Source organism: Kogia breviceps, chromosome 1 (genome assembly GCF_026419965.1).
Source record: "Kogia breviceps isolate mKogBre1 chromosome 1, mKogBre1 haplotype 1, whole genome shotgun sequence".
Lineage (NCBI taxonomy): Eukaryota > Metazoa > Chordata > Mammalia > Artiodactyla > Physeteridae > Kogia > Kogia breviceps.
This window is the reverse complement of record NC_081310.1, coordinates 4632646-5067582: the sequence shown is the minus strand read 5'-3', so window position 1 is coordinate 5067582 and position 434937 is coordinate 4632646. Positions and strand designations below refer to the sequence as shown.

The window sequence follows — 434937 nt, the reverse complement described above, 5'->3', positions numbered from 1 at the left end:
AGAAGCCCCTCACTTCCTGTGGTCTCAGGGAACACGTGGCCAAGGACTAATCCCGACGCTGCTGGTAAATGTGGCAGCACCGATTAAATGCTCGACCCTACCAGCCCTCCTAGCTAAGGGGAGGGAGGGGGACCCGGGGAAGGAGTATGGTATTGGGGCAAAATTTTGAAGGCTGAGAGCTTGTAATTCTCCCTATTCCCACAAACCTCCCTCACCAGCAGAGGCAGCCCCTCCACCGGTCCGTTATATTGATGACATTTGCTAATTAAATCCGATGAGCAAGAAACAGCTGTCAGGAACTGGGAGGGTCTTACCCCACTGAAGTTTTACTGGAACATAGAGACACCCATTCCTTTACATGTTATCTACGACCGCTTTCACACTACAAAGGCAGAGTCGAATAGTTCCAGGAGAAATCATATTGCCTGCAAAGCCTGGACTACTTAGTATACGGCTCTTTACAAAGAAGTCTGCTGACCGGGGATCTAATCCAAGGAACCAAACAACTGGATGTGACAAGCAACATTCCATTATCAAGTCAAAGTGGTGAACACCAGCCCAGGGCTGAGCAGTCCCCAAGTCCACAAGCTGCACAGACGACGCGGGTCCTGTAATATCTCCTCCCCCTACACTGTCTTTCTCAGTCTATATATACCTCGGGGAAGTGGGGGATTTCCTTGACTGTTTCATAAAGGAAGAAAAAGCCTGGTTTATGATGGATGTGTATGGTAGGCCAGATGTGAGCAGAGCTACACTACGGCCTCCTCTCAGGGTAGATGAGAACACTCAGTGAGCAGAATTTTGGATGGCTCATCTATAGTCCACTTCAAAAGGGAGAAGACACGTCTCTGCTCTCTACTGACTCAAGGGCATAGTCAACAGGTTGGGCAGTGGGTCAAGGGTTTGGAAAAAGCAAAATGAAAACTTGGGGACAAGTAAGTCTGGGGAGGAGAGGTATGCAAAAGGGCGTCTAAAGATAGTGATGGGGGACTTCCCTGGTGGCACAATGGTTAGGAATCCGCCTGCCAATGCAGGGGACATGGGTTTGAGCCCTAGTCAGGGAAGATCCCACATGCTGCGGAGCAACTAGGTCCGTGCGCACAACTGCTGAGCCTGTGCTCTGGAGCCCGTGAGCCACAACCACTGAGCCCAAGTGCCACAACTATTGAAGCCTGCGCACCTAGAGCCTGTGCTCCGCAATAAGCCACCGCAATGAGAAGCCCATGCAGCGCAACAAAGCGCAGCCTCCTCTCGCCACAACCAGAGAAAGCCCGCGCACAGCAACAAAGACCCAACGCAGCCAAAAATTAATTAATTAACTAAAAAGAAAAATAGGGACAGGAAGTTAAGAAATTTGTGTCCCTGGTAAATGACATCAGAGAATATTCAAGGCAGAGCTCAAAATTCAGGCAAACAGGACAACGTGTCCTTGCTTAGATGTCAGAACCTCGTTCCTCAGAGACCCCATTCTTACTCGGTGAACCCATGTATACACTGGCCATGGCCGCAGATATGGGGGCTATGATAGAGCTTAAACAGTCTCCCTCTTTCCAAGGCTGATCGGATGTCCCACCGCCGAGAGCCTGATCTGCGAACAGAGGCCAAGCAGAACCCCCAGTGTGACTCCACTCCTCAGGGAACAGCCAGTTACCTGTGGCATGTGGGTTACATTAAACCCTTTCCATGGCAGCAGAGGTGGTATTTTCCTCTCTGGAGCAGATGCATCTTCTGAGTATAGATTGCTGTGCCTGCCCCCACCATCCATGCACGGCCGTACAGAATGCTTTCTCTAGAACCAATGGATCTGTGGAGGTTTTCAAAGTGTGTCTAAAAATTCTTGGTCGCTTCTCCCTTCAAGAGGGGAATCTTAGTTTGTGTCCCTTGAGTGGTGTGGACTTAGGGACTCGCAGTGGCAGACGGGATGTGGTATCACTTCCTAGATGAGGTTATAACAGACTGCAACTGAAATCCTGCCTGTGTTCTCTCTTTCATTTGTTCTTGGGGGCAGCCAGCTCTGTATCTGTCACCAGGCAGCCCTGTAGAGAGAGGCTGGTGGGGAGGAACTATGGCCAGAAGTGGACTTGGAGGTGAAGCCTGCTCCGGGATGGCCTCTAGAGACTGCAGCTCCCATGAAGTCTGACTTCAACCCCAGGGGAGACCCTGAGCCAGAGCCACCCAGCTCAGCCAGACGATTCCTGACCCACAGGACCTGCGAGGTAAAGTCTGTTGTTTCAAGCCACCACACTTGGTCTAATGTGTTACACAGCAACAGAGAACTAGGTGTCCCACGCCGCACCGCCTCCAGCGGGAAGGCTTGGAGTTCACTCGTCTTTTCCCAGCTGCCCGCGGAGGCTCAGTTATGTGCCGGATGCAGATGACAGCTGGCCAGGTCGGGTCCGTCCTGTCGCTCAGCTCGTGCCTTAGACCAGCAGCGGCCCCTCCCGTGGCCAGAGTGCACGGTTCTGGGAATGAGGGGTAGTGGCGAGGGTGACCCCTCTCACTGTCGCGGGGAGCAGCCCGTTCATGGCATTTGCTACACTTCAGACTCCGCGGGGAGAAACAGCACGTGACTACTTCAAGCACCACAGTCCACTGTTAATATTTAAACTTATATTCATTAGCCACTTAAAAACCATGAAACAATGATTTATACATTTAACATATAAAATATTTCAAAACGACATCTAGCTTATGAAAAATAAAGAAAATCTTAATAACTGTGTCCCAAGACACTGGTTTTCTATGTGTTCATGGCCTTTTTATTCAGTTTTTCAGGAGGCAGACAGAGCACTGCATTGTCATGCTGTGAAAATGTGTTCAATAAAACCCGGATACGCTTTATTAGGACCAAAGAACTTTATTTTAAATATCAAAACAACACAAAGAACTAGTTCAATATACAATACACTTCCTAGTCTTCACAGAGAACTGAGTTTTTCTATAAAGACATTGGTACTCAGGATACACGAGACAGTCAAAATATCTATAAAACTCACAAGATACTTTTACACACAGTTGACAAAATAATGAATCTTGATAGTTCAGATTTTCCTTTGCAATCGTTTTTAAAAGAGTTCTAATGATTAAGAAGGAAACTTAGGATCGGAGACTGAAAACTAAGTTCAAAGGCAATTCCACTTTAGTGTACATCATAAACCCCGTAATCAGAACACTTCCTGCACGGCACGGAGCGGCCGAGCCCACCTCTGTGCTCAGTTTTGGCAGCCGCACTCATCAGTTGTAATACAGTTTTGTCCACAGGGATAAGAGAAGTCCGCTTGTTGCAAGGAATAAAAATTTTGTAATTACGAAGCAGGAATACCAAGCAACGAGGCGAAATAACAATGAGAAGTGCGCGCGCTCTTCATTCAAGAAATGTTTTAAAATTGCCAGCAGTAACGCAAGCACCGAAATTACTTCTTTACCTAAGAATTTGGAAAAAAGCAGAACAAAGGACGTATATCCATCTCTGTATAACCTCTAGTCTCTGAATATAATTCTTATTTTCTCTATATATAAATGGCTACAGAGGCTAAATTTAGATTGGGGATTTTTCAACACAGACTCAAGATCAATGCACAGTAAGTTGAAAGGTGAAGAGTAAACACAGTACAGACGCTCTCTCTACCAGACCTTTCCCTCATCCTCCACATGACCTAATGCTGTTAACGTCTACCTTATTAAGGCCACTTCCAAAGAGGAAGCGCAGAAAACATGCAACTATTGCAGGAAAAAAGTACCTTGAAGTAGAGATAATTTTAGAGGAAATGAGGGAACGATCCCCCCTGCCTAAACCACCATAGACTTTACTGCGAGGAATGTGCAAAAGAAAGGGGGGGGGGAGCTAAAAAGAACTGTCTGTGGTTCCTAGAAATTAACAAAAAATTATCCTCACATTATCCATTATTCAATCTAATAGTAACATTTACCAGAACACTATTAAAAGTTTTAGAAATGCTACTTTTGTTTCTTATTAAAAAATACATTTCAAGTCATTTTAAATTTGGCACTGAATCTGAGAATAGTCCAACGTGACTTTAAAAGTCCTAATTTTTCCTGAGTTCATCAATTTGTTTGTTGGTTGGGATGTTGCTGCTTTTTATGAGACCCATCTCAAACCATCACCTCCGGCTCAGTTTTAGGCAAACTGAAAAAAGAAGCCATTCAGTGTAGAGCTGGGTGGTTTGGTAACTGATTATTAACAAGAAAAGGTGGGGGATGGGAGGAGGAGAGGCAGACACACTGCTCTTTTTACTTTGTCAGATTCCTCTAATGAGCATCTAGAGACAGGCCCAGGAGTGGCTTCACAGTAACTAGAAAGGCCACAGTAGTAGAGATTAAAAAAAAAAAAAAAAAAAAAATCACACTAGTACTTGGTGCCAATCTTCCTAGAAAAACATAAAGCAACCTAAAAAAACCTGTTGCCTGACCAGCAGGCAACACACACATAAGACCCATAAGAACAACAAAACAACCACAATCATTTATGAACCAAAACAATCTAGCCAGCAGAGTCAACTCAAAGCCAAGTATAGCGCACTGAAAAGGCACAAAGCGTTCAATCCAGAGAAGGCTGGGCGTATGTAAAAGGACACTGTCGGAAGAGCTGATGCTCCACGTTTGACTTTCCACCAATGACACAGCAGAGTGATCTGCTAGGAAGAGAACGCAAACTTACACACACACCAGTTACTGGTGTTTTTAAGTCGTTTGCCACTACAGCGTGAAAAGCAATGAATGATATTTAAATCCTCGTTGGCCCTTAACTAATAGCTTATAGTCACTCCTCAAAGATGCTTTGACAATTTTAAGGTCGACAGAAAATTATTAATGTACCTACTTCACGATCTACCATCACTTTAAAGAAAGTCACTTAATAAAGCACCAGTTTAAAACCCTATTTTTGCTACTCCTCTTCAACAGATGACTAAGTTACTTACTTAAAAGTATGCAAAGATCACTGCCTTCACAGTTGTTGGTGAAATCTTGCTGGCTTGAAGAACAAACCCTAATCTTAAATAGCACTTTAGGCTGCAAAAAATAGGTGGGGTTTCTTACAAAAAATTCTTCAGCTTGTCTTAAAAAAAATTCTAAGGCAAAATTAATTAATAGTGTAGTGTAAAAAGCAAGCTTATTTTTAGCATTTAATAGTGTCCACTTAAAAGATAACATTCAATTAATTAAACTGAGGAAAACTGAGTATTTTTATTTGTAACTGGTTTGTCAGTATGACTATGCCCAGAGTATTTTCCTCTGTTCTTATTTTTATACATATAAACACAAACACTTAATCTTAGTATTCAAACGATTTTTTAAAAAAAATCCATAATCCTAGGACTTCAACTGTGCTTCTTTGGACAAATATTTATTCAAACAACAAAGAATTTAAATTCTTTTAAACTATCTTAATACCTACTAAAAATCTTTGGTGCATTTAAGTAAAAATGGATTAGGTTAGCGAATTTCTACATTTGATAAATTATTCAATTTACATAGTTAAGTGCTAACTGCTATCAACTACAAAATTAATTTAAAACAATAAATTATGCCCATAAAATAAAAAATTCTGCATGAGGCTAAACTTAGTTGCAAGATTCAAACTTTTAAGTATAAAATTTACAGAATTAATGGGTTTTAGAGTTAATGGAGCATTTGTTCAAAATGTTCCAAATCACAATGTGACAAAAGGTTAACTGAAAAGAGCAGGCCTCATTTCATATTTTTTGTGCCAACTTCAAAAACTTGTATACATTCAGTTTGCTCAAATCCATGAGGTTTTCACAATTGTAAAATTTCATATAGTCTAATTTGGAAATTAGAGGCAGCAGATTTGTTTGTCTGTTCACCCGCTGAGGTTATTTCTTCATAAGAATTATACTACCTACCACCCAGACTGTTTTCAAGATTACATGAGAAAACGCAGCGCCCGGCACCTTGTAAGCATTCATTAATGCTCCATTTCTTTCCCTATTAGTAGCTCTGCCACTTATTAATGATGTAGGCTTAACCTCATATTCTTTATCTCTAACATGGGAACACAGTATGTCATTTCTATTTCAGAGCTGGTTATGAGGTTTAAATGAGATAACTGTGAAAGCATTGTATAAAACAGTAAACTACTATTCAAGTTTGTTATCTACAATAATAACTAAATATAGTTATGTTTCACTTTATATAAGAGATGTATTCCAGAGAAGTTCTATACTGTAAACCAATTCCTACAATCAAATCATATATTTAAAGCATTAGGAGATTATTATTAAAAGAACCCTAAAGTCAATACCTTCAAAAAGCAAGGTATTCTTTTGAATGTGAAAATGCAACACCCTCTTTTTCTGCTACCAAACATATAATATACCACACACATACACATATATACCATTTGCCTTTCTATAAGTCCAAACTTTTCTACATTGGTTTATATGCAAGGCAGGGTACATTTTTAGATATGATTTCTTTTCATCATACTAAGTTTTTTAGTTAAGTCTTATAGGTCTTTATGATAAAAATCATAAAGATATGTAGTTTTTAAAGTCATTTTGAAAGACAGAATAATAGTACCTCATATAGTCAAGTTCTATCATGTAAGTACTCCAGACATAACATTTCCACACAAAAGTAAGAATGCTTTATAAAAGATTAATACATAACTAGTATCTATCGGTCCTAGGATAATTATAACTAAACTTTGATAAATGAGGCAAAACTCAGGTTGGTTTTATTACTTATATGAGCTACTTTGATTAACTGCCCTAATTCTCTACTTTTTGTTTTTCCTTTTGTCTTATTTCCATTAGTGTGGTGAGTATTCCTGTAAAGTACCTTCATTTCTTAAGTGCTTCAGCAAACAAGTTTCCACATTATTAAGTAGTTACATTTTATTCACTAAAACTTCATTATTTTATTTGTGATTTTTTTCACAAGGGCTGGGCCAGACTTTACATAAAAAAAGTGCTTAAAGCAATTAGGAGTGTAAACAAAACTGAAATAGAAAACTCTTAAAATTGCTATTTTCCAGTAGTTTACCTATGACATGCTAATAATAAATCAACCCTGCCTATTCTCTAACCCTTTAAGCAGCTCTACTAGGAAACATCCTAGTTTAAGTTTAAACTGACTTGAAAATATGGAAAGTGCACATCTTTAAAGGTATTTTACAATCTGACTGACTTTTTCCTCATTTAATTTTAATCAGTGAGGCTTTGCTCTAACTGCTATTTACTTTTACCAAGTCCTCAACTTTTGTCTCATACAAAAATAAAAATCAAGGATAATTACAGACATTAGGCTTATGTGTAAAGCAAAAATAAAGATCTAGATTACATTTAAATCTGTATACAAATAATGGTTCCCTTTAATTAAAAAACATTAAGTTCAATTAGACACAAATTTTATGTTTGTTTGGCACCTTTTCTAACAATCATATATGAAATCTGTAGGTTCTATTTCCCAGAGCTTCAGTTAGCAAAGGTAAATGAGACCAAAAGTAGCTTGTTAATTAAATTTTCACTAATTAGTTATAACTGCCCTTCGCATAGTAAGATGAGGATATATGTTGTGATATATTATTGTTTCTGAAATAAACGGCAAAATGCAAAAGGTGAACCTACCTTGAAAAATATCTAGTTAAAACTGTCATATTTTGCTTTTAACGCATTTTCAACTTGTGCAATTTAATTGCCGAGACCTGTATTTGCATTTCTTATTCACAATAATTGAAGCACAGGCAAAAACCAATCATTTGGGTAATTATTTCAATTCTACATTTCCTTAAATGAGCTAATCCTGCATTAGTTAGCTTTCTGGCTTTGAGTTTGCCAAAAGACCAAAGGATAGTGATAAACTGAAATTATGGCCAGATGAAAAAAGAACACAGAACTATCCAAGACTTTGTTATAAATTCAAATTCCTGATTTCAGTTTTTAAAAATCTGGAAGAAATAATAGTGAAAGTTAAAGTTAGGAGAAGGATCAGTTCTATATACTCTCGTATTGTTTCTTAAAAGCTACGTCATCCTTAACACTTGTTTGGAAGATGGGGAAGGGAGAAACGAGGAATGAGACTAAAAAAGCATAAAAATTTCCACTGATGACTAAAAACAAATACCCTCGTAATGTTAACAGCTAATAGTTTTGAAAAGTTAGAGAAACCATTAAAAATTAGCACTAATCTTTAAAAAAATCACAAAACTGTCCATTTCAAATATTATACCTCAAAATATGTCCAAATATTCATATGTTCAGTAAACAGAGATACATATTTTTCTTGATTTGAAATGGTTCTGAGGACTTGAGAAACTAGAGAAAATGAAAAAATAGCAGCCCCACTAAGTTAAAAGCTGTCAGCTCTGGGCTACCATTAACGCGTAACCACAGAAAACGTCTGTGGAATGTTTGGATTTACTCATGAATGATGCTCACTGTTAGACATATTTTGTACAGCTGCGGCATTATCAAGGCCCAATAGCGTTCCAAGATAAGACTGTTCTCTGGGATCTAGCATTTGTTCAGGTCGGACTGGATGAACTATATTTGCAGGCTGAGGAGTAAGAGTGTATTTCTCCAGAAAAGCTAAGTCAGCTGCTCGTGGGTAATCAGCGGGTGGCGGCTGCGGCGACAAGATCTCGTGAGAAGGTGGAGGGAGGGTAGTGGTGTGGCGCACCAGGTCGCTCGGAGTGTCAGGCATCTGGACTGGGACCAGCGTCACCGGGACACACACTTCAGCAGACACGCTCTGCAACACAGTCTTGGCTTCCGACGGGTAAACTTTGGGCTGCTCCACATATTGTTTTGTTTCTGTCTGAAAGATTTTATCATCGGATGAGTACTCTACGGGCAGGGATACAAGCTTCTCCTCAGAAGCACTGGGAGGATCGTCAGGTGACTTTATGCCATGAACGTGGTCAATGTGGTATTTCAGCTTGTCTTTCCGCTTAAATGTTGCATTACAGTGCTGACAGTTGAAAGGCCGGGCATCAGAATGAATGACCAAGTGTTTCGTTAAAGTTTTCTTAATTCTAAAAGATTGATTGCAAATTTGACACTTGTATGGTTTTTCACCTGTATGAACACAAATGAAATTAACTGTAAAACACAGTCACTTGGTAAAGACAATGATTTTAATTAAGTAGCAAATTTTCCACGGGAATACTTAAAAGAACTTAATAAAAGCAGTAATAGGTGCTGTCACAAAGTGGAGACAGTATAGTAACTGGTAAAGAGAATGAGCTCAAACACCCAAAGGATCTTCGTTTGAATTCTAGCCACACCATTTACCAGGCAAACCTGGAGCAAGCTCCCCGACTTCTAAGCATAGTTTCCTCACCTGTTATATGGAATAATAACAGTACCTACCTCACAGGCTTGGTGAAAGGACTGAATGAGAAAATGAAATAATAGCGCTTAGCATTACACTGGCACGTGGTAAGTACTTCATAAACCTAGGCTGTTGTCACTATTGCTTGCTTGCTATTATTCCCACTATAGCCCCTAAAAGAGTTGTAAACTACAGCATTTGATATCCTCCCACCCAAGAAGGATAGAAGCTAAAACAGCAACTCCATTAACCTGGACCTTTGGATCAGAATGAGAACTAGTAACCCCAATGTCTAGCCTGACGTAAGAATAAGGACAGTTGATGAGGATCAAGAGTAAGGAAGCTTGGCCAGTTTTCAATTCTTCCTGAGTCAGGTTCTCACACGGCAGTTTCTGGTTTTTGGTTTTTTCACATGAAACATAAATTCCTACAGTAGCCAGGGTGGTTGGCTAATCCCCGAAAGGTATGATTTTGTTGCCTTACATGGTGAAAGGGTCTCTGCAGATATGATTAAGGTTAAAGATCCCGAAGCGGGGAGATTAACCAGGTAGGCCCAATCTAATCACCTGGGTCTTTAAAAGCAGTGATAACTGAAGATGAAAAGGTCAGAGAGCTGTGACAAGAGAACTCAATCCCGAACTGCTAGTTCTGAAAATGGAAGCAGGAGGCTAGGACCCACGGAATGTGGCAGCCTCTAGAAGCTGAGAAAGCTCTCAGCTTACAACCAGTTAAAAAACTAGAACCTGGGCCCTGGTCCTGCAACTCAAAAGAATCCATTCTACCGATAATCCAAATGAGCAGGAAACAGATTCTCCTCTAGAGCCTCCAGAAAGAAATGGAGCCCTACCAACACTGAGGTTCTAGCTTGGGTCACACTTCTCACCTACAGATTTGTTACATCATAAACTTGTATTGTAAGCCATTTGCAAGAGAGAGGTACATAAGACAAAGTGAGCAGTCTAACATACATATAATTGGAGTCCCAGAAAGAAAATAGAGTATAGGTCAAAAACAGTATTTGAAAGAAAAACTGAGAATCTTCCTAAATAAAAGACAAGTCATAGATGCAATAAGTTCTATACATCTTACAAAATACAAAAAGAAAGAAAAAAAAACAACAACCCCAAAACACGTCTGGGCACATTATAATAAAACTAATGAAAATCAAAGACAGAAAAATCTTAAAAAGCAGTGAATTAAAGAGAGATTTATTTTAAATGAGCAACAATAAGACTGCCAGTATATTTTTCAACAAACACTAGAGAAGGTCAAAGAGGAAAAAAAATGACACATTTAAAATATTGAAAGAAAAATAACTGCTAACGTAAATTCTATAGTCAGCCAAATAGTCTCCATAAAGTAAAATAACATTTTCAGACCATCAAAACCTAAGAGAATTTGGTGCCAGCAGATATGCACAAAGGGAATCCTTCATGAAGAAGGAAAATGATTCCAGGTAGAAGAATGGTCATGCGGAAGGAGTGGAGAGTAAAGGGTAAATATGGTTAAAAATAAATGAGTTATTTAAAGCAAACAAACAAAATAATAATGTTTTACATGGTTTAAAGTATATGTAAAATTAAAATACATATAACACATAAAGGCTGAGAGAGATGAGGTGTCATAAGGTCTTTGAATTGTCTAGAAAGGGATCAAGAACTAATTTAAGATAGACTCTAAAAATTTAAGAGCACATGTTGTGATCTTCAAGGTGACTACTAAAAGAATACTGAAAGAACACACAATTAACAAGTAAACTGAGGGAAAATGGGTAATAAAAATACTTCATAATTACAAGGAAATGAAGACAAGAAAAAGAAAGCATCAAGAAACAGATGGGACAAACAGCATGATGACAGATTTGAACCCAAATAAATGAGAAATCACGTGACATTTAAATGAACTAAACATCCTGATTAAAAGAGGTTATCATAATAAAATAATACTCCAAAGACAGACATCTTAAATACAGGCCCATATAAGGATTGAGAGTAAAAAGAAAAAAATACCACATAAATATTATCCAAAAGAGTGCTGGTCCTTTATCCTAGTATAAAAAGGGGCATTTTACAATGATATAAAGGACCATCAACAGCAAGATATAACCATCTGTACACAGCTAATAACACACAGCCTCAAAATATATAAGGCAAAAAACTGAAGAACTCAAAATGAAAAATAGATAATTTATAATCAACAGGTTAGAGATTTTAACATATAGCTCTCAGTTCTTTAACATATAGCTCTCACAATAAGCTCTACTTATTCTTACAGAATAAGTAGACAAAAATATCATATTAGAATGCAGAATATTTGCATAAAATACATTCTCTGACAAAAGTGGAATTAAGCTAGACATTAGTAACATAAAAATACTTAGAAATCCCCAAATATTTAGGAATTGGGCAATACAGTACAATTTAAAATAAAGCACAAATGAGAGAATAAGTCAGAAGACATTAAAAACTATTTTTAACTGAATTCTAATGAAAACATAAAATATAAAATGAGGTGTGAACTGTAACTAAAGCAGTGTTTAAAGTGTTTAGAACTTTAAAATATGTATAATAAAAAATAAGAAATGCCAAATTTAATTAAGGTAGGCATCTGTAAAAGAAGATAGGGAAAGACGGAAATTAAACCCAAATAAAATAGAAAGAATAAAAAAGAGAAAAGCAGAAAAGAAATATACAACAAATATAAAAGAGAAAAAAAAATCAACAAAATCTAGTAGTTCTTTGAAAGATCAATGAAGTTAATAAATTTCTAGAAAGAAAAAACAAATTACCAATAGGAATAAAATAAGGTTATCACTAAAGATCCTATAATCATTAAAAAGATAAATAATATAAACTCTGAATTTTGCCAATCGATTTTATATTTTAGATTAAATAAAATTCCTTAAAAATGAAACAAGAATTGAAAACCTGACAGCTCTGAAACTATTAAGGAATCTTTAATTAAAACCTTTCTGCAAAGAAAACAAGTTCAGTGGAATCTATCAGTGAATTCTTCCAAATAGTAATGAGGAAATAATGCCAATATTACATAAACTCCTCCAGTTAACTGAAAAAGGATGTATTATTTCCCAAATTATTTTTTGATGCCAGCATAGTCATAATAACTGTTAGGGACATAACAAGGAAAAAAAAAATAGACAATATGTCTCATGACGATAGACCAAAAAAAAAAAAAAAACCCAAACAAAAACATCAATGTATTTTATCACAAAAATAAAGAACAAATATATAATCACCTCAATAAAAGCAGGGAAAAATCTGATAAAGTTCAACACCTATTCATGACAAATACTCTAACTAGGAACAGATGATAATTTCTTTATCTGAAAAACAGTATCTACAATAATCTATAAAAAACATACTTAGTAATGAAATACTGAAAGCTTTTCCCTGGAGACAAGGATTTCCACTATCAATATACCACTGATGATATGAATTAAAGCAATAAGGCAGAGAGAGAGAGAGAGAGAGAGAGATGCAAGGACTTAAAAAGGGAGAAATAAACTGTGATTATTCACAGATGGCCAGTTTGTATGCTTAGAAAATCCAAAAGTAGCTAGAAGGTATTTGTGTTTGGAAATGTATAAGCTGTTTCTAAATTCATATGAAAACATAGAGGAAAAAGAATAAGAAAGAATGAAAAAGAACAAAGTTGGAGGATTTACACTACAAGATATCAAAAGCCACAGTACTTTAAATGGTATAGTAATGGTGAAAGAACATACAAACAGTCCAATGAACAGAAGAGAGTTCAGAAACAAACCACACATATATGATCACTTAACTTAAAACAAATAGGCCATTGAAATGCTCTGAGGCAATGATGGTCTTTCCAATAAATGGTGCTAGGGCCACTAGATAACCACGTGTCAGAAAAACAAAGAACTTTGATCTTACCTACCTAATAATAAACACAAAAATAAGATAAATTTCATAATCTAAATATGTAAGTTAAAATAAATCGTCAGAAGGTAAAAGAAAAAAATATTAATGACCCTGGGGTAGGCAAAAGTTTCTCTAAAGGGGATACAATAAACCTAACTAGAAAGAAAAAACTTGATACAAGACTTCTTTACAATTTGGGACCTTCAGTCATTGAAAGATATCATTACTAGAGTGGAAAGGCCAGCCACTGGCTAGAAGACACCTGTAATTTAGATAGCCAACAATGAACTCATACCCAGAATATAGAAAGAACTCCCAAAAATCAATTTGAGAAGGATGGACAATCCAATTTAAGAAAATCAGCAGAAGAATGAACCACGTGCTCCATGAAAGTGAACATCCAATGACCAGAAAGTGTATGGAAAGGTGCTCAACATCATTACTCATCACAGATATGCAAACTAAATCCACTTGGAGACCGTGCTGCATATCCATCAGAGTGGCTAAAGAAAGAGACACTATCAAGTACTGGTGAAAATGTGGAGCAACTGGAATTCTCATACACCATACACTACTGGTAGGAGTGTAAACTGTCACAATTACCTTGGAAAACTGGTTAGGAGTGTCTACTAAAGGAACCTATGAGCCAGCAATCCCAGGGCTAGGCATGTACACAAGAGAAATGAATGCAGTGTGTATGAAAAATCATAGACAAGAATATTTAGAGCAGCTTTATTTATAATAGACCCAAGTAAACACAAACCAAGTGTCTATCAAAGTACAAAGGCTAAATAAATTTTGATATATTCATATGAAAATGAAAAGAAACAGACTACTTCCATGGATGAATCTCATAGACATGATATGACTGAAAGAAACCAGACAAAAGAGTGCATACTGTATGATTCCATTTATATGAAGTTCAAACAGGCAGACTAATTAATGGTGACATAAGTCAAAATAATGATTCCTCTGCAAGGAGGCTACTGATTGGGAGGGGCCAGGGAGGGTGCTTCTGGAGTTCTGGTAATGTCCTACATCCTGACCTGAATGGGGGTTACATAGAAGCACTCAATTATAAAAATTCATTTGTGTACTTTATGTGTTATACTTCAATAAAAAACAGCTTAAAAATTCTGCCAAGTCTAAAATCAAGCCCTAAATGTATCTGCTTTACACCCATTTTAACTGAATGCATTACATCTCAACAAGACTACAGCTGGATAGACATAATTACTACTCTGAGGGTTACACAAGCAAAGCACGTAAGAGATGAGAATATGATATTTGTAGAAAAAAATCTTATATCCATTTTCCAATGAATTTCTCTAATTGTGTGGTTTGAAAACATACATGAGTTTAGAGGGTAGTTGTAGGAAAACATGATAAATTCATTCCTTGAATAAATATTTGTTAAGCACCTATTATTTACAAGTCGTCCTGGGCTAGGCGCTGATCATATCTATTCATTTGAAGCACTTAAGGGTACTGACCTGGCCAAAACTAAAACCAATCAATTATTTGTAGCTCTTCTAAAGAAGGAATGATGGAAGAGAAGACGTCTGTAGGGAGTCCGGCAAGGGGACTCCAGAAAACAAGGATCTAACAGTACAGACAATGCACTAAGGGTACCTGCACTAGAGAAAAGGAATCTGGGGGACACAATTATTCTCACCACCAGAGAGGTGCACTGTTAGAACAGGAAAGATGGCTCAGCCTCCTTCACCGTCTCCTCAGTAAATGATTCCACACAATTATTACCTAATTTTATCCTATAACTACATTTAGCAATTCTCCTTCTGATGAATAAATTTAGCAACTCTGCTTCCTTGATAAGAGAAAAGGACACCTTGGCCAGTACACATCAATATCTCATTCTCTAGAAGGTGAATAGTAAGCTGACACTCTGGTGATTCTACTTCCAGTGGTTACTGAAGAACTCCTCAGAATATTTATAACTATTAGTACACAGATATAAAATTGAGTTTCTGGACCTGTAATTCTCAGGAATGGACTTGGGAACATAGCACCCCGTTCTTGGAACAGCTGCTCTGTGAAGTCCTGTCTGGGTAGCCTGCTGACCACTTTAGATCAAGAGGTGGCAAACTATAGCCTGAAAGCCGAATACAGTCTCTTGCCAGTTCTGGTATATAACGTTTTCTCGGGATGTGGTCACATTCATTTATTTATACCCTTCTGTGGCTGCTTTCATGTTACCACAGAGAGTTGAGTGGTTGAGATGGAGACTGTCTGGCCCACAAAAACTCAAATATTTACTATCCAGCCCTTTACCGAAAAAGTGGGCTGACCCCTGCTTCAAATGATTTCTCCCTCTCATTTCCTAACAGCCATAAGCTTTATCTTATTCTGTAACGGAGCTCATTTCCTCAATTTTCAATGGACAGAGGGGCTTGCCCCTAATTCCCACTAACTCTGAGAAACGCAGAGATGAGAATTCCACGGTCATTGGTCATCAACTAATTACTACTCAATGTTTTCAAAAAACTTAATGCAGTTATAAAGCCAGCTCTTATGAACTTTCTCCTCTAGATAATTCCTGTAGTTTTACAATTCTTAAATCATCACTGGTTTCAGGTTAACTTTTCATAAGTTCACCATCTTTTTCAAATCATGAGTTTATTAGGCATATTACTTATAACTAGTGTGGAAACTAGCAGTAATATAGTTTCCTCATTTTTTACTCCTATTTATGTACCCCCCAAATTATGACTGTCTCATTTTGAGAGAGGTGTAATTTTATTTTTAACAGCAGTACTATGTCAGTAATAAATTCTTTACTGAAATTCTTTGCTATTGAAATCGCCCAAATCCAGTTATTTCCAATTCTGATATTTATTAAATCAATTATTTTTCCCTACCAGAACAGCAGCTTGACAAAATCCAAAGTAAATATAAAGCAAAGCAGCCATAAATGCATTAATGGGTTTCTTTCTTAAAAAGAAGGAAGAAAGCTTTAAAAATGGTTAATTTACATGAGAAGTCAAACAAGAACTATGACAACATACAGGAAAAAAATCCAACAATCTACGTTTCAATATATGGTAGCATTGCCAAAGGAAAAAAGGAAAGATTAAGAAAATAACTTCTGGAAAGCAGCTGAAGCAAATCTTTCTACTATAGCTACCTACAAATCGTAACAAATCATTCTACTATAAATCACAACTGACTATGTAAAAAGGAAAGCTACACAACAGTAACTTGGGGACTTTATGGTGGCACAGTGGTTAAGAATCCACCTGCCAATGCAGGAGACACGGGTTCAAGCCCTGGTCGGGGAGGATCCCACATGCCATGGAGCAACTAAGCCCGTGTGCTGCACAACTACTGAGCCTGTGCTCTAGAGCCCACGAGCCACAACTGCTGAGCCCGTGTGCCACAACTACTGAAGCACATGTGCCTAGAGCCTGTGCTCTGCAACAAGAAAAGCCACAACAATGAGAAGCCCACGCACCACAACAAAGAGTAGCCCCTGCTCACTGCAACTAGAGAAAGCCCGTGCACAGCAATGAAGACCCAATGCAGCCAATAAATAAATAAATAAATAAATAAATAAACAAACAGTAACTTGGTAAGCAGGACAATGAGGTCATATTTGAATTACTCTTTTAAAAGAGAAGAAAATAAAAGAAATGTCTTCAGAGAGTCTCATAGATATAGAGGAACCATAAACAACCAGAAAAGGGGAAGATGAGAACTAAAAGCTGAATAAATTCCCTATGGAAAAAATTTTTCCCAAGTTCTACAAAATGATATTCAAAAGTATTGAAGCTTACATAATATGGAATAGTAGATCAGAATATTGTCCGTTCATGACATCAATTTTAATAAGTAAAAATCTTACTAGGGGAAAAAACAAAACAATTTCACCAAGAACAACAAAGTATAAATGTCCATATATCACTTCTGAATAATTACACAAAAATATCTATAAAATACCCCTTAGGTTTTACCTGAATGTGTCCGAAAATGCATTTCCAGACTTGATTTGCCTTTAAAAATTTTCTTACAAACATCACACTGATGAAAGGTTGCTTTATATCTAAGAAAATAAAAAGGTTTGAGCTTTTCAACATAATTTTAATAAATAACATAATGAAAATAAGTTACAACTTCATATATAATTCTCACATTAGTAAAGCAAAGAACTCCAAATGAACATGGACATACTTTTTAAGTATCAACCTTATCTCTGATTCTTCCTTTTCCAGTTATATTCAACAAATAAATCTATAAAAGATGTCCTTAGATTTTCAACTTTAAACTGCTTAATTTTAAGCTTTAAATCAGTAAACTTTTGTATTATTATTTTCTGTTAAAAAATACCAAAGGAAAAGTTGTAGGGACAGAAAAAAAATATCAATGAGAGGGGTAAAGGGGGGTTGACTACAAAGGTGCATGGTGGACATTTTAGGGGTGATAGATCTACTCTGTGTCTCAGCTTATGGTAATGATTACATGACTGCATGCATTTGTCAAAACCTGCAGAACTACACACTAAAAAGAGTGAATTTCTCTGTATATAAATTGTACCTTAGTTAAAATAGATGCAAAAATGAAACCGCAGCAGTCTCAAAATCTGCATTCATCAAAAGGGGACACTTTTCCTTGCTAGGTACGCTTTATAACAAATAAATATTATAAACTTAAAATAAATTTTACACCTAAGTAAAAAGAGAATGAGATACCAGTCCTTTATTTTTATTGTAGATCAACAGACATAAAAAGCTATAAATTACTCAGAAGTTAACTTAGAAGCAAAGTGTAGTGCCTAAGAGTATGTACTTGTGAGTTAAACAATCCTAAACTCAAAATTTAGTTGTTAGGATTAATATATTTGTAAAATGATTAGCATTTAAGTGGTAGTTACTAGGAAAGCCATATCATCTCACGTTGGAAGCAATTCACTTCTAATGAGTACATGGAAAAACAAATCAAACACAGGCTACCATAATGTTCTAGAAGACAGCTGGCCTTTAACATATCCACTGAGTGTTACTGGAATGTTTAGCATGTTGTTACTAATATTAAATAGCAATATTATGCCTAAGGTTTCAAATGCCATTCTCACTTTTCAATTCATCCAACTCTACATTTACAAAGTAGCTACAGAGACACCATGCAAGGCCCTGTCTTCTAGGAACTTACTTCTACTTGATGAAATGGACATTTAAAAAGATAATGCGGATTTAGTGAACTGGGAGTGTCACTGATGAACTTAGCAAAAGACTTGCAACCTGTGTGCCTGGCTTGTCTTATTCCATGTATATCCATGGTAAATATAGAGATACAAACAGGGTTCCCACGGGCACATAGAGAACGCAGCAGTGGTAGCTCAACTAGGGGCAGTTCTGACCCCCCTGGGACATGTGGTAATACCTGAAGACATTTTTGGTTCTCACAACTAGGGGTAGGTAGGTGCTACGGGCCACTGCCATCTAGTGGGTGGAGGCCAGGGATGCTGATAAACATCCTACAATGCACAGGACGGCCCCACAACAAAGAATTACCAGGCTCCAATGTCAGTAGTATTGTGGCTAAGAAATCTTGGTCTGTACTACGGACAGAGTGACATTTTAAACACAGATCTATTCAAAACACAAACTGTCTCACAGTGTATGTAGGAAAAAGATAAAATCTACGAGGACCTGCATGGGTCAGGCTCTACGTATGTATCTCTCCATTCTCACACAGGTGCTAAAGAGCAGAGATTTTTCAGGGCAGGAGTGACACACAGTTCCAAATGGAGCAGAGATTCCTGGTATGGAAGGGATTTAAACATGTCTACCGGATTTGGCAATAAGAGACTCATACTGATAGCAACTGGAGAGGGCTGGTAAGGTCAGAGGTCACACCCCGACAGCTTACAACAGGGAACAGAAAGAGAAGGAGAGGGTACTGAAGGAGTCACCATTTAAAAACATTTAGAAGAAGAGACATTTGAAAATAATGGCTGGGGGGTGGGTGCTAGTCCTCATCGCTCTCCACACCCTCTCCCTGAATAATCTGCTCGTATGTGCTCACATGTAATTCTTTATACACAGCCTAGACTTGACTGCTGAGATGTAGACTACTATCCACCTATCGGATTTCATGTTTCAGTGTGCACCAAGCATCTCAAAGTCAATATACGCCAACCTCATCATCTCCCTATGCTATATTCTCTAACTCAGGGTCTGGTATCAATCAACCACTCACTTGGAAACAGGAATTCCTTGAAAGGAGGAGTCACCTGTGACTGTTCCCATTCCCTCAACAAAGGCCTAAATATTTGTCAAATAAGTACCTTCCACTGTTCATTATTAATGCTACTGCCTAGTTTAGGTCCTCACCATCTTTTTCCTAGATTATAACAGCCTTCTAACTGGTTGATTTACTTGCCTCCAGATTTATCCACCACTAATCCAGCTTCCATACATCAATAAGAGTGATGTACCTAAAATACAAATCCAATTGTGTCATCCTCTTGTTTAAAATCTTCAATGGCTTTTTATCTCTTAGAAGTAAGTGTTGGCTCCACGAAATGATCGTAAGGCTCCATATTCTAGATGCACCCTTAGCAGCCCTTGCAGAGCATGGAGAATACAGATTCTGGTTCCACAAGTATCTAGGCCAGCAGATAGGTCACAGGCCCTGCTGGTGGGGAGAGGATCCCAAAGCTTTTTCACATAGGGTCTACGAGATCAAAATTATTTTCAAAATCATACTTTAAACATGACTTGCTTTTCTCACGATGTTGACGTTTACACCAAAGAGCAAAAGGAACAGTGGGTAGAAGTGGTGGTGCCTCAGCTCTCAACAAGGTAGTGATACCAGAATGTACTAATGGTCACTGTACATTTTCATCATGATGTACGCACAGAAGGAAAAACAATTGTGATAAAGCAGTACAATTACTGATTTTACTAGCGTTCACCCTTCGCGCTGTGGCCTCCCCGATAACCTCGCGATGCGGTGGGAGGCATGACGGTCTGCTGCACGCGGGAGCCCTGTGCGCTCGAGGCGCCTGCGAGACCCGCTGTGAGCCCAGGGACCCCTCCCCTCACGGAGCACCGTCCCACGTGAGGGAACGGAAGTCAGAGCACAGCTGCACTGGAGCAGGTGGCAGACATTTCCTTGAAAATTCCATGAAGTAAGCCTGTCACTTCACGGGAGAAAACTGACAGTGTTTGTTATCAACGATACAACGTGAGCTTTCGAGCTAATCTAAGAATTTTGGAAAACTTGCATCTGCCCCTGTGATCTTGACAGCTTCCCAGCTCTCCTTCTGAGAGACCGGAAGCAATGCTAACAAGTGGGGTTTGTCGTTCCTGTACTGCGAAATGTGCTAACACTGGGAAAATCTGCGTGACTCAGTGAACCCGTATTTTCCAAATGACAAATGCATAGAACAGTAGGTTAAAAATCCACTTCAGAGCACAGGATAGACCAACAGACTGAATGGAAGAGTAGGAAAGCTTCATGAATCTTGTTTCAGATTCCTCTTTGCAACTACCTTAAAGAAACTACCACTGGTTTAGTTTTGGTGTGGCAGCAAAGAGTAACAACCCCAATTTTCTAAGAAGGCTTAATATTACTCTACTCCTCGTTTTACCAACTATGTATCTGAGTGAGCTAGACTTTCTTCATTTACTGCAAACAAAATAACACATAAGAGCACATATGACAATCCAACTGTCTTCTATGAAGCCATTAAAGAGATTTACAAAAATGTGAAACGATGCCACTCTTGGGACTTCGCTGCTGGTCCGGCGGGTAAGAGTCCGCACTCCCAACGCAGGGAGCTGGGTTCGATCCCTGCTCAGGGAACGAGACCTGCATGCATGTCACAACTAAGAAGTCCACATGCCACAACGAAGACCCGGCACAGCCAAAAATAAATAAATAAAATGAATAAGTATTTTAAAAATGCCACTCTTTAGTATTTGTTTTTGTTTTGTAAAGAAGTTGTTTTCCATAAAATGGCTATTCATGTTAGCATGATGGGTATATTATTACTTTAAATGAATTAATAAGTAAGTACGTAATTTTTAATCATTTTAATTTCTAATATGATTATATAATTTATTTAAACAATAATGTTATTTTTATATTATATAATTTCGATAAACAAAAGCCCCTGAGGTACTGAATAATTTTTAAGGGTATAAAGGAGTTAAGAAAAACAGTTATAGAATCTCTGGAGCAAGTGAGTTTGCAGTTCTATTTTCCACCCACTCATACAATACGTTGAAGTTTTTATTTTGTACTCCAGACAGCATCATGTATATCTTTATATCCCAACACTTAGCAGCATTCCTTGTATCTAGTGAATACAAGAGTTCAATGGCTACAATGCATACATTGATTCAATGAGTGCATCACTGAACAAAATCAATGAAAGAAACAATAAACCAATAAGTGAAAATGGAAAAAAGAAATACAAATCAACACTCCTTACTCTTCTTCAAATTGGCCTATCATTTACTACATTTATGTAATACTATGTGTATTTTGTTGATCATATCATTACACTAAGTTTCTTGACACCTTAGACCAAGTCTATTACTTACCATTTGCTCCAAGTACCTAGTCCAAGAACAGAACTTCTTTGAACATTTTAAACCCAACAACTAATCTCAGTTAAGCTTGGGTATCTAAACTGTACTAAAAAGTTGATGTTCAAAGACAGTACATACCTCCTGCAAATAAAATATCATTTTAAATGTTTAGTGTGTTTAAATTCTGACAACAAACATTTTCCAGTAATTGCTGTCATATTAATGACAATATATGTAGGCAGTATGTTTATTTATATTTAGCCCCCCAAGAGCCCCTGAAACCAAACATAAATGAAATCCCCAAAGAAAGCCAAGATTTTATACTTGTCATTCACTTCAATGTCTACCTCCTCCTAGCCTTTGAATCAACCGAAAACAAGTCTGAAAAATATTCTACATTCAATTCCTTTAGGTCTGCAGAAAAGCTATAGAAGCTAGAGAAAAATCGCTGATTAACCCAACCTCAGTTACATAAAATGAACTACGGGACGACTTTCCTCCACCCCAGGCTTATCCACGTAACGATGACGAGAAAGTCTGCCTTTCCACTTACTTCTGCCACACTTTCTCTCCAAGGTGCACGCTTTTGTAATGGACAGTGAGGTGATCCCTACGACCAAAGCACTTTCCACATTCTTCACACTGATGAGCCTTCTCACCTTAAAGACCCAAATATTTTCGTTATAAGGTACATTTCAATTTTTTTTTTTTTTTACCCCCAGAAACAAATTATCCAACAGTGAGATAACACGGTAGAAAACATATACCAGGAAGGTAAAGCCACCCTTTATCCGGGCTGTTTGTCTTATGTGCTTACTCAAATATCTTCCTTCAGTGACTCTGTTCTTGTTTTTATGGGTGCGAATCCTCCTCTCCACTTGGAGAAGGAATCAGTAGTCTTTTGCTGTACACTTCAAACCCTGACTTTCAGTGTAATAGAGTAAGATAAATGAAAGGACTTCAAAACTCAGGATGTTTTTAGGAATATGTAAGTCTGGATATCAAACACCTCAAATGAACGTACACTTAATCAAGATGAGGCTGTCTTATGTTTATAAAAAGGACCTGAACATTTTCAGATCTTTGTGCTTTACTTTTAAAAGATTTTTCATCTGTGGGGATTTCCTACATTTGCAATGAGCCAAAATACAAATACAAAGAAAAATTCTAGATGAGTCCAATTTGTCACCTCTATTCTTATATTTAGTTACAAAGTCTTGGCCTTTAAAAACCAGTCTCAACTTAATACCTGTGTGCAATTAAACCATGTGACCTCTAGGATTAGGAATTTAGAATTCTCCTCCTGAAAATGGAAATGTGCAATTCCAGTGAGAAAGTCATCAGACCTTTAGCACCTCTTAAAAGTGGCAAAAGCAACCGCAACCTGCCTCACTGGGGTCATTTTAAGAAAATGTTATACCTGTTGCATACTTCATATTTTAATTATGTTTAAAATAATAATAATAATCACCTGTTCTACTGGGCTCATAGAGATGGCTCTTTCCCAATACTGTGCTCATATAGGTGGCTCTTTTAGCACTTCCTGAACATCAATCTGAGAGGAAAATATGAAAGAAATCCCCAGAGGATAAAAATTATAAATGCAGAATAAAGATCTGAAATTGATCAGGATTATTAAGGTACTCTTCCAAAGACAGGGCTTCAAAAATTCACTAGTACATCAACTTTAACACCCCAATTATAATAACTCTCTCCAAGCATCCAACTTTTGCTAACTTCTTTCAAATCCAATCAAAATGAGAAATATTATCTTGGCTTCTTCCTTCAAAGAAGTGCCAATAGTAATTATTGCAAATATCTACATAATATGCAAAATGCAAACCTTGAGATTTTGATTAAAACAAATTTTAAAATACAGTTTGTGGTCATAAACGGTAACCAAATGATTAAAATTACAATGACCAAAAAACATGTCACAAAATTATGTCTCTTTCAGATCCTTCTTAAAAAAGGTTTTTACAATCAGCATTACAAAGGGGTGACCAAATATACCAAATTATTTAAATTACAGCCAAAATAAACATGATGTGGTTTTCAGGTGTTTTTGAAAAGGATCTTCGAAACATCACTACAAAACGCGCCTCACCTGAATGTATTTTCTTGTGCTTTGTAAGGTGATCGTGACGAATGAACGTTTTCCCACACTCATCACACTCATATCTTTTATCGTCGTGATGTACTCGTAAGTGAAGTCTATAAAGAAAAAAAATTGAAGCCCATTGACACTAGTGACACAGAAGGAAAAAACTTGGTTAACTCTACATAACGAGAGCTGGCTGCTTACTCAACCACGCTCACCCAGTATTTGCTCCATTTCTGACTTTCAGGGTCCTTCCCACTTTCACCACCTGACTCCAGGGCTCCCACTCACCAGTTTCAAAGCAGCACTTCAACATCTGCACAGGCTCCCACGACCTCTGGATGACACTCCTTCCTGACTTTAAGATCCTAAATCTGCTTCTGGGAACCTACCAAATGTCTAGGGGCGTCAGCCGATGTTGCAGAGGGAGCAAAAGGAGGACTGAATCAGACGGAATTAGAATCGGACACGGGGTAAGTGCACAAGTGACTTAAACATATGATGATAGCAAATTACTAAGGATTCATCCTATTCTGGACAACTGACACCACTTATACACTGACAGCTGAGAACTTAGTAAATGTGATAAGTAATCAACTTTCTGACAATCACATTTTACTATTTTCTTCACACTAACCAAATAAAGTGTGGCTCATTTCATAGTCACCCAAAACAAGATTATAAAAGGTTATTATAATAGGTTATTAAAATTCATTTAATTTGAATTACTTTTATCCCCACAATCCTCCATCTATATATCAATACATCCTAGTGAAATGAACAGCCTTCCCATTCAAGTTGTCCAAACAGATACTGATTCCCCTATGACTAAAACCAGTAAATGGACTGGACTACATCTAAAGGGGAAACGTTCTGTTTAAATTTAAAAAGAGGTAAGTAAGAAATGATAGTGTAAAAACTAGATTCTTAAGAATATTAACAAAATTTAAAATTGTATACATATCTCACAGTAAGTAATCTATTATTTATTCATAAAAAAACTACTTTTCATAAATTGCAAATGTAGTCAGCACTCAGTTACACAAATGTTACGTAAGTTACAACTAATACTCAGAAGACATTCTAAAACTGAGAATCCTGGAGTTTTCAATTTTGTCTCATTTTCATACCAAAATATTTTTTGATAATTAGGACTGAAAAAATACACCAACTTTAGAACGCCAGAGTTTTCATGAATTTTGATTCAAAGAAAAATAATGAAATATTTAAATGACAATGACTTAGACAGTAAAGCATTCACCAAACTTAGTGATGAGGAAATATTTTAAAATATTTTATACTACAAAATGAATATTAAAAGGTAGGGGCAAAAGTCTACAGTTTTCTGCACAACTTTGCTTATCACAAGTGCTAAGACATGTTTTAATTCATCAAACAACTAACGCAATGATAAAAGAGAGTTAAAACGGAGATATGACTTTATCGTACCTAATATTGGGGAAATAAATGGCTTGACCTACCTGTATGAGCTTCCATGACGAAAACTTTGCCCACAAATACTACAAAGATGAGGCTTTTCTCCACTATGGATTCTCAAATGTTCTTTCAAAGTAGTTCTGCATTAAAAAAATACATATATTTAGCTACCGATTTTTTAATGCCAACGTATGTATTAAACACAGGTTTCTAGAAAGCTTACCAGAACAGTGTTCAAGCTAACAGACAATGATGTCAATTATTCCCTTTTTCCTACAATATTTTTGCTCTTTATTGGATTAGTCACACCAGCAAAATAAATGTTTATTATGTCTCTCTCCTTAAAAAAAAGCAAATAATTTAACTTTGGCCTCCTTTGCCATTGGTTTGCTCAAAGATTTAATATATAGCTTATGTAAACTTCCAAGAAATACAAATGAAAAATGCTCAGTTGTCACTACTGATTAGGTAAAACTGACGTTAATTTTAGTGGACAGTGTTTAATAATATATAAGAAATCCAGTTTATCAGTACTATTCCTTTCCAATATGTGCTCAAAACTTGTTAAAAGAATGTTTTAAGGCAAAGAGCACTTTACAGGTACTTGTAATTTCCAGATGCCAATGTTACAAAGGGAAACCATATAAAAGATACAATGCTTGCTAGTCCTAAATCCTCCCGCCCTACCGACCCTGGATGGGCCACTGTGTAGCCACTGCTGCATTTCCTACAGTTCTAACATTCGGAGATTTCCCACGTACATACACTGCTGAGTAAGGATGGACAAAGTTATTCTGGGGGGGAAGAAAGGAAAACACATGGAAAGGTTGTTTTCTTTTATGGTTTGTTTGCTTTTTGTTTTTACAGGAAGACCTTTAAGGGAAAAAAATTTATAATGCATAAGATAAACTATAATTTACCAATCTGTAAATACAAGTTTTCATATAAATATAGCACACTGATTTTCCTGCCATCATACCCATTTGTTTTTTCTGGAAAGTGGCATTTCTAATCTTTTTAAAATAATGAACTGCTATATACTGAAGGATATAAATATACACATATTGTTTAAAGAACAGTACTAAACGCTTATATGCAGGATAAGACGGAGAACATTCCCATCCCTTACAACACTCCACGTGGTCCTCCTTGGTCCTATCCCCCACCATGTCCCTCTCTCAGAAATAACCATTTATGTAAGTATCCCCTTTCTTTATCTTACTACCTATATAGTGCAAATCACTAAACTATATATCGTATGTTTTTGAAAAACTGAGTAGCAAGCACAAACCTATCAATATGGCCACTACTGGGTAAAGGGCCCACAAGGTAATAGCAGCAGGGTCTCCGTGTCGGCCTGGCCGCTCAGCTTCCCTGAGCGCTGGCACCAGCCCTTTCCAGCCTGTCAGCAGTAAAGTCACGACCAAATACTGCAAAGCACAGGGTTCATCCCAACCAGAACATCTGGCTGGCTGGAGGGGGCCTGGTGCTGGAATCTGGCAGACACGGTCAAAGTGAGTAGGCTGCTGTGTGTATCTGGCTCCTAGGCGTACCATGACCTACGTCTAGTTCTAGTTCTCACGGACAGGTCGCAAAAGAACATTTCTGTGAAATGAAATGAGTATCCTCAGTTAAATCAAGCAGCCAGGCATAAAGACAACAGCAGGAGCCTCTTTAGCATACAGGTACTATACAGCCAGCAGAATACAGATGAAAATTTGGGTCAGCGAGGGGGACATGGGGAGTTGCTGTTCATGGGTGTGAGGTTTCAGTTACATAAGATGAGTAAGTTCTAGAGACCCAGTGTACAGCATCGCGCCTGTGCTTATCAACACCACATTGTACACCCAAGCATGTGCTAAGAGGGTAGATCTCGTGTTAAATGTTCTTCCCACAGTAAAACAATAAAGCCTTGGGGTCAGACCTACTCCAGCATTCTGTCCACTAGGTAACAGAGGAAACATGTCAGCAGGGATCTTAGCACTGACTACCCTCAACATGTCATGGGTCACGGCCACTACGAGTGTGGACTCAGTACCCACCACATAATCACACGGAACAGCCTCGGATCTTCTTTCAGCATCCTGCACATGTGACATCCTGGGATCTTCATTCAGCATCCTCCCGTCAACTCCCTTTGCCTCTTTACCGTATTAAAATTCTTATTTCCTGTTGCCCTGGTCTTCCTCTTCATCAGTTTACTTTCTCTTTCTGGTGAAGCACACCTTCTAGTGGCTTCATGAGAAAGGTTACAGTGAAAGCTAATTTTCTGACACCATGAAGAGTATCTTGATTATTCTCAGACTTGTTGACAGTTTGATTAAGAACAGAATTCTAGGTTGGAATTTATTTTTTTTTTCCATATTTTGAAGGTACAACTGGACCACCTTACTTCCAGTGTTGCTGCTCAGAGAGAAGTGCGAGTAACTCTCATTCTTAATTCTGTGTATGTGACTTTCTCCCTAGAAGAAACAGAAGCACAGACAGGCTTCTCTTTGTCCCCGGTGTTCCGAAACATCAGAGTGCTGCACCTTGGAGTAGGTTTATTTTCATCTAATGTCCTAAGCATTTAATGGGTCATTTCTGTCTGGCAACTCATGTCTTTCAGTTCTGGGAAATCATCTTGAACTATTTCAGTGATGATTTTATTCCCTTCCATTTTCTGTTCTTTCCTTCTGGACCTCTTGCCTGGTTTCCAAATGTTCTAATCTTTGCTTTTCAAGTCTGTATTTTTTTGCTTTTTTTGGAGATTCCTTAACTTTGTCCTGCAATCCATCTGTTAAGGTCTTTACTTTATGGTTCATGCTTTGAATTTCGGGGAGTTCTGATCTGTCACGTCAGTGGCTCATTTGTATAACATCCTGTTCTTATTTAATGGATTCTATATCTTCAACTGAGGATATTAGTAATTGTTTACTTCTTTTTTTGCAAGTTTTCTTCTTCCTGCATAATATGTTTCCTTCAAGTTTTTGTTTCGCTTTGTCTGTGTTGGAATAAATCTCCCATGTTAAAGGTTCTCCTTCTGTGTCTTGTAACTCTTCACTGTCTGCTCATGATTAAGTGTGACAGGCTAAACACAGAAGGGAGGATCAAGGAGCATGGGTAGGCCTTGATGACTCTGTGTTTCACTGTACGTGGTGTGGGTGTATTATTTACCAGGGAATATATTTGTCCTTTGCTTGCTCATGTTTTCAGGGAATTGTTTTCTAATCTACTGTCTGAAGGGTGAAATCTAAAAGCCAAGATGTCCAGCAGCAAGGGCCTGTGTGGGTGAAGGAAGAGAAGCCAGTGATCTGACTTAACGTCTAGAGCAGTTCTGACTCCAGCGCTCCTGATTCCGCCTGTCCTTCACCCTAGTTCCAGAGGCGCCTGAGACTGCCACTTCCCACACCTTTTGTGGGTTCTGGGACGTAAACGAGGCTCTCAGTTTCTCCACTGACACTTTGGGATTCGTCTTCCTCAGATCTGCTAAGTCAGTTACCACTGATACTTCTGCTTTCTAGCTTCCAAACCTGTGTTGCTCTTGTCATTTTTCTGTCTCACCGTCTTTGTAGCTTATGTCTTTAAAATAAATAAATGAACGAACAAACAACCTTCTATAACATATTATATCATTTCTTTTATCCTTAAATTTCAAATCAAAGCATAATTCAAGTATCTTGTGTCTTGTGTTACCCTAAACCTTATAAAATACATTCATTAATTATTACTACATAACAGTACCAGGATGTTTCTGGGTATTTAGATAATTCCTCACCTTTCTCGTACTGATTTCCCACAGATAAAGCAAGTCCATTTTCTCTTTCCACCATGGGTACACTCTATATGGCGTTTCAAATTTCCAGTGTCGTTAAACTGGCGACCACATATATCACATGGAAAAGGACCTAAAAAGGAAAAAATAGTGTGCATCTAAACTTTAAGAATAGACACTAAGTTAAATTTAATATGTATGTTATAAATTCATACCTACCACTACTAATGCATATATCATAACACAATCAATTGTTTTTTACACAATCAATTATTATTATTTTTTACACAATTATTTATTTATAGTTTTCTCTTCCCTTCTAGACTGTTTATTTTATTCCCAGCAGACAGGTTACAATCATCTCTATATTCCTAAAGCTGAGTATGGCACCAGGCATCTAATATAACAAAAGCTGAATAAACTAATGAGTTTATTATAAACTGAAAGAGCCAATTTCTAGTTTGAAATCAGACTGGGTCAAACTAAAAAATGTTACATACCAAATTTCTAGGGAAAGGAGGTAATAAGAAACATTAAAGAATAAACAGAATACTTAAGAGAGCTCATGGTTTGGAAAGGTACTGCTGCTCCTTAGAACCAAAAGATTTTAATGACACTGCCTCTACTGAAAAGACTGTGGCACGTTTCTGTTTAGTCTTACAAAATTAAATACAAATTTCTTACAGTAATATTGACCTTAGCTGGATTCAAAATTTCACCATGATTTTACCAAATAACTGGAGAGAAGACAGAGTTCTACTGAAGGGCAAACTGAAAGGATGACAAAGGACGTGTGAAAAAGAAGTATAACTCGGCTTGCTTCACCCCCCCCCGACCCCGCCCCAATATCTGTGGATTCAACCAACTCCAGATAGAAAATATTTGAAAAAAATTCCAGAAAGTTCCAAAAAGCAAAACTTGAATTTGTCAGGCACTGGCAACCATTTACATAGCATTTATATTGTATTTACAACTATTTAAATAGTATTTATATTGTATTAGGTATTATAAGTAATCGAAAGATGATTTAAAGTATACAGGAGGATGTGCACAGGTTATATGCAAATGCTACACCATTGTATACAAGGGACTGGGGCATCCTGGGATTTGGGTATCTGGAGAGGTCCTGGAACCAACCCCCATGGATACTGAGCGGCAACTGTATTCCTCATTGTGCAATAGAGCCTTGAAAATATGTGAAGATGGCTGTTCTGTCTCCCTTTCCCAAACAAAATATTTCAAGGTCCTTCAAAAGTTTTTCAGATGACATGATTTTAAAGCCCTACGTTGCCATAATTACCCACCTCTAGAATATATGTCAATATCCATCTTGAATGTGGTATCCATAAATGAATACAATATACCAGATCAATTTAAAATCAGTGAGATGATTACCTTCCTAATTCTGAACAATACATTTTTACTAATGTAGTTTAAAACTACAGTTGTTTTTGTCAGTCATATGACGTTACTGGTTCAGACTGTGTCTCTGCTATTAATAAGCCCATCTGAAAAGTGAGGCATTTGGATTCTGTATTATTTTACAGCTCTGCAACTCCCAATGATTAAAAAAAGTCAGATCATTCCCATGTGTACAACTTTGTATTTATTCTTAATTAATTTTAACTTATTTTAACATTTTTTTTACTTTTTTATTTTCTCCTGTATCAACTACCCCTGCCAGCTTTGTCATGTAGCATATTCATAAAGCATGAAATATATTATTTTTATCCAAGTTGTCAATAAAACCATTGAATAGGATAGGGAAAAGGCTACTTGAAAGATAATAATTCATTATTGGGAGTAACTGGCATAAATGTACCTAACTGTACTACCATCTGGAACACAAGTCTCCACCTTGGCCATAAGCATGAGGGAGAGAATTCATCAAATACAATACTGAATTTCAAATATACTAAGTTTACTACACTCTGAAAAATGAGTTTTTTCCAAGACAAAAATGCCTACCCCCAGGCACTCCCAAATCTATCCAACAATCAACTATAAATAAATGCAGTTATGACCACGAATACATCTGCCACCAGAAAACAAAACAAAACAAACCCCATATTTGCTCATCTCCAAGAACAGCAGCAAATCCAGTACCCCTCCCCACGCACACAGCCTCCTTCTCCTCAGTGATTCAACAGCAGGAGCCTCCTCCAGCATGATGTGACCACCAACAGTTGCTATGCTGCTGCTAGGAAAATTAATCTGCTTACCCAGATGGAACTTTTCTTGATGCTTTAACCGTGCAAATCGTGATTTAAAATGTTCTTCACAATAGGTACACTTAAAAGGTTTATCTTGAGAATGGAGAATCATATGTTCCTCCAAGTGTGGTCTTCGAGTAAAAGATTTCTTACAAATCTAAAAGAAAATGCACATAAAATGTAAGGGAACCTGAATTTAAAATAAAAATACAAAGCTCATGATGAAAAATAAACACATATATTCAAGTGGCTAAAGAGAAATTCCTCCTAAAAGAAAAAGCTTTCCAGAAGTATAATCAACTATTGTGCAGAAAAAAATACCTTGGAGGAATTAATTTATTTATTTGTTTTAAAATTAGTACTAAAGTTAGCTAAATTTCAACACCTTACATTTCTAATAGGCTAATTCCTAAGATCATACAGTAATCCTACTATCTTAATCCTGGTCAACATTTCTAAATCCATTAAATTTATATTTTAAATCAATTATGTTATGAATAAAGGTTTTATCACACTTGCCATATATTTGATTAGGAATCGGAGTAAGAAACTTCAGAAAAATTACTTTAAAAAGTTTATCTCTTGAAGTGGTAAGAAAGAATAGACACAACATTTTAAAGAAATTTGGCAGACATCAGATTTAGAAAAGGGGAGGAGGAACTGCTGTAACAATATAGCATGTCCTATACACCAAGCATAACAACCACCACAATACAGCACGTACTATACACACCAGGTATAACAATACAGTGTGTACTATAAGCCAGCTGTAACACAGCGTGTACTATAAGCCAGCTATAACACAGCATGTACGATACACCAGGTATAACATAGCGTGTACTATACACCAGGTATAACAACACAGCACGTATTATACTCCAGGTACAACAACAGCACAGCATGTACTATATACCAGGCACAATGCTAAGTAATTCATGGATTATTTTACTTAATTCTCACAATAAACCTAAGAGGTAGATATAATTGTTATCATTTTGCAGCTGAGGATGATGAAACTTAGTAACGAGAAGAAACCATCTCATAAAGATCCAAATACTTAATAATTAACTTCAATTCCTAGAAGCTGAAATCAGAGAAATGGTGAGAATCTTGTCGTGTATTGGGTTGGCCAAAAGGTTCATTTGGTTTTTTCCGTAAGATGGCTCTAGTAGCACTTAGCTGTCTTTAACTTCATTCGAAATAATTTTGTTAGACTGCATTGTGACAGCTGTTATATCAGTGTGCATTTTTATAAAAAAGTATCAAAATTGGTGAATTTTTGTGTGGCCATTTTAATATTGAAGATGGAAGAAAAAAAGCAACATCTTCGGCATATTATGCTTTATTATTTCAAGAAAGGTAAAAACACAGCTGAAACGCAAAGATTTGTGCAGTGTACGGAGAAGGTGTTGTGACTGATCAAACGTGTCAAAAGTGGTTTGTGAAGTTTCGTGCTGGAGATTTCTTGCTGGACGATGCTCCACGTTGGGGTAGACCAGTTGAGGTTGACGGCGATCAAATCGAGACATTCACTAGAACAATCAGTGTTACACCACATGGGAGATCGCCGATACACTCAAAATATCCAAATCAAAGGCTGAAAATCATCTGCACCAGCTTGTTTATGCTAATTGCTTTGATGTTTGGGTTCCACGTAAGTTAAGCGAAAAAAACCTTCGACCGTATTTCTGCATGCGATTCTCTACTTAAACATAACGAAAACCTTCCGTTTTTAAAACAAATTGTGATGGGCGATGAAAAGTAGATACTGTAAGATATGCGGAAGAGAAGAGATCGTGGGGCAAGTGAAATGAACCACCACCAACCACACCAAAGGCCAGTCTTCATCCAAAGAAGGTGATGTTGTGTATATTGTGAGTTTAGAAGGGAGTGCTCTATTATGAGCTCTTTCGGGAAAACCAAACAATTCCAACAAGTAGCGCTCCCAATTAGACCAAGTAAAAGCAGCACTTGACGAAAAGCGTCCAGAATTAGTCAACAGAAAACACATAATCTTCCATCAGGATACCACAAGACTGCACGTTTCTTTGGTGACCAGGCAAAAATATGTTAGAGCTTGGCTGCGAAGTTCTGATTCATCCGCCGTGTTCACCAGACACTGCACCTTCGGATTTCCATTTACTTCAGTCTTTATAAAACCCTTCTAATTGAAAAAAATTCAATTGGAAGACTGTAACACGCACTTGGAATAGTTCTTTGCTTAAAAAGATAAAAAGTTTTGGGAAGATGGAATTATGAAGTTGCCTGAAAAATGGCAGAAGGTCGTGGAACGAAACCATGGCTACGTTGTTCAATAAAGTTCTTGGTGAAAATGAAAAATGCGTCTTTTATTTTTATTTTAAAACTGAAGGAACTTTTTGGCCAACCCAATATATAAGTTGAAGCCTAGGAGTAAACAAAATGATAGCTGATTACTCCTCTAAACAATATTTACGTAAATAATGAAAAAGTACTTTAGGGGGTGTGGTAGAATAAAAATACATACAAATTCTTTGCTACTTCTATCATTGTGAAATGGAGATTAACTCCACTCCCCTTAAATCTTCCCCGGCTGTAGTGGCTTGTGTGACCAACAGAACATGTTAGAAGTGGTGCTCTGAGACTTCCGAGGTGAGGCCATAAGAAGCCTGAGAGCGTTTACCTCGGCTTCCTGGAACACACACTCACTCTTGGAGCCCAGCTGCCATGCCAGAAGGAAATTCAAGTAGCCCCAGGAAGAGCCAGCTGTCCTTGCTGAGCTTCTAGCTGTCGACCAACACCAGGTTTCCTGCCATGTGAATGAGGCACTTTGGAAGCAGCCCCAAACCAGACCAGATCAGACAGACCATCCATCAGCTGAAAACAACTGAGTGACTTCAGCTGACACCATGTAAAACAGAAGAACTGCCTAGCAAAATCCTGCCCCCATTTATATTACTGACCCCCAAAATGATGAGATACAATGAAATGGTAATTCAAGGCCACTAAGTTTTGAGGTGGTTTGATATATAGCAACAGACAACCAGAAATGGAGGGAAAATTCTAACATTTTATACTCTGTGCAACAGTAACATCACAGTTTCAGACAACTGTAAAAACATGGTATAGTGATTACAATAAAAATAAAAACTAGGATTTCTATTTTTCAGGTCCATCATTCAAAAACTAACTCATACCAGGCTTAATTTACAAAACTATTAGGATAACATTGTATAAAAGAGAGATTCTAAAAGTGATATAAGCTAAGTTTATATTACTTTAACATTTAATTACTTTCCCAAAAGGTCACACTACATTTCATTTGGTTTTCTACTACAAGTTAAAATCTCTTACATCACATTTCCAACTTTCACTCTTAGTCTTCTTAATGGAAATAAATTCTTGTGCATTTTCAGGATGAAATCTATAAGAAAAAAATTAAAAAGGCTGTCAGGAAAAGATTATATTAGTTAAGTCAACATTCTATCTGATATGTTGACAGTGATTACAAGAATCAGGCACTGATTCCTTTCTTAAAGAGACAGGCACATTTGAGTACTTTAAGCATACAAGTATTGCTATTATTTTAATATATGAATATGTGTGCCTAAAGTTATGCAGAAACAGTCAAAGGAAAGCATAATCATACTTCACATATATTCAGGAACCTATCTATTCACAGATCATCTTCAATGCAATTCACGTGACTTGTTTTAGTCCATATTTCAGTAAATTTAATTTCTCAAAGTTAAATATGCAATACTATACTAAATATTCTTTCTCCCACAAATTTTCATACACTAAAGTCAAAGTTGTGCATGCGGAATAAGTCCCCTACAGTTCTAAAACCATACAGGTTGCAAACGTACTTGCCAAAACCCAAGACAGAGAACCCAGGATAACAAAAATTCTGTATCCTAAACTTCTACAGTACAGACTATAGTTTTTGTTTCAGTATCAAAAAACTTCATCTCAATAGCAACAGTAAAAAATAAGAACTAACATTTGCTGTTCTTTTCTTAACAAATTTGTAGTCTAGAAAATGTTAAGCAATGAAAGAATTGGAGACAAGCACCGCGTAGATGTTTTTAGCTCACTACACATTTAAATTAGAAGGCACACTCGAGTACATTACGGAAGCAAGATAATACTTGCCTCTTAACGTGCTTGGCTAAAGTCTTCTTGCTTGCATGAAGTTTATTACAATAAGGGCACTTGTGCTCCTTCTTATGAAATTCTGTTTCATTACTGTGCTTCTTTCTGTGAACAGTTAGGTTAGACTTTGTCGAATAGCGCTGGTGACAAATATCACACTCAAAGGGCTTCTCACCTGTGTGAACACGTGTGTGGCTCTCATATTTTCCTAGAAAAAGACAGAAGTTAAAATTAAATTCAGCACATTTACTACATAGTGATTGAAATTTGACAGTGGAATAAAATCTCCTGATTAACAGTATATTTAGAAGCCATGAATTGAATTTTCAGATTTGGCAGACCTTTTAAAAATATTTTAAAAGGCAATATAATATGTTATATATCTTATATATTTTCATCTCTCTTCACAAAGAAGGTAATCTGGAAAGGGTACTACAAATCTAGTATACTCAGCAAAATTTATACTTCACTATGGTCCATTCCTACAAGACCTCTCCAACTTATAAGACATTAAGACACAAGTAAATCACCTGTACTTGACTGTATGCTTAATACTAAGCTACTAAGGCCAATATATATGGGCAGTATCAAGGGAAGTAAGAAAAGGAAAAAATGAACAGGTATAATGTACAGACATATTAATGTGAGATTTGTATTATATTCTGAATGCATATCTGAGTTCCAAACAAATGTTACAGGTATTTCCAATAGAAAGAATCAAGAAATTTTAACCCTCCTACACTGCTGGGAATGTAAATTGGTGCAGCCACTATGGAAAACAGTATGGAGGTTCCTTTAAAAAAAGTAAAAATAGAGTTACCATATGATCCAGCAATCTCACTCCTGGGCATATATCCAGAAAAGACAACTAATTCAAAAAGTTTCATACACACCAATGTTCACAGCAGCACTATTTACAATAGCCAAGACCTGGAAGCAACCTAAATGTACACTGACAGATGAATGGATAAAGAAGATGTGGTGTATATATTTATATAATATATATTATATATATATATATATACACAATGAAATATTACCCACTCATAAAAATAATGAAATACTGACATTTGCAGCAACATGGATGGACCTAGAGATTATCATACCAAGTGAAGTAAGCCAGACAAAGACAAATATTATTCTCATTTATATGTGGAATCTAAAAAAATACAAATGAACTTATTTACAAACAGAAACAGACTCACAGACATAACAGATCTATCATGGAAAAGAATCTTAAAAAAAAAAAAAAATATATATATATATACAACTGAATAACTTTGCTGTACACTTGAAACTAATACAATATTATATATCAACTATAGTTCAATAAAAAAATTAAAATAAAAAAAAGAAATTTTAACACAGCCTGTCCAAAGAGAAAAGTGGCAATAAAAAATGAAATACAAGGATACATTTTGGCTTAATTCTTACTTATATTACTACGTATACTAAAATTCTTTTACATCATTATTTAGAATATAAATTTCCCCATTACAGAGGCAGAACAGCATCATAGATAAGGGCACAGACCCTGGATCCAGCCACCTGGATTATGAATCCCAGTTCTTCTTCTTTTTTTTTTTTTTTTTTTGTGGTACGCGGGCCTCACTGTTGTGGCCTCTCCCGTTGCGGAGCACAGGCTCCGGACGCTCAGGCTCCGCGGCCACGGCTCACGGGCCCAGCCGCTCCGCGGCATGTGGGATCCTCCCAGACCGGGAAACGAACCCGTGTCTCCTGCATCGGCAGGCGGATTCTCAACCACTGCGCCACCAGGGAAGCCCTGAATCCCAGTTCTTTAAATTGCAGGTTATGTGACCTTGGACAAGTAACCTTTCTAAGCCTCAAATCTTTCTCATCTGGAAAAATAATAATGGAATAATAGATTCACCTCACAGGACTGTTGTAATAATAAATAAATTAATACACATAAAACACTTATAACTGTGTCAACCCATTATAAGCTATCAATTAATGTTGGCCATGATTATTAACCTGTAATCAAGTTGTGAATGTGCACATCTAGTAGATTAAAATAGAAATCTCAATTAAGGATACTTGCGAGTGAAAGGCAATAAAAATAAGAAAAAAATACTATCAATATGAAGAGTAATTTTCAATGAAAAGCTTAGCTTTGCTTTGTCCTGGAAAAAAAAAAAAGTATAAATTTTTCTTCAGGCTAAAGCTAATGTGAAAGTACAGCATTTCATCCATACACTTTTAAAAAATATATAAATCATAAATATATCATGGAGATTAGATAAAACCCAAAATATTCAAAGACCACTGAGAAAAAAAGATAATCATAATTATTCATCTACTTAGTAAATACATTCCTCAACTTATTACATGTATCTAAATATGATTATATTTAATAAACACAGTATATTATCTAAAAATTAACTGCACTGCACTTACATAAGAATATTGAGGAAAGGGAACCAAGGTATTTTCTTTAGGGTGGGGGGAAGGATGACAATCATAAGCAAAGTAAAACAAAAGTATGACAAAAATCTAGTAGGTATTTAGGTACTAACCATATGATGATGATCTATGCATCTTTTACATGCATGCAGTCAGGAAGCTCGGCCACTGTTTGGGCACCTACTAAATTAGCTGTGTGATCTTATGCCAGTAATTTAACCTCTGTCTGCCTGCGTTATTAACACTTCATGGGGCTGTGAGAAGTAAACAAATTAATATGTACATGACACTTAAAACATCCTAGCACATAGTAAGCATTAGTGAATATTAATCATCATCATCATTATTATTATTATTATTAGGATTACTGGCCACAGGACGGGCACATAGATATAGCTCAAGTATAAATATGCATACACCTGGCTTACGAATATGTTATAACAGATCACACTGGAGTTTCAGCTCTCTGAAAGTACTGTAAGAACTTGACTTTGTACCCTGGCCATTGTTAAACACGCCTGGTATCTCCCCAGTTCTCCCTCTGCCACTGTGGGGGCACGAGCGCACTGCTACGTGTATACACACACCGGAGCAGCACCAGTTCCCCCGCTGTGGTCAAGGGATCAGAGCGAATGTGGGGGGGCTTGCCTGGGCGAGAGGCGCGCTTGTGTGTCCCAAGGCGAACCTTCGCACAGACATCACAAATCACAAGTAGGTTCCCAAAAACAAGAGTTGAGGTACATTATGGCTTAGATCAGTGTTTCACAAACTAAAAATCATTAGTGTCAATAAAATCAATTCTGTGGGTTATGATTAGCGCCGGGGGGAAGATGGGAACAGAACACAGTAGACAACATCAGAGTGCATTCACATTAGATTCACGCAATTATTTTGCTTCAGTGCATGTTATGAGCACATGTATATATATATATATATATATATATATATATATATATATACATATGTATATAGCATTATAATATATGTATTTCTGATCTTCAACCATCCCCCCCAAAAAAGTTGGAAAAGCACTGATTTTTATTACTTTTTGCAGGGTATAACCAGACCAATACTGCTATAGCATAATTTATTTGGGGAAATGTTTTCTGAGTTGATTTTAATCTTTCTCTATTATAGTATGGCATGCTTGTATTGGATTCCTTAATATTTGTTACACATCTACTGAATATGAGAAAAGGTACAGAATCCAAACATTATCAATATGTACTAATAACCCACAATTCTAATTTGGCAAAGGTAGGGGTCATTTTATGGAATTAAAAAAAAAGTTTTCCTTGACTGCGAAAGTTTTCACATTTTTCATAAACTCGCTTTTTAAATTATGGAAATGAATCAAGAGTACACAGTATGATTTTAAGTGACTAAGTCACAAGTGATTTTTGGAACAGGACCGTTCTTACCTGGGGATTGACTGTGCCTGCTTAGCACAGACTCTTAGGACTGAAGGCTAACTTATCAACCCCCTACAGCTCAAGTCTCCTGGTTTTTTACACCCAAGTGAACAGGAAGAGCAATTTAATAAAAATCTTAAATTATAAGAAAAATCTTAACCCAAACTTTTATTTTCTATGAAAATGCCTTTGATGGAAAGATGAATTAGTAGAATTTTCCATTTATCTGTAGTCAAGAAATTCTTGCTTGCAAATAAAAATTAAGTTATATGTTGTTGAATATTAAAGCCATCAAGTGGCAGTTAAATTAAAAATCAAAACCACTTTTGATTGTTAAACTTCCATTTACCTACAGACCAGTAGACTTAACAGGATTTAACCAAAAAACAAAACAAAACAAAAAAATCATTTTAAAATAAATTCAGCAAAGTCCAAAGAGACCAATGAAAATACATGCATTTGAATAATTCATTATAACATTTAGAACCTCTAAAGTAAAAAAAAAAATTTGTTATGTTATTATTCAAATTTAATGCACAGAGGCATTGCAGGACCTGTTACCTGCATGGATTTGAATTTCTGACCATCAGAAGAGACACAACTTCTGAGGGAATGCTGAACCCCAAAGTCAGATAAATGTCCAAAGAAATTCTATGCTTAAATCAATTGGTAGGGATGTGTGGGGGTTCTCCTCAGCATAAACACAATCAACACATATATGTTTCTTCTCTTATGGGGTAGGGGGAATTCAATAATAATGTATAAATCAAATGTTCACTTCAAAGTTATCAAATAGTTTCCATAAAAAAAAAACACCCTCAGTATTCTTTCAAAGAACACTAAACTATGCCCCACCATTCTTAATCACCAACAGAAAACAAATAATATTAAGAAATTTCATCCACAGCATTTTTCTGACTGAATCCCAGTATGAATTGTGTCCCAAATCAGGACACACAAAATAAAGATATTTTCACATAACAAAACTTGACCTTGTGCTTCACTCCATATGGGTCATGCAAAATTATTATCAGATTTCATACGGAGGTCTTACAAAGAGAAACATCACCAAATTAGCTCACTATATCTCATATGCCAAATCTTAAATTAACCTTGAATTTATTCATTTGGCATACCCTAAAGAATAATTTAACTAAAATATTTAACATTAAAGTAGAGAATTATGCTACTGTCATTACTCTTTTCTACTCAGAACCAAGCAGAATCTGTCAGGATGGTCTACAGAGTCACATTTTTTTTTAAGTTTTTAAACATTTTCTACCTCTAGAAAAGATTAAATTTAATCTAAGGAAAGATTTTAGTTCACAGGAGGAACGACAAAAAAGATAAATTATCCAAATGTTTTCTCTCACTCCCACCTGTCATCTTCTCACCATTTTTGCCTTTTCACCAGCTAGGTTTTGGGTACAGGGGGGAAAGGTCAAAGGACTCTTATTTGCATGAGAACAGGCTGAGAGGAGGACAGCTGGGAGCCAAAGGAAAAAATACAACTGGATCAGGAATCTCACTCTGAGCAACTATTAAGCACGTCAAAAAAGATAAAAGTTCCAAAGTGCTGGAATCAAATGACTAAACTACATACTGTGGAGCTAATGGTTCCAGCAGAAGGTCTCATAGTTTATTAATTCTCTGTCCTAAATCCACTCTGAGACAGCAAGTTAAAGACTTCTTACAAGTCCAAAGTCAGAGTCAACTTTTCACCTTAGTTCAATTAAACAAGAGCTCACTGAAGACTTATTATCTGAAATGACCTGGGGTATCACGAAGGATACTAACCAGAAGTAACATACAAACCCTTCAAGCTCACAATCTAATGATACAGGGAAATAACAATCAAAATTCTAGGTGGAATCCTATGAAGGGATTAAAATCCTATGAAAGAAATGTGGGTGATATGAGGATTACTGGAAAGTAGCCCTTGAACTGTTTTAAGAATAAAGAGGACTTCTGATAAGGATGATAAAGGAGGACATTTAAGAAACACAGGTCTGGGCTGCCCTGGTGGCGCAATGGTTGAGGGTCCGCCTGCCAATGCAGGGGACGCGGGTTCGCGCCCCGGTCCGGGAAAATCCCACATACCGCGGAGCAGCTGGGCCCATGAGCCGTGGCCGCTGAGCCTGAGCGTCCAGAGCCTGTGCTCCGCGATGCGAGGGGCCACGGCACCCGTGTACCGGGCGGGGGGGGAAAGAAACACAGGTCTTCTCCATCTGCATATTCTTTTTCACTCTACCCATCACCGGTCCACTGAAGCCTATATTCAGGGCACCTCTGATCTGCTCCCATCCCACATCCCAATGCTGTACATCTTCCTAGGCCAAGCCTGCAACACCTCCAACTTCCTTCTCATCACTGAAGCCAGAGTATCTTTCTAAAACTCCTATGGCCGTCATTTCCTTTGTCAAAGTTTTCTCAACTTTCTATCACTTACTGGATAAAACCTCCTCTGTACTGCATACAAACCATTAAAACTTGACCTCTGCTTACTTGCCAATCCTCAACTCTTGTCATTTTCATTATGCCTCCTTGCCCACCCCGAAATCACCCTGCCCTTAGCAATTTCCAGAACACAGCTACCTCCATGTCTTTGCAGTTGTGGTCCTTCTGCCTTGTAAGTTCCTCCCTATTCTTTAGGTCTGAGCTCAAACGCTACCTGCTCTGTGAAATCTTTCCTGATTCCTATAAGCCTCTGTATTTGTCCTGATAAGATGATCTAATTGTCATACAATTGTATTTGTGCATGTACTCATTAACCTCTAAGATTCTTGAGGACAGAGAATATATCATTTCATATTTATTTGTTTAGTGTTTGGCATAGTAGACACACACACACACAAACTGCATTAATGATGAATAAGAGAAGCTAGCATTCCCCACACACCTAAATTTCACACGATATTTTAAGTGATTCACAAGGACTATCCCATTTAATCCTCATAGTAACCCCCATGAGAAGGTACCATTAGCATCGTCCCACTCTATCTGTGAGGAAACAAAAGTACACACACAGGTTAAGCAACTCACATAAGACCTGGATTCAAAAACGCAGGCAGTCTGACATCACCACAGCTCATACTTTGTACCAATATGATAAAATCACAACCGCAATCTTTTGCTTGCTCTCTCTCTTTCTCGGTACTGGGGAAAAGCCAGCAAGCCCCAACGAAGCTAAGCAAGAGAGGGGCTCGATAAGAGGGGTATAATGTAAAATACATTCAGGAAGGAGGCTGGAAATAAGCTGACAATGTGCCCTATTGATTCCCACAATTATCTGATGATCTGAACTGAATTTGGTCAAAAAACCTGCAAAACGCCTTCCTCTTAGTACATTAGGACCTTGGCCTTGAGCACTCTTTCCCCAAATAGTGTGCACAGAACTCTACTTTCCTGGGAGTTTCCAAGGAGAACCCCAAAAGTGTCTAGTGGTAAAATTTTTATTTGAGGAAATGCCAGGTTAAGTAAAACGAATAGGTTTCTTTACCAAAGAATTTGAGAGCATTAATACAGATAGATGAGTATAGTTATCCCCATCTTACCTGAACACAGAACCCCTTGCTCATGACGTATCTCACAAGCCTAGTTAGTGTTCAATAGGACAGGTTGAGGCCTACAATGCCATTTGCAAACTGACCCCTACCCACACACCTCAAGTCAAATTAGGTCAAATTAAGGTGTAATACAGGAAGCATGTGCTAAGAATACAAAGTCTAAAAAAGAGAATCAACTGGAAAGATGAAATGTTGTCAGGTATCTCAATCCAAAAATGTTGTTCTCTTCTCTATATCCGTCACAGCATCTGTTCACAGCTCTTCAAGAGCATTTACCAACCTGAGTTTAACACGCTACTTGTATCCACACACTCTTCCAACTGACCTACTCAAAAAAAGTTGTTTTATTCATTTGTATAGAAACTTAAACACAGTAAAAATAGCAATAAATAATTATTAAATTGGATTGTCAAAAGCATTCTGATTTAGAAAAAAATATTCAAAGGCATAATAAAAAGCAAAAGAGGTTACCACTGCTATGCCATAGTTTACACTATCAAATATTTTGAGAGCAAATAATTACCAATGCCTATGTAAATGCAAATGTAACCAATTTCCACCTATGCCAATAACAACTCAACACTCCAAGACACATTGGGATATATTAAACTGTATAAGTAATTTTACAAGGTCAAATTACACTTATCTCTTCTTTTTATCATTCTATGCGGTTGAATATATTTCCCAGTTTCATAACTTTGATTTACATGTAAATAGCTGAACTGCTGCAATTCAAAAGTTCATATTAGAAAGTCCATATAAGATACCTCCAAAAATTATTTTACTAGCAAATATCAGATCTCTTGAAAGTAAATATTCACTGATAAATTTTTAACTTAAGGTTAGAGACATTTCCTACATATGCTTTTTTAATAAAGAAAAAGTTGATTTATTCATTATAATAACCCAAGAATACTATTAGGATACTTCCTTAAGTGTCTACAGAATGAAATTACATTTAGCACAGTTTTATTCTTAACTATGTATCAGACTAATCTGAAACATCCCAATTCTAAACAGTACTGGATACTGGAAAAGTGACTGTATTTATGAGTCACATATTACCATGCTCAAGGGGAAATAGTATACAAATTATTAAATTATATCTAATATAACCGAATTCAATTTTCTATAATGACTCAAAAATATCAGTTACCTATGAAATTGAATTAGCATATAAATCAAAGCTCTACATTCGTAATTACTGATACTCTGGAATTTTTCACACTAAATACAGGAACTAATGATCTGTCACCTACTGCCGGGACATGAGGAAGAGAAAATAAAGGATAATATAAATACTTAATTCCTGAATCACAACAGGCCTATAATAACAAGATAAAATATGTATCAAAAATCAAATATCCTCCCTACTTAAGTTTTCTTTTTAAAAGTTACTTTCGGGTTTCCCTGGTGGCGCGGTGGTTGAGAGTCCGCCTGCCGATGCAAGGGACACGGGTTCGTGCCCCGGTCCGGGAAGATCCCACGTGCCACGGAGCGGCTGGGCCCGTGAGCCGTGGCCGCTGCGCCTGCGCGTCCGGAGCCTGTGCCCCGCAACGGGAGAGGCCACAACAGTGAGAGGCCCGCGTACCACCACCAAAAAAAAAAAGTTACTTTTAAAGTTTAGTTTTTAACTATCGCCTTTAAAATATCCATGAAAAGTAAGTTATTAGGGACAGGAAACAAGCTTTCTTTTCTTACCTATGCGGTCAAATGTCTTATCGCATTTGGGACACTGCAGTATTTTTTTGTTACTGTTCTGAATGACTACAGGGGTTAATCCCTCATGAATGCTTCCGACCGGATCACCAGCCTCGGGCTCCTCTTCTGCATCATTGGGATCCTTTTCACTGTGCTCTTCAATGTCAGAGTATTCATCTGACATTTCCTCCTCTAGCTCATCCTCTTCAGCATTACATTCACTGCCGGGATCCTCAGAATCATTTCTATCTGACTTTTCCTTATCAAAACTGTCTTGATTCAAATTGTCTGACCCATCACCACTTTCTTGTTCATCATCACTGGTGTCATCAAACTTAACGGGGCACTTCCGGTTCCGCTTTGATCTCCTTGTGGAAAAACTTCTCTCCAGCATTTTTAACCCATGTTTTTTCCCTAGTAAAAGGGATCTATGGGTTTTCGCCAAATGATTCTCTAAAGACTTCTTATAACAAAAATGTCTACTACAGAATTTACACTGATGACTACTCGATAGTCTTCCAGTTAACTCACTTAGTGTTTCTTCTGGTGATGATCTTTCATTTAGCTCAGACTGAAAGGTGGCAACATTTTCGTTATTTAGCAGCTTAACTGCATCTATAATATCCAGGAATTTTGCAGCCTCTAAAACAAGAGGGATTTCATATTTGTACACAAAAAATTCTGATGTGTAAAGAAATTCAAGCAAATGCTGAAAAACGGAGTGCGTTACGTGATCCAGGGTGACAACATCCGTGCTTGGATTTTTGCTCAAACACGCATGAAAATAACTACTGCCAACAGCAACGACGACTTTGTGCGCACTAAATTCTTTTCCTTCTACTATGATAAGTAGGTCACAGAAAGACGGCTGCTTCTGCCTATCATCATTTAAATACTTCAGCAAGTTCTTATTGTACTGCAAAGAACTCAGAAGTTTTCTCTGATCCGGAGAGGGAGGAAGTTCCTGATAACAGCGAAGAGCTTCAGGAGCTGGTCTTTCCGCGGAATGAGTGTAGGTTACTTGCTCACACTCCACTGCAACATTTCCTTCCGAAGAATCTTTACGGTAGCCTAGATGGATCTTCTCGTCAAGATGTGAAGTAACCTTTCTCCTTTTCTTCATTGCAGTACAACGGTATCAGAACAAGAAACTTCATAAGTGTCTTGAGGGATTTATAAAGGAAAACTAGATTGTCTAGGATCACAGCTTCTGGAGGGGCGTGCCCGAGGGTTGCATGGTCTGCGAAAAGAGTAAGAACCATGAAGAATACCTGCATGGCCAAGCGATCCTCAATCATTCGCGGCATTGTCAACAAATCCTTCCTAACGAGAACTAAATTATGATAAAGTCACCGCTTCCACTCATTCGTGGCTAAGATTTTAGGGCGGAGAACAAGGAGGGCCGGGTTAGAAAACACAGCCAACAAAAGAATAATTTTAAAGGAGGCAGAGCACACCTTGCAGGCCCGATTCCCGAACCGGGTAAGGGAAAGGGGGGCAGAAAGGGAGGCTCCGCGGAGCCCGCCGTGGGTGCAGGTCGAGGCGGCCACCTTCGCGGTGCAGGGGCGCCAGGACAGTGACAACCAGGCCGTCGCGGCCGCGGAACCCACGCCCCCCATTAATACGCTTTCCAGGGGCGACTAGGCGCACCTCCTCGGGGCCGGCGAGCGTCCAAATGCTGGAGGCGCCCGGCGGGACGGCCCCGGGAGGCGCGGAGAGGAGAGCGGGTCACCCGGGGGACGGCCGCCGGAGCAGAGCCTCCTCGGGCCCCGCCGGGTGGAGACCGCGCCGCCGAGGGCGCCCCCGCCGCCCGCCAACCCGCTCCCCGCGCAGACGCCCCGCGCGTCCATTACCGGGAACCCAGGGCTACCCGGTTGGCTCCCGGCCGCTGAGCTCCACTCCGGGAGCGCTCGCTCTGGCGCCGACCCACTTCCGGGTTCAGCCCCCGGCCCCGCCCGCCCTTCCCCTCTTGACGCCCTGCCGCCGCCGCCGCAGCCACCGAGCACGTCAACCGCGCGCGCAGCCTCGCGGCCGCCAGACACCCCGGCGCGCGACCCTGCGCCGGCACTACGCATGTGCGCGCACCCTCCCTGCGCATGCTCCGTGAGGCTCCGCGTCACCCCCGCTGCGACCCCAGCGACTTCATGAGTCCGTTAGTCCGGGTTTTCGCGGCAGTCCGGTGGCCTCTGTGACTGAGCCATTCGGGGCCTCGCGGGCAGCCAGGCGGGGACCGGCGGAGGGGAAGATGAGGCGGAGTTTCGTAAGGGTGGGCGGAGGCAGCACGCCGCGAGCGGACCGCGTCCTCGCGGCTTGTGGCCGGTCGCGGCAGCACCTCAGCGGCGGGCGAAGCCGTCTCCACAAACGCTGCCCTGCGTCTGAAGAACCCAGCTGGACGCAGCTAACGCAGTTGCTCCTAGAATTCATTTTTAACTTTTTATTGTCCACAGAAAACACTGAAAAAATGTACATACAAGTATACAGCTGGCAGGACAGGAAAGAAAGCCGAAACAAAAAGGAAAGAAAAAAGTCCACAAGGATAACTTTTGGAGCCAAGATTGTGCGTTTCTAACACAGTCGCAGGTGGTGCTGGTATTGCTGCTCTGAGGACCACATGTTTAGTAGCGAGGTCCTAGTCCTGTGATTTTACAGACACGAGGAAAATAAGGCAGAGGCTGAAGCCAAATAGGATGGGTGACCAGGTTGGTGAACCCATGTCCGAGTCCCCTGTGGATGGAAGAGTTACAGAAAAGTTATCGCTGACACTTGTTAACGGTAAGGCAAACTTTATTCAGGGCGTCTACTACAGTGGGGTTTTTTGCTAGGTCAGAGAGATTGGGCTCAATTCCAGACAAGAGAAGGTGGGAATTTGTAGCCCAGGAGCCGGCTGGGCGTGGCTGGCATGTCCGTGAACGGAAAACGGCTAAGAGAAAACAAGAGGGGTAAGGGGGGCGGAGTGGGGGCAGGATTCTGGCTAAACTGACCTGACAGGGTTCTTGTGGGAGGCAGGTGGGGTGATCAGACAGGGCTCGAGGAGGAGGAGGAGGAACCAGATGTCAGATATTGAGGGTGGGAGATTCTGGCTAAACTGACTGAGTAGGATCCTTGCTAAAATTGAGGAATGCAGAGACAACTAACAGAAGTTCAAAAGTCAGAGCCTAATTGAGAAGGGAGTTTAGGGGCACCTGATTAAAGTTTGGTCAAGGAGAGAATCTTTGTTAGACCTTATCCAATCAGTTGAACGTCTTAGAGCAAAGGCTAAGCTTCACCGAGGAAGCTATTCGCCTGGAGACGTCAGCATAGAAACTCTGTCTGGGTTTCCAGCCTGATTCCCTGAAGTATTTGGACTCGAGACTGGAACAGCACCTCTTAACCGAGTTTCCAGCCTGCAGGCCTGCCCTATGGATTTTAGACTTATCAGCCCTTAGAATTAATCATGCAAGCCAGTTCCTTAGAATATCTGTCTGTCTATCCTCTATCTATCTATCCTGTTGGTTCTGTTTCTCTGGAGAACCCTCGCTAACACACCAGCAATGAACAGTAAGAAAATAAAATTGAAAAAATAATGCCTGTATGTTTTCCTCGATCGTATAGCACCAACATCCATGTCCCTAAGGTGTCAGAAGTCTTTGTCAGAGGAAGTAGCAGTGGGGTGGGGGACCGAAAAGGAAAGTGCAGAGGAAGAAAGCCAAGACAGAAAGGAAATCTACACTCTTCAGAATCTCTTTCCTGTGTCTTCCTTTTGCTGATCTGTCATGGTCTTAATTCAGCATCCTTTAGCAGGCTGTTTCACAAATTTATTTCTGAAAATGAAAATGTTTTTCTTCATTTATTTGTTGAATATCCATTAAACAACCACTCTGTACCAGGCATGTAACATTTTAAATAAACTTAGTCATAAAAGATGTTACTTGATGGCATCAGAGGTATTAAATACCTGGGAATGAATCTAATGAGTTATGTTCAAGACCTCTATACACAATTCTCTACAACAGGGCTGACAAACTTTTCTGTAAAGGACCAGATATGAAATATTTTAGGTTTGTGAGCAGTATCTTTTCCACTTTATTCTTCATTTTTATGACAATCCTTTAAAATGTAAAAATTATTCTTATCTCACGGACCATACAAAAACCAAGCCATGAGCTGATTTTGGCCTGTGGGCCATTGTTTTCTGAGAACTCCCCCTAAAATCCAACTCAGAGAAATTAAAGAAGACATTGGAGAAATATGTTATATTCATAGATTGGAAGAATCAATATTGTAAAGATGTCAGTTGTCCTCAAATTGATCTGTAGATTTAAAGACATCAATGTATTGGACTTAATCAGTATTAAAAACTTCTGTTTTTCAAAACCAATTAAGAAAATCAAAAGGCAAGCCAAAGATTAGGAGAAGATATTTGAGAAACATATGCCCCCAAAATAAAACAGACTCTTGCAACTAATGAGAAGGAAAAAAATACGTAAAATGAGCAAAATATTAGAACAGACACTTCATGAAAGAAGATAAGTACATGAAAGATCTTATCTTTAAATTGCATCTTAAAGGAGATGCTAGTTAAATCCACAGTGAGATACATCCATAAGCATAACTAAACTTATAAAGACTGACAGTGTCAAGTGTTGATAAAGGTGCAGATCAACTGGAAATCTCATTCACTTCTTATTGGAATACAAGCACTTTAGAAAATAGTTGAGCAATTTCAGAAAATTACACATACCGTACAAGCTAGCCATTCCATTTTAAAAAAAAATTATTTATTTTTGGCTGTGCTGGGTCTTCGTTGCTGTGCGTGGCTTTCTCTAGTTGCGGTGGGGGGGGCTACTCTTCGTTGTGGTGCGTGGGCTTCTTATTGCATTGGCTTGTTGCAGAGCACGGGCTCTAGGCACGTGGGGTTCGGTAGTTGTGGCATGTGGGCTCGGTACCTGTGGCTCGGGGGCTCTAGAGCGCAGGCTCAGTAGCTGTGGCACTCAGGCTTAGTTGCTCTGCAGCATGTGGGATCTTCCAGGACCAGAGCTCGAACCCGTTTCCCCTGCATTGGCAGGCAGATTCTTAACCACTGCGCCACCAGGGAAGCCCTAGCCATTCCATCGTTATTCAAGAGAAACCAAAGCATTATATCCACACAGTCTTATATACAAAATTTTATAGCAGCTTTACTTGTGATAGCCCAAAATTGGAATCAACCTAAATATCCAACAACAGGTGAATGGATAAACAAATATATAGAATACTATTACTTAACAATAAGAAGGAACAAACTAATACCAAAGATGACAACATAGATGAGTCTCAAAATAACTTGAATAAAAGACAAAATGAGTATATTCTACATGATTCCATTTATCAACTGTCTAGAAACTGCAGATTAAAATGACAGTTTGATGATTAGTCACAATGGGTGGCATCAGAGTTTGTGATAAATTTTAAAAGGGCACAAGAAAATTTTAATTATTTTGATTGTAGTGATGGTTTCACTAGTGTATACATATATCATAACTGATCAAATTATTTATTTGAAATACATGCAGAATATTGCATGGCAGTCAATCTTAAAGTCATAAAAAAAAAGAATCATACAGACACTTGAACAGGGACATACAATGAAACAATAGAAAAATTGAAATTCCAGAGATTCAAATTCACAGGTTAATTTACTATATAAAAAGGTAAAATTTCAAGTCTGTGATGTAAAGATACAATATCCAATAAATGAAGATAGATAAAGAGGTGGGCATCAGAAATAAAAGTAAGTTGTATATAACCTTCTCAGTGAATCAAGATAAATCCCAAATGGATCAAAAATTTAAATGTAAAAGCTAAAACCATAAAAGAACTATAACAAAACACAAGCTTCTAAATAACAGTAAAATGGTGAAGGTCTCTCTCACCACGAATCAGAATTCAGAAACAATTAAGGGAAAAAAATTGTTAAATCAACCATATAAACTTAAAAATTTTTTTGCATGAAGGAATTCCAGTATCAGCAATGGTGAATTAAGTAGCTGGAACCAATTCTCCTGCTGTGAACAGCTAGGACAAAATGTTTTTTTAACAAAAGCTACTGTTTTGGATGCATGGCATAGCTCAGGGTTATGTGTGAGGAATTGTGAGGGCCTGGTCTGCAAGAAAAAGAGGCTCAAAGAGGTGATCTGGCTTTGGGAGGTGGGGGCTTCTCCCTAAAGGCAATTACTGACTGGAAAGAAGCAACTGAAAGGCTGATAAAATGAGTAGATCCTTGACAGACTCATGAGGCAGGGAGATAAACATTGAAATTTAAGGACCCTGAGAAAGGAAGGGCCCTAATAAACACCCCATGTTTTCAGCTGGGACTCTGAAAGGCCTAACCTATGAGTAAGAATGTACTGGAAATAGACCACCCATCACAGCACTGAAGCCCTTAACATTTTTATTCCTTTGAGAAAGACAATCAGGAATTGCTTCTCTTAGCCTCTCTGCCTGCCAGGAACAAAACCAAATGCTGTCTTGATTAAGGTGATGTCATCCAGACTCTTGTTAATTTTTAATATAAAATATCCAGCATTGAATCAAACATGCATACACACAGAGGATATTTCCAAAAGAGTAAAAGACAAACAGACAAAACAGATCCACAGGAGATCAAGAAAATGAAGTTACTGGACCAATACAACAACAACAAATAAACTATGAGTAATATGTTCAAGGAACTGACAGAGAATATTGAAAATGGAAATCAAATAGAAATTCTAGAAAGGAAAATATGATAAGTGAAATTAAGAAGAATGGATGTGTTTAACCTAAGATTAGAAAGAGCTGAAGAGAAACTATTGAACTAAAGGATAAATCAGAAGAAATATCCAAAATAAAACATAAAGAAAGCAGGAATGGGTAATACAGAAAAGAGGAAAAAGAAATATGTAGAACACATAAAACACCAAACACAAATCTTAATAGAACCACAGAAGCAGGAGGGGAGAATGACAATGAAGAAGAGACAGTATTTTAAAAGATAATAGCTGAGAATTTCCCATTGATGAGAGATATCAAGCCAGAGATTCAAGAAATACTAGGAACTCCAAGCAGGATAAGTTCAAAGAAAAGTAAAATTGGGCATGTCATAGTAAAACTACTGAAAATTGGAGATAGGAAAAAATTTTTAAAAGCATGCATAGGGAAAAAGAGTATTGGCATTAGAGGAGCAAAATTAGACCAAGAGCTGACTTCCCAATAGAAGCCTAGGAAGCCAAAAGACATCTTAATGATACCTTAATGACGCTCAAAAAAGATAACTGCTGAGCCAGAACAAATCCTTCAAATGAGAGCAAGATAAAAGTAGTTGAAATAAGCCAATCTTGAGAGAATTCACTAACTGCAGACTCACACTTCCATAAATACCAAATGGAGACTTTTAGGCAAAGGGAAAAATCACAGATGGAAGCAATGTAGTGAAGGAAAATAATAATAACATGAGTAAATGCAAATTGTGAAAATAATAATAAAAATGACTGTGGGATTAACAAAATAATAACATAAAAGACAAGATATATTGAATTGAATTAAGAAATTCTAAGGTGCTGTGCTGTCCAGCATGTGTTAAAAGTTCTAATTTATATACAACTGTATTAACTCAAGGATGTTTGTTATAACCTCTGGAGTAACTACTAAAATCAAAATTAAATGTTTAATAAATAGGCTAATAGAGGTGGGGAAATTGAACAATGAAGAAAGAATCAGGATGAAGAAAAGAAAGGAGAGAAAAAGAAACAGCATTTGAAACAAATAGAAAAATATAGTAAGATGGTAGATTTAAAACCAAATGTAATAATTAATTACTTAACTGTAAATTGACGAAACTATTCCTTTAAAAGGACAGTCATTGCCAGACTGAATGAAAAAAAAGACAAAAACTTGCTACTACAGACTTGATTACTACAAAAACTTGATTATTACAGACAAAGTTAAAAGGACATGTTTGGAAAATGATACACTATGCAAATACTAACCAAAGGTAGATTGATGTATGTATATTAATATAAGACAAAATAGACTTTAACATAAATGAGTTATTTGAGATAGGACATATCATAATAATATAATTTGCAATCCATGCAGAAGATATAACAATTTCAAACATGTATGCCTGTACTAAATTATCTATATATTTTATAATATATACTTATAAATTTCTATCTATCCATTTGTGTATACATATTATATACTATTTTATTTACTTATATAAAAAGATAAGTATACTATTGCATAATATTTTATATACTAATTATATATATAACATTATTATATATACATATTAGTACAAAAAAGGTAACTTGAAAACCCCAAATGTTTGGAAATTCATTAATACATGGGTAGCCCATAGTTAAATAGCCCAAAGTAAAAGAAAATAATCTCAATAAAATTTAGAAAATATTTTGAACTGAATAATAATAAAAATATATCAAAACAAATGTGACAGCTAAAATCATGTTTAGAGGGTAATTTTAACTTTAAATGCTCACACTAGAAGAAAAACTGAAAATCCTTGACCTATGCATTCATTTTAAGAAATCAGCACACACACACACACCCCCCACACACCAAATTCCAAAGAGGTTATAAGGCTGGAAACAACAAAGAACAGATATCAATGAAATGGAAACAATCACTTAAAAGAGTGGGTCAACAGTATCAAAGGTTTTATTGTTGTTGTTAAAAAAAAAAACAATTTATAATTGATAATGAACTCTTACCTTCCTATTTGCCATTTATTAAGTTATTAACTATTAACTTCAAGTCCACCCTTCAAAATTCTGCATTGTGATGCTGGGCTGGAATTCAGTTTTGCAGGCTAGCTATCTGTTAGTTTCTGCAAGGAACAATAGAGATTTTTTAAAAGTAAGAAAAGCATGGTTGGAAAGTGACATTCAAGCCCTCCATCTAGTAAAAGTACCAAAAGGAAAGGACACGATCAGGAAAGTGAAAAGACAACCTGAAAATGGGAGAAAGTATTTGCATATGATAAATTTGATGAGGTTCTAGTATCCAGAATATATTTTAAAATCTTATGAGTAAAAATAAATAAAATAACCCAGTTTTTAAAATGCACATTGGATTTGAATAGACATTTCTCCCAAGAAGATATATATAAAGGCCAATAAACACATGAAAAGATGCTCAACATCATAGTCTGTATAGAAATGCAAATCAAAACCACAAGTACATACCTGCCACTTCACACCAACTAGGATGGTCATAATTAGAAAGATGACAAGCATTGGCAAGGCTGTGGAGAAGTTGGAATCCTCATACATTGCTAGTGGAAACATAAAATGGGGCACCCACTTGGGAAAATATTTTGTCAGTTTCTCAAAAAGATAAACACACGGGTTACCATATGACCCAGCAGTTCCACTCCTAGGTATATACCCAAGAGAACTGGAAACATATGTTCACACAAAAACTTATAAACAGATGTTTATGGCAGTATTATTCATTTTAGCCAGAAGGTGGAAAAAACCCAAATGTCCATCAGCTGATGAACAGATAATCAAAATCTGGTATGTTCATACAATTTAATATTATTCTGCCATGAAAGGGATTAAAGTACTGATACACACTACAACATGGATGAATCTTGAAAAACTGTGCCAAGTGAAAGAAGTGAAACGTAAATGACCACATATTGTGTGATTCCAGTTATATGAAATGGATAGTGAAATTCACAAAAACAGAAAGTAGATTAGTAGTTGTAAGGGTCTAGGGAAAAAGGGAGTAGGGGAACGACTGCTGAGGGGTACAGGTTTCTTTTGGGGTAATGAAAGTGTTCTAAAATTAGATTGTGGTAATAGTTGTACAACTTTGTGGATACACTAAAAACCACTGAATTGTATGCTTTAAAAGGGTAACCTTTGAGACTTCCCTGGTGGCACAGTGGTTAAGAACCTGCCTGCCAATGCAGGGGACATGGGTTTGAGCCCTGGTCCGGGAAGATCCCACATGCCACGGAGCAGCTAAGCCTGTGCGCCACAAGTACTGAGCCTGCGCTCTAGAGCCCGCGAGCCACAACTACTGAGCTGGCGTGCCACAACTACTGAGCCCGCACGCCCTAGAGCCCGTGCTCTGCAACAAGAGAAGCTACTGCAGTGAGAAGCCTGTGCACCGCAACCAACAGTAGCCCCCGCTCGCCGCAACTAGAGAAAGCCTGCGCACAGCAACAGAGACCCAAGGCAGCCAAAAATAAAATTAAATTTTAAAAAAAACCTAAAAAAAAATTTTAAAGAGGTAAACTTTATATGAATTATATATATATATATATCGTGTGTGTGTGTGTGACTGCCCCATTGTATGTACCCAACAGCAATGAATGAGGATTGTGAATTCCAGTTTCTCCACATCCTTGCCTTATTGTCTGTCTTTTTTTATCACAGCCATCTTAAGGAAGTGAAGTGGTGGCTCAATGTAGTTTTTTCTTTTTTAACATCCTTATTGGAGTATAATTGCTTTACAATGGTGTGTTAGTTTCTGCTTTATAACAAAGTGAATCAGCTATACATATACATATACCCCCATATCTCTTCCCTCTTGCATCTCCCTCCCTCCCACCCTCCCTATCCCACCCCTCTAGGTGGTCACAAAGCACCGAGCTGATAGCTCAATAAAAGTGATATATTCATTTTTGTAGTTTTGCAATGGTATATTCATTTTTGTAACTGTAGTAGCATAGAAAATGCTTACATAATTTTTATGTGTAAAAGTACTTTTTGTTCATATGGTATGGTCACATGTATAAAAAAAATATACTGAGTAAAGATTGGAAAACATTGCATCAAAATATTAATAGGGATTCTCTCTAGGTTGTGGGGTGACATAAGATTTTCTTTTCTTCAATTTTTTTAAAAAAATTTCAACTTTTCTATTATAAACATGTATTTTTATAATGAGGAAAAATGTATATATTTTTTAAGTACCATAAAGAAAAGGTGTCAGGTAATGTCATAGTACTTACAGCCCCTTAGACTTTAGACTCCAAAGTCAGAGCATGTCACATATGCTGGGCAAGGAATAAGAAAGCTTTTTCACCTTATGACAACACAATGACTATAAAACTTAATGTAATCGCAGGGACTTCTCTGCTACCTAGAGGAAAACTTTTTTTTCAAATTTATTGAGTTATAATTGACAATAAAATTGTAAGAATTTAAAGTGTACAATGTGGTGATTTGACATACATATATGTTGTAAGTTAATACATTATCAAATTAACACATCATCACCTCACATATTTACTTTTTTTTTTTTAGTGAGATCATTTAAGTTCTACTCTTTGAACAAATTTCAATTATACAATACAATGTTATTAGTTATAGTCACCATGTTATGCATTAGATCCTCAGACCTTATTCATCTGATAACTGAAAGTTTGTACCCGTTTATCACTCTCCCTATTTCCCCTACTTCCCAGCCCCTGGCCACTGCTTTTCTACTGTTTCTATGAGTTTTTTTTGTTTTTGGATTCCACATATGAGGGGTAACAAGTAGTATTCATATTTGTCTTTGTCTGGCTTATTCACTAGTCTAATGCCTCCAGGTTGCAAAGGCAGGATTTCCTTCTCTTTTTTTTTTAAGGCTGGATAATATGTATATATATCTCATTTTCTTTATCCATTCATCTGTCTACAGATACTTAAGTTGTTTCCATATTTTGGCTCTTGTGAATAATACTGTAATAAACACGGGAGTGCATATAACTCTTTGAGATAATGATTCTATTTTTAATTTCTTGAGGAACTGCCATACTGTTTTTGATAGTGGTGTACCAGTTTACATTTCCACTAACAGTGTACAAGAATTTCCTCTTCTCCACATCCTCATCAACATTTGTTATCTTGTCTTTTTGGTAATAAACATCCTAATGAATGAGAAGTGACATATTGTGGTTTTGATTTGCGTTTCCCTGAGGATTAGTAATATTGAGCAACTTTTCATGTACTTGTTGGCCATTTGTATGACTTCTTTGAAAAATTGTCTATGTAGGTCCTTTGCCCATTTAAAAATAATTTTATTTTTGGCTATGTTGGGTCTTCATTGCTGTGTGCGGGCTTTCTCTAGTTGTGGTGAGTGGGGGCTACTCTTCATTGAGGTGCACAGGCTTCTCACTGCCGTGGCTTCTCGTTGCAGAGCACGGGCTCTAGGCACGTGGGCTTTGGTAGTTGTGGCATGCGGGTTTAGTAGATGTGGCTCACGGGCTCTAGAGCACAGGCTCAGTAGTTGTGGTGCACAGGCTTAGTTGCTCCACAGCATGTGGGATCTTCCCGGACCAGGGCTTGAACCTGTGTCCTCTGCATTGGCAGGTAGATTCTTAACCACTGCGCCACCAGGGAAACCCTGGGTATTAACTCCTTACTAGGTATGTGGTTTGCAAATAATTTTTCCTATTCTGAAGGTTGCCTTTTCAGTTTGCTGATAGTTTCCTTTTCTGTGCAGAAGTTTTATTTGACATAGTTCCACTTGCTAGTTTTTGCTTTTGTTGTTAAATCCAAAAAATCATTGCTAATACCAATGTCAAGGAGCTTACCACCTGTTTTCTTCTAGATGTTTTATGGTCTCAGGTCTTAAATTTAAGTCTGTAATCTATTTTGAGTTGATTTTTGTGTATGGCTTAAGAGAGGAGTCCAGTTTCATTCTTTGGTATGTGGCTGTCCAGCTTTCCCAACATCTTTATTGAAGAGACTATCTTCCCCTTGTTATATATCTTGCTCATTTGTCAAAAATTAATTGACCTTATATGCACAGGATTATTTCTGGGCTCTTGATTCTATTCCATTAATCAATGTGTCTGTTTTCATGCCAATGCCAAGCTGTTTTGATTACTATCGCTTTGTAGTATAGTTTGAAATCAGGAAGTGTGATGCCTCCAGCTTTGTTCTTTCTCAAGTTTGCTTTCGCATTTGGGGTCTCCTCTAAATGGAAAAGAAGCAAAAATCGGTAGGAAAAGGAAAATCCCAACAGGAAAGACAAATATATAGTAAGGATTGAAGATCACTTAAATAAGCCAGTATATAGATTTCAAAACAAAACAAAGTTGTGAAAGCAACTATAAGTACAGTAAACAGTAAAGTGATAAACATGAAGATGTAAAATATGACATAAAAACACAAAATGTGGGGTAGAGGAGTAAAAAATATAGATCTTTTAGAACATTCCTTGACAGCATATACAAACATAAACTCAAAATGGTTTACAGACCTAACTGTAAAACATGAAACTATAAAACTCTTAGAAGAAAACATAGGGGAAACACTCTTTGACATAAACCACAGCAATCTTGGATCAGTCTCCTAAGGCAAAAGAAATAAAAGCAAAAATAAACAAGTGGGACCTAATTAAACTTAAAAGCTTTTGCACAGCAAAGGAAACCATCAACAAAACAAAAAGACAACCTATGGAAAAGGAAAGAATATTTGCAAATGAAGCAACTGACAAGGGGTAAATTTCCAAAATATACAAACAGCCCATACAACTCAATAACAAACAATCCAATCAAGAAAACTTGAATAGACATTTTTCCAGAGAAGACATACAGATGGCTCACAGACACAGGAAAAAATGCTCAACATCACTAATTATTAGAGAAATGCAAATCAAAACCATAATGAGGTATCACCTCACACCTGCCAGAATGTCTATCATCAAAAAATCTACAAATAACAAATGTTGGAGAGGATGTGGAGGAAATGCAATCCTCCTACACTGTTGGTGAGAATGTAAATTGGTGCAGCTACTATGGAAAACAGTATGGAGGTACCTTAAAAAACTAAAAGTAGAGTTACCATATGATCAGCAATCCCACTCCTGGATATATATATCCAGAAAAAAATGAAAACACTAATTGGAAAAGATATGTGCACTCCAGTGTTCATAGCAGCCCTGTTTACAATAGCCAAGACAAGGAAGCAATCCATGTGCTCATTAACAAATGATTGGATTAAAGAGAGGTGGTGGTATACATACAGAATGGAATATTATTCAGAATAAAAAGGGTGAACTACTGCCATTTGCAACAACGTGGACGGACCTAGAGAATATTAGTAAAATGTCAGACAGAGAAAGACAAATAGTACTGATATATAATACCACTTCTATGTGGAATCTGAAACCTAATACAAATGAATGTACAGTATATACAAAACAGAAGCAGACTCACAGATACAGAAAACAAACCTGTGCTTACCACAGGGTAAAGGGAAGCGGGGAGGGACAAATTAGGGGTATGGTATTAACAGATACAAACTACTATATATAAAAAAGGTAAGCGACAAGGATATACAGTGTAGCACAGAGAATTCTACCCATTATTGTTTAATAACCTATAATGGAATATAATCTGCAAAAATACTGAATCACTATGCTTTATACCTGAAACTAACACAGTACTATAAATCAACTACATTTCAAGTAAAAAAATAAAAAGTTGAGGGAGTGTGGGTTACATTTTTAAAGAGATGAAAAGAAGGACCAAGTAAAATAAAGTAGAAATATTCATAAATAAGTAAAACAAATGGAGTAAATAAAGAACTTTGAAGAAGTAGAAATTAAACCTGGAACCAGCAACATTAAAACATTGAATTAAGTTGAGGAAGGTATTCAAGAAGGGTGAGAACAAAACTTGACAGCTCAATGCCTAGGCTGGTTCCAGAAGGGTTTCTGATAAGAGACAAGATCAAAGGAGCAGAGGGGAGACAGAGGATGTCAGAATTAGGCCCTGGGCTGTCAGAGCTTCAGGTAACAAAGATAAAAATTGTGTTTGCTTTCTTTTGTGAGAAAGCTTTAAGTTGATTTGTCAAGGACAGCAGATGTTTGTTTCGCAAAGTGGCAGCACATAGAGAAAATGGTATTTCTTAGTATGACCATCTGAAAGGAAGAGGTTTGGAAATCCTCTAATGAGCGTGCTAGGATAGAAGGCACTCAAGTTGGATTATTAGGCTTTCATTTTGCCTGGTGTGTATGGTGTGTAAGGCAAGGCTAGAGAAGAATTGGGAAAATAGAGGGGATTTTTGAGGTCACATTGCAGCAGAGAGAGGAAAGCAAAGGAGGCAGGAATTTCAAGGAGGGATGACAGCTAAGAAAAGGACCTCAGTTTTAGGTGATACCTGTTCCTGATTTTGATCGTGTGCTGTTGATTCACGAGAAGCAGAAGAAGATTGAGCAAGGGGTCGGTAACCATAGGATTGGCATAGAATATTGTGGGATGAGTTCAGTTTTGGAGTCAAACTGATCTGTGTTCAAAACATACCTCTTACATCCTGTTGGTGTCAGCTTGTATGCTTCTCAGACGATAGTGAAAAACGTAGAGACGGGCTCAGCCTTTCAGTTCTTTCTGAAAAATAATAATTTGACAAGCAGTAATATTTTTCCAATTGAAAAAATCATGTATATTTTGAAGAAGAATGAAACATTTGCCTGATGATATGGTATAATATATCTAAACTATTTCTATATGAAATACAGAGTAAAAGATATTCTTTTAGAAAATACTCAATTTATGCCTGTGCATGTCCAATTTTATCTTTTACTTTTTCTTTTTAATATTTTCATTTAAACCTCTTTTACTTTCCCAGCATTTAATGGCCTGTTTACACAATAGATTCTGAAACTCAGAGCAACTCTGTGGAGACCCAGAGGAAATGAATAGTGGTAGATGTATATTACTGCAGGTTATAAAACATAATTACATTAAAATGTTTAGGTGAAAGCACATTTTAATGCAGTAAACCTGTATTGCAGAAGCATACTAAGTTTTTACGGATAATTTTTTCCACTGGAGGGTGCAATTCATCAGTGTACCAAGATTTCTACAGTTCCTTTAATGAGTATACTTTATAAATAATATCAGAGAGCTGATTATTTCCAAGACATTAATGTAGAATGCTGAGTAGATTTTATAAAGCTTTAAATAGATAGAATTTCACTAATAGGAATCTGGGCTTCATTCTATAATATACTTGTGATTTAATTAGGATCAAATGATTTTTAAGCTTAAGGGTATTCTTTTATTCTCTCTTTTGGATACTATGTATGACTTTCTTGGTTATTAATACTGCAAAAATGTATGCTAAAAATTCATAATAAAGAGAAATACAGTACTACTTATGAAGTTTTTGCAGTTTTCTTTAGCAGTCTGTGTATTTATTTAAATTTCTCTGTGAAATATAGATTATTAGACTCTATACACAGTAATAATGTGTGGTCTAAAATGTAAATTTAATAAGCATAAAACTAATATATACATTTAATTGAATTTTTTGTTTTCATTATATATCTTTATGTAGTATGAAGGCTTTTAGATAATGTGTGCCTTCAGTATAACACTAATAAAATATAAATTTTAATAACAGCCAATATTTATTGAACATCAATCAACTGGGTCTCAGCAGAGTTCTGTACTGATTAACTTTCCATTTTTAACTTATTTAATTCTCACAACAACCTCAACAAATAGGTAACATTTTCCCCACTTCACAGATGAGGAATCTCAGGTGTCACGTGACTTACCCAAGTTCATACAGTTGGTATGAACTGCAGCCCAACCTGGGTGACCTGACTTCATGGCCCAGACTTAATCACTGTTCCATAGCTATGTTAGACTTGTCGGTGCCAACCCCTGCTACCCAAACAGTAATGTGTTGATTTTTACTTTAGACACTTGAAGACAGGCACTTTGCATTGTGGTTAATGTCTCAAAGATCTCCATCAAATATTGTGGCTTTTGCTTGCCTGGAACTGATAGAACTGCTTTAATCATGACTTAGATGAATGACGGCTCAGGCTCTTAATTGTCTACCCCAGCAGTTCTCCTCTCCTTCCCTACCCATAGCAGAACACCAAGATTGCCACTCAGAGGAAAAGACTGCATTGTCCCGTCTCATGCCGTCTCAGAGATGCACAGCTACATAACCAAGTGGGCAGTGAAATGTTAAGTGTCAGTGTTGGGCCGGACTTCCAGGAGGTCTCCGTAAGAAATAAGGTCTGTGGTCTGTGACATTTACTCCTGCTTACTGTCTCCCACTGCGCACAGGGCTGGCGTGAAGAGCAGCTGGAGCTCAAGCAGCCAGGACGGCAGAACACGAGAGGGAAGGAACCTCCGTCTCCCGTAAGCCTCTATTTTGAGTTTTTCTGATATAGGTACCCCCTTTTAAAATTTATTTTTGGCTATGTTGGGTCTTCGTTTCTGTGCGAGGGCTTTCTCTAGTTGCGGCGAGCGGGGGCCACTCTTCATCGCAGTGCCCTCGTTGCGGAGCACAGGCCGCAGACGCGCAGGCTCAGTGATTGTGGCTCAGGGGCCCAGTTGCTCCGTGGTATGTGTGATCTTCCCGGACCAGGGCTCGAACCTGTGTTCCCTGCATTGGCAGGCGGATTCTCAACCACTGCGCCACCAGGGAAGCCCTGATATAGGCAGCTCTTTTAATCATATTAACAGGTAAGGAGTTTTATCAGGTTTAAAAACCCATGTTGTCTATCTTTTGATCCTCAGTCAACACCAGACCACAGCCTTTCTCAACAGATGTGACCCTACCATGAGGCCACCAAATATCCTTTCTATATTAATTTTGAATATGTTACTGGGCTAGTGATATGTGTTTGCTTAATTCTACAACATCATTTCTTTAAAGATCATTTCTGCCCATAGTTTAAAATTAATTGTAAAACTTGTTCTACTCAGAGTAGGGTAAAAATTTGCAGCTTGCTTTTACCGTTGTCAATTAGTTAAAACATTTTAATTCATGCCCGGTGTTATTTCTCTTTTTGTAACCAGGAGGAGTACTATGGTGTACTCTTCTTGAGGTCAAATAAGTTAAAAAGTATTTTTATGAGATTAGTAACATGACTTGGCAGTAAAGAATATGCATGACACATTTTGTATAAAAAAATTGACAAACTTCCTGGATTCCCAGCATTTCCTCTTTGCTCAGACACAAACCTAGATTATGCTGACCTCTATTTAAACTTGCCACCTACCTCCAAGGAAAAGAATAAAGAAGTTTGCTTTAAGGCCCTTTCCTTGAAGTTTAATCAATGTTTGAGGAAAAAAAATTCATGAAATGTCCTAGATTAGAAGATGACTAAAGGTCTATGGGAGGTAGAATATCATATAGGTTTTAAGGATTTTGCCAGATGTAATAGTAACAGTAGCAACATAACATGGTTATTAATAGTACTGTCTTTCACTTATTCAGCACTCATGGTGTACTTGGCGCAGTACTTAATGATTTGTATGTATTAAGCCATTTAAGTCATTCAGTTCTCTCCATTCTAACAGAGGTACTGTTTTACAGCTCAGGGAACTGAACCACAACAACATTAAACAACTTGCTCAAGGTCACTCAGCTAAAATGGAGAAATCACAACTTGAACCCATGCTTTTTGACCTTGCAATAGTACAGATATTACACAGTATTCCTCCATTCAGAGAATTGTTATAATTATTGTATTAAATTAGCTGAATGAAAGATATAATTAGAGAACTATTTAGAAAGCTATGCTGAATATAGCTCTTTCTTTCTTTTTTTTGTGCCGTGGGTCATGCAGGATCGTAGTTCCTCAACCAGGGATCAAACCCATGCCCCCTGCATTGGGAGCATGGAGTCTTAACCACTGGACTGCAAGGGAAGTCCTGAATATAGTTTCTTGATCTATGCTTCTCAGACCCTCTTTCTTGGGATTGAAATGTAAATTTGTACAAACCACTGTCTGAATACTTAATAGTTGAATATTTAGTAATTTTTAAAATCTCCTACCCCTGTCTTGCCCCTTCCCCCTTCCCTCTCCCCACTGTAAACCACTAGTTTGTTCTCTATATCTGTGAGTCTGCTACTCTTTTGTTATACTTACTAGTTTGTTGTAATTTTTAGATTCTGCATATAAGTGATATCATATGATATTTGTCTTTCTCTTTCTGACTTACTTCACTTAGTATGATCATCTCTAGGTCCATCCATGTTGCTGCAAATGGCAAAATTTCATTCTTTTTTATGGCTGAGTAGTATTCCATTGTATATATATATATATATATATATATATATATATATATATATATTATCACATCTTCTTTATCCATTCATCTGTTGATGGACACAGGTTGCTTCCATATCTTGGCAATTGTGAATAGTGCTGCTATGAACATAGGGGTGCATTCTGAATTAGTGTTAGAATAATTTAATATTGAATAATTTAATATTTTAAATTCTTTTTTCACCAAGTTAATTTCCAAAGGAAACATTCATGATAGTTATCCAAATTTTTCATTTTATTTCTATTTTTCTATGACCTCACCAGATATAGGTATTAGGATAGACATTGTAATCAGGTTTAGATTAGGTCTTGGGAAAGAATCACCATGTGGCAAATTAACTCTATCTGATAAGGGGTTGATTATATCTAGTTCCCTTATGGTTGGTCCTGTAGGTTAAAAAAAAAAAAATTATCCACTTTCATGTCTGTGAAGAATATGCAAAAGAAAATGATATATAGGGCTGAAAATATCCTTTAGAATCTATTAAATATTGCCTGTATTTTGCAGAGAAAGATAAAGTCCATATTGATCAAAAAACTTGACCAAGATAATTTACCCAAGCAAAAGGTAGCAGTATAATATACAGAGCATGTACTTTTGTGTCAGAAGATGTAGGTCAGATCTTGGTTCTGTAATTGATTAATCAAGAAAACTTGGAGTGTTACTTAACCTCTGGGAGGATAAAGATTTTGACTAGTAAAATTAGCTAATGATACAATAATATTGCCTATAAAATTGTCTTGAGGATCAAATGAGAAGATATATGTGGTAGTGTTTTACAAACTATTAAGTGTTATATAAATGTTAGGCTACTATTAATTAGATTTTGTTTTCCATTATAGAGAGGAGGTACTATAAAATCTACATATCATCAACAACTTAGAACTGGTTCCCATACCAAGACAAAGGCAGGAGATATTATAGCTTCTTTATAAAATATTTTTATAAAAAGTTTCAGATGTTATTGTAAGTACTGAATAATTAGATTACAATTCCTAGCTTATCATTTTAAAATCATACATTTATAAACTCATAAAATAGCCTTCAGTTTTGTTTTAGTCTGTTACAAAAAATTACAAAGGATTTTTACATCAATGTTCTTCACAAATATTTTAAAGTAAAATTATGGTTTTTATCATTTTTCAAATTCTTTAACGGCTTTCAGGAAATGCAAGGCGACAGTAACACTTCCCCACTAGAAGATGAGCGACTAAGACATGAATCCATACGAGGAAATGCTTCAGCCTTCCTCCAGCTGTTTGTCTCTGAATATATTTCTTGGATATAAAATGATACAAATACGATATTTAAAACTTTTGTGAGCTGACTGCAAAATGCATGTGAGCTCTGGACTTGCTAGGCAGTCCTATGGCAACAGGATCCTAAAGCTGAGAGCAAATTCACTGAGTTGTCTGTATTACATATAAATATGTATTCATGGGATGGGGCCTCACACCAAAGGGAAGATGAGCTCAGGGTCTGGGTTTCCGTTTCTGATGTCCTCCGTCACTTCACCTCTTCTAGTGAGAGTCCAGCCCATTCGCAGTCTTGCCCCCACGAGGGAAGGATACAAGAGCCTCCAGTCAGCTCTTCTGCTTTCTCTCCCACCTTCTCAGATCATTTCCTTTCAAAGTGGCCTAAAACTACGAGGAGAATCTGTAGATCTAGAAAAGCTGGGAGAGCAAACAAGTATTGAAGACACTTAGGTAAAGACATACTGGGAGTGAAAAAACGTACGAGTGAAATAAAGGTAGGAAAGACGAGTTGTCTGCTCCTCAGCACTTGCTTTTTTCTTCTTATTCCTCAGCAACTTGTCTCTGATGATGAGTCCATGCCGCCTAAAATCCAGGACTTAAACAAATTAGAGCAGTAAGAAACTAGCTTCAGTACAGCAATATCTAAAACTATATGGATTTGATAAGAAAATCATTTTCAGTGAGGATCTAAAAATACGGATGAGGAGGGGTATGGAAGGGGCATTTCATATGAGAAGTAGAACTCTGTACACTGAACAAAGTGTGTTAAAGACACTTAGCATTTAACAGGATTTATACATACAAACATGAAATATGAGACACAAGGTTTGCTGTATGTACTCAATTTGAGGTCTCACCTAAATTATAGCACATGTGGATAGGCTTTAACAGAAATCAAACCCTTAAAAAATAAAGTAAAATTTAAGATAAATGACTTGGAGGGCTTTATGTGAAGGAAAACAACACCTTTGCCCAATGCAAGTAGGACAGGACTGTCTCCTCATCTTATTTCCAATGTTTTTCATAATTTGCATTTAAAACTTGAAGAGTGTCCTCCACCTACCTGCTGCCAGACTTGTCTTATACAGTTTTCTACTTGCCTCTTGCCAGGAGAATAAACATGGAACTGGATTTTCTGAGGGTGCTGGAGTCAAAGGGGGATGTATCGTAAAGTGGATAAAGTATAATATGGGATAACTCCCTGAGGATGCAAGATTTAACACCTAGGCAAGAACCCTGGGAAACAGTGCAGACATGCTGAAAGGTTGGCATTAGCACCATGGAGAAAGTGAGGAGCCGCAAGCCAGGTAGAAATGCCAGAACTGGGGGCTTCCCTGGTGGCGCAGTGGTTGAGAATCCGCCTGCCAATGCACGGGACACAGGTGCGATCCCTGGTCCGGGAAGATCCCACATTCCACGGAGCCACTAAGCCCATGCACCACAATTACTGAGCCTGCACTCTAGAGCCAGCGAGCCACAACTACTGAGCCCACGTGACACAACTACTGAAGCCCACATGCCTAGAGCCTGTGCTCTGCAACAAGAGAAGCCAGCACAATGAGAAGCCCACTCACCACAACGAAGACCCAACGCAGCCAAAAATAAATAAATTAAATAAATAAATTTATATTAAAAAATGCCCAAATTGGCATCCCAGATGGTGAAAGACTAGGCAAAGTGGGCATGCTAGAGTGGATACGCCACATAAGACTGGGAAGCCCACCAGAGGCCTGTTTCCAAGGGGGGCCTAGAGGATTCATGGTTTACAATGAGGAATGAGCTGGTGAGGGGGGCACCAACCTTGGAAAGAATCTCAGTAGTAGCTCTCCTCCCCAGGCCAGAGAGTAAGAGATGCTTTTTGTGGAATGCAGAATAAGGGCCCCCCAAAGATGTTCAAGACCTAGTTCCCAGAAACTGTGAATATGTAACCTTCATAGCAAAAGGGACTTTGCAGATTTGATTAAGGATTTTGATACGAGATTACCCTGTATTATTCGAGTGGGCCTACTGTAATCGCAGGGGTGTTTATGAGAAAGAGGCAGGAGGGTCAGAGTCAGAGAAGGAATCAGAGGTTGGAATGAAGTCGTCATGAGCCAAGGACTGCAGGCATCCTGTAGAAGCTGGAAAAGGCGAGTAAAGGGATTATGCCCGAGAACCTCCAGAAGGAATGCAGCTGAGCGAACACTTGATTTTAGCCCAGTGAGATTCATTTTGGATTTTGACCTCCAGAGAGGTCAAAAGAGAATAAATCTGTGTAGTTTTAAGCCACTGTTTTTGGTAATGTGTTAAAACAGCTATAGGGAAGGACTTCACTTTTAAAGAACTGGACTAACTAATGGGGATGACCCCTTAAAACAGTGGAGACCAAGTGGCCATGCTTCACAGTTAGGAGTCAGGTGGGTGCACTTACAGTAAAGAGGAGAAAGGTCTGAGTGGCAGTCAGGAGAGCCGACTAATGGAGAGGCAGTGGCTCCCAGAACATAGAGCCCCAAAGAGGCAAGACAGGTGGGCAGCCCACACGGACACTACTCAGTCTCCACAGTGAGAAGAGGTCAAGGATGGGTGACCAGGAGGCTGTAGCCAGTTGCTTCAAGAAAACGCATGATTCCTTTTCCAATTTTAGGATTTGAATCACTTTCAAACCCACTGAGTGAAGAAGAGGTCAGATATCCAACGGGAAGGACTCTTGAAAAGTGTGTATGGTACTAATTTATCTAATATTACCACAATAGGACCTGTGACCAGTTCTTTGGGTAACAGGACAAAGGTGAATACCCAAACACTTTAAGGACTGCTTAAAGTGAGAATCTGAGTTGACTTTGTTACTCAGAAACCCCAAGTCTTATCAGCCCTCCTATTAGACTGAAGTCATATGAGGCCAAGTAATAGAATCCTGGCCCACATCCAGTTCACAGCGGGTCCACTGGTTCCACAAGTATACCCATTGTTTATTTCCCTTCCTTGAAAGTACAATTGAAATGGACATACTTGATAGTTGACACAACCCTCACTTTGATTCTTTGGCCTGAGTGTGGGTGGGTGAGGAAGGTCAAGTGGAAGTTTTTGAAATTACTTGCCATTGTGGCCAAGACAGTGAACAAAAAACACTATTCAGCGTCAGGAGGCATGGCGGAAATCACTACCACTCTTAAAGGATGCGGAGGTGGTGGTCCCTCCTGTATTTCTATTCGATCCACCAGCTTGTTTTTGACAAAAGGCGATGGTCCTTGGAAAATTACAGTAGATGCTGTAAATTCTGTCAAGTACTAGCCCCAATTGCAGTTGCTGTGACATAAAAGAATACCTTTTCTAGGGCCAATTTAAAAAAGAATGCTAATCATACTGATGAGCAAGAAATGATAAGTATCAAGGATGCATTGATAAGGTACATTTACTTGAGAGGGAAGGAGATTAATGCTATGAGATTTCAGGGACCTGCTACATCAGTAACATTTTACAGGTCCAGTCGTCTGAAGCATGTTAGGCTATCCTCTTCACAGTGAAGGACAAATTCTTGTAACTTCCATCATGAAGAATGAAACAAAAGGCTTGGGAGGCCTCCTTGGGTCCTGGAGACAGACTATTCCACACTTGGAAATACTGCTCCAGCCCAAATATTAAGTGACGTGAAAGGCTGACAGTTTTGAGTGAGGCCTGGGGCAGAAAGGGGTTCTGATGCAAGACCAACAGATGGTGCAACCTCCGCTTGGACAGTACAGCTCAACAGACCGTATTATTTTAGATGTATCTGTGAGATAAGATGCAGTGTGGAATCTACGGTCAAATTCCAGAATCTCAATGCAAGCCTTTGGAGTTGTGAAGCAAGGCCATGCCAGCTGCAGTGGAGAATTATTTAGCTTTTGGAAAACAAATCCAGATGGGCTCCTGGGCCCTGGTAGAGACGGAATGCCTGGCTGTGAATCATGAGATGGCCCTGCTGCCAGGTCTGCTCAGCATGAGAAAGATTCCATCAAACACACCAAGTCATAAGGTCGGGGACCCAGCAGCAGCCCAGTTTGAAATGGAAATGTTACGCTGTGGATTAGATAGAAGTGGGGACAGAGGGCACAGATACTTCAAAAGCCCCGTGGTATCTACGTTCCACCCCTCATGGGACTTGGATCCACGTCTTCATATTCATTCCAGGCGCCGTTCCTTCAGGATTCTAGAGGGCCTCTTTTCCTGGGAGAATCTTTAAGGAGAACGTAAGTGGCACCAACCACAGCACCCTCCCCTGCAGCCAATCAAAGGGATATAACTGGTCTTCTGAATCTTTCTTCTCTGCTAAGAATTCTAGATGACCCTCACCCTCAGCTCTTCTAGGCGGATTAATGGTGGTTTGACCTAGACCCCAGTATGTGAAGGGTCTGAGCCCTTGGCTCTCCAGGCCTTTCTTAGGGCATAGCTGTTACACTTGCCCATTAGCCATCAAGATTGGTCAAGGATGTATCAAGGGCTGGGAGCCAAACACATTTCTCCTGATGCAACTAGGGTATGGTTGGCTAACAATCTGTAGCTGTTTTCTTACTCGATATCTACCTAACTTTTGGGCCAAGGTCATGGTCTTCTCAGGGAAGCCAATGAATAAGATGGCAGGACATGGGCCAAGCCGTTTCTGCCCAGTGTGAGATCCCCCTTATGGACTCTTCTAATGAGTTCTTTGCTCCGGAGCTCCCCAGTGAGCTGGCAGACAACTTGTCCATCCTGCATCATGATTTGATTTAATTGATCCCCTGCCAAATTCTGTTTCCTCCTTTTGTCTTTCATGGGTGTCACCTCCCCTCCTCCAACAAATTAATTTCTTCTCCTAACTCCACCTCTGTGTCTGCTTCTCAGAGAACCTGAATGATCTTCCCAAAGAAGTAGGGTAGGGTTGAGACATGTGGATGACCGATGGGAGTGGGCCCACAGTCTGAAGATCTTTGTACCACTTGTGGTAGTGGTTTTAAGTGTCCCCACATTCTTTGATACTCCTCTCTTCAAGAGGTGGAGCCTAGTTTCCCTCCCCTCCGCTTTGGGCTAGACTTTCTTCCAATGAACAGAATAAAGACTAGTTTACAAAGGGCACTGTAGCTTCCTGCTCCTCTCTTATATCACTTCCTCTGGAGGAAGCCAGCTGCCATATCATGAGGAACCCAGGGCACACAGGAGAGCCCCATGTGATGAGGAACAGAGGCTTTCTGCCAACAGCCACGTGGGTCACCTTGGAAATGGACCCTTTAGCCCCCAGACTGCAACCCTAGGCAGCAGCTTGACTGCAACCTCCTGAGGGACCCTGAACCAGGACCAGCTGCCTCTGGATTCCTGAGTGGAAGCCGATGCAGACATAAACGTTTGTTGTTCCAAACTGCCGAGTGTCAGAGGGTTTTGTCACACAGCAACGGATAGCCATATGCTTGTAAATAACCGTCTGAAAGTATCCGCTAGTGAAGAAGCACTAAACAGACAAAGTGACTCACCCAGTTGTCATCAGCCAGCCTCTGTCACCAGCCACTCCTGTGCTGGAAACACGGTTGCAAGAATGGAGAAACCACGGGGACAGGGATGAAAGCTATTCGTGGTCCCAGCCACTTGGGCTCCCATTCACCAAGGCTTATCTGTGTAGTTCTGCAGCTCCTGGAAGCCCGAACTGGCGGCAATGGAGGCCAGCACTGAAACACTCTATGAGGAAACTCACCTGCCAGTTGGTGGCAGCATAGCTGCATCGGACCCTTCTGTGAGGCAGGAGTGGGCATGTGCCCTTGGAATCCACAGGTTGTGTCAGTTATATCCCATGTCACTGAACAGCTGCTGGCCTGACAGAATGATGGAAAAGGTTGTCAAAAGCACAGTTAAGAAGTCAGCTCACGTCATCCTCCAGGACGTAATGTATGTTCCAAATCAGTGACAGTGTGTGGTTCTGTGTCCCCAGTGGGCAAATACGTGGGAACCGAGGGTGGAAGCAGGAGTGGCCCAACCCGTCCCCCTTTTGGGGACCCAGTTGGGGAACCTGTACTTTCTGTCCCTGCAGCTCTGAGGCACTGAAGTGTGTTTTGAGGACCTGATTTCATAGGGGAAATAACTTCATTTGGGTCCCACTGACGCTAAGCTACAGTTGCTAGCTGGGCACGTCGGGTTCCTCGTGCTGACGGGCAAGCAGGCAAGGAGAGTCGCCAGCACCCCGATGGGGACGATTAGACCTGGTCACCAAGCGAAGGCGGGGCCTCAGCGGCTTGACGCGTGCAGTGCTCTGTGGCTGGCCCCCCTGCTGCTCCTGGATCCCGTGAGCACCGTGTGGTACAGCCTGGGTTAACCTGCTGTGATGACAGACGTGTGGCCCAGGTACCCATGCTGCCCAGTGTCCGTCACGTGAGTGAGGCCGTCTTAGTCACCTACCCACCAGCCCAACCGCCAGCCGAGTGCGCTAGAGGCACGAGCACGCCAGAAGAGACAGGTGAGTGGTTCAGACCACAGACTCACAAATAAATGATTGGATGTCTAAGTCCCTAAGTTCTAGAGTAGTTTGTGACAGAGCCAGAGTATCGATAAATAACTCACAGGGAGAAGCGTCGTAGGAGCCAGGATACTGGGCCATCCTTCTTCTCAAACACTGTGTGATCCAAAGGGCTTTCCAAGAAAAATGGACATTTATTAATGGCTAGAGTTTCTGAATGAAATCCTTTTCTCATCGACCCTTCTGGTGACTTGATTGAAGCCATGCGAGAATCTTGGGGCTGTTCTTTCCTATTTTGTGCTAGGCTTATCCTGAAGCCATGCTCTTGTGGCCGATCCCCTGGTTCCAGCTTTGGTTCAGGTTGGAATTCTCAGCCTTATCACATAGTTGTGCTCGTATGAGCTCAAGTACAAACTCATTATGGACAGGAGTGAGGCTGTGTGATTATAGCCTTATGTATTATGGAGTGAACTTGAGAAGTAGCCCTGTACACACTGTGCAAGTATGATCTGTATGGCTTTTATTTTCTTTTTTTGCCTTTTTGCACTGGCTAGAACTTTCAGCACTTTGTTGAGTAAGAGAAGTTAAGAGTGGACATTCTCGACTTGTTCCTGATTTTAGGGTGACAGCATTCCATCCTTCACTGTTTAGCTGTGGAGTTTTTGGTAGAAGCTCTTTATCAAGTCAAAGAAGTTTCCCTCCATTCCTATTTTTCTAAGCGTTTCTATCATGCATGGGAGTTAAGTTTTTTCAAAGGCTTTTTCTGCATTTAATGATACGCTCATATGATTTTTTTTCTTTAAGGCTTTTTTTTTTTTTTTTTTTGCGGTACGCGGGCCTCTCACTGTTGCGGCCTCTCCCATTGAGGAGCACAGGCTCCGGACGCGCAGGCTCAGCGGCCATGGCTCACGGGCCCAGCCGCTCCGCGGCACGTGGGATCTTCCCGGACCGGGGCACGAACCCGCGTCCCCCGCATCGGCAGGCGGACTCTCAACCGCTGCGCCACCAGGGAAGCCCAAGGTCACCCTTTTTAGTGCAAAACCTTTTTCACTTATAATTTTTCCAATTAAATGTTTTTCTAGCAAAGTCTGGTACAAATGCTCTTAAATAATTTTTCTACTCTCAAAATGTTCCCCTCAAAACTTGAATGTTTCCAAAAAATTTTCTCATTATGATTATACATAATTGTTGTGTTTGTAATTTCCATTTGCATATTGGAATCGTATAACCAAGGTTGTCACTGTCATAATGTCAACGAATTCTAATTATGAGTCCTAAAAGCAAGCACCAAACTAACTTTGAAAGGCATATTGCAAGAAAAAAAAAAAAAAACCAAACCAAACCAATGGTACTATTTTCCACTTATCTAAACTTTCAAGGGCACTTAGCAGTTAGAAGATTATGATAAGTACAGACAGGTTTCATGATTAGAAGGTTCATTAGTAAGAAGGTACAGAATACTAATCACAAGACTTTCATTTACACTGACAAGGTCTGACCTAGCTAGCATTCATCAGTGACAGTGGAATTGCTCCCTGGTGGTATCAACCCCAGGCAAGGCGGAGAAAACATGTTCTTCATGGAGGAATTCATCAGAAGTAAGCAGCGCTGTGCCACACACCATTGCTTTCAGGTGCTCCCCAGACGGTAGCCAGCATCTTCTCTGAATTGGTTTGTTTGGTCTGTAAAATGCAAAATGCTCAGGGGAAGTTTGCATGTTAAAGAAAAACAGCTTAAACTTTGGAACTTGGGAAAAACAATCATCACACAAATCTGCACCTTAAATAATCTAGGTGACCAGGAGTAGGCGCTTTGCTAAATATGAAACCTATCAGCCCAGGAGAATAGTATTAACTACGAATATTATTAACTATTAACTATGTAGTAGTTATACATGTTATAAACTCTTGTAAATATTGCCATTTTAAAATATTGTGACACCGAAAGATTACTACATTAATATCACTCAAAATTGCATATTTGAAGCCTGGAAAGATATTTGTACATTTTAATAATATATGTATATTAAATGGCTCTTTTTCCAAACATCACAATTTTCAACAAAATATACCCTCATCATGTAAAAGTATTTTATGAAGAATAATTAAGTTCCCAGAGTTTGGTCTGTGAAGGACAAAACCGAGCACTGCCAATTTTCCCATCTGCAGAGATCTTACTGCTAATTTTTTACAGAATTAGCAAATGAAATAATGAGAAATTATACCAAACAAAATATGCCTGAGTGGGAAGCATCCAGTCTCTGGAGTCAGACAAATCTGATTTTGAATTCTTTTAATTACTTAAGGACTCTGGGCCTCAGTTTTCTTATCTGTAAAGTAGGACAATACTACCTAACATACAGGGTGGGGGATAAGTGTTAGATAAATGGTGATTATTGTAGCCAACTCTAAATTGTGTAGTAAATATTTTAAATACAAAAAAACTCCAAAAGAGAAGAAGGTGCTCAGTGAGACAGGTGAGAGTCTCCTGGAGGTGAGACTTGGGCTAAGCCTTAAAAATTCTCTATTTCTTACAATAATAACATTATTATTATCTTACATTTTAATGTTTCTGAAATTGATGTTAAAATAAATGGTGAAAAAAAGCAGGTAAGGATTAAATTATGATACAGTTAGCATTGCCTACATATTTGCCAATTCATGAGATCCCCACAGGTAGGTAAATTTTAGTTTTAATTTGGATCTTTATTATTGATTGCAATGTCTTCACAACAATTAAACTCTGGTACAGGATTAAAACAAAATGTTACCTTTTAAACAAGATGTGATTAAAGGCCACAGACAAAACTGGTTGCTCAGAATAAATCATGAAACTTTTTGTTAATCTAATTTTTAAATGAGTACTATAATTATAAATTTCAAAATTAAGAAAGATAAGTATAAGAAGGCATCCTGGGCTTCCCTGGTGGCGCAGTGGTTGAGAGTCCGCCTGCCGATGCAGGGGACGCGGGTTCGTGCCCCGGTCCGGGAGGATCCCACATGCCGCGGAGCGGCTGGGCCCGTGAGCCATGGCCGCTGGGCCTGCGCGTCCGGAGCCTGTGCTCCGCAACGGGAGAGGCCACAACAGTGAGGCCCGCATACCACTAAAAAAAAAAAAAAAAAAAAAAAAAAAAAAAAGAAGGCATCCTATGAAAAATCTCCAACTCACTTGTGTCTCCAATCATCCAGGTGTCTTATCCAAAGTGAAATAAAGTTACTGGTTTTTCTTTTTAATTCTTCTACTGATATTTTATGCATATATAAGCAGACACATGTAATTACAATCTCTTATTTTTGTAACACAAATGTTACATACTTACTATACACATCACTTTTCACATTGCTTTTTTACAATGTCTTTTGGAATATTTTATGATCAAGTTCATAAATAACTTTTATTCTTTTTTTTAAACAGCTGTTTAGTATTTCATTAAATACTCAGATCATACATTTTAACCAGTCCCCTCCCTATATGTCCCTTTCGGTAAGAGGGAAATTTCTCAATATTTTATAATTACAGTGAAGCCACGAATAATCTTGTACATAGAACATGACATTTTCAAATTAGGAAAGGTTGATACAAAGCTATTTATTTTGTGAATGGTGCGTGTACAGATTTCTGAACATTTCTGAATGAATAAGGAGAGCAGGAAATATGATTAGATAGCAGAGGAATGTAAACTACAGATTCTCTGAATGCTGTGGATGATAATTAATGATGTGATAGAAAGTAGTATGGAACTATTGAAAGTAATGAGTAGTGTTTAAGGAAGATGAATGATCTGAGTGTGAGGTCTTATTTCCTGCACTCTGGAGCGTTGGGAGCTTTCAGAAAGGGTGTTAGGAGATTTTTCCAGATAGAATAAAACTAGCAGTCTGATAGGTGTAGGCAGTCAAAATGGCGAGGTCAGAGAAGACAAATGTTGCAGAAGAGAACAGGTAGGAAGCCAGAATCTAAATTCTGGGAGGTAAACTCAGGTGAGAGAAGCAGGCTAACACTGACATTCTAAATAGCAGGCAAAGTCTAGAGTGGAAAAATCCATCAAGAGTGGAGTTAGTAAAAAAAGTATTGACACTTAGGTTGCTTCCATGTCCTGGCTATTGTAAATAGAGCTGCAATGAACACTGTGGTACATGACTCTTTTTGAATTATGGTTTTCTCAGGGTATATGCCCAGTAGTGGGATTGCTGGGTCGTATGGTAGTTCTATTTGTAGTTTTTAAGGAACCTCCATACCGTTCTCCATAGTGGCTGTATCAATTTACATTCCCTCCAACAGTATATGAGGGTTCCCTTTTCTCCACACCCTCTCCAGCATTTACTCTTTGTAGATTTTTTGATGATGGCCATTCTGATTGGTATAAGATGATATCTCATTGTAGTTTTGATTTGCATTTCTCTAATGATTAATGATGTTGAGCATTCTTTCATGTGTTTGTTGGCAATCTTTATATCTTCTTTGGAGAAATGTCTATTATAGGTCTTCTGTCCATTTTTGGATTGGGTTGTTTGTTTTTTTGATATTGAGCTGCATGAGCTGCTTGTAAATTTTGGAGATTAATCCTTTGTCAGTTGCTTCATTTGCAACTATTTTCTCCCATTCTGAGGGTTGTCTTTTCCTCTTGTTTATGGTTTCCTTTGCTGTGCCAAAGCTTTTAAGTTTCATTAGGTCCCATTTGTTTATTTTTGTTTTCACTTCCATTTCTGTAGGAGGTGGGTCAAAAAGGAGCTTGCTGTGATTTATATCATAGAGTGTTCTGCCTATGTTTTCTTCTAAGAGTTTGATAGTGTCTGGCCTTACATTTAGGTCTTTAATCCATTTTGAGTTAATTTTTGTGTATGCTGTTAGGTGGTGTTCTAATTTCATTCTGTTACATGAAGCTGTCCAGTTTTCCCAGCACCATTTATTGAAGAGTCTGTCTTTTCTCCATTGTATATTGGATAAAGAAGATGTGGCACATATTTCAATGGAATATTACTCAGCCATAAAAAGAAAGGAAATCCCACTACTGGGCATATACCCTGAGAAAACCATAATTTAAAAAGAGTCATGTACCAAAATGTTCATTGCAGCTCTATTTACAATAGCCAGGACATGGAAGCAACCTAAGTATCCATCGACAGATGAATGGATAAAGAAGATGTGGCAGATATATACAATGGAATATTTCTCAGCCATAAAAAAGAAACAAAAGTGAGTTATTGGTAGTGAGGTGGATGGACCTAGAGTCTGTCATACAGAGTGAAGTAAGTCAGAAAAAGAAAAACAAATACTGTATGCTAACACATATATATGGAATCTAAAAAAAAACAAAACAAGAAAACGGTCATGAAGAACATGAAGAACCTAGGGGCAGGATGGGAATAAAGACGCAGACCTACTAGAGAATGGACTTGTGGACACGGGGAGGGGGAAGGGTAAGTGAGAGAGTGGTAGTGTATATATGGACATATATAGACTACCAAATGTAAAATAGATAGCTAGTGGGAAGCAGCTGCATAGCACAGGGAGATCAGCTCGGTGCTTGTGACCACCTAGAGGGGTGGGATAGGGAGGGTGGGAGGAAGGGAAACGCAAGAGGGAAGAGATATGGGAACATATGTATATGTATAACTGATTCACTTTGTTGTAAAGCAGAAACTAACAACACACCCCTGTAAAGCAATTACACTCCAATAAAAACGTTAAAAAAAGAAAAAAGTATTGACACTTGGTGAAGTTTGATCCCAGGGAATGAGCTATGAGATCTCTTCCCTGTGTATACCCTGTTCTGAGTTTGGGAGGCGCTGGGAATATTTATGGCTAAGATGTCAAGTTGTGATCAATATCTACAAGTACCTTGCACTTCCCTCTCTCAAGACAAATACCCACCTCTGGCTTCCTTCTCAGCCTAGTTCAGTTCATGCTGGGTTTCCACAGTCCTTAGGGCAAGGATTTTTAGGTAGAGATGTCTGTGTTCTTAACCACAGTGAACAGGAAATTTCAATAGGAAAAAGAAGAAAATTAGGAATCTGGTGGAAAAGCAGCCAAGAGGATTGGCCCTAATATTATTAGTTAATGTTTCACGATTCCTTATTATGGGCCATATAAATACATTAAGCATTTTACATAATTAATATTTAATAATTACAATAATCATAAATGAGAACTATTATTTTCCTCCTTCAAAGATGAGGAAACATAAATTTAGCAGCTTGCTCTAGGTTATGCAAAAAGACAGAGCAGAGCCTTCTACATACCTAGGTACATGCTTCTAAACACTAAGCAAAACCACCACACGTGCATCCGAGTATAGGCAGGAGGCTGGGACTCCAGGCTTCGGCATCAATCCCTGCACTGGAGACTGAATTTAGCAGCAGTAAATTAGTTCTGGATCTCCCTCCCTACACAGTTGGTGGGGGGGAGGGAGACAGAGACAAGACAGAGACGGGGACAGCGAGATTCCAATGTCCTGATAAGCTTGGCTTCCATTGCTTACTGTTAGAGACTAAACCTGCCGTGAAGGAGGGTAGGAGGAGCCAGGCATGAAACTTTTTAGGGGTAAAAGGGAAAACTTGGGCAGGCAGTAAAATGTACCTGCTAGCATTGTTCAGCAGTGCATCTCTTGGCCCTGTACTCATCCTCCATGGCGTCTCTCTCTCTCTCTCTCCCTCTCATCTATTATCAGTTTAGGTACCTATGTGTCTGTGTATCTCTCTATGAGTATCTACGTATCTACTTATCATGTGCTTCTCTGTTAAATCTTGTGCTCCATGAGGGTAAGGACTGTCCTTGCATAACTTGGATGCCGCTGTATACTCGACACCTTGCCCAGGAAATTCATTGAGAAACTATCCACTGCGTGGACAAATGAGTGGTGTCCCATGTGTCACTGAGGTCATTTCAGCTTTGATTGTGCTTACAGTTTTGTGGAGAGCACTGATATTCATAAAATAACAACACAAACAACTGTAAAAGTATATCTCTAATTCATGGGGCAAAGGAAAGGAATATTCTCCTGGTATTTGAAGAATGAATATAAAAAGGAGGCTTGGATTTAGGTAGGTGTTCTGGGTTGAATTGTGTTCTCCCAAATTCATATGTTGATGTTCTAACCCCCAGTACCTCAGAACTTGACCTTACTTGGAAATAGGGTCGTTGTGGATGTAATTGTTTAAAATGAGGACATACTGGAGTAGATTGGGCCCCTAATCAAATACGACTTGGTATCCTGATAAAGAGGGGAAGTGTGGAACCAGACATGCACCCAGGGGAAAGCCGTGTAGAGATGAAGGTGGAAATTTGGGGGAGAGCGGCAGGAGCCAAGGAGTGTCAACTATTGCCAGCAAAACACCAGAGGCTGGAGAGAGGCCTGGCACAGATTCCTCGCTCACAGCCCTCAGAAGGAACCAACCCTGCCAGCACCAACATCCCACACTTGCAGCCTCCAGAGCTGTCAGGAAACACATCCCTGCTGTTTAGCCCCCCAGTTATAATACCTTGTTATGTCAGCCCCAGGAAACGAACACACGGGGCCATGAACGCTTGCTGAGGAAATGACAGTCGGTGATGACACCAGGCACCGAAGGATGGATTAGGGGGGCCTTTACGCAAAGAGAGAACAGCTTGTGCAGAGGCCCTGTGATACGAGGGAGCCCACCTGCAGTTATCTTGCCATTGTTTTTCTCAGTTTTTCGTCTGCTTTGCAACCAGATCAAATATATTAATAATTTTTCTTTAAAGGGATGGTTTTGGTATTAAAGACAGTTTTCCCCATCTCAAAATTACATAGTTGCATCTATATTATGCATTATTTATTGTCTTATATTTTTCATTTAAATCATTCATCCATCAGAAATTTATCTTTTTTTTTTTTTTTTTTTTTTTTTTTTTGCGGTATGCGGGCCTCTCACTGCCGCGGCCTCTCCCGTTGCGGAGCACCGGCTCCGGACGCACAGGCTCAGCGGCCATGGCTCACGGGCTTAGTTGCTCTGCAGCATGTGGGATCTTCCCGGACCAGGGCACGAAGCCGTGTCTCCTGCATCGGCAGGCGGATTCTCAACCACTGCGCCACCAGGGAAGCCCAGAAATTTATCTTGATGAGTAGCATTAGGCAAAGAAAAATCTTTTAAAAATGATTTTCAATTCTTCTGTGACATTTTCTTATGCTTTCCCCTTTATTCAGTCACTTCCTCTCATCTCTTAGTTCCCTTTTAGTAAGTAAATATATATCTTTTTAAATTTCAAACATAGTGCACAACTCCTTCCTTTTTTCTTTCTTTACTCATTTTTGAATACTACTATGGAAACTCACAGTTTCCATAAAACTCCATGGTTTCATCCTTTGCGGACATTCTGTTCCTGCCCCCTTTCAGATTTTACTTTGGAGGGTTACTTGATGTAAATTATAACAGTTCAGCACTATTAGGGGCTAGAGAGAGGGCTTGTGTGGTTATAGCAGAGGAACGTTTTCTCTGTTCAGTCCTGTGTCTCATGATGTCCCAGTGCTATGCAGTAGCTTTCCTCAGTCGAATTGACTTTTATACCAGCCTCCGTTAGGGGCACATTTGTCTGCCATCCTTCATGGGACCACAGCTCTTCGCATCAGGGAAGAGCCCCACCTTAGTTAGAAGTGCTTCCTCGCCACGTTGTTTTCTGTGTAATATGGTTTTTCTTTCCCTTGATTCTCCTGGTGAGCTTCTCTGAATGCCCTTGATATAAAGGTTTTCAAGCAAAGTGATTTCCATCTATCCTCCATTCTGTCCACTTGGTAGCCTTCACCTCTGTAGCAGTGATTAAAGCAATTCCATAAAATATGGAAATAACCACCATTTACTAAACAATCAAAACATAGACATTGTGCAGCTTTTCATATTTGATTTGATTTGAAGAAATAGTGCAGCGCAGTGGTTGAGAACATGGGACCTGTACGCAGACCATCTGATTTCCAATCACAGATCTGCACGCACAGCTGTGGAACCTCGTGTAATTTATGTAACTTCGTTTACTACCGTTTCCTTATCTATAAAGTGGTGTCATAAGGATTTAAATAAATGAACATATAAGGTGCTTAGAGCAATGCTGAGCACATAGGAAGCTCTATAGAAGTGTTTGTAGTTGTCCTTGTTGTAGAGTGCTGGAGGTGGCTGTTATTTGATTTTCAGAGCAGACCTATAAGGTACCTTTTAAGAAACAGGTTCAGCGATGTTAAGCTTGTACAATATCATGTAATTGCCTGGTATGCAGCCAGTACTCATTAAATACACATTTAGTGAATGAAGTTGTAGAGATGGAGTTATAGACAGGACTGGCTGACATCGAGTCTTGTGCTTTTAATCACTGTTCCTCAAGATATCTCTTCTACTTATTTCCTGCCAAATAAGATCACCTTCTCCAGAATGGAAGCTGTGTGCTTGACTCTCCCTGGCTTCTTTAGTCTTGTCTTAAAAACATTCTGTTAGAAATTCCTTGAAATTTGTCCCATAGAGCTAGCTTCCTCCCCAAGTCTTCAGTGCAATGTGGGGTTTTCCAATATTTTAATGTTTTAAAAAATCCTTTCAGTTGGTATTGTGGGGTTAGGAAGAAGGACGGTTAGATTATCTGCCTGCTGCCAGCTTACCCAATATTCTCTTGTAGTGATATTTTTCTGCATTCAGGATTTTCATCAGTTACCAGAACTTGAACTAGGTTAATATCTAGAACGATGCATATTTTTTGGTGATGCTGGTACGTTACTACTGGTGGTAGAATCTTTCTGAATATAACTCATTTTGGCCCTAGCCATCCAGTTTGTTTATACCCTAGATCAGACATGAGCAAACTTTTCCGGTAAAAAGCTAGGTCATAAAGAGCTTAGGTTTTGTGGACCACGTGGCCTTTGTTGTAAATGCTCAGCTCAGCTCTGTCTTGTGAATGCGGCCAGCTGTAGACAACGCGGATGTGAATACATGGCTGTGCTCCAATACAACTTTATTTATGGGCACAGAAACTTGAATTTTATGTAATTCTTACATTTTATGTGTCAGATATTATTCTATTAAAAACTTGCAACTATTTAAAAGTGTAACATCCCATTCTTAGCTTGCAGGTTATATAAAAATAGGCAGCTGTCCAGAGGAGTTCCACAGACCGTAGCGTGTCCCCCCCTTTTCCTGCGCCAAATGACCACAGTCCCCGTCGTCCAGATGGTTCCACCGTAGTCATCACGCTGAAGCGGGAATTCTCCTCCTTAAATTTAAACCACTCATCTGATTATATTACTCCCTTCCTTATGACCCTTTGTGGACCCTCCAGACTCCTTGGCATGACATTCCAGGTCACAACACCTGCTGAGTCCACCTCGTGCAGACACCTTTCAACAGTTCCCTCGCAGCACCCCCCGGTCAAGCCAATCCCAGTTCTTTGCTGATTCCAGAAATACATTCATATATTCTGCTGTCTCCTGGGTCTTGAATGCTTTTATCCCACCTTGTTTCTTGGCACAGTTTTGCTTATTCTTAAGAAGCCCGTTTAACATGACGTCTCTTCCAGGAAGTTGCCTCTGAATTTTCAGGCAGAATTAATCACTTTTGCATTCATGCTTTCAAAGCACTTTGAACATGTTTTAAAACATTTATCTTATTACGTTACAATTCATTGTATTCGTGGTTGTCTACACCGGTTTTAATATGAGCTCTTAATGTAAATAACTGGGTTAGTTTATCTTTGTTTTCTCCAAACCTGGTATATATTTGGGACTTGACAAATGATTCTGAATGCTGCAACAGTAGAATGAGATTTGAGTGCTCATATCTGCCATACTTCACACAAAATGTGTTTTATAAAGAAGGAAAACACCTCAACACTCTTGGAAGGAAAATAGTGTATGGGTTTATCCTTTACAAAGCAAAGATTCACTTGGTAAACTAAAATCACTCTTACATTTGTTTTTGAATTTTTTCTTAGTGGGTTTGAATTTTTAAGGCTACAGTTTCATTTGCTAAAACTATCAAGGTTTTAAAGAATTAACAGCTCTTTGTGCTGATACCTTCCTCTGCCGCTGCCAGTGAGGTCGAAATGATAAATCTGAGATTTGGGGAGTGTTTTCAGTACTGAGCACTTGGGTGCTGAAACAGTCTCAGAGTTCATCCCAAATGTCCTGGGGACACAAATGGTGAAAAAGCTTTGCGTAGCTATGGATCCAGACTCCGAGCTTCCACTCTGTTCTCTTCAGCCTCCCAATCCATACATCTTTTCTCCTCCTCCACAGAGAAGTAGATACATTTATTTACAGATATAAGAATAATTATTGGGAAGAAATCCACAGCCCTAGTATTTGATAAAAAGCTTCCTGGAGATTCTGCAGGCTCGTGGACCTTACAGTTGGTCACCTGGTATGGTACCCAGGCCCCCTGAAGACCAGGGTCAGCACATGAATCCCTCTGTACTCCTTTGCCCTCCCCTGTCCTGAGTGATGCACAAAAAATTCTATGTGATCACTATTTATAGCAAGATAGAAGAAAAAAGTACTATGGGGTGCTGAAAGTTTTAGTCCACTAAGGATTTTAGAAATTAATATTGATGTCAGTGGTGACAACTTGTCAGAATTGCTCATGTTCTTTTCTTAGTAGTGTCACAATGGTTTATGATAGGAATAGAATGTATGTGTTTAATATTGTCTCTCCTCCTCAAATCCCAGCTCTGTTGCTATGTCTACTTTTCTGTGGTGGTGATAATTGAATGAGGAGAAGGAGCAAACGAGCCTCATCTGTTTTAATTTCGGAGTAGGGACATAGATTAACTAGAATCAGGACTGCCACCTGAACTCAGGAAGTCAGTTTTCACAAAGACGTTTGTATGTACATATATATATATTCAGATATATATATATATATATGAATCACTTTGCTGTACACCAGAAACTAACACAACATTGTAAATCAACTATACTTCAATAAAAAAAGGTGTCTCTATATATCTTTATGAAAGATAATAATTTCTAAAGGCAATTGTAGGGTTTGAATAAAGTAGGTTCATAATGCCAATAAATTAATTGAATAATTGCCTTTATCTTATTATGTGACTTCACAAATTTATATTTGTGTTCTCTCTATAATTCTAGAAAATATCTCTCGGTTAAACTGTTGCAGAACTCTGTAACCCAAATAAGTACATTTTAATATATCTTGTGATTTTGTGGTGGGCATTCTCTTCAATGGGGAATAATTTTTATGTGACAGTGATTCATTCATTGGATTTTGTCATTGTTTAAATTTAAAAACCTCTTAAGGATACTCAGCCTTCTCATGGATTCTTCATCAGTATTTTTCTCTTTAGGTTTATAATGGGCATTTGCTCCTTTTGGTTGCCAACATCCATTTCCTCATCATTTGACTGCAGCATGAAAATTCCTTTGGGGGGGTTCTCACTTTTCCATTTGGTGTAGCTTGGTAGCACTGCATGGCAAATCAGGGTGCACAGCCCTGCCCTTCTTGGTAGACAACTCTGGTTCCCTCTCCCTCGACTTTGACAGAATGGGGGAGATTATTCAAATGCATCCATGTGACAGGTATTATCCTGATGAAATTATGCGACTCTCATTGTCCTGACTCAGCACCACCATGGTTTCGCTCTATTCAAACTTGTTCTCCTAAATTCTCGTCTTCCTGTGAGTCATTAAGTATTCTGCCAATAAATTCTTTATTTTCTTAAGGTTACCTGTTACTTATAATTTAAGTATTCTAAGCTCTTAGATGTGGATCTAGCCAAGAAAAATATTTATCAAGAATACCTGTTGGGACTTCCCTGGCAGTCCAGTGGTTAAGACTTCGCCTTCCAATGCAGGGGGTGCAGGTTCGATCCCTGGTCAGGGAGCTAAGATCCCACATGCCTGTGGCCAAAAAACCCAAAACATAAAACAGAAGCAATATTGTAACAAATTCAATAAAGACTAAAAATGGTCCACATCAAAAAAAAAAAAAAAGAAGTCTTAAAAAGAATCAATACCTGTCACGGTTCAGATCCTGGTTGGAAATGAGCATTAGTAATTGTAAGAAGGCACCCACATCCAGTGCATCTGGATTACTGGCACCTATGCCCGTTTTGGAGAAACAAGGACTCTTCTCCCTGTCGGTCGATTGCTTTGATCTGGCTGTCTCAGCTATTCGCTAGGGAACTTCAAAGTGCAGACTGAGCCCCATAGAGCTGCGGACACTTTTGCCAAAGCAGAGTACAAGTTGGGAACCAGAGTTAGTCCTATTGCCCTTAGCATGTTTTCTCACATGACTATCAAGCTTATGGTTTCACCTAAATTCCTCTCACACTTTTTCAGCACATTGAGCTTCTGCCTGGACTTGCTGATTTGTCTCCCTTTCCCACTCTGGGCCGAAGTCCCTGTTTTGAACTCCGTCCATGGTCTTGGAGCCCTGAATACACTCAGTATATCGTGTCAGAATTCTCCCCATTGTGGTCTAGCCCAGTGCCTCACGGCATGACCACTGGCTGAATTTCTGTTCTGAATGGACCAACTTGGGACCTCCTGACCCTGGGCGTGCCTCCTTAGCACCGCTGTCGCACCAGGCAATCTGCTGTGGAAGCTTGTGGAAGCATCTGCTCTGCCATGTGCTTTATTTGTATCCATTCCGTAGTGTGTGTGTGTGTGTGTGTGTGTGTGTGTGTGTGTGTGTGTGTGTGCGCATGCGTGTGTGTGCGCGTGCGTGTGTGTGTGCCCGCGCGCGTGTGTGTGCGTGCACATGCGCTTTTCCTAGCAAAAGATTTTTATGTGTAAAAAATTTTTATTTTTTGTATTCTCTTAAATTTTCACATTACCTAGCCTTTAAACTCAAAAGAATTCCATTTTCCTTTGACTCCACTGTCTTCATTAAACATCTCAGTTTGCAAAGCCAGAAGCCTGGGGGATCATTCTTTATGCCTCCCTCTCCCACCCGCTTCACTCTCAATCGATAACTAACTCCTGCCACTGTTTCTTGAATTGATTCTTCCGCTCTGAAAGTCTCCAGTCCCCTGGTCTAGACCCTGCATCTCTGACGGGAAGATTGTGCGAGCCTCCTAGTCTGACCCCGTGCCTTTACTTGTTCCCGTTCAAAGCTGTCTTCCCAGAACTGTGCTCAATTTATATATCATGTTTATATACCACCTGAAATATATTTACTACATATTTATTACCTCAAAGACAATTAACAACACCAGAACTTAATATGCACTGAAATATAATCTTTTTCTCTCTAGAATTTCCCTAATTTCTACCCAAGATAGCCAAATTAAGAATAATTTGTTGGCAAAATAAGTCTGGTTTCAATAAACTTGTTCTGATTATTTAGTAAGTATAATTAATCATATAGATTCTTTTAAATTGACTGCCCTGGAACCTCAGATTGAACTTTAAGAGGCCTCTCAAGGCCAGGAAAGCCATGCCAAGGACTTGCCACTAGATTCACCTGTAATGCCTATAGATTTGGGTGAATTCCTCTCTTCTCAAGGTCCCCCAAATATTTTGAGATTCCTGCACCTGCCAGGAAGTGGCCTTCCTTATTTACCTCGTAAGGCTCCTGGGAACCCTGTGAGCAAGGTACCAGGTTGTTTTTCCAGGGGAATTTATGGCTCCAGAAAGTACACTTTGGTTCTTTAAAGCTGTCTGGTCATATCTGATTCTCTGCATATTCTCAAATATGACATTCCAGTCAAAGTCAATGTTTCCAATTATGTCCTATTATAAGAAGAACAGACTCTTATTGGGCTTATGCAAATAGCTTTATTGCCATAAAAATAAGAACACTCACTAAGAGTTTCCAAATTCTGGAGGGATCAGGTAGAAAGGAAAGATAAATGCTTCAATTTTGCTTACAAAGGACTAACTTACCAAATTGCTGTAAGTCATAATTAGCTTAAAGATAAAGGTTTCTTATATCTGGAAAACAAAGATTAAAGCCAATAATAGTTCAGACAAAAAGTCATAAAAATTATTATTCAGCCATGCAACTAGCCCTTGATCTTGATCTTTTGTTAGCAGTTTATGAAGCCATCAGGTTTTTCATTAGTATTCTTTTATTTGTTACCCAGTTCATACCCAGGAAGGATTTGAAAGTTATCAGAAACTGTGCTTGTCAAAAAATCCTTTCAATGAATCTTCTTGCAGATGACGCATTTTTGCAAAAGCATAAAACAACTGTCTATAAATGACAAAAGACTTTAAAAGGCATGGTTAAAGACCTGATTATAATGTAATTGACAAAGAAATGTGATTATTTTTGTGGCATACAATATTTTAAGATAATAACTAGAATTATGATTGATAACATAGTAGGACATATCTGAATTTTAGGAATTCCATATAATTTCTAGAACATTTATATTAATGACATTTATCCATACACTATAACCTAAGAAGGTTTATCACCACTCATTTGATGATGCTTCCCATGTAATTTAACATACCAAATAAGCCTAATTAGTTTAATATCTTTCTTTGATAAGAAGAGAAAACAAATCTCTTAAAGTGTTCCAGGGCTCCTCTGGAAAACCTCAAAGTAATTTCCAGGTCAGCAACACTTCATTTAGAGTTTGATTTTTTTTTTTTTTTTTTTTTTTGCGGTGCGCGGGCCTCTCACTGTTGTGGCCTCTCCCGTTGCGGAGCACAGGCTCCGGACGCGCAGGCTCAGCGGCCACGGCTCACGGGCCCAGCCGCTCCGCGGCACGTGGGATCTTCCCGGACTGGGGCGCAAACCTGTGTCCCCTGCATCGTCAGGCGGACTCTCAACCACTGCGCCACCAGGGAAGCCCTAGAGTTTGATTTTTTGAGGAAGTTTGTCAAAGATATCAAAGGTTTTAAAACACTTGGTCAAATAAGATCATAGGTCACTGTGGAACAATACTTATTCACTTAGTCAAGTGACAATAAAGATTTCAAAGGCAAATAAAGAAAGATACAACAGATTACATAAAAGGTAAAGAAACTTTCCAATCTGTAATCAAAAGCAGATCAATAATTCAAGAAAACTTTGTTGCTCTTACAGAGAGAAAATGAAATTCAGGTTTTGCACCATCTTACCCTTAACATTAAAATTAATTTACTCAATTAATTTTAGTCAGTCCTGACCACACATAGAATTCCTTTCATTTTTCTCACTAACCTTCTATAACTTTTTATATCTGTATTAATTTATCCTTTATTTTCTTTCCCATTTAGAAATAACCAACTTTAGGTAAAATCCCTTTCTTATTAATTTTTAGTAGTTTTATTGCATAGTTTAATTAGAACTCTTACCCTTTAAAAACCTCAATTTCTAGTGAAAACTAAGGAATAAGCAATTATAAACTGTCTTTTACACTAGTATTCTGTAGAATGGCAAACTTATAAATACAATTTATAACTTCTAAAAACCATGTACTTATAGAAAATGTCTCATATTTATTAATAGTCCTAAATATCTTCAGTTTCTCTGCAAAAGGAAGCCTGTGTTCAGTAATTAATGTTTCATTATCTTATTTTATTTGGGAATGATCTAGATATTTAATAAACTTCCATCATTTAATTTAATTTAGCCAAATTCTAAAATTTCAAGTTACCAAAAATCTAGAGGAACTATTTTTAAGCAGACATTCCTAAAACATAATTATTCCTAAAGAGTTCACCTAAAAACTCTGATCTCATTTATGTTCAAGTTACTTATAAAAATTTCCTCATATCAAGTAACTTTTCTTGCTGACAAACTTCGTAACAGAAAATATAAGATCTTATTTGACTTTTAGTAAACCTAGGTACAATAAAAGTATTATAGTTAATGCTGATGGCTCTAAAGACATGTCTGTATTAATTAAACTAACAAACTTAAACTAGCTTTAAAACCAAATATTAATTTAATACTGAATATTTCCCAGATCACATGAACCTGACATTCTTCTGGGTTAGTTTCTATTATCCTTCTGAGAATTTATATAAACACTTAATTTTCCTTTATGCCAGTTAAATAGAGCTCATTTATAAATTTTGACAAAACCATCTGGAAGTGAGACATCATATTTATAATATGCACACAGAAAGACAGACAGACACAACCAGAGATCTCATAGTTTCATTTTGAAAACTTAGTCATGAATCTGGTAGTATAATATAAAACTCACTAGAATATAAATAACAGTTTGGATAAGTTAAGTTTTACCCGCTTGAGTTTCAAAAGGCCTCTTTTATCATTTTTTCTTCCCTCAGTCTCAGGAATTGGAGGTGGTCTAGACAAGACAAGTGTTCCTGAGAGCCACGTTAGAACATTTACATCTCAAGGCACAGGGAGAGAAAAGCAAGTTATCCTAGAAGGACTTTTGTTTCCGTAGGGTCAGAATTTTGAAAAGGTGTTTTATCAAGCTGGCTTTCTCTAACTGTGTACAGAGATATCAGTTTTGGAATGTCACAAGAGCCACATCTTGGCCATTTCAGGCAGCATTTTCTTTATTCCCAATTAAGTAACTACTTGCAAGTACAGGTTTCATACATAAACCTGGCTGGAGTACTAGTTGGAGGCTGGCTATCGGACATCTTGTCTGTTTGGGAAACTTTATTTCCCATTTTAAAGTTGGTTTCAGGATAAAATTACTAATGAAATTGTACAGTGGGTTGATGGACTGTTTGTGAACTTAACTCCTCTAGGTGTCCCCCTAGCGTTGTTTCACCTCTTTTAGGTATCTCGGTTTCCCCCTCCAGCAGTCTAGAACTGCCATGGGTGTTTAGAGCACTGAATGGACAAGTCCTACATTGTTTGCCCCGGAGGAGCCATTTTTAATTAATGAGTGGGTTTCCCTGTGGGATTGCTGCATAGTATGAGGACTAGCCTCCATCACTCCTGTACATTTCTCAGTGGCCTGAGAAAGGCCTAATTGGCTGGGAGAAGCTCTGTCCCTTCTCTTTGGGGCTGAGCGCCTTCATATGGTATCTTCACTTTCATCCCAACAGTTCTGTTAAAGTAGCTGAATTGGGAAAAAATGTCAGGTCAGCCTCCTACCTACACAGTCCAAACCTCCTCAGTGCCTTTCAACTGAGCAAATCTTCCTAGTGTCTCTCAACTGGTGAACACAGGTGCCTCTTCTTGAACCTAAGTTCAAGGATAACCAACTCCTTATAGCAAGGAGTAAAAACGACCTTTGAATAAACTCAGGATCTTTAACCAAGGTGGGTGATCCAAGACCAGGAGAGACTCACCCCAATTCATCTGGGGTCACCAAGGAGGTGGGCAGGCACAAGGAGCCCCCTTGCTGGTACCAAGGGGCCCTTGCTGATACTGGGTCCTCACAGAGTTCAGGGGAAGGAGAAAAATCTGCTCGAGTCCTTCTGTGGTTGCCAAAACTATCAACTTGAAAACACACACACACACACGCGCGCGCACACACACACACACACACACGCGCGCGCACACACACACACACACACACACACACGCACACAATGTAAGAGCTGTGAGTTGAGTTTATTCCGTATCTAATGAGGACTATAGCCTGGCAAACAGCCTCTCACACAGCTCTGAGAAACTGCTCCAAAGAGGCAGGGGAAGAGGCTGGTATGTATGTGATTTTAGAAAAGGGGTACATGTGATCCAGCATACATCTTGGTAGAAGGTCACTGCTAATCACAAGGAACAGATATCTCAGTTAATGATTTTAGTACTTTTCTTCATATGAGGAGATACAAGAGTCCAGTTTCATTAAAAAAGTTTTCTTGAAGTATTTCTGACTATCTGAGGGCCTGTTCTGCCTACTTCCCCAGAGCGCAGAGTGCCTCACTCCTGATCTTCACCCTGAATTTGTTTCAGGGTGTTCCGTAGGTCAGCAACTGCAGTGGCTAATGACTCAATCCTTGTAGACCAGATGGTGAGTGACAATTTGCACTATCTATCATCTATCTATCATGTTTCTATTTATTGTCTACCCAACTATAACTACTATATAACTACGTAGTTATATATTCTACAGAAAATATATCCTTCACAAACTTTCTACACAGAACTTTGAGATTTCAACTTCATCCACTGTTTTGGATCTTACTGAGTGTCTGAATTCACCATCCCTTTTCATTTTCTGTATTTCCAATGCTTTGACATCTTTTTCTGACCTTGGAGAAACTGAGAAACTGCTCCTCCCAGGACTAGCCAATTCCTAAGACTCCTCTGCAAGCACGCCTTTCAGATGCAAACTAACCAATTCAGAGCCCACAGCCCACCACTTCCTTTATCAGACTCACACTCCAGACCACGATTCTCCTGCCCAGATCACTCCAGGATCAGGGACCAGACCACTAAAGGCAGCTTCTACAGCCCAGAGCCTGCTGCACTTACTCCAACTAGCCTGCTTACCCTGCCTCACCTGTTCCTGCAGAAACAGGAAGGAACACATTTTCCTACTGTTCTTCTGCCTCCTGGATGACCATGGTGCTTCCTGTGTGGCCCTGCCTAGCATGGGGTGTCCCCTCCTCTTGGGAACTGTGAATAACAAACAAACCATCTTTTCACGGGGAGTCACCTTCTGACCTGCTGGCCTCACTCTACCCGAATAATAATAAAACCTACATTTTAAAACAGAGTCTTTAACAGGTTATCAGGTTGTGTGCCTTTGCTTGGATTTCCTGCAATGAAGCAAGGCTTAAGTGCTAATGTTTAATTGAGAGGTTTAATTCCAGAGCAGGAGGAGTGTGGGAATTGGTGAGTGAGAGAGAGAGGAGTATGGGAGAAAATATAAAGTGGTACTTTCCTTAACGGGCCCTTGCTTGATAAATCACACATACACAAAAACATTATTTTGTTCTGTCTCTAAGGGCTTCAGTTTCGGTAATATGTATGTTTCTAAGAAATTATGCACTGAATCTGGATTTCCATATTTATTTACATAGAGTTGTAAAAAGTAATCTCTTAGAATTTAAAAAACTTCCTCTGAGTTAAGTCACTGCATCTCCCTTGTCATGTATAATTTTGTCATTTTTCATTTTTTTCTTAATTTATATATATATATTTATATCTGTAGTATGTTGGACTCTCTAAAATATGGGACTCAGCATCCACCCCAGAGGAGATCAGATGAAGGTCATCTGATCTGGAGGCATAGAGAGAGGGTAATAGGGCTTGGAACTGGAGAGGCAGTGACAGGAGACAAAAGGGCAAGTTAGACCTGGTTGAGAGTGGGAGGCATGGGAATGGATTAGAAAGAGATGAGAGAGTCAGCTTAACTATGAGAGAGCCATGGGGATGTTAAACCAACGTCTAAAACCATGCCTGTCCATCCTCGTGTGCATATAGTATCCATTACCTATGTGAAAGAGTTGGTCAGCTATTCTCTAGGCTATTCTAGAAGACTTTCCTTTGAAAACTGCCTGTGGCCTGTTGATTATGTAACAGAAAATTCTGTTTCATGCCCAGTAACTCTGGTCTATACTTGGCCCCAACTGTCCCAAGTGTCCTTAACTCCTTGTTGTTAAAAAACCAGGACACTTGCAAGGTTCCCCTAAACAGAGGGTGGAGTCCTTGACTCCTTGCGGGGCTATGGTGTTGTGAAAGAGAAAGCCTTAGCGTTGGTATTGGGTACACTCTGGTGTAGTAATTAATAGAGTGTTTTCTCTCCTTTTATATCATTTCTCTTGTACTTGTAAGGAAACTGAGACCTACTTATCTATAAATCTGTAGAGTCTGTATTATCTGTACAGACTATAGATAATGCTCATATTAAATTAATGCTTATTTTATTTAGTTGAATAAGAGATTGTACCAGCAACTAAAATCCATTCATGAAATCTAGCTTTCTTTTTCGTTTTTATAGTCTATAATTTTTCAGAATCTAAAACAAAGCAATCACAAATGAAAAGCTCTTTAACTCAGTAAATACTACTGGAAAATGGATAACATTATAAACATCAGTGATATATAATCAGAGAACAATAAGATGAATAAAAAAAATCAAGGTTAAAAGACTTTTCAGGATTCAAGAATAGCTCTTTCTCTTTGAATAAATAGATTTTAAACTCGATTTGAGATTTATTTTTGGATATAATTTACAAATAACCTTTACTTATGAAAATAGAGTTTGGGAAGAAGTTTACTGAAATCATCATTAATAATAGAGATCATTTGCATAAACAAAAATAATGCAAAATGGAAATATTAGATTGTAGGAATCCAAAATAGAATAATAACCACAGGGTTAAAATGAATTAAATACAAGAATCTCCTGACAGTATTTTATCAAAACCCAGTGTTGGGCTTCCCTGGTGGCGCAGTGGTTAAGAATCCGCCTGCCGATGCAGGGACACGGGTTCGTGCCCCGGTCCGGGAAGATCCCACGTGCCGCGGAGCAAGTAAGCCCGTGAGCCATGCCCGCTGCGCCTGCGCGTCCGGAGCCTGTGCTCCGCAGCGGGAGAGGCCACAGCAGTGAGAGGCCCGCGTACCGCAAAAAAAAAAAAAAACAAACCCAGTGTTAAGATGATCCTGAAGCTCTATTTATATCTTGTTACAATTTCTGATATTGAAATTATTTAGAGAATTAGACATTACCTCGAAAATTGCCCAGTGAAATTTGGCATATCTATCAGCCCTCTGTAAGAAATATTGACCACTTAAATTTATATTAGTAGAGATAATTTTTGACATTCCTTTCTTTTCTCTCTTTTTTTTTTTTTTTTGATGTGAACCATTCTTAAAGTCTTTATTGAATTTTTTACAATACTGCTTCTGTTCTGTGCCTTGGCCTTTTGGCCACGAGGCATGTGGGACCCTACGTCCCCAACCTGGGATCGAATCCCCACCCCCTGCACTGGAAGGCGATGTCCCAACCACTGTACTGCGAGGGAAGTCCCTGACATTATTTTCAAAAGACAAGATCTTATCAGATCCAGCAAAAGGGAATTCATATAAAGTAGAAATTTATGTGTTTGGAAATACCTAAACATACTCTAAAACCTAACATTACTGCTTTTAGGCATTTGCCCTAGAGAAACTCTTGTGCATTTGCACGAAAGAGGTGTGTAAAATGATTATTGTTAAATTGTTGTTTGCATAGAGAAAATTGGAAACAACACTGACACCCAGAAAAAGAAATAGTTAAACTATGGTACATCCATCCTATGGAATGCCATGTGGCGTTAAAGAGTGTGAGCCAGAGAGCTGGACACAACCTGCTTCTCGGCCCCTGCCCTCCCTGGCCAGGTCCTGGTCCTTTGTGACCCTTGACCTCTGTGGTCTGGAGATGGAGCCACCGCTCCTGGCCTGGAGCTATTTTAGGTGCAGGACTTTGCAGCTCTGCGCGATCTGTGCAGACAGATGCTGGAGAAGTCCCTTATGACCAGGTACCGGCTGGACCCTGTCAGCCCTGTGGGTCCTGGAGATAAGGCTGAGGGCCCTGGGTGGGGGTTGACTGTGTGGGCAGCATAGACACCTGGAGCGAGACCCCCTGGAGACACACACACACACAGTGTGAGCTCGGTGATTTACTAATGTGCAAAAATACCCAAGACATATAGGTGAGTGAGAAAAGAAAGTTGCATAATAATACACATACTAGAATATCATTATTTAAAACGAAAGAATGAAAAGAAGCCAAATAATTTGTCTATCAGTCAATCAATCATCTATATATGTGTCAACCTGTAGTCCAGAATGGTATAAAACAGTCTCTTCACAAACAATAACAATGGCCATTGCTGGGGAGGAGTGTGAGATTGGTATCCATCAAAGATTCCTTAGAGTATTTTTACAAGAATGCATTTATAATTTACTTATATAATTAAAAATAAGTACCACCATGGCAAAAATTAAGAACAATAGATTAATAGAACTGAGTTTGAATTTGAACTCTATCACTTATTATATGTTTGACCTGGCTGGCTCAGTCTCTCTTTTGTCGAATCGGGATAACTTCATATACTTTATGGAGATTCGATTCTGTGGGTATTAAACGAGAGAGCGTCCAGGAAAGCAATCTGCGGTCTATAGCAGGTAATCAGCTGAAGATAACCAGCACTCTTTGCACTCCATGAAGTCAATTTTAAACCTCCAGTAACTGAATGATGAAGTATTTTTCTCACTAGATTGCATCTGCTCACTGGAGTTTAGATCCATAAGGGCAATGAGCCTGTCTTAACACATATATATGAATTACTGATGTTTACTCTGGTGTCTGGTATACAACAGGCACTCACCAAATGTTTGTACATTAATCCGATACCTATCTGTTCCACCAAGAAGAACTGCTGTCCTAAATTCTGGAGTTGTATTTCCAGATCCTATCACATACCCTCATCTTGCTTTTGAATAGGCACCTCAAACTGAACGTATTTTAAAACCATACTTACTATTTATATCTACACACCTTCATCTCCTCCTATATTCTTTGTTTTATGACATCAAGCTTATTGATGAAAAGTCTTCAGTACTTTTTACTGTCATTCCACTGTAGACTTTTTAACTTTAAAGACAAATATTGACCTTTAAGATTTTATTTTGTTCACTTTGTCTTATTTCACTTATTTTTGATGCACTGTAAATATGGTATCTTCTAGGGACTCAGTGGGCTTTCCTGAATTCAAGAAGTCATATTTTTTTTCTCATATTTAAAAAATATATACCATTAGGAACTACATCCTCCCCATTTTCTTCTTTCTTTCTTCTGGAATAGAGCTTTCTGCCTCTCTTTGTTGTTCATTCTTTTGGACCATCTCCTTACCTCACACTCTGCTCTATTCCGGATGAATTCTTCAGAACCGCCTGCTAGTTAGCTGAGTGTAGTGTTGTCTACCATTGAAGCCATCAGTTGAATTTTTCTATTTCACTGACTAATTCTCATTTTTAGAATTTATATTTGGTTCACTTTCTAATAGGCCTAATTGTTTTTTATGATGTCTTCTTGTTTTATGAAACAAATGCAGCATTCTTTTATCTCTAAAAATTTTAAACAGAGATTTTATAGTGTTATTTTAAAGTCTCTTCTGATAGCTCCATTCTCTTTGAGTCTTTTGAGTGTGAATGTTTCCGTTTGTCATGTCTTCTGTCTCTTATGGCAGCGGGTTTCTAGTTTGATCGATAGTTTTAGACTGTGAGCTCATCTTCAGTAGAGGCTGCCTTCCACAGGAACCCTGTGTGAACTGTGAGTTACAGCATTCCTACACAATGGTTCCTATCAGGCTCCTCTCACTGGACCATTGATTTTCCTATTTCCAAACAAGCACTTCTTTCCTTTTTATTTTTAATAAGATTTTTGGCTTAGAATTTTACACCCCATGTTCAGTGCAAGTTGAGACCTCCACATGGTGTAGGTTCACACATGGGGCAGGTCTGGGTTCCTGTTTCTCACAGGGAGCCCTCTATCCACGTTCAAGAGTAGGAGTCCTGCTTCCAACCTGCATTCCAAAGCCAGTGGGAGGAATTGGAATTGGTCCCCTGCATGAAGCCAAAAGGCAAGAGATTTCTGTCCCAATTGGATATTCCCCTCCCCCCACTTTTTAGAGCTAACCTATGTATTTTTACAAAAGTTATAGTTCGTCCAAATGGATGTATTTCGATGTGTTCGACTTGGAGGCGAGTGCTTGCTCCTTCTTTTTTTTTTTTTTTTTTTTTTGCGGTACGCGGGCCTCTCACTGCCGTGGCCCCTCCCGTTGCGGAGCACAGGCTCCGGACGCGCAGGCGCAGCGGCCACGGCTCACGGGCCCAGCCGCTCCGCGGCATGTGGGATCCTCCCGGAACGGGGCTCGAACACGTGTGTCCTGCATCGGTAAGCAGATTCTCAACCACTGTACCAGCAGGGAAGCCCTGTCCTTACCCTTTTTTTTTTTTTTTTTTCCGGTACGCGGGCCTCTCACCGCCGCGGCCTCTCGCGTTGCGGAGCACAGGCTCCGGACGCGCAGGCTCAGCGGCCATGGCTCACGGGCCCAGCCGCTCGGCGGCACGTGGGATCCACCCGGACCGGGGTACGAACCCGCGTCCCCTGCATTGGCAGGCGGACTCCCGACCACTGCGCCACCAGGGAAGCCCTTTACTCTTTTTTTTTAATTTGCTCTCCCCACTGTCTGATTTCGTTTGGGCCCCGTCAGCTCTCTTGTGGGCTGTGACAACATCCTTCTCACTGGTTTCCATGCTTCTCACCTGCGCTCCGCCAGTCATTGCCACGTGACCATGGGAATTATCTTTCCAAATGCACATCTAATTACATTCTGCACATCCTTTCTTCAGATTAGAAGTTAAACTACCTTGATTTTGTGGTTTACTGAGTTTTATGTGCTGACATTGCCCCGTTCATACTTGTATTTCTGCAATATCAGAATATTTTCAGTTCCTTGATCTGCCCATACACTGTATGCCTCTATTCCTATACACATGCCCTTTTCCTGAAAAGCCATTAAACACCACTTTCCCTCTATTTATTTGTTGCACCCACACTTGAAAATTCAGCTTAAATATTACTTCTTTTGTAAAGATTTCCTAACTTGCCCAAATCTGACACGTAGTAGCCATTCACTCTTTTGTTTAATAGCTATATCTGATTATTTTCCTATATTCAAGCTCAACGTACACAATTTCTTCAAACATTCTTTGTGTAATATGTTTCCCCAACCACTTATTATCTTTGATAATTTTGTCTTTTGAAAAACCCAAATTTTCTTTGCCTCTTTAATTGTGACACTCATAACACAACTTTACAGAAAGTTTTCTAGTATCGTCAGATTCTATGCTTGGAGCCCTGCATTTCCTCTCTAGTCTATCAAGTGATCTTGTACATTGCAACTCGCTTAGCCTTGAGGTCCATGAGGTCCATGGTGGAACCCTTTTTTATTTTTTTAAGTCTTTATTTTTTACAGCAGTTTTATTTTTTTAATTTATTTTTAAAAATTTTTATTTATGTACTTATTTTTGGCTGTGTTGGGTCTTCGTTGCTGCGTGCAGGCTTTCTCTAGTTGTGGCGAGCGGGGGGCTACTCTATGCTGCGGTGCGCGGGCTTCTCATTGCGGTGGCTTCTCTTGTTGCGGAGCAAGGGCTCTAGGTGCACGGGCTTAAGTAGTTGCAGCACTTGGGCTCAGTAGTTGTGGCACAGGGGCTTAGTTGCTCCACGGCATGTGGGATCTTCCCAGACCAGGGCTCGAACCCGTGTCCCCTGCATTGGCAGGCGGATTCTTAACCCCTGTGCCAGCAGGGTTTACAATAAAATTGAGAGTTAGGTGCAGAGATTTCCCATATACGCCCTGCCCCGACACATGGAGAGCCTTCCGCATTGTCAGCATCACCTACCAGATGGTACATTTTTTATTAAATAAACTTACATTGACAAATCATAATCACCCAAAGTCCATTACCTTAGGGCTTGCTCTTGGTGTTGTACAGTCTGTGGGTTTGGACAAAAGTATAATGACATGTGTCCATCATTATAATATCATACAGAGCATTTTTCGCCGCCCTAAAAATGCTCTGTGCTCTGCCTGTTCATCTCTCCCTGGAGGCCTTTTTAGGACAGATGGAAGATTTGGTCATTCCAGTATGTGGATTTCCCAGAGTCCACGTTGCAAAAAGCATAAAGGGATATGTAAGAATAAAGATGGAAATGGAAACCATAGGGTTTATTGAAGGCATAATGTCCTAGAAATCAGTGGGGAGACTCTAGTCCTAACTCTGCCATATCTTTCTAGATGACGCTGGGTGGACAGTATGATTGCTTTGCATTTTCATTCTCTAACTGATAAAATACAGGGATTAGAATAGAGGATTAATACTGCCTCTATAATCTGTAATTATTTTATTCTAATTGTTAAATTGCTCAAGCTAAATTATTTGCATTATAGGGGAAAATCTTTAAAAACAATAGCTATCATGAACTCTGTAAGAAATAAATAACTAAAATGGATAAGCCCCACGATAGCAAGTAAAATCTTCTGGGAGTGGGTCAGCATATAACATTAGTAGAAAACATTAAGCCATCAAAATATTATTCCCTATTTAGATACACAAGCAGGAAATATAGAAACTTTAAAATACATAAACTTCTGACAGAGCTCTCAAGTTTTACACAAAATCTGAAATGTAAATTGCATTTTGAGTGTAACAAGTAGCCAGTTTTAACAACGGAGCAAAGGCCATGTGCTAGCACTAACCTTAGAGAATAAGACATCTGACTTTAACTATAGATGTTTCCTTGAAGTGTCCAAGGAAAATACAGTCTTAAGGACTTGAACAATTTAATCTGAAGAAAAATACCGCGGTACTTAGCATAAGTATTTGCATTCAACAATTATGGTAAGGCAAAAATTCAAGAAATCCCAGAGGATATAAATATCATGAACAGGATTAGGAATGGGCTGTAGGTTTATGGAAGAAAAACTGCTTCTAAATAATCTCAGAACTCTGTCCATTTTATCAACAACCGTCATCTGACTGAGTTGTGAGAGTAGGTTTATGAAAAGGTGACGTGTCTGTGAACTGTGTTCTGAAGATGAAGGTAAATACACAGAAATACAGGGAGCTCCTTTAATAGTTGCCAGATCATAATGAATGTGTGCCAAGATGGTCATCAGAAATTAGTTCCTCTTCTAAGAATGACTCAGGACACTCACCTAAAGCAGGCCCTTTTCAGGCAGCATTGTTAAAGGAAGGAAAGTAGTACACAGGGTCTGAGGGGGGATGACTCCAGTCCAGCATGAAAAAAGTCTGCACCAGGTTTGAAAAATCACCCCATCCTCCTGTGTAAGTAAGATACTGAGAATCACAACTGCTTTCCAAATCTAAGTCCCGGAGTGTTCTGTGAGGGAGCTGTAGGAGGGGAAGGGGCGGAGGTGGCACCCAGGGGCTCTGAGACTCTGGCTTCTTTCTGAGTCAGGCGGAGCTCGGGAGCTGGACAGGGAGCAGACCACCAGCAGCACGTCAGAGCATGTCCTCCAGGAGGCCATGGCACTTCAGACAGCTACCCACCTTCTCATCCTCTGCCTCCGTCTCTCACTGCTCATCTCCATAAAAAGTAAGCCTCTTCCATTTATTGAACGTCTGGCAATTTCCTGACTTTTAAGTATTTCATGGGAATAGTGTGTAGTGTTGCATGTTCTACAAAATGCAAGGCTTTAAAAAAAAGTAAAAAGAGTTTGGTGTGAGCAAGCGTCCTTGTGTTAAACAAATCAGTGGGACCAGTCAGTGTGAACAATTTTCTGATTCTATGATTTCTAGTAAGTATTCTAATAGAAAATGTTCTTTTTCAACCTTTTGAGCGGTGAGCAGGAGATTGAAGTGGCCACAGAGAGCAGGTTTTTTTGCTGTATTTATACTTTTATGGAATAGATCTGGCACTTTGTAATTGATATCCTTTAAAAGGAAATTAATCATAAGCTATATAGCATTTTATTCCCAATACTGTGTACGTATCTTCACTTTTAAAGAACTTTGTGTCCCAACATTTGCTCTCACAATCAAGGAGATAAGAGTCTCAATTTTCCCCAGAGGATAATGGTTCAAAGCATTTCTTTTGTCAGAGAGAAATGGGCTTCCTTTCTATTGTATGTGCTTCTGTTTTATAAATGGAGTTGTCATATTCTACAAACTTCCCCAAATAAAAACAAGAGTAACGTTTCTGAGATAATCTTGTCGGATGTATGGCAGGGTGGAAAATCAGAGGAGACCAACAGCCTCAGCTGTGTGTTTATGAAGGACAGTAGCTATTGAACACGCTTAAAACAAAGACAGGCAGAGTGTGTGCTTGTCAAAGGGGCCATGTGATTTGTGTCTGTCGAATCTGAATATCAATAAGGCAAGGCATAGATCCACTGCTGTTGAACAAGACTCCTTGGTGTAAGAACACAGTGTTGTGTGATCTGGGTCACCTGCTGTGGCTGCACCAGCGAGAGTGTTACTCGTATGGTTTTCAGCTGAGCGTCTATCAGAGGTTTGGTGAAAACAGGAATAGATGCTATAGCTGAGGCAGCTGAAGGCAAGTGGAGAAAGACCAAGTCAAACTAAAGGAAGGAACAGTAAATTCTCAACACATACACACACACTCAGGATTTTTTTCCAGACTGGTACTTATTGAAAAGAGTTGTTATTTAAATAGCATTCATCCTCCTTGAAACTTAAAGTGGGCCCCACGCAATCAGAAGTGAGGCACAGAAGTGATATGTCGAGACGTGGGGGGAGAAATGGAGCAAAAGAAATGACAAGACACGTAAAACGCAAGATGAAGTGAGTTTACAGTACATTTTATGGCAAAGACCTTTGTAATTCCAATGCAGGGTATATTCTAATTCCTAGTGTTTGCTGCACTTAGGCTTTTAAGGAGGTGAATATGTAACCTCTAGAACACCATCTCTTTTTTTAGGGGCTCAACTGTGCAACTGAAATTACATACAAATAATTTGTTTTCTCTCTCTTTGAGTGGGGGATTATTTATTGATAGTCTTTAAATAAATACTTTGTAATTACTTGATATATTCTCTAGCACAATGTTTTTATTAGTTAAAAAAATTTTGAAGCCTCATTTTGTTTAATTTTTTGGCAGGCAGACTCTTACCTGTGTTAATATATTTGCTGGCAAGTTGTGATGATATTGCCTTCCTCGTCAAAACACTTAGTTTAGACTTTTTTTTTTAACTGACTTGAAAACTTTCACAACCTCAGCCTTCTTTTCCACCCTTGCCTCCTAGTACTCATGACACAGATCCTATATTCCAGCCATATTAATAAAATAATAGCTAATAGTAAAAGTTGCTGACATTGCTAAGCATTTTATATATGCTGTATTTCATTTAAACCTTACAACTCCACCATAAGATAGATATGATAATAATCATCCGTATTGTATAGGATCAGATGGCTACCCCAGGTATCTCAGCCTTTGGTACATAGCAGAGAGCTGGAATGTTTAAGATGCAGCCTCTCAAGTCCAGCCCCAGATATTTCATAGGTCTGGGTAAGTCCCACGAATATGTAGTTCAACAAGCTCTCTGTTTCAAATGCAGGTGATCACAAGTTCTACAGTACCCAATATATCTTTCTTGAGAACTTCAGTCATCAGAGTTGTAAGATATAAACATCTTTCACTCTCCTCGGAAGGATTATTTAGGAGAGAAAATAAGCAGTATGACCTTTACAAGCATTATTTCCAATTAACATACATGACAAGTAGAACTTGCCATTAATTCCATTTTATAGCTGAAGAAACAGTGTCACAACGAGGTTATTTACTTTCCCGAGGCCATGCTGCAGTGAACGGTGGACCTGGGACTAGGACCCAGAGGTCCGACTGGATTCTGTGCTCTTACCTTACATGTACAGACTCTGTTGAAGGGATAGTGCGGAGGGATTAGCGTGCTGCTCAGAACACAATAAAAGCACACAGAAAATTTTAGTTCTTTGGATCATATGCGTTCAATGAATCAATGATTTTTCTTCTCGAACTTTGAAATACATTCTTTTAAAATTAAGAGAAAAGAGCCACCCTTGACTCCATACTATACTTTTTCATGAAAGTGGTGCCTTGCTCTCCTACAAGGGGCACGCTGTGACCTTGTTGCATGAATCTGTGGTGAAAGGCTTTAAAGAAACTACCTTATTAGAGCTACCATGCATTAGGAAAGTGATCGACAGCGGTATTTCATGAGTCTTTTATGCATTTGGAGGTAAACTGAATATCGTCAATGTAAATTGCACATCTAGTTTAATTTAAAATTAATTGTTTAAACCCATATTCAAAGTGCAGTCATAGTATACAAGTGAAATGTGGTTTGATAAAATTATTATTAAAATTATTTGAATAATTTCAAAGACTTTGGGATACCATCCCATCTTCTAGAACCCGTTGACAATTATTAAGTAGCTGAATTTGAACAGAGTTATTTTAAAGAATGCTTTCTTTTCAATCTACCTAAAGTATAAAGAAATAGCATCTATAAAGACACAATATGGTCGTATTTATTCAATCTTAATGCTGCTATCAAAAAATAATTGAGTTTGCTCAGTAGGTCAGAGAAGGTTGATGTTATTCATTAGGGAGAAATCGTCTGATTTTCTTTAGAATGTTACTTACGTAGAAGCATTTGAAACCTTTATATTCATCATTCTGGTTAACAGCTTCGCAGCAGCATATTGTAAAGTGCTTACAGAAGTATCCGAGTGAGAAAAAGATATCTTTGCTTCTTCATAAATTAAACAATTATCTCATCAGTTTCCAGTAGAAGTCTCTACTTCATGAAGGTTACTCACTGTTCCCTGAATCATGCAGCAGAATTAATTTTAGCTTATAATTTTCGATGCTCATTTTAGGCGAATCAGATTTTTCAGGAGAACTGCATTCTTTTTCCACCTTTGGTGGTTTTCAAAAGTTACCATTACTGGTATTACAATATCAAATTTTGACATTCGAGAGGACAACAGCAATCAGGGTTTTTGGTTCTCTTTTATATTTTACTGCTGATTTATTGGAAAGCCCTGAGAAGCGCAATTTTCTCCTGTTAGAAATGAAGATGAGAGAATCCGTCTTCCCCATTCACACCATCCCTGTTCGCATTAAACTTCACTATACACGCTTACATTACAAGTTGCATTTCTTTTCATAGTATGTACCAACATTTGAAATATTACTTTTGTGTTGACTTGGGTTTCACCTATGAGGTTGTACGACACGGTTGTAGAGACCACGGGCGTTTTGCTAACTGACATCCCCTTAGTCAGCGGGGAGCTGCTGTCTAGCTCACGGTTGTCACGTGAGGGATAGTTGTTAAATGAGTAAATGGATGATGGCCCTCTTATAGCGTTGGCTCTAAGAATTTAATCTCTTCCTTACTCATGGCATGCCCTTGGCATTATTTTTAACTTTTTTATAAAAGGCTTTATTATTTTAGAATAATTTTAGGTTTACAGAAAAATTGAGAGGATGGTACAGGAGGGCCACCTATATCTCATACTCAGTTTCCCCTATTCTTAACATCTTACATCAGTATGGTAGATTTTTTTACAATTAATGAACCAATATTGATACATTATTATTAACTAAAGTCAATAGTTTATTCAGATTTCCTTAGATTTTTTTTTTTTTTTTTGCGGTACGCGGGCCTCTCACTGTTGTGGCCTCTCCCGTTGCGGAGCACAGGCTCCGGACGCGCAGGCTCAGCGGCCACGGCTCACGGGCCCAGCCGCTCCGCGGCACGTGGGATCCTCCCGGACCGGGGCACGAACCCGCGTCCCCTGCATCGGCAGGCGGGCTCTCAACCACGGCGCCACCGGGGAAGCCCTTCCTTGGATTTTTTTACCCGATATTTTTTTTCCTATTCCGGAATTCCGTTCAGAATACCATGTTATATTTGGTTCTCAAGTATCCTTAGGTTCTTTTTGGCTGTGGCAGTTCCTCTGGCATTGTTTTTGATGACCTTGACAATTCTGAGGCGTGCTGTTTAGGTATTTTTTTTTTTTTTTTTTTTTTTTTTTTTGCGGTACGCGGGCCTCTCACCGCCGTGGCCTCTCCCGTTGCGGAGCACAGGCTCCGGACGCGCAGGCTCAGCGGCCACGGCTCACGGGCCCAGCCGCTCCGCGGCACGTGGGATCCTCCCGGACCGGGGCACGAACCCGCGTCCCCTGCATCGGCAGGCGGACTCTCAACCACTGTGCCCCCAGGGAAGCCCCTGTTTAGGTATTTTTATAGGATCCTCCAATAGTGGAATTTGTAGGATGCTTTTCTCATGATAAGACTGGAGTTATGGGTTATTGGGAGGAGGATCACAGAGGTAAAATGTCATTCTCAAGATATCACATCAAGGATCTGTGCAATCAACATGATTTATGACTTCTCTCTCCTTTTTTTTTTTTTTTTCTTTCGATTTATGACTTCTGATGTTGACCTTAATCACTTGGGACGTGGTATTTGTCAGGATTCTCCACGGTAAACTTTTTTTCCCTTTCTGTACTTTCTTCTTAGGAAGGAAGTCACTATGCACTGCCCACACCTAAGGAGAGGAGAATTATGCCCCCCTCTGGGAGAGCAGATCCTCTACATAAATTACCTGGGATTCTTCCACATGGGAGATTTGGCTTTTCTCCACCGTTTATTAATTTATTTGAGTATTTATGTCACTATGGAGTCATGGATATTTATTTTGTACTCTGGGTTATACTACTAATACTACTACTACTTTACTGTTTAATACTTACTGTCTAATACTACTTTACTGTTTTGTTTCTCAAGTTGTTCTAGCTTTGGCCACTGGGAATTCCTTTACTTGGTTCCTGTTCTCTTTTATCCTACTCCCTATCGACGTGAGGTGCTTTACTTCCTGACTTTCTGGCTCTGCAAGATGTTCCAGACTTGTCTTGTGTATTTCCTGCCCCAGTCCTACCATAAGCCATTGCTCCCGTGAGCCCTGGTTCCTTTTCACTAGAGAATGGCAATAGAAACCAATTATCTGAATGTAAGGTGTGCCTGGTGCCCCTGGGGTATCATTTCTTTCACGCCATCTCAGCCGATAGAGCACAGAAATATATATGTGTATATACACATTTCCTTACATATATCTATAGGTACCTTGGTACACATATTAAGCTAAACATGAGTTTATGTTGATGCCTCTAACTTCATTACCACATGGATCATTCTAGCTTCCTCCCCTTCCTTGTCTGTAAATTCCCACTCTAACAGTGAGAAACCTGCCATCTGCCATTCATTTACTTAATTGTTTAAATTCAGTAAATATAATTTTTAAAGTATATAAAGTATATAGGAGTGTCAAATTCTTAATCCATAATCCTGTAGAAATACCTTTATCAATTTGAGTACACTTCTTATGTGCATTTCCTTTTGTCTTTAGTCTTAACACTTTGCTTGTTTCCTTAGGACAGCACCTTTTTCCCCACCCCCTTCTGTGTGACTGTTTTACACATTTTTGGGGGGTCACAATCAGCATTCTTTCTTGGGATCTTTGCATACAATAAAATTCACTCTTTGTGCTCTAAGGTTCTATAGGTTTTGACAAATGCTCCATTACAATAGTATACAAAATCGTTTTACTACCCTAAAAGTCCCCTGTGATTTACGTTTTTCGCCCTCCTTTCCTGTTCCCAACCCCTGGGCAATCAGCGATCATTTTAACGTCTCTATGGTTTTGTCTTTTACGGGATGGCGTATAATTGGAATGATAAAATATGTAGCCTTTTCAGACTAGCTTCTTTCAAGTAGCAATATTCATGTAAGGTTCTTCATGACGTTCTGTGACTTGATAGCTCGTTTCTTTTGATCACTGGGTAGTCTATCCCACTGTTCAGTTGTAACCACAGTTGGTTTATTCGACTACTGGAGGTCATCCTGGTTGCTTCCAACTTGGGGCTGTGGTATTAGTTTCCTAAGGCAGCTGTAACCAAGTGCCGTAAACCGTGTAGCTTGAACAGAAGTTCGTTCTCTCATAGTTCTGGAGGCTGGACGTCTGCGATCAAGGTGTCAGCAGGGCGCTGCTCCCTCCGAAACCCTTCCTTGCCTCTTCCCAGCGTCTGGTGGTCTTCAATCCCTGGCCCTCCTTGCCTTGCAGCGGCATCACCCCGAGCTCTGCCAATATAATTACATGGTGTTCTCCCTGCGTCTGTTTATAGCTCTTCTCTTCTTTTTATAAAGACATCACGCATACTGCGTTAGGACCCATCCTAATAACCACATCTGAACTGGATTACACTTACAAAGACCCTGCTTACAAATGAAGTAAGCAGGGCACAGGTACCAGGGTTTAGGACTTCCACATGTCTTCTTGGGAGACGCAGTTCAACCCATGATATCTATTATAAATAAAACTCTGATTTATGATGAAACTGCTTGATTAATACCACTTTTATTGGGCAGAATTAACTTTACATGCAAATGAATTATAAAAGGATTTTTAAAACTTGGTAAGAGCTCAGTGTAATATGTCCATATTTTTCTCTTCTTTTTCCTCATTCTTTACACTATCCCCACCTTCCACACATTAAACCTTTGGTTTTGAATTGAGGGCTCAGAGATTTCCTCCCACATAGATTTTCCTCATGACATCAGAGTCTGGTTAATATAGCGAGTGGCACCGGAATTGGGCGTAAATGTGTTTTCACATTTTCTTGGGACAAACAGCTTAGCGCTCTTCCCCTCCATGAATGTTCAATACTTTAACCTGCTTTTCTTTCACAAGCTGTGTTTGTTACTCGGGGCACCAAAAGATTACTGTCTTTCATTATGAATTCAAAACAATGATTACAAATTACTTTGTTGTAAATGTATTATTTGTTGTGTTTATTAATATAATGTCTTTCTTTATTTTCTTCTTATGATTTTGCCATAACAGTGAAATTGGAGGAAGGAATGTACTTAGTCATCTAGAACTAGGTTGTTGACATTGTTAACACCCTTTATCAGTCTTCTAGGGTTTCCTTCCCAATTTAATAAATAAAAAGCAGTGACTCCTCCAGAATTTTCCAGCAATGTGTTAGGTAAGTTGTCATATATTCCCTAGCCTTCTTTTTGTTCTCAGGAGAGTTCTATTACAAGGGAAACTGGAGCCAGTGTACTTAGAATAATAACAGTATGGGACCAAAAAAATAAGAAAAGGCATGGCAGTAGGTATGAGCGTGACTATTGAGAGCCAAGATGTTTTGGCTGCAGCAGAAAGTTTATTGGATCTAGAGGGAAGTCAAGGTAAGATTAATTGTCCCTAGCCTCAGATAGGATAATTAATAAATATTTAAAGTTTACTGTTTACGCACTCGTTTCTTCATTGACTCCTTTATTCAACAAGTATTTATTAAGTCTACATGCTTGCTACTGCTTAGAGGGTACAGTAGTAAACAAAGAGACCACAGTCCTTGCTGTTGTGAAGTTTATATTTTAATGGGGTGAGACCAGATAAGTCTCAAAAGCCAAATAAGTGCAATGTGTAATCATAAGCTGGCAATAAGTGCCTTGGAGAAAAGCAAAGGATGAGAGACAGAGAGCACTTGAGCCATGAGGGCATCTGGGTGAATACCATTTTGGTAAAGAAAATAGGGGCAGCTAGTCCTGAGGGAGGAGTGTGCCCAGAGTGTCTGAGGTATTGCAAGGTGTCCGACGTTGCTGGATTGGATGAAGCAAAAAAAGAGCAAAGTAGGAGAGGTCTCAGGGGTTTTGTTAGCCATATCTCGAGTCCTACAAAGTAGCTATTATTAAGCCAATTAAGACACCCGAGACCACGGTAGCTTACCTGATATACCTAAAACACAGCTACAAGGTGATACAACTGAGATGTAATCCCAGACCTGTCAGGTTCTAAGCCTCATAGCAGCTCACAGAAGCCAAGACCTGTTAAACATTCAGGAATTTTGCAAGCCAGTTATTTAACTGCTGCTGGCTTCAATGAGCAACAGTGGAAGTAATTGCATCACAGAAATTGGCAAACACTACAAATCGGGGTGGTATTTTTTTATTTAAAAAAAAATAGTTCTAGATAACTGAGTATCCATTGCATCTTTAAAACTTCTCCAAATTAAAAATGTTTACAGTTTCAACTGCTATTCCACCCCTGTGACTAATATCTGCAGAGGCAAAACTTGCTCCTATGTAACCTAGATTAAACTTTCTGTGGTCTTTTTGGTTCTTCACATCATTGTGCTGGTAATTCCCAAATGAATGATTCTTTTCTCTGAATCCAAAATTCTTTGATCCTTAAAATAAGTCCCCTTTAGGCAAATTAGTGAGAGCAGAGTGCTAATGAGGCCGGGTTTATTGTTGCATCTCAGTATGGTTCTGTTTGCTTCGCACAGAGACCAAGTGTGTACAACGAGTACTGGTCCGTCTGATCTGCTGGTCTCAAATTTGTCGCCTTGAGCAGGAGAGAGAATGGGAATAGCTCTTAGCAAATCAAGCATCACTACTGGAAAACTCAGTTGTGAGTTAGCAGCAATAACTTTTTCAAACAGGGAATTCATTATTTTGATTTCATATCTGTCTGTAATTTTAGTGGGGCTTCCCTGGTGGCGCAGTGGTTGAGAGTCCGCCTGCCGATGCAGGAGACACGGGTTCGTGCCCTGGTCCGGGAAGATCCCACATGCCGCGGAGCGGCTGGGCCCGTGAGCCATGGCCGCTGAGCCTGCGCGTCCGGAGCCTGTGCTCCGCAACGGGAGAGGCCACAACAGTGAGAGGCCCGCGTACCGCAAAAAAAAAAAAAAAAATAAATAAATAAATAAAAAATAATATAATTTTAGTGATCCTTCCTTTTAATATAAAGAACAAACATTTATATTCAGCATTAATTTTTAAATAAGTAGAGTTCAGAACATTCAGGTTTGGGCTCTGGCCCATCATTAGTTAATTGCCTATCCATGAATGCATCTTTTATGCTAATTTCTCACTTGTAGAATGAGGGGGGTAGATTATATAATTTCCAGGTTCCTGTGAGCTCCACATGTTTTGGTTCCATGATTATTCTAAGTAATGGAATCATAGGCTTGGATAAGTAAAGAGTGTTTTTTTTTAATTAATTTTTTAATTGGAGTATAGTTGATTTACAAGGTTGTGTTAGTTTCTGCTATACAGCAAAGTGAGTCAGCTATACCATATACATATATACATCCACTCCTTTTCAGATTCTATTTCCATATAGGTCATTACAGAGTACTGAATAAGAGTTCCCTATGCTATACAGTAGGTTCTTATTAGTTATCTATTTTATATATAGTAGCATGTATATGTCAATCCCAATCTCCCAATTTATCACCCCCTCCTTTTCCCCTCTGGTAACCATAAGTTTGTTTTCTATATCCGGGACTCAATTTCTGTTTTATAAATAGGTTCATTTGTACCGTTTTTTAGATTCCACAGAAAAGTGATATCATATGATATTTGTCTTTCTCTGTTTGACTTACTTCACTCAGTATGACAAAGGTCAATTAATGTAGCTGCAAATGGCATCATTCTGTGCTTTTTTATGGCTGAGTAATATTCCACTGTATATATGCACCACATCTCCTTTATCCATTCCTCCATCAATGGACATTTAGGTTGCTTCCTCGACCTGGCTATTGTAAATAGTGCTACAATGAACATTGGGGTTCATGTATCCTTTCGAATTATGGTTTCCTCTAGATATTTGCCCAGGAATGGGATTACTGGATCATATGGTAGTTCCATTTTTATTAGTTTTTAAAGAAATCTCCATACTGTTCTCCATGGTGGCTGTACTAATTTACATTCCCACCAACAATGTAGGAGGGTTCCCTTTTCTCCAATCTCTCTCCAGCATTTATTGTTGTAGATTTTTTTTTTAATTATTTATTTATTTATTATTTTGGGCTGTGTTGGGTCTTTGTTTCTGTGCGAGGGCTTTCTCTAGTTGCAGCAAGCGGGGGCCACTCTTCATCGCGGTGTGCGGGCCTCTCGCTATCGCGGCCTCTCTTGTTGCGGAGCACAGGCTCCTGACACGCAGGCTCAGTAGTTGTGGCTCACGGGCCTAGTTGTTCCGCGGCATGTGGGATCTTCCCAGACCAGGGCTCGAACCCGTGTCCCCTGCATTAGCAGGCAGATTCTCAACCACTGCGCCACCAGGGAAGCCCCTGTTGTAGATTTTTTGATAATGGCCATTCTGACTGGTGTGAGGTGATACCTCATTGTAGTTTTGATTTGCATTTCTCTAATGATTAGTGTTTTTGAGCATCTTTTAACGTACCTCTTGGCCATCTGTATGTCTTCTTTGAGAAGTGTCTATTTAGATCTTCCGACCATGTTTTGATTGGGTTGTTTGGTTTTTTTTTTGATATTGAGCTGCATGAACTGTTTTTATATTTTGGAGATTAATCCCTTATTGGTTGCTTTGTTTGCAAATATTTACTCCCGTTCTGTGGGTTTTCTTTTCATTTTGTTGATGGTTTCCTTTGCTGTGCAAAAACATTTAAGTTTAATCAGCCTCCATTTGTTTATTTTAGTTTTTATTTTCATTACTCTTGGAGGTGGATGAAAAAAGATATTGCTGCAATTTATGTCAGAAATTGTTCTGCCGATGTTTTCCTCTAAGAGTTTTATAATATCCCGTCTTATATTTAGGTCTTTAATCCATTTTGAGTTTGTTTTTGTGTATGGTGTTAGAGAATGTTCTAATTTCATTCTTTTACATGTAGCTGTCCAGTTTTCCCAGCACCGCTTATTGAAGAGTCTGCCTTTTCCCCATTGTATATTCTTGCCTCCTTTGTCATAGATTAGTTGACTATTGGTGCGTGGGTTTATCTCTGATCTTTCTATCCTGTTCCATATCATTTTTCACAGAATTAGAACAAAAAATTTTACAATTTGTATGGAAACACAAAAGACCCTGAATAGCCAAGGCAATCTTGAGAAAGAAAAACAGCTGGAGGAATGAGGCTCCCTGACTTCAGACTATAGTACAAAGCTACAGTAATCCAAACAGTATGGTACTGGCACAAAAACAGGAATAAAGATCAAGAGTGTTTTTGTAATTCACCCTGTATGACGCAGCTTTCATTAGATTATGCTGCAACAATCAAACTAAACATCTTAGCAGTTTACAACAACAAAGGTTTATATTTTGTTCCCACCGCATATTGCAGGCAGGTTGACTGTAACTCTACTTCATGTATCTTCATCTGGAGGCACAGATTGAAGAGGTAATCCCGTTTTAGAACTGGTGTTTTCACAGCAGAGGGAAAGAGCGTTGGTAGAACCATGTCACGGCTTCAGTGCGTATGTCACATATGTCAGTCTGGCTGATATTTAATTCATCAAAGCAGGTCATGTGGCTAAGCCTGATGTCATTGAACTGGGAATATATTAAGGCAGAAAATATTAGAAACAAATAGTATGGTCTGCTTTACTTTTCCCTTGTTTCCAACTTCCAGAGGGCAATTTCTATACAAATTTATTTAAACAAACATTAAGGATGAATATTAAAAATTTACTGTCATTGACAAACATTTCAACAAATATTTATTAAGTAGTTAATATGAGCAAGGTATTGATTATAGAAAATACCATTGACTATAGAAAATACCAAATCTACACTGTAGTGGGGTGGACGGATGTATAAAAGCTGTTCACACATTGTTGTCTAAGAGAATAATCATGCTTTAAAGTATTGTCAGAGATCTATGCATGTATCTAGGCATTCTTTTCCGATGTAGATAGAGAAAATTTAGTCCAAAAAATCAAACTAGTCTTGTGATACGAAGAAATGTTTTCTGAAAGGAAATACAATCAAGCTTGCTCTGAAATCATTAACCCTACTAAAATTAATTATATTTTGAGGTTAAGTTCAACTCAGAATTTAGGCAATAGCATATCTGGTTTGTATATTATAAATTCCTAGTTATCTCCATCCTCATTTCATTTACTGATATCATTAGAAACTTGAAAGGAAAAACTGTTTCTTCCTCTACTCACCAGTCTTCTTACACCCAACACAGTCAACACTCCGGCCACCAACTGTTGGGTAGCTTTGCCCTCGCCAAGCAATTCTCCAATTCTCTGTGCAAACCAACTGGGTGTCCTACATTTCAGCTAAATTCTGATGCTGTCTACCTGGGGCTAGCTCAGACCCCACAGGTTAAGGGCTCAGTCCCACTCCCAACTCCCCCACTTCAGACACCAATTGCAAGTCTAGGTTGTCACCTGTGCTTCTGACTGGCTGGCAATGAATCAGAGGTTCCCACAACCACTTCCTCAGGTTTGATAATTTGCTAGAGTGGCTAACAGAACTCAGTGTGAAAACAAGTTTACTTACTAGATTACTGGTTGATTATAAAAGGCTACAACTCTGGAACAGCCAGATGGAAGAGATGCCCAGGGTAAGGTGTGGAGGCAGGAGGGACGGACTTGGAGCTTCCATGCCCTCTCCAGGTGAGCCACCCTCCCAGCCCCTCCATGGGTTCATCAACCTAGAAGGTCTCCACATCCCCACAGTTGGGTGTTTTTATGGATGCTTCATTACGTAGGCATGGTGATCAAATCATTGATCACAGGTGATTACCTCAACTTCCTGTCCCTGTCTTGTCCCCAGAGGTCAGAGGATGGGGACGAAAGTTCCAACCCTCTAATCCCTTGGTTGGTTACCCTGGCAACTAGGTCCCATCAGGTGTTTATCTAGGGGTTTTCCAAAATCACCTTGTTAACATAAACACTGGTGTGCTTGAAAGGGCTGTTATGAGTAACAAGGCACTGCTTTCACCTTTATCACTGGAACTATCAATATTTCAGGAACCAAGGACAAAGACCAAATAATATAAAAATGATGCTACCAGGGCTTTTAAGAAATTACAAGAATTTGAAGAGCTATGTGCCAGGAACCATGGATGAAAACTTTAAGAATATATTTCTTATTATATCACAATGTCACACACCTCTATGAGAGGCTGGGTAAGGAAAGAGAGGAGAAATAAAATGGAAAGCTTTACATTTTAAGTATCAATGCCTGAGAGTTGCATCAAACTCACTATTATAAGAAGCTATTATTAAAAGATGAACTGAGCCATATTAAAATTTTAAGAATTAATTTGAGTAAAAATAGATTTGAATGCCAAATTGCACAGTCAGAATTTGGAAATACTGATTGCACTATTTATGAGAACTTGTAAATTTTGGTACACTGGACAACTTAAAACTTTTGGTGCCCTGAATTATATAGCCTTTGTGTAGAAACAGCATCAGAGTCTGCCTCCAGACTTTGGACTTGATGAAGAAAAACATTAATGCAAATATAATGGGCAATGAGAAATCAGAAAATATAATCAAAGGAGAGAGGTGCAGTGGGAACATCGTCAATCCAGCCTGTGAATAGGTTCCACCTGTCAATAATGACCTATTGCTTAAATCATAAGAAATAAAGGTATTAAAGACTGTGTATCATGTATTCATCACCAGTGCATGTGCTACAAGTATAATTTCAAATATCAACCTACTGTATATTCTCAAAGGGAATTTGTTGTGAGACTGGTGAATTTCCAAGAGCCATGAACTTTGGGAATAAACTGACTTCCAAAAAATCTAAATATCATACTGACCATGTATGCTATTAAGCACATTTCTCTAAGGCATTTTTTCCCCCTCAATAGGTAATCATTAACACTGGAATTGTTTAGAGTGAAGATTGTCACAAAGATATATCTCATTAATTCTTAGGGTCAGTTGTGTGCCTACCATCAATATAATTGTTTATTTTTTAGGCGAAGGGTAGTTTTTATTATGTCCTTTTCCTGGGAAATATTTCACTGTTAATTGATCAAAGCTGATGAATTCATATTTATGAAGGCAATATTTTCTTGTGTAACTAGTTTCTTTTGCTATTTTATGGAATATATGTAACCATATTTTGTAAACTAAATTGGTCAGTGAGATTGTGTGTACAGCAATAGTTTACACAATTTAAAGTGTAAAATAAACACATGGGGGGTCATTTAAATAATGGATTGTTTTATGGGTTCTAAATCCAGATGTTATGATGCAGTTATTCCTGGTGGGACCCAGGAATCAGGTTTTTTCTTTTCCTTAAAAACAAACCCCACAGATATGTGATACATATCTTTTACAGATTAGACTTTGAGACACTAATCCATAGTTTAACAAAGTAGGAGTTGGTAAATGATTGATTCTTAAAGTGTGGTGAAAACTGGCATGAGGGAAGAAGTGGAGAGAGTAGGGGAAAGAAAAAGGCGAGAAGCAGCCAAGGGCACAGTGCATCTGGGACCTATTAATAGAAAAAGGGAACGGGGAAGTGACTGAGATGAGGGGCTGTGGGCAGGGTGCACATGAGAAAAGGCTTTAAGTGCCGCAATGGACAGTGATCAGCTAGTCACAGGCGCCCATATGTTTTCACACCGTGGTCCCAAGAGACAGGATAATACACGCATGCCGCACTTACCACGTAGTCATGACTGTTGGCAGCAGGGTGACCGCTTGGTGGCCTGCGGCTCTGGCACCCCTGTAACCGGCTCTGGGCACACGTTTGGGAAGTGCCAGTGGAGGACGTGGGAAGCCACTGAGGGACTTGAAACAGGAACACTGACACGGCCACAGTGAGGAGGTTCTGGAGGGCAAGGCTGTTAGGTCAGAGACCTCGAATGAAATGATGGGGACCTGAACGGTGTGGTTATAGTGAGGAGGAAGAAAGAAGGGTGGACTTAAACTATTTCGGGGGGAAATCAGCCTCATGTTTGATGAGAAATGAGAGAGGGAAAGGGAGTATCGTAAAGGATGACTTACAGGCCTTCAGCCTCTGCCCACCTTAAATGATGCTATGATGCCACCATCTGAAATCATAAAGGCAAGGAAGAAAGTAGGGTGCATACTTACCCTTTTCTTTTTAATGCCTACAGCACCAGGTGTTCCCAGATGGTCTCCCACCCAAGTACTAACCAGGCCCGACCCCACTTAGCTTCCAAGATCAGATGAGATCCCGCACGTTCAGGGTAGTATGGCCATAGTTGCATACTTACACTTTAAACCTGTCCATTTTGAAATATAATTGGGACATTCAGGTGAAGATGTCCATCAGGCTGTTAGAGACACCCCTCCAAAGTTTAAGGGAGAAACTCAGTTATGTATAAAGAGTCGAATCCTCACTTGCTAATTCAATAACTACCATTGAGCCCACACTATGGACTATTTTCCATGACAGGAACAGGGCACACAAATATCTGAGAGAAGTTCTACAAAATATTTTCACATTGTGTATCAAAAACCTTAAATAAGAATGTTCATACCTAACAACCTAGAAACTCTTCGAGAAAAATAATAATTGAAAATTAGGGCAAAGATTAACATGCCAAGGTAGCCATAACATTTGCATACAGTAGGAAATTAGAAATAACTTTAATGAAATCAATCAACCACATTTGTACTAAGAAAATATTTGAAACATAAATTGTGTTGCTTTATGCTCTGGTATCTAGAGATGCTTTCAAAGACAAACAAAATCCAGTAACCAAAATGAAATTAAAATACTTCAAATGTTTTCTGGGGTCTCTTAAGAAAAAAAGCAAAAAACAGAATATAATACGCAGAAAAACTTCAAAAAATACTTCCTCCATTTTAATGTTCTCAATATCTCTGACTACTTCCCAAAGTCCAGTCTCTCAGCCTCCCCAAAGCTCCTTTCTCTTGAAGACCTCATAGGTTCCCCTTTCTTGCCTCTTGGAAATAAATCTCTACTCTCATAAAAATTCCCTGTCCTAGATTTTCAAGTTCCATTTTGCTCTTTTTCCATTATATTAATTTTGCATCACAAAAACCCAGGAACAAAGCTGGCGAGGATAAAATGTTTCATAGAGGTTAGGGGAGGGGTTAGGGAAGATAAGCAAACAAAGCCAAATTTCCTCTAGTGAATAAGGAAAGAGGGAAAGAATGTCAACACTTATTCAGAAGTTAACTTTTGCCTCTCAAAAAATTGTAAGTGATTAAAAAACCCATGCGGGATGTCAAATTGTATATCATGTACAACACACAATATGTGATGTCAAAGATAGGCAAAATTTTTAATCACCATCTAATAGTATTTGTACTAAAATTTTATTTCAAAATAGTATAGGTATTCCAACAATCCTGGGCTTAAATTTTAAGTCACAAAGCTTCTGCTAACAGAAGGAGCTATATAGGGACAAAAATATTAAGTAAGTATTTGCTGTTTTTAAGATGCCAAAAATATATACTTATTAGAGAGAAATCAGTTTCAAAAATATGTAAGAAATGAGAAGTAGTTTATTTCATTTGTAAGGTGAGTGACCTTGAACCATTTTACTTAAACTCTGCGTTTTCCATTCCTGCAAAATGGAAGTGGTGATTATGTCCAACTGCATTGTAGTATTGTGAGGACTGAATAAATTCATGTATGCGCGACATCCACTCTGCTCTACCAGTAGCTGAGGTCTTAACTTCACATTGACAGTCAAACTCAAAATTCACCATAGGCTTCAGCAAGCGCCAGTTTGGGTTATCTTTAAGAAAGTTTGCAGGACAAGCATCATGGCACACAAGACAACTTGGCAGTAGCCCCATATTTCCCAGGTACAGCTCTCAATGTCCTGGCCATCCTGCACACTGGGTGTGTGGCGTCACAAGATGATTACAAGTGCTTGGTGTGGGACATGGGATTCTCACTTATCTCGCGTCTGATTTAGATGCAACTATTCCTCATTTGCTGCTGCAAGGCTAAAGGTCAAATCTTCAGGCCTGCTTTACACAGACACATAGCAAGCACGTAAAAATCTTACCGTCATTGCATTTGTCTTTCAAAAATGGATAAATCAAGTGTTCATTGTAATACTGTAATTGTTTAAAAAAGAGAACAAGGAAATCCACTGCTTGGTTGACGTATCTTTTCTTCCTTGATGCTTTTTTTAAAATGATCATTGCTGAAATCAGATGTTCACCCTATGCTCTGTCACAATCCTTTCACTTCTAGTAAAATTTAAGCCTACTCTGTCCTTGAAAGCAGTTTGGGTTGCAGGTCAATAATTATCATGCCATGTAACAATTCAGTGTAGCAGGAGTGAGTGATTATGACAAGTTGTGGTCTTGAGTGTAAGTGGCTGAAATAGGTCGGGAGTGAAGGCTACTGGAGTGTGAGATGGTCATTAACCTGTGAAGGATGATTCTGATCAACACTGAAGTCCCTCTGGCTGGGAAGTGACCTGGATGGTAGTTGGGATAATTGGTTGGAGAGAGTGGAAAGGCGAGGCTCCCTGTGCTTCAAGGGCATGGCGTCTAAGAAGGTCATGCAAGGAAATCATGGCTAAACTACTTTGAATGATAAGTGACCATGGATTGGGGGGTCAGAGCTTAAAAAGAGAGGATTTGGAAAGAAACGGAGGTGGGGGGAGAGCTTGGTCAACTTGGCAGGGGCCACAGCCTCCGGAGAAAAATAGCCAGTGAAACGTTCCTCTCCGTGGGGTGTTCAAAGGGCGAGGAATGAGAATGTCAGAGTCTCAATTTTAACTCCTCTGTATTACCGCATTTTAAAGCCTCTCTGTCCCTGCGAACTTTCTGTAAGATTTTATTACCTTTCTAGCCTTGGGGAGTGGAATTGTGAATAATGGTGGAACTGAGCTATGAACAGTATACTGTGACTCCCATTTGCCTCCCTGCTGAGGCCAAAGTGATGGGAACAAGCGTTTCTGAGAGATCACAGTCCAGAAGTTTCGAGAGGTGATGCTGACTCAGGAGGCAACCTCTTCCCATTTTCACCAGAGGACGAGCCTGCCAGGGAAACACACATGCTGATTAAATAGTGAAGAGAATCATCTACATAGAATTAAAGCTGTCTCAATAAATCTTACTTTTAAGGAATTATTAATTTATTTATTCTCTGAATTAGAAAAGAATCTATTTTTTATAGTTTTCCTGGCCTGTGTGAGTGTCTAGGACTTCTTAGCCAGCACAGTAAAGTCACAGTGTTTTTCTAGAATTAATCTTCAGTGTGATCACAGGTTCTCAGTACCGAAGGACCCCCGGGTGCCATGGATGCCCTCTTAATGCACCACCCAGCCCCGTGATTTTATAAAGAAATCACTGACACAGGTCTCATTTTTTGCATTATAATTTTATAAAAATTTTGTTTATATCTGTAATTTAAAGGAAAGCCTTATGGTCATCAGAGATAATGAATATTTCATTTGATTATTTAACTATCTGAGTCATTTTGTCTCTGGTTCACAGGTAAAAGGAAAACTGTTTTGAATTCTGTTAATTTTTTACTTCATCGAGTATTGGACATTTATGAATAAAAGTTCATAAAGATCAGAGAATTCTCAAACTAAACTTAGGTTGATAGATTCATTTACTGTGTAATATTTGTATGCTTTTGAAATTCCAAAAATTCACATTGTATCATATATTCAGAGGTCACAGGACAGGTAAAATGAATTTCTGGAATATAGACTGAATAAATAGGAGTTAATTGAGAAAGAAATGTCCATCGACAGATGAATGGATAAAGAAGATGTGGCACATATATGCAATGGAATATTACTCAGCTATAAAAAGGAACAAAATTGAGTTATTTGCGGTGAGGTGGATGGACCTGGAGTCTGTCATACAGAGTGAAGTAAGTCAGCAAGAGAAAAACAAATACCATATGCTAACACATATATATGGAATCTTAAAAATAAATAAATAAATAAATAAATGGTACTGATGAACCTAGTTTCAGGGCAGGAATAAAGAGGCAGACATAGAAAATGGACTTGATGACATGGGGTGGGAGGGGAAAGCTGCGGCGAAGTGAGAGTAGTAGTATCGACATATATACACTGTGGAATGTAAAATAGTTGGCTGGTGGGAAGCGGCAGCATAGCACGGGGAGATCGGCTCGGTGCTCTGCGATGACCTAGAGGGGTGGGATAGGGAGGGTGGGAGGGAGGCTCAGGAGGGAGGGGATATGGGGGCAGGTGTATGCATATGGCTGATTTGCTTTGTTGTGCAACAGACACTAGCACAGTATTGTGAAGCAATTATACTCCAACAAAGACCTATTTAAAAAAAAAAGAAAGAAAGGTAGAACTTGATGGTAAAGAGGCTGAATTTGGTAAACCCTAAGTTGGGAAGATATAATAAAGTTGGTCCTAACCCTTTGAACAGTAGAGTAACTTTAACCTACTGTAACCAACCTAGTATCTTCTCCAAATCTCCTGCTGCAATACCTGACATTTCTCTTCATTGTTTGTTGCTTTTGTTAGTTCAAACTCTCCAGAAGGTTCATTTATGAAAAGACAATTCCACGTTAATTCATCAATCCATCAACATAGATTTAGTTTCAGTTTCTTAACTTAGAGACTTGAAACAACAAGACCTAAAGTAGATCACCTGTGGAGAGCTTGGAAAAGATTGTAAGCATAAGAAACTGGTTATTGTGACCCCTATAGTGGGGACCCTGACTGACCCCAGTGCATCATGGGATACTGACTTCTCATTGTGAGAAAGACAGATGCTAAAGAAAGATGCTGGAGGCAGTAATAAGGCAAAATTCACTCATGCTCAACTTATCTAAGTCTTGTCTGAAAATTCTAATTTTCACTCCACTCGTGAAGGAAAAGGAAATACAACTAATCAAATGATCCACCAGGAATTGCCTTCCTTCTTAGTTATACAAACTTGGGTAAAAATAAATAAAATAAGGGGATTAAGAGGTACAAACTGCCAGAAGCCATGGGGGATGTAATGTACAGCAGAGGGAATATAGTCAATAATATAGTAATAACATTGTATGTTGATGGATGGTAACTAGGTTTATTATGGTAATCATTTCATAATGTATGGAAATATTGAATCACTATGTTGTACAACTGAAACTAATATAAAATTCTAAGTCAGTTAAACTTCAGTAAAAAAAAAACAAGTACAAAAAAATAGAAATTCATTACATTTAAAGATTATGTTGCATTTAAAGGTTATATTCTATTTTTTGAGGAATCTCCATACTGTTCTTCATAGTGGCTGCACCAGTTTACATTCTCACCAACAGTGCAGTAGGGGTCCCTTTTCTCCACATGCTCTCCAGCATGTTATTTCTTACCCTTTTGATAAAGCCATTGTAATGGGCATGAGGTGGTATCTCATTATGGTTTCGATTTGCATTTCCCTGATGATTAGTGATATTAAGCATCTTTTCACATGTCTGTTGGCCACTGTATGTCTTCTTGGGAAAAGTGTCTATTTAGGTCCTCTGCTCATTTTTTAATTGGGTGGTTTGTTTTTCTGATGTTGAAATGGATGAGTTCTTTGTATATTTTTGGATATTAACCCCTTATCAGATATATTACCATATGAACTAGCTATTCCACTTCTGGGTATTTACTTGAAGAATACAAAAGCACTAATTCAAAAAGGTATATGCACCCCTGTGTTCACCACAATATTATTTTCAATAGCCAAGATATGGAAACAACCCAAGTGCCTAGTGATGGATGAATGGATAAAGAAGATGTGGTATATATCCATATGATGGAATATTACTCAACCATAGAAAGAAATACAATCTTGCCATTTGTGACAATGTGGGTGGACCCTGATGGTGTTATGCTAAGTGAAATAAGTTAGATGGAGAAAGACAAATACCATATGATTTCACGCATATGAGGAATAAATAAATAAATAAAACACATAGATACAGAGAAAAGAATAGTGGTTACCAGAGAGGAAGGGGATAGAGGGAGAGTAAAATGGGTAAAGGGGGTCAACTGTATGGTGATGGATGGAAACTAAACTTTTGTTGATGAGCACACTGTGGTGTATACAGAAGTCAAAATATTGTTCACATGAAATTTATATACTGTTATAAACCAATGTACATCAGTATAAATAAATAAATAAATAAATAAAAGTTTTTAAAAATTAAAAAATAAATAAAGGTCATATTCTGAAGGGCACTTCCACTTCTGAGCAAAATGGAATAACAGGGACTGGAATTACCCTCTTGTCTGAAGCAATTAAAAACTTGACAATATATATGAAATAATGGTTTTTAAGACATGGCTATCAGGTAATAAGAGACAGTCATCTCCAAGTAATGAGAAACAAACAAGAGAGCCCTAAAATTTCTTGAGCTTATGACCTTGAGAGAGTTTCCAGGAAACAGCATTGGGTGAGGGGACCCAAGCTGAGCCCAGCAAATCACTGAACTGAGAGGAGAAGCTGAATGTTTGAGGAGACTCTGCCAGAAAGAATTCTCAGTATAAAGTTCCTGAGAGGAGATTGCTGCCCAGAGACAGAGGACCAGAGGCATGCAGAGGCTTCCTCTTGCATATTCAGCTGAGTTCTGATCAGCTCATGCATGTGAGGAAACTACCCAAGACCCGGGAAAGAATATGACCTGAAATGATCGAAGATAATAGCACCCAGCACTCACAGAAGACTGAGAAGAGTACCTGTCCCCACCTGCCAGACTAGATAACCTCATAATTGATGGGACATTGGGTAAACAGAGGAACCTGCCTCTGTAGTGGTATAATTAGCTCTGGACTCGGCCTACTCTTGTCCTACTCAACAAATATTAAAAGCAAACCTGAAAGGGCTAAACTACTTCCAAATAACTTAACTGCATCACAGAACAAAGTTCAAGAATATATATAGGAGGACAAAAATAACCAGTACCTAACAGGGGTAAAGTTCACAAATAAAAGAGGCATGCAAAGAAACAGGAAAGTAAGACCCAAATGAAGAGAAAAATCAATCAAAACTGATCATAAACTGACACAGATGTTAGAATTAGCAAATAAGGACATTAAAACAGTTACCACTGTATTCCAGATGTTCAAAAAGTTAAGTAGAAATGTGGACAGTATGAGAAAAGATTTAAGTCAGACTTAAAGAGATTAAAACAACAATGTATGAGATGAACAGTACCCTGGATGGGATTAGTGGCAAATTAGACATTGAAGGAGAGATTAGTGACATAGCAATAGAAACTGTCCAAAATTAAACAGAGAGAAAGAGCATTTAAAAAGAAAGCAAAGCAAAACAAACAGAAAAACACACCAAAACAGAGCATCAGTGAGCTGTTCTACAACTTCAAGAGGTCTAATATATGTATAATTTGAGTCCCTGCAGAAGGGGATGAAGAAAAAAAAAATACTTGAAGAAATAATGGCCAAAGTTCTCCATGGGCCAAACGTTTCTAGTGGATGAAAACTATAAACCTACAGATCACACAACAACCATCCCCCCCAAAAAAACAAAAAAAACCCCACCCAACAAACTCAAAATTCCCAAGCACAAGAAACATAAAGAAAATTATACAAAGGCACGTCATAATCTCTTTGCTCAAAATAAGTGATAAAGAGAAAATCTTAAAGGTAGCTAGCGGAAAACAAGACACGTCATACAGAGGAACAGAGACAAGACTGTCAGCAGATTCCCCCTGGGTGGATAAGTAACGAGTGAGGTACTGATGGCAGGTTGATTATATTTTACCAGTTCTGAGGTGGAGGGGGCAGTGATTTACTCCCACGGAAATGGACAATTATTCTGTGCTTGGGTTTTGTTCCTCCTACCCACCTTCTCTGTCAAAGCAACACAGTCTCTATAGTCACCATCATGCTATTCTATCCGAAACTGTATCCTTCTGTCCCCATTTCTATTCGGTTTTGTATCGGGAGTGTTGTTTATGGTTAGTATAGTTTAGGTCATGGGTTACAAAAGGTCAGGATAGAATTTTCACTGGATGAGGAGAGAAAAGGCCATAAACCAGTATGGTAGGCAACCCTAAGATGGCCCACAGTGACCCCCCGGCAATATTCACCGTTGTGAAAACCCTTCTTCTTGAAGGGACTGAACCTGTCTCCTAAGGAATAAAACAACACAAAAATAATGGATGTCACTTTTGAGATCAGATTACAAAGAACTGTGGCTTCTACCTTGGGTGCTTTCTCCCTTTCTCTTGCCTGCTTGCTCTCGGGGAAGCCACCTGTCATATTGTGAGCTCTCCTGTGGAGGGGATCACATGGCAGAGAACTGAGGCCCCAGGATAAAAGCCAGTGAGGAACTGAGGCCCTCAATCCAATAGCATGCAAGGGACTAAACTCTGCCAAAACCACACAAGTGAGTTTGGAAATGGACCCTCCCCTCATCAAGCGTTCAGATGAGACCGCAGCCCCAGCCTAATGAAGGGCCTTGAGTCAGAGGTTTCCAGCTAAGCTTTGCCTAGAGTCCTGACACAAAGAAACTGTAAATTAGAAGATGTTTGTTGTTTTGGAGGTGATTTGTCATACAAAAATGGATAACCACTACGCTCATAGATCCTGGAATTGGAGGATGCTGTGAATGACGAGAATATGAGGAGAGAGCATTCTGGTGTTTTCTTTTATAGGAGGAATAACTTCATTCTGTTAGGTGGGAGTGTATTGTTTTTTATTTTACTTTTTGAAGTTTAGGCATGGAACAGTGGTGTGTGTTGATGGCCAGTAGGCATGCATATTATTACACGAGTTTTGCTGAACAACAGTATTTGAAAACGCTTTTTGTATTTAGGCAATTTCCCACTTTATAAGTTATCTCTTCCCAAGAAAAGAGTCAGACTGCTTGGTGGCTAGAACACAAGGCAGGAAATCTAGACTCTGCCAATCAAACATCATAATATATGCATGAAACTTGGATTTGGAAGTGAACAGATGAAACGGCAGCTCTGCCCAGTGGAATTGGTATAACATATTCAGGCAAGCATGATGTGATGGTGATGGAGCTGTTTGTTTTTTCTTCAAATGCAAGTGGGTGGAATTCTGGCATCCAATACTGAACGTTACCAAGAGGCAGAGACAATGGAGTTTCCCTTAGAGCAGTCCTTGTGGGATGGCTGAACACTTCAGAGCCAAGACCTCTGACTTTCAAGAGAGGCCTCAGGCTACCCAATCTTCTTTAATAAAATTCTTTTCTGCTTAAAGTAGTCAGAGAAGACTCTCTGGGAGGCAACTAAAATCCTTTTCATGATATATTGTAACTTATTGAATGGTCCATTATTCTCGCACTGACTTGTCATTCTTCCTCTGCATATCCGCATAGTTCTAAATGAAGGCTCTCTCTTAAGTTCCACTCTTCTGTTATCTACCCCTGTACTAATACCATATCATATGAATTATTAGAAAGTTAGGTATGCTTTACCTATCTGTTTCTGAAATTACTGCGCTAAAAATCTTTCACATGGTTGGCAAAAGGACGTGGAACATTAGCTTCGTCATTCCATCTATTTTTGATCTTTTTAAAAAGCTTTGTTTTGTGTGCCTACTAGTTCATAATTATATCTTTCTGGTGAATTATTTTATTTATAATTATTCTTTTTTATTCCTAATAATGCTTTTTGAAAAAAATTATTTTATTTATTTTATTTTTGGCTGTGTTGGGTCTTTGTTGCTGCGTGCAGGCTTTCTCTAGTTGCGGCGAGCGGGGGCTACTCTTCGTTGCAGTGCGCAGGCTTCTCATTGCGGTGGCTTCTCTTGTTGTGGAGCACGGGCTCTAGGCGTGCAGGCTTCAGCAGTTGCAGCACTTGGGCTCAGTAGTTGTGACTCACAAGCTCTAGAGCGCAGGCTCAGTTGTTGTGGCACATAGGCTTCGTTTCTCCGCGGCATATGGGATCTTCCCAGACCAGGGCTCAAACCCGTATCCCCTGCATTGGCAGGCGGATTCTTAACCACTGCGCCACGAGGGAAGTTCCCTAATAATGCTTTTAATACAAAATCTGTTTGGTATTAATTTAGGTACACCAATTTTATTTTCGTTCATAATTTTCTGAGATAACTTCTTTAGTCTTTCATTTCAACCTTTCTGTATCACCATGTTTTTAGGTTAATTTCTTGCCCAGAAACTACAGTTAAATTTTGATTTCGTATTTAATTTGAAACTTCCCATCATCTGATGATTTGAGCTCATTTATATGTACTGTGATTATTAATATATTTGGGTTTGTTTATGTCACCCTATTTTGTGCTTTCTGTTTACCATGTTTTTTCAGAGTCTCATTTTCCTCCCGCTCCTTTTATGCACTATTTTGGGTTGATGCAGTTTTTTTTTTATTCCTTCCCCACCCCCACCTTCTGATTTGACAATATTATTTTGTTTCTGTTCTTTTAGTGTCCTTACAATTTCAAAGGCACTATCTGATTTTTTTAAGTCTAAAGTTAATAAATATCCCTGCGCTCCTATTGAATACTATGAGCATCTTGTTTTCTTTACCTCTGACCACAATGCTAACATATTGTACGTTACTGTGTATTTTCCTTGCATCTCCTTCGTCTGCACCCATCAATTTACTATTTTGTTTTTATTTTTAACCCAGTTGGCGGTTATGTATATTAACAATTTCTTTGCTTATTACCTCTTACCTCTGATTTCAGTTTTCTTCTTCCTTCTGTACTTGGGCCAGTAAGTGGGAAACATCCTTCTGAAATGTCATTGTTTTCACCTTAACCCTTGAATGGTATTTGATGTTTGACACTATCATGTCTCTGTCTTCAGGTCACAGTTTTTTCTGCGGAGAGTTTTGCTCTCACCCTGATTTTGGTTCCTTTGGAGGTGCTTTTTTCTTTTTTCTGGTTGCTTAATACATTCTCTTCATCTTCGGTAGATTATGATGTTCCTTGGTTGGGCATTTTCTTTACATTTTTATTTTATTTGTCATGCTCAAGACTTTTTGGGCTTCTTGAATCTGAATTTTTACACCTCTTATGGGTTTTGAGGAAATCTGAGCCTTTTATCACTGTAAATACTGTCTCGCATTCTCTGTTCTCTCTCTGCACCCCCTTTTCAACGAATACTGGAGCTTTTATTCTATCCTTGGAACCTGCTAACCTCACTAATATATTTTCTCTTTTTCTTTTCAGCTCTGTTTAATTTATTGATTTAAATGTTAGTGGCTACATTTTCCTGCCCAAGAGATCTATTTGCCTTTTAAAAATGTACCTATTTTTTAACACAATATATTATTTTTTTTGTATTGAAATTTCAGTTTCTTTTAAGATAATATATATTATATACAACTGTATATGTGTATGTATAAAATACATGTACAAATGCAAAGACAAATAAAATACAAATATGTATGTATATATACATACATGTATAGTTATTTTTATTGAGTTATGTAAAAGTTATATATGTTGGTCTGTTATCTCAAGAGTTGGGAATTAGGTCTCTTGTTTATTGCTTCTGTAAACTCATTGCTTTTTAAAAAATAACTCAAGAGTTTTTGTGTGTGTGAGGCTCTTTGAGAGGTTTTTAAAAAAATTTTTATTCCATTTTATTTATTTTATGAGACCATTTTGTGACCTGAGTTATGGGAACTTCCCTCTGAATACTCTATTTGCTTTTGCTGAGTGGCCAAGTGTACCACTGGCTTAGAACCAGTTTTTTTTGCTCCCTTTCTTGTGTGTGTGTGTGTGTGTGTGTGTGTGTGTGTGTGTGTGTGTGTGGTGTGTGTGTGTATGGGGGAAGGGGATTGAAGATCATAGGGCTACTGTAACTGGGACAGGTGCACAGTCCTGGGGTTTGATTTCTTGGAGAGCAAGTGTGCAAGGACCCCGACATCCTGAGCTTCAGTGTTGCTCCCCAACACCCACAAACCGCCAGTGGGGAAGATTATTTGCTAGGCCTTCTTTTCACAGAACACCTTGGTTCCAAGTCCCCAGCTGCGTTCCTTGGACATTGAAAACCAAGCTTCTGATGTGCAGGATCCTCTTTCCCTCTTCCTCGCTCGCGCCCTTCTGTCATCCGCCAGGACAGACACAGTGTCAATGTACACAATACTCCTGCTGGTTTGCAGCTTCTCCTGCCTTTGTGTCACCTGGTGATCCCCCTTTCCTTCACTTACACATTTAAATAACTTTTGTTTGATGGGATTCAGTACTTCTGAGTATTTATAATGGAGGGGGGATTTTAAGTTTATGTACATTTGACACTCGCTGAAAGTAGAAGTTAATTGTCCATTTATCAAAGTAAAATTATCTGTTAAAATGACATGCTATCACAGGAAACTGTGTTTCTTGTGCCTGGCTCCCTGGCAGTAAATGTAAGTACATTTTTAATTGTAATGGACTCTAATGAAGAAAGAATCCTTCTTTAAAATAAATACTTTTCAAAATAAGGGATGAAACTAAAATACACTGTAAGCATTAATCATCTCTTTTTTTTTTTTTTTTTTTTTTTTTTTTTTTTGCAGTACGCGGGCCTCTCACTGCTGTGGCCTCTCCCGTTGCGGAGCACAGGCTCCGGACGCGCAGGCTCAGCGGCCACGGCTCACGGGCCCAGCCGCTCCGCGGCACGTGGGATCTTCCCGGACCGGGGCACGAACCCGCGTCCCCCGCATCGGCAGGCGGACTCTCAACCACTGCGCCACCAGGGAAGCCCAATCATCTCTTTTTTTTTATATATATTCCAGTCTCACAGGCAATTCAAAATTGGCAACTTCTGTAAGTTCGCATTTAATAGGTCCTAAGTAAAAGCAATAATTTCAAGAACCAGAATGACAATATCTTAAACCTTAATCAGTGATATTTAAATACCCATGTAAGATAATACATTTCTTGAACAATATACTCTTTAAAAAACTCCATTTGAATGGGGATGTTAATAATGAAAACGTTGAAATACGTAAGAGAGTAGACGTATGTGTCTTTTTCTTCCATTCTAATGATTGAGTTTTACTTTCTTTATCACTGTGGGCTAACAAACAGAAGACATTTCTAAGTAGTTTATTCTAGCTTGTAATTACATTAGGGAATTTAGTATCTCAATATTTCCTTAATTTTCCAATATTATTTGGTTATCTATCTTTTCAAATTAATGTTCGTGATTATTGCACATTTCTCACATTCAAAATAACCTCAAATGACATGATAAAATTCCATTCAATTGACTTTTGTATCAATCCAGTCATCAAAAATTTATGACATTGTTGGATATTAGTTCATGCTACTATCTTTCTATAGTAAGAGCAGAATTAGTCAGAGAGTTCATATCTATTTATATTGGTCTTTTCTGTTCCCAGAGTTTTTGGTTAACATGCCTAGTGCTAACTAGAGCACATTCCCAGACAACTTGTCTTTAATTATTTAACTTTTAGATTACATATATGTGTGTAATGCATAATATCACATATACATACATGTTTTATTTCATACCAGTCTTTCCTGTCCTATCTATCTTCTCCTGGGAAGTCTGTGTGAGATCAAGACCTAAGACTGTTTCACTTGACTGTTTGGGTGGGGAGAGTAACTTTTCCCTAAATGGTGTGAGTGATGTATACTCCGAATTCTTACAAAACCACAAACTTCTTTCAACTTATTGGCAGGAGGTCGGAGTCTTGATTCCAATCCTTTTTTCAGTGTCTGTAGATGCTGTTCAGCTGCCCCCTGGCCTCCAGCCAGTCCGAGACCTGAGTGAGGGTGGCGCCGGGTGGTGTCATCCGGGTTCTGAACATATAACTCCCTCAGGACTGAAGCTGGAAGCCAAGGAAATGTGTTAAGTCCCATTAGGCAGACAAGAGCAAGGGTCAGACAGAGAGTAGGGAAGATTGAGAGCAACTTGGGATAGCCAGAAGGTGAGAGCAGTGAACCTGGGGTCACAGGGGGCAGAGGGGAGTATCTCGCCATAGGATAGAATGTCATAGGATGCAGAATCTTTGAGCCAAATCATGGGACCAGACCCTTAAGGACGTTACAGTCTCACTGAGTTCATGCCTCGTCATGTTCAGTGCTGCCGGTTGTATTTCACCGCTGCTGGCCCAATCCCAAGCCTCCATACCTGGGGCAGTGCACCGTGAACTAGCTGCCGTGTATTTCAGCAGCTTCGTTTTCGCCACCCTCCCCTCTTCCGCCTCCATGATTAAGACTTGTTAATGGAAATATCTGTCGGACAGAACAAGATTGTGAGTTAGATTTTCTTTTAAGTGCAACATACGTCTGAGATCTAATCTTCGTTCTGCTTGAGACCACATGTACCTAGGCTGCTCCTAGTGAATACTGTGTCTTCATAAGGCAAAGCCAGCCTTACTGCGAGGCAAGGCATTGCAAGCTGGAAAGGGGTTTCTGTCGTCTCCGCCGCTGGCTCTAAGACAGATGGCATCGGAACTCTTTTGAGATTTTTGGTTTTCTCCTCAGACAAGATAAGATATAGTCCTTCATTAATGCAGGGAAGAATGGAGCTTTAAGAGTATTGTTTTTCCACGTGCAAAATGGAGGCATGAATAACGTTCTTAGTTGTGGTAACAAGAAACGCTTTTCATAGCAGCTAAGAGCAGAGGGTTTTCAGCGAGGCTGCTGGGGCTGAAGCTTGTCTCCACCACTTACCAGATGTTTAGCTTGAGAAAATTACCTTTCCAAACCTCAGTTTCCTCATCTGTAAAATGAGACTAATAATGATACTTACATTAAATTGTTTATTGGTTTTATGAAGTTTAACTGCCATAAGATTAGGACAGTGCCAGACAATGCCTGGCACATATTAACCAGTAAATTTTAATTCCTGCTTTTATTATCCAATGAGATCACTGAATTTCTTTTATATTTTATTCTGTCGAAACTGCCTTGCCACAGATTCTGAAGTCTCCAGGTAAAAGGAGAGCGACAGACCTCGGGAACACAGCAAAGTGGTTTCATTTTGAGACCCCACTTATCTGAGCTTGAAACGCAGGGTTCAACGACCGATTTCTCCCAGCAAACAAGTCTCTTCCTTGATTGACTTCCCTTCTTTGCTCTCCATTCCTAATAGGTGAATTTGGTTCTGTCTGACCTGGTAGCCTCAGTATTTGGATTTTCTAATCGTGTAACATCGAGTTTCTCCATGATTGATTGGGTCACTGAATCCTGTGGCTTGATTCTCTGCTGTGAACACTTGGGCACATGAAAGCTCACTGATTACTTTCCATGGTCTCAGCTCTGTCCTCTGTCCTCTCTTTGGACCTTGTCTAACAGTCCTGATATTCAAGCGGTATGATTTCCTTAATGTTGGGGCTCATCCTGATCCTAACTATCCCTTTCCATACCAAGAGAATACCAGGTGTGCTAGTACATAGGTATGAATTAGCGTCTACAAGACCTGATGAGTTACTGAGTGTGTTGAATAACGGAGAAGAAAGAGTCAGGGATGCCAGTCAGAATTCTGTTTCGGTCAGTCGTGTGGCCAGCGCTTCCATCAGCTTTCTAGCTGAGCCATGGAATATGGCAGGAGGAGAAGTGCTGGGTGGGGAGTGCAGGGCTAGGTGATGACTAGAGGAGGCTCATGCTTGTAGGTTGAGTTAGAATGGAGCTGTTAAATAGGGAGTTAGACTCATAAGCCTCGAGCGGAGGAAAGAGAGGTGCCCTGGAAATTCAGATTTGAGAGCCATCAACCTATAGGTTAGCAAGTGAAGACGTGATGGTTACAGATTGCCTAGGGTGACAGTTTACAGGGAGAAGAGACGAGGGCCCCTGAGCAATACTCATTTAAGTGACAGGTTGAGAAAAAAAGAATCCCCCAAAAAAGCCTGCAGAGCTTAAAGGGGATAAGAGAGAAGTCAGAAAAGTATGGAATTATGAGATACTTGAGAGGGTAACTTGCGAGACAGAGAGACCAGAGAATTTGCGTAACAAGATTTCAAGTCAGAAAATGACTCCACGAGTTTTACCTGTGACCTTGGCTTGGGTAGGTTCTTGGGGTGGTGAAGCAGTAGTCAGATGACAGCTGACTGCGTACTAAGTAGAAGCTGAGTAAGAGTCAGCGGTCAGCATGGACAAGTATTTCGAGAGGCTTGGCTGTTAGGAGAGAAAGACAGATGCTGCAGTAGCAACAGGGAAATGGGTAGAAAAGAGGGCTATCCTATGGATTTTACTTCTTTGCTTGTGTTTTACTTTTAACGAAGATTTGAACATGCTTCATGCTTGTAGAGAGAAGTTGTAGACGGAGAGGCAAGACTCAGGTTCTTTCACCTGATTCTGAGCACTGCAGTGTTTTCTCCTTGGACAAGGAGAGGAAAGCTGGTAAACTGGTAACAGGAAGGAAAGGGGAGTGCACGGCCATGGATGTAGATTACTTCGTACACTTGGTGCCGAGAAGTTGAAGAAGGTCTCTCACGGGTTCTCTTTTCTCTGCAAAGAAGGATACTAGGCAGTTCCTGAGGGTGCAGACAGAGGGATAAGGAGATTAAATGCTTCCAGAGACAGGAAGCTTAAAATATTAGTTGGGTTTCTCCACAAAATGATCTGTAAGTGCAACGTGAGTCTAATAATTTTCCTGATTGAGTGTTTTGGATGAGCTTAACGAGTTGATTCTAAAATGTAGTGGAATAACAAAGGCCTAAGACTAGAGCTACAACACCCCTGAGGAAGAATACTGAGGCGGTAGGAATATGTCCTGCCAGATCATGTAGCAAATCTTACAATACTACAACTGAGAAAGTGTGAAATTGGCTCAGGGGTGAATAAATAAAGCAGAGGCTCAGAAAGACGCAGATGGAGATGGAAAACGATACATGACAGAAGTGGTCTTGCCAATCACTGGGAAGAGAATAAACTGTATTTAAATGATGTTGCCCAATTATTTATTCATATAGAAAACTTAGATTTGGTTTCTGTCTTGTTCATATACAAAAGACAGTTTCAAATAAATTAAATAATTAAACATGAAAGCAAAATTTTTCAGCCTTTTAAAAAAAAGCAAAAGAACATTTTCTTACCTCAATGTAGGAATACATTTGTTAAAGACACAAAAGTTCTAATTAGGAAGCAAATTAGGGATTAGATTCAACTGTTAAATTAAAAACTGTAATTATCAAAAATACCACAATGAATGTGAGAAAAACAATCAACAAACTAGAAGAAATTTGCAGCGTATACAGTCAACAAAAAATTACTGTGTAAAGCACTTCTATAAATTAATAAGAAAATGACAATCAACCCAATAACAAAATGGGTCAAAGACGTGAAGAGTTGTTTCACAGAAGAGGAACCGTGGGTGGCTAAAAATATAAGAAAATACGGTCTTTCTCACTAGTACTCAGGGAAATGCAAGTTAAGGTCACAAAAAATACCATTTGCTTCCAGATGGCTAAAAATTAGTTAAGTTTTACAAAGCCAACTAGATGGGACTGTGGGACCCCATGAGGGCAACTCTTGCATATTATTAAAGGAAGTATCAATTGGCACAAGCATTCTGGAAAGCAGTTTGACATTATTTTACAAATTGACCGTAAATATACTCTAAGACCTAGTAATGCCACCAGTACACGCTAGAGGAGAAATCTTCAATGTGTATGTGCAATAGGAAATGTGTACAAAAATGTTCATACGGTGTTTCTAATAGCAACAATCTGGGGGAAAAAATATGCCTTGACCAGAAAATGAATAAATAAACTATGATATATTTATACAACAGATTATTAGAGAATATTGAAAATGAACTATTGTTAATGCAACTACATGCATGAATCTTAAAAACCTATATTGAATAAAAGAAGCGAGACTCCATAGACTGCAACCATGAGCTAGTTATAAAGATCATAATTAACCCAAAACTAAGAAAAATAAAGGCCTTAAAAAGGGTCTAAAGCACACAAGATGAGGGTAAAATGTGGCCAAGTGTGAGCTAAGTGTCAGGAGTGAAGGTGGAGTCTGCTGGTCTGCCTCAGATGGACGAATGGACAGTAGGAAGTAGAAATTCCAAGGTGGGGTCAGAGGCCAGGGTAAAAGAACACCAGACAAGATCTCAGGACAGACGCAGGGGAATGTCAACACCGGGCGCGAGAGCGTCTTTAGGTCAGCTTGAACTAAAATCCGTGAGTGTTAGAAATCACATCAGATTAAAATCAGAAGAACCGAACACACTCGTGAAATTAAACACCCCTTTAGGCTACAGGAGCCAAGTGGGAAGGGATGTCAAGTCCTTCCTGATAATTAAAGAAGATCCATTCTCAATGCTTACCTAAAACACACACATTTCCAAATTTCTCACCTCTCATGAAGCTGCACTAAATACACGCATTCTGTGTGTCTTGGTCTCTAGCATTCTACTTTCTCATTATCAGATTTTTTGTTAAAATGAAGCCCAAATCCAAATGACTAGACCAGTTATTCCTAATGAAGAGGAGGCGTTGGTCATTTTTTTCTGTTTATTTTTACTCTGAAGCAAACGAGTTATTATTCCTAACAGGGAAAAGTAAAATAACACATAATAGTACCATGTTGTATTTACCTATAGCTTTGGACATTATTTATAAGTATTTATTATCTAGCTTTACTCTCTCCAACACCCCTGTTAAGTGGCCAGTTGGATAGGTGTTATCATCTCGAGGTTAAATATCATGAAATTCAGACCTTGAGAAAATAAGTCACTTGCCCTAGCTAAGTTAATGATAGAACCCAAACTAAAATTTAGTTATTTTGATTCATGCTATCCATGGATAAATTCTAAATAAGTCTCTTTAGATTTCCCATGTCTATTTACCTTTTTCTAATAGCTAAACTTATTGTAACGTTAAAAGAGATTATCATATACTTGGGAAAAACACTGTTCAAAAAATATTATTTAAACTTAGATGTGTTTCAGAAGAATGAAAAGGCAATGCTCTAAAGATCTTTCAACAAATCTTCAGCATGCCTTTACTAAATAAATAGAAGAAAATACATGTTGATGTGTAATAGTCCTGTTGGTGGATAAGGACCCGCGTACAACAACAACCACAAAAAGTAATTGTGTTTTCTAAAAGGATTTTTGGAGGTTAGGATGATGACAAGATATTTTATATATGTATATAATGTGTGAGGGAGAGAGGAATAGTAATTACATGGATGACTGCTAATAATCTACAGGTTTTCACCAGGGTCCTTTTATAACTTTTATTCTGGATAAACTATTATAGCACCTGAAGAATTATCTGACTTTTATAATCAGCTTCTTGATGTCTTTTTTTTTTTTTTTTTTTTTTTTGTGGTACGCGGGCCTCTCACTGCTGCGGCCTCTCCCGTTGCGGAGCACAGGCTCCGGACGCACAGGCTCAGCGGCCATGGCTCACGGGCCCAGCCGCTCCGCGCCATGTGGGATCTTCCCGGACCGGGGCACGAACCCGTATCCCCTGCATCGGCAGGCGGATTCTCAACCACTGCGCCACCAGGGAAGCCCTTCTTGATGTCTTTGCTAATCAGTATTAACTGCACCTGAACACTTTACAGTCTTGAACTACATTCAAACACCTTCAATCCTTGTAAATATTTCCCCAAAATTGCAATTTTTGTATTTTAAAGAATATGATATAGAAAAATCTATCTAATGCAGGTGATGAATTATTCATTTTATACATTGATATTTGGGATCTAATTAAAAAACCAAAATAAGAACTGACCAAGCCTCCACATTTTCAGGCTCAATTCTGGGACGACCTTTGTTACTGAACTATAGGGAGTGAAACCAAAGAGGATTAGAGGCAAAAAAAGCAGCACAGGACCCAGCCTCAGCACCAGTAGAGAGTGTCTGATAACGCGCAGCCTCCGGGAGCGTGAGCAGAGGAGCCGCTCTGTCCCCGGAAAGCAACCGAGTCGGGCGCGCATGAGGTCCTCCGGCTGCAGAGGGGGCGCCTGGCCCCGAGCCTCTGCACAGCGCTAAGCACGGAGATTCAAACTGGTGTAAAGTCCAAACTGTAGGAGAAGAATAGGTCCCAGGGGGTCAGAGGGAAATTAAATGGTCTAAGAAGGGAAGCTGTGAAAAAATTCCAACCTATAATCAGGAGAAACTAGGAGAAAACATAGCCTATTTGAACTGTCAAGAATGGGAATCATCGCGATAACTGTGGCGGAGATTTCCTGTCTGAGATTTAGGGTTCTTCTAAACCCTGGGGGAGAACTTATCCCATAATGGATGGTCCAGGCTGGCCAGGAAATCGAAAATACTGCCCTGAGAGACAGAGGCAAAGAGGCTGGCACATACGGTGAGTGGCAGGTTAGGTTTGGGTGGGTGTTGTGTGGAACAGTGAGACAGTGGGAAGAGAATTCTTTGTTGAGGGCGGGACTTGGGCACAGACGTCTCAAGAGCCAAGGATCAAAGAAGAAAGAGAAATTGGTCCATTGCTGAAAATTTAGTTGCAGCAAAAGGAAAATGGCACAGAAAATAGTGATGTAAACACCCAAAGTCAAGTACACGGAGGGCTCGCTGCCTGCTTCCTTGTCATCCAGTCATTTTCACTGCTAATGAAAGCTCACAGGTGCTTTTTCCTAAAGCAGGGCAAACGGAAATAGCCATTACAACCAAATACCATAGAACATTCCCTGTTCTACTCATATCATGTTGTCAGTTGTGCTCTTAGCAGCACACTGAAAAAGAAGCTTGATTTGTGTAGCCTGACAATTTTCCCCCCATAACTGTGAAAATAACTCTTAGGTGTAAAATGGAGGCCCATTTACTTCTATTTCTTACGTTCGAATTTCTTTCGAATCCATGTGCTACCTGGAGGCCAGTACAACAATAACTAACATTTATTAACCACGTTTTATTTGCCTTGCACTTTACCTACAATATTTTACACAAGTCTTCAGAGAACTTAGTAAGTGCTTGTGGAGCTGAGTAGTGAAAGCTTTAGACCCACTGTCAGGATTGCGCGGTTCAAGTTTCAGACCTATTTCTAAGTGGCAGAAACCTTCAGCAGGTTATTTCCCCAGTCACCAGTTTTCACAACTGTGAATGAGAATGATAAAAGCTGTTTTACGGGATGGAAAGGAGTAAAGGGCTTTACATGTGCAACTCAGTCCGTTTAGTGGATGTTTATTAACAAAATAATGTGTGTGCCAAACAGCAGTCAAGGCCCTGGGGATGCAAAGGAAAGAAGCTATGGTTTCTGCCATTTAGGTCTTGAGTCTAAAAGAGGAGCGAGAAATACACACAAATACCGTAGAAAAAATGGCAGGAACTTCGAAGGCAGAGAGAAGCCTGGCAGGAGGGTGACTAAATCATAGCCACACGCAGACCACAGTTGGTGCTCAATAAATGCTGATTTTTTTGTTTAATTATTTTAAAATTTAAAAACAATGAACAGAAATGTCCATAAACTGTCACTGATGGACAGATGACCCACACTAGTGGATGGCGGGTTGCTCATTAAACTAATGGTACTGGAGCTTGAAGGTGCAGTGGGCAAGAGTCCCAAGGCTGCGTCAGGCTCTGGCCCGTCCTAGCTTCACCTGATGACTCTGGCAATATTCCTGACTCTCCCTCTCCCTGGCCCTTCTGCTTACTAGCTATGTAATCTTTTGCAAATTACTTAAATCTGTCCTAATATGGGAATAACAATCAGTTCTACATCATAAAATTACTGTGACGCTAATCTAATTAGCTAATGAGCTAATCTATATGAAGTGCTTAGAAAACTAGCAAACAGTTATCTATAACTATCTATTGATAGTTATCTATCTATCTAACTAGCAAAGTTATCTATTGTTGCTCATGTTATTTTTAGTATAATGCCACTGATAGCGCTTGATGTATTTCTTTGTAAAATAGGGAGAAGAATGAGATTTATCTCTTAACTGTGTTATGAGGGTTAAATTTTAAAATGCCTGATTTAACAAATTCTCAATAAATGTTAACTATTGTGATGATAGAGATTTTTAAGAGAAATAATTCCATATATATGTTTAACATTTCACAATATACTAAATGCTTTTTATAAGTATATAAAATATAAAAATAAAAAATGTAAATATATAAATCCAAAAACGTATGAATATATAAATGTATAAAAAATATATGTATGTGCCGCGGAGCGGCTAGGCCGCTGAGCCTGCGTGTCCGGAGCCAGTGCTCCGCAACAGGAGAGGCCACAACAGTGAGAGGCCCGTGTACCGCAAAAAAAAAAAAATATATATATATATATATATATGCGTGTGTGTGTGTGTGTGTGTGTGCAGTGTGCAAATGTATATCCACTGATGTTCAAAGAGAGAAATAGGACAGATTTTTCTGTTCCCAGTATTACTCACATTTTGTAGTTCACTATTAGGGTAGTTTGGACTTCGGTGAAGATCTTTGAACGTCCTGTTGTGTCTTTCTGACACACACACAAGATTTCCTAGTTGGTACCTAGGCTGGCATACGTTTTCTGTTTAGTGGATTTTTCCTTCTGCTACTTCTATTGCTTCCCTACCTTCAAAAGAATAGCACTGGAGTCAAGTATTTAGAGAAATTTACTTCTTGACTGTAGTGGTTCAAAGTGAGGGTTCAGGAAGCTTAGAACACAGAGCACGATAGTGTAAGCACACTTGCATTAATATAGGCTCTTGAATGTAGTATACAGCACTTCTAGCAAGTGGAAATCTGCTGGTCTAACAACATATTTAAAAAAGGAAACTGAATAAAACCCACACTTGCCCACTGGCTGATAAAATTAAAATAGGTTCAATGAGTGATTTTCCGTGCATAGCTTTCCTTCTTTTAACTTTTTCATTTGGGATGAGTGGCTTCAGTGAGACGGTATGGTGTTTATATGTATGTGATTGATACAGTTCCCTGTCCACAGAGGTTACCCTGCAGTGTGGGATTACAAGAAGTCACCACACTGTTGAAAACAAAATAATTAAAATGTCTAGGTCAACCTTCAAGGAAGGTCCTTCTCTTGAGACTCTCTCCTTGTTGCCTCAAGGAATGACCGAAGCCCAGCTGGTTTGGCAATTTTCAGAACAGAAAAATGTAAAAGAAAATCTGAGCATCTGGGGACAAAGAAGAAAGCATTCTCTTCCCCTTGCTTCCCCATTATCAGGCCTTAGTAGGAGGTTGTGGTACCTAAATCCTTCTTCCTTTACTAAGTTGGGAACTGGGGGCATCTCCTCCTGGAAGTTGTTGGACCCCTGCATGTGCAGACTGCTGCTTTGGTGCAAGATTCCAGGCTACAGGGAAAAGCAATTCCCAACATGACGTGAAGGGAAATCGCAGAGTAACAGCCATATAATTAGCATGTTGATAGTCTAAAAGGGAATGGATTTATAAATTTTTTAAATGTGTTTTTACCATATTGAGAGTAACTTTAGAGTTTTGTCACAAACCTCCTAGATCAATGAGAGCTAGTTATACAGAAAACTCAGTAAATAAGAATGAAAGAATATACTAATGGATATATAATTAGAGTGTTCTATGTGAACCATAGAATTACTAGAGTATTCACCTGAGAACCATGTTTGCATAATTATACTAGTTATGTAATGACTTTTATTTTAACAAAAAATCAATACGTAAGGCAACGTGGGGTGGTAGGAAACACTATGTTCTTTTGTTTGCATTATATCTATTGATGCCCCTTTGGTCAAAGCAAGTCACACAGCCAAAGCCAACATCCAAGTAGCGGGGAAGTGTATTCTACCACGGAGGTGAGGAAAGGAACGAATATTTTGCTGAACAATAATCTCATCCACAGCGCCTGCCTTCCATCGAGCCTAGAAATAAATTTCAGAAGATTAAAGATCTAACCTGAAATGCTAAGCTACAAAATAATTTTTTCACCTTAATATTTTTATTTTGGCATAATTGCAGATTTCTAAGGTAGTAGCAAGAATAGTAAAAACTATAAAATATTTGAATGACATATAAGAGAACTTTTTTTATAATCTTGGAAAGAAAAAGATTTTCTTAAGCAAGACAAAAACCTCTGAATGCAACGAGTTACATACTCATTTGGTTTCTGTGGCGTTTTGTGGTGTGTTTTGTTTAATAGCAACTAATGAATAGTTAGGATGTAGTTATCCTTCCATCCTACAGTTTACTTTCATATTCTTATTTTCTAGTTTCAGGGATGTTAAACATTTCTTTTTCATCTTATCCAATGTGGAGCAGCATGCCTAAGTTATATAATTTACGGGAAATCGAGGGCATGATAATTTAGCTGTCATTTACAGAAAAGAAAGCAGAAAATATGAGAAAACCCTTATCTTTGACTCAGACATGCACAGAACACAGCCACCGAAATGATTTTTAACTTAAGAGAATTTCATTGGGAAAGAACCTTCTATCTCTGGCAGAATTAACAACAAAATCTCTTTAAAGTTTCCAGTAATTAAAGCAAATTTAAAATAACCCCAAGTATTTAAAGATTTACTCTTTTTCTAAACAACTGTTTGTACTTATTTTTATATGATATCATAATCTGTCACTCGAACTGGTGTGAGAGATTAAAGATACTTTGGTAATCCAGTTAAAGTGTTGAAACACAAAGGTTGCCATCTTACTTGCAACTAACTGTACATCCTAAACAATACAACTAAGGCTTCCTGCTTAAGGAGAACCAAAAACGACCTCAATAATATTTGTTTCCTAACTGTTTGAAAAGAAGGAAATTTGCTCCTTGTCTGAAATTTGTTCCTTGTCTGAAATTAGTCAAGGCATGCCACTGGGTATCATTTGAGTCATTTCATAGATGTTTACTAAGGTGAATAGCCAATACTGTAATCAAATGCTGGATAGTGTAGGGATTTTAAGACAAATCTGCATTTGAACCCTTGCCTCTGTAAATGACAGTTAAATTACCATTCATAAAACCACGTTAGGGCAGGAAAAACACAGTATGGCTACAAAATAGGGGCCATTATCCATTCGGATAAAAGAGAGTGCTTTTATATTATACTGTTTCTCCAGAAATTACACATAACAACATTTAATCTTATCCTTGTATTTTTCACTTTCTTTAATATATCAAGTACATGAACGCTTTTCCACAATATTTTGTCTGGTTCCATTTCCAGAAGGTAATAGATTCATTAAACAGCACAGCTAAAATTAGTGAAAGAAAGGAAAATGTAATTTGAAGAAACATTATACGTTTATATACCAATGTAACATCAGGACCCAATATGTTTATAAATTCAGATCAAACTTCAAAAACTATTAAAAATCTCAAAAAAAGAGGCTCTTTGTAAAACAGATGAATTATGTCTATTAGAACAACTAATTTTTGTGCTTTTATCTTGTAGTGTGAAGCCAAATAAATTGTTTACTGACAAAATATTGACGTAAATTGATGCAAATTCTGGAAGGCTTCTCCTGAGGGAATTATTATATTATGCTATCCATACAGTAGTCTTCTGAGTAATCATAATTTCAGAATAGTAAGCAATGTAAATGTTCCAGGGTTAGAGCAGAAACAGCTCTGGGGAGGTAGCTGTAATACGTTATTTAAGTCCAACAACAGGCCAAGACTTGTCTTCCCTCATCAAACATACTTAAGCCCCTTTATACGCCAGGTTCTTCGACAGGTAGAGCAACCACACAAAAGACGAAGGCACTTCCTCTACTCTGTTGCGGCACATATCCTAGTAGAGAAAGTAGGGCAAGGGGAGGAAAGAAGCTATACTATTAATTGAGTTTCTAGGAAGTGTCACGTTTTATGCTAAGAGTGTGTTACCAATTTTTCATTTAATTTAGAGGACAACTCTGCAAGGTGTTTATTACTCTCACTTGATGTATGAAGAGATTAAAATAGAAGGGGATCAAGCAACTTGTCCTGTAGGCGTACAGCTAGTAATAGAAAGCGAGCCTGACATTGAGGAAAGAGGATGGAATTTGGAGTCAGAAAGGCCAGGGTAATAATTGAAAAGATTCATGATGGTGTTAAATTTAGAGTTTTTCCGTAACAATTACCTAAGAAAATAAAGATACGCCACCCATAATTATCACAATAAATATAGATACCACAATAAATGGCAGTTGGGAAAACCACAGTGCTTAGTACATTCCTAACTCAGAGAAAATAAACAAACAAACAAACTTTCTGGCAAGTGTATTAATTTTTTTGGCTATTCTTCTACCTACTACGGAAATAGTGAAAGAAAGAATGAATGAATTCAAATCACATTAGATTCCTGGAAAACGAATGTTTTATTTCTTTCTTTCCAGCTTTATTAAGATATAATCGATATATAATACTGTGTAAGTTTAAGGTGTCCAATGTGTTAATTTGACACGCAAATGTATTGCAAAATGATTACAACCATAGTGTTAGCTAACACCTGCATCACATCAAATAATTACCATTTATTTTTGTGGTAAGGACATTTAAGATCTACACGCTTAGCAACATTCAGGTATATAATATAGTATTATTAACTATAATCACCATGCAGTACATTAGATCCCCAGACCTTATTCACCTTACAACTGGAAATTTGTACTCTTTGACCAACATCTCCTGTTCTCCCTCACCCCCCCAAGTCCCTGGTAACAATTCTTGTCTCTGTTTCTACGCGTTTGACTTTTCTAGATTACATATATAAGTGACATCATACAATATTTGTCTTTCTCTGACTTATTTCACGTAGCATATGCCCTCAAGTTCCATTCATAGAGTCACACATCGCAAGATTTCCTTCTTTCTTATGGCTGAAATTTTATATTCCATTGTATATATTTACCACATATTCTATATCCATTCATCCATTAACAAACTCTTGGATTGTTTCCGTATCTTGGCTATTGTGAATAATGCTGCAATGAACATGGAAGTACAGATATCTCTTACAGATACTATTTTCGTCTCCCTTAGAAATATACCCAGAAGTGGGATTGCTGGATTGTATGATAGCTCTATTTTTAAATTTTTGAGGAACCTCCGTACTGTTTTCCATAGAGGCTGCACCAGTTTACATTCCCAGCAACAGTGCACAAGGATTCCCTTTTCTCCACATTCCCCTCCCCCGCCAAACCTGGCTGTCTTTCATCTTTTACATGATAGCCATTCTGCCTGCTGTGGGGTAATCTTATTGTGGTTTTGATTCCGCTGTTTAGTGGTGTTCAGTACCTTTTAATGTACTTGCTGACCATTTGTATGTATTATTTGGAAAGATGTCTGTTCCGTTCCTCTGCCCATTTGTAAATCAAATTGTTTGTTTGCTTGTTTTCATTATTGAGTTGTACGAGTTCGTTTTTTTTTTAAATAAGCAGGGTTTTTTAAAATTTATTTATTTATTTATGGCTGTGTTGGGTCGGGTCTTCCTTGCTGGGTGCGGGCTTTCTCTAGTTGCAGCAAGTGGGGGCTACTCTTCCTTGCGGTGCACGTGCTTCTCATTGTGGTGACTTCTCTTGTTGCAGAGCACGGGCTCTAGGCACACGGGCTTCAGTAGTTGCAGCACGTGGGCTCAGTAGTTGTGGCTCGCGGGCTCTAGAGCACAGGCTCAGTAGTTGTGGTGCACGGGCTTAGTTGCTCTGCGGCATGTGGGATCTTCCTGGACTAGGACTCGACCTGTGTCCCCTGCATTGGCCGGCAGATTCTTAACCACTGTGCCACCAGGGAAGCCCACCAGTTCTTTACATAATATATATTTTGGATATTAACCCTCTATCAGATATATGATTTGCAAATATTTTCTGCCACTCTGTAGGTTCCTTTTTCATTTTGCTAATGGTTTCCTTTGCCATGAAGAAGCATTTTAGTTTGATGTAGTCCCACTTGTTTAATTTTGTTTTTGTTGCCTTTGCTTTTGGTGTCAAATCCAAGAAATCATTGCCAAGACCACTGTCAAGGAGCTTACCCTCTATGGAGTTTTAAGGTTGCAGCTCTTACATTTAAGACTTTAATCCATTTTGTGTTAATTTTTGTACATGGTATAAGATAGTGGTCCAATTCATTGTTTTGCACATGACTACCCACTTTTCCCACCACAATGTATTGAAGAGACTGTCCTCTATTCATTGTATATTCTTGGCCCCTTTGTTGTAAATTAATTGACCATACATGCATGTGTTTGCATGTGTCTATTCTGTTACATTCATTTATGTATCTGTTTTTATACTAATATCATACTGCTTTGATTACTATAGCTTTGAAATATAGTTTGAAATCAAGAAGTGAAATGCCTGCTACTTTGTTCTTTCCTCTTAAGATTGCTTTGACTATTCAGGGTCTTTCATGATTCCATACAAATTTTAGGATTGTTCTTTCCTATTCTGGTGAAAAATGTCCTTGGAAATTTGATAGAGATTGCATTGAATCTATAGATCACTTTGGGTAGTATGGACATTTAAACAATATTAATTTTTCTAATCATAAACACAGAATATCTTTCCATTTATTTCTGTCTTCTTCAACTTATTTTATCAATAATCTTTTTGTTACCGGTATACAGATCTACTTGGTTAAATTTACTCCTAAGTGTTCTATCCTTTTTGATGCAATTGTAAATGAGATTTTCTTATTTTATCTTTTTGATACTTCATTGTTAATATATAGAAATGCAAGATTTTTGTATATTGATTTTGTATCCTGAAACTTTACTGAATTTTTTATTAGCTCTAATGCGTTTTTTTTGGTGGAATTTTGTGGGTTTCCTATATATAATATGTCATCTGCAAATAGAGATAATTTTAATTCTTCTTTTAAATTTTGGATGCCTCTCTTTCTTTCTTTTATTTTTTTTCCTAATTGCTGTGGCTGAGACTTCCGTACCACGTTGAATTAAAGTGGTTAAAATGGGCATCCTTGTCTTGTTCCTAATCTTAAAGGAAAAGATTTCAGCTTTTCACCACTGAGTATGATGTTAGCTATGGGCTTGTCACATATAACCTGTATCATGTTGAAGTATCTTCCCTGTAAACCCAACTTGTTGAGAGTTATTATCATGAATGGATATTGAATTTCATTAAATGCTTTTTCTGCATCTATTGAGATGATCATATGGTTTTTTATCCTTCATTTTGTTAATCACATTTATTGGTTGGCAGCTGTTGAACCATCATTGCATCCCTACATAAATCTGCTTGATCATGGTGTGTGATCATTTAATGTACTGTTGAATTTGGTTTGTTAATATTTTGTTGAGGATTTTTACATCTACATTCATCAGGGTTATTGGCCTATAGTTTTCTTTTCTTGTAGTATCTTTGTAAGGCTCTAGTGTCAGGGTAATCCTGGCCTCGTGAAATAAGTTTGGAAGTGTTTCCTCCACTTCTGGTTTTTTTGGAAGCTCTTGGGAAGGGTTGATATTATTCAATATTTAAATGTTTGATAGAATTCACCAGTGAAACCATCCAGTCCTGTACTTTTCTTTATTGGGAGGTTTTTGATTACTGAATTAATCACCTTCCTAGTAACTGATCTGCTCAGATTTTCTATTTTCTCATAATTCATTCTTGGTAGGCTGTATGTTTCTAGAAATTCATTCATTTCTTCTAAGTAGTTCAATTTGTTGGTGTATAATTGTTCATAGTAGTCTCTTATGACCTTTTGTATTTGTGTGGTATCAGTTGTAATATATTTTCTTTCATATATATTTTTATTTCTTTGAGACCTTTTTCTTTTTTTTCCTTGTTAGTCTAGCTAAAGTTTTCTCTATTTTGTATATCATTTTGAAAAAAAATAGCTTCTACTTTCACTGGTCTTTTCTGTTGTCTTTTTATTCTCTGTTTCATTTATTTCCATTCTGATCTTTTAAACTTCCATCCTTCCACTAACTTTGGGCTTAGTTTGTTCTCCTTTTTCTAGTTCCTTGAGATGTAAAGTTAGGTTGTTTATTTGAGAGCTTTCTTTTTTCTTAATGTAGATGTTTATCCCTATAAACTTCTGCCTTAGAACTGCTATTGCTGCATCCATACATTTTAGTATGTTCTGTTTCCATTTTAATTTGTCTCAAGATATTTTTAAATTTCTTTTTTATTTCTTCTTTGACTCATTGGTTGTTCAAGAACTTGTTGTTTAACCTACATGCACAATATTTATGGATTTTTTTAGTTTTCTGCTTATAATTCATTTCTAGTTTTATATGATTGTGGTCAGAAAAGATGCTGGATATTATTTCAGTCATCTTAAATTAAGACTTGTTTTGTGGTCTAACATATAATCTATCCTGGAGAACATCCCTTGTGCACTTGAGAACAATGTGAATCCTACTGCCGTTGGATGGAATGTTCTGTAAATGGCTGGTTTGTTTGGTCTAAAGTATAGGTCAAGTCCAACATTTCCTTCTTGATTTTGGCTAGATGATCTATCCATTGATGAAAGTAGGGTATTGAAGTCCTCTAGTATTATTTTATTGCTGTTCATTTCTCCTTTCATTTCCATTCATATTTCCTTTATGAATTTATGTGCTCCTTGTGGGATGCATAATATTTACAAATGTTATATCCTCTTGATGAATTGTCCCCTTTATCATTATATAATAACCTTCTTTGACTCTTGTTTATAGTCTTTGGCTCAAAGTCTATTTCTCTGATATGAGTATAGCTGCCCTTGCTTTCTTTTGGCTTCCATTTACATGGAATATTTTTCTTCCATCCCTTCACTTTCAGTGTGTGTGTCCTTAAAGCTGAAGTGAGTCTCTTATAGGTAGCATATAGTTGGGTCTTGTGTTTGTTTGTTTGTTTGTTTTTAATCCATTCAGCCTCTCTGTCTTTTGATTGGAGAATTTAGTACACTTATATTTAATGAGTAATAATTGATAGGTATGAACTAATTATTGCCATTTTGTTAATTGTTTTCTGGTTGTTTTAGATTCCTTTGTCCCTTTCTTTCTCTCTTGTTCTCATCCTTTGTGATTTGACCTGCATCTATATCCACAGGACATGGGGAGTTCTCCTTTGACCGTTAAGAGCTGCTTGTTTGTTTGCTCCAATCTGTGGAACTCATTAATGCAAGCCCCATTGGCTATCAGAGCCAGGCAATCCAGAGCCCCATCCTTTGGGCAGTGGCCACAAAAGCTGGAGTGCCAGATATTTGTATAAGCTCCCCCCAGAGAAATACTGACAACTTGGAGCAGGCTAGAGAGAGAGGGGAGGGAAGATGTCCCTAGGCTTGCTTCCTTGGTTTCCAGGGAGGAGCTCAGTCTTCCCATAGACACTTGCTAAATTAGAAGCCTGACTTTCAGGCAGCAGCTTTTAGTGTTTAAAAATAGATACTTCCCAGGGAAAGAAAGGGAGGTGGGTATTTTTTGTCTGTTCCCTTCCTACTGAGTCCTAGGGGGATATCCATGATGAGTTTTTTGGAGTTCGTTAAGAACTGTTTCTTTGTTTCCTATAGTCTTGTGAGTCTCATGAATGCAAGTCCCATTGGTTTTCAGAGCTAGGTGTCTGGAGGCAGCCCATCCCTCAGATGGGAGTCTTAAATGTTGGGTGCTAGATGTAGGGTCCAAACACTTTGCTCCTCAGAAAGAAGCCTAGAGTTTAGAGTTCCCTCCTGATTGTATAGTGCTGTGCTGGCAGTGAGGTTTATGGTGAGAGTGTGTCTCAGTCTTTCCTATCTGTTTTAATGTGGATATTTTCTCATTCACCCAATGTGTAGGAATCACTCAACATGGAATTGCTCCATGTGTATCTATACACTCAGTATGTCCATGGGAGAAGGGGGAGTTCAGGAGCCTCCTATGTCATCATCTTGGACCAGAACTCTTATCTGTCAAATTGAATGTAGAAACACGAAAATTTTTGAGTACTATATTTACGTATTCTGAACATGTATTATTATTTTCATATATCAAATATTATATAAAAATTAAACACTAAATTTTATATTAATTTTATCTTAAATACTGTAAAATGTTTGTTTAAAAAGTAAAAAAAATCAATATTGTATGAAAAAGGCCTTGAAGCAGAGATCTAATTTGACTCTAAAACACTAAGCAGTTATAAGAAAATGCTCATTAATATTAATACCACTTCTTTTATAAACTCTAGAAGCCATTTGTCAACTATGGCTTAAACTGAGAAAATTAAATTAGAGAAGAAAATATTGTATTTCAACTTAATATTGGCTATCAAACAGAAATATAGTAAATTAATAGCATTTCTTCAAATGACTCATGTCTTCCTTGGTCTATTTTTAAATGTATTAAATTTTTCTTTTTTTTTTTTGATGAGTTAAATGCACCTTCAGTGAACTACACAGATATTAACTGTATCATTAGATAAATTTTTATAAATATATACCTTCATATAAGCAACACCACAATAGAGATAATAAATCTTCTATCACTCCACTCCAAAAATATACCACATACCACATTCCAGTCATTTCCTACATCCCATAGGTAATCATTGTTATGATTAGTTTTGTCTGCTTATAAATGTTTAGGACAAATAACACTGCAGGATGAAAAGGAAAATAATGTGTTAATTATAGTATGAAAATAACTTTTACCTCACGAATTCCATATAAAAGGTCTCCCTACCCCAGAGGTCCATGTACCACACTTTGAGAATTGCTGCTCTTACTGTAACAGTATGTATCCTTAACTTACCGTTGTCAACTTAGAGTTAATATTTTTCCACTTCACATAAAGTGTGATAACCTTACAACAGTAAAAAAACTCTTTACCGTCTCTGTCCTTTGTGCTATTCTTGACATATATTTTACCTTTATGTATGAATAAACCCCATAATGCAACGATTATTTTTGGTTCAAACCGTAAGTTTTCTTTCAAGAAATTAGGAAGAAAGCATCTGAAGTCTGTTGTATATGCTGAAATGTGTACTAATTCCAGTGCTCTTCATTCCTTCCTATAGACACAAGTTTCTTCTGATGTCATGTCCCTTCAGCCTGAAGAATCAGATATGCTTGTGACTTTCAGCTTTTGTTATCTGAATATACTTTTATTTAACCTGAAAATTTTAAAGGATGTTTTCACCAGTATACAATTCTAGCTTTACAGTTGTTTTTCTTTAAACACTTCAAAGATTCCACTCCATTGTTTACTTTTGACCTCCATATTTTTCTAATGAGAGATTAGTCGTCAGTCCCTTCATCTGTAGGCAGTGCGTTTCTGGTTCTTTTCCTATACTCAACCCGTAGGCATCTTATAGATTTTTCACTTTATATTTCTTCTAAGTAGTTTTATTATAATGTGCATAAGTATGATTTTCCTTGTATTAATCTTGATTAGGGTTTGCTAAGATTCTTGGATTCTTGGCTTTCCTTTTTTGTTGTTGTTTAACATCTTTGTTGGAATATAATTGCTTTACAATGTTGTGTTAGTTTCTGCTATATAACAAAGTGAATCAGCTATATGCATACATATATCCCCATATCCCCTCGCTCTTGCGTCTCCCTCCCACCCTCCTTATCCCACCCCCTAGGTGGTCGCAAAGCACCCAGCTGACCTCCCTGTGCTATGCAGCTGCTTCCCACTAGCTATCTATTTTACATTTGGTAGTGTATATCCGTCATTGTTACTCTCTCACTTTGTCCCACCTTACCCTTCCCCCTCCCAGTATCCTCAAATCCATTCTCTATGTCTGTGTCTTTATTCCTGTCCTGCCCCTAGGTTCATCAGAACCATTTTTTCTTATTTAGATTCCATATGTATGTGTTAGCATATGGTATTTGTTTTTCTCTTTCTGACTTAACTTCACTCTGTATGAGAGACTCTAGGTCCATCCACCTCACTACAAATAACTCAATTTCATATCTTTTTATGGCTGAGTAATATTCCATTGTATAAATGTGCCACATCTTCTTGATCCATTCATCTGTCGTTGGACACTTAGGTTGCTTCCATGTCCTGGCTATTGTAAATAGTGCTGCCATGAATATTGTGGTACATATCTCTTTTTGAATTATGGTTTTCTCAGCGTATATGCCCAGGAGTGGGATTGCTGGGTCATATGGTAGTTCTATTTTTAATTTTTTAAGGAGCCACCATACTGTTCTCCATAGTGGCTGTATCAATTTGCATTCCCACCAACAGTGGGAACCTTACACCTAAAGCAATTAGAGAAAGGAGAACAAAAAACCCCAAAAGTTAGCAGAAGGAAAGAAATCATAAAGATCAGATCAGAAATAAATGAAAAAGAAATGAAGGAAACAATAGCAAAGATCAATAAAACTTAAAGCTGGTTCTTTGAGAAGATAAACAAAGTTGATAAACCATTAGCCAGACTCATCAAGAAAAAAAAGGGAGAGGACTCAAATCAACAGAATTAGAAATGAAAAAGGAGAACTAACAACTGACACTGCAGAAATACAAAAGATTATTAGAGATTACTACAAGCAACTCTATGCCAATAAAATGGACAACCTGGAAGAAATGGGCAAATTCTTAGAAAAGCACAATCTTCCGAGACAGAATCAGGAAGAAATAGAAAATATGAACAGACCAATCACAAGCACTGAAATTGAAACTGTGATTAAAAATCTTCCAACAAGCAAAAGCCCAGGACCAGATAGATGGCTTCACAGGCGAATTCTGTCAAACATTTAGAGAAGAGCTAACGCCTGTCCTTCTCAAATTCTTCCAAAATACAGCAGAGGAAGGAACACCCGCAAACTCATCCTACGAAGCCACCACTATGCTGATACCAAAAGCAGACAAAGGTGTCGCAGAAAGGATTCTTGGCCTTCTAAATTGCTGTTTTCCACCAATTTGGGGGAAATTTTGGTCATTATTAAGTCAAATACTTTTCCCCTCTGCCTCTGGAACTGCAGTTACACATATGAGAGCCTGTCTGGAATCATCCCACGGTTCATTGCAGCTCTGTTCATTTTAAAAAATACTTTTCTTCTCTCCATTTTTCAGATTGTATAATTTCTGTTAATTGTCTTCAGATTCAGGGATCCTTCCTTCTCTGGCTCCAGTATGCTGTCAAGTCCATCAAGAATATTCTTCATTTCAGATATTTGACTTTTCACTTCTAGAACTTCCACTTGGCTCTTTTTAGTTTTCTTATCTTTGCTGAGATTCTCATCTGTTTACTCATGTCCATCCTTTTTGTTTTTTTTGGTAAAATGTATTTTTAATGGATTTAGTTTCAGTTTACACATTTCTGTGTACTTTTTTGTATATTCATTAACTTGTTTTTTAAATACACTTTAATTGTGAGGTAATTGTAGTCTCACATGAAATTGTAAGAAATGATACAGGGAGATCCCTTGTACCCCTTACTCAGTTTCCCCAGTGATAACATCTTACAGACTATACTACAATATCACAATAAAGATACTGACGTTGATACAATCCTCCGATCTTATTCCTTTTTCCTCCTTTTTACTTGTACTTACTTGGATGTGAAATGTGTGTGTGTTTAGTTCTATCATATGCATTTTTATCATATGTGTAGTTTTTCGTGCCCACCACTATAGTTCAGATATAGAACAGTTCCATCACCACACATATATCCCTCATACTGCTCTTTTACATCCATACCCATCTCCCTCCCACAACCTTCTTCCCCTGCCATCCCCAACTCCTGTCAACCACTGATCTGTTGTTCTCCGGTTATAAAATGTTTTGAGAATGTCACATAAATGGAATCCTATAATATGTAATCTTTGGGAACTGGATTTTATAAGTAAACATTATTCACTTGAGTTTCATCCAGGTTGTTGCATGTGTCAATAGTTTGTTCCTTTTTATTCCTGAGTAGTGTTACATGATATGGATGTACCACAGTTTGTCTAGGCATTCACTCATTGAAGGACATTTGTGTTATTTCCAGTCTGGGGCTATTATGAATAGAGATGGTATGAATGATTGTGTACAACTTTCCATGTGGATGTGAATTTTTGTTTCTCTGGGATAAATGAACAAGAGTGCAGTTGCTGGGTGTATGATACTTGCATGCTTAGTTTTTATAAAAAACTGCCTAACTATTTTCCAGAGTGGCTGTACCACTTTACATTCCTACCAGCAATGTATATATAAGTGATTCAGGTTCTCCACACTTTCATCAGCATTTGCTGTTGTCACTATTTTAATTTTAGCTATTCTGATAGGCATGTAGTGATAACAAACTGAGATTTTAATTTGCATTTTTATAATGATGAAAGATGTTGAAGGTACTTAGATGATCTTATTTGCTATCTATATATCCTTTCTTTAAGTCCTTAAAAATATTAAGTTATTGTCTACTAATTCAACAACTGTGTCATCTCAATATCTATTTCTGTTGACTAGTTTTTCATTGGTTATAAGTCATACTTTTCTACTTCTCACACGTCTACTAATTTTTTATTATATGCTGGGTGGTCAGATGATAATTCTAGGGGTTCCTGATTATGTGAGCTTCCTTTAAAGGATCTGGAATTGTGTTCTGTCAGGCAGTTAAAGTATTTTCCTTATAAATCTTGGTTTTATTTTTTCCTTGAGTTATTCTGTTTTGGCTTTGAACTTACAGCATCTTCCTTTTTCAATGGCGTGGTCTTTACTCCCAAACCGAGGCTTTTCTGGCTTCTCAATGCTTGAGATGTCCAGTGAAGTCTCTCCACTCTGGCTGGGCTAGAACTCCAACTGTCTATTTTTTGGTATCTTAATTTATCTCAGTCTCTCAGCAGATGATATCTGGTAAGCTTCCCAACAACCCATGATGAATCATGAATCTTTTGGGCCCTCGTAAGAGTGTCTCTTTGTCCTCTGGTGCTCTGACCTGCAAACTGTAATTGCTTCTGCAGCCCTATGACTTGGTCTTATCCTCCTGAGCTCAGAAACACTGCTGATTCTCTGATTGTACTCCTCTCAGCATTAAAGTCTTCCATGCCCAGAAAGCCCTAGGTGTCTTTATTTGATTTCTAACACAAATCATACTTCTGCACTATGTTCAATGCCTGAAAATAGTTACCTCATATATTCTTACTTTTTTTAGTTGTTTACATTGGCAGGACAAGTGTGCCAAGATTGTGCCAGCTCTTCTATCTTGGGCAGAAGTGAACATTGAGAAAAGGCAGCTGTCCCTTAAAATTGTTAGGCACTCAGTGGGAGCTTAATAATCAGAGAAAACAAGTTGATTTAATTATGTGTTCAGGTGTAAGAAGAATGTGATTCAAGACTAGATAAGAAAGATAAATGCACTGTCTATGATCACAGTGAGTATGGTTTTTCCAGCTGGTTTGAGTAATCGCAGAAAAGCATTTTGTACCTAATTGGCTCAAGCAAAATAACCAAACTAGTCACACATACAAAGTGGTATTAAGTATTTCCCGTGTGTCTGTGTGTCATGCACTATTTGACACATTAGAGAAGTTCATTCTCTAAGTCTGTGAGTCTTTTTCCATTTTGTAAGTAAGTTCATTCATATTATTTTTTATAGATTTTGCATATAAGCAATATCATATGATATTGGTCTTTCTCTCTCTGACTTATTTTACTTAGTATGATAATCTCCAGGTCCATCCATGTTGCTGCAACTGGCATTATTTCATTCTTTTTAATGGCTGAGTAATATTCCATTGTTTATGTGTACCACATCTTCTTTATCCATTCATCTGTCAATGGACATTTAGGTTGATTCCATACCTTTGGCTGTCATAAACAGTGCTGCAATGAACATTGGGGTGCATGTATCCTTTTGAACCATGTTTTTCTCCAGATATATCACCCAGGATTGGGATTGCTGGACATATGAAAGTTCTATTTTTATTTTTTTAAGGAACCTCCATACTGTTCTCCACAGTGGCTGCACCAATTTACATTCCCACCAACAGTGTAGGAGGGTTCCCTTTTCTCAACACCTTATCCAGCATTTATTGTTTACAGATTTTTTTTGGTGATGGCCATTCTGACCAGTGTGAGGTGATATTGTAGTTTTGATTTGCATTTCTCTAATAATGATGTTGAGCATCTTTTCATGTTCATCTCGGCCATCTGTGTGTCTTCTTGGGAGAAGTGTCTGCTTAGATCTTCTGCCCATTTGTTGATTGAGTTATTTGTTTTCTTGATATTGAGCTGCATGAGCTGTTTGTAAATTTTGGAGACTGATCCCTTGTGGGTCGTGTTGTTTGCAAATATTTTCTCCAATTCTGTGGGTTGTCTTTATGTTTTCTTTATGGTTTCCTTGGCTGCTGCAAAAGTTTTTGAGTTTAATTAGGTCTGCTTTGTTTATTTTTGTTTTTATTTCCATTACTCTAAGAAACAGTTCAAAAAAGATCTTGCTGTGATTTATGTCAGAGAGTGTTCTGCCTACGTTTTCTTCTGTGAGTTTCATAGTATCCAGTCTTACATTTAGGTCTTTAATCCATTTTGATCTTTTTTTATGTGTGTGTATATGGTGTTAAAGAATGTTCTAATTTCATTTTTTTTACATGTAGCTGTCCAGCTTTCCCAGCATCATTTATTGAAGAGACTGTCTTTCCTCCATTGTATAGTCTTGCCTCTTGTCATAGGTTACTTGACCATAGGTGTGTGGGTTTATTTCTGGGCTTTCTATGCTGTTTCATTGATCTATATTTCTGTCTTTGGGCCAGTACCATACTGTTTTGATGACTGTAGCTTTGTCTTATAGTCTGAAGTCAGGGAGCCTGATTCCTCCAGCTCAGTTTTTCATTCTCAAGATTGCTTTGGCTATTCAGGGTCTTTTGTGTTTCCATACAAATTTTAAGAGTTTTTTTGTTCTACTTCTGTGAAAAATGCCATTGGTAATTTGATAGGGATTGCACTGAATCTGTAGATTGCCTTGGGTAGTGTAGTCATTTTGATGGTATTGATTCTTCCAATCCACGAACATGGTATATCTTTTCATCTGTCTGTGTCGCCTTTGATTTCTTTCATCAGTATCTTATAGTTTTTGGAGTACAGGTCTTTTATCTCCCTAGGTAGGTTTATTCCTAGGTAATTTATTCTTTTTGATGTGATGGTAGATGGGTTTGTTTCTTTAATTTCTCTTTCTTATATTTCATTATTAGTGTATAGAAGTGCAACCAATCTGTGTATTAATTTTGTAACCTGCAACTTTACTGAATTCATTGATGAGCTCTAGTAGGTTTCTGGTAGCATCTTTAGGATTTTCTATGTATAGTATCATGTCATCTGCAGTGACTATTTTACTTCTTTTCCAATTTGGATTCCTTTCATCTCTTTTTCTTCTCTCGTTGCCGTGGCTAAGACTTCCAAAACTATGTTGTATAAAAGTGGCGAGAGTGGACATCCTTGTCTTGTTCCTGATCTGAGAGGAAATGCTTTCAGCTTTTCACCATTGAGTATGATGTTATCTGTAGATTTGTCATATATGGCCTTTATTATGTTGAGGTAGTTTCCCTCTATGCTCAAGTTCTGGAGAGGTTTTTTTTTTTTTTTTAATCATAAATGGGTGTTGAATTTTGTCAAAAGCTTTTTCTGCATCCATTTAAATGATTATATTTTTTTTATTATTCAGTTTGTTGATGTGGTGTATCACACTGAATGATTTGCAGATATTGAAAAATGCTTGCATCTCTGGGATAAATCCCATTTGATCATGGTGCATGATCCTTTTAATGTATTGGTGGATTCAGATTGCTAGTATTTTGTTGAGGATTTTTGCATTCATGTTCATCAGTGATATTGGCCTGTAATTTTCTTTTATTGTGATATCTTTGTCTTATTTTGGTATCAGGGTGATGGTGGCCTCATAGAATGGGTTTGGGGATATTCCTTCCTCTGCAATTTTTTGGAATAGTTTCAGAAGGGTAGGTGTTAATTCTTCTCTAAATGATTGATAGAATTCACCTCTGAAGCCATCTGGTCCTATATTTTTGTTTGTTGGGAATTTTTAAATCACAGTTTCAATTTCAGTACTTGTGATTGGTCTGTTCATATTTCCTATTTCTTCCTGGTTCACTCTTGGGAGATTGTACTTTTCTAAGAATTTGTCCATTTCTTCTAGGTTGTCCATTTCATTGGCATACAGTTGCTTGTAGTAATCTCTTATGATCCTTTGTATTTCTGTGGTATCAGCTGTAACTTCTTTTTCGTTTGTAATTTTATTGATCTGAGTCCTCTCCCTTTTTTTTCTTGATGAGTCTGGCTAAAGGTTTATCAATTTTGTTTATCCTTTCAAAGAACCAGCTTTTAGTTTCATTGATGTCTGTATTGTTTTCTTCGTTTCTATTTCATTTATTTCTGCTCTGATCTTTAAGATTTTTCTCCTTCTACTAACTTTGGTTTTGTTTGTTTTTCTTTCTTTAGTTGCTTTAGGTGTAAGGTTAGGTTGTTTATTTGTGATTTTTCTTGTTTCCTGATGTAAGATTGTATTGCTATAAAATTCCCTCTTAGAACTGCTTTTGCTAAGCCCTGTAAGTTCTGGATCATTGTGCTTTCATTTTCATTTATCTCTATCTTCCCTCTTTGATTTCTTCAGTGATCCATTGGTTATTTAGAAGAATATTGTTTAGCCTCCATGTGTTTGTGTTTTTTACAGTTTTTTTCTTGTAGTTAATTTCTAATCTCACAGCGTTGTGGTCAGAAAAGATGTTTGATATGATTTCAATTTTCTTAAATTTACTGAGGCTCACTTTGTGGCCCAGGATGTGATCTGGAGAATGTTCCATGTGCACTTGAGAAGAATGTGTATTCTGCTGCTTTTGGATGGAATGCTCTATAAATATCAATTAAGTCTATCTGGCCTAATGTGTCATTTAAAGCCTATGTTTCCGTATTGATTTTCTGTCTGGATGATCTGTCTTTTGATGAAAGCAGGGTGTAACACTAATAACGCTATTATTGTGTTACTGTCAATTTCTCCTTTTATGGCTGTATTTGCCTTATATATCGTGGTGCTCATATGTTGCGTGCATATATATTTACAATTGTTATATCTTCTTGGATTGTTCCCTTGATCATTATATAGTGTCCTTCCTTGTCTCTTGCAAAACTCTTTATTTTAAAGTCTATTTTGTCAGGTATGAGTACTGCTACTCTAGCTTTCTTTTGATTTCCACTTGGATGGAATACCTTTCTCCGTCCCCTCACTTTCAATCTGTATATGTCCATAGATCTGAAGTGGGTCTCTTGTAGACAGCATATATATGGGTCTTGTTTTTGTATCCATTCAGCCAGTCTATGTCTTTTGTTTGGAGCATTTAATCCATTTACATTTAAGGTAATTATCGATATGTATGCTCCTACTGACATTTTCTTAATTGTTTTGGATTTGGTTTTGTAGATCTTTGTTCTTCCCTTTCTGTTATGTTCTCTTCTCTTGTGAATTGATGACTAACTTTAGTGTTGTGCTTGGATTCCTTTTGTGTGTGTGTGTATCTACTGTAGATTTTCAGTTTTTGATTACCATGAGGTTTTGATATAGCAAGCTATAGATAAACAGGATTGTTTTAAGTTGCTGGTCTTTTAATTTCAAATGCATTTCCAATAGACTGCTTTCATGCTCTCCTCTTCTCACAACTGCTGGTTTTGATATCATATTTATGTGCAGATGATTTCTACCTTTACTTTATGTTTGCGTTTACCAGTAAGCTATTCCATTCATAATTTTCTTGTTTCTAGTAGCGGCCTTTTCTTTTTGACTTGGAGAAGTTCCTTTAGCATTTGTTGCAAAGGTGGTCTGGTGGTGCTGCATTCTCTTAGCTTTTGCTTCTCTGTAAAGTTTTTGATTTCTCTGTCAAATCTGAATGAGAGCCTTGCTGGGTAGAGTATTCTTGGTTGTAAGTTCTTCCTTTTCTTCTCTTTAAGTATATCGTGCCACTCCCTTCTGGCTTGCAGAGTTTTTGCTGAGAAGTCAGCTGATAACCTCATGGGAGTTCCCTTGTACGTTTTTTGTTGCTTTTCCCTTGTTGCATTTAATATTTTTTTTTGGTTTTAACTTTTGTCAATTTGATTACTATGTGTCTCAGTGTGTTCCTCCTTGGGTTTATCCTGCCTGGGACTCTCTGTGCTCCTTGGACTTGGTTGACTGTTTCGTTTTCCATGTTAGGGAAGTTTTCAGCTATTATCTCTTCAAATATTTTCTCAGTTTCTTTCTCTCTCTCTTCTCCCTCTGAGACCCCTATAATGTGAATGTTGGTGTATTTAATATTGTCCCAGAGGTCTCTTACACTGCCTTCATTTCTTTTCATTCTTTTATCTTTATTCTGTTCTGCAGCATTGATTTCCACCATTTTGTCTTCCAGCTTACTTATCCATTATTCTTCCTCAGTTACTCTGCTACTGATTCCTTCTAGTGTATTTTTCATTTCAGTTATTGTATTGTTCATCTCTGTTCTTCAATTCTTCTAGGTCTCTGTTAAATATTTCTCATATCTTCTCCGTATGTTCCTCCATTCTTTTTCTGAGATCTTGGATCATTTTCACTATTATTACTCTGAATTCTTTTCCCAATAGATTGTCTATCTCCAGTTCACTTGGTGGTTCTTCTGGGGTTTTATCTTGTTCCTTCATCTGGAACATATTCCTCTGCCATCTCATTTTCTCTTACTTTCTGTGATTGTGGTTTCTGTTCTGCAGGCTGCAGGATTTTATTTCTTCTTGCTTTGGCTGTCTGCCCTCTGGTGGATGAGGCTGCCTAAGAGGCTTATGCAGGCTTCCCAGTGCAAGGGACTGCTTCCTGCCCCCTGGTGGGTGGAGATGGGTCTTGTTCCTCTGGTGAGCAGGGCTGAACTCAAGAAGGCTTTAAGCAGCCTGTCTGCTGATGGACAGGTGAGTGTTCTGCCCTGTTGGTTGTTTGGCCTGAGGCAGCCCAGCACTGGAGCCTACAGGCTGTAGGGTGGGGCTAATGGCAGCCTCCCGGAGGGCTCATGTCAGTGAGTACTCCAGGAACTGTTGCTGCTAGTGTCTTTGTCCCTGCAGTGAGCCATAGCCACTCCCCACCTCCATAGGAGACCCTCCAATAATATCAGGTAGGTGTGGCCCAGGCTCTTAGGATGTCATTGCTTTTTTCCCTGGATCCTGGTGTGCATGAGACCTTGTGTGCATCCTCCACGAGTGGAGTTTCTATTTCCCCCAGTCCTGTGGAATTCCTGCGATCAAACCCCACTGGCCTTCAGAACCAGATTCTCTGGGGGCTCCTCCTCCCATTGCCAGACACCCAGGCTGGGAAGCCTGACATGGGACTCAGGACTTTCACTCCTACAGGAGAACTTCTGTGGTATAATTATTTTCCAGTTTGTGGGTCGCCCATATGGCAGGTATGGGATTTGATTTTATTGTGACTGTGCTTCTCCTACCATCTCACCGTGGCTGCTTCGTCTTTATCTTTTTTTGGTAGGTTCCAGCATTTTTTTTTGTCAATGGTTGTTCAGCAGTTAGTTGTGATTTTGGTGTTTTTGTAAGAAGGTGTGAGCTCACGTCCTTCTACTCCACCATCTTGCTGGCAAGTCCCTCCAACCCTCGATATTTCTAAGATCTTCATGGGGGTGACAGAGGTTCTAAACATTTTTGCCATCATCATCCTTGTGTCAAAAAAATCTGATTTCGAGTTATTTCAAAGTCAGTTTTATGTATGTGTCTGCTAGCATTCTAAAATTAAAAACCATAAAATCCAATGAACTGATTTGTTATTTATTAACAGACAAGGCAATTCAACATGAAAAGATAAAGTCTGAGGTATGATAAAGAAAGTAAAGAAATAAGTCTGTTTGGCTTAATTTATGTAAGACATTTTTACACAAAAACAGTGCCAAAATTTAATATCATATGAGAATTTTAAAAATGATTAGAATCTTGTGGGGAAGGAGATGAATTAGATTATGGTTATCAAAACATGACTTTTTCAGTATGACACCATATTAGGACTTAATATCTTATAAGAAGCTATTATAAGAAAATTAACTTTTATTTATTTTATTTTTAATTTTTAAAATTTTTGGTTGTGGCACGTGGCTTGCAGGATCTTAGTTCCCTGACCAGGGATTGAACCCAGGCCATGGCAGTGAAAATGCCAAGTCCTAACCACTGGACCTCCAGGGAACTCCCAGAAAATTACCTTTTATATTTAATTTGCTTTAAACTAGGAGAGACAGCACCAGGCAAAGGCAAATATTCTATTGGGAAATTCTCTAAAATGTCCAATGGTGGCTTTAAAAATATGAGAATAGCAATATTTTACATCTAATTTTTTATTACTCACTCTGTCTGAACAGATGGTAATGAAGAGATTTGGTCACCATTTTAAAAGCTTGTCTGTTTGTCTAATTATATTTCTTTTCTCTACAAAGTAAAACTGAAATCCTTGCATCTCTTTATTGCTTGTAATGTGCCTCCTCTCTCTCTCTCTCTCTCTCTTCTTTTCTTTCCCATTAAATTTGTTTACCCTTTTTTTTCTCCTTTATTTCCAGCAATATAGGAGCATTTAGAAGCAAAACTATCTTGGAGGGGGGGAGGTGATGGCAAATGGATCAAAAACTAGCTTCCGGTCATTTGGAGGTTACTATAGCAATAATCATGATGGGAGATTTTCAGTCACAAGTAGTTTCTATAACAACATGATAGGGTGCTTTAGAAATAGACCTGAGGTAAATAGATTCTTTGAGGGTCTCTTAACCCCTTTTATACCACAGGATTAACATCTTCTTGGAAGATAAATATTAGTCGGCTTATTTGATGGAAGCCTTTAAAATATTGCTTTTATGTTGTAAAGATTAAACATTTTATTTTTCTATAGAGACCTGGCTTTAGCTGATAGGAAGGATCTTAGGCTCCTTCATTTCAGAAAATAATTGATAGCATCCTTATTCTGTCTCTGCGTTGTGAAGCTGAAGTAGTCTTTAAAGCTGCTTCTTTCATTGTATTGCCCCGAAATGTGGAAAGCAGTAAATACTCCTCACTATAGCATCTATCAGTTCTCTCATAGGTCAGATGTGCTTCAAATTAGGCATTGTTTCTATTTTGCTTATAATTTACTAGGTATTATAAAAGGAAGTTTATTGGAATTGTTTTGAATTTATTGTTTTAGCATGGTAAAAAATGACATAGAAGAAAATGAAGACTCCCATTTCATACTTAAGTATCATTCAAGAGCCCCTTCTAAGTGAAAGATTAATGGGAGTGTACACCAGGTGTCTGATGCAAGAATAGATGCTGGTGGGCTGGGGACAGGTTTTCAAGAGAAAAACACACGGAAAGCTTAAATTTAGGGACACAATCAGTTACATTTCGGGAGACAGGGATTAAGCTTGCTTGGTTCAGTTCCATTAGGAATTACTGATTATCGACTCTATGCTGGGTATGGGAGGTATACACAATGATGTGTAATACATGGGACTTACTGTGAAAACAGTTATCAAGTAAAAACATTTTCTATTATTAAGCAAAATATCAGTTTACTTAAGTTTATTTGTTAAAAATTTATGAATTATTTGCTCAAGTTCATCCTTCTTTCCCCATCTACCCCCTCCCTCCACAATATTTTAAGTGCAAAGGCACAGCCGTGCCTTCCTAAAAGAGGTGATTATGGGCATCTTTCAGCCCAGGTGGTTCATCCGAGGTACAGTGTCTCGTGTCTGCACATGTAGCTCACTTCTATGCGTTTTCCACAATAGAACTATCTTTATACTTTTATTATTTTCTATTCAGTTAAGCTGCCGATGCCCAATATGAGACACTGTCTTTCAACTCTCAGGAAGATGTCAACAATCACGCGTGTCCCTCTGAGTTTTCTCTCCTTCCCCTGGTGTTCTGTGCTCGGTAATGAAGGCTGAGCCTTCATTCCGCGTGCGCTTGCCACAGCCTTCTGGGGTGGCGTTTGCCAAATGGGCCCCTGGGAGATGGAGACCCGTCCTCCTTGTGCGTCACGGGGTGTGCAGCGGAGCTAAGGCGTGCCTGTGCACCCCAGGGCCTGCTCAGAAGGCAGGGCACACGGGCAGGGGGCCATCCGCACTCCAGAATCTTGCCCAGACCAAAGGCACAAGGGCATTGTACCTGCTGCACTCAGTGTCACGGGGCTTTCAGCTGAATAAAAAGAAAATGAAATGTATTCACGATGGTTTCCAGGTTATCTAATAACCACAGTAACCTGGGCTTTCCCCAAGTCTGGCTCACAACCTACAGTGACCCGACCAGCAAAGCATTCTCTCTCTGTTCCAGTGCGGCAAGCCTTAAAGTGAGCAGAACAAATTGCCCCCCGGGGAAAACCAATCAATCAGCAAAGCAAACAGTCAGCGTGGACTTACCGCACTATTCAGGAGCTAGTGTTCCAAGCGTGGTGGGAACTGAACACACAGAGCATATGTACAGACAGACTGAAGAATCGAATGTTCTAGTTCCTGGACTTAAAGTGTTCGTTTGCTAATTATGAAGACAAGTCTCCATACGTGAAACAGAACAATTCAGGAAATTCATAAATAAGTGTGATGTTGTCTTAACAGTGATAAGTCCTGTGTCTGTTCGGGCCAGGAGATCAACAAGAATGCAAAGACCTGGGAACGACTCATGGGAACGTAGGCTTCTCAGGATGTGCACGATTTGAATGTACATCATAATTAATAGACTGTTAGAAAGTACCTTGACACCTCTTTATTCATGCCTACTGCTATAATCATGTCATAAAAGAAGATAATTTAAATACTAGAGGACTAATGGCTTACTCATAATTATAACCAAAAGCTATTTTTCTAGACATTAGTTCCTTGTACAAAATTATGAGTAAACTGTTGAGATCTGCATTGTCCCACATAGTAGCCACTAGTCACGTGTGGCTCTGAGCACTTAAACTGTGGCTAGCTGGGGCTGAGGTGCACTGTCAGTGTAAAATGCACATAGGATTTCAAAGACTTAGTATGAAAAAAGATGTAAATATCTCATTAATTTTTAACCCTAATTAACATATTGGAATGATACCGTTTTGGTTATAATTGGTTAAATAAAATATATTATTTTTAAAATTTAATTAATTAATTAATTAATTTATTTATTTTTGACTGTGTTGGGTCTTCGTTGCTGCTCAGAGCAGTGGCTACATTTTGTTGTGGTGCTAGGGCTTCTTCTTGTGGTGGCTTCTCTTGTTGCGGAGCATGGGCTCTAGGTATGTGGGCTTCAGTAGTTGTGGCACATAAGCTCAGTAGTTGTGGCACGTGGGCTCAGTGGTTGTGGCGCATGGGCTTAGTTGCTCCATAGCATGTGGGATCTTCCCAAACCAGGGATCAAACCCTTGTCCCCTGCATTGGCAGGTGGATTCATAACCACTGCTCCACCAGGGAAGTCCCTAAAATACATATTATTAAAGTTAATTTACCTGCTTACTTTTACTTCTTAATTTAATTATAATTTTTTTAGCATCTTTATTGGAGTGTAATTGCTTTACAGTGTTGTGTTAGTTACTGCTGCATAACAAAATGAATCAGCTCTATGCATACGTATATCCCCATTTCTCCTCCCTCTTGCGTCTCCGTCCCCTCCCTATCCCACCCCTCTAGGTGGTCACAAAGCACCGAGCTGATCTCCCTGTGCCATGCAGCTGCTTCCCATTAGCTATTTTACATTTGGTAGTGTATATATGTCCATGCCACTCTCTCACTTAATCCCAGCTTACCCTTCCCCCTCCCCATGTCCTTAAGTCCATTCTCTACGTCTGTGTCTTTAAATTATACTTTTCACTAGAAGACTTAACATTACATATGTGGCTCACATTGTACCTCTGTTAGACAAGGTAGAGATGCTTGCTATTTAAATCGCAGTCTCTGGACCCTCAACATCAGCACCCCGGGAGATTATTAGAAATGCTGACTTTCAGGCCTCACCCTGAAAGAACTGGTGAGTCAGAGCATTGGCAGTGTTCATGAGATCCTCATGGTTCATATGAATGAAAAAGTGTGAGAAGTGCTTATCTAGATACTTCTTAGGTGCTTCCTTTTAATGATTCTATCTTCATTGTTTGGATTTTTTCAAATAAATGTTTTAAAGTCTTCTTGGCATCCTAATCTACCACATATTAGCTGCACAGCTTTGGGGAATTTATTTAACATCCCTGAATCTCACTTCCTCACTTATAAACTGGCTATATTGCCGCCAACCTCATATTTTGTCTATAAGAATTAAATGTGACATTTATCCCCAGAAACCAATAAATTGGAGGCATTTTTGTAATATCAATAATAAAGTTGAAACATTAGATTATTCTAATTTTTTCATTCTTATATCGTCCATACTATTTTGGTGTACAGTGGAACCAGCTAAAATTTGAAGGGCTGTTTTCACTTATTTTACCAATTTTCTTTATTTGTTTTCTTTAACCTTAGTTATGTATAATATAATTACTTAAAAATCTAATGGAAGATATTTAAACTTTCAGGTGCCTTTTTAGAACAAAAGTGCCATGTTGCTAAATTATTCTGCATGATGGTTTTATAATTAATATTGAAATTATATCTGTTGATCATTGATCAGTTAAATAGATGGTGACTTTATGGAGTGGGAAAAAAAAAACGTTTATTTTTCTCTTCATTTAGAACATTTTTAGCTTTACTGTGGGAATTTCAATTCGCTAGAGGCAAAGGAGCTAGTAAAATGTAAGTATTCCATTACATAAAAGGGGTTATTTAAAAGCCTGTCCTTATTAAAGTGTACATGGATTATAATAAGGTCAGAGTTTCTAGGCCTGATTGGCTTTAAATGAATTTAATGTCAAAGGAACATATTAGACCCTCATTAAAACTTTCAGTGATTGACACTTAGTAAGAATGACCTTCACAGTTTGCATTATTTAGTCATGTTCTAAGGGTGACACAGGGCAGGGCACTTCTCTGGGGTCAGCGTGTGTGTGATTGCAGCCACAGGCAGGGTGTCCTTGCTCCATCGCCCTGGCCCTATTGACAGAGACCTGATCCCATCCAGACCTGTGATCAGGCATGTTCTGTGTACATGAGGGCCCAGAGGCTTTTATTCCCATGGCGAAGATTGGAGGAAAGAAAGCTTTGGAGAAGCAGGCCCCTGATTTCATCTGTGACAATCTTAATGATCAGAAATTGTACATAAAAGCACCTAGCAAGATGGCAGCCGTACGCAGGGGATTTAAAATGCCTTTGTGGAAAAGTTTCTTGGTGAGTCTATGGACACTGTATAGAGGAGGTGGGGTGCAGGCGACACCAGTGAGCTGTGGCACGGTCTTCGCAACTGGAGCAGCAAAGCGGTGCTTCAGAGTCTGCGTGTGAGTTAACTGTGCTAAATTTGCAGTCGGCCGCGCTGGGCTCCTGCATGGACCCCGAGGACCGATTCTCAAGAATGTGTGATGGCAGGGCTTCCCTGGTGGCGCCGTGGTGGAGAGTCCGCCTGCCGATGCAGGGGACGCGGGTTCGCGCCCCGGTCCGGGAAGATCCCACGTGCCGCGGAGCGGCTGGGCCCGTGAGCCGTGGCCGCTGCGCCTGCGCGTCCGGAGCCTGCGCTCCGCAACGGGAAGAGGCCACGACAGTGAGAGGCCCGCATACCGCAAAAAAAAAAAAAAAAAAAAAATCCAAAGCATCAACATAGTACTTATTCAGTTCCTTAACACACTTGGACGTAATATCACTGTTTCATATGGAGTATAAACTAAGCAAAAATGTCTGCATAATGACGGTATATTTACATTTTTTAATTCTCTGAAAGATTTGTCTACCAGTTGTCTCATGGGAATATTAAAATATAGTTAGGAGCTTCCCTGGTGGCGCAGTGGTTGAGAGTCCGCCTGCCGATGCGGGGGACGCGGGTTCGTGCCCCGGTCCGAGAGGATCCCACGTGCCGGGGAGCGGCTGGGCCCGTGAGCCGTGGCCGCTGAGCCTGCGCGTCCGGAGCCTGTGCTCCGCAACGGGAGGGGCCACAGCAGTGAGAGGCCCGCGTACCGCAAAAAAAAAAAAAAAAAAAAAAAAAAAAAAGAATGTGTGATGACAGTAAACTTATACTTCCCAGAACTCAAAAACTAATAACTCTTTCCAATATCATATAGTCTCATTTTCCTTGGATTCATTCTTTTATTTAACATGCATTTATTTACCAGGCACCCACTATGTCAAGGTACTGTGCTTGTCAGTAGAAGGGGACCAAGGCAAGTATGCTTTGGACTCAGCATTGAAAGGAAAGACAAATAATACTGATAAATCATTACTTATTATACATTTTTATATAGAACTTTATGTATGTTATCCTTTTATCCCTCATGATAATAACAACTGTAATACAAATTGGCTGACAACGCTCTCTCTGTTACAAGCACTGCTGGGAATTTTATTTACATTAAATAATTTAGTCTCCACAATAAAATTATGGGGTAGGCATCGCTTTTATAGAAATGAGAACTAAGGCACAGAGGTGTTAATTATCTTAATAAAACTCACAGCCTTTGTAAGTGTCAGAGTCAGGATTTAAACCCAGGCTCCAGAGTCCATGGTCTGAAGCACTGTGCATATGGCTACATAGTATCTCCCTTAGAGACGAGGAAACAGGCTCCATGACACTGATTCTGCTAAGACCACAGGTATGGGTAACAGCAGAACTAAAATTTAAACCTCTGTCTGTCTTACCACAAAATTATACTCATGCCAGTACATTAAATTGGCCTCAAGTTAGAATTTAAAACCATGTCTATAGAAATAGCTACATATGAGAGAGTGAATGCCTACTTTTTTAGAGGCCGCAGGAATGCAGAGGAAAGGAATGGTCTTAAAGGGCCCATCTACTTCTTTAACTGTCCCATGTGAGCCTATCTTTCTGTGCATTAAAGTAAGTGATTTATCCGATGATTTGCTCTGCTTGATTTTATCAGAAGAGGTGAAAATAGGAATTTCACAGTGAGGCTTAAATGATAATTCAGGTTTTCTTGCTCATTCATCCATTATTCAACAAATTTCTGTTGATTACCTACCATGTGCAAGCTATTTGACTACTTCCCGAATAAAGATTTGCCTCTCCTGCCACATTCATTCTCCCCCAGCTGGTCCCGACCCTGGAGTTATATTTCAGTCTCTGCAGAATGCTAGGCTCAAGAAAATTCAACCAGACACTCTCCTAAGTTGAAATTCTTCAGTCTGGAAATTTCTCCTCTATCTCCAGTAGCATTGTTTATAACTTCTATTTCATTCTAAAGGCAACTCATCATGGATGATTTGAAACCTGAACACCCCAAATATTTCCTGTTTGAAATCCAGACTATGATTGAAATTGTTAGGTGGTTCACCAAAATGGCAAGGGCCATCCGATTTACCAAATTTCTGAAGGAAGAGACAATAAATCTTGATTAAAAATTTTTTTCTTTGACATCTGAATTAAATCCTCTTTATTAAGTCAATGGCTATTCCAATTATAGTGGCTTTTGAGATGTGGTTTAATGAAATATAGAAATCTATATTAACTTCTAAAATATCAAGAATGTAAACATAATATCTATATAAAGACAGTAGACTTCGTTGTTTCTTAATAAAAACAAAAGTACAAATAAAATAAAAACAACTCACTAGCAAATGTTTACTTATTCTTCTATAGGAAAAGATCTTTGATATGAAAGAATATCAGAAACGATTCAGTAGGTGTTGCTGGGAATATCAAATTTATGGTCACAATTCCTCAATTCATCTTCCATTTTTACTTAGGTAAAATTAGGTTAAATGTATATTAAGAATAGAATTAACATTAAAAAAAAAAAGAACCTGTGCCATAGTATGTTAAAAAAATTACTTTATCCTGCAGTGGGCATGTCCTGCTCCCATCCCAGGCAGCAGCTTTCCCCAGTCCCTGTCCACAGTCTCAGTAGTTTGAGGAAACAACACAGTAAAATACCTGCCCCAGAGCAATGAGCTCAGAACACTTTATTTGTAATAGTGGGAGTACAGGTGAGTGTTTGATCTACTTAAATGTGAGGCGTATTTCAAACTGCTAATTTAACCCAGGTATGCGCAATAACAATAGTTCCACCTGCAGCCCTTCCTTCTTCTGCTAACAGATTTGACTTTTAGAGTTAATATCAATAAAAATGAGGACTAGAGAGTGATATGGGGAGGATTCGGTTAATAAATTCTAGGAAAAGACTAATAAGAGTTGTGTGAGAGGGCATTTAAATTAAAAACAAAAACAAAAAAAACAAGGGTCAGTAGTTAGCCCTACAAATACATACACGTGTACATATACACATGCAAAGTGTATGCGTATATACACTTTATACAGCAAGGGACATCTTTAAGGTAAGGATCATGCCTTTGACTATTAGTATCCACAAAATATTCACTGAGCATTTGCTGGGCATGAACAGGCACTGGGAACACAAAGATATAGCAGATCCTCTGAACAGTAAAACCCTTATCACAACTCGCACTTCACGTGGTATTTCTCTGAGCCCCAAACTCAAATGGTACTCAAAATATAGTGAGATGGTAAGATACTCTTGGGTGAGAGCAGATTTTTTCCTACGTCTAAACTGCATTTACGTGGGTTTGATCCTCAGCAACTCCAGGTACTTTACGGGAAAAGTGTCTGTTGTGTTGAATGAGCCCATCGGTAGACTGTGTAAGCGTATACTTGGGTCTGTGTTTTGTTTCCTAAAATAAAATTCCTGCAGTGACAATGTGTTAGTAAATGGCACATTTTTTATTATTGTTATTGCTATATTTTGTATTAATCTAGTAACTTCTCTATTAGGAACCCCGAACGATCTCTGAGCATCTTATAACAATAAGACCTAACATTTATTGAGCGTTTACCATACGTCTGCCAAGCATTTAAATCTAGTGACTTAATCATCACAAAACCCCTAAGAAGTGGGTTCTACAGTTCTCTCTCCTTCTTTGAGGCTCCGCGTGGCAGAGCCAGGATTGATAGGGCATGTTTCACTGCTCCTCCTCCGGCACTCTCCCTCCCTGGCAAGTCTCCTATGGCTGGCCAGTCCAGAAGTTGCCAAAAATATTGGTAATAAAAAGAAAGTTGATAAAATTTTCAGATTCTTGACTGATGATTATTAAATCAGAGAATGACCCACATTCCAATTTTGTGTGTTGGGATTACTCATGGCATTTTCCTTGGAGGAGTTCTGCTGTAGTTAAGAAAAACAAAAAAGCCTGAAACCCATTGTTCTAGAACTTCTTATAATATCCAGTAGATGGCAGACTTTACTACAAGAAAATAGTTTGGCATACTCTATAAATTGGTCTGAGAATATCAGTTACACTTCACACCCAGTAAAGTTTTTACCCTGTGTCTAAGGCTCATATGAAAGCTGGAAACAAAATTCTCTTCCTGTAAGGTTTTTGTGTGTATGTCCATTTAAGTCTTGTCTTTAAGGTATTATCATTATGAGAATTATTTTGTTCTTCACTGAGCGTACACACAGTGTACATGGTATAATGTAATAGTATATATGATGGATTCTTTTTCAACTTAGGTGCACAAAACTGGAATAATCATAACCCTTACTTCATGCTACTCCCATCATTGGTCTGGCATATTCTGCTTTTATTTCCTTAGTTGGCTATTTAATTAGTTGTTTTTAATAAGGCAGTAAATTACAGTTCCTTTTTATATTTGAAAAATATTATTTTCTTTTTGATAGGCAATTGTCTTTGCTTGTTTAGTAGCTGAAGCATCAGTTAATAATGCCTAGGTCACAGACTGCATTTCCAAGAGGGCCTGTTAGCATCTCACCTAGGGACACATCCATAAACCCAGACAGCAAGTGGTGCCAATAACAACATCACCCCCAGAGAAGACCCAGTAAAAGGATGTGCTTGGTGGATCATCTTGTCCAGTACCAGCACTGAAAACATAATTCGAAGTGCACATGTAAGCAAAGCGATGGGTGTGTGTGCATATGTGTGTGTCTGTGTCTGTGCGTGTGTGACTATATTATAAATCTACCTATTTTGCTTTGAAGGATATTTTTTATTACATTTATTCAGTAATACTTTAAAAGTTACTGAGAGTTATAGGGAAACAATAGTACAGTTCTTACCACCCCCATCCCTGCTTCTCATTCCCAGCCTGCACTCCCCAGAAGCAGCTACTTGAAACTCGTCCTGCTCTTTCTTAGAGCTCTTCTTTATATATTTTTAAATAATAGGCTGGGCTTCAGTTTTCACTTTTAGCTACTGGCATAATCTCTTGGAATTCTACTATGATAAAAGTGGATTGAACCTTCCTGCAGGTCTCAAACACACACACACACATACACACACACACACACACACGACAAAAGTAGGGGGAAAACTGACAAAAATTCATGATCCTAAAGTGTTCTCACACACACACACATACACACACACACACACACAGTCACTCCCCCAGCTCCGCATGATATCATTACATTATTACCATTATTGCTATTATAAAGAATTCTCTTCAGTTACATGGTATATTATGACTTCATTTCCATTCTTGTACAACATTCAATTTTCCTAAAATTAGTACCAGTAAGAGGTTTTTTTCAATTGTTTTGTTTAATTTTCTAACATGTGGTACTCTGTGCATTTTTATTCCTGGAATCCTTCCTGGAGCTCCACTTTTTCTGCTCTCAGGGCTGGTTAATCTCTAAGCCAGCAGCACACCTGCTATCTGGGAGCGATTTTCAGTAACATTTTTTGCTCCTTTCCTTTGTTAGATCCCTTGTACCCTAGATTCCATTCTCTTTCTTGGCTTACACCCTCATTTCCATGGCCCATATATCTTCAAGAAGCTGCCTGAAAAGTGAAAATTTGAATCCCTGAAAATGTTTCTCTTCTCCCTTCCAATGTGATTGATAGTTTATCTGGGCGTGGAATTCTAATTTAGACGTTATTTCCTTTCAAGATTTTTAAGGCATTGTTCTAATGACCTCTAGTTTCCGGTGTTTCTGTTGATCGATCAAATGCTATTCCGATTTCTGATACTTTGTGAATGAACTGTTTCCTGTCCCACCTCAGGGGACTGATGCGCCTTGCTGTGGATTTATTTTTTATTCATTTTCTAGGGCACGTCATAGAAACTTTAAATCTGTAAACTTACTTGTTTTTAATGATAGGAACATTCTATATATTCTGTCATAACTTTAAGTTCTTCTGCCTCCTCTCCTTGTCCCCCTCACCTCCTCCTTGCTTTCTTTGGTGTCTCATTTCAAAATTCCTCCTTGACTGATCTTCTAGTTCCCTGTTTTTTCTACCTTCTATTTCCAATCTCTTGGTAATTCTTTTGTGGGGGTGAGGTGGGGGAGATTTTTCTCAGCATTAACTTTCAATCACTCAACTGAATTTTTAAATTTCTGCTACTTGTATTTTTAATCTCAAAGATCTCTTGTTTTCTAGAAGTTTATCTTTATAACCCTTCTACTCGTTTCATTGCTGCTATATCTTTCCTTGACTCTTTAAAAATAATAATTCTCAAACTTACATAAGTTTTGGTCCTCTCCCTACACTGTCTTTGCCTCTTCCAAGTTACTTTTTTTTTTTTTTTTTTTTAAATGCGTGTTTTGGTCTTTGTGTTTGATCTTAGTTAGAGGTTTTCCTCAAATGTCTGGAAATCTCATACAATCTGTTCATATATAATAAGGAAGTACTATTGTTTCTTAAGTTGATTAGTGAATACAAAAATGTTCATTTATCATTATTTTTTAGAGTATCATTTAAAGTATAATCAAAGGATAACTATGCCCTGTATGCTTATGTACATTTCATATATAGCTCTTATTATAAGAGCTATTTGAAAGCTCTTTCTTTATGTTCTAGGGTCTGCCAGCTTATTAGGATTTATTCTAGAGAGGCTGGGTCATTTCAATGGACGACATCCCATATCAGTATCTGAAAGTATTCTCACTCAGGCTGGCCAAGAGAAAGAACTGTTTCCTGCTTGGAGTATAAGCCTGGTTTCTGGCATTTTTAGAAATGAATTGGAAATGAGGCTGTGGGGAGTGCCTCACAATTCTGTATAGACGTCCACTTAATTCCCTCTTCAGGCCGGACCCGGCCACTCCTGCGTCACCAGTGTCTCTGAATCTGCCTTCACGGGAGGAACAGACTTGCAGTTCCCTGGTGTGAGAGATGGAATATGAGCATCTGGCTGCTTTCAATGAGTTTTCCAGACAACCTTCCTTTATTCAGCCCCACTTGCACGATCATTTCAGAAGTACCTGGAACGCCTCATTCCTCAACCTGTCTGGGGTTCTGTGGCATAAACCGGCCTGGTTCTGGGATTCTCCCACTGCTGGCATGGTGTCTGCTCTTTCTGGCTTCCTAAGACTAGTACTACTCGCCCACTTCCAGTGTGTATGTGTATGTGTATTTATGGCTGTCTACCTCCTCAACCTCTGTCCTGGCTCTTGTAAGTTTATGATGACTTACTCCTTTCTGTATTATTTTAGGATTGGGGGGGGTCTGATTTATTTCGGTATAATTTACATACAATAAAATTCGCCACTTCTAAGTGGCAAATGCATACGATCAGTAACTATCAGCACAATCACCATACAGAATGTTTCCATGAAAATTCCTTTATGCCCCTTTGCATTAAGTCACTTCAGCCACTTCCATTCCCTGGTGACCACGGAACTGCTTCCAGCGTTATAGTTGTGCCTTCTCTGGAATGTCATAAAAATGCAATCATACAGCAGGTCTGGCTTTTTCACTTAGCGTAATACTTCAGCGATTCCTTCATGTTATTCTGTGGATCCGTAATGTGTTTCTTTATATCCCTCAGTAGTAGTCTAACATATGATATATTAACATTTATTTATCAGTTGATGAACATTTGGGTTTTTTCCACTGTTGGACATTATGAATAATGTTAAGAATTTCAAGCATTTTTTTTGTATGGGCATTATGTTTTCATTTCTCTTGGGGGAAATACCTAGGTGTGGGATTGCTGGGTTACATGGTAAATGTATGTTTAAATTTATAAGACACTTCAAAACTGTTTTCCAAAGTGGATACACCATTTTGAATTTCCCCCGGCAATGTATGTAACTGATATAGCAATATTAATAATGACAAAAGTAGCCTTTTAAGGTATGATGCATTATTAAGGACAAAAAAGGATATTTTGTGAATATACTGGGGTCAAACCAGCAGGATGATGTAACCATTCGGAATTTCTATGAACATAAGAACATTGCTTCAGTTCAATGAAGCAATGTGAAAATTGTCAGAACTAAAAGGAGAAATAGAAAATTTATAATCACTATGAGAGATTTTAATGCAATAGTCTCAACAGAGAGAAAAAGTAGAAAAAAATGAGTACTGCTTTAGAAGCTCTAAAGAACATAATTAACAAACTTGATCTAATTGATTCCTGTAGATTTTCCATGGGGCAAAGAAGAACTCACAATGGAAATTAGAAAACATTTTGAATATAATGAAAAGAAATTGTAAGAAACACAGTCAAGCTGTGTTTTTAGAGAAAAAATTTTTGTCTTAACTTAATAAATTAGAAAAAATCTGAAAAAGTAAACAGCAAGTTAAATCCAAAGAAAGAAAAATTAAGAAAATAAGGCAAAAGCGGAAATGTATAGGGCAGAAAAGATAGTATAAACAAACTCTACAAAGTCCATTATTTGAAAGACTAATACAATTATTAATACATAGACAAAAAGGATCCGTTATACGAAAGAGGGCATGAAGGAGAGTTCCATTTTCTCTGCATTCTCAACATTTGGTATTGTCAATCTTTGTCATTTAGCCGTTCAAGTGGGTGTGTAGTCACACTGTTTTAAATTTCTGTTTCCCCAATGATGTTGAGCATTTTTCATTGTGCTTATTTGCCATTCCTTTAGGTCTTTCATGGGGTTTGGAAGGCAGTAGAAGTAACAGTTATGTGAATATCACCATGGTTAAGTAGGAAACTCTATCCAAATTATCCTAACTTCTAAAATAATGCAGTAAAAAGAAATGGACTTTGGAATCAGACAAACCAGAGGTTCAAATCCCACCCCTCTATGACACTGTGCAAATGACTTATTCCTTATAAAACTTAGTTTTACATCGGTAAAATGTTTTACACAAACGTTGTTAGAAATTTATTTTTTAAATTGCACTGTAAGGGCCTTGGATATAAATACTGATTTCTTTGCTGTGTGTTTTTCCACACAAATGCTTCAATTCATGGCTTAGATGAAGATACTTGATTTTTGAAGGAAGGAAAAAACCGTCACCATTACCACTAACAAAATGAAACGAAACAGAACAAAATCAAAAACATAAGTTCATAATAGGCCTTTGACGGTGGGAGTTAAGAGAGCAGACTTGTAATATTGGATTGTCTTTTTTCAGTTTGGACACAAGAACTTTAAGTACTCCCAAATCTTTGAACTATTAAACATCTCTTCATTTTTCCTCCCTGTTCTCTGCCCTACACCCTCACACTTTTCGTACCTTTGGCAGAGAATGCCAGTACCTCTCATGTTTCTTTTCTTTCTTCTGAAAATAATACCCTTCCTTCACTTGCATTCATTTAAAAAGACATCTCAAGTACCTTTTCTTCAGTGAGGTTTTCCCTGGTACATTTGCCCTGGGCCCTGTGATCACACAGCACTCTTCCTTCCATGTTTCTGTGGTGACATTTCTCCCCTTTCTTCCAATAAGTATGTACTGAGCACCTACAATGTGACAAGTAATGTTATAGACCCAGGAAATACCAGAGACAAGGTCTTCCCCTTTCCTCCATGGAGCTAAGCTTGTAAAGAGGAAAACAGAAAACAAACATATACACAAAGAAATAAGAACATTTCACATGTATTAGAAAGCAAAACAATAAAGGTTTAGAAAAGGAGTTCAGAGAAAGCTTTTCTCAGGAAGTGACACTGTAGCTAAGACGCGAACAACTAGAAGCCAGGCATACATTTGAAGATGTGATTGGAAAGCCAGTACCTGAAAAAAACAAAAAAACTATAGTAAAAGGATGAAAGGATGACTAGTTGAGTTTTTCCATAGGGACTAGAAAAGGTTTGCTCTCAGATCAACCCTCCTGATAACATATAAGCATATGTTAACCTTCTGTGCTCAGGCACTGGAGGAAAACTGTCGGCTGCCAGAAAGGCTCCACGGAAGATAATTGTGAAAATCTTCTCACTCTTGTGTGATGAACCAGTCAATCATCATCTTCTCCATCTTCTCATCACCCACTTAGTGGCCAGACCACATTACAAAGAACAACTTCTCTGAATTCAAAATGGATTAAAGACCTAAATGTAAGGCCAGACACTATCAAACTCTTAGAGGAAAACACAGGCAGAACACTCTTTGACATAAATCACAGCCAGATCCTTTCTGACCCACCTCCTAGAGAAATGGAAATAAGAACAAAAAGAAACAAATGGGACCTAATGAAACTTAAAAGCTTTTGCACAGCAAAGGAAACCATAAACAAGACCAAAAGACAACCCTCAGAATGGGAGAAAATAGTTGCCAATGAAGCAACTGACAAAGGATTAATCTCCAAAATGTACAAGCAGCTCATGCAGCTCAATAACAAAAAAAACAAACAACCCAATCAAAAAATGGGCAGATGACCTAAACAGATACTTCTCCAAAGAAGATATACAGATGGCCAACAAACACATGAAAGGATGCTCAACATCACTAATCATTAGAGAAATGCAAATCAAAACTACAATGAGGTATCACCTCACACCAGTCAGAACGGCCATCATCAAAAAATCTACAAACGATAAATGCTGGAGAGGGTGTGGAGAAAAGGGAACCCTCTTGCACTGTTGGTGGGAATGTAAATTGATACAGCCACTATGGAGAACAGTATGGAGGCTCCTTAAAAAACTAAAAGTAGAACTGCTATGTGACCCAGCAATCCCACTCCTGGGCATATACCCTGAGAAAACCATAATTTAAAAAGAGTCATGTACCACAATGTTCATTGCAGCACTATTTACAATAGCTAGGACATGGAAGCAACCTAAGTGTCCATCATCAGATGAATGGATAAAGAAGATGTGGCACATATATACAATGGAATATTACTCAGCCATGAAAAGAAACGAAACTGAGTTATTTGTAGTGAGGTGGATGGACCTAGAGTCTGTCATTCAGAGTGCAGTAAGTCAGAAAGAGAAAAACAAATACCATATGCTAACACATATGTGGAATCTAAAAAAAAGTTTCTGAAGAACCTAGGGTTGGGACAGAAATGAAGATGCAGACGTAGGGAATGGACTTGAGGACACGGGGAGGGGGAAGGGTAAGGTGGGACGAAGTGAGAGAGTGGCATGGACATATATACACTAACAAATGTAAAATAGATAGCTAGTGGGAAGCAGCCACATGGCACAGGGAGATCAGCTTGGTGCTTTGTGACCACCTAGAGGGGTGGGATAGGGAGGGTAGGAGGGAGACGCAAGAGGGAGAGGATATGGGGATATATGTGTACATATAGCTGATTCACTTTGTTATACAGCAGAATCTAACACAAAATTGTAAAGCAATTATACTCCAATAAGGATGTTAAAAAAAAAAAACTTTCTGCAGGAAGAGATTTATCATTATACATATTTACCAAAGTTTACATGCTATTTTCTTCTGACACTAGTTGATTTATGTCTCATAAGAGCAAACTATTCATTTTGTACTTTTTCAAATTATAAGCCTGTACTCTTACCCACTATTATATTAGTGAGTAATATTGTGAGACAGGAAGTAAAAATTAGAGAATGATGCATTAGGTAAATCCACATGCAAAAGACAGTGTTTTGTGAGCTGATGCAATTGAGTTGCCAAATCATAACGATTCTCTGTGATCATAATGTGTGTAGATTCCGGGAAGCTTTGTACACATGCAGGTAGCCAATGAATTTGGAAAAGAATCATAGAATTTTTGCTTTCTTGCAGGTTATCATTCCAATTAGAATTTTTAAAATGTATCCCTAGAATAGAGAAGCTTTCAGAAAATTGGAAGTCCATAAACTTTACAACATCTGCTTCCTTGCGGTGGGACTTAATCTGTCATCTGTAAGATGCACACAATATTGTGTTGCTGTGAGGATTATAAATAATGTCTGTGAAACACCTGACATGCTTGGTACAGAGAGTAGACCGTCCACAAATAGTTGGTATTTTCCTTTATTTTTATATTTTCACTTTTCTATGCTTTTCTTTTTAGAGCATAAATGGTGATTGTGATAAACAGTCATAAGCCAAAGTACAGTATTCATTCAAATATTAGTTTCAGTTCGTATATTCAGAGACAATTTTGTAGCTCATCTCCCAGTATAACCCCCAAAATTCTCCATGAGAGGATGTGAATTTCAAAATTTGGGATTTATGGGACAATTTAACAATTCACCCCATTGCTCAACAGCACTTATACGTGAGAAAGGAAAATGCAGGAGAAGCAAAAGAATCTGAAACCAGCCATTTTTGTTTCTTATCAGCAGCTATATGAAAAAAAAAAATGACATCATCATTAATGACAAAAGTCATTGTTAGACATCATTTGACAAATTCATCACCAGAATGCAGTCAGTTTTGTATTTCATTGAGTTTCTCTGTGATGCATGAAGAGCAGAAAGAAGGAACTTGTTTAATTTATTGTCCACCATTTATTTGTAAGCTTCATCCTGATATTTTTTTTATTTCCTTGTAGATTCCTTTTGCAATAAAAATGACACCAAGTGCCTCTCAAATTCTTGCCAAAACAATTCGACATGCAAGGATTTTTCAAAAGACGGCAGTTGCCGTTGTTCAGGCACGGCCATTAATTTGGACCAAGACTGTGACCATGAGGAAGACCCTTGCTTCTCCAGCCCCTGTCCCGGAAATGCCACTTGTGTGAGCGTCCCAGGAGCGAGGAGGTTCCTGTGCAGATGTCCTCCTGGGTACAGTGGGGCCACCTGTGACGTGGCCATTGCTCCCTGTGGCACCAACTCCTGCCAACACGGAGGCTTTTGCCTTCAGGACCCCGCGCACCCTGTGTGCGTCTGCCCTGACGGATATGCCGGAACATTCTGTGAGCTGGACCGTGATGAGTGTGCGTCCAGCCCCTGCCACAACGGCGCTGTGTGCCAGGACGGAATCAGTGGCTACGCCTGCTTCTGTGTCCCGGGCTTTCAAGGCAGGCACTGCGACTTGGAAGTGGACGAGTGTGTGTCGGACCCCTGCAAGAACGAGGCCACGTGCCGCAACGAGATAGGACGGTACACTTGCCTCTGTCCCCACGATTACTCTGGTAAGTGTGCTTCCACTCGAATCCCAGATGATGTAATTAGCAGTCCCCTTTAATGTGACAGAAGCACACGTGACCTAGTATGTCCCATCCAACTGCTTATGAACATGGCCTTGACAGGAGCTCATCAACAGATAGAAGGCTTCCTAAACCACTAAACATCCACTGAGCTTAGGCATTTGTGTACTGTCACTGTCGCTGTTTTAAATGGAGTCCTACGTTGTTTAGAACATAGATTTAGCCTAGAATTCGTGGGCTCTGCAGGACCTAGCCTTCCGGGTCAGGGCAGTACAGGCTCCCGGGCAGAGCAGATGCCCTCTGTCCCAGCTAAGCTACCATGTGCCCTCTCCTGCCACCGCAGCCTGGGGGGGCAGGCCACGGGATGGATACGGGTAGATGGGCTTCTAGTGTCGAAGTGTGATAAACACACCAAGGTTAGCAAGGCTGGTGGAGCCCGGTGGATGAGCTAAGTCACGGGTTTACTCGTAAAGAAGTCACTTCTTGTTGAGTCTCTTGGAAATAGCAAGTAGTAGTTCCTCGTACCTATTCACAAAGTTTCTGCTGATGTTGATGTAACAATAGCGTCACGAGCGGCTCGTTCATTCCCGGGCTGCGTGCTGTTCATTACCCTCACGTTCAGCCTCCATTCCTCCCCCTCCCGCCATCCTCCCGAGCCAGCTGCCCATTGGGCCCGCTTTGCATGCCAGCCTCCTTCCTTCCACCCTTTTGCTCCGTGGATTTTCCATCTACTGTAAAGCGGCCTTTGCTTCCTCACGTCCGTTCAGCTTCTGCACATCACTTTCCCGGGCTTCCTCACTACTAGCTCTGTGACATCTTTCTCCTGTTATGCCTCTGTTTCCCTTAGTTCGTGCCACTTTTGTAGCCTCCTGGGGTACTTGGCTTTCAACTTGCCTTTTCCCAACCCTTTCACACTTACTTCTTGGTCTTGTCATTCTTCTTCCAAGTTTGCTAGGCAATATCATTATTTTAAAAATATTCCCCTTCAAAATGTGTACCAGAACCCCCCAGGATCATTTTGCTAATATGACAGATTCTAGAAATGTCTATTTTACAAAGTAGCCATATCCCTAGTGGCTCTGATATAAAATTTGCTCCCTCTCCCTTGACCTTCACCTACAGCTAATCTTCACATCCTGTTGTCTGGACACCCAGGAGGTCTCCCAAATTGAGCTCCTCCTCTCTGTTACCAGCGCCTTGCCTCATGCCGTCAGATCTCTCGTGTGAAGCACAGTACATTCTCCAGACTCTACCTTCCCCAACTGGTTCTGAACAATGCCTCCAAAACAATCCTTCTAAAACAGACCTGCTGTGCTGTTCCCTTCTCAAGGGCCTTGAGAGCTCCCCACTACATAGAGACCAATTTTAATGTCTCACCAAAAACTCTACATAATTTCTCCCTTACTTATTGGTCATATCTCCACCCACCATTCCACCAAAGCGTTCTATTTCCTCAAGGCATCTTCACTCTTTATTCTAGTGGCTTCCATCCTTCTGGAAGGCCCTTCCTCGATTCACCATATCTGCTCTGTGAAGTTCTTCTTTACTTTCAATCCTCAGTTCACCACCCAGCTCAAGAAGTACTTCTGACTTACTAGGAGCTATGTAGTAATTATGATTATTTACTACTTCCATAGTAGTTTGCACCTCTATTAAAGAGCTTCCTGTATTCTGTCCTCTTCTTCAGATATCTGTGTTTTCGTCTCCTCCCACTAAAGTGTTAGTTTTGAAAGAAGTCATTTCTTATATTTGTTCTTTAATTCATCAGTACTTTGGGGGTACTTATTATATTAAGTTAGTGAATTAAAAAGAGTAAGTACTCTGCACAGTGAATAGGGGTGGCTTAATAAACTGGTAGTGAATTTTTCTAATTAATTCTTCCTTATCTTTCTGGGCACCCTTCCTAGTAATGAAACTGATGTATAATAAATAGATATTAAACTAGATTTTACTTTCTCTTTTACTTTATGTATACTGTATGATGGTAGAATGCTTGTGTCAAGTGGAAAATTATTTTGTTGAGTGCCTTTGAATTACCAATACTATGCTAAAAGTTATGGGGCATACTAAAGGAGCTTATAAAACAGTACTTCTGGGCTTCCCTGGTGGCGCAGTGGTTGGGAGTCCGCCTGCCGATGCAGGGGACACGGGTTCGTGCCCCGGTCCGGGAAGATCCCACGTGCCGCGGAGCGGCTGGGCCCGTGAGCCGTGGCCGCTGAGCCTGCGCGTCCGGAGCCTGTGCTTCGCAACGGGAGAGGCCGCAGCAGTGAGAGGCCCGCATATCACACACAAAAAAAACAAAACAAACAAACAAAAAAAACAGTACTTCTACATGAAAAAACCCCTTGTTCACATGCCATACTATCATATCCATTCTTTTAATTGAGTTATAGCAATTGATTTCAATTATTAAGTTTTAAAATTCTTTTTTATTGAGGTGCCGTTGAGTTGTAACATTATATGTTTCATACAAACAGCATTATATTTCTACTTCTGTATACACTACAGTGTGCTCACCACCAAAATCAATTTTATTAATTTTTGAATAAAAATGAGAAGTAAATTTTTGTAGGGCTGGTTTGGGATTGCTTCTGTTTATAAAGGTCACATTTAAAAACCACTATAGTTTATTAAGATAATATCTTCGGTTTCCTGCTCCTAATACAGTATCCTGAATGGTGACTAAAAGGAACAGATGTGAGATCAAATGTTTCAGCCATTTTAACTACAGTTTTCTGAAACAGTCTTATAATTGAAGAAGCACAGCTTGAAAAATTATGTTTTACAGTCTACGTGTTTTTACGTTTACATTTTAATTTAATTGGATTGTAATCAATCTTCTAAGTGGTTTAAATTTAGGCATAAAAGATGTCAAAGGTGTGTCCCAAATGTGAAATGTAGTAAAGCTCCATCCTAAGGCATTTCACTGTGCAATAAATTAATGTATCCTGTGGCTGCATCGTATCCCTGCTGGGCCTTTTCCTCACTAAAACACGCAAAGTCCACAATGAGGACACGGCCCTTGCCCAAACCCTGATATAAAAGTGTCGTTCCCTATTTAAATATGTTCTCCTTTTGTTTTCCAAGAAATCAGCTACATTTTATTATTTCAGCTTTTCAAGGGACATGTATACGACTTCCCTGCCAACAGCATTCCGGTGAACGACTCAGAAGGCAGTAAGGGCCCGGTCCATTATCAGCGGGGTAGGCTTGTTCAGAGGGAAAAAAGGTGTGGTCTAGGCTTGATCACCGGTCTCCTCCTCGCACAGGGAGGTCGCCGGCTTCGGGGACCTCCTCGGGGGTTCTCAGGCCTAACTGCCTGCCTGCCTGCGCGGGAGCAACTCCCCACGGAGCTCTGGGCCAGAGGTGCTCGTCTCTGCCTCCCGAGAACCACATTTAGCTGATGGTTCTAATGCACAGCCAGGCTGGGAGCCAGAAGTTAAGTTTATGTGAACCTAATTGGAAAATTTTCTCGCACAGTCCCAACCTTTAGACCCTCAAGGAAGCTTGTTTTTTGGGCGCTGTCCTGTGGTTGCCAGTGTTCATGGCAGCTCAGGCCAATTAATGAGAAACCCAAAGAAGGTCTATAGAATCAGGGGAAGAGCTGGAGCTGAAAAGGACGGAAGAAAGCCCTCGGCCCTCAGCACCGGTTCGCGGAGGCTCCGGCTCGCCCCGGCCCTCCTGACGCATCCCGGATACTATATCGCAGGCCTGAGCTGTCGCGGGCCGTGTCCAAATTTAGAGTGATTTATGCACGAAGAACCCGGCTTACAGGAAAAAGCCCGCGTTCCGCTGGGAAGCACAGCCAGAAAACGCAATAAATTTTCAAACACAGGGAGGCAGGAGAGGAAAGAGTGGTAGCACTCGGAGAGGGGGTTCACCCTGCGGGGCTCCTCCGGCTCTGCGCCCTCCTGCGGGGGGTTCACGAGCTACAGCAGCGGGCCGGCTCCGAGAGGCGCTCGAGGCGCTGGCGGGAATCTGCGCTGCGTTAGCAGAAACTCCGTTTCAGCTGAAAGCGAACAGCGGCCAACTTTTTTTTTTAATGAAAAGAATATTACCTTTGAGCATGTGACTGCTTTTAGTTCAAGCGCTTGCAATGGATCATTCTGTCATTGAAGTCTTCGTTAGAATTAGCCCGATTGACTAATGAACATTTTGCACGTTAAAACGCCTGCAGCGTGAGAAAAATAGAGCTACAGGAGGGCCGGGGGGAAGGCCAGTTGGATGCACGGTGAAGCAAAACAGTACAGGAAACTATCTTAGTTCCTCAATTGTAAAACAGATCTTTGGTATAAAAATAATCTTTTGGGAAATAAGAAAAAACACTATATTAAATGTACTTACCGGGCTTCCCTGGTGGCGCAGTGGTTGAGAATCCGCCTGCGGATGCAGGGGACATGGGTTCGTGCCCCGGTCCGGGAAGATCCCACGTGCCGCAGAGCGGCCGGGCCCGTGAGCCGTGGCCACTGCGCCTGCGCGTCCGGAGCCTGTGCTCTGCAACGGGAGAGGCCACAGCAGTGAGAGGCCCGCGTACTGCAAAAAATAAATAAATAAATAAATGTACTTACCGACTGTACGATCCATCTCTATTTCAGAAACAAAAATATATGAAGAAATTCACTTTATATTCAAGAAAATGTCTTAGTATACGGAGACCAGTTAGCACACGGAGACTAGGTAGAAAGCCATTGCAAGACCAGGTGTAAGACATTAGGACCAGGCCTGGAAGAGGGGTATAGGCCTGTAAGGGAAGAGGAGGTGTACCATCCCCAGGAAGAAGACTCGCTGACATTTACCAAAGCCGGAATATTTCCGCACTTACTTTACCAACAATAAACTTGAAATCCCGAATACGAAAATGAGAACGCGTTAAAAGTTCAATCGCCATTTCCAGCTTAATGCATTTATAATCTCTGCCAGTGGTTCTCAAACTTTAGCATGCGACAGACTCACTATTAAAGTACAGTTTCCGATTCAACAGATCTGAGGTGGGGTCCAAGAACTGCATTTCTAGCAAGTTCCCAGGCGGTGCTGATGCTGCTAGTTTGGGAACCACACTTTGAGAACCACCGGTGTAGACAGTTACGTGGATTCTCATGTGGCACCCTTGATTCTTATTTCACACACTTTATGAGACGAGGAAAAAGAGTCAACACAAAGTAGTTATGTGTGTATTTTAATATATTTATATTTTATTTTATATATTTTATTTTACATACTTATATATTTATTTTATATATACAGTGTATACATATGTATATATACTATTTATTACTGGAAACAGTTCCAGATAAGTGAGATGGGTAAAAATAAGTATTTGTTGAATTCATTCAGTCATTAATTTAGTGAACAAGCACATATGTATATATTGAGTCCCTGCAATGTGTCAGGCATTGTTTTGTTTCTGTAAATATAATAAGAAAAGTGATGAAAAAGTCCCCTTACATTCAAGAAGGAAGAGATAGACATGTATAAAATAAGTAATAGGTAGGTAAAAATATGTAGTAGGGTCGGTGGTGATAAACTCAGTGGAAAAATGTAAAACAAAAAAAGAGGGAATTAGGGATTAAACTTTAGGTAGAATGACCAGGGAAGGCCTCACTGAGAAGCTGACAGGAGAATAACGTTCTAGGGAGGTGAGGAAGGGGAGTCGGGCAAATGCCTTGTGGAATAGCACCCCTGGAAGAGGAACAGCAGATGCAAAGGCCCTGAGGCAGAGTCCTTGGAATGTTGGAGAAGCAGCAATGAGATCTATGTGATTGGAGTGGAATGAACAAGGAGGAGACATAATAGGTTCAGATTATTGAGACTTACAGGTCTTAGTTCCTTAGTTCCATGACTTACAGGTCACGGTAATGACTTTGGCTCTTCCTCTACGTGAGATGGGAAGTTATTGGAGAGTTCTTTTTTTTTTTTAATGTTTGTTGAAGTATAGTTGATTTACAATGTTGTGTTAGGTTCAGGTGTACAAGAAAGTGAATTGGTTTCTTTACCATTATAGGTTATTATAAGATACTGAATATAGTTCCCTGTGCTATACAATAGGTCCTTGTTGTTTATCTGTTTTATACGTAATAGTGAGTATATGTTAATCCCAAACTTGTTGGAGAGTTTTGAGCAGAAGAATGAAATGGTTTGACTCGCATGTTATTTATTTATTTAATTTATTTTTGGCTGCGTTAGGTCTTAGTTGCAACACGTAGGGTCTTCGTTGAGGCATGCAGGATCTTTCGTTGTGGTGCACGGGCTTCTCTCTAGTTGCGGTGCAGGGGCTTCTCTCTAGACGTGGCACGCAGGCTCCAGAGCGTGTGGGCTCTGTACTTGTGGTGCACGGGTTCCAGAGTGCGTGGACCCTGTAGTTTGTGGCTCACAGGCTCTAGTTGAGGCACACAGGCTCAGTAGTTGTGGCACATGGGCATAGTTGCCCCATAGCATATGGTATCCTAGTTCACCAAGATACTAGTCCCCCAACCAGGGATCGCACCCCCGTCCCCTGCATTGTAAGGCGGCCTCTCTACCACTGGACCACCAGGGAAGTCCCTTGACTTGCATTTTAACAAAATGTCTTTGCTTATTATGTTGAGGATATGCTGAAGGGAGAGGTTAAGGTAGAATTAGGGTGCCCCATGGAGAGTAATACAATAATCCAAGTAAATGGACTATTATTTGAGAGCAAAGAGTGAAAGAGAAGTATCACAATAGCACCTTTTTTCCTTTAAAATTTAGGACATAAATGAACACTGAAGGATCACGGATCACGCAAACGAAATGAGAGCACAGCTTCCCCGGCCTGCTCTCTTCTGCCCTCTGGCGGGATGTGCAGATTATTCAGCACAGGTGTATCCCACACTATTTCTAGCAACCCTGCAGGCTTCCTTAGAAGTGTAGATCAACCGTATCGTCATGCAGCGTCTCTCACATCCACACCTGAAACTTACCCTGCTTCTCTGCATCACATGACGGTTACTCATTTAAAATTTCCTATCAGAGCTTTTTTTTTTTTTTGATAATTCATGGTCTTCTCTGAGCTTTCTCCAGTAGTCCTCACCCATTCTGATTCTAAGAGGTACCTAACTCTGACACTGCAATTACAGTGGCATTTATTAAAGGCATATTTTGAATTTCAGTCAGTGTGGAGATTAGAACCTATTCTTGATGTTCCATCATGCCTAGATGTAGTTTTGATCAGCTAAAACACTTTGAAGCATCTGTGATGAATCAAGTGGGTAGTTTAATGGTCATGAAAATAATCTGGGAAAAATAAAAGTATTATATATTATAAAATATAAGCTTATTTCATGAGAAATAATATTATCGTTACTCTTGAAAGTTTTTTTACTGAAAGTATAATCCTGATTATAAAATTAAGACATAAAACTTGATGAACTTACATCAATTTACCGGGAATAATTTTTGATAAATAGTCCATATTTATATAAACATACTCAATATATGACACCAGTTTAAATAACACTTAAATATTGATTCTGTGAGCACCTACCTAGATATCTCAAATTTTACTCACCATGTAATATACCCATAACAATGATCTTTCAGACCTCAAAGGAAAATAATGTATAACAGCCTAAAGAGAAATTCTGAATTTCACAGGCTGTATCTTTATTTTATCAAAGGAAAATCATTGTTCTTCTATACGCTCTTAATTATTAAATTGACCAACTTTTGGTGGTGTCACGTTAAAGGCAGTTAAACACTGTTCAGGCCTTTGCTCAGGACTAGAGCCATTTGAAATAGTTTTTATGATGAAATGTAGTTTCTGGCTTTTGACAAATGTTTGTTGAATGAGTGCACAAAATAACAAATGCTATTTGCTCAGCAAATATTTATCACAGCCTTGCAAGGCACTGGACACTGTGCCGGACCATGGAAATATAAAGATGACCAAGGCAAAATTTATTCAGGGAGGAGGAGTGTAAACAAAAATTACAATCTCTCTCTGAACCGAGTGCAGAGGAAGCACAAAGGAAGATGCCGCTCAGGGTCAGGAAACGCTCCAGAGAAAAAGTGGGCCATGAGCAGAGCCGGGAGGCACCGCTTCCAGGATGCAGAGCTGAGACTTGTGTCCTCTGGCTGCACTGGTTATTACTGTTGTTTGAAGAGCAGTGAGCTGAACGCACGGGGGGAGGGCTGCAGAGATGTTTCAGAAAGGGGTGGTGTCTCTCCCGTCGCGTTGGCTCTGACGACTGGCTTGTGGTTTAGGCAGCAGTTATGCATGACGTGCTCCGTCCTAAACTCCGTCTCTCTCCGCCTCCTCCTCTTAGTGCCTTCCCAGCTACGAGCAGGGTGCGCAGCGCTGAGTGAGGAGGAGATGTGGTCATACATGATGCTAACCTGTAATATGAGGAATTAGCAGGAGACAGGGATTCCAGGCCCAGCTTTGATGTTCTCTAGTGGTTTGGTATTGATAAATAACAAGAGTCCTGAGCTTCTGTTTCCTCATTTTAACATATAGGCATAATAATATCACCTAACCTCAGGGTCCCGGTGAGAATGACATGACTTAATGAAAGTTTTTCATAAACTATTTAAGTCTATGCATATGCTGGTTGTCACTATTTTAACATCTTCAATATTGCTACTAGTACCATTGCTGTTTATATTTCTCTAATAACTTGTGATGTTGAGCATCTTTTCATGTGCCTCTTGGCCATCTGTATGTCTTCTTTGGAGAAATGTCTATTTCGGTCTTCTGCCCATTTTTTGATTGGGTTGTTTGTATTTTTGATATTCAGCTGCTTGAGCTGTTTGTATATTTTGGAGATTAATTCCTTGTCAGTTGTTTCATTTGCAAATATTTTCTCCCGTTCTGAGGATTGTCTTTTGTTCTTGTTTATGGTTTCCTTTGCTGTGCAAAAGCTTTTAAGTTTAATTAGGTCCCATTTCTTTATTTTTGTCTTTATTTTCATTCCTTTAGGGGGTGTGTCAAAAAAGATCTTGCTGCGATTTATGTCAAAGAGTGTTCTGCCTATGTTTTCCTCTAAGTGTTTCAGGGTGTCCGGCCTTACGTTTAGGTCTTTAATCCATTTTGAGTTTATTTTTCTGTATGGTGTAGGGAGCATTCTAATTTCATTCTTTTGCATGTAGCTGTCCAGTTTTCCCAGCACCATGTATTGAAGAGACTGTCTTTCCTTCATTGTATAGTCTTGCCTCCTTTGTCATAGATTAGGTGACAATAGCTTCATGGGTTTCTCTCTGGGCTTTCTATCCTGTTCCATTGACCTATATTTCTGTTTTTGTGCCAATACCATAGTGTCTTGATTACTGTAGCTTTGTAGTTTAGTCTGAAGTCAGGGAGCTCGATTCCTCCAGTTACGTTTTTCTTTCTCAAGATTGCTTTGGCTATTTGGAGTCCTTTGTGTTCCCATACAAATTGTAAAATTTTTTGTTCCAATTCTGTGAAAAATGCCAATGGTAATTTGATAGGGATTGCATTGAATCTGTACATTGCTTTGGGTAGTATAGTCATTTTCACAATGTTGATTCTTCCAATCCAAGAACATGGTATATCTCTCCATCTGTTTGTGTTGTCTTTGATTTCTTTCATCAGTATCTTATAGTTTTCTGAGTACAGGTCTTTTGCCTCCCTAGGTAGGTTTATTACCAGGTATTTTGTTCTTTTTGTTGCAATGGTAAATGGGAGTGTTTGCTTAATTTCTCTTTCTGATCTTTTGTTGTTAGTGTATAGGAATGCAAGAGATTTTCTGTGCATTAATTTTGTATCTTGCAACTTTACCAAATTCATTGGTTAGCTCTAGAACTTTCCTGGTGTTATGATTAGAATTTTCTATGTATAGTATCATATGTACAAACAGTGACAGTTTTACTTCTCCTTTTCCAATCTGGATTCCTTTTATTACCTTTTCTTCTCTGGTTGTCATGGCTAGGACTTCCAAAACTATATTGAATAATAGTGACAAGAGTGGACATCATTGTATCTTGTTCCTGATCTTAGAGGAAATGCTTTCAGTTTTTCACCATTGAGAATGATGTTTGCTGTGGGCTTATCATATACGGCCTTAATTATGTTGGGGCAGTTTCCCTCTATGCCCAATTTCTGGAGAGTTTTTATCATGAATGGGTGTTGAACTTTGTCAGAAGCTTTTTCTGCATCTACTGAGATGATCATTTGGTTTTTATTCTTCAGTTTCTTAATATGGTGTATCATATTGATTGATTTGCATATATTGAAGAATCCTTGCATCCCTGGGAAAAATCCCACTTGATCATGGTGTATGATCCTTTTAATGTGTTGTTGGATTCTGTTTGCTAGTATTTTGTTGAGGATTTTTATGTCTATGTTCATCAGTTATACTGGCCTGTAATTTTCTCATATTGTGGTATCTTTGTCTGGTTTTGGTGTCAGGGTGATGGTGGCCTCATAGAATGAGCTTGGGTATGTTCCTCCCTCAGCAATTTTTTGGAAGAGTTTAAGAAGGATAGGTGTTAGCTCTTCTTTAAATGTTTGATAGAATTCACCTGTGAAGCCATCTGGTCCTGGACTTTTGCTTGCTGCAAGTTTTTAAATCACAGTTTCAATTTCATTACTTGTGATTGGTCTGTTCATATTTTCTATTTCTTCCTGGTTCAGCCTTGGAAGGTTGTGCCTTTCTAAGAATTTGTCCATTTCTTCCAAGTTTTCCATTTTATTGGCATATAGTTCCTTGTAGTAGTCTCTTATGATCCTTTGTTTTTGTGTGGTGTCAGTTGTAACTTTTCCTTTTTCATTTCTAACTTTATTGATTTGAGTCCTCTCCCTTTTTTTCTTGATGAGTCTGGCTAAAGGTTTATCAATTTTGTTTATCTTCTCAAAGTAACAGCTTTTAGTTTCATTAATCTTTGCTATTGTTTTCTTCATTTCTATTTCATTTATTTCTGCTCTGATCTTTATGATTTCTTTCCTTCTACTAACTTTAGGTTGTGTTTGTTCTTCTTTCTCTAGTTGCTTTAGGTGTAAGGTTAGGTTGTTTATTTGAGATGTTTCTTGTTTCTTGACATAGGATTATATTGCTATAAACTTCCCTCTTAGAACTGCATTTGCTGCATCACATAGGTTTTGGGTCATTGTGTTTTCACCGTCATTTGTTTCTAGGTATTTTTTGATTTCTTTGGTGATCCATTGGTTATTTAGTAGCATATTGTTTGGCCTCCATGTGTTTGTGTTTTTTACAGTTTTTTTTTTTCCTGTAATTGATTTCTAATCTCATAGTGTTGTGGTTGGAAAAGGTGCTTGATATGATTTCAGTTTTCTTAAATTTACTGAGGCTTGATTTGTGACCCAAGATATGATCTATCCTGGAGAATATTCCATGTGCACTTGAAAAGAAAGTGTGTTCTGCTGCTTTCAGATGGAATGTCCTATAAATATCAATGAAGTCTGTCTGTTCTAATATGTCATTTGAGACTTGTGTTTCCTTATTAATTTTCTGTCTGGATGATCTGTCCATTGGTGTAAGTGGAATGTTAACGTTCCCCACTATTATCATTGTTGACCAATAATTTTTACAGGTATCATTTTCTTATACCTGAACTGCTTTCTTTTTGAATATATTAGAATCATACTCAGGAATGGGTTAACTGAGGTCATAATCTCTGCACTCTATTTATGACTTAAAACTGGAATATTATGATATTTCTAGGCAAGAATATAATTTCTGAAACTGCCATATCATAAAATAAAGGATTTAAGAAATTGTTAATACTATAACATTTCAAGTACTCAGGAATAACAATTATCCTAATAAAGAGAAACATAAGAAAGATGTTTATGATTAAAAGATTGTAATTACCGAAGGGTGAAATGTATAATACTGGCATATTTAACATAAAATGTGAACTTCATAATTTTCCTATAATCTTCCCAAGAAACTTAAAAAATTAAGCAAGATATAAGCCACTCAGAAAAGTAGTGTTTTTTTTCAAACATAGCATCTTGGAGACCCTGAAACAGGTTACTCCAGTTTAAACTTGGTATAGATTTTCTCATTTTACACATTAAAAATATATATCTACACACATGTGAAATATGGGCAGCAGATTAAGGAAGTCATGCCTATTGACTTAGGAAAGTAAGACTTTAAAATCTAGTAACATCTTTGTACATGTTATGACATTTCAGATGGGATGAAGTTTGGAGGGATAGCACAGAGACGGGTTGAGAGAAAAATGGCTGGAGAAGAATGGAGGGCGAGCTGGTTAGAGTAGGGAAGGCGGAAGAGAATTTCCACAGTAGACCAGCACTCTAGGAAGGGTCACTAGACAAGGCAGAACAGGAAGGCACTGCCACTCTCCACCTGCCCTTAGGGCTGACAAGAAAAGAGCCGTGCTTTCCTTTCCTAGAACGAGGTCTAGCCTCCATGAATATTCTGGAAAGATGGGGATGAAATAGAGTCAAGAACATCCTTAAACTTTCACAAATGATAAGAGGAGGAGGGAATAGGGCAAAATATGAAAGGGATTAACAAGATGAGCAAAAAGCATGCTTAATATTAAAGAGGTTATTCCAGTTATGACTCTCGCTGAAAGCATAACTTGCAGAAACAAAGAAGATTTAGATAGCTATAATAACAGTGATAAAATTAGTTAAATAAGTAAAATAGTGCCTGTTGCCCAAGAGTATCTCTTGTGGTTAAGGGCAGCCAATGGCCTGGAAGAGTTCAAGGGTCATGAAGACACAAGGCATCTGCCCAATTCCAAGCCTAACCTACCCAAAGGAGCTTATTCCACCTGGTGGCAGATGTGACGGGCCCGCCTACGCCCCCCAGAGATGTGCGGGTCAGGCAGCAGGCACCCTCTGTGAGAGGCCCTGGAGGCCTGGGAGCCAGCTGTACATGTGCTCTGCACATTGCTCTCTGGAACAGGGCTAATCCGGGCCAGAACCCGGTTCAGGAGAGGCCAGTTCCGTATCCTGTGCTCCTGGCGGAAACCAGACATCAGCCACTGACAAGCCCTAATCCACCTAATGATGCCCGAAGGCACAGCTGGCAGGAACTCACTGCCTTGCCTTTGGCCAGCCAGGAGGTCTGCCTGGGGACCCTCCAGCTCCCTAGTCTTTGGGTAGGGAGAGGCTGGGTCCCTGGAGTAGATTCTGGTGGGAATAATAAAGTATTAATAATACTTCAATACATATTATAACATGTAATAAATATTATTAGAAATAATAAAAGAATACATCTATTTTCACATTTTATCAGGGTTAAGTTCATCATTGATAATTACATTGACTTCATATACACTAAGAAAGAAAAATTCTTCAACTAAAATATAGCACAACACCAAGGCACTGTTGATTGTAAAGTCCATGGTGGTTTCTGGAAGTTAAAAATATGAGGGTGAAACATAGCAGTCTTGGAATTGATGAAACTTAGTTGTCCTTCAGAGATGAATCCTAGGCTTGTAAAGTCTACTTTAAGTGAATGCTTTCTAAAAGGTGTGTTAAAACTTTTTGGTATCTTTAGGAAAGGTGTGTCTAAATGCACAAGCCAGAGATCCTTTTGGATAAAAATCCAAAGATGTTCCCACTGAAAATAAAAATCCCGGCTCTAATCTCTCATAGCATCTTGCTATTCATTATTTTACTAGCTTGACACTATTAATCGGAGCAGGAAGTGGCACAGCCTCTTTTCATTGTTCCAGGATGTTGAAAGATTATACCTGATATAGAAGTCCAGACCTCTACTGTAAACCCATAGCTGTAATGGAAACGTGTGCTATGTACCTCTGCACTGATACTGGGTCCAGATTTGCGCTGACAACTGTTGTAACTGACGTACCGTACATCATTCCTTAAAGACCCCAGAAATAGCATATGTAATTCTTCTTCAAAAGGAAAACGTTGTGCGTAGAGGCCTGTTAGGTATTAATTATATCGGGTGGACTCTGAAATTTAGGATGACAACTCAAAGCTAAAGTGGAATTATTTCCAAAGTGTGGGCGCTGCAGATAATGAGAAAGGTGATCAGAGTGGTTGGTCAATGCCACACGGTGTGTGTGGTTCCCTCTGTCCCCACTGTGATGAGTGATGACAGCGTCAGTGACCAGACCTGCTCCTGGCTGATGACCTGTGATGTGCATTGTCTTGCAGTACAGTTAACCTTGATCTCTAACTGCGGAAAGATGCATATTGAGCTGAAAAATCTCTAAATGCTGATCAGAAGTTTAGGGCACAGTTGTTCAGAAACAATGCTTTGTTTAGACATTTGCCAAAGCCACAGAGTTGACTTGATGGCTTTGATTTCGACTGGGCCCAGGCTTGTGGAAGCGTTGAGAAGCTGCCTCCTGGCGTGCCGCTAGCTTCCTGGAGAGAAGCTGAGTCACTCCATAGCTATGGCATGATCATTCAGTCACAACTCATTGAGCATTTGCTATGTCCCAGGGTATGCGCTAAGCGCTACAGATCTCAGTGTTAAAAGACAAAGACTTTGACGTCAAAAATCTAGCAATTTTGGGCTTCCCTGGTGGCGCAGTGGTTGAGAGTCCGCCTGCCGATGCAGGGGACGCGGGTTCGTGCCCCAGTCCGGGAAGATCCCACATGCCGCGGAGCGGCTGGGCCCGTGAGCCATGGCCGCTGAGCCTGTGCATCCGGAGCCTGTGCTCCGCAATGGGAGAGGCCACAACAGTGAGAGGCCCGCGTACCACAAAAAAAAAAAAAAAAAAAAAAAAAAAAAAATCTAGCAATTTTGTAGATAAAATTGACAAATAAAGCAATTGCTGTAAAGTATAATATATACTTTTATATCACAGTGAAGTGGTGCTTAAGGCAGGTCTAAGTGGTTTCATTACAGTTTCCAGGATCGTGTGACGCTGGACCTCGATCTTGGAGAACTGACTGGGATCCGCCAGGGCTTTGCAAGAGAGGAGAGCGGCTTTGCGCGGTCAGGGGCATGAGACGCGGGGGCTGCAAGACCGTCCTGGTAGGTGTGGCCCCAACAGAGTCCACATCGTTTAGAAGCTTCCATAGCATTCCAAGACAACTGTGCTTCTTCCTAGACAAGGAGAAAGTATTTTAAAAATCTATACAGACGATGGTAGAATCAGATTTATATCATATAAAGATCACTGTCCGAGATGTATAGAGTGATTAGGAAGAGAGAAGCCAGTCAGACCGGATGAGAGATGGTGAGGGTCTGGATAAGTTTACAGCAATGGGGATGGCACCTTAGATCCATTTCTAAGGGAGAAATGACAGGATTTGATGACTAATTAGGATGTGGGAAATAACAAGTGAGATGACGATAGTTGCTAGAAATCTGGCTTGGGTGACCTGTATGATAATCCCATTTACTGGCAGGGATGGGGGTGTAGAGGGTCAGAGAGGGTGGACGGAAGAGAGAGAGTCTGTATTTGGAATTGTTGAATGATGCCTGTGAGATAGTTGGCGGAGATGTCCTGTAGCTGGCTGGATTCAGAAGGGCAATGTAACCTCGAGTTACACACTGCTATGAAAGGGTCATGGGGAGAACTGCTTCCTGATTTCCCGAAGAATGGTCTCCTGCTTCCCCCCCGCCCCGTCCACCCCCGTAGTCTTTTCTCAAATGCAAGTAAATGAACAAAACATTTTTATTTTTTCCCAATGCACCTTTAATTCGTTGGCCTTTGCTGGAACTTGGCATTTTTCTGATGAAGCCACTTTGCACACAACACTTATTAAAGGGTTCCTCTCCCCTTGATTCTCAGGGCCAGGAGGAAAGTTGGCTTTCTCACTCAGCCCGCTGCTCCTGAAAGACCATCGTTTGCTTCTTGACTCTCTTCTCTTCCTCGTAAGCTGTTACTTACTTAATCCTGACTCTACCCACTTTCTAACTTTTTGATCAGCTTCAAATTTCTTAACTTCTCTGGGCTTCAGTTTCATCCTTAATAAAATGGGCATCATAGCAGTGCCTCATGGGTAATTCTTTGACAATTAAGCAAAATCAAATCATTCACATAAAATGCTTAGCACAGTATCTGGTGTGAAATAAACTCTCAGTGAATGTCAGCTGTTACCATTAATAATAGGCAAGGATCTTTGTCTTCAAAGCAGTTGTGGGAGATAAGCAAGTAACAAATAAGTAAAATATAATGGTGTGAGGGCTGTGAAACACACGAGAATGAAATCAGTAAGGAAATAGGGCAAGACTTCACTGACGATGGGACATTTAACAGAGGCTTAAAGGATGACTTCCTCAGGTGGACAGTTGGGAAAGAATTTTCCAGAGAGAGAGAGAGAGGGAGAGAGAGCAGTGTGTCCAAACTCGTAGGAGGGTAGAGGTCCGTGGTGGGTCTGAGGAAAAGCAAATGGTCTGATAGGACTGGCGTGTAAAGCGATGATAGGATTGTCATGGGAAATGAACTTGAAAATATTACAAAGGATTTTAGGTACCAAAATACGTTTTTGGCTTATGTAAATCCAATTAGGAGCTATTGCAGAATTTTATGGAGCAAGCTTTTGGAACTTCTTGGGCTTCTTATTTTCGGTGACCTCCATCTCTGCTCCACTGTAGCCATACAACGCCACAACTTCAGGTTAGACCCTGCCATCACTTTACCACCAAAATTCTCACCACAGCCTGAGCGTCTCATTTTCTTGCTTCTGTTGAAATCTTGCTTCGTCTTTAGCAGAATCTCGGTCACCGGCCTCTCCACACTCATGCTATCCATCACTCCTTCCCTATCTTGACGTCTCCTCAACAAGCCCGGACTTCATGGGGAGCTGCTTTACTGACGTGCCTCTCTGTCATCTCTATTGTTGACGTTCTTGCCCTTGACCTGCAGTTAATATTTTGCAACTTTCCAGTCCTGGAAAGCCCCATTGCCTATTTTCTTTTCCTCTGATTTAAAGTCTATTGACCCACCTCAGAAATTATCCAATTGTAGTTATGTATTTACTATTGTTCAGCAGGTATTTATATGTCGTGGTAGATTTTTTTTTTTTTTTTTTTTTAGGAATTCCTTTATTTATTTATTTATGGCTGTGTTGGGTCCTCGTTTCTGTACGAGGGCTTTCTCTAGTTGCGGCGAGCGGCGGCCACTTTTCATCTCACTATCGCGGCCTCTCCCGTCGCGGAGCACAGGCTCCGGACACGCAGGCTCAGCGGCCACGGCTCACGGGCCCAGCCGCTCCGCGGCACGTGGGATCCTCCCGGACCGGGGCGCGAACCCGCGTCCCCTGCATCGGCAGGCGGACTCTCAACCACCGCGCCACCAGGGAAGCCCCTGTCGTGGTAGATTTTTAAAACCGTATTTAATATAGTGGCTGCTCCAAATTTTTCCAGCTTCTCGCTTCTCTGCTCTTAGCATCGCGTCTGTGTTTAACTGAGTTTGAAGCGATTCCAGATTCCCTTGCAGAGTTGTCTTTGCTTCCAATTACTTTTCGAAATGTTTAAAGAGTCTGTTGCTCTACTTGGAGAAATTGAGGAAGGAATACAGGCAAGAACAACTGACTGCAGATAATACCTTCCACGCCCTGAGCACCAACCACCTCCAGGCTCGCTAGCAGCGGCGCGTGGGGCCCACGAAACCCGCTCCGCACAGGAGAGGGGAAGAAGGAGAGCAGTAGTAGCAGGCGCAGTGTTTAACGTTCTCTAACTCAGCATGATCGGAAAGTCATCACTTCACTTATGCCGAGAGCACTTGGCAGCTTTAATGTTTCCACAAGCATGTTCTCCGTAAAACGGTTTCACTGCCGTCTCCTCAGGCCCTGTGTGCTTTTCTCTCTTCGACCATTTTGTGCTATGGTGGCTTGGCGATCGTGGGGGCCTCATGTGTTTCCAGAGTTCTAGAAGGAAACGGGGACACTAACAACCTTTCTCCTGGGGTTCCAGCACATCTCTGTGGTTCTGTCAAAACCCCAGCTCACCTAGGTTGGGGGTGAGGGGTACGGGGCTTTTACACCAACTGCATTTGTGCTGCATCTGTGACCCTCAGCTTCTCTCCTTTCATCTGAAGACTGGCCCAGCACCTGAACGGTTCTGCCTGTTGGAGAATGCTACTCCAGACTTTTCTATCTTAGGTCTGTGTATCAATCAGGATTTGGTCAGGAAAAAGTTCATTCTATATATTTCAGATATGAAGAGTTTAATGTAGGAATTAAGGGCTTGTACACAGAACAGGCTACGTAATTTGGAAGCCCTTAATTCCTATTTGAGGACAGAGGACAGAGATTCTGGTGATGTTTCTTTAAGCCAAAGGATGTCAAAGATTGCCCGTCAACCATCAGAGACGAGGGAGAGGCCTGCAATAGATTCTTCCTCACAGCCCTCTGAAGGAACCAGTCCTGATGACACCTCGATCACAGACTTGGAAACAGTGAGGCAATACATTTCTGTTGTTTAAGCCACTTGGTTTCTGGTAGTTTGTTATAGAAGCTCTAGGAAACTCATACAGGACTGTTCTAGGCACAGGGCCCTGAGTGACAGCAAAGGTCACATGCCATCAAATCCAAGAGGCTGGCACTGCTTGTAGGGTGGCCAAAGGAAGTCAAAGAAGTTTCCAGGGAAGATCTTTGTCCAAAGCACCAAAGTGGGGGTTCTTAAAAGCTCCTAGGAAGGCGCTGCAGTTCTGAAGAGTCTTGGGGAAGTTTCCAGCCATCCCATCCTGCAGCAGTAGAATGAGGGGTCTCCAGACTCCCTAGGAAGCTGCTATGAGGTACATCTGTCCATGTGTGGGACCAGTCTAAGAAATCTCCAGAGAATCCTGGCTTCTCTCCCACCTTCCAAATCCGTAAGTGCCTCCCATTGGCAAGTTCAAACCACGAACCACTGGGAGAAGGAGACTTGAGGAAATGTATTTTCTGGCATCTCTGTGATGCAGGGGACATCGTCTTAGGAAGGGCTGACAGCAATGCTACACCGGCGGCAGACTTTCCGGCATACTTGGGCCGACACATTGCCCTCAAAGTTTGTATGTCACTTTTCTTGGGTTCTAACATGGCAGCCTCCCCCCTCAGGCAATGGGGTATTTTGACTAGATATCTGGGTGAGGGTGAGGTGGAGGCAGGAGGGCAGGAGCAGCCCTGGCCCTTCTCTTACACCTTAAGGGTATGAAGTGAAGATTCACACTGACGTGAACTCTCCTCCCACCAGTGAAGTTGATCTTTCCATATAAGGAAAAGGGGAAAAGAATGGCGTAGCAAGTAACCAAGAAGAAGAAAGAAAGGAAGGTCAAGGAGAAAGGGGGGCACGGGAAGGGAAGGAGGAATCAAGCCAAGAAGCGTTTGAAGAGACAAAAGGAGGACCTACCGAAAGCGCCGTCCGGAAAACCAGATGGGATGGAATGGCTTTTTGCTTTAAATCAATTATATAAGAAGAAGGGGAGCATTCTTAGATTCTTTTCCAGGAATGCTGCTTCTCTACCAAAGCCAGCGCGTCAACTTGGGAATCTCTCATCGTTTTACCTTGCTACTTAATACTTAACGGAAATGCGTGTCATTCCAATCCCTCTTTGAAATTGATATCTTCAAAAACATTTGGGTGTGAGGGACTTTCTGAACTTATTTTGACAGCTAATGAAAATTGCATAGTTCAGGGTGGAGCTATCCCTGGCCGCCAGGAATTCATGATCTCACATCTTAGTCACCTGTATTGACGTAGAGATGCCACTGTGCATGTCAGCACAGCATTAGTCATAGTGAGTCGCCAAAGCTGATAAAGTCAGAGGATTTCTTTTCCTGCCCTGCACATTTTTCTTTGGGTGCAGAGTTCCCCTTATTTGTATTTTCTTCCCCCCAACTCTTTCTATTTTCTTTTGTTTCATACAGAATTATAAACCAATTCCAACAGATTGGTTGGGTTCCTGGATGAACGTTGTGAAAGAATTTTACAGTTATGAATTTTCCATTTATTAGACAAATCAGCCACAGAAGTGCTACTCAGTGTAACTGCATTCAGTTTCTATAATGACGTGGCGCCATACATAGTAACACTAGTCATAAAAAGAATGTTTCCAGATAGACTGGACGTGTAGGTATGTTTTTGAAGGTCAGTTAACTGTCTATACTTAATGGCTGCATGCATGTAACAGTAAACATCCAAATGAAAACTGAAAATCATAGTTAGTGTTCCAGATGTTTTACCTATGAAGCCAAGCGTCTGGAAATACAAAAACATCCGGGTGGGGCTTCCCTGGTGGCGCAGTGATTGAGAATCCGCCTGCCGATGCAGGAGACACGGGTTCGTGCCCTGGTCCGGAAAGATCCCACATGCCGCGGAGCAACTAAGCCCGTGAGCCACGGCCGCTGGGCCTGCACGTCCGGAGCCTGTGCTCCGCAACGGGAGAGGCCACAACTGTGAGAGGCCCGCAAACCACAAAAAAAAAAAAAAAAAAAACATCCGGGTGACTGACTGTACTTACCACTTTTCACCCAGCCATTTTGGCATCATGCAGACATAGACCAAATCACTTTTTTTTTTTTCCATATCAGTAGCAGTGAAAAGCTGCAGTAAGAACCACATTGTTAAATAATATTAAGAGTAATACAAACAAATCAAATAAATCCAAAGTAAATAGTTGTCTGAACTGAAATTGTATTTAAGTTATTGAAACGCGTTCTTACACATGCATCAGGATCACTTTAAAGCTAAAGCATTTGAACGACATTGTTATAAATGGAGCTGCAGTATTTAAAATAACGGTTTAGGGCTTCCCTGGTGGCACAGTGCTTGAGAGTCCGCCTGCCGATGCAGGGGACGCGTGTTCGTGCCCCGGTCCGGGAAGATCCCACGTGCCGCGGAGCGGCTGGGCCCGTGAGCCATGGCCGCTGAGCCTGCGCGTCCAGAGCCTGTGCTTCGCAACGGGAGAGGCCACAGCAGTGAGAGGCCCGCGTACCGCAAAAAAACAAACAAACAAACAAAAAAATAATAATGGTTTATAATGCATTTCTTAAGCATTAGGACATCACCTGGCTGTATAACAGATGAATATATGAATTTCATTTGAATTATGAAATAAAATTTAGGAAAGTGTTGACAAGTTTTTATACCACTGGTTTGGCTTTATATGCTAATAGTTTTCAACAAATATAGGTGGCTGAAATAGCAAAGGACATAATCCAAAGGTGTTACGGAGAGGTGGGTTGGCTCGGAGGAGACAGGAATGGCAGAGACACCGTCACTTACTAACTATGGAGCACAGGCAAGTCCGCGCACCTCACCTGTGTTGGGATGGGGTGGAAGAACACGTGTGAACTCACCTCACCCTGCGCGTGCACGTGGCAGCCGTGTAATAAGTGCCGGTTGCCGTCCGCTCGGAGGGCTCCGCAGGAACCCACGGCGACGGATCACTTCCGGCTGAGCCGAGTTCTCTCTCAGTCCCGTTGATCAGTGTCATTTTCACGGAGCGCTGACACATTACAGTTTCAGTTGCTACATGTGTTTAAAAAATAATTATATAAAACTTTAAAAAAATAGTGTATCATTTTCATCTTTCATATGTCCTTAGAAAGTATTTTAAAAAGAGGTATCTGTTATTGCATTATTTTACATGGCAGAAAAAAAGATACGCAAACATTGCCGAAAAGCTGTTTCAGAGACAGAATGAGAACACAGGCCTCCGCCGGACAGTTCAGTGCTCTTTCTCTTGACCTTACTGATACCAGTGAAAACAGAGGCGGAAAATCTCATTCACTGACCGGGTGAGAAATCGCCTTAAATGGCAGGCCATTTTCCTGCAACGAATACTATTCCACAACTTTCCATCTTTAGTGATATAAAATTTAAGTTCTTTATCCTCTCAGAAAACAATCAAATTTAATATGCTGGTGTCTCTTTTCACTTCCGCATTTGTAGAATCTAGTCACAGTTGTAAATGGCAGGTGGTGTTAGAATATCCTATTGTATTTTCTATCAGGAAAGAGGGCACAATATCAGTCAAACTACTGAAAACCTCTGAGTTATTTGAAAAGTCCTCAATATCATTTTTTTTTTCTTCATTGTTTTTTTTTTGTTTGTTTGTTTGTTTGTTTGTTTTTTGCGGTACGCGGGCCTCTCACCGCCTTGGCCTCTCCCGTTGCGGAGCACAGGCTCCGGACGCGCAGGCCCAGCGGCCATGGCTCACGGGCCCAGCTGCTCCGCGGCACGTGGGATCTTCCCGGACCGGGAAACGAACCCGCGTCCCCTGCATTGGCAGGCGGACTCTCAACCACTGTGCCACCAGGGAAGCCCCTCAATATCATTTTAATACATAATTTATTACCCTGGGCCATAGGCACAGGAATAAAGATGGGTAAATATAGGTAGCCCCCTTTTGTGTCTTTTAAAACCTGTGTGAAAATTGGGTGACTGCGTATCAGGTACTGTTTTGGCAGATTCAGTAGGGTAGTTTGCTATCTCAGTGTGACCATTTTTGTAAATCTTAAACTTGGTTTGCTTAGAAAATAATCTTCACCTACTATTTGGGCAAGGGGGTAAATACAGGTTTTTAAAAAATGTAATGTTATCTTAAAATGAAGTAGCTTCTAATAATACCACTAATTACAGTGAGTTTAAGTCACAAATTGATTTTCTATTTAAAAGCAGCATTTTACAACACTATAGAAAATGTAAACATTTCTGTGCAAAAGGGGCACTTAAGGAAAGAATTGCACGTCATATTTGTACTATAAATTTTGTGGAAAGAACAAGAATTTTTTTTTCTCTTGCAAACATTTAGTATACACCAGGTACTATCATAAACACTTTAGAACACCCTGTAATTGTAATAATTATCCTGTGGGGTAATTACAACTATTGGTCCCATTTTTCAGGTGAAGGAACTGAGGTAAGGAAAGGTTAAGGAACTTTCCCAAGGTCACACAGCTAAAAGAGGCTGTGCTAAGATCCCAACCCAGGCCGTTTGGCTTTGGAGTCTGAGCTTTTATCCACTGTTCAATATGACGCCTATTAAAAATAATCTAAAGACATTGGCCAGTCCCCTTCAGGCCTCCAACAAAAGTACAGTAAACAATTACTTTGTCCTAAGAATGACTGGTGTCCTTGGACCAAAAAGCCACGAGCTGTTGTATGCCATAGTTCTTTGTAAGTGACAGCTGCTCTGCTTTGTGAACTTCCCACGAGCATGCCAGAAAGTTAATATCAATTACAATTAAGGAGGAAAATTATCTGGGCCAACATCACGTTTCACAAGAGCCTTGCTAAATAAAGCATTGCCAAAGAGCGAAAATATTAACGGTTTGCTAAAACTTTGCCTTTTTTTTCTGTGCCGACTTTTTTAAAAGGTGTAAACTGTGAATTGGAAGTTGATGAATGTCGGTCCCAGCCCTGCCTCAGTGGTGCAACCTGTCAGGATGCTGTGGAGGCCCATCTCTGTGACTGTGCCCCCGGCTTCCTGGGTGATGGCTGTGAGCTCAGCACTGATGAGTGTGCCAGTGGGCCGTGTCTCCATGGAGGGCTGTGCGTGGATGGAGCCAACAGGTACATTTTCTCCTACATTTGGGTCATTGGCTTGGGGCGGACTCACTGACCAGACGCTATGGCACCAGTCCTTCTGGTGAATTTGGAGATCTCACATCCCTGGCTTAAAATCTGCAGATTGCTTTTTATACTTTAAATATAAAAAAGTTGTAACATTCACATTTCATTAAAATAATGCAACCTTTGGATGCCATCTGTCTCAAGAGGGAGCATTTTCCAAGTCATTCTTGTCATAGTTTTGAACTGGTTCTGTTACAGAAAAGCGCCAGCCTTCCAAATCCATGAAACAAATGGAATCTACCTTCCGTATCTCTTGTAGATGCAAAAACAAAGCTAGAGATTATTCTATATGTGAATATAAGATGGTACTTATAAAATAACAAGCACATAAATCAAGTGGTGAAAAATAAATCCTTTAGGAATTTTATATAAACAGTGTTGGAAAGGGTGTTGATAGTAAATTAATTATATCTTGAATTTCTAGGTGTTTGGAGAATTGGGTGAATACTTTGAAGACAGCAGAACGATGAGAAGTAGCCATGTAATTCTGTTCCAAATTAGAGTCTGTCATTGGCTTTTCAGTAAAAAGAAAAACAAAAATAAAACAATAAATTACACCTTAATATGATGCATATAATAAATTTGGGTAATGGTAGTTGAATTCATATAAATATTTTTGAAAGAACTTTCTAATACTTATTCAAACCACAAGCATCGAGTTATTAAACACTTAAGTTTTAACAGCATTCGCATTTAATATTGCCTTGAGAGATCCTTCAGCAGCTCAGCGGACAGCAAGATGGGCACTAAAGCTCCCCCTTTACAATAAGGAGTCTAAAGTTCAGGGAAGTTAGGTGACCCCCCTATCCCCCCACAAATTCACACGGTTAATTCTTTGAAAAAGGAGGCCTAGAATTGAACTTTCCTTTATTTAATAAATAAGATATAAAGGGCAGCAAAAAAAGGCACGTGTGCTCCATATATACCCAGGAAAATAATGTGATTCTAAATAGAGCAAAGTGGTAGAACATTTCTTTGGTAAACTATAACTGTTCTCCACGTCTTGCCTGTGACTTTCAGTTACGCCCAGATCATTCTCCGGTGGCATGAATCTTCACGCCTGGAGACAGGTGACTGGGCAACACATAGACCAGAAAGGCAGTTTCCGCACAAGCGCTCCAGACAAAAGGAGGATGCTCTCCCAGCCATGCTTCACTGTTTCCAGAAAGCATCAGAACAGAAGGCACACAACGCTTTTCATGCCTGTGGAAGTGCAAACAGAGCAAGGCTGAACCTGCCAGCTTTCCTCTCTTCACCTGAATGCGTGCCATGAATAATTTTTCTATTGTATCCACATCTCTCTTATGACCTAAATTTTGAGATCATTGCAAGGTCAGCAATTACAACCTGACTTTATTTTCCCACAGCAAAAAATTAATACATTTGCTATGAGGAGTGTGGGAAAGTCAGAAACTATACCCCATGAAAGGTTCTTGCAGACAAAGGAAGATTCAGATGGAGACTGATTCTGTGAATTGAGGTCCACTAGCCAGCCGTGATCACAGGGGTCTTGTCTCCAATGTCTTACACGTAGTGGATTTGTAGTAGGTATTTTTAATTAGGTAAATGGAATAGTGAATTAGAGGGTTTCTAGCTAGCAAAATTATGTATAAAAATTATAGTCACTTATATTTGCTAATATTTAAGTTTCCTTAGTGAAATCTTAATATCTGTGTTGGTGGTAAATAGACACACAGCCGTGGTGAACAGGACTGTTACTCTTTATACAATACTAGGTATCCCTCCCCCCAGACACTCATTTTATCTAAGCTGAGTGTGTAAGCCTATGTTTTCGTGGTACTAGATCTTCGAGGAGAGACCGTCTAAATTGAAAGCCTATTCTTGATAAAGTGAACAACTGTCCCCAACAGATTTGTATTTTAGGTCTGTCAGATAATCCCACTTAATCAGTGAATGATTACAAATAGCAAGACTAAAATACTCTTGTACTCTGAAAATAAGAAAGCATAAGTCAAAATTTATATAATGAGAATTTTTCCTGTTTTTTTCATAATTTATTGTTTCATTTTTCATAAGGGACCTCTTTTCTGGGCTCTCTATATAAAAAAGTGCCTTGATATAAATCAGTCTCTACTGCTTCACAATATTAGCAACTTTATTTGGTACTGTTCAGTAGTTTTATTCAGTATTTTCTGCCCTTTGGCATGCCGTGTCCATTCTTTATATGCACATTTAACTACGCCAGCAACTCTGTCACAAAGGTACTCTTACCTTCAATTTTTGGGTGAGGAAATTGAAGTATACAATCATACTTGCCAATTAATTTTGATTGAAAACTGTACTGTAAAATTTTAAAGATAAAAAGCTATTAATACGGAAGCACATAATGCTTTCAGGCTTACTGAGATGATTCCTCAAGGCTTTTGGTAAGTATTAAAACCATGCCATGGGTCTGGGGTTGACGGACAAGTGAAGAGACAGGATAACAATATTTGATATCAATATGACCAAGGGTTGATGTGACTATTTCATTTTACTCTCCAGGTACAGCTGTAACTGCATGGGTAGTGGATTCACAGGGACACATTGTGAGACCTTGATGCCTCCATGTTGGTCAAAACCCTGTCACAATAATGCTACATGTGAGGACAGTGCTGACAATTACACTTGTCACTGCTGGCCTGGTAAGTGACAAAATATCTTCCACCATTTTTTTTTTTTTTTTTGCCTAGAATAGAAACAAATCGCTTATAGCAAATAGAAACTAAAAATTCTTGTTGCTAAAGGTTTAAAACCAACTCTTTCTTCTAGTTATCATTGTTTAATTTAATTGTATTCTTCAGCGCTCAGACATATCTACTGCTACACTATACATTGTCTGAAGTAGGTTACCAAGCTGCCCAATCATCAGAATCTTCTGGAAGAAACACAGAGGAAAAATAAGTCAACGGAAGCGTCGATTTCAGCATGGTCTTGGTGGAGTAAAATTCACTGGAAGACGCTTCCTTTTCCTCCAAGATGTTTTCCTTGATGCCTAGGATATATTAAAACCCATGAAACACTATTAAAATCCTAAGTGCTTGTACTATAATTCATGGAGTCAGATAGTGTGATCATAACGGTCCCCATAAAGGGTGTAGAATGATATTCCAGAAATGGGTGTGTTCTCCTAGCCCTTTATAATGTAAAGGATGATTCAAGTTACACACACATGAACCATATCAAAAAATTACACTGAAAAGGTAATTGGACTTGAGTGTAGAGGTGACAGCAGAATCAGTAGGAAACAGTATGTGATACTTGAATCAACAGGCCACCCATAAATATTGATGTTAATTTTGGCAATGAACCTGATTGACATATTTTAACCTAATTTTTACTAGGATTTTATTGCTAGAAATGAAAGAGCATTTCATCTCTCTTCTTTCTTGATCCGTTGGAGAACACTGATACATTTATGATTATTTAAAATCTAGCTGTTGCAAGCTTACTGGTCATCTGCCCCTCCTCCCCACTCACACTGCTGTCTGAGGAAGGGGTGGCCCTGCCGCCGGGGCGGAGGCATGGAGATCAGGGTCAGTCCTGTCAGCAGCAGCTTCCGATGCAAAGACTTCCGATGCATTGCCTGAGGCACGTGTCACAGGCTTTGGTTGAATACATTTTGTAGGCAAAAACAAAACAAACATAGAAGTGTGAAAGGAAGTTTGGAATTCTTCTGTGGCTCAGAAATCTGTGTATCTCTTGTGTCTTCCCACTTCCAGATAACACGAATAGGGTCTATTTTTATCCTTTGGTCATTGGCTCTGGTCAGCAGGAAACAGTATGTAACACTTGAATCAACAGGCCCCCTGTTGATTTTTTTCCAAAACATGTTATTCCACATTCTTGTCATCAGCCAACACTCAGCACTCAGTCAACACTCTGGGCAGGACCTCAGTCCCTAAGCAGGGCATGGAGCAGCCAGCTTGGGAGCAGGACAAGTCCACCATTTGTTAACCAAGTAAACTAGGGTGAGTTACCTCTTAGTTCTTACATTTCTCATCCGCAAATGAAGGATAAACAAACAAACTACTTGTAGTGTTGCTGTGAGGGGTAAAATTATAAAAAATAGAGCCTGGCACATATTAGGTACTCAAAGAAAAGGCAGCTATGTATTTCTACACACCAGGCTCTACACCAGGAGGCGGAAATTGTGTATGAGAGATGGTTTCTGTGCCCTAAAGGCTTTGTAATGGAACCAGGCAGTTAAGAGGAGCTGCCTAAGAAAAGAGCGGTATGTTGCGCTGTGCCGGTCCTGGTCTTTTCTTAGCAGCTCCTCTTGACTGCCCGGCTCCAATCCAATACAAAGCCTTTAGGGCACAGAAACCAACATGGTATTGTGAAGCAATTATACTCCAGTAAGGGTCTATTTAAAAAAAAAGACCAGCGCGTGTTCCTCGCATTCAAGCCACATGGATTTCAGTGCCATGATTCCTCGTATGAGGAATCGGGCAAAATCAAAACGACATGGTTCCTCCTTGCAAGGAGCTTAAATTCTATCTGGGATACAGTGTGGAAAAAATGTGTACAGTCCAATTTGGGGTACAATAAGAAGCTCTAATAAATTCTGTAAAAGGGATTAAGGAGAGAAGAAGTTCAGGGATGGCTTGACCAAGGAGGCACCGTTTTAGAAAACTTGAAAGATCACTAAGCATATCCCAGAAATGTACCCACTAGCCGTGTGACTTTGGCCACGTTACCGCCCTGAGCCTCGGTGTCCTCATCGACAGATAAAGCAGAGATGATGATAACAATATCTACCTCATAGTGTTGTTGTGGAGATAATTCCAGCGATATAGGAGGAGCTCCCAGCTCAGCCTAGACCATAGGGAGCACTCCATAAATGTCAACGAGATACTAAGATTAGGAGATTGGCCACTCTAGACCCTGTGGCCAACACGCAGCAGCTCATTACTTATTTAAGGATAGAAGAGAGGACGAAAAAGAGGAGGGAAAGAAGAAAGGGCAGCAGGCACACGTGGAGAAGAGCGTGTCCAATTGTGGAACTTGTGAGTGATTGTTTAAAACGCTGGACTACTGCAGGGCTGAGGGTAGGGAGATGGGGCCTGGGAGCAAGATGAGGCTGAAGCCGGATCACAATGCTGTTTGTCTGCCCTGCAGGCGACAGGGCAGAGAAGTAACGTAATCTGACCTGTTAATTTAAAAAGAGCTCGCTGGCACTTCAGTGGAAGGTGATTGAGAGAAATAAGACTAAAGGCAGGGAATCTGGTGAGAGCTCTGCAGTAGTTTAGATAAGAGATAAGCCGACTGGCCAGAACAAAGACCATAGTGGTGAGGGTGGAGATGAGGGGACGGATGGCCATGAGAGCACTTTAGGGGCAGAAATGATGTGGGGATTGAGAAAGGGACACCGATTTAGGACAGTTCTACTTCTGAGTTTCTTGGGTCACGAGATGGATGGTGATTTTGCCTAAAGAGAAAGCCCAGAATGTCTTTGTACCCAATCCTCACAGTTATATAGAAAGAGAAGATTTAATGCTACAAGCTACTCCATATCTAAGAAAAGGAGGCCACTCCTTTGGATCCCGAGACCACTGCCACTGAGCACGAAGGCAAGAATCCGCTGCTGGAATCGCCAGGGTCCTCATTTCAAGAGTAATTAATTACAAGAAGGGTTACTCACTTTAAATGCCTATCTTGAAAGTTTTCCTCTTACCCAGAAAAGATTGGGTTTGTTTTTTTTTAAAAAAAAAAACATAATTTAAGAACCCTGGGGTCTTGACTCAGCATCATATTGTTTCTTTGTACAGAGTTCTACAGGAAAACTTGTTAAATCTATTGAATGTCGCCTTGACTGGAGGAATCTATGTATATACATGGTTAAAGGGTACAGCAAACAGAAACCCCACAGGGCCCCAGTGGTGGGTTCAGGCCTGGTAAGACTATAAATCAGAACCTTCCGAACGTTCAGGATAAGAATAAGACAGTGCGTGAGCCGGGAAGCCAGAAAGGACTTATGAAGGTTCTAAATTACTGCCTAACCTGGCCTGTGTATGAGTCTTCAAACTTAGAATGAGAAGAAAATTGAAAATAGTCAGAACTTTCTTTAATAAGTCGACTGTAGCACAGGTTTTTGTAAATGGTTTTGTGACAGCCATTATTTAGTGAATATTTGTAGATCCTTAAGTATGAAATACAAGCTCTTAAAAAGTAGACATTCAGGTACACGACTGAGGGTTCTGGGGGAGGGTCACTACCAAGGATTGTGGGACCTTGATCTGACATGTGCTTTTAGTTTCCTTTTTAACTCTAAGTGTCTTCTTCAGACCGCTGACAAAGACCCCAGGGGTCAACTGTGACAAAAGTATTATATTGTTGAGCAACAGAATTTATGTTGTGCTTACAATTTGACATAGGGCCCCATTCAGGTTTTTATTAAAATTACAAAATAAGCGATCACATCGTATTCTCATTATCTGCTTATTAAGAGTTCATCAATTCTCTGGTTTATCTGCTAACCTAGGATAATCATCTAAATTGTTGATTAGAACTATTTGAATCTCATTCAGACATTGATTGAAGGCCTACTACTCAGGTGTTGCTCTGTCCTGGAGTGGAGAATAAAAAAACAGTCCCTGCTTTTGTGGACCTTACAGTCTGTTGAGGGAGACAGCTATCAAATACATCAACAAATGAAAGCTATGTATGTAAATAAATTTTAAGAGATAACTATACAAGTAAGTACATAATAGCAATCACGGTAAGACAATGGAAGGAAAGAATTGGGTATATGAGAGAAAGAATGATCTTACTTACATCTGACCATGAGGACAGAACGTAATAAGAGATAGAGCCTGAAAGCTTAGAGTTATCCAGGCACAGTCTTGGAGAAGGGTTTTCTAGGAGAGGGAACAATGTTATAAAGGCCCTGGGGTAGAAAACATTCTAGGGACAGGAATGCAGAGATGGTATTAGGGCCAGATAATAAAGGGCCAGTCAAGTTAACGATTTTAAATTTTGTTCTGTGTGAAAAGCGAAGCCATTGAATGGTTTTAAAGAAATACCATGATTTGATTTATAACTTTTACAACTCTGGATTGTAAATTTAACATGGATAGACCGTGCAAGGGAGTTCAAAAAGCAAGTTGCAGAAGGATGCGTGCAGTACAATTCCAGTTATGTTAACACACACAATAAATATATACATATATAGGTTTTTTTAAACATCTTCATTGGAGTATAATTGCTTTACAATGGTGTGTTAGTTTCTGCTTTACAACAAAGTGAATCAGTTATACATATACATATGTTCCCATATCTCTTCCCTCTTGCGTCTCCCTCCCTCCCACCCTCCCCATCCCACCCCTCTAGGTGGTCACAAAGCACCGAGCTGATCTCCCTGTGCCACGCGGCTGCTTCCCACTAGCTATCCACCCTACGTTTGGTAGTGTATATATGTCCGTGCCACTCTCTCACATCGTCACAGCTTACCCTTCCCCCTCCCCATATCCTCAAGTCCATGCTCTAGTAGGTCTGTGTTTTATTCCCATCCTACCCCTAGTCTCTTCATGATATTTTTTTTCTTAGATTCCATATATATGTGTTAGCATACGGTATTTCTTTTTCTCCTTCTGACTTACTTCACTCTGTATGACAGACTCCATGTCCATCCACCTCATTACAAATAACTCAGTTTCATTTCTTTTTATGGCTGAGTAATATTCCATTGTATATATGTGCCACATCTTCTTTATCCATTCATCTGTCGATGGACACTTAGGTTGCTTCCATGTCCTGGCTATCGTAAATAGAGCTGCAATGAACATTGTGGTACATGACTCTTTTTGAATTATGGTTTTCTCAGGGTATATGCCTAGTAGTGGGATTGCGGGGTCATATGGTAGTTCTATTTGTAGTTTTTTAAGGAACCTCCATACTGTTCTCCATAGTGGCTGTATCAATTTACATTCCCACCAGCAGTGCAAGAGTGTTCCCTTTTCTCCACACCCTCTCCAGCATTTATTGTTTCTAGATTTTTTGATGACGGCCATTCTGACTGGTGTGAGATGATATCTCATTGTAGTTTTGTTTTGCATTTCTCTAATGATTAATTATGTTGAGCATTCTTTCATGTGTTTGTTGGCAATCTGTATATCTTCTTTGGAGAAATGTCTATTTAAATCTTTGGCCCATTTTTAGATTGGGTCGTTTGTTTTTTTGTTATTGAGCTGCCTGAGTTGCTTATAAATTTTGGAGGTTAATCCTTTGTCAGTTGCTTCATTTGCAACTATTTTCTCCCATTCTGAGGGTTGTCTTTTGGTCTTGTTTATGGTATCCTTTGCTGTGCAAAAGCTTTTAAGTTTCATTAGGTCCCATTTCTTTATTTCTGTTTTTATTTCCATTTCTCTAGGAGGTGGGTCAAAAAGAATCTGGCTGTGATTTATGTCATACAGTGTTCTGCCTATGTTTTCCTCTAAGAGTTTGATAGTGTCTGGACTTACATTTAGGTCTTTAACTCATTTTGAGTTTATTTTTGTGTATGGTGTTAGGGAGTGTTCTAATTTCATACTTTAACATGTAGTTGTCCAGTTTTCCCAGCACCACTTATTGAAGAGGCTGTCTTTTATCCACTGTATATTCTTGCCTCCTTTATCAAAGATAAGGTGACCATATGTGTTTGGGTTTATCTCTGGGCTTTCTATCCCGTTCCATTTATCTATATTTCTGTTTTTGTGCCAGTACCATACTGTCTTGATTACTGTAGCTTTGTAGTATAGTCTGAAGTCAGGGAGCCTGATTCCTCCAGCTCCGTTTTTCTTTCTCAAGATGGCTTTGGCTATTCGGGGTCTTTTGTGTTCCCATACATATTGTGACATTTTTTTGTTCTAGTTCTGTGAAAAATGCCATTGGTGGTTTGATAGGGATTGCACTGAATCTGTCGATTGCTATGGGTAATATAGTCATTTTCACAATGTTGATTCTTCCAATCCAAGAACATGGTATATCTCTCCATCTGTTTGTATCATCTTTAATTTCTTTCATCAGCATCTTATAGTTTTCTGCATACAGGTCTTTTGTCTCCTTAGGTAGGTTTATTCCTAGATATTTTATTCTTTTTGTTGCAATGGTAAATGGGAGTGTTTTCTTAATTTCATGCTCAGATTTTCCATCATTAGTGTATAGGAATGCCAGAGATTTCTGTGCATTAATTTTGTATCCTGCTAATTTACCAGATTCATTGATTAGCTCTAGTAGTTTTCTGGTAGCATCTTTAGGATTCTCTATGTATAGTATCATGTCATCTGGAAACAGTGACAGCTTTACTTCTTCTTTTCCGATTTGGATTCCTTTTATTTCTTTTTCTTCTCTGATTGCTGTGGCTAGAACTTCCAAAACTATGTTGAATAAGAGTGGTGAGAGTGGGCAACCTTGTCTTGTTCCTGATCTTAGTGGAAATGGTTTCAGTTTTTCACCATTGAGGACACTGTTGGCTGTAGGTTCCTCATATATGGCATTTATTATGTTGAGGAAAGTTTGCTCTGTGCCTACTTTCTGCAGGGTTTTTAACATAAATGGGTGTTGAATTTTGTCAAAAGCTTTCCCTGCATCTATTGAGATGATCATATGGTTTTTCTCTTTCAGTTTATTGATATGGTGTATCATGTTGAACATATATAGTTTTAACAGGTGCATATGTATGTAAAACCAGAGGAATAGTTCTGGTAGGGACTTTCTTTTTTTGTTTGTTTGTTTGTTTTTTTTGTGGTACACGGGCCTCTTACTGTTGTGGCCTCTCCTGTTGTGGAGCACAGGCTCCGGACGCGCAGGCTTAGCGGCCATGGCTCCCGGACCCAGACGCTCCGCAGCATGTGGGATCTTCCCAGACCGGGGCACGAACCCACGTCCCCTGCATCGGCAGGCAGATTCTCAGCCGCTGTGCCACCAGGGAAGCCCCTAAAATGTTTTATAAAGTACTATATCATTCATGTTTTATTGTTTTTATTCTTGTTCCTAACAAAATGACCCAGCTAAATCCGTTCAAATACAAATCCATTTTTTGTTGTCTCACTGAGCGTTAAGAAGTAATCATTTACCTTTACTTTGAGTTTTAAGAGAAGAATTTAGGGTTGGCTATGTAGATCCTGCTGACTTTACAGCTTTTCTCTGGAAAAATATATTATTTGTTTTTCTTGCTTAACATTCGAACAATTGGAATATTTGAGGAATTGGATCCAGTTAAAATGTCCAGGTTAGATCAAGGTTATCCTGAAGTTCCTTATTCATCCAATGTTTATTAAAAGCATTGATTGATATTATAGGAATGACCCCACTGTTACTATTACTCATGTTCGTGGAAGCCTTTCTTACTAGATCCCTTGCCAGTTCCTTGAGGGAGGCCCAGCACCTTGTTCACTGGTGCCAGCACAGTGGCCAGCCTCCAGTCAGGCACATACGCTATGGTTGAGGGGCTTTGACTCAGCAGCTTCTCTGAACGTTTATCCTGCAGGATACACGGGGGCCCAGTGTGAGACCGACATCGATGAATGCAGTAGTAGCCCCTGCCAGTCTGATGGGGAATGCGTGGAGCTGTCTTCAGGGGAAGGGCATGGGCGCCTTGCCCAGCTGCTGTCTCTATCCGGCCGCCCCGAAGCCTCAGGTTACATTTGCATCTGTCCACCTGGACTTACAGGTGAGGCCCTGGGCTGGGGAGATGCCTTGACTTTCTAGCTTTTGATAGCAGATCACGCATTCAACCAAATGGTGGATGAGCAGTGAGATCTGTGCCGTATAACCTCTGTTGCTGTGGTGCAAAGGGTCCCCCTTGTGGGCCTGAAAAATACCTCATTTCACATATCGTAATTCCTCAGATCATGAGGAAAATGTTAAAAATAGGGATAGAAGAGGTGTACGAAAGGGGAAATACCTGTATACATTATCCTGGGAATTAGAAGCTGACTCAAATTCTTCACCTTATAAACAGAAAATGTTGGAATTTTTATGTCATTAAATTTTATAATGATGTTACATTTTATATTATTCAAATTTGCTTAAATAAGTTAACGTACTTATATTTACACAGAAAAATTATCTAGTCTCAAGTAATCAACTATTCTATAGCTAAAGTTGTTCCCTATATCAAATTTAAATGACTCTAACTTGTTCTACAGCATTCTTACTCTGAAACACAGAGGAAATGTGCACGTATGTTTTTCAATGAACAGTTGTGTTTGTGTCTGCTCCCATTTCTGAAAATTTTCAGAAGTTTGGAGACAGTCCCATATTTGGTAATGAGTAGCAACTTACCTACAATTGCATGGATACCACTGAGAAAACTAATTACAGCCTAGATTTCTATCTTATTCTTTTCTCAATAGATCCAGTGATATCTGAGGAAAATATTTTCAGCTGCTATCAGGGATTTCTGAGAAAAGAAAATAAGGAATAAGAAAAAAGGGGGAGGGAGGTCTATTTATTTGATGGCAGTGTTTGCTGTAAGGTTGCTGTAGAATATTTTCTTATTCACTGTCCCCTCTACAAAAAAGGGGAAAAGCCTCTCCAGTGTCAACATCAGTATAAGTATTGTCTTTTCCTGAATAGCTTCTAGCTTGCATGCTTTTTCCCTCAGTAAAATGTGTGCAAATAAATCTTGATAAATGAAAAAAAGCTGAAATAAATCTTGTAATACATCACATTTCCCAACAATGTAAGATGCCAGAAATCTTATAGGTAAAAGTGGGTTCTACAAGCATATATGTTTTTCTGGAATATATCTCTGTATTGACCCCACCTCTGAGATTATTTAAATTTCCTGTTTCTGTTTCTTATGTTTGCCTTTTTTTTTCTTATTTTTTCTGAATTGTTTGATCCTGGTATAGTGTAAGTATTTTTGTCAGCTACTTTAAATCCCTCTTGAAACAACGTAAAGGAGTTCTAAAATTTTTTATTGGGTTTAGGGTTATAAAGAAGAGATTCTATCAAAGTCAGAGGCCATTGCTAATGTTGCCTTATCAGATAAAAGAACATGGTTGACCAAAGAATTTGCAGATCCAAACAGGAGAGGCAGTGAAATGTTCCAGGGAAGTGTGTTGGCCTTAATTTCTGAAGAGCAGCCAAGAATGGCTGTATGAGTTAAGAAGTCCTGGGCTGCCCCAAGTATGGCTTAATGAAATTGCTTATTTTCCACTCGTGTGAATTCCAAAAATGGGTTCTCATAATCAATTGTCCTTCAAATAGTGATTCAGGGTCACAGGTTCCTCTCTTTTTTTTTCCATCTTCAAAACGTGGTTTCCAAGTTTACCACGCTCTATTGCGGCAAGCAACTGGTGGAGGAAAGACAACAGAGTGTGGCATCTAGAAAATTTTTTTATGGCCCTAAAAGTGGTGACTATGTCTTCTACTCACATACCATGGGTCAAATTTAGTTTTAGGACCACATTTAACTGCAGCAGAGACTGCGGAATCTAGTTTTGTGGTGTACCTAAAATAAAAAGAAAATGAGCTTCATGAACAGTTATCCACTTTGTCTTCTCACTCTTTTGACATTTTCTTTGACAAAGCAGAAGTTTTTAACTTCAGTGACGTTTATCAATTATTCCTTTCATGGATCATGCCTTCAGTGTTGTATCTAAAAAGTCTACTTACCCAAGGTTACCTATCAACAGGTTTTCTCCCATGTTATCTTCTAGGTGTTTTGTAGTTTTGCTTTTTGTTTTTAGGTCTGTGACCCATTTTTTTGCATTTAATTTTTGTGAAGGGAGTAAGGTCTGTTTCTAGTTTCATTTTTCTGCTTGTGGCCATCCAATTGTTTCACCACCATTTATTGAAAAGACTGTCTTTGTTCCATTGAATTGCCTCTGCTCCTTTGTCAATGATCAGTTGTCTATAGTTACATGAATCTATTTCTGGGCTCTCTGTTCTGTTCTATTTATCTATTTGTCTGTTCTTTTGCCTGTACTGCACTGTCTTGATTACTGTCTTGAAGTCTTGAAGTTGGGTAGTGTCAGTCCTCCAACTGTGTTCTTCTCCTTCAATATTGTGTTGGCTATTCTGGGCCTTTTGCCTCTCCATATAAACTTTAGGATTAGTTTATTGATATCTATGTAACAACTTGCTGGGATTTTGGTTGAGATCTCATTGGGAAAAACTGACATCTTGACAATATTGAGTCTTCCTATCCATGAATGTGGGATATCTCTCCATTTATTTAGTTCTTTAATATCTTTCACCAGGGCTTTGTAGTTTTACTTATATCAATCTTACACATATTTTGTTAGATTTATACCTAAGTATTTCATTTTTGGGGTGCTAGTGTAAATGGCGTTGTTTTGTTAATTTCAAATTCTACTTGTTCATTGCTGTTATGTAGAAAAGCAATTGACTTTTGTATATTATATTAACCTTGTACTCTGCGACCTTGCTATAATCATTTATTAGTTCCGGGAGGTTTATTGTCAATTCTTTCATATTTTCTACATAAACAGTCATGCTTCTGCCTTTAAAAAAATTAACATATGCATGGTATGCCTTTTTCCATCCTTATACTTTCAACTTACTTATTGAATTTGAAGTGAGTTTCTTCTAAATAGCATATGAAAAAGCATATTACTGGGTCATGCTTTTTCAAAATTTTTCTGTCAATCTCTGCCTTTTAATTGATATATTTAGACCATTTACCTTTAAGTAATTATTGATATATTAGGGGTGAACGCTGCCATTTTATTATGTTTTCTGTTTAATTTCTTTGTTTCTCTTTTCTTATCTTTCTGTGGGTTACTTGACCATTTTTTTAGGGTTTCATCTTGATTTATTTATCGTATTTTCAGCTGTATTGTGTAGTTTTCATAGTGGTTGTTCTGGGTATTACAATATACACATTTAACTTATCATAGCCTATTGGTATTAACATGTTACAATTTGGGGTGAAGTGGAGGAAAACTCTATTTCCACTTAGATCCCTTTGTCTTCCCCACTTCAAAATATCATTGTCTTGAGGATAACATGGTATTATAATTCTTATTTAAATCATTACATATGATTTAGAAAACTCATACAGAGAAGAGTGTTCTGTTATATTTACCTGCCCTCTCCATTGTTCTTCCTTTCTGCCTTTTGCCTCAAGATTCTTATTCTACTGTTTACATTCTGTTTAAAGAACTTCCTGGGCTTCCCTGGTGGCGCACCAGTTGAGAATGCGCCTGCCGATGCAGGGGACACAGGTTCGTGCCCCGGTCCAGGAAGATCCCACATGCCGCGGAGCGGCTGGGCCTGTGAGCCATGGCCACTGAGCTTGTGTGGCTGGAGCCTGTGCTCCACAACAGGAGAAGCCACAACAGTGAGAGGCCCGTGTACCACTAAAAAAATTTTTTTTTAAATAAATAAATAAAATAAAGAACTTCCTTTAGCCTTTCTTTAAGAGTAGGTATGCTGGGACTTCCCTGGCAATTCAATGATTAAGACTTCACCTTCCAATGCAGGGGTGCAGGTTCAATCCCTGGTCGGGGAGCTAAAATCCCACATGCCTCAGGGCCAAAATACCAAGACATACAGCAGAAGCAACATTGTAACAAATTCAATAAAGACTTTAAAAATAATCCACATCAAAAAAAAAAATCTTAAAAAAAAAGAAGAATAGGTGTGCTAGTGACAATTCTTTTGATTTTCCTTTATCTAAGAAAGTCTTTATTGCCCATTTGTTCCTGAAATGTAGTTTCTTGGATATAGAATTCATGGTTGACAATTCTTTTCTTTCAGCATTTGAAAAATTCATCACTTCCTTCTGCACTCCATGGTTTCAAATAAGAAATCTTCTATCATTGAAATTGGCAGCCTTTCTCCATCTACTTGTAGAGAAAAAGTGTGGTAGTGATAACACCTTCAACTCTGTCTTTAGTTTTCGGAATTTTATTTATGATGTGTCTTGGTGTCAATTTATTTGGGTTTTTCCTATTTGGAATTCACTCAGCTTTTCAAATCTGTGGGTTTATGTCTTTTGCCAAATTTAGGATCTCTTTAGCCAAGTTTTTCTTTGACTGCTCTTTCAGCCCTACTCTTTATCTTCTCCTGCAACTCTGATTATATAAGTTTTGTGTCTTTTGCTATTTTCCCACAGATTCCTGAGGTTCTGTTCATTTGTTTTCCTTTCCTTTGTTTAGAATGGGTAAATTCTATTGATCTGTCTTCAAATTCACTAATTTTATTCTCTTTCTCTTTCATCTCCTCTCTACTATTGTACCCATGCAGAGAATTGATTATTTCTCCTATTTTATTTTCCAGTTTTATAATTTCCATTTTCTTGTAGCATCTAATTCCTTGCTGATAATTTCTATTTTTCCTTTTACCTTTTATTTCTAGTTTTCCTTTTATCTACCTTTCCTTTTTATCTCAAGAGAATTTGTAATTGCTTATTAAATCATTTTATGATGGCTACTTTAAATCTTTGTCAGGTAATTCCAAAATCTGATCCAGCTCAGGTTGAGTTGATGGCATCAGTTCATTTTCTTTTCTCACTCAAGTTGTGGTTTTCCTGATTCTTGGTATGATGGGTGACTTTTCAGTCATATCCAGGACATTTTGGATATTATGCTAGGAAACTATTAGTCTTATTTGAATTTTTAAAATTTTAGCAGGCAGTCACCTGTTTATTTTGGGCAAACAGGTCATAGCCCACTTTTGTGGGCTATATAAGTACAATAATCAGTTAAATTTCAGAATTGTGGCAGTGTTAGTTTAGTCTGCTTGGTATATCTGGTGTCACCGGGGCTCCCACTGATCTCTGCTGAGGGTATAAATGACACAGTTTACTTTTTGCAAGCTATATATATTTGCAGTTCTATCACTTGTTATATTAAAATAAACTTCCAACATGATGAAAAATATAATTGTGAATAACACATTTAATGACAGAGCTCCATTCAAAGAAACCATTAGAGTTGTTAAATATAGCTACAAACGTTTCCATTTTAAAAATTATAATTAAGGATGTATTTGTTGCTCTTTACTTCATGTACAGTTATGTTCCAAATTAAAAATGGTTGTGGTTGAATATTGAATGAAATTTTTTTTAGCTTTTTTATAATGTAAAAGTGAATATACCAGAGTAGAAATTAACTGAGGGTCCCTGAAGACAGTACTCAGAGAGAGAGAGAAATAAAGAGAGCTTAAAGCCATGGAAAATGGGAAATAGTGAAAACATGGGTAAAAGGGGGCAGAGAATCCTAATGAGAGGAACCAAACCCCTCTGAAGGGGGACCAGCTTTTACCAGGGTTTCTTCTGGGACTTTCAACAGGTAAGGCAAGTTGAGCCCACAGAAACCAGAAGTATTATTTGATAAGATGATTGAGAAAAGTCTGAAGATCCATTTAGGTAATTTAATGATCAGAACTGAAACTTGGAAACTAATGAGCCTAGATGCAATAATGGTTACTCTTCTCTAATAATCCCCAAATCATTAAAAAATATTCTTTGGCAAAATATCCTCACATACTGCCATAGCCAGTTGGTGCCTATAGCTGCATTGCTCAACCTGAAATGAGAATGGTGCATAAACACTTGATTTAAAGTCTGTGCATTTACTTAAAACCCACGTATTCACATAATTTTAATGGTAAACTAAATAAATCTATAATTGGAGAAGGCCTGTAGTTGAAAAACACTGTTCAGTCCAGTCCAAAGCTGTAAATTATCTTTATTTTGTATGACCATCCTTGACCGCTACTAGAAGGAATGTTGGCTGCTTCTTTCTATCATGCTTTAACTTTTCACTTTGAGGTACTGGACTCAGTTCTAAGTATATAATGATGAAAATACAGGGTCTCTTCCCAAAGGAAAGTGAAAGAGCGGGAGGAAAAAGATGCACAAGAATAGAAGACGGTACGATAACTGTCACAGTGAAGCCATAAAAAGGTACAGTCAGAGAAATCAGGAAAGAGGACCTATTTATGCTATTTTTGCCAGGTAGAATTTAGTGGAAATTATGAGAATCCAAATGACTTGGTAGTTTTTTTAATACAAATCATCATGTTGCTTCTAAAAATTAAGAAAGGATCTTATGACCTGTGTGCTTACCCTTGAAGCATCGTGTTCTAACCAAGCTAAACTGGAAACAATTGACTCATGTTTTTAATGTGAACATTTTGTTTCCGTTTATCAAAATGTGATAGTGATAATACCTTTAACAAGTTTCCCAACTGCTCGTAAGCCAAGTCCAATTTTCAGCTCTAACTTTCACTCACCAACTCCAATTAGCATTTACTCCAGCAAAGAGCAACACCATTGCTGGTCTCTGGAGTGCTTCCTTGTTGCCTCTGAGGTGGGGATTTTATTCTGCTTCACCCATCTGCTCTGTGCATGGGAAGAACTGAGCGGTGCAGCAGGGGATCCCGTGACGTCCTGGCTTCAAACCTCAGGCAGAAATAGAGGGGGGTTCTCAACAATAAACACCCCGATGAGTGCCACCTGGCAAAGTGACTGTTCACGGGGTCTCTCGTTCTCAGGTTCATCTGCCTCAAGCACAATGTTGGTAAAAATGAACTGTTCACTTTTCCTTGGAAGTTAAATCCCGTCATTCTACCTAAATCCAACTAAAATAGGCACATAGGGCCGAACATGTGACATTGAAAGCTTCCTGTATTCGTGAAGCAATGAAGCAAGCATATGGGGCGGTCAGCATCTCCTGCCTACAGAGAAATCTTCCATAGAATTTGTTTATTTGTTGTTTTTGGCTCGCTGTTCTTAGAGATGCACTTTTTCCCTTACTTACAATTTCAAGTTTGAGAGTATAGATCTTAAATGACTTGAACAGATATTATATACACCTATAAAGCTGTAACCCTAAAAGAGCCAACTTTGCTTCCATCCTTATTTACTTAATAAGGCATTTATTAATATTAATATTTTCAATAGATTAATCCAATTCATTTACCTTAGCTTTTACTATGAATATTAACATCTATAAACAAAACTCTTTCGAGTGCGTATGAGCACATTCCTGCTTGTACTGCTTTTGATTCTGCTCTCTTAGCTACAACAATTAGGGAATGTGTCACCTCCTTATACATAGATTGATTTTGAAAACCATGTTCATTATGCTTACTACCGACTATCTAAAAAGATATTATATCTAGTAGGGAAGTTTAACAGTCACGATTTGGAAGATCAAATGCAGATCAGATCCAGAGATGGACATGTCTGTGAGACCATCAGGACAGAGACAGTGACAGCGGCTTCACAGGCTGTGGCTGCTTGATTAGGTTAGCATTATTTCGTTGACCTACCGTCACACGAGCTAAGGAAAAGCTCTCAGATGGATAATCAGAAGACAGATGTCAATTCTCCAAATCAAGGATTCTGGCCAATGTGTATTTGAAAAGAGAAAACAGTTTTCTAAAACGAAAGAATAAAACCATTGCAAATCCCTCACCAGGAAATTCATAATTAAATTCTCAGTAATCCACATTGTCATGCTACAGGCGCTGTCCTTTCAACTTGGATTCTGTTTTCGTGTGAGAGATGTGGGCCTCTGCCATTTATGAGACCTGTAAGGGAAGTACCATTCTCTAGTAATAGCCAGGTATTGTTAGAACAAGGACTTGAAACAGACGTTCAGAGCAGAGGTTGAAGATACTAGGAATTGCGCTTACAGGAGCCCACACGGCAAGCCTGCTATAGTATAACCGGGCCAGCTGAGTGTTTGCTGCTTGTGAGGACGGCCAGCTGGAAACCCCACTCTGCTTCTTGCTGCTCAAGATGCCCCAGAGTTTCTTTAAGCATGCTAATCTTTAGAAAGGACAACATTAGTGACCGCCAACTGAACGAATGAAAGATTATGGCTTTTACCGAAGTCCACCGCTGTGGTTGTTTATTCGGAAAGTCTGTCTTCTGACATTAACACGGAAGACTCTTCAGAAACACCTTTCTCCCCCGACCCCATCTGCCTCCCTGACCACCTCCGCATACACATTTGTCTGGAGCTTTACTCCAGCCCTGAGCAGCTCAGGTCTCAGGCCTCGGGGAAGCATCCAGAACCTTAGATCAACCAAATCTCTGACTGAAGGGTTGCATCTCTTTTTCCCATGAAGGGTTTTGTTATACCTGCTCTTGGTAAAAACCACCCCTCCTTCCACAGTGGTCCTCTTCACCGCTTCCTAGTCAGCACTTAAGCAGCTCTTCTTGAAAAGGCTGAAATCAGAGCTGACTATAACTTCCTCTGAAGTCGGTCAGGAATGGTGTCACCGGGACTTACCAGTCAGCTTACCTCTGTCACTCACAGATGTCCCAGCACCCCAGGTCTCCTCATTCCGGCCCATCAGGCCCTAGTCTCTGATGCCAAAATGCTCTGGCCATTGCCGAATTTCACCTGATTTCCCATCCTTTTCTGAACATCCCACTATATGCTAAAGAGCTCAAAATTTATTATAAACTCAATTATCACTATCCTCAACGTCTTTTTCAAACATTTCTTTCACCTACATGCTTTAGCTACAATCTAGCTATATTCTCAGGATACTGGTCTTCTGCAGCCCTCTCAAATGGCAGTTGTTTTTTACTCTCCTCCCAAATCCCATGTTCGACTGGTCCCCAAAGTCAACCCAATGTCCTTTTCACCTTATTTCTACCTCTAAGCAACTGCTCCTCCCTCTTCATTCAAATCCCCAACCCATTAGGAAGCAAATGTCTTCATATACGATGGCACCTACTGCTTCTCCTTATTACAATCCTCCTCCCACCCCCTGGAACCTTCACTTTAGTCATTGAAGATTTTAGTATCTTACTTTCGTATCATTCTTGGAGACACCCATATGGAATATCCCTGCAAACCTTATTTCCCAGTCATTTGACCTCGTTATTTCCAAATGACTCTGACCGCCACCCGGCAACTTCTGCCCACTTCTGTGGGTAGCCCTTATTGTCACCAATAACGCACTAAAAACCTCATTTGCCATCGTTCTAGTCTCTGACCATAACCTCCATTTCTCCAGCTCACTGACATGCCAACACTTTTTCATTGCACCTAGTCAATTGTTCCAACCAATTTTTTATTCATTGCTTCACCCTCTGTCTCAGCTAAGACGTCAGTCTGGTACTGCTACTATTTCCTTGCATATAACCTCAGCTCCCCAGATCCTGTCTCTCTCCATTGTACTTACCTGGCAAAAGTACATGTAAGATGAAACCTCACACTTCATCTTCTGCACACCTACAAGCAATTTGAGTGTGCCTGGAGAAAAACTCACAACTCACACATTTAACTGATGAGTATCGTTTGATATTTATGACCACAAATTTCCAGGAGACTCCTAGCCCTTAGAGAACACTCCTTTTCGAGTTCTACTTCCCAAGATGACCTTTTTATACTTTCTCTTTCTTCAAACTTCCATTACCTCCTCCCTGTTTGTTACCCTCAGTTGATTATCAGGTTTCTAATTTCACTCAGAAAAGAACCACCTCATATTCTGTCCACTAAATCTATTGGATCGGAGATTTGATTTTATCCTACTTACAAGTTCATAACTTAGTGTGTTACTGCTTCATGGATGCTGGCAGAAGACATAAGGCTTTTGAGTAAGGAAAAAAACTCAAATATACTTCAATGAAATTTTTTAAAAGTCTATGCCACCTCTTAGTGGTGCCAGCAGCCTTATCAGAGAATAAAGGTGTGTGGAATGTCCTTTGTTTATCTTGACTATCCATCCATTGTTGCGGGCCTTTATAAGAAAAAAAAAATGCTACTGTCAGATTGCAAATGGTCTGGAAAGCTGAAAACTAGAGTCAGCTGATCAGAATGGAACAGCAACAACATAACCTGAAAATGTATCTCTAGTGACAAGGTGCCAATGGCAGTCCCCAGGGAGAGTCAGAGATCCACTAATGGATTTTCTAAGAGGAGACAGGAAAATGCTCCTCTGTGGAACGTGACCTCCTTCACTGCTGCACTATTGGACCAATTGTGGCAGGAGTCAGAGTCTGGCACACAGTGGTCCTTCTAGATCACAGTCGTGTCTTCCCTGATGGTTGACCTGTTGTTTTGTCTGGTACAAGAATGGATCCAGGCGGCGGTAGCAGTGATCTGGGTGGTTCAGGCTTGATGAGCATCTTGATTCAGCCTCATCAGACAATGGGCCCTTGCCTTGGTGATCCGTGTGATTGGACCAGACCGTCCGCTGGGCAATTGAAATTTGCTTCCACAATTGAAGGCCCTGAAGAGGAGGATCTTTAACCGGCCAGCCTGTGGTCTTCCAAGTGGCAGATCATTAACTGTAGCCCAAGAACTAGTAAAAACGTAAAATGCCTGGTCCATGGGACTGTTGTCTAAGGCAAGGAGGACCAGCTTTCCATTCACGCCATTGTGCTGGCCAGCCCTTATCTCAGTCAGCTTTCTGGAGTTGTTGGGGGATGGATGACCAGTGCTTTCCCATGAACACCATCAGCCTTTAACTTGGTCTGATCAGGCCCACGCATAAGAGGATCCTAATCTCTGTGGATGGAGGGCCCCATTGGGTAAGTGGTTATATTCAAGGTAGTTGAATGGGGAATAAATTTTTTTTCCCCAAAGGAATAGCTGCCACATTTTCATGTAAAACCAAAATGCTTCTAAGACCAAATCAGCCATGATCTTGAATATATCATTCCCATTTGACCAACAAGGCCTGAAGGTCCTCTCCGTATTTGCACTGAAGTCCAGGTTGACCATTCGAAAACGGGTCTGTCATGTCCAAGAGTCGCAGGTTGCCATGAATCGGGTGCATTCAGTTGCAACAGAGATTAGTAGCTGCCTTTGTGTGTGTCTGTTTTCAGGGAGGTGTAATTGGATTAGACCAGGTATATTATACAGAGAAACAGCCTCTATCAATTCCCCAGCATCTCAAACTCTGATACTCCTTTCTCCTCCTCAGATTCTACATTGTTTCTATTGCACCAGCCTGGAGGGGACAATACATGTGGCAAACCCTAAATGGGAGAAACCCCTGTGACACTTCTGGATTGGGGAAGTGCAGGCATAGAACCCATTATTTCCATTATATGTACAGATGTGGAAGCCACAGCTGTGCATCGATTCAACCCAGGCTTCCCACCCATAAGGTCACTTTATCCTTTCCCTCTACCAGCCCCATCCAAACTCCATGCATTGAATTTGGATGCCATTTTTATCTCAGGAACACAGACTAAGGACTGTAACCCATGGTGACTTAGGAGTTAAAGCAACAGCCATCAAATAACCCACACAGTCTCCCAGCTGGGAGTGCAGGAGTGCTAGGTGGCGGGGAGGTTTGCCCTTGAGGAAGAGGGTGGAGGGTTGCCGGAAAGCTGTTCACCCAGTTTGGTCCTTACTCCAGGAAAGGAGTCCAAGCGCCAGAGCTACTCCCTCCCCAGGGTCCCCTGATGTCTGGTGAGCCCCTGGGCTGGGAGGCCCCTTCGTTTCTGCCCTTTGCACACCCTGCCTTCTGCCCTGTCAAAGGAGGCTCACCAGGAAAGAGCAGCTCCACCTCTGGGTGAGATAGTGACTCAAGGTCCTGTGTGGACAGGGATATTTGTCCTTAAAGCAGCTGAAGTCATGTCACAGGGGGAGGGAGGTACTGAGGGTCATGGAGGGAGACAGCAGGTCCACACCACACAAGTACGTTTTTGCATCATTCAGTTTCAGTTTCATGTGACTGCTCATGACTCATCCAAACCAACCTATAACGTTTTGGTCTATCTGAGGTTCTGTACTGAATAGCAAGGTCCTCACTGTTGACAGAATCTATTTCAGCTTCCAATTCTCCTTGACTCAGCAGCACACACCTGCTGCTACTCAGCTGGAGCTGTGGGGCTTGTTGCCTGTTGCCAGGACAGCATCCCTTCCTCCTCCCGCCCAGGGAAATCTGGCAACCACCAGGGCATCACTTGGGGCTGCTTATTTTAATGCTACCCCCTGTTGCTCAATCTTAGGTAGGATGGTGCAGGTCCCCTGCTTCCCTGTCTCACCCGTCACTTGGGGGAGAGGCCAGAGAGTCGTGCTCTGTCCCTGAACCCATCCTGAAGGGTCCTTGACATTCTTCTTCCAGAAAGCTGTGTCTCTGTCAGCATCTCATCTTTGTTGCCATAACGGTTGGGTCTGAGATTTAATTTTACCCTCCTTATAGCCAGTGAGTTAGCCCATTGTTTCATCGATTCTGGCAGAAGAGATAAACCCTGGGTCAGAAACAAAGGACTTTATTACTCACAGCACAGCAGGCAGCTTGAGCATTGTATTCACATAGACTTTGCCAGCATGCAAGTCTTACAGGGATGTGAGATGGGCTCAGATGGACAGGGTGTATGCAGTGAATTTGCATCACACAGAGGAGCAATCACTTAGGGAATCTACTGCTTTTATAGCAAGCAGAAAGCCAGTCTGATTTTTGTCCCAAACGGAGATGTAACCTCATCCCTCAAAGTCCCTTGCTGCAAAAACCAACCCTAAGTATTGGCCCAGGTAAAGAATGGTTAGGCTCTTGCATTCTTGGTACACCCATTAAAAATCTGCAGGGATGCTGAGTGCCCAGGGCAGACTGAGTCTCTACCACCTACTTATTTACCTGGGTCCTTGGGGGCACAGGAGAGAGGCCAGGGAGATCAGGAGAGGCAGGTGGGAGGGGCCCTCTAGGAGGAGTGGGAGAGGAGGGGAGGGTGATTGCCCCGCCTACTCAGGCCCAGGGATCTGGCTGAGCTCCCAGGACAGTCCCCTGCCCTCCAAGGGCTCTCCTTCCTCTCCACTTCCCCCGGCCGCATTGGTCCTGGGGGCATAAGAGGGAGGCCAGGGAGATCAGGAGAGGCAGATGGGAGGGATACTCCCAGACCCCAGACTGGAGGAGCAGGAGAGGAGAGGAGGGTGTTTGCCCTACCCACTCGAGCCCAGGAAGCCTGCTGGGCTCCCAGGTGAGGTACCCTGCCTTCTGAGACCAGGGTTGAGGGGCACGCCTGGGCCTCTTCTGTTCCTTGAGCCTAAGCCCCACCCCTGACAGTCCCCAGGGCCTTTTCCAGCCCTGTGGGTCCTGAGCATTGGCCCCACCCACCACCCAAACCTCACCCTTGCTTAGGCCCCACTCTCTACAGCCAAAGCCTTTCCCACCACCCCTTTTTTTCCTCTTTTCCCTCCTCCTCTTTTTTACTATTGTGGTACTGATGTACCTTCTGGTTGTTGATTCATCTATATTTTATTTTTACATTCTTTCTAACATATCTGTTAGTTTCCTAGTCTAATTTTATTTTTTACTTTGTTATTGTTCTCTCTTTTTTTTTGTCACCCCACGCGGCTTGTGGGATTTTGATTGACAAGCCCGGGGTCGGGCAGAGGGTCCTGCAGTGGGAGCTCCGAGTCCAAACCACTGGACTAACAGAGAACCTCAGACCCCAGGGAATATTCATCGGAGTGAGGTGTCACAGAGTTCCTCATCTCAGCGCCAAGACCCAGCTCTACCCAATAGCCTACAAACTCCAGTGTTGGAAGCCTCAGGCCAAACAACCAGTAAAACAGGAACACAATCCCACTCATTAAAAAAAAAAAAAAAAAAAAAAAAGAGATGGCAAAAAAATATGTTACAGAAGAAGGAGCAAGGTAAAAACCTATAAAACCAAATAATTGAAGAAGAAATAGGCAATCTACCTGAAAAAGAATTAACAGTAATGATAGTAAAGATGATCCAGAGTCTCGGAAATAGAATGGAAGCACGGATTGAGAAAATACAAGAAATGTTTAACAAAGATCTAGAAGAACTAAAGAACAAACAAACAGAGATGAACAACACAATAACTGAAATGAAAAATAACTAGAAGGAATCAATAACAGAATAACTGAGGCAGAAGAACGAATAAATGAGCTAGAAGACAAAATGGTGGAAATAACTGCCGAGGAGCAAAATAAAGATACAAGAATGAAAAGAACTGAGGACAGTCTCAGAGACCTCTGGGGCAACACTAAAGGCACAAACATTCGAATTGTAGGGGTCCCAGAAGAAGAAGAGAAAAAGAAACGGTCTGAGAAATTATTTGAAGAGATTATAGTGGAAAACTTCCCTAACATGGGAAAGGAAATAGTCACCCAAGTCCAGGAAGAACAGAGAGTCCCATACAGGATAAACTCTAGGAAAAACACACCAAGACACATATTAATAAAACTAACAAAAGTTAAATTCAAAGAAAAAATATGAAAAGCAGCAAGGGAAAAACAAAAAATAACATACAAAGGAATCCCCATAAGATTATCAGCTGATTTTTCAGTGGAAACTCTGCAGGCCAGAAGGGAGTGGCAGGATATACTTAAAGTGATGAAAGAGAAAAACCTACCACCAAAACTACTCTACCCAGCAAGGATCTCACTAAGATTCAACGGAGAAGTCAAAAGCTTTTCAGACAAGCAAAAGCTAAGAGAATTCAGCACCACCAGACCAGCTTTACAACAAATACTAAAAAAACTTTTCTAAGTTTATTGCAGTTCAATCTCACCTCAAGAAACAAGAAAAATCTCAAATAAACAATCTAACTCTACACTTAAAACAACTAGGGAAAGAACAAAGAAAACTGAAAGTCAGTAGAAGGAAAGAAATCATAAAGATCAGAGCAGAAATAAGTGAAATAGAAATGAAGAAAACAATATCAAAGATCAATAAAACTAAAATCTGGTTCTTTGAAAAGATAAACAAAATTGATACACCCTCAGCTAGGCTCATCAAAAAAAAAAAAAGGAGAGGATGCAAATCAATAAAATCAGAAATGAAAAAGGAGAAATCAAAGCTGACACTGCAGAAATACAAAGGATTATAAGAGACTACTACAAACACCTATATGCCAATAAAATGGACAACCACAAAGAAATGGACAAATCCTTGGAAAGGTATAATTTTCCAAGACTGACCCAGGAAGAATTAGAAAATATAAACAGACCTATCACAAGTAATGAAATTGAAACTGTAATTAAAAGACTTCCAGCAAACAAAAGTCCAGGACCAGATGGCTTCACAGGCAAATTCTTTCAAACATTTAGAGAAGTGCTAACACCAATCCTTCTCAAATTCTTCCAAAAAATTGCAGAGGGAGAAACACTCCCAAATTTTTTCTAAGGAGCCACCATCACCCTGATACCAAAACCAGAAGAAGATATCACAAAAAAAGAAAATTATAGATCAATATCACTGATGAACATAGATGGAAAAATCCTGAACAAAATACTAGGAAACAGAATCCAAGAGCACATTAAAAGGATCGTACACCATGATCAAGTGGGATTTACCCCAGGGATGCAAGGATTCTTCAATATACTCAAAGCAATCAATGTGATACACTACATTAACAAATTAAGGAATAAAAACCATACGATCATCTCAATAGATGCAGGAAAAGCTTTTGACAAAATTCAACACCAATTTATGGTAAAAACTGTCCAGAAAATGGGAATAGAGGGCACCTACCTCAATATAATAAAGGCCGTATATGACAAGCCCACAGCAAGCGTCATACTCAATGGTAAAACACTGAAGGCATTTCCACTAAGATCAGGAACAAGACAAGGATGTCCACTCTCGCCACTCTCATTCAACATGGTTTTGGAAGTCTTAGCCACAGCAATCAAAGAAGAAAAAGAAATAAAAGGAATACAAATTGGAAAAGAAGAAGTAAAACTGTCAATATTTTCCAATGACATGATACTATACATAGAAAATCCTAAAGATGCCACCAGAAAACTACTAGAACTAATCAATGAATTGGGTAAGGTTGCAGGATACACAATTAATGCACAGAAAGCTCTGGCATTCCTATACACCAATAATGAAAAATCAGAAAGAGAAATTAAGGAAACACTCCCACTTAACACTGCAACAAAAAGATTAAAATACCTAGAAATAAACCTGCCTACGGAGGCAAAAGACTTGTACTCTGAATACCATAAAACACTGTTGAAAGAAATCAAAGATGACATAAACAGATGGAGAAATATACCACATTCTTGGATTGGAAGAATGAATATTGTGAAAATGACTATACTACCCAAAGCAATCTACAGATTCAATGCAATCCCTATCAAACTACCAATGGCATTCTTCACAGGATTAGAACAAAAAATCTTACAATTCGTATAGAAACGCAAAAGACCACGAACAGCCAAAGCCATCTTGAGAAAGAAAAATGGAGTTGGAGGAATCAGGCTCCCCGACTTCAAACTCTACCACTTGATTACTACAGTAATCAAGACAGTATGGTACTGGCACAAAAAACAGAAATGTAGATCAATGGTACAGGATAGAAAGCCCAGAGAGAAACCCATGCACATATGGGCACCTAATTTATGACAAAGGAAGCAAGAACATACAATGGAGAATAGACAGCCTCTTCAATAAGTGGTGCTGGGAAAACTGGACAGCTACATGTAAAAGAATGAAATTAGAACACTCCCTAACACCATACACAAAAATAAACTCCAAATAGATTAAAGACTTAAATGTAAGACCAGGCACTATAAAACTTTTAGAGGAAAACATAGGAAAAACACTCTTTGACATAAACCACAGCAAGGTCTTTTTTGACCTACCTCCTAGAGTAACAGAAATAAAAACAAAAATAAACAAATGGGACTTAATTAAACTTAAAAGCTTTTGCACAGCAAAGGAAAACATAAACAAGATGAAAAGACAACCCTCAGAATGGGAGAAAATATTTGCAAGTGAAACAACAGATGAAGGATTAATCTCCAAAATATACAAACAGCTTATGGAGCTCAATGTCAAAAAACCAAACAATCCAGTTTAAAAATGGGCAGAAGACCTAAATAGACATTTCACCAAGGAAGACATACAGATGGCCAAGAGGTACATGAAAAGATGCTCAACATCACTAATTATTAGAGAAATGCAAATCAAAACTACAATGAGGTATCACCTCATGCCAGTCAGAATGACCATTGTCAAAAAAGCCAGAAACAATAAGTGCTGGAAAGGGTGTGGTGAAAAGGGGAACCTCCTACACTCTTGGTGGGAATGTAAATTGATACAGCCACTATGGAGAACAGTATGAAGATTCCTTAAAACACTAAAACTGGGACTACCATATGACACAGCAGTCCCACTACTGGGCATGTACCATGAGAAAACCATAATTCAAAAAGAGACATGCACCATAGTGTTCATTGCAGCACTATTTACGACAGCCAGGACGCGGAACCAACCTAAATGTCCATCGACAGATGAGTGGATAAAGATGGTGTGGCACATGTATACAATGGAATATTACTCAGCCATAAAAAGAAAGGAAATTGAGTTATTTGTAGTGAGGTGGATGGACCTAGAGTCTGTCATACAGAGTGAAGTAAGTCAGAAAGAGAAAAACAAATACCGTATGCTAACACATATATATGGAATCTTAAAAAAAAATGGTACTGATGAACCTAGTTACAGGACAGGAATAAAGAGGTAGACATAGAGAATGGACTTGAGGACATGGGGTGGGAGGGCGAAGCTGGGGTGAAGAGAGAGTAGCATCAACATATATACACTACAGAATGTAAAATAGTTGGCCGGTGGGAAGCAGCAGCATAGCATAGGTAGCTCGGTTTGGTGCTCTGCGATGACCTAGAGGGGTGGGATAGGGAGGGTGGGAGGGAGGCTCAGGAGGGAGGGGATATGGGGACATGTGCATGCATATGGCTGATTCACTTTGTTGTGCAATAGAAACTAACACCGTATTGTGAGGCAATTATACTCCAGTAAAGATCTATTAAAAAAAAAAAACCCATGAAATCCTTTAGAATTTGGTTGAGTCCTTTTTTATGATTTCATGATTTCTTTTTAACAGATAATGTCAAATCTGTAGGAGTTATTATTGGGAATGTGATTACAATCATTTGTACAATGAAACACTTTGCCACTTAAGGCAAGGTTGCCCCAGCTCTGTGCCTGCTGTTACCCTTTGGCGTTATCTTTAAGTATTTTTAGTTCATTGGTTTGTGACAAAAGTAGCTTTACCAGTGAGATGTTTTAGTAGTGCTGCCCTTGCTGAATTGGCTTCTTAAGGCAAGGCCACAAGGTTTTGTTGACATACAACAATGTTTTGTGGTTGTTTTTTCCAGGTTGACTTTCCTGGTTTATCTCCCAAAGTGTGTGTGAGGTAGGGGAGAAAGGAGATAGGATAAAGCTATGTGTGTGTAGGCCCTGTTTGATACATAAAACTTTCAATACTTCCCAAGTATCATACAATCATACAGATGTTAGCCATTGTTTAAAATTTTTTTAAACCCATCCAAGCAAGATTGCCAGCTCTCCACAAAGAAGTTGATTTTTATTTAAATTGGATTCACAGTTTAGATCAATGTCTATTATTTAAATTTTTCCAGGTAGTTACATAGCTGTTATTTTAAATTATACCACCACTTTTATTGAAATATAGTTGATGTACAATATTATGTTAGTTTCAGGGGTACTACATAATGATTTGACATTTACATGTATTATGAAATGATCACCAGGGTGAGTCTAGTAACCATCTAAGCCCATACAAAGTAATTACAATATTATTGACCATATTCCTTTTGCTGCATTTACATTCCTATGACTTATTTATTACATAACTGGAGGTTTGTACCTCTTAATCCGCTCAACTTATTTTGCCCAGCCACCCCCCACCATCTCCTCCCTTCTGGGAGTCACCCTTTTGTTCTCTGTATCTATGTCTGTTTTCATTTTGTTTTGTTTGTTTGCTTTGTCTTTTAGATTCCACATAGAAGTGTGATCATGCAGTATTGGTCTTTCTCTGTCTGACTTATTTCATTTAGCATAATACCCTCTGGATTCATCCACGTTGTCACAAATGGCAGGATTTTATTTTTTCATGGTTGAGTAATATTTCTTTGCATATTGCAAATCTTCTTTATCCATCCCTCTGTCAATGGACACTGAGGTTGCTTCTATTTCTTGGCTGTTGTAAATAGTGTTGCTGTGAACATATGGGTGCCTGTATCTGTTCGAATTAGTGTTTTTGGTGGTTTTTCTTTTCTTTTGTGGGGGTGGGCGCTAAATACCCAGAGCTGGAATTGCTGGATCATATGGTGGTCCTATTTTTCATTTTTTGAGGAACCTCCACACTGTTTTCCACAGTGGCTGCACCAATTTCCATTCCCACCAACAGCACAGGAGGGCTCCCTTTCCTCCACATCTTCACCAACACTGTTATTTGTTGTCTTTTTAATAATAGCCATTCTGACAGGTGTGAGGTGGTGTCTCATTTTGGTTTCGATTTGTATTTCCCTGGTGATTAGTGATGTTGAGCATCTTTTGTGTGCCTGTTGGCCATCTGTATCTCTTTAGAAAAATGTCTATTCAGATCCTCTGCCCATTTTTTAATCTTTTTTTTGGTGTTGAGTTGTTTGTATATTTTGGATATTAACCCCTTATCATATATATTATTTGCAAATATATTCTCCCATTCAGCTGTTGCCTTTTCTTTTTGTTGATGGTTTCTTTGCTGTGAAAAGCTTTTTAGTTTGATGTAGTGTAGTGTCACTTGTGGTTTGTTTTTTTTGTTTGTTTGTTTTTTTTTTTTGTGGTAGGCGGGCCTCTCACTGCTGTGGCCTCTCCCGTTGCAGAGCACAGGCTCCGGACGCTCAGGCTCAGCGGCCATAGCTCACGGGCCCAGCCGCTCCACGGCATGTGGGATCCTCCCGGACTGGGGCACGAACCCGTGTCCCCTGCATCAGCAGGTGGATTCGCAACCACTGCGCCACCAGGGAAGCCCTCACTTGTGTATTTTTGTTTCTGTTTCCTTTGCTTTAGGAGACATATCCAAAAAAAATATTGCTAAGGCTGATGTCAGAGAGCTTACTGCCAATCTTTTCTTCTAGGAATTGTATGGTTTCAGGTCTTACATTTAAGTTTTTAATCCATTTTTAGTTTATTCTTGTATATGGTATGAGAAAGTGGTCCAGTTTGATTCTTTTACATGTAGCTGCTCAGTTTTCCCAATACCATTTATGGAAGAGGCTATCTTTTCTCCATTGTATATTCTTACCTCCTTTGTCATAGATTAATTGAACATAAATGTGTGCATTTAACTCTATTCTGGGATCTCTATTCTGTTCCATCCATTTATGTGTCTGTTTTTGTGCCAATACCACTCATTTTGATGACTGTAGCTTTGTAGTATAGTTTGGAATCAGGAAGCGTGATACCTCCAGCTCTCTTCTTCTTTCTCAAGAGTCTTCATAGCTGTTTTATAGATATAGATTAGCCTGGTTTACTCCCATCTTTCTTCATTCTCAGTCTCTCTCTCTCTTGCTTTGCTCACATCTCTCTTTTTCTATTTTAATGGTTCTTAATAAATTCATTAAAATTTTATACAACAGATTCCCTAATCCAAAACTCTGTCAACCCTTCTTGATGGAAGAGGAAATAGACTTACTTTTAATGCCTCTGAGATGAAGCTATGTAATGAAGCTATTTCAGGCTCATTTTCAACTCCTCTCATCATGGTCTGACTCTGACAAGGAAGGTCTGAATGAAACATTTCATAAGTATCACAGATACTCTGCTGCTAAAGCCATATGTATATAGTACAGTCTTCTTCATGGGTTTTCTTTAGAAGCCTCCCTCCTAAAATTGTAGTTTACCTTCTCCTGAAAAACCTCACTAATGCAGATATGGTGATTCCTCTTTTAAAAAAATTTTTGTTTCTTGTAAACATTTTATCAAAGTATAACGTACATGCAGAAAAGTGCACACGTCATACATTTATAGCTTCATACATTTGTTTTAAAGGGAACACACTCATGTATCAAGAATCCAGATCAAGATAATGATTAAACATATGCTACTCTGTTTTGAAGGAGACAACTAGAATCAACGTAGGCAGTAACAAAAGCAAAACTCAGTTCAAAGGAATGACTTTCAAACAATTAAAGCTGTCTTACAAATGGTACAAGCATCCTCGTGAAGAAACAAGGTTCTACGGGATTGGAATTGCTCATGGGTAGGAAAGATGAGATCCTGCATTGAGTGGTTGGTTGAACTGGATGACTTCTTTGATTCTTTCCAACTCTAAAAATGTATGTAAAAAGCAAAGTAAAGATCAATGTCCTTGTGGTAGCCCAAGGCAATTATAAATGTGCACAATGAAATCCTATTTTCTTTTCTTTTTTTTTTTTTTTTGGTGGTACGCGGGCCTCTCACTGTTGTGGTCTCTCCCGTTGCGGAGCACAGGCTCCGGACGCACAGGCTCAGCGGCCATGGCTCACGGGCCCAGCCGCTCCGCGGCATGTGGGATCTTCCCAGACCGGGGCACGAATCCGTGTCCCCTGCATCGGCAGGCGGATTCGCAACCACTGTGCCACCAGGGAAGCCCGAAATCCTATTTTCTAATTATCATTGAAGATGATACTTAGAAGACCTTTTAAAATGACTTTTCAATTTCAGGAAACACATTAAGAATAGTAGGATGGGTTTTTTGTTTTCCATATTTATAGAATATTTTATTATAAATTTAGAATACTATCAGTGACATCTTGGTAGGAGGTTAGAATAAGTTTCATAAGATGGAAAATTTATACCTACCCTCATTCTTTGGGTCAGTTTTGGCAAATAGTGAAATTTTTATGCCGCTTCTTATTGAAACTAATGTAATTTTATTTTAACGCAAAGATGCTGCCTGGATAATGACTATAAAACTTTTGTTGTAACTCTGCACCCAATATTCAACAATAGAATTAAGATTTCATTTTTTGTGCACCTTTTCATGATGGGGAACTTTGTTTCTTTAATATTCTTCCATATGTGACCGTTTCGTTTTGTGATTTAAATGTTTTAATATGTTACTTTGTTTCAATGATTTAATAAGTAGGAAGAAAGAGGCAAATAAAGATAAAAGCTGTCTAATTTTCTACTTAACACCTGGGTTCTGCAGAGCCTAAGGTGATTAAATTGAAGGCAGCATTCCTTTTACGTCACCGATTAAACAAATATTCTGGAATATCATCAAAAGTTTTGACAAAGGAGAATCATGTTTTGGATGGGAGGTTAAACAAAGGCCAGGGCCTCAAATTTATCTATTTCTTTGAGTGAGCTTTAACACCACTGACCTGGCCAAACTCCAATACCATTCATTATATCTTGCCTGTCTCAATCGCCCTTGAAATTTTAATAAGGCCCTATATTTCTTCTCTTAACCCACTTTCCTACTACTGCTTGGAGCAGCCATCCAGCTGTGGTCTTTCACTTAAGTAGCTAGATTTATCTAGCAGTTAAGGGCATCCCTGTATCTCTTATTCCCCCACAGAAGCGGGAAGAAGCTCAGAGAATGTGTTCCAGTGAAAAGATTTGAACAGCTTAGAAAAATAGGTAAAGAAATTCAAGTAAGATAATCCAATTTCTCATAGTGCATTCATTAGGAAAAATGATAGAAGCAAGCACCCAGCTGAGCAGTTAACTTCAACCACAGTTAAATTCTGCAAAGCTCCAAAGGTAAAATGCTACAAGAAATTAAAACACCAGGAAGCTTTGCACCAAGATAACTTCCAGATCATCTGAAGCCATTTTTGCCTTTGAATTCTCACAGTTGGCTCTTGGGCGCTTTGATCCATCCAGTCTGAACACATCACCATATGCCAAGTTACACAAAGCAGCCCAGCAGGACTGAGAGGGCCCAGGAGCCAGCACCGTGTGTGTCTGGCGCATCTCTCCTTGTTGAACTGTCCTTGTTGGTAAGAATTTTTAGCGCGCAAATCACGCCTCCCAAAGCAGTAGAAAAAGGGAGATTCCTCAGCGCCTCGCTCTTTCCAGTGAAGGATATGTTTCTTTTCATGACCCTAGTATCTCGTCTGACAACCATTCCCTTTTGAATTATTCCTCTTAGATCCTGACAAATTATTAATTACTATCAGCCTTATGACTCTTCATTTAAGCCATACCTCACCAGCACCCTCAGGCAACTTCTGTTAAATGGGTCCCTCATTCTGGTTTTCTCTCATCCCTCCCCCATTTTAATCTTGTAGCTTGTTCAGGCAGTGAACAGCGGAGTAATAAGAGAATTTTTCAGTGACTGTAAAGAATATATTATAATAGAGAGATGAGATGAGACTAGACTATGGCTATAATTGGCTCCCTCAGATTGTCTGCCTAATCCCCATTTACTACATATTTCACCAACAAATTTAGATCATAGCAAGCATGCTGAGAAAATAAACACATATATGCTTTCAGATGCACAGAATAAGTAAGTAGTTTCTCTAGGGCCTTACAGTGATATCTTTGAGAGGTTTTCTCCATGGAGAATTAGGACATCAATTTAATTTGTATACGTGTAACTAAAAGGGCTTCCTCGATAAACATAATTAATTTTTGTCCTTTGTAATAAATTCTCTGGCTGTGATGTATATAATTGATTTGGTCAAACCATGAATCTATAGAAAATGATGAAAGACACAAGAGGTTATGCCTGTAGCCTTCAATGTGTCCGATGACAGCATACCTCATTGCAATAGCAATAACGAGCATTGTTCCTGCCTCAAATTAATATGAAAACTTAACACGACCACTTAGCTCGCATGAAAAATTTTGGAAATTTACTTGCTGATTGGCAAAGTCAAGTACATACCAACCAGCGAGATAGCTGAGCTCCTTAAAAGTGTTCTGCACTCTTTAATGTGAGGGAGCTGAATAATTTATGGGCTTTAGGGAGTAAACTCTTCCCCACAGATGGGTTTGATGCTTTCCAAATGGCCTCTCCGCCTTTAGGCTGTAAGAAGTTTGGCTAAATATGAATTTTCAAATACATTTGGTGTGCCTAGCACTGTGCTAGGCGTTCCTTTATTAAGCCAAGTGAAAAGCAACTGATGGGGGCTGATTGGAAGCATGGACCATGGGGCCAGACTTCCTTGGGGGTAAAGGCAAATGAGTCTATATGTCTGTCTAGCTCCTCACTTACAAAATATAGATAAAATATTACCCCCATTTACACAGTGCTTGTAAGGAATAAATGCGTTAATATGTGCAAGATGCCTGGAACAGTTCCTGGCGCAGAGAAAGCCCAAATATAAGTGTTTTCTATCATCATGTGTCCTCCTCGAGGACAGTGATAGTGAGGCTCGCCATTTCCTTTCTATAATACCTGGCGCCGCGCCTGATGCAGACTTGATAACTGGTAAGTATGTCATAAAGGAGTGATGAATGAATGAATTCAGTGAAAACGTCTCACCTCTTTTAATGACATATAGACATTTCAAATTTGTTAATTCATTTAATAATTTGCTTATTTATTGGCATAAGAAAGCAAATCCCAGAGAAGATGCTACAGTGGTCATTCCAAGATGGTAAGACATTTTCCAAAGGACCATCTGTGTTATAAAGCAGCCTGTTTTAAGTGTCAAGTGAACCTGTTTATCAGTTGCATCCAGCCGTAGCTGCAAAATTAAAAAATATGCCCAAGCCAAAACTATCACTGAATAAAAAATCACATATGTATGTATCTGGATGTACAATAACAGTTATGATCACGCACTCAACAAATAGTACGAGCAGACTCTGTGCCAGCCACTGTTGCATGTCCTGGAAATATGAAACAGACAATAATCTCTGCCTTTGTGCAATTTCCATTCTAGGGAAGGAGGAAGAAAATAAAGGTATATACATAAGAGCTCATTTCAGGGTACATCTTGCTGCTTTTTTAAACTTCCCTGACCTCCCAGGATGCAGTCCTTTCTACAGGAGTTAGATTTAAATTCTTCTGTAGCAGAAATAGAAAACTGGTGACTTCCCTGAAAAATCTCCTAGGCTAAGGTGATTATTTGCCCACTATTTTTGGTACAGAATTCTGGAGCTCTGTTCCAGAATCATTCAAGGACTTGAATGGGCCCAAAGTTACATTTTGAGGGTTCTCGGCCCCCACCCTTATGTTCTTCTCCCCTCTCACTTGCTTACCCCTCCCTCCACCCTACACACCTCTTTGGTTTGTGCAGTAAATGGATCTTCTTTCAGTCAACACATAAGATATCTGTATCACTATGGAGTTTCAATATGAACCCCAATTAAAACTGTTGATATTTGGGGAAGCTAAAATAGGGATCATACTCACAATTCTTTCCTTGAGATTTTCTAAGATGCATCTGAAACCACTACCCTCTCCACTTACCTGCTTCTTGTGAATGCCTTTACATGACTAGGTGCCTAGGGTTGGTCCTAAGGGCCGAATTAAGGATCTGACGCATATAGAAATTCTTTACTTTTTCCATAGAACTGCTACTTAAGTTAGTTACTCTTTGTTAAATGTTGAATGTCTTTGTCAAATGTCCCTTATACAAAGACCCTTCTAAGAAATTTTGGAGTTCAAAGTTGAAAGAAATTTCTTGCAACAATGTGATATGCTGCTTCTCTCTGTGGGACGATGTGACCTCAGAAAAGTCAAGGCATTTCTCTTTTTGTCTCGGTTGCCATGAAACTCAGAGTTCATATTTTTCTCTTCTCAAAACTCCTCTGAAGTACTATCATTGTCATCATTCAAATTTCACAAATGAGGAAATTAAGGCATAGAGAGATTCAGTAACGAATCTTCCAGGGTCACACAGATAGCACAGGGCACAGCGGGGACCCGGACCCAGACCACTGGGCTCCCAGGTGGGCCATGCTGTGCCCTGAGAAGAGAAATCCAGAGGCCTGGGCCCACATCCCCCCTTGACAACCTGGCATCAGTAGCTGGTCCTGGAAACAGCCCTGCCTCTTCAGATGGTCACCTGCTGTGTGGGGGCATCTCAGTTTACAACCCTTGCCTTAATTCTAAGTTCAGAGCATATTGTCTTGAGATGGAGGTGCATCTGAAATATATTTTCCACATTCTGTAGGAGTAGCCTTTGCTTGAAGTCAGTTAAGATTCATGAGTCCCCCAGGCCTCCATAGCTCCGTGTGAAGTCCTCTACAGTGGCGGTAAGGTGGGCACGTGAGCGCAGAAATGCCTTTCGCTGTGACGCTTGCAGAGCATAAAGGCAGGTTTACCTAAATTATTCCTCCAGGCGTTTCGCACTTAATTGTTGAGCGTTTACGGATAACGAGGACGTGAATGACCCCCTTTGCTATTTATTTTGCTCCTTTGCCCGCATACCTGGTCACACTGCCTTAGAGAGAGATTTGGGTACCACCTGTTCTCGGTCAGTTATCTTTTCTCTCCGGTAAAGATTCTTGGATAGAAAAAAGTAAAAGTAAAAACTAATCTCCTTCATTAAAGGTGGAGAGATGCGTAATAAAATGGGACTTGCTCTGTACTTCAGAGGGTCAGCAGAAACCTTTGAAGGATTTTCTATCTGAGGAGTTTCCAGGGAGGAAGGGATGTGATTTGGTTAGCTAGTCAGCTAAGCTCGTTAATTCACCTAACTTGTTTCTAAAAAGGGAATTTTCCTCTGAAATGTTGCTATTGCAAACCTTTTTTTTTTTTTTTTTCCCCATATCACAAATTCTAGCCTCTGAGATTAACTGCTGTTGTTAATTTATTGAATTAGTTGTACAGTTGTGCACTGTCATTTGTTAAAGTTGTTTTACTGATTCCCAAATTGTAATTTAAATTAAAAAGCAGGGGAGGATTTGCTTTTTCCAAAACAATGTCTTTTTTTTACTGTAAATAGATAAATGAGGCATTTTTAGAAAATGCTCTCTGTAATTCTCTTTGATATTCTATCAGAAAAGTATGCTATAGAGTGTGAGATGTAAAATTATGAAATAGGAAGTAAGTTTTCAGGTTTCTCTTCTTGAGTCTTTTTCCATCTCTTCAGGGTACTAGTTTCAACAGGTTATTTATAATAGTAATAATAATAATATATTAGAATATATTATACTATAATAATACATGTTCTATATATAACATTAATGTTAATAGAATATATTAATATATTGACATCAATATAGATACATTCATTAATATTAATATAATATATACTATTATAAATACACCATTATTATTAATAGTATTATTCTTACTCTTATAATTTTTAGGCAACCTTTCCTTCTCCTGGATTGGGGGAAGGTGGTCAAAGGGTACAAACTTGCAGCCATAAGATAAATAAGTTCTGGGGATCTAATGTACAGCACGGTGACTGGAGTCCTCAGTACCATTTTATATAGTGTAAAGTTGCTCAGAGAGTAGATCTTAAAAGTTTTCACCACACACAGACATACACAAGAGTATGTGAGGTGCTGGAGGCGCTAATTAACCTTCTTGTGGTGACCGTTCCTCAAAATATTCCATATATGTATATCACATCATCACGTTGTACACCTTAAACTTACACAAGCTTGCAGATCATTTATATCTCAATAAAGCGGAAAAAAGGAAAAAAAATAGCCTAATTAAAATATTTAAATCCCTTTCCTTTCTCATAAAAATTACAACCCAAGAGTTTCTCCTTGATTCTTGGTGATCAAATGTCTTTTTAAACAGAGACACTTCCTATTAAAATTATCATTTTTCTAGCCTGAGGCCTTTAAGAATATGCTGTGATCGGACTTAACAATAAGGTTATGCAAACATGGTTACTTATCCATTGCACGTTCATATATTTTGGAGCAAAAAAATTTTTTTAACTCCTAGGACTTGTGTCAATACTTTCCAAAGAAACGGTTTCCCCGGGCAAGAGTTGAAGGCAGAGCCAGTTTCCTAACAGACGGCAGGAGCGATTGCATGCCAACTGCAATTAGAACAAGCAAGAGAATTCACCTGGAGACCAGAAACACAACTCCTTTTATGGCTCATTAGAAACAGCCCCGTGTCTCTGGGTAGTGGTATTCATCAAACAGCTAACGTTCTGAAACTGCCCTAGACGTTGTTGGAGGGAAAACAGATTTGTTTTTAGGGCGGCGCCCTCAGGAAAGAAGGCTTGTAAAGTCGCCTGCCTTGTTGACCTGTCCACCTGCTGTAATAACTGTTGATGCCACGGGCTCATTTCACCCCACTTCGACAGAGGGGCAGAGGGTCTACAGCCACACAGAGTCTCACCAATTTCTCGTGATTTCTGATTCCCTTCAGAGGAGTTGTTTAACGGTATCATTTCGAAGAGTGTAGATATAGAAATGCAAACCGAGTGTCTGCTGTCAAGTTGTGACTGTAATGGATGGTGATCACATCAGAAGTTCACATGGAAAAGGGTGTTTGTAGTTGCTTGTCGTTTCGCTGTTAACAAGCAAAGTGAGCACCATATATAACGCCACAGACCAGCAGGCACGTCTGCTTCTGAGAGCTGCATCCCGAAGCTTTATAATTAATTCCACTCTTGGGTTTTGCACATCCAAGGCACTGACTTGTTTATTGCGGTTAAACTTAACCAGTTCCCAGAAGTGTATTGCCGTGCCGGAAAGGCTCTCCAAGAGGTGCTGGTAAGTCAGCTTGTGGGTGCAACACACAAGAATTAAGAAAAAGGTCAGGAAGGATGGGCTAGACCCTCCCGTAGTAATAGACATCAGGGTGACAAGTCAAGTTCAAGTCTTAATTAAGAGTCAGTACCTGAGAGGGTCCAGGTCTGAGTGTGATGGGGGATCTATCTGCTTATAGAGTTTGCAGCTGAAACTTGGGGGACCTCCCTGCAAAGGTACCCAAAGGCACATTTGGTTGCAATGGATGTACTGCAGAGGAAATTAGGGGTGAGGCCAGGGAGGGCTTTGAAGGCTAGTACAGGATATAGCATCCTGGGGTGCCCACATCCTTGAGAGAAAGGAGCTCAGGAATCCTAGTAGCCGTGGAAGGTGTCAGGATGGTGTGGCCAACACCTGAGGGCCACCTTCTACTCTTATTCCACACCTGAAGTTCTAATTTTTCCCTCTGATGACAAGGCAAAAAAAACCCCAAATCACTTACATGCAATTATATATATATATGTATAAACTTTAATATAAAATGTATATGTATATCAGTTTTGCCACTTGCAAGTGAGGAAAATAGCTCCTAATATCTTACTCTAGCTAAGACCTCAGAGATTGCATAGCTGGATAAGAAAACCTGCAGCATAACTGGATCATAATTACAGACTGTTAGGGGCTGGTGCTATGATGAAACACAAATCATTTACTTCCATAATTTCCATATTTCAACCTGTTCTACCTGAACACACTCTGAACAGGAAAGAAATAGATTGCATTAAAAATGTACAGAATTATGTGCTTAAGTACAATGTAAAAATAAGACCAACTTGGGAGCTGGCTAGATTGGAAAAAGTATATATTAAATTTTTTTGGAAAATAGTCCAAATGGAAACAAATACATTTCACACCAATACTTGGAATGTTAGCTCCTCTTAGTAAGGTATAATGATTATTTCTTCTGGTGCTATTACTGGATACCCATTTTCCAATCTCTGCTGCCATATTGTTGAATGCCAAGGACCACGAAAAGGAGAAAGGGTAAGGGGGTGAATTGTTTTCGTGAAAGTAGTTTCATAAAACGTGGACCGTAGAACAACAAAGCCCTAAAGACTCACTTAAATGAGTCAGTATGACCACAGAGAGATTGTAATAAAATATAACTTTAAAAAATACCCTTGATCAAATATAAGATGTGCAACTGGATAAAATTTCGACAGATCTGCAGTGGACCAGGGAGGTAGCCCTCGAGAGGAAATTAAGTCCTATTGGAAATGAGAAAGTGCAACTGCAGAGCTGGGAATGTCATTTTCTGGAGCTGCCACCACAGTAGCCAAGTAGCGAATCAGGTTACAAATGCAGGCCGCCTTTCATCGTGGCACCTGGAGAGAAAGTCATTACCTGATGCCCTGGGGAATGTACAAATACATATACTCTGTAGTCATATCCAAACGTATACTGGAAAATTACATTGAGTATCTCTATTATAACATAAGTGTAATTAGGACTATAAATCAAATCAAACTTTTTTCCATACAGTTTATGATACAGATTTAAAATAGATTAAAATTTTAAAGTACATGCAAAAGAGGCACAGCAATGAACACAGACAAAAAATAGAATTGCTTGCTCTTTTATCTTCCTTTCTAGAAGCAGTCTTGGGAACCAATATAAACTACTGTTTCTTAAAGCTATGTTTGCTGCTGCTAAATTAATACCTTCAGAATCCCAACCTCCACGATGTGGTTGGGAGAGAATCCACAGGTAGAGCCAGCAATAGTGTAGCAGAAGAAGGGGAGCTACAGCGGCTCAGTAGCTAATATTTGCAGTTAGCTGAGCTGTTTTCAATTTTCCTTTGCAAATCTAGATGAATACACCAGTTATCGTCAGCACTGCTAATTGCTTAAAAAGTGGTCATTTTCTCAAAGGATAAAAATTCATTGTTTAAGAGGTGAAACCAATGGGAAAAGAATGCTATTATTTTACTTAAAAAGGTCTAAAGATTTAAAGGATTTAAATAATCGAACTTTTACAAAAAAAGTAATTACCAGTGGTTCAAACAATTACTACAGATCATGTTTCAGCCAACGAAATTTCAGATGTTTGGGTTATGATATATTATTACAATCCTAGGCCTTTATAAACTCTGCTTCTCTTAGTAAGAATGGAATTTTTATGAAGATTAAGTCACTTTGGTCTGTTCTTTTACTTAATTTTTTCCAAAATGCTTACCTCTACAAAGTGCATTTAAATAAGCATTAGAAAAACGGAATAAAGAGAGGTGAATATATAGTAACAAAAGGTGCTTCTGTTGAAATATTTTTTTTCGTTCAAAACTACAACGATGGTCTCAAGACCAATTTTTAAATCTCACTATATATAAACAGTGTATAGGCAGCCTTTTTAAAAAGTCACACAAAATTTGTGAAGTTTTGGGTGGTATTATATATATCTAGATTTTCTATGTATATAGATATTATAAGAGTACTTATTTTATATCAATTAACCACCTAGAGGGGTGGGATAGGGAGAGTGGGAGGGAGACACAAGAGGGAGGGGATATGGGGATATATGTATACCTATAGCTGATTCACTTTGTTATACAACAGAAACTAACACAACCTTGTAAAGCAATTTTACTCCAGTAAAGATGTTAAAAATATATATAGAGAGAGTACAGTCTCATCCAGTTTTCCCATTATGTCATATATGTTATTTTCACAATCATCTTTATAAAATCTTTATTATGTATCAGATGAAAAATGTTCATTTCATTCATAACACATACTTATTAAGCCATGTGGCAAAGTAATAACAATATTTTAAATTTGAAAAATCCAGTATACTTTGAGTTATATTCTGTAACCAAATTGTAGTTTATATATTAAACCACTTGAAAATTAAAAAAAAACAAGTTATAATTATATATATTAATTTCTATAATTATAAATTATAATTTAGTTTCTTAAAAATAATCCTAATGACTGTAATCTTCAATTTGCTTTTTTCTATTCCCTTTCAAGGAATCTTGTTGATTTCAGTTTCATTAAAGTCAGTTTCAACACAGGGATACCATTTCTGGTCAATGACAGGATTAGCTGTCAGTCTCTATTTCTCCAAAGGTGGTGATAACATTTTAATTCAGTAGGTTGTCTAAACCATTCACAGAAATCACATTTTATACCAGAAATCCCATCTATGTATTAGGCTGTGTTCTAATGAGATGGGGTGTCTCCAGGTTGTATCTGTGTGTTTCATGCCTTGCTTATTAGCTCCTAAGGCAACCAGAGGAATAAATAACTCTGACTTACGAGGCAGTCGAGGAGCATGGTTTACACCATTTAGTTTTCATACCAACCCTGAGGTGTGGGTATTATTATCAGCCTTGTAGAGAGAAGGAAGGTGGGGCCTCAGACCTTAAGTAACTTGCCTGAAGTTACAGTTTCCACATAAAGCAGCAAACGTGGTCCTTCCAGGGCACAGGAGAGAGTAGAAGAAGAAAACCTTCTTACCCTGTAGGAGAGGCAGGAGAGAATCCTGTCTCCAGCCAGAACCCCATACCAACACCACTGGAGGTCTCCCACCGCTGGAGAGAGATTGAAGCTCTGTCCTGCGCAAGATCTGCTGCACGTGCAAGGCAGGATTTGGCTGCCATGGGCAGAAGGGACGGGAGTCCTAAAAAGCCCCAACTCCAAGATCTAAACCTCAAACCCTCCCCAAGACTGAAGCTCCGCCAGGACAACAGAGAGCACCCCTGCCCCGACCACCAGCCTAGCCAGCGCCCAATGACAAGCAACAGGTCACCACCAGGGAGACAAGGACACAGAGAGATGACTTCTGTACTTCAGGCTCATGGCTCCCACTGAAAGAGCAAGAGACCCAAATATGGCCCAGATGCCGGGAGTAGCGGGTAGGACCTTTAAGATAACGGCAATCATTATGTTAAAAGATCTAGTGGAAAAGACAGACAATATACAGATTGCTAATTTCAGCAATGAGATGGAAATTCCAATAAGCACCAAATGCAATTAGACTACATAAAAAAAGAAATACAGTGTCAGAAAGGGTTACTCCTACAACCTCATCAGTAAACTCAGCACAGCTGAGGATGGAGTCAGTGAACTTGAAGACAAATAAATAGAAATTATCCAAACTGAACATAAACAGAAAATAAAAAGTGAAAATTGAAAGGAACAAAAAGACAGTACATACAGGAGCTTTGGGACAATATCAGTTTAATATACCTATAATAGATGCAAAAGCAAGAAAGGAGATGAAACAAACAAAATATTTAAAAAGAAAGTGGCGAAGAATTCTCTGAAAATAATGATCATGAAAGACATTTAATCCCAAGCTAAAGAATATCAGAGAAAACTAGAAAGAAACCATACACACACGCACACCTACATACATCATTTTCAAACTGCTAAAAACTGTAGAGAAAGGGAAAATCTTGTAGTCAGCCAGAGAAAAGAGATATTACATACAGAGAAGAAAAGGTAGGAATTTTAGTAGACTTTCAGCCCTTATGTTTTATATGACATCTTTAAAATACTAAAAAAATAGCCTGATCTCAGAAATTTATAGCAGGGTTGGCAAACCATAGTGCACTGGCCAAATTCATACCAATGCCTCTTTTTGTAAAGAAAGTTTTCTTGTGAAACTCCCATTCATTTATTTTCTACGGCTGCTTTTCACAGCAATACAGAGTTGCGTGGTTGTAAGAGGGCATATGGATCGCAAAGCCTAAATGTTTACTAAGAGGCCCTTTACAGAAAGAGTTTACCCATCCCTAATTTATACAATTAATTGCTTGTATTGGGAAAGTTTGAAAACTTTCAAATAAATAATCTAAGCTTCTACTATAAGACACCAGAAAAAGAAGAAATTAAATCCAAAGCAAGCAGAAAGAACAGAATAAAGGTAGCGTATAATCCAGCACAAATCAACTGGGATGTAATCTGCTTCCGAACCTTCTCGTGTGTTTGTTGACAGGATTCAATTCCTTGAGGGTGGTTGGACTGAGGGCCTTCTAACCATGGCAGTTGGATCAAAGTCACCAACAGAGTCATCTGGCGAGATGGAAGTCACAATCTTTTTAACATAATCACGGAAGTGAATCCCATCCCCTTCGTCATATCCTATTGTTTAGAAGTGAGTCAGTCCCAGCTCAAGACTCGAGGGGAAGGGGTTACAGGAGTGTGTGGATACCAGGAATGGGGATCTTGGGAGCCATGCCAGAAGTCGGCCTACCGTGTGTGAGGATCAAATCAATGAAAGCAAAAGGTTTAGCAAAACATCTCACACTACTCAAACAGCCATTTTTATCCCAGGAGTAAACGAACTAATGAATGAATCAGTGGTTCTGCAGTTAGCCTGAGTTACCACTAGATGGTGCTGCATCCTTCATAGCTTCTGACATTAAAAGTGGGTCAGAGATTTTGAACACAGGAGCCACCAACAGAAATCAGAAGTAAAAGAACATTCAAAATGATAAAATAAACAAGGATACACCTTAAAAACAGAAGCATTAAGCACCTTTGCAGAACTCTTGGATCTCTAGTGCTCTTACAAAACCTGTTTGGCTTTTTTCTTCCAGAGTAAACCGTAAACCATGCAAACAAAAAGAAAAATTCCATTCAGCCTCACTGATGATCAAGATTTCTCACTCAGTTATTTAGCCAGCCCTAATTTAAGTTGTCTTTTTTTTTTTTTTTTTTTTAATTTGGCTCCCAGAGGCTTGGATGCTTTTGTATTTGCTTTTTGAAATATAATGACTGTTATATTTTCTAAGTCAAAGCAATGTAAAACGTGCTCATTGTAGAAAATTTGGAAACTACGGAAAAGAATGAGGAAAGCTGAAAACAATCCTAATCCCTCACTCGGAAATATTTTGGTATATTTCTTCTGCTTTTGCGTCTTCTCTCTCTCAAGTATTTTATGAAAACATAATTCGGGTGGACTAAATCTCTGCTTTGGTAAATCAGAGACGCTGCAGTTTACGTGAAACTGCATGACGAATGAAACAAAGTAACATTTAGGATTCTGTGGGCAGAGATCCCAGTGAGAACTCTGTCACTTGCCAGCTGTGTGAACTTCACCTTTCTGGGACTCAGTTTCCTGATACCTAAATATGTCTGTATTTCAGAGATACTAAAAGGATACAATGAGCTAATGTTCAGGGCCCAGGAGAGTGACTCAAATGCTGCATAAAAAAGGATGACGTTTTGTTTGCAAATAACTCTTCTTTCCAATAGCTACAATTTGTTTTCATCTCTTATTATAATGACCAAATCTTCTGACACATCTCAAAAGGTATATTTACATGTAATTATGTGTTAAGAGTAACGAATGCGTAATTAATTACAATTAAGTATAATCGAGTGTTAACTCATGTTGGATTCCAGATTTTACCTTAGTCTGCTACCATCGTGTGCATATTCGGTAAAAGATAGATGGACTGATATTGATCTTACGTGCTTCCACCTCACTATTCTAACAGAATGTTATTTCTAGAAATGAGGTTGGATTTTTTTGAACTGATTTTTATCACCTACTAAAAGAATCATGTCTTTACTGTTATACATATTGAATGTAAACTTTTGACAGATTTTCTTGTATTAAATCATCTGAATTTCTGGAATGATCAGAATTTTGAGTTGCTTCCTTTAATAATTTTTTTAAAGATTTCCTCATTCTGATTTTTTATTATTTTTGCTTTTAATTGTGATAAAGTACATATCACAAAAACATATCTTCTTAGCCATTTTTAAGTGTAGAGTTCAGTCATGTTAAGTACATTCACATTATTGTGTAGCCAATCTTCAGAACTCTTTTCGTCTTGCAAAATTAAAATTCTACACCCATTAAACAATTCTCCAGGGCCCCCCCCTCCCCAGGCCCTGGCAACCAGCATTCTGCTTTCTCTCTCTATGCATTTGACTAGTCTAGGTACCTCACATAATTCAAATCTTTCAGTATTTCTCTTGTGACTGGCTTATTTCACTTAGCATAATGTCATCAAGGTCCAGACATCAGTAGCATGTGTCATAATTTTTTCCCATTTAAAGGCAAAATAGTACTCCTTTGTGTGTATATATTACATTTTGTCTATCCAGTTATCCATCAACAGACACTCAAGCTGCTACCACATTTTGGCTATTATAAATAATGCTCCTATGAATATGGATGTACAGAGATTTCTTTGAAACCCTGCTGACAATTCTTTTGGGTATTTACCCACAGTGGAACTGTTGGATTGTGTGGTGATTCTATTTTTGTTTTTGAGGAACAGCCACGCTGTTTTCCATAGTGGCTGCACCATTTTACATTCTCACCAACAATGTACAAGGGTTCCAATTTCTCCACATCTTTGCCAACACTTGCTACTTTCTGTTTTTGGTAGCAGCTATCCTAATGGGTCAGGTGGTATCTCATTGTGGTTTTAATTTGCATTTCCTCTATTGCATTATAAATATACTTTTTATTTTAGAACAATGTCACACATACCAAATTATTTCAAAGATAGTACAGAGTTCCCTTACACTCCACACCCAGTTTCCTCTATTACTGACCTCTTACATTGTATGGTACATTTTTCACAATTAATGAACCAATATTGATGCACTATTATTAACTAACGTCCATACTTTATTCATATTTCCTTAGTTTTCCCCTAATGTCTTTTTTTTCTGTGTCAGGACCCCATCCCAGATACCACACTACATTTAATTATCATGTCTCCTAAGGCTCTTCTCGGCTGTGACAGTTTCTCAGACTTTCCTTATTTTCGATGACCTTCCCTGGTTTTGTGGCATACTGGTCAGGTGTTTTGTAGAAAGTCCCTCAGCTGGGACTTGTCTGAAGTTTTTCTCATGATAAAAGCAGGGTAGAATGTTTTTGGAAGGAAGGCCACAGAGGTAGAGTCCTTTCTCATCATATCAAGGGTACATACTATCAATATGACTTCCTATGGTGTTGTTAACTTTGATCACATCTTAAAAATAGTGTTTGGCAGAAATTTTTTAAAAAATTTTTTTAGTATCTTATTTACAATAGTGCTGTTGTATCAATATACGTAATTAAAATTGGTTTATATTCTATTTTGGATAATCTCACATTTAGATGCTGATTTTATGATAGCTAAATATAGTGACTTGAATACTTTTCCATCTTTTTCTGGAAGATATTATCTAACATGGGGATTATTATTAATTTATAAAAACTGTTTATCACCTGAGCCTTTTGTTGGTAAACACCTCTTGAAATATTTCTCCTAGCTGTTATTTCATTCTATTGCTCCTTTAGTCAAATTTGATCATTTTTATTTCCCAGAAAATTATACACTGTTTTCAGGTTTTCGAATGTATTACTATAAACTATAAATGGTATTCTTTTATATATTTTATTTTTTGTATCTGTTTTTACAGTATATGTTTTATTTGTTCTTAATTTAACATTTTTCTTGCGTAAATTTATTGTGTTATTTACTTATCTTTTTCCCTCCATGGAAATAAACTCTTACAGCTCTTGAACCTTTCACTTCTACTGTGTATTAAGCTTTCTCCTTCAATAATCTCTGCCTTTATCTGTATTATTTACCACTTCTGATGCTTTATTAATTATTTTCTACTTCCAAAATTTAAAATTTGAACAGTATTTTTACTACATTTTTTATTCTTTTCTTTTTTTTATAAGATCTTGTTTTTATTTTTTAGTTATAAATTAAATCAGGAATAAATCATTATGCTCCATGACTTGCTTTTGAAAACAGTTTTAGGCATTTAAAATGTTTTCACATATTTACTATTCACATTTTTATTGTGGTAAGAATATTTAACATGAGTTCTAGCCTCTTAAAGTTTTTTAAAATTTTGCTACAACATTGAACATAAGATCTACCCCATTAGCAAATTTTAAGCATAAAATGTAGTATTACTGACTGTAGGCACTATGCTGTACAGTAGATTTCTAGAACTTATTCATTTTGCATAAGTGAAACTTTGTACTAATAACTCTCCACCTCCCCTTCATTCCTGTCCTCTGGCGGCCACCATTCTCCACTCCCTGCTTCCATGAATTTGACTATTTTAGGTTCCACATGTAAGTGAGACCATGCAGTATTTGTCTTTCTGCTTCTGGCTTATTTCACTCAGCCTCATGTCCTCCAGGGTCATCCAAGTTGCCATATGAGCAGGATTTCATTCGTTTTTAAGGCTGTGGTATCAGTTGTAATGACTTCTCTTTCATTTCTGATTTTATTTATTTGAGTCTTCTCTTGTTTTGCCTTGGTCAGGTTAGCTAGGAGTTCATCGATTTTGTTTATCTTTTCAAAAAACCAACTCTTAGTTTCATCCATTTTTTCCCTTGCTTTTATTCTCTATTGTATTTATTTCTGCTCCAATCTTCCTTTCCTTCCTTCTGCTAACTTTGGGCTTAGTTTGTTCTTCTTTTCCTAGTTTCCTGCAGTGTAAAGTTAGGTTGTGTATTTGAGATCTTCTTTTTTAATTTAATGTAAGCATTTATCGCTATAAACTACCTTCTTGGTAAAATGGAAGAGGAGCACTGGGCAAGGGGGTGGTGGTGACTGGTCCTCAGTCCCCTCTCTGACAGGCCGTCCTCCCAGCACCTTGAGGCGGTCACCAACCTGGATGTTCTCTGACCCCCGTAGTTTAGGAATTTTTTATGGAGGCTTGATGACGTAGGTATGATCCCTGGAGAATATGGGGTGGGGTTGAAAGTTCCAAGCTTCTGATCTCGGCTTGGTCTTGCTGGTGACCAAGCCCCCATCCTGAAGCTATCCAGGAGCCCACCAGAAGTTGCCTCATCAGAACAAAAGCCACTGTTATCATCCAGGAAATTCCAAGGACTTTAGGACCTCTGTGTAGGACACTCCTAACACCCCATAACTCAGGAAATTATAAGAGTCTTAGGAGGTCTATGTAGGAACCAGGGGTAGAGACTTTATGTATTTCTTATTATGCCACACATAGAAACCAGCTTTTCCTGCATATTATCATGAACATAGTGCAGTCTCCTGAACTCTTCTTCATCTTCCTTTATACATCCAAATGTGGTCCTTTGTCCTAGGAATCTGCATTTTTAAACACATACCCCCTACTAAGTGATACTTATGATATTAAATTTTAAAGAGTCACTGCTATGAATGTTCTCCCCAGAAAATGCAATAATAACAAATCACAAAATATTTCACATATTTTCAAGAGGTTGACAGACCCCAGATGTCCATTCATAGGTGCTTCAGGCATCTGTGAAGGCCAAGTCCAGAGCCCCTGCGTAAAGACTACAGTCAGTTTCCAATACATTAGAATTTTCTTTTATGTATGAAAAAGACTGAATGCATGTTTGCTTTAATTCTGGAAACATAGGACAGTACTGCATACATGTCATCAGAAATACACACATTATACTGTACCATTGTGCAGTACTGTTGTATAATGCAGTGCACTAGAAAGTAAAGATGGGGGCATTCACACTTACCAACCTTACAATGCAGTTGGAGGAAAGCAAGTCACCCATATTAAACAATAAATAGCACTACAACTTAGTCAATTCTGGGTTCCACGGAGACAAGCCTGGGATTGTTGAGGGCAGAGCGTCACTGGGACTTTCCAAGGAAGGCATTCCATAGGCCTGAACACCCGCTAAGCTGAGCCCGGGAAGAAAGTTGGGGTTTTGAACAAGTGGAGACAGGGAGAACACTTCGAATGTGTTCAGTTTTCATTCTACTAAAAGTTTTTTAATACGGACCCTTTATGTAGCGGGCAGTGGAAAGTAATGCCGGGGATGGGGGCAGGGGCGGTGTCGTAAATAAAAGCCAGATTGTAGACAGCCTTGAATGTCAGGCCTCACCAGGGCAGTAATTTCCTCAGCCTTGGACGTTATTTTGCGGCCGTGCAGAACAAAATATTAATAAACGTGTGAGAGAACGATTGTCAGTACCAAAGAATGGAAATGCATTCTCACCGTGGCAGAGAGAAAGCAAACATTACGCGGAATAGCAATGCATCCAACCCAGCACAAAGCAGGTTTTTGTAATTCATCATAACCTGAGTGTTTTATCATTCACTTTTGACAAGAAGAGGGGGAAAAGGACTAAGCAAGAGCAGAGCCGTTTCTGATGATTTACTGATCAAAGCCAATTAGGGTAGTTCTGGTTGAACTGGATTGAGTTTGTCTGAAATTACTTTTCAAAGTAAAGAAAACAAGAGTGAGTATGTGCAATGCTGTATTTTCTACTTGTTAGTCCATAAAATAACTAAAAATCACTCCCTCATCTCCGCTGGGCTTCAAAGTGGGACTTCTGAAGTGCAAAAATCAAGTGAATCGTAGACCTGAAATGCAAAGCTTTTTTGCAGCTCTTTTGTCTTTCGTTTGAAGATCCCAGCATACTTTTCACACAATAGACTGAATCAAATCTTCCTCTGGGCTTGGTATTTTTATCTGAGCTGCTGTATGGCCCTGAACAAATGTCAGGTCTAGAGAGTATGTGTATGTGTCTCTTGAATCAAAACTTTAAAATAGTGTAATAATGAAATAGCTCAAAGGAATGGATGCTGAAGAAACAGTCCCATGCACTACGCTGTATACATATGCGTCTTAATAAACAAAACAATAACCAGCGGTAGAACCATGTTCATCTGATGTCATTAAGGTTGGGGGGGCAATGTAAAAGACATAACACATTTTTATAATTCTTGTGGGAAAATGTGTTTTCTTTTAACCGTTTTGCATTAAAATATTTCAGAAATATATTAGACATTTTCTTGCATTTCTGGATGGAAAAGTTTGCATGCACTTATGTATTTTTTTGATGACTTTTGTCATTGATTTATGTTATGTCATTGTCCTATGCGATGAGGCCTTAAGATAGATATTGATTTTGTTCCTATTTTCAATGTCTCCCAGGTGCTATACTGTCCTATATTATTTTATGCCAGCTCATTGTATTATTTTCCTTGGAGGCAGCATGACTTAGAAGAAAAGTAAAAGGCTCATCTCAGGAGTCAGGCAGATAGGGGCACCAGTCACACCTTGGCTCAGTTTCATCATGTGTGAAATGAAGGTAGCAACACACCCTGTCATTACTGAAATTATTAAATGTCCGCATAGCTGAGACCCTTCACACAGTGCCTGGAACAGGTCTTGGGCTCCATCTACTCACATTGACTGTCCGGCTCTCAACTGTCCTTTCTTGTTGCTAAAAATATACACGGTAGTTTCCCCTTTTCTTTTCCTGGATACTGGATAATCAAGCTTATTTTAATTGTGTCTAAAATAATAATAAATGGTGAACAAGGGCCTGAGGACATAGTTAATAAATTTGCAATCTCTGTTTTTAAACATAGACGCTTTTAGAATATATCTTCATGATTATGTTCTGGGATGGTTGAGATCACTTCCAGTGACCTCTGGAAACGTGAAATTTAACTGTAATCAACTCAGAGTAAATTATGGATACCAAAAAACCTAACTACCTTCTTGAGCAAATAAAAATGGAGGTAGGAGATTTTGGCAAGACAAGCAGTGCTGGATAAGCCCCTAGCAGGACCTGGACCTCCAAGCTTAGAACAACTGTCTCATGGATTCCTTGTAGCAGCCTTCTAAGGAACATACTGCTCTCTCTTTTGTACAGATTTTAAAAGCTGTGACAAGGTTATGAAGATGTTGGAGCTTATTATATTCAGCATGTTCTCTGCCTATAATAATATTTCCTTAGCAGTGATGCATACAGCACGTCTTTTACTTAGAAATGATGAAAGAGTCTCAGGGCTAAAATAATCATTAGAGGCCATTGAACTCTATAGCCCATCTTTTCTTTAATTTCCTGTATAACATCCATGCTGAATGGCTCCTTTCTAAATGTGCACATCTTCAAGGTCAGGAAACGTCCTGTCTCTCAAGACAGCTGATTCTATGCTTTGCAGCATCTATTACTAGGAGATTCTGTGTGGTGAGCATGAATATAACATCCTATGGCATCTTACCATTGGTGCCACTTTTCCCAGGTAGGACCAAACAAAAAATTTCATGGGATGGACTTTCAGCTCCATGCAGACCCTTCTGATGTGCCCTAGTACCCACTTTTCTCTGGGCTAAATATCCTCATTTTCTTCAAGAATTTCTCTAGTGACATGATTTCAATTGTAATATATTACAATTATAATAGCTTTCCTTACTGGATTGTGCATGTTTTAACTTTTCCCATTAAAGGATTCGAAACAACAAAAACATTTTGAGATCAAATCTGGAATTTGAGAGGGATTATCATTTTCTTTCCCTAGATACTATCATTCCCTGTGAAAGCCCCAAAGTCACATAAAATTTTGGAAGCTACATCACCATGGATCCATCCTTCAAAGATAAATTGGGATAATATGTATGAAAGTAAACCATAAACTGTAATACACTCTATAAATGTTAATAATGATTATTATTGGTTGTTATCAAGTTTATTATCAGTTGAAGCTCCTGTGTCTTCAACTGATAAACTGTGTCTCCTCCAATTTTGTGGCTGCTTAATCTCAAGTGAAAAGAGTTGACTCTTCTCAGCTCATGGGAAACTGTCTTGTCTGGTTTGCAAGAGAATCTTGGCTTGCCTGTTTTATTTCTATTCTCTTCTATTCCTTCCTCTATCTGCTGTTCATTTTTTTTCTTCCCTCCTTCTGGAAATCTCAGTAATATATTCGACATATAGACATTAATTTGCATGTATTCACGTAACGTTTTCTAAATCTGCATGTATTGTGTTAAAATCCTCATTTTCTTTCTTTTTTTTGTCAGGTGTCATGTTATTTAGCTCTATCTGTGGTGCTGGGTTTACATCTGTTTCTAACTGTAATACACATTTTCAGGCTATACATCCCACTGTCTTGTTTAATCTTCATTCTCATGTCCTATCCAGTTTTTTATGCACTCTTCTCAGGCTTGTTTAAATTTTAATAAAATTTAAGGTAAGGACCAAATGTACAAGTTTACATTTTTCTTTGATAAAATTCTTCTTAGAGTACATTATTCTAGTCTAGACAAATCTTTCTTGATCCTGATAAGTGTAACATCTTCAGTTAGGATGCTTTTGGATAAAAAGAAAATACATACCTGATAATGAATTATAAATTCAGGAAAATCTATTATTTTTAGGAAAATTTAGGATTCACATTCTCAGTATCCTGCCATGTGTTTTGAACGTATCTCCCATGGCTGTGGCATGTTTAATGCAGTTCCGGGAACACATCTGTACAAGACGATATCAGACTAAAGGGGCATGTCTTTTTGTATTAGCAAGGAAAGCCCTTTCCAGAGTCCCCCTAGCAGAGTTCCCTCAGGTCCTGTTGCCCAGGACTGGGTCACATGCCCACGACCCAGCTGTAAAGGAGGATGTGAAAGAATATATTTATCATTTGCATCATTTATTGTGGTGTTACTGAACCCAGGTTCTGCTGCTGGCCACTCATAAGCCAATAATTCGAGAGGCAAGTGTCAGTAGAAAGGAAAGTTGCTTAAATCAGAAAAGCCAGCGATCTGGGGAGAAGGTGGACTCGTGTCTAGAGACCAACTCTGAAGATTCTTCTCAGCCATGATGGTTTTTTTTTTTTTTTTAAATTAGTTTTTATAGGAGCGTAGTTGATTTACAATGTTGTGTTAGTTTCAGGTGTGCAGCAAAGTAAATCAGTTATACATATACATACATCCACTCTTCTTTAGATTCTATTCCCATATAGGTCATTACAGAGTATTGATTAGAGCTCCCTGTGCTATAAAGTACGTCCTTATTAGTTATCTGTTTTACATATAGTAGTGTGTATATGTCAATCCCAATCTACCAATGTATCCCTCCCATCTTCTTTCCCCCTCGGTAACCATAAGTTTGTTTTCTACATCTGTGACTCTATTTCTGTTTTTTAAATAGGTTCATTTGTACCATTTTTTTTAAGATTCCACATATAAGCAATATCATACGATATTTGTCTTTCTCCGTCTGACTTACTTCACTCAGTATGACAATCTTTAGGTCCATCCATGTGGCTGCAAATGGCATAACTTTGTTCTTTTTTATGGTTGAGTAATATTCCATTGTATATATGTATCACATCTTCTTTATCCATTCCTCTGTTGATAGACATTTAGGTTGCTTCCATGTCCTGGCTATTGTAAATAGTGCTGTAATGAACATTGCAGTGCGTGTATCTTTTCAAATTATGGTTTTCTCCAGATATATTCCCAGGAGTGGGATTGCTGGATTATATAGTAGCTCTATTTTTAGTTTTTTAAGGAAACTCCATACTCTTCTCCATAGTGGCTGTATCAATGTACATTCCCACCACTGTGTAGGAAGGTTCTATTTTCTCCACACCTTCTCCAGCATTTATTGTTTGTAGATTTTTTGAACATCGCCATTCTGACTGGTGTGAGGTGATATCTCATTGTAGTTTTGATTTGCATTTCTCTAATAATTAGTGATGTTGAGCATCTTTTCATGTTCATCTCGGCTACCTGTATGTCTTCTTTGGAGAAATGTCTATTTAGATCTTCTGCCCATTTTTTTATTAGATTGTTTGTTTTTTTGATATTGAGCTGCATGAGCTGTTTGTATATTTTGGAGATTAATCCCTTGTTGGTTGCTTCATTTGCAAATATTTTCTCCCATTTTGTGGGTTGTCTTTTCATTTTGTTTATGGTTTCCTTTGCTGTGCAAAAGCTTTTAAGGTTAATTAGGTCCAATTTTTTATTTTTGTTTTTATTTTCATTACTCTAGGAGGTAGATCAAAAAAGATATTGCTGCGATTTATGTCATAGAGTGTTCTGCCTATGTTTTCCTCTAAGAGTTTTATAGTGTCTGGCCTAACATTTAGGTATTTAATCCATTGTGAGTTTATTTTTGTGTGTGGTGTTGGAGAATGTTCTAATTTCATTCCTTTACATGTAGCTGTCCAGCTTTCCCAGCACCACTTATTGAAGAGACTGTCTTTTCCTCCACTGTATAGTCTTGCCTCGTTTGTCATAGATTAGGTGACTATACGTGCCTGGGTTTATCTCTGAACTTTCTATCCTGTTCCATTGATCTATATTTCTGTTTTTGTGCTAGTACCATACTGTTTTGATTACTGTAGCTTTGTAGTTTAGTCTGAAGTCAGGGAGACTGATTCCTCCAGCTCCGGTTTTCTTTCTCAAGATTGCTTTGGCTATTTGGGGTCTTTTGTGTTCCCATACAAATTGTAAAATTTTTTGCTCCAATTCTGTGAAAGATGCCAATGGTAATTTGATAGGGATTGCATTGAATCTGTAGATTGCTTTGTGTAGTATAGTCATTTTCACAATGTTGGTTCTTCCAGTCCAAGAACCTGGTCTATCTCTCCATCTGTTTGTGTCATCTTTGATTTTTTTCATTAGCATCTTACAGTTTTCTGAGTACAGGTCTTTTGCCTCCTTAGGTAGGTTTATTCCTAGGTATTTTATTCTTTTTGATGTGATGGTAAATGGAATTGTTTCCTTAATTTCTCTTTCTGATCTTTCATTGTTAGTGTATAGGAAGGCAAGTGATTTCCGTGCATTAATTTTGTATCCTACAACTTTACCAAATTCATTGATAAGCTCTGGTAGTTTTCTGGTAGCACCTTAGGATTTTCTATGTATAGTATCATGTCATATGCAAACAGTGACAATTTTACTTCTTCTTTTCCTATTTGGATTCCTTTTATTTCTTTTTTTTTCTCTGATTGCCATGGCTAGGGCTTCCAACACTATGTTGAATAAAAGTGGTGAGAGTGGACATCCTTGTCTTCTTCCTGATCTTAGTGGAAATGCTTTCAGCTTTTCACCATTGAGAATGATGTTGGCTGTGGGTTTGTCATATATGGCCTTTATTATGTTGAGTTATGTGTCCTCTTTGCCCACTTTCTGGAGCGTTTTTTATCATGAATGGATGTTGAATTTTGTCAAAAGCTTTTTCTGTATCTACTGAGATGATCATATGTTTTTTATTCTTCAGTTTGTTAATATGGTGTATCACATTGATTGATTTGCATATATTGAAGAATCCTTGCATCCCTGGGATAAATCCCACTTGGTCATGGTGTATGATCCTTTTCATGTGTTGTTGGATTCATTTTGCTAAGGATTTTTGTGTCTATGTTCATCAGTAATATCAGCCTGTAATTTTCTTTTTTTGTGAGGTCTCTGCCTGGTTTTGGTATCAGGGTGATGGTGGCCTCCTGGAATGTGCTTGGGAGTGTTCCTGCCTCTGCAATTTTTTGGAAGAGTTTGAGAAGTATAGGTGTTAGCTCTTCTCTAAATGTTTGATAGAATTCACTTGTGACACCATCTGGTCCTGGACTTTTGTCTGCTGGAAGTTTTTTAATCACAGTTTCAATTTCAGTACTTGTTATTGGTCTGTTCATATTTTCTATTTCTTCCTTGTTCAGTCTTGGAAAGTTGTACCTTTCTAGGAATTTTCCCACTTCTTCTAGGTTGTCCATGTTATTAGCATATAGTTGCTTGTAGTAGTCTCTTATGAACCTTTGTATTTCTGTGGTGTCAGTTCTAACTTTTCCTTTCTTATTTCTAACTTTATTTATTTGAGTCTTTCTCCCTTTTTTTCTCGTTGAGTCTGACTAAAGGTTTATCAATTTTGTTCATCTTCTCAAAGAACCAGCTTTTAGTTTCATTGATCTTTGCTCTTGTTTTCTTCATGTCTATTTCATTTATTTCTTCTCTGAGCCCTGATGGTTTGTAAAAGGAAAAATGGCAGTGGGGAGTGGAGAATCTCAGTGAATCATCAAGGCAGGAGTTTGGGTTTTGCATCATTGTCCATCAAGTGATGACTGGATGACTCTCTCTTCAGATGTTATCTTGCCCATGTGACCAGTCTGCAAGAATCCTTAGGGGCTCTTGGGGGTAGAGAGCTAATCATTCTTTAGCTACTTAATTCTTCATTCTTACTTCTTTTTATCTAGGAAAAGAATCAACAAGTTAGACAAGGCATGGTGTGCAGTCAGGAGAGCATAAGTCAAAAGTTAGTTTCAATTGCTTAGTAATCTCATTCCTATAGTTAGGTTTTTAAGGTTAGAGGGGGACAGAAATGGGTAAACAGGAAAGGGAGAAAAGATCTGCTTTCAATGGAGGCATGTTCTCCCCATAAGGAAGGTGGGTGGGTTGAGTTGGGGAAGTGACTGCTGGGTTGGACCAGCATTTCTGCTTCAGAGCAGTCATTATCTTTAACAAGTTCATGTTGCCTGCAAATTTGGTAAGCCCTCTATATTTTTATGCAGGTCATGTATGCTCAAGTTCGCCTATTCATTACACACACACACACACACACACACACACACACACACACACACACACACACACACTCACACTACTGAAACTGTTTTAAAATACTACTATGCCCCAAGCAGTTATAGTTCCCATTTTGTTCACACAAAATAACCGTTTAATAGGCTTTATTATGTCCACTTTATAGATAAACTTCAACTTAAAAAAAAAATAGCTACTCGCCTGGGTTCTCCTAGCCTAGGATCAAAGTTGGCATTAGAAAATCAATTTTCAAGGCTCCTGTTCCCTATTTATTCTACTTCATTATCCTGGCTCCCTGATGATTGCTGGAAACGTCTCTCTGAGCTGATCTATTGATTGGAACTCTGAATATGTTGCTTGTCTTCCCCACCCCATCCTCACCTCTAGCCCCCGTGGCCTAGCTTTGTCCTGCAGTCCCCAAGGCCCCCGTCTGCCCGGCTCTCCCTAGGGCTGTAAACTTGGCCAACCTGTGTACCCCATGAAGCAGAACCCAGAACCTATTTCCAGCACTGCTGAAAGGTTGAGTGAATGGAGCACATTCATCGAGCACAGGTCACAGGTAGAAGGTGAACCAATGACAAATGAGTGAAGATGTAACACTACTGCAAGGACGCCAGCTTTGTCTCTTTCCTGCCTCCCCCACCACCTGGTTTCCACCTCAGCTTACCAGGCTTAGATCCATGGCGGACTTTTAAGGCTTGGTGATGTCTCACCCTGTACTGCCCGAGTAAAGCCTCTGCACATCCTCAGGTCTGCCTCTCAGAAAATGTTTTAAAAGAATGTCAAGCACCAATTACTCTAAGTACATCCCAGACACCTCGCCTGTTCAAATTGTTCTGTTGTACAAAATCAAATACCGTTGAATTTGAGACGAGTAGAGCATGGTTATTTTTTCATAGAGAGTGGAATTTAAGCCTGAGAGCATCGCACAAGTAACTCTTTTGCCACAGTGTGTTAAGTCTAATGAAAATCCCTGCTGTTTTCTTGATTTCTCTTTTCCAATTCCATGCATAGATATTCAGTGGATTTGAAGTTGCCATGAATTTCTTAACTGCTATTCAAAAACAAAACAGAACAAAAAAGAGTTAAAACCAAAAAACAGCATTTCTGTTGTGAAGAAAAAGATAAAACCAACCTCTTTTCCATAATAGAAGTTACAAAAAATGGCAATCTGTCCGTAGAGTGCCCCAAAACTCATTTTTCTGTGATAAAAGTGTCAATGTTCACTCTTGTGACTTAAAAAGGGGGGTGGGCATGTGTAAGTAGGGGCTAAGAATGTCACAAGTCTGCTTGGTAAGCAGCACAAACCGGTCTTACACTAAGCCCCACGGATCTGGCACCCAAACTAAGTCCTCACACTCTCTGCCTGAAGGAAGAAGGTGGCACACTTTCGGAAATGGAAGAAAATCATCAGAAACTGGTCCTGTCAACCTAGTAGGTGTTTGGATGGCTCTCTCTTTTCCTATGGAAAAATGTTTGGAGCCAGGACACAAGGTTTTCACATTTTAATGGTGGTGCTCATAGGTAACTCACTCTTTTCTTATTACTTGTATAAGGTAATTGGTACCATTGTTAGAGTTTTTAAGATGTTTATTTAGCAACTACTATTAATGCTATATTAGATATTACTATCAACTGAAAATTAGAAGTTTTGAGGAACAGAAAGTAATGAGTAAAGGAAATACTTATGCAAGGAGTCCTTGGACTTTAATTTTTTTCTTGATTTCTATTTATTAAAATTAAAAAAACACCTAAGTCAATTAAAATAGAGAAAGATGAAACTTCTATGTATATAGGTTGTTTTTAGAAATAATATTCTGATAACTTCATTAACCATGACTTTAAATAAAGTAGGAATATAGCAAGGTCATTTTAATAGCCCATGATATTTATATTAAACATAAAGTCTCTGTCCTTTTTATCCATTAATATAATTTATTCTGATGTAAATATGGGATATTCCAGGTAATAGGACTTTTCCCTATCCTGATTATTTTTTGAAATACAATCTTATCATAGAATCATATATGCAAATAAAAGAATTTTAGAAAAATAAAAGGAGTGACCCTTTTGAATTAAATGAATTGACTTCACATAAACAAAATAACAGTCAGCTTCAAGCAATCCACTTCTTACTATAAATACATGGACATAAATAACCAATTCATTGTCAACTAAAATACCCAATTAAGAAGCTGAATGACACAGGTAATCCCACAAATATTGCCTAATCCTTTTAATCTTGATCGACAGCAGATCTTCTTTGCCGAGCCAGTCAAATAGCCAATAAAAGAAGTTTCAATCTTTCTTCCTACTTTAGTTTTCTGGGTCCATCAAATAAATATGTCTAACCTTGTTTTATGATGGAGATGTCAATAGAACAGATTTTAAACAAAGTAAAAGCATAAATTACTGTGTATCATTCTACTTTTAATATCTAATTCTTATTTTCTTCAGACTATTGACCGAAATACGGGCTTTCTCTCCTTATTTTTTTTTTTTCCTCCATGAAGGTAAAATTTAAACCTAGTTTCTCTGTTTATATTTAAAGAAAATACATAATCAAGTGATTGATAGTTATGTTGTGAAAGATTAAATATATAAATTTTAGGAATTGCAAGATAAAATGCAGTAAGCCAACGTAAAGAAAGTATCACCCTCTGTACTTATTTGCTGACCAATGATAAATAAAAGGGTACTGTAAATTATAAAGGAATAAATATCTGATGCTAGGCCCTAATAATCTTAGGTGTGGACAATTTTAACAACTGTCTAGCATGTTCCTGTCTCTGGTTTCTTCCCACTTCACTCTGTTACAGATCCCTGTGGGATTGGTCTTTACAGGAAACCACTTTGGTCTTCCATCCAACAACTACCAGTTTATTCCCCACGGCCTTCCAAAAATAAATAAGTAAACAAATTAATTTTTAAAAAATAATTTAAAACTCCCTAAATTCCAGACCTTCTTCACTCTGGCTACATTTACTCTTTCTGACTTGCTTTTTCTATGTAAATCCTCCATCCCAACTAGATCGCCAAACGCACTGTCACCTCAAAATGGCATATGGTTTTCCATGAGAGAGTTTTTGTGTATTCAGTTACTTCTGCCGATCTTTGTCATACTTGAAAACCTATCTAAAATCCTATCACTACAAAATCTTTGAGCCCAGCCCAGCCTGAAGAGCTCTCTGTCTCTCTCCAGAGCAGCTGTGGTTCATACAATTCATTTGGAATCCATTATACACTGTTCAGTGTTATCTTGATTTACACTATCATTTAATTTTTGACAAATTTGTCTTGCTTTTCCATTAAACTCACTGAGGGCAAGGACCAGTTTTTATTCCATGTTATCCACAGTATTCTACATGGTAGATATGTAATGAGCATTTGTTTATTGATGGAATTTAAAATTTTGAGTTTTCTTAAGATTTGTGATGATCTCTTATTCAGTGCTTTTTCTTTAAAACTTGGCTAAATCTTCTCTAATGTTCCCTGGGTTTGATCCTCACATATTTTCCATACACTCATTGAGAACCTGCTGTATACAGTGCATTTTCCATATTTTCAGTATATTTCTGTATTTCCATTATGCTGTAAGCATTTTGAGGTCAGCTCTGTCTCTTCTGCTTTGCGTGTCTTACAATCCTCTGTGAGGGTCATGTACAGAGTAGGGGTTTTGTAAATTTAAGAAAACAGTAGGGCTTCCCTGGTGGCGCAGTGGTTGAGAGTCCGCCTGCCGATGCAGGGGACGCGGGTTCGTGCCCCGGTCCGGGAGGATCCCACGTGCCGCGGAGTGGCTGGGCTCGTGAGCCATGGCCGCTGCACCTGCACGTCCGGAGCCTGTGCTCCGCAACGGGAGAGGCCACAACAGTGAGAGGCCCGCGTACCCCCCAAAAAAAAAAAAAAAACACCAAAAAAACAGGAAATTAAAGTTTCAACTAAGAGGTCAAAATATGGTTGCTGTCAGGAACCAAAGTGAATTATGAGAGACTATAGTGCAGAATGTCAAAATGATGACAGAATTTAGGCTTTTGAAATGTTTGCTCATTTCAAGTGTACGTGAAAACTCTTGAGAGGCAGTTTTGTTTTGTTTTTAAGAGTTAATTTTAAATTTATTTTTGGCTGTGTTGGGTCTTCATTGCTGTGAGCGGGCTTTCTCTAGTTGTGGCGAGCGGGGGCTACTCTTCGTTGCGGTGCACAGGCCTCTCCTCGCGGTGGCTTCTCTTGTTGTGGAGCACGGGCTCTAGGCACGCGGCCTTAGTAGTTGTGGCACGTGGGCTCAGCAGTCATGGCTTGCGGGCTCTAGAGTGCAGGCTCGGTAGCTGTGGCACCCCGGGCTTAGTTGATCCGCAGCATGTGGGATCTTCCCGGACCAGGGCTCAAACCCGTGTCCCCTACCTTGGCAGGAGAATTCTTAACCACTGCGCCACCAGGGAAGCCCTTGAGAGGCAGTTTGAAGGAGTGAGTCTGTGCAGAGTTTTCTCTGGAGACTTGCTGCCGTGCCGAGCTGTAGCCCAGCCCTCAAGTGTAGGGTTGGGAGCTACATTGTAACTCTGAGTGGGAGCAGATTCAAGGAGACTCCAGTCTCACCTAAATTTGGGGAGAGAGGGGGAAGGGCAACTTAGACTACATTCTCCACCTACCTGAGGAATATAAAAGGTTTTTAAGGAAGTTTATTGTACTTAAGAGTCTGTACCATTTGTGTGAGAGGAACCGAAAGAGGGTTCACATTTGTTTTAAAGCTTATACCCCTTAACCATTCACAACTCTGCTACTTTTATTTTATCTTAGAAAGAGATGTCAATATAGACATATTTCAGGGTTAATAAACTTAACTTATCACAAAGATTTTTTTTACAAATGGAGCTGTAAGGTTATATTTGTAAATAACCCTCTTAAAATCATCCAACATCCTTACAACAAACTTTTGCTGTTGTAACTGCTAGAATTACCAAAAAAACATCTGTGGGGATCTGACCTGAGACCATACTTCCTCTCCCCCACCCCTAGCCTTTAAAGAAATATGTGTTTTTCTCTAGAATGATTCTTAAATAGTGTCTGCATTTTTTTAACATCTTTATTGGAGTATGATTACTTTACAATGTTGTGTTAGTTTCTGCTGTATATCAAAGTGAATCAGTTATACATATACATATATCCCCATATCTCCTACCTCTTGCGGCTCCCTCCTTCCCACCCTCCCTATCCCACTCCTCTAGGTGGTCACAAAGCACCAAGCTGATCTCCCTGTGCTATGTGGCTGCTTCCCACTAGCTGTCTATTTTATGTTTGGTAGTGTATATATGTCCATGCCACTCTCTCACTTCGTCCCAGCTTACCCTTCCCCCCTCCCCGTGTCCTCAAGTCCATTCTCTACATCTGCATCTTCACTCCTGTCCTGCCCCTACGTTCTTCAGGACCTTTTTTTTTAGATTCCACATATGTGTTAGCATACGGTATTTGTTTTTCTCTTTCTGACTTACTTCACTCTGTATGACAGACTCCATGTCCATCCACCTCACTACCAGTAACTCAAGTTCGTTTCATTTTATGGCTGAGTAATATTCCATCTTCTTTATCCATTCATCTGTCGATGGACACTTAGGTTGCTTCCATGTCCTGGCTATTGTAAATAGAGCTGTAGTGAACATTGTAGTACGTTACTCTTGGAATTACGATTTTCTCAGGGTATATGCCCAGCAGTGGGATTGCTCGGTCATATGGTAGTTCTATTTTTAGTTTTTCAAGGAACCTCCATACCGTTCTCCATAGTGGCTGTATCAATTTACATTCCCACCAACAGTGCAAGAGGGTTCCCCTTTTCTCCACACCCTCTCCAGCATTTACTGTTTGTAGATTTTTTGATGATGGCCATTCTGACTGGTGTGAGGTGATACCTCATTGTAGTTTTGACTTGCATTTCTCTAATGATTAGTGATTTTGAGCATCCTTTCGTGTGTTTGTTGGCAATCTGTATATCTTCTTTGGAGAAATGTCTATTTAGGTCTTCTATCCATTTTTGGATTGGGTTGTCTGTTTTTTTGATATTGAGCTGCATGACCTACTTGTATATTTTGGAGATTAATCCCTTGTCAGTTGCTTCGCTTGCAAATATTTTCTCCCCTTCTGAGTGTTGTCTTTTCATTTGTTAATGGTTTCCTTTGCTGTGCAAAAGCTTTCAAGTTTCATTCGGTCCCATTTGTTTATTTTTGTTTTTATTTCCTTTTCTGTAGGAGGTGGGTCAGAAAGGATCTTGCTGTGATCTATGTCATAGAGTGTTCTGCCTATGTTTTCCTCTAAGAGTTTTATAGTGTCTGGCCTTACATTTAGGTCTTTAACCATTTTGAGTTTGTGTATGGTGTTTGAGAGTGTTCTAATTTCATTCTTTTACATGTAGCTATCCAGTTTTCCCAGCACCACTTACTGAAGAGACTGTCTTTTTCTCCATTGTATATTCTTGCCTCGTTTATCAAAGATAAGATGACCAAGTGTGCGTGGGTTTATAAAGGGCTTTTTATCCTGTTCCATTGATCTATATTTCTGTTTTTGTGCCAGTACCATACTGTCTTGATTACTGTAGCTTTGTGGTATAGTCTGAAGTCAGGGAGCCTGATTCCTCCAGCTCCGTTTTTCTTTCTCAAGATGGCTTTGGCTATTCGGGGTCTTTTGTGTTCCCATACAAATTGTGACATTTTTTGTTCTAGTTCTGTGAAAAATGCCATTGGTGGTTTGATAGGGATTGCACTGAATCTGTAGATTGCTATGGGTAATATAGTCATTTTCACAATGTTGATTTTTCCAATCCAAGAACATGGTATATCTCTCCATCTGTTTGTATCATCTTTAATTTCTTTCATCAGCGTCTTATAGTTTTCTGCATACAGGTCTTTTGTCTCTTTAGGTAGGTTTATTCCTAGGTATATTATTCTTTTTGTTGCAATGGCAAATGGGAGTGTTTTCTTAATTTCTGTTTCAGATTTTTCATCATTAGGGTATAGGAGTGCAAGAGATTTCTGTGCATTAATTTTGTATCCTACTACTTTACCACATTCATTGATTAGCTCTAGTAGTTTTCTGGTAGCATCTTTAGGATTCTCTACATATAGTATCATGTCATCTGCAAACAGTGAGAGCTTTACTTCTTCTTTTCCAATTTGGATTCCTTTTATTTCTTTTTCTCCTCTGCTTGCTGTGGCTAAAACTTCCAAAACTATGTTGAATAATAGTAGTGAGAGTGGGCAACCTTGTCTTGTTCCTGATCTTAGTGGACATGGTTTCAGTTTTTCACCACTGGGAACAATGTTGGCTGTGGGTTTGTCATATGGCCTTTATTATGTTGAGGAAAGTTCCCGCTGTGCCTACTTTCTGGAGAGTTTTTGTCATAAATGGGTGTGGAATTTTATCAAAAGCTTTTTCTGTATCTATCGAGATGATTATATGGTTTTTCTCCTTCAGTTTGTTAATATGGTGTGTCACATTGATTGATTTGAGTATATTGAAGAATCCTTGCATTCCTGGGATCAACCCCACTTGATCATGGTGTATGATCCTTTTAATGTGCTGCTGGATTCTGTTTGCTAGTATTTTCTTGAGGATTTTTCCATCTATATTCATCGATTATATTGGCCTGTAGTTTTCTTTTTTGTAACATCTTTCTCTGGCTTTGGTATCAGTGTGATGGTGGCCTTGTAGAATGAGTTTGGGAGTGTTCCTCCCTCTCCTATATTTTGAAAGAGTTTGAGAAGGATAGGTGTTTGCTCTTCTCTAAATGTTTGATAGAATTCGCCTGTGAAGCCATCTGGTCCTGGGCTTTTGTTTGTTGGAAGATTTTTCATCACAGTCTCAATTTCAGTGCTTGTGATTTGTCTGTTTATATTTTCTATTTCTTCCTGTTTCTGTCTTGGAAGATTTTGCTTTTCTAAGAATTTGTCCATTTCTTCCAGGTCGTCCACTTTATTGGCATAGAGTTGCTTGTAGTCATGTCTCATGATCCTTTGTATTTCTGCAGTGTCAGTTGTTACTTCTCCTTTTACATTTCTAATTCTGTTGATTTGAGTCTTCTCCCTATTTTTCTTGATGAGTCTGGCTAATGGTTTATCAATTTTGTTTATCTTCTCAAAGAACCAGCTTTTAGTTTTATTGATCTTTGCTATTGTTTCCTTCATTTTGTTTTCACTTATTTTTGATCTGATCTCTATGATTTCTTTCCTTCTGCTAACTTTGGGGGTTTTCTTGTTCTTCTTTTCTAATTGCTTTAGGTGGAAGGTTAGGTTGTTTATTTGAGATTTTTCTTGTTTCTTGAGGTAGGATTGTATTGCTATAAACTTCCCTCTTAGAACTGCTTTTGCTGCATCCCATATGTTTTCGGCCGTCGTGTTTTCATTGTCATTTGTCTCCAGGTATTTTTTGTTTTCCTCTTTGATTTCTTCAGTGATCTCTTGGTTATTTAGTAGTGTATTGTTTAGCTTCCATGTGTTTGTATTTTTTACAGTTTTTTTCTTGTAATTGATATCTAGTCTCACAGCGTTGTGGTTGGAAAAATTACTTGGTACAATTTCAGTTTTCTTAAATTTACCGAGGCTTGATTTGTGACCTAAGTTATGGTCTATCCTGGAGAATATTCCATGAGCACTTGAGAAGAAAGTGTAATCTGCTGTTTTTGGATGGAATGTCCTATAAATATCAATTACATCCATCTCATTTAATGTATCATTTAAAACTTGTGTTTCCTTATTTGTTTTCATTTTGGTTGACCTGTCCATTGGTGAAAGTGGAGTGTTAAAGTCCCCTACTGTTATTGTGTTGCTGTCCATTTCCCCTTTTATGGCTATTAGCATTTGCCTTATGTATTGAGATGCTCCTATGTTGGGTGCATAAATATATACAATTGTTATATCTTCTTGCACTGATCCTTTGATCATTATGTTGTGTCCTTCTTTTTCTCTTGTAATAGTCTTTAGTTTAAAGTCTATTTTTTCTTATATGAGAATTGCTACTCCAGCTTTCTTTTGATTTCCATTTGTATGGAATATCTTTTTCCATCCCCTCACTTTCAGCCTATATGTGTCCCTAGGTCTGAAGTGGGTCTCTTGTAGACAGCATGTATATGGGTCTTATTTTTGTATCCATTCAGCCAGTTTATGTCTTTTGGTGGGAGCATTTAATCCATTTACATATAAGGTACTTATCAATATGTATGTTCCTATTACCATTTTCTTAATTATTTTGGGTTTGTTATTGTAGGTCTTTTCCTTCTCCTGTGTTTCCCACTTAGAGAATTTCCTTTAGCATTTGTTGTAAAGCTGGTTTGGTGGTGCTGAATTCTCTTAGCTTTTCCTTGTCTGTAAAGTTTTTAATTTCTCCAGTGAATCTGAATAAGATCCTTGCTGGGTAGAGTAATCTTGGTTGTAGGTTTTTCCCTTTCATCACTTTAAATATGTCCTGCCACTCCCTTCTGGCTTGCAGAGTTTCTGCTGAAAGATCAGATGTTGCGCTTATGAGGATTCCTTCTTTAACTCCTCCTGGAGTTAAAGTTTAACTCCAGAAGATCCTTGTATGTTATTTGTTGTTTTTCCCTTGCTGCTTTTAATATTTTTTCTTTGTGTTTAATTTTTGATAGTTTGATTAATATGTCTCTTGGTGTGTTTCTCCTTGGTTTTATCCTGTATGGGACTCTCTGCACTTCCTGGACTTGATTGACTATTTCCTTTCCCATATTGGGAAAGTTTTCAACTATAATCTCTTCAAATATTTTCTCAGTCCCTTTCTTTTTCTCTTCTTCTTCTGAGACCCCGATAATTCGAATGTTGATGCGTTTAATGTTGTCCCAGAGGTCTCTGAGACTGTCCTCATTTCTTTTAATTCTTTATTTGCTCTGCAGTAGTTATATCCACTATTTTATCTTCCAGGTCACTTATCCTTTCTTCTGCCTCAGTTATTCTGCTATTGAGTCCTTCTAGAGAATTTTTAATTTCATTTATTGTGTTGTTCATCATTGTTTGTTTGCTCTTTAGTTCTTCTAGGTCCTTGTTAAATGTTTCTTGTGTTTTCTCCATTCTATTTACAAGATTTTGAATCATCTTTACTATCATTACTCTGAATTCTTTTTCAGGTAGACTGCCTGTTTCCTCTTCATTTGTTTAGTCTGGTGGGTTTTTACCTTGTTCCTTTATCTGCTGCATATTTCTCTGTCTCCTCATTTTGCATAACTTACTGTGTTTGGGGTCTCCTTTTCACAGGCTGCAGGTTCGTAGTTCCCATCGTTTTTGGTGTCTGCCCTCAGTGGGTAAGTTTGGTTCAGTGGGTTGCGTAGGCGTCCTAGTGGAGGGAAGTGGTGCCTGTGTTCTGGTAGATGAGGCTGGATCTTGTCTTTCTGGTGGACCAGACCACATCCAGTGGTGTGTTTTGGGGTGTCTGTGAACTTAGCATGATTTTAAGCAGCCTCTCTACTAATGGGTGGGGTTGTGTTCCTGTCTTACTAGTTGTTTGGCATCGGGTGTCCAGCACTGTAGCTTGCTGGTCATTGAGTGGAGCTTGGTCTTAGCGTTGAGATGGAGCTCTCTGGAAGAGCTCTTGCCGATTGATATTACGTGGGGCCAGGAGGTCTCTGGTGGACCAATGTCCTGAATTCAGCTCTCCCACCTCAGAGGCTCAGGCCTGACACCCAGCCGGAGCACCAAGACCCTATCAGCCACACAGCTTTTAGGAAATCTGAGGTCTTCTGCCAGCAATCAGTAAGTGTTGTATAGGAATTGTTCCACATGTAGGTGTATTTTGAGGAATGTGGGGAGGAAGGTGATCACGTCTTACTCCTCTGCCATCTTGAAGGTCCTCTGTCTGTCTGCATATTTTAATAAACTGCTAGAGACATTATATGTATGCCATTACAAAAGTATTAGGAGGCCTGTGTATTCTACTGTTTACTATTGTACTAACCTGCACAAAGTTCATGCATTTTTAGTGCATTTTTCTCTTCTTTCTAAACTCAGTATTCTTGTGAGCTAACATTTCCTGAATGGTTTCTTCTCTCCTCCCTCCCTCCTGCCTTTTCTTCTCCTTTTTTTTTTCCTTTCATCTTTCCTTCTCTTTCTTTCTTTTTCATAAACCATCTTATCTATTTTTAGGTGTTTCAGTTTCTTAAAATGTGAACTGTTTGGTGGTCTGCAATTTGGCCCTCTAATGACTCTGGGCTTTCATGGCCTGTTTTTATCTGTACCGCATGATTTTATTTCATCAGAACTTCATGTATTTGGACAGTAGTAAATGACACAGAGTCTAAGCAGTTCTAAAAAGTCTTTTCAAAAAAAAAAATGATGAAAGGGTGTGACTGCTCACTTGGGGCAGCAGGAAAGAGAGAGAAGGAAGTGGAATTGCTGCTGGGCTGGGCTGGGCAGCAACCATGCTCCCCTCCACCTGAAGGGCAGAGGCCCGAGGACCTGGGGTCCTTGGGGAATCACAGGAGGGGTGTCAGTCAGTGGTCAGTGTAAAACGGGTCCTGGTCCCCCTCAGAAGGCACAGGAAGAGCAACAGACAGAGTTGATGATGTCAAGTAAACCTTAGGAAACCAATGAGGAAGGGGCTGGGGGAGCAACAACGTGAGAACAAGGCCTGCTGGCTGGAGTCTCAGCCGGAGCGATGGACCAGGGGGCTCCAAGGACCCCACAAAGAGCCCCGGGATAAAAGTCACCTTGAAACACCTGCCAGTCTCAGAGAGAGTGGAGCCATCTATCACCAGCGCCAGTCAGGGGAAACTTTCTGAACCCTTCTGACACTCAGGCAGGAGTCTGGAGGTGGAGAGGGGAGGGGAAAAAAGAAGGGGGAACCCTTCCTGGTCCTTTTTCAAGACAGCCTGAAGTCGACCTAACAGACAAAGAAAAAAGATTCAATTCCAAAGTGCACTGAAACTTACACTTCTTACGACTGGCCATCCTACTCATTATAGGTCTTTAAAATGTGATCTTAAGACTATTATTAATCAAGGCTGAACAGAAAAGACTTGGGGTCTGTGGGAGATTTTATCCCCCATTAAATATGTTTAAAGGCACAAGGGGTGGGAAAAAAAAGAGTTTTTCTTCAATTATAACTCATGAGCTGTTCAGCATTCCTCTTAATTAAATGCTTACGGATTGATTTTTGTGTGTTTTCAAAATCCTGTGAAAATCAAATTTAAGTAAACTGTCTTCTAATACAAAAGTTTGAACTTTTCGTAAGTTCAGTTAAATGAAACTTGCATTCTAACATTCCTTTAAAATATAGCCTGGGGGCTTCCCTGGTGGCACAGTGGTTGAGAGTCCGCCTGCCGATGCAGGGGACACGGGTTCGTGCCCCGGTCCGGGAAGATCCCACACGCCGCGGAGCGGCTGGGCCCGTGAGCCGTGGCCGCTGAGCCTGAGCGTCCGGAGCCTGTGCTCCGCAACGGGAGAGGCCACAACAGTGAGGCCCGCATACCACATAAAATATAGCCTGTAATTTCTGTGTCAGTTCTGTTACCTATGAGGATGATTATAGATCACATACATCAGTTTGATTTAGTTTTTTCTACTCATTTTTCTACTCATCCAGCTTTTTATAACACACATATGCACAGCATTGTGCAGGGACTGTGGGAGACTCTAAGATTATAGCACGTTCCCTCCTTTCACAGAGCTTAAAATACTTTTGGATTAACAAAGATTGTATTAAAGTAATCCAAGTAAAGTAAAATATAAGTACAGGGGGGTCCAATCAAGGGTCTAAATGTATGGTACATAAATGGCTGTGGGCAAAAATTTAACCACTGTGCCACCAGGTAAATTTATCTCAAAATAGACACAAAAAGAGCACTGTGGGCTCTGGATTAGATCAGGTTAAATGCAGGATAAAAATTTTAATCACCTTACAAAGGTCATCATTAATCAATTCATACAGAAATTAATTACCGAGTGCCAAACGTGAGCCAGGCATCGTGCTGTGGTTTAGACATACGTTGGTAAATCAAACAGCTTCCCTTCCCTCGTGAAGAGCATGATCTAATGAGATCCCAGCCCAATATGCTGTCCAGGTAAATCTCTCATTATGTAAAGTTAGGCAATTTGTGGGTCATTCTGTATGCCCACACTTTCTAAATAGTCTCTCTCAATGATAACAGTGCTATTTGACTTTGTCATGCCAGGGTAATTTCTTTGGTTATTACTTTTTAATTACAACCAACACTTACTGAGAAGCCACTTACATATTAAGCAATGTTATGAGCATCTTATGTGTCTTTACTCACTTAACCTTTAAAAAGCCCTGTGATGCAGGTACTATTTTTAACCCCATTTTATAGATCAGAAGACCTAGACACAAAAAATAAATGTAACCTGCTCACTGCCTAGCTGGGATTCAGATCCAACATTATCAATGTAGGAGCTTTTGATTAAATTTAAGAAGCACACATTTAGGCATGGAGTTAAATGGGAGAATAGGACAGACATGTTAGTAATAACAAAAAACAAGAATGCACTAAATTATCAATTAAAAATCAGTGTCAGATTGGATTTTAAAAACCAGATTGTAGAAGTGCTTTGGAGTTTAGACGCCAATCTTTCTAAGCCTCAGTGTTGTCTGTGAAGGAGAGCTAAGCCTATCTGCCTTGAAAACCTCGGGAGATTGCTGTAAACACAAACACATAACGTGGATGATGGTGCTGTCGAAGCCACAGAGTCCTATACATGTGTCCGTTTTTGTTAACACTATTTGTTCATTTGAACTTCATTTGAAAGCAATAGCCATCACTCTTAAAAAGTGTTATAGTTCTTTCTGTTACCTGGATTAAATGAATTCTAACAATTCTCTAATTAGATACCTTTTTTTGACTTAGAACCAGGAAAAAGAGTAAAAGAAAGTAAACAAACTAGAAACCGGAACTTGTTATTGGATAGATTTCATGGTTTATATTAGACTTCTGGCGAGAAGGTTATGGGACCTTCCATTCTCCTCAGAAGCCCTCCACAGAGAGAGTTGTCTGGACTGTCTGTGTGTCTAGGGATTATGGGGAGGTGCAAAAAATGGAGAAGGCAGATCGCTGTTTCCAAGTAGAATAGAGTGAAATTAGCAGCCCAGGGCAAGATACTATCTGGGAATTAAGTCCCCAAGTAAATAATTTGTGTCTAGCATTGCTCCCAATAGCAGTCTATTTCTCTCTCCTTTAAAGAAATTTTTATGATATTCAGTGTCACATATGTATGTGACAATGATAGTTTGAGTCAACCACTCTTTTTGGCAAATAACCTATTTCTAGAGGGAGGGTTCAAGGTTCACCATGCCTGCACTTCTGTGCGCCATGCATATGCAGAATGGTAGAGTCCGTGTCAGCTCTTCCGTCTCTATTCACATTTCACTCTGTTACAGTCCCGCGCCTGAGCCAGCTCTGCGCCTCCAAAGGATTATACATGAAGATTACGCGAAAGTTCTATTTTTGATCTGAGTATATGTAATGTTAATCTATTCTTTATCATTGAACAGGGGTCCACTGTGAAGAGGACATCAATGAGTGCTCTTCAAGCCCTTGCCAAAACGGTGGTACTTGCGAGAACTTGCCTGGGACTTACACTTGCCGCTGCCCATTTGATAACCGTTCTGGAGCATTTTATGGAGGAAGGGACTGCTCTGATTTGCTCCTCAGCTGCACTGATCACCCGTGTCTAAATAATGGAACATGCATCCCTCACATCCACAACGGCCAGCATGGATTCGGCTGCCTGTGTCCCTCTGGCTATACTGGGTCACGGTGTGAAACGGTCACCACACTTTCTTTTGAGGGTGACGGCTTCCTGTGGGTCCCACGTGGTTCAGTGACAGCCAAGGACTCCGGTTGTAAAATAGCCCTCAGGTTTCAGACTGTCCAGCCAGTGGCACTTCTACTGTTCCGAGGTGACAGGGACGTGTTCGTGACACTGGAGCTGCTCAGTGGCTACGTCCACTTATCAGTTCAAGTCAGGGATCAGCCAAAGGTGGTCCTGTTCATCTCCCACAACGCCAGCAATGGGAAGTGGCATGCGGTGGAGGCGACGTTTGCAGAGGCTGTGACCCTCGCCTTACTTGACGAGTCTTGCCTGGGGACATGCATCGCGAGAGCCCCTTCTCCATTTGGAAGCGGTGGGTCAACGTGTGCGTTACAGAACTCCTTTTTGGGGGGTTTACCAGAGGGAACAGCCCACCGTGGTGCTGCTCTGCTTAACGTCTATAATAGACCATCCATACCTTCGCTTGTGGGCTGCGTCCAAGATGTTCAACTTGACTCGAATCCCATCACCCTGGAGACCGTCTCGTCTGGCTGGTCATTAAATGTCAAGGCAGGCTGCACGAGGAAGGACTGGTGTGAGAGCCAACCCTGTCACAACAGAGGACGCTGCCTCAACTTGTGGCTCAGTTACCAGTGTGATTGCTACCGGCCCTACCGAGGCCGGAGCTGTCACAGAGGTGAGAGGGGCTGGGCGCCAGGAAGGCTGTGCCTCAGAGCAGAGCCGGAACGAGACGGCCAGGCCTCTCCTGCTGGTTATGAATCATCAGGAGCCCTCAGGACTCTGCGGCCGGCTGCCCACTGACAGGAAAATGAAGAGGCTGATGATGTATCTTAATGAAATCTGAGTGGGTTCATAGGGCGCCAGGGTTTCACGCACGCAGAGCAGTGAAAAATAAGCCCATAGCTCCCATCCACATGGGTTTGCATCTTGGTGTTTACAAAATGCTATTACAATTTTTCCGTTTGTTGTGTATCAGAAATTTATTGTAAATCTTATTTGAAAGAGGAGTCATCTTTTTGGAAAAACAGGGCCGTTGACATGAAACTAGTCAATGCCAGATTCTAGCACAATGCCGCGTGCACAGTAGACTCTCAGTACATCGTTATTTCCTTGCCCTCCTCTCTATGCAGTTCACGCTAGCTCCAAAATCATGCTTAAGTTTAGCACTTTTACAAACCACCAATTTTATTCAAAGGTGTATTTTCCAGAGTTGCATTGGAGAAAACAGGCATTTTACCTACGTGTCTTAAGAAAAAAAAAAAGAAAGAAGAAAGTTTTAAAGAAGTCACACCACTGAAACTTGGTAGATGCCATAAACTAATTGATCTAATTTCTCTAGCAAATCAGTTTGAAAGGCATTTCAAAATCCTTACTTCTGACATTGTTCCAAAGACCGCTGTTGATCGTGATCAGTACATACCTGTTTCTTTTTCTTATTCTCTTGCATTGCAAATGTTGGAAAGGTAATTGCAACAGGCTGCTTTGAAGTGCAGCTGTAATTTACCCCCAAGATTTGAGAGTAACTTGAAATAGGACAACATCTGGTAAATAGTCTTCTTTGCTTTATATGAAGTAAAATTGAAACCAGTCTTGGTCTAGACCCTACTCCATGTATGAAGGGCTGAGAATTATTAGAAGCTGTTCACGGATCTCCCCCTGACCGCAATATTCATTACAAATCACGGACCTGCTTGGCTATGAGGCCTGGCGTCTACTAGCTCTATGTAATATTTTAAAGGGAATGGCAAGTTGTTTTGTGATTTTTTTTTAAAGGAGAAAAGGGGAGATTATGCTGAAGCAGTGTTCACTTTTTGAAGAAAAATTTAATTGACCTAAGGCAATATTTTTACTACAAAATAACAAACAGATGCTGACTCACTTTGACCAGCTTCCAAGTGCAGTGACCCATAAGGTTAATACTGACCGTGGTGATGCTGACTGTCCTGGTAAATAGATTCAAGGGATGCCGATCCAGTGGGTTCTGGTTTTCTTTAATTTAGTTTTTCCAACTTGGAAAATCAGAGTCTTTAAGCCCAGCTCCTGAATTGGTTAGCTGTCCCCTCTCTTCCTCCAGTTTCCTTTTCCCCCCACTGCCCCCCACCCCTCCACTATTTAAAACGGTTTAATCCTCATGAAAATGCTTAGCTTCAGAAGATATCTTTCTAGGGAGTAAGTTCTGTAAAATCGTCCCTTTCTGAAAATTCTTGGTATAATTTTAAGAAAAGTTATATTTCTCCTATCACCTCTTAGTCATAAATCTAAAGTATTTTGTATTTGCTAACATCTTTGAGGAATGTTTGCTGGGGAGTTTATTCCCATCACAAAAGATGCTTACAAGCTGTAAGGACAACCTGGAATCTTCCTGTCATTGAACATAGATGTTCAGGAGGAGATGGGCTAAAAAGTACAAGGCAAACTTCACCCAGTTCATGCAACTGGCTCAGCGTTTCCCAAACATGGTACCCATTGCAAGGAACAAGCAGACTGGATGGAGGATTTAGCTGGCTGACTAAACATGACGGACAGACGGGCTTCCTATATTTTAAAGTTGATTTTTTAAAAATGATCAAGCGTCTCAATAAGAAGAGTTCAGAAAAGAGTTCCTCAAAGCTTAGTTCCCAGAGCTGTCTGCAGGGTCATTGCAGTGTATCCTATCGCCCTGGCTGTGTCCAGGAACGTGGAGCTTCCAGGATACTGTTCAGGATAAAGGTATCACCGACCTCATCCCTTCTAGAGAATATTTGATTAAGAGAGGCAGTTGACATATGTTTTATCTTCAGTCGTACATCTAAGCTTTGACGCTCTTATCTGCTTGGAATTAGAGTTTCTTACCTATAGAAGGAGCTTCACTCCATGACTGAATTTTTTACACTGTTGTGCACCCAAGTGTAGTGACCCAAACCTCTGCTTACACACCTTCAGGAATGGGAAACTCACTCACACTCCATCTTCCCAGAAATCCCCTAGAAGTTGTCTTTTTTGTACTAAAATAATATATGATGACCTATAGCTTCCATTCCTTGGCAGCATCGTAACTCTTGAAGCCAATGTCAGCCTTACTTACATGTCTTCTTCTTGAGAACACAAATATTTGAAGAAAAGTGTCTTGTACTATCCAAGCCATCACTCCTATCATGGTAAACACACCCAGTTTCTTCTACTGTTTTCCACCTGACATCGTTTTCAGACACTCCATCAGCTGCTTGCCTGCTCTGGGATAAATTTGCTTATCTGGCTCCTAGATGTGCCCGACGGTGCGGAGTGACACAGGACTGTAACCTTCTCATTCCAGAGAATGTTCTTCTATTCTGCAGCCTAATGTCCCATTGACCTTTGGGCAGCCACATTCTATGATTGGTTCACTTTGAGTTGTTCTCCCTCTGGGTGCCACAGATTTCTGCTTTTTCCACCCTAAACCAATGAAGTACACTTAGACCCAAGTGGCTTTTATTTATTCTAAATAAATTTCTTCTTGTTGTAGTCCATCAATCATTAAAACTTGGTTATTTCTTATCCCTATTTGTCATCCCTCTGCATGACACATCAACAACACATATGAGAATCATTCTTTCCGTGTCCACAGACAAGTCATATATGGCGTCAGGTGTTTCTAAAATCATGTAGTAAATCACGTGCTCTGACTACTTGCTTGTGATTTCTGAAGAATAGGACTGCTGGAGAGTCAAGCTTCTGAGGAAAAGACACAGCTCTGTGTTCTGTCTGTCTTTTCATCTGGATCCACAAAGTGATGCTGCAGGCGTCCCAGGATGGCCAGCGGGGACCACCTCTGAGGCAGAGCAATTCTGTGCATATTCCCAAACCTCGGGAACTTCAAGAGCCACATTTTCTTATTGAGCGTTTTATCTCATATGAAAGTGCCGCCGTGCATTCAGAGATGTTAGCCTCTTCAAACGGATTGTTACATCCAACAGTGCACTTTGAAAGCTACCTGTAGTTGCCTGGAGCAGGTGGTCTCCAAATGCAGATTCAAAATGTAATGTTCCTGTAGGAAATGAAGGCAGAATTCTGAAAATGCAGACTTTTATGCAGAAGATCTTCAAACACAGATGGTTACCTAAGCAAGCTTCACTATAATTCAGCTAAAATAAAATATGTCCCACCTTTGCTCAAACTTCAGTGGAACCATATGACAACATTTATACATGCTGGAATGTGCTTTTTTTCTGGTTAGGATTGGGATGTGAAGACTTGAAGATAGCAATATGTTTAAGACAACTCTCTTGTCAACTTCATCAGTGATTTCCAGATTGCAAGATTCAGTGGTCATTCTTCAGTCCTCATCTGCCTTGACCTCTCACCAACAGTTACCACAGTTGAATATGCCCTCTTCCTGAAAACTCTTTCCTCACTAGGCTTATGGGGTGTCACTCTCCCTTCATTCCCTTTCTGTCTTACTCTTTTATCGTCTCCTTTACCTCCACATGTCTGATGTTTAAGGGCTCAGTTCTTGGACCTCTTCTTTTCTCTCTCTAGATTCACTCTCTTGGTGATCTCTTCCAACCTTAGGGCTTTAAATGCCACATTTACGCTGACAAATCCAAAATTACTGTGACTAGCCCAGAATGTCTCCCCTGAACCTCTGTATCTAACTACTGACTAGAAATTTCCACCTGGATATCTAATAGGGCATCTCAAATTTTATATGGAATCTCATTTCTCCCCCAAATCTGTTCCTCCTGTTTTCTTCCCCATCTCTGCAAATGGAAACTCAATGCTTCTAGTTACTTGGACCAAAAGCCTTGGAGAGCAACTTGCCCCAGAAAATCCTGTTGGTTCTACGAAAACATTTCCAAAATCTGACCACTTCTCCCCATCTGCACCATGACAACTGATCCAAGCCACCATCATTTATCTCCTGAATTTCTGCAGTAATATCTCTACCTTCTTCGGGGCTCTGCTCAGATATTACCTTCTCAGAGAGTTCTTCCCTGACGACTCCACTTAAAATGACAGCTCCACTCTCACCCGCAGCTCTCCCTAGTCCCTTTCTCTGCCTGAGTTTCTGTATATCAAGGAACCTATCACCACCTGACATACTATATAACCTCCACCCAAATGGAATGTAAGCTTTAGGAGTACAAGAACTTTTGTTCCTACTATATCAACAATGATTATTTTTGTACTTCTCAAGAGTTTTCTTGTGGTGATGCACATCGATAGCATCGCCAGGTCAATGCATTAGAAAGCTCTCTGTCCACAGGAAATGTTGGGTGAGTTCAAAACTCAGCTTTGCCCTAGTACTTTGTGCTCCATGCCTCTCCTTCACCCACCCAGGACCACAGAAGGAAGAGTCCTCCTCTTCCTTTGTTCAACTGCCTTGCCTCTTAATATTAGTAGGGGCACCTTCCCGAAAGAGGATTTGCAAATTGAATTCTTGGTCTCTGTCCTTTGCAAGGAGCAGTTAGGTTTGATGCCATTTGTTTGAGCATGCCCCCAAATAGCAACGATGACGATTGCTTAGTCTGCTTACATGTGTTGCAGGGACAAATTTCTCCAAATCCAGTTGGAGTGCAGTAGTGTCTGATATTCCACGTTTAAGCCCCACCTTTTTAGGGCAGTGAGGAAGAGGTTCAAAAGTTTATGGGTGCAGAAGCCTTCTCTTTCTCTTTGTGATCAGTGGACTTCAACCACAAAGTGTAAACCAAAATGTAGTTATTTTCAGAATAAAGTAAACTCAGAAGTTCAGAAAGTCAGGGATGGCTTTTCAAATTGTCATTCTATTGACTGAGCCTGTCTTGAACTTTTAAAAATATGAATGTATTTGTGCCTATATGTATACATATGCATTACTTGTGGGTCTTCAGATGTTTCCTCTTTGTCTCTCCTCCTCTATTAAAGAGTATGTGGCAGGCAGATTTGGCCAAGATGACTCCACTGGATATGCTGCTTTCCATCTTGACAAGAGCTACGGAGAGGCCTTCACGCTCTCCATGTTTGTTCGAACACATCGTCCATCGGGCTTGCTCCTAGCTCTGGAAAACGGCACTTGCCAATACATCCGTGTTTGGCTAGAGCATGGCAGACTAGCAATGCTGACTCCAGGTTCTCCCAAGTCATTAGTAAAATTTGTTCTCAGCGATGGAAATGTCCACTTGATATCTTTGAAAATCAAGCCAAATAGAATCGAACTGTATCAGTCGTCGCAAAACCTAGGATTTATTTCTGCTCCTACGTGGAGACTGCAAAGAGGAGATGTCCTCTACGTTGGTGGACTGCCTAACAGACAGGAGACCGAAGTTAATGGTGGATTCTTCAAAGGCTGTATTCAAGATATAAGGTTAAACAACGAAAATCTGGAATTCTTCCCGAATTCAACGAGCACTGCAGCCCAAGATGCAGTTCTTGTCAACGTGACCCAAGGCTGTCGCGGAGACAACCTGTGTGAGGTAGGGTTATTCATACCAACTATGTCCATATTGTGCGCTAAAAGTTTCATCATATTAAATAGATAATTTATTATAGCTGTTCTTTGTATGTGAATATGGTGTTACTGACCCACTAGCCGTAGAATAATGCTTCATCCATACTTTCCCAGCAGGACTCGGGAATTTATGTTGAGCCATGAAAGTACGGCCTTGATCTTATTGCCATTATGGTCCATTTAACCAACCAAGATAACTACATCTTCTACAACCAACCAAATGACTTAAGAATAATTGTATTTTAATCGCCCAATTCTTAATGGCATCCCAGAGGTTCAACTGAATTAATTTATTTTGAAGATACCATTAACTTTATCTTAAATGCCCACCTACCATTGTTTTGAACATCTACTAAGTCAATAAGGAAAAAAAATCTGAGAGGTAACGTCTTTCTGGGAGTTGGATTTGAAATTTTCTGTAATATAATTACTCAGAGCCCATGCTTTACTTTGTATATTTTGTATGCTCTTTTGAAAGCTACTTCAATACGTGAATTTGTCAGCTCTGCATGAGCTTTCAGAGGAAAAGAAGGAAAGGCATTTATATCTGTTGAACATTTATTGAGCTCCAACTATTGCCATGTACTGGGCTTGCTTCTAAATACATAAAAATGACTCATTGTAGCTTTACTGTAGGGGCACCTCCAATGTGCCAGGCACTCTTTTCCATGGATCAATCCATTTCATTCTGTGGAACAACGACTGCACAAAGCAGGCATTTTTTATTCTCTCCATTGATGTTATTTACAGAAAAGGAAATTGGCGTTTAAAAAGGTTGGGTCACTAGCCTAGATTACATGTGAACAGTGGACCGGGCATAAATAAAGACGGAGCTCTCAGAAATTCCTTTATCAATACTTCTGTTTTGAACACTTAGTGAGAAACCTTGTGAGAACTCAAATTATGAGACGCTTCTGATTCAGAGGCAGAGCTGGAGGGGAGGTGGTGTCACTCCTCTGGGGACCCAGCGGAGCCAAGTACCAACTTCCCTGTTTGACTGTTGATAGAATCTTGGACAACAATCGGGACCTCAGTTTCCTCACTAGTAAAAACGGGAGGAAGAGTCTCTAACTCAAACTATCATTAGTGACAGTGAAAGTGCCTGGTAATTTATAAATTACAGAGAATATAATTACACCTTTGAAAATCCTCCTTGTGCTACAGGAGATCCGTATTATACATTTGTCTTTATTTCCCTTTTCCTCTCTCTCGATGGTGGCAGTATGTTTTATTCTATTTATCAGCCAATGGATATAAAAAGTTCGAAATGTAAATATGTAGGAAATTAGCATTCACAGATTAACAGGGTCTTTTCCATGTTTAGCTGCCAGTGCTTCTTATGCCTTTGACTTCTTGTCTGCCCAGCCCAACCCCTGTCACAACGGAGGCGTCTGCTTCTCCCTGTGGGACGACTTCTCCTGCTCCTGCCCTGCGAACACAACCGGGAAAGCTTGCCGGGAGGTTCGCTGGTGTGAACTCGGCCCGTGTCCTCCCCGGGCCCAGTGCCAGAGGGTGCCTCGAGGATTTGAGTGTAAGTGCAGTTCAAACATATCACCGTCCAGTTCAGCTGGGCACTTCAGTTGTTCCATGAGTCGACGCAGAAGAAGAATAGCGACAACTCCAGCTCAGCAGAGACACGTGTAGCTGCTTCTCCCTGCACAAGCAGGGGCGTAACAAACCTAATGGCAGTGTAATAAGCCAGAGCACCTCATCCGGCCCCTGGCTTTCTGAGCGGGAAACCGCGGTCAGAGCAGCACCAAGCCCAGATCCTTGATCATTTCAGGCTGCTTTCTAGAGAAAGAATTAGCCAGGTGACGTTTGGCTCTTCTGGTTACTGGCAATACCGAGTGAAAGTGCCAGTGTGCGCACGTTGCCATCGGTTTACGATGAGGCTTCTGGCAATTCATACGTCTCCATAATCTAAAGCTTCCTCTGCAAGAAAAGGATGAAACGTCTACTTGATAAGTAGGTAACGATGGGTGTGCGTGTGATGATTATATGACCTCGTGTGTAGAGAGCCAAACGCAGCAGGCACTCGATTGATGTCTGCCGTGAGTTTTTCCCTCAATCCGAACGGTTTTCCCGCCCCAGTTCAGTACTACTGAACACAGTTTCCCAGATGTTAGCAATTTGAATACTATCTTTACAACTTTGACAGGTCTACATAGTAGCCACACTATTATTTATAGTACGTCTTTTCTCCTAGTTCAAATGACGCGCAGTTCAGTCTACAGCCAACCGTCTATGTTCGCACGCCATTCTAATCTCTTCCCTTTGTTCGAAGATATTGCTTCTGAAATGTTTTCCCTCACCCGCCAGCATCATCAGTTTTCCCCTCCGTATATAAACATACTGTCAGGTCTCCTCATTACAGACGATTTCCCTCGATATCCCTCCCATCCCCCCCAGCTACCGTCCCATGTCCCTGCTCCCGTTCAGAGTGGGAGAAACCCTCTAAGACTTGTCCTCAGGGTGCCTCCGATGTCCTTCTGTCCAGTGTTCTTGCGCCCCAGCAGTTAGGCCCTACGCGCCGCCACCATCTCTGCCCGGAGCTCGCTCAGCCCAGAGCTTCACGACGCCCTCATCCCTCCACTCCCTTTTCCACCCAAGTGCCCTCTTCCCTGGCTTTACTTTTCTCCGTGGCTCTCATCGTCCTTGGATGTTTCGTTACACAGGTATTTGTTACACTTGTTCGTCGTCTTTTCCTCGATGGAAAATAAGTTTCAAAAGGGCGGGAGATTTTCTGTCTGGTTTCCCACGTTACTCTCAGCACTTAGAATCGTGCCAGACATGTAGGAGGTTGTCAGTAAATATTTGTTAAATGAATATATATTTTTCTTCAATTTAGCTCGGCATTTTCACTTAACTGCTCTAGACTTAAATGACATTATCTGCATACAATTAAAAAAATACATAAAATACCTTGGAAAACACTGCACTAAAATGATGGTCTGGAGCTAAGCGGGTAGACTGACCTGAGGCCCAAATCAACCGCCGAGCCCCAAAGTGACTGAGAATGAGAATACAGTTACTTTTATGTTTCTGCATTTTAAAATCATATATCAAAATCGTATGTGAAATGTATTGCACAGTGCATATACTTGGGGGGCGGTTCCTAAAAGAGTACACATACTCTTATGTTTCATATTTAAGAAGTAGTATGCTGCACACATGAATAAAGCATGATGCGTTTGCGTAAAGGATGAGATCAGGCCTCTAATATGACACAGAACTTTGATGACACCTTTTGCAGTGCTCGGCCCTCTGAATTGCTTGTTTAAAATAGTTTACTGCTTATTAATTTTACTGTTAAGCTTTTGACAGAAATACTAAAGTTCTCAGTCCCGATTACATTCTACAACGGGGTTTAAATCATTTTGAACATTTTCACTGGGAAAAAAAGAATAGGGTTTCTGAAAACCGTGGCAGTCCAAGAACCGTACCCCGGGTGCGTATTGCGCTCCGTCCCCACATAAAGGATCTGGATGCCCCACGTCAGAAAGGCGTGAATAATCTTCACTGCTGCTGCATTGCAGCTACAGAAAGTGGGAAACGTTTGCCTCTGACCTTTCAAAAAGTCTCAGTAACATTGCTTTAAGTATGACTTATCTTAAATGAAGGGAGAAAATGTAAATTAGTAGGAGGGGTGAAATTTTCCTAACCGATAGGTATAAACCCTAGCATTCACTTTTGCTATTTTGTATAATTTTCATTTGATGTGACCTCATGACACTATTGTATTTATTTCTAGTGAGGTGTGTTGAGAAGATAGTTCTGCTAGAATAACGTACTCTTGAGAGTATAGCTCGTGCATTACCCCAAGTTTGCCTTTAGTACTTAATCATTTCTATCTCTGTATCCTATCTGAAAAGAGACAATTAAAAATTACAACCCACCTTAGATACAGGTGTGTTTATTATGAAAACGTCCCCTGAAGAAAAGGCAAAGTATAAACGTTAACGTGTACTGCGTTTTCTTACTCAGATCACAAGAAGTGATGTCCATGTTGTCAGTCTGTCAATGAAACTAGTTTATACAGCATGACAGACAGTATTCTTCCTTCAGGAGTTGGAGGGCTAATGAGATTTGTCATGTTAACATTTATGCAAAAACATGTAATGAGACACTTCTTGCTCTTTTCCTGCCTAATCCCAACCCCAAATTTGCTGGGAAAAAACACCACAGTCAAAAGCAATAAAATCGGGCTTCCCTGGTGGCGCAGTGGTTGAGAATCCGCCTGCCGATGCAGGGGACACGGGTTCGCGCCCTGGTCCGGGAAGATCCCACGTGCCGCGGAGCAACTAAGCCCGTGAGCCGTGGCCGCTGAGCCTGCGCGTCCGGAGCCTGTGCTCCGCAACGGGAGAGGCCACAACAGTGAGAGGCCCGCATACCGCAAAAAAAAAAAAAAAAAAAAAAAAAAAAAAAAAAAAAAGCAATAAAATCAAGTGAAATGGTAATCCAGTCAAATGATACACTTGAATGATACCCTTGAATTTACTCCTGCTGTGGTTTCTAATCATTATCTCACTTTTCAGAATTAAGGATTGAGTTATTTTTATAGATCATTCATTTAGTAATATTTACTGAGCGCCTGTTCTCTGCCAGGCAATGTTCCCTGCGTCGGGTTTAGGGAGAACCTAGACAGAGAAGTTCCGTGATCTTGTAAAAGCTCCTGTGCTAGTGAGGAAAGACAGACAAGGAACAAGTCGGAAAGTTAACAATGTAATTTCAGAGAGCTGCTCGATGCTCTGAAGAAAACAAAGCTGAGTAATTAAAAAGCGAGTGGGTTGGGGGTGGGGACACTTTCACTTGGATAGTTGGGGAAAGCATCTCGGAGGAGGTGACATTTGAGCGCACGTTTTGTTGAGAGAGAGTCCAGTGTGGAAAGATCGGGGGCCAATATCATGTCTAAGTAACAGCAAGTGTAAAAGGCCTGGTTTGGGAACAAGCTTGGCGTCTTCAAAAAACAGCAAGAAGTGTTTGTGGCTGTAGCACGCGCCTGAGGAAGACTGGCAGGAGATGGGATTGGAGAGTTAGGGGTCGGGTCACGTAGACTCCGACCGCCGTGTTTAGGATTTAGGAATCCTTTCTAGACGTGACGGTAACCGTGGAGGTGTTGGGCGAAGGCGTGGCTGGTACGTTGCTCTGCAGAGCAACAGAAGCCAGGACGCTGAGAAGTGGTTGGAATAGGCTGTATAATAAAGTGTTCGAGGTTGGGTGTGGTGACCCACACATGAGGTAAAGACAGTGTCTTAAGGTCAATTTCTACTGAAAGCTGGGAGATAAAGAGAATAGAGAATTGGCCGCTGGATCGTGTAAAACAGAGGTCACGGTGACCTTGACAAGAGTGGTTTCAGTGACGTGATGGGGAACAAGGCCGAAGGTATTAAAAAGAAAATGGGGGACGAGAAAGTTGAGACAAGGTGAATATAAAACGATGTGGAGAAGTTTTGCTGGAAAAGGAACTAGAGAAATAAGAAGGCAACAGGGTAGAGGGAGGTCAGGGTGGTGCACCTGGGTCTTGCCTGTGTTTTTATCTTTTACGATTGGAGCAATTACAGCATATTCTTATGCTGATGGGAAGCAACAAAGAGGGAGGGGAAAATGATGCAGAACAGAAAGAGGTCACGTGTAGAAGCAAATTATCTAAAAAAGGTGAAGATGAAAGGGACCCAAGGCGTGACTGGGAGAGTTGCCCTTGGATGTGGGCTGGAGCACCTACAGTTTCCCACCTGAGGAGGGAGAGCCCACAGTAGGAGTACACGCACAGCACTGCTGACACCTGATATGCGGGGGTCCCCCCACCAAGCAATTCTGCTACACTAGCTGGCTGTCCTACAGTGGATCTCAATTTAATTCAACTCTGACACTATCCACCCAGACCTAGTGTCAGATCTCACAGGCTAAGGGCTCAGTCCCACCAGAAGACCCCCCCCCACTTCGCTTCAGATGCCAATTGCAAGTCCAGGTTGTCACCTGTGCTCCTGACCCACCAGCTATAAATCTGAGGCTCTCACGACCCCCGCCTCGGTTCAACTAATTTGCTAGAGCAGCTCACAGAACTCAGGGAAACCGTCAATTGTTTGCCAGTTTATTAAAGGATATGATAAAGGTCCCAGATGAACAACCAGATGAAGAGATGCGTAGGGCGAGGTCTGGGAGGGTCCGCAGTGTAGGAGCTTCTGTCCCGAGGAGTTCAGGTGCATGACCGTTCCAGCGTGGGTATGTTGAACAACTTGGAAGCTCTCTGAACCCTTTTATGGAGGCTTCCTCATGTAAGCGTGACCAATTGTTAACTCCATTTTCTGCACCCTTCCTTCTCTGGAGGATGAGCTCGGGCTGACCATTTCAAGCTTCTAATCAAGGCTTGGGCTTCCTGATGACCAGCCTGCATCCAGGCTCCATCCAGGAGCCCACCCAGAGTCAGGGTCTCCTTAGAGCAAAGATGTCCCCAGGGCAGCGCACTTATCACCTAGGAATTTACCAGGGTTTTAGAAGCCCTGTGTCTGGAACCAGGGGCAGAGAGAGCAGGAGATCTTTTTCTGTCATTGTGCAGATGAGAATAAGGACGATGCCTCCATTATAACAAATGGAAAGCAGAGTGGATCCAGATGTGTTAGGTTTGCAGATTAGGTGGGAAATTGAAGCAGTTCTTCCTTCTCCTGTTTTCTCAAGAAAGTAACAAAGGAGATCGTAAACAGATAGGGTTAGATATTTTAAGAGATAAAGCAAGCCGGGAACGCCTGATCTTGTGGAATTGGAAAAACAGTCTAACAGAAAACTGCAATAAGATTGCCCCAAGGCTTCCCTGGTGGCGCAGTGGTTGAGGGTCCGCCTGCCGATGCAGGGGACGCGGGTTCGTGCCCCGGTCCGGGAGGATCCCACGTGCCGCGGAGCGGCTGGGCTCGTGAGCCGTGGCCGCTGAGCCTGCGCGTCCGGAGCCTGTGCTCCGCAACGGGAGAGGCCACAACAGTGAGGCCCGCGTACCGCAAAAAAAAAAAAAAAAAAAAAACAACAAAAAAAAGATTGCCCCAAAGTGCCGTGGTCCGTGGTCCCCCGTGGTCACATGTATGTGGGCGGGTATTAGAGCAGAGGGTACGGTTGTATAATTTTGCCCAACCCCAGGATGCTACTTGGAGTTAGGCACAGACTGGTAACTCAGCACATAACGGGAGTTTGCCAGCTGCTACATCAGTCATTTAGAATGCTACTTTTAAGTGCCTCCGGGTCAGCGTACTCAGAAGCCAGACTCCACTGTTAATTAACTGTGTCACTTGAGGCCCAGTTTATAGCTAGACCTGTGTTCTTTGTGCTCAATTTCTTTATGTGTAAAGTGGGTAACCAATGCTTTATTTTGTGGGAGCAGCTATAAAATAACATTAGAAGGTACTGCATTTCAGTGGAAAAGAAATACATGATTTGGGTTTTGGCATCTGACCACCCAAGTTTGACATTGTGGCTTAACTATCTATGAGCCACTTGACCGTGAGAAAATTACTTAACCTCTGTGAGTCTCAGTTTCTTCTTCCGTAAAATAGAGATGATAATAATAATGAACCTGTGGGGCGCGGCAAAGCGTTGCCGCAAAGCAGGGTAGAAAAAGCTGAGTCATCCATCCTGTAGCCAGTGCGCATGCGTTGAGATATGCTAACAAGGTTTTAGAGCAGTAACCAGTCCGAAGGCGACGTGTAATTAGGCCTTCGATATGAACCAATCAGAGACTTGCACAGTATCCCGAATCTTATATAGGCAGCTGCCGTTACGGCTGCGGGGTCTTCCTTCCATCTTTCCTTAACCAAGCTGTACTCCAATAAAGTGTGATACGAGAAGAATCTAGCGTGTGGCGACTGTTATTCTGCTGGTCAGACGCAGCTCGCCATATGAACCTATATTCGAGAACTTCATATTAAAAATAATATAAAAGCAACTAACAGAGTGCCTAGCCTGTATCAAACAATCCGTACATGACGGTAGTAACGATCATTAATGTCAATAAAGGTACTTAGGCAAACATTACAGATTTAGTAAAGTTGCTGATTGGCGTTGCCTTCTCTCTTTAGGTATCGCAAATGCCGTTTTTGATGGACAAAGCAGTGAGATATTATTCAGGAGCAATGGGAATATTACCAGAGAACTCACCAATATCACATTTGGTTTCAGAACAAGGGACGCAAACGCGATCATATTGCACGCAGAGAAGGAGCCTGAATTCCTTAATATTAGCATTCGGGACTCCCAGTTATTATTTCAGCTGCAGAGTGGCAACAGTTTTTACGTGCTGAGTCTGACAAGTCTGCAGTCAGTGGATGATGGCGTGTGGCACCAAGTGACTCTCTCCATGACAGACCCACGGGCCCAGGCTTCCAGGTGGCAAATGGAAGTGGACCAGCGAACACCTCTTGTGACCAGCGCAGTTGCTGCTGGGAGTCTCAGCTTCCTGAAGGATGATATAAACATTTATGTGGGTGAGCGAGCTAGTGACAACACGCAGGGCCTGCGAGGGTGTCTAAGTACAATAGAAATCAGTGGCATTTATCTCTCTTACTTTGAAAATGTTCATGGTTTCATTAATAAACCTCAGGAGGAGCAGTTTCTCAAAATCTCTATCCACCCAGTGGTTACTGGCTGTTTGCAGTTAAACGCCTGCCATTCCAGCCCCTGCTCGCACGGAGGACATTGTGAAGACATGTACAGTTCTCATCACTGCACCTGTGCCGTGGGATGGTCAGGGGCACACTGTGAACTCGACATTGATGAATGCCTTTCAAACCCCTGTATCCATGGCAACTGCTCCGACAGAGTTGCAGGCTATCGCTGCAGGTGTGAGCCTGGCTACACCGGTGTGAACTGTGAATCAGATGTAGACAATTGCCAGAGTCACCTGTGTGCAAACGGGGCCACCTGCGTCAGCGACACCAGTGGCTATGCTTGCCGCTGTCCTGGAAATTTCACAGGAAAATTCTGCAGGTGAGCATAATATCCACAGAAAGTGTGTTTCGAGCTGTGTTCTACATCTTCAAACTGGAAAGCCCTCCGCCCAGGTATGAACATACAGGCTGTGCTGAGCAGGGGGTGACAGTCAACAGCCATCACAGTTCGGTCTTGTGAAGACAGGACCTCACCTGCTGGCATGTTCTACAAAGAGGAAGGGCAGGGTTTGGAGCAGACTTCGAGCAAAATGTTTTCTCAGTCATCTCTGTTCGAATGTCTCAGGAGCTACAGCCCCAGAGTCTGACAGCCTTAAGGCCTCAGGAAACAGATACATTTACAACCAATGCAAGAGCCGAATTTTAGTATTGTTGGAGGAAGCATGACTCCCACCCCTAAGAGAATCCTCTGGGGTGTTTCAGGCAGGTAAACTCATATGGTTCTGAAAAGACCATGTTAGAGTATAATTTCAAAAGGGTGAAATCTTGACTCTCAGAATGAACGTTTTGATGACTTTGTCATTAATTAATGAGGGAACCAGTAAGATAAAAATCAAAATGTCAAAGGATAATCTAATCATATACATAAATATGTCCATATAATATATATACACACACTTGTAAATAGGGATGAGGAAATGAATTTACCAATAAATGCAAAATTGTTTAATAGCCTGGAGGACAACAAAATTAGTATTTGAAGCACACTATTTCTACAGTGTGACAATTGACTGTATCGCTTCAAATTCATTTGCACTTCAATGAACAAGATCCATTAGTATTACTGTAATTCTCTACAACTTACAGAGTTGTGAACTAGCTTGGTAAAGAAAACCTGAGTCATACACATCAGAAAAATCAGATAATCTTAGAGGGTCTTTTATATAACACCCAGCATTCCACTGAAAGAATACCCAGTGATCTCTTTCGCCCATTTCAAAACATTTCACAGTTTTTTCTAAAACTATAAAGCTTAGTTCTGGCAGTCATATCCGTTTCATGTAATATAAATAGAAACAGGAATGAATATTTTCCTGCCAAGTCACACTCTTTAGTATTTCTATGTAAGTAGAATTCATTATTGTTTTTATAACTTACACTTGTTTTGAATTCACTAAACAATTGAGTTGTTATAGGCACGTGAGACGGTTATTTCTAGCAAGCAATTGATTCCAGAAGGCGGACAGGAAGGCCTGGAGTTGGCTGGCAACCTGCAGACATTACACTAATTCAGAAGTGTTCCTTAACTGGATGAATCTCTTAGTAGACAGAAAATGTAGCCACGCCTATAAAAAGATGTATTTGTCTCCATAACACTTATTGCTGTTCGGAGTCTGTGAAGGCGTGACACAGGGTTAGGTGCTGAGCGTTGACGTTCCAATAAAACGTCACTTCTCATGAGTTCACCGACTCATTTGCCAACAGGTGATGTGAATGCTTAAAAGCAAAAGAAATTCAGGATCAAAATTAATAGTACTGCCATGGTGACTTTGGATAAGTAAAATAAACAAATATGCCCCAGTAAGCAGTGCTCCAGTATTTTTTCTGCCTAATTCATCAAAGTCAGGTTTTCAAAGATTAAAGTTTTGATTCAAAAGTACTTTGTAATGAGGTTCAAAATGTTTATTAAACATATGATGTATACAAAGCTTCATATTTGCATTGCTAATTGACCCCTTTCCACGCTGGTTGACACTTTTGGCTCCTTTGAAAAGTCCTTAGGATATCTTCTTTTTAAATTCGAATTGATTAGCTCTTGTAGGAAGAGACACACTTAACATCATATAGACCGGTTTCTCCATATTAGCTGCAGTGCGCACAGCAGGACAAATTAAATTCATCGGATATTTCCTGAATATTAACTGCGTATCCAGTTCCATGCAGAACATGCACAGTGGGTCGAAGGACCCGAACAGCATAAAATCTTTTTAACCAGTCCCTTCACACCACTGGATTTTATCACACAGTAAAGTTCTGCTTAGCTTCTAACAATTTGTTCTGCCCCTTGTAAGGATTCCTTAATATATACAGCTCTGTTGATAAACAGAAGAGCCAAGCTCAGAATTCACATGTGGTCACCACCGAGTGCCGTGTACAAACCTCCTGGACAGCACTTGGCTTGCATTCTGCCGAGCTGTGAGGTATCAGATGGGGGCAGCAAGTGTTGGCAGGGCAACTGGAGTTCAGCTGTGAAAGGCAATGGAGAAATCGCATGAGGGCTTGGGTACCAGAGTCCTGTCCTTTCTTTCCTGGCCTTTACAGAGATGCAATTTTCCTCTGGCCTAGCTATAGCACGTTTCTTTCTGGCGCTAAATTTATTGCCACCCCCGGCAGAGATCTTATGTCGCGAATGAACACTGGGTAGCCGTGTGAAATGGATAGCCATGCTCTGTACAGCGCAGCCCTCCATCAGGAGCCTTGGACTGAGAAGGGGGTTCTGGAACAAAACAGCACAGTTAAGCACTTGTGGCTCAGCCAGCCTGAGTACCCAGTTAGTTTGGCATTGACTATGTACATGAACTTTTCTAAAACGTTTTCGTAAATGAAACGAGCGAGGTAACAGTGTGGCTGTTACTTTTCTCTCTAGATACACCAGGTTACCCTCTGCAGCCTGTGGGGATGAGAAGACCAACGTCACGTGCTATAACGGCGGCAACTGCACGGAGTTCCAGGGCGAAGTAAAATGTGTGTGCCGGCCGGGTTTCACCGGGGAATGGTGAGTCGCAGCAGAGCTTTACAGGAGAAAGGTCTGGGCTGAGCAACAACGAGATTATGCAACGTTTGTTTCTCCTCTAATTTTTCATCTCAGTTCCCACAGGAAAATCCGTGCTGAAATATAGGTCCGGACAGAGACAAACAATAAAAAAGAAGAAAAATTACAGTTTAGGTCAAAGTGAAGAACGCTTTTTTAGCCAAGACTTAACTAAGGAAATATGGCTTCGAAAATGGTAAAATGTGATATTGTTTTCTTAGAGGTACTTCTGGATGCGTGTTTCTGTCCCACTAACTCTAGTACGTGATGCAGACACGGGTGTTGGTGAAGGTAGAACGTAATAAACCTTAAGGATTGCCCCTAGAATTACCTTCAACCCTAAAAGTATACACACTTCATCCAGATGAATCTGCCTTTCCCGGAGAAACCCTTCAGCTCTGCTGTACCTAATGCCGGGGTTGTCGGTACGGGGGTGATCGCTGGTTTGGGTCTGTGACTTGCTGAACGTGCAGGCAGATTTGCATATGCATTTGACTGGCCGAGGTGAGGTCAAGTGCAAGAAGGGGCGGCATTCCGTAGCTTTTATCCGATTCCCGAGGGGATCAGTGTTCCCAGAATGGTAACAAACTGGAGCTCTGCGAGGTAGAGATGCTAGAACAGCAGGCAACAGATACTTTAGCATTTTTTTCTAGTGCTATGCCAGGCACCGGACAGATCGTTATTACTGTGACTGTGATTATTGTCTCTAATTGTTATTATTTCCATTCTGCATTTGTGTAAACGGAAGCCAAGAGCTTAAGTGACAGGTCAGGTGCCAGTCCAGACACGTGCTGCCGCTAGGTCGCACGGCCTTCAAAGCCCCTGCTCCCCTGCAGATGTGCTGGCATACATGTATGACTAAATCTTTACTTGCAGCACTTCAAAGAAAAGGGAAAGAGTTCTCCTCCATCTCATATATCATCCAGGGTAAGATAATACTGATCTCTGATCAAACTTCCTCCCAACAAATTAGATCAATTCAAGCCCAACACATTGGACAAAGAGATCTTGACTGAATCACTTTTCCCCCAAAGAGCAGTTAATAAAATAACGGGTATATTTTTGCTCCACAACATCTAGAGTTTGGATTAATTTGAATTTTCTTTATTTCCACCGGTTCTTTGGGCACCACAGAGATACAGCTCTTTTGCCACGTTTACGAAACAGCAGGCAATCTCCGCCACACCTGCGTTTTTCCCTTCCGACGTTCAGTGACAGGGCCGGCCAGCCCTTGCCTGCACGGCTTGCTTTCAGGGGCGGCTCTAAGCGGCACAGGCAGCCCGGGTATCCACGTGCACGGAGGTGTGTAGCCTAGAGTCACGTTCTCCCTTTCATTGCGCCATATTATTAACCCAGAGACCGTTCGGTTGGCCTCCAATTCCACATACATCAAAAACACTGCAAAGATTTTCTTGTCCTAAAATTTCAACAACACTCTCACTGTATACTTAAGTGCTGGTTACTTGCAGCCTTCCATGTCACCACTTAATGCTTAATCGCACATTAAAGTTTAATGGCCAATGCATAGAACTCATTCAAAGCCTTGGCTTATTTTTCTCCACTACTCGCACCTTATTCCTATTTACAACAAACGTTTCCCTTTCCTCCAACTTTTATTTGTTTTTTTTTAAAAAAGAAACGGATCTGGCATTTAAATTCAGATTGTTGACTTGAAATGTGGTAAGAGAAGGAAGCTCAGTGTTTCTGTTTCTCCCCCAGGAGTCTTTTCATTCAGATAAACTTCTCTACTGAAAATGGATTTCTAAAATAGTGAACCCATGTCCCATGGATTCTGTGCTTTCGAAGTCCTTTTCCGTCATTGGTTAATTCACTGGAGGCCAATGGATTTATTTGTTTTGATTTTCTATCTATTAATAACCTCTCGTGAAAGCTCCAACAATGTTTCTAATGGTTGTGTGTATATTGTGCACTGTTCAGCTCAAAAGAGAAGTAGATAAGAAATAGAGAAAGAATAGCTGGAGGAAAGCTAGAAAATACCGGGCAGTCTCCCAAGGCCGAGGGGGATGTGACTTCCATAAAGTCCAAAGATATTGAAAAGCTGTCCTCTGACAAATTGCCTTCTCTTCGGTCGGGTTAGACCTCCAACTCGGTGCTGTCGCGCTGGCAGCCTGTACGTGATGGATGCCGTGGACACTCTGGCCCACCCAGGGCGGGGAGAGCTTGGCAGGCCCCCTCGAACCGCCGAGTTGTGCTCCGGTCTGATCAGAGGGGTCTCCTTCCAGCCCAGAAGCCTAAGCCAGCAAAGGAAAACAAACTGTCTCAGCCATGCTTGCTGTCTAAGGGGATAAGGAGCTGTTTTTCTGGGAAGAAATCTTTCTCCTCTTATGCCTCGGGTTGGCCCTGCCCAACCTACCACCTCAGCCCTTCAGTTTGAGCCTAGGCATTAGTGGATGACCTAGGCACGCACGCTTACCCCTTAGGAGGTGGGGAATGAAAAATTGTTTACAGTGGACGTCAACCTTGTGAGCTGCTCTATAGAGATTCCCGAAGCTGAGGTTTTGTATGAGCTTCCCAAAGTAAGAAAGACGCCTCGGTTACCCATCTAACCCAAGGCCTAGCAGGGGGTTTGGCACGTGGTAAGTGCTAAATAAATATCTACTCAATGAGTGATTGGATAAAACACGTAGTCGTTCATGGAAAATTAGGGGGGGAAATAAATGACAGTGTCCCGGGGAAGAGGAAAGTTTCTGTTTACCTTAGAATTGATATCACTTGTTTTTGGAAAATTTGGCTTTTGAAAAAAATCATTCTACCTGCACATGCAAATATTACACTTAGCTATGAAACTGATTTATTAGCAAGTGCAAAAGCTTCTATTATCTATTTTGGCTTTTTGTTAAAAATGGGTTTCCCATGGGTAATAATCCCAAATCTCCCAGAATAAACCAAATACATTCTTCTGTTTCTGAGGGGCTTGACCCCTTCGCTTGGGGGCACTGATGCAGTAGAGCCCTCACAGCCGCAGTGGAGGTCTGCTCTGTAGACGCTAGGTTGAAAGACTACAGCTCACTCTCCTGGTCCCCGTGTACCCCAATAAACCGAACTCTTACAAGGTGGCAGCGACACTGACACACTTGAGGGAGAAACTGACTTATGCACGGCCCCATTTTGTCTTGGTTTCTAGATATTTGCACCTGTTTTCGCTTTCTGATTGACTGTGTGTGTGCGTGTGTGTGCGTGTGTACAAATTATTTTCATCGAAAGCAAAATTTGTGAAAGGAAATTTGAAGATTATCTCCCACGTTATCGAGCATATGCAACAAAGGGAACGGGGACTGGTCGGTTACACCGCGCTGCTCTATGTGGATCAGGCCAGCGTTCTCCCTCCCCATTCATTTCACAGCCAACTTACTGAATTGAGGCCCGGCTTTCTGCTGCTTCTCTTTTCAAGGTGTGACAAGGACATTGATGAGTGTGCCTCTGATCCCTGCCTCAATGGAGGCCAATGCCACGACTTGCCGAACAAGTTCCAGTGCGTCTGTGATTTGGCCTTCACCGGCGCGCGCTGTGAGCTGGACGTAAGCGGCCTCTCCTTCTATGCCTCCCTGCTACTCTGGCAGAACCTCTTCCAGCTTCTTTCTTACCTCATTCTGCGCATGAATGATGAGCCCGTGGTCGAGTGGGGTGAACAGGATGAGTATTGACGTACCTGTGAACATTCCCAAACTTTAAAGCCATGAATTTCAAGAGATGCCTTGAAATAAAAACCATCTTGAAAATTAAAATAAATTCAAGGACTGTTTTAAGCATATTGCAAGCACTTTATGAGTACGTCAGATATTTACCTATTAAGGCTCTAAATGCAAAAAAAAGAATTGTTCTTAATATAGCAGAAACGTCTCACTGTTGAGAGTATTTAGTACAAATGTGCCATCATTCTTAGCGCTTCTGTATTTGAATGACCGCTGCAGTAAGAAACAACTTTCTCCCACACCCCATTCTTGTGTGTGCTTTTACAGTATAGGTTGCCCTCATTCGCCTTCATCCTCAGTCATTTATGTTCTTTCATTCCTATTATTCATGACATGATAATTTGAAAATTAGTGATTAAACTTTTTATATCCATCTATGCTCTTATACAAGCTATTCAGATGAAGTGTTGTCAGTTCTCTGGTAAGTTAAAAATATATATAAAGAGAAAGTGGGAAATTCCATGAAATCCCTCAAAATCTAGAAAGAAAATTTTCTAATACAGTTGGTATCAATTCTCAAGTTATATACCTCACCAGTATAATTTACAATTCCATAAAAACCTCCCTTCCTCAGAAAAAATGACAGATAAAACCTTTCTCCATTTCTTTTTCCTGCAGTATTTTCTATACAAATAATAACTTTTTGTTAATTGCTTATAGATTTATGAGCTTATCGACATTTCTATCAAATGGACTAATCTCAATTGCTTTTCGATGCATATTCAATAAAGAAATAAGCATTATTGTATATGCATACACTAAAAATGTAAATTATAAAACTTGAATTTCTTGGAGGCATATTTTTGTAAAATTTGCAAGTAAATTTATCCTCTTCAACTATCTGAGAAAAAAAGCATAGTACCTATTATAATCAACGTATATTTGGCGTTATGACTTTTTTAAGAAACAAATACCTGAAATGATGGATCTACAAAGTAAATTAATAAGGTATGCAAATATTAATATATTCTTGCTTAGAGTATATGAAATAGTAATTAGAAAATAACTTTTATTTGCTAATATTTTTATTGCTTCCACACTGCATGTTATCATTTATGCTAAATATCTTCGTGTGGATATACCTTCCAAAGGAGCCATTATTTGTGTTCATTTAAAGGGAAAACAATTTGATCCTATGAATTAATTTAGAAAGCAACTATAATAACAATGGCCCACCAAATATCATTTTGTAAAGGTGTTTGTGTCTTTAGGAGCTGCCCTGGTTTGAAAATGTGAGGGTAATTTATCCATTGGGTGATATCCAATACTCATTTAGTTCCAACTGTTTTAAGAAACTTGTTTTTCTTTGGAAATTACCAAGGTAAACTTAACTATACCATGAAATCAAAATTACAAAGTAGTATACTATAAAAGCAAAGGAAATATCTTCAGTTTTATTTTTCAACCATAATAGAGGATTTTATGCAGCAAATTTATCCTGTGGAGTGCTAGCAGGCACTTAACTTGGAGAGACTCACGTTGAAGTCTTTCCTTTCTACACCCCGCTCCCCTCGCCTCTACACAGTACGTGCCATCCTGCCATCTCAGCCGATCTGTTCCAAAGCTACATTTCATGGCAAGAGACATGGGGAAAACCTTCCCATCAATATTTGCATTCCCGTATTATCTGAAGTAAGCGCAAAATTGAAACAGCCAAAGACCACGTGTACAGTTTTCACATTTGCTCCCATTGGGCATATCCGTAATTATATACTTACAGGTCATTCCAAATGTAACAAGTTTCCTTCCAAATATGTTTAAGAATCACTCACCATCTCTTTCTCTGTACAATTCTGATGCCTGCCTCTGTTGTCACTGTAATTGTCAGTAGTTGCTTTTCTGTTTTCCGATGTCTTGTCATGGCTGACTTAAAAACACTCCCTTTTCTCTGTCTTCTTCTGTATTTTCAATTGCATTGTGTGTGGCTCTGGCTTTTGCACATTTGTGCAGAAAAATAAAACCGTTGTTTCTGTATCTCTACTCCTCATCCTCTGATAACTGTCTTATTTGGCTTGACTGTGTCTTGCACGCTAAGATGTCCACAAGCCAGGCGCGCGCGCACACACACACACACACACACACACACACACACACACACACACCCCACATGATGAACGTGGAAGTACCTGTGCTGATCTCCCTGAATTATGGTCTCTTTCCCCAAACGTGTTACTGCAGGTAAACACCTGCGGCAGTGAAGGTCAACGTTTCATGTATTGATACTTTCCCTCTGTGGCAGGCATTCCTCTAGTTGTAATTCTAGTATTGATGACATCCTCAGTCATTCTTACTATTGATTTGCGTCGTCCCCACCAGAGCTGTAGCCATAGTTAACCTGGCTCTGAGGAGGGGCCATCTCACCTGAGTGACAGAAATTCACGCAGACTCCTCTAGACCCCATTTCTGAAGCATAACCTATAGTAGTTGAATTTAAATTTCTTTTATTTTGTTCTTTTTTAAGGTTCAACATTTGAACTAAACAAGGCTATATCTCTATCTTCGGCCATGCCTTTTCCTTCTGTGTGTGTGTACATGGGGAGTGGTTTTTATCGCCCTCCTTTCTGGAGAACAGGGAGGTTTGGAGAAGTTAGTGTTTTGACAGCACAGAAAGACAAATTCACTTAACGCTATCAAGAACCTTCTCTGTGCCAGGGACTGTGATAAACCTTTTATAAATACTTTTTTTTTTTTCAATATAAGGGCCACCAATATCTCTCACCTTCCAAATTCTTCACTAAATTGTATTTAAAGATCCTTTTGCCATGTCTGAGTTTTAAAGCAGAAGTTATTCAGCTTTAATTTTGCAAAATTTAAATGGAGCCTCTTCTAGAAATGGTTATACATAAAATTTGAGTTTAGTGATTTAGAAAGAAAACCAGTGAAAGAAATACAAAAATTATTCTCAACTACCAAAATTATTACTAATGTGGACTAATTTCACTTCTCTACTTTACTCTTCTGACTTATTCAGCAAATATCTGATGAATACCTACTCTGTGCTGTGCCCTGGACTAGATACTGAGAATACAACTGTAGATTAGACACAGCACTTGCCCGCAAGTTGAGGGTCTTGTAGAGCAGGGGTCCCCAACCCTGGTACCGGCCCACAGCCTGTTAGGGAGCCGGCTGCCCAGTGGGAGGTGAGCGGTGGACAGGTGAGCTGGAGCTTCCCCTGCCGCTCTGCATCGCCCACATTACCGCCTGAGCCATCCCCTCATCGCTGGCATTACCGCCTGAGCCATCCCCCTGCACGCCCCCGCCTCCGGGGTCTGTGGGAAAATTGTCTTCCACGAAATGGGTCCCTTGTGCCAAAAAGCTTGGGGAGCGCTGTTACAGAGGATGTAGGTCAACAGAGGAGGAGAGTTCCTGGGTCCGTGTTAGGATGGAACTTAGTGCCAGCTCTAGAGGAGCACAGAGGAGGGGCATTTTTGCCCAGTCTTAAAGGCAGAAGGTCAAAGAACGTCCCAAAGCCTAAGCTGAGACTCAAAGGCAAACAGACATGAGGTTGTGTCAGGAGGGCTGGGGTAGCGGGGGGCGTGTCAGCAGAAGGGGCTGCAGAGGTGTGCAGTGCGGCCATTTGAAGTGGGGGTGGCGGCTGGCGCGGGGAGGAGTAAGCCGGAGGCTGCAGAGCCAGTGGAAGTGAGTCCTCGGAAGCCGTGTCAGGGATCTAGGCTTTTCTTCCTCAGAGCAATGGAGAGTCTTTGACAGGGTTCAGAGAGGTGACATGATTACGCTTGCACGTTAGAAGATTACTTGGGCATCTAGGGAGAGAACGGATTCAAAGCAGGGCAAGACTGGACCCATAACGACACCTTTAGGAGGCTGTTGCCGCGATACAGACAGAAGGGCAGGGCGCTTTGAGCTACCTTCTATAGTGAAACGGGATGTAGAGAAAGGGCTTCTTTTAACAAAGTTTGAAGCAGGAAGATCTTATGATTGTTTGGGAGAAGCTGTAGATCTGAGTACATGGAGGGCTAAATTTGTTGAATCTTATTTTTTAAATTTTTGTTAATTGAATAAATGAATACATGTAAGGTCAATGGACTATCCAAGTACAATTATTAGTTAGTGTGACTATTCCAGTCTGAAGTTCAAGAGACACGGCAAGCTGAGAGTATACATTTGGAAGTCTTATTACAGATCTATTGAACTTTTGCATTTTATTCTCCATATCTGTATTTTTTTTTTGTATTTTTTGTATTTGTTCACTTGTATTTTTTTAGTATTTTCCCAGCTTTGTTGAGATATAATTGACATATAACATCCTGTAAGGTTAGGGTGTCCGGTGTGTTGGTTTGATACACTTGTATTTTGCAAAATGATGACCACCTTAGCATCAGCTAATACCTCCATCACATCACATGACTACGATTTCTTTTTTGTGGTGAGAACATCTAAGATCCTCTCCCTTAGCAACTTTCAATAGTACAGTAGTATTAACTATATATGGTCACCATGGTGTACATTAGATCCCTGGAACTTATTCATCTTACAACTGAAAGTTTGTTTTTGACCTTTGACCTTTGACCAGACCTTTGACCAGCATCTCTCCGTTTTCCCCACTCCTCAGCCCCTGGCAGCCACCATTCTGCTCTCTGCTTCTTCGAGTTCAATGTTTTTCGATTCCATATATGAGTGAGATCATACGGTGTTTGTCTTTCTCTGTCTGACTTGCTTCACTTGGCATAATGCCCTCCAAGTCCATCCATGCTGGTGCAAAGAGCAGGGTTTCCTTCATTGTCACGACTGAGTAAGAGTCCATTTTATATACTGTTGACCTTGAACAACACAGGTCTGAACTGCGAGGGTCCACTGACTTATACACGGCTTGTTTTTGAATAGTAACTATAGAACGCTAGAGTCCGAGGTTGGTTGACATCCAGGATGCGGAGCCGTGGAGATGGAGGAACCACGAATATGGAGGAACGGCACGTGTGGCGGGCCGGCTATAAGTTATACGCAGATTTGTTACTTTGAGGAGGGGGGGCACCCCTAACCTCTGCGTTATTCAAGGGTCAACTGTGTGTATATAAACGCACTTACCTCTGCAAGATCCTCTTTTCATTTCCTTTGGATACATACCCATGAGTGGAATTGCTGGATTATATGGTAGCTCTATTTTTAATTTTTTGAGGAAACTCCATGCTGTTTTCCATAGTGGCTGCACCAATTTACATTCCCACCAACAGTGCATGAGGGGGTTTCCCTTTTGTCCACATGTTCTCTAACACTTGTTATTTTTTGTCATTTTGATGATAGCCATTCTGACAGGTGTGAGATGGTATCTCATTGTGGTTTTGATTTGCATTGACTGAATGATTAGTGATGTTGAGCATCTTTTCATGTATCTTTTTGATCATTTGTGTGTCTTCTTTGGAAAAATGTCTATTCCGATCCTCTGTCCATTTGTTAATTGGATTGTTTGGGGTTATTTTTCTATTGAGTTGTATGTGTTCTTTATATAATTTGGATATTAACCCCCTATCAGATATACATTTGCAAATATTTTCTTCTATTCTGTAGATTCCCTTTTCATTTTGTTGATGGTTTCCTTTGCTGTGCAGAAGCTTTCCAGTTTGATATAAAACTCACTTGCTTTTTTTTGCTTGTGTCAAATCCAAAGAAAACCATTGGCAACACCAATGTCTGGGAGCTTACCCCCTATGTTTCCTTCTGGAAGTTTTACGCTTTTAGGAGTTTTATGGTTTCAGGTTATACATGCAGGTCTTCAATCCAGTTTGAGTTGATTTAGTACAGCATGGTATAAGACTGGGGCCCAGTTTCATTCTTTTGCATGTAACTGTCCAGTTTTTCCACCACCACTTATTGAAGAGATTATTCTTTCTCCATTTTATATTCTTGCCTCCATTGTCATAAATTAATTGGCCATATACGTGCAGGTTTTTTCTGGGCTCTCTATTCTGTTCCATTGATCTATGTGTCCATTTTTATGGCAATACCATACCATGGGGACTACTCTAGCTCTGTAATATAGTTTGAAATCAGGAAGTGTGATGCCTCCAGCTTTGTTCTTCTTTCTCAAGGTTGCTTTGGCTATTAGAGTCTTTTGAGGTTCCCTACAAATTTTAGTATTGTTTTTTCTATTTCTGTGACATGCTGAAATGTTGGCCTAATAGAAGCTACATTGTCCTTAACAGAAGTGAGAACTGTAATTTTAAGAAGTTAGTCTTAAACTGTATTAACATAAGCATTTGGTCCCAGAACAAGGGTTATTGTTTTCCTTCTGACTTAGGTACTGACCAAGTCACTTCAGAAGTGTAGGTTTTACTTCCAGGCACCACATTCAAATGAAAACCTTGATGACTTCCAGGCCTAGAGAAAAAGGCATTTTAGAAACAGTCTAAGGATAGGGGATGTTTCTTCTAGAAAGAGAAGACTTAAGGAAAGCATGAAACTGCCTTCAGATGCTTGAATTGTTATCATGAAAATGAAAAAGTAGATTTTTTCTATATTAATACACGTAGCAGAAATAAGACAGAGGAATAGAATTTATAGGAAAAATATTTCAAGTCAGCATAAGGGAAAAGAATTTAACACTGGAACTATTCAATAATGTAATGCATTGACTTGCACCAAAGTGAACTCTCATCCCTGGAAGCATTCAAATAGAAACTAAGTGACAATATGTCATAAATATTGCAGAAAATATTTGTCACTAATTGAGAGCGATGCATGGACCTGACCACTCTTAAGCGTCTATGATTAGCTGATTAAGCACAATTAATGCATTTTTTACATATGAAATTTCTCAGGATTCTTATCTATATTACTCACGACAGCAAGATTATAGGCTAGGTTTAGAAATGACATTTGAATTTTTTAGTTGAGGAAAGTGTGGTGTAGAGGGGCAAATAACTGACCAGGATCACCTGATACTTTGGATAAGAGTGAAGATTGGAAAGGATACCTCTGGGATTTTTATATCATTAACACCGTGGGCCTTGTTATAGTGAAGAAAGTTTTGACAATGAGAAATTTCCTTAAGAATATATTTTTAGGGCCTCCCTGGTGGCGCAGTGGTTAGGAATCCGCCTGCCAATGCAGGGGTCACGGGTTTGAGCCCTGGTCCAGGAAGATCCCACATGCCGCGGAGCAACTAAGCCCGTGCGCCACAACTGCTGAGCCTGAGCTCTAGAGCCTTCAAACCACAGCTACTGAAGCCTGCACGCCTGGAGCCCATGCTCCGCAGTGAGAAGCCAGCGCACAGCAACGAAGACCCAACACAGCCATTAATTAATTAATTAATTAATTAATTAAATTTTTAAAAAAGAATATGTTTTTAGATACAGTAGTCTCTTATGCTGCTTCCTTTGAAGTTGAAAGGCTATTAACACCATCAGTTCTGCCTCACTCACCCTCTGAAAGGCATCTTTATCATCCATAGCAAGACTGGGCTGGGCCTGGATGCTTGTCCTGTTCTTCACATGCTTTCGAGAGCAAACTTTGAGGTTGGTATTGCTCTGCAATCAATCAGTTTCAGGCAAGATCTGCAAGAGAATCAAGGCAGTAGCCAGGGTAAAATAGAGCACCTGGGAAAGTTTATTTGGGTGGTGTTTTTCTTTTTTAACTCTTATGGTAAAATCACGATGTTAGAAAAATATTCCAGTGTAAGTGTAGGGTGTCCTCTAAAGGAATATTAAGTTAATTCTCTTTCAATCATTACACGGAAGTACATGACACGGAAATATTAGACAGAACCACATGAAATTGCATATTTTGCCAACATGGCAACTTCATATTGTTTTACCTATCACCTAAGAAGGGCCTGATGAGTGCCAGGATACTTCTCCTAAAGTTTGAATTATTAATGCAGAACAGAGAATCAAAGAGTTAAAAAGTTCTCATAAACCATCTAGTCCAGCTTCTTTCTATAAAACATGAAGAATCTAAGGCTCAGAGAGGATGTGCCTTACTTGATGTCTATTCATGTCCTTACCCCCTTTTTTAATTAGCTTTTTATTTTTTTCACTACTGAGTTGTAGGAGTTCCTTACATATTCTGAATATTAATCCCTTATTAGAAAGAGAGTTGGCAAGTATTTTCTTGGAAATTTCATAGGTTGTCTTTTCACTCTGTTGTTTGTCTCCTTCGCGGTGCAGAAGTTTTTAAGTTTGATGTAGCTCTACTTGTCTATTTTTGCTTTTGTTGCCTGTGCTTTTGGCATTGTGTTCATGAAATCATCGCCAAATCCTATGCCAGGGGTTTTCTCCCCTATGTTTTATTCTAAGAGTTTTACAGTTTCAGGTCTTATGTTTAGGTCTTTAATCCACTTTGAGTTCAATTTTTGTGTATGGTGTAAGATAGAGTCTAATATCAGTTTTTTGCACATGGATTTCTGGTTTTCCCAGCACCATTTGTTGAGAAGAGACCATCCTTTCCCTGTAATGTATTCTTGGCACCTTTGTCAAAGATCAGCTGACTATATATATCCAAGGGTGTATTTCTGGGCCATCCATTCTGTTCCATTGGTCTATATGCCTGTCTTTATTCTAGTACCATACTATTTTGATTACTTTGTAGTATATTTTGAAATCAAAACTTGTGAGGCCTCCAGGTTTCTTTTTTCTCAAAATTGTTTTGGCTACTCAGGGCCCTTTGAGATTCTGTATAAATGTTAGCTTTTTTTTTTTCTGAAAAAAAATGTCATTGGGAATTTAATAGGAATTATATTGAATATGTAGATAGCTTTAAGTGATATGGACATTTTAACAATATTAATTCTTCCAATCCATGAACACAGGCTGTCTTCTCATTAATTCGTGTCCTCTTTCATTTATTTCATTAATATTTTATAATTTTCAGTGTACGAGTCTTTCAGCTCCTCGATTAAGTTTATTCCTAAGTGAATTATTCTTTTGGTGCTATTATACATAGGGTTGTTTTAATAATTTCCTTTTCTAATTAGTTGTCCATTGTTAGTGTATGGAAATTCAACTGCTTTTTGTGTGTTGATTTTGTATCCTCCAACTTTGCTGATTTTGTTTATTAGTTTTACAAGTTGTTTGTGGAGTTTTTACAGTTTTCTACATATAAGATGTCATCTACAAACAGACAAATTTTACTTATTTCCAATTTGGAAGACTTTTATATCTTTTTCTTATCTAATTGCTCTAGCTAAGACTTCCATTACTATGCTGACTAGAAGTGGCAAGGGTGGGAATTCTTGCCTTTTTCCAGATTTTAGAGGGAAAGCTTTCAGTTTTTCACCATTGAATATGTGGTCTTTTCATTTATGGACTTTATTGTGTTGAGGTAATTTTCTTCTATTCCTAGTTTTTTCAGTGTTTTTATCATAAAATAGTATTGAGTTTTGTCAAATGCTTTTTCTGCATCAGTTGAGATGATCATGTGATTTTTTTCCCTTTATTCTGTTAATGTGGTATATTACACTGATTAATTTTCATATGTCAAACCATCCTTGCATCCCTGGAATAAATCTAACTTGATCATGGTGTACAATCCTTTTCATATGTTGTTGGAATTTGGTTTATTAGTATTTTGTTGTGGTTTTTGCATTGATGTTTAGCAAGGATATTGGCCTGTAGTTTTTTTTCTTGTGGTGTCTTTGTCTGGCTTTGGTATTGGGGTCATGTTGATCTTATAAAATGATTTTGGATATGTTCCCTCCTCTCCACTTTTTTGGAAAAGATTGAGAAGAAATTGAGTCAATTTTTTTCTTTATTTTTATATTTTAAATTTTTTAAATAATAATTATTATTTTTTTTGGCCACACTGCACAGCATGTGGGATATTTGTTCCCTGACCAGGGATCGAACCCGCACCCCCTACACTGCATGCATGGAGTCTTAACCATTGGAGTGCCGGGGGGGTCTGGAGTTAATTCTTTTTTAAATGTTTGGTAGGATTTACTAGTGAAACCATCTGGTCCTGTGGTTTTCTTTGGTGGGAGGTTAAAAATTGTCACATTTTCTACTACTTACATTAATAACTCCAGTTTTTCCCCCTCATAATCACGCTGAGAGGCACTATTATCTTTATTTAAAGATAAATAGAGACTTAAAGAGGTTACCTGAATTGCTCAAGGCCAAATGTATAGGAAACATCAGAGCTTGGGTTCATCAGAGTCTTCCATTTCCAAATCTCATGCTAAAGAAAGGTTTGAGATCACCAGTTAAGAAGGAGATGTAGGGATAATTAGCAGGAGTTCCTTTGTTATTGTGGTCCAAATTGGCAAAAATAAAAAATGTTAGCTATCATCAATAATGGTTTGGAAAACCAAACAGGAACTTCTTTCCAGTTCAACCCTAAAACTTTGGTGCCTATGACTGTTTGCTACACCTCTAGAAGGAAAAGGGAGGTGACTGTGTAATAGAAGACAGGGGATTTGGGGAGTGGGCAGATGTGTCTAACAACAAAATTACTCTTTATTCTGGCTAAATGAAGAGTCCGAACATTCATGTAAATGAATAGATGGCCTGATTGAGGGAACCTGTTCAGAAAGTCCCAGATTTTCAGGGTGGGAACCATTCATTGAAACACAGTAAGTCTAGCAAGTGATAGGAAATTCTTCTTTATACTAATAAAGTTAAACAAAATTCATTAAATTAAGAGAGCAAAGCAGAAAAGAAAAATAAACTCGTCAGGGACTTGGGGTCGTTTGTGAATGACAGAGTCATGCATGGTTTCTGAGAGGATTAGGGTTGTGTTTGATTCACAAGGCTGATGTCAAGGGTGACGCCGACCGGCCCACATCCTCGGGCTCCTGATGGGAACAGGGCACTGGCCGAGGGCCCAGCGTCTTTCTCTGAACAGCAGTCTCTCCAGGCTCTCAGTCTGACTTTCAGGAAAGAGGCACCCAGAATGATATTCTCTCCAAATCACAATTTTAAAAAGCCCCATCACTTTTCACTGAGTTTCCACTAATTAACATTCAGGAAGGAGTAAATATAGCACTAACACAGGAAAAGGTTCTTAAATGTTATTTTGATGTATCTCAATCACTGAAATCGAGTCTGATTCAGTTCACTAATCTGTTTTCCTTTCATCTCTTCACACATTATTAAGATTTCTGCTTCACCAACTATAATTAATGCTCTTCATTTCTTAATGTGAGGTCATCACCACCGGCTTCACAGAAATCATGTAACATAGAGTTTCACCTTCCGAACACATCTCTTCATGTGTCCAAAGTAGAATGGAAACCGGCGATAGAGAGCAGGGCTCCTGGATTGCAGGCATAAGTGAATTAATTGGTTGGTGTTAAACCACAGACAGCAGAGGGTAATAAACAGGTGAAGTTTGCCGCTGAGTTGACTAGCTAACCAAACCATACATCTTTTTAGCTACCTGTCAAATCAGTTCTCATCATAAAAAAAAAAAAAAAAAAAAAAAAAAAAAAAAAAAAAAAAATCTCCCTAAAGTGATCATTGCCTTGCTACAATATTGGACTTTGTGGAAACTGATTTTTAAAATCAGTTATTTACCCATTCATCCACCATTATCAAGGGTCTGCTATAAACAAGGCTCTGAGCCAAGCTTGGTGAGAAACTAAAATATACGCAAAAGACGTGCTGCTGCTCTGAAGAGCTTAGACTAAGGGAACTGGGGGTCTCCCGTGTGGAGCTCCACCCACACAGTTCTCCAATTTTGTAAACCATGGGGACATCTGAAGTGAATGTAATGACGTGTGTTGCTTATGACACGGATGACTGTACTATTTCTTGTTCACCTGGAATACTTGGAGAGGGAACGGAAGCACTCTTCCCAATTACATTGGCACAACAGCCTGAACTGACGTTGTCCTAGGAAAACCGAGACACATCCTAGTTATCCCCCCCGGAGAAGCATCATCTCTACCTGACACACTTCCATTCTCTTCAGAGTGTCACTGAAGTCGATCACAGATCCTTTTAGAAATCAGATGACCACGTTACAAACCAATTAACCTGCCAAAATGACTCAAAGGGAATAATGAACTTGACTGCATCTTGCTATCATTTTCTTGAGTTATTCCCCTTGCTTTTTACTCAAGAAAAACTTTGGGGGCTTCCCTGGTGGCGCAGTGGTTGAGAATCCGCCTGCCGATGCAGGAGACACGGGTTCGTGCCCCGGTCCGGGAAGATCCCACATGCCGCGGAGCAACTAAGCCCGTGAGCCATGGCCGCTGAGCCTGTGCGTCCGGAGCCTGTGCCCCGCAACGGGAGAGGCCACAACAGTGAGAGGCCCGCATACCGCAAAAAAAAAAAAAAAATAGCAAAAAAAAAAAAAAAAAGAAAAACTTTGGGCATGGGTCCCATCTATTAAACACAGAGTTGTGGCCAACAAAACTGAAGACTGCTAGTATGCAAGTGAATATCATGATGTCGTCTCGTTTAACATAACGCGAATTTAGCTTCCCCTGATTTTTCTCTTCAAAAATGGAGTGTGTACATTCTTATACAGTACGGATTTTCTTCTCGACTGACTTACACTGGCTTTAGGAAAGGAGGCTGCAGCTCACTGAATCCATTGCCAATCATTTTTGTGAGAGCCAAAAACCGGGCACACTCTAGGACATTTCTTCTGTGAACAAATTTAAATATCAAGACACCTGACCTGAAGTTGGTACTTGTTTTAACTTTATTTTTCCTTGACACTTTTGTGACTCATAATGTATATTTATGGGTTATATGTATGTTATTTTCCCAGCCTTGATAAAAATAGAAAAAATTCTTTCCTTCTAAAAGGGCATAAAGATCGTGGCTATTATCTTCTTCTCACATTGTAATGACTGAACCACAGATTATTTCACGTGGGATGGAAATCTACTGGAGACCAGCTGTACAGAGGAAGGAAGCGCCGTATTAAATATAACTCCTCCAAAAACAAACAGGCTGTTTGCAAAGAAATATATTTGATCATTTGGAAAGCATCTTCACGATTGTTTCATTGTCTACCTGAATTTAATTTAGTTGCACATAAATCTCTGAATAATATTACTTCCACCCACTTCCCCTGACATTTTTTGATAATCCTATGCTGATAGCAAGACTGTGTTATAAAGGAAATTTGAGGTACCCGTATATTTGTAATTCAAAGTGGCAAAGCACATATTAATTTCTGATGAATGAATGAAATCACTCTGGTTGATACCTAAAACTCAGGAAAACATCGGTTTTAAAGCTAGTATGTTCCCTCACATTTTTCAATAGCCAACTTGGTGTCGTGTATAGTAGATAATAACTATTAACTAACTTACTGATATAATGAGTGAAGTGTTTTTGAGGTGAGTTCAAAGTGGCAGTTTCTAACTTTGAGAACCGTTTGTGTGTATGTGTGTGTATTCAGCCTGTCCCATAGTTATTAAAATTAAGATGAAACTGATAGTGCGTATTAAGTACAGAAAGTTGGCCCATTTTCCCCACCAAATTCACAGAATGAAAAAGGCAAGGCTTGGTCTTTAGTAACCCCTTTGGTGATGGTAGGGTCTTGAGGATAAGTGATCTACATTCTCCATTAGAGGAACGTTACTTCCATCCAAGGAACAAACGCACAGAACCCTATTATTCATGTTGAAGTGAAATTTGATATAAATTGGCTCTTTACTGAACCATTTCCCAGAGGCAGCTTAGATTCATAAAGATGTAGGCTCTCGCCTCTGACATAGCCACGTGGACACCCAAGGACACTCTCAGAGCAGCCCTCCGGGATATATTTAATCTGACTTCCTCTTTGCTTTTAGGAAAGCATTCCATTATAGCAGAATGGATGGGGCCCCTAAAAATCTTAGTGATTCAGGAGAGGACTTTAAGTTTTCTTCTCTTCAAAGATGAATATGTTGAATTGTTAAAATCCATGTCCTTTTAATTCACCTCCTCTAAAACCAGGAGGAACTGACCACTGTTGCGACTTTGAAAAAAAGGCATTTTAAAGAATCTGTTGCTCTTTGCTCTGTGAGCTTTGAACTCTCGTTTCATCCTTCTTTGCCTGGTCAAGTATATATGTGCTCAGAACTTGCCAGCGAAGGCTTCCTTTCTCTTCTCCCTCCCGGTCAGGGCTGGGAGAGCCTTCACATTCCCACACCATCCCGAACACACCTCCATCGTAACGTTTAATGGTAACAAGGCCGATAAAGTTTAATAACTGTAGAGCTTACTCTGAGCCAGCCGCTATGCTAAGGTCATCCCACACATTGTCTTAATTATCTGTCACAAAAATGCCAAGACTTGGGTGGTATTATCTCCCCATTTGACTGATGAGAACACAGAGTCAGAGGCTGAGCGCACCTTTCGCAAGAAGATCCAGTTCGGAAGGTGTAGCCCCGAGCATCCGGGCTCTGGGTCGGGGGCCCCACTTACCCAGGAGCAATAGTGCAGATGCCTCTGCAGGCTGTGAGCTTCAGGAAGGCTGTTGAACTTGGAAACCTCAGTGCCTGGCAATCCTGCCTGGCAGAGCAGGTGCTTCAGTACTTACGGAAGGGATAAATAGATGTGGACGAATGAATGGTTTGTGGTGTGGGGTTTACCCAGAGCGGGGGAGGGCAGGGAACGTTATGCATGGAAGATAACTGACCCAGGTCTTAGAATGAGCAGGAATTTTCTTAGCAAAACAAGAACTCGTGTTTTCCTGACATGATTTTGGGTTTTGTTTGATTGTTTGTTACCAAAGGGCTAATTAAATCGGTTTTCCCAGAAGAAATTAAGTCACAAGTAAAGCTGTGTGCCTGTTAGCAAAGAGAGCTCAGGAGCCCAAGTTCTCGTTCGTGTGTAAGCGCCACGCTGCATTTATGATTACCCACTGCCTAAATGATCATGAATTCTTCCTTGTATAATTGCATCTGCATCGCAAGGGTTTGAGAAAGGAAACCTGGAGAACAGCCATCAGAGCCATAAACTTCCTTCGGGGTCACGGAAAGAGGCTTTAAAGACCTAAGACAGGGAAGGAGATTTATGGCACTGATCCCAAAAGATGATAAACATCAGACAGACTGTTGAAGAGCCCTACGCAATGAGAGAGGGAAAGATGCTGAAGAAATTCAGGTGGTGCCAGGAGAAAAGGAGGACCCGGGAAAGAGCTAGAGTTCTTCCCAAGTAGAAAGGGCCCTACGGCCGCCACACGTGCCCAGGGACGTGGATGAAATGCCTGTATTTGCCCCGAGAGCAAATTAGCAAGAGCAAAGCTGATCATTTTTCACAATTTGTCTGGTTGTCAGACAAGCCTCACAAAGAAATTTCCAAATGTTCTACCCTTTTCGAATTCAGCTGCACCTAAAGGTCTGAGCCGCCCTCTCCCTCCTTCTCATTGCCAGCTCGTCCTCCCTCCAAGCCACCTTCTTCTGCAGTAACTTCTCCCGTGGGGTGAGCTGACATTCTGGGCCTCTCAGCAGGAAATCCAAAGTTTTGTCCTTTCACAAGTCCCACGACGAGGCAGGAAACTGCCGAGTCGGTGCCGTCGCCTGCCCCCGAGAGTCAAAGAAGTAACCATCGCATCCACACACGCGTTTCTACAACGTGTCTGACGGTGGGCTGGACACAGGGAGTGAGGAAGGAGGTCAGGGGATCAGGGGAATATAATCTATAATCCCTACTCTAAGAATTTCAAGAAAACAACAGTCTAGTTTCAGAGGAAAAAGAAACTACAAGACATGTTGAAAACAGCCCCTAATTTATGTTACTGAGTAAAAGCACAGTATGAATTCACAGAAGTCTGGTCACTATGAGCTATTCCAAGAGGGGGAGTTTTCATGGAGGTTATGGGAATTAAACGAGGCCATAAAACACGAGAAAGATTATTTGGAGGACAGAAAACGGGAGAGCATTCAAGAGAGAAGAAAGGTCACAAGGAAAGATGTGATTGTAGGAACAAAGTTTGGATGATGTGAAGTACACAGAGCGGCCAGGCCTGACTAGGACAGATGAAGGATTCTGGGAAGTGATGGGATGTAAAATCAGCTAAATGTAAGCTAGGGCAAGATCATGGATCCAAGCGCCTGTTGACCTCCAGCCCGAGAAGCAAGAGTCATTTCCTAGTGACTTGATTTAGGCCTCTCCGTGCTCTCCTCTAAATTATTTCCAATAGGTTGTGATTATCTGTGGGCTAGCACTCACTTTGATTAGAAGGATTACCTTCCACCAAAAAATGGGAGCACCTTTCTTTAATGATGGTTTTGTTTGACTGATGAGAACGCCTCAATGATATTCTCAGTCTTATTCTTTCCTATTGGAACTCAAACTAATACAAACTGTTCCTTGTTCCAGAGATTCTTTTTTTTTTAATGCTGTTCAGGCAGGAAGTTTTGTTGAATAGATTTGGTGGGGTGGGGGCTGTTTTTTCACTAGAGTATTAAAGGCACATATTCTTTAGCTTAATTTTTGATTTCTACTAATTAAAATTTCCTCTAGGCATAGTTTTGTTGACTATGATTTGCTTTAAGCATCTTTTTTAAACTTCATTTGTATCTTTCTAAAGTTCTTATTCATGAATTGAGGATATTCAGGCCCATGATGCTCTCGCTTTTCTTCTCAAAGGACCAAAGGCGTGTTTTTGGTCTGAGGAGATTCAGGTTGTCTCCCTTCCCTGAAAATTGAGCAAATTCCCTGGACCAGCACCATGAAAAAAAGATTCTTTGAGGCGATAGACTAATGCTGCTATCGTTCATCATCTTAAAGTACATACAATTAATAAATACATGTAGTCACTTTTTGTAAATGTCCCAATTGTGCAAATCCTTATAAAATGTACCCTAGACCAAGCAGGAGGTGGTTGAAGCATTTCCGTGGTTAGTGCCGTCTATTTTCAGAGCTAAGGAAGCCAGAAGTTTCTGAAAGTGGACCGTCAACTGCCCAAGAAGAGTCACCAGCCCAGGAAACCCCACTGGCTCAGGGACCAGGTGACCAGGGCCCCCTGGTGTCTCTTCCTCCGAGAGCGAGGCCTTCTCTGATATCGAGCTGTCCCGACGATCAAAAGTGCCCAACGTGTAGTATCTCATTTAATCGTAACATCAGTAGGAATGTTATTGCCACTTTACAGATGCCCAAACTAAGGCCCAAACAAGTTAAGTGATTTACTCAGACTCATCACTGATTTTCCTCCAAAAACACAATCTTGGGTTTCTGTTTCCTAAATTATAAAACACAACACTTGGAGATTGTTTTTAAGCAGACTGCCCTACCCAAATGTTTCAGAAATGTTAGCATTTCTTAATTGTAAAATGGGTGTTTGAAATAGGTACCATTATACACAGGTTAAGGAAATGCAAGTTTTTCATGAGACAGACTGCATCCAGGGAACTCTGGAATGTTTTTTTGTTTTGTTTTTTTTTTTGGTTTTTTTTTGTGGTATGCGGGCCTCACTGTTGTGGCCTCTCCCGTTGCGGAGCACAGGCTCCGGACGCACAGGCTCCGCGGCCATGGCTCACGGGCCCAGCCGCTCCACGGCATGTGGGATCTTCCCGGACCGGGGCACGAACCCGCGTCCCCTGCATCGGCAGGCGGATTCTCAACCACTGCGCCACCAGGGAAGCCCTGGAATGTTTTGAAGAACAATTTCCAGGGAGAAAATGAAAAAATGGAAATGGAAAATAGATTGTGAAATCTGCCCTGTGGCTCTCATGGAATCCGGTACCTATTTATTTTTTACCAGTTAAGTCCTGTGGATGCTAAAGATATTCACAGCTGGCAGTATGTACATTATCCTAATTTGCAGCTTCTTGAGGGTAAAGGTCATGTGTGTTTGAACTGGGATAACTCCATTGCCACTTAAATTACCAAAATAAATGCTCTTGAATTACAGAAACCAACATAAGCATCTCCGTTTAATATTGTATTTGCAGAACCCTAAGTGAGGACTTTGAGTTTCCCACTCACCTTGTGGGGTGAGCTCAAGAGGTGCAGGTTCTGAGTGATGGCATATAATTGGTCTTCTGCCCTGAGACAGAGATCGTGGCGTGTTCGGCTGGATTCCCGCCGCGGCGGTGGGGGCGGGTTGGCGCTACAACGTGCCCCTTTGTGCAGAGGCATTCTGGGATGCAAAGGGCCTGGGAGGCACTGTGAGAGTCACGAAGGTGACGTGCGTTTACCAGGGGCAAAGCATTTGAGTGGCTCCCTGTTGAAATAAAAGATTCTGGGAGGGCGGAGTAGGCCGTGTCCCGCCGACTAACTCACACGGCACTGTTAGCTAGAGCACATTTGACGACGGCACCATCCTTGGCCCAAGTGCCTTTTAAGGGTTTGTTCACGGATCTGCGCATTCCAGTGGTCACAGCCTGCACTCACAGTGACAGGCTCCTGCTGAGTTCGCTGAGTTCAGAGCGAGGCCCAGGTGGGCCTTGACGCGCGGGTCTACCGGGCCTTCCTCTCTACCTGGCGAGTAAACCAAATATCGCCCGGATCGAGCGGGAGCTGCTCGTCATCTATGTCAAGTTTGCTTTTGCATTTGTTTTACAATGCTATCCAATTTGTCAAACCAGTCAAAAAGAACTCGAGCACCTACCACGTGTCACGAGCTCTGAAGTTGACACGGGAGAAGAAGATGCTATATTCTGTTTGAGGGCGGCTTTCTAAATATAGAGAAGTATGGATCTTGAAATCACACAGTAAGGCAGAAATATGGCATGTAATGAACTGCAGGAGTCCACGGCCGAGAATATGCCAATTAGAATTTTTGCTACACAATTCAAAGCGTGTTCTTATAAACAAACGTAGGTAGACTTTATAACGTCTTGTACACAGGTAATGCTGCCCTCCTTGATTTTGTACATGGTAGTGTAGGATAACCTTTCTGCGTCAGACCTTTTATGGGTACTAATGGGCCATTGCAGTGGGACAGCTTAAGCGCATTTTAGGGACTCCTGTACCACCGTCCTCATCTACCGGCACTTACCGAGTGCAGGAACTATAAGTCGTACTCATATACTTTATATAGAGTAAAATGTGCGTGCGTGCTTTCACATAAACGATGTTGAGGCCACTTTTTTAAAATCTACAAGAAAATAGGAGCTCCTATATAATGGTTTTGAAATTAGTGTCTCAAAAGGAGTATAAAAACAACCCTGTCATTCTTCCAAGCTCACGGAGACCTTCAATCCTTTGGCAGTGGGTGACATGTGAAAGGCCTTCTTCGTGTGTCCCTAAGTGTTCCCCAGTGCCCTGAAAGCGTTATAGGCTTCTTCATCCGGGGGGAAGCAAAAGAACCAATGTGCTTTGGGGAACCAGGTATAATAAGTGCTATAGCTTCCAGAAGGATTAGCTCCTTTTACTTGGAAATTGCCAAATGGATGTACAATTTTTTATTATAAATTTAAAACTTTCCATCAAAGTCAAATTCTGCTGATGTTAGTCAAACCTAATCTAGGCATTGATTCAAGAACCTGCTGATGGAGTAAAAAATACATGGAAACTTGTTAACAAGAAGTTCAGTTTTCTACATCTCAGCAAATCATGCCAGAGTGTCATGTAATCTGCTGAGCTCAGGAAGCCCAGAGCCAGGGAAGATCTCTTTCTTTTCTGCACCATTAATATTTACAGTTGGAAGCACTACGTGGGTGCAGTCTCAGTGCTGCACCTACAAAGGGAGTTGTTGGCTTGATACCTTGCTTTCTGACACTGTGAAGCGAGGAAACAGCCACCTTCTTAATCATCGCCTGATAACACTGTGTTGAAACTGGAGGGTGGCACAGGGCTGTTTTATACAAGCGGCAACCTTGGGAGATTTTCTGCATTGTTTCCTTGTTTTATTTCTTGATAGACGTGCTGAGGTGTTAAAAGCATGGGACTGAAAGTTGTGAATGATGGGTGCTTTTCTTTGTTGTCTGCCTGAATTTTTCAGGGTCTATGCGGGCACAGTATATAGACACAGCTTACCTTCCAGGCAGCCACTGTCTGCTGGGCACCTTCCTAGAACTCACAAACAAAATCCTTGCACCTCTCAGCCTACTTTGTTGGAGCTTATTCTGACATGCAAAGTCCCCCAAAGTTAAACCAACGCCAATAAGCAGAGAAACGCAGCTGGTTATATAAGTGCTGTCCATAGCAAGAGACCTCAAGTGTAAAATAACTGTTATTACTCATCTCTCAGTGTGTAAGTAGGTCGAATAAGGGTAACTTAGTTGAAATTCAGGGTAGATTTGGGGTTACATCTATATAGTGCTCTACCTAGGATGCATCTGTGCGTAACTGAACAAGCCCTGACCATTTGGGTACAGGATCTGCCGCTTAAGAAATTTGTTACTTGGGACAAATTGCTTAAAAGATCTTTTAATTAAGGGCAATGATCTCTGTATCCTTTGACCACTGTGAAGATTAAAATGAGGTGACTTGTCAGATGCCAGGGACAGGTTTAGTCCTCAGGTTTTAATTACTTTTCCTTTTTCCCCTATGTACCACCTTTTAGTTCCAAAGTGGTTTACAGCTGATCTCATTGTAGAATATCGAAAAGATGAATGACCTGGGTAGAATGCACAAATAATCAACGACCTAGTTGCCACCTTGTAGTAGAAATACTAGATTTATTCTAGGTTCCTGAGACCAGGGAAAGAGGCCTAAAAAACGGTAGCAAAGAAATTTTAATCAAAGAGAACAAGGAAACCATTGGGTAGAGGGCCAACCTCTGAGAACCTCTTAATATGGAGGCGATTCCTGCCCAGGTCGGCCCCACAGAGGAGTGGTTGGCTGAGGTGAGGCACGTTGCAACTCTCTTCTCGGAGCCGTAGCTGTCCCTTGTGTCGTTAAATCAGAGCAGATGGCTTCCTTTGACACCCCGCGCCGTCAGTGGAATGCAAATGCTTCTCCGAACAGCACTGAGAGTCCCGAGGCTGCGTGTTTAATCTGTGCTGTGCGAGCACAGTGACCCTGACAAGAACATGAGCGCAGAGCACGTTTGGAGAATTGGCAGCCATCCTCGTAAACAGAATCGGGGAGGGCTCTGCAAGCCTGGTGACTGATCTTGGTTTTCTTCCTGAGGCTCTTAGCACAGCCGTACCCCTGGGGACAAGTCATCTAAATGGCGGTGGAATCGAAAAGTTAAAGACCCAGGGGAAATATTTTATAAAGATGGGAGAGGAGTGTTATTCTGGGGTCTGGGAAGAAGAAGCAACAAAACCGGAGAGGCTTAGTTTATAGCTTGAATTCTCAGTCCTCAGTCTCTTCGGGAGTTTAGAAAACACAATTTTCATGCTTCAAATTATTTAAGTTAGTAAGGGGAATATTCTTTAGGCAATTACTCCAAACTTCAGGGGGAAAAAAAGAATGTAAATAATTAAAATTTCAGTATGACACAGAATATGAGAAAATGCAGTAATCAGCAGAGATTATCCGGAGAAAAGCCTTACAGTTTGGAATATTAATGACAAATTATAGAACTAAAACACAGCTTAACATGTTAGCTAGGTTATCTTATTTCTTCTTAAAAAGGTCTCTGAGCTGGTTAGAAAACAGAATCTGATCTTCATTTTATTAAAATAGTCACTAGAAATCAGTCAGTGGCAAAAGGAGAAGATTCGTCCTTTGAGCCCTTTGTGGGGAAGGAAGAGAACTTCTCACACAAGAATCTCCTAAACCATTATTTCAAAAGGCAGTGCAGACATGTTGTATATCATAATTACTGTGTACATACACTTAGAGCTCCAAAAGTGTAAAATAACCAGCACAGCTATATTGTCTGGTCTCATAACAGGCTGTTAAATTCTATGCTACATTAATACATAGAGACAGGGCAACTGTAGTTCAGCAGTATTTTTAGACTGAGTTAAATGCTGTTAGACTTTATTTCTGTCCCTCCAAGAAGGAAGGTTGTACATCCTCAATACCGATGTAAAGAGATCTTTAACCCCAGTTGCATTTGGGGACATTTAGGTGGACTATTACCAAAATCAGACATAAGGTTTTTGTGTTTGTGTTTTGTTTTGTTTCAATCCTGCCATAGAGTTTTATTACCACATGGCTTATTTGGAATTTGAAAGCCTGACTTCTGAAAGAACTCTTTAGTTCTAAAACGAAATACTACTTTAATCAATCTTCCCAATATCTTTGCTGGTGGTAAGATACCCTGGTGTTCTAAGTGGTGACAAGCTCATAGATTTAGGAAATGTTCACTTTGGATCTGACCAAGCTCAGCATGGCAGGCTCCTTCCCTGTTCAGACGTAGCAAGTCTCGAACGATTTGGAAGGGAGAGAGCTGCACTGTGGAAGGATTCCCGTTAAAGCACGCAATGCATCGTTTATCTTCCACGAGGCAGACTTTGAAACTGAAAATCTGATAATTTGATGTAATCCGACGATGACGATAGAGATAGCTACTTCTGAGATTATTTAAGAGAAGGTACAGGGTATAGACATTCATCCACGAAACACTGGAAGCAAGGGTTTTTATTTCTGTGTTTGCTTTGTAAAATAAGAATAGAGTAAATGGCACAATAGATTATATAAACAAGGACTTCAGTGACAAGCTGTCAAAGATAAGGTAATATATTTCACATGGGTGACTTCATGCCACACTTTATCGCCTGCACGACGGGAAACCAATTTGAGCCTGGTCAATAAAATACAACCCCCAGAGCTGGGCCTGGGGCACAGCTGACACGATGCGGCAGAGCCTGGTGACTTAGCACCTGCTTCTGCTGGGACCCAGCGGGCGCTGGTACGGCTGCCATGTGGGGGAGGTCAGACACTGAAGCTCGATTTGGTTCATAAACACGGACGCAGGTATGTCAGGAGAGGGGATGGCGTTGATCTTCGTGCTCTGCTAATTGAATGCAGGTCTGAGGTATCGGTGGAACTAGTTATTCAAAAGCTGGATTTACTGCAGTCTCACAACTGCTGAAAATTAAACTACATGTGCTGCAAGTTAGGGGTTACTGGAGTATCTCATTATAGAGGCTGTTTTTTTCAGAGGCTGGAATCTTTGCTGAATTACTGAGGGACCTATTTGAATGTAGACTTGGACCAAATAATTTTCTGATAAGTTGGCCATAAATCCTCAGTAAAATAAGCTTGGTGTTCTCAGCATATCTTTTAGCGTTTTTGATCATTTTTATGGCTTTCCTTTTGCTGGTCAAATTATCCTTATATGCCCCTAAAGCCCCCCTGACGTGGATTAAGCCAACACAAACCAATAGACCTTCATTTCTCTGGCAACTGGTTCTGATTTGGGGGCAATAAATACAAGGACACAGACTAGATCACCTTTGCCAAAAGGACATGTGATAAGCCACAAGGGTGCTGGGGGTTTGGCGTTCTTTCTCCTGCTTAATGTGAGAATGAAGTAATAGCAGCTTTTCACCGACTGAAGAAAGTTGCTAAGAAGAAAGAATTCCAAGTGAGGAAAGGGCCAAGGTACAGCTCTTAGGTCAGGAAGGACGGTGCCAGGAGATGGTGAGAAAGTCCATGGACGCCCACTGTGTGCCTGGCACTGCGTTAGGCTCCGGCAGGAGGGTTAGGGCCAAATGTGTGAGGAAACTGGCATGTGATGTGATCCATGAATGTCTCAGTGTCTAGATGGGAGATAAAACCATCGATGGGAACGAGATTTACTAGGCAATAAAAGTATAGCAGGGAGAGAAATCAGCAATACTTTTCTAATATTTTTGGGAAAAAAAAATGAAAGCTAAAGAAAATCAGAAAAAAAAAATAGTGCAGTGAACACATACCCCTCATCCAGTTTCAACAGTTTTTTAATATTTTGCTCCCTTTCTTACCTCTATGTACATACATTTTTTTGCTCTAGCTTTAGAAAGTAGGTTGCAGACATTGTAACACTTTACCACTAAATGTTTCAGCAAGTGTCTCCAAAGAAAAAGGACTCCCTTCTACAACCATACACCAGTATGGCATTCAAGAAATTTACCATCTCATGTACTATCCATGTTCAGATTTCTCTAATTGTCCCAAAATTGTCCTTTAGATTTTTGGGTTTTTTTTTTTTTTTTTTTTTTTTTTTTTTTTTTTTTTTGCGGTACGCGGGCCTCTCACTGCTGTGGCCTCTCCCGTTGCGGAGCACAGGCTCCGGACGCGCAGGCCTAGCGGCCATGGCTCACGGGCTTAGTTGCTCCGCGGCATGTGGGATCTTCCCGGACCAGGGCACGAACCCGTGTCCCCTGCATCGGCAGGCGGATTCTCAACCACTGCGCCACCAGGGAAGCCCGATTTTTGGGTTTTTTGATCAAGGATACAATCAATTGCATTTAGTTGTTCGTTGTCATGTCATTTTAGTATGATTTAATCTCAAAAGTCCCCCTGCCTGTTTAACTTGTTTGCTGGATATTCTCTTGCTTTTGAAATGTTGTATAAAATCAATTGATATACTTATCAATCACCTTCTAAAATCTATAGACCATGTCAGAGAAGGCGTATAAAGAAATTTAAATCCTTCTGTGTCCTACAAAACCCAGGTTAGTAGAGGAGTCCTGGCATATGAGGCTGATAGGTTTCTTCTAAGAGGTGTAGGTCAGATGTGCTAGGAGAGAACCTGCAGAGAATATCCGTGAAATTGCGCGTGCGATTCTGGCCTCTGCTTCTCCGAGGGAGAGGAGAGAAGCTTCCTGCAAGGGAATCTGTCTGGGTTACTGCCCAGGTTGGGTGAACGCTTTCCCGACACACGGGCTGCTGCTTCTCTTCGGCGTGGGGCTCTGCAGAGGCAAGAAGCACTCCCCTCCACCAGCCTCCCAGGCAAGCAGGAGAGGCCCAGGCACGCTTCTCCCTCTCTCTCCCGCTGGATCGCGGTGTTTCCTTTGCGCCTTCAGCACCCTTCCTTACCTCCTTCTGCCAGAGGGCCCGTCGCCTGAACTGTGGCGGTGTGTGTGGCCGCCCGGCCCGGGACCGTCACTCCACGCTGAACTCTCTAGAGGCGATGCCTATGCCTTTGAATCCCGCGTGTCCAGGACCCGTGTGTCCGTGGCCGCGTGCCACGGTCACGGAGTTCACTGACACTGCGTGAACAGTGAATGAGCGCGTGAACAAATGCGTGAACGATGTCCCCGCCGATGAACTCCCGGCCGTGGAGAAGTCTCCCGACGACGGAAAAAAGCGTCGAATCCAGGCGTTCAATTAACCAGAGCCACAAGCGCTACCAGCGGGTGAGTCGGTAACAGTTGATCGGCCACTCTGTGCAAAGCACTGCACTTTGTCGTGTCGGAAAGTTCCAGAGGAAACAGGTACTCATCCGTACAGCCCTGAAGGGCGGGGTGGAGGGTGGCCTAACCCCCTGATGAACAGGGCAGCACGTTCAAGTGCGCGGGGACGGGGCCCGCCGGGCAGGCCGGGCCGCAGCTCTTGTAAACGCTGCTGAGCCCTGGGCTTCCGGGAATGAGATGCCGGGAGGGGAGCCCGCGGGGTCCCCGGGGGATGTGCAGGGGGCAGCTAAGCCCCAGGGCGCTCGGAGCGGAGGAGAGGTCTCCGGAAAGGGCGTGTTCAGCCTGGAGGGGCGGCCGGGCCGGGGAGGCTGCTCCCCGCTCGAGAGGGGCGGCTAAGGACAGTCGCCTTGCCGACGTGCAGGGCAGAGCTGGCGCCGACTTCGCAGGGAAACGGAGGCAAAGTCAAAACCAGCCTTGACTTAAAACTCGGCAGCTTAGGTTTGACACGGTTAGGCAGGGCTGCTACGGTCGGCATCCGTGGGCTTCCCGGCCAGGTAAGCAAGCTCTTTTTTTGTTTTTTTTTAATCTGTAGGGCTGGCTGGCTGGGGTAGATTCTGGGGCAAGAAAGAATGGCTAGAGGACCGGTTAACCAGCCACGTAAGAGACAGTTTCTGTCCTGACCGGGCTGTGAGCCTGAGGCTGCACAAGAGAGCAGTCCGAGCGGACGGGCAGGGATGCGTTCGGAGTGGATCGCGGTGGAAAACAACGCAGAGGGAAAGGGTGTCCGATTGGCAGACACAGGTGTGAGCAGCTCAGGTGTGGAGCGCGCTGCACACCCCGAGTCCTCCGCCGGCGACCACTGCTTTCCGGAACGCAGAGAGAGAGAGAAGGGGCGGAAAAAGAGGAAAGGAAGTGTGACCGTCTACCCAGGGTTTCGGAGACCAAAACGGGCCACGGTGACGTCCAGGGGCTCACCTGGCGGAGACAGAAAGAACGTTTCACACATAGAAAATGGTATTTAAAAAAAAAAAAAAAAGATCTCTCGCCTCTCCTGCTTGTGTCACCTGAGGACATTCCCATCCGGGCTCCGGGACGGGAGAAGGTCCACGGAAAGGAATAGTAGCCAAGGTATATAATGACACCGGCCCCCTTCACCCTTTGATCACACGTGGTTTCTGGTCGGCCGCACACCCCGCTCCCCCCACCGGTGTCTGCCCACAGCCCCGCCGAGGCGCCCTGACCCTTCGGCGGAGTTGGAGAGCGGCTGTCTCTCCCCCCGTGGGTCACAGGCTGAGGGTGTCCTCCTGCAGGAACCCCCGGGGAGAAGCGCTGTGCGTGGAGTTGAGAGCTCGCCATGCGCTGCGGGCCAAGCCTTCCGCCCAGCGGGGATCGCCGCGGGGTCCCCGGGGCACGGATGCTGGTCCAGGGGAGGGGAGTTAGGCTTAGGCTTAGGTGTCCCCCCCCCGGTGAACTGTTCGGTGTCCCAGGGCGCGGCGAGCCGGAGAGAGATGAAGCTGATTACAGGTAAAGAGGGCGATCAGGCAAGGCCTCCCTGAGAAGGTGACAGGATGCGATCCTCCCTACCTGGAATCTAAGCGTTTCTGTGCGCACAACATCTGGTAACGCCCCTGACCCAGGGTCAGCAGAAGGGGCAGCAACTACCCTCAAACAAAACCTTTCCAAGAACAGAATGAAATCTGAGTTTGGGCTGCTGGGATCTGGTTCTTGTACGAGGCGAGGAGCGAATTTTTATTCATAAGGCCTGGTCTTCCAAGGAGAACAATTACATGACTTGTACCACCTGCTTAAGGAGAGAGACGAGGAAAGCTGTCTCCAAACTTCCAGCTACATCTATGCTTCTGCTGAAAACGTGGCGTCCCGAGGAGGAGCGAGCTTGTGAGACATCGGGGCCAGAATTCCAGGCCCAGCACGAGGCGGGTGGCGCTGGGGACCGCGGGCTCAGCACTGTATTCTAGCTGCCACCGTGCTCACACGGGGGGCGCGCTCAAGAGCCGTTTGCTGAACGCAGGCGTACCTGTGTCCCTTCGTGACCAGTGTCACAGCACCCCTCAAATCTCAGAATAGTGGCGCTCTTCCCCTAAAAGCCCACAGACGTCGTGCGTGGGCTGGCGGTCAGTTGTGAAAGAAGCGATGCTTTCAACTGGGGCTGGAACCCCGAACGTGCAGCCTTGCGCTGGACCAGCTCCTTTTCTGATTTGCCTCCCGTGTGCCAAATTTCCAGGAGCGATTCCACCGTCTTCGGTGTGGGGCCTGATGTGGAAATCACATTAGAAGGTTCCCAGGACAGCAGCCCTCCGCGGGGGGTGGGGGTGGTGCCGGGAACCACCTCGTGTCGCCGGGTTTCTCCATCACCAGGCTGTCAAGACGGTCCCCAATTAGTAGAGTTGTAAGGAATTGTACTTATTTGGTGAGGATTGGTTGAAAGACTATGTCGGTTTCCTTTGAGAGCCTGTGTGTCTTCTGGGAGAGGCAGCACAGCGGATGAGGAGACGGCAGCGCCAAGGAGAAAATGCTACTGGGCTTGCGGTTCAGACGCCCCCCCGGTCCCTGGTCCCTGTGGCCGTCGGCTGCCTGGAGGGGCTCCGCGGCTGACACGCTTCCCGGTCCTGAGCGTTTTGCAAGGTGACAGGAACATCTGCTGGGTGGCCCCCTCCCCGTGCGAGGATGCTGCCCCAGGCCCCGCTTTCAGCTCCTCAGTTCCCTGTTTCCCCCCTTATAACTGTAAAGTGGACAGAGTATTTATGGTTGAAAATGGGCTGCTGCAGCAATATTCACTTTAAAAAGAGAGTTCTGGCACATATTCAATATTACTATGGAAACGGCTGTTCCTAGCAGTTCACTAATAAGAGATAGTTCAAGGACCCAGGTCTGTGTGGGAGTTTTTTACCATCCACCAAATTCAAGACCTACTCGTTACAATAGTAATTCACAAGAACTGCTCTCTCTCTCTCTCTCTCTCTCTCATCTATCTATCTGTCTCTTCTTTATTTTTAATTTGAAGGCTGAGAGTCAGAGATGTCCTCATTTCACTTTAGATACACAGATGGAAGTTAATATTATAGCCGGCTTTGTAAAAGCACATCTTTAAAGTATTTTTCCCCTTAATCACTAATGCTCATAATAGTACATAACGTACTATTATGTTCTTGTGTAACACACACACACACACATTTCAGAAACTCACATATTGAAGCTGGAATATAACCTGCAATTAACTAGTACATCCAGACATTCTAACTTCCTGTCTCCAGCTGTCTCCACATATTTCCACACAACGGACGTATAAACTGAATTCTAGGAAGGATTTGGGGAATTCACTCCACCCTAGCGTTTTTCAGGAGCCAGTTTTTAACTCCCAACATTTCTGCTTTTTTCAACTACAGACATACTTCGAAGAAAATATGCCCCTACGGGGGAAACCACGGCCTCAGTCGTAGCATTCCCTCACTTCAAGTCAAAGCTCTAACGTCTTTACCTCCTTCCACCTGGAAACAGGAGGTCCAGTTTCCTAAGATATCCTGTTTTTCCGGGCTCCTTCCAATGTGTTTATTGTTTTCACATTTTTCCATGTTGGCCCTAAATATTAGGGCAGGCAGATCCTGGTGCGGAGGACAGGGATAGTCTCATGACTTTTCCTTTGCAGACAAGCCGGCTCCTTCTGTGTTTTCAAAATCAGATGAACTGACCAGCAGTCGGCTAGTGCGGGCTGTGGGCCCTGGCGGCCAACAGGTGGCCCAGGCCCCTGCCAGCTCCAGGTTGGCGGCCGCCCCTGTCCGCTCCCAGGCTGGGCTCTGAGTCCCGACGTGTTGCCGGAGTGGGTGGCCTCTGGCGGGTGTTGTGACGCCCAGGCAGGACCGGGGGAGTCAGCCGGGGAGGGGTCATCACTCTGAAGAGTGCTCAACGGGAGTGACCACAAGGGCCGACTGCCCTTCTGAGGCCGCCCCCCAGAGGAGCTCCACACGCCTGGGTGCGCCACGTCTCAGAGCAAAAGCCTAGGACACAGGAACCGTCACTCCCGCTTTACAGGTGGCGAACGGCAGAGGTAAGTGTACGACGCCAGTGGCCAAACCGGATCCAAACCCATTTCCGTCTGTTTCGCAGGTGCGTTGTTTCCAGCCTCCCCTCAGAGGATTCACAGTGTATAGAATTCCTCTTCTGGAGTTTGAGGGAAAACAGCTCATGTGTATTTCCAGCGTGTTCTAGCCTAGGCTCAGGTGAGAAGGCTCAAAATAAGTTCTGGCAGTTTCCCCGGAGAATGCCAGCGTGCGTCCTTGTCTTGGGTCACATTTGGCCACAGCCAGTCAATGTTTCAGAATGAATCTTCCCTGGAGGAAAAAAAAAAAAAAATGAAGCACCTATTTATTTTATTCTGCAGATGGGGAGTTCAAAGTCACCACAGTTGAACGTGATCATGTATAAAATGTACATTTAAACAGGATGTCAACAATACAGATTGCAGCCTAAGCCATCTGAAAAGTAATTGTACATGAACTTTTAATTAATTGGGGGTCTGTCTTTTCCGAAAAAAGGTTATTCAAAAGTGCGGCGTTAGCAGCGCAACCCATCCAAACAGGGCTGGTCTTCAACTCACGCTGTTTTTCAGGACGGTCCACACCTGGCGGTCTTGTCAGTTCCTGTGTCCCGGCAGTTTCAGTTATCAAAGGATCCATTCCAGGGCTGTGTATTTTAAGCCCACTTGAAGAATAGCAGAGCAAAAAAGGCCTTTCCGCCAGGGGAATTCAAAAGCCAAGGGCCCTCCCGAGGCGATTTCAAACTCCAACTCCCTGGCCTCCCCACCAGAGCTGAGTGACACGCCCTATCTGACATCGCTAGGCCAGCCATTTCATCCCAAACTTTATCTGAAGCTCGGAATTGCCCTGTTAGGCTTGTAGGTTGGCTCCCGGCTTGTATCCCGAGGCACTGAGGGAGTTCTAGTTCATCTTTCAGAACTAACTGAAGTCAGCGAGGTGATAACATCACATCTTCACGGCTGCTCACATTCTCCTGTGCTGAGAACTTACTCTGGGACATTCCCTTTGGCTTTTGCATCTGTTGTGTCTCCTGACTCCCATCCCTGGGAGTAGATGCTAGGATCTGGTGTTACAGGTGATCAAACCCAGGGTCTTTCAGGCACTGGCTGAGGCCCGCCGCTCGGCCCACAGCCCGCGGAGGCAGGGGCTTTCTCTCGGGTCTGGAGCTGGCCCTTCCGTTCTCTCCGCATTGCTGAGAGCAGTGGAGCCTCTACAGACAAGAGCCGTGGTTCCCCACAGGTCCCGAGACAAGTGAAGCGGATCAGTCCTCTGGTTCTGCCAGAACTGGGGTCCCAACGCGAACTCAGAGCCTACACCTGCCGCGTCCCCTCCCTCTCCGGCTGCAGGGCAGCAGGTGCGAGGGTCTGGGCGGCATTAGCTTTCCCCGTACAATCATTCTCAGCCCCAATGAGAAGACGCCAGAGAAGTTTAGAAAACAGAGGCAAACCAAGTGATCCGTCTCCTCTCTGTGTGGCTGTGGACCCTCCCAAGTCACCCGCCCAGCAGAACCACCGTTGAGTCCCAAAGATGACACAGTTGACTGGACAGACGAAGGAGAATTCAGCGTCCAGAGGTGCTGGAACAAGAGGGTTACACGAGCTAGAGGTCCCCACATAACACCAAGGGGTCCATCTGTCCTGCTGAGACCCAGACTCTTGAGCTTTCAAGGCCAGGTCTATGGCTGTGTTCATCTGCCCCAGTTATCCCTACAGATAAAGGATGTCCTCGCCACGCAGTGCGGCCGGAGAACCTGCCCTCTAGTTGAGGTAAACAATTTTTCTCAAGAGCGACTGAATTCTATGAAACTCTACCTGCTTTTCTCCAATAACTGGAAAAGTTGCCGTGACCCAGAACTTCAGACAGTGACGTGGAGGGTAGCAGCGCACACGTGAACGTCGCCCAGGAACCTGACGCTAGCTTTTCCCGGCCCAAAGGCAGTCTTCCCGTGCACGCCTGTTTCTGCTCCTGTGTATCTGATCCCAGTTAATGAGACCCCAGCCAACAGGGTCGCCTCCTGTGATGACCATTCTCATCTTCCCTGCGCTCCTCCCCAGCCTAGCTCGCACTGCCTGCCATGGAGTGACTCCGCCTCCCGAGTCTCTCTCCACCATTTCCTCTTCAAGTCTCACTCCACTGGCAAACTTAGGCCGAGAGGTCATCTCACCACGACTAAGACAATAAACTCCTGTTTCCTCCACCTCCAGCCCCACCTTCACTTCCACCCACCCTCCACCCTGTTACCAGAGCCAAGTTTTAATGAAACACCGACTTGATCGTATCATGCTCTCACTCAGACACCTTCACTGGCTCCCACTGACCTCAGGACCAAGTCCGAATTTTAGTGTGGCTTTCAAGTTTCTTGTCCAGATTCATCTACCTTATAGTTCTATCTCTCACCAACTTTTTAAACCCTTTTCCCACTCAAACGTACACATTTATGGACAATACATTTGGTCACGCCGGGTTTCCTACTGTTTCCCCAAACTCTAAGGACTTTTATATACTCTTGCCCTTTTGATTTCAAATTGTTTCACCCAACTAGAATTTCCTGCCCGAACTATTTGAATGTTCATTTATCCTTCAAAAGGTAATCACATGCCACATTCCAATATTACTCTACCTACACCCCTATGCACTTCATTTATGACATTATCATAACGTGTTTGTAATGTATGATTATCTGTGTATATGTGTGTGCATGGCTGAGCTCCAGATTTCAGACTTTGACTTACCTTCTGTTTTTATCTCCTAGCTCAGTTCAATGTTTATAGCAGATAGTCAATAAGCATGCTTGAATGAATGAAGCACATTCAAACAAGGCTCATAGTGAGTGTACACCCAAGACACTATTATGAAGAGATACAGTGTTAAAGGATTATATTAATTATATAATGGCTAAATCAAAGCACGGTGAACAACAACAGCAAAATAAAAAAAACACAAAGGTGTTTAAAATTCCCTAGGACGTTAAACTAACAAAGATTACATTTATATCAGTAGCTTGGTGAGGTAACAGGGAATGGGTCCTAGAGAAAGCTAAATGGGAAGGTAAACTGGTTTACTTCTGCTTTTACTTACCCTGACAGAAATATTTCTTTGAAAACCTGTTAAAAATTCAAATAGCAACTGTGTCCTGTCTTTAATATTTCTATGCAACTAAATCAGTTTCGTTTTACCCATTGCTAAAAAGTGCTTGACGAACACATTGCAATCAGCCCTGGGCAAACCACTCTGTCCAAGGCGCCCCCCCGAGGGTCCCGGACGCAGCTCCTCCGTGCGGGGCTCCGCCTGCACTTTTCTCCTCCCGGGTTCGGTGCCACGTGGCGCACGTGCGTCTTCACAACCATATTCAGCTGTCGCACCGAATCCAAGTCAAAGCGATGACTGTGGAAACCAGCGGGTGGCAGCCCAGCCTGGGTCTCGAGATCTCTCCCATGAGACCCAACTCATTTAATTTGCTTCCTTTCCCAAGAAAGGCTGTAAAACAACCCTTTTTTTTTCAGTGCAAAATCAGAACTTTTTGCGAGGGAGTCGAAAGACTGTGAGCCGTACATCTCTTTAGATGCAGAACTATTTTACAAATAAACGTGTGGGTTCATCCTCTGGCCTTGATGTCGCACAAATGACCTCAGTCACTGAAATTAAGACACAGTAGATGTCTCCCGCCTCACTTTCTGCCTCTAGACTTTGGACTCTAGAGACAGTCACATTCTCATGATCTGGGAATAAGGACACCTGACTTTCCTTCCACACCCCGATCTTTCTCCAGCACTAGTGGCACCTGCGCGCTGCCTGGTTTCCATTCCAGGGTAGTTCCTTGACCTGGACGTTCTCCTTTGCTCTGTAACTCACATCACAATTATTTCTATCCTTGCAGTTGGCAGACGACTTGCTCTCAGACGTCTTCGCCGCCATCGGTTCAGTGACTTTAGCCTTGTTGTTGATCCTCTTCCTGGCAGTGGTGGCCTCCGTCGTTGCCTCCAACAAGAGGGCAACTCAGGGGTCCTACAGCCCAAGCCGTCAGGAAAAGGATGGCTCTCGCGTGGAGATGTGGAGCATGACGGCTCCGCCTGCAATGGAAAGGCTGATTTAGGACCATCCTGTCTCTAGAGGAAGAGATCCACGCACTGCGAATGGGACACTTGGACCTGAGCGTTTTTCTGACAAACCTGGAGACATCGAGTTATAACTGGGACCACACTGAACCTGTGGGAAGGACTCCTTTGACCACCGCACGGCTGTTCACAGTGGTTCAACTTGACACCATTGTTTTATCGTATTACGTTAGCCAATCACGGAACAGTGTTTCTTGTGCCAATAATTTCAGCCTCATAATTAGCAAAAATACCTTCCCGAGGATGCGACTTCTGGGAAAAGCTCCAGTGCCTGACATCTACACTCTGTACTCTTTGCAACTTGGGGACACGTTTTTAGTTTGCCCATCAGCTGGCAACGGCATTTTTTTCACACAGAAACTACAGGAAAGAAAAAAAAAATAGACACATCTCTCACTCTTCCTGTCATGTGGCGAAAGGTTTTAGTTTGTACCTATGAGGAGATGCACGCTTTTTGTCCTTCAGTCATGGATTCGAGAAAGTTACGGGAAAGACCTATGGTTAAAAAGCGACTCACCATCCACAAATAAACATTGAAATGTGGTCGTTCCTCTTTCTGAATATCTCTCTATCTATATATATTTTTTGCATTTTGTGACACTACATGTAACAGAAGTAACCGCTAGGGGCATTTGAAGAACATTTTAACTACATCACCTCAAGCGCTACGTTTCAAGTCCTTGCCCTTTGTAAGGTGTTGGTTAAGGTCGAAACACTTTCCGAGGCAGAAAACAGAATAAAAGGCAACCTCGTATTCTCAAACCTGAAAGACCGAGCTCTTTCCTTCCAACTGCTTTTTGATAAGTCAGTGTCAGACAATGACCTTGTCTAAAGGTAAGAACCCCAAAGTACAGTGCACACACTTCAAGGAGCATGTGTGTAGGACTATCTGTGTGGTTTGGAGGGAAAATACTGGGCCTTCTATTTATGTATTTTTTTCCTCCAAAGATTTAATTAGATTTTTTTTAAGTGTTTGGAAATGCATATAGCATGCTATTAAAGTAGTATATAAGTAAAAACTTTAAATGTATGCATATATTGGTTTGGCAAAAAAGTTTGCTCGGATTTTTTTGTACCATCTTATGGAAAAACCAGAACGAACTTTTTGGCCAACCCGATATACTTTGGATTTATGCTCAAAAAATTAATAACATGAATTTTTATATATGTTCTAGAGCAAGCCATGCTCCTCCACTACCCAAGGACACCACTCCAGACATCGCCCTCTACCTTCCACATCATCAGCATTCCCATTGTACTAGCTCATTTCCAATAGCACCAAACATGCTGCCATATTTCCTATCGTATAAAATTACCTTCTGGGCTTCCCTGGTGGCGCAGTGGTTGAGAGTCCGCCTGCCGATGCGGGGGACGCGGGTTCGTGCCCCGGTCCGGGAAGATCCCACGTGCCGCGGAGCGGCTGGGCCCGTGAGCCGTGGCCGCTGAGCCTGCGCGTCCGGAGCCTGTGCTCCGCAACGGGAGAGGCCACAACAGTGAGAGGCCCGCGTACCGCAAAAAAAAAAAAAAAAATTTCCTTCTGTGGCCCCATCTCCCTCCAATTACCATCCCGTTCCTCACTATGCCTGTCAGCAAAACGTCCATAAGAGAGTTTTATATTCTCTGTCTCTCCTTCCTCTCCTCCCATTCTCTCTTGAAATCAGACTAATTTGGCTTTTCTCTGCACCACCCCATGAAAGAGCTCGTGTCAGGTTCACCAGTGGACACGTTGCCACTGAAGTCCTCAGACTTCAGCAGCCTTTGAAACAGCGGTCATTCCTTTCTCGAAATACTTGCCACCCAATGGGACGCCATTTCTTTCCGATTTTCCTTTTACCCCACCGTCCAGCCCCTCTCAGACTCTTTGCTGACTTTCCCTCATCTTCCTCTGCTTTATTTTTTTTCCGTACTGTTTATCACTACCTGACAGATCACATGTTTTTTGCTGTCTGTTTCTCCTGACTAAAATTTAAGTTACGTGGGGACAAGAACTTTGGTGTTTTTTTTTTTTTTTTTTTTCTTCCACTGCAAAATCCCTCATTCAAAACAGGCCTCATGTACAATAAAAACAGAATGAATATTTTCTGCATAAATGTACAAATAATGAATGAATGTTCCTGTGCCTGCTACCAACAAAACCCCAAAGTGCCCAAGATTTGTGTGAGTTGCCATTGGATGTTCCTGCTACTAAACTGTAACAGCTTTGTAGCTATTAATGGCTTAATCTTTGGCTTTCCCTCAATTTTTCATATTGTTTTAAGTGTTTGTCCAAGAAAATGGATGTCTCTGGGTGTCTGCATGTGGAGTATGCCATAAGACATTTTCTTTACATTTACATCGCATTAGAGTTACAACTTCTTAATAGAGGCTTATATGGAAAGGACAAAAAGAGCTCTTGCTTAAAGGGAAAAAAAAAGTAGCTGACTTAAAAAAACTACAAAGTAAAAAAATCACAGAGGAGAAGTTGGTCCTGTTGGGTTCAGCAAGGATGAGAAGAAGATAACTGTCAATGGTAATACTTTAAGTGTAGCAAAGATGTCTAACTAATCTGGCTACTCACCCCCCTCCAGTGCCTAGTTCAGGGCTTCAAACAGGAATGCATGTTCAAATATATATGTGAATGAATGCATGCAGGCCTGAATAAATGAATGATTCCGTGTAGGCGTGCCAAACACATAGGAGGTTACTTACTGACTAGCCCAGCAAGTCAAATCTGCATCTTTGAACAAAAGCTAGATTTACAGTATCTTATGTCAGAAGGCTTCCAAGTTATAGCCCTATGGAGTATTTGTACTGAACCATCTTTAACAAGAGAAACCTCACCTTAAGTAGAAAAGTCTAGTAATTGCATCACCAATGTTGGGGGGACTTTCTTCTTTTTTGTTAATTAACTTTTTTTTTATAGGAGTCGAGTTAATTTACAATGTTGTGTTAGTTTCAGGTGACAGCACAGTGATTCAGATATATATATATAATATGTATTATAGTATATATATATATACACATATATATATTCTTTTTCAGATTCTTTCCATTATAGATTATTACAAGATACTGAACATAGTTCCCTACGCTACACAGTAAGTCCTTGTTATTTACCTATTTTATATATATTTTATATATAGCAGTGTGTACGTGCTGCTCCCAAACTCCTAATTTACCCCCTCCCCACTATCCCCTTTGGTGACCATAAGTTTGTTTTCTATATTTCTGTATTTGTGAGTCTATTTCTGTCTTGTAAATCAGTTTATTTGTATCATTTTTTAAGATACAAATAAAGTGATATCATATGATATTTGTCTTTCTCTTTCTGACTTACTTCACTTAGAATGATAGTCTCGGGCTTCCCTGGTGGCGCAGTGGTTGAGAATCCGCCTGCCGATGCAGGGGACACGGGTTCATGCCCCAGTCCGGGAAGATCCCACATGCCGCGGAGCGGCTGGGCCCGTGAGCCATGGCCGCTGAGCCTGCGCATCCGGAGCCTGTGCTCCGCAATGGGAGAGGCCACAACAGTGAGGCCCGCATACCACAAAAAAAAAAAAAAAAAAAAAGAATGATAGTCTCTAGGCCCATCCACGTTGCTGCAAATGGCATTGTTTCCTTCTTTTATTATGGCTGAGTAATATTCCATTGTGTATATATACCACATCTTCTTTATCCATTTATCTGTTGACAGACATTTAGGTTGCTTCCATGCTTTGGCTATTGTAAATAGTGCTGCTATGAACATTGGGGTGCGTGTATCTTTTAGAATTAGAGTTTACTCCTGATATATATATCCAGGAGTGGGATTGCAGGATCATATTGTAACTCTATTTTTAGTTTTTGAAGGAACTTCCATATGGTTCTCCATAGTGGCTGTATCAATTTACATTCCCACCAACAGTGTATGAGGGTTCCCTTTTCTCCACACCCTCTCCAGCATTTATTACTTGTAGATATTTTAATGATGGCCATTCTGACTGGTGTGAGATGATACCTCATTGTAGTTTTGACTTGCATTTCTCTAATAATTAGTGATTTTGAGCATCTTTTCATGTGCCTGTTGGCCATCTGTACGTCTTCTTTGGAGAAATGTCTGTTTAGGTCTTTTGCCCATTTTTGATTGGGTTGTTTGGTTTTTTTTTATATTAAGGTGTATGAGCTCTATGTATATTTTGGAAATTAATCCCAGAACTGGAACAAAATTTTTATGGAGGGCTTCTCTGGTGGTGCAGTGGTTGTGAGTCCGCCTGCCGATGCAGGGGACATGGGTTCGTGCCCCAGTCCGGGAAGATCCCACATGCCACGGAGCGGATAGGCCCATGAGCCATGGCCACTGAACCTGCGCATCTGGAACCCATGCTCTGCAACAGGAGAGGCCGCAGCAGTGAGAGGCCTGCATACCACAAAAAAAAAAAAAAAAAAATATGGAAACACAGAAGACCCCAAATAGCCAAAACAATCTTGAGAAAGAACAACAGAGCTGGAGGAATCATACTCCCTGGCTTCAGACTACCCTACAGAGATACAGTAATCAAAACAGTATGGTGCTGGCACAAAAACAAACATACAGATCAATGGAACAGGATAGAAAGCCCAGAAATAAACCCACACATCTATGGTCAATTAATCTGTGACAAAGGAGGCAAGAATACACAGTGGAGAAAAGACAGTCTCTTCAATAAGTGGTGCTGGGAAAACTGGACAGCTACATGTAAAAAAATGAAATTAGAACACTCCCTAACACCATACACAAAAATAAACTCAAAATGGATTAAAGACTTCTGACGTAAATCACAGCAATATTTTTTTTTGGATCCATCTCCTAGAACAATGGAAATAAAACCAAAAATAAACAAATGGGACCTAATTAAACTTAAAAGCTTTTGCACAGCAAAGGAAACCTTAAACAAAACAAAAAGACAGCCTACAGAATGGGAGAAAATATTTGCAAATGATGCAACATTCACATCATGTGTGTTTTTGCAATTTGTGTTAGCTTGGTTTCAGAGATGGTGGAAACAATTCCTCTCGTGCTTGTTTGTATTGTGATGTTGCCACTGCTTCTCTCAAGAGGTGGGTCTGTTTGCCATCCCCTGAGTCAGGGCTGGCTCTGTGACTTTCTTTGACCAACAGAATGTCATGGAAATGACGCTAGGTGCAAGAGACTTGCAGGTTTTCTCCCTTCCCTTAGATGGTTGTCCTGAGACTTCCATGCTGTGAAGTCGGGAGTGAATGTACCAGCTGGAGAGAGGCTCAGCTCTGCCAGGCTCCCAGCCACCCTCCCTGCTGGATGCAGCAACATGGTGACCCCTGTGAAACCAGCAGAGGAACAACCCCATCAAGCCACAGAATCAAAGAGAAATCATAAATCATTGTTTGACGTCACTAAGATTTAGGTTGATTTGTTACGTGGTGGTTGGTGACTGAGACACACCTGTCCACACCAACAAGGCAAACCAAAGAACACAGCAGGATGCAGGACTCATCTGCTTCTAATTCCTTTGCTTGCAAAACTGCTGCTCTGGGAACCAGCGGGCCATGCAGTATTCATCTGCAGAGTAAGGATAATTAGCCCAATATTAATAAAAGATGACAAACGCATGCTGATTTCTCTCAGAGCGGGAAATATGGTGAGAATCCATTCACTCCAAGCCCTGGTCTGGGAGGCTGAGGGTCCCCTGTCCTTCCAGCACAGCCATCTACAGGCCTGGGGGCTGGCGTGTAAAGGGGACACAGCCGTCCCGCTTCCAGCCCTGGGCGAACCCTGGCCGAGCAGCCACTGCAAAAGGCACATCTGGTGTGTGTTTACAAGGAGGGAGAGGAAGGCTCCTTCAAGGGGCCTCTCACATGGCTCCTGTAGGCGCAGTGAGTGCAAAGGGTAGCAGGAAATGACAAACGACTGTAACTTAAACCAGCCGTCAAAGCTGCCCTATTTCACGTCCTTAAAAAATGATCACTGTTTAACAGGCCTTCATCTCAGACAGAGGAAGGTGTGGTCCCAGAGTTTGGCCCTGGGTAGCACAATTATTATCATTATCAATCAGTAGTAGCTGCAGTTATTGAAGAGTAACTGGTGTAGTACCTAGAGAGAACAGAAGTAGAGCAGTCAATGTAGTGAACGCTTCCATTATTACAGCACCAGTGAGGCCTCCTTCGGGGGGCTCTGGCTAAGGGCCAGGACTATATTTAGCTATGCTACATGCATCCTGGCTCATTTAAACCCTACAACAGCTCTTTGAAAGAGGAACTTTTATCTTCACTTTGAGAGCCTTTGGAGACAAACACAGGTTTAAGTTTCTGCTCTGCCCCATCCAGGTGACATGAACTTAGCCTGAAAAGGAGGCTCCCACCTTCTACTCATTGGTCTGCCAAACCAACGCCATGGGTAACTACTCCTCCAGTCCCCTTCCCATCCATCTTATGATGTATTTGTAAAATAAGCAGATTTCGTGCAAAGAGAGGTTACTTTTTCATGTCGTTCTCATGTCTCAGAATTGCCCCTGTGATGGCAGCCCCATCCGACTGGAAAAATCACTTCATCTGTAAGACTGGCATGAACTGTATAGACCACCTGTAGGTCCTCAATAAAACTGTCAGAAAATAAATCAACGGTCGCAGGTCTCTCAGTCCCCCAAACAACTGACGATAAGATGAAAAAAAAAAAACAAAAACAAGTTTTCTTTACAAGAGAGTACTTTTTTTACCCAGCCTTTTAGCATGACTCCTTAAACCTCTTGTGTTAAGGAATCACAAACATCTACAATCATCACCAGCAAGAAAGTGAGTTTAAATCTTTCTCGGTTTAAATTGTCCTTTTGATGATGATTAGCTAGCCAACTTTACCTGCTTTTGTGCTCGACAGGGGTATGATTCAAATCATGAAACTTTCCTTAATTCTGGAGTGAATATGACCTTTCACATTTCAAATGGCTTCCAGCAAAAGTGCAACTGTTACTGCTGTGCATTGCATTGAAAAGCAATGTCAAAAATGCAAGTCTCGGGCTTCCCTGGTGGCGCAGTGGTTGAGAATCTGCCTGCTAATGCAGGGGACACGGGTTCGAGCCCTGGTCTGGGAGGATCCCACGTGCCGCGAAGCAACTAGGCCCGTGAGCCACAACTGCTGAGCCTGCGCGTCCGGAGCCTGTGCTCCGCAACAAGAGAAGCCACAACAGTGAGAGGCCCGCACACCGCGATGAAGAGTGGCCCCGGCTGTCCACAACTAGAGAAAGCCCTCGCACAGAAACGGAGACCCAACACAGCCAAAACTCAAGAATAAAAATTTTTAAAAAATGCAAGTCTCTAGTTTAAGCCCATTCCTCTGTAGTTTTTTGTGCCCAGACTTTGCTTTATGTGGCCCCAGAAACCTGGGAACAACATCCATCACATGTATTTGGCAGTACTTGCGTGAGGACAGCCGCTTTAAGAATGAGACATGGGGCCGGGTGACAAACTGTCCTTGAAAACGGCTCCCGAATCCACCTCGCCCAGCTCTAAGAAGCACCTCCTGGAGGTGTTCATGGTTTGTAGCTCGAGGTTCCAAAACTGAAGTTTATTCAGGCTGAAATAAAGTAAACACCAAATGGAAACAAGTATATGTGCTGGTAAAAGTCCCCAAAGCATAGGGCCTTCTGAACCCTGTTGTGACTCAGTCCTTCATGTCATGGATTTGGAGATATCATAGGTCAACTCATTCAGTGACACAGTCAACATCCAAAAGCCTTTTACTGCCGGGCACAGGTATCCATAGATACCTTCTAGGTGAGCTTCCCCAGAGATCATTCAGAAACCTTCCTTTGCCAGGCCAGTCCTGTCTCCAGAAAACAAACAAAAAAAATTGCTCTCCATTTGAATAATTTGGGGATGTTTAATTGTGCAAAAAGGTAAATAACTAAATACTAACCACCAAGAGGAGGTTTAATTTGAAAATACTTTGTCATATGAAAAAGTTTAGTTAAGCCTAACTCTTAAGGTTGCTTTTATGAGGTTCCCCAAATTATTAAATCTCTGAGATCTGGAATATAGATATCCCCACGTGAACTCAAGCTCATTTTTTTTCTAAAGGTTTTTGCTGTTTTTCGAATGAATTGGTATTTAATTCTCTGGAATTAAAGAAGAGAAGCCAAAAGGTCCTCTTGCCTGGTGATCTGAACAGTACATAGATTTCAGTTCAATATCCCTGCACTGCTAAGTACTAATGTAGTTCAATTACTGAATCTGCAGTAATAGGACTTAAATATTCCAAACTTGAAGAGGAGCAAGGATGGTCAGTTTAACAGGTATTAAGTATCTGAAGCATCTTATGACCAGAATCACTGATTAGGGGAGATTCCAATTATGTAGGCTTATTTAGCATTTGGTAGAATATTATTACTTTGGTAGAATGGGAGGCCTTGTCGTGGGAAAAAAGAATAAAGAAAATACTGTTTTCAATTAGAAAGTAAAATATGATATTGTCATCTGAATTGGTAGAAGCCACCTTAAATCATCTGAAATGAAATACAAATTAACTCCAGCACCTCTCTCTTGAAGAAACTAGCCAAATACGTCCATATGATAAAATTACATTTATTTAGATTTAATGGAGTTCCAGTAACTTACATGAATATTGTTTTGACCTTCTGAACGCATTTCAGTAGATCTAACATCTGCCCTCAAGGGTTACTAGTCCAGAGATGAGACAATTGTAAAAGACTCAGAAGGGCTATAGAAATAAACACACTGTTGTCATGACTAGTTAGTTAATCTTAAAACCTGTGTAATAAATATTCTCAGTTTATTTTAAAGAGGATGATTGGACCTCTTCTCAGAGGATATTTCTTTCTGTGTTCTTTGACCCAGAAATTAAAACTAGAAATAATGAAGCTAGGTGGGAAATGCTTCAAGATGGTAGATCGATCAATTCTTAGCTCAGCATTCAAGGCAGATCCCATTAGTGTTCAGGAATAAATTTGATCAAAAATAGTCACCTTGCATGAAAGCCATTGCTGACAAGAGACTAAACAAACAGACTTCACATTATTTAATCAATTACACAGACAAAATAAAAACAGATTATTCGGTTGCTGTGGTATTTTTCATCACCGTTACAAGTTAGATATCCAAAATTCAGTTCTTAAAGTCAGTTTATTTTCTCCTTAAGACTATAACAGTTTCTCTTTGCTGCTATCAGATGCCAGTCAGGGTGTGTGGAGGAATTAGCAAGTCTCTGTCCACAGCTGTGGAGTAAGATTTATAATCCAGTAAGTATCATTTCTCTCCAGAAACGGCTCTCTTTATTTTTTTTAAAAAAACCCAGGTATTTGTGACCATTAATTATTTGAAGCAATAATTGAAGAAATGGGGCACTGGACATAAATATGAACTTTCTGACCAACTGTGTTTAATCCAACTGTGTGTTGTAACTTCTGTTTCCCACTAAACTTTTTTAAAAATTGGAATATAGCTGCTTTACAATGTTGTGTTAGTTTCTCCTGTACAGTGAAGTGAATCAGCTATATGTATGCATATATCCCCTCTTTTTTGGATTTCCTTCCCATTTAGGTCACCACAGAGCACTGAGTAGAGTTCCCTGTGCTATACAGTAGGTTCTCATTAGTTATCTATTTTCTACATAGTAGTGTGTATATGTCAATCCCAATCTCCCAATTTATCCCACCCCCCCTTCTCCCCTTGGTGTCCATACATGGACATGGAAGCAACCTAAATGTCCATTGACAGATAAATGGATAAAGAAGATGTGGTACTTACAGACAATGGGATATTAGCCATACAAAGGAACAAAATTGGGTCATTTGTAGAGACGTGGATGGACCTAGAGACTGTCATACAGAGTGAAGTAAGTCAGAGAAAAACAAATATCATATATTAACGCATACATGTGGAATCTAGAAAAAATGGTACAGATGAACCTATTTGCAAAGCAGAAATAGAGTCACAAACATAGAGAACAAATGTATGTTTCCCACTAAATTTCTGAGTGTAACCCTCTTTTGCGGGCCATATTCTTCCAGTGTTTATTAGTGAAAGACTCATTAACTCAAAGCCCCCTCTAGAACCTCTGAAACTCCCATCCCCATAATGTTCTTGGGGCAAAGTTGCTTTCTCTCATCTTGATGAGACACATCGATTAGTCATCTCCACTTTCCCTTTTACGACAAGCTAATAAAGGGCACTCCCCCCTCCCTGGAAGGTGACCTATTGGGGGTAGAGGGGGTGGGTCTCCCTAGGCTGTGCTGACTTTACAGGTGCCTCCTCCTCGTCAGGAGTGGTGGTGCTGGAGCCCCACCCAGGCTGCAGCGCCTCCTGCGGGGCCGCTGCTGGAGGAGGGTGGTGGCATGTGCTTCTGCTTCCTCTAAAGGTCCCTAGGCCAGCAGCTGCCTCACCCAGCAGCACTGTCCTCTTACCCGTACCTGGACCCCACAGGTGACTCTGCTACCCTCACTAGCAGTGACAGTAACTCAGCTCCCGCCGTGCTCAGCACTTCCCAGAATTTTCAGTCTCCTCAAGCGCACGAGGCTCTCCTGCTGCCCCCCTCATGTCTTCAGAGTCCTCTGTTCTGTCCAGACCACCTTCCCAAGCACGTGCACCGACTCCCGCCAAGAGTTCAAGAGATGCTCTCCACCTGCTCCAAAGGGCTGCCCAGTCTCAGGACACAGAGACGGGAGCCTGGCTGCCCCAGGTCCTCCAAGACAGACAGGCACATGGGACTCTAACTGGTAACCTGCAGAGGCATGTGGGTGGTGACACTCTGTCCAGCAAGCACCAGGCAGGATAACGTAGACATCCTTACGCAGATGCAGCCATTTCCCCCCACAAACTGCTGTGTCCCAGTCCTCCTATATCAGCATAATCGCCCTTTGTAACCTGTGAGAGGACACGTCCTCTGACTTTTTCTTGCTCGGTACTATTTACTTTTCAACATAAGTTCTTCTGTTCTGAGTTTAAAATCCACTCCTTGATCATTTTCTTCCTTCTTCCACCCAAAACAAGGAAGCAAACCGAGTTAGCTGGTGGCTCCTGGATCTCTGGTAAATTCCCCGACTCTCACATTCTACGTATTGATTCACTTAAGTTAAGTTAAATACACTGATTTCATGCTGTCTGAAGGGTCTCCTCCTCCTCCCCTCACACCCCAACCCACTCTTTTGTTGACAATTTCATGAATGTCCAGACCTCCAAGGCTTTTAGCACTCCCCAACCCACAATGAGGTGGTTCAAAATGCACATTTTCTGAATCATTCAAACATATCTGGAACATACAAGTCTGACTTCAAAACCAGTACATATAATAATAATACTTCCCTCACATTCGTTCTAAACAGCAGAATTATTCACTTTGCTCATTTAATGAAAAAAAATCACCAAATGTCTTGCATTTGCCGCTAAGTACAGCATAATTAATTGAAATCAATCATAACATCTGAAATCTTACCTAGGAGGAGAAATGGTGAGCTAGAGAATATTGCACAAAACACAGAACACAGAAATTTCTGAAAGGAGTCGATTATCCTGAAAGGAGATTGTTTTACTGTCCAGGGAGGCATAATGTCCTCTCATGTGGAGGGAGGTATAATGGATGGAAAGGGTGGGAAGGGAGAATTATATATACAATGATATATATAATTATACAATCTATATATACAATTATATAAATACTGGCCTGGTGACATTTAAAATGTGACAGGAGGAGAAGGGTTACAAAAAAGATTCATCCCGCAATCAAGGGCACCCAAGACAAATCACAAAATGAGATGCAATGAATTATGTTGAAATTCTAATGTTGCTGTCCATGTCATTTAAAGTATTCACGATATCAAAAAATGAGAACATGACTTACTTTATAGTGTGCCAAAGGTCAAGTATGGCCATGATTCTATCAAATAATTTAAGCACAAATAAGCTTTAAACAACTTCTAAATTTTTCCCATTATGCGAACATTTTCAAAATCAGTAAAGAAATGTGTAGAGCAATTATTGGAACAAATGAAATGTCAGTTGCTTGTATATATTATTCAGTGTAAATCTTAAAATACACAATAATCTCTACTGTTAACACTTTATTAATGGACAAAATTTTGTAAAGAAGGAAATTATGCTTAACAAAAAGTTTCACATTTACATTCATTTCCAAAGAACATGTAGTAATACCTTCCTGTACTGTAATTTGAGAACCTTTACCCATAATTCATGCAGAAATGACTACAGGATTAAGCTCCTCCTGGGCTTTGAGTTTTAGAAACAAGTCCCGGACTGCTTGCTTCTTTCCATCCCACTTCCATTATAACTTCAGAGTTAGTTTCAGACTTTTAGTTTAACTGCTACTAAGCTCAACACCATTCCTTCTATTTTCAGTTTTGCATGCCTGGTGTGAATATTTAGTGGACAGCCATCTCCAAATGAAGGGATAGTTAATTTATCAGACTCATGTGAGAGTTAACAGAGAGGTATAAGACCTTTCCAAGGTTCCTCCATCTTGACTAGTGATATTCTATTCAGTTTCATTCAACACAAAGCTACGAAGTATCTACTTTAAGACAGATGTCGTGCTAAGAAGTGGAGATTCAAAGATGAACAAAACAAGAGGTAGCCACAATGGTGGAGCAGCAAGACCCTAAGCTCACTTTCTCCCACAGGCACATGAAAATTACAACTGTTTACACAGCAACTGTTGATGAGAACAACCTGAAGACCAGCAGGAAAGATCTCCTACAACTAAAGATATAAAGAAGGAACCACAACAAGATGGGTAGGAGGGGCAGAGATGCTGTATAGTCAAAACCCACACTCCCAGGTAGGCTGCCCACAAATAGCAGGATAATCAAAATTGCAGAGCTTCCTCCAAAGGAGTGAGGGGTCTGAGTCCCACATCAGCCTCCTCAGCTAGGAATCCTACACTGGGAAGACAAGCGCCAGAATGTCTGGCTTTGAAGGCAGGAGGGCTTGCATTCAGGAGCGTTGGAGAGCTATGGACACTACATAATGATCAAGGGATCAATCCAAGATGAAGATATAACAATTGTAAATATATATGTACCCAACATAGAAGCACCTCAATACATAGGCAAATATTAACAGCTATGAAAGGAGAAATGAACAGTAACACAATAATAGTGGGAGACTTTAACACCCCACTTACATCAATGGACAGATCATCCAGACAGAAAATCAATAAGGATACGTAGTACTTAAATAACGCATTAGACCAAAGGGACTTAACTGATATTTATAGAGCATTCCACCCAAAAGCCACAGAATACACATTCTTTTCAAAGGCACATGGCACATTCTCCAGGATTGATCACATCCTAGGCCACAAGACAAGCCTCAGTAAATTTAAGAATATTGAAATCATATCAAGCATCTTTTCCAACCAAAATGCTGAGACTAGAAATCAACTACAAGAAAAAAAAAAACTGCAAAAAACATAAACACATGGAGACTAACCAATATGCTACTAAACAACCAATGGGTCACTGAAGAAATCAAAGAGGAAATTAAAAAATACCTAGAGACAAATGACAATGAAAACACGATAAACCAAAACCTATGGGACATGGCAAAAGCTGTTCTAAGATGGAAGTTTATAGCAGTACATACAATCTTACCTCAGGAAACAAGAAAAATCTCTAATAAACAACCTAAACTTACAGCTAAAGCAACCAGAGGAAGAATAACAATCAAAATCCAAAGTTAGTACAAGGAAAAATATTATAAAGTTTAGAGCAGAAATATATGAAATACAGACTAAAAAAATAATAGAAAAGATCAATGAAATTAAAAGCTGGTTCTTTGAAAAGATAAATAAAATTGATAAACCTGTAGCCAGACTTATCAGGAAAAAAAAGAGAGAGGGCCCAAAACAAAAGAATCAGAAATGAAAAAGGAGAAGTTACAATGGGCACCACAGAAATACAAAGGATCATAGGAGACAACTACAAGCAACTATATGCCAATAAAATGGACAACCTGGAAGAAATGGACAAATCTCAGAAAGTCACAATCTCCCAAGACTGGAACCAGGAAGAAATAGGAACTATGAACAGACCAGTTACCCTTCCTGCAATTGAATCAGTAATTTAAAAACTCCCAACACACAGAAGTCCAGGACCAGGTGGCTTCACAGGTGAGTTCTACCAAACATTTAAGCAGAGTTAACACCTATCCTTCTGAAACTATTCCCCAAAACATTGTAGAGGAAGGAACACTTCTGAACTCATTCTATGAGGCCACCATCACTCTGAAACCAAAACCAGACAAAGATACCACAAAAAAGAAAATTACAGGCCAGTATCACTGATGAACATAGATGCAAAAATCCTCAACAAAATAGTAGCAAACCAACTCCAGCAAAACATTAAAAGGATCACACACCATGATCAAGAGGGATTTACCCCAGGGATGTAAGGATTCTTCAGTATCTGCAAGTCAATCAGAGTGATGCACCACATCAACCGATTGAAGACTAAAAACCATACGGTCATCTCAGTAGATGCAGAAACAGCTTTTGACAAAATTCAACATCCAAATTGGGCATATCTTTTTGTTTGTTTGTTTTGTGTTTTTTTTTCGGTACGCGGGCCTCTCACTGCTGTGGCCTCTCCCGTTGCGGAGCGCAGGCTCCGGACGCGCAGGCGCAGCGGCCATGGCTCATGGGCCCAGCCGCTCCGCGGCACGTGGGATCTTCCCGGACCGGGGCACGAACCTGCGTCCCCTGCACCGGCAGGCGGACTCTCAACCGCTGCGCCACCAGGGAAGCCCAAATTGGGCATATCTTTACAAAGCATTTCTCTTTCTGTTACTTCCCTTTACTTTTGACAAGGATGAACTAGCTATAAAAAGAATGTGTAAGATAAACAGCACATTTTAATCCTATGTTAATGAATTAGAACAAACAGAAGAATTTCCATTTTTACATTGTGTTATATGCCTACTTATAAGTCAAAGATAATGGCCAAAGATAGATAGTTCTTTATTCTTAATTGAAGCATAAAAATTATAAACTAAGAAATGTATAACTCTTCAAAAAATAGAATATTACTTATCATCAACATTATGGACTGGATTGTATACCCCCTCAGATCCATTTATTGAAGCCCTACTCTTTTCTCCCCCCATACCTCAAAATGTGCCTGTATTTGGAGACAGCCTTTAAATTGGTTATTAGGTTAAAATGAAGCCCTTAGGGTGAGCCCTAATCCAATCTCACTGATATCCCTATAAGAAGAGATTAGGATACACAAAGAGATGCCAAGGATGCAAGCACACATGGAAAAGGCCCTGTAAAGAGGCTGCAAGGGGGCAGCCATCTGCAAGCCAAGGGCAGGCTTCAGAGGAAACTAACCCTGCAGGCACCTTGATTGTGGACTTCCAGCCTCCAAAGCTGTGTTTAAGCCTTCCGGTTTATAATAATTTGTTATGGCAGCCCTAGAAAAGTAATATGATCATCAACCCAGAAAGAAGAAAATTAGCCTTGAAAAGGAAAAATGAGGCAAAGAAAAGTAAGTGAAAGAAAAATCTAAAGAGTTATTTTATCTTGGCAATTAGTTGGCCACATGCCTTTTCAACTCTTTCATACTGTTGGTCGTTCAAAAACAGTGGAGAGAGTAGAAATGGACCACAAAGGCTTCCCTCAACTAGTAAGTTCTTCTAACAAATCTCTCCTACATTCACAGTGTAATGAGGCAAGTTAGAAGTGGGAGAAAGTGAAAGAGTCAGAACCAGTGTTTCTCACCACTACTTGGGCTAGTTTTTATCACCTTGAGGCAGGGCTGTAGATGGAGCGAAAGCACACATCTGATGCCTCTTCTTGCCCTGTGAACCTTATCAGACTTCACCAAACCCCTGCCTGGTGTGAGACAAAATATATTCAATCAACAGTAGAGAAACCACACTGAATTTGCTAATGTTCTTCTAATAAGCTCATCACATCAAATGTTAAATACTCCCTACAATTTAAAGCTGTGCTGTCCAATGTGGTAGCCACTTGCCAGATTTGATTATATAAATTTAAATTTAATTAAAATGTCAGTTCCTCAGTCACATTAGCCAGATTTCAAGTGAGCCACACGTGGCCAGTGTCTACCATATCTGACAGCAGTGATATAGAACATTCCCACCGTCACGGGAAGCTCTGCTGGCACTGCTTTAGAATATAAAGTTTGGCCAACTTTATAGCTATGGCAGCCATCTCCATTTAAATTATTTAAATCCCTATATGACCTGTATCTTTCTTTCAGTATTTCCTCTGTTTCAGGGAACGCATGATTTTCCTGTGCTTGGGTTTAAAATAGAAATACAAGTTTTAATCTGTACACAAAAATATGTCAGCAACTTCTGAGTGAAAGCAAATGTGGTCCGGGCACAGGGGGTTACCCGCCCCTTTTCCGCAGAAAGACGGTCCTTCACACAGTGTGAAACATCGTTCCACTGGGTTGAGTCCGGACTGTGCGCTTACAGACACACCTGCTGTCCGTCCACTCGGAGCCATCAGAGGGGCCCGTGGGGTGGGTGCTTCCGGTGGCCTCAGCTTGTGCACCTGCACCTGTGGAGAAACAGAGGGTGCAGTGCCGAGTCCGGCAGCACCTGCATCGGGGCATCAAAGTAAAGCCCACCTTCCTCACCACACACTTAACTCTGCAATCCTACGCCGGCAAGTGTTTTCCCTGACCCGGACTGGTGATCAGCTTCTGCCCTGAAGCATGAGAAAAGGACCATTAATTCTACAATGAGGTGAGTTTTACAAGGATCACTTTGGTATGAAAAACAGAATACAAACAGCCTTTAACTCGTGTTTCTATGTCCCTCCCCTTCACGCGGAACATGGGAGGGTTTATACTACTTATTTTAGAAAGAAGGAAATATTGGCCCCTAATTAAGAATATCGCTGGAGGCTGTGTAGAAAAATGGACATGTGAGAGGTTCAAGTGGAAAGTATCTAAGTGTCTTGCTAGGGGCGCACTCTTCTTTCTTCTCTTTTAACTGCAAAATGTATGAAAGGTGTTAGGGCTTACAGAACCTTTTTATTGTTTTGCTTTACAGCTCAAAGAATGGCCCATGGAGATGTAACCCCCTTCACCTCTAAGAAAGATGTGAACCTTCCCATCTGAAGGAGGGGGAGGGGAAGAGTCAGGAGGAGAAAGATGGCTTTCTAGTCCTTGGCATGAACTGCCCCAAAGCTGGCGTGGGTGGCCGCCACCCAGATGGCCGGTCCCTTTGCACGCGCACTGGAGAGCAGACACCTAGGGCTGCTCTGAGAGGGGAGAGCTCCCGTCCCACCGGGGCAGGTCAAAGTGCGCTGATGCCAACAGTCTTAGAATCTATAGAGAGGCTGGGCCAGGCCTGGCATCCGGGGGAGATAGGGGGCCCTGTCGTCTTTGGCAAAGCTCTGTTTATCTGAGGAGCTACCACCGCCTCTAACACCCTCCCCGTGGACAAGTGCGACTTAAGGGGAAACACGGGCCTGAACGCTGCAGGCATGGGGCCTGCATGCTGCCTGCTGTAATTAGCCGGAGATCATTTAGGCTCCCTGATTTTCTCTAGCTCTTCAGCTGCAAAGCAGGGATGATAAGATCCATCCCAGCACATAGCTCGGAGGAAAACTAAGGTACGTGAAGCTCCCGGGCACGTAGTAGGTTTCCAATCAGTGGTGGCTCTGCGGGCAGTCACGACTCTGTGGGTGCTTTTCCTGGACCCACAGAGACTCTGCCCTAGGCTCTCAGTGTCACCTGCACCCAAATACTTAGGGCTCTGTGTTCAGCTTTCGGAAGTGGCAAGTGTGCTGGGGCAAAAATTATTTTTTGTCCAAAACGTCAAATGCTTAGAGTGTCCCCCTCCGGGCCCTCCCCTTCTGCAACCTCGCAGGAAAGGTCTGCCGGCTCCACACCAGCTCTCCCTCCCTGGGCTCCCGTGACAGGATGTCATCATGAAGCGACTGCACGTGGTGGTGAAGCAGGGGAGAGGGGTCTCTGTGCAAAGGCAGGAGTGACGGCCGGAGCTGGGAGAATTTTGCCGCCGAAGGTAAGGAGCAGCTGTGGGTGCAAAAGGAAGAGACGAAAGAGGCAAGGGGGCTTGTGAGAAACGTTGCAGGGGGGCTTCCCTGGTGGCGCAGTGGTTGAGAGTCCGCCTGCCGATGCAGGGGACACGGGTTCGTGCCCCGGTCCGGGAGGATCCCACGTGCCGCGGAGCGGCTGGGCCCGTGAGCCATGGCCGCTGGGCCTGCGCGTCTGGAGCCCGTGCTCCGCAACAAGAGAGGTCACGGCCGTGAGAGGCCCGCGCACCGCGATGAAGAGTGGCCCCCCCTCGCCGCAACTAGAGAAAGTCCCCGCACAGAAACGAGGACCCAACACAGCCATAAACGAATAAATAAATAAATTTTAAAAAGAAACGTTGCAGGGAGCTCAGAAATGTAAGGTGGGGGGGATTTACTACCGTGAACGTCCTGCTCTGTTTGCCAGGGTGTGTTTTGATTACATCACCCCACCAGCATGAAGCCCCGCCCTCGCCTTGCCAGTCGGGTTTACACCTGGGCGCGTCCCGCTGACCGCAGTGCGCAGGCGCGTCGGAGGGGGTGGAGCCCTCTCTGCTCACGTGACTGGCGCTCAGGCCCCTTCAGGTGGACGCCAGGCTCTGTGGGCTGATGCGCCCCGTCTCCCGTGACCTCAGCGGGGGCTACTTCAGACCAGGAGAGAGGTACGAAGGGGGTCTTTGCACACTCTGGGTACCCCTGGTGCACCTCAAATCCGTGCTCTTGGGCGTGGCATGGGGGAGGCGGGAAGGCTGGGGGCCAGGCCCCTTTCAAATGTGGGACGTTTCATTAGCAGACGGGAACCGCTCAGCGGGCGGAAAGCTGCCGCATGCTGATGCCGGCGCCCACAGGAGTGGCCTCAGGTTTGCAAATCCCCTTTCCTGTCCGTCCAGCACCATGTGTCCGCCTTCGGTGTCCAGGGCAGAGATGCTCGGAGAGTGGCGTCCACGCTTCCCTCGGTTTATTGGAGTTTAGGACCGCAGGAAACTGTGAACGCACTTTGAAACTCCCAGGTGGGGCATTGACGACCCTTCAGGAGCCTTAAACACGGAAACTTTTGTGGTACCTCTCCCACGTGTCTTAAAAATGAAAACAATTCTTAATTCATAAATGAAGACTACGATAGTGCAACGGAGTTTTTGTTTTAATGTTTAACTTCGATGCTTCTAATTGAAATATCAAGAATCATCCTTCAAAAGTAGTTTGGGGGTCTCTAATTTGGAACCCTAAGTGTGGGTTTAGGTAGCTCTTGGGTAAGTTTTTGCTTGGCAGCTGACACATGGGTGGAGAAAACGGATGAAGTATGAAGCCACGTTGTAGAAACACGGGAGCATGGCTGGACCCTGAAAGTCCATCGCGTTAACACCAGGTGGAGGTCATTGTAATTTCTAAACCAGATGAGATAATCTAGCCTGTTTGTTATTTTGTCTCCCTGGTAGCACAAAAGGACTTTTCTTTATGACAAAGTTTTCCTTGAAAAACCTTTTTGGAAGTATCCACTTTGACATAACATAAAAATATTTCAAAACCATTTGTGTTTTTTTAAAATTTTCTCCAAGGTATGTTTTCAGGGTCCAGAGAACTGATAAAATAATCCTTATTACAGTAAGAATGGTATTACTATGACAGTAGTGATAGGATCACAAATATCTAACAGTTGCATCTACTTTACAATTGACAAAGAATGTGATTTCCCAAATATCTTATCATTTGAACCTCATATCAGTTGTGTGATGTAACAGGAGAGTTATTAAACGTCCTATAAATGAGTTAATGAGCCAACCTCCTTCACATTTTAACAGGGACTTTCTGGAGATGGAATTTCTTGACACCCAAGATCAAAGCATAGTTGCTAGCTTATAATCATGATTTGATTTTATTTTTTTTCAGGGGACAAGGGAGAGGCCCCATTTGCCCAATAGAGAACACACTAAAAGGTACCAGTACTTCTCACAGAATCCTCGTTCTTTAAGGCCTGGGGTAAGTGTTGCCTTCTCGGGAAAGCCTGCCTCGCTGCCCAAGGAGCATTCTTTGTTCTCTCCCTTGCTGCCAGAGGTACTCGATCAAAGCTTCTATGTCTGTATCCTCCGTGGATTGTGAGTTCTTTCAGGATTGTTTTATCCTCTTGTACACGAGCAGCATGTAAGCCAGTACTTACAGCACAAAGTAGATGCTCAGTAAATAATATTGACAGACCCATGACGTAAATGAGGAAACAATTTTATAAATGATTGATAAGTGGAACCACTTCTGTGTGTTGAAGTTGGTTCACCAAGTCAAGGCTTCTAAATTTAGCAAGGATTTGTAAACTGGAGGACCGGGAGGGGCTCTGAACTTTTAACTCAGAACCCCGCTTGTCAGGGTCAAGTGTAGCTTGACATCAGCACCCTGAAAGCTGCATCTTTTGAAATGCTTCAAAATATGAGTAACAGTCTTAAGAGATATGCAGATGTACAGAAAATGATTAGAACATTACATGTGTCTAATGGTCCTTAGGAGGACACCTTATAATTCCGTCCTTCCCATAAACTAAGAAATTCATAAGGAATGGAATGCATTCTGGTTACTCTTTTAAAGGCTTGCAAACATCCTCAAAGGCAGCATCTTGCAGGCAAGGCTCCTGGCAACAGTCTGCTGATTTCTTAAGTATTCAGTTCTGCAAAAGAGAAGGCAAATGTGGAAAGCGTCTTCTGATCCTGGCTGCTGAAACACAGCGGTTATCATTAGCGCTGATAACTGCTTGTCAGCACTCTTGACTCCACATTATACGAAGCTGCAGGCTCTCTCCTCGCTGATTAGCACGAGAGCTAGTAAAAGGCTTCAATAGCAACATCGAGACAGGTCTTCTGTAGCTTCAAACACGGAATCAACAGAGTTCTTTATGGAAGCCCAGCTGAAGCTCATACTTCAGACCTTGGTAAATTAAAAACATTAATTTCGCTCAGCCTTTATAATCAGAGAGTCCCACCTACAGACATTTATTTGAAGATGTCTGAGGGCCCACACAAGTAGAGAAGTCGTAATACTACTTGTAAAGAAAACTGCTCCATGGAAAAGGTAGAGATTAGGAAGAGTAATAATTATACCTGAAATGTTAATAACTGGATATCTTTTTCTGTAAATACTCTTACAATTATTTACATTTAAAAAGATAAAATTGCTAAAAAAATTAGAAGAATAAGAGCAGTTTTAGTGAAAACTGGGCAATTTTCACAATTTTCCTTAGTGATTTTCCTAGGTGATCCAGAAAACCTGAAGGAGACCATTATTATGCAAAGCTTTCTGGTACAAATGACTTCATGTATCTCATACAATAGGGGATTTCTTGAGGAAAAGGAAGAAGAAGGGAAAGAAAAATGAAGCATTCAATGTTGGGGGTTTTCAGTGAAAATGCGTTGCTGTGCTTGCCAATACTATCCTGCAGCTGGATCTATGCTACTGCTGCATCCAGTTTCATCCCCAGGAGGGGAGAAACTAGAAATTCAAACAGCTTCATATTAAGCTCTTAAATTCAAGTTAGGGGAAAATAGAATATAACTTTTAATAAATTTTAACCTTTCTCCCTTCACAAAGATCACATAAGAAATATTATTCAGAGATTGGAGTGTATAGGTAGAAAACATCAAATGTCTTTAAAATTATTGTGAGATAATAATAGTGAAAATGAGAAAAGCAAGCACTGTAGGTTTTTTAATTCAATATAAAGGAAACAAATGATGTAGTCCCATTAACAAAGCAATGAACTCAGCTACTAAGAACTCTAAATCTGTAATATTTGCAACATCTATCTGTAGCTTCCCTCTTGGCCCAAATGAGGGTTGGGTTTTCGTAAAGTAAAAGGAAAATCAATCATGTCTATTTCAAATTTAGATTCAAGGCTAACCTGTCTCAGAAGAGAAATTCCTGGGGGGCTGCTGGGTTATGACAGCTCTTCCCTTTGACCCTGTGCCAAAGCTAAGCTAATCCTGTCTCAATCCTTTGTTTCCATCTTCCTCATCCATAATCGTCAGTCTGGAAGGGGTGGAGGAAACATAGTTAAGAGGGAGATTTTCATGTATTCGGATCTCCAATTCCATATACATTATATTCCAAACTACTTAGAGATCTTAAAATGTTTTGTGATGTTATTCAATAACACACAGTAATCTTGGAGAACGAAATAGTCATCAGAAGGCTAGAGAAATGCAAATACTATTTGGATTTTTTTAAAAATATTTTATTGTTGAGAATTTCAAGCATATTTGAAAATAGAATAATATAACAAAATCACTTAAACTTATTACACAGCTTCAGCATTTATCCACTCTTGTACTATACCCCATTGCCTACAATGTATCTACTTTCTCCAGCCTGTAAACTTTTGAAGTAAGTCCCAAACATCCTATTATTTCTTCTCTCCATTTCAGTATGTGTCTCTAAAACAACTCATTTTTTTAAACATCTTTATTGGAGTATAATTGCTTTACAATGTTGTGTTAGTTTCTGCTATGTAACAGTGAATCAGCTATGCATATACATATACCCCCATATCTCCTCCCTCTTGCGTCTCCCTCCCACCCTCCCTATCCCACCCATCCAGGTGGACACAAAACACCGAGCTGATCTCCCTGTACTATGCGGCTGCTTCCCACTAGCTATCTATTTTACATTTGGTAGTGTATATATGTCCATGCCACTCTCACTTCATCTCAGTTTACCCTTCCCCCTTCCCGTGTCCTCAAGTCTATTCTCTATGTCTGTGTCTTTACTCCTATCCTGCCCCTAGGTTCTTCAGAACCTTTTTTTTTTTTAGATTGCATACATATGTGTTAGCATACAGTATTTGTCTTTCTCTTTCTGACTTATTCACTCTGTATGACAATCTCTAGGTCCATCCACCTCACTATGAATAACTCAATTTCTCTTCTTTTCATGGCTGAGTAATATTCCATTGTATATATATGTCACATCTTCTTTATCCATTCATCTCTCGATAGACACTTAGGTTGCTTCCATGTCCTGGCTATTGTAAATAGAGCTGCAGTGAACATTGTGCTACATGACTCTTTTTGAATTATGGTTTTCTCAGGGTATATGCCCAGTAGTGGGATTGCTGGGTCATATGGTAGTTCTATTTAACAGTTTTTTGAAGAACCTCCATACTGTTCTCCATAGTGTCTGTATCAATTTATATTCCCACCAACAGTGCAAGAGGGTCCCCTATTCTCCACACCCTTTCCAGCATTTATTGTTTGTAGATACTTTGATGATGGCCATTCTGACCGATATGAGGTGATGCCTCATTGTAGTTTTGATTTGCATTTCTCTAATGATTAGTGATGTTGAGCATCCTTTCATGTGTTTGTTACAATCTGTATATCTTCTTTAGAGAAATGTCTATTTAGGTCTCCTGCCCAATTTTTGATTGAGTTGTTTGTGTTTTTTTGATATTGAGCTGCATGAGCTGCTTGTATATTTCGGAGATTAATCCTTTGTCAGTTGCTTCATTTGCAAATATTTTCTCCCATTCTGAGGGTTGTCTTTTCATCTTGTTTATGTTTTCCTTTGCTGTGCAAAAGCTTTTAAGTTTCATTAGGTCCCATTTGTTTATTTTTGTTATTTCCATTTCTCTAGGAGGTGGGTCAAAAAGGATCTTGCTATGATTTATGTCATGGAGTGTTCTGCCTATGTTTTCCTCTAAGAGTTTTATAGCGTCCACTTACATTTAGGTCTTTAATCCATTTTGAGCTTATTTTTGTGTATGGTGTTAGGGAGTGCTCTAATTTCACCCTTTTACATGTAGCTGTCTAGTTTTCCCAACACCACTTACTGAAGAGGCTGTCTTTTCTCCACTGTATATTCTTGCCTCCTTTATCAAAGATAAGGTGACCATATGTGCTTGGGTTTATCTCTGGGCTTTCTATCCTGTTCCATTGATCTATATTTCTGTTTTTTTGCCAGTACCATACTGTCTTGATTATTGTAGCTTTGTAGTATAGTCTGAAGTCAGAGAACCTCATTCCTCCAGCTCCATTTTTCTTTCTCAAGATTTCTTTGGCTATTCGAGGTCTTTTGTGTTTCCCTACAAATTGTGAAATTTTTTGTTCTAGTTCTGTGAAAAATGCCATTGGTAGTTTGACAGCGATTGAATTGAATGTGTAGATTTCTTTGGGTAGTATAGTCATTTTCACAATGTTGAATCTTCCAATCCAAGAACATGGTATATCTCTCCATCTGTTTGTACCATGTTTAATTTATTTCATCAGTGTCTTATAGTTTTATGCATACAGTTCTTTTGTCTCCGTAGGTAGGTTTATTCCTAGGTATTTTATTCTATTTGTTACAGTGGTAAATGGGAGTGTTTCCTTGATTTCTCTTTCAGATTTTCCATCATTAGTGTATAGGAATGCAAGAGATTTCTGTGCATTAATTTTGTATCCTGCTACTTTACCTAATTCATTGATTAGCTCTTGTAGTTTTCTGGTAGCATGTTTAGGATTCTCTACGTGTAGTATCATGTCATCTGCAAACATTGACAGTTTTACTTCTTTTCCAATTTGTATTCCTTTTATTTCTTGTTCTTCTCTGATTGCTGTGTCTAAAGCTCTCAAAACTGTGGTGAGAATGGGCAACCTTGTCTTGCTCCTGATCTTAGTGGAAATGGTTTCAGTTTTTCACCATTGAGAATGATGTTGGCTGTGGGTTTGTCATATATGGCCTTTGTTATGTTGTGGTAAGTTCCCTCTATGCCTACTTTCTGCAGGGTTTTTATCATAAATTGGTGTTGAATTTTGTCAAAAGCTTTTTCTGCATCTATTGAGATGACCATATGGTTTTTCTCCTTCAATTTGTTACTCTGGTGTATCATGTTGATTGATTTGCATATATTGAAGAATCCTTGCATTCCTGGGATAAACTCCACTTGATCATGGTGTATGATCCTTGTAATGTGCTGTTGGATTCTGTTTGCCAGTATTTTGTTGAGGATTTTTGCATCTATGTTCACCAGTGATATTGGCCTGTGGATTTCTTTCTTTGTGACATCTTTGTCTAGTTTTGGTATCAGGGTGATGGTGGCCTCAAAGAATGAGTTTGGGAGTGTGCCTCCCTCTGCTATATTTTGGAAGAGTTTGAGAAGGATAGGTGTTAGTTCTTCTCTAAATGTTTGATAGAATTCACCTGTGAAGCCATCTGGTCCTGGGGCTTTTGTTTGTTGGAAGATTTTTTTCTTTTTTTTTTTTTTTTTTTTTTTTTTTGCAGTACGCAGGCCTCTCACTGTTGTGGCCTCTCCCGTTGCAGAACACAGGCTCCAGATGCACAGGCTCAGTGGCCATGGCTCACAGGCCCAGCCGATCCGTGGCATGTGGGATCTTCCCAGACCAGGGCACGAACCTGTGTCCCCTGCATCGGCAGGCGGACTCTCAAACACTGCGCCACCAGGGAAGCCCTGTCAGAAGATTTTTAATCACAGTTTCAATTTCAGTGCTTGTGATTGATCTGTTATATTTTCTATTTCTTCCTGATTCAGTCTCGATGGTTGTGCTTTCCTAAGAATTTATCCATTTGTTCCGGGTTGTCCATTTTATTGGCATAGAGTTGTTTGTGGTAATCTCTCATGATCCTTTGTATTTCTGCAATGTCAGTTGTTACTTCTCCTTTTTCATTTCTAATTCTGTTGATTGAGTCTTCTCCGTTATTTTCTTGATGAGTGTGACTAATGGTTTATCAATTTTGTTTATCTTCTCAAAGAACCAGCTTTTAGTTTTATTGATCTTTACTGCTGCTTCCTTCATTTCTTTTTCATTTATTTCTGATCTGATCTTTATGATTTCTTTCCTTCTGTAACTTTGGGGTTTTTTGGTTCTTCTTTCTCTAATTGCTTTAGGTGTAAGGTTAGGTTGTTTTTTTGATATGGTTCCTGTTTCTTGAGGTAAGATTGTATTGCTATAAACTTCCCTCTGAGAACTGCTTTTGCTGCGTCCCATAGGTTTTGGGCTGTCGTGTTTTCATTGTCATTTGTTTCTAGGTTTTTGATTTCCTCTTTGATTTCTTCAGTGATCTCTTGGTTATTTAGTAGTGTATTGTTTAGCCTCCATGTGTTTGTATTTTTTACAAATTTTTTCCTGTAATTGATATCTAGTCATAGCGTTGTGGTCAGAAAAGATACGATTTCAATTTTCTTAACTTTACCAAGGCTTGATTTGTGACCCAAGATATGATCTATCCTGAAGAATGTTTCATTAGCACTTGAAGAAAGTGTAATCTGTTGTTTTTGGATGGAATGTCCTATAAATATCAATGAAGTCCATCTTGTTTAATGTATCATTTAAAGCTTGTGTTTCCTTATTTATTTTCATTTTGGATGATCTGTCCTTTGGTGAAAGTGGGGTGTTAAAGTCCCCTATTCTCTTTGTGTTGCTGTCGGTTTCCCCTTTCATGGATATTAGCCTTTGCCTTATGTATTGAGGGGCTCCTATTTTGGGTGCATAAGTGTTTACAATTGTTATATCTTCTTTTTGGATTGATCCCTTGATCATTATGTAGTGTCCTTCTTTGTCTCTTATAATAGTCTTTATTTTAAAGTCTATTTTGTCTGATATGAGAATTGCTACTACAACTTTCTTTTGATTTCCATTTTTATGGAATATGTTTTTCCATCTCCAGACTTTCAGTCTGTATGTGTCCCTAGGTCTGTAGTGGGTCTCTTGCAGACAGCATATATATGGGTCTTTTTTTTGGTATCCATTCAGCCAGTCTATGTCTTTTGGTTGGAGCGTTTAATCCATTTACATTTAAGGTAGTTATCAATATGTATCTTCCTATTACCATTTTCTTAATTGTTTTGTGTTTGTTATTGTAAGTGTTTTCCTTCTCTTGTGTTTTCTGCCTAGAGAAATCCCTTTAGCATTTGTTGTAGAGCTGGATTGGTGGTGTTGAATTCTCCTAGCTTTTGCTTGTCTGTAAAGTTTTTCATTTCTCCATCTAATCTGAATGAGATCTTTGTTGGGTAGAGTAATCTTGGTTGTAGGTTTTTCCCTTTCATCACTTTAAATATGTCCTGCCACTCCCTTCTGGCTTGCAGTATTTCTGCTGAAAGATCAGCTGTAAACCTTATGGGGATTCTATTGTATGTTAATTGTTGCTTTTCCCATGTTGATTGATTGATTGATTGATTGATTGATTGATTGTGGTATGCGGGCCTCTCACTGTTGTGGCCTGTCCTGTTGTGGAGCACAGGCTCCAGACGCACAGGCTCAGCAGCCATGGCTCACGGGCCCAGCCGCTATGTGGCATGTGGGATCTTCCCAGACCGGGGCACAAACCCGTGTCGCCTGCATCAGCAGGTGGACTCTCAACCACTGTGCCACCAGGGAAGCCCCCTTGCTGTTTTTAATATTTTTTCTTTGTATTTAATTTTTGATAGTTTGATTAATATGTGTCTTGGCATGTTTCTCCTTGGATTTATACTGTATGGGACTCTCTGCACTTCCTGGACTTGATTGACTTTGCTTTCCCATAATAGGGAAGTTTTCAACTATAATGTCTTCAAATATTTTCTCAGTCTCTTTATTTTTTGCTCTTCTTCTTCTGGGACCCCTATAATTTGGATGTTGGTGCGTTTAATGTTGTCCTAGAAGTCTTTGAGATTGTCCTCAATTCTTTTCATTCTTATTTCTTTATTCTGCTCTGAGGTAGTTATTTCCACTATTTTATGTTCCAGGTCACTTATCCATCTTGTGCCTCAGTTATTCTGCTATTGATTGCTTCTAAAGAATTTTTAATTTCATTTATTGTGTTGTTCAGCATTGTTTCTTTGCTCTTTAGTTTTTCTAGGTCCTTGTTAAACATTTCTTTTATTTTCTCCATTCTATTTCCAAGATTTTGAATCCTCTTTACTCTCATTACTCTGAATTCTTTTTCACGTAGACTGCCTATTTCCTCTTCATTTGTTTGGTCTTGTGGGTTTTTACCTTGCTCCTTCATTTGCTGTGTATTTCTCTGTCTTCTCATTTTGCTTAACTTACTGTGTTTGGGTTCTCCTTTTCTGAGGCTGCAGGTTCATTGTTCCTGTTGTTTTTGGTGTCTTTCCCCAGTGGGTAAGGTTGGTTCAGTGGGTGGTGTAGGGGACTGGTGCCTGTGTTCTGGAGGATGAGGCTGGATCTTGTCTTTCTGGTGGGCAGGACCACATCTGGTGGTGTGTTTTGAGGTGTCTGTGACCTTATTATGATTTTAGGCAGCCTCTCTGCTAATGGTGGGGTTGTGTTCCTGTCTTGCTAGTTGTTTGACATAGGGCGTCTAGCACTGTAGCTTGCTGGTCATTGAGTCGAGCTGGTTCTTAGCCTTAAGATGGAGATGTCTGGGAGAACTTTTGCCGTTTGATATTATGTGGGGCCGGGAGGTCCCTGGTGGACCAATGTCCTGAACTCAGCTCTCCCATCTCAGAGGCTCAGGCCTGACACCCAGCCAGAGCACCAAGACCCTGTCAGCCACACGACTGCTCCTGCAGATGGTCTGTGAACGTCACTGCTGAGCCATCCTTTGTTCCTGCCCTGTAGACCCCTTCAGGTCCAAGGCTATTGTTGCTGTTCTTTCAGCACCACTGGAACATGCACAGGGAAAGTGATGTTCAGTCATGGGTATGTTGTTGACTTCTCTCTGCCTTCTTCAACTCTGCTAAGTTCTCCATTTCTACCATGAGAGATGCTCCTGGGAGAACTAGGAAGTGACACGTGAGAGGGGTCAGAATGTTGTCCCAGTACTGAGGCTAATCAAGTCAACCTTAGATGGCATATAACACCCTTTGCCCTGGATTCGAGTCAGTTTTATTTTCTGGGATACAAAGTCCAAAGCTGAAGACTCCCCGAGAAAGCTGGTGCGGTGACACTCCTGCAACCTCTAATTTCTCCCCAACAGGATGACGGGATTGAACTCATTAATATAATAAAAATTTGAATATCCTAGCTAAAAAAATTCAACAACACTTTAAAAAATCCTATCAAATATCCAGTATGCATCCAAATCTCCCATTATCTCATAAATGCTATAAATGTATTTATTTTATAGTTTTTGTGAATCAAAACACAAATAAGTCCATATGTGAAAGTTGATTTTTTAAAGTTTTTTTTAACATACATTCTTTTTCAGATTCTTTTCCCTTATAGATTATTACAAAATATTGAGTGTAGTTCCCTGTGCTATGTAGTAAGTCCTTATTGGTTATCTATTTTATATATATGGTAAGTTCCCCACATACGAACCTTCAAGTTGTGACGTTTCAAAGATGCAAACATGCCCCCATATGCCAGCTGTTGTACTGTACTACTGTACTTTTCAAGATACTGTACTGTAAGATTAAAAATGATTTCTTTATTTTTTGTGTTTGTTTTTTATGTGTTATTTGTGTGAAAAATATTATAAACCTATTACGGTATAGTGCTATATGGCCGATTGTGTTAGTTGGGTACCAAGGCTAACTTTGTTGAACTTACGAACAAATTCGACTTACAAACATGATCTCAGAATGTAACTCATTCATATGTAAGGAACTTACTTTAGTAGGGTGTTTATGTTAAACCCAAACTCCTAATTTATCATTCTCCCTGCCCCCTGCTTTCCCCTTTGGTAATCCTAAGTTTGCTTTCTATGTCTGGGTCTATTTCTGTTTTGTAAATAAGTTCATTAGAATCATTTTTTAAGATTCCACATATAAGTGATATCATATGATATTTGTCTTTCTCTGGCTTACTTCACTTAGAATGATAGTCTACAGATCCATCATGTTGTTGATTAATATATATGTACCACATCTTTTTTTTTTTTTTTTTTTTGTGAGGTACGCAGGCCTCTCACTGTTGTGGCCTCTCCCGTTGCGGAGCACAGGCTCCAGATGTACAGGCTCAGCGACCATGGCTCACGGGCCCAGCCGCTCCACGGCATGTGGGATCTTCCCAGACCAGGGCACAAACCCATGTCCCCTGCATCGGCAGGCGGACTCTCAACCACTGTGCCACCAGGGAAGCCCTACCACATCTTCTTGATCCATTCATCTGCTGATGGACATTTAGGTTGCTTCCATGTCTTGGCTATTGTAAATAATGCTGCAGTGAACATTGGGGTGCATGTATCTTTTTGAATTAGAGTTTTCTCTGCATATATACCCAGGAGTGGGATTGCAGGATCATATAGCAGCCTATTTTTAATTTTTAAAGGAACCTCCATACTGTTCTTCATATTTCCTGCACCAATTTACATTCCCACCAACAGCTGAGTTTCTTTTAATTGTTGGCTTTCTTCTCTGTCTCTACTTCTTCCTCCCTCTTTTATTTCTTGCTTTTGTTGTCTTGCCATTAAAGTAATACAGGTTGTTTTTATGTACTTGAACAGCTTCCTCTGTCTTCTATATATCCTGAACATTGGTAGTTGATCTAGAGGTTTGATCAGATTTGGATTAGATATGTTTCCAAGACAATTTCATGGGTGGTGGGGTGTTCTATCAGAAGGCAAAAATTATCTGATTTTCTATCTTTTGTGATGTTAGCAGACATTGATGCTCAATGCTTAGATCAAGTAGTTCATTAGGGAAGAAAATGGTGATATTCTAGCTCTATTCTTCCGTCTTCATTTATTAGCTGGAATACTATTATAAAGTGAAACTTCGCCGATCTACTCTTAGGTTATCCAATGGTATATTAGTATGGAAAGGCAGGATAGATGTTTGATTCTTTCTCATTATGTACCGATTTCCAAAATAATGAGTTCAATTCCTAGTATACTCTGATGGTGATCAGTTCACTCTTTTTTTGGTATTATAATAAATTCATGGAAGTAAACGTTTAATATACTTCAGTACATTGCATCTACTATTTTCATTGGTGTTCAAATTAAATCATTTTAGCCCATGGGAGGCTCTTCAATTTGGCTCTTGAGATCTTTTGAAACGAATAGTTTTTGATAGATTCATGGTTATATTGTATTCCAAGATATTTCAGGCATCTTGCATGTTTCCTATCCCAGACCTGGACAACATTTTTTTCTAAAGATCCTCAGGTTCTTTTCAGTAGGAAATGGTCCAGTCTGTGGAGAACAGCTTAGGAACTAGTTTCACATGCCACACCTGGGTTGGTCATTGTTTCCTTTTCAGTAAACAGAACTAGGTAACAGTTCTTGTTTTTTAAAGAGAAAATATTTCATGCCTTGTATCACATTTTCTTCTACTATTCAGGTTTTACATTTGCATTTTCTTTCTCCTATGCTATCAATCTTAGTTTTAAGGACATAATAGTTTTTATGTCGATGTCTCCTTAGTCATTTTTTTTTTTTTTTTTTTTTTTTTTTTTTGCGGTATGCAGGCCTCTCACTGCTGTGGCCTCTCCCGTTGCGGAGCACAGGCTCCGGACGCGCAGGCCCAGCGGCCATGGCTCACGGGCTTAGCCGCTCCACGGCATGTGGGATCTTCCCGGACCAGGGCACGAACCCGTGTCCCCTGCAACGGCAGGCGGACTCCCAACCACTGCGCCACCAGGGAAGCCCTCCTTAGTCATTTTTGTTCTCTGAAGCTCATTTTCTGGAATATTCCTCAGGAAAGGTTTAAGGGTATTCATCATGAACTTGTATGTTGTTAACAATTTGTTGGTAACTGGATATAATTTCCTGTCTCACACTTTGTTCTTTGGGCATCTTAAAGAAGTTACTCCATTATCTCCTGTCATTGCTGCTCTTCAAGAACATTGCCATTGTAAAGTCTAATTGCAACCTGAATTTCTTTCTTGCTTGGAATTTTTATCTTTAAGGTCCCGTGATTTTATTAAATATTTTGGGGGCATTAGATTTTCATTATTGCTGTAATAAAATACCACAAAGTTAACAATGTAAAGCAACACAAGTTTATCATCTTACAGTTCTCCAGGTCAGATATCCAAAATGGGTGTCACTGGGCTAAAATCAACATATCAGCAAAGAAGCATTCCTTTCTGGAGCCTCTACGGGAAAGTCTGTTTCCTTGTCTTTTCCAGCTTCTAGAAGCTGCCCATGTTCCTTGAGTCATGGACCCCTTTCTTCCTCTTCAAAGCCAGCACCATCATATCTCCCTCGATCCTTTTTCAATAGTCTCATCCCTCTCCCACCACAGCCAAGAAAAGTTCTCCTCCATTCAGGATTCGTGGGATTAGATAGGGCCCACTCAGATAGCACAGGATAGTCTCATCTCAAGGTCCTTAACCATTCTTTTAACTTTTTTAAATTTAACTTTTATTTTATATTGGGGTATAGTTGATTTACAATTTTGTGTTAGTTTCAGGTGTACAGCAAAGTGATTCAGTTATACATATACATATATCCATCCTTTTACAGATTCATTTCCCATATAGGTTATTACAGAGTATTGAGTAGAGTTCCCTCTGCTATACACTAGGTACTTATGGGTTATCTATTTTATATATAGTAGTGGGTAAATGTTAACCCCAAACTCCTAATCTATCCCTCCCCACTGCACGTTTCCTCTTTGATAACCATAAGTTTGTTTTCGAAGTCTGTGAGTCTGCTTCTGTTTTATAAATAAGTTCATTTGTGTCATTTTTTTAAGATTCCACATGTACGTGATATCATATGATACTTGTCTTTGACTTACTTCACTTAGTATGATAATCTCTAGGTCCATCCATGTTGTTGCAAATGGCATTATTTTATTCTTTTGATGGCTGAGTAATATTCCATTGTACACATGTACCACATCTTCTTTACCCATTCCTCTGTCAGTGGGCATTTAGATTGCTTCCGTGTCTTGGCTATTGTAGGGAATTGCAAGGAACTGCAATGTAATGCTGCAATGAACATTGGGGTGCATATATTTTTTGAATTACGGTTTTCTCCAGATATATGCCCAGGAGTAGGATTGCTGGATCATATGGTAGCTCTAATTTTAGTTTTTTAAAGAAGCTCCATACTATTCTCCATAGTGGTTGTACCAATTTACATTCCCACCAACAGTGTAAGAGGGTTCCATTTTCTCCACACCCTCTCCTTCATTTGTTGTTTGTAGACTTTTTGACAATGGCCATTCTGACCAGTGTGAGGTGATATCTCATTGTAGTTTTGATTTGAATTTCTCTAATAATTAGTGATGTTGAGCATATTTTCATGTGCTTTCTGGCTATCTGTGTATCTTTTTGGAGAAATGTCTGTTTGACTCTTCTGCCCATTTCTTGATTAGGCTGTTGTCTTTTGATATAGAGCTGCTTAAGCTGTTTGTATATTGTGGAAATTAATCCCTTGTCAGTCACTTCATTACCAAATATTTTCTCCCATTCTGTGGGTTGTCTTTTCATTTTGTTTATGGTTTCCTTTGCTGTGCAAAAGCTTTTAAGTTTCATTAGATCCTATTTATTTATTTATTTATTTATTTTGCGGTACGCGGGCCTCTCACTGTTGTGGCCTCCCCTGTTGTGGAGCACAGGCTCTGGACGCACAGGCTCAGCGGCCATGGCTCATGGGCCTAGCCGCTCTGCAGCATGTGGGATCTTCCCAGACCGGGGCATGAACCCGTGTCCCCTGCATCAGCAGGCGGACTCTCAACCACTGCACTACCAGGGAAGCCCCCGCATTTATTTTTGTTTTTATTTTCATTAATCTAGGAATTGGGTCCAAAAGAATATTGCTGCAATTTATGTCAGAGTGTTCTGCCTGTGTTTTCCTCTAAGAGTCTTATAGTATCTGGCCTTACATTTAGGTCTTTAATCCATTTTGAGCTTATTTTTGTGTATGGTATTAGAGAATGTTCTCATTTCATTCTTTTACATGTAGCTGTCCAGTTTCCCCAACACCATTTAGTGACGATACTGTCCTTACCCCACTGTATATTCTTGCCTCCTTTGTCATAGACAAATTGACCATAGGTACATGGGTTTATTTCTTGGCTTTCTAGCCTGTTCCATTAATCTATATTTCTGTTTTTGTGCCAGCACCATACTGTTTTGATGACTGTAGCTTTATGGTATAGTCTGAAGTCAGGGAGCCTGATTGCTCCAGCTTCACTTTTCATCCTCAGGATTGCTTTGAATATTCGGGTTCCTTTGTGTTTCCATACAAATTGTAAAATTTTTTGTTCTAGTTCTGTGGAAAACAGCATTGGTAATTTGATAGGAATTGCCTTGAATCTGTAGATTGCTTTGGGTTGTATAGTCATTTTGACAAGATTGATTCTTCCAACCCAACAATATGGTATATCTTTCCATGTGTGTCATCTTCAGTTTCTTTCATCAGTGAATTATAGTTTTCAGAGTATAGATCTTTTGCCTCCTTAGGTAGGTTTGTTCCTAGGTATTTTATTATTTTTGTTGCAATGGTAAATGGGATTGTTTTCTTAATTTCTCTTTCTGATCTTTTGTTGTTAGTGTATAGGAATGCAGGAGATTTCTGTGTATTAATTTTGTATCCTGCAACTTTACTGAATTCATTGATGAGGTCTAGTATTTTTTCGGTAGCATTTTTAGGATATTCTATGTACGGTATCATACATGTCACTGTTTGTCATATGTAAAAAGTGACAGTTTTATTTCTTCTTTCCCAATTTGGATTCCTTTTATTTCCTTTTCTTCTGACTGCCATGGCTAGGACTTCCAAAATTATGTCAAATAAAAGTGGTGAGAGTGGACATCCTTGTCTTGTTCCTGATCTTAGAGGAGATGCTTTCAGCTTTTCACCATTGAGTATGATTTTTTTGTGTGTGTGTGGTACGTGGGCCTCTTACTGTTGTGGCCTCTCCCGTTGCGGAGCACAGGCTCCGGATGCGCAGGCTCAGCGGCCGTGGCTCATGGACCCAGCCGCTCCGCGGCATGTGGGATCTTCCTGGACCAGGGCACGAACCCGTGTCCCCTGCATTGGCAGGCGGACTTTCAACCACTGCGCCACCAGGGAAGCCCTGAGTATGATGTTAACTGTGGGTTTTTCATATATGACCTTTATCATGTTGAGGTAGGTTACCACTCTGCCCACTTCCTGGAGTTTTTAATCATAAATGGGTGTTGAATTTTGTCAAAAGCTTTTTTCACATCTATTTAGATGATCATGTGGTTTTTATTCTTCAGTTTATTAATGTGGTGTATCACACTGATTGATTTGTGGATATTAAAGAAGTCTTACATCCTTGGAATAAATCCCACTTGATCATGGTGTGTAACCCTTTAAATGTCTTGTTGGATTTGGTTTGGTTTTAGTATTTTGTTGGTGATTTTTGCATCTATGTTCATTAGTGATATTGGCCTGTAATTTTTTTTGTGTGTGTGGTATTTTTGCCTGGTTTTGGTATCAAGGTGATGGTGGCCTCATAGAATGAGTTTGGGAGTTTTCCTTCCTCTGCAAATTTTTGGAATAGTTTCGTAAGTATAGGTGTTAACTCTTCTCTAAATGCTTGATAGAATGTGCCTGTGAAGCCATCTGGTCCTGGACTTTTGTTTATTAGAAGTTTTTAAAATCACAGTTTCACTTTCAGTACTTGTAATTAGTCTGCTCATATTTTCTATTTCTTCCTTGTTCAGCCTTGGAAGGTTGTACCTTTCTGAGAATTTGTTCATTTCTTCTAGGTTGTCCATTTTATTGGCATATAGTTGCTAGTAGTAGTCTCTTATGATCCTTTGTATTTCCAGTGTGTCAGTTGTAACTCCTCCTTTTTCACTTGTAATTTAATTGATTCAGTCCCTCTCCCTTTTTTTCTTAATGAGTCCAGCTAAAGGTTTATCAATTTTGTTTATCTTTTCAAAGAACCAGTTTTAGTTTCATTGATCTTTTCTGTTGTTTTCTTCTCTGTTTCATTTATTTCTGCTCTTTATGGTTTTTTCTTTCTACTACCTTTGGGTTTTGTTTGTTCTTCTTTCTCTAGTTGCTTTGGGTGTAAGGTTAGGTTGTTTATTTTAGATTTTTCTTGTTTCCTGAGGTAAGACTGCATTGCTATAAACTTCCCTCTTTCTTTTTTTTTTTTTTTTTTTTTTTGCGGTACGCGGGCCTCTCACCGTTGTGGCCTCTCCCGCTGCGGAGCACAGGCTCTGGACGCGCAGGCTCAGCGGCCACGGCTCACGGGCCCAGCCGCTCCGCGGCACGTGGGATCTTCCCGGACTGAGGCGCGAACCCGCTTCCCCTGCATTGGCAGGCGGACTCTCAACCACTGTGCCACCAGGGAAGCCCTAAACTTCCCTCTTTCTAAGTTCTACTGCTTCTGCTGCATCCCGTAGGATTTGGATTATTGTGTTTTTGTTTTCCTTTGTCTCTGGGTATTTTTTTGATGTCCTCTTTGATGTCTTCAGTGATCTATTGATTGTTTAGTAACATATTGTTTAATCCTCCACGTGTTTGTGTTTTTCACAGATTTTTCTTGTAGTTGATTTCTAATCTTATAGTGTTTCGGTCAGAAAATATGCTTGATATGATTTCAGTTTTCCTAAATTTGTCAAGGCTTCATTTGTGGCCCAGCATGTGATCTATACTGGAGAATGTTCCACGTGCACTTGAGAAGAGTGTGTATTCTTTTGCTGTCTAATGGAATGTTCTATAAACATCAGTTAAGTTCATCTGGTCCAATGTGTCATTTAAGGCCTGTGTTTCCTTATTGCTTTTCTGTCTGGATATTGTGTCCATTGATGTAAGTGGGGTGTTAAAGTCCTCCGTTATTATTGTGTTACTGTTGATTTCTCCCTTTATGTCTGTTAACATTTGCCTTATATATTGAGGTGCTCCTATGTTGGGTTCAAATATGTTTAAAATTATTATATCTTCTTCTTGGATTGATCCCTTGATCATTATGTAGTGTCATTCATTGTCTCTTGTAACAGTCTTTACTATAAAGTCTGTTTTGTCTGATATGAGTATTGCTACTCCAGCTTTCTCTTGATGTCCATTTGCATGGAATATCTTTTTCCATCCCCTCACTTTCAGTCTGTATGTGTGTCTAGGTCTGAAGTGGGTCTCTTATAGACAGCATATATATGGGTCTTGTTTTTGTGTCCATTCAACCAGTCTATGTCTTTTGGTTGGAGCATTTAATCCATTTACATTTAAGGTAATTATCAATATATATGTTCTTTTTGCCATTTATTTAATTGTTTTGGATTTGCTTTTGTACATGATTTTTCTTCCCTTCCTCTTTTTTCTCCTCTCTTGTGATCTGATGACTATACTTAGTGTTGTGTTTGGAATCATTTTTCTTATTTATATTGGATTTTTTGTTTGCAGTTCCCATGAGGTTTTGATATAGCAATCTCTCTCTATATATATATACAAGATTATACTAAGTTGCTGGTCTCTTAATTTCAAATGAATTTCCAATATCCTGCATTTGTACTCTTCTTTTCTCACAATTGCTGGTTTTGATATCATATTTGTGTGTGGATGATTTTCTACCTTTACTGTATGTTTGCCTTTACAGGTGAGATTTCCCATTTGTAATTTTCTTGTTTCTGGTATGGCCTTTTCTTTTCCACCTAGAGAAGTTCCTATAGCATTTGTTGTAAAGCTGGTTTGAAGGTAGTGAATTCTCTTATATTTTTCTTGTCTGTAAAGCTTTTGATTTCCCCATCAAATCTGAAAGAGAGCCTTGCTGGGTAGAGTATTCTTGGTTGTAGGTTTTCCCCTTTCATCACTTTAAATATATCATGCCACTTCCTTCTGGCCTACAGTATTTCTTTTGAAAAATCAGCTGATGACCTTATATGAATTCCCTTGTATGTTTTTGTTGCTTTTCCCTTGTTGCTTTTAGTAATTTTTCTTTGTGTTTAATTTTTGTCAGTTTGATTTATATGTGTATCCTCATGTTTCTTCTTGTGTTTATCCTGTATGGGACTCTCTCTCCTGCATGCACTTCCTGGACTTGAGTGAGTGTTTCCCTTACTATGTTAGTGAAGTATTTGGCTATAATCTCTTCAAATATTTTCTCAGGCCCTTTCTCTCTCTCTCCTCTCCTTCTGGGAGCCTGATAATGTGAATGTTGTTGTGTTTAATGGTGTCCCAGAGGTCTCTGAGACTATCCTCATTTCTTCTCATTCTTTTTTCTTTATTCTGTTCTGCAGCAGTGATTTTTCACCAGTCTGTCTCCAGTTTACTTACTCTTCTACGTGGTGTTCTGTTGCCTGAGAGCATGCAAGGAATGTAGGGAAAGAAGCTCCTATGGCAGAGTCCTGCCCCTCTCTCATGGCCCTGAACAGTGGTGCCTTGACCCTCCGGTGAGCCCAGGCTTCTTCCTAGTGCACCATCACTTGCCACACTCCAGCCTCTTCAGGCTGGCTCTGTGCAGCCAACCCAGATCCTCTCCCTGAAGCTGAACTCTGAAGCCCAGGCTTCAGCACTGAGCCCCTGCAAACACCTGCAGATGAGTGTCTCAGGCTGGGAAGCCCAGGGTGGTGGTACTGACCACCTGTGCAAGTTTCCATTTTTCTCTCCATTTTGCCTTCTGCAGATTGGTTGCTGCCCTCTCCTCTGTGGCTCCAAAGCTCCCCTTCCATCCAGGCTGGTCTCCCCACCAGTGAGAGGACTGCCCAGGGTGTGGGAACATTTCTGCCTTCATAGCTCCTCCCCTGGGGCACAGGTCCCGCCTGAATTCCTTTCTCACTCTCTTTTTTTTTTTTTTCTTTTGTACTACCTGGTTATATGGAGGTTTTCTTGCTATTTCGGAAGTCTGAGGTCTTCTGCCAGCATTCAGTAGATGTTCTGTGTGAATCGGCCCACTTGTAGATGTATTTTTCATGTATTTGTGGAAGGAAGTGAGCTCCAGGTCCTCTGCCATCTTGATTCCTTCAAGGTCCTTAACCTTATTTACACCTGTAAAGTCCCTTTGTCAGGCAGCTAACACAGAGTTCTGGAGATTAGGGTGCAAACATCTTTAAGGGACCATTATTCTACTACCACACTTGATCTTATTTGTTCTGGGTCAATTTCCCAGGAATGTGATGGATCATTTCAATATGGGGTTTCAAATCTTAACCTTATGTTTGAAACATTTTCTTGAATTACAGCTTTTTGTTGCTGCTCTTGTTCTATTCCATTGCATTGCTTTACTTTTCCAGGGACTTCTATTCTATATGTTGGAGCTTCTTTACTAGCTCCTAATTTATCAATTTCACTCAAATACTTTTTCTTTCTTTCTACATTTCTCTTTTATTTTGTTTTTTTCTTTTCACCTATTCCTCTTAAGTTACTATATGTTGAGTTTTGTTACTCTTATGTTTCTTTTGGCTTAATCTTTATTTCTGAATGCTTTTTTCTTTTATTTTAATTCTCTTTTGGCTACTATCACTTTATTTACAATACACTTTTTTTTAGAACAGTTTTAGACTAACAGAAAGACAGAGGAGATAATACAGAGAGTTCCCATAATCTCCCCTCCCCCAAGAGAGTTTCTCTGCTTATTAGCATAAAACATTAGTGTGGTATATCTATTATAATAATTAACAAATATTTATATATTATGACTAACATCAGTAATTTAAATTAAGGTTCATTCTTTGTGTTGTACAGGGCTTTGGGTTTTAATAAATGCATAATGTCACATAATACCCTACAGAATAGTTTCTCTGCCCTAAAAATCCTCTATAAATGGGTGTTACACCTATTCATCCCTCATTTCTTCCCCTAAGCCCCTGGAAACCATTCATCTTTTACTTTCTCTGTAGTTTTGCTCTTTCCAGGATGGTCATATAGTTGGAATTGAAGAGTATTTAGCTTTTCAGATGACTTTGTTCATGTAGTAATATGCATTTAAAGTTCCTCCATGTGTCTTCATGACTTTGTAGCTCATTGCTTTTTATTTTTGAGTAATATTCCATCGTATAAATGTACCACAGTTTGTATATCCAGTCACCTCTTGGTTGCTTCCAGTTTCTGACCATTATGAATATAGCTGCTATAAACATTCATGTGTAGGCTTTTGTGTGGACATAAGATTTCAACTGCACTGGATAAATATCTGGGAGTAAATTGTTAGGTAGCAAAACTATGTTTAGCTTTCTAAAAAATTGTCAAATGGTCTTTCAAAGTGGTGGTACCATTGTGCGTTTGCAGCAGCAAAGATAACAGTGCCTGTTGTTCCACATCAGAGCCAATGTTGTCAGGTTTTTGGAATTTAGCCATTCTAATAAGTGTGTAGTAGTCTTTAATTGTTGTTTTAATTTGAAATTAGTATATGCTGTTGAGCATCTTTTTTTAATGCATATTTGTGAGCCATACATCTTTGCTGAAGTGTCTGTTCAATTCTTTTTTCCATTTTTTCCATTGGATTGTTTTTTATTATTCAATTTTATGAGTTTGTTGTATATTTTGGATGCAAGTTCTTTATCATATGTATGTTTTACAAGTATTTTCATCCATTATGTGGCTTGTCTTTTTGTTCTCCTAAGAGTGTCTTTAAGTAGAGCAGAAGTTTTTAGTTTTAATAAAGTATAAATTATTAATTTTTTTCAAGGAAAGCTCTTTTGATGTTATATGTAAAAATTTATTGCCAAATAAATTCAAAGTCATGTAAATTTTCTCCTGTGTTATTTTCTAGAAATTTTATAGCCTTGTGCTTTACATTGAAGTCTATGATATATGTTGAGTTAATTTTTGCGAAAGGTATAAGTTCTGTGTCTAAATTCAACTTTTCTTTTGTATGAATGTCCAGTTGTTTTAGCATCATTTCTGGAAAGGATGATCCTTATCCATTGAATGACATTTTCTCCTTTGTCAAAGATGAGTTGACTACACTTCTGTGGGTTTATTTATGGGCTCTCTATCCTGTTCCACTGATCTATTTGTCTAGTCTTTAGTGAATACTGTCTTGATTAATTTGACTTTATAGTAAGTCTTGGAATTAATTCTCCAATTTTTTTTCAACATTGTTTCGGCTCTCCTGGTAATTTTGCATTTCCATATAAACTTTAAAATCAGTTTTTCATATCCACAAAATGAGATGTTAATTGGCATTGCTTTAGATCTAGTTGGGAAGAATTGACATCCTAACCATATTGAGTCTTTCTGCCAGTGAACATGGAATATCTCTCCATTTGTTTCAAATTTCTTTGGTTTTTTATAAGAGTTTTATAGTTTTCTTCACATAGCTTCTGTATAGTTTTGTTAAATTTATGCCTAAGTAGTTCATTATTTTGATGCTAATGTTACTAATATTCTAATTTTAATTTCAAATTACAATTGTTTGTTGCTGGTATATAAGAGAGAAATTTACTTTCGACCATATATCCTGAAACCTTTATACAGTTGCTTATTCATTCCAGTAGGTTTTGTTTTGTTTTTCTGTTCTTTGGATTTTTCTTCAAAGGACACTCATGTCATCTGCAAAAACAGATTTATATCTTCCTTCCCAATATATATACCTTTTATTTATTTATTTATTTATTTTGTGTGTGTGTGTGTGTCTGGTACGCGGGCCTCTCACTATTGTGGCCTCTCCCGTTGCGGAGCACAGGCTCCAGACGCGCAGGCTCAGCGGCCATGGCTCACGGGCCCAGCCGCTCCGCGGCATATGGGATCTTCCCGGATCAGGGCACGAACCTGTGTCCCCTGCATCAGCAGGCGGATTCTCAACCACTGAGCCACCAGAGAAGCCCAATTTTTTAAGTCATATTATATTAGCTAGAAATTTTCATACAGTATTGAATAGGAATGGTGAAAGGGGTCATACTTGCCTTGTTCTCACATTTAAGGGAAAGGCATCCAATTTCTCACCACTAAGTATGATGTTAGCTATAGGTTGTTCACAGATGTTGTTTATCAAGTTGAGGAAGTTCTCCTCTATTCCTAGCTGATTCAGAGTTTTTATAATGACTGGGTGTCTAATTTTATCAAATGCTTTTTCTGTATCTATTGATAAGTTTATGTTTCTTCTTCTTTAGCCTGTTGATGTGATTGATTACATTGACTGATTTTTGATTTTTGAACCAGCTTTGCCTACCTGAAATAAGTTGCACTTGGTCATGCTGTGTAGTTCCTTTTGTACATTGCTTAATTTGATTCGTTAATATTTTGTTGAGGATTTTCACATCTACATTCATGGGAGATTGGCCCTTTCTTTTCCTTTCTTGAAATGTCTTGATCTGGTTTTGGTATTTTCGTAATGCTGCCTCTTAAAATAAGTTAGAAAGTAATCCCTCTGCTTCTGTCTTCTAGAAGAGATTATAGAGAATTGATTTCATTTCTTCCTTAAATATTTAGTCTAATCACCAGTGAAATCATCTGGGGCTGGTGCTTTCTTTTTGGAAGATTATTATTTATTGTTACTTTCTTTTATCCATATAGGTGTATTCTGTCTCTCCTGTGTGAGTTTGAGTAGTGTGTGTCTTTCAGTGATAGGTCCATTTCATCAAAGTTATCAAATTTGTGATCACAGAATTGTTCATAATATTCCTTCAGTGTCCATGGGAGCAATAGTGATCTCTCATTTCTGATTTTAGTAATTTATGTCTTCCCACTATTTTCTTAGTTTATAAATTTTATTGATCTTTTCAAAGTATCAGCTTTTGATTTAGTTGATTTTCTCCAGTTTCTGTTTTAAATTTTATGATTTTTGCTCTAAACATATTGCTTCTTTTCTTCTACTTGTTTACATTTATATTGCTCTTCTTGCTCTATTTTCTTATGGTGGAAATTTATGTTATTGATTTTAGATTTCTCTTCTTTTGTAATATATTCATTCAATGCCATAAATGCCTGATTCCACTGCATATAACAATTTTAGATACATTTTATTTTCATTTTCATTTAGTTAAAATATTATAAAAATTTATGAAACTTCTTTTCCCACCCATGTGATGTTTAGAAGTAAGTTGTTTACCCTCCAGATATTGTGAGATTTTACAACTATGTTTCTGTTATTGTTTTCTACTTTAATTCCATTGAGGTCTGAAGGCATCCCTTGCATTATTTCTATTCTTTTTAATGTCTTAAGGTGTGTTTTAAGGCCCAGAATGTGGTCTAACTTGGTGAATGTTTCATGTGATCTTGAGAAGAATGTATATTCCATTGTTGTTGAATCCAACTGATTGGTGATGTTGTTAATGTCAACTATATCCTTAAAATTTTTTTGCTTACTGGATCTATAAAAAGAAAGAAGGGTATTGATGACTCCAACTATATTTAGTAAATTTACCTATTTCTCTTTGTGTTTCTATCAGTTTTATTCCCATGTATCTTAGTGCTGTGTTGTTAGGTATATGCAAGTTCAGTATTTTACTCTTGGGGAATTGACTCCCTTAACATTATGTGACACCTTTCTCTATCCCTGTTATTTTTCCTTGTCCTCAAGTCTACTTTATCTGAATTTAATATAGCTATTCCAGCTTTCTTTTGATTAGTGTTAGCATAGTATATCTTTCTCCATCCTCTTACTTTTAAAATTCCCTGTCTTTATATTTAAAGTGGGTTTCTTTTAGACAATATACACATTTTTTAATCTACTCTGACAGTCTCTCTCTCTTAATTGGTATACTTAGGCCATTCACATTTAAAGTTATTGGTATAGTTGGGTTGATATCTACCATAATTATAATGATATTGTATTTATTGTTTTTATCCTTTTTTTTTCTCTGCGTCTTTCCCTTATTGTCTGCTTCTCTGGTGTTATTTGAATGCTTAATATAATTCCATTTTCTCTATTGTCTTAGCATTGCAATTATACTTCTTTTTAAATTTTTGTTAGTACTGTTCTAGAGCTTGCAATATACATTTACAATAATTTAAGTTCACTTTCAAAAAACGCTAGTGTTTCACAAGAAAGGTAGGTACTTTATAACTGAGTTTTCACAATTCTCCCTTCCTATTCCATATAATATTGCTGTCATTACTTATCCATATAACATAATCACCCAATACATTGTTCTTATTCCTCCAAACAAGTCATTATCTGTTAGATCAATTAAGAATCCAAAAAAGAAAATATTTTACTTACCTTTATTTATTCCTTCTCTAATGTGCTCTCTTTCTTTTTAGAGGTATGAATTTTTGACCTGTATCCTTTTCTTTCTCTCTGAAGAACTTTTTATTTTTTATCATTTCTTGCAAGGCAAGTCTACCAATGACAAATAGTCTCAATTTTTACTTCTCTGAGAACTCTATATTTCTACTTCACTTTTTAAGGATACATTTGCTGTATTCAGAATTCCAGGTTAGTTTTTATTCTCTTTCAATGATTTAGACATTTCACTACTCTCCTGTTGCTTACCTAGTTTATGGTGAGAAGTCTGACGTAATTATTATCTTTTTCCTCTATAAGTGTATTAGTCTACTAAAGCTGCCATAACAAAATATCACAGGCTTGGTGGCTTTCACAATAGAAAATTATTTTCTCACAGTTCTGGAAGCTAAAAATCCAAGATCAAAGTGTTGGCAGGTTTGATTTCTCCTGAAGTCTCTCTCTTTGGCTTGCAGATGGCCATTTTCTCGCTATATCCTCACATGGCCTTTTCTCTCTGCATGCCCATCCTTGGTGTCTGTCTCTCTTCTTATAAAGACACTAGTCATATTGGATTAAATCTACCCTTATAACCTCATTTAACTTTAATTACCTACTTAAAGGCACTCACATTAGGTGTTAGGACTTTAGCATATGAATTTTGGAGGGGACACAATTCAGCCCATAACAACAGGTGAGATGTTTTATCCTCTGGCTTCTTTCAGGATTTTCTCTTTGTCTTTGTGCTTTTGAATATCATAACTGTGCGTTTGGATATTTTTTGTTTTTATCCTCTTTGGTGTTGTCAGAGTTTGCCAAATCTGTGGCTTTGTGTCTGTCATTAATTTTTGAAAATGTTCACCATTATTACCTTAAATATTTCTCTCTTTTTTTCTTTCCTTCTTCCTTCCCTGCCTCTTTCTTTCTCCTTCCTTCCCTCCTTCCCTCCCTCCCCACCTCCCTCCCTCCCTCCCTTCCTTTCCTTTTTTCTTTTTACTTTGTCTCTCTCTTCCTTGTGGTATTACAATTACATGTATATCTTTTATAATTGTCAAGAATTCTTGGATAATACATTCCATTTTTAAAAGTTCTTTTTTCCCTTTGCATTTTACATTAGGTAGTTTCTATGGACATATCTTCAAGTTCAGTGATTCTGTCTACAGGTATCTATATTCAGTCTATGGTGAGCCCAGAAAAGGCATTCTTCATTTGTTACAGTGTTTCTGATTTGTAGCACTTCCTTTTGATTCTTTTTTAAAAGTTTCTACCTCTCTGCTCACATTATGCATGTGTTCTTGCATGTTGTCTACTTTCTCTGTCAGAGACTTTATTAAATTAATCATGGTTATTTTGAATTCCCTGTCTGATCATTCTGAAATCTATATCACATCTAAGTCTGGTTCTGATGCTTGCTTTGTCTGTTCAGACTGAGTGTTTTATGCCTTTTAGCATGTCTTATATAATAGTGTTTTTTTGTTGAAAGCTGGAAACAGTATATTGTGCAATAGAAACTGAGACAATTAGGCTTTTAGTGTGAGGTTTTATGTTAATTTGCCTAGAAGTTGAGCTGTGTTTACTGTTTGCTGTAACTGTAGATGCCAGAGGAGTCACTATTCTCTAGTTTTCTTATTTTGTTTTCTCCCCTGCTGTCTTTGGATTTGCCTGAGAACTTCTTGAAGAGTCTGTTTCCTGCAGCTCTTTCCATTGTAACTAGCTGTCATTATCCTGGAGCCCTCAAATGGTGGAAAGGTGGTGGGAAGGAGAAATCATGACATTTAATCTTATGATTAAATTTCTGTTATTTAGTGGGCCTGGCCTTCAGAAGTGCTTCTTAGCCTTTTTTATGTGTGTCCCCCCCTTATTTGAGATAGCAAAGCTGGAGGAGATTAGAGCTGACCAGGTGCCCCTCCTGCATGTAGATAAGGCTCTGGTAATACAGTTTTCCTTCTGGGTATATTTTTAAATGGTCGCTTTTCCTTTCTTCAGCCAGAAACAGGAGAGGATTTTTCTCTAATTGTAACCATGAGAACCTAGTTGGGTTTTTGGACATTAAACTCATTCAAGTGTGAGAGTCCACTGGCCCCAGGAGTTTTTAATCTCTCATGCTAGCCTACTCTCACCCTCCAGAAATTCATCAAAATTACCATTTAACTGTTTCTGCTGGTTGCTGGCTCCAAAAGCTTCCGCTTCAGATTTGCTGGTCTCCACTTGATTTTCTGTGTTCATATGTCTCTTCATATTTTGGCTAGGCAGCCCTGTAACCTCAGTTCTCCGATGAATCTAAGAAATATCACTGAGTTTTAGTTTGTTCAGCAATTTTGTTTTTGTGATGGAGTGATAACTTCTAATATCTTTTTGTGTTGGAACTAAATCCAGAAGTCTTCCTTATTTATATTTAATTCTGATTTATGTTTTTATTTTCCTATCTTCTATAATATTCTGATTTTTTTAGCTGAGTTTGAAATACAAGGTTGCAGTTTTTACCCTATTTTCCTAGCATGCCTTTCTGGCATTTTTTGTCTTCTTGTAAGGGTATTATCTTATTTCTTATTATTCTTTTGCCTATAGTGAAATCACTTAGGATTCAACCACAATTATTTGCTGCTTTTTATTCTTGCTTCCTAAAGTTTTAAAAAACAGAGAATGGGTCAGGATATTCATTTTAACTTTATTACACTAAAGTTCTATGTTCTATTATTTTCATGAAGTGTTAAATTTCATATACTATAAATGTATGGTCCCAGACTTCTTGAGATTTCTTGTCTTTGTTGTTCTTCTGAAGTGTTTTTTAAGACTTCTTTTTTTAAATTTAATTTTTGTTTTATATTGGGGTATAGTTGATTTATAGTGTTATGCTAGTTTCAGGTGTACAGCAAAGAGGTTCAGATATTTATATATATATATATATATATATATATAAATATATATATAAAAATAAATATATAGTGGGTTTATTTCTGGGCTTTCTATCCTGTTCCATTGATATATATTTCTGTTTTTGTGCCAGTATCATACAGTTTTGATGACTGTAGCTTTGGAGTATAGTCTGACATCAGGGAGCCTGATTCCTCCAGCTCCATTTTTCTTTCTCAGAATTGATTTGGCTATTTGGGTTCTTCTGTGTTTCCATACAAATTGTAAAAGTTTTCGTTCTAATTCTGTGAAAAATACCATTGGTAACTTGATAGGGATTGCATTGATCTGTAGATTGCTTTGGGTAGTATGGTCATTTTCACAATATTGATTCTTTCAATCCAAGAACATGATATATTTCTCCATCTGTTTGTGTCATTTTTTATTTCACTGGAGTCTTATAGTTTTCAGAGTACAGGTCTTTTGTCTCCTTAGGTAGGTTTATTCCTAAGTATTTTATTCTTTTTGATGTGATGGTAAATGAAATTGTTTCCTTGATTTCTATTTCTGAACTTTTGTTGTTAGTGTATAGGAATGCAAGAGATTTCTGTATATTAATTTTGCATCCTGCAACTTTACTAAATTCACTGATGAGCTCTAGTAATTTTCTGGTAACATCTTTAGCATTCTCTGTATATAGTATAATGTCATCTTCAAACAGTGACAGTGTTACTTCTTCTTTTCCTATTTGGATTCCTTTTATTTCTTTTTCTTCTCTGATTGCCATGGCTAGGACTTCCAAAACTCTGTTGAATAATAGTGGCAAGAATGGACATCCTTGTCATCGTCCTGATCTTAGAGGAAATGCTTTCAGCTTTTCACCATTGAGTATGATGTAAGCTGTGTGTTTGTCATATATGACCTTTATTACATTGAGGTAGGTTACCACTATACCCACTTTCTGGAGAGTTTTATCATAAATGGGTATTGAATTTTGTCAAAAGTTTTTTTCTGTGTCTATTGAGACAATCATATGGTTTTTATTCTTCAGGTTGTTAATGTGGTGTATCACACTGATTGATTTGCAGATACTGAGAAATACTTGCATCCCTGGAATAAGTCCCACTTGATCATAGTGTATGATCCTTTTAATGTATTGTTGGATTTGGTTTGCTAGCATTTTGTTGAGGATTTTTGCATCTATGTTCATCAGTGATATTGACCTGTAATTTTCTTTTTGTGTGTGTGTGTGGTATCTCTGTTTTTTTGTGTCAGGGTGATGGTGGCCTCATAGAATGAGCTTGGGGGTGTTCCTTCCTCTGCAAATTTTTGGAATAGTTTCAGAAAAGTAGGTGTTTACTCTTCTCTGAATATTTGTTTGAATTTGACCGTGAAGGCATCTGGTCCTGGACTTTTATTTGGCGGGAGTTTTTAAATCACAATTTCAATTTCAGTACTTGTGATTGGTCTCTTCATATTTTCTATTTCTTCCTGGTTCAGACTTGGAAGATTGTACCTTAATAAGAATTCTGGGTGGTCCATTACATGGGCATATAATTGCTTTTAGTAGTCTCTTATCATCCTTTGTATTTCTGTGTTGTCAGCTGTAACTTCTTTTTCATTTCTAATTTCATTGATTTGAGACCTTTCCCTTTTTATCTTGATGTCTGACTAAAGTTTTATAAATTTTATCTTTTCAAAGAATGAGCTTTTAGTTTCTTTGATCTTTTCTACTTTTTTCTTCTTCTCTGTTTCATTTATTTATGTTCAGATCTTTGTGATTTCTTTCCTTCTACTAACATTGGGTTTTGTTTGTTCTTCTTTCTTTAGTTGCTTTAGGTGTAAGGTTACGTTGTATATTTGAGATTTCTCTTCCTTTCTGAGGTAAGATTGTTCCTGTAAACTTCCCTCTTAGAACTGCATTTGCTGTGTCCCACAGGATTTGGATTGTCCTGTTTTCATTGTCATTTTTATCCAGTTATCTTTTACTTTCCTCTTTGAGTTCTTCAACAATCCATTGGTTGTTTAGTAACATATTGTTTAGCCTCCACATGAATGTGTTTTTTACAGTTTTTCTTTCTTGTAATTGATTTCTAATTGCATACCATTGTGGTCAGAAAAGATACTTGATATGATTTCAGTTTTCTTAAGTTTACCGTGGCTTGCTTTTTGGCCCAGCTTGTGATCTATCCTGGAGAATGTTCTATGTGCACTTGAGAATGTGTATTCTGCTGCTTTGGGATGGAATGTTCTATAAATATCAATTCAGTTCATTTGTTCTAATGTGTCATTTAAGGTCTGTGTTTCCTTATTGATTTTCTGTCTGGATGATCAGTCCACTGATGAAAGTGGTGTATTAAAGTCTCCCACTATTATTGTGTTGCTGTCAATTTCCCCTTTTTTGGCTGTTAGCATTTTCCTTATATATTGAGGTGCTCCTATGTTGGGTGCATATATATTTTAAATTGTTATATCTTCTTGGATTGATCGCTTCATCATTATGTCATGTCCTTCTTTGTCTCTTCTGACAGTCTTTCTTGTAAAGTCTATTTTGTCTGATATGAATCCTCCTACTCCAGCTTTCTTTTAATTTCCATTTGCATGGAATACCTTTTTCCATCCCATCACTTTCAGTCTGTATGTGTCCCTAGATCTGAAGTGGGTCTCTTGTAGACAGCATATATATGGGTCTTGTTTTTATATCCATTCACCCAGTCTATATCTTTTGGTTGGAGTATTTAATCCATTTACATTTAAGGTAATTATTGATATGTATGTTCTATTGCCATTTTGTTAATTGTTTACGATTTGTTTTGTAGGTCTTTTTTCTTTCCTTCCTCTTTTATTCTCTTGTGATTTTATGACTATCTCTAGAGTTGTGTTTGGACTGCTTTTTCTTTTGTGTGTGTGCATCTATTGTAGATGTTTGGTTTGTGGCTACCATGAGTTTGTGATATAGCTGTCTATATATAGGCAAGTTTATTTAAGTTGCTATTGTCCTAATTTCAAATGTATTTCCAATATCCTGCATTTGTACTCTGCTCTTCTCATGATTATTGGTTTAGATATATGTGTGTGAATGATTTCCTAACTTTACAGTATGTTTGCCTTTTCTAGTGGCTTTTCCATTCATAATTTTCTTGTTTCCAGGTGTGGCCTTTCCTGCCTAGAGAAGTTCCTTTAGTATTTGTTGTAAAGCTGGTTTTGTGATGCTGAATTATCTTAGCTTTTGCTTGTCTATAAAGCTTTTGATTTCTCCATTGAATCTGAACAAGAGTCTTACTGGGTAGAGTGTGCTTGGTTGTAGGTTTTTCCCTTTCATCACTTTAATTTTTTTTGTAAAGTGTGTTAGTTTCTGCTCTATAACAAAGTGAATCAGGTTTGTTATAAAGTGATCATGCTGATCATCACTTTAAATATACTGTGCCACTCCCTTCTGACCTGCAGTGTTTCTGCTGAAAAATCAGCTGATAACCTCATGTGGATTCCCTTGTATATTATTGGTTGCCTTTCCTTGTTGCTTTTAATATTTTTTCTTTGTCTTTAATTTTGTCAATTTGATTAATATCTGTCTTGATGTATTCCTACTTGGGTTTATCCTGTATGGGACTCTCTGTGCTTCTTGGATTTGAGTGAGTGTTTCTTTTCCCATGTTCAGGATGTTTTTGGCTATAATCTCTTCAGATATTTTTTCAGGCCCTTTCTCTCTCTTCTTTTTCTGGGATCCCTATAATGTGAGTGTTGGTGCATTTAATGTTTTCCCAGAAGACTCTGAGACTGTCCTCATTTCTTTTCATTATTTCTTCTCTATCCTGTTCTGCAGCAGTGATTTTCACCAGTCTGTCTTCCAGCTCACTTATTCGTTCTTCTGCCTTATTTATTCTGCTATTGATTCTTTCTGTTGTGTTTTTCATTTCTATTGTATTATTCATCTCTGTTTGTTCTTTAAATCTTCTAGCTCTTTGTTAAACATTTCTTGTATCTTCTCTGTCTGTGCCTCCAATCTTTTTCTGAGATCTTGTTTCATCTTTACTATCATTACTCTGATTTCTTTTTCAGGCAGATTTCCTATCTCCACTTCACTTAGTTCTTCTGAGATTTTATCTTGTTCCTTTGTGTGGAATATATTTCTCTGCTGTCTCATTTTATCTAATTTTCTATGTTTGTTGTCTCTTAGGCTGCAGGTTTGTAGTTCTTCTTGCTTCTGGTGCCTGCCCACTGGTGGGTGGAACTGGGTCTTGTCCCTCTGGTTGGAAGCCCATGTCAAGAGCTGTGTTTAGAGGTGGCTGTGCACTCAGTACTTTAGGCAGCCTGTCTGCTGATGCATGGAGCTGTGTTCCTGCCTTGTTGGTTGTTTGACCTGAAATGTCCCAGCACTGGAGTCTGCAGGTTGTTGGATGGGGGAAGGTCTTTGTGCAAAAATGGCAACCTCCAGGAGAGATCACGCTGATCAGTATTTCCTGCAGCCTCAGCCACCAGTGTCCCTCCCCACACCTCCCCAGGAGACCCTCCAAGACCTTCAGGTTGGTTTGGCCCAGGCTTCTATGGAGTCACTGCTTTGCCCCGAGTCCCATGCACATGAAACCTTGTGTGTGCCCTCCAAGAGTTGAGTTTCTGTTTCCCCGAGTCCTGTGCAGCTCCCGCACTCCAGCCCCACTGGCTTTCAAAGCCAAATGGTCTGGAATCTCCTCCTCCTGATGCCAGACCCCCGAGGCAGGGTAGTCTGCTGTGGGACTCAGAACTCTCACTCCTGTGGAAGAACCTCTAAAACACTTATTTTACAGTTTTTGGGTCACCCACCAGCATGTATAGGATTTGATTATACTGCAGAAACGCCCCTCCTACCATCTCACTGTGGCTTCTTTGTCTTTGGATGTAGAGTAACTTTTTTGTAGGTTCCAGTCTTTTTTGTGGAAGGTTGTTCAGCAGTTAGTTGTGATTTTGGTGTTTTCATGGCGGGACGTGAGCTCACGTCCCTCTGCTCTGCCATCTTGTCTCCAGTTTACCATCTCTGCAACATTCAGAGTTATGACTGCTTCTTTTTAAAACATATCACAGTAACAAGAAGGTTTTATATGAAGCCACCTCCTCAGGTTGTTTGATGTAGTGCAGCCAGAGTGATGTTTCTAGACATGTGTTCTCTGTGTCAAGTTATAGCAGGGCACAATTGGTCAAACCAGGTCCGTTTGCCCCACAAATGAGCCAAACACTGAGATGCCCACTGAAGTTTGTTTGTTATTTTTCCCTAGGACTTCTATTTCCTTTGACCAATGGACTGAATCATGTCCCCCACCCAAATTCATCTCTTGAAGCCCTAACACCCAAAATGAATGCACTTAAATGTAGGACCTATAAGAAGGTAATACTTGTTAAGTGAAGTCATGATTGGGGCCTTACTCCAATAGGACTGGTGTTCTCACGCCAAGTGAGAGAGACACTAAGGATCCATGCTTCTTCATGTGCACACAGAGGAAAGGTCATGTGAGGACACAACAAGCCAGAAAGAGGACTCTCACCAGAATCAAATTTTCCAGCATCTTGATCTTGGATTTCTATCCTCCAGAAAATAATTCCTGTTGTTAAGCCACCCCATCTGTGTTATTTTGTTATGGCAGCCCCAGCTGACTAATACACCCCCTTATCCATGTCCTACTCAATTTATTTTCTGTTCCTGTGAGTTTCTCCTTAGTGTAGGACTTTGTCTTGGAAGGGAGATTTGGGTAGTTAGCTTGGGGACATTATAGGGCCTATACTGCTTTCATTTCTGCACATCTTACAAATATTGACCCATAACACTTTACAGTGTGTAGCTTTGGCTATTTGGGGTTCTCCAGTTTTCATGTTTTTCAGATACCCTATTGCTTCCCTCTTCTTTTTTATGCACAGATACTATATGGATCCTGCCCTACCCCTACCCCTAGTCTAGTTAATGTGGTTTTTTTTTGATGGTTAACTTGGAAACATTAAAAACACTACTGCCACTCCTATTTTCCCAGAATTCTCAATTATTTTAAATGACACTGGAAATTAGTTATTACTGGACTTGATATTTATATCCACTGATATTTTAGAAATGAATGTTAAATATATTTCCAAGCACAGAGAAAAAGAAGTAGAGATTAATAGGTTCCAGGAGTTGTCATACCAAGTTTATTTGTTTAATATGGTTATCAAACTATTAAAATACCTTCATCAAAGTGTTCTTGATTTTTTTCAGTAATATATCAAGAGAAGATATTTCATTATCTCAACAGTAGTATCATGTACTAGTCCAGATTTGCTAAATTGCAGGGGGCAGAAATTTAACTCAAGCTAGCATAATAGAAAGATTTCTTGGCTCAGGAACCAAGTTGGTTTTCCTTACAGTGAGCTAGGTCCCTGTAGGGATCTTACAGAAGGAAACCAGAGCCGCAAGGCAAAGAGAACTCTCCCTCCTTTATACATTTGCCTTTGCTTGACTGTGGACTCATTTAGTATAAATTTTCCTGATATAATACAAAAGAAGACTACTAGCAGTCCCCAATCAGGAAGATACTCAAAAAGGAGAAAGTCCCTTTTCCTCTAACTCTAAATAAAACAATCCCGGAGAAGCACTGTCTTGACCTAGAATGAGTCACCCGCCCATGCTGGAACAATCACTGGACAGAGAAATTAAATGCTTTTATTAGACCTGGATCAGTGGTTCAACTTTGTGTCTGTGGAGAAAAGGTATTGCAGCTCCATTTAGCACCACAGCTGTAGAGGGAGAGGAGCAGACTTTGGACAGAAACAACCTCCTAATAGAACTAGGCATGACTGAGTTCTCAGCCAACAACTAAACATGACATATTTGAGATTAACATAGTAATTGTACACTAAAAGTGTTGATGAGGATTCATGACCTGCTGGAGGTTAAATTCTAGTGGTGACCAAAATGATGTAGTGCTCCCCAAATCTGATTCCAAAACTTTACCAACTGCAATGGAATTAATAAGTGTAACTGAATAATTTGCAGAAGCCACAAACCTTGAGGGACATAACTAGTGTGCTGGTAGATACTATTCTTTATTTTTACATGCATCACTAGAGACTGATATTTATTTATTGAAGTAGAAATACAGTGATAACGGACACATCTTAAATGTACAGGTTAATAAGTTTTGACAAATATAACTCAAATTTCAATCAAAGTATACAGAGCTTTCATGACCCAGAAAGGTTCCCTTCTGCCTCTATCCATTCAATTCCAATACTGAAAGGCTGCTTCTCCTACAATTTCCATCACCATTGCCTGTTTCTGAACTGCACACAATGGAATTATATGTAAGCACTTGTTGTGTCTGATTCTTTCTCTCAACATATGCTTTTGAGATGTATGCATATTATTCTGTGTATCAATCGTTCATTCATTTTTTTATTGTCACAAAGTACATTCTTATGAATTTCGTTTATCTGTTTTCCTGTTGTTGGATGTAGAAGTTGTTTTTGTTACTCACCAGGGTTCTTGGCTTCCTTAATCAATAGAAATTGATAAGAGGCCAAACAGGAAGTTCAGGCCAGGCTTTATTGGGGCCCCTGCTGCAGCAGTGGGGAGCGGGAACAAACAACAGGTGCCCTTACTTGCCTGCTCACTCCCCGAGGAGGGGCGAGCTTGTTCCTTATGTGGGGTGAGGGGACGGGCGTGTCCAGGGGTCTGGCTGGAGGGGTATCTTAGGTGGTCTGCCCACCCCTTAGGTAGTGTTGAATGCAGGGGGCATGCGCAGTGCCCTGCTTTTGCTTCTGGCTCTTTAGAAGTGGCAGTTGGTCTTTTTGGTCTTTTTGTATCGTGTCGTCCATAATTTGCCCCAGCTGCACATGCACACAGTTATTTTTAGTCCTGTATGGCTTCTTTGTATCTTGGTGCTCAAGGAGACGTTTGCCCGGGTGCAAGTACTGCAACAAAAGGTCCCAGACCCCAGCCTGTCTCATTCCCCACTGAGGGATTCCACACCCCTTATTCTTAAGGGGTAAGGGGCCAAAGGTCTCTTCTTCTGAAACTTCTTCCTGCTGGATAGGGGCTGCAGATCGTAGCCTACCCTAGAGGTATAGAAGTCCCTCCCTGACTTTTCCAAGAACCTGTAGGGACATGGGGCCACTCTCCACTGGAATGGGTTGAATTCCTTGAGGCATCATGAGACTGACTTCAAACTTAACCACAAGATTAAATAAACAAGCACCAAAAGGGAGAAGGACAACAATAGTTATTAAAGGACATAGAAGAGGAAGGAACCAGGTTAACTTTGGGAGGGCTTCCTTAACTGGTAACCAGACAGTGGCGGTGATATCAATCACCCCTGCCAAAATTGTGAAGCCACTCTGCCAGGGCCTATATGTCCTTGATATTAAACTCTACCTTCCCTGGTGCATTGATCCGGGTACAGCTGGAAGTAGTAATTATCGCACAAACTCCACCTTGTTCTGCCAAAAGGTAATCAAGAGCTAGATGGTTGTCGGGAACTACATTAGCCAAAGAAACAAGAGAGGTCTTGAGTCCCATCTGTTCCATCATATAACCAAGCTCTCTGAGGGTTCTCAGCATTGCTTCGTGATAGGCTGAGGCTCCAAGCCTCGCCATGGAGCCACCAGTCCTATGGGCAAGGCTGCCCCTGCTGAGGTCACTCCAGTGCTCTCTGGGTTTGGTGGTGAGCTGGGATGGTCCTTCTTATCTCTATAATCCCTACAGTTCACTCTCCTATGAAGTGGACATTATCAGTGCATTCAGAGGCTACAGTTTGGTTGGAGAAGGACAGGGGTCTCGCCATAATTCCGTAACATGTGATGGTTTAGGTGTCCACAGAGGAAAACAAACCCTCCAGGGGTGCAGACCTGAATGTCTGTTTCACAGTTGTTAAGAGCAGACAATCCTTGAAGGACAAGCTGTACTTGTACAACAAGTTGACAACAAGTACTGTTGTCAGTACTTGAACCATTAGGGGACATCAGACCATTATGTTAATAATTAAGCATATAAAGCTCTACAACATTATTAGTATTATTATTATTTTACAAGATGCTTGTGTGTGATCCCTCGGAGTACAAGAGCAAGAATGGCAAAGAGGAGTCCAACTCACGACCTCACTTTACTTATCTGTTGCTGATTCCTGTCTTTTGAAAAGGTATCTCAGATTTTCCCCTGACGCACAGATGGATTGCTCTTCTGTTGCGACCTGAGGGTTTTCTGGAGGGAAAAGCTTTAGTCTGGACAAGTGTACCCAGCTAGACATCCCTTGCAGTTTGACAATAGTGGGGGTGACTAAAATTACTTTCTAGGGGTCCTTCCATCTCATCAATAATTGGTCTTGGGGGGGACCCCTATTTTCAGGTTTTAAGAAAAACTTGGTCCCCAGGGCTGACTTGTGAAGGAACTGCTGCTTCCTCTGTATTTTTAGTGGGAGCTGGCAGGGCCTTGTGGGCATAGTCCTGGATTGCTTTCTGCGCTTGTCCTAGATTAATAATATATCTCAGGGTCCGGTTCACTTCCTCATGCAGTGGAACATCAGTAGTAAGAAATGGCCTCCCATAAGTCACTTCCAACGGGCTAAGCCTCACACCGCCCTTGGGGACGGCACAGGCCCTGAGCAGTGCAGTAGGAAGCAGGTTGGTCCAGGTTCGTGCATGTCTTGCTAGAGCATTGCTACAGCTTTCTTTAAAGTATGGTTACTTTTTTCTACCTTCACCTAACGACTGGGGGTGCCAAGAGGTATGTGGCTTGTAGTCTATCCGTAGGGCCGTCATGAGCCCCTGTGTGATTTGGGCTATAAAAGAGGGCCCCTTGTCACTCTGGAGGGACTTTGGAAGTCCACACCGAGGAATTATTTCTTTTAAAAGGGACCTACCGATGTCCATAGCCTTTTCAGATCTGGTGGGCAAGGCTTCGAGCCATCCCATGAAAATATCAGCAAACACCAGAAGGTATTTCTATCCTGATCCTGAGGGCATTTGGGTGAAATCTAACTGCGAGCCTTCCCCCGGATATGCCCCTTGGCATTGAATTGGCCTGAGTAACAAAGGGGGAGATTGGATGGGTCTGTGGGTTATTACGGGCACATAAATCACAAGCAAGCGTTACTTGTTTTACTGTTGTTTTAAGCCCCTTCCCTGAAAACGCCTTCAAATCCCAAAGTGTATCCCTTCCATAGTGAGTGGCGTCATGTCAGCTCTTAGTGAGTTTCCATTGTTGGGACTCAAGGATTAGAACTTTATCCTCCTTTTTCATACCAGCCTGGGCTTCCTTTCTCGCAGCCACATTTCTCAGCATTTTCTTTTTTCTTTTTTCTTTTTTTTTTTTTTTTTTGCAGTACGCGGGCCTCTCACTGTCATGGCCTCTCCCATTGCGGAGCACAGGCTCCGGACGCGCAGGCTCAGCGGCCACGGCTCACGGGCCCAGCCGCTCCGCGGCACGTGGGATCCTCCCGGACCGGGGCACGAACCCGCGTCCCCTGCTTTAGCAGGCGGACTCGCAACCACTGCGCCACCAGGGAAGCCCTCTCGGCATTTTCTTGTTCCTGTGGGGAACACTGGGGGAGGTGAGGGAGTTCAGGGGGGCCATAACTTGCTCCGGCTCCTGCAGTTGAGCTGCCTGTTTTGCAATTTGATCAGCTCTGCTCTTCCCTTGACTCACAAAAGATCTACCCCTCTGATGGCCCCTACAGTGGACACTGCTGCCTGGGTCAGGAGCTACACTGCTTCTAAAAGAGCAAGAATCAAATATTTATGTTTCATGTGGGAATTTCTAGCAGTTAACGTTCCTCTTTCTTTCCAAATGGCAGCATGAGTATGTAGCATGTGCAGCCCGTATTTAGAATCAGTAAAAATATTTAATTTCGTATCCTTCCCTAATTGCAAAGCTCTCATTAATGCAATTAGTTTGGCCTTCTGGGCCGACAGCTAACAGGGATCAGTGGCCTGTAGACGACGCGAATGAGCTTGGAAGTGGACCATCCCCAGCCCAGTCTTGTATTAGCCTTACTCTAAATCAAATCCATTTGCCTAATTAAATTTAATGCAACCGTAGGAAGTCCTGACCACATACAAAATTCTCTTACCAATGTTCTCTTTCCGCACACCTTTTGCAACTTTCTGTAGCCCTATTATTTTGTCCTTTATTCTTTTCCTATTCAGAAATAACCAGCTTTAGGACAAAAATCACCATTTTTCCTTTAACAAAATATATTTCCATTCCTCATACTTTCTTTTTCTGAAAACACACATCCTACTTTCCTTAAGCAACCAAGAACTGTCTTTTACATTAGCATTCCCTGATTGGAGTATCCCATAACCTCTAGAAATATGTATCTACCCAAAGCACAATTTCTTTCTTTAATGTGGTACAAGATATGTGTCTAATAAACCCAATCATGTTTAGTTTCCCTCTCAAAAGAAGACAAAAGTGGGAAAATTTAGACCTAGTTAGCAATTCATGTTCTAATATTTCATCTTATTTTTTTTAACATCTTTATTTGAGTATAACTGTTTTACAATAGTGTGTTAGTTTCTCCTTTACGACAAAGTGAGTCAGTTATACATATACATAAGTTCCCATAACTCTTCCCTTTTGTGTCACCCTCCCTCCCACCCTCCCTATCCCACCCCTCTAGGTGGTCACACAGCACAGAGGTGAACTCCCTGTGCTATGCTGCAGCTTCCCACTAGCTATCTAATTTACATTTGGTAGTGTGTATATGTCCCTGCCACTCTCTCACATTGTCACAGCTTACCCTTCCCCCTCCCCATATCCTCAAGTCCATGCTCTAGTAGGTCTGTGTTTTATTCCCATCCTACCACTAATCTCTTCATGACATTTTTTTTCTTAGATTCCATATATATGTGTTAGCATACGGTATTTGTTTTTCTCCTTCTGACTTACTTCACTCTGTATGACAGACTCCAGGTCTATCCACCTCATTACAGATAACTCAGTTTCATTTCTTTTTATGGCTGAGCAATATTCCATTGTATATATGTGCCACATCTTCCTTATCCATTCATCTGTTGATGGACACTTAGGTTGCTTCCATGTCCTGGCTATTGTAAATAGAGCTGCAATGAACATTTTGGTACATGACTCTTTTTGAATTATGGTTTTCTCAGGGTATATGCCCAGTAGTGGGATTGCTGGGTCGTATGGTAGTTCCATTTTCAGTTTTTTAAGGAACCTCCATACTGTTCTCCATAGTGGCTGTATCAATTTACATTCCCACCAGCAGTGCAAGAGTGTTCCCTTTTCTCCACACCCTCTCCAGCATTTATTGTTTCTAGAGTTTTTGATGATGGCCATTCTGACCGGTGTGAGATGATATCTCATTGTAGTTTTGATTTGCATTTCCCTAATGATTAGTGATGTTGAGCATCCTTTCATGTGTTTGTTGGCAATCTGTATATCTTCTTTGGAGAAATGTCTATTTAGTTCTTCTGCCCACTTTTGGATTGGGTTGTTTGATTTTTTGTTATTGAGCTGCCTGAGTTGCTTATAAATTTTGGATATTAATCCTTTGTCAGTTGCTTCATTTGCAACTATTTTCTCCCATTCTGAGGGTTGTCTTTTGGTCTTGTTTATGGTATCCTTTGCTGTGCAAAAGCTTTTAAGTTTCATTAGGTCCCATTTGTTTATTTTTGTTTTTATTTCCATTTCTCCAGGAGGTGGGTCAAAAAGGATCTTGCTGTGATTTATGTCATGGAGTGTTCTGCCTATGTTTTCCTCTAAGAGTTTGATAGTGTCTGGCCTTACATGTAGGTCTTTAACCCATTTTGAGTTTATTTTTGTGTATGGTGTTAGGGAGTGTTCTAATTTCATACTTTTACACGTGGCTGTCCAGTTTTCCCAGCACCACTTACTGAAGAGGCTGTCTTTTCTCCACTGTGTTTCCTTCCCTCCTTTATCAAAGATAAGGTGACCATATGTGTGTGGGTTTATCTCTGGGCTTTCTGTCCTGTTCCATTGATCTATATTTCTGTTTTTGTGCCAGTACCATACTGTCTTGATTACTGTGGCCTTGTAGTATAGTCTGACGTCAGGGAGCCTGATTCCTCCAGCTCCATTTTTCGTTCTCAAGATTGCTTTGGCTATTCGGGGTCTTTTGTGTTTCCATACAAATTGTGAAATTCTTTGTTCTAGTTCTGTAAAAAATGCCAGTGGTGTAATCTGATAGGGATTGCATTGAATCTGTAGATTGCTTTGGGTAATAGAGTCATTTTCACAATGTTGATTCTTCCAATCCAAGAACATGGTATATCTCTCCACCTATTTGTATCATCTTTAATTTCTTTCATCAGTGTCTTATAGTTTTCTGCATACAAGTCTTTTGCCTCCTTAGATAGGTTTATTCCTAGATATTTTATTCTTTTTGTTGCAATGGTAAATGGGAGTGTTTTCTTAATTTCACTCTCAGATTTTTCATCATCAGTGTATAAGAATGCCAGAGATTTCTGTGCATTAATTTTGTATCCTGCTACTTTACCAAATTCATTGATTAGTTCTAGTAGTTTTCTGGTAGCATCCTTAGTATTCTCTATGTATAGTATCATGTCATCTGCAAACAGTGACAGCTTTACTTCTTCTTTTCCTATTTGGATTCCTTTTATTTCTTTATTTTCTCTGATTGCTGTGGCTAGAACTTCCAAAACTATGTTGAATAAGAGTGGTGAGAGTGGGTAACCTTGTCTTGTTCCTGATCTTAGTGGAAATGGTTTCAGTTTTTCACCATTGAGAACAATGCTGGCTGTGGGTTTGTCATATATGGCCTTTATTATATTGAGGAAAGTTCCCTCTATGCCTACTTTCTGCAGGGTTTTTATCATAAATGGGTGTTGAATTTTGTCAAAAGCTTTCTCTGCATCTATTGAGATGATCATATGGTTTTTCTCCTTCAGTTTGTTGATATGGTGTATCACGTTGATTGATTTGCGTATATTGAAGAATCCTTGCATTCCTGGAATAAACCCCACTTGATCATGGTGTATGATCCTTGTAATGTGCTGTTGGATTCTGTTTGCTAGTATTTTATTGAGGATTTTTGCATCTATGTTCATCAGTGATATTGGCCTATAGTTTTCTTTCTTTGTGACGTCTTTGTCTGGTGTTGGTATCAGGGTGATGGTGGCCTCATAGAATGAGTTGGGGAGTGTTCCTCCCTCTGCTATCTTTTGGAAGAGTTTGAGAAGGATAGGTGTTATTTCATCTTATTTTAAATGGCCCGGATACTCAATAGATATTTTTCACTTACCTTTGTTTAATTTCAAGTTACCAAAATTTGGAGGTACTATTTTAGACGGACATTTCCAAAATATAATTATTCCTATAGAGTTTACCAAAAAGCTCTTATCCCAGTTATATTTACTTAAAAGTTTAATCATGGGCTTCCCTGGTGGCGCAGTGGTTGAGAATCCGCCTGCTGATGCAGGGGACGCGGGTTCGTGCCCCGGTCCGGGAAGATCCCACGTGCCGCGGAGCGGCTGGGCCCGTGAGCCATGGCCGCTGAGCCTGCGCATCCGGAGCCTGTGCTCTGCAACGGGAGAGGCCACAACAGTGACAGGCCTGCGTACAGCAAAAAAAAAAAAAAAAAAAAAAATTTAAAAAAAAAAGTTTAATCATATCAGGTTATTTTCCTCACTGACAGATTTTATAACAGAACCAATATACACTTATTGACTTCCGGTAACCTTAGGTACAATAAAAGTATTGTACTTAATGTTGATGAGTCTAAACACAGGTCTGTATTAGTTAAACCCACAAGCTGAAGCTGGCTTCAATACCAGATACGAGTTATTATTGAATATTTCCCAGCTCACATGAACCTGAAGTGTATTCTGGCGAGTTTTCTTTTATATTTCTGAGAATGTATGTAAGCGCTCAGTTTCCTTTATGCCAATTAAATACAGCTCATTTATAAGCTAATTTTTACATAGAGACAGAACCAGAGATCTCATAGTTTTCCCACTAGAATTTATGAAGGCCTTTTGTCTTCCCCTCAGTCTGAGGGGCTACAGGTGGTTCCTGAGAGCCCAGGCAGAATAGTTACATTGCAAAGGCAGAGGAGGGAAATGCAAGCTCCTCTCTGTCTTTTTTTTTTTTTCTCTTTAAAATCTCACTAAGTAACCCAAGGCTGGAGTCTCAGGGAAAACGGGCTGTATTTGCATTTCAAGTCTTAAGTGTTCCGCCACGCCCACGATGTTGGCAGAGACTTGCAGGAGCAGTTGGACAGACAGACAAAACTACATAAAACAAAGATCCTTTTAAAAGCATGCACCAACGGCAGAAACTTAAAGGCACAGACAATCAGTCTTCAGGATGAAGGGGGATGGGAGAGTGGGGTGAGGACCAACGGAGAAGACAGAAAAGACTGAAAAAGAGACAGAGACAGAAAGAGCGATTGCTGTTTCAACCTGCCCCCTGTGGGAGTCTACTCAGACGCCAACCTGCGCACTTCCAGCAAGGGCCAGGGAAGGAGGGCAGTGGTGGATGGAAGCCAGAAACCACCCAGTTGTATGTCGTCTGTGGGACCCTGATCCACACATGGGACTCTCAGCCATGCAAACACCAGTGTGTACAAATCTGCCACTGCAGCCCGTTCCCAGTGGGACTTCTCTTGGTGGCAGGAAAATAAAGGTGAGAATATGGGGACGATTGGACTTCCAGCCACTACACGATATGAGGTTTGAGCCTCTGTCTTTCTCCTAAACCCCCCATCAGGGAGAACCCGCTGGACCAAGGTGTGCACGGTGTGAGGCGAGCCTCTTCCACCTCTGCTGGTCACCTGTCGAGGTGAGCTGCTGCCAGCCAGAGGGTCCCATAAGCTGGAAGGTGTGACGCTGTAGCCGCCCGACACCCGCTGTCTTGGAAGACTAGGACAGAAGTAGGAGAGGACAGAGAGAGGAGATGTAGAGAGATCTCAGAAGAGGGAAAGGGACAAAAGGGGAAAGGGAAAGTGGTGAGGGAAAAAGGACAAAGGGGAGAGGAAAAGTGTTGCCCGAATGAGAGTACTGAGGCCCCCAGGGCACAGGCAGGCAGACTTACCAAATGCGGTTACGCTGAAACAAAGGTTCAGGTGGCCACTTGTCACCCACGGAGGAGCTGCATTCCGTGGTCCCAGAGGTGCCCAGAGAAAGGGACAGTTGTCCCTTCGTGGTTGCCACAAAGTACGTTACCAACCAGGGTTCTTGGCCTTGTTAATAAATAGAAGTTGATCAGAGGCCAGACCAAAAATTCAGGCGAGGCTTTGCTGGGGCTGCTGCTGCAGCAGAGGGGGGCTGGAACAAGTAACAGGTCCCCTTGCTTGCCTGCTCCCCGAGAGTGGGGGAGAGCTGGTTCCTTATATGGGGTGAGGGCCGGGGCGTGTCCAGGGGTCGGGCTAGCTGGGTGGCTTAGGCGGCCTGCCCACCCCTTTGGAGGTGCTGTGTGCAGGGGGCACGCGCGGTGCCCTCCTTTCGCTCCCAAGCCCTTGCTTTTGCTCCTGGCTCTTCAGAAGTGACAGTTGGGCTTTTTGGTCTTTTTGTATCTCATTGTCCATAATTCGCCCCAATTGTGCATGGACAGTTATTTTTAGTCCCTTATAGTTTCTTTGTATTTTGTTGCTCAAGGAGACATTTGCCCAGGTGCAAGCACTGCAGCAAAGGGTCCCAGGTCCCAGCCTGTCTCATTTTCACTTTGGCTTTGAAGAATACGATTTCTTGTATAAGTCTTTTTGTGGACATAGCAGTTTTACTCCTGGAGAAGTAAAACCTAGGGCATGTGCATGTTTAACTTTATAAGAATTTATCCAGTAGTTTTCCAAAGTGATTGCACTCGCACCAGCAATATAAGAAAAATCCAGTTGCTTCATACCCTCACCAATATTTCCTATTGTCAATTTTCTTAAATTTAGCCATTCTTGTGGGCATTAAGTACATCATTTTGGTTTACTTCGTATTTACCTGATAACTAATGCTGTAATATACCTTATTGAGTATTTAGCAGAGATTTTATGTCTTTTTTAAAAAATAAGTGTCTGTTTAAGTGCTTTATTTGCTCAGGAGTTATTCATTTTTGATATGATTTCTTTATTAGATATTTGTAATATGCATATTCTTTTGGCTGGCAATAAATTCTTTAAGGTTTCATTAATTTTCAAAGGATATTTATGATAGATATGGAATTCTACATTAATATACTTTCTTTGACATTTTAAAGGTGATGTTTCACTGTCTTCTAGCTTGCACTTTTATGATGAGAAGTTAACTATCACTTTTATCCTTGTTCCCGTGGAGGTGAAGTGGTTTTTCCTCTGAATTCTTTTAAGACTTACTCTTTATATCTTATTTTCAGAAACTTGATTATGATGTGCCTAGATGAGGCTTTCTTTGCATTAATCAGAATTGAGCTTTATTACGTTTCTTGAATTTCTGAGTTGACATTTTTAATTAAATTTGGAAAAGTTCTGGCCTACATTTCTTCAAGTCTTCTTTTCCTTCCTCATTCAGTCTCTTCTCTGCTTCTCTCACATGTCACTGAAGCTCCCTTAGTTTTCTTCTATCTTTTCTTTTTATCTTTCCTTCAGTGTGAATAATTTCTATTGCCTGGCGGGTTTTCTTCTAATAGCTATGTTTTCTCTTGTTTATGGGTCACATTTTCCTGCTCTTTGTATGTCTCATAATTTTTAAATTTTATTGTGTATAAAATGGTAGTGGATATTGCTGTGTTTGCTTTGTTCTCCTTATTTCATAAAACAATGCAAGTCTTTTTCTCTGTCTAGTGGTTAGGGTGAGGCTTTCTCTATGAGAGCAAGCATTTTGGGGGCTGGGTCTGACCTTCACTTGGATTGAGCTCAGTGACTGGCCATGCTAAACCCCTATAGCGCTATTGCTGCCTTTTCTCCAAGTCAGTATTTGAGCTGAGAGGCAACTGGGTATCAGAGATTTTTTTCTTTTGTTCATCTCTGGATTCAGTTCCTCACAATTCAAGAATTGTGAGAACGTGGGAGACTGTTGCTGTTTCCCTCTACTTCTGAGTCTGCCCTCCATTGCTCCTTTCCTGGCAAAATTCAGTGATTGGTTAGGGCAAGACAATAGTTGGTCCACATTTGTCTTAACATTTGTCACTCTTCCAGGTTCCCCCAAACCCCACCAGCCCAGCTTATTTCTTTTTATTCCTACAAAGTCTCTTTGTTTATGTGAGACTTATTCCACAACCATCCACGTGTTCTCAGACCTGAGAACTCTCAGGTTTGGAAGGAGCTGAGGCTCTCTCATCACTGTGAAGGGCTTGTTTCTGTCTAGAATTCAGCTTAACAAGGATTCTTTGCATCCTCTTCCTTGCTATCCTCATAGAAAAGTATTGTTTCTCTGTTGTCCTGGCTTTTCTTGTGATTACCGTGGGACCACAGGTATTTCACATTCTACATCCTAACTGGAAGCAGAAGTTTGATAAACAGTATAAAGATTTTTAAAGGTCAGATTGACCTTGAAATATTGCCCAAATCGCCAAAACTTCCTATGTGAAAACAACTCTTTCTTCTTATTAAAATTCTTGATAGAAAACTTACAAAACACAGGGAAATTAGAGTGAACTTGATACAATCCACAATCTTATCTTGCTAAGTCAATCATCCTTAATATTGTAGTAGGTTTATCTAATATAAAGACACATCAGATTCGTACAGCTACATGTTTATAAAAATTGGGGTAATACTAATCTTACAGTTTTGTTAGTATTATTTATTAAAATTTAGTTCAATTTAATTTGTTTTAATTTAACATTTTTAAGTACAAATATATTAAGTACTAAGAATGGAAACATGTGCAAGACCCAGCTCCTAATCTCCAGGACTCTGCCATCTGATGGGAGAGATACAGATATGGACACAACAAAGTATATGACAGTATTTGTCCTTGTCTATCTCAAGGACATTTGACTAAACTTCGATGTCACATTAAGATTCCACGAGTATGGGTGTGGGTGTTTTATTGTGTGTGCGTGTGTGTCTGTGAACACCTGTGTGGTGAGCAAGTGCTCAGAACAGGGAGGAAGACATTTCAGGTGGGGTGAGTGATGTAGAGGCAGAAACATTTAGGATATACTCAGGGAGCAGCACGCCATGTCCAGTATGGCTGGAGGAGAGAGTCTGTGAAGGGGCTGGTGAGAAAGTAGTAGATGAGGGTGGACAGGAAATCAAAGGCGGGTTGTGAGAGGGTGTGGAAGCCTGACCAGTGGTTACAGATTATTCCTTATAATAAAGACTTCACATCCCTAGAGAGACATCTCAAGTTTTGAAGCCCAGGAATCATATAAATATGTCTGTAACCTAGAGATGTAGGTCTGTCTACAGTGTGGATGTCCAGGTCAAATGGGAAGAGACCAGACTGGAGGCAGGGAGGTTCGTACTCAGGCTGGTCCATTAGCTGAGGGTGAGGATAAGGAGAAACTGAACTAAGAGGCCATGGGGCATAAGGGTTAAGATGTACTCAGGAACAGACTGCCTGGGCTTATATCCATACATTAGACTGTGACAGCGGGAGCCTCATGTAGCCTCTCTGTGCCTTGAGGATAATAAAATGGTTGTTCCTTGTGAGACTCTTAGGATAAAGTGAATTAGTATTTTTAAAGCACTTGGAACAGTGGCTGGCACTCAGTAAGAGTTATGCATTTGCTAAACAAAGTATAAGTAAATTCAACTAAACAAATAAGGCAGTCGATATTAAAGAAGTCAGATATGAGGCAGTTTCAGGAGAACTGACAGTGTTTGTTGATTTTGCAGATATGGCCATGCCTCTGAATTTTCTAGCTTCAAGTGTAGATTGTGACACCAGGACATGAGAAGGAAAGCAGAGTATCCCATGGTTTAGGGGAATGAAACTAAGTTCAGCTGAATGTACTATTTTAGATTTGTTTTTGTCTTTGTTTTTTGATCATTCCTACAAGGCCAGGACTGAAGAGACTTGCCGTGAAAATAATTTACGTAACAAACCCACAGGGTCTGGGTGACCACAAGCTTCTGTGAGTAGCACTGAGGTTTGGCTTAGTCTGAGTTAATCGACAAGTGATGTTTACCCTGGACTTGACCTGAGCTGGACTGCATTCTGAGGTACAGTGTTGGAAATTTTGGGCCCCACGTGAGGTCTGGCATTTACGCTCTGGAATGTAGCCAGAGAAAAGTGGCAGACAGCGAGAAAGCTATTTACAGTTGTGTATGTTGCATAGTTAAAAGTCCTGGGAGTATTTCGTCTATGTGTCCCCATAACACTTTGCTTCTACCACTTGTATAACATAACATACCTCACATTGTGGTGTAGTTAATTACATTTCTATCTGCCACTTCCAGTAGATTATAGTCCTGTTTTTCATTACTGAGCACCTACTATATGCTTGATATTGTCATGGGTAGTTCACAAAAATTATTGTATTCAATTCCTACAGCAAATTTATGTCTAAAGTATCATAAATAGTAAGTCACGGAATGGATTTTCTCTGAGTATACAAATATAGGATAAACACATAATACACTAGAACTGAGATCAACAAAATCATCTGAAAGAGGTAGGGGGTTTTATGGGCCTTGTAATTAACACACTTAAAGAGATGGAATTTCAATCAGAAGAAGGCTTGATTGTAGAGGTATAGGAAAAGAAATGTCACAGAAGTGAGGAAGTCTTGAATTTTCTGGTCCCAGTGGCTCAGGCTCTCATTAGGGTAGAGATGATGGAAAGTTGGCAGCATTAGCCTTCAACTGTTTCTTATCCCACGTACATAATCACCTTGATGGTATAATGGGTGCATCCAGAGTCTTTGAATATTTTGATGCCATTAAATATCCAGTTCTTTGTACTTCCCTTATTCTGTTTCCGTACTCAACACAGCATTCTCATCCCCACAGACGTTTACCTACAAGCAAAAAGCACTAATCATATAGGTATTTTTGTCCTGCTTCACGGTAATTTTTCCTGGGAAATCCTTAAAGTGGTTCTGATTAGGTTTTGGCTTTCTTTGCAGCTTGACTGCAGGAGAGCATTGCTGAGCGGATGGCCAGCACATATTTCTGGTCTATGTGACAGGAGTTTCTCACTGTAAATCAGCAAGTTAGCATGCTGATGTCTGCGCCCATCTTGTATATGTTTCTGTGCTCATGAATCAGGCTGTCGGGGTCCGATCACCTCTTGATATGACAGGAGTTAGTCCCTGGGTCTTCCGAGCAGTAGGTCAGAACACACTGCTGGTTTCCTTTACATCACTTTGAGATATATATATATGGATACTGATATATATATATATATATATATATGTGTGTGTGTGTGTGTGTGTGTGTGTGTGTATATAATACATATAATATATACCATGTGTATATGTATATAATATGTGTATATAATATATGTGTATATTATATACACACACATACATATGTATACATATTGCGTATTATATATATAATTTTTTTTTTACTTTTATTGTTTTGACACGCAAAATGAAGCACGATATAGATTCTAAGCTGCATGAGGCCCACATCTATTTTGTTCAGCCTGTTTAGTCTATGGTTTGTGAAACCCTGACATGTGTCAGAAGCTTCATGACTATGTTTTCCTGATTGACTTTCATCATGTTTGCTAAAGAAAAACTAGAAAATGTGAATAAGCAAAAAGAAGACAAGAAAACAGAGTTCAGACATGTGGAGACAAGGCCAGAGGCAGCCTCGGCCCGGGGGCAGCAGAACGCCTCCGTAAAGGGCTAGATCATCAATAGTCTTGCCAGCCTGCAGTAAGGTCTCTGTCACAACCACTCAGTTCTGCGGTAGGGATATGAAAACTGCCACAGATAATATGTAAATGAAAGAGCATGGCTATGTTCTAATAAAACTTTAAACAGGTAATGGGCTATATTTGGCTCATGGGCTGTAGTTTGCTGACCCCTTGTCTAGACTGTTGCATCCTGGAGTAAGGATGAGAAGTTGAAGCTTATGTTCATAGATGCTTAATACACAATGTACCAGAAGGAATCCAAGGTTTAAGAATGTTGGGGTATATTTATCATGTACAACCTCACATCTACTCACTCTACTCTCTCCCTTATCCCTTCCCCACTCCACATGAATTCCCTGAGAGGGTTCAGAGGATACTTCACAAAGCCATTGAGGAAGTCACCAGGCAAGGGCACTGACATTCTTGAAAGGCTGTGTAGGGTCTGTCCTCTGTAGAGGGAGAGTCTGCTTTGGGATGGGCTCTCTTACTTCATGGGGATCATGGGGTCCTGGAGAGCCCAAGACCAATGTGGCAGCACTTAAGTTCCAGGAACATGATGGCACATTGACCATAAAGGGAAGCAGGGATGAAATGGTAATAAGCGTTTGTGACCTTCAGTGGAATTCCACGTTGGCTAGTTAGTTACAGTTTTCCTGTGGACTTGTGACCCTATCTATGGAGATGTCAGTAACCTTTTCCCCCAGAATCCCGTGTTGCTTAGTGGGCTCAAGTACAAATTATTCTTTGGAGATGGGATGAAGTTTATGCATGTATGTGACAAGGACATGCCCTCAAAAAGACTTGATATAAATAATGTTATTTTTTAAATTTGTATTTTATTTTTTAAATTTGTATTGAAATATAGTTGATTAACAGTGTTATGTTAGTTTCAGGTGTACAGCAAAGTGATTCAGATATATATGTATATGCATATATACGTATATATATTCTTTTTTTTTTAACATTCTCTTCCATTATAGGTTATTAAATGATGTTGAGTATAGTTCCCTGTGCTATACTGTAGGTCCTTGTTGGTTATCTATTTTATATATAGTCATGTGTATATTTTAATCCCAAACACCTAATTTATCTCTCCCTCCACCTCCACTTTGGTAACTGTAAGTTTGTTTCGGATGTCTGTCAGTCTATTTCTGTTTTGTAAATAAGTACACTTGTATATATATATTTTTACATTCCACATATAAATGATATCATATGATATTTGCCTTTCTCTGACTTACTTCACTTAGTATGATCATCTCTAGGTACATCCATGTTGCTGTAAATGTCATTATTTCATTCTTTTTTATGGCTGAGTAATATTCCATTGTGTGTGTGTGTGTGTGTGTGTGTGTGTGTGTGTGTGTGTGTGTGTATAAAATCTTCTTTATCCATTCATCTGTTGATTGATGCTTAGGTTGCTTCCATGTCTTGCCTATTGTATATACTGCTGGTATGAACATTGGGGTGCATGTATCTTTCCAAATTATGATTTTCTCTGGATATATGCCCAGGAGCAGGATTGCTGGATGATATGGTGGTTCTACTTTTAGTTTATTAAGGAACCTCCATACTGTTCTGCATAGTGGCTGCACAAATTTATATTCCCACCAACTGTGTAGGAGGGTTCCTTTTTCTCCACACCCTCTCAGCATTTATTGTTTGTAGACTTTCTGAGGTTGGCCGTTCTGACTGGTGTGAGGTGATACCTCGTTGTAGTTTTGATTTGCATTTCTCTAATAATTAGCAATGTTGAGCATCTTTACATGTGCTTTTTGGCCATCTGTATGTCTTCTTTAGAGAAATGTCTTTTTAGACCTTCTGCTCAATGTTTGATTGGTTTTTTGTTTTTGATATTGAGCTGCATGAGCTGTTTGTATATTTTGGAGATTAATCTTGTGTCACTCACTTCGTTTGCAAATATTTTCTCCCATTCTGTGTGTTGTCTTTTCATTTTGTTTATGGTTTCTTTTGCCATGCAAAAGCTTATAAGTTTGATTAGGACCCATTAGTTTATATTTCTTTTTCTTTCCATTACTCTCAGAGATGGATCCTAAAAGATATTGCTGCAGTTTATGTCAGAGAGTGTTCTGCATATGTTTTCCTCCAGGAGTTGTAGAGTATCCAGCCTTATATTTAGGTCTTTAATTCATTTTGAGTTTATTTTTGTGTATGGTGTTAAAGAATGTTCTAATTTCATTCTTTTACATGTAGCTGTCCAGTTTTCCTAGCACCACTTAGAGACTGTCCTTGCTCCATTGCAGATTCTTGCTTCTTTTCTCATAGATTAATTGACCATAGGTGTGTGGGTTTATTTCTGGGCTTTCTATGCTGTTCCACTGATTTATATTTCTGTTTCTGTGCCAGTACCATGCTGTTTTGATTACTGTAGCTTTGTAGTATCATCTAAAGTCAGGGAGCCTTATTCCTCTGTCTCTGTTTTTCTTTCTCAGTATTGCTTTTGCTATTCATTGTCTTTTGTGTTTCCATACAAATTGTTTTGAAATTTTGTTCTAGTTCTGTGAAAAATGCCATTGGTAATTTGATAGGAATTGTATCTGTAGATTGCCTGCATAGTATAGTTATTTTGATTATTCCAATCCAAGAACATGGTATATCTTTCCATCTGTTTGTGTCTTCTTCTATTTCTTTCATCAGCGAATTGTAGTTTTCAGAGTAAAGGTCTTTTCCCTCCTTAGGTAGGTGTATTTCTAGGTATTTTATTCTTTTTGATGTGATAGTAAATTGGATTGTTTCTTTAATTTCTCTTTCTGATCTTTCATTCTTAGTGTATAGAAATTCAAGATATTTCTGTGTATTAATTTTGTATCCTGCAATTTTCCCATATTCTTTGATGAGGTCTAGTAATTTTCTGGTAGCATTGTTAGAATTTTCTATGTATAATGTCATGTCATCCGCAAACAGTGACAGTTTTACTTCTTTTCCTATTTGGATTCCTTTTATTTCTTTTTCTTCTCTGATTGCTGTGTCTAGGGCTTCCAAAACTATGTTGAATAATAAGAGTGGCAAGAGTAGACATCCTTGTCTTGTTCCTGATCTTAGAGGAAATGGTTTCAGCTTTTCACCATTGAGTATGAAATATGATGTTAGCTGTGGGCTTGTCATATATGACATTTATTATGTTAAGGTAGATTCCTCTATGCCCACTTTCTGGAGAGTTTTTAACATAAATCAGTGTTGAATTTTGTAAAAACTTTTTCTGCATCTATTGAGATAATGTTTTCATTTCTTCAGTTTGTTAATGTGGTGTATCACACTGATTGATTTGTGATTATTGAAGAATTCTTGCATCCCTAGGATAAATCCCACTTGGTCATGGTGTATGATCCTTTTTATGTATTGTTAGATTCAGTTAGCTAGTATTTTGTTGAGGATTTTTCCATCTATGTTCATCAGTGATATTGGCCTGTAATTGTGTGTGTGTGTGTGTGTGTGTGTGTGTGTGTGTGTGGTATCTTTGTCTGGTTTTGGTATCAAGGTGATGGTGGCCTCATAATATGGGTTTGGAAGTGTTCCTTCCTCTGCAATTTTTTGAAATAGTTTCAGAAGGATGGGGTGTGAACTCTTCTCTAAATGTTTGATAGAATTCACCTCTGATGGTGTCTAATCCTTGACTTTTGTTTGTTGGGAATTTTAAAATCACAGATTCAATTTCAGTACTTGTGATTGTTGTGTTCATATTTTCTATTTCTTCCTGGTTAGGTCCCAGGAGATTGTACCTTTCTAAGAATTTGTCCATTTCTTCTAGGTTATCCATTTTATTGACTTATAGTTGCCTGTAGTAGTCTCTTATGGCCCTTTGGCATAAGAGACTACTTTGGCATAAATGCCTCTATGGCATTTCTGTGGTGTAAGTTGTAACTTCTCCTTTTTTGTTGCTACTTTTCTTGCTTTGAGTCCTGTCTTTTTTTCCTGAAGAGTCTGGCTAAAAGTTTATCAATTGTGTTTATTTTTTCACAGGACCAGCTTTTAGTTTCATTGATCTTTTCTATTGTTTTCTTCTCTGTTTCATTTATTTCTGGTCTGATCTTTATGATTTCTTTCCTTCTACTAATGTTGGGTTTTGTTTGTTCTTTCTCTAGTTGCTTTAGGTGTAAGGTTAGGTTGTTTATATGAGATTTTTCTTGTTTCTTGATGTAAGACCATTGCTATAAACTTCCTTCTTAGAACTGCTTTTGCTTCATCCAGTGGGTTTTGGATTGTCACGCTTTCGTTTTCATTTGTCTCTAGGTGTTTTTTGATTTCCTCTATGCTTTCTTCAGCGATCCATTGGTTGTTTATTAGCATATTATTTAGCCTCCAGAGTTTGTGTTTTTTGCACTTTTTTCTTGTAACTAATTTCTCATTTCATAGCGTCGTGGATAGAAAAGATGCCTGATATGACTTCAGTTTTCCTAAATTTATTGAGGCTGGCTTTATGGATAAAGATATGACCTATCTTCGAGAATGTTCCATATGCACTTGAGAAGAAAGTGTATTCTGCTGCTTTTGGTTGGAATGTTCTATAAATATCAATTAAGTCCACCTGGTCTAATGTATCATATAAGGTCTCTGTTTCCTTATTGATTTTCTGTCTGGATGATCTGTCCATTGGTGTAAGTGGGATGTTAAAGACCCCCACTCTTATTGTGTTACTATTTCCCCTTTTATGGCTGTTAGCATTTGCCTTATATATTGAGGTGCTCCAATGTTGGATGTGTGTGTGTGTGTGTGTATATATATATATATATATATATATATACACACACACAGACACACACATATACATATATATATACGCACACACATATACGTATATATTTATTATATATTCTTCTTATATTGTTCCCTTGGTTACTGTGTAGTGTCCTTCCTTGTCTCTTGTAACAGTCTTTAAAGTGTATTTTTTTATATGAGTATTGCTACATCAGCTTTCTTTTTATTTCCATTTGCATGGAATACCTTTTTCCATCCCCTCACTTTCAGTCTGTAGGTGTCCCTAGATCTGAAGTGGATCTCTTGTGGACAACGTATATACAGTTCTTGGTTTTTTATCTATTCAGCCAGTCTGTGTCTTTTGGTTGGAGCATTTAATCCATTTACATTTAAGGTAATTATCGATATGTATGTTCCTACCGACATTTAAAAAATTGCTTTGGACTTGTTTTGTAGGTCTTTTTCTTCCCTTCCTTTTTGTTCTTTTCTCTTGTGACTTGATTACTATCTTTAGTGTGGTGCTTGGATTGCTTTTTCTTTTTTGTGTGTGTATCTATTGCAGTTTCTTGATTTTCAGTTCCAATGAGGTTTTGATATAGCAGTCTGTATATATAAGGTTGTTTTAAGTTGCTGGTCTCTAAATTTCAAATGCATTTCCCATTTCCTGCATTTGTCCTCTCCTCATGGTTACTGGTTTTGATTTCATATTTGTGTGTGGATGATTTCCTACTTTTACTGTATGTTTGCCTTTACCAGTGAGCTTTCCCATTTGTAATTTTGTTTCTAGTTGTGGTCTCCTTTTTCTTCCCCACCTAGAGAAGTTCCTTTAGTATTTGTTCTAAAGCTGGTTTGTTGGTGCTGAATTCTCTTAGCTTTTGCTTATCTGTAAAACTTTTGATTTTTCTGTCAAATCTGAATCAGAGCCCTGCTGGGTAGGGTATTCTTGGTTGTAGGTTTTTCCTGTTCCTCACTTTAAATATATCATGCCATTCCCTTCTGGCCTGCAGAGTTTCTGCTGAAAGATCAGCTGATATTTTGGGGGGGATTCCCTTGTATGTTATTTGTTGTTTTGCCCTTGTTGCTTTTAATATTTTTTCTTTGTCTTTAATTTTTGTCAGTTTGCTTACTATGTGTCTCTGTGTGTTTCTCCTTGGGTTTATCCTGTATGGGACTCTCTGTGCTTCCTGGACTTGAGTGTTTCCTTTCTCATGTTAGGGACTTTTTCAGGAATAATCTCTTCAAATATTTTCTCAGGCCCTTTCTCTGTCTCTTCTCCTTCTGGGACTCCTGTGACCCAAATGTTGTGTTTAATGTTGTCCCAGAGGTCTCTGAGACTGTCATTATTTCCTTTCATTCTTTGTTCTTTATTCTATTTTGTGTCAGTGATTTCCACCCCTCTGTTCCAGTTCATTCATTCTTCTGCCTCAGTTATTTTGCTATTGATTCCTTCTAGGGTATTTTCATTTCAGTTATTGTATTGTTTATCTCGGGTTTTTGTTCTTTGAATCTTCTGGCTCTTTGTTAAACATTTCATATATCTTCTCGGTCTGTGCCTCCATTAATTTTCCGAGATTTTGTATCATCTTTACTATTATTACTCTGAATTATTTTATCAGGTAGATTGCCTATCTCCTCTTCATTTTGTTGTTCTTGTTGGTTTTTATCTTATTCCTTCATCTGCAACATCATTCTCTGTCGTCTCGTTTTGTCTACCTTTCTGTGTTTGTGATCCCCGTTTCTCAGGCTGCAGGGTCATAGTTCCTCTTGCTTCTGGTGTCTGCCCCCCTGATTGGTGAGGTTGGTCCAATGCCTTGTGCAGGCTTCCTTGTGGGAGGGATGGTGCCTGCCCTCCGGTGGGTGGAGCTGGGTTTTTTCCCTCTGGTGGGCTGGACCATATCCAGGGGTGTGTTTAGAGGTGGTTGTGAGCTGAGTACAACTTTAGTCAGACTGTCAGCTGATGGCTGGGGCTCTATTTCTGTCCTGCTGGTTGTTTGGCCCATGGCATTCCAGTACAGGAACCTGCTCGCTGTTGGGTGTGGCCAGGTCTTTTTGTCAAAATGGGGACCTCCAGGAGAGCTCACACCAATCAATATTCCCTGAGGCCTGTGCTGCCAGTGTTCTTGCTCCCACAGTGAGCTACAGCCAACCCCTGCCTCCCAAGACCCTCCAAGACCTGTAGGTAGGTCTAGCCCAGGTTCCTATGGAGGTACTGCTTTGTGCTAGGTCCCAGTGCACGTAAGATCTTGTATGCACCCTCCAATAGTGGAGTCACTGTTTCCCCAAGTCCTGTGGAGCTCCTGCACTGAAGCATCACTGGCCTTCAAAGCCAAATGCTCTGGGGGTTCTTCCTTCCAATGCCAGACCCTCAGATTGTCTTGGGGGGTTATTTTCTTGTGGCAGTGTCGCTGTGTAGCCTGTGTGGGTTTAATATTTCTTGTTGCAAGTGCTGCTTTTGATGTCTTCCACCTCTTTTTTCATTGTATACTGGCCATGATCCCCTGATAGGTGGTGTGACTGATGTTGTGGTGACCGGAGCCTGCACTAGATATTAGAGGGGCCTCCCCTTTGCTCTGTGGTTGTCACTGCCCAATCAGGAACAGGGTCTGCTCCCTAGTTGTTGGAGTAGAAGCCCCCACACTTGTTTCTGAGCTGTTTCTGATCTGCGGGGTGAGGTAGGTGGGATTAGAGCGCTCCCACTGGGAGAGAAACCACTGAGTATTCCTCCTCTGGAGCTGTTCACCTGTGAGCATGCTCTGTTGTGTCACCTTTCACCTGTTGCGTGGGCTCACGATGTTTGCTGTTGCTGACACTGCTCTTGGCTCCACCTTAACCGTGAGTATGCTGGCAAGTGGCCCTGTTGTCTCTCAGGTGGTGTTTTCACCAGGCCGCCAGCGTAGACACACGGAGTTAAGGTCCCAGGACTGTAGCAGTTGTGCTGCTGGACCCACTGTGGGAGCTATGGAGGCCCCTGAGACTCTGGTCTGGCCCAACCCCCTTGTGTCCATGCCCAGAAACCCCATAGCTGGTAAAGCCAGACCCATCTCAGCTGTGGGAGCACTTGTTGTCCGCTCGGGTGTTCCACAGGTGCTGAACTTAGAAAGCCATCAGCGAGGTGTAAACCCATGGTCTGTGCAGCTGTGAGGAAATATCTCGGCTCTTCTTCCTCAGTCACACGGCCCCTGTGGTTTCAGCCCCACCTCTTCTGTGGGCCACCCACTGGCATCTGCTCCCGAGCTGCCCTGGTGCATATGAGCCTGTTCAGGCAGGCAGGGGCTGGGGCAGCAATCAGGGTGCCCACGCCTGCTCAGTTTGGAGGGGGCCAGAGAGTGACCGGGGAATGCAAGCCCACTCAGGCGGGAGAGGGCTGGGGTGGCGGTTGCGGCACGTGGGCCACCCAGGTGGGAGACCCTCCCAGTGCCCGCAGAGGCAGGGGCCACCACGTGGAAAAAGAGGGTGCAATGGCTTGTCCCGCCCTTCATGCACCTATGGGAGGACTTCTGCGATATAATTATTCTCCAGTTTGTGGTTTGCTCACCCGAGGGTTATTGGATTTGATTATAACGTGAGCCTGCCACTCCTACCATCTCATTGTGATTTCTTCTGTGTCTTTGGATGTAGAATACATTTTTGGTAGGTTCCAGTTTTTTTATTGATGGTTGTTTGGCAATTATTTGTGATTTTGGTGTTTTTGTGAGAGGAGGTTAGCTCAAAGTCTTCTACTCCGCCATCTTGTCTCATGGTAAGATCTTCCAATCGAGTACTCTTTCAAGACTTAAAAGGCCACCCTAGAGGTCCATGTGTTTTCTTAATCCTTGTCAGGATCCCTAGAGAGCAAAAGTTCCCTCTAGGCTTAAGGATTCTAGTCCTTGAGAAAAACACCATGAAGAAAATGAAAGGTTTCTCTGAGGAAGTGAAGTCCCATTAACAACCAGGCAAAAGAGGTGGGAAATACATTCCAATAGAGGGAGGCTTTATCCGTTAAATGGGGCCCCATATTTCATTTGATGAGTCTCCCTCGTCTCCCCATCCCATAGCATGGGGCAGCGGCAGGGCTGGGAGGCATCCACTGAGGAGACGACTGCCTGGGACTCTCTGGCTCTGATCTAGACCAAGACTATAAATACCGTTATTTGCCAAGTGCCTAACTAGCCTACAGCAGAGACCAATGCTCAATCCTTGATATGAACCATTCTCTAAGGAAACCAAGTAGCCAACTAGTGGCAGGTTGAGTAACGTCCATCATGCAAGAGGAAGAAATTCCTTACTGTAATAAACATTTATTTGGAATATAGATTTTCTTTCCTGGTGGCAGTACTTTTGCTGGCATATAACTGCCCATGGACTTGACAAAGTTCTGATTCAACATCATGGTCTTCTATCCAACATTGCTTCTAACCAAGAAACTCATTTAACAGAAAAGAAGTGTAGCAATAGATTAATTTTCAAGAAATGTCTTGATGTCAATTGCATACCCAATCACCCAGCAATAGTTCAATTAATAGAAGATTCAGTGAATATTGCTGATTATAAGAAATACTTGCAGGATTGGGACATTATCTCATAGGATATGTGCATTAAACAAGCAACCAGTAAAAATAAATACAGGGGTATGAAAGCAAACAATGGAAGTTGGAGAAGCATGTCTCATTATTACATAAAATGGACCATTTTAATAACTTGGACTTCCTAAACCAGTCAAGGGCAGCTATGGCATTAGTTTCCAGCTTCATTTCACCCTCATTACCATTTTGCCAGGCCCCTTCCAAGTTCCAGAGCCAGCTGGGCCCTCAGCTTTTGGTGGTCCATAGGCACCAGCTACACAGCATCCTTACCCCCAGGGAAAGCTGAGCACCACCTATGCTGTGCTGCCTGCAGAAGTCTGAGCGCCAACCACGAGGCGGCACAATTCTGTTAGCTCCACCTCCTCCTAATGGTGACCACTGCTCCCTGCAGTTACTAATGTCTGAGTTAGCTGAGCTGTAGGGGTAGTAACTGCTTCCTGGAGGTACTAATAACTGGTGACCTCAGCATCCCAACCCTTTTAGCCTTTCAACCCTTAGTAGTCAGTTCCCTGTATTAAATCCTACTTGCTTGAAATTTCTACTATACTTTCCGTCTCAATTTTTTTTACTTCAGGGGGCTAACCCCTGCCTGGTACGCTCCTTGAGGACAGGCATAAGCTCTGTTTAATCTTTAGTTCTTGGCACTTAGCCCAGTACTTGACACATAACATTGCTGAATAAATGCAAAAGGTGAGGCATCACAAGTTTTCAAAGTACTGCCAGATAGATGAGGGAATAAGGTTTTCAAGTATTTTGTCTGGTTTTACTAGAAATTAAGGAGAAGATTTCAGTTCAACCTAAGGAGCAAATTTCTATTTCCATTAGCAGAATAAACTACCTAAAAATCACCAATTGCCCATGACTGATATAACTGAAGCAGAAGTTAAGTGACCCTTTGTCAGGGATGCTGCAGAGGGCGATTCCTCAAATGTGCTGAAGATTAGAAAACATCATGTTTGGATTACATTCTACACTAAGATTCTATGACCCTTGTTTATGAAATATATCCTAATTCAACTCCAATATGCTCTTTCTCTTGATAGCAATGCTGACACTGTTACAGCACAGGAATATGATAATCATTTATATATTTGTAGTGCTTTACCATTTGCAAAATGCCTTATATTCATTTTCTTTAAATTTCACTAGTTTTCTGTGAGGGATAAAGAACAGTAATTACATTTTACAGATGAGAAGACTGAGGTTCTGAAGGTAAAACTCATCTATTGTTTGTTTACCTTAAAAAAAGGTCAAGATTGCAACTAGAGCTCTGTGTTTGGACTCTAAACTCTGTCCCTGTGGATGGGTAGGTGTGTGTGTGTGTGTGTGTGTGTGTGTGTGAGAGAGAGAGAGAGAGAGAGAGAGAGAGAGAGAGAGAGAGAGAAGGGGAGGGGAGGAGAGGAGAAGAGGAGAGGAGAGATTAGAGTCAGAGCACACCAAGACAGAATTTGGAATTTCTGGATCCCTAGAGGCTTTGAAATTTGATTTGTAAAATTTTTTAATGTCACTTTCCAAACCATTATTCCTGTTTTCCAGTACAAAATACATTTTAAGATCTAGCCATTTGCCCAGAATTCCAAGAACAGCTGAGTTTTTGTTTAAAGAATGTTCTACTATAAAGCAAATTTTATACTCCATACTTGTGGAGTATCCATTTTTGAAATATTGAGGTTAGGACTATTTCTGGGTTTTGACCTTTCTTCTGCCTTTGTCTCAGTGGTTCTCTAGTTTAGTTTTACATCTGAGAACTAAATGGTGTAACCCTTCTGATGATTCTGTGTGTGCAAAAACAAAAGAATGACACCAAGCAAATATTTCTGCTAAAATATGGAGGCTATGGAAGCATGCTTTGGTACCAGGATCTTTAGAACTCAGACTTTTCTGACTTCTCCAAACAGCGTAATATTTAAACACTGAATGCACACAAGCACTTAATGTTCATTAAAATTAGTAACAGAAAACACAGAGCTCCGGAAGCCTGCTCAATGCTGAACTCAACACCAGGAGTTTAATATGCACTTGAACTAGGAAAGATTTCAGAGAATGTAGTTTTAGGCCCAAGAGACATCTTGAAGGTTAATAAATATTCCCTCTGTTTCAGGGATACCCTCCTAAATTTAAATGTTGAACTACTTAAAATTATATTTGTGTTTTTACCTTTGCATCAAACAAATATAAGCATATACCACTATTCTATAATGTTTTTCTTTAACATGTATTAAAATTAATAAGCACTGATTTCAGGAAGTAAACCAGTAGGCCCAAATCTATTTTCCACTTGCTGACTAGTATTTGAAACTGCTTCTCTTCACAGTTCACAATGACTTTAATGTATGAGGTATTGCGTGTCCCCCTGGGGCCTCTCTGTGCTACTCTTAGGAGTAGGATGATAGGCTACTCCTAAGAGGGAAATGGGTCCCAGGAATGTTAAGTCAGTGACTGGACCAAATCCGTGAAATTATTAAACGGTGGAGCAGGAATTAAAACCAAAGGCCTCTGAAGTCTCCAATCACTTTTGAGTTATCCTGCCATACTCAGGAAGTCCTTCCATCTGTTTTCTTAAATTGCCAAGCAAATACCCATTGCCTCTTCCCATTGAAAAGTAAGCGATTTGGGCGGTTTGTGCTGGGTAACACGTGAGTCACTGTTCTTTCTAATTCTTTCCACTTTGGAATTACCTTCGGGCTATTCTTGTTTCAACTCACACACATTGACTGAGTGCCTACTCTTTTTGACACTAAGGGTACACTAGTGGATAAAATAGATCAAAGAGAGGGAGAGAGGCCAAGCTGGTGGAGCAGGAAGGCCCTGAGCTCCCCATCTCCCTCGGACACACCCAAACTACAACTATTTACAGAGCAACTATCAATGAGAGTCATGCGAAGACTAGCGGAAAAGATCTTCTACAGCTAAAGATATAAAGAAGAAACCACAAGGAGATGGGTAGGAGGGGTGGAGATGGAGTACAGTCAAGACCCACACCCCTGGGTCCGTGACCCACAAATGAGAGGCTAATCGCAACTGCAGAGGTTCCTTCAAGGAGCGAGGGGTATGAGCCCCACATTGGGCTCTCCAGGCAGGTGGTCCTGCACTAAGAAGACAAGCCCCTAGAACACTTGGGGCCAGCAGGGCTTGCTTCTGGGAGACCCAGGGGGCTGTGGGAAACAGAGACCACACTCTTAAAGTTGCACACAAAATCTCATGCACTCTGAGACCCAGGGTAGAGGCAGTAATTTGAAGGGAGCTTGGGTCAGACACATTTGTTGATCTTAGAGAGTCTTCCAGAGAGGCAGGAGGCAACTGGGACTCAGCTGGGGGGCAAGGGTGCTGGTGGCAGCCACTGTGGGGAGTTTTTTCTACCATGAGACACTGGGGCTGGCAAGTGCTATTTTGGAATCCTGCCTCTAGCTTATTAGCACCAGGACAAGGCCCTGCTAATAAGCTAGTCAGATCAGTCCTAGGATGCCCCAGGCCAAGCAGCTAGCCATGCAGGTACACTGCCCCACCCACCAGCAGACTGGCTGCCATTGAGCTCCCCAGTTCTGGGTCCCTCAGTTGCCCTGGGACCCAGCCCTGTCCACAAGAGGCCCAGGGCCTGGCCTCAACTACCAGCGGATGGGCACTTGCCCTGGGAACCCTGGGGCGCCACCACCAGCTGCTGGGACCTGGCCTCAGCACCAGCAGGCTGACTCCAGTTCCGGAACACCCAGCCCTGCAGCCAGCCACGCTAGGACCAGGCTCTGTCCACAAGTGGGCTAGCAACAGCCTCAGGACCCCCAGGCTCTGTAGCCAGCCAACTCATGACCCAGCCCCACCCATCAATGGGCTGGCAACAGGACTGAGACTCCCTGGACATGTAGTCAGCCATGGCAGGACCCAGCCCCACCCACGAGTAGCCAGCAGCCTTTGTGCTAGGTGGGGCCTGGCAACCATCCACACCTACCAGTGTTCCCACAGCTCATCCTCTTACCACTTAAGGGCCCACACAGCCTGCATAGAGGGTACCCCTAGAACATATAGCTGTAATGACCAGAGGGGAGTGCACTTCTTGGTCCCATGGACATCTCTTACATAAGTTCACTCCTCCAAGATTGGGAAACATCACTGCCCTACAAAATACATACAAATAAAAACAGAGAATTAGGCAAGATGAGGTGACAGAGGAATATGTTCCAAATGAAGGAACAGATAAAACCCCAGAAGAAGAACTAAGTGAAGTGGAGATAAGCAATCTACCTGATAAAGTGTTCAAGGTATTGATCTTATAGATGCTTCAGGAGAAGAATGGATGAAAGAGTGAGAAATTAGAAGTTTCTAACAGAGTTAGGAAATACAAAGAAGAAACATCAGAGCTGAAGAATACAATAAAAATACATGAGAAGGAATTAGTGGTAGATTAGATGATACTGATGAACAAATCCATGAACTGGAAGACAGGGTAGTGGAAATCACCCAAGCTGAAAAGAAAAATAGTTTTAATGGTGGGACCAGTTTAAGAGACCTCTGGGAAAACATCAAGTATACTAACATTTGCCTTCAGGTCCCAGAAGAAGAAGGGAGAGAGAGACAGGGGCAAAGAACATATTTGAACCCATAGTAAGCTGAAAACTTTCCTAACCTGGAAGAGAAAACAGACATCTGTCCAGGAAGCACAGAGAGTCCCAAACAAGCTAAATTTTGTCTACACCAAGAAACATTGTAATTCAAATGGCAATAATTAAAGATAAAGACAATATTAAAAGCAGCAAGGAAAAAGCAACTAGTTATGTGCAAGGGAACTCCCATAAGACTATCGGCTGACTTTACAGTGGAAATTCTTCAGGCCAGAAAGAAGTGGTACAATATATTTAAAATTATGAAAGGAAAATACCTACAACTAAGAATACTCAAGCCAGCAAGGTATAATTCAGATGTGAAGGAGAGATCAAATGTTTTACAGACAAGCAAAAGCTAAAAGAGTTTAGCAACACAAAACTAGCTTTACAAGAAATGTAGAAGGGACTTCTGTAAGCAGAAAAGGTCACAACTAGAAAATTTAAAATTAGGAAAGGAAAAATCTCATTTGTAAGGGCAAATATACAGGAGAGGTAGTAGATCAACCACTTATAAAGCTAGCAGGAAGCTTAAAAGACAAAAATAATAAAACCATCTATATCCACAATAAGTAGTTAATGGATACACAAATCAAAAATGTATGAAGTATATCAAAATATTAAACATGGCGTGGGGTAGTAAAAATGCAGAGTTTTTCAAATGTGTTCAAATATAAGGGATCAGCAACTTAAAACAATCAAGTATATATGTAGATTGCTATATATAAACCTCATGGTAACCACAAACCAAAAATGTATAATAGATACCCACACACAAAAGAGAATAGAATACAAAAATAACAGTAAAAATAGTCATCAAATCACAAGGGAAGAGAGCAAAAGAAGAAAAAAGGAACAAAAAAGATTACAAAAACAACCAAAGACAATTAACAATAGCAATACATAGATATCTATCATTAATTACTTTAAATGTAAATGGACTAAATGCTACAATCAAAAGACAGAGTGGCTGAATGGATACAAAAATAAGACCCATATATATGCTGCCTACAAGAGACTCATTTCAGATCTAAAGACACACACAGGCTAAAGGTGAGGGAATGGGGAAAACTATACCTTGCAAATGGAAATGAAAAGAAAGCCAAGGTAGCAATACTTATATCAGACAAAATAGACTTTAAATCAAATATTGTAACAGGAGACAAAGAGGAACATTACATAATAATAAAAGATCAATCCAACAAGAAGATATAACAATTGTAAATAGGTATGAATCCAACATAGGAGCACCTAAATACATAAAACAAATATTAACAAACATAAAGGGAGAAACTGAACATAACACAATAATAACAGGAAACTTTAAAACTGGACTTATATCAATGCACAGATAATCCAGACAGAAAATCAATTAAAAAAAAAAACACGTGTGAAAAGACACATTAGACCAGATGTCCTTAAGAGATACATATATGACATTCCAACAAAAAAGGAGTATATAATACACATTATTTTCAAGTACACAGGGAACATTCTCCAGAGTAGGTCACATTCTAGGCCATAAAACAAGCCTCAGTAAATTTAGGGAAATTGAAATCATAGGAAGTGTCTTTTCCAACCACATTGCTATGAGACTAGAAATCAGCCACAGAAAAAGTACTGCAAAAATCACAAACAGATGGAAGTTAAATAGTATGCTACTAAACAACTAAAATTAATTTATGTCCATGAAAAGTAGTTATTTACTTGTTTCCCTTTGATTCCTAGCAGAGCAACTATGAGCAGAGACACAAATGTTTGTTTGAAAGACTGGGTTGAAGGAAGAGAGCAAATAAGTGAAGAGTCACAAAACAATGGGGCAATTGTGGCAATAGAAATTGTGTCAGGAGGTTATGGGACCTTTATTAATAAGGCAGGAGATAAAGTTATAATACCTAGAGTTGTAGCTCAGCACATCCAGCCAAACTACTTACTTATGGATAAAGTCTTCTTGAGTTATATCTTGTGTAAATAATGACAACTTTGTTCTTCAGTCTTTAAATATGTTTACCATATAGACAATTTCAAGTTGCTTTAATTTTTCTCATTTGCAAGGAGCAAAATTTCTTCATATAATTTACTTTTCTAAGTTATCATCAGTGGGAGTTGTTTTCTGTGATGGTCCAATGTGCCTTGAATTTCAAAGTGCATTTACAGAATGACTTTGCTTTGCTTTACTGTGTAGGACTCCCAGAGTTGCCACTCCGTGTGAACAATATTTTATCATAACTTTTTTTGGAATTGATGAGGATGATTATAATTTTTATGACTTTTTGTTTGAAATATTGTTGGATCTTTAATGTTTTATTTTTCCTGATTAATTTCTTTTTTAAAATTGAAGTATAGTTGATTTATAATGTGCTAATTTCTTCTGTACAGTAAAATGACTCGGTTATATACATATATATGCAGTCTTTTAAAATATTCTTTTCCATTATGGTTTATCTGAGAAGATTGGATATAGTTCCCTGTGTTATAGAGTAGGGCCTTGTTGTTTATCCGTTCTAAATGTAATAGTTTGCATTTACTAACCGCAAACTCCCTATCAATCCCTCTCCCCCCTTCCCCATGGGCAACCACAAGTCTGTTCTCTATGTCTGTGAGTCTTTCTGTTTTTTAGATAGGTTTATTTGTGCCATTTTTAGATTCCGCATATAAGTGATATCATATGGTATTTATCTTTCCCTTTCTGACTTCATTTAGTATGATAATCTCTAGTTGCATCCATGTTGCTGTAATTGGCATTATTTCATTCTTTGTTATGCTGAGTAGTATTCCATTATATATATATATATGTATATATTCCATTAGGTGTGTGTGTGTGTGCGCGCACGCGTGCACACCACATCTTCTTTATCCATTCATCTGTCGATGGACATTTAGGTTGTTTCCATGTCTTTGCTGCTGTGAATAGTGCTGCTATGAACACTGGGGTGCTTGTGTCTTTTTGAATTATAGTTTTGTCCAGGTATATGCCCAGGAGTGGGGTTGCTGGATCATACGATAGTTCTATTTTTTGCTTTATAAAGAACCTCTATACTGTTTTTCACAGTGGCTGCACCAACTTACACTCCCACAAACAGTGTAGGAGGGTTCCCTTTTCTCCACACTCTCTCCAGCATTTGTTATTTGTAGACTTTTTAATGACGGCCACTCTGACCAGTGTGAGGCGTTACCTCATTGTAGTTTTGATTTGCATTCCTCTAATAATTAGTGATTTTGAGTATCTTTTCATGTGCCTATTGACTATCTGTATGTCTTCTTTGGAGAAATGTCTGTTAAGGTCTTCTGCTCATTTTTTGATTGGTTGCTTGTTTTTTTGTGGTTGAGTTTTATGAGCTGTTTGTATATTTTGTATACTAAGCCCTTGTAGGTCACATCATTTATGAATATTTTCTCCCATTCCATAGGCTGTCTTTTCATCTTTTTATGGTTTCCTTTGCTGTGCAAATGCTTGTAAGTTTGATTAGGTCCCATTTGTTTATTTTTGTTTTTATTCCTATTGCTGTGGGAGACTGACCTAAGAAAACATTAGTGCTATTTATGTCAGAGAATGTTTTCCTATGCTTGTTTCTAGGAGTTTTATGGTGTCAGGTCTTATCTTTAAGTGTTTAAGCCATTTTGAGTTTATTTTTGCACATCATATGAGGGTGTGTTCTAATTTCATTGATTTACATGCATCTGTCCAACTTTCCCAGCACTACTTGCTGAAGAGACTGTCTTTTTCCCATTTTATGTTCTTGTCTCCTTTGTCAAAGATTAATTGACCTTAGGTGTGTGGGTTGATTTCTGGGCTCTCTATTCTGTTCCATTGAGCCATATGTCTGCTTTTGTACCAATATCACATTGTTTTGATTACTGTGGCTTTGTAGTATTATCTGAAGTCTGGGAGAGTTATGCCTCCTGCTTCATTTCTTCCCCTCAGGATTGCTTTGGCAATTCTGGGTCTTTTACGGTTCCATATAAATTTTTGGATTATTCTAGTTTTGTGTAAAATGTCATGGGTAATTTGATAGGGATCACATTAAATCTGTAGATTGCTTTGGGTACTATTGCTATTTTAACAATATTAATCCAAGAGCATGGGATATCTTTCCATTTCTTTGAACCCTCTTTAATTTCCTTTATTAATGTTTTATAGTTCTCAGCATATAAGTCTTTCACCTCCTTGGTCAGGTTTATTCCTAGGTGGTTTTTTTTTTTTTTTTTGATGCAATTTTAAAGGGTATATATATATATTTTTTTACATTCCCTTTCTGCTATTTCAGTGATAGTGTAAAGAAATGCAACTGGTTACTTAATGCTAATCTTGTATCCTGTGCTTTGCTGAATTCAATTATTAGATCTAGTAGTTTTTGTGTAGTTTTATTTAAGGTTTTTTTATATATAGTATCATGTCATCTGCATACAGTGACAGTTTTACCTCTTCACTTCAATTTGGTTACATTTTATTTCTTTTTCTTGTCTGAGTGCTGTGGTTAGGACTTCCAATACTGTGTTGAATAGAAGTGGTGAGAATGAGCATCCTTGTCTTGAGTATTTTCACCATTGAGTATTATATTGGCTGTGGGTTTGTCATAAATAGATGTTATTATTTTGAGATATGTTCCCTCTTTACCTACTTTGGTAAGAGTTCTTTTATCATGAATGGATGTTAAAATTTGTCCCATGTTTTTTCTGCATGTATTGAGATGATCATGTGGTTTGTGGCTTTTGTTTATGTGGTGTCTTACATTGGTTGATTTGCATATGTTGAAACAACCTTGTGAACTTGGGATGAATCCCACTTGGTCGTGGTGTATTATCTTTTTTATGTGTTGTTGAATTCAGTTGGCTAATATTTTGTTGAGAATTTTTGCATCTATATTCATCAAAGATATTGGCCTCTAATTTTCTTTTTTGGTGGTATCTGTCTGGTTTTGGTATCAAGGTGATGGTGGCTTCATAGAACGTCTTTGTGAGTGTTCCCTCCTCTTCAATCTTTTGGAAGAGTTTGAGAAGGATTGGTATAAGTTCTTTGTATGTTTGGTAGAATTCTCCTGTGAAGCTATCTGGTGCGGAACTTTTGTTTGTTGGAAGGTTTTTTTGTTTTTTTTATTACAGATTCTATTTCACATCTGGTGTTCAAATTATCTATTTCTTCTTGATTTAGTTTTGGTGGGCTATATGTTTCTAGAAAGTTGTCCATTTCTTCTAGGTTGTCAAATTTGTTGGCATATAACTGTTCATAGTATTCTAATTTTTTTTTATTTCTGTGGTATCAATTGAGATTTCTCCTTCTTTATTTCTTATTTTGTTTATTTGGGTTCTCCCTCTTTTTCTCTTGACGAGCCTGGCCAGAGGTTTGTCAATTTTGTTTACCCTTTCAACGAACCAGCTCTTTGTTTTATTGATTTTGTTTTCTATTTTTTTTATCTCTATTTTATTTATTTCCTCCCTGATCTTTATTATTTCCTTCCTTCTGCCATCTTTAGGTTTTGTTTGTTCTTCTTTTTCTAATTCTTTTAGTTGGTACGTTAGGTTGTTTGAGATTTTTCTTTTCTTTTCTTTGAGAAAGGCCTGTATCCCTATGAACTTCCCTTTAAGAACTGCTTTTTCTGCATCCCATAGATTTTGTATGTTTGTGTTTTCACTGTGGTTTGTCTCAAGGTATTTTTAAATTTCCTTTTTGATTTCCTCATTGACCCATTGTTTTTTTTTTAGTAGCATGTTGTTTAGTCTCCATGGAAACATTTTTTCTCATTTCTTTACCTGTGGTTGATTTCTAGTTTAATGCTGTTGTGGTCAGAGAAGATGCTTGAAAATATTTCTATACTCTTAAATTTGTTGAGGTTACTTTTGTGCCCTAGTATGTGGTCAATCCTAGAGAATGTTCCATATGCACTTGAAAGGAATGTGTATTCTGTTGTGGGTTTTTTTGGTGGGGGGGAGGATGTAATGTCCTGAAAATATCAATTAAGTCTTATTGTTCTATTGTATCATTTAGGATCTCTGTTGCCTTATTGATTTTTCTCTCTAGAAGATCTGTCCATTGATGAGGAGGGTTTAAAGTTTCCTACTATTATTGTATTCCCATCAGTTTCTCCCTTTATGTCTGTTAGTATTTGTTTTATGTATTTGGGTGCTCCTATATGAGGTGCATATATGCTGACAAGTGTAAAATTCTCTTCTTGTGTTGATCCTTTTACCATTATATAGTGTCCTTCTTTATTTTTCTTTATGGCCTTGTTTTAAAGTCTTTTTTTTGTCTGATATGGATGTTGCAATTCCCACTTTTTTGTCATTTCCTTTTGCATGAAATATCTTTTTCCATACCCGCACTTTCAATCTATGTGGGGCCTTTGCCCTAACATGGGTCTCCTGCAGGCAGCACATTGGAGGCTCTTGTTTTTTTTTTTTTATCCAGTCTGCCACTCTATGTCTTTTGATTGGAACATTCAGTCCATTGACATTTAAGGTAATTATTGATACCTAAATATTTATTACCATTTTAAACTTCATTTTCCAGTTGATTCTGTGTTTATTCTTTGCTCCTTTCTTTCTCTTTTTGGTTTTTTTTTTGTGGTTTGATGATTTCCTTTTATATTTTTTTCTCTTCTTTTTGGTTTTTGTGAATCTATTTTATGTTTTTGATTTGTGGTTGCCCTGTTTTTCAAGTATGTTAACCCCTTCCTATATCTACTTTCTTTAAACTGATGGTCATATAGGCTCAAACACATTCTAAAAAAAAAGAATCTACATTTACTTAGTCTCCTTCCCCACATTTTATGATTTTGATGTCCTTTTTTACATCTTCGATTTTATCCTTTTCCTATTCCTTGTGTTTAAAATTGCTTTCGCAAATAGTTTTTTTTTTTTCTTTTTGATCTGTATACTGGCTAATTTAAGTGATTTACTTCCCAGTTGTGATTTCATCCTTCCTATATCTTCTTGCTTCTTTTCTATTTAGAGAAGACCTTTCAATAGTTCTTTTAGAATAGGTTTAGTATTGCTGTATTCTTTTAGTTTTTGCTTGTCTGAGAAGTTCTTTATTTCTCCTCCTATTCTAAATGATAATCTTGCTAGGTAGAGTATCCTAGGTTGCAGATTTTTCTTTTTCAAGACTTTGAATATATTTTGCCACTCCCTTCTGGCCTGCAGTGTTTCTGTAGAGAAATCAGCTGATAGCCTTATGGGAGTTCCCTTGTAAAGAACTGTTTTTCTCTTGCTGCCTTTAGAATCCTCTCTTTATCTTTAATTTTGCCATTTTAATTATAGTATGTCTTGGTTTAGGCTTGTTTGGATTCATCTTATTTGGGACCCTCTGTGCTTCCTGTATCTGTTTCCTTCTTTATGTTTGGGAAATTTTCAGCCATAATTTCTTCAAATACATTTTCAATCCCCTTTTCTCTTTCTTCTCCTTCTGGAATCCCTATTATGCATAGATGGGCACACTTTATATTATCCCATAGTCTCTTATATTGCTTCCATTTGGTTCTCTGCCTGCAGTTTTGATTGGGCAGTTTCTAATATTCTATCTTCCAGATCACTTATTCTTCATTATTCACTCTGCTATTCATTGCCTTTAGCTCAGCTTTCACCTCAGCAAATGAATTTTCTAATATTCGTCCTCCTTATACTTTCTAGGTCCTTTTTACAGTAATCTGCATTTCTGTCAATAACATTTCTTAATTCCTTGAGTATCTTCATTATCTCCTTTTTTTTTAATCTGTTTTTTTAAAGGGCAGTTATTTCCTTCTGCCTCATTTATTTATCTATTTTATTTTTGCTGTGTTGGGTCTTCATTTCTGTGCAAGGGCTTTCTCTAGTTGTGGCAAGCAGGGGCCATTCTTCATTGTGGTGTGCAGGCCTCTCACTATCGCGGCCTCTCTTGTTGCGCGCAGGCTTCAGACGCACATGCTCAGTAGTTGTGGCTCATGGGCCTAGTTGGTCCACAGCATGTGGGATTCTCACAGACCAGGGCTCGAAGCCATGTCCTGTGCTTTAGCAGGCAGATTCTCAACCACTGCACCACCAGGGAAGCCCCTATCTCCTTTTTGAACTTGGTGTCTATTACACTGAAGAGGTCTGTTTCATTGTTCATTCAGGGGAATTCTCTTGGTCTTTTTTTTTTTTTTTTTTTTTTTTGCGGTACGCGGGCCTCTCACTGTTGTGGCCTCTCCCGTCATGGAGCCCAGGCTCCGGACGCGCAGGCTCAGCGGCCATGGCTCACGTGCCCAGCCGCTCCATGGCATGTGGGATCTTCCTGGACCGGGGCACGAACCCATGTCCCCTGCATCGGCAGGCAGACTCTCAACCACTGCACCACCAGGGAAGCCCCTCTTGGTCTTTTAACTGGGAGTAGTTCCTTTTCTTCTTCAGTTTGCTTATATTTCTCTTATTCTGTGAGTTTAGGAGAAACAATTATCTACTATAGTCTTGGAAGGCTCTTTATATGCAGGAGCATCCCTGCATAGCTTGTGTGGGTTTAACTTTTTTTGGCATGAGGGTTGTTTTTGGTTTGGATGCTTGCTATCTCTTTCCTCAGCATGTGCTGGCCATTAGCCCCTTGATAAGGGGTGTGCAGGTGCATGGCCCATGCATGCTTCCAGGAGAGTTGGGGCAGTGGTTGGTGCCTGGTAGCAGGAGCCTTGGCAGCAGCAGCAGTCCATGCCTGCCTCTGGAATCGGAGATGGCAGTGATGGCTCACACCTGCCCCCGAAGCTCGTGTAGGCAGTGCCCTGCCACCTGAGAGCATGTGCGCAGAGAAGGAAGCTCCTATGGCTGTCCTGTCCCTCTCTTCACGTGCCCCCCAGCAATGGCGCCTTGCCTTTCTGGCGGGCCCGGGCTGCTTCCCATACTCCCTCGGTTGTGGCACACCACACCCTAGCCCCCTTAGGCTGTCTCCTTGCAGCCAACCCCAGTCCTTTCCCTAGTTATGACCTTCAAAGCTTGAGCCTCAGCACCCAGCCCCCACCCACCTCAGCAGATGAGTGTCTCAGGCTGTGGAGTGCCAGTCAGTGGCACCAATAATCTGTGCAGGTCTCTCTCCACTTTGCCCTCCACAAAGCGGTTGCTGCACTCTCCTCCAAGCCTCCAAAGCTCCCGCTCTGTCCTGGCTGGTCTCCCTCCTGGTGCGGGGACTTCCCGGTGTGCTGAAAACATTTCTCTTTCACAGCTCCCTCCCAGGGGGACAGGTCCCATTCTGATTCCTTTCTCTCTTTTTTTTCTTTTGTCCTACCCAGTTATGTGGAGATTTTCTTGCCTTTTTGGAAGTCTGAGGTCTTCTACCAGCATTCAGTAAATGTTCTGTGAGAATCGTTCTACATGTAGATGTATTTTGATGTATTTATGGGAGGTGAGCTACATGTCCTACTCCTCTGCCATCTTGATCCAATTGCCTGTGATAACTTCTTAGTTTGAGGGTTCTGTGCTGTGTGCATTGTATACAGAATTTAGGTACATGGTACTATACCATAAAACCACATGAAGCCAAAGCTGAAATTTGATTTCTCACACAGACTTTTTTGGTTGCTTCTGGTTTAATTTTTTATCCAGATCACAGACAGACAAAAGAGTCTTTTGTCGTGTCTCTGGGTCAAAGAGTAGAATTTTTCTATTCCCAACTTAATAGACTAGACATTCCTTAAAGTGTCCTGATACAGGAATCTTAATTTTCCATCCACACCTCTTGTAAACCAAATGCTTCATCTGTTGAACCTGTGAGGGTATTATTAGCCAGATTTTAGTTTATATGAACTATACCCATATCTACCACTTACTACTTTATTAACTCTGATTCACTGATTTGGCTTTAAGTTGCTTAAAAAAAAAAAAAACTCAAGATACTTCTTTTTGAGATCTCAGCAAATGCTTTCAATATTCTTGGTAAGTTTTATTTAACACTCTCATGTGAACTGCTGAAGAATGGTTAATACCTGGCCATCGGGCTTCCCTGGTGGCGCAGTGGTTGGGAGTCCGCCTGCCGATGCAGGAGACACGGGTTCGTGCCCTGGTCCGGGAGGATCCCACATGCCGCGGAGCAACTGGGCCCGTGAGCCATGGCCGCTGGGCCTGCGCGTCCGGAGCCTGTGCTCCGCAGTGGGAGAGGCCACATCAGTGAGAGGCCCGCATACCGCAAAAAAAAAAAAAAAAAAAAAAAAAATACCTGGCCATCTGCCCTGATGTTGAAAGTCACTAGACTCATCCATTCTAAAATGCAAAAATAAAACAAAGAAAAAAACAGGATTTATTGGTGACTTTAGGAATATAGTTTCTGTGGAGTGGAAGAAAGGAAGTTCAGTAAGCAAAACTATTGAAAATTATATCAGCCTTCCTAGAAAGTTGCCTATAAATGGAATGTTTATAACAAGACTTTTTCAATGATTAACTATAAGGATATACTTATATGGGAAAATTTAAGAATGCAACCATCTTTTTAAACTGCATATTGGGAGATGTCTTCTCCCACCCACAAAAGACTAATTTTCATGGTAATTGCCTGCCACTATAAGCAACAAGCAATTTGGACAGAAAATATGAAAGATTGGTTTCAGATGTAAGATAACTAAAAAGGACTTTGATCCACAGGAAGAAAAACAAGGTAAGCCCTATGATTGCACAGGCTTCCTGCCTGGAGGCAGTTCTCAGGCTGCAGCAATACAAGGGGGACCCAAAAAAGCCCAGTGTTCTCACTCAGTTGAAGAGACAGAGATTGAATTTGAGGAAGCCATGGCAGCTAGAATTTGCGGAGCAGAGAACTAGAGAGAGGAGATGTAGAGAAATCTGCAGAGAGGTCCCAATGGGTCTGGCTTATAACTGCACATGTATGTGAGGAAATTACCCAAAGCCAGGAAAGATTTACAAGAAAAGAGTAAACAGAGCAATTCCCAGATATCACACTGGGTTGGGAATAGGTTATGTCCTCTTCAGAGTGGAAAGACACAACCTAACACTTGAGGTCAATGAGAAGAGTCCTCAAATAGGTATTGACTCAGTAAGAAGACCTAAACTAGCTCCACAGAAAATGCTGTTCTGGACTCACAATAATTCAGCTTAAAAGAAAACTTTTAAAAGATCTACCTAGTTTGAAAGGAATTTAACTGCATTCCAGAATAAAATTCTAATACCATTTAAAAGAATATAATTAAATCTAGCATCCAAAAATATTTGACAATCAAAAATTACTAGGCATGCAAAGAAGCATGAAAATATGCCTGATAACCAGATTTTTTTAAAAAAATCAATAGAAATAGGCCAGGAAATGATAGATGATACAATTTGCAGAGGACTATAAAACAGCTACTACAAATCTTTAAACATAATATAATGAGAAAATAAATTGAAGATAATTTTAAAATACTCAAACTGAAATTCTGTAGAAGAAATATACAATATCTGATATTAAATATATATTCTGGATATGATTAATCAATGATCATGAGAAAGTTTTAAATATAGCCAGAGATAAATGTACTATATACAACAGAGATTGAATTAGTAATCAAAAACCTCCCAACAAAGAGAAATCCAGGACAAGATGGCTTCACTGGTTAATTCTATCAAAATTTAAAGAAGAATAATGCAGTCCTTCTCAAACTCTTCCCAAAAACTGAAGAGGAGGAAAGATTTCCATACTCATTTTATGAGAACAGATTTACCCTGATACCAAAGGCAGACAAATGCACCACAAGAAAATAAAACTATGGTCAATATCCCTGATGAACATATATGCAAAAATCCTGACCAAAATACTAACAAACCAAATCTAGTAGTGCACTGAAAGGATCATACACCATGACCAATAGATGCAAGGATGGTTCTAAATATGAAAATTAATTAGTGTGATACACCACATCAACAGAATTAAGGATAAAAATCATGATTGTCTCAATTGATGCAGGAAAAGCAGTTGACAAAATTACACATGACAAAAACTCTTTATGAACAAAACTAGGAATAGAAGGAAATTACCTTAACATAATAAAGGCTATACATAGATGAAAAGCCTGCAGGTAACATTGTACTCAATAGTGGAAAAGTGAAAGCTTTTCTTCTAGGATCAGGACCAAGGCAAGATGCCCACTCCCACAGTTTTTATTCAACATAGTAATGGAAGTTCTAGCCAGAGAAATGAGGCAAGAAAAAGAAATAAAATTATACAAGCCAGAAAGGAAGAAGTAGAATTTTCTGTTAGCAGGCAACATGATCCTATAGTCCTAAAGACTCCATAAAAAATTGTTAGAACTAATAAATGAATTCAGCAAAGTTACAAGATACAAAATCAACATACAAAAGGCAATTGTGTTTCTATATAGTAACAGTGTGCTATCTGAAAATGAAATTAGGAAAACAGTCACATTCACAATAGCACCAAAAAGTATAAAATTCTTAGGAATAAACTTCACTAAGGAGGTTAAAGACTTCTATACTAAAAACTACAAAACACTGATGAAATAAATTAAGACACATAAAATAGTGGACAGTCCATGTGTGTGCATGGGTTGGAAAACTTAATATTGTTAAAATGTCCATATTTCCCAAAGCAATCTACAGACTCAATCCAATCCCTATCAAATTCCTAGTGGCATTAAAAAAAAAAAAAAAGAAACAATGCTAAAATTCATATGGAATGTCAAAGGACCCTGAACAGCCAAAACAATCTTGAGAAAAAACAAAACCAAAGCCCTCACATTTCCAGATTTTAAAATATATTACAAAGCTACCATAGTTAAAATCATATGGTACTGGCATAAGTCATATAGACCAATGGAACAGAATAAAAAGCCAGAAATAAACCTAAGCACATACAGTCAACTGATCACTGACAAGGGTGCTAAGAATGCACATTGGGGAAAGGATTGACTTCAACAAATCATTCTGGAAAAACCGGATATCCACATATAAAAGAGAGAAATTGGATCCTTATCTTACATCATACACAGAAATCAACTCAAAATGCATTAAACAACTAAACATAATACCTGAAACTGTAAAAACACCTAGAAGAAGAAATAAGGAAAAAGCTTTATGACATTGGTCTTGGCAGTGATTTCATGGCTATGATACTAAAAGCAAGGGAAAAAGAAACCCCAAACCAGTGGACTGGTTAATCCCATACATTCAATAAGGGTTTATTCTCCAAAATATATAAGAAACCCTTACAACTCAATAGTTTAAAAAAAAAAACAACTCAACTTGAAAATGGACTTGAATAAATGTTTCTTGAAAGAAAATATAAAAATGGCCAAAGTTTATATGAAAAAAGGTTGAATGCCATTAATCATCAGGAGAATGCAATCAAAACAACAATGATATATTACCTTACACCTTTAGGATGGCTATTAAAAACAACAACAACAAATGTTAGTGAGGATGTGGAGAAATAGGAATCCTTGCATACCATTGGTAGAAATGCAATATGGTGCAGCCACAATGGAAAACAGAATGGAATTTCCTCCAAAAAATTAAAAATAGAACTACTGAATAATTCAGCAATCCCACTTCTGGGTATTTATCCAAAAGTATTGAAGTTGAAATCTCAAAGAGGTATTACCACTCTTATATTCATAGCAGCATTATTCACAATATCCAAGATGTGAAAATAACTTAAATGTCCATCAACAGATGAATGGATAAAGAAAATGTGGCATATAAAAATGGAATACAATTCAACCTTTAAAAAGAAGGAAATTCTGCAGTATCTGGTAACATGGTTGAATTTTGAGGACACTATGTTAAGTGAAATAAGCCAGGCATAGAAAGACAAGTACTTCATGATGCCACTTAGATGTGGTATCTATAGCAGACAAACTCATAGAAACAGAAAGTAGAATGGTGGTTGCCAGCATCTGGTGGGGGTGGTGATGAGGGCAGTGGGGAGTTGTTGTTTGTGCGGGTAGTTTTAGTTGTGCTAAATGGGGACATTCTAGGAATCTGGGCACAACAGTATGCATGTAGGAGACAGTATTGTTCTGTACACTTGGAACTTGTTGGAATGCTGAAAACTATGTAATGTGGTTTTATTTTGGCATGACTAAAACTCTACATGTACCACGTAGATGAAATCAGCATAAATCTTCATAGGCACAAATTACAAAAGCTGACTTAAACATAGATAGATTACCAGAAGAGCCCTGTATTTAGAAAGCCCTATATCTACTAAAGAAGTTGAATTCATATCAAAAGGCTTCCCCTAAAGAAAACTCCAGGCCTAAATGACTTCACTGCTGAACCATACCAAACATTTCATGAAGAAATTATATTAACTCTGCTCAAAATATTTCAGAAACCAGATGAGGAGGAAATTTTCCTGACTCATTCTGTGAGACTTATGCTAACACACTACTGAAACCATAAAAGGCACTAGAGAAAATTACACACCAATATTCTTCATGAACATAAATACCAAAAATCTTAACAAAATATTAGCAAATTTAATCCAGCAATAGATTTTTAAAAATCACTAAGTTTAGGTGATCTTAGATGTGTAAAGTTGTATTAACATTAAAAAATCAAGCAGTATAATTAACTATATTAATAGACTAAAAAAGAAAAATCATATGATCTTCTCAATAGATACGGGAAAAATTTTCTACAATGTCCAACACACATTTATGAAATAAAAAATGGAAATCTCAGCAAACTAGGAATATTAAAAAAACTTCCTCAACCTGGTAAAGTGTTTCTACAAAAAACCCTACAGCTAACATCTTTAATGGTGAAAGACTGAGTAAATTTCACCTAAGATCAGGAACAAAATAAGGATATTCACTTCTATGAAACATTGTACTGTAGATATTAGCAAGTGTAATAAGGTGCAAAATATATATACACAGATTTGAAATAAAGAATTAAAACTCAGCAAAGCATCAGAAACATATGTATGTCTATATGTTAAAAATGAACAGTTGGAAATTGATATTTTAGGAAGAAACCACTTCCAGTAGCATCAAAAAACATGAAATGATTAGGGATAAATTTAACAAAATATTTACGGTACCATACATTGAATGTTACAAAACATTACTGAGAAAAAGATCTAAATATTTGGAGCTCTATACCATGTTCACTAACTGTAAGCCTCAATATTCTTAATATGTTAATTTTACACAACTTGATTTATAGATTAAACCCAGTTCCTATCAAAATCCCAGCAAAGTATTTGGTAGTATGAAAAAACAAGTTCTAAAGTTTTTTTCTAAGGGAAAGGCAAAAGACCTAGAATACTGAACATAAAACTGAAGAATCACAAATTTGGAGGATTCATACTATCCAATTTCAAGACTTACTATAAAGCTAGAGTCATCAAGACAGTGTGGTTTTGCTATAAGGATGGACATATAGATCAATGTATCAGAATGGAGAGTCCATACATAGACCTATACAAATATACTCTATTTATTTAAAATATATTATACATTCAGTGTGGGAAAGGAGAGTCTATTCAATAATGGTTGTTGTGAAAAATGGATATTATAATGAACCATGGCCGTTACTTCACACAATATATAAAAATTAACTCAAGATAAATCAGATATCTAATTGCAAGCACTAAAAAAATAACCCAGAAGAAAATTCTAGTGACATTCTGGTTAGGCAACAATTTCATAGAACAAAAAAAGCATATATCATGAAAGATAAAACTGATAATTTTGGACTGCCTCCAAGTTAAAAACAGTTTTGAAAGTCACTATTAAGAAAATGAAAAGGCAAGCTGCAGACTGGGAGAAAAGATTTGCAAAACATATCTGAGAAGGAACTTTTATCTAGAATATATATTTTTTTAATTTGACTTTTATTTTATATCAGGGTATAGTTGATTTACAATGTTGTGTTAGTTTCAGGTGTACAGCAAAGTGATTCAGTTATACATATAAATATATCCATTCTTTTTCAGATTCTTTTCCCATATAGGTTATTACAGAATATTGAGTAGAGTTCCCTGTGCTCTACAGTCAGTCTTTCTTGAGTATCCATTTTATATATAGGAGCACGTACATGTTAATCCCAAACTCCTAATTTATCAGTCCCCACACCTTTCCCCTTTGGTAACAAAAAGTTTGTTTTCGAAGTCTGTGAGTCTCTTTCTATTTTGCAAATAAGTTCATTTGTATCATCTTTTTAGATTCCACATATAAGTGATATATGATATTTGTCTTTGTCTGGCTAACTTCATTTAGTATGGTAATCCCTAGGTCCATCCATGTTGCTGCAAATAGCATTATTTCATTCTTTTTTTATGGCTGAGTAATATTACATTGTATATATGTACCACATCTTCTTTATCTATTCCTCTGTCGATGGACACTTAGGTTGCTTCCATGTCTTGGCTACTGTAAATAGTGCTGTAATGAATATTGGGTTGCATGTATCTTTTTGAATTATGGTTTTCTCTGGATATATGCACAGGAATGGGACTGCTGGATCATATGATACCTCTAGTTTTAGTTTTTTAAGGAAGCTCCATACTGTTTTCCATAGTGGTTATACCAAGTTACATTCCCACCAAGAGTGTAGGAGGGTCCCCTTTTCTACACACCCTCTTCAGCATTTATTGTTTGTAGACATTTTAATGATGGCTGTTCTGACTGGTGTGAGGTGATATCTCATTGTAGTTTTGATTTACATTTATATAATAATTAGTGATGTTCAGCATCTTTTCATGTGCTTTCTGGCCATCTGTATGTCTTCTTTGGAGAAATGTCTATTTAGATATTCTGCCCATTTTTTATTGGTTTGTTTGTTTTTTTAATATAATGCTGCATGAGCTGTTTCTATATTTTGGAGATTAATGCCTTATTGGTTGCTTTGTGTCTGAATATTTTCTCCCATTCTCTGGGTTCTTTTCATTTTGTTTATGGTTTCTTTTGCTGTGCAGAAGCTTTTAGGTTTAATTAGGTCCCATTTATTTATTTTTATTTTTATTTTCATTATTCTAGGAGGTGGATCCAAAAAGATATTGCTGCAACTTATATCAAAGAGTGTTCTATGTTTTTCTCTAAGAGTTTTGTAGTATCTGGCCTTACATTTAGGTTTTAATTCATTTTGAGTTTATTTTTGTGTACAATGTTAGGGAGTGTTCTGATTTCATTCTTTTACATGTAGCTGTCCAGTTTTCCCAGCACCACTTATTGAAGAGACTGTCTTTTCTCCACTGTATGTTCTTGCCTCCTTTGTCATAGATTAGGTGACCATAGGTGCGTGGGTTTATTTCTGAGCTTTCTATCCTGTTCCATTGATCTATATTTTTGTTTTTGTGCCAGTACCATACTGTTTTGATTACTGTAGCTTTATAGTGTAGTCTGAAGTCAGGGAGCCTGATTCCTCCAGCTCTGTTTTTCTTTCTCAAGATTGCTTTAGCTATTTGGGGTCTTTTGTATTCCCATACAAATTGTAAATTTTTTTGTTCTAATTCTGTGAAAAATGACATTAGTAATTTGATAGAGATTGCACTGAATCTGTAGATTGCCTTGGGTAGTATAGTCATTTTGATGACATTGAATCTTCCAATCCAAGAACATGGTATATATTTCCATCTGTTTGTGTCATATTTGATTTCTTTCATCAACATCTTACAGTTTTCAGAGTACAAGTCTTTTGCCTCCTTAGGTAGATTTATTCCTAGGTATTTTATTCTTTTGATGCAGTGCTAAATCGGATTGTTTCCTTAATTTCTCTTTCTGATCTTTTATTGTTAGTGTACAGAAATGCAACAGGTTTCTGTATATTAATTTTGTATCCTGAAAACTTACCAAATTCATGAAAGTCTAGTAGTTTTCTGGTAGCATAGTTAGGATTTTCTATATACAGTATCATGGCATCTGCAAGCACTGACAGTTTTACTTCTTCTTTTCCATCTTGGAGTCCTTTTATTTCTTTTTTTCTCTGATTGCCATGGCTAGGACTTCCAGAACTATGTTGAATAAGGGTGGCAAGAGTGGACGTCCTTGTCTTGTTCCTGATCTTAGAGGAAATCCTTTCAGCTTTTTGCCATTGAGTATGATGTTAGCTGTGGGTTTCTCATATATGACCTTTTTTATGTTGAGGTAGGTTCCCTCTATGCCAACTTTCTGGATAGTTTTTATCATAAAAGTTGTTGAATTTTGTCAAAATATTTTTCTGCATCTATTGACATGCTCATATGGTTTTTATTCTTCAGTTTGTTAAATTGTTAATCACACTGATTGATTTGAGGATATTGTAGAATCCTTGCATCCTTGGAATAAATCCCAATTGATCATGGTGTATGATCCTTTTAATGTATTGTTGGATTTGGTTTGCTAGTATTCTGTTGAGGATTTTTGCATCTATATTCATCAGTGATATTGGTCTGTAATTTTCTTTTTTTGTAGTATCTTTGTCTGGTTTTGGTATCAGGGTGATGGTGGCCTCATAGAATGAGCTTGGAAGTGTTCCTTCCTCTGCAATTTTTTGGGATAGTTTCAGAAGGATAGGTGTTAACTCTTCTCTAATGTTTGATAGAATTAACCTCTAAAGCCATCTGGTCCTGGACTTTTATTTGTTGTAAGTTTTTAAATCACAGATTCAATTTCAGTACTTGTGATTGGTCTGTTCATATTTTCTATTTCTTCCTGGTTCAGTCTTGGGAGCTTGTACCTTTCTAAGAATCTGTCCATTTCTTCTAGGCTGTTCATTTTATTGGCATATAGTTGCTTGTAGTAGTCTCTTATGATCCTTTGTATTTCCATTGTGTCAGTTGTAACTTCTTTTTCATTTATAGTTTTATTGATTTGAGCCCTCTCCCCTTTTTCTTGATGAGTCTGCTTAAATTATCAATTTTGTTTATCTTTTCAAAGAACCAGATTTTAGTTAAATTGATTTTTCTTTTTTTTGTTTGTCTGCACCAAGTCTTCGTTGCCCCATGTGTGATCTTCACTGCCCCATGTGGGAGCTTCATTGTGGCATGCAGGATCTTTTAGTTGTGGCATGTGGGATCTTTAGTTGCAGCATGCAGGTTATTTAGTTGCGGCATGCCAACTCTTAGTTGAAGCATGTGAGGTCTAGTTACCTGACCAGGGATTGAACCTGGGCCCTCTGCATAGGGAGTGTGGAGTCTTAGCCACTGGACTACCAGGGAAGTCCCTCATTGATCTTTTTCTATTGTTTTCTTCATCTCTATTTCATTTATATCTGCTCTGATCTTTATGATTTCTTTCCTTCTACTAACTTTGGTTTTTGTTTATTATTCTTTCTCTAGTTGCTTTAGGTGTAAAGTTAGGTTGTTTGAGATTTTTCTTGTTTCCTGAGGTAAGATTGGATTGCTGTAAACTTCCCTCCTAGAACTGCTTTTGCTGCCTCCAATACATTTTGGATTGTCGTGTTTGTGTTGTCATTTTTCACTAGGTATTTTTTGATTTCCTCTTTGATTTCTTTGGTGACCCATTGGTTGTTTAATAACATATTGTTTAGTCTCCTCTTGTTTGAGTTTTTTGCATTTTTTTCCTTGAAGTTGATTTATAGTCTCATACCACTGTGTTTAGAAAAGATGCTTGATATAATTTCAATGTTTTAAATTTACTGAGGCTTGCTTTGTGGACAACATGTGATCTATCCTGGAGAATGTTCCATGTGCATTTGAGAAGAATGTGTATTCAGGTGCATTTAGATGGAATGTTCTATAAATATCAATGAAGTCCTCATGGTCTAATGTATCATTTAAGACCTGTGTTTCCTGATTGGTTTTCTCTATGGATGATCTGTCCATTGGTGTAAGTGAGGTGTTAAAGTCCCCCACTATTAATCTGTTACTATCAATTTCTCCTTTTAGAACTGTTAGCATTTGCCTTATATATTGTGGTGCTTCTTTGTTGGGTTTGTATATATTTATGATTGTTGTATCTTCTTCTTGGATTAATACTGTGATCATTATATAGTGTCCTTTGTCTCTTCTAACAGGCTCTACTTTAAAGTCTGTTTTGTCTGATATGAGTGTTGCTACTCCAGCTTTCTTTTGTTTTCCATTTTCATGGAATACCTATTTCCATCCCTTCACTTTCCATCTGTATGTGTCCCTGGATCTGAGGTGGGTCTCTTGTAGACAGCATATATACAGTTCTTGTTTTTGTATCCATTCAGCCAGTCTGTCCTTTGGTTGGAGCATTTTATCCATTTACATTTAAGGTAAATTATTGATGTGTATCTTCTGATTGCCATTTTGTTAATGTTTAGGATTTGGTTTTGTAGGTTTTTTTACTCCTCTTTTGTTTTCTTCTCTTTCTATTTGATGTATATCTTTAGTGTTGTGTTTGGGTTGCTTTTTCTTTTTTGTGTGTAGAATTTTGGTTTGTGGCTCCCAGGAGGTTTTGATGTAGCAGTCTTTATATAAATAAGGTTGTTTTAAGTTGCTGGTCTCTTAATTTCAAATACATTTCCAGTATCCTGCATTTGTGCTGTCCTCTTCTCATGATTGCTGGTTTTGTGTGTGTGTGTGTGTGTGTGTGTGTGTGTGTGTGTGTGTGTGTGTGTGTGATTTCCTTCCTTTCCTATATATTTGCCTTTACTGGTGAGCTTTTACAGTTGTAATTTTTTTTGTTTCTAGTTGTGGCCTTTTCCTTTCTGCCTAGACAAGTTTCATTAGGATTTGTTGTAAAGCTGCTTTGATGGTGCTGAATTCTCTTAGCATTTTCTTGTCTGTAAAGCTTTTGATTTCTTTGTGAAATCAGAATGTGAGCCTTCTTGGGTAAATTATTCTTGGTTGTAGGTTTTTCCCTTTCATCACTTTAAGTATATAATGCCACTCCCTCCTGTCCTGCAGAGTTTCTGCTGAAAAATCCTCTGATAGCCATATGGGAATTCCCTTGCATGTTATTTGTTGCTTTTCCCTTTTTGCTTTTAATATTTTCTCTTTAATTTTTGTCAAGTTGATTAATATGTGTCTCAATGTGTCCCTCCTTGGATTTATCCTGGGTGGGACTCTTGGAGCTTCCTGGACCTGAGTGTTTCCTTTCCCACGTTAGGGAAGTTTTTGTCTATTATCTCTTCAAATATTTTCTCAGTTCCTTTCTCTTCGCCTTCTGGGACCCCTATAATGCAAACGTTGGTGCATTTAATGTTGTCCCAGAGGTCTTCAGACTGTCCTCATTTCTTTTCAGTCTTTTTTCTTTATTCTCTTCCATGGCAGTGATTTTCACCATGTTTTCTTCCAGCTCACTTATTCATTCTTCTGCCTCATTTTTTCTACTATTGTTTGCTTCTAGTGTATTTTTTCATTTTGTTATTGTATTGTTCATCTTCTTGTTCTTTAAATCTTCTAGGTCTTTGTTAAAGATTATTTGTATCTTCTCAGTCTGTGCCTCCATTCTGTTTCTGAGATCTTGGGTCATCTTTACTATCATTACTCTGAATTCTTTTTCAGGTAGATTGCCTATCTCTACTTCATTTAGTTGTTCTTCTAGGGTTTTATCTTGTTCCTTTATCTGGAACATATTTCTCTGCCACCTCATTTTGTTTATCTTTCTGTGTTTGTGGTCTCATTTCCACAGGCTGCTGGATCCTAGTTCCTCTTGCATCTGGTGTCTGCCCCCTGGTAGGTGAAGTTGGTCCGGGGGCTTGTGCAGGCTTCCTGGTGGGAGGGGACTGGTGATTGCCCACTGGTGGGTAGAGCTGCTTGTGGTCCCTCTGGCGAGCAGGGCCTTGTCAAGGGATGTGTTTAGAGGTAGCTGTGAGCTCAGTACAACTTTAGGCAGCCTGTCTGCTGATGGTGGCACCGTGTTCCCACCCTGTTGGTTGTTTGGCCTGAGACATCCCAGCACTGGAACCTGTGAGCTGTTGGGTGGGGCCAGTTCTCAGTGCCCAAATGGCACCATGTAGGAGAGCTCATGCTGATCAGTATTTCCTGGGGCCTCCACCACTAGTGTCCCTGCCCCCACTGTGAGCCACAGCTGCCCCCCACTTCCCCAGGAGACCCTCCAAGTCCTGCATGTAGGTCCAGCCCAGGTTCCTATGGAATCAGTGTTTGTGCTGGGTCCCAGTGCGTGTGAAATCTTGTGTGCCCCCTCCAATAGTGGAGGCTCTCTTTCCCCCAGTCCTGTGAAGCTCCTAAACTCAAGCTCTGCTGGCCTTCAAAGCCAAATGCTCTGGGGTTCCTCCTCCTGATGCCAGACCCTCAGGCTGGGGAGCCTGACATGGGGTTCAGAACTCTCACTCCTGTGTGAGAACCTCTGCGATATAATTATTTTCCAGTTTATGGGTCACACACACAGCAGGTATGGGATTTGATTATATTGCGAAAGCGCCTCTCCTGTCTTCTCATTGTGGTTTCTTCTTTGTCTTTGGATGTAAATTATCTTTTTTTATTGATGGCTGTTCAGCAGTTAGTTGTGATTTTGATGTTTTTGTGAGAGGAGGTGAGCTCACGTCCTTCTACTCTGCCATCTTGTCTCCTTCATGTCTCAAGAGTACTAATTCAAACTACACAGAGAACATCAACTAGGAGTGCTGGTTGAAGAATTTTGTATCAACATCTAGTCAGCACTATCCACAGACTGGAGAGAACAAGCAGAGATTCCTTTTGTGTAGTTGAGGAGAAGCAGGCAGTCACACCCTCTCCTCCCTGGTGGCACCTGGAGCCCTGAGAGCATTCAGTTGCCCACAGCATGGGAATAAAGCCAGAATATATTTGAAAAACTTTTCCCAAGTCAGTAATCAGAGAAACAACTCAATACAAATATGGGTCAAAGATTTGAATATACTCTTCTCCAGTGAAGCTACATGAATTACTCCACATTATTGGAGCAGCTGAAACTCCCACATTCTGATGGTTACACACTTATCGTGTGACCCAGAAATTCCACCCCTAGAATAATTTAGTTCAAGGAAATGAAAACAAGTGTCATCACAGTAACTTGTACTCATTCACATGTACAGAGCAGTGTCATTCATAAAGACCCTAAAATTGAAACAATCAAATGTGCTTGGACAGGAGATCAGATGAATGTGTTGTCTCCTATCCACACGATGCAATATACTCAGCAGTAAGAGCGAACAAACCATTGGTACCTGCAACACCATGGAGACATCTCAGTAGCTCTATGCTAAGTGAAAGAAGCCAGCCATAAAAGGCCATATTGTATGATTCCATTTGTGTGAAATTCTTGAAAAGGCAAACTATCTATTGATGGCCAGGAGCCAGGATCAAGAGGAGGGGATAATGGCAAAAGAGCACAAAGCAAGTCTTTGGGTGATAGAGTGTTCTAAGTCTTAGCATAGTAGTGGGTAGATGACTTCATACATTTGTTAAAATGCATTAAATTATACTCAAAATGATTGAATTTCGTTGGATATAAATTTTAAAGTTGATTTGAAAAAAATGTGAAATATGTACCTTGAAAGGAAAATAACGTCTACATAAATCAATAGCAGTGTTGTAATTTTCAACAAACTAACCTACAGCTTATACTAAAAGAGTGTAAGCAAAGCAACTTGAAAATCCTTTCAGAACCTTGAAATCAAAATGCCCAGAGACCTTTAGTTCACCTTACAATTGCTGATTAAAACTCAGTATTAATCCTCCACAACAATCCCCAAGAATAGTGTTCCTTTATTTTTATGCAGTATGTTCTTTTGCTGCTGTATGTGTATGGTCACTTTGTGTTAAATATAAATATTATTGATGAGAAATAATTGTTTAAATTGCTCTAGTAGAAGCTTTTTTTTTAAAAAAAAGACAAGTTTCAAGCATCTATCATCATTTGCTTAGAAATTCAAATGGTTTTCTAACAGTTTGTCATTAAGCCTTGTTCCTCATGCAGGAAGCCTATAATATAAAACAGAGCACTTCTTCCTAGCATCTATTTCACAAATTGGAATTTTTGCCTAATGGGTTGTATCCAATTTGGACATTTATCAAATCTCTGAAAGCTCAGCTCTTAAGTAAAATTATTTTTTAAGTTTATATTTTGGGGAAAACTAGATAAAATACTAAATGAATACCATCAGTGTATTTTTATATTCCAAATTGAGTCCTCAAATTAGAAACTACAGTTGTAAAAAGTAATTTTGTAAATTTTGAATACATTGCTTCAGTGTTTAAATGGTGTTACTACAAAACACCATGAATATGAAATGGTCTCCATTTTTAAAGTGGGTTTGATTTTAAAATAACAAAAGTGAAGAGTAAGAAGTTTATCTTGAATGCTGGTTCTTGACCATGAGAAAAAAATTTAAAGTAGTAGATAAACATCTGTGGCGATTTTGCGAAGGACATTTAGGTGCTCTTAAAATCTTTTTATGTCAATAACAGGGGCGCCACAATTAAAAAATTCATATTATGCCTTTCCTTTTCCTCCACATTGCTATGTCACCAGGTATTCCCTGCGTTATCATGCATAATCAAGGTGAGGCTGCCCTATCCGCTCTCACACATGCCAATAAAACTAAGAGGCAGGAAGGGAAAAGAAGAGGGAAAGGTACCGCGGAGAACACGTGTACACACAAGGGTTAGTGGAGACTGAGTTAACTGAGCTGGGGAGTGGGGGGAGAAGGCAATTAATTAATACCATCTCCCAAAAAGCTATCAGGAAATTCTGTACTCAAAATTTAAAACTTGCCTAGTGCACTTTGTCAAAAAGCCTTGTCCAGTACTTACCGGAGAGACTGTGTGTTAAGCGTGCCGTTTAATTTCTGTCCTGCATTCCTGCCCCCACGGCATGGGGCTGAAGCCACCATCACGCTCCCGTCCCAGCCAAGCCACCTGTTGCTCTGAGACGCGAAGGGCTCACTCACGTCCTTTTTTCATCAGTTTCTTCATGTCTACAAAGGACTAATTACAGCATCTTCTCCAGAAACCCTAGGAGCATGGTCCAGGTTTGTTTTTTTTCAACTGTAGAGCTGATTCTAATGAAAAGCTAAGTTTGAGAGCCACTGGATTAGACAAAATCTAAGATTTTTATAGTTTTATTTTATATTTTATGGTTTTATACTCCAAACATCCATCAGTTCAAATGAAATCGGATACTTAGGCATATTTTCTACCCTTCAAATTATAGTCATCCTTTGGTATCCATGGGAGATTGGTTCCAGGACAACCCCTTCCCTCCCCCACTGGCACATTACCAACATCTAAGGATGCTTAAGTCCCTCATATAAAATGACATAGTACTTCCATATAACCCATGCACTTTAATCTCTAGATGTCTTGTAATACCTAATACAGTGTTAAGTGCTATGTAAATAGTTGTAAAATACAATGTAAATGCTATGTAAATAGTTGCCAGTGGGGGATAAATTTAGGTTTTGCTTTTTGGAACTTTCTGGAATTATTTTTAAAAAGTATTTCTGATCTGGGCTGGTTGGATTTGTGGTTGTGGACACAGAGATACAGAGGGCAGACTGTATATGGCAGCTGCAATATACATAAAGTGTCTCAATATTACTAATTCATCCTAAGACACTTTTAAATAGAAATAAAGCTTCAGGGAA

General features: G+C 39.8%; 2 protein-coding genes and 1 pseudogene across 4 annotated transcripts; 1 reads left to right on the top strand and 2 right to left on the bottom strand.

The window, feature by feature from the left end:
• Positions 1-6790: 6790 nt before the first annotated feature.
• Positions 6791-46466, bottom strand: ZBTB41 (zinc finger and BTB domain containing 41). 2 transcript variants are annotated; one of them, XM_059047957.2, is made up of 11 exons: positions 46374-46466; positions 44521-45760; positions 35418-35625; positions 34617-34686; positions 31293-31440; positions 29074-29203; positions 25361-25456; positions 23886-23992; positions 22332-22437; positions 17192-17280; positions 6791-9059 (listed from the first exon to the last, which is right to left on the bottom strand). In XM_059047957.2, exons 2-11 carry the CDS (start codon positions 45641-45643, stop codon positions 8404-8406), a joined length of 2733 nt encoding a protein of 910 aa, XP_058903940.1. In that variant the 5' UTR covers positions 45644-45760; positions 46374-46466; the 3' UTR covers positions 6791-8403. The 2 variants fall into 2 exon arrangements, with proteins under 2 accessions (XP_058903940.1, XP_066883595.1); XM_067027494.1 differs by lacking the exon at positions 17192-17280 and having other exon boundaries at positions 8997-9059; positions 46374-46464.
• A 687-nt stretch (positions 46467-47153) lies between these two features.
• CRB1 (crumbs cell polarity complex component 1) lies at positions 47154-328089 on the top strand. 2 transcript variants are annotated; one of them, XM_067020765.1, is made up of 13 exons: positions 47154-47292; positions 99056-99193; positions 175732-176313; positions 199535-199730; positions 202296-202435; positions 210259-210441; positions 271872-272828; positions 278012-278559; positions 279960-280125; positions 286655-287561; positions 290109-290237; positions 293686-293812; positions 326940-328089. In XM_067020765.1, exons 1-13 carry the CDS (start codon positions 47208-47210, stop codon positions 327153-327155), a joined length of 4374 nt encoding a protein of 1457 aa, XP_066876866.1. In that variant the 5' UTR covers positions 47154-47207; the 3' UTR covers positions 327156-328089. The 2 variants fall into 2 exon arrangements, with proteins under 2 accessions (XP_066876866.1, XP_066876872.1); XM_067020771.1 differs by lacking the exons at positions 47154-47292; positions 99056-99193 and adding an exon at positions 61604-61648.
• Positions 114502-114620, bottom strand: LOC131746637 (5S ribosomal RNA; annotated as a pseudogene).
• Positions 328090-434937: the final 106848 nt, after the last annotated feature.

Excerpts from the sequence above, each read along its gene's own strand:
- ZBTB41 (XM_059047957.2), bottom strand. The coding sequence starts at position 45,643 with ATGAAGAAAAGGAGAAAGGTTACTTCACATCTTGACGAGAAGATCCAT. Across the intron at positions 22,438-23,885 it reads GCACAAGAAAATACATTCAG|GTGAGAAGGCTCATCAGTGT; the intron begins GTGAGGCGCGTT and ends TGGGTCTTTAAG. Across the intron at positions 17,281-22,331 it reads GGAGAGAAAGTGTGGCAGAA|ATATAAAGCAACCTTTCATC; the intron begins GTAAGTGGAAAG and ends TTATTTTCTTAG.
- CRB1 (XM_067020765.1), top strand. The coding sequence starts at position 47,208 with ATGGGTGACCAGGTTGGTGAACCCATGTCCGAGTCCCCTGTGGATGGA. Across the intron at positions 176,314-199,534 it reads CTGTCCCCACGATTACTCTG|GTGTAAACTGTGAATTGGAA; the intron begins GTAAGTGTGCTT and ends CTTTTTTAAAAG. Across the intron at positions 278,560-279,959 it reads GCGGAGACAACCTGTGTGAG|CCCAACCCCTGTCACAACGG; the intron begins GTAGGGTTATTC and ends TTGTCTGCCCAG.